The sequence below is a fragment of the Armigeres subalbatus genome, chromosome 1 (assembly GCF_024139115.2).
Source record: "Armigeres subalbatus isolate Guangzhou_Male chromosome 1, GZ_Asu_2, whole genome shotgun sequence".
NCBI lineage: Eukaryota > Metazoa > Arthropoda > Insecta > Diptera > Culicidae > Armigeres > Armigeres subalbatus.
In genome coordinates this window covers 97578528-98155243 of record NC_085139.1, presented here as the reverse complement: position 1 = coordinate 98155243, position 576716 = coordinate 97578528, and the positions used below count along the sequence as shown (strand labels likewise).

The window sequence follows — 576716 nt, the reverse complement described above, 5'->3', positions numbered from 1 at the left end:
AGAGCTTCGACAGCTATTGCGGCATCATCCAGGATGATGTCCAATAGCTCGGGGGTGCGCTCCAGTAGACGCAGGTTATTAGCTGGGGTTGCAGTATCTATCCTTAGATACGGCGGTCCAGCTTGGGCCTCGGCGCTTAGCGTCGAACGTAACCTGCAGAAGCTGGAGAGTGTACACAGGCTAGCGTGTCTCAGAGTGATAAGTGCCTACCGCACGGTATCACGGGATGCTGCTTGTGTGATTGCGTGTATGTTACCCATTGGGCTAGTCATATGGGAAGATGAGGAGAGTTTCGAAATGTGCGGAACCAGAGAAGCCCGTAAACAGATTGCCAGCATCTTGCAGCGCAACTGGCCAAAATTGAGTAAACTACTTCGAGTTTGCCATTACCTCCATGTTAAAAAAGTACCCAACGGAAAATTTATTTACCCAACTGGAGGTTTAATTTACTCAATTTTGAGTTCAGGCAATAAACTCAAAGTTGGCTTCCCGTACTGAACTGGCGTTGTTGAACTCTTTCGCTCTTTGGTTTTTGACAGCAAAAGAAAGATGAAAGAGTGAAAGAGATGAGGTGAAAGAGAAGAGCAAAAATAACTCACAAGTAAGTTAAAAAAAACTCAACGTTGGGTACGTGTTTTCCTTTCGTGTAGGGAAGAGGGAGGAAGTTCGTCTTGGTTAACGAGCTGCTAATCTAACAGATAGGAGAAAGCAACTGATAGAATTTCTTATTTGATGTAGGAAACGTTCATTTCCAATTCTAGCAGTTTCTACTAGAAAAGTCAAGTTGAAGGTATAGTATAGAAATGGAAACGATATGGAAGTTCATTTCCAGTTCTAGCGATTGCTAGAACATGAGAAATATAGAGAAAGATACAAAGTAGGAGAATGGAATGGGCCTGGGATTGAACCCACGACCTCCTGCGTATGAGGCAGAAGCAGTAGCCATATGACTACCAAGCCCGTTTTACGAAACTGGTAAATGACTTCAAAGTCAAAATGAAAGAAAATACTCGGAAGCTAGCAAGACGTTCTCGTCTAAACAATAAATGATTATTTGTATTATAGCATTCGACGCTGTAAAGTTTTTGGAAAACATCTGAATACAACAAACATTCACAACCCATCAATTAAAAATATACAAGTTAATTTATCGACAAATCATATGGTACCCCAATATTTCTTCAAAATGTTTTCTGTTCTAGAGATTACTTTGAATTTTGAGCCACCACTAGGCATTGAGAAAAAAGCACGTTCAGAAACCAATTTGTAGCCATAAAAAACCTCAAAAGCCACTAAGATTTTTTACCATTTTTTCTCCCATTCCAATCTTTTCCAGACTAAATGCCATGGAATCCTCCAGTCATGGTGGTGGAGGAGGCGTCGGTGCAATTGGGGGTCACAGTCAAACCCCTGCTCCGTGCTCTCTGACAATGGCTTCCTCGCCGTCTGTCGTCTCTCCCCTCGTATACAAAAGCCCGATGCGTCCAAAGGGCCACTATCGGTCTTCGTCCCTGGAAAACAACCCCTTCGCAACTGGAAGCGGCAAATCATCCCTCAGCTTAGTACAAACTAACTTTACCGGAACGCTCAAGTCTCGACGGGAGCAAAAGCGGATATCAGATTTCCTCAGCAAGCAGAGTCTTCAGAATGGTGGCAGTGGTGCCAGCACCAGTAACTTCGTGCTGAATGGATCCTGTAAGGAGCCGCAGTTGATGTCTTCCTCGGTCAACGAGAGCACTATCCGCAAGGCCCATTTCGAGAACATTAGAGAAATCTTCGAAAAGAATAATAGCAAAAATACGCATAATAGTCGGGTGTTGACTGGATCCGGTTCGGCTATGGCAAAAATCAACGGGTTAACAACATCAACACAGTCAATAATGTCTTCTTCTTCTTCTATGGGGCATGAAACACCGCTGGCTCACCAAAACGGGGTTGATCTTTCCGTAGAGGACAAGCCACCGAAGATCCAGTCCTGCAGTGGAATCCTTGGGAAGGTAAAACAATTCCATTCTAATCGAAAATGCAACCTTAACCTTATTATACTTTATTTTTAGGGAAAACAAGTGATCCGTCCAATCGCATTCAAACCAGTTCCTTATAAATGTAACACACCAAATTATACCAGCAGTGCTGCCGGTACAACTGGAGGCAGTATCGTTGGAAGCACACCCACATCCGGCGGACGTCTAACGGATCTGGGCGAACGATTCGGATCAACGCCATCCCTTGGAGCGCCTCTCAGCATCCAGTACAAGTTCGGCAGTACGACCGACCTGCACCATCACCATCAGCATTACAGTCACAGCGGGCACCATAGTCTGAGTCTCCATGGGTCCAGTGCGAGAGGAGGGATCAGCACCCCCAATGCCGTTGCCAGTGGCCCATCAAGCGGGACCTATTCGCAGCATTACGGCTCGCTGCAGAGGAAAAGTTCGGCGATACCGTTCAAGACCTACGATAGCTTGGAGTCGATCCTGAAGCTGCCGGACAGTATGATTGCATCTTACCCCAATCCCAGTACTAGGTACGGTTTTATATTGCTTCGTCTCTTTCTATTGATTCTTTTCTAATTCCAATAATTCGATTTCAGCCAATCAGCGAGCCTGTACGCACCGCACGATCTCCTGGACATGGCACCGTCCCCGTCGGATTCCGGCATCTCCGAACTGGAAGCGGCCCTGCGTGATCGCGACTCCGAACTGGCCTACCTACGGCAAACAATGGAGCACAATGAGCAAGTAATATTCAAAGTTCATCAGGTTGGTAATGCCTTATGAGCGGCTGGACTAATCTGTCAAATTTGCTTGGACGAAAACTATCCCCGAATGGGACAGAGCTTGGATAGTGATCTTGGTCCTGGGTCTATCGCTTTCCGTGGTTCGATTGTTTTGTGTGTGTGTGTTTATTTCGGCTTTCCTCAACGTTTCTGGTTCTCGACTGTCAGCCTCTCATTTCTCTTACCTATCCTATCTGAATCTATGTAAATTAATATTTGTTATCATCCCCTTAAAAAGCTGTACTACCCAACGAAATTTCGATCCGTTTTTACTTTCTCAGGATAAAGAGAAACACTGGGAGCAGGAGCTTAACCGGCTCAAGTCCATACACGAAAGTCGGCTCCGAGCTGGAGCACAGAAGGTTCACAAGCTGGAGCAGCTCTTGATGATGCAGACCTTCCAGCTGCGGCAGGACAAAAAGCGTCTTCAGGACGACATCAACCGTCTGCACACGGAGTTTGCTATGGCCAAGGAACAAGCGGAAAACCAAAAGACAGAAATTTGCCACCTGAAATTGGGGGAGAAGGATCTCAAGGAGCAGAACGCTGACCTGATGGACGAGATTCAAATGCTTCGCCGGGTGGTTAGCGACTTGAAGGAACGACTCGAAGAGAACGAATGGAGTCTGTGTCAGCGGAATGGCGAGGTCGCTTTGATGAAGTCGCAGTTGAAAGACTCTCAGGTAAACGTTAATATTATCATTATTTACTAAATGACGACCAAAATATGATCGAACGCTAAATATTCAATAAATTTTAGGCGGAAGTAACTACCAAGGATCAGGAGATTTTGCAGCTGCGGTCCGATATAAAGCTGCAAAACTACGATGACATTAGTTTGAAAAAATCAGAGGTAAAATCGTATGACTCAACTAACACTCAACTAACAATAGTGATTATTGCAACTAAAAAACACTAAATATTATAACGTTTTGCGAAATACAATTGTAAGCTATTTTACCATCAACACTAGGGATCCTACATTCAGAGATATGCGAAAGCGGCCATCTTGAGCCAATCGAGCATTGAGAACTGTCAAAATCTGTGCCAAATGGACATCGTTATTGTTGCAGATCGAAAGGTATTGCGATTTTGGTGAAATAGATTTTATGAAAAGTTTTATCGAATGAACAATTTGTTTTGCTTTCGTAAGTAAAAGTAATCTAGTTGATGCCTTATATCGTGTTCATTCGTATTGCTCTTTAATTTTAGCGAAAATGCACTGCTAGAGGATAGACAAAATAATCAAAAAGTGTCTTCGAATGTAAAGTCATGTGCAAGCCTAAACATTAGGGTGGCTCATAAAACACTTTTTCAAATTTTTTTATGGGCCGCCCTCTTATTCGGTTCTATTTGATGCCCTGATGCTCTGGACAAAATTTCAGCCAAATCGGTCAACGTTTGGGCGGTGCTAAACTCGTTGGAAGTTTCTATAGAAAAATGTATGCAGAAACATCCAAAAACAGTTATTTGCCGTTGGAAGGCACAATTTACGATCAAGAACCATGATACTCATTCAGTTCTTGTAGAATTAAATACAGAATGTTATGCTGAAAACCGCGAGAAGATTAGAGTTTATTACGCAAAGTTATTAGCATTTTACTGGAGTGTTGTAGGGGTGAATTTATTTCTTTTCAAAGGTAAAAGAAACGAAATTTGCTCAAACCCCACTTCAGAGAAATGATAATAACTTAGCCGGGCAAACTCTAATCTTCTCGCGGTTTTCAGCATAACATTCTGTATTTAATTCTACAAGATCTGAATGAGTACCATAGTTCTTCATCGTAAGTTGTGTAGTCCAGCTGCAATTTACTGTTTTTGGATGTTTCTGCATACATTTTACCATATAAACTTCCAACGAGTTTAGCACCGCCCAAACGTTGGCCGATTTGGCTAAAATTTTGTCCGGAACATCAGGGCATCAAATAGAATCGAATAAAAGGGCGGCCCATCAAAAAAATTGAAAAAAGTTTTTCGCATACTAATTTGAGCCACCCTACTAAACATTTTTCACTGCGGCAAGTGCTGGCAGCGTTTGTTTACGAAAGTCACAGCGTTGCTAAATCGTCTGGAAAAGTATTCGCACATCTCTTAATATAGGATCCCTAATCAACACTATACTCCACTTAAATCCTATCAAAAACAAAAACTATCCTACATAGATGTTCACAATGGAACGATGACGCAAAATGCTTATAATAAATTAGAGTACCAATCAAATCCTACCATGATTAAAATCGAATATTTACAGGGTTCTGCTCGAATTCTACCACGGTTCACCTCGAAATCTATCAGGATTCTGCTCGAATTCTATCAGGATTCTGCTCGAATCCTATAAGGATTCTGCTCGAATCTTATCAGGATTCTGCTCGAATCCTATCAGGATTCTGCTCGAATCCCATCAGGATTCTGCTCGAATCTTATCAGGATTCTGCTCGAATCTTATCAGGATTCTGCTTGAATCCCATCAGGATTCTGCTCGAATCTTATCAGGATTCTGCTCGAATTCTATGAGGATCCTGCTCGATTCCTGGCAGGGTTCTGCTCGAATCCTATAAGGATTCTGTTCGAATTCTATAAGGATTCTGCTCGAATCCTATAAGGATTCTGCTCAAATCCTATCAGGGCTCTGTCCGAATCCTATCAGGTTCTGCTCAAATCCTATCAGGATTCTGCTCGAATCCTATCAGGATTCTGCTCGAATCCTATCAGGATTCTGCTTGAGTATCGAATATGCATTAGTATTCTGCTCGAATCTTATCAGGATTCTACTCGAATCTAATCAGGATTCTACTTGAATCCCATCAGGATTCTGCTCGAATCTTATCAGGATTCTGCTCGAATTATATGAGGATCATGCTCGATTCCTGGCAGGGTTCTGCTCGAATCATATAAGGATTCTGTCCGAATCCTATCAGGATTCTGCTCAAATCCTATCAGGATTCTGCTCGAATCCTATCAGGGCTCTGTCCGAATCCTATCAGGTTCTGCTCGAATCCTATCAGGATTCTGCTCGAATCCTATAAGGATTCTGCTCGAATCCTATAAGGATTCTGCTCGAATCCTATAAGGATTCTGCTCGAATCCTATAAGGATTCTGCTCGAATCCTATAAGGATTCTGCTCGAATCCTATCAAAATTCTGCTCGAATCTTATCAGGATTCTGCTCGAATCTTATCAAAATTCTGCTTGAATCCCATCAGGATTCTGCTTGAATCTTATCAGGATTCTGCTTGAATCTTATCGAATTCTGCTTGAATCTTATCAGGATTCTGCTCGAATTCTATGAAGATCCTGCTCGATTCCTGGCAGGATTCTGCCCGAATCATACCAGGATTCTGCTCGAATCCTACCAGGATTCTGCTCGAATCCTGTCAGAATTCTGTTCAAATCGTATCAGGATTCTGTTCGAATCCTATCAGGATTCTGTTCGAATTCTATGAGGATCCTGCTCGATTCCTGACAGGGTTCTGCTCGAATCATATCAGGATTCTACCCGAATCCTACCAGCATTCTTCTCGAATCCTGTCATAAATCTGTTCAAATCCTATAAGGATTCGGTTCGAATCACATCAGGATGCTGTTCGAATCCTATCAGGATTCTGTTCGAATCCTATCAGGATTCTGTTCGAATCCTATCAGGATTCTGTTCGAATCCTATCAGGATTCTGTTCGAATCCTATCAGGATTCTGTTCGAATCCTATCAGGATTCTGTTCGAATCCTATCAGGATTCTGTTCGAATCCTATCAGGATTCTGTTCGAATCCTATCAGGATTCTGTTTGAATCCTACCAGGATTCTGTTTGAATCCTATCAGGATTCTGTTCGAATCCTATCAGGATTCTATTCGAATCCTATCAGGATTCTATTTGAATCCTATCAGGATTCTATTTGAATCCTATCAGGATTCTATTTGAATCCTATCAGGATTCTATTTGAATCCTATCAGGATTCTATTTGAATCCTATCAGGATTCTGTTGGAATCTCATCAGGATTCTGTTCGAATTCTATGAGGATCCTGCTCGATTCCTGGCAGGGTTCTGCTCGAATCATATCAGGATTCTGCTCGAATCCTATCAGGATTCTGCTCGAATCCTATCAGGATTCTGCTCGAATCCTATCAGGATTCTGCTCGAATCCTATCAGGATTCTGCTCGAATCCTATCAGGATTCTGCTCGAATCCTATCAGGATTCTGCTCGAATCCTATCAGGATTCTGTTGGAATCCTATTAGGATTCTGTTGGACACAAAGACAAAATTGGAAGACAAAATTTCTGAGAAATTCATGTGGGAACCATCAAAAAAGACTAAGACTTGCTTGAGTGAAACGAGTAGAATCCTTGCATGTACCTTCCAGAGCTTGAGTGAAACGAGTAGAATCCTAGCAGGATTCGAGTAGAATCCTTGCAGGATTCGAGTAGAATCCTTGCAGGATTCGAGTAGAATCCTTGCAGGATTCGAGTAGAATCCTTGCAGGATTCGAGTAGAATCCTTGCAGGATTCGAGTAGAATCCTTGCAGGATTCGAGTAGAATCCTTGCAGGATTCGAGTAGAATCCTTGCAGGATTCGAGCAGAATCCTTGCAGGATTCGTGCAGAATCCTTGCAGGATTCGTGCAGAATCCTTGCAGGATTCGTGCAGAATCCTTGCAGGATTCGTGCAGAATCCTTGCAGGATTCGTGCAGAATCCTTGCAGGATTCGTGCAGAATCCTTGCAGGATTCGTGCAGAATCCTTGCAGGATTCGGTAGAATCCCTGCAGGATTCGAGCAGAATCCTTACAGGATTCGAGTAGAATCCTTACAGAGTTCGAGCAGAATCCTTACAGGATGCGAGTAGAATCCTTACAGGATTCGAGCAGAATCCTTACAGGATTCGAGCAGAATCCTTACAGGATTCGAGCAGAATCCTTACAGGATTCGAGCAGAATCCTTACAGGATTCGAGCAGAATCCTTACAGGATTCGAGCAGAATCCTTACAGGATTCGAGCAGAATCCTTGCAGGATTCGAGCAGAATCCTTGTAGGATTCGAGCAGAATCCTTGCAGGATTCGAGCAGCAGAATCCTTGCAGGATTCGAGCAGCAGAATCCTTGCAGGATTCGAGCAGCAGAATCCTTGCAGGATTCGAGCAGCAGAATCCTTACAGGATTCGAGCAGAATCCTTACAGGATTCGAGCAGAACCTCACAGGATTCGAGCAGAGATCCTTACAGGATTCGAGTAGAATCCTTTACAGGATTCGAGCAGAACCTTTACAGGATTCGAGCAGAATCCTTACAGGATCTGGAGTAGAACCTTACAGGATTCGAGCAGAATCCTTACAGGATTCTGAGCAGAATCCTTACAGGATTCGAGTAGAACTCACAGGATTCGAGTAGAATCCTTACAGGATTCGAGCAGAATCCTTACAGGATCTCGAGTAGAATCCTTACAGGATTCGAGCAGAACTCACAGGATCTGAGCAGAATCCTTACAGGATTCGAGCAGAATCCTTACAGGATCTCGAGTAGAATCCTTACAGGATTCGAGCAGAACCTTACAGGATTCGAGCAGAACCTTACAGGATTCGAGCAGAACTCACAGGATTCGAGCAGAATCCTTACAGGATTCGAGTAGAACTCACAGGATTCGAGCAGAATCCTTACAGGATTCGAGCAGAATCCTTACAGGATTCGAGCAGAATCCTTACAGGATTCGAGCAGAATCCTTACAGGATTCGAGCAGAATCCTTACAGGATTCGAGCAGAATCCTTACAGGATTCGAGCAGAATCCTTACAGGATTCGAGCAGAACTCACAGGATTCGAGCAGAACTCACAGGATTCGAGCAGAATCCTTACAGGATTCGAGCAGAACCTTTACAGGATTCGAGCAGAACCTTACAGGATCTGAGCAGAATCCTTACAGGATTCGAGCAGAATCCTTACAGGATTCGAGTAGAATCCTTACAGGATCTGAGCAGAATCCTACAGGATTCGAGTAGAATCCTTACAGGATTCGAGCAGAACTCACAGGATCTGAGCAGAATCCTTACAGGATTCGAGCAGAATCCTTACAGGATTCGAGTAGAATCCTTACAGGATTCGAGCAGAACCTTTACAGGATTCGAGTAGAACTCTTACAGGATTCGAGTAGAATCCTTGCAGAATCCTTACAGGATTCGAGTAGAATCCTTACAGGATTCGGTGGATTCGAGTAGAATCCTTACAGGATTCGAGTAGAATCCTTTACAGGATTCGAGCAGAATCCTTACAGGATTCGAGCAGAACTCACAGGATTCGAGTAGAATCCTTACAGGATTCGAGTAGAATCCTTACAGGATTCGAGTAGAATCCTTACAGGATTCGAGTAGAATCCTTACAGGATTCGAGTAGAATCTTTACTGGATTCGAGTAGAATCCTTACAGGATTCGAGTAGAATCCTTACAGGATTCGAGTAGAATCCTTACAGGATTCGAGTAGAATCCTTACAGGATTCGAGTAGAATCCTTACAGGATTCGAGTAGAATCCTTACAGGATTCGAGTAGAATCCTTACAGGATTCGAGTAGAATCCTTACAGGATTCGAGTAGAATCCTTACAGGATTCGAGTAGAATCCTTACAGGATTCGAGTAGAATCCTTACAGGATTCGAGTAGAATCCTTACAGGATTCGAGTAGAATCCTTACAGGATTCGAGCAGTAAGTAAGGATTGAGAAGCACTTTGGAAGATTCGAGTAGAATCATCACGATCCGACCAGGATCCTGACAAGTTTCTAGTCGAACCAATATAGGATTGGATTAGAGCAGCATTCTGATAGGATTAGAAACAGGTTATGATAGAATCCTTGCAGGGTTCGATAAGATATTCAGTTCGATATAATCCTGTTTGATTCGGAGTAGAACCCTAATAGCATTCAGGCAGAATCCTTTTATTATACGATTAGAATCCTGATTGGTCTTGAGAGAACCATGATAGGCTTCGGACAGAATTTTTATAGGATTCAAGCAGAATCTTGATAGGATTCGAGCAGAACCCTTATAATTTTCTTACAGAATCCTAACATTATTCGAGTAGAATCTTGATAGTATTAAAGCAAATCCCTAGTAGAATTGTAGCAGAATTCTGTTATAGTATGATCAGAATCCTTGCAGGATTTCATCAAAGTCTTTGTAGATGAAAATAAAAGTTCCTAAAACATCTAGGCCCGCTCGCGAAAAGGAATGTCTATATAATTCACAGTCATTGATTCAAACCTCTAGCAACATCTTGCGTTAACTAAGAAGAAACTTATTTATTCATATGCTGGTCATTCCAGATAACAAAGGAACTAGATTTTGATCTAGAAATATCCCAACTAAACCGCATCATCATCTTCAAAGACCAAATCATCGTAGTGATGAACAATGAAATACAAAAGTTACGCAAGGAACTTTCTGACATTTCGATCATGCGAGGCTACGAAGGAGTGCCGCCTGGGCGCTATTCTCGCTACAAAAAGAAGCTGGAATACATGGCACAAAAATTTGAAGAATCTACCATTAAGAGCGATAGCAACAACAACAACTTCAAAGTTCCGGCCGAGCTCGCCCTAACAGCCGCGAAGCCCAGCGATCCCATTGGTTCGGGTCCTGCTAAGAAGTCTGACCTCACGAGCGGAGACATTATCCGAAACTACTTCAACAACAAGATGGAGCTCAACAAAAAGCTTTTCCTCAACACTCAAATCTGCAACTATTCAGATGAGGATAAATCCAGCATTATCGAAAACTACAACGCCAAACAGTTGCCGGACATTACGTTGGATTTGAGCAGCATTATCTCACCACCATCCAAACCTGCAGCCCTTGAACCGCCCAGAGCCTACAATCCGAGTTCATCCTCGCCGTCTTCAGATGACGACTACAAATCCATGACGCCGACCCGCGATCAAGAGGAGGACGAGGACGACGAGGTGGAGCTACGGGCGCTCACCGGAAAGGCGGACCCTGTGGCGCTGAAGGACGCCGCCCCGAACAGCTGTGATAAGAAGTCGACCAAGGACCTTCAAATAGCTCAACTGCGTAAGGAGCTGGACCACTGCAGGTCGGAGTTCGAACAGGAACGGCACAAGTGGGCCGACGAGAAGGAGAAAGTGCTGATCTATCAGCGCCAGCTGCAGCAGAACTATGTCGACATGTGCAAACAGACGGCTGTGCTGGAGGAAAAGCTGAAGGCGCTCGAGAAGCGCCAGTAAACGAATCTTGCCCCGAGACCCTACTTCGATAGGGGTCCTAATAGCTAATAGCTGTAAGGATACTTCAGATTTCAATCCCCAAGCTATTCGTATCCTGTATATTGTTTTACATTATATTGCAAAACTAGTTCACTTAAGAAAATCACCGACTGTAGAACCGTTAACGTCATCCAAACAGATTTCTACGCAGAATTCATTCCTCTCTCTAAATATTTAATAGTAGTTAAATTCGGAACGAAAATTCGTACTATTTGTATTTTAAAGTGTTATTAGAGTGAATCTAGGATGAATTTTTAGTTTGTGTCTACTCCTGCTATGTATGTTTATTAATAATATTTGTCACTAAACTGTTGAAAAGCTGAGTTTGTGTTTGATTTTGATCCGAAATTCCTTGTGTGAGTTCACTTACCTTATATGACGAACGTAGTAGACAATGATTTTATGACGTAGGATTACTGGAGGTGGTGTACTTGGTGATGGCTTTTGTTCCCTCTGTTCATGATGCTCATTGCCATCGAATCACATGCGCGCGCTGCAAAAATTGATTAGCAGGGATGGCATCAATTGGAAGATTTTTCTTGCTAATAACGCCATCCATGCGAATACATTTCTCCCTCCAACGCGCGATTCTGCTGCTGTGGCTTCGGCTTCGGTTGCATGTCACCGCCGGCTTCTAGTGCCAAGATGTTTCCACCTAGTAGTAGTAAAATTCTTCTTTATTTAAAACATTTTTTGTTCTACAATTAATTTTAACATGTACAGTGATCGGCCGGTTGGCCCTCCAACTTCAATTTCAATTATTGTTATTATTGTGATTATAATGTTTGACTTAATTTTTAAAATATAATGTATCATGACGGCCTTCAGGAGGCGCTAGTGTGTTTTTTTTTAATTTGATAACCTAACTACTATGTACACTAATATTTACAATAAAAATTTGATAACCTAGATTGGAACTAGCGCCCTAATTGGAGCCTGATCCGAATGCAAGCAACGGACCCTAAACTTTTCTTTACACTCACCAAAGCGTTCATGTAAGGTTTTTATTCCGGCCAGACGGTGGACCTCGGATGTTCTTGTCCTGGGAGGGGTGTTGAGGACCATCCTCAGGAATTTGTTTTGGACCCGTTGAAGTTTGAGGTGGTGGGTTTTAGCGCAGCTCTCCCAGACCGGCATGCCGTATTCGATCACAGGGAGGATGATTTGCTTGTAGACAGCAAGCTTATTTTTCAGGGACAATGACGACCGGCGGTTGATCAAAGGGTACAGTAGTTTCAACAAGACGTTACACTTTGTCACCGTTTTGTCAACCTGTTGCCTGAAAATAAGCTTGCTGTCGAGGGTCAAGCCAAGGTAGCCGGCCTCATTGGCCCATTCCACAGTCGTGCCATTGAGGATGATTTTACAGTCCCAGGCGGAACAAGTTTAGGGATTTGGAGTGGGGAAAATGATGACCTGGGTCTTCGCCGCGTTGATACAGATCTTCCAGCTGGTGAGGTACTCTGTCAGGGCATCCAGGCCTCGTTGGAGTTTTGCCACTAGCGCTCTGATCACTCTACCGTTGTAGACGATGGATGTGTCATCTGCGAACAGAGACAGAATGCCGCCTTCTGGAGGTTCTGGCATGTCGGAGGTGAACAGATTGAAAAGCAGGGGCCCGAGGATACTGCCCTGGGGAACGCCTGCGACGATGTTGTGCGCATTGGAACTCGCTCCGCTGATTGAGACCCGGAATGTCCTTGCCGACAGGTAATTGTTGATGATTTTCACCAGGTAGCTGGGAAGATTGTAGCGTTGTAGTTTGTACACCAGGCCATCATGCCATACATTGTCAAATGCCTTCTCGACATCGAGTAAGGCCATGGCGGATGTTTTCGAGACAAACTTGTTCCGTCTGAGGACGTTGGTAACTCGGGTCAGTTGGTGTACAGTTGACCGACCGCGTCGGAAACCAAACTGTTCCTCGAGCAAGATGTTGAGATTTTCGGCAGACTCAAGTAACCGATGATGAATAGCTTTTCGAATAGCTTGGATAACCCTGAGAGAAGGCTGATGGGTCGATAACTTTGGGGAGGAAGGATCCTTCCCAGGCTTCCGGATGGGGATGACTTTCGCTGACTTCCAGGACGATGGGAAGTAGCTAAGCCGGAGACACTGATTAAAGATCAGCGAGAGGTGCTCAAAGAACGGAGCACTCATGTGTTTGAGCTCGAGATTCAGGATGCTGTCGAAGCCTGGGGCCTTCATGTTCTTCGACGATTTGATATAGGCCGTCAATTCGTCAGCTGAGATCTCCAACTCCTCCGAGAAGTCGTTGGGAATCAAATGGATGTTGTTAGCATGCTCGTTGACGGCTGCTTCGTGTGGACTGACGATGTTCTGCCCAAGATTGTGTGAGCTGACGAAGTGACGACCTATTTCAGCGACCTTCTCTGCAGGAGTTATCAAGCGATCCTTAGAGCCATTATTGTCTAGTGGGATCAAAGGTGGAATGGGCCGAGGCTTGGATTTTAGTATTTTGGTCATTTTCCAGAACGGCTTAGCATAATCTGGGAGAGTGCGGATCTTATTCGAGAAGTCGTTATTTTTGAGGTCCACCATTCTGGCCTTGATAATTTTTGTGATTCGATTGCAGCGTGCCTTAAGCTCAGGCAGTCCAGTACGCTGAAACTGCCTGCGAGTGACATTCCGCAATCGAATCAAATCTTTGGTGAGTGTATCGATGTTTAAGGAGTTGCTTACCTGCCGAGCCGTCGGTACGTGTTGCTCTCGGGCCGCCGTGATCGCCTCCTCGATAGCGCATAGCTGGCGGTCGATACTTTCCGGCGTCTCCGGACGCACCTCGTAGTCGACGGTGTTATCGACGCACTGCTGGAAACGCTGCCAGTTCACTCGGTGGTAGTTCCGCCGTAACTGCTGGTGCCGATTGACCGAGGAGCCCAGTTCAGCCACCACCGGATCCGAACTGAGCTCCTGGTATACAACCGGCTGCGAGACGTGGTCACAGGCTTGATGTTTGGCATTCAAGTCGCCGGCAATGATATACTGGCCTTGCCTCCGCGTCAGCTTGACGATGTCCCTCCGAAGGGCAGCCGATGATCCATCGCCGGCTTTGGCTTGCGTTGGACAGTACGCCGCGATGAGCGCGATTGTGCCGACCGAAGTGGTGATTTCGACACCGATGGCCTCAATGACACTGAGCTGGAAACTTGGAAGCAGACGACAGTTGATGTTGTAGCGAAGAGCGATGGCCACACCACCTCCCCTGGTCGGCCGGTCGAGTCGCACGATGCGGAAGTCCGGGATGTTGATGTTCACCTCCGGTTTTAGGTGCGTTTCGGTGATGAACGCCACGTCTATTTCCTTCTCCTCAAGGAAATCCTTCAGCTCGATTGTTTTGCTCTTTAGCGAGCAAGCGTTCCAGTTGACCAGGCCCACCCTAGCAGCCATTTTCCATGATGAACATGCCAAGTGTGAAGACGTGGTCGAATCGGTTTTGCAGCGGAGCAGTCGAGTGGCGAGCTGCGCGCAGATCGGCATCAGTTGCTCCGGAGTGTACAGCGGGGCAGATTCTTCCGGTGGGACGGCTTCGTTCTCCGACTGCCGACGGAACCCAGGAGGAGGAAGCGGGGCCATTCGCTGGTGGATGGTGCCGACGATGCTGGAGCTTGGACCGATGCAGCTGCCGCTGCCAGTCGCTTGTGCGGCTGTAGCGGTGGGAGTATTGGAATCACACGACGGGGAGCCGGGATAGCTGGAAAGTTCACCTCGTTGATTACAGAAACACGGTTCTTCTTCGGAATGGTCCTGGTGGAAGCCTTCTTCCGGATTTCCAGGAACTCGGCTCGCTTTGGGCAGCCCTTTGTGGTGGCCCGATGTTTGTCGCCACAGTTGGCGCACTTGGGATCGGCCACCTCCATTTTGTCGCACTCGTCAGTCGGATGGGGTTCGCCACACTTGTTGCAGCGCGGCTTCATGCGGCAGTTCCTGGTGCCGTGCCCGAAATTGAAGCAGTTGGTGCATTGCGTGACATCGCGGTGCACTGGCCGATATCGCTCCCAGTCAACGACGGTGTAATTTATAACGCCAACCAGCTTCAGGTCCTTCCAGGTAGTGGAACCGTGCTCCAGATGGATCAGGTAAAGCTGGTCGCGATATTTCCTCGCCTTGTCGTGACGAGCGATCTTGTGGACTGGCTTCAGTCCGCAACTTTCAAGCTCTGCTTGGAGCTCTTCCTCCTTCATGTCGTGAAGTCCTCGCAGCAAGGCCTTGAGCGGCTTCGTGCCGGGGTGGTCATGAGTGTAGTACTCATACTTGTGGACCTCGAGGAACTCCACGACGGATTGATGATGGTCCCTGTTGGCCGGCATCACTTTCACGCCCTCGCTGCAGAGCCGAAAAGTACATTTCAGCCCCTTAGCGATCAGCTGGCGAATTTTTGGTCGTAAATCCGGCGGATCGCCCTTCACAAACACGGGCGGGCACTTCTCCTTCCGCTCCGGTTGCACCTGCGGCAGCTGCGATTGCTGCTTCTTCCTCTTTTTCGGCGGATTGCCGGCGTCATCAAGCGGCAACGGCGAGAACACGTTGCTCTGCAAAAGCTGCTTGGAGGGGTTACCCGCGCCTCCAAGAGCAGTGCGCTTAGGCACTTTTCCAGCGACCGAATCGGCCACCGAGTCTCCCATGACGGGTCCGGGAGAAAATAACGCCAACGCGACAAGCGAAAACGTAAACAGCGAAAGAACGAGAAAAAACACTTCGAAAAAATGCGCGAGCAAAAAACACGTCCGTACGTGTTGCTGTCTCGAACTGGAATGCGGCTGGATGACTGACTGGATGAGAGAGATGAGCTGAAGATGTTTCCACCGGGCCTCGGCTTCCCAATATCCGATTGCAATGGACACTGAGGCCCCACCCCCTCGGCGGCCGCTACCATTTGCATCGGCTCCATGACTCTGTCTTTCCTTTGTTCAATGTCAGTGCTTCCGTGCAAAGCCAGTGTCATAATATAAACGCATCATCATTTCACATCTGAATTATCTCAGTAACACCTCTATTTTCAAGTGGTTCAATTCTCACGAACCAACTAAACCAACATCTGGTTGCCATGCAATTTTAGTGACACTATTTTATAAAACAATGACACCATGCTGAGTGCATCGTCCGGCAAGTCGTTGCCAGCAAGAAGGTCAAATTACAGACCTCCTTGACGGCAACGTACCCTGCTGTGGGAACGCAACCCTTAACGCATACGTTGCATTTCATTATTTACAGTACAAGCATATATCAATCACCAATAGTCAATCGCAGTCCAGGCGTCTATCTCTTACTCTGTTTCCCCCTCTTCTATCTCTGTTATTTTCTGTAGACTTATGTAGACTTAATTTAGAATAAAACTTATTTGGAAATAAAGCGAAACATTCAAGATTCAACATTCAACAGTGAAGGTGTAAGGTTGTTCAGACTACTGATGACAACCCATCATACGGCGCAGTTACACCAGGGTCAAGGTATCTTCTTCAAAGTGCAAATCATAATCGCTCAGCTTCGGCAGCAGCGCATCGTACCGCGGCGGCCGTCGGTACCGAACATTGTTGATGACGGATAGTTTTGGGTGCAGTTTAACCATCACCGGATAGTGGATTTAATCGATGTTAGCGCCACGATGTGTCCTGATGTCGATAATATCGGAGGAGTGCCGTAAATTAATCAGAACCTAATCGATTTGTGTTTCCGTCTGCAATGGTGATCTCCAGGTGTACCGAAACGGAAGGCTGTGTTAGAAGTCAATTAGTTGTAGGCCGTTTTCGTTCGTCAGCCGGTGAGCGCTGAACATTCCAATAATCGGTCTAAACTCCTCCTCTTGGCCAACTTTAGCGTTCGAATCTCCTATGATGATTTTGGCGTTGTGGCTTGGGCAGCTGTCGTACTCACGTTCCAGCTGCGCGTAGAGTGCGTCCTTATCATCATCAGTCCTTCCGGAGTGTAGGCTATGGAAGTTATTTATGCTGAAGTTGAAGAACCGGCTTTTGATCTTCCACCTGCAAATTCTCTCATTGATCGGCCATCAACCGATCACGCGCCTTTGCATATCGTATGACAGCTGTTCCCAGCTCGTCTGTGGGAACGAAAGGGAGGCTGGATAGGCTACACGTTACGCTGGGGCGGAAACGAAACATGTGAACAAGCATTAAACTGGAATCCAGCTGGACATACAGCACCGATCCCGTCACTCTTTTTGCTAACATGCGTGTTCACTCTCAAAAAACTCACAGAAATATGAAACAAATTGTTTTGAGTCAAATAAAACACGGAACCATTTTTCTAATAACCGTTTATTACCGAGCCATCTTGACTCTCTCGTACTCTTCTAAAGACTGACGCTTTTTCTAGCGTCGCTTGAATTAAATTCGTTTGTTCTTGATTTTTGTTTGTTACATTATTTTTAAACATTTCAAGTGGTTGGCCACTTGACCCTTCATCTTTGATTCGGTTCAAGTTCAAAGAAAGAAGAAGTTCGTGTCCTGGGAGGCGTGTTCATGATCATCCTCAGGAACTTGTTTTGAACACGTTGGAGTTTCAGATGATGAGTTTTTGTGCAGCTCTTCCAGAACGACATGCCACAAGACGGTGACGAAGTTTAGCGTTTTGTCAAAACTACTGTACCCTTTGACAGTGGCGTCGCGTAACCTCACTTTTTACCTGTGCACTGACCCAAAAAGTGAAAATTTTGATATTTCGACGGCCCAAATGGAAAAGAAAATTATCAGAGTCGTTTATACTAATCAAAATCTAGTTATTCTAGTCATTTCCACACACCAACCCGGATAAAAATTTACAGTAACTTGTATGACATTCATTCATTTATTTAGTCTACATCTAAACAGATAACACTGAATCAACAATTTGACGCCACAATACACGGTTCGAGGCCGCATCTCCCCATTCTCGGATACGCCCCACGCTCGCCATGTCGTTTTGCACCTGGTCTGCCCATCTCGCTCGCTGCGCTCCACGTCGTCTCGTCCCTGCCGAATCGGAAGCGAACACCATCTTTGCAGGGTTGCTGTCCGGCATTTTTGCAACATGCCCTGCCCATCGTACCCTTCCGGCTTTAGCTACCTTCTGGATACTGGGTTCGCCGTAGAGTTGGGCGAGCTCATGGTTCATTCTTCGCCGCCACACACCGTCTTCTTGCACACCGCCAAAGATGGTCATAAGCACCCGTCTCTCGAATACTCCGAGTGCTTGCAAGTCCTCCTCGAGCATTGTCCATGTTTCATGTCCGTAGAGGACAACCGGTCTTATTAGCGTCTTGTACATGACACATTTGGTGCGGTGGCGAATCTTTTTTGACCGTACTTTCTTCTGGAGCCCGTAGTAGGCCCGACTTCCACAGATGATGCGCCTTCCTAATTCACGACTGACATTGTTATCAGCCGTTAGCAAGGATCCGAGGTAGACGAATTCCTCGGCCACCTCGAAGGTATCCCCGTCTATCGTAACACTGCTTCCCAGGCGGGCCCTGTCGCGCTCGGTTTCGCCCACAAGCACAGTACTTTGTCTTTGACGCATTCACCACCAGTCCAACTTTTGTTGCTTCACGTTTCAGGCGGGTGTACAGTTCTGCCACCTTTGCAAATGTTCGGCCGACAATGTCCATGTCATCCGCGAAACAAATATATTGACTCAGTGGCGTAGCCATAAAATTGGTCTGAGGGGGGTATTGTAAACATTTTTTTTTTTCGAAAAAAAAATTCTTCTAAAAATTTTGCCTCTGGGGGGAGGGGGTTTATGCCCAAAACCACCCCCGTGGCTACGCCACTGAATTTACTGGATCTGTTGAAAATCGTACCCCGGCTATTACACCCGGCTCTCCGCATGACACCTTCTAGCGCAATGTTGAACAACAGGCACGAAAGTCCATCACCTTGTCTTAGTCCCCGGCGCGATTCGAATGAACTGGAGTGTTCGCCCGAAATCTTCACACAGTTTTGCACACCATCCACCGTTGCTTTGATCAGTCTGGTAAGCTTCCCAGGGAAGCTATTCTCGTCCATAATTTTCCATAGCTCTACGCGGTCTATACTGTCGTATGCCGCCTTGAAATCAACGAACAGATGATGCGTTGCGACCTGGTATTCACGGCATTTTTGAAGGATTTGCCGTACAGTAAAGATCTGGTCCGTTGTCGAGCGGCCGTCAACGAAGCCGGCTTGATAACTTCCCACGAACTCATTCACTAATGGTGACAGGCGACGGAAGATGATCTGGGATGTCACTTTGTAGGCGGCATTAAGGATGGTGATCGCTCGAAAGTTCTCACACTCCAGCTTGTCGCCTTTCTTGTAGATGGGGCATATAATCCCTCCTTCCACTCCTCCGGTAGCTGTTCAGTTTCCCAGATTCTGACTATCAATTTGTGCAGGCAAGTGGCTAGCTTTTCCGGGCCCATCTTGATGAGCTCAGCTCCGATACCATCCTTACCAGCTGATTTATTAGTCTTTAGCTGTTGGATGGCATCCTTAACTTCCCTCAAGGTGGGGGCTGGTTGGCTTCCATCGTCCGCTGAACTGACGTAGTCATCTCCTCCGCTGCCTTGACTTTCACTGCCTGTACTCTCAGCGCCATTCATATGTTCCTCGTAGTGCTGCTTCCACCTTTCGATCACCACACGTTCGTCCGTCAAGATGCTCCCATCCTTATGCCGGCACATTTCGGCTCGCGGCACGAAGCCTTTGCGGGATGCGTTGAGCTTCTGATAGAACTTGCGGCACAGCTGTTCCATCTCCTCGCACTCCGCTTCTTCCAGGCGGCGTTTCTTCTCCTGAAAAAGGCGGGTCTGCTGTCTCCGCTTCCGTCTATAACGTTCCACGTTCTGCCGGGTACCTTGCTGCAGCACGACCGCCCGCACTGCGTCCTTCTCCTCCAGAATCTGTCTGTACTCTTCGTCGAACTAATCGTTCCGTCGACTTCGTCCCACATACCCGACGTTGTTCTCCCCTGCGTCGTTAATGGCTGCTTTAACTGTATTCCAACAGTCCTCGAGAGGGGCCCCATCGAGCTCACCCTCTTCCGGCAACGCTGCCTCGAGATGCTGCGCGTATGCAGTGGCGACATCAGGTTGCTTCCCACGCGCCTTTGCATATCGCCCATCACTATGAAAGCTGTTCCCAGCTCATGTGTGTTGCCGCAGCTCTGGTAGATGGTATGATTACCTCTAAACGTTCGCACCATTGATCCCTTCCAACAAACCTCCTGCAGCGCTACGATGCCGAATCCACGGTCCTTGAGCACATCGGCGAGTATGCGTGTGCTCCCGATGAAGTTGAGAGATTTGCAGTTCCACGAACCGAGTTTCCAATCGCTAGTCCCTTTTCGTCGCAGTTTTTTTTTTTGGCTGGCTTGCAGGGCCTGACACCAAACCCCCTAAATTTCCGGAGGACCATTCCTCCTTATTTCCGGTGGACCATGGTGCACAGTTTCATTTAGAGTCCCTCGCTGGCACTCGGACGATGATCAGCCGCCCCTAACGTGGAGAACAGACGCTATTGTGAGCCGATCCTGACATGGAGAACACACGCTCAATAAGATTTGCACCTCCGGAGAGGAGCAAACCCCCCCTTCCCTGTCAGCATACGACCATAGTTCCCACCGGGGTTGAGGCTAAGGACCGCGAGATGGGGTCTATTTTATTCCTTCAGGTACGCGAAGTACCAATGGTACACTTTACCCAGCATTTGCCGTGCCTGTTGTTAAGCCAAAAGCAGGTGTAAAAGTGGAAGAGATCAGAGCAGGCTTGCGAAAAAAAAAACGGATGCCAGATGTCTCAATGTGAAACGGGTTACAAGTGGTAAAGACGGTAAGGTAATGATTGCGCTGAATGATGAGAATAGTGTCAAAATTCTTAAAGAGAAGGTAGAAAAAAAATATGGGTGGTCTGTACGATGTGAATGTGCGAGAAAATCTGAAACCATCTATAAGAATAATCGGGATGAGTGATGAGTTGGATGAACAAGAGCTGAAAGAAACTTTAGTTGATCAAAACGAAGCATTTGGAAGCCTTAAACATTTCAAATTTTGCAAAATGTACTGTAATGCCAAATTTCAGTACAATAACGTGAGCGCAATAATTGAATTGGAAGCCGAAACGTTCGTCAAAGTAATGCAAGAAGAAAGGGTGAACTGCGGGTGGGATCGATGTCGAGTGATTGATGGATTGCAAGTGACTAGATGCTTCAAGTGCTGTGCATTTAACCACAAAAGTAAAGACTGTAAGGCAGAATCTCCCAAGTGCCCAATATGTAGTGAGAATCATGTAGTGCAAGAGTGCAAATCAACTAAAACGGAATGCGCAAACTGCTAGAAAATGAACGCTGAACGGAAACTGCGAATCGAAACAAATCATGCTGCATGGAGTGAAGTATGCCCGGTGTATCAGCGACAACTGGAGAAACGTAGGAGTTTCGTAGACTACTCAAAGTATAGCAACCAACGGATTCAGGACACCAGCTCAACCGACTGACTGGTCCAGGTAAAACTTTAAATAGTATATGTCCGCCCGAAGCAGACGAAGATACTGCACCCTCCTTCAATCGAGTGACCGCATTCCAGAATGATCCCGCAAACCTCGACGCAGTTCCTACTACAACTGATGCACCCCAACATCCCAGTACTATGCACTCTCACATCAATAACGCCAACGGGATTTTGAACATCTATTATCAGAAAGTTCGTGGACTTCGCACCAAAATGGACGACTTCTTTTTGGCGGCAAATGAAGGAGATTACGACGTCGTTGTGTTAACCGAAACTTGGCTCGACGACGCCATATACTCAGCACAGCTTTTTGGGTGCCACTACTTGGTGTTCAGAACTGATCGCAATCCTATGAATAGCCGTAAAACCCATGGTGGTGGTGTACTCATCGCAGTTTTGTCAAAATTCAATTGTGCTCGTGAATCTGCTGTCCTCAGTGACACTCTTGAACAGCTATGGGTTCGAGTCATTATGCCTGGATACATTATCAGCATTGGAGTTGTGTACTTGCCACCTGATCGTATGAGCAATCTTGATGATATTCAACGCCATCTAGAATCTATCGAAACAGTTACTTCTTCTCTTGGAGCTAACGACAAGGCCCTGCTGCTCGGTGACTACAATCAATCTGGGATTCGGTGGTTTTCGGCTGATAGTTCTTACCCGTCGGTCGATTTGGAACGTTCTCGCCTTTCTGGCGCCAGCTGCGCATTGTTGGACGGATTCAACTTTCATGGGCACAGATTAACTCTATCGTTAACTCAAATGGTCGAATACATGATCTCGTACTGGCAAACGATTCAGAGCTTCCGAATTGCGCACAACACCATGCTCTTGAACCGTTAATACCTGTTAATATCAACCATCCACCGCTTACATTGGAGTTATCGTATGTGCCCCCAATTACCTTTGAATTGGGACATGATTCGAGCAGTTATGACTTCCGAAAAGCAGATTATTCCGCGCTAAATGAACTGCTATTTGCAGTTGATTGGGGTTGCATGAACTCATTTAACAACGTCGACGATGCCGTGGATTTTTTTATCGATAGTATTGTTCGTGCATTTGCCATTCATGTTCCGATCGTAGGACCTGCACGAAAACCTGCATGGTCCAACCACAGATTACGAATACTGAAACGTCGTCGTTCCTCTGCAGTTCATAGATACTGCAATCATCGTTCCATATATGACAAGCAAAAGTTCAATAGTGCCAGTAGTGCGTACAGAAGCTATAATCAGTTTTTGTATTCCCGATTCATCAGCCGTACTCAACGAAATCTACGATTAAATCCCAAGCAATTATGGGCATTTGTGACGTCCAAACGGAACGAAGATGGTCTTCCTAGGTCAATGCAACTGAATGGTGTCCCTGCTGAGACTCCTGCGGACAAAGGCGAACTCTTTGCTACACAGTTCAAGACAACTTTTAACGATTTCATATATCCGCCCTATCATGCCATTGAGGCTACTCGTGACACCCCTCGTGATGTTTTGGACCTAGACATCTTTTCCATCAGTGTTGCAGATGTGTGCCGAACGATCCGGAAACTGAAATTTTCGTTCTGTGCTGGACCAGATGGGATACCCGCTGCTTTACTGCGCCGGTGTTCGAGTGCTTTTATTAAACCTTTAGCAAAAATTTTCAATCTCTCTCTTCGTACCAGAACGTTCCCCATGCGCTGGAAATCATCATTTCTTTTCCCAATTCATAAGAAAGGAAACAAATGCGATGTGAACAACTATCGTAGAATAACTACTCTCTCTGCTTGTTCGAAAGTTTTTGACATCATAGTAAACGACACGCTCTTCGCCTGCTGTAGGCAGTACATCTCTACGGATCAGAATGGATTTTTCCCAAAGAGATCGGTAGCGACCAAGTTGACTGAATTCACAACAACATGTATAGAGGCTCTTGACGCCGGGAGGCAAGTGTATGCAGTATATTTAAATCTCAAGGCTGCTTTCGACCGTGTTGATCATAGTATTCTACTCAGTAAACTGGCGAGGTTAGGCGTTTCCACTGCGTGCGTTGATTGGTTTCGATCATACCTGACAGTCGGATCATCTCTCTCGGATCCTTTCATCGCTCCATCTGGCGTACCACAAGGGAGCAATCTAGGGCCACTATTGTTTTCGATATTCGTCAACGATGTGACACTGGTGCTACCACCTGGAGTGAGGCTTTTGTATGCTGATGACGTCAAGATCTACATTGTTGTTAATTGTGATGACTGCATCCAGTTACAAATGCTTCTAACCCGTTTTGAGGAGTGGTGCGTGCGGAACTGCTTGTCACTCAGTATCCATGAATGTCAGCAGAAAACGAAATTCTATTATTTATAACTACATGCTGCCTGGGACAGTTCTTGAGCGAGTGCAGCGTATCATGGATTTAGGAGTTACACTTGACGACGCACTAACTTTTCGTTTCCATTACGATGAAGTGATTTCCAAGGCAAACCGACAACTTGGCTTTATGATGAAAATTGCCAATGGGTTTCGTGACCCCCATTGCCTACGCTCACTCTACTGTGCCCTTGTACGATCAACTCTGGAGTTTGCTTTCATTGTCTGGAGCCCTTATCAAAGGCAGCTAAATAAAATTTCCATTTAAAATTAGAAATTTTCCATAAACAATTAGGAAATTGCCAATAAAAAATCATGGTATGAATAATAAATAAATATAAAATTTCCACAAATAATGTAAAATTTCCATAAACAATCAAGAATTTTCCACAAAACAAAAATAAATAATCACTTTCAAAAGCAAACATTGCAATTATAAAAGAAGAATTTTTCATAAATAAATCAAAATGTTCCCCAAAAAAATTCCATGAATAAATCAATATTAGCAATAAACAATTACCAGATTTTCCACAAAATAAATAGGTTGTATCCATGAAAATATAAAATTTCCCACAAAACAATCAATAAAGAGCGATAAAAAAAAAAAGATAATTTCCATTAAAAATACAAGAAAGCAATAAAGCTGAGGAAATTTTACATGAACTTTAAACGCTTTTAAAGAAGGGGTCATCTATGGAAAAAAAAGCACAGTTTGATTGCTTTTTTATATATTTTTATGGAAATTTTCTTATTTTTTTATTGCTTTTTATTGATCATTTCGTGGACATTTTTTATTTTGTTATGGAAAAAATATATTTATTTTGTGGAAAATTTTGTTATTTTTTATTGCTAATATTGAATTATTTATAGAAATTTTGTATTTTTTTTTCGTGGAACATTTAATTTTTTTTATGGAAAATTCTTCTTTTATAATTGCAATTTTTGCTTTTAAAAGTGCTTATTTATTTTTGTTTTGTGGAAAATTTTTAGTTGTTTATGGAAATTTTGTTTTATTTGTGGAAATTTTATATTTATTTTTTGCTCATACCCTGATTTCTTTATTGGCAATTTTCTATTTTCTTATGGGAATTTTCTAATTGTTTAGGGGGAGTATTTATTTTAGTCCTTATCAAACCACCTGGATCTCAAGAATCGAATCTGTGCTGAAAAAAATCGTGCGCTTTGCTTTGCGCAATCTTCCTTGGCGTGATGGCCAACATTTTACTCCCTATGAAAACCGCTGCCGGCTGCTTGGGCTGGATACTTTGGATGTTCGACGCCGTGTGGCACAGGCCATATTCGTAGCGAAAATTCTCAATGGTGCTGTAGACTCTCCAACATTGCCAAACAAAATTATTTTTTAAGCTCCTACGCGCACACTAAGGAGGAGAGATTTGATTCAGCTCGGTGCTAGAAACAGTCGTTATGGTCAGCATGACCCAGTTCGTTATATGTCGTCCAATTTCAACGCAGTGTTCCATCTATTTGATTTCAACCTTTCGCCAGCTGCTCTACAACGACTTTTCGCAGCACACTTTCTAGGTACCAATTGACACATATACTGTAGATTGCTCTTTGTTTTTATTATATTGATGCATTTATTTTGTATTCTGATTGCTGTATTATTTGTATATTTTTATCCTTGTTTGTATAATAATTAGGTTTTCGGAACATTTTTACCCTTATAGTCATTGAGACATTAGATGTCAGATGACGATTATCATTAAATAAATAAATAAATAAATACCGATACGGGCGGCTGTGTTGGAAATAGGTGCTGCGAATGGTCATATTCCTGGAGGCGGCGAAATCAATTAGTCGTAGGCCGTTTTCGTTCGTCAGCCGGTGAGCGCTGAACGTCCCAATAGTCGATCTAAACTCCTCCTCTTGGCCAACCTGAGCGTTCAAATCTCCTATGATGATCTTGAGGTCGTGGCTTGGGCAGCTGTCGTACTCTCGTTCTAGCTGCGCGTAGAATGCGTCCTTATCACCATCTGTGCTTCCGGAGTGTGGGCTATGGACGTTGATTATGCTGAAGTTGAAGAAGCGGCCTTTGATCCTCAACCTACACATTCTTTCATTGATCGGCCACCACCACCCGATCACGCGCCATTGCATATCACCCATCACAATGAAAGCTATTCCCGGCTCGTGTGCGTTGCCGCAGCAACTTATATTTGAAAACGGAAGTGGCGCTGAGTAGGCCACCACACGTTACGCTGGGGCGGAAACGAAATATGTAAACAGGCATTGGACTGGAACCCAGCTGGACATTCATCAAAAATCCCGTCGCTATTTTTGCGAGCTCACTCCAGGGAAAAATCACAAAAATATTAAACAAATCAGATTTATTCTCGTTTCTGTTTCTCAAATAAATGAAAATATGAGCTATGAGAGAGAGGCCAGAAGCATTCATATATTATTTTTTTCCTACCATATCCCCGAGCCGGTGACAAGCGCGGTGTCATCATCATCAATAGACATAGACCGCTGTCATCATTGAAACGCAGTATGAAAAAAAATATAGCCTGGGACATCCTGGCTACGATCTGGCGATGGGCTAAACAATAGGATGTCAATAGCCTGCATATCCCTAAATATTCTAGTCCTAACGCGTTTTCGTATTCGATCACCAAATCCATGCCCCACTCGGGTGTAGTATTTCATGCCTAAACTGTTGCATACCAGTAGGCGCAACCCAAGCGTTTCTGTACAATATTGAATTGTTCCGCAAATGAAAGTAAAAGTTTTTCTCGCTTTGTTTTGATCCCGAATTCGCTTCCAAGTGCAATTGAATGATCTAGCAACAACAACGGTTGTTCTCTGCAAAGTCGCAAGACTAGTTTTCGGTTCAGACCGTTGTTGTTGCGATGACGATGGAATCAAGTTCATGGTCTCTTCAATGAATGCAGGTAAACTAGTAGCAAGTGAAACATGTGAAGACCCATATTTGCGGTGTGCATGCTAGGTAGGGTAGCTGTTAAGATTGCGATGATTTATGCGCAACTATATCAATATTACATAATAATGTAATACAATTTTATGTAGTTTTTACGATGGCAGCGCAAGCGGCAGATATTTCAAACAAAACGGTCAATGGAGATAAGAAAATTATGTAAAGCTTTTAGTGAAATGTTTGAATTATTCTGTTTAATTCCATTACTTTATTATACCTTTGACAGATACGTATTTCAACCTCAACAGTAAGGCAGTCTTCAGTGTCTCGTACCTACTTAACGGTGACAATCAAGCATCCGAAAGATATTCAATTTGGATGATGGTACTCGGATTCTGATGGCTGTTTTGCAAACGTGACGTTTAAATGGCCTTACTGTGTAGCTGTTATTATGTTTAGCTCTAGAGTAGAAGCACATTAGAAAATTACTTTCGACCATGACTTAAACGATCAATTTGAATTTGATTGATTGCGCGTTTCAAAACTAGAAGCCCTAGCGTCGTAATCATTCGAGTTTGGCATTTCACTCCAGGATCTAAAACTTAGTGTCGATGCCAAATGGCACCGTGAGATCATGGATTGGCTACGAAAATTCGGAATCTATGGAGAAGTTGTTAAAACTTGTGAAAAATAAAAGAGCAGATTTCTTGCCAACTGTGCAGAACATCTCTGTCCGCTGGTGTGGTGCAGAAACGGTTGGTCTACAAACGTCGAATAAAAGGCCATTTATACGGGAAACAGATTAGACCAGGAGCTGTTATGGAGATGAGGAGCGCAGGACGACTGGCACAGTGTTAGGAGGAGCGAGGAGATTAGTGAGGTGGAGTTTTGGAATATGCATCAGGCAGTGTGCGACAAGTCGCTGTAGAAGGGAGATGAGCAGGAAGCAGGTGTCAGTTAGACGTGATGATGACCAGACAAGACAACTTGGTTGGTATGGATTGCGGTCATACACTCTTTACCCAGGCTTTTGAATAGCTATCACTTTGACGATGTTGTTCTCTATGAAACAGTTTTACAGGTCGAGTTACCGTAACTTTTTGCGATGTCTGAGAAATTTTCAAAATTAAATTCGTATCATAATTAGCAAAATTATTAAATGAAAGAAGAGACATAGATAATCTAAGCATTAAGAATGGTCACATAAAACACCGGAATCAATGATTGATTCTCGATTCAGCGCAGCGGTTCAACTAGTGTGGTATCCTACATCGATCGATTGGAATATTCCTCACCCTCGTTGGTGGAAATGCGACCCCGCGATGTTGCGGGTCGTTTTCCAAATCGTTGTCATTGTAGTTTCTCGTGCTAGTTCATCGAAACGCTGCCAGTACTCAGTAACTAAGTTTTTTTTCCTCAAGAAGATTGTTGATCTTTTTCCAGCCTCAAATACTCTTCAAAAAGTTCAGACATGCCGGCTTTATACGAAGAGCTTTCAAGGGATCGAGTGGGATCTTTACAAGTGCCAAGCACGCTTCCTAACCAGTAATTATTCAAATTAATATTCTTTGTAGAACATCAACTTTATTGTGCTTTGCGCTCGCACTGGTAAATTCCAACCGTCAGAATAAATTTTGTGTAACACCACAATGCAATGCAAATAACGGCTGTCCATGACATATCACTGTATTTGAAATGTCGCGACAACGCGTAACTACAACCGTATTTTAATTGTGAGCCGCACGCATGCGCCTTTGAATTTCCAATTGATATAGGGAATATTCGTAAATGTTGGGAGAATGTTTCTCTCCGGTCCTGCTTGCAAATGACTTGCTCGTTGTTGATTAATCGAAACGAACGGCAGTAAAGCACAGCCGACAACACCACGCTCGCTCGCTCCGGAAGAAAGGGCTAAAATGTGGATCATCATCGCGCGGCTATGCAGCACCACGATTTTTACTTGTTTGTAATCAATGAACGGAGGGGAAATTATGTCTGTATTCGTCACCGATTCGAACCAACTCGCACATCGATGGTTAGAGGTGCAGAAAAGAAATCGCATCGCGGCTACCGGACCGCGGCATTAGCATCAGTGACTAGCAGAAGTTGATGTAAATAGTTCGATATCAGGTCCGACAGAAACGACGACGACGCAAGCGAGCGATAAAATTTCATTTTGAGTGACATAACTCCGCGGGGTAGAGCGCACAAACAAGCAACAGTAGGTGGGACGTACTTTCTTCGTTCGAAGCGACTTCCAATCAATCTAGCTGACCGACGACGACGACGGACTCGCTGAAGTCGGCTTTGGGTTGTGCTGTGCGCTAGTCATTATCTTCTTCGAGGGCTTCGTCATCAACGGCGGCGTCCACAAGGTAAGTGCTTTCATCGATATCAGCTTCACTTTCGACGACTAAATGCATCCGTTTCGCGCCGCGACGTCGAGGAAACCGCGATTGAGCAGCATATTTCTATTACATGGTTAGATTTCCTGTTGACAGTGTTTATCACCCTCTTTCACCCGGTTGGAAAATGACTAGATGGCAAGATTGGTAGTGGTTACTAGGGGTATGCGATATATCAAATGATGTCTTGGTATTGGCAATAGAAATTCAAAGTAATGTGAAAAATGAAGTGAAATACAGAGCGGTGAATTTTCAGAATAAATCTTTTAGATTTCCATACTATGAGTTATTTAAAAAGAATCATAAGTTATTAAAAAAGAATCTGCTGATGTTATTATTGTTGACAACTATCGCTTTTGGAACTCAGGAAGTTATTAACTCTGGAATTTAGGAATTTAGAAATTTAAGAATTGATGAATACAATATTTGAGAATTCAGGACACTGGGAAATTAGGACTTCAGGAATTTAGGAATTTCGGGGTTTCGAAATTTAGTACTTTATGAATTTGGGAAGTAAAAAATGTAATAATTTAGCAATTAGGAACTTCAGTAATATAATTCCAATTAAATTCTTAATCTAGAAATCATGAATTTATAATCTAATGGTTAAAGGTTTATGAATTCAAGCAATTAGGATTTAAGAAATTAAAGATTTTATGACTTAAGAACTTCTGGATTTTTGAAGATTCGGAATCTTGGAATAAAGGAATTTATAAATCGTGAAGTTTCGGAATTGTGGAATTCAAGAATTTACGGACCTAGGAATTTGGAAATTTAAAGATTTAGGAATTTTTGAATTTCGGACTTTAGGAATTAAGTACTTTTTAAAATCAGACATTAACAAATGTAGGAATTTAGAGCTTCGGAAATTTAAGAATTCAGAAGTTCGAAAATTTAGGACTTAAGGAATTGAAAAATCTAAAAATTTGTGCGATTTTAGGAATATTGAAAATTTTGAATTTATGAATTCATGGATCAAGCAATTAAGGAACATTGGAATTTAAGAATTCAGGCATTTTAGGAATTAAGGAATTTAAGGCCTTTCACGGTGTAATTCAGAATGGCTACCTTGCGGCTCACCAATAAATACACACTTACAATTAGCCACCACCCACTCTGATTAGCACCGAGCAATTCATTGTTGATAGAAAAACCATACCTCTTTTTACTACAAAAAGTATGAGAACTTAGTTTAAATTTCAATCTACACATTGATAAATTTTCGAGTCATATAACGCTCATTTGGTGCCGATTCTTCAACAACAAAACAAAGTGAAAATTTTTCGCATGCCAACGAAGTCGCCGGTTCCACGTCGTCGGAATCGTCGTATGCACGCAATCATCTATCGCAGCAGACAATGATGTCAACATAAACAAATAGCATAATGAATAAATAGTGCATAAATATCAACGTAAATCACATTTCGTTATATTTTATGCGATAGTCGAACCGTATTGTGTAATTCTAAGTTCAACTCTGGCTAAAATCTTTCGAATTCATGCAATGTTTACGGTAATCGTCTGTTAACAAAAAAGGTTTTTATGGCTGCGTGAATTGATCTGGCATAATAAAATCAAGTTAAGTAGGATTCCTCTCGGCTTTTGGTAGGCTCGTATGCGGACCGAACGTAATAGTAACACGTAGATTACAATCGATGGTCAGCAAGCGTATATCCACCACAAGTCCTTGCAAGGGCTTCAGCAAGCACAGCATTTCATGTGTACAAAACAATAAACTGACCAGAAATGCTACGCCAACGTAAAAAAGCTAACTGGGCCACGACAAACGACGAAAAAGGCTAGTCGTGTGAAACCCCCGATCTTCAAATTAGTTGGTCAGTGCTGTATTGCTCCAACAGCCAGCACCGCTGGTGGCTTTCTCTAGTAGTTCGCTGCAAACGATGTCTCCCATCTCACTGTAAATGCAAAACGCACCTCGTCATTACGCACACAACCAGAGCGAATTCGATTCACAGAACCGTTCGGCCGACTTCGAAACGGATGGCTCAAGAACGTCTATAAGAAGCGGACAAAGCCGAGGGTGACGATTTTCAGGATGTGGACTTTCTTGACGTACAACTTCGAATGCATCAACATCAGAACGGTCACAAACCCCAGGAACCTAAAAACGGTCCGCATTTTATCAACAGTCTAAGGGAAGATCCATAAAGTACGTCACGCATAAATTGGCGATTTTCAACCCCCCTCCCCCCTTCGTCACACTTTTTGTATTAAAACTCTAAAAATTTTGTATGAGTAGTCACGCTGCTCGGAATCCCCCTCCCCCCTAGGAGCGTGACGTACTTTGTGGATGGCCCCTAAGAATAATTTTTCAACGTCACGCTGATCTACTAACTCCGTCACCACACCGTAAACATCATCCTCGCTGGCAATTTCAACTACGCGGTCTTACAGAGGTGAGCCAGCGTAGGGCTCCAGACCAGAATTTAAAAAAAACACCTGCTGTGTGCGTGCGATTTGTCAAGCCCGAATGCTAGTTCGTCCCTTAAAATCGCTGTACAACAGCTGCAGCTACACGATGCGTGAGAAAGGCTGAAGATAACGTTGTTGAATTCCAAATTCTCAAGGATAGGTTGTAATCAGGAAATCATTTTTTCTTGGATGCTCACGCGAAACAAGCGACAAAAGAGAACCAACGACAAAGATTTGTTTTTGTAGGAGATAATAATGTCAAGGCAAGGCAGCGGAGGAGATGACTACGTCAGTTCAGCGGACGATGGAAGCCAACCAGCCCCCACCTTGAGGGAAGTTAAGGATGCCATCCAACAGCTGAAGACCAATAAAGCAGCTGGTAAGGATGGTATCGGAGCTGAGCTTATCAAGATGGGCCCGGAATAGCTGGCCACTTGCCTGCACAAACTGATAGTCAGAATCTGGGAAACTGAATAGCCACCGGAGGAGTGGAAGGAACGGGTTATATGCCCTATCTACAAGAAAAGCGACAAGCTAAAGTTTGAGAGCTTTCGAGCGATCACCATCCTTAATGCCTCCTACAAAGTGATATCCCAGATCATATTCCGCCGTCTGTCACCATTAATGAATGAGTTCGTGAGAAGTGATCAAGCTGGCTTCGTTGACGGCCGCTCGACAACGGACCAGATCTTAACTGTACGGCAAATCCTTCAAAAATGCTGTGAATACCAGGTCCCAACGCACCATCTGTTCGTTGATTTCAAGGCGGCATACGACAGTATAGACCGCGTAGAGTTATGGAAAATTATGGACGAGAACAGCTTCTCTGGGAAGCTTATCAGACTGACCAAAACAACGGAGGATGGTGTGCAAAATTGTGTGAAGATTTCGGGCGAACACTCCAGTTCGTTCGAATCGCGCCGGGGACTAAGACAAGGTGATAGACTTTCGTGCCTGTTGTTCAACATTGCACTAGAAGGTGTTATGCGGAGAGCCAGGTATAACAGCCGGGGACGATTTTCAACAGATCCAGTCAACTTATTTGTTTCGCGGATGACATGTACATTGTCGGCTGAACATTTGCAAAGGTAGCAGAACTGTACACCCGTCTGAAACGTGAAGCAACAAAAGTTGTACTGGTGGTGAATGCGTCAAAGACAAAGTACATGCTTGTGGGCGAAACCGAGCGCGACAGGGCCTGCCTGGGAAGCAGTGTTACGATAGACGGGGATACCTTCGAAGTGGTCGAGGAATTCGTCTATCTCGAATCCTTGCTAACGGCTGATAACAGTGTTAGTCGTGAAATACGAAGGCGCATCTGTGGAAGTCGGGCCTACTACGGGCTCCAGAAGAAACAGCGGTCAAAAAAGATTCGCCACCGCACCAAATGTGTCATGTACAAGACACTAATAAGACCGGTTGTCCTCTACGGACATGAAACATGGACAATGCTCGAGGAGGACTTCCCGAGCAGAAGCCATGAACCGAATAACAAAACATGATATGAATTTGATTGAAATAAGAGATAAAAGAACAGGCTACAATATCAAAAATTTTCACCGAAATATCATTTAAATATCAAGATATGCTATGGATAAGAACAAACCAATGTCACATGATATTGATCACTTCTTACAAATAGCATAACTTGATCTCCTTTTGATATTTTAGTGCAAAATATTGATATTGTTGTATGATCTTTTATCTCTTATATCAATCAAGTTCATATCTCATTTTGCTATCTAATCAACATTTGATATTATTTAGCTATTATCGTCTACCCGGGTTGCAAGCACTCGGAGTATTCGAGAGACGAGTGCTTAGGACCATCTTTGGCGGTGTGCAAGAAGACGGTGTGTGGCGGCGAAGAATGAACCACGAGCTCGCCCAACTCTACGGCGAACCCAGTATCCAGAAGGTAGCTAAAGCCGGAAGGGTACAATGGGCAGGACATGTTGCAAGAATGCTGGACAGCAACCCTGCAAAGATTGCTGGTGTTCGCTTCCGATCCGGCAGGTACGAGACGGCGTGGAGCGCAGCAAGCAAGATGGGCAGATCAGGTGCAAAACGAATTGGCGAGTGTGGGGCGTATTCGTGGGTGGAGAGATGCGGCCTTGAACCGTGTATTGTGGCGTCAAATTGTTGATTGAATCGATACAAATATCGGTGTTCTTATTAGATTTATGATTGAGAATCTAAATACACCCAGGTTTTTTTACACGGTTTGGTTTTAGTCGTTTAAGACCTTCAGCGCCAATGAAATTATGAGTTAACCCCACGAAAAAAATTCACAAAAAATCAAAGAAAATGCAGGTGGTATTTAAAAAGCTGTGAAAGTTCGGGTTAACCGGGAAATTAATGAATTCCAACTGTGTAAAAAAAACCTGGGTGTATATGTACAAGGCTAATAGCAGACCATGCTTATTTTAAAACCTCTTTGAAAAACTGTTAAACTCTACACCTTATCAATTGAACTGTTGAGTACTCAGATTCATCTTTTCAATAAAATTCTAATATTTTCATCTCAATCCTACATACTTTTACATACTTTTCCTGACAATTTAGACATCCGAAACTGCATAAACTTCGGATATTCCATCAAGAAAATTCGCTAATTTTTAAAGATTTTTATTACTTTCAGTTTGACTGACTTACCGGTTGGTTGCTCGAATTTTTATTATTGTCTTTACCAACGAAATTTTCAGCCCTTGACCGGCTCATCTCAAATTTCTTGTTTATGCTTTTTGAAATCTTAAACAATTTTTTTTACGTTTCAAAATAATTCTGGAGTTTCAGATTTATAAACTTTTTGAGCCTAATTATATCTATGTCGAAAAATTATTTTAATGAATTTCTATCATAAAAAAATTTAAACCCATATTAAACATTATTGCACATTATTCTGTATGACTTGCATCAAAGTTGTGTTGTTCACGACTGGAGCGGTAAATACAAAAATAAATATTGAAAAGAATGAAATAAAACAAACTTATCAGATTTCACCTAAGTCACAATTGTCATATTCTGTTCACAAATTACGTTACGCTTTTGGGGGAGGGGAGATATCCAACTCGCGTTATACTTTGTTACACTAAAAGGTAGGGGAGGGGTGGGTACTACCAAATGTTACGCATAACGCGAATAATAATTTATTAAAATGTTTTTTATCAGTGACTAGTCGACCCGGCAGACGTCGTCCTGTATAGTAGGCGAAAATGCGCGTTGTGAAATGTCCATACGTAAATTCCATACGAATCTTAATTTTAGTTTTTCACGGTTTACTCAACCTAACTCGTGATTTTTGCATAAGGATGTATCATATAAACCCGTCACAAACGATAACAAACATATCTGCTGAAGGAGTGGAGAAAATCCATCCAGTTGTTTTCGAGTTAAGCAAAAGATATTTTATATTATATCTTTTAGTTAAGCGAATACGATCACAGACCATTTCATTTTTATTATATAGAAGATAGATGAAGTAATTGCATTGAACATTTATATTTTTTTTGTATTGATTTTTTTTAGTCTGAAAGACAGCGAGTTTGGTTCGAAAAATTGTTACTTAATTTCGAGGCATTTTTGTCTCACGATGAATATTCACGATTTCTACACACTATACAACCTCGAGAACGAAGCTTTTATTGGTATTGTATTTCATGATTAGATCTCCAAGCTAAAGTTAATAGAGGCAAGGGAGTTTTCATTCTAAGCTATTGCATTTTAGCTCAACCACTTCAACCAGTTCAATTTAAAAGTTATATGTTTATCGTTATCGTATATAAGTCATTATCGAAATCAAGCACATAGCGGGATTGATATGCGTAAAAATACCAAGCGAATATTGTATTTTTGGACAGAACAATCCCACTAAACTATGTAAAATCGCAAATTCTATTTTCGTTTCTACTAGCTGCATTCTTTATATACTCGGGTTTTGATCATGTGCCGTCCTATAACAGTGTTCAAAAAATACCAAAAGCCCACATGCTCCATAGAAGGAAAAAAAACTGCCTTTAAAATTTTCACAGTTACGCGATATACGGGGGAGGGAGGGGTACCAAAAATGTTACTTTTTCTTACGAGGGGGAGGGAGGGGGTTAAAAACTAGGATTTTTGCGTTACGTAATTTGTGAACAAAAATAAGGCCCTAAGACAAACTATTCTATTTAATTCAATCCCTTTGTAAACTTTGATCAGTGTCTCATACTTGACTCGACTTGAAAGACTCAAGACATCATTATATACTTGTAATACTCGTATACTCGTATACTTGTAAAGATTGCAAAGTAATGGAACTAAATAATTCAGGCCAAGTGAAGACATTCCACTAAATAAGAACACAATTTTCTTTTCATCGGTTTTGTTGAATAATATTTTTGCAATTCATAATTTTTGTTTTTTTTTTTCAAATTGAAATTTTCGACCAAAAGATATTAGAGGGAGACATAATTTTTGAAAATTATTTGTATCGGCCTTATTAACTTCATATAAAAGTCAGTTTTTGTCACTGCAAATAAAATTAAAAGTCACTATTTGGTCACTATTTCTGCAACTTGCAATAGACTCCTATGACGTCCTCACGCCTATGGAGCGGACGTCCTAACGTCCCTAACCAGCTCACCTCGTTCTTTTTATCTCAGGGTCGCGTATGACCTGCTTAGGGGAAGCACGATACCAAACCGAAGCGGACAACCACAAAAGTAAACCAAATTCCATGCAGGGCTAGTACTTAAATAAATAAGATATACTGGTACACTGGATTTTGTTTTTACACGATTTACATTTTCTCAATTTTTCACTCATCCTAAATGTTTAACGTATATTAATTATCATGTGATTTTTCTTTGATTTATTCTGGATTTTTTGAAACATGTTGCGAAGAGTTTGGTGGCAAATTGAAGTCACACGATCAAAAATACGAGCGAAAAAAAATCGTGTAAAAACAAAATCCTGTGTACATTTTAAATCAATTTTATTTGTAATTTGATTTTCTTTTCTCTCATTGTTAGGTTAGTGTTTTGTTACTTATAACGTTGCGGCCGTTTGAGGAAGTGAGGGGAGGCATATCTTTGTAATTCGATCGGTGATCGCATGTGTGCGATACAGGCTTGTGTCGGGTCGGCGACGATTTGGTCCGGAAATATCAGACGATTGGGGGGGATAATTCTTGCTGCGTAGTCTTCGAAACTGGAATCGCTTACTTTCGGCCGCACAGGCTAGTGCCAGGCTCCTTTCCGTCTCGGCTCTGGTATTGCATACCTTTGCATTTTGGCCGATGAGATGGGCCACCGCTGGAAGGCAAGTCGATTTCTCCGGCGGTAGATCCCAGGGTCAAATCCAGCCCTTGACTGGGTCGATTCGTCCTTCGGCGTCGGGTGATACTCCTTGGGCTCTACCGTGCCACGAGGGGGCGTTTTCGGTGGAACTTCGTACGATGGATGACTTCCGGTATGATCCGGGTTGGCAAATCCGAACACGTGCCGACAAGCACTGGAGTGAAGGAGGAAGGTACCCGGGGAAGCAATGGCACATTCAGGGCTTCCCTTTTACTGAACCGACTTCGATGGGCTTCTCTAGCAGGAACCAACGCTTTGGGACGCCACAGGGAAAATATCGACGTTTTCTGGGCTCATCCACGGAAACAACTTCGGGTCCCTTCTACGTTGAGTGAGCGTCCTTTTGTCACAGCTAGAGCACGGTTCTACACTTGTTTTCCCGGAAACGACCGCTTATACCTTCGGTCCCTACGATTCCTGGTCCTACGACCTCTTTTCCGGATTCACCACCAGAGACACACGCTCCGTTTTTTCCCTTTTCCTTTTCGTGGAAATAACACGTCCGTTTGCTTTCGAGGTCTCCTTTCAACTCCTCGTCCAATCAGCCTTTTTTTCTCTCCTCTTTCTCCATTTTCCCCTCCAACCGGAATTCGTGATGACATCTCTTTATTCACCCGTCCAGGGGTGATTCGTTGAATGTAAATCGGTACACACTTAAGGTGGAATAATCGCTTAATGAGCTTGTTATTCCATCTTCGGGGTACTGCATGCATAGTCTCACAGTATATTTTCTAATTAGCATTCGGTTAGTACCGTACTGTGCAAAATATTATGAAAATTGATCACAATTGTTATCGTCGTTAACAAGCTGAAAGTCACTATTTGGACCGTTTTTTCACCAGTGTTTGTCACTAAAGTCACTATTTTGAGCGCATCGCTTCCAGCCCTGAGAAAGGATGAACACCTATTAAAGAAATGTGAAGAGAACTCTACGAAATCTCATAGGTGCAACGGTTGTTTGCAACTATATAAGTAACAGAAGGAATGGTTTTGGTGGAACAAGAAACACAGAAAGAACTAATGCATACAGAGTAGGAAAGGGACGAGCATGTGATCGAATCCACGAGCTCCTGCTTATAGGAAGAAACGATAGCCCCTAGACCACCAAGCTTGTCTCCGGTTTGGGCAACAATTCTTATGTTGAGAAATCGATGCACATTCTACCTAACAATTCTAAAAGTATTTATTAAAAACTTGAGCATTTCTTGCATACAGAATACTCACATAATTTGAGAAATTTTCTTCAATTTTCAAGATTTATATACTGCCGTTCTACGCATAATTGTCCTATGGCACCTTTGATGGAAAAATGCAAACTCGAATCAATTTGTTCCACTGAAAAAAACTAAGTTGTCTTTTGATGGTAATTGAGCCTGAAAAACATCTACAGATGTAGTGATCTATATTATGTTCTGAAAAAGTGTTGCCTACGTTCATTACATTTAGAAAAACTTTAGTAAAATTTTCAGATCTAATCGATTCTGAAATTAATGGGACGAATTTACTTGAGTTTTTTTTTCATCAAAGGTAACATGGGGCAGTTATGCGTAGAACAGCAGTGTAGCTTTTCGAAGATTATTAAGGCCATCCAAAAAGCATAACATACCTCTTGAAATTCTCAAGATTATCGAATATCTTTACAAGCTTTCAGCAGAAGTCACGGATCAAAGAAGTTTGTATAAATCAGCAAGGGTTTCAATCAACTATCGCTAACTAATAGGATTTTATATTAACTTTCAAAAATGGTTATGGGTCTGATGATTCAAAGCAAACTACCAAGAAATCGCATGATTGTCGAATAATCTTTTCGGGAGAAAATTATTAAGCTCTTTTAGTGGAATGTCTTCACATGTCACAAGAATACTATTACATTGAATTCCACCACGTTGTAGTCTTTACAGATACGTATTTCGACCTCAAATGTAGCCTGTAGCGGAGATTTAGGAGCTCAGAATCCTTTACAGATCAGATTTCAGGCGGAATTTGGGATTTTGGGATTTTGGAATTTGCTTCATTTATCATAACTTCTAAAAATGGTAAAACCTTTGGAAAGCCTCTGGAAAACTTTTAGACCAAGGATGCTTTCGAACATGTTTAGTAAACTGGGTTCGATCATTTAGTCATTTGTCAATAACACATTTCAAAAGCTCAAATGTGTTTTATGGTTGCAAACTGATTGTATAAAGGTTTTGCTACAACTTTTCCTAATAGTTCGTTGTTTGAATGCCATTTATACCGGAGTTGTAGCGTTAGTTGGAGTAACTTAGACTAAATTATTCAATTTTTGTTATCATTATAGAAGTTACTACGCTGTGGATTAAACTACGATTAAAATCGGCCGATCAGAGTTGTAGAAAAACCTTCACACTAGAGGTTCACCTTACAACATATTTTGAAATTTAGCCTTCGAAGTGAGATATTAACATACTACAAAATTTTCGAGCTCAAATTACTGAATGACCGAAAAGATCTCCGATCCCAGAAATCTCTGAGTTTATTGTTAAGACTCTGATGCTTTGAAAGCATCATTTACCAACATTCTATTTACCATAACTATGGATAGGACAATGCTTTGACTGTCCCACCCAGGAAAAATCGTGCGTTAGACATGTCCTACTTGTCCCAACCACTCTTGGCACCACTGTTCTTATGCATTGGAAATAGTTGAAAAAAATTGAGAACAACAGCAAAGATATATTATTCGTTCGACGCTACTTGCTACATAGATTTTAAGGGTCTCCAGTAGCCTTTTGAGCAAAAGCGTACCATTGTACTTGCTACACAAGTAGGGTATCTGTTCCATTATTAATAACATGCTCCCATATCAATAACATTCGTAAAACAGGCTATTTAGGCTCAATTTGTGTCGTGTTTTGTTGCTACCCAGTGTGCTGAAAAAAAAATTCACAAAACTGAGAAACAAAAGAATTTGCGCACCAATTATTTGTTTTCGAATGGTATTGATTTGGGTACGTGGTATGAATTCAAGGAGCAGTTCCCCTACCTACATACTCATGCAATGACGGACATATAAAAGCTTGCAATTAATAACTGAGGAAATGCTAATAGAAAACTAAATTGAAAACCAAGTTACAGTTGGAATGTAGGGCCATTGAAAAAAAAGAAAAAGAACATATAGATACTCGGAAGATACACTAAATTGGACGAGAATCAGCTCTACAAAAAATTATAGGAATAAATCATATCGCATACCTTTAATGTGACCTATTGTAACTTAACATTACACAGGGCAAAATAAAAAATATATTGTACACAGTTGCCCAATCATTTCTCCTTCAGCATTCACACCAATACAAGTTTTATTTTTCCAAAAGTAGGTAATACATATTTATCCAGCCGGGGGTTAGTCGCATCAGAGCGTTGCATTTTGGATGTGATTTTGTGTTTTTCTCAGCTGGCGGTCGGAGTTAATATCTTGTTGTCTTCGGTTTGCGTGCTTTTAGTCCGGTCCGGTTCGGTTACGAAATCACTCAAAAACCGCTTCCAAAAATCAACATTTTTTTTGGGCGAAAGTTTGGGCCCTGAGCAGCCGGTTTGAGCTGCAGCGAGAAAACCCCTTTTGCGATAATGTAGCTTTAGTTGTTGCGTAGTATTGGAAGAGAGCAGCTCGTGCCGCGTGAATCGTTTGCAAACTGCTCTATTTAGTAAAACGGTTGACGGGAGTGTTAGTGTCTGCTATCGGTGGCAACTGATAAGAATACCTTCACATTCTGACCGGGTGGATAACCGAATTATCCACACACAGGTCATACGGTGTCGTGCTGAACCGTTCGCGTGTGTTCCAGACGGGAAAGAAGGAAGCTCGAGCAGTCAGTGTGCATAATCGAAGCAATACGTGTGTGTCCCATTAGTCGGTGACGAGGAGACGGCCGGCGACGAAACGATCGATCAGCTCTCCTCCACGCAGGTCACTTCGTCATCGCACACGCTGCTGCGGCAAGTTGGGTGGAATAGGGACCGCACCTCGTGCTCAGTTAGTGTTCAATCACTTCTCGCTCTTATCGGGTCGCACAAAGGTACTTACTTACTACGCCTACTACGCGGGCCGGTATCTGCTCGGTACACGTACGTTAATCGGTTTGGTGGTTTTGTTTTCACCATTTCGTCAAGTCGGTCGGATATCGCGGTGGCGACTAGCGATGACGAAACTTTCGCGATAATCCCGTCTAGAAAAATTTCATAATTTACACCCCAGTGATCTACTTTGCAAAGCTAATTAAGCGCGTTTTGTTTGCTCCTCACTAATTTCATTTCACCGGGTGCAGGTGCGTTCCGGAGCGATTTCAATCGAGTCAAGATTCTGCCAACCAGGAGAAAAATGGTCAACGCGTACGACATATTCAGTGGAGTGTGCGTTTTCGTCGTGTCGGTGCAGTTGCTGCGGAAGGTGTTCCCATGGATTTACGAAAATTTGCTCGGACCGAAACTGTTCGGTTCCGGCGTGAAGCTGCGCGAGATGGGATCCTGGGCATGTAAGTATTGACCTATTGAATCGTTTCGACCGTTTGAGACTAACTCAAATTTGCAAGATGCAGTTTTAAATTTTGGATTGATTTAGGATAAATAGGTATGCACTGCGCGGCAAAATGATCTGTTGGTGATTTTAGCAGTGTGAGATAGTTCGTCGTAGCTCGAGTTTCAAATTATATGTGCTGTAGTAAAAACTTTGGAAAAACTGTCGGATCCCAAAAGGTCGTTTTGATACGAGGGTTTATATTACCCCAGTTTCTCATAGTATAAAGATGTAAACTGCCATGAATCGCATATGTGTCCCATTATTGCTGGGTTTCCTATTCATATGGGTCAAATATGGATTCACGGCAGTAAAGGAAACGATGATATTTTGCATATCTGAATATATTTCGGGCTTTCGGCTATATTTTGATTATTTTGTTCATTTTGTTGCATAAATATGGTTCGAAATGTGATTATGAAAGAGGCATGACCTAGACTTATGGGCACTATTTATTCATTATGTGTCTCCGAACAAAGGCGTAAGATTGTCAATCCTGAGATGGCGAGCTCGATTTTCGGTTCGGTCTATGATGTTTTCAGGTGGAAAGCATTCTCGACTCCCTGGGCATAGTGTATCCATTGTACTTACCACGCAAGATACATATTCATGCAATGGCGGGCAAAGAAACGCTTTCAATTAATAGCTGAGGAAATGCTGATAGAGTACAAGTTCCAGTTGAAATGTCGAGCCATAGAAGAAGAAGAAGTGTCTCCAATTGAACTAATCCTCAGAGCAATTTTAAGATAGCCTTCAAAATATTCTTCTACTGGAAATTCCACAAGATCTTTTTATATTTCCGTAACTTCCTTCAAGAATAGTTGTGTTACTAGATTCTTTTGAAAAGTTTGTCTTGGAATTTTGCGAGAATTTGTTTAATGAATAGTAGTAGTAAAATTCTTCTTTATTTTAAAACATTTTTTGTTCTACAATTATTTTTAACATGTACAGTGATCGGCCGGCTTGGCCCTCCAACTTCAAATTCAATTATTGTTATTATTATTATTATTTTTATTATAATTATTATTTTATTATTATTATTTTAACCTAATTTTTAAAATATGATGTATCATGACGGCCTTCAGGAGGCGCTAGTGTGTTTTTTAAAATTTAATAACCTAACTACTATGTACACTAATATTTACAATAAAAATTTGATAACCTAGATTGGAACTGGCGCCCTAAGCGCTTCTTGGTCCGAGTGCAAGCAACGGACCCTAAACTTTTCTTTACACTCACCAAAGCGTTCATGTGAGGTTTTTATTCCGGCCAGACGGTGGACCTCGGATGTTTTTGTCCTGGGAGGGGTGTTGAGGATCATCCTCAGGAATTTGTTTTGGACCCGTTGAAGTTTGAGGTGGTGGATTTTCGCGCAGCTCTCCCAGATCGGCGTGCCATATTCGATCACAGGGAGGATGATTTGCTTGTAGACAGCAAGCTTATTTTTCAGGGACAATGACGACCGGCGGTTGATCAAAGGGTACAGTAGTTTTAACAAGACGTTATACTTTGTCACCGTTTTGTCAACCTGTTGCCTGAAAATAAGCTTGCTGTCGAGGGTCAAGCCAAGGTAGTCGGCCTCATTGGCCCATTCCACAGTCGTGCCATTGAGGATGATTTTACAGTCCCCAGGCGGAACAAGTTTAGGGGATTTGGAGTGGGGGAAAATGATGACCTGGGTCTTCGCCGCGTTGATACAGATCTACCAGCTGGTGAGATACTCTGTCAGGGCATCCAGGCCTCGTTGGAGTTTTGCCACTAGCGCTCCGATCACTCTACCGTTGTAGACGATGGAGGTGTCATCTACGAACAGAAACAGAATGCCGCCTTCTGGAGGTTCTGGCATGTCGGAGGTGAACAGATTGAAAAGCAGGGGCCCGAGGATACTGCCCCGGGGGACGCCTGCGACGATGTTGTGCGCATTGGAACTCGCTCCGCTGATTGAGGCCCGGAATGTCCTTGCTGACAGGTAATTGTTGATGATTTTCACCAGGTAGCTGGGAAGATTGTAGCGTTGTAGTTTGTACACCAGGCCATCATGCCATACATTGTCAAATGCCTTCTCGACATCGAGTAAGGCCATGGCAAATGTTTTCGAGACAAACTTGTTCCGTCTGAGGACGTTGGTAACTCGGGTCAGTTGGTGTACAGTTGACCGACCGCGTCGGAAACCAAACTGTTCCTCGAGCAAGATGTTGAGATTTTCGGCAGACTCAAGTAACCGGTGATGAATAGCTTTTTCGAATAGCTTGGATAACCCTGAGAGAAGGCTGATGGGTCGATAACTTTTGGGGGAGGAAAGATCCTTTCCAGGCTTCCGGATGGGGATGACTTTAGCTGACTTCCAGGACGATGGGAAGTAGCTGAGCCGGAGACACTGATTAAAGATCAGCGAGAGGTGCTCAAAGAACGGAGCACTCATGTGTTTGAGCTCGAGATTCAGGATGCTGTCGAAGCCTGGGGCCTTCATGTTCTTCGACGATTTGATATAGGCCGTCAATTCGTCAGCTGAGATCTTCAACTCCTCCGAGAAGTCGTTGGGAATCAAATGGATGTTGTTAGCATGCTCGTTGACGGCTGCTTCGTGTGGACTGACGATGTTCTGCCCAAGATTGTGTGAGCTGACGAAGTGACGACCTATTTCAGCGACCTTCTCTGCAGGAGTTATCAAGCGATCCTTAGAGCCATTATTGTCTAGTGGGATCAAAGGTGGGATGGGCCGAGGCTTGGATTTTAGTATTTTGGTCATTTTCCAGAACGGCTTAGCATAATCTGGGAGAGTGCGGATCTTATTCGAGGAGTCGTTATTTTTGAGGTCCACCATTCTGGCATTGACAATTTTGGTGATTCGATTGCAGCGTGCCTTAAGCTCAGGCAGTCCAGTACGCTGAAACTGCCTGCGAGTGACATTCCGCAATCGAATCAAATCTTTGGTGAGTGTATAGATGTTTAAGGAGTTGCTTACCTGCCGAGCCGTCGGGACATGCTGCTCTCTGGCCACCGAGATTGCCTCTTCGATGGCGCATAGCTGGTGGTCGATACTTTCCGGCGTCTCCGGACGCACCTCGTAACCGACGGAGTTGTCGACGCACTGCTGGAACCGCTGCCAGTTCACTCGATGGTAGTTTCGCCGTAACTGCTGGTGCCGATTGACCGAGGAGCCCACTTCTGCCACCACTGGATAGTGATCCGAACTGAGCTCCTGGTGGACAACCGGCTGCGAGACATGACCATTCATGTTCGTGATGTATAGGTCGAGGGTTGCGTGGGTACCGGACCGACTCAGCCGAGTGGGGGAATCCGGGCTCAAGATCGTGTAGTGGCCTTCCTCCATGTCGTTGCTCCAGATGGTGCCGTTTCGATTGCCGCGGCTGTTGCCCCAGGCTTGATGTTTGGCATTCAAGTCACCGGCAATGATATACTGGTCTTGCCTCCGCGTAAGCTTGACGATGTACCTCCGAAGGGCAGCCGATGATCCATCGCCGGCTTTGGCTTGCGTTGGACAGTACGCCGCGATGAGCGCGATTGTGCCGACCGAAGTGGTGATTTCGACACCGATGGCCTCGATGACACTGAGATGGAAGCTTGGAAGCAGACGACAGTTGATGTTGTAGCGAAAAGCGATAGCCACACCGCCTCCCCTGGTCGGCCGGTCGAATCGCAAGATGCGGAAGTCCGGGATGTTCACCTCCGGTTTTAGGTGCGTTTCGTTGATGAACGCCACGTCTATTTCCTTCTCCTCAAGGAAATCCTTCAGCTCAATTATTTTGCTCTTGAGCGAGCAAGCGTTCCAGTTGACCAGGCCCACCCTAGCAGCCATTTTCAATGATGAACATGCCAAGAGTGAAGACCTGGTCGAAGCGGGTTTTGCAGCCGCGCAGCCGAGTGGCGAGCTGCGCGAAGATCGGCATCAGTTGCTCCGGAGTGTACAGCGGAACAGATTCTTCCGATGGGACGGCTTCGTTCTCCGACTGCCGATGGAACCCAGGAGGAGGGAGCGGGGGCCATTCGCTGGTGGATGGTGCCGACGATGTTGGAGTTTGGACCGATGCAGCTGCCGCTGCCAGTCGCTTGTGCGGCTGTAGCGGTGGAAGTATTGGAATCACACGTCGGGGAGCCGGGATGGCTGGAAAGTTCACCTCGTTGATTACAGGAACACGGTTCTTCTTCGGAATGGTCCTGGTGGAAGCCTTCTTCCGGATTTCCAGGACCTCGGCTCGCTTTGGGCAGCCCTTTGTGGTGGCCCGATATTTGTCGCCACAGTTAGCGCACTTGGGATCGGCCACCTCCATTTTGTCGCACTCATCAGTCAAATGGGGTTCGCCACACTTGTTGCAGCGCGGCTTAATGTGGCAGTTCCTGGTGCCGTGCTCGAAATTGAAGCAGTTGGTGCAATGCGTGACGTCGCGGTGCACTGGCCGATATCGCTCCCAGTCAACGATGGTGTAATTTATAACGCCGACCAGCTTAAGGTCCTTCCACGTGGTGGAGCCGTGCTCCAGGTGGACCAGCTAAAGCTGGTCGCGATATCTCCTCGTCTTGTCGTGAGGAGCGATCTTGTGCAGGGCCACCGGTTTTAATCCGTAATTTTCGAGCTCAACTTTTAACTCCTCTTCCTTCATGTCGTGGAGTCCTCGTAGCAAAGCCTTTAGCGGCTTCGTGCCGGGGTGGTCATGAGTGTAGTACTCATACTTGTGGACCTCGAGGAACTCCACGACGGATTGATGATGGTCGTTGTTTGCCGGCATTACTTTGCGCGGGCAAAAAACACGTCCGTACGTGCTGCTGTCTCGAACTGGAAAGCGATGTTGTTTTATGAATTCCTTTGCCTCTCATTAAGTAAGTGCTACAGCTACATCAACACTTCCTTCCTCTCCCAAGATACGGTGAAGATGGGCGTGGCTAGGAATATTAATTCTCATGCTTTTGTGATGTTTTGTCCTAGATTGAAATCAAGGATCACACCCACCTTGATTTCTAATATTTTTTTTGTCTTTATTAGCGAGACTTTCAGCCCTAGGCTGGCTCGTCTCGAACATTTCTAATAGTAATCTGAATGAAGATTTAAAAAGAAAAAACATGAGTATCGGTATCCAATCTACGAAGTACACCATAACTATGCTATGCTATCCTATATGCTATATGAAATTTCATCGCATTTTTTTTTTTCAAGAAATCTTCAAGGAACTCAAACCAGCAACGCGAATTTCTTCTGGAGTTTCTTCGACACCTTTTTAAAAAAAATCAGCGAGAGGTCCCGGCCCTGAAGGTGCACTGAAAAATCCACCAAAAATCCAATTTGTCCAAACATTCCTCCAGATTCCAATCAGTAATCCCTCCAAGAATTGCTACGGAAGCTCTCGCATGAACTTTATCAGATATAGGGGAAACTGGAGTAATATACACCCCCCGGGGCAAAACGACCCTTTGACGTTTTTAAGGACATTTTCGGCAATTTTTCTTTAGTATTTATAACAGCACATGTAGTTCGGATCTTGAACTACGATTCCAGCAGTAAACATTCTTGAAAATATGTCTGAAACACCGCCAAAAATGCCAAAAGGTCGTTTTGCCCCTGGGTTGCATCTTACCCCAGACACCCCTATCCACAAAATTTCTAAATTTTGGTGGAATTTCAAAAGTTATTTCCGGGAAAATTCCGGAAAAAATCTGGGGAATAACCAGATAAATTTTCCAAAGCATTCCTGTGAAAATCCTGCATGATTTTTTGAAGACATTTGTTGGTGTATTTTGGGGGAATACTTGAAAAACAGTTCTCGGAGTAATTTCTAAAATAATTTCCAAATAAACTTTTGAAAAAATTCCTGGATGAATTCTTAGAGAAGTACCTCCCAATGAAATTTCAAAATAGTTTTCCACAGGAGTTTCAAAAGGAATTCTAGAGAATTTCTTGAAAGGATTTCCTCACAAATTCCTGGAAGAATATTCAGAAATTGATGGACTTCCGGACGAATTCCTGGATATACTCAAAATTAATATAGTAATATCCCGAGGGCCGAGGGCTGCGAGGCGGCAATGTCCCAGTGGGGGATGTAATACCAATAAGAAGAAGAAGAATATCCCGATTTTATCACTCCCTTGGTGAATTTTGTGACAAAATGTGACAAATATGAAATGTGACAATATCGGAAGTTTGTTTATTTTCAATTTTTCATTTCATTTCACAAATATGAATCAGTTTATGCCTTGGAACTGTACCGGTACCGTAACTGTACGGGAATTTTCAAAATGTTTTTAGGTTTGTCAAATTAGGTTAAAAATCGGGTCGAAAACGTAATAAAATCTGGGTAGACTGAATCGGGAAGGACAATAACAAAATGTTTCTAAATTTCATTTTGTATAAATTTTGTCATATAACTTTCAAAGCAGGATCACGATTTCTCAGGTACTGCCTTCGCCTCACATTTTCAGATGAATCGGTAGCTGAAAATCGCCGGTTATAATAATGGAGTGGAATTTGATTACACATTTAGGAATTGCAATGCCTCTGGCTTCGACAATTAAATTTGTCAAAGTTACGAAAGCTTGGTCAATATCACTTTTGGTGTCCAGATGAATATCACTCGTTCTAAATGTTTAACGCATATAATGTTATGATGTGATTTTAGTTTTTTTTTTATTCAGGTTTTTTTGGAACATGTTGCAAAGATTTTGGTGGTAAATTGAAGTCGCACGATCAAAAATACGGGCGAAAAAAATCGTGTAAAAACAGAATCCTGTGTAATTGAGTGTCGAATTAGCCTTGCGAGCAAAGCCGTAGGATGATGATGATGATGGTCCCGCTACATACCCCTACAAAGGTTTGAGCTAGACGATTTATCTTTAAGATAATTAATTGATTGAGATAATAAACGGCGTTTTGGAAAACTTGGGACGTCCGTAAAATAGTCATTTTGGATAGTTCGTCCTCGAGTAGTGCATTTTTTCTATGCCATTTCTGACGATGATCTTAGTGTTAATTCACAGTTCTTACTCTTTTTTTCTTCCTAAGCAATGGAGGGGGAATCTGCTCAACAGACATCCTGGGTTGTCCAGGAAGTGCGGGGTTAGGGGGCCACCTCCAACAGCAAACGAGGGAGGCAAGACTGCATCCCCGACCCGCTAAACCGTTTCCATTGCCGCCAAGCCTATCGTCCCTTCGGTACAACCAGAAAGTAATGCTTCAAAGGGGGGCCAGTGCATAACGCACCCTCGAGGTTAGCTGCGTGTCCTTGCAGCATCGAACATCGTGAATCGCTTTTTTAGAAGAACACCATGGTATCGTGCCAGCGCATTGCCGGCTTTCCAGGTGGCCTTACCATACCCTATGTCCTCGGAAGGTGGGAAGGGTCGACTTCGCGCCTGCTTCCCTCTGCACGACTGGTATCAAGAATGATGATGCCGCGTGCACCCCAAATTGACCTCTCTGCGATAGGGCCTATTCGCCAGCACACAGAGGGACTTGCCGACGCGGTGCCTACGCCTGCCCCAGCCTTGACGAGGACCCCTTTCCATCCTCGGGCTCGGAACCCGCCCGGTTGACCGACGCCGCGAAAGCGACGATACCATGTTGTTCTTCACGCGGCCACTTGTTCGATAAAAGGATCGAGTTCGACCACAGGGCACCAGTATGACCCATGAAGCCGACTCCGAACCCTTGGACCACCTCTTATTTGCGCCTGAACTAGCCATTCCTCGAGTCTACGCGCCACCTTCTGTGTATCTCCGAGACGATTTGGACGATAGCCGATAAAACGGCGTTTCAGCCAACTTCATCTTTACACATCCTCCGGACTAGGTTGTCCGGGGTAGTGTCCAGACCACATGTGGCAAGCATGTGGTCACGCATTGTGCGAAAACGCGGGCACACGAACAACACGTGTTCCGCCGTTTCCTCTAAACCTGCGCACACCGGACACTCGGGCGAGGCCGAGTGTCCGAACCGGTGTAGGTACTGTCTGAAGCAACCATGGCCTGTAAGGACCTGGGTCAGGTGGAAAGTGATTTCCCCATGGCGCCTCTTGACCCACGTACCTATCTCCGGTATCAACCTATGTGTCCATCCACCCTTAGTGGAACTGTCCCACGCACGCTGCCATTTGACCATTGAGGCCAACCTGACAGTCCTACGGATGCCTCTCGTGCCGCGCATTTCGAAGCACTCTATGTCTTCACCGATAACGATGTTAATAGGCATCATACCGATGATGACGCAAAGTGCATCGTGCGACACGGTACGGTACGCGCTCGCAACTCTTAGGCACATGAGCCTATACGTACTTTCTAACTTCGTTCTGTAGCAGTTAGTACGCAGGGCCGTGCCCCAAGCTGCCCCCCCATACCTCAGTATGGACAGAGCAACGCTAGCCAGAAACATGCGCTTGCTGGCATAAACCGCAGAGCTATTGGACATCATCCTGGACAATGACACTTTAGCTGTGGAGGCACGCTAGCAGGCGTCATTGACGTGGCTACCAAAGGTGAGCTTATCGTCGATCATTACCCCCAAGCGTTTGATGGAGCGTTCAGAGGTGATCGTGCAGTTGCCTGCCCTTATCACCGCTTGTTGCTTCGACTTTTGGTTGTTAACAACAACCACCTCAGTCTTGTGGAGAACCAGTTCTAACTTCCTGGAACTCATCCACTCCTCCACAATTGCGATCAAGTGGGCTGCAGTCAACTCCACCTCTTCGATCGATTCGCCGTAGACCTCCAGCGTAATATCGTCAGCGAAGCCGACGATTACCACGCCCACCGGGAACTTCAACCTCAAGACACCGTAGTACATGACGTTCCATAACACCAGACCCCGTATGGAACCTTGCGGATCCCCTGAGGTTACGTATATCAGTACTCGATTCTGGAAGTAGCTTCCGAGAATCTTGTACAGGTACTCGGGAATTCCAAGACGCAGGAGCGCATCTGCAATAGCTGCCCAACTGGCACTATTGAAAGCATTCCTCACGTCGAGAGTCACTACTGCATAATAGCGAACTCCCCTCCTGTTACGCTGGATAGCTATCTCCACGGATTTGGTAACCGACAAGATAGCGTCTACGGTCGACTTACCCTTTCGGAAGCCAAACTGGTTACTCGATAGACCATCCGCACCCTCCGTGCGTATCAACAACCTGTTGAGGATGATCTTCTCGAGCACCTTCCCCGCCGTATCAAGCAGGCATATTGGTCCATATGCCGACGGATCCCCCGGTGGTTTTCCCGCCTTTGGTAATAGGACCAAGCTCTGCCTTTTCCATGCTTCAGGGAAGACTCCCTCGTCCAGGCATCTCTGCATGACAGATCTGAACATCTCGGAAGCCTCAGTAATGGCCGCTTTGATGGCCAGGTTCGGAATACCATCCGGTCCTGGCGCCTTACCTACACTAAGGGACTGTGCAATCCCCGCAAGTTCCGCCACAGTTACTCTTCCCTCGTCGGCCACCCTGGCCCCTGGCAGCTCCACAAAGGAAGGCCAGGGACTTGGATGATCCTCTCCAGCATCTCTGGAGACCGCTCTGTAGGAGCCATCGCCTAACGTGTCTTGGCCATTACGACCCTATAGGCGTCACCCCATGGATTCGCGTTGGCACTTTGACACAGGCCCTCGAAGCAGGCTTTTTTGCTTGATCTAATCTCAGTCAGAGCAGCTCTAGCAGCCACGAACGCCAACAACACGTTCAACACGCTCCTCTTCTGTGCGTGCTCGCTGCATCCGCCTCCTTGCCCGTATGCAGGCGCGGCGCAGGTTTACAATTGCTTGAGTCCACCAGTAAGCCGGTGGTCTCCCATTCCTAGGGTGGACTTTCCTAGGCATGGTGGCATCGCATGCACGCGAGAGTACTGTTACCAGCTGCTCGCCGTTCAGACCGAGAGTATTGTGCTCGCGGCGGAGCGCTTCCTTAAACACCTCGTCGTCGAAATATGATGTCTTCGACACACGAGGGCTAGGCCTCGCCCCTTGTTTCGTCCGCTGAATGCTGGTCGTATAGTCGACAAACAATCTAGCATTCGACCGAACTGCCGAACTGATCGACCATCGAGGAGGCGCATAGTAGCTGCAGAAGAAGACCTCGTTGATTTTGGCAATGACGAAGCCCTCGTGTGTCGAAGACACCATCTCTTGGACTGGGTATTTCCCCGTTGTCCATATCGCCGCCATTTGAGACCCATCGGTGACCCAATTACCGTTCCTGGCGGGTACCCGTTAAGGATCTGCTATGATGGCGATATCCGTCCCCCATTCAGGCGTCCGCTGCAGATAGCCGAACCAATGCTACCTGTGTTCCTGCCGGACCTTTCCGTAGCCGAACGGCTGCGGTGGACGCCTCCACTTCACACTGTAGCCGCAGTGCCGTGACGAGCTCTTCGACTTCGGTGATCTCGTCCAGGTCTTTAACCCTTAGATTCACCTCCGTAGTGAGTGCCCTCACCTTGACCGTCTCGCCTAGAACTTTCTCCGCCAACTTCTTGTAGGCGGCACCCTTTTGCGAGACGCCCCGCTTCAGCTCGAGGATCATCTCGCCCATCCGGGTACGTCTTATTCGACGTACATCGGCGCCGAGTTCACCGAGCTTGACGGTACTCCTCGCCCCTGGAGCGATTGGCGCCTACCCTAGACTTCTTGCTACCCTCATTCGGCCCTTGACGTCTTCGGTTTCCTCTTGTTCTTGACCAGGGTCCAGGAGGCGTCATCCCCCTCTATTTCACTGGTCTGGTGCGGCCTAAAACTTTCAGCCTGCCGTAACCCCTTACCACCGTCTTTCCTGAGTGGACGGACCTTTCCAGGTCCTTCCTCCCCCGGTTTTGGAGGTACCTGGTCGGGGTTCAGCTTCCCAGCTCCACTACCCTTGTTCGGGGTAATAACCCTCCGCCCTCTCCAGCTTGGCGTCCAGCATCGACTTTCGAAGTTTCTGCAAGCTCCTCTTGAGGTCCTTACTGATATTATGCTTCGATGGCGCAAAGTCGATGATGGCGTCCAGCTGTTCCGTCGCCACCTCGAGGGCCGAAAGCCCATCGCGTTTGCGGTTCATCGCCTCCACAAGCCATGGGCCGTCAATAACCCCTACCGGCGTTTTTTTAGCCGAGATGAAGGTTAAGTGACCCACGCTGGCGCTGCGCACTGAGCTGCCGACTATTGCCTCTGGCCTCCTAGGCGGAGACCTGAACAATCCACCTCTTGCTAAGGGGTTGTCGCCTACACTACTACCACTAATTGAAGAATTGACTTGGTTTTCCATTTTGGTCCCACGAGTTGCTCGAGAAAAAAGGTCCAAAGGGACAATTACTGTGGAGGGTGCCCAGGTACCCCACAGGCTCCGTTAAAGGCCTAGCTTATTATTTCACCCCCCCCTGGCCATGCATCCCCTCGGCACGGGTCGCTTGACGCCTTGGGATTAGGGGTTAGGAACGATGATCCCGGTCTAACTCGCAGTGGCCATGGGGAGGGGTCGTCAAGCCCTTGGACAAAGTCCCTGCTGCCCCCAAAATAGTCGTATGCTGACAGGGAAGGGGGGAGGTTTGCTCCTCTTCAGAGGTGCAAATCTTATTGAGCGTCTGTTCTCCATGTCAGGATCGGCTCACAACAGCGTCTGTTCTCCATGTTAGGGGCGGCTGATCATCGTCCGAGTGCCAGCGAGGGACTCTAAGTGAAACTGTGCACCATGATCCTCCGGAAATTTAGGGGGTTTGGTGTCAGGCCCTGCAAGCCCGCCAAAAAGAAATTCACGCAACGAACAATCAACAAGAGAGTACGGACTGGAACCATTGGCGAAGACCACTGCGACGAAAAGGGACTAGCGATTGGAAACTCGGTTCGTGGAACTGCAAATCTCTCAACTTCGTCGGGAGCACACGCATACTCGCCGATGTTCTCAAGGACCGTGGATTCGGCATCGTAGCGCTGCAGGAGGTTTGTTGGAAGGGATCAATGGTGCGAACGTTTAGAGGTAATCATACCATCTACCAGAGCTGCGGCAACACACACGAGCTGGGAACAGCTTTCATAGTGATGGGCGATATGCAAAGGCGCGTGATCGGTTGGTGGCCGATCAATTAAAGAATGTGCAGATTGAGGATCAAAGGCCGGTTCTTCAACTTCAGCATAACCAACGTCCATAGCCCACACTCCGGAAGCACTGATGATGATAAGGACGCATTCTACGCGCAGCTGGAACGTGAGTACGACAGCTGCCCAAGCCACGACGTCAAAATCATCATAGGAGATTTGAACGCTCAGGTTGGCCAAGAGGAGGAGTTTAGACCGACTATTGGAAAGTTCCGCGCTCACCGGCTGACGAACGAAAACGGCCTACGACTAATTGATTTCGCCGCCTCCAAAAATATGGCCATTCGCAGCACCTACTTCCAACACAGCCTTCCGTATCGGTACACCTGGATATCACCACTGCAGACAGAATCACAAATCGACCACGTTCTGATTGATGGACGGCACATCTCCGACATTATCGACGTCAGGGCATATCGTGGCGCTAACATCGACTCTGACCACTATCTGGTGATGGGTAAACTGCGCCCAAAATTATCCGTCATCAACAATGTTCGGTACCGACGACCGCCGCGGTATGACCTAGAGCGACTGAAGCAACCAGATGTCGCCACTGCATACGCGCAGCATCTCGAGGTAGCGTTGCCAGAAGAGGGTGAGCTCGATGGAGCCCCTCTTGAGGACTGCTGGAATACAGTTAAAGCAGCCATTAACGACGCAGCGGAGAACAACGTCGAGTATGTGGGACGAAGTCGACGGAACGATTGGTTCGACGAAGAGTGCAGACAGATTCTGGAAGAGAAGGACGCAGCGCGGGCGGTCGCGCTGCAGCAAGGTACCCGGCAGAACGTGGAACGTTATAGACGGAAGCGGAGACAGCAGACCCGCCTTTTTCAGGAGAAGAAACGCCGCCTGGAAGAAGCGGAGTGCGAGGAGATGGAACAGCTGTGCCGTTCTCAAGAAACACGCAAGTTCTACCAGAAGCTCAACGCATCCCGCAAAGGCTTCGTGCCGCGAGCCGAAATGTGCCGGGCTAAGGATGGGAGCATCTTGACGGACGAACGTGTGGTGATCGAAAGGTGGAAGCAGCACTACGAGGAACATTTGAATGGCGCTGAGAGTACAGGCAGTGAAAGTCAAGGCAGCGGAGGAGATGACTACGTCAGTTCAGCGGACGATGGAAGCCAACCAGACCCCACCTTGAGGGAAGTTAAGGATGCCATCCAACAGCTAAAGACCAATAAATCAGCCGGTAAGGATGGTATCGGAGCTGAGCTCATCAAGATGGGCCCGGAAAAGCTAGCCACTTGCCTGCACAAACTGATAGTCAGAATCTGGGAAACTGAACAGCTACCGGAGGAGTGGAAGGAAGGGGTTATATGCCCCATCTACAAGAAAGGCCACAAGCTGGAGTGTGAGAACTTTCGAGCGATCACCATCCTTAATGCCGCCTACAAAGTGATATCCCAGATCATCTTCCGTCGTCTGTCACCATTAGTGAATGAGTTCGTGGGAAGTTATCAAGCCGGCTTCGTTGACGGCCGCTCAACAACGGACCAGATCTTTACTGTATGGCAAATCCTTCAAAAATGCCGTGAATACCAGGTCCCAACGCATCATCTGTTCGTTGATTTCAAGGCGGCATACGACAGTATAGACCGCGTAGAGCTATGGAAAATTATGGACGAGAACAGCTTCCCTGGGAAGCTTACAAGACTGATCAAAGCAACGGTGGATGGTGTGCAAAACTGTGTGAAGATTTCGGGCGAACACTCCAGTTCGTTCGAATTTCGCCGGGACTAAGACAAGGTGATGCACTTTCGTGCCTGTTGTTCAACATTGCGCTAGAAGGTGTCATGCGGAGAGCCGGGTGTAACAGCCGGGGTACGATTTTCAACAGATCCAGTCAATTTATTTGTTTCGCGGATGACATGGACATTGTCGGCCGAACATTTGCAAAGGTGGCAGAACTGTACACCCGCCTGAAACGTGAAGCAACAAAAGTTGGACTGGTGGTGAATGCGTCAAAGACAAAGTACATGCTTGGGTTCGATGGGCAGGACATGTTGCAAGAATGCCGGACAGCAACCCTGCAAAGATGGTGTTCGCTTCCGATCCGGCAGGGACGAGACAACGTGGAGCGCAGCGAGCGAGATGGGCAGACCAGGTGCAAAACGACTTGGCGAGCGTGGGGCGTATTCGAGGATGGAGAGATGCGGCCTCGAACCGTATATTGTGGCGTCAAATTGTTGATTCAATGTTATCTATTCAGATGTAGACTAAATAAATGAATAAATGAACATATGTTTAGGTCTAGTTTTGTTACGAACATCTCAAACACGGTAAATATAAGGGATTATCCAGAAGGCGTTTTGCTAGGGGGGGGGGGTCTGGTTGGTCCCTAAGTCGTTTGAGAAAATTTGTTATTCAAGTGCTTTTTTCTAGAAATCGCAAAATAATGACTTCTACAACTTTTCACTAATCGTAGCCTGAACTCTATCAGCCATTCGTTGTATTAAGTAAGCTCATCATCGTGTGAGTTTTTCATTTCGCATTCGCGCATTTGGCATTCGTTTCGCCGTAATCTACTATCGACAATCAGTGCGATATAAATATGTTTCTTCATAACACGTGAACCTGCAGCTAGAATTAAAATTCCATGCGTGCTGCCCTGCATCATTTGAACTTCCTTGACAACGCAGTGCGAAACATTCGCACTAACGCGACACGACACGCAACGCTAAAATATGATCGTCGTTACCATAGCAACATGTAGTAAACGATGCGTTTCAAATTGCATTACATAAGCAAAATGTAACCCGTGATGCAACAATAAGTGAGCCAACACTCCTGTTGGAGGAATTGCAAATGTCAAGGCTAGGCTGATCCAACCATCGACGTCCAGTCTGACGACGGGAGATTCTCCGATGATCCCTTTGACCTCTATTGGCACAGATGAGTGATTATCGGCTATTAATACGCGGTACTAATGACGATCGCGCGCCATAACCGTAAATTACTTCGTGTTTAGCACTAAATATTTTCTTTTTTATTTGGTGTAATGATGTTTATTTTGCCGCTGGGGCTAACGAACGGAAAGTTTTGAGGCTTTTTCCAATATTGATTTTCCTTTGACAAGACTCGTAGAACTGCACACCCATTTATTACATGTGTGTTGTTCACTCTACGAAAGCAATATTAACCAGGAAAACCTGCCGCATCCAAGTTCCGACTAGAACCCGTTAATTAATCCGCAACCTTCGCCGAGAGCTTCCTCGCTGATCACCTGGCAAATTAATTACACCGTATGTCATAGTCTGGTTCATGTAGACTTGTTTTGATCGCAAAAGTTCGAATCTACTAGCAGGTAATATCTGTTGGTGACCAGCTAAGCTGTTGATTGTCAGGTGCAAAGTGCAAACCATAAAATGCATGGAGATAGTGTTTCTAACGTTCGGTTTTCTTCTCTCTTCTCTCCCTTAGTGGTCACCGGAGCAACGGATGGAATCGGCAAAGCCTACGCCAAAGCGGTAAGTGTGTTCAATCAATCGATCAAGCCAAGCCATACCTTAATACCGCAAAGTACGAACCACTGTATAATAAATCTCAAAAGCTACACGTTGATTAGTTTTGCATCGCGTAGCTTCCCGGCTCTTCAGCTTGAATGCATTTGCACTTTCCTTAGTCGTTAGAAAAGTATGTTTATTTCCTCTGTTTTTTATTCAGTACTTACTCTCGGATGGGGGTTGCTCATGTAGTCCCTCAGCCCTTTTTGAATATGTTTGCTGGGCGCTGATGATTGTGTTATTTGCGCACTGCACACAAGGCGTCTGATGTACCTACCCCCTTTATTGACTTTTTCACACTTAACGGTTGCATGGTAAAAATATGAGTACTTAAGCAATTTACATTTGCATGCAACTTGATCAGAAGGAGTCTAGTTCACATTGTTTGGATTGTGTGCGCTACGCCTAATGCACAGACTTGTCTGTTCCTAAATAATTAAGTCGTTCGTAAGACCCATATAACAATCTAAAACATATAAGATATACTGAATTCAGTTGAAATCGGAAAAAATACTAGTGCACTTTCTAAACTTCAAAAATGGCATATTTCAATATGGCATATTGCAAATTCTTCAGCATTTTTTTTCGAAAAATTCTGAAATATTTCTGAAAAGTCGTGCAGGATTTCCTTTACGATTTTTTTCAGATATTTTGCTATGAATTCCTCTGAAAGTTATCTCATGAATAACAAAGGATTTTATTTTCAGTATACATTTGCACAATTCTCATGAACGAAATTTGTTCACGAATATCTCTATGAATGGCTAGTATAATTAAAAAAAAAAATTAAAAATGCATCTAGTGAAATCCTTTGGAATACCGCGAAGATTATTCTAGAATTCTGTCGTAAACTCTTCCAGCAACACGACCCTGAAATCCTCCTTAAAATCCATTGCATTTTGTTCCTAGAATGTAAATTTATGAGAAAATTTCGTCGAGATTTCCTCTGGAATTATGACCAGATATTTCGTCAAGAATTTCTCCTAGAATACTGTCGGAAATTACACAAGTTCCTCCTGCAAATGGTTTGTTGGAATGGCTTTTGAATTTCGTCGAAAATATCTACTATAATTCGATAGGTCATTTCTCCAGGAACTCCGTTCGGAATTTTCTAACAGTTTCATCTCTTTTATGATGTCCTACAGGATTTCTCTTCTTGGATTTCCGAAAAAAAAATCATCGAAAATTAACAGAAATTTGAATTCCTCCTGACATTACGACAGGAATCACTTCTGAATGTCCAACTGAAATGCGGAATCCTGGATTTCCGAAAGGAATTCTTTCAAATATTCTAATAGTAAATAATCCTGGAAATGCGATTGGGAATCCTAAAGAAATTCTGACAAGAGTTTCTCCTGTAAATACGACAGGATTTCTCCTGCAGTTCCGAAAGGAGATCAATTTATTGTGAAAATTGTCGGAATCCCAACAGGAATTTCTGTCGGTTTTACAGAAGAAATTTCTAACGAACTCTTACAAAAGGAATTCTAGGAGAAACTCTTGTCGGAATTTCAGGATATTTTTTTGGACAAAATTTCAGTCGGTATTCTAGGATCCAGGAACGAAATAAGGACTATGATTGGAAATTCGGTAGCTGGAATGTCAGGATCCTAATTGAACTTGGAAGAGTGAACCTTCTGGCTCATGAACTGCATAAGGTTGGAGTGAACGTGGCTATTCAAGAAGTCCGATGGCCTAGATTCGGAGAACGTGAATTCCGAGCCGTGAACCCCACGTCCAACACTGCATTCAAATATAACATCTATAACAGCGGCGGCGGAAAGGTAGAGCATGGAGTTGGTTTCATAGTGCAGATGAAGCGAGTGATGCGGACGAATCTGTGTGTTGAGGATACGGGGCAAATTCTTCAATTACAGCCTAATCAACGTTTACGCACCAGAAAACGATAAATCCGACGACGTGAAGGACACGTTTTATAAATGTCTTGATAAAGCCTATGGAGAGTGCCCAAAGCATGACGTGAAAATTGTTATCGGAGACGCTAACGCTCAGGTCGGTAGAGAGGACTTTTTCCGTTCCGTAATTGGTAGGGAGAGCTTTCACTCCGCTAACAATGACAACGGCCTACGGCTAGTAATAGAACATCCGAAGGCACACCTGGAGACACCCAAATGGTGAAACTTGCAACCAGATAGACCATGTTCTGGTGGATGGGCGCCATTTCTCGTTGTCAGAAAAAATCGATCATGGTTGTCAACTGTATCGAACGAAAGATCACAGCGAACGATGCGTTATAATATCCAGCGATTGTCGACGGAAGGAGTATCGGCTGAGTACCGCCAGAATCTCGACGAACGGATAAGTGCAATCAACGTTAGCGACAACATAAACGATATATGGGAGTCGATCCATGGAGCGGTGAGCACAACAGCACGAGAAGTGGTAGGCACTGCACAGGACGGATTGGTTCGATGTGGGAGTGTTCAGTGATGGGAAATGACAGAAAAATGTTGCTATTAATAATTTTCTAATAACTTTTTCCAAAAGTCATTTACAGTTCGGATTTTTTGATTGACATGAAGTATTTAAAAGGTCCTAGAACTTTGTCGAACAGATCATTGTTCTAAATACAAAGTGTGAGTCATGAGAGCGAGATTTTAAAAATGTCACGGATTGTCATGACATTAATGTCATTTGGCACTAATTCGGCTCTCACGTCGCCAATATCATGTTTAGAGAAATTACCTAATAGAGAAAGTTTTCGGGTTCTTTGAGGGCTACATGTTTACATATTAAACATAATTTTAAATGACTTGTGAAAAAAGTTATTATTAAATTAGTCTCATCGAAATGCAGACATCGAAATGGCATTTCCCGTCACTGGGAGTGTCAGAGAGTGACAGGCGAGAAGATCGTTGCCAGAAGCCGGACGTTGGTGTTAGGTACCCGATCGAATAGAGATCGGTACGAGGAAGCAAGAGCAGCCGAAAAACAGGAATTTCTTCTGGGATTTCAACCAGAATTTCACCTGGATTCCTCCTGTAATACCGGAAGGACAAACTGCTGTGATTCCAACAAGAATCCCTTCTGGATTTCCATAAGCAAACTCTCCTGAAATTCCTACCGAATTTCCTCCAACAACTCCGACAGGAATTCTTCCTGGAATTTCTACTCGAATTTATCCTGAGCTTCCGACAGGAGTTTCTCCTAGTTTTCCTCCAAGACCTTTAACAGAAATTTCTTCTGGAATTCCGTCAGGAATTTCTCCTGGACATCCACCAGAAAATTCTACAGGACTTTCAACAATAAGTTCTCCTGAAATTCCGACAGGAATATCTCCTAGAATACGGGAAGGAATTCCTTTTGGAATCGCGACGATTCCTCTTGAAATTTCCAGCGGAGATTCCTTCCGGAATTTCTGGTGGAAATGCAGGGGAAAGTCCTGTCGGAAGTCCTCCCGGAGGAAGCCTTAAGTTCTTAGAAAAGACCGGTCTTAGCTCCTGACAAATATCCAGGAGGAACTCAAGTCCGAACTCCCGAAATAAAAAATACAGTCGAAATTCCAGGGTGAACTCCAGTCGGAATGGTGAGAGATATTTTAATTGAAACTCGAGCAGTAATCCTTGATGGAATGTCCGAAAGAATTCCTATCGAGATTCAGGGAACAGTTCCTGTTGGACATTCCGTAATAGTAGTAATGTATGTCACAAATTCCTGTCTAGGAGGAATTCCTGGAGGAATATTAGAAGGAATTAATATCGGGCATCAAGGATGAATTGCTACTGTCGGAATACTGTCGGAATTGTACTTGCTTTTTTCAGAATTGAAGAAGCAATTACTATCGTTATTCTAAGGAGAATTCCTATTTGAGCTCTTGGAGGAATTCCGAGAGAAAAAAGGAATTCTTATCGCAAATATGGAAGGAAGTCTTGTCGCAAATCCAGAAGAACTTCCTGTGGGACCTACAGGAGGAATTCCTCTCGGACATCCAGGAGGAATTCTGTCGCAATTTTAGGAGAATTTCCTGTCAGTACTCCAAGAAGAATTCCAGCACGAATTCACGTTGGAAGCACCTGAGAAATTCTTGTCGTAGATCGAGGAATTCCTTTTGAAACTTAGCCAAAAAATTCCTCCTATCGTTGTGGATGTGGAATTTGTTTTCGGGGGCACACCACTCGATACGGAAGCAACGTACAACTGTCTGGGGTGCACCTTTTTAAGTCAGTTTTTCTTACCCCTAAAATAAAGTGCTCTGAAAATAGAGACACCCTCCAGAACACATCAAAAGTCTCCAATGAATAGTTTCGCCGATAATACCAATGTCCCACTTTTTGAAAACCATCCCACTGTGGGCCGGTTTGGCCTATGCATTCAATAAGTCTTTTTTTTTTCAACTCGATCCATGGCTGCCCGTTGCGTCGAATTTTTGGATGTGTCCGTAGCGACGAATTTTTGGACGGCTTTTCATAAAAAAAGAACGTTAAATTACACTGACGATGTTTATATGGAGAGATATCATATAAAAACATTGGGTGTGCAATCAATTTTACTACAACTTAGAGGTCTCTTCTAGCAATATATAAATACACATTACAGAACATTTTCAAACTGTTTTTACCCATACCGATAAAAGAATGAAAAATACTTTTGGAATAATGTAAAAGAACCATGAAAAAATCGATTTTCTTTGATTTACTCAATAATTTTTTTCAATCTAAGGAGTGCACTCACTTTTGTAGTTGATCTATGGCCTAACCAGAAAAGTGTCACAAGAAGCCCTTATTTGGAAGAAATTTTCAAAAGAGTACCCTGAAGTTTATTTTTTCCCTTGAAGTTCGCAAGCGATTGCCGGAAATGTTGTTAAGGAAAGCCATATTATTCTGATAATTTCCCAAACAGGTTTCGCGAATTTTCCTAAATGATGGCCTTTTCGGAGAAGTTTCTGTGGGGTTTGAGTAAGGAGTCGTTCACCAATGATGTCACATGTTTAGGGGGGAGGGGTGTAAGATTTTGTGATAGCACATATACTAGGTATACAAAACAGCAGAGGGGAGGGTCTAGAAATCTCAAAAAGTAGTGGACGTCATATTTGAATCGCTCCTAAGTTAGCGTCAGCGTGTGATTACATATTAACACCTCAGTGTGTCAATCGGTCAGCAGCAAGCCTTGACTTGGCCTCTTTCGTCAGATTTCCGTGGCGTGCACATTAGACTGGCCCAGGAAACAAAAAGTTGTGTAATTCCACGGGGCACCCCCCAGGATTGTGTCTTTGGGTGAGAAAATCAATCTCTGAAAATTTCAGCTCAATCGCTTGTTGCATAAGCTGGCGCATTTGATTTGAAGTTTGTATGGGAATTTCAGCCAAAATGTATAGGAAAATACACCTCCGTCACTCATTCGATCTGGAAATTGGTTCTGATTGCTCGATTGACCTCAGAACTGCAAAAACGGCAGTTGGTATGCTACAGAACAATTTCACAGAACATTGTATGATGATTAAATGAACTTTTATATAGGTTTCGGCTGATGCAATTCGATCAAAAAATCCAAAAATACGCAAATCAGCTCCTAATAAATCAGCCGTAAACTATATAAAACTTCATTTAATCATCATGCAATGTTCTGTGAAATTGTTCTGTAGCATACCAACTGCCGTTTTTGCAGTTCTGAGGTCAATCGAGCAATCAGAACCAATTTCCAGATCGAATGAGTGACGGAGGTGTATTTTCCTATACATTTTGGCTGAAATTCCCATACAAACTTCAAATCAAATGCGCCAGCTTATGCAACAAGCGATTGTGCTGAAATTTTCAGAGATTGATTTTCTCTCCCAAAGACACAATCCTGGGGGGTGCCCCGTGGAATTCGACAACATTTTTTTCTCCCCATACTAATCTGGGCCAGTCTAGTGCACATGCACCCGTGGAGAGCTGCTGTCATCGCATTTCTCTCCGGCCATTTGAAGCCACACATTTTGGCGATCCTGTCAGGCTTTTTTTTGAATCCTGAAGCTGATTTCGAAAGGTGAGTTGAATTGAAGTGGGTAATGTGCCAATGTTTAAAAACATGTGTTGGTTAAACCATGGTTAAAAAAATCACAAGGCAAGGTGGTTTGTGTTGCCACAAAGCGTGTATGAAAGACCGCTGGGAAATGGATTGTGGTACAAAATCACAAAGCGTGAAAACCGCGGGAAAACAGATTGTGGTTTGCAAAATCACAAAGCGCGTCTGAAAGACTGCTGAAAAACGGATTATTGTTTAGAAAATCACAAAGCGCGTCTGGGAGACCGCTAGAAAATTAATTGTGGTTTGATAAATCACAAAGCGCGTCTGGAAGACCGCTGGAAAACGGATTGTGATTTGGAAAATCACATCTGGGAGACCGCTGGAAAATGGTTTGTGATTTGCAGAATCACAAAGCGTGAAGACCGCAGGAAAACGGATTGTTGTTTGCCAAATCACAAAGCGCGTCTGGAAGACCGCTGGAAAATGGTTTGCGATTTAGAAAATCATAAAGCTTGTCTGGAAGACCACTACAAATTTCCTGGGAGACTGCCGAGAAAAGGATTGACAATCTTGAAAATTCCAATTAATGTTGATTAAAAATAATTTAGTTCGAAATTTAAACGTTTGGCGGCTTTAGTGTACCAGTTAAACTAGTTTTAACGAATTTTGAGAGATATGGAGAACTATCGTATACTAAAAAGTCGTTGAGAAGGCAAAATATATTTTCTTGAAGTTTATTTTGGAATTCACTGACTTAGTAATCATAGCAGAATTACCAATTGGATCAGATATCCGAAATTCGCGAAGTTAAAAAATGTGGCCAGCAATCACAAAGCAATTAGTTTGTAGTTATTCCCAGAAAACAATTTTAGCTGAATAAGCTAGTTGTTTAGCTGAAGAAGACTATGTTGGTCATACAAGCGCTTGCACACACCTGTAATAGATAAATATCATTTTCTAGGCGATTGTTCAAAAGTTTAACATCGATATGTTGAAGGCCAGCTTGATGGTCTTACTTTACACGAGGTTGATAGTTGGATATAGGTATTTAGATTATTGCTGCAATCTATAATGTTGCTTGAGAGATCAATGTCATAAGACTAGGCAACAATTTAGTTTAAAATTTAAACGATACAATCTATTGACTTCCATATCGTTGTTCTGCGATTGAAAACCACGTGTTAATTCAAGTTTATTTTGGCAAGTTTATTTATAAAATGCAACATGTTCAATGTTCATCTTTGTCTCACGCGAATAACCTATAAAAAATATCATTGTGTCCTACGCTAGAGGATTTTTTTGTTTGCCTTTTTATGAGTGAAGAAGGGAAATGTGGAGTTTGAGTAAGCTACCGTCAACAGACATTAACACCTCAGTGTGTCAATCAGTCAGCAGCAAGCCATGACTTGGACTCTTCTCTTCAGATCTCCGTGGCGTGCACTTGCACCCATGGAGAGCTGCTGTCATCGCATTTTGCTCCGGCCATGTGGGGCTACACAGTTTCGGATCGTTTATTTATTTTTTGCTAGAATTTTAGACGAAATAGCAACAGAAATTTTGATATGAATATATTTTCACGAGAAGTACTGGAGTAATTTTTGAAAAAAAAAAACAAAAAAGGGAATACTGGAGGTATTCTCCAAAAAGTTCCTAGAGGAATTCTGAATTCGGAGAAAGAAAAAAAATCGCAATAGTATTTTCGGACGTCCTTCCTTAGACCATGTTGAAAGTGGCTGGATTCGATTTCCGGTCCGGTCTATTAAACTTTCAGGTTGGATTGTTTTACTTCCCTTTTTATCATAACACCAAACTCAACTATGTGTGTCAAAATTAAGCATCTTTTCCAATAACTGTGAAAGTACTGAATGAGCACTAAACTGCGTGGCGGCAATGTCTCATTGGGAAATATAATGTCAATATTGGATATTAAATCAAAAACTTGACCTCGAAAGTTTATTCAATCAACTCACAAAATATTTGCGCATAGAAACAAAATGTTGGTCATTTTTCAATAGAACTCAAAATAGTTTTGTAATTGTTGAATACATGTGAGTGATACAAAATAAATCCAGCCGTGACACACCACTTAACACTGAAATTTGAAACACTTCAATGTCTTGTTAGAAGTATTAGAATATCAAACACGATTTTCTGTTGGTTCTCAGAGTATATTGTTCATTAGTTTCCATCGTCATATTACATTAACAAGTTATTCTACATTATTGATATATAAACATAATTCATTATTCAACTAGTATATTCCAGTGACTCTGGCAACACTTCTACCAATTCTGGTTTGTTTTGATTACTCATAAACATTGGTAATTCAATCCAATATTGCTAGTGATGTTGCATGCAAGTCCAGGGTGGGGATAATATTCTGACGTTTATTTGACAAGACGTCATTCAGTCTGTTATCCAAATTGTTTGTTGTGATCGCATGTTCCGCGACGATCGCGATCACCTCGCGAAAAGTTTTTTAATTAATCCGCCGGTATTTTCGCGTATTTTAACACTTCCCGCAATTTGGATGTTGAGACGTCCCAATAATCTTCGATGTGCGTCTCTCAGGAGGCCCTTGGTGAATGCATCAGCCGGTTGATCCTCGGAACGGATGAATTTTAGTTGTAATCTTCCTTCCTTGATGTGATCCCGTATAAACATGTATTTGATGTCCAGATGTTTCATTCGTTGGTGTGATCGAGGTTCCTCCGCGATACTAATACATGGAACATTATCTTCCATAATAATGAATGGAATGCTACCCACATCCAATTCTTTGAGGAATTTCACAAGCCATATTCCTTCAGTTACAGCTGTGCAAAGTGCAATAAGTTCTGCTTCGGATGTTGACAAACTGACCGTTTGTTGTCGTTTCGTTGACCATGAAACTAAGCTTCCAAAAATTTCGAAAGCATATCCTGAAACCGATTTTCTATCATCAGGATCATTAGCGAAATCTGCATCCGCATATCCCTTGACAATGTGTGTGTAAGGTCTCTTCTCATATTTTATCATTGTATCCGTAGTCCCTTTCAGGTATCTAAGAATACGTTTCAAACCAACCCAATGAGCATCAGTCGCACAACTCTGATATTTACTTAGCGTATTGACTGCCGCGCTAATGTCAGGTCGAGACGTTAGTGTTAAATATTGCAAACACCCAAGCAGTTCCTTGTAGGGATGAGCAGTTTCTTGCTGATTTGTTTTAGACCATTTTACATTTGAATCGAGCGGTGTCCCCACAGGTTTACAATCAATCATACCGAAACGTTTCAAAATCTTCTCAACGTATCTTGATTGTGATATTTCTATCGTTTGGTTGTCAAAATCTCTTTTAATTTCCATTCCGAGAAAATATTTGACCTCATCAAGGTCCTTCATTTGGAATAGCCTTCCAAGTTCTTCTTTATCCAATCCAAATTTTCCTGATCATTGGATAATATCAGTATGTCATCCACATACAAAAGCAAAATAATTCCTTTTGCTTTGGATCTATATACACAACAATCACTTTTAAGGGAGAAAATCCCAATTCTTTGACTGCATCGTCAAACTTCTTATTCAATTTCTGCTTGCTTGTTTCAATCCATACAAGCTTTTATGCAAACGAACAGTCTTCGCTTTACCATTTTCGTCTGCTGGAAGTTTCATAAAAATATCTTCATCTAGATCACCGTACAAAATGCCGTTTTTACATCCATTTGGTGAACAAGCATTTTGTATTCATTTGCAAACCAATAATAATCGGACGCTGTCCATTTTGCTACTGGTGCAAATGTTTCACTGTAGTCAAACCCTGGGCGTTGTGAACATCCCTTTGCTACAAGTCTTGCTTTGTATCTCCCATCTTCTTTCCTTGTGAAGACCCATTTTGATTGTATTGGCTTGATGTTGTTTTTGTAGTTGACCACTTCCCATGTTTTATTATCGTCTAGTGATTTCATTTCATCGTCGATTGCCTCCGCCAGTGCTCCCAGTCTTCCAGTAGTTTTAATTCAGTGATTGATTGCGGAATGCAACCATCAATAACTGGCGCTATTTTGCAGAGAAATTATGAAACGTAGTCTGTTTTCTGTTTCTCGTGCTTCGACGTAATTCTAGCTGTTTCTCGGTGGGTTGTTCGTAATTATCTGACTCCGATGTATCATTTGCTTGTTCGTGATTATCGTTTTCGTCGATTTCTGATTCCGATTCTTCGAATATGCCATCATTTTCCACAGAAATCGTTTCTTCAGAATCTTCCCGATCCTCTAATGCAATTTCTTCTGGAATTTTGGTTTCCTCGTTGCCATATTTCTCATCGGTATTCTCTTCACAAATTTCTCTTGTAATTATTTGAGAGAAAACCAAATCATTTGAACCTGCAGACTCACCGATATATGGTGTTTTCGATTCATCAAATACTACATTCCTGGCAATTTCAATTTTCTTCAAAGCGCCATTCCATAGCCTATAGCCATTATTCGCGTAGCCCACGAATATCAATCTTTTAGATTGGGAATTTAATTTTGTTCTCTTTTCTTTTTGGAATGAGTTTGTATGCTGTACATCCAAAACTCTAAGATTTTTAAGTTTGGGAGTTTTCCAAACCATTTTCATATGGCGTCTTATTTTCTTGTAATGCTACCGTAGGGGACCTGTTTGTAAGGTATGTCGCTACATAAACAGCCTCGTCCTACATTTTCTTAGGAAACCCACTATCATGAAGCATTGCGCATTGAAACGCTCGCTTACTCCATTTTGCTGAGGAGTATACGGTACCGTATATATCATCTGAATTCCTTTACTTTTACAGTAATTCTGGAACTCTCTATTTTGATATTCCCCACCGTTATCTGTACGAAATTTAGACAGTTTCTGACCGAAATGTGCTGTACTAAATTCGTAATATTCCTTAAATTTTTCGAAGACTTCATTCTTTGATTTCAGAAGATAAACCACGGCGAAGTGCGTAAAGTCATCGATAAATGTTACCAAATAACGATAACCATCATGAGTTGCTACCTCCATAGATCCACAAACATCGGAATGAACTAGTTCCAATGGTCTAGTAGACCTTGGCAACTGCAAACTATTAAACTTGTTGCTAACTTGCTTCCCCGCAAGGCAACTTTCGCAAACATCTGGCAAACTGCCAACACTTTCTTCACCACAGTCGATACCTTCAACCATGCCATTTCTTACTAATTTCAGCATATTACTTTGCCTAAATGTCCCAATCGTTTATGCCATGTTTCGACATTTATCTGGTCCTTTCCTACTAATGCTGAGGTTACATTGCCCTCCAACTCCAATTGCAAATAATAAAGACCATTCTCCATTATCCCATGGGCGATAACCTCCCCACCATCATGGATTACGACATCCTCATACATAAAAGTAACTTTCTTTCCCATAGAATTCACCCTTCTAACTGAAAGGAGATTCACATCTAGCTCCGGAATAAAAAGCACATTATAGAATTCGAGTTTCTTTATTTTGTTTTCTCCGACAACACTGCTCACTCGTACCTTACCTCTCTTCGTACCCCGAAGAGTTGTTCCTGATTTAGCAGTTGCAATGACGACTGGCTTCTCCAATTCTTCCACATCTTCCAGCATTCGCTCGTCATTCACCATGTGGTCGCTGGCTCCTGAATCGACCACAAATCTCACTTTCCGTGATGTTTCACCGTTGCCGCTGGTTTGAGTCATCAGTGCATGATGGCGACTCGGGTTCTTTCCCTGCCATCGGGGATGTTGACATGCTTGTTGACCATTCCATTGTCCTTTCTTCTTCTTCAACGGGCATTTGTTTTTGTAATGGCCAGTTTCTCCACAGCCAAAGCAAACGTTCACGTGCTTTTGTTCGACTTCAGTGCGACGTCATCGAACCCTCTGATCCGCCTTCCACCCATTGTTTCACCATCGATCATTTCTGCATCCAAATACATGCGTTTTATCTCACCTAGCGGTTTACGACACAACTCATCGTTTGGTAGCACAGTCAATGCACCCTCCACATGCTTAAATCGGTTTGGCATCGCAATAATTAAAGCATGGATCTTCTCCGCTGGCGTTAGTCCAGTTCGCATTCTTTCCAGCTCTCGAATGATCAGATCGTATTCATCAAACAAACGCTGAAGGCTATCAAAACGTTTATGTTTGAGATTGAATAGACGATCTCGCATCGTGATCATTGCTCCAGTTCCAACTTTCTGGTATGTGCTGACCAACACATCCATCACTTGCTTCGCATAATCTAGGCCAATCAATTGATTTAAAACCTGATTATTCACCATCAGCACTATTTCGTCTAAAGCGTCCATATCTTCTTCCATCCGTTTCTTCATTTTTTCTTTCCTCGCTGCTTCTTCTTCGGGTTTCGCTCCCGGCACCGGGTGGGCATATTCTTCTTCCGCGGAGTCCTCAACAGCGTATGCACCAGACGCATCTTATTGAGATGGTGCTCAATCCGCCATTTCCAAGCAGGGAAACTCGCTTCGTTCCGTCGAATACACACGAACGGTCTCCACGATAGAGCGCCGCAACGGACGACGGCCCTCGCTCAAGAGGAATGCGTTCCGTCTTGTTGTTTACTACTGGTTGACCACCAGCTAGTTCCCCATCGGTAACCCCGAGGGCAATATCTTCCTTCTTACCAGGCATCTTCTTCAACTAATCGCTTTAGAATAACTTCACTTGACTCGACTTTCTACCAGTTAACCACTGGGCCCATAACCTATTAGAATATCAAACACGATTTTCTGTTGGTTCTCAGAGTATATTGTTCATTAGTTTCCATCGTCATATTACATTAACAAGTTATTCTACATTATTGATATATAAACATAATTCATTATTCAACTAGTATATTCCAGTGACTCTGGCAACACTTCTACCAATTCTGGTTTGTTTTGATTACTCATAAACATTTGTAATGCAATCCAATATTGCTAGTGATGTTGCATGCAAGTCCAGGGTGGGGATAATATTCTGACGTTTATTTGACAAGACGTCATTCAGTCTGTTATCCAAATTGTTTGTTGTGATCGCATGTTCCGCGACGATCGCGATCACCTCGCGAAAAGTTTTTAATTAATCCGCCGGTATTTTCGCGTATTTTAACAAGAAGCTCAAGAAATGTTGAACATCATGTTGCTCTCTGCTCAATTGCAACTTAAGAGATTGCAACTTGTAAAACTAGATTTTTCGTTAGATAAAAGTCATACTGGAAAAATCTGATTTTCGCACATCGTTGTTTAATATTCTTGATCTGGCATGTCACGAAAACATGTTCAATGTCGTAACTCCAATCTGCGCACTTGACTGTACAAGTATGCACCTTAACAAGTTTTGTCAATTTTATACATCATCTAATCAATTACTTGTTCCGCCTGTGACGCAAGACGGTTCACTCCAGGTACCCTAATGCCCTCCGTAGTTCTTGTCATTTTACAAATGCTTTCCTCCACTTATAAATGATTACCCAATGATCGGCAGCAATGGCTGCGGTTTGCTGTTTTTAGGTAATTTATTTGTATTCCATGCCCATTCGTTAGTGATTTGCATTTTGAAGCACTCCCTTCGTTCATACAGCGTTCAAACCTGACGTGACGGGAAGCTTTTGTCGCCGTCTTTACGCGTTCCTTGCCATAATTGAGGGTCGTCAATAGAGACTCAGTAAAAACGAGCAGTTAACAGCTACTTAACGATGCTGAGTGAAATGATTTGGAGTTTGAAGACCAATTGAGATTTAAAATCGCAATTTCATGGAAGACACTATATTCGCAAATTAAAAAAAAAACGTTATATTTAAATCCAGTCATAACAAACCATTAATAGACTTCAGTTATTTACGATTGAAGGGAGATCAAAATTATGTTATGCAATACGTTTACGAAATATTATACAAAGCGTTATTGGTATATCGGTGTATCGTTGTGATTTGCATTATATTACATGTTCATACGTACTCGATGTTATACGCTGTAAGAATAATATCAAGATTGTTGTCTAATTATAGGGTAAATCACTACTTGGGCCTAAGAACCCGATTCCCGGCTCACTGCACAGAAAACTAATGATTTATACTGTTTGGAAGCCGTAGGTTTATGATTGATAATTTTTAAAAAGTCTCCCATTTATTTTTCACAATACTCAATATTTTTCAATCACTTGTTTTACTCAACATTTGTTTCATTTGATTTCATTGCCCATCGCGAATGCGCGCACCTTTCTTTTCACTCAACTTATCAAATTTTGTAAGATCGATTTTTCCTATATTTTTGTTGTTTTTTTCCCAAATGTACTTCATTTTCAGCTCTGTTTTAATAATTCTACGATGTTTTCGAAGTTTCGTCTTCACAATTGCCGATGCAGAATTTTACATTTGAGCGAAGTTCCGGTGAGTTTGTGGGTTCATATCTTTTGGCACAAATTTAGCTTCGTTTGCTTGGTACAACTGCAATACGTTACGAGCATAGTTGCAAGACGCCAGATCAGGCCAACACAGTGTTGATACTTTGTTTTTTCTTATGAATGGCAAAAGATGCTTCTTGAGACACTATTCGGTGTAAATCGTACTGTTGAATGTTTCGGAAGTAATGAAGGGAGAGCTTACTTCACCACGTCCGCCAATCGCCTGACTTCTTAGCAAATTTTAATAATTTCTTTGTTCGTTCTTCTTCTTCTTCTCCTTCTTCTTCTCCTTCTTCTTTTCCCTCTTCTTCTTCTTCTTCTCCTTTTTCTTCCTCTTCTTATTCTTCTATGTACAGCCCTAAATTCCAACTGGAACTTGGCCTGCTTTTCAACTTAGTAGTCTATTAGCATTTCCTCAGTTATTAATTGAATTTTGTAATTCGAATTCAGATTAGTTTTAATTCAAGGGAATATAACTTTCAAATTATTATAATTTTTATTTTTACATTTGACAAAATAGTGTAATATCCATTAGCACAATGGACATGGATCTCCGTTACATTCATGGAACCATGTGGCGCACATAAGGCATTTACTCCATCCATGTCCTTGATTAGATTTAGAGAAACATTCACCACAAGCGTCGCATAGCGAATCATTGAGATTTTCCTTGTTTTCCTTTGACTTTGCTCGCTTTTTCTTTGGTACTTCTTTGGAGTTCTTCAAAGATCTTTTTTTCAATCGCTCAACCAGTTGAATATCCTGCCTTGCCTGCGACATCTTCAATGAATTTCGGTACGCGTCCGATGTCAGTTCTGCTGATTTTTGCTTTTTGACTAACTTTTTCCTTCCTGTGGGTGTTTTTTGAGTCTTGATCTTAGGCAATGGTAGAATCATTTTGGGTGTAATACCAAAACCCGCTGAAGTTAATTGCTTCTCAGCCGTTAAATTATTATCGTCGCAATCAACATGAATTGGCTGCTCTTCGAGTGTCGAATCCACTGCCTGGTTACTGTAGAGATGTTGTGATAATTTGGTCCAGAACGATTCATAATTTTCAGGCCGTCTATTTACGGATTCATCGAAGCCACGGAATCCTGTATCAGTAGTGTTATTGCTGGTACCGTCCAAGGAAGAGCGTGATACTGATTGGCAATTAGCAATTAGCCGCCGGCGAAAAACAGTCATCTCCAAAAACGAATTTGTTGAACGGAGATATTCCCGTTTAAATATACCCATTTGTTGCAATGGCAAACGATGCCGTTTCTTGGAAAGCAGTTCCCAGCAATGAGCTCACCTCGTTAATTGTAACAACTTTACCGGGGTTTGCTTTCAAATACCTTTCAATTGCCTTAGACAGATTGGTTTTTAGCGGTCCCATGAAGCTCACGTCGAGAGGTTGTAGTTTATGACTACAGTGTGGTGGTAGACTCAATACCGTTACATGATTATTCCTTGCTTTCTCAATAAATGCTAAATTTTTGGTGGGAGAAACATGGTCATCGAGAATCAGCAAGATAGGACGAACTGCTGTTGGCCCAGTGAAGTGTGAAAAGTGATCGAACCACTTGTTAAAATCCGGTACCGTCATCCATCCAGAACCGTTACAGCTAAATTTTATCATAGGCGGTAGGAAGTATCCCGTTGCTGACATACAGAAGCAAGCTGTCAAGAGCATTCCTCTTTCAGCCGATGTGATGCATCCAACTTGCCTTCTCTCTTTCAAAGCCAATATTTTAGAGTTTTGGTTTACACCTGCAATGAGATATATTTTTTTAAATTTATAAACAAAATTTAATCTCTAATTAATATCATCAATAACACTTACCGTTACCACCGAAGTTTCGTCCACGTTAAATATTTGACTCGGAGTAAACTTCTTACTAGCTAAAATGTCTTCCAGACCATCGAAATATTTGTAGACGGATGGTTGGTTAAATGCTTGTGCCCTTGCAGCTGAAGTCGCTTCTGGAGACCTAAGCGACAACTCCGGATGGCGCCGTCTAAATCCGTAGAGCCAATCAGTTCCAGCCAGCTGTGTTTCATTGTTGAATCGATGGCATATATTGTTGCGATCGGCCAACTGGTATGCCAGACTTCGTGCTTCCCATGGTGTCACACCATAGAAGCGTTTTTCCATATCCAAAATATGGGACACTAATTCCTGCTCTTGCCGTTCATTGAACACGGTTTTATATCGGCCCAGAGTCTGCTCATTCGCTTCTTGCTCCGTAAACTTCAAATATCCTCGCAATGTCTGCCGTGGAATTCCGTATTCCAGTGCAGCTTTGTTGACAGACGATCCATGTAGGTTAACTGCATCAATGGCAGCGATTAAGCTGGCCGTTGACCACTTTTTACGATCGGACACTCGTTTATAGACGCGAACCATGTTGCTTGAGCGGTACGTTTGTAAACAGAAAAACAGAAATGAAAATTTTTGACAGCTTCTTCAATGAACAAGTTGAGGTTATGTGCCTATCCATTTGTGGCGATTTCACCCCGACAACAAGTAACCAATCCACCCCACATTAAGAAGTTTAAGCTAGAATGAATAAATATATAAAATAGGTTGAAATTTGTTAACGACATGTAGGGTAACCAACTTGATTTGGACCCCTACACATTTTGGACCCTCCTGGCGTCATTTTTCTGATCTCTGAACTAAAAACAATGCCGCTGCTAATTCCCCCATTCACACTTAAAATTCTAAGTTTACCGACTACCGAGAATCCAACAGCCGAGATATTGGTAATAATTTCGACGAATGTCGGTAAAATTTTTACCGAGATTTCGGTAAACTTTACCGAGTGATTGGTAATCGTTACCGAGATCTCGGCAAAAAATCAACTTTGCCGAATTTCGGCAAAATATTGACGAAATTTCGGTAAAGAAATTACCGAATTTCAGAAAAAAATATTACCAAGATCTCGGCTGTTGGAATCTCGGTAAAAATTTTGCCGAGGTCTACAAAATAATTTAAGTGTGTTGGCTTCAGGAAATTAACATTTTTCAGCATCTATTTCACTGGTTTCCCGTGCGAAAAAGTGATATTTAGATGAAATTTCGAGGAAATTAGTTTGTTCAAGAAGGCGAGCGTTACAATGCGTTACGCTTAAAAGTATACATCACTGAAAATCTCATAACGTACACAATAAGTGTTTGTCAAAATTGTGAATTTAAAATGCAGGAATCTTCTCATTGATGCATGCCAATAGAAAGATAAGACTTGGTTTCGACTCAATTGACCACTCTAAATTAGAAATTTGACTTTGAAGAGATTAAATTGGGGGTGTCCAAAATGTGTACATTTGGGGGTCCAAAATATGTTGCACTGTCCAAAACGAAGAATATTTTCATTTTAGAAAATGGCAAATTTCACTGATTTATCAATAACTGAAGGTCATTTCGAATTCATATTTCATAAATAAGACTTTCATCTTTGAAATGATGTCATTTCCGCCCATATCGAATCTGTATTTCAATAGATATAAGCATATATTGGGATGCACTTCCTCTAGGGGTCTAAAATAGGACAGTTACCCTATCGGAAAACATGTATAATAAGTGTATTTAACAGAATTGCGAAGTGAATGATAGATATAATCGTGTATATGGTAAGAAAATCCTTATTTTCTGCACCCTGAATCTTATAAATTATTGATACCCGTTATGAACACTATCTTATATTTCATTATATAATAGTTTCTCGTACAAAATAACAGTTTTAACAATTAATTTATCAAATGCCATCATTTTCGAAGTGAATCTGGATTTGGTTGCGATAATATAAAGATTGCTCGTCTTGCCTCATATGGCGGTCTTGTCCCACTTTCCCCTATGTATCTTGTATGGCAAGTCCAATGGATACACTATGCCCAGGGAGTCAACACCCGAAAACATTCTTAACCGGACCGATAATCGAACTCGCCATCTCCAGATTGGCAATAATACGCCTTTGCTCGCATGGCTAACTAGATCTTTTTCTTATCTAAAGACATGTATTTTCCACACCACACTTTGCATAGCAACTTAATTATAATTAACTCATCTTTCATTTTTTTTCCTACACAGCTCGCCAAAAAGGGCCTCAATGTGGTGCTGGTCAGTCGAACCTTGTCCAAGCTTGAAGATGTTGCCAAGGAAATTGGTGAGCCAAAATACCTAACCCATGATCAACCCCGAATACTAATTCCGCCTTTATTTCAGAGTCGGAGTCCAAAGTCCAAACGAAAGTCATCACCGCAGATTTTACCGCCGGGCCGGAGATCTACGAATCGATCGCCAAGCAGACAAGCGGATTGGAAATCGGCGTCCTGGTGAACAACGTCGGCATGAGCTACTCCAATCCGGAACGATTCCTCGAGATACCCGACCAAGAAAAGGTGGTAGCCAACCTGGTAACGTGCAACATCTTTTCCGTAACGCGCATGTGCGGCCTCTACCTTCCGGGTATGGTCGAACGCCGGAAGGGCGTCGTCATCAACATCTCGTCCCTGTCGGCGGTCATCCCCACTCCGATGCTGACGATCTACGCCGCCTCCAAAGCGTTCGTTGATAAGTTCAGCGATGATCTCGGCACGGAGTACGCCAAACATGGCATCCTGGTTCAGTCGGTCCTGCCCGGTCCGGTTGCCACCAACATGTCCAAGATTCGACGGTCCACGTGGATGGCTTGTTCGCCGAAGACTTTCGTGTCCAATGCGCTGAACACGTTGGGCACTGCGTCCCATACAACCGGTTACTACCCGCACTCACTGCTGCAGCTCGGCATCGATATGTTGGGACTGATCTCGCCAACGGTTTCCCGCAAAATCACCCTGAAAACCATGGAGAACATTCGGGCTAGGGCAGTGAAGCGGGCAGCAAACAAGGGGGAGTCCAGCAAGTGATAGGTACATAAATTTAATTGGAACGTTATGATATTGCAATCATACAGGTTAAAGCGCGAAACGCTCTCGGATTTCCACGTAGGAATAAATGTTGTAGTTCAACTTATTCTAAAACCGTTGACAACTCGTAGCTTAATCCAATAATCCACACAGACTTCTGAGTGATAATGGTAGGTTATTTATGACTTTTAGCGCTTGTCGATTTCAGTTCAAACCAACAGAGTGTGTGGCATTTGTTATGGTACGTGTAGATCATATGTTGCATTAATTGCATTAATAAAATATGAATAAAATTAATTATTATAGATTAAAGGTTCAGTTACCTTGACAAATTTACATTTATAAGTGTTTTCGATCGTCTTGAATATTCCGAAATTCTCTTTAAGAAAAATAGTGGAGTATTTAAATTTTAGGCACAATGTTCGATGTGTTTTGACGTTTTGACCTAACTGACCAGCCCGTACTTCGAACAACTTTTTTAAGTGCCAGCCAGGCCACCACTACCTGAGCATGATCTGCCCTTCTTGGAATCCGACGTATGAATGCCGTAGCTCCGTCACTGGATGCTATGAAATTTTAAATGCGGAATGGGATCCTGAGCGGAATAAAAATAGCACCACCATGTTGTTTGTGAATATTTTCTGAAATTATGAACGGATGTCTGCAAGGATGTTATCGATCATTTAGTAATCTGCGTTCGATCACTTAGTAGTTTATTCATAACTCATTCCAGAGGCTATATTTCAAAATGTGTTGTATGATGGAGTTCTAGTGCGAAGGTTTATGTACAACTCTGCCCAACAGTTCATTGTGTGATTTTCACCAATAACGGAGCTATAGCTCCAGGTAATCATACCATCTACCAGAGCTGCGGCAACACACATGAGCTGGGAACAGCTTTCATAGTGATGGGCGATATGCAAAGGCGCGTGATCGGGTGGTGGCCGATCAACGAGAGAATGAGCAGGCCGGTTCTTCAACTTCAGCATAATCAACGTCCATAGCCCACACTCCGGAAGCACTGATGATGATAAGGAAGCATTCTACGCGCAGCTGGGACGTGAGTACGATAGCTGACCAAGCCACGACGTCAAAAACATCATAGGATATTTGAACGCTCAGGTTGGCCAAGAGGAGGAGTTTAGACCGACTATTGGAAAGTTCAGCGCTCACCGGCTGACGAACGAAAACGGCCTACGACTAATTGATTTCGCCGCCTCCAAGAATATGGCCATTCGCAGCACCTACTTCCAACACAGCCTTCCGTATCGGTACACCTGGGGATCACCCATGCAGACAGAATCACAAATCGACCACGTTCTGATTGATGTACGGCACTTCTCCGACATTATCGACGTCAGGACATATCGTGGCACTAACATCGACTCTGACCACTATCTGGTGATGGTTAAACTGCGCCCAAAACTATTCGTCATCAACAATGTTCGGTACCGACGACCGCTGCGGTACGACCTAGAGCGACTGAAGCAACCTGAGGTCGCTACTGCATACCGACAGCATCTCGAGGCAGCGTTGCTGGAAGAGGGTGAGTTCGATGGGCCCCTTTTGAAGACTGCTAGAGTACAGTCAAAGCAGCCATTAACGACGCAGCGGAGAACAACGTCGGGTATGTGAGACGAAGTCGACGGAATGATTGGTTCGACGAAGAGTGCAGACAGATTCTGGAGGAGAAGGACGCAGCGCGGGCGGTCGCGCTGCAGCAAGGTACCCGGCAGAACGTGGAACGTTATAGACGGAAGCGGAGGCAGCAGACCCGCCTTTTTCAGGAGAAGAAACGCCGCCTGGAAGAAGCAAAATGCGAGGAGGTAGAACAGCTGTGCCGTTCTCAAGAATCACGCAAGTTCTACCAGAAGCTCAACGCATCCCGCAAAGGCTTCGTGCCGCGAGCCGAAATGTGCCGGGATAAGGATGGGAGCATCTTGACGGACGAAAGTGTGGTGATCGAAAGGTGGAAGCAGCACTACGAGGAACATTTGAATGGCGCTGAGAGTACAGGCAGTGAAAGTCAAGACAGCGGAGGAGATGACTACGTCAGTTCAGCGGACGATGGAAGCCAACCAGCCCCAACCTTGAGGGAAGTTAAGGATGCCATCCAACAGCTAAAGACCAATGAAGCAGCTGGTAAGAATGGTATCTGAGCTGAGCTCATCAAGATGGGCCCGGAAAAGCTGGCCACTTGACTGCACAAACTGATAGTCAGAATCTGGGAAACTGAGCAGCTACCGGAGGAGTGGAAGGAAGGGGTTATATGCCCCATCTACAAGAAAGGCGACCAGCTGAAGTGTGAGAACTTTCAAGCGATCACCATCCTTTATACCGCCTACAAAGTGATATCCCAGATCATCTTCCGTCGTCTGTCACCATTAGTGAACGAGTTCGTGGGAAGTTATCAAGCCGGCTTCGTTGACGGCCGCTCGACAACGGACCAGATCTTTACTGTACGGCAAAACCTTCAAAAATGCAGTGAATACCAGGTCCCAACGCGTCATTTGCTCGTTGATTTCAAGGCGGCATACGACAGTATAGACCGCGTAGAGCTATGGAAAATTATGGACGAGAACAGCTTCCCTGGGAAGCTTACCAAACTGATCAAAGCAACGGTGGATGGTGCACAAAACTGTGTGAAGATTTCGGGCGAACACTCCAGTTCGTTCGAATCGCGCCGGGCACTAAGACAAGGTGATGGACTTTCGTGCCTGTTGTTCAACATTGCGCTAGAAGGCGTCATGCGAAGAGCCAGGTGTGACATCCGGGGTACGATTTTCAACAGATCCAGTCAATTTATTTGATTCGCGGATGACACGGACATTGTCGGCCGAACATTTGCAAAGGTGGCAGAACCGTACACCCGCCTGAAACGTGAAGCTACAAAAGTTGGACTGGTGGTGAATGTGTCAAAGACAAAGTACATGCTTGTGGGCGGAACCGAGCGCGACAAGGCTCGCCTGGGAAGCAGTGTTACGATAGACGGAGATACCTTCGAAGTGGTCGAGGAATTCGTCTACCTCAGATCCTTGCTAACGGCTGATAACAATGTCAGTCGTGAAATACGAAGGCGCATCATCGGGCCTACTACGGGCTCGATGGAAGGGTACGATGGGCATGTTGCAAGAATGCCGCACAGCAACCCTGCAAAGATAATGTTCGCTTCCGATCCGGCAGGTACGAGACGACGTGGAGCGCAGCGAGCGAGATGGGCAGACCAGAAGCAAAACGACTTGGCGAGCGTGGGGCGTATTCGAGGATGGAGAGACGCGGCCTCGAACCGTCTATGGTGGCGTCAAATTGTTGATTAAGAGTTAACTGTTTAGATGTAGACTAAATAAATGAATGAATGAGCTCCAGTAGCAGTAACTTTTACTAAATGATTGAAATTTTGTTATCATTTAGTATAAGTTACTGCTACTAGTGCTATATCTCCGTTATAAGTTAAATTCAAATATCGACCTGTTAGGCAGAGTTGTAGAAAAATCTTCGCACTAGAAGTCCACCATACAACACATTTTGAAATATAGCCTCTGGAATGAGTTATTGACAAACTACTAAGTGATCGAACGCAGATTACTAAATGATCGATAACATCCTTGGATGTCCATAAATTGAACTTTTTAAAAGTGTGTGATTCTATTTTGTCAACCCATGTATTTGATAAAAATGCATACTGGCGATAATTCATTAATATCACACATACTTATCATGAGTACAACCCCATTGCAAAAATCCATGTGGGTTGGCACATGAATTGAATGACCTTTTTTGTTTGAGTGTAATAAATTTTCATATGAATCGTCACGCTGCTCTGAACCCCACCCCTCCCCCTAGAGGCGTGACGTACTTTGTGCATAGCCTCGTAGAACAATTGCGACTAGAAGAAAAACAAGTTGGTCCATTGGGATATTGAATAGTATTATATCCCGCAGAACAATCTTCAAATAAAATTTTACCATTGGAATTGCTTTGAGCATTATTCCATGAACAGTGTTTGGCATTGAAGTCACCAAATATGAAAAATTTGGATTTGTTGCGAGTTAGAATTTGAAGATCAGCTCTCAACAGATTCCTTTGCTGCCCATTGCATTGAAAAGGCAAGTAGGCTGCAATGAGGGAAAATTGTCCAAAATTTGTTTCAACAGAAACTCAAAAGGTTTCAAAAACTTTGGTTTCGAACGAAGAAAATAATTTATGGCGACCCCACCACAGACGCTGTCAAGACGATCATTTCTGTAGATAAAATAATTTAGATCTCTTTTAATGGAGAGTCCTGGTTTTAAATACGTTTCAGTTATAATGGCAATGTGCACATTATGAACTGATAGGAGACCCTTTAGGGAGATTACCCTTTAGAGAGCGGGCATTCCAATTTAGAACTTTCAAACAATTATTTGGATCCATTAAAATGAACTCCAATAACATTTTTTTGAATAAATTTGATACCAACCAGCTTCAGTTTTGGTATTTGCTTTGAACATTGCATCAATCATGTGATGCAATTGTTCATTTAGAAAGTCGGAAGCAGACATGCTACCTGAGTCGTCAGAACGAACGTTATTTTCCGTTGAAGAATGGGTATGAAAATCATTCATCGTCGGTAAATTTTCGCAAATATAATTTTGCCTGCCTGCAGCAATGCTTGCATAGGTGGTATGTTTGAAACATTAGAATTCGACGAATTTCTCGTTACCCGGTGAGAGGTAGGAGCAAAATTTGTTCGTTGATGTGGTGGGTATGAATTTCTCGACCGTCAAATGACTGCGGATTTTGAGCGTTTGAAATATGTTTACCCGGCGAATCTGGGATCCTATTGGAATTTTCCGTCATCAATTTTGCACGGGAATTCAAAACTTTTTTGCGTGAAGGGCATTCTCAGAAATTGGATTTATGATTGCCCCCACAATTTGCGCACTTAAATTTATTGGAATCTTCTCTCACAGGACATGCGTCCTTGGCATGAGAGGTTCCACCACAAATCATGCATTTAGCATCCATGTGGCAATATTTAGTTCCGTGATCCCACTTTTGGCACTTACGGCACTGAGTTGGGTTTTGGAAACTTCCCCCAGGCCTGCGGAAATGGTCCCATGTAACACGGACATGGGACATAATACTGGCCTTTTCCAAACTTCTCATATTATTTAGTTCACTTTTGTTAATCATCACTGGGGAGACCTTTCAAGACGACTTTGAACAATCGCTCAGTTTTGTCATCGTATGTGAAGAATTTACGGCGCTTCTCAGTTAAATACTGAAGAAGACGTTTGCGATCGTCAAGGGATCCCGGCAAAACACGGCAGTCACCCTTCCTGGCAATATGAAATGAAACCTTGATCCCCTGAAGGTTTCTCAAAATCTCATTCCCAAAGCCAGAAAACTCGGCAGCAGATATCAGAACTGGCGGAATCCTTTGCTCTTTCGCATGGATCGAATCGCCTGGGCTAGAGGAAGATTCGATTTGCTTAGTTCGATAGGAGAAGAATTATTTCCGATATTAGAGTTAGAAGGAATATCCGAAGTCTCCAGCTTCCTTCTTTTTTTCCCGCGCTTTGGCAAGACGGTCTTGGCCCTTGTTTCTTAGAAGGAAGTGGAGAATTCAGAGACTCACCCTTTCTCTTGTTAATTAATACTCATTGCTGAGCGTGGAGACGTGACCTTCTAAGAGGTTTTTTCTTTTTTTTCCTCACGTGTTTACTTGTTGAGTCTAAACCAATAGAAAAAAAATCTTTCGAAGACAACCAGTTACGCTTATAGATGCAAAGACCTGCATTCCATGACGTTCTTGGGCGACTTAGAACAGTACATTATTTCCTAGTTTGAATACTATACGTATGATCCTGTACACATCAATAGACTGCGGGCTGCGAAATGGTGAGTTGACATCTGGGAAGGAGCGACCTACACAGCTCTGGTCCTTACAAGTTCCAATCTCACGCTTCCACGGGTCTTCCGATGACAATCGACCGCCAGCTAAGCGTTTTTTACTTAGCTGGTAGTGCAACCTGGGCATTGTTGTCCTTCTGACATCAGCTAGAGTGAGTGGGTGCGATCAAAGGGACCATCGTCCCTAACTCCTAATCCCAAGGCGTAAAACGAAGCATAATATCAGTAAGGACCTCAAGAGGAGCTTGCTGAAACTTCGAAAGTCGATGTTGGACGCCAAGCTGGAGAGGGCGGTCGAGACTTACTTACTTATGGATCCTGTACACCTCCGTTGGTGCAAAGGGCCGACTTGAAAGATCTCCATCCTGAGCGTTGCCCGGCTATCGCTTTAACCTGTTGCCAGGTTAGATTTCGGTCGACTTCTTTTATTTCTTTATTGAGGCTTCGCCGCCATGAGCCTCTGGGTCTGCCTCTGCTGCGATGTCCTGCTGGGTTCCAGTCTAATGCTTGTTTACAGATTTTGTTTCCGCCCCTACGTAGAGTGTGGCCGACCCAGCCCCACTTCCGACCCCGAATTTCTGTTGCTATCGGCCTCTGGTGACAACAACGATGAAACTCGTTGTTTGAGATCCAGTTGTGTGTTTTGGAAAATGACCACGATAAGCCACATGGGGGGAGGGGGGTGTTGCTCTCGAACCACGTGGTTTTTTTACACGAAAAACTTTTGGTGAATAACAATAGCAGTGTAAAAAATACAAATCATTAAAATTTCATGATTTAATCTCATGATAATAACTCAGCGTTGAAAAGACGCAGGTGTGCATCGAGAAAAACCGGTAACGCAGCGTCGGTCGTAACGCCGATGCATATCTGCGCTATTTGACCATCTTAGCCTTAGATCCTTTTTCCACAAAAAATAAACGAAAAAACAGGTTGCGATTCAGTCTCCATTTTCAAAACAACAATTTGGAAAGGAAAAATGGGAAAATATAAAAAAAATCCGCAGCGCCCCGCCACCGCCGCAGACACTTTTGCATCAGTGGACTGCAGCTACAAATTTGAAAAATATTCATGTTTTTACAATAATCCAAGAAAAAAACTTCAAAAGAATTTCTTGGGGATATTCAGGAAAAATCCAGTAAAGAAATTTCCTGTAAAAACTTTGACATTACTTCATATAATCCTGATGAAGTGCTGGCATTCAGAAGGATTTTTGAACAATTCTCTCTGAAAAATTTTGCTTGGAAATTTTGCTACAAATTGTTAATGAAAAAAAAACAAAACATCTCCAGTGTAAATTGCGAAAAAATTTCCTAAAAACTCCGAAAAAAATTCCATGTGAATTCTGTCTGAAAATTCAAAACAGTCCCGTGGGAAATACATATAATTTTCGGTGGAAAAAATATGTTCAAATTTTCATATATTTTTTACATTCCAATGAAATTTTCTACGACAAGTTCTTTCGAATCTTCGCCAGAAATTCTTATTTATTTCCAAAAGAAGTTTTTCGAACATTTTAGGGAGTGCACTTCAAAATGTCCAGTCTCCAGTTAGATTTGCGAGCAAAGGCGTAGGGTTGCCAACCCGGAGATGACGAGTTCGATTCTCGTTCCTGTTTAGGATGTGTTCGGGTGGGAAACATTCTCGACATCCTAGGTATAGTGTATCCAACGTACTAGCCACACAAGATATATAATCGTGCAATGGCTGGCATATAAAAGCTTTCAATTTATAACTAAGGAAATGCTAATAGAATATACTAAGTTGAAAAACAGACCAACTTTCAGTTGGAATATGGAGCCATAGAAGAAGAAGAAGACTTCTAAATTTTTCAATAAAAACTCTTCTGAATTTTCGAAAGATATTAAACCGTCAATGCCACATGAAACACTTTGATATTTCCGTTTATTTTTTTTTTTTTGGTTTTTTTTTCAAATTTGGAATTTTGAAATGAAAATTTTTCGGAATACTTTTTTACGCTCTTTGTGAATTCTATCACAGTTTTTGAAATTTTCGAAGTATTTTTTATTCGAGGCATTATTAAGAATTTCCACGGAAGAGTCTATGGATTATCTTTAAAAAATTCTTTGGATTTTCAAAAAATTAATCTTTATAATTCTCGAGATTCTTGTTTTTTTTTTTAATTTGTACCATAAATTCTTCCAAAATTTCATCGGGAATTCATTCTTCTTCGGGAAGTCATTTTGATTTCTTTGTAGGTTCAGCTAAACATTGCTTTAAATCTTTACCATGCAAAGATGCACAGGAAATGATTTAGAATTTTTTAAGGAATTCCTTCAAAAGTACATTTTTTTTCTCGTTATTTTCACTTGTAAAAACATCGGAATTTCCTCGGGAAATTCATTATTGGTGTTTCAGATTAACTTTTTTCGATTTTCTACTAGAAAATCTAAGGAATTTCCATCGGAAATGTTTTGGCATATTTCGAATAATTTGTTTTGGAAATTAAAAAACTGCTGAAATTGTTTAAGAATTTCTTTTGGAAAACGAAAAAAAAATCCATTGGAAATTTAGAAGAATTTCCTTTGAAGATTCATTGAAGTTGCCCAGGATTTTGAGAAAAAATCTTTAGAGATTCTGTAAAAAAAGTAAGCTGGATTTTTTTTTTCTAATTTATACTGAAACCTGTAAATACCTATTAATATTGGAATGTAAACAAATTTGATGATTCTGAAAGCAAAACTGGAATTTCTACAGGAATGCTACTCAAAAGAAACAACAATAGGAGGTTTTATTTGCATCTCTAAGATTACATATTAACTTTGTGATTCTCTGATAAACTTTTTGTTGTAAGAGTTCAGTTCAGATGCTTCGCTGAGGTTAATATATCTTAAGAATTTCCAGTACCTCCAGAGCTACGGAAGGTCCCAAATACTCTTAGGAATCTATAGGGATATTCAGTGATGAACTTTATAATTATTTAAAAAAAATCACTGAAAATAATAATATAGGGATATTTTGGAAAATTTCTAAACCATTACAGTTTTTTCTCGAAATTTTTATAACATATTCGCGAGTCCACATTTTTTTGTATCCTCCTGATGCATCAAAAGTGTATGAGTTCTAGATATCCTATTACCCGATACGCATTACAACATGATAACATAATCAAAATGTTCGAATTCATGAAAATTTATAATTTCCATGTCAGATTTAGTTTGATTTTGAATCAGTTGAAATTGTCCATCTTCAAAATTGATCGGTTTAACCAATTTTTTTAGTTACATAAGGTTTTTTTTATTTTTGTACTTGAGAAAAAACCACGTGGTCATAGGGGAGGGAGAAGGGGGGGGTCTACCAAATAAACACGATAAGCCACATGGGGGGAGGGGGGTTGAAAATTTTCAAACATATGACCACGTGGTTTCTGGATGGCCCCCTACGACCCGGATAGGGTCGGACAGGACCCCAGTGTGCAGCACTCTACACGAAAAGGCCTCGTACTGTGCTTCGATGAGGCCGATGATTTTCTCAGGAACCCCCTTGCGTCTCGGAATAAACAAGCAGAAGGGAGAAACGAAACTGTCTGTTCATTAAAATAAAATGCGCGTTGAAAATCTTTTTATCCGGGAATTTTGTGATATTTGTTATTATAGTTCTAAATGAAATTAATCCGGTACTGTTGTCTAGATTCAGCTTCAGCTCAGCTTAGCTTAGACTGACTGTACATATCAATGGTTGCTACTCCGTGATTGATCAGAACTGGTGCAAATAATCCGGTACTGTTGTCTAGATTCAGTTTAAAAAATAATTGTTAGGGAAGTTATGTATTCATAAGTTCATTCAGGTTTTCCTCACAGATGGTGTCCTAAATTAGGTCGGTGGATGGAATTATGTAGTTTGAGAATTCCCCTTGAAACCCGTTCACAAAATCCGCTGAGAATTGTCAGAAAAATATATTTGAGGAATACCGAATAGAATTATTTATTTTGCAGAATTTCTTTTGAAATTCTTCCAAAAACTCTTTCGAGCATTTCAGAATTTTCTTCGGGAATTCTGCCAGAAATTACTTCAGAAATTCTTTCAGTAATTATTTCTTGAATTTTTGGCGATATCTTTCAGGCATTCCTCCTTATTTTTTCCAAGGGATCCTTTAGAGATAAATTCCTTTGGAAATTCTTCTAGGAATATCTTTGAATACTGTTCCAGGATTTTCTCTGGAAGTTGCTACAGAAATTTATTTGGAAATTCCTACAATATAAGTGCTCTGGAATAAAGGAACTTACTCGAAGTTTCCTTCAGGAATTGCTCCGCGAGTTTCGTACACAAATTCCCCCGGAAGTACCTTCCTCCGGGAGATTCTTGAAAATTGAAAATGCACGGGGCCCAAAATCCGGCGGAAAATTTTCCCGAGGTGTGAGGCTCCCTTTATCAGGAGAGGTAGCGAGGAAAAAAATTAGCAAATCCTGTAGAATTTTACTACATGCTTCTGAGTGTTCTCCGAAAAAAAAAACTTTTTCAGAAATAGATGATTTTTTGTAGAATAAAAAATCTCTTTTACATGAATTCTATACCAGGGTGTCTACTCATCTGCAAAAACAAAATTCCCTGATTTTTCCAGGTTTTTTCCAGGTGTTTTACATTAATTTCCAGGTAAAAACAAACTTGCCATATATAGGGTAAGGGAGGTATTTTGGACCACTTTAGGAGATAGACGAACAATTTTTCGAATAAAAGTTAGATTTTGTAATAATCTTTGATCAATTTCCTACGCAACTAAAAAGTGGTGAATGCTAGGTAGAATTTGTAGGTAAAAATGTTTGTAAATCCCTCCGAAAGAACCAAAATATCATAAATTCTGAAAATATGTGAGATTTAATTTTGGACCACCTGTTTTTATTTTGGACCACCTATTTAACATATTTTGGACCACTCGAATAATTTTGAATTGCTTGCAAAGTTATGTTACTATTGGATTAAATTAGTGATCCCCAGCATTTTTGACGTTTCATCCTTAAAGTATTTGTTAAGCAATACATTTGTATCATCACTCAAAAGCTTAGAACAATACCAATAGCTAAGGGTATTGAAACCAGTGGTGCGAATTATCAATCTCAGTGACTGAAATTTGTTGAAATTGATACCATATCCTCTTCACACTCACTTCCTAAAAGTGAAAACTGAAAATGGTTAGCAGCAACAATCAAAGAAAGAGTAAACAAAAGACCTCTCTTCTCATTGCACACGCAGCCCGCAGTGACAGTCCATTCAGTTCACTCGCTGCTGCGTGAATGCGACGGCCCTATATAAATGCATGGATGAATACTATCACTTGAAAGACAGTGACAGGAAATTTGTGCCAATTGATCATCAGCTTCAGCCCGCTGTTGGCAAACCGAGTAAGCTAATCTACTCCTGCTTTGTCTTACTGACTGAAAGACACCGTCATAGGCGAAGAGGAGCAGAGAAAAATACAAAACAAAAGAATCACACTCAGCAGGCATTGTTGATAAATTGCACCACTGATTGAAACTAATCAATTTCAATGCCACACGGTACAGCATCATCAAAGCAATACAAACGTGCGGCCCATGGCCGTGATGTATGCACCTGGTCACTCCTACCATGTCATATTTTTTATATAGTTTTCCGATCTGTTCCATTTGCGTCCTTGATAGTAGTGGGTTGCTCGGTTCTTCCTTGCTCATTGCGCATTCTTTTTCCAAACTTTTTCCATTCTCTGTTTCATTGGCAAGCAGCACGGACGGAGAGTTCTAGCAAAGATTGGTTTTTGTCATGGAACTTTCTTAACTATTTTCGTATGGAAATAATGAAAACAGCTACATGTTAGTTTGATACACATTTTTCAAGGACTTACATCAATGAACGGTAATTTATAAATTTGGTATGAACGGTAATTTATAAATGGTTTTATACTAGATAAATAAATGGTTGGTAAAACAAAAGTTATTATTTTTATTGTTTTCATTTAAGAGACTTTCAGCTCTTTGTCGGCTCACCTCTGTCTGGTAGCAAAAAGGCAAAAGTTTAAGAGATCTAGAACTTAAAAAGAAGATATGTCGAAAATATGTTCTGTTCAATGAAAAATGAACCTATTTTGGACATGCCTCAGAATACTGTTTTTAAACATAATGTTTTGCTCCAGGTCTGAAACTGCTTCAATTAGGTTCTAATAGGTCAACCACATCATTCACATGCTTTAAATTTATGTACAAATAAACTTACAGCTTTTGAAAGTTGAACTCCATTTTACAATATCGTCTTGGTTTTAGTCTAATCTAGCCGGAATGGGTAAATACGTGAAAATATTCTTTATAGTGGCTTTATTTTATAAGAAACAAATGTAGGAGATACCTTATGGATAGTTTCTTTTTGCAATAAAATTTAAATGCTGCATGTTTTATTTAGTTTTGTTTGATATAAATGCAAAATTCAGCTAGGTGGTCCAAAATATGAGCCCGGTCCAAAATACAGCCGTTACCCTACAGGGGTTAGACAAAAAGGTTGAGATAGGCAAAATTTTGTCGAAGTTCAAATCAGCATAACTTTGCGTAGAAAAATCCGATTTCGATGAAATTGGGACCATCGGACGCGGAAACTCTTCTAGTATACTAGAACCATGCAAAACTTGAGATAGGTCCTTGGCCACCGGAGATGTTCCGGGTTTTCCGACGGTATGTTGAAAATGCATTTTTTCTTCTGCTTGTCATTTCATGTGACGTTTACTGACATCTTGTTTTATGCTTTCCCCAGAAACTAGAACTAATATGCTGACCAATGCTGGCTGCAGATCCAAAATCCATTAGTTATACGCAGAGATATGGCCATTTTTGTGAAAACGGCACGGGATTGGCAATACACCCTGAATATCACTTTTGCAAAACATCCGGAACCTGTTACAAATTGGCCAGAGAGTCTTACAGTCCTCAAAATATATATTTAATAAAGATTCTTTATTCATCGTCTTGACAAAACATGAATTTTGACACCTATATATGCACGGCAGATGGTGCTAAAACCGACACTTTCGGGAAGGCCCTTGGAACCTGCTATAAGAGTGGCAGTGGACACTATCATTATGGAAATGTTTCTGTAATCATCGTATCGCAAAGCCATGGAGTTAGATACTCATATTTGCATTATTCCGATCTGTTATCGTTTCATAATGTTCTCGGGACCGTTTTTACAGAAATGGCCATATCTCTGCGTAGTTTTGATGGATTCTCGATCTACAGCCACCATTGGTCGGCATATTAGTTCTGGTTTTTGGACAAAGCATAAAACATGGTGAAAGTAAACGTCATATAAAATGACAAACAGTGGAAAAAAATGCATCTTGAACGTACCCTCGGAAAACCCGCAACAATTCCGGTGGCTGAGGATCAATCTCAGGACCAATGCATGGGGATAGTATACTAGAAGAGTGTCCGCGTCCGATGGTCTCAATTTTATCAAAATCGCATCATTCTACGCAAAGTTATGCTGACTTGAACTTCGGCAAAATTTTGCCTATCTCAACCTTTTTGTCTAACCCCTGTAGATTTTAGCAGCAAAATAATCGATTCAAACAAGTAAATTGCAAAGAACAATTTCAAAAAAATTTGGTTGCCTCACAAGAACAATGTTGTAAATTACTTAAGAAATTCTTCCATGAATTCCTTCGCAAGTTCACCCAGAAATTACTTCAGCCATTCAATCAAAAATTACTTCAGGAATCACATATGAAATTCCTCCAGGATTCCTTTCAACATTTCTCCATAGATTTCATCGGAAAATCCTCCGGAAATGATTACAGAAATTCCTTCAAAAATGGAACTTTAAGAATTGCTTCAGAATTTCCCTTAGAACTTCCTCCAGGATTTCATTTGAAAATTTCTTCGCAAAAACTTTAGAAAACATCTCAAGGAATGGTTCCGGAAATTGCTTTAGAGATGCATTTGGCAATTCCCTTACGGTTTTTTAAATTCCTTCTTTGGAAATTTGGTCTTTCGAAAATTTCTTTGAATTTTATTTCAGCTATTTCTTTTTAAAAGAAACTTAAGAACTCCTCTTAAGGATTTGTTCCGGAAATATGTTTGGGAATTTCCTTAGGAATTCCTATAGAACTTCTTGCGAGAAATCCTTTAGGAAATGTGTTGATGCAAAAATATAAGATTGCTTGGTCCATGACGTTAGGCATAAGGACGTTAGGCGTAATACGACCTTTTTTATGTCGTGGGCTGTTTTTTGGGCATTTTATGCTTAACATCCTTTATGCCTAACGTCCTTATACCTGACACGGAGTATAATACCCGAGATTACTATTGTTGCTCTTGTTCGCGTGACCAACATCTAGTTTGTTCTAGTGTGTGACCAACATCTAGTTCGTTTAGACCTAGCAGCCAAGGTAAGTGTCAAAGCGGTCAATTTATAGCCTATTCAGATAACGCCTTTTTTTATCATAAATATTCTGATAAACAACAACCTGACGCCATCCCCATACATTCAATTCTCTTTCTTCACTTTAAAACTATATTTTTTTACGATAAATAATCTAATCGTAACCTGAGTAGGTTATTAAGCTTATTGAAGCATATTTTGGCAAAATAATTTAAATGGTTACAGCGCCACTAGCGTTCTATTATTGTACTTCCAGTTGAAAACCGAAGTGAGCTCTCGCGACAATCGAGTTTTCTCCCGTTTCCTTTTGTCGCAACTACGTCGCGACTAGTGCGCATCATGGCGCACGGCGGTGGCATAGATGTGCACTAGTCGCGATGCAGTTGCGACATCAGGAAATAAGGAAAAACTCAATCGTCGCGAGAGCTCACTTCGGTTTTCAACTGGAAGCACAATACTTATCGCTTTACTGTAACCTTCGGAAAATGCTTCGGGTATTATTTTGAAAGATTTTTTTTAGGAACTCATGCAGAAGTATCTTGAGGAAAACTTTAGAAAACACCTGGAGGAGTTTTTCCGGATATTTTGCTTTTAAGAATTCTTTGGAAACTCGTCGAAAATACCTTTGAAAAATCCTTCGGCTATTCTTTCAAGAATTCCTTTAGCAACCATTCTTCATAAATCACTTACACTTTTATTTTTCAAAAATCCCTTCAGGTGATTTCTTCGAAAAATCCTCCGGATATTCCTTGGAAATCTGATCTCGAAATTCCTTCGGAAGTTCCTCCAGAAATTGCTTTAAAAAATCCTAACTAATTCATTATTTTTTAATATATTCCTAAAGAATTTCCGAGTGAATACTCAAAAGAATTTACTAAGCCATCCCTAATTGATTTCCCGAATAAATTCCTAGATTTCACCAAGAATAGCTTTGGAAATTCTCAAGGAATTCTTTTGAAGATCATTCAATCATTCAATCAAGATCAAGATCATTGCGGAACAACGATCCATTAATGTTCACTATATTTTTAATAGATTTGATTGGTATAATTATTCAAATATTTGTAAGGATTTTTTTCATCTTCTGGGAGAATTTCACTCATGATCACAGGGTATTGAAATTTCCCTGATTATGTCAGGAATTCCCTGATAATTCCAGGTTTTTTCCAGGTGGGGAGAAATTCCCTGATAATTCCAGGTTTTCCAGGTTTTTCCAGGTAGTAGATACCCTGTATACCAAATTCTTGGTATAAAAATGTGCACGGGATTATTAAATATAATTAAATAGGAGAACTGTTCCGATCTCCATCTCTCTGAACATGTATTCATCTCATCGGGAAACAAAGGAATGCAGCACCAATTTCGTAGCCTCTTTTTGTCAACATGCGTGCTCACTGCTGAGAAAAATCACAAAAATAATAAACAATCCAATTTCCTTTCAATTGCTTTGTTTTTGATGGGATGAATATCAGCCATGAGATGATTTCCACGAGCAGTTTTCCTATTTATATCCACCCAAAAGTAAATTCCACTATCCGCAAAAATCAGTTCACGCACTTAAACATATTTATTTATCATGATCTGATTAGTCAAGGCCAACGCACTGCCAGTGCACTGGATGTCCTGGATCATATGTTTCGAATCAAAACAAACACGATGCTACGCACACCAACATATCCACTGACAGATGGAACTGAAAATGATTTTTTATTCAGGGTTCGGGTTGGCACTGACCCAGGTTTAAAAACGAATTCGACAATAGTCAACAGGATATGTCTTTGGTTGCCATATCAGTGCTAATGGCGTAAGCCCACCCTCGATATCGGTTATAGCAGCCGTTGGCAGCAAATCTGGTAGCAGTTCCCAGTCCTTCCACCTATTTCACGCGTTGATAACAAAAAAGTGCAGCGAACCAGCGAGCCATTGCAGCTTCAGCAGCGGCAGTTTCCGGTGCTACCCCGGTCGCTTACTTGAGTCATGGACGATTCGGTGTAATCGACAGGATCACACATCAACAAAATATTTCAAGAATTTTAGTTTTCAATCTTTGAATTTTTAAACATTTCAAGGTCTTGGCTCATAACGGAGCATATTCTTTGATTTGAAGCAGGAATATTATCCTGAACATGTTGAAGAAAGGATCTTGGCGATCCAGGACAAACTAACGGAAATGTGGTGATACAATATTATATAAACAATTTGTATCACAACTATATTGCCCATGATCGCATATTTGTAACATTTGCATTTTTTGCTATTTAGAGTTAGGCTCAAGAATTGTCTCCATCTAAGCTGGGGAAACCTGAAAGTTTGTTCTAAAAATCTCGAAAAAAAACTACCAAGTTGTTTTGTAACATCCAGCATAGTTACCGCATATCTTTTACACTGTACGAACTTTCTTCTGGAAGGAGATTCTATATGCACTCCGTGAATTTTGCATAAGTGTCTCTACTTATAGATCCACCCCAACCCATTTTTCATACAGTAATATAAACATGATGAAATCGTTTGGCAGATATGATCAGTGCTATAGGCAGGTGCCTATAAGTTATTGGCAAATAAGATAGGTCAAACCTGGTCAAACCGGTCAAACTTCGGATCAAACTAACTGAATAACCGACTACTTCCTTTCCGAGCAATTCATATTTTTTTACAGTTCGGCAAGGCCGTGATTTAATGTATTTAAAATTAGGTAACAAAACTGTATGCCTAAAAGTAGGCTACCGAGGGGTATTAATAGTTTCATTTTCTGAAAGGAACGCATAAATATGGTCTGCTTGGAACGTGCGAAGTATTCGCCGCAATGATAATTATATTTGCATCACTTCTTCTGCTACACATACATACACTTTTTCTAAGAAGTGTATGAGCACGTATGAGTTCTCTTTTACTTCAATAAAAGCATAAATTTGGCTACTTTGTCTTTACTCTGAGCTCGAATTTATTGTATGTAGAATCAAAACAATCGACATTTTTTCTTCCTCACACACTCTCATACAATTGTTACGTGGTATTAGTGGAAACTGTTGATCCTGAACCAGGGGACCAAACTGGGAACGAAACTCCAGTCAGCGAGACGGACAGACGCGGAGAAGATTTCTAGGAGAAAGTACATACATCGGATACCCATCGAGTCAATAATCACTATACATCGAGTTGCAGCTGAGGTAAGTTCAGTTTTCTTTGTGCTCCGCTAGTGTAAACCGGAATAATTTAATTAATGTGTGACTTTTTGTGAGAAGTGTTTTTTTTTGCCAGGAAATTGAGTGAAGAAAAAACACAAAGCAAAGAACCTTATCGAAAAACTGCGCAAAAAAGATTAGGTGATTCATTATAGAAGCAATGTTCATGTATTTCAAGTGTACTGATGCGAACACAATCACAGTTATGGCAGTCAAAACAAAAAAGAAAATACATGTCTCTCACCTATCATCTAAAAAAGAACAAAGACCAAAAACATGGAATCAATTCTATCAATGTTCGTCGTAACCCTCAATAAGACCGTGGAAACACCCTGATAAAAAATATAGATCTGATATTACTATTAAAGGCTAAAATATTACTATTTAATTATTACGGACTATTAAAAGCTCCCATCGTTTAACAACAATAAATGAAGGAATTAGAAGCAGAGGGGCGTAAGTGGCATTTTGGTCAAATTTGAGTTGATGATAACGAAGGATGCTTTGGATACATAGCTTTATCGCAAAATGTCGATATCGTTTGTGTGTTATTTATAATAAATGTAAAAATTTACAAAAATTTGGATTTTTTTTAAATTCCATTCAATTTGTATGAAACGAAGAAATATTGAAAAACTTTGATGTGTCTTACACTTCTTTGCGTTTGGCCTCCTCAAATGTAATCTACACTACTAGGCTTTTATCCGGCTTTAGAGAACGAGAATTTTCTTTATAATACTTTGAAATCGCGGTAAACAAAAACATTTAGAAACAGTTTTACAAACATACATAATACTACTTAATAGCATTTTGCACAGAAGATCCCAAAGTGTTGCGCCTGTGTCTACGCTATCATACTACTGGCATCAGACTTCAGCGCATTATTTATATTTATTCTCTAAAACAATGATTTTGTTCCAATATAATATGCTTACTCTCAAATTGCTATCTTGCATTCAGAAAAGTTGGAAATAAATTGATTCGACCGCAATAAATAGGAGATTGCCCTGATAGGAGAAGTTAACTTCGGTGGCAATTTATTTTGCAACCGCTTTACAAAGGGTTAACCTGCTGTGCTGTTGACGAGAGAGAGCTACTGGCTAATAAACACATTTCGAGCATTCAGCTAAATAAACAAGGGTACATGGGAAATAGCGCGCTCGTAGAATTCCGCAGCAATGAGTTGACCTTATTTACATTTGGACCGATGGCCTCTATTACTGCATTGGTTTGGCTGCCAGCTTATCACGTCTTGCAGTCATACAAATTAAATAAAACAAAATGACATAAATGTAAACAAAAGCGGCCTCATCCCAGCCAAATGCGATATAACCATAACTGACTCATCGAGAGATTATACACTGGCTATAAAAGAGTGATAAAGGGCATTTTTTTAATTACATACAGACCAGCTGACCCGATAACCGTTGTCCTGCATAGTAGACGAGAATGTGCGTTGTGCAAAAAATCTTTTTATGCTACGATTTGACAGGGTAAGTGAATTGAACAACTCAGTTGAATTAAGTTAAATTGAATTAAATTAGGGTGTTTACACGTTTAATTCGCATTTAATTCAAGCGACCTGCTCGCTTCACTTGCCATGACTAAACTAATACAATTAGGTTTTTCATGATTTTTGTAATTTTCTAAATTACACTCGTAACTTGAATGAGAAATGTCGAAAATTACAATGCATTGATGCAAGAAAATCCATCCATCAAATTATGCAGATACGAACACAAACCAATTCGTGTTCAATAACAAAAGAAAAAGATAGAAAGCGTTGACGGTATTGGCTTTTAGCAACTCTTGGCAAAAATTAGCAGCTGTACCAAAAAAAAACAACGTACCGGTAACTACAAGATATTCTTGAACAAAACAACAGTAACCACGCTGCATATAGGAGTGCGCAGTGCATAATCGTGGCCAAAAATATGTCAATTAATATTTTGTTAGTAACCCCGTTACAAATATTTAGTTAAAATTATGTCCTATACTGGTATCCGGGAGGGTATCTGGTAAGGGGGGGAGGTATATTGTTAAAAATATATTGAAATTACAAAAAATTTGAAAAAAAACTCCTCGGATTTGTTAAAGAATGTTTTGAAAACCCTTAAAATTATTCGATTTTTTTGTTGCCCCCTCAAAGTATTATTTTTGGCCAAAAAAATCCGAGAGTGGGGCATATTTTTTTATATCGGCCTGAATGCGTCCAATAATAAATACAAGTGTTTTCCTACAGTCACTCTCAAAATTGAGCGTACAACATGGCTTAGATGAATATACTCGAAAATTTCTAAAGGAAAATGATTGGTTGGCTGGGTTGTTTTTAATGCATTTCAATATTCATCTCTTTCTACAATGTATGCGTACATAAAAGGATAGAATTTTTTTCCCTAAAGTTTATTTATTCGAAAATAATTTCAAAATACGTCAAAATAATGTGACAAAATTGAGCGTACAGCGAATGTTTTTCTATCAAGTGATGCAATTTAATGTTGTTGTTTTTATGGTTATATTGTGCCTTGCAAGCAACAAAATGAAAACTTGCGTGATCATTTTCCAAGGCTCTCATAGATGTGAAAAATTTATCTGCAGTACAAATAGCACGTGCTATCAAAGCATTCATCGCCACAATCCACCACGTGTCGGCCGAATTTTCAAAAATATCAAAGTAGCTTTTTCGTGGCAGTATGTTTTTCTAGGTTTTTTTAGGCGACTACCGTGCAGGACCGAAATCCGTACAGCACCGTAATCCGTCTACCTCATGAGATATCAATAAATTAAAGGGGGTTAAAGGTAATTAATGTAGAAATAATTTATCTTATCCTGTTCAGATACTTGGCAGTAAGCCTTCAGGGCATAGAAATGGAAAGAAGGCTTTGAAATTAAAATAACAAAAATCAAAAACAAATCTCCACCCACCAAACGCGTAGTTTTTGCCGCCATTTTGTTTTCGATTAGAACATAATTGAACCAAAAGTAGCTGTGTTTCAATAGCTAATTGTGAGTCATTACATAAGATAAGCGAAATACAAATCGAAGGGATCGCTTCTCAAAGTGCGTATCGAACTATTTACAGTGGTAGTTTAGTCAATCAGACTGCTTCAATTTAAATATTTAGTTAAAAAATGGCTGTACGGATTTTGATTCTATGATTCGAAATCCGTCCACGGTGGACGGATTTCGAGTCAGGAAGTAGTTGATTTTATTCATTATTTTATCATGTTTTTCGTAGTTTTTAATGAGTAAATGTGAAACACTTCAAAAGTAGAAGGCTTCATGTTCATGTGTCAACGGCAAACGTTTTATTTATATTCGATTCCTATTTTCTAACGACTTCTTCATATACTAAGGTGCTTAAGTGTACGGTTTTCGATGCCCCACGGTATTTGGCGTTGCGATTAAACATTAGCGAAGGAATAGATTTTTTATGAGCGGTACTTATTTGTAGCAATAAATATCCGCTATTTGAACATTCAATGTTTTGAAAATTAAACCATGTAATAATTGAGTTTTGGTCAAAATGGCAAACAAGTGAAAGGTAAGAACAATTATGTTAAACAATTCAATGTTGTTGGGCAAAATAAATGTTTTAAGTTGTAGGTTTCACTGGCATTATATCTTATATTTATATGATAAATAATCAAAATCGAGCGAGACATGCGATAAAATTAAGAAAACACAGTCTAATAGATCTCTCTTCATCCAAATTAGTTTCCAACTAAGGGTCGAAAACATTCTCTTGATTGAGAATGTCTTCGAAGCTCCGTGTAACCTGATCCTCAATTGGACTAGTAAGACCTAGACTAAAATTATGGTCACTCTTGAACTGCTAAGCAAGTTTTTAAGCCTTTTCGCCATTTGTACAAATTTATTTCACTCTTTAAGCGCTGGAATTGGCTTTTGAGGATTTTTAAGAATTTTCGTTAATTTCCAAAAGGGTTTCGAACTGGGATCCAACTTCGAGACATTATTCTCAAAGTTGGTATTTCTCAGAATAGCGAAACGTTTTTTAATTTCATTTTGCAAATCTCGCCAAATAACTTTCAACGCGGGATCGCGAGTTCTTTGGTATTGCCTTCGCCTCACATTTTTAAGACGGATCAGTAGCTGAAGATCGTCGTCAATAATAATGGAGTTGAATTTAATTTCACATTTAGGAATTGCAATGCCTTTGGCTTCGACAATTAAATTTGTCAAAGATACGAGAGCATTATCAATATCACTTTTGGTATCGAGAGGAATATCAACATCAAAATTCCTATCGATATACGTTTTATATAAATCCCAATCAGCCCTATGATAATTGAAAGTAGAGCTGATTGGATTATAAATGGCTTCTTGTGAGATTTCAAATGTCACAGGAAGGTGATCAGAGTCAAAGTCAGCATGAGTTACCAATTGGCCACACAGCTGACTTGAATCCGTTAAAACCAAATCAATTGTCGAAGGATTTCGAGTGGATGAAAAACAAGTTGGGCCATTGGGATATTGAATAGTATAATATCCCGTAGAACAATCTTCAAATAAAATTTTGCCGTTGGAATTGCTTTGAGCATTATTCCATGAACGGTGTTTGGCATTGAAGTCACCAATTACGAAGAATTTTGATTTGTTGCGAGTCAGAATTTGAAGATCAGCCTTCAACAAATTCTTTTGCTGCCCATTGCATTGAAAAGGCAAATAGGCTGCAATTAGGCTTTCTGCGAGCGTGTACGCACACGCACATTTCACTCACACTTTTACTCAGTTTGTTTGCAACCACGAGCAGCTGTCACGGCAAAATCAAATGGGATTGTTTGCAACCACGAACCGTGCGTTCGTGTTGGTGAGAAATTTCGGCAAGACCCTAATGAAGGAAAATTGACCAAAATTTGTTTCAACAGAAACTCCCAAGGTTTCAAAAACTTTGGTTTCAAACGAAGAATATAATTTATGTTTGATACACGGAAGAAATAAACTACCCAATAGTGAGTTTAATTCACCCAACCTCGAACATCCGTACGGGAAGCCAAAATTGAGTAAGTAGGGTCGAAGTAGTTTGCCTTTACTCCCATGTAAAAAAAGTACCCAACGGAAAATTTATTGACCCAAATTTAAGTTTAATTCACTCAATTTCGACCTCAGGTAATAAAACTCAAAATTGGCTTCCCGTATTGAACTGGCGTCGTTGGATTGTTTGGCTCTTTTGTTTTTGACAACAAAAGAAAGAGTGGATGAAAGCGAAGAGAAAAAATAACTCAAAAGTAAGTTTAAAAGTACTCAATATTGGGTACTTTTTTTCTTCCGTGTACGTCTATTAATGACAATGGCGACCCCACCACAGGCGCTGTCAAGACGATCATTTCGGTAAATAAAATAATTTGGATCTCTTTTGATGAAAAGACCAGGTTTTTGAATATGTTTCAGTTATAATGGCAATGTGCACATTATGAAGTGATAGGAAGTTGAATAGTTCATCTTCCTTACCCTTTAGAGAGCGGGCATTCCAATTTAGAACTTTCACACAATTATTTAGATCCATTGAAACGGAGTCCAATAACAATTTTTTGTGTGTACTTTATACCAACCTGAACAGCTTCTGGTATGGTATTTGCTTTGAACATTGCATCAATCATGTGATGCAATTGTTCAGTTAAAAAATCAAAATCGGAAGCAGTCATGCTACCTGAATCGGCAACATGACCATTATTTTCCGTTGGGACATGGGTATAAACCTCATTTTGAGAAGAGAAATTTTGTCTACCAGCAGCGATGTTTGCATACGTAGGTACATTCGAAAAATTGGAATTTACTGAAGTGCTTGCTACCCGTTGACGGGCGGCAAAATTTGTTTGTGAATTGTGGTGGGTATGAATTGCTCGACCGGTAACTGGTTTCGAAATTTGAGCGTTTGAAAAATTTCTACCCGTCGAATCTGGGATCCGATTGGAATTTCCCGTCATCAATTTTGCACGGGAATTCAAAACTTTTTTGCATGAAGGGCATTCCCAGAAATTGGATTTATGATTGCCCCCACAATTTGCACATTTAAATTTATTGGAATCTTCTCTCACAGGACATGCGTCTTGTTCCACCACAAATCATGCATTTAGCATCCATGTGACAATGTTTGGTTCCATGACCCCACTTTTGGCACTTACGGCACTGGGTGGGGTTTTGGAAATTTCCCCCAGGCCTGCGGAAATGTTCCCATGTAACACGGACATGGGACATAATACAGGCCTTTTCCAAACTTTTCATATTATTTAGTTCACTTTTGTTAAAATGAACTAAATAAAATTCTTGAGAAATGCCCCTCTGGGAAGTACCAGGGTGGGATTTCTTTTTCATCTTAATTACTTGGACTGGTGAAAATCCAAATAATCGAGAAATTTCAATTTTAATCTCATCCAGTGATTTATCATCACTGGGAAGACCTTTCAAGACGACTTTGAACAATCGCTCAGTTTTGTCGTCGTATGTGAAGAATTTATGGCGCTTCTCAGTTAAATACTGAAGAAGACGTTTGCGATTGTCAAAGGATCCTGGCATAACGCGGCAGTCACCCTGCCTGGCAATCTGGAATGAAACCTTGATCCCCTGAAGGTAACTCAAAATCTAATTCCTAAAGCCAGAAAACTCGGCAACAGATACCACTATTGGCGGAATCCTTTGCTTTTTCGCATGGATCGAATCACCCGGGCTAGAGGTATATTCGATTTGCTCAATTTCGCCATGAATCAAATCGAACTGATTGCTCAGTTCGATAGGAGAAGAGTTATTTCCAATGTTAGAGTTAGAAGGAACATCTGAAGTCTCTAGCTTCTTTTTATTTTTTCCGCGCTTTGGCAGGACGGTCTTGAAACCTTGTTTCTTAGAAGGAAGTGGATAATTCAGAGACTCACCCTTCCTCTTGTTTTTATTAATGCTCATTGCTGAGCGTGGAGACGTGACCTTCTGAGAGGTTTTTTCAGAACGGTGTCCCTGCAAGATTACCACCTCTTGTCGGAATTTTACTTCCGCAAACGGGTCCAACGTAAAACGAAGGCACGGATCCTTGCAAAGATCGTAACTGGAAACTGAAATCGGTAAAAATATTAATTAATTTGATATGAGCTCAGCGAAGAAAACATTAATTTTACTGAGTACTTTTTACTCGGTACTTTTTTGACAATTACAAACGGAATTTCCAAACAGAGTAGCAGGGTTGTCTAACTTATCGATATCCTGCAAACAGTTTTATATTGCTGAAAGTATGTGTGTCTGTATGCATGTATGGGTGTGTGTACAACCATCTTAGACACTTTCTACTGGTATTCGGATGGTATTCCGAACCTGGCCATCAAAGCGGCCATTGCTGAGGCTCCCGAGATGATCAGATCTGTCATGCAAAGATGCCTGGACGATGGAGTCTTCCCTGAAGCATGGAAAAGGCAGAGCTTGGTCCTATTGCCAAAGGCGGGAAAACCACCGGTGGATCCGTCGGCATATAGGCCAATATGTCTGCTTGATACGGCGGGGAAGGTGCTCGAGAAGATCATCCTCAACAGGTTGTTGATACGCACGGATGGTCTATCGAGTAACCAGTTTGTCTTCCGAAAGGGTAAGTCGACCGTAGAGGAGTTCGGTCGTAGCAATCGTCCGGTTCGGTTGTGTTTTTGTGACGTCTTGATTTTCCTCTACCACCGGCTGTCAACGAATTTATAATTTAAAAAAATCGAAGAAATAGTTTAATTTATAAATGTTTATACAAAAATATATGCTTTCGTTAGTGTTAGTGATATACTCTCGGGTATACTGTTACATGTTTAAAAGGCTTGGAAGCTACATGTTTGAATATGTGAACATGTTAAAAGGTGATACATCTGCACTTTTGCAATATGTACAAGAAACATCTGTGCCAAATAATAGAAGAGCTTTCTGGACCTGGATCTGGATGGCAAGCTCGTCAGGGCTGATGAAGATTCTGAAGCTTCTTGAAAATCCTGGTGAGATCTACCCTTGTTGACTTTTATTTTTGCTGAACAACTCAATTGAAAAATGTTCCTAGAAATAATTAATTTGTTGATTGAAATTCATACCAAAAAGTTTCTATAAACGTAAATCATTATAATAAATCGTTATCGTTGTCGACGCCATTGGCGTAACTAACGAAAAATTCTAGGAGGGGCTAATTCTTGAGGGAGGTAATTCTGCATTTTCAAATTTGAGACCTTCACGAAAAGTACCGATTTTCGATATTTTGGTATCAATCGATCGACGGACTCTTTAAGATTTTCCCCAACTATTAAAAACAATGGATTAGAATGCACTTGCCGTCGCCGAAAGTAGCAGTTCTCAAGAGAAATATCCACGCAATGCTCAGATTATCGTTTCGCTTCTATCAGTGATTAGAAAAGCGTTTTGTGGAAAGAAAATCTGTTCTTCTAGGCGTCGATTTCGGTCTCGAGATATCAGTGGCGGTGCTGAACTTTTATTCTTAGCGTCTTAGTGGAAAATCATCTAGCGGCCGTCGGACAGCAGCAGCAGTGAATTTTTAACGCAAACTTCGGATTAACGTTTGATTGCTGTGGGTGATTCGAAAGACGCATTGTGGATTGAAAATGGACTCTTTTCAGGAACAGCATGTTATGAAAAGAAAGGGTTGATAGCAAACAATGGCGTCGGTTGCATTCCCGTGGTACTGAAGGAAGGAGAGCAACGATGCAGAAACGTTGGCGTTAGTAGCAGTCAAGTGATATTTTCATTCAAATTTCAGATTTTATTTCTGTTTGTAAATGGGTTTTTCTCAGATACACTAGAGGAGGTTGAGCCGAGACCAACATACTTTAAGTGCAAATCATAATCACTTGGCGACGCTGCAGAAGTTTTTTCTCTATGGATGGCAAATCATCTGACGTTGATGTAATAGTAAACAATAGAAATTTTCTTTCAAAATTCTGATTTTGCCTGTGATTGGAAAGGCGCATTGTCGAATCGTCTCCGAAACATCATTTGACAGGAGGTTGAGTGCGAGTGACGAATTTTCTGTCGTCAGATTCCAGAAAAACTTTATGCGATTAGAAAGACATATGAGCTTACCCAATAAGCATTGGATGCTGATAAAGAGCTTTTTTCGCCACAATTTGGCTTGTTCAGCTAAAAAACTAGCTTATTCAACTTAAATTGTTTGTTGCAAGTTCCCGGTAGCGCATAGAGCAATCTACCTTTAACGATTGAGGAATACTTAGGCAAACACAAATCAAAAGCACCCAGACACAAATCTTACATTTTACATACGTTTATTGTTCATCCGAACTTGGTTCTCTTCTTAGCTCTTGGCTAATAATCCTACGCTGTTTTCTAATGGCTATTTTTCATACTAAAACTAGTTTTACTCACGGACGGGCCCGTCTTACTGTATTAAGAATAGTTGCTTCGCGATCTATGCCGCCTCCGTACGCCACATTCTTCCTGCATGCTGGCTCTGAATCCGCTTCGCGCACACACACTACCACGCCAGCCTTGCCGGCTTCTAGTCTCCGAGCTTTGCCTCCGACTCCCGCGTCGATCGTACTGGCCACCTAGCAGACCACGCTTCACTCCCTCGCTGAGTTCGCAGGTATACTAAGCATCAATGCTTTCTACGCACACTGTCTTTCGGCGTCAACGGTCAACGCGAGCCCTGGCGTGACTTCCTGGCTTGAACCGCAATCCACCTTCGTCCTAATCCCCAACGAGCTGACGATCACCACCTGCCAAACAAAAGGACCAAATCTACGGAATAAGATCCGCCGAAAAGACCCTGTAAAATGGTCATAAGTATAACGTCGTCACGATAAATCTTCGGCAACTCACCCTGTGAAGGGGCCTTTTTTTTCGACGAAGAGATGGTTTCCTTTGTTGGCGTGTCAAAACAACAGAGGGGCTGAAAGTGACGTCACGATATTAATTTTCTTTACTGTCCCACTTCAGTTCGTCTCAACTCACCGTTTAGGAACCACTGGCACGTGCTCGAATGGTGCGATTGTTCCTTTCTTCTTCCTCGAGGCGTCGTGTCGTCGTGTGAACTCACTGGTCTTTTTTGTCGTCCCGGGCAACTAAATTGCTGCTGAAAACTTCCGCCTTGATCTCCGGCGCACGGAGTGGAAACGACAATCCTGACTTGGCGTTAAATACTCTCTAACGGCTTCTATTAGACCCAGTGCCGTGTTTAATCACCGCACAGCGGGTTTGGATGCGCTTAAACACCGGTTTTCAAACTGCGAACCGACTAAATGGATTCGCGACCGAGCTACTGCAAACCGCTCAAAGGTCAGTCGCTACCGCGTGTTTTAACTTTTGCCGTACTGATCACTACTTAAGCTCACGGAACGCGACGACGGTAGATCGCGCACGACTTGTTCCTCTGGAGAATGTGAACTATCTGACGATTCTCTATCTTTTACCCGACGCGCGTTGGTTGGAGATCAGTGCTGCGTTCAGAGCAGTCGAACAAACGAGAGAGTTGTGGCCATCCTTTTCTCCCGCGTGATTTTCTGACATTCAGCAGTGTCGTGTGTAGATTTTCTTCTGTTTTTTATTCATTCTCTCTCCTCTCGCAGTGGGTTGTGATTGTCGCCTACTGGATAGATGTGAGTGTTGTTTTTTCGTTGTGCGACGCGACGTTTATTTGGCTGCCCGGAGTCCTCTCCCGATGCGCCTTTGTGTGCGTGTGTCGGCTAACGGGCTTTAGCATGCCGTCCGATAACTGGTTTTCAACTGCATATGCTTGTATCGTTGCAGAGCGTTGCATTGGTAGAGTGAAGTGCAGGAGCAGGGGTGTTTCACTTGCGGCGTACGGAACAGGGCCTATTTTCCTACTAGTTTATAATTTACAGCGTTGTCAGTATAATTATTTGATCTAATCTAACAATTGTGTCTCAAACAAATTAAATCGTAACATGTTTACTGGTTAGTAAAATACGCCTGTGGAGTTTTATCCATCCGAAAGAATTCCAATTTCTTTCTCATTTAAATTTTGGTTACGTCTTCTTGAAAACTCAAGATTTTGCCTTTCTGGAATCTCCTAATTGATTTTCTGGAAATAGCAGAAAAATCCCCCAAATTACCATTCGAAGCTACAGAAAGAAATGCTTTCAAAATATTTGGATCGATACAGACATATGATACGTAGTATTTGGCTCTCACTTTGTTGGAAGGATTCTTTTGATAATTCTTTCAGAAAGGCCATGCATCTTTAAGGACTATGAACACGCTAGGTTTAATTAAATATACTCACAAAACTCTGTAAAAGCTTTAAAATATTTAAAGATTAAATACTTGCTGAGAAAACCAATTTTAAATCAGGATTTTTTTGAAATATTGAAATATGAAATAAGCTAAGAATCCTGTGTTTCTTAAACGATGTGTCCAACATTTTATGCTGTATCAATATTAAGACCAAGCAGACATGCCACTAGAACTTTATTCATCTAATCAAAATTTTAGAAATTGTATTTGTTTTCTTAGTCTGTTGCTTCTATTATTTCTTCAATCAGCATTGCTTCAGCATGGAATCACTATTCCTACTTCAGTTTCCTAAAGTAATGATATCTGGCGCTGTAGAATCAAGGAAGCGTACTATTTTTCGTGTTTAACATTCCTATCGTAAGATATAACAATTGTGCGAAGTTCGAAAATTTGTTAAAATAGATTCAATGTTTCGTAGAGAGAGATGTGAATGACGAGAACTTATTTTTGGCAGTTACGCCTATACATGATCAGATATACACCCAGGTTTTTTTTCGTTGAAAATAAATTAATTAGTGCGTGACCAAACGTGTTTTAAGAGAGCAGAACGACGTGGAATTATAGGAAAGTAAAAGTAAACTGTGCGTCTGATCGTGTTTTCTCTAGTTGCATCATCGAAATGTTTGGTTGTGCGTTGTGCGGTTGTCATGTGCGCGTCCCATCGTATTTCTTTTATCACGCATAACGATCGCGCGATCATTGTAAAATTCTGTTCTGCTTAGTGCGGTCGGTAAATCAATTAGTTAACGCACGTTCGTACGATTGTATTTTTGTTTAACCTTGATCAAATTACACGATACACTCGGCATACCGTTTACTAAAACGAACCCTGCTACATTCCCTCCCCACATATCCAAAATCCCAGTGATTTCTCGTGGAAGTGCAGATGACTCGTCGGCTTCCGTCAAAGCGAGTATCACGTCAACATTTTCCTTCCTAATCCCTAATTGACCTGCATTCGAACACGGCCGGCGCTGGTATTGCTTAATTTTGGGTCACCAATTCTTACACATTGAGGATGATGTTAGTCCCAAACACCATCTGTTGGTTCTCTGTGTAATTACAGCTGACCTGGCAATAACGGAGTAGTAACCGTGGGCGGTCAACCATGCTCATGCTAAGCATTATGCGATTTGCACGCAACAGGTTGCATTCGATGCGGAACGCGGCCTAGTTATTCGCTATTGTAAATTGGCCCGATCGCCCATTGAAAACCGGAGTCAATTGAAAAAAATATTGTTGGAAAAAATATCAACATTGGCTGCAAAGCATTCAATTGAACGGAGTAGATTGAATTGTAGAAACAAGTAAAATGTATCCTTCCAAAGTGTTATTTTGACCTCCAATTTTTTAATAATGTGTGAGAAAAGAACTTCCTCATTTCTTCATTTATATCCTTTTTCCTTCTTCTATCTTCTATCCTTTTTTCTTATTTCTACTTTCTTCCCTTTTCCTTGTCACTTTCTATCATCTTCTTCTTTCTACTTTCTTTCTCTTTTCTTACTTTTATTCTTCCTAAATTCTTCTTCTTTTCTCACTCTTCCTTCTTCTTTTTTCTTCTTCATTCTACTTTCTTCTTTCTTGTTTTTTTCTTTCTCACTTCTCACTACTCACAGTTTATTTATCATTTCTCGCTTCATACCTCTTAATTCTCATTACCCACTTTTCACTTCTCATTTCTCAATCACCTCCCACTTCTCACTATACATTTCTTATTTCTCACAACACATTTCTCACTCTCACTCTCACTTTCATCCTTTACTTCTCACTTCACGATCACACTTTTTACTGCTCACTTATCACTACTCACTACTCATTTCTTACTTCTCATTTCTCACTACTTACTTCTCATTTTTCACTTCTCCATTCTTATTTTTCACTTCTCACTCCTTCTCACCATTAATTTCATACTTTTCATTTTTCACTTCACATTTCAACATTTTTCCTTTGTTCAACTGCCAAAACCATCGAAAATATGTAAAATTACCCAAGTAACACCAAGCATTACAATATTGAACGTATATCAATCACAAAACAGGTATGCTAAATGCTAATTACATTAGATCAGTTTTAACCAAGTGAAGTTGCATTTATTCATCAATTGTCAGACAACGATACTCTTAATCAGACTGGAAGAGGCAAAAGCATGGCTCGCTGCTGCTGCTCGCCTATTGACACGCTGATGTGTGAATCTATTATAACACGCTGAAGGCATTTTACTCAAACCCCACATTTCCCTTCTACTCTCATTAAAAACGCAAAAACAATCTTCTAGCACAGGATGCAATGCTTGTTTTTCTCCTGGGTTATTTAAATGAGACGAATGTGAACATCGGTTGCAATTGAGCAACCGGTTAACTCCATTGAAAACTGCACACCAAAATAAACTTGACTCAACTTCATGGTTTTAATACCAGAACAATGATTCAGAGTGTGGGTTCCCAAATTGTGGGAAGCGAAAGATAAAACGTGATCCATACTTTCGTTGGATGATTAGAGAACAACAAATTTACGAAGCCTTCTTTTGTTTGTCAAATACAATGAGAATTTCTTCTAAAAAACATTCCATATCTTACCCAAATGCAATCCAAAACTAAGCGGTGTTGAACTTCATTACTAATAAGATTTAAGAACAACCTAATAAAGATAATAAAATTCATGCTTATCCAAATTCAATCCAAATCAAATCCAATGCTATTCCAATCCAAATCTAATTTGAATCCAAACTCTATCCAAATCCAATCCAAATCCAATCCAAATCCAATCCAAATCCAATCCAAATCCAATTCAAATCCAATCCAAATCCTATCCAAACCAATCCAAATCAAATTCAATGCTAATCCAATCCAAATCTAATTTAAATCCAAACCAATCCAAATTCAATCCAAATCAAATCCAATGCTAATTCAATTCAAATCTAATTTAAATCCAAATCCAATCTCAATCCAATCCAAATCCAATTAAAATCCAATCCATATCAAATTCAATGCTAATCCAATCCAAATCTAATTTAAATCCAAACCAATCCAAATTCAATCCAAATCAAATCCAATGCTAATTCAATTCAAATCTAATTTAAATCCAAATCCAATCTAAATCCAATCCAAATCCAATCCAAATCCAATTAAAATCCAATCCAAATCAAATTCAATGCTAATCCAATCCAAATCTAATTTGAATCCAAACTCTATCCAAATCCAATCCAAATTCAATCCAAATTCAATCCAAATCCAATCCAAATCCAATCCAAATCCAATCCAAATTCAATCCAAATCCAATCCAAATCCAATCCAAATCCAAATCCAATCCAAATCCAATCCAAATCCAATCCAAATCTAATCCAAATCCAATCCAATCCAAATCCAATCCAATCCAAATCCAATCCAAATCAAATTCAATGCTAATCCAATCCAAATCTAATTTAAATCCAAACCAATCCAAATTCAATCCAAATCAAATCCAATGCTAATTCAATTAAAATCTAATATAAATCCAAATCCAATCTAAATCCAATCCAAATCCAATTAAAATCCAATTAAAATCCAATCCAAATCCAATCCAAATCTAATCCAAATCAAATTCAATGCTAATCCAATCCAAATCTAATTTAAATCCAAACCAATCCAAATTCAATCCAAATCAAATCCAATGCTAATTCAATTCAAATCTAATTTAAATCCAAATCCAATCTAAATCCAATTCAAATCCGATCCAAATCGAATCCAAATCCAATTCAAATCCAATCCAAATCCAATCCAAATCCAATCCAACCAATCCAAATCTAATCCAAATCCAATCCAAATCCAATCGAAATCTGATCCAAATCCAATCCAAATCCAATTCCAATCCAAATCTAATTCAAATCCAATCCCAATCCAATCCAAACCAATTCAAATCCAATCAAAATCCAATCCAAATCCTATCCAATCCAATCCAAATCCAACCCAAATTCAATCCAAATCCAATCCAAATCCAATCCAAATCCAATCCAAATCCAATCCAAATCCGATCCAAACCAATCCAAATCTAATTTAAATCCAAACTCAATCCAAATCTAATCCAAATCCAATCCAAATCCAATCCAAATCCAATCCAACCAATCCAAATCTAATCCAAATCCAATCCAAATCCAATCGAAATCTGATCCAAATCCAATCCAAATCTAATTCAAATCCAATCCCAATCCAATCCAAACCAATTCAAATCCAATCAAAATCCAATCCAAATCCTATCCAATCCAATCCAAATCCAACCCAAATTCAATCCAAATCCAATCCAAATCCAATCCAAATCCAATCCAAATCCAATCCAAATCCAATCCAAATCCGATCCAAACCAATCCAAATCAAATCCAATCCAAATCTAATTTAAATCCAAACTCAATCCAAATCTAATCCAAATCCAATCCAAATCCAATCCAAATCCAATCCAAATCCAATCCAAATCCAATCCAAATCCAATCCAAATCCAATCCAAATTCAATCCAAATCCAATCCAAATCCAATCCAATCCAAATCCAATCCAAAACCAATCCAAATCCGTACTTTTAATCCAACTTTTAGTTTCGCGTACAGTACACCATCAACCATTTGCCATCAACTAGTATTGCTAGCCAATAACTCCAAACTAATCTTACGCATAATGAATTCGAACTTCCGAATAGCTTTGTAAAATCCGGCAACCTTATTAATTTTTTAAATTTCAAGATATCTGCTCCTACAGGTAATTCCGCTATGGCTACTAAGTCAGTACATTCCAAGATAAATTTCTAAATAATATATTTGGCTTTCCGAACAGTTTCGAACAGTACAGCATTGAATATTTCTCCATTTCTCTCAGATTTCGTTATATAATAGCTCGACTGGTAGTCTCATGTACGTTGCCAAGTGGCTTCATGTAATCCTAATTTGTTTTAATCAAAATCAATGCTCGCAGGACTTTGAAATTTTCTAGATCGTAAACCATTTTTCGTTGGTCTTCCATACTCACCTTGTAGTTTCACAAACTACAATACATTTTTTCGGCCACCTTTCAGACACGCCTTATAGTTTTCTAAACCACAAACCATTTCCACCGATCTTCCGGTACCGCATTGTAATTTTGCAAACCACAAACCAATTTCTTACCGTCTTCCAGGCGAGGCTTTAATATTCTTCAAACCACAAACCATTTTTCCAGCGGTCTTTCAGACGGGCCACAAAAATTTCCGACGACGTGTCTTGTGATTTAGCAAACCACAAACCATTTTCCGACGGTCTTCGAGACGCGTCTTGTGATTTAGCAAACCATAAACCATTTTCCGACTGTCTTCGAGACGCGTCTTAGCAAACCACAAACCATTTTCCGACGATTTTCGAGACGCGTCTTGTGATTTAGCAAACCACAAACCATTTTCCGACGGTCTTCGAGACGCATCTTGTGATTTAGAAAATCACAAAACATTTTCCGACGGTCTTCGAGACGCGTCTTGTGATTTAGCAAACCACAAACCATTTTCCGACGGTCTTCGAGACGCGTCTTGTGGTTTAGCAAACCACAAACCATTTTCCGACGGTCTTCGAGACGCGTCTTGTGGTTTAGCAAACCACAAACCATTTTCCGACGGTCTTCGAGACGCATCTTGTGATTTAGAAAACCATAATCCATTTTCCGACTGTCTTCGAGACGCGTCTTGTGATTTAGCAAACCACAAACCATTTTCCGACGGTCTTCGAGATGCGTCTTGTGATTTAGCAAACCACAAACCATTTTCCGACGGTCTTCGAGACGCGTCTTGTGATTTAGCAAACCACAAACCATTTTCCGACGGTCTTCGAGACGCGTCTTGTGATTTAGCAAACCACAAACCATTTTCCGACGGTCTTCGAGACGCGTCTTGTGATTTAGCAAACCACAAACCATTTTCCGACGGTCTTCGAGACGCGTCTTGTGATTTAGCAAACCACAAACCATTTTCCGACGGTCTTCGAGACGCGTCTTGTGATTTAGCAAACCACAAACCATTTTCCGACGGTCTTCGAGACGCGTCTTGTGATTTAGCAAACCACAAACCATTTTCCGACGGTCTTCGAGACGCATCTTGTGATTTAGAAAACCATAATCCATTTTCCGACTGTCTTCGAGACGCGTCTTGTGATTTAGCAAACCACAAACCATTTTCCGACGGTCTTCGAGACGCGCCTTGTGGTTTAGCAAACCACAAACCATTTTCCGACGGTCTTCGAGATGCATCTTGTGATTTAGAAAACCATAATCCATTTTCCGACTGTCTTCGAGACGCGTCTTGTGATTTAGCAAACCACAAACCATTTTCCGACGGTCTTCGAGACGCGTCTTGTGATTTAGCAAACCACAAACCATTTTCCGACGGTCTTCGAGACGCGTCTTGTGATTTAGCAAACCACAAACCATTTTCCGACGGTCTTCGAGACGCGTCTTGTGGTTTAGCAAACCACAAACCATTTTCCGATGGTCTTCGAGACGCGTCTTGTGATTTAGCAAACCACAAACCATTTTCCGACGGTCTTCGAAACGCGTCTTGTGATTTAGCAAACCAGAAACCATTTCCGACGGTCTTCGATACGCGTCTTGTGATTTAGCAAACCACAAATCATTTTCCGACGGTCTACGAGACGAGTCTTGTGGTTTAGTGAACCACAAACCGAGACGCGTCTTGTGATTTAGCAAACCACAAACCATTTTCCGACGGTCTTCGAGACGCGTCTTGTGATTTAGCAAACCACAAACCATTTTCCGACGGTCTTCGAGACGCGTCTTGTGATTTAGCAAACCACAAACCATTTCCGACGGTCTTCGAGACGCGTCTTGTGGTTTAGCAAACCACAAACCATTTTCCGATGGTCTTCGAGACGCGTCTTGTGATTTAGCAAACCACAAACCATTTTCCGACGGTCTTCGAAACGCGTCTTGTGATTTAGCAAACCAGAAACCATTTCCGACGGTCTTCGAGACGCGTCTTGTGATTTAGCAAACCACAAATCATTTTCCGACGGTCTACGAGACGAGTCTTGTGGTTTAGTGAACCACAAACCGAGACGCGTCTTGTGATTTAGCAAACCACAAACCATTTTCCGACGGTCTTCGAGACGCGTCTTGTGATTTAGCAAACCACAAATCATTTTCCGACGGTCTTCGAGACGCGTCTTGTGATTTAGCAAACCACAAACCATTTTTCGACGGTCTTTGAGACGCGTCTTGTGGTTTAGCAAACCACAAACCATTTTCCGATGGTCTTCGAGACGCGTCTTGTGATTTAGCAAACCACAAACCATTTTCCGACGGTCTTCGAGACGCGTCTTGTGATTTAGCAAACCACAAACCATTTTCCGACGGTCTTCGAGACGCGTCTTGTGATTTAGCAAACCACAAACCATTTTTCGACGGTCTTCGAGACGCGCCTTGTGATTTAGCAAACCACAAATCATTTTCCGACGGTCTACGAGACGCGTCTTGTGGTTTAGTGAACCACAAACCGAGACGCGTCTTGTGATTTAGCAAACCACAAACCATTTTCCGACGGTCTTCGAAACGCGTCTTGTGATTTAGCAAACCAGAAACCATTTCCGACGGTCTTCGAGACGCGTCTTGTGATTTAGCAAACCACAAATCATTTTCCGACGGTCTACGAGACGAGTCTTGTGGTTTAGTGAACCACAAACCGAGACGCGTCTTGTGATTTAGCAAACCACAAACCATTTTCCGACGGTCTTCGAGACGCGTCTTGTGGTTTAGCAAACCACAAACCATTTTCCGATGGTCTTCGAGACGCGTCTTGTGATTTAGCAAACCACAAACCATTTTCCGACGGTCTTCGAAACGCGTCTTGTGATTTAGCAAACCAGAAACCATTTCCGACGGTCTTCGAGACGCGTCTTGTGATTTAGCAAACCACAAATCATTTTCCGACGGTCTTCGAGACGCGTCTTGTGATTTAGCAAACCACAAATCATTTTCCGACGGTCTACGAGACGAGTCTTGTGGTTTAGTGAACCACAAACCCAGACGCGTCTTGTGATTTAGCAAACCAAAAACCATTTTCCGACGGTCTTCGAGACGCGTCTTGTGATTTAGCAAACCACAAATCATTTTCCGACGGTCTTCGAGACGCGTCTTGTGATTTAGCAAACCACAAACCATTTTTCGACGGTCTTTGAGACGCGTCTTGTGGTTTAGCAAACCACAAACCATTTTCCGATGGTCTTCGAGACGCGTCTTGTGATTTAGCAAACCACAAACCATTTTCCGACGGTCTTCGAGACGCGTCTTGTGATTTAGCAAACCACAAACCATTTTCCGACGGTCTTCGAGACGCGTCTTGTGATTTAGCAAACCACAAACCATTTTTCGACGGTCTTCGAGACGCGCCTTGTGATTTAGCAAACCACAAACCATTTCCGACGGTCTTCGAGACGCGTCTTGTGGTTTAGCAAACCACAAACCATTTTCCGATGGTCTTCGAGACGCGTCTTGTGATTTAGCAAACCACAAACCATTTTCCGACGGTCTTCGAAACGCGTCTTGTGATTTAGCAAACCACAAACCATTTTCCGACGGTCTTCGAGACGCGTCTTGTGATTCAGCAAACCACAAACCATTTTCCGACGGTCTTCGAGACGCGTCTTGTGATTTAGCAAACCACAAACCATTTTTCGACGGTCTTCGAGACGCGCCTTGTGATTTAGCAAACCACAAACCATTTTTCGACGGTCTTCGAGACGCGCCTTGTGATTTAGCAAACCACAAACCATTTTCCGACGGTCTTCAAGACGCGTCTTGTGGTTTAGCAAACCACAAACCATTTTCCGATGGTCTTCGAGACGCGTCTTGTGATTTAGCAAACCACAAACCATTTTCCGACGGTCTTCGAAACGCGTCTTGTGATTTAGCAAACCACAAACCATTTTCCGACGGTCTTCGAGACGCGTCTTGTGATTTAGCAAACCACAAACCATTTTCCGACGGTCTTCGAGACGCGTCTTGTGATTTAGCAAACCACAAATCATTTTCCGATGGTCTTCGAGACGCGTCTTGTGATTTAGCAAACCACAAACCATTTTTCGACGGTCTTTGAGACGCGTCTTGTGGTTTAGCAAACCACAAACCATTTTCCGATGGTCTTCGAGACGCGTCTTGTGATTTAGCAAACCACAAACCATTTTTCGACGGTCTTCGAGACGCGCCTTGTGATTTAGCAAACCACAAACCATTTCCGACGGTCTTCGAGACGCGTCTTGTGGTTTAGCAAACCACAAACCATTTTCCGATGGTCTTCGAGACGCGTCTTGTGATTTAGCAAACCACAAACCATTTTCCGACGGTCTTCGAAACGCGTCTTGTGATTTAGCAAACCAGAAACCATTTCCGACGGTCTTCGAGACGCGTCTTGTGATTTAGCAAACCACAAATCATTTTCCGACGGTCTTCGAGACGCGTCTTGTGATTTAGCAAACCACAAACCATTTTTCGATGGTCTTCGAGTCGCGCCTTGTGATTTTGCAAGCTGAAATATATCACTCGTCACAATTCAACCACTTGAATTCAACTCATCTCATGAAATCAAAGACAGGATCCAGAAAATAGACTGGCAGAATCGCCAAAATGTATGGCCCTAAATGGCCGGAACGAAGTTATGACGGCGACTCCCCGTGGATGCGTGTGCACGCCGCGGAGGTCTGACTGGAAGAGGCAAAATCATGGCTTGCTGCTGCTGCTCGCCGATTGACACGCTGATGTGTGAATCTATTATAACACGCTGAATGCATTTTACTCAAACCCCATAACGCCATCGACACAGAATAAGCACCTCGAGAGGTGTAAGCTTTGTGGCCTTCGTCAGAGCTTACTACGGTCAGGTTAAATAAAACTTGTGAAAAATATTTGCATGGTTATGACCGTAGCCGACGTGGCAGACCTAAAGTTGTTAGTACTTTTTCTTGATTGATGACTTGTGAGGGAAGTCAGATTTTTTTCTTTTTTGGAAAAGATGTTTAATTTTGATACACATAGTTAAGTTTGCCATCTTAGGGTGTTTTTAAGAGATATTGCGAAAAAAGATTCGGCTGCCGGTGGGACTTGAACCCACACTATTCCATTTAGTACACGGACGTATTACCAATTATACAACAGCTGCCCTTGCGAGAAGTTGTTCCATAACCAGCTAATAACGATGGGATATCAGTCAATTCCCCGTATCTATCGAATCTGCTTTGGCAACATTTCACACCCTGTTCTCTCTACCCAACTATGTGTATCAGAATTGAACAACAGTCGGTTGCGTTTAAATCACAAACATGTGCTTCTATGTCTATGTCTATGTCTTTTTTCGCAATATCTCTTAAAAACACCCTAAGATGGCAAACTTAACTATGTGTATCAAAATTAAACATCTTTTCCAAAAAAAGAAAAAAATCTGACTTCCCTCACAAGTCATCAATCAAGAAAAAGAGAAACGATGATACCCTGCAGTATCACACACCGCTGCTGGTCGGACGCTCGGTGGCAAGCGAGCCTCTATTGTCGTTGCAGAAGCAAACCCGCCTCAATACGACAAATAGAAGCACATGTTTGTGATTCAAACGCAACCGACTGTTGTTCAATTCTGATACACATAGTTGGGTAGAGAGAACAGGGTGTGAAATGTTGCCAAAGCAGATTCGATAGATACGGGGAATTGACTGATATCCCATCGTTATTAGCTGGTTATGGAACAACTTCTCGCAAGGGCAGCTGTTGTATAATTGGTAATACGTCCGTGTACTAAATGGAATAGTGTGGGTTCAAGTCCCACCGGCAGCCGAATCTTTTTTCGCAATATCTCTTAAAAACACCCTAAGATGGCAAACTTAACTATGTGTATCAAAATTAAACATCTTTTCCAAAAAAAGTTGTTAGTACTTACAAAACATAGCGACCATCCTAGGGTAAAATGCCCAATAGTGGACCCCCTAGTAGCGAAATGTTGCTCTTCCGGGCATAATGAGTGGAAATTTGCAAAATATTAACTTTGCGTGATATCTAATATCAAGCTCTGCATCTCCTCTTCACGATACATACATAGAACACTCAAATACTCGACGTTATTTTTCGAAATTTACATTTTAAAGTCGGACTGAATTTGCCCTATAGTAGACCCCCTGGGGGTCCATAATAGGAAATTGCTTCCCTATAGTCGACACTTCATTTGATTTTCATGTTTCGTTTCGGGACGTTCTTCTTCCCTATTATGGACCCCCCAAAATATTCCTATAATGGACACTCTCGTGTTTATTTTTTATAGAATTGTAAAAAATCATCTAATTTTACTTTCCATAGCATTTTCAATGAATGTAATCAAATCATAGGACTGTAAGGTAGGTTCTCCCGATGGAATTTCATACCAAAATGTTTCCATTGTGCTGTAGTAATGAAAAAATGGGTGGAGGGTCCACTATTGGTTGAGGGTCCACTATTGGGCACTTTACCCTACCTTCAACTTGTCTTTATCCAGGACCTTTTCGGCTTCCAGAGGTCCCAACATAGCATGCCATGGAGATTCTGTATAAATTCGAAACCATTAACCAGACATATCCATTACCGAAATAAAACTCCGGTTTTGCAAATGTCAATAAATTCCTCAGAAAATTCAGATTAAGTTGGAAAGCAAGTTCGAGTTGGAATGTTAAAACAAAGAAGAAAAAGAAGAAGGATTGATAGTTCGAAAAGTTGCCTAACGGATTCAGAATGCTTAATGTACAAGTACATGTTCAGTACAAAGACTGCAGGGTCACCATAAACATATTGGAGCATAACTTGCTCAAGACTCTTGCAGCCCTCAAAAGGTTTGGTGTGAGATGCTTTTATATGAAAAAAATCACAGAAACAAAGCTTTAAAAAAAATGAAAGCTTGACTCCTCTGGAATTTTACAGTGATTAAAATAACTCCCAGCGTCAAAGTACGCTAATGCGAGAATTCCTTTGACAGGGGTAGCTGACGTAGTAGCTTTCGTAAGTTCGGCGTTCATGTTGTCAGTATGAAGCAATATGTTTGTTTTTTGTCCTCAATCAACGGAAGTTTTGGTAGTATTCCGAGTGATTCATTAATCTCATAAAGCGCTTTATCAGCATTAAGTTATTTGACTTAAACAAAAATCCTAGATTAGGCTTCATTCACAGATTACATAAGGTTGTACAGGAGATAGGTCTGCTTAAGCGTAACAACCCATAAAAAATCTTGTCTCAAAGAGAGGAAATTCACTAAGACGGCACGATTACAATTGTTTATCGATCAAATTACGTCACAATCGCATTGCGGAGAAAAGTTAATCAGTTAATTCCGTTAATTCATAAATACCCCTGCATGCTTGTTTGTTTTCCAGTTTATTCCAAGCAAATTTGTGAACACAGATAAAATATGATATGCCATCGAATGCATTCCGATTATGTGGACATCGTTCCTTAGTTTATGAATAATGTCTTAGCAGACTACGGGAAATTCCTAAGCTATGTGTTGCACATTGATAAGCATTCATGAAAAAAACATTGAACTCGCGAAATAATTCTTGATAACCCCTTGAGTATCATTACCAAAATCTGACCGTTGCTCCTAAATATGTTTCGACCATAAATAACCTTACTCTGGACAACAGCAGAATACCAGTTCGGTTGAAAACCATTTTGACATTGCATTATCAACAGCCTCTGCATTTAATGATAGTCCTGCAATCTTGCGTCGGCATTGCGCAATACACTAAGAAGATTCTTAACAACGAAGCAGTGAACTTTACCTGACCCTCTTTTATTCCTTTTATACTCTTTCAGGAATCAAACAAAGAGCAATGAAGCAATATCTGCTCCTGGTAGCAGTCTTGGCACTGTGTGCCGTCGGACAAAGTCGGCGCGTCCATCCGCTGTCGCAGAAGTTCATCAACGAAATCAACAGCAAGGCAAAAACCTGGCGGGCGGGACCAAACTTCTCCCCGGAAACGTCGATGAGCTTCATCCGCGGCCTGATGGGGGTCCACAAGGATGCGGACAAGTTCAGACCACCGATGTTGCTGCATGAGATGGAAGACGACGATGACCTTCCGGAGAGTTTCGACTCGCGCGCACAGTGGCCCAACTGTCCGACCATTGGCGAGATCCGCGACCAAGGGTCGTGTGGATCGTGCTGGGCATTCGGAGCCGTCGAAGCCATGTCCGATCGTATATGCATCCACTCGGAGGGAAAGGTCCACTTCCGCGTTTCGGCTGAGGACCTGGTATCGTGCTGCCACACTTGCGGTTTCGGATGTAACGGTGGATTCCCGGGAGCTGCTTGGAGCTACTGGGTGCGCAAGGGCCTGGTCAGCGGTGGCCCCTTCGGATCCGATCAGGGTTGCCAACCATATGCCATTGCACCATGCGAACATCACGTGAATGGAACTCGTCCGTCATGCGAAGGTGAAGGCGGCAAGACGCCGAAATGTGTCAAGAAGTGTCAAACCAGCTACAATGTCCCGTATGCCAAGGACAAGCGGTACGGAAAATCCTCCTACTCCGTCGCAAATCACGAGAAGCAAATCCAGAAAGAAATCATGACAAACGGACCGGTTGAGGGGGCGTTCACTGTCTATGAAGATTTGCTGAACTACAAGAGTGGTGTCTATCAACATGTGCAGGGCAAGATGCTCGGAGGACATGCGATCCGTATTCTGGGCTGGGGAGTAGAAAACGAAACTAAGTACTGGTTGATTGCGAACTCGTGGAACAGCGACTGGGGAGATAACGGATTCTTCAAAATTCTACGCGGAGAGGATCATTTGGGCATTGAAAGCTCCATTGCAGCCGGTTTGCCAAAGATTTAAATCGAGAAAAATTTGTGTAGCACAGGTACATTGAAAAGACTTTATAGACTTTTTATCATTCCAGTAAGAGGGAAAGAAGTAAGATTGATAGTCGAAAGAAGCCGAGGGATGGAGGTTATCATAGTAAATATTATCAAGCATATTTTTAGCGGTGATAGTGCCGAGTTTCGCAGGATAATAAAGTTTTCCTTAGTTAGTAAACATTTTCCTGACCATAAAAACTTGTTTGAAGAAATCCTTTCCCAGCAAAAATTAGAGTGATTTGAAGTTATCTTCAACAATGCGTCGTTTTCCAACCTAATGTCCGTATGTTACATTATTTTATAATTCTTCTCATCTCATCCCACATCAGCTGTTCATGTATTTGTCGTTCTGTGGCCGACATTGTACCCGGGGTCCAGTGATGAAATTGCAATTTTGTCATAACTGCAAACTGAACATAGATCACATCTGAGAATTCAACGAAATGTTCCATTCGAATTATGTGAAACCTACCTCAATACTACAGTTTTTGGCGTTTCGTCCGTACGAAAAGCCATGAAAAACCTTCTCCAGATCTCCAGAAAAAAACATTGATCATTGTTCCGATTCCAAAAAACAGTAAAAATGGTCCAAATCGTTATGAATGTTTAAATTATGAATTTATGAATCCGGAGACGGGCCAGCCTAGGGCTGAAAGTCTTCTTAAAGATTTAAAAAAAAATGAATCATAGGCCATCTACGTTTTTAAGTCATGTTACTATTATCAATAGCGTAGCGCAGTAGTACAAAAGGAAGTAAGATCAAATAAATTCTTCCTAAATGGTTTAAATGACGTGGTCTGCTTCCACATAACGGAGTTGCCAATCGTCCGGAAAGATCCGACTTTGGCGGAAGGCGAGAGATTCCTAATCATGAAATACCTCAATTGAAAGCCTGAATGTTCTACATATTCTTTTTAAAGTTCAGCAGACGAATTGCCAAATTCAGCCAGCTGCCATTACATCAAGGAAGTGCACCAATAAAGGTACAACGATAGCTCATTCAAAAAGAGCTGAATTGATCCAATTAGGGGAAGAGGTGGTAAAATGAACACGTTAAGGACCTGAGTTGAATTCAATCATAAAATGAGATCAACTTGCTAGTTTAACCACTTAGACCAACAATTTAACTCATATTCTTATTGCACTGAACATTGTTTTCGCTAATATACATCGTTTTACATAGTTTTTCTTCGAAATAAAAAACATCGAAATTTCGTATGTACAAAAAAAGTGCGGGTAAAATGAACACTTCCTGGTGGTAAAATGACCATCGATTCTAAAACCCTTTTGTAACATTTAATTTTCATTTTTTCAACTCCAGCACCGTAAATATAACCAATTAAGATTACGAGAGGGATTTGAAATATCTGGTATATCTTTTTAAAAGCTCTTAATTATCAAAATAAAAAAAAGAAGAAAAAAAGTTTAGGAATATCAGTTATTTTGAAATAAAATTTAGATGTTCAAAGTTTTATCTTGATTATTTGATATGGTTTGTTTCTTGCACTTCCGCTTCACAATTGCACAACTTTTATCATAAATTTGTATAAGTTTGATACAAGTGTTCATTTTACCTGCATACATGCCATGTGATAAATAGCTCTTCCTATAACGATGCAAACCAAAATTTTTACTATTCACCCATGCAACATCTTTGTGAAGGTTGTCCTATTTGCCGCTGCAGTTTGAACCAATTTTATGATGAATTTATTAAGAATTAAAACTTACGGAAAAATGGTTGAAAATTACATCAGACCCAATTTTTACGGCTTCGTTTGATATTTTGGATAGTAATAGCTATTCGCTCGGTCTCAAAACCAAAATATTAGCTCAGGTACATTATTTTATTTAGAAGAAAACTTGTGCATGGTTAACACACGCCTAATTAGTGTTTTAATCTCAATATAGCCTACTGTTCATTTTACCACCCTTGTTCATTTTAGCAGCTTTTCCCCTTTCCTCAATTTCATCCAATAGAGTAATTTTGGGCGATAATTAAGCAGAAACTGAAGATGAAGGAAGCGGTTATTTATATGAAACTAGCTGTATGTACCCGGCCTTGCTCGGAGTTGCCAGTTTAATTCGCAGTTTTTTCACAATCGGAAAATGAGTAAACCAATTGGTCAAAAGGATAATTGTGTTTTCTTATTGATACTTCATCATTTGATTAAAAGAAGGCAGATTACATTTGAAAACATTGACTGATTTTGAAAAAGGGATCAAACCCAAAATCGCCTTATTTGGGCAAACGTTTATTTCTAAAGAAGGAAAAACATACACCGATGCCTTATTCCGGTAAAAACGTCTATTTTTAAAGAAATGATCACATTTACCATCCAGAAGGAAACACTTTAATCATTGCTTTTCACTGGACAAACCATGATTTCGATGAAGTGTTGAGTTGATCGATAACTAAACAATACAACTCCCCCACACCCTCCCCTTTTCCATCCTTAACCCACTATCGTCGTCTCCTTAATATGAAGAATGTGTGATCCAAATTTGACTGAAATCGGCTAAAGGGAGATCACAAGTTACACTGAGGTGATTGAGAGCTGAACAGTGCCAGTCCCTCCACAACCATCCCGTTTTCAAAATATCATCATATCGATCGTTAATCATTAATCATACACATAGTGTGTCAACATTTAATCACGATCGGTAATCGTTAATCATACTCCAACGGTTTTTTTTTCATTATTCATAATCGTTAATCATTGTCAAAAATGAATTTAATCGTTAATCATTATCAGTCATCATTGTCAAAAATTAATAAATCATTAATCATAATCTTTAGAGTTGAATGATTTATTCATTTATTCTAGTTGGAATTGGTCCTGGGGGTTGGGAGTTACACTGAATTGCTCGTTTTCTAAAGGCAACCCCTTCCCCTTTACCCTCCCTCTTTTCTCAACGACCATTTCACCCCCTTTGTTATCTTCTCCTTGGGATAGAGAATGTGTATACCAAATTTGATTGAAATCGGTACAGGGGTTCAGAAGTTACACTAAATTGCCCGTTTTCTGAACAATACCCCTCCCTCCAGACCCCTTTCCCCCTTGTCCAAATTACCCTCCCGTACGATCGGCTCCTCATAGTGAATATATGTACAAAATTTGATTGGAATCGGTCCTGGGGGTTGGGAGTTACACTGAGTTGCTCGTTTTCCAAAGACAACACCTCCCCCTATACCCTCCCCTTTTTCCCAATGACCATCCCACCACCTTTGTTATCTTTTCCTTATGATGTAGAATGTGTGTATCAAATTTGGTTGAAATCGGTACAGGGGTTTATAATTTACTTTGAATTTCCCGTTTTCTAAACTAAACCCCTCCCTCCAGACCCCTCCCCCTTTCACAAATTCCTCTCCATATGATTGCCTCCTCGTAGTAAATATGTGTACAACATTTGGTTGAAATCGGTCCTGGGAGTTGAAAGTTACACAGAATTGTTTGTTTTCTGAACAAAACCCCTCCCACCACCCCTCCCCCTTTTCTACATGACCATCCCACCCCTTTGCTAACTTCCCCTGAGGATAGAGAATGTCTGTATCAAATTTGGTTGAAATCGGGCAAGTGATTCAGAAGTAGTTAGCGAACATACATACATAGATTGGTTTTTATATATAAAACACAGTTCAACAAGATTTTGTCCCTAACACCAAATAATGTGTCCCTAGTAGATTTTGGCTCGCTGAATCCGAATCTGACTTCAGATTTGCTCTAACACGTCGAGATTTTGAGATATACCCCAGTAAATATCGTAAAATCAATGATTTTGAGCATTTTGGAACAGCCATCGTTAACCATATAGAAAGAATTACTAGTCAATCAAGGTCCAAAATGGATCACAAACATCTAATCTTCCGAAATGTCGTGCATTTTGAGCAAGTGAAACATAATAAGTGTGATTTATCTACAATTTTAGTAAGTGAAAGTTATTTAAAAATATGTTTTATGCAAGTCACCTTCGAAAAATTGTATACAAGCCTGGCTATTTTCTATGCACGGTTTTGAGAGGAAAGTAACAAGAATTCAATATAATAGTTTGTTCAAGCAAAAAAATAATATGTTTTCATTGAAGTAAGTTCTATTAAATGTAAATATGATATTGTATTTCCTCTGACGCGATAAATTTTCAATAATTGTTCAAGTGATATGGTGGTGTATTTACTGTCAATTGAAGCTCCTTTATAATGTTCATTCGAATAAAGCATAAATAAAGTACGAGAACTGTACGCAGTTCTATATATTTTGATTATTCCTGCTATTTATGACCATTCCAATATTCCTATGATAGAAATTTGGGCGGAAAACTATCAATTCGCAAAATCAATCAACGAATCGATAAGTTGCATTCGATCGTTCTTGTATATGATTGCATACAAGCTGAAGCGACGTTGACGGCTACGCAACAGAAACCGGAAAACGGTCAACAACCTACTCGTGCGTGGGGTACTTTTCATTTGATTTGCGTTGAAAATGCTGCGTGGATGTTGAAATAATCCCAATGCAATTTCTTTTATCTATGGCCAGCTTATAACAGTGATTCGGGAAAAAGGGCACTAGTTTTATCAAGCTTTGTTATGTGCTAAGACGCAAAGTTATGCGCCAGAAAAAAACTTGGGCTCCGCTCCACTTGTGTGCTGTTCAACATGTTACAGTTACCCGAGCATATGGTTGAATGATCCGCCAATTCTGCACTCTGATATTTCTCTAATTTATCAAAACAACGGCATGAATGAGAAAATTTACGATGAAGTTACAAAATGTTTAAGTATCAACTTATTTTCCTAGTGCTTGAATGTATTTTATTTGTCAATGTGGCTTGAATCCTCTGGTAGGGGATCTAGTAGAGGATTTGAATTTGTTGCACGCGCCACGCCGCCGAATTTCGTACTTCACGCTGATGATTGGCCAACACAAAAATCACAGTATGCTGTGCGTTTGCATCTGCCGAACCAAGGCAACCTATCAGGCATCAATTAAATAGCTATTATAGGGGGAATGACGACTTTGGCAGGTTTTGTTCTATTATTGGCAGGGGGTTTTTTATGTCTGACTATGCTCAAATTTGGCCTAAACATTCTTTCCATATCAAAGAACATTGTGGCCAAATTTCATAAAATTTGGTCGACCATACCCCCCTGCCAATAATAGAACAAAGCCGTCTTCCCCCTACCTTTAGCAGATTTGTTTGCTTTTATTTCTCTCACTTTTACCCGCATTGGCGTTTTAACTGTTAGATCATCCTAGATCTTCTTGGCTACATGATGTAATAATGGTAACTTGGCTTCTAAAGCTGAAGCACGAAGGAGGTACGTGACCTTGGTAGGTTTGAAGAAATCCTAGCGTGCAAATTTATGACGAATGTTCAGTATCGGATTTTTAAGAATTAAACGTTAAATCGCACATTGGAAATTATATTACTCAAATGTCCAGGGAAAAAAGAGGAATAATAATAAAATAAATTAGCAATGATTTGTCATAAATTAAAGAATTTTGTAGAACAACGACTTTTATGCGAAACATTGTTTTTATGCACCTAAAAGCCCGAAAATCACTTTTACATGGTCAAAACGTGAACAGAACGAATCGCAATGTTCACAAGACTTGTAGAGCACACCAAAAGCTTCTATATAGAGGTTGTTGCAATAGTTTTCGGCGTTTATATCTCTTGTTAGATTTTTTTCAAAATCGAAAATAGCCCAAAAACACTAAATTGACTTGAGCCACCTCGAAATTTTATCCGAATTAGCTGAAAATTTGACAGGAGGCTTATTTTAGCATAAGAATTGTGATTCTGAGTTGACTGGTTGAATTTCTGATACATTTTGAAAACATGAAGAGGTCTAGTATGTATGCGTGTATTTATCCTAGTATGTCTAGTATGTATGCGTGTATTTATTGAGTCTTGCTCTACATACGGCTCCATGCAATATTACAGTCGAATTTAATTACCAATCTGCTTTCAATGAACTGCTGTGTGAAGGGCAAAAAACGACACTTACGCGAAGCCCGCGGAATAGAGAGAATCTCCTTTCAACAATGTAATCCAACAGATCAATAAATAGATTCGCAACATTTTTTGAGCTTTTCAAGAGATGTTTTTTTTAGGAAGGGAGCGTCAAATCCATTACAACTGTGGGGAAGTGTACCCATCTACATGGGTATTCCAAAAAGAATTTCTGAAGGAATTCGTGATGAAATTGTCAGAATTAATAGTAGGAGAGTTTTTGTAGAATCTCCAGAAAAATTGGTTTCATTTGTGGAGGTTTTCTAAAGGAATTCCTGGAGAAATTCGATCGAGTTCCTGACGGAATGTTTGAAGGTATACTAGAATGAGTTTCTTGATGACTCACCGAATAAATTCCTGAATAGATTTCCTAAAGAATTATTTAAGGTATTTACAAAAAAAAATCTGTAGAAATTTTCAAAGGAACTCCTGCAGTAAGTTCCTAAGGAATTCTTGAGAATATTCGAATATCCGCAATCTCGATATTTTGGGAGTTTTTCTTGGCATATGTAGTTTTGCTTCTAGAGTCAAAACTGAATTTGTACAACTGTCCGGATTTTTTTAGAAAATTCCTGGAGAAAATAAAAATTTCTATGTAAATTCCAATAGCTGTTTGGAAAATCCATTTAAAATTGCTTCGAATATTCCTTCAAAAACTCTTTTAAAAATCCTGTTCGAAAATCTTTTTAGGTTCTTTTTTGGTTATTCCTTCATCAATTGAGTTGGCAATTCCTCCAGGAATATCTTCGAAAATCTCTTTAGAAAAGCCACCAGGAATTAATTTGGACATTCATTCAGGGATTTTTTCAGAAATTCCTCCGGAAAGGCATTTGTAATATTTTTAGAAATTCTTCTGGAACTTCCTCTAGGAAAATTTTGGAAAATTCCTTCAGTAAACCATACAAAATTACTGCACGAATAGTTCCGGAAAGAATTCGAATTTGAAGAAATTTCTAATGGAATTTTCGAAGAAATTTCTAAAGGTATTTGAGTTTTAAACTTATTTTCAATTAAAAAACCCAGATTAATCCACCTAGCGGTGAAAATGCCTTTCTCGTGCGGTATTTTGGGCATTACTTCTGAGTCCATCGTCAGAACCGGCCAATTTTCAATAGGAAATAATGCAGGCATTGCAAACCATCCCATCATTCGATCTTTTGAGCAAAGATACTGATGAAATAATGGGATATCGATCTTAGCTATCTATCCGCTCAGTAAACAAAGCGTCATGTTCGTCATGGAGAAACATTTTTTCACAGCTTTTGTTGTAGCAACACCTTCGCAACGCGAACAAACCCCGAGCCGCGCTGGCTATCCGGATCATCATCGAACGCTCAAATGATAATATCTTTCCAGAGTGCTCTTTGATTAGGGATAATATCTTTGCACAAGCAAAGATAATATCCGGTGCTCAGATGATATTGCAATGCCTGAAATAATGAGACGAGATTCTGCGTCGAATGCAACCTGTTGCGAGGAAATCGGTTTAGGGTAAGTGCATTAAACGTGAACTAGACTTTTTTACGCGCTTTTTTATGAGAAAAAGTATTTTGGCCATAACTACCAAGCCCATTGTCCGATCCGGTCAATTTTCAATAGGAAACACCAACGATCAGTCGAAGCGGAAAGTGGCGTTCTCCGGCTGAGCGGTCTTCTCGTAAATCTCGATGAAGTGCCAGGTGACGATAAGGCTTCACCGGCGGATTGGTAGTCGAAGAAGGTGGTGTAGCTGGGACCGGTTGAAGGAGTCAACGACGCTGGTCCTCTTTAGACGGCTTGGAAAATGGCGACGGGATTTCTTGCCGACTGAAGGCGATTGGACGACGCCGATGTCGAACCTTCTGGGACTCCAGTACCAGTTTTCTGGATCCCTGGCCTGGATGCACGCTCGTTCTCGACCACTTCCGGTTTCTTTGCCGTCCTGACCGTTGGCTCACTGGTGAACTGCCAAAAGAATAAAGAAAAAGGCCCGCTTTGTGGACCTGCCTCCTGAATTAGTCCCCTGTGACGTCATATATCGCTAATTTAAGCCTCACATAGCAACACTAGCATTAATTACCTTTTTCTTTTACACTCTTTTTTACGGTTTCACAGCTTTTGAGGTTCGGTTTTTTCTATAACCGTTTGGTGATTTAGCTATATTTGTATAAACTTTAGTTTGATTTTAGGTTGCATGATATTTTTAACAATAGGTTTAAGAACTAACACATGTTTATACTAACCAATTAGCACAAAACTAACGCTTAACACTGCTAGCTAATTTATTAACCCGTACTAACATTGGGTCTTTTGATCGCTTATAAAACAAAGAAACAATTACACTTATTATTTAGCACTTCCACTACAAAGACTTTACAATAACCTTCTACAATAACTCGAATTGAACGCGCACTACTATTCACTATGAATTTTCCAGGCAAAAAGAGGCTTGGTCCTATTAGGACCAGCCTTTTAAAGAATTTTCCCGATTTCCGACGGAGCCGAAGCATCAAAAATCGCTTATGAGTAAATCATAGCCGATTTTTGACAGCAATGCTCATGATATTGGTGCTTACCCCAATTTCGACTTGTGACTCCACCTATGAGTGAGTAACACCATCAAACTCCCGGCGAGTTATGTTACGCCTTAAGAGTGTCGTTTACAATGCTCAAAAATGATCTCCCAAGCTATGTGTATATAGTGAGTGGGGCAGAGCTCTCACACTCATCAAGCCACTGAGTGCCGACATTGTCCCATAGTCGTATTAGTGGGTGTGTATTTTTTTATAAAGGGCGTAGTGGTTAGTATTTGAGGGAAAAGAGATGTCGGACTTGTGGCAGGGCCAGCAAACAACTATTGGAACCAAGCAATGGTTACATCCTGTCCGACTCTGCCAGTGTCATTTCCGCACTCCAGAGCGACGAGCCTAAGCACCCCTGCATCCAAAGTATCTTGGCGACCATGCTCCCGAACACGACTCTCGCAGGGTGCCTGGAAACATCACGGCAGATCTCCTCGCCGGAGACGGATATCAGGGCCAGCGTTTTAGGTCATCCGTCCCGTTTGGTGACGTAAAAACCTGAATAAGGAAAGCTGTACGAGAAAACTGAGAAATTTCCTGATACCTTCGGAAAATGAAGGGGACCACATCGGCTATCCAACCTCAAAGAACAGCAAATCATCTCCCGGCTCCAAACCGGACACACACGGCTCTCGCATAACTTCAACGGGAGCCTTTTCCATACAACCTGCGACATCTGTGATGTTCGCAACACCGTGGAACATTATGTCTGTCGATGCCCCAAATATCAGGCTCTCAGGGATATCTGCTAGCATCGACCTCATCACTTTCTTAAAAGATGGGGACCTATACAAACTAATTGAACGGCTTCATTGGGACTCCGAGATCAATCTTGGGAGCAAATTCCCATAACTCGAGGCTTTCGGGTATTCCATGGTTAACCCAAGGCTATACTGCCGCTGACCGCAAGACGAGCACATCTGTATATGGGCCTCCAGTCCCCACCCACTGAATCCCTCGCAACATTAACCTCCGATTTCAACAAGGTCAGCTGGGGGGCATCGCACTCCCTCAATTCCATTACTGTCGCCTCACTCGCTTAGCCATTAATTCCCTGGTCTGTTTACTGCAGCCATGCAAGAGCGAATATGCAGATTTCAACAATTTCAGTGATCTAGAGCTGTTATCCAGCGTTCTGATATTGTTTACCTAATTCATTCTCCGGCATTCTGTATACTTGTTATTACGGAAATATTGGAACATTTTCGGAATTTCGCTTCCATTTCGAATTCGGATGGCCAGAGGGAATGAGAGGCTTGAACGCGACATTAGTGGCGAGTCTCCTGCTTCAAGCCATTTAAATTATTTCCGAAGAGCAACGTCACCTGGACCCTTTTTATTACTAAAAAAAGACTAGAAAACAGCCTCAAAGAGAGCCCCATTCTAACATAGCGAAATCAAACGCAGGTGGAACTCAAAAACGTTCAACTTTTGTGGTTTCACATCAGGATGAACAACCTCCGAGTGCTCCAATGTTCACACTTTCTGGCATCGTGGAGCTCATCCTCAACTTTTCGATGCTTCCGACCCCGTGAAGAACATGGTCAAAACTGTTCTTCCTATTCTGACTCCTCTCTTCTCTTGAAGCAGCTGGCTTCAAAAATGCCCCTCCTCGAGTCATTCGTATCCTTCGATGACTAATTTCGTCGATAAGGCTCATATGATTTCGATTCTACAGTGTAACTGTCGAAGTTCTTCTTCTTCTTGACATCCCCACACTGGGACAGAGCCGCCTCGCAGCTCAGTGTTCATTAAGCACTTCCACAGTTTTTAACTGCGAGGTTTCTTAGCCAGGTTACCATTTTTGCATTCGTATATCATGAGGCTAGCACGATGATACTTTTATGCCCAGGGAAGTCGAGACAATTTTCAAACCGAAAATTGCCTAGACCGGCACCGGGAATCGAACCCAGCCACCCTCAGCATGGTCTTGCTTTGTAGCCGCACGTCTTACCGCACGGCTAAGGAGGGCCCCACTGTCGAAGTATTCTTCCAAAATTAGATATTTTTAAATTTTTAGTTAACAAATTACAATGCGATGTTTTTGCTTTATGTGAAACATGGCTAACACCAGATGTAAACCTTCATATTCCCGATTCTAAACTCATTCGCCGCGATCGGGCAAATCCATATGGAGGGGTGCTTTTAGGGATAAAAAAACAACACTCCTTCTATAGGGTCGATTTTGCTCCGATGTCAGGCACCGAAGCTGTCGCATGTCAGGTGACTATTCGAGGAAAAGACCTCAGTATCGCCTCGACATATCTTCCTCCAAACACCGCGATATCTCGTAGAGATCTCTCGCACATCTGTTCGGTTATGCCCGAGCCACGGTTGTTCCTGGGAGATTTTACCTCCCACGGAACAGGCTGGGGGGAACTGTACGACGACAACCGTTCATCAATGATATACGACATCTGCGACGACTTTAATATGTCAATTCTGAATACAGGAGAAGTTACACGAGTGGCTCCTCCAGCAAGAGATAGCCGTCTAGATCTATCCATTTGTTCGAGCTCATTATCGTTGGACTGTACTTGGAAGGTGGTCCAAGATCCCCATTGTAGTGATCATTTGCCGATCGAAGTTTTAATTTCCAATGGATATAATCGTGTAATCCGCTTCTATCGACCTCTCATATGACCTCACAAAGCACACAAAGCCAGTTCAAGAAGCTGGTCAAAGTGAAGAAACGTGGATATTGTCGCACTTTTGTTGAAGGTTTATCGCGCGAGACCTCAATGAAAACTCTGTGGACCGCCGGGAGTAGAATGCGCAACGCGTCGTCCGTAAACGAAGATCGTGAAAGCTCGTCGCGGTGGATACTCGATTTTGCAAAGAAAGTTTTTCCGGATTCGGTGCCGGTGAAGCAAGTGTCACGTGATGCTTTTGCTGACAGGGATGATATAGATCGGCCCTCTTCGATGATTGAATTTTCGCTTGCTCTCCTTTCATGTAACAATTCTGCTCCAGGGATGGATAGAATCAGGTTCAATTTGCTCAAAAACCTCCCAGTTACTGGAGTGCAACATTGTTCCGGATGATTGGAGGCAAGTGAAGGTGATAGCCATCCAAAAGCCTGGAAAACCCGCGTCGGATTGTAATTCGTATCGCCCCATCGCGATGTTGTCCTGTCTTCGGAAGCTGTTGGAGAAGATGATTCTCTTCCGGCTAGACGAATGGATTGAATCGAATGGTTTGTTGTCAGATACACAATTTGGTTTTCGTAGGGGTAAGGGAACGAACGACTGTCTTGCGTTGCTTTCTTCAGAAATTCAGCTTACCTTCGCTAAAAAGAGCAAATGGGCTTAGTGTTTTTGGACATTAAGGGGGCTTTTGATTCAGTTTGCGTCGATGTCTTATGCGACAAACTCCACGAGTGTGAACTTTCACCAATTTTAAACACCTATTTGTACAATTTGTTGTCAGAGAAGCGTTTTACGTCAGAGACATTGATAAATGTCTCATGCCAAATTGCTCGTTGAGACAGCTTGCAGATGATTGTGTTGTATCCGTTTCGGGGCCAACAACAGTTGATCTGCAAGGACCATTGTAAGATACTTTGGACAATTTGTCTACTTGGGCCTTAAAGCTGGGTATCGAATTCTCTCCGGAGAAAACTGAGATGGTTGTCTTTTCAAAAAAACTTGAGCCGGCAAAGTTCCCGCTCCAAAAAAACTTGAGCCGGCAAAGTTCCCGCTCCAACTGTTGGGTAAGGCAATCACTCATAGCATGTCTTCTAAATACCTCGGGGTCTGGCTCGACTCGAAATGTACCTTTGGGAAGCACATCGTGTATCTGACACAAAAATGCCAGAAAAGAATCAACTTTATGCGAACGATAACGGGAACTTGGTGGGGAGCGCATCCCGAAGATCTCACGTTGTACCGAACAACCATTCTGTCCATTCTCGAATACGGTAGTTTCTGCGATTGTGATCTTAGTCTGCCTACCCCCTTGTCTGTCGTACCCCATATCGAATGTCTTCCTCTTGTTGTCCATTTCAATGTCTGTCGTTAACCCCCTTTGTATGTCTTCTTCTCATTGTTGTTTCCCAAAAAAAATGTTTGTTCCGTTACAGATGTGGTGTGGTAGGGAGGGATTGAATATAAATCCATGTAAAACTACTATTATACCATTCACCAGAAGGAAAAACATTCGATTAGGAAATATAAAAATGAAAGGAACACTTTTGAAACTTTCAAATACGGTTAAATATCTTGGAGTTACACTTGACAGGAAGCTCAACTGGATGGAATGCACATCTGGAGCAAGCAATTAACAAAGCGATAAATGCTCTTTGGATATGTAAACGAACGTTTGGTAAGCAATGGGGCCTGAAGCCGAAGATGATTCACTGGATTTACTCGGCAATTGTAAGACCCAGAATTACCTATGCTTCATTGGTATGGTGGCCAAAAACAAAGGAGAAAATTGCGCAAAAAAAGCTTAACAGAGTTCAACGATTAGCAACTATCTCAACAACTGGTGCAATGAGAAGTACACCATCCAAGGCGTTGGATTGCTTACTTTTTGTACTTCCTTTACATCAATTCATCCAATTAGAAGCCGAAAAGAGTGCTCTAAAGATTCGACGATCAATGAACCTCTTGGAAGGTGACCTTACAGGTCATCTGAGTATTCTAAATACGATTAAAATAAACCCACTAGTAATAAATAATGAAGACTGGATGGGTAAAAAATATAACTTTGAGCGTTTATTCCAGGTAATAAATCCTGGGCGTACTTCTTGGGAAAACGGCGGTCCAAATCTACGATCAGGATCAATAGTTTTCTACACAGATGGTTCGAGGCTGAATAACCAAGCAGGAGCCGGGGTGGCTGGCCCAGGGGCAGCAATCTCAATACCCATGGGTAAGTGGCCCACTGTGTTACAAGCTTTTTTGGAATGCTCTAATTTGTGTTTGCGACGCAAATACAGGCATTCAAATATCTGCATTATGTCGGACAGTCAAGCCGCTTTGAATGCCTTGAAGTCAGCGACATGTACTTCTAAACACGTCTGGGAATGTATAAATTCCCTTCAAAACTTGTCTTGTTGTAATCAAGTCACTTTATATTGGGTTCCTGGCCACTGTGGAATTGATGGGAACGAGAGAGCCGATAAATTGGCAAAACTCGGATCATCAAACAGTTTCTGTGGACCAGAACCTTTTTGTGCTTTATCGGCATGTGCTCTAAAAATGGAGCTGAAAATATGGATAACCTCAAAAGTAGAAACAAATTGGTAGTACACTCCAAATGCGAGGCAGTCCAAAAGGTTTATCATTCCAAATATTTCTGTAACCCGCAAAATCTTAGAACTTTCCAAAAAAGATCTTAGAACATATAACTGGTCATTGTCCGAGCCGTTATCACTTGAAGCAAATGAAAAAACTTCAAGATGATTCATGTCGATTCTGTGGCATGGATGAAGAAGACTCGGAACACATTTTATGCCATTGCCCGGCAATTGTCAACAAAAGAATAAAGTTCTTCAACAAAGGGCTATTAGAACCCTATGAAGTTTGGAGAACAACACCCAATCTGGTGATGCAGTTTATTAGAAATGTACTACCAGATTGGGAAAAGGCTACCAGTCACATATGACGGTCATTCTGAATAGTGGCTTGGCATCGTGATATAGCCATATTAAAAAGGGATCAATAGATCAAAAAACTGGTCGCATTGATAATGACACCCAACAAGGAAAAAAAAATACAGATGTAAAACATCGCCAAGAATGTCAACTATGTGAACATCACCAACCTAATTACTTAAGCACCCTAAATTGCTTTCCTTTCCTACTATATTATTGTATTCCCTAACCTCGACCAAACCGCGAGTCTTTTGTTTCCCCAAAACTAACATTATGTATAAGATTTAAAAAATAAATTGTTGAACTTGATTTCGGCTCCGTAACGTTTAGCCTCCAAAATAAACGAAAGATTAAAAAAAATGGTTTCTCCAACCGGATCGTTCAGCAGATCGAAGAAGTAGGCTTTCCGAGTCAACTTGAAAGACTCTGTTGAAAGCCACTCTGTAAAGAGATCCCAGTTGGTTTAACGAAGATTTCTAAAACGCAAGGTCGATACAGATTCGTCATCTGACACATGCCAATTCGTCAACTCGTTATTGATTCTGTGGGGCAGAGAATATTGTCTAATACTTTGCTCTATTAGATACCATAAAGGTTTGGCGATTGCCTATGTTAAATAACCCAAGTTCGGTACTACTTAAGTATTCCATCAAGCTTGAGCCTCTCAGATTGATATCCGGGCTACCCCAGATGATGTGAAGAACAAAGCATCACTACCGACAATTAGCGGAAGGTCTTTTGAAGTGCAATAAATGACAACTTGTTTGAAAGCATCCAGAGGGGTTGGTTTATCATGTGGTAAATAAATCGTTACCAGCTACATCAATTGTGACAGCACATACATCCCTGGTTGTTAGTTCAGAGACAAGTGTAGCAATGATAGCGTTGTTAACAAGAACACATGCACGCGGCATTGATCGAGAGTTTGCCATTTTATTACTGAAAGCAGCAAAAATCGTAGCTACCCTTGCGAAAATAGGGTTCCTGCACTTAAGTCACATGGGATTTGTCATTTTGCATTAGTCTACAAAGATCAAACGTTGCTGTTCTTTTATGCTGAAGATTGATTTGAGCTATCTTAACTATAGACATTGCGAATTTGGATAATACACTCCACAACTTCAACATTTATATGAAACCAAGTCGGTATCGTATTGAGAACGTCAAAGACGAAACACAGAGCACACTGTGAAAAACTCATAAAGCGAATCCATATAGGTGACAATTTGATGAAAAACTAAATAAAAACATACTCATAATACTTATTTATCCTCAAGTTAAGATTGTATAAAAGTAGCCGATTATCTCGGAGAAGCAAAAAGTCAGCTACGCCATAGCTCCGGTTAGCGCAGTTAGTGCGGTAAGATTCGCAGCTACAAGGCAAGACCATGCTGAAGGTGATAAAAATGGTAAATCGACTTCTTAGAAACCTCGCAGTTAATTAATAACTGGGGAAGAGCTTAATGAGGTCTCCAGTAGCCTTGGGGGCAAAGGCATAGGATTGCCAATCCGGAGATAACGAGTTCGAGTTTCGGTCCGGTCTAGGATCTTTTCGGGTGGAAAACATTCCGACTCCCTGGACATAGTGTATCCATTGTATTTGCCACACAAGATACATACTCATGCAATGGCGGGCATAGAAAAGCTTTCAATTAATAACTGTGAAAATGCTAATAGAATTCTAAGTTGAAAAGCCGGTCAAGTTCCAGTTGGAATGTAGAAAGCCATAGACGAAGTAGAAGAAGAAGAAGAAGAAGAAGGAAGAGCGTTATGAATACTAAGCTAAGGGCGGCAATGTCCCACTGGGGGATGTAACGCCAATGAAGAAGAGACATCATCAATAAACCTTTTCGAATATTTGCAAAATTTTAATTGCGTACTTCATACAATCGAAGAAAAAAATACTTACGATATGCACGGTCAAACATAGCGTCAACTTGTCTAACTTCCTGGGAGCGGACTGTATGTTTGTTAAACATGCCTGATCGTGTGTATGCGGGGTTACGCCTTTTCTTTCCTCACAGCCTGGCTGATGATGTCTACAAAAACAAAAATAAAATGTGAATGAGTATCCTCACCCGCTGTAGAAATCGGTACACACTTCAAGAGAAAGAAACTGCCAACCATCCATTTCGTCTTATCTCCACTGGCAGTGCATTGCACCATAATTTAGACTATAGTACCGCAGATATGCTGATCTTCGCAATTATGAACGCTAATCGCACCGCACACCATTCATGATCAATCCAAACGATCGATCATATGTGCACAAACAACCGTTTCAGTTTCGCTACGGATACGGACGGGCAATGATTAAACTTAGAACGCTCTTGATCGCTGCCGCGATAATCGGCAGCGCCATCGCCTCCAGGTTTCAACGCATGGGAGACGATCCCTTCAACGACGGTTTTCTGGCGCAAGTACAGCGACATGCCAAAACCTGGACCCCGGACTCAACCTTCCGCGATGGGATACGATACGAAAACTTTCAGAACATGAAGGGCATCTTCGAGAGTAAGATCGGCTTCCGGTTGCCAATGAAAAGACACGACACTGCCTACAGAATGGATATCCCGGATCATTTTGATGCGAGAGAGAAGTGGCCGTTCTGCACATCGATTTCCACTATCAAGAACCAGGGACTGTGCGGCGCATGTTGGGCTGTGGCGGCAGTTAGTGTGATGTCCGATCGGCTGTGTATCCACTCGGAGGGGAAGTACGATTTGGAACTGGCTGCAGAGGACCTGATGGGATGCTGTAAGGATTGCGGTAATGGATGCAACGGGGGCTTTTTGGACGGGACTTCGTTCCAGTACTGGGTGGATGTCGGACTGGTCAGCGGTGCGGCGTACAACAGCACGGATGGATGCAAACCGTATCCGTTCAAGCCATGCCTGTATCCATTCGAGGAATGTCAACCGGAGAAAACTCCCACGTGTTCGCATCGTTGCACTGAAGGGTATGACGGGTCGTACCGCAGGGACAAGTACTACGGATCGGCAGCGTACAAGCTCCCGAATGACGAACGCATGATTCAGCTGGAGATTATGACCAATGGACCGGTAGAGACCGGGTTCTCGGTGTATCAGGATTTGTATCTGTACAAAAGTGGGGTGTACCAGCACGTGGTTGGAAAGGAAGTGGGGAAGCATGCAGTGAGACTGATTGGATGGGGAAAGGAACGTGGTGTGCCATATTGGTTGATAGCCAACTCTTACGGAGAGGATTGGGGCGAAAAAGGTTACTTCAAGTTCCTTCGCGGGTCTGATCACCTGGGAATTGAGTCGGTAGTGATTGCCGGACTACCCAAGGTGTAAAGGACCAGATTTCGGCATCAAGTTGAATTGGTTTCCGTAGCAATTCGTAAAAAATCTAATATCGGCTTTGTTTTATTTTCATTTCTGTTTTTTTTTTAATTTTCTTTTTTTTTTGTATGGATTCCTGCTTTGTTTTCACTGAACGCGCAATTTAGCAACAGCAATTCCCTAAAAACTACGTTCTCCCAATTCGTCTTATTCGCTCACATTGTTTACTAGATTTGTATCTAACGCCCACACAAAAATCCATTCGGAAATACAAACACCTCTACAACATTATTGGTTCGTTTCACAAAATTGTTTCGCATTATACAGTTCTTCTTCAACTTCTCGACGGTTTGCGAACCTGACCTCAATTCAGCCAAATTGAATTACATGTCCTCTTCACAGCAGCGAATTTTACATTAAATCTGTTGTTGCTTTGTTTGCGTGTTACTTAAGATCTATTTTCACGGACTTTTTTTCAGTTTCTTCTACATTAAACTTCATTTGTATAAACTTTTCTCTTTATTTTTGTAACAACGATTCTCTCTTCAAAAGAAAAGAAATCCATAATGCTGACTCTTAAGCCTTATCTTAATTATCTACCATTAATTCTGCTTATTTCTCGCTCTATTAACACGACTCTCAAATGCGCGCTGTTTATTTGGATATAAATAGTAAAATTCCTGGAGCAAAACGCTCCATTGTCCACGGCAATCATTCCACATATCATCATTCCTCGGGTACAACAATTTCTCTTTTTCGTAATAATCTAATCGGGCTTTTTAATTGTTTAGGAAAAGAATTTACCTAGTAGCTAGAAACGAAAAAAAGAGAATAATGACACAATGTTTGCAACTTTAATTTAAATATTGAGTTGTGTCTTTTGGGAGGATTGTGGAAAGGGAATCAAGAAAACATAAATATTCTTAGTGGATCAACATAAAAAAACGTCAACAAGTACGAATGAATTGTGTGATAGAAGTAGTATTTTAGAGTAGTCGTAACCGTAACTGCTTTCGCCTCGAATAATGTTTTCTTTTTTTTAATTTAGTCAAGCTGTTGGGGAAGAAACAAGAAAAAGAAAATAAGGATAAAGAAGAGCTCGTTGCAAAAATGAGAATAGTTAGTTGAGGTGGTTAATGGTGGAATATGAGTAAACCGTCTGAATGAGAATAGAAAAACATAAAATATATCCTAGCTATGTTTCAACTTAAGCCATTCTGGAATATTTAGCACAAAAATCTATTATCTGATCACCAAGAAGGTGTGGCGCCTGGCCTGGCATTCAGTGGCGGAATGAAAAATGCAGAAGCTATACGTAAAATGGGAGCCTGTTCCCATTGGATAGGTATCTTTGGGCTGACAACCTACAATGCAAAAAATCCACGATTTTTTATTGAAAAAAAAACTATTAATTTAACTGATGATGTTACCGCTCTCCAGGTATATACCCAATCTAGTTGAATAAGCATATGCGCTCCATATAAACTTTATTTTTTTGAATACGAACTTTCTCAAGTTCCACCAAAGGTAACTGCCAGATCAAAGAGGACTTCTTGTGCTGCTGGGTTCCATCTATGGTGGGGTGCAGATGGCGGACGGTACGTGGAGGAGACGTAGGCTGGGCACGTGGCCAGAATGTCGGATAGTCCGACAGACACAAGAAGGCAAAGTGCGGAACGCGTAAGGTGGGTCAATCATTGGGTCGATCATCCTCGGTGGAGGATGACTTACGGACCCTCCGTAGACTGCGTGGTTGGCAACGTGTGGCCATTGAGCTGATTGGAGAAGACTTTTATGTAATGCACTGGCCACTCCGGCCTTAGTGTGACATAGGGAGGAGGGGGTTGAAAATAACCAATTTTTGTGTTACGTTATTAATGGATTATCCCAAATGGCCCTTTCTGATAAATGATAACTTCGGCCGAACGGTATTTTTGGACAAATGCAATTCGGCAAGATGACTTTTGGCTTAATTCGGACAAGTGGCATTCGAACAAATTGCTTTTCACCAAATGACTTTCGGTCAAACGACAGAAAGGGACGTTTGAACAAAAATCATTTGGCCGAAAACGACAAGGCCGAAAGCTATTTGGTCGAACAAACTATTAGGCCGAAATCTATTTAGCCGAAAATGTTATTTTGCAGAAAGGGCCATTTGACCAAAAATGTCCACTGGTTCGGTCAAACGGTCTTTTCTGGCCAATAACCATTTTGGCCAAATGATCTAATCGACCGTATGACCCGTTCGGCCAAATGGCCTTTTCTGCCAAACGATCATTTCAGCCAAACGGCATTTTCGGACACATGATCTATTGGGAAACGACCTGTTAGGGCAAACAACTTGTTTGGCAGAATTAACTATTAAACTCACGCATAATTTGAATCGCCGATATAATTTGAGAATTTGAGATTCTACCAACACTGGTGACATTAAAGGCTCCCCCAGACCTAAGCGATTTCATCGCCACGACGGCGACAACTAGTCTCAAATGGTATGAGTGTGTGTGAATGAGTACACTTAGTACAGCCTATCCCCCAGAAGTAATGCTGGAAAGCTGTCCCGGGTGGAAATTAGGGTTGGTGCTCAAGGAGGCATTCAGGGCTGCCCAACCTTTTTAAGCCCTCCAGCAAGTGGCCATTCAATTTTCAAAATGGCCACTTGCTGGGGGGCCGGAAAATATTCGGTACATATTTTTTATACATTTTCAAATTAACCAAAGGAAAATACTTTTTTTTTCAGAATGGCACTTAGTTTTACAGAATGACTTAAATTATTTTTAAGAAAAACTAAGCACGATTCAATTGCGTTCTTTTTTGTGTGTTTATTTTCTTTTTCTTTTTACGTAACAGGACATGGAATTGTTGGCTTCCTTCCAATACTCGACGCATATTGATTTCGCAATCGGTGATCGAATTTCGCAAGCAGATAATGAAGATCAACAATTACTTGTTTTGCTTTCATTATTGATGAGAGTTGTTCACACAGATATGTACTTCTGGGAAGAGAAAATATCTTACGAAAGATATGTCTTTCTGAAATTTCAATTTGAGCCCCCATTGGAGGTCAATTATCTCCATTTGAAACATTCTAAATATATTATTCACGATGTTGAGGAACTATGTTCTCAAAAATTAGCGAAAAGGGTTTAAACATTTTTAAGTTAAGTAAGTTTATTTGTTTTTGTTTGTAAATTTCTAAGCTTTCCGCTACGTCAAGTTTCCAAGGATTTTGTATTTGTCTGAGAAGTGATATGTTGTCTTTGGTTAATTGATGATCTTCGTTAAATATATGTTCGGCTACTTTAGATTTGAAATGATAATGTATACCTTTTTCAGTGTCTTTGTTTGCTTTAGTTACTTCTGCCAAATGTTCTTTGAACCTCGTGTCTAGTGTTCGTTTTGACTGTCCTATGTAGATTTTGTCACAGTGTGGGCATGATATTTTATAAACTCCAGATTTTCCTAATGCGTCAACGGGGTCTTTTGTGCTTCCAAATAGTGTCTTCAGTTGGTTGTTCCTGCTACTGAAAACTAATTCGATACCAATTTTTCTAACTTTAGAGCGTAATGGTCTGGTTATATTATGGTCAAAATTGATGTGGCTGCACTGTTCCCAAGTGTACCCGTAAAAGAAGCTATTGGTTACTTAGACAAAAATCAGACGCAACTTGGAAGACAAAAGTACGCACATATTTAAAATTAACAAGACTTTGCATAGAAGAGAACTATTTTACATTCAGAGGAGAATACTACAAGCAGACAAAAGGAACACCAATGGGTAATCCCCTGTCCCCTTTCTTATGTGAACTGTTCATGGCTAATCTTGAAAAGGATTTGAAGGAAAAAGGGGCCATTCCTGAGCGATGGTGGAGATATGTAGATGATATCTTCAGCATCATTAGGAAAGACGCACTTCCATCAATCCTAGAAGCCATTAACAGTGCACATAGGGATATCAAGTTCACTTGTGAACAAGAGAAAGACGGAAAATTGCCCTTTTTGGATGTTTTAATAGTTAGAGAATCAAACCAAATGAATTTTGAAATTTACAGAAAACCCACACACACACAAAGAGTTATACCCAACACTTCAAACCATTCACACCAACACAAAGCAGCCGCATTCCAACACATGATACATAGACTCGAGACTTTTCCACTTAGCGTCACAGGGAAACAGAAAGAATTAAATTACATTTTTGAAACAGCTAGACTAAACGGATACTCAACTAGAACTATTCAAGCTATTATAGACAAACATAGAAAAACCCAGTACAGAAAATCATTAACTATATTATCACCAATAACAAATGAATTGCGACGAGTATCCGTTAATTTTGACCATAATATAACCAGACCATTACGCTCTAAATTTAGAAAAATTGGTATCGAATTAGTTTTCAGTAACAGGAACAACCAACTGAAGACACTATTTGGAAGCACAAAAGACCCCGTTGACGCATTAGGAAAATCTGGAGTTTATAAAATATCATGCCCACACTGTGACAAAATCTACATAGGACAGACAAAACGAACACTAGACACGAGGTTCAAAGAACATTTGGCAGAAGTAACTAAAGCAAACAAAGACACTGAAAAAGGTATACATTATCATTTCAAATCTAAAGTAGCCGAACATATATTTAACGAAGATCATCAATTAACCAAAGACAACATATCACTTCTCAGACAAATACAAAATCCTTGGAAACTTGACGTAGCGGAAAGCTTAGAAATTTACAAACAAAAACAAATAAACTTATTTTTACCTACAGTTCTACCTACACACCATATTTAAAGTTAATGAGCAATGTTTTTCTTCAGTCGATAACAAACACTGAAGAAGTCTCCAAGTAGGAAACGAAATACGTATCTGCTTGTTGATACATAAAAAAGTTAATAGTGGAAGTAAACGGAAGAATAATAGTATTTTAACCTTTTAACCTTAGTGGGAAATTGTTTCAATTATGTCCAATAGTTTGCATGTGGATAACAAAAGTTCAACGTGATGATCCCTAATTTGCAGCTTCATGTCCAAGTCATTGAGATGTTTGGTGACATCTACTAAGCCAAGCCACTCAATCATTCAGGATCATGCAGCTTGCGCATTGGTATTCTGATTCCATTTTCGTCAACATTGTTTGGAGGATTTTTTTGGCTTTCTCAGTCTTATGTATTCAAAACGATGAGTTTTATTTTGCCCGACGTTTCGGCCTTTTATTTTGGCCTTTTCCAAGGCCGAAATGTCGTGCAAACTCATCGTGTTGAATACATAAGACTGAGGAAGCCAAAAAATCCAGAACGATCTCTCTTTTTAATTATTTGGAGGGTTGATTTTCATCGCTACATAACGAATATTGATAGTTTTTGCACACAGATCTTTTTTGTGATACAGATATGTTCCGTTTTTATCAACACGGTCCGTGAGTTTCAGTTGATAAAATCGGAACAGTGACAAAATCGGAATAATTTTCTTTGACGATTTTTTAGCTAAAATCTTAGTAAAATTGATATATTGCTGGGAAAATGTTGGATTATCAGGTTCTAACATTTTTAAATGCTAAGGGACTGTCCATGAACCACGTAAACATGCTAGTGGGAGGTAAGTGTTAGGGAAAAGAGACCAAAGTTATTATACATAAGAACTGTATATTGATCATCAATGGTGACTGTTTGAGGTTCCTCGCAAGTAAGGACTGCATCAAGGGAACGTCCATAAATTATGTCACTAAAAATTAACCATTTTCAACCCCTTCTCCCTCCATTGTCCCATTTTTTGTATTAAAAGCTCTCGCTCCCACTAAAAGCGTCACGTAATTTATGGACGTTCCCTAAGAAAAGATGATATCCGTTGATGACATAACAATAAATTTGAAAATACCCTTTCGTGACGGATGAGTCATATGTGCCCAGCGTTTTGATTGGCTGTGAAAAATCACAGGAGAGCTAGGTCCACAGTTTCTTCAGCAAAAATGTCCACCAGGATGTCAGCTACCCAGGAAGACCTTGCTTTTGACAGTATACAGATGAATTTGGAATATTTGGATCCTATACCACATTGTTTTATAAGTCTAAACACTCAATCAAGTTTAGTCATCTTTATCGTTGAGACAGTGATCAATTTTCTGGAATACGAGATGCTCAAGGTTCTCCAAAACGTTCTCGATTTAAGCCCATGGTCTCTACCATATCAACCAAGGCTTATGCAATGTCTTCATCATCGGCATATACCCAATCCAGTCCAATAGGCACATGCGCATCATGTAAATCAAATTTTCTCGAGTTCAAGGTACTCCAAAACATTCCCAAGTTCAACCCAAAGTATCTACCGGACAACCAAGGCTTTTTGCAATATCCTCAATATCGCTATATACCCAACCTGGTTCAATTATCATATGCGCACCATGCAAACCCAATTTTCAAGGTACTTCAAAATGTTCTAGAGTTCAGCTCAAGGTATCTACTATGTCAATCAAACAAGGTTTTTACTATTTTTCATCTTTGGCATATACTTAATATATCCAATAGAAATAATGTAAACCCAATTTTTTCGAGTTCAGTTCAAAGAATCTACTAGATCAATCATGACTTTTGCTTTTTTTGCTCACTCTCCTCATCGTCAGTATGTACCAAATCCAGTTCAAAAAGCATAGGATCCTTATTTCCATGAGCATAATCCAAGGAGTCTCCAGTTAGCTTTGCGAGCATAGGCGTAGGATTGCCGAACCGGTGATGGTGAGTTATATCTGGTCCGGTCTAGGATGTTTTCAGGTGGGAAACATTATAAATTCCCTGGGCATAGCGTTTCCTTTGTACTTGCCCCACAAAATACAAACTCATGCAATGGCGGGCATAGAAAAGCTTTTATTACATCTCACTAATAATCTGGCTAATAGAATACTAAGTTGGAAAGCAGGCCTAGTTCCAGTTGAAATGTAGAGCCATAGAAAAAGAAGAAGAAGAAGATGTCCAAGATCCTCCAAAATGATCTTGAGTTAAGATCAAGATATCTACTGGATGCACAATAATTAACAATAATTGGCTGCGGACTTTTTTGTTGAGGCGTATAAAGGACTTCGATGATTATTTCAAACAATACTTCCAAGATATTTTAGCCAACCGTAAAGGCCTACAATGGCTAGTACAAGTGATGATTGAAGTCGCATAAGCTAAATGGGCTCACTAGGATATCATATCTAACATCATTCATAAGTTGAATCATTAGATAGGTAATAGTCAATTTGAAAATTTGGTATTGAAATGATCTGAGATCCAGGACGTTTTGAAGAGACGATTCGATATCGAGTCTTAGAACATCAACTCATGGAGGGTCTACTGTAGCATGTAAAAAATTTAAGTGATATGAGTTAAATCCTGTTAGCCTAATAGACCAGCTAGGATGTTCAACGATGCACTGTCGTTTAAGATCTTCAGCGTCAATGAAGCAATGAGTTAACCCCACGAAAAAATTCACGAAAAAAATCAAAGAAAATTCAGGGGTATTTAAAAAACTGTGAAAGTTCAGGTTAACCGAGAAATTAATGAAATCCAACCGTATAAAAAAACCTGAGAGTACATTCGAGGACATGTACTCCATAACAGTTTGGACGGTCTAGAACATCCGATAAAGTATTTCAGCGACTTTCCATTTATATCAGCACGCCAGATAACAATGTAATCCTTCGCCCGCATCTTGTCACTTTTATTTCGATGAGGGGACGTCGGCGAAGAGAATCCTCTCTTGTTAGCTACGGCCTTATTACCGCTAGTGCTTGAAATATTATAAATACAACATTTGGCCAAAAAATAACCCAAGTTATTTTGTTTTAAAAGCTAAATCTCTAAAAAAAAGATTGATTTTTTTTGTTGATAAAAACGGAATAATTTTGTTGACGAAATCGGAGCGTGATAAAATCGGAGCGTGACAAAATCGGAACGTGATAAAATCGGAACATACCTGTAAATGCACTGCACAGAGAAATAACACAAATTAACTTTTGTGACTGATCAACAATCGATTAACAGATAAACAAAATTGCCTTGATTTTCTAGTGTCACGAGCTCTATCACTTGTTAGGCCCTAAGTTTTAAAAAAGAGTTCAAGCTCCTTCATATAGGTCTCAACAGCTTTCTTCAGGTCTATATCTGTGGTAGTCGTTTCCTTTATTGAGATCAAAGCTGCTAATTCCTCTGTAATTTGAAGACAGCTACCTGTGCCTTGTTTTGTGCGTTCAGTATTTTCATCGATTGTAAGCAGGCAGATTCAGAAGCAAGTGGCTTTTTCAATGTAGTTTTGAAGTCTTTTGTGAAAACTCTAATTTTTCGCCGTGCTTTACGACAAATTAATGGGCCTTTTCACGAGACGTTTTAAAACAGCTGATTTCATCGTCAATTGACAATTCTTCTATGAAAGTGACAGCTTCGGACTTGCAGGCCTGTTCAGCGGTTGTAAACAAGTGCAGTCTCGGCAGTGTCACATGAAAAGGCCTATACTACTGAAGGAGGCTTTTTTAAGAGCACACCATATCAACATATGCCGATATGCATTCCCTAACAAGTTCTCCGTCCTGGAAAGGTTTCATTCGTATTGCCAAAATCTCATAAACAGCAAAACTGGCCCGTGCTGCATCATTTGACTTTGTGCTTTCCCAGATTTTTTTTAAAATTAGTAACAACATTATTTTTAATAAAGTTGTAGGAAGGTTCTCCTGTGCCTGACAGAAAAGCTTTCGGGCCTGTTATGAAGTATTTTTTTCTTACATGCCGCGGGCCACAAAAAAATGGAGCCAAGGGCCGCATCCGGGCCGTACGTTGGGCAGCCCTGTTAATGGGTCAGTGTCCCACACTCCGGTATAGCGTGTGCTGGGAAAATTAATGCATTACTTCTTGTAAAAAAAATACACACGTTCACACGGACGGACAGACAATTTGTTGAGCTTTGTCGATTGATATACGAGCCTTCTATAAAAAGTTTGTTCTCGTAGGGAAATGATAGCCTTTCAGTGCAATTTTGTTGTACGAGAAAGGCAAAAAGTTGAATATTCAAAAATGGTTTTTTGCTAGTACGAATGAGCTAGCAAAGAAGTTGTTTGTCTTATTAAAATTTGATGTTTGTGTCAAATGAGAAGGATATGGGTGTGTGCCACCGCGCTACGCCGCTGCCGCTGACAGTTTTTGGTACAACGCTGCCGCTGACAGTTTTTGGCATGCCACCGCCGACGACATTTTTGCATCGGCGCGCCACCGTTTAAAATTTGTCACGCCGCTGATCTATAATTTTCCACGCCGATTCAAATTCGAAGAAGTCCGCAGAATTTTCTGTGGAAATTCCGAAGATTCGGGGGATTTTCTGTAGAATTTCCTGATGGATCCCTTCAATGTCACGTTGAAACTCCAGTGGATTTTTCGTGAAGATGCTTTTCTTTGCATTGTCCATAAGAAATTCTTTGGAAACTCGATTGGCCGAAGGCACCAGACGGCAGAACTTGTAATTTGGCTGAAAAAGCCGTTTGCCCTAACAAGTCATTTGGCTGAAAATGTTATTTGGCATACGGCCAAATGTCAATTACCTAATGGATAATATGGTCAAAAATGGCCATTCGTTTGGCCATTCCGCAATTTTTTTACTTATTAAGCCGATGAGCTTGAGCTTGATGACCGTACAATTCGTAGTTGCAACTCCGTGATTGATCAGAACAATCAAAATTGCACAGGGATTAGCATTCCAACCTTAATGTGCACAGATTGAGAATTCAAGACATAAAAGAATCAATAACGGTGCCGGCCACGTCCTTACGGTCATCTGGGAAAGGAAAGAATGTTGGGGTGACATCCGTTGCTATTAGAGGCCGAGATCACCTCTGCATCTCCACAGATGCCACAGAAAGGATTTTTGTATTTTGTATTTTTTTTTGGGACGGGGTAAATAGTTATATGGATCTGGATTCACCATGGTAAGTAATGCGATCCGTATAATCTTTATATAATAAAACAATTAATTACTTCATACTTCTCATAAGTACGCCGTCACTTTTCATGACGAACTGTTCTATGACACAAAAAAAAATAATGAAAATAAGTGAAGCATGATTTTATCACCGTGTCTTTGCCCAAAAAAGCTCATACCCAAAAAAATCAGCATCTCCGAAACACCCACCACACGATAGAACAGACTTTCCTCTTTCACGTAAGCGGAATTTTGAAATGTCCTATCGGCGATCATTTTTCCATACATTTTTGGTGGTTGTGAATTTGGTGGTAAATTAGATTTATATGGATTTTAAACAAAAAATCCCGAAAAAAAAAAAAATCAAGATCCCCTAATAGTACCGTCAACTGGGGGGAAGATGATCATTGAGGTGAAGATGATCATTTGATGTGTCAGTCAAAAGTGACAATTTTTTTATGAAACGGTAGTCAACAATATTCTCCGTTCAAGTAATGTTACCGCTAGGTAGAAATCCGAGTTTTTCGATTATAATCATGAAAATGTATTTTGTGGAAGAAAGAGAGAGATGGTCATAAATGACGCTATTTTCGTTTCAAATATTGACTTCGTAGACTTCTTTACGTAGTAAATTCAACATTCATACAAATAACCTAGTGTATTTTGACTACTAGGTCATAATGATTTTAGTAGAGCTGTCTTGATAAACTTCACCCCAAACCAGATTACTCAAAAAATGTGTGATAATTTAATTTATTTTAATAAATGCGAATGCATTTCAGAAAACTAAAGTTGTTGATTATTGCAACGTATAGCAGTACATGTTTTGAAAATATTTGTTTCGATTCAAAATGTAAACGCACATTGTTATTGCATGTTTTGTCTTAAAAATGATCATCTTCCCCCCAGTTGACGGTACATTTTAGTTTGCATACGTCATTAAAGAGGAAACCGTATTCCTCCGCGTGATGGATGTCTCAGAGACACTGATTTGTAAAAAAAATAAAGTATTTTAATCCTTTTAATCTTATCATCATTATGGTTTCCACTTGAGGTTTAAATGTGCATGTTATAAAAATCTTCTTCTTCTCTTGTATATAAAAATGAAATGGTCTGTGTTCGTATCCGCATAACTCGAAAACGGTTGGATGGATTTTCTTCATTTCTTCAGCAAATAAGTTCGTTATCGTTTCCGACGGGTTTATATGATATTCCCTCAAGCGAAAATTGAGAGAAAAGTTGAGTAAATCATAAAACCAAGATTCGTATGGCAATTTTGCATGGGCAGTTAAGAACGCGCATTTTCGCCTACTATGCAGGACAACGTCTGCCGGGTCGACTAGTACATATTAAAAATATGCGTCGACACTTGGTGTGACGAACCATCAAATTTTTGTTTCAAAACATTTAGTCGAAATCAGATTTTAGAAAGAAGAATCTTCGTACATTTGGTCTTATGACGTTTAGTCGGAAGTGGATTTTTGAAATATTAATCTTGGTACATTTAGTCTAATGACGTTCTGTCGAATGGATATTTGAAAGAAAAAAACTTAAGCAAAAAAAATGATTTATTGCGGTGTTCCTAAAAGTCATATAATTATTGTTCCAATATTGTTCAAAGAATGATGGGTTCATAAAAAGAATAAATAATATGAAAACGGTGAAGATTCCGAGGTTATTCCCGACTGGATATTGACTTCCACGAACCGCTCTAACCGACTACATTAAATCTATACCTCCTGGTCAAAAGAAATGTAGTCGAATGATGTTTCGCCATTAGACATGACGGTGAATAGACATTACTACCGTTACACGCATAACTGTCCCATGTACATCGGAAATTCCAGCAAACATGGGACGAATATGCGTATGATGGCAGATTAGGTCATATGATCATTTGGTCGAAATTAAATTTTCGGCCAATAACTAACGAATTATGGTTGAAAGACCATTTTATACTGAACTAATTATTGTATAAATATTGAGTGAAAGAAAGAGTATCAATGAAAAGAATAAGAAAACCATTTCCATTCAACCAAATGTCAATCAACGAAATGTTCTAAAGCCGACTGCGATGAAGTATTGGCAAAATAACATTGATATCATTGGTTATTGACCATGTGCCGAAAAATAGAATAGAGGGTATTTCACTATCAGTACCTAATATTTTGCTATTTCTGTAGGTTTTCAATTTTTCTATTATCCACCACGGTCTCCAGAAATTTCTGTTATCTCAGGTGAAAAATCCTCATTGGCTTCCGTATTCGTTTCTTCCGCTGCTGATTGAACTTCCTCATGTCCACTGAATTCCTCTAACCAGTTTATTCATGTATTTTGAGAATTATTTATTAAAATTTAACCAAAAATGTCTAAATGTCCAATCGACCAAATGTCCATTCGACTAAATGTCCATTTGACTAAATTTCCATTCGACTAAATGTCCATTCGACTAAATGTCCCTTCGACTAAATGTCCCTTCGACCAAATGTCCTTTCGACTAAATGTCATTCGACTAAACGTCATTCGACGAAATGTCATTCGACGAACTGTCCCAAAGCCGTCCCTGAGAACAGTAGCGGGAAAGTGACAACTCATATAAGTATATAAGTTTACCCAAATGACTTTATACCAGCGGAAACCCATTTAAAATCATCGCACAATAAAAGACTCACTTTAGTTCTAATCTAATCTAATCTCATACTTGCGTAGCCAATACTTGAAAGCATCCTGGAAAATGACGGTTTCTGAATTCCGTCATTTTTCTTTTCATATGGCCAGGCCAACTACGCAGTATGTACCGCAGAGATGACTCCTAGATATTGAGCGACTTCAGGAATAAGTCACTTAATAGCTTGGAATCGAGGGGAAAGGAAAAAAGCGTGGACCTCCCGTACCAAACGCTTCCAATAATATATGTACCTAATATATAATAAAAATCGTGTACGTGTTTATGTATGATGTATATCTGTATGTGTGTATATGAGTGTGTATGTGTGTTTATATGTTTACACTGATAGACAAAAGTATTCGTCATATTTTAATAGAGTTTACTATGAAAACATGTCGAATACTCATGTCCATCAGTGTATGTATGTATTTGTGTATATATGTGAATGTGTGTGTGTGTTTTTGTGCATGCGTGTTTAAATAAATTTACAGGTTTTCAAAACCTTACCTCTCCTCAATAATTCTGACGCTGAACATGTTTGAGCATTTACATAGGCTTGATCGCAATATAAGAAAGGGCATTGCCCTTGATAACAATCGATCAGCCTTAGCAAGCACGAACATGCCCCCGTCTTCAGGATCTGCAGCACTTTTTTATACACTACACATTTGTTTCGACCGTGGTCACTGCACCGGATCTATTGTTCTACTTTTAGGCGAATCTCCGCATAAAAGTAGAGCGCAAAAACCAACCGCATTGGAAGACGGTCGAAACGAGACCCTAAAAGACTCACTTTAGTTCCCAACAAAAAGTCGTTGAACAATGAGCGAACACTCGCGCACTTCACGAAGTTATTTATCTGGCGAAATCCTAAGTCATAATCGGGGGAAAATCCCGGGGCGTAGCACCAGCCAAACAAAGCTATCGGGAGCGAGAAAAACTGCTGTCAAAAAATAAACACAGCCGACCAGGCGCAAGGCTTACTTCGATCTTATTCATTTGCCACAACGGGGCTTGTTGTCGCAAAACTCGGCAGTGTGCTCCAACTGTTTGCAACTGGTACAATTGAACACCGTCGGCACAAAAAGATGCACCGGAAATAACATATTTTCAATATCTACATATTTTGGGAGAATCGGACCGGCGAACGTCACCCGAAGCGAATCTGACTTAGAATACACATTTTTACCATCTACCATGGCTGCTGAATGCAACTCCTTACAGTGCAACTCCTCCCACAAGTACATCCTTGCAAGTTAGGCTCGCTGCGTTGATCACACCTTCGATTTCGACCTCCCGCGAGGACATAAACCAAATATTCAACATTGTAGGCCTTGTCTTTAGCGATTTCGTTTGCATCCTTGTATGTAGGTGCGGTTATGCGTATAGTTTGCTCCGATTCACCTGATGGAAATCAGTTTTCGGAAAACAACGCGTCAAATCTCGTTTTATGCCGAGAAAATCTAGGCTTTTCTCTTTCTGCTAAAAGTAAACAACTCAAGGCCCAGGAGCAGATGCATGGTAGAGTCTTGTACGACCATCTTCTTTTGGAGGCACTGTCTCTGCCTCCATTATCACCTCGTTAAGTGTTGGAAGTATAGTTATTGCTAACTAAAAACTAATAACTATTAAGACGATCCCCACCAGTGCGTAAATAAAGCCAAAACAGCAACCTCTGTCATGACGCGAACTCGCACCGGCCGTTGGTAAACGGGTTTGGGAAATGTAAACGCAACCTTCGGTGAATAGCGAGTTGGCAAATTTGGCGACCCGCTCCAACCGTTGCCAAACCATCACACGGAAATATAAAGTAACCCATACATAAAAAATCTGCCGTCTGCTGAAAAATTGTTCGGGTACTCATCATCAAAACCATTGTGATGCAGGTCAGTTTAGTTTGGATTTCAACTGATTGGCGGCGCTAGTGCATATGAAATAACCTGATAGGTGAGATATCTCGAAATCTGGAATTTTTAGAATATTGGCGTCTTCTACAAAGTTGTTCGGGTGGTCAAAACCATCATGACGAAAACAAGTTTAATTTGAAATACAACCGCTTGGCGGTGCTAGTGAATTGGAAATAACCTGAAATGTCAGGTATCTCAAAATATGTAATTTTTAGAATATTGCCGCCTTCTACAAAGTTGTTCGGGTGGTCAAAACCATTATGATCAACGCATGTTTAGATTAAGATATAACCGCTTGGTGGCGCTAGTGTATAAGAAATAACCTGCTAGGTTAGATATTTCGAAAACTGAAATTTTTAGAATATTGCCGTATTCCAAAAAGTTGTTCGGGTGGTTAAAACCGTCATGATGCAAGCAAGTTTAGTTTTAAACACAATCGCTTAGCGGCGCTAGTGTATAAAAAATAAACTGATAGGTTAAATATCTCAAAATCTGGAATTTTCAGAATATTGCCGTATTCTACAAAGTAACTTGCCATAAGACGAGTTCGTAAAATTTCATTTAATTCCACCACTTGGTTGTACCTTTGACAGATACTACAGTAAGACCATCTTCAGTGTCTCGTACTTGACTCGATTCGACTCAACTCGAGCGCCAATGAGTATTGCGGTTTGAAACTAAACTTCTGGTTTTGACTACCCTTTTAAATCTTACATAATAACCAACCTAACAGATAATTCGGATAACTTTGTAGAAGATGGCCACTTTATAACTCTAACGGATTTAGAAATATTCAACCTAACAGGTTATTTCTCATACACTAGCGCCAATATGCGTATAAATTCCAAACTAAACTAGCCTCCATCATAAATGTTATGGCTACCGGAACAACTTTGTTGAAGACAAAATCTTTCTAAGTCTTATAGATCTCGAGATGTCCACCTCACTAAATTATTGCATATAAGCTAGCGCCATCTAGCAGATGTGTGTCTAGCTAATCTGATAATCCCAAAATGCATTACGCACATATTTATATTACAAAAGTTGGAGCGCGTTCTGAAAGATTTGAAAATAAATAATATTTTTTCCTGATTTTATTTATTTCCGTGTTTGCCTCAATAGCAACCGGATATTCACCACCGGTGCGAAGCATGATTGCACTTCAACAACCTTGATAGAAACAACCGGTGCGAGAACAAGTGCATAAATAAAATATGAACGCATTTCGTTCCTATACTAGACACTAGAAATACTACAATAAGAGATCGGCGAAGACGCCATCTTGTTTCCAATCGAACCGTCAAAAGCGGTTCCAATTCGACTTGTTTACTTTTTGCATCCATAAGAAGCAAGCAAAAAGTTCAAGTGATGCCGGTATTATTTTCACGATTTCATGCATTTTCATACGTTGCCATTTCGACAGTTTTTCACTCCGCCGGTCTCTGGTTATAGGGTGGCTACTAGACACTCATTTGGATTCACATCGGTGGGGATCGTCTAACTAATTGAAAACAACAACAATGCAACAATCTTTGCCACTTATCTGCGGCTGCTGCTGTAGGTACCATCGGTAACAATAGCCTGCTTTACTGGCGTCGCCAGAAGCAGCTTTTTCCCCTCGCCGACAGTGATCGCCTTCACACTTAAAAAAATTGACCGAACTCGGTTCAATTTTAACCGAGTTTTTATCTGCCGAACGCTCGGTTGTCTGTTCGGTTCAACAGTTAACAACCGAGCAGTCGTTACACTTTTCAGCAATCCCTTTCTGTCAAAACTACCGAAAAAACTCGGTTCATGAAACATATTCTGTAGGTAGGATACGCACCACACAATAGCACTCGCTCTACCGAACACAATCCGTGATGACACACAGCACACACGTCTGGCTCGTTCGAACTCTCGGCACGGAATCCTTTTCTACTTATTAAGCAGATACTGGCCTTTAAGGCAAAAGTCATGTAGCCAAATTCCATTTTGCCGAACCGAACTGAACGTTTATCTGAAACTGTTATCAGTTTGAAAATGGTTTAACCGAAAATGTAGTTTGGCTGAATAGTTCATTGGAAAGAAAATGCCGTTTGTTAGATATGGTCATTTAGCAGAAAGAGTAATTTGACCCGAAAATGTCCTGTCTGCAAAACAACCATTTCGGCCAAATGGCATTTTCTGCGAAAAGGGTCATTCGACTGAATTGATCATTTAGCTAAGAAGTCGTTTAGCCGAATACATCATTTGGCAGGAAATGCCGTTTGGTCAAAATGGTTGTTTCGCTATTTCTACCAAATAACCATTCCTACCAAACCAATTTCGGGCTGATGACCTATTCGGCCAAATGACTATTTCGGTCAAACGACCTGTTAGAGATAACGACTTTTTCGGCCAAACTACCAGCTCGTATTTTACCTTCAACCAATGGAATTTCCCAAGAATTTCTTATGGACAATACTCTAGTCGTTCACATAGAGAAACAGTTGTTTAAATTTACACGAAAGTAATGCACATAAAGGAAATGCCAAAAAGATTGTAAATTTCAAGCTCTATCTGGTAAAAGGGCGAATGTCGCAAGAGAGAATTCTCTTCGTCAACTTCCCCTCTTTTGAATAGAAGTGACAAGCAGAGGATTTCTTTGCAGTTTATCACCTCAGAATGCAAGTTCGCATCGTTTTCTGTCGTCCTGAGGTGATAAACCACAAAGAAATCCACTGCTTGTCACTTTTATTAAAAAGAGATAGAGCTTGATTTAAACTATATTATTCTCTGAATGTATGCAATTTCTATAGCATTATTTCACTATTTATACGATTTAGCACAGACAAACAGACATAACAGTTGTGAAATTTTCATCGTTCACTGATTTACTGGCCAATTTAAATATTCATTAATTGGCCAACCGATCACTCGTGGCTCGCGCATCGGATTTGCTCGAGTTTGACGTTTGCCCACTACCGCCATCTGGTTCGCGGTTTGCCGAACTTAGTGGAAACAACATTTTTAGGACAATGTTACCAACATTAGAGTTGGACATCAGACCAACCCGTGTTGCTAAAATGTGGCGTCTTTAAAACGCGAATTTAAATTTGTGAGAAATGTGCATAAGGGGTCTTCATTATGAAGCAGGGCTGGTAGCTCAATACTGCTCAAAATAGTGACTTTAGTGACCAACACTGGTGAAAAAAGGGACCAAATAGTGACTTTCATCTGCAGAAAAAGTGACCAAATAGTGACTTTTATTTTCATTTTCAGTGACAGAAATTGACTTTTATTTAAGGTTAATAAGGCTGAAACAAATAATTTTCAAAAATTATGTCTCCCTCTAATATCTTTTGGTCGAAAATTTCAATTTGAATGGGCAATAAATTAAAAAAAAAAAATTATTTGCCAAAACATTATTCAACAAATCCGATGAAAAGGAATTTGACAAATGAAATTTGATAAGTTTGTTTTATTTGATTATGTATTTTAAATATTTTTTTAAATTTTGCACCCCCTTCACCTCTGGAAAAGCACAACTTTGAGGCAAGACATGCAGAATAATGTGCAATAATGTTTATTATGGATTCGAACTTATTCGGAAAATTTTCGCTTGTGTTCAAAACTAGCACTTTTTTAGATATAAATCTAATCGACTCACATATATTATGAATCTGAAACCCAAGAATTATTTCAAAACCTAAAGAATTTTCTCAGGACTTTAAAAAGCCTAAACAAGAAGTTCGAACCAGCAACCAATAAATTACCGATTTTCCTTGATGGAATATCCAAAGTTTATGCAGTTTCAAATGTTTAAATCAGAATATATTTTGAAAAATTCTTCAATATTTATCTGAGCAGATGTCGAGAGACCATTCATTTTGCTCCTTACGGAAACATTAATCTTTATATGTGGATCCTTTACCCACTAAGTTTTTACTTCTGCACCTCGGCAAAAAATCCGCGCAGCCGTATATCGCAAAAAAAATATGTGATTTTCAGCAACTTTGACAGAAATCTCAGTAAGTATCAATCAATAAGAGTAGCAAAATTCTCCATTTTGGTTTCAAAATATATACACCCAGGTTTTTTTACGCGGTTGAAATTCATTAATTTCTCGGTTAACCTGAATTTTTACAGCTTTTCGAATACCGTGGAAGCACCATATTTGACGCAGGTCCAAACTTGGCGCACTCCCAAATCAAATGATGCAGAAAACCTATTTTCGCCAAAAATATATCAACGAATCAAGCTAGATGGCTTTATTTGCTCTTCTTCTTTGCATATATGGCATAAAAAGCATATTATTGATGAAGAATCAACGTACCCGAATAAAATATATGGAAGTCATACTCATAATGCGTCAATTTTTTTCTTTCTTAGCCACAATGCTAAGGATTGAATGATCATTTTTTCACGCAAAATAACTTTTGTGAGAATCTTTTACCCCTACCTACAAACAGCTGAGCATTATGAGTAAGCTTTACCTTTTACGTTGAACATTGCAACATTCGAACGCATTTTTCAACCCAAAATGTTCTGCGTCAAATTAGGCTCACAATGCATTGTGATGTTCCTAATTAATCTTATCATACGAATAGACAAGGCAGTGCTAATAAACCTCAATAATAGTATTAGGAAAAGCAATATGTATTCATTAAGTTTTAACTAACTCTCAACTACTTTAAATATTAGTCAACATTGGATCATGCCACTAAGTGTCCAGCCCATGATAGTATGCCTTAAGCTGCCTTCGATTTTGATGCGTTTATTTGACGCGTTTGTTACAGGTATTTGGTAATTATGCTGTTTTTATATGCTAGTGCTAGAATTCTTGCGAGAAAACAATATTTTAATATAAATTAGTATCATATAATTCAATTTACTTTCTTTGTACGAAATTCTAACAAACCAAAACAATGAACACATTTTCAATTTGTTACTCTGTCGCTTTCTTGTCGCTACTAGTCGTGTAACCCTGAATATGAAATCAAACAAAAATATGGCTGCCTTTCTCATATAAGCTTCAGTTTATGTTAATAGTTTATTGAAAAAATGTATATAGATTGGCAGCTCATATTTTTTTAGATATATCTGCCGGTCACGTAACACTTGCAGATTGGTAGCTTCAATGTGGTTCTAAAAGCGTTCATATACAAGTTGCGTTTTCTGTATCCTTCTCAGTTTAGACAGAAGCTATATGAACTTCTCAGTTTATAGATTCAAAATTGCAGATTACCAAAGAAAGTTATGTTTTTATTACAAATACAACAGACCATGGTAGGCTGGTTATGTAATGAAATGTAAAAGTTAATTTTCCCGTAAATATATATTTTAACATGATTCTAACACCTAAATAAGAAGCATTTTGAATGATGTGCAGGGTTCATGAAACTAACAAAACACTTACATGCCACAGAGCATATAACTTGCAGAACAACTGAACAACTGAAATGCCTCTTTGTATAATTAATTAACTTTTTATTTTATATCGTACCAAGTTCTATTACACTGTCTGTCACTGTCTTTATATAATAAAAAAATAAGGCATTTAATTGATTGAGTTTTAACATAGTTTTAAAGTGCGTCAAATAAGGAACATAGTAAAATTAGTGCGTCAAGTTGGGCACCTCAAGTACTACATAAAAACAGATTAAAAAACTAAGAAATAAACTTATATTTCGAAGTTTCATTATTTCTACACATTCTATAATAGTAGTAAGCTCGTTATGCAGAATATTAAGCGAATCCATATTGGAATTATTTTTTAAATAATGATTCTTTTTAAAATTTTCTTAACTGCGTCAAATATGGTGCCTCCACGGTACTCCCTAAATTTTCTTTGATTTTTTTTTTTGTGAATTTTTTCGTGGGGTGAACTTCATTGACACTGAAGGTCTTAAACGACCAAAACCAAACCGTGTAAAAAATCCTGGCTGTAAGTGTTTGTTATAAAAAAACTAAAAAGCTTGTTTGTTTTGAGTATGCACTAATAAGCATTAGAGCAAGCCTTCGCTCACTAATGATTTCCCCGAAACAACAGAAAATATGTATTTAAAATTAAAAAGATCAATCTGAATATTCAACAGTTTAAAATCTCTTTTAAAAACTGTTAAGCTCTAAACTTTATCAATTAATAAAGTGTAGAGTTTAACAGTTTTTGAAAGAGGTTTTTAGAACTCATCCGAGTCAGCTATTGGCTTTGTGAATATATTGAGATCCTCAATCCGCTGTGCCCATCCTGCCTTCATTACTATATACCCAATCATAAACTGTAACACAAAACCTCTTCAATTAATCGCTGTTGAAAATCTAATGACAACACCGAGATTCACAGCGAATCTGGAGTTACGAAGTTCCGAACAGCGTCAAAAAGTACTAAGTGGTCATTTTTTTTAATTTCAAGTCCGTCTTGAATAAAGCATCTTTCGACGGATAAAGTTTTAATTTTTTCAACATTTTTTCTCATTTCACGACGATGCTCACGGAACATAGCCAAAAGCTTCAAATAGTTAAAAATAGTGACTTTTTCCGAGAAAAAGTGACTTTACTGACTTAAGGTCGAAAAAAGAGACTTTTTAGTGACCGACCCGAAAAAAGTGACCAAGTCACAGTGACCCGCTACCAGACCTGTATGAAGGTCTCTTTTTTACCAGCGGGAGACAAAGCAGCCAAAAATAAAAATGATCTTAATAATCAAGAAGGATAAAAAAATATAGGTAAATAATATCATCAAAATGGATCATGCAGTTACGGAATGGCATCAATTATCGAATAGTTTTTAGCGTTAGATTTTTTGTGGATCTTGTGTACCTAATTAGGATGTGAAATAAAAACTTTTACCTTTTAAGTAAAATAAACTTTTACAAAATTACAAAAATAAATGAGAGAACATAATTCCTTACTAATTTGTTTTACGGTTGTGAAAACAAGCCATAATAGGAAATGATAAACTCGAAAATAGAGGAAACCTAACAACGGAAAATCTGCGTTACCTTCGATACGCTAGTTTAACAAAGTTATAAAGTTTCTAACTTCATATTCAGAATATAATTTCTCCTAATCTATCGCTCACATTCTCGCAAAAGTGCTACATACACGCGGACGCACATATCGACAGGACGACATATATTACAATAGTAAAGGACGAGAGTTAGCGCATTCATACCATCGCAAATATTACTAATTTAGAAGCTATGGGAGTGAGGGATGGGGTGTATCGAAGATAATTTCGCGTTAGTGGAGTCACGATGCTTAATCCGGAAATGGAACGAATGTTTTTTTTAAAATCAATTTTAAAGCGGATTGGATTCACGCCAATTATAGTAAAACAAAATCCCCTTACAACGTTTCAGAGGGTTACATCAATATGAATAGTTTAGGTACCTTTGCGAAGACGGAGGAACCGTAAATTAGACTCAAAAGGGAAACTAATCGGAATGGCACAGTATTCATAGGACGCTTGGAAATCCGTATTAGTCTGTCAATAAACAAATGATTTTTTGAACACCTAAAAGTAGCCAGAATAGAAAGGCTGATTACTGTCTGTTAAATTCTTACAGAACAACGCAGTTAATCAAGCTCATCGGTTTTTTAAGGAGAATCCCTACAAATTCCTAGCAATTATAAAGTAACGAATTTGATAAACATATTCTAACTCAATTGCTACCAAAATACATATCCAATAAAACGTGGTCAAAGAAATCATCAGAATTCAAAAGTAATCATCATGATCCCATCTATAGATGCTCAAATCAACCTCAAATATCTGTATACACAATCTTTACACGCAATCTCTGTTAAAGCTATTCTTTGATGTCGATGCGTATTTTGATTTACGCCAGCAAAATCAAATGGGGAAAAGATTTGTACGATCCGCATTCGTTCGAAAATTCGATTCGTCCGTAAACAATAATAGGGGTGATATACTCAAATCTGAACCAAATCCACACTCTATGCAAGAAAAGCATGCCTGGTAAAGGGCATAATTACATTTTATATTGGACTTTGACTACGTGCGTCTTTGATACGCCGAAAGCCTGTTACAAGCGATCTTTAGTTTCTCAAACGTCAGATTAAAAAAAAGTTCCCGAATATGTTCGTTGGCGTCAGTTGTCTTGTCGATTCATTAGAAAACGATAAGCTATTCTTGATTTTTGAGCAAAAATATTAGAATTTTGTTATTTTTCTACATTTTTTGAATAGGTGGTCTCATGATTACGCTATACAAGTTGATAAGATAGGTGCAAACAATTTAAAATAATACAAATAAACATGAATAACAATTCTATGTTGAAAAGTAGGCACTCATTTGACATCGAGAATTTTAAATCAAATGCATATCACATTTTTCCTGATTTTGATATAATTTTCTGATGATTGACATAAAAAATAATCATAAACATTTGTAATAAAAATGGACCAAATTCATTGAAAAGTATAGGGATCACGTTGACGACAATATATCACTTTGCGGGATAAACAATCAATCTGTTTCTAAAATGATTAAAATATAGAAAGGTTCTCATATCGCCCATTTCCAGATTAAGCACAATGATTTTCCAAACGTTGACTTCGATACCGCCTAATGTGTATGATACTGCCATGAACCTATCACGCTTTAGTATGAGTTTGTGTCATATCTTGATATAGGGACTGGGTGAACGAGTGGGTGAGTGGGTGGATGAGTCTTAAAATTACTAGGAAACTACCATTTCGTTTAGAGACGAGCTGTTCGCCAGGCTGTTGGCCGACTTGAGGGAATCGTTCAGGTCCCGACGGAACGCCGACAGGTTTTGCGTAAATCTGTTCAAATGAAAAAAAAGCAGTCGAAGTTAGTACGGTTTCGAAATAATTATTAGTAGGATTGCACTCACCGATCTCGATTCCGGACGTGTAAATTTCGCTCGATTCCGTCCATCAGAGTATCGAAGAGGCATGCCATCGATTGTTGCTTCTCGATATGTTGCGAATGGACGATGTTTTCTCGAAGTTGGCTGTGTGGGGGAAAAGAGAGTAATAGAGTGTCACCATTTCTAACAGTAACATAGTAATAAGCTGCCATTATATGACAGAATCACACTCACCGGAAGTACTCCTCGTACAGCAGTATTAGCACCAGCAATGGCCTCGACATGGACCATTGGTTCTTGCAGTCGTCATACATCACGATATTCAGCAGAGTGGATAACAGGTTCTGGAGGATTTCCGGGTGCAGTTCCATCACCTTGAGAAACACGTTATTCTCCGGCAGGACGCTCTGCCGTAGCTTCTTATTCGGGAATGTCGTTACCAGTAGCATGTGTTTTTCTGTAAGACATAAAAAGCCAAGCAACACGTGAATGATGTTTCTCTCAGTGTTCGAAATATTAATGGAAGAGGGGAAAAAGAGCAACGACAGAGTGAGTGCTATAAATAGAACCTACACCGCACTTACACCACCTCTCGCTTGTTCTGTTATAGATACCGTTAATCGAACGGACAAGTTGAAACGAAACAGAAAGTGTGATAAAGAGGAGAAAATCAACGGCGCATCGCTTCTGCGTCGATTCATGTTCAGTGTCGTTGCTTTTGGGTGTACTTGAACACTCGCCTCTCTAACGGGTTCCATGGTGTAATGGTTAGCACTTTGGACTCTGAATCCAACGATCCGAGTTCAAATCTCGGTGGAACCTAGCGGTACTTTTTTTTCCTCCTTAATTTCAGGATTGTATCGTCCCAACTTTTTATGGTGAATTCCTGATCAAGGAAGACTAAAGAAATATATACCGTTTTGACTCAAATCCCGAACATGACTCATATTCCGAACACTACATATGAGATATTTTTTGGCATATTTTCTTTAGAGGATGAACCCAAACTTATGACCAGAAATGTAGGTACTAAGGTTAAGCACCAATCAAAACTTACCTTTTAGCTGCAACTGTTTAAAAATGTACGTCACTATATAATCTAACGTCGAACAGCAACCGGAACCCACCAGAACATCTAAAAATGAATATAATAAACGATAATCGTCAACATCGATAATTTCCTGTTTTCAATATTCACCTAAAGCATTGAGACCCTTCGATATACTCTCCAAAATGTACAAAAACACTGGCGGTTCCAAAGTGGACAGGTATGTGATGTGATCTTGAGCTAAACACTCAATCAGTATGTAATATGCTTGCGATAGTTTTGGATAGATCTGCGGATGAACAATGAATATTTTTTCATACGGGGTTTTGTTTCATCTAACTCGTCAGTATCAATCCATACCAGTATGTCGTCGTGGGAGATGGACAGTATCAGCTTGGCGGTCATGTTCAGCACATTGTCCAGTGCATCGTCCCCATACAGTTTAAACACTCCAAAGTTGACGTAGTTTCCGCTGAGGATTGCCTTTAGCATTTGGAAGCACACGGCGTAGCCCTTCAGCTTCATCGGATAAATTTGTTCCTTCGGTACATCCAGTGACAGGATTCGTTCACCTAAAGAACAAACACAATTACTTTCGGAAGCTTATTGCGAAGCATCGTTGAAGCCACTTACCGTAGCAACAAATTAGTTTGGAAGTTTCCCTAAATAGCAAAATTCCATTTGGACTGGAAACGTCAAACTGCAACCGTTGCGACCGATTGTACACCAGCTCGGCAAACAGTTTCAACACTGGCGTCGTCACCGCCGGATCATGAGCCCACAGTTCTACTGCTCGGATCAGAATCGGCGAATAGTCCGGATATCTGTGAACAAAATTCGAAACTAATTACATCCCGGTACGAGGCACGCCTAAAACCCAGCGCACTCACATCCAATCAAACAGCATCATGTAAGGATTTTTGGAGTTAAACGCATGCATTAGACCGCGGAGATCGCGTGACAGCCCGATCAGCTCCTTCCGCGCTTCCTCGCTGGGAAAGCTCATCATGACCATGTTTTCGATCGTATTCGTCAGCGGCATCATGAACGTGTTGAACCGGTCGACGTCCTCCGAGAGGTCCACCATCAGCAACCGTCCGAGGCAGGTGTAGAACATGCTTCGACACCGTGACGCACTGACGGCGCCGGTCCCGAGGAAGGAAAAGTGCTCGCGCTGGGGATGAGAGTAGGACAAAGAAATGGTATTTATTAGTTTTAAAAGCGTGTATTGCTTATCGTGTATTGCAATTTGTTTAACTTAAATACCTTATTCGGTTTTTGAATAAGACCGAAACAAATACGAATTGCTTCTTTTGTCATGTAAGGTCTTTGGATAACGAAGGAAGTGTTAAATAAAAAATAAATGGAATAATTGATGAAATCGTAGAACTCACCAGTTTTCTTAAATAAATTTCTGAATTTTGAAAAATAACCTTTCGGTATTGGTCCTGACGGCAGCGCGAAAACAAAATGGGGGCTGGGTGATGCTTTTTTATTTCACCCGGCAAGGTATATAGAACGTTAATTTTAAAATGCTCATTGAAACGTTAAAACACATTTTAGCCGAACAAAGTTTAATTTTTCGAGTAAGAAATTTGATTTACATGCTTAATTCCATAGGGGCGTAACTGTATTGATCGATTTCATAAATATGTTTAATAATAAATTTTCAGCATCACCACTGGCGGCGCGGGATCGCAACAGTGCTTTTTTTGTAGTCAATCCTTTCTTCATATAAAATGCTGGTTCGTTGAGGTTGAATGATCTGCAGCAACACACCGAGGACCACCACCAATGCGATGGATTTTCATTGAAAATGTTACCAGCGCTTCCGTGATGCTGTGCCCGCTCTACTGCGTTCGCTTTGATGCGTCCGCTCTGCGTGAAATCTTGATCGAATGGTCAAAAAAAAAATGAAAATCCATCGAGAAACGGCTGAAAATTTTAAGTTTAAAGTCTATCATAGGGTAAAATGCCCAATAACGGACCCCCAACCAATAGTGGACCCTCCAGCCTTTTTGCATTATTACAGCACAATGTAAACATTTTGCTATGAAATTCCATCGGGAGAACCTACCTAACAGTCCTATGATTTGATTACATGCATTGGAAATGCTATGGAAAGTAAAACTAGATGATATTTTACAATTCTATAAAAATTAAACACCAGAGTGTCCATTATAGGAATATTTTGGGGGGTCCATAATAGGGTAGAAGAACGTACCGAAACGGGACATGAAAATCAAATGAAGTGTCGAGTATAGGGAAGCAATTTCCTATTCTAGACCCTCAGAGGGTCTATTATAGGATGAATTCAATCAGACTTTGAAATGTTAATTTCAACGAATATCGTTGTGTATTAAAGTGTTTTATGTATGTATCGTGAAGAGGAGATGCAGAACTTGTTATCAGATATCAAGCAGAATTATTATGTTGAAATTTTCTACTCCTTATGACCGCAAGAATAAAATTCCGCTACGGGGGTTCACTATTGGGCATTTTACCCTACTTTCGTGAAGGTCCCGGAGGGACGATTCAGTAAAAAGAAATGTGCTGTGGCAGATAATGTCCGAACATGGTTTTCTGGCGAAACTGATTAGACTGATACGTGCAACGTTGGATGGCTCGAAATCAAATATTTGGATTACAGACGCAGTGTCAACCTCGTTTGTGTCCTCAGATCTATTGAAGCTAGGTGATGCACTTTCGAATTTATTGTTCAACATTGCACTGGAAGGCGCTATAAGGAGATCTGGCGTACAGAGGAACGGGACTATCATCACACGGTCGCATATGCTCCTGGGCTTTGCGGACGACATGGAACTTATTGGAATCGATCGCAGAGCAGTAGTGGAGGCTTTTGCCTACTGAAAAGGCATACGGCGAGGATAGGCTTAACCATTAACTCTACCAAGACAAAGTACATGGAAGCAGGTAGAGATAGGGGAAGACCTAGTGATGTTGGTGCTTGATGTGGATGTGTTTGAAGTTGTTGAAGAATTTGTTTATCTTGGAACGCTTGTGACATGTGACAATGACGTTTCCCGTGAAGTGAAAAGACATATTGCTGCTGCGAATATGGCCTTTTACGGATTACGTAACCTTAGGTCCCGCAACCCGCAGACGGAAACGAAATTTGCTCTATACAAAACTCTGATCCTACCAGTGGCCTTTTATGGAAATGAAGGATGGACATTAAAAGAGGTGGACCGAAGAGCTTTCGGGGTTTTCGAGCGAAAAGTGCTGCGTACAATACTCGGAGGGAAACTAGAAAATGGTGTGTGACGCAGACGCATGAATCGTGATCTGTATCAAGTATACAAAGAAGAAAATATTGAATTGTATAAAATACGGCAGACTTCAGTGGGCTGGTCACTTGGTGCGAATGTCGGAAGAAAGAATAGCGAAAACAATATTCAACAGAGAACCAGATAGAGGCCGGCGGTTAAAAAAGCCAAAATTTGAATCACTCTAATGTGCACATTTAGCACAGGTGATGCATCACAATCGTGTAGGGTAAATAACTACTTGGGCCCTGAGAGAGAAGCCAGCTCACTGACAGATCGTTTATTTACTATGTCTTCTTCTTCTTTATTTGTGTTGAAACCGTGGAAACTCAACAAATCGAAGTAACATTTCATAACGTCGAAAGCAACATTTTTCACTCCAATAAAAACTTGTTCGAATTAGCTGATTTTAATGATTATGAACTTCCTAACGTGGAACAAAACCGATTTCTCATAATACGGGATCATTCACATGGATAATTACAGGTTCAATTCACGGTAGCAGATATAAGAAAAGTTGCGAAAATAAATTGCCAAATAAATAATTTTGGTTACGACCATTTGAAGTTGCAACGCAGTGTTTACTTTTTCGGTTCGCAGTGACTGGATCGCAGTGACATTAGGATGAACGTAAATAAAGCGAGCTGTCTTCTCTCTCTCAGCTTGGGCCTATGGACCCGATTCCCGGCTCACTGCACAGAAAACTAAGTATTTATACTTTTTGGAAGCCGTAGGTTTAAGATTGATAATTTTTAAAAAGTCTCCCATTTATTTCGCACAATACTCAATATTTTTCAACTATTTATTTCACTCCTAATTGGTCAGGATTCAGCCAAAACGCACCAAGCGCCAACGAAAAATCACCTATTTTTCTGCACAAACTTTCGTTTAGTAGATTTAATTGATCGTAAATCGTATCGGATATCCCTTAACCCCATAACTGAAGACATCCTTCTGCAAATGTACGTTTAAATCGATATGAACTATTTTCGTTGTCTTTCTACGAACAAAACATCACAAGTCAGTCGAAAAGCCGCTTGGTGCGGTTTGGCTGAACCCCGACCAATTGGTCCAATTATAGAAAATAAAAATGTAGATTCCGAACATTTGCCCTCGGTTGCTACACCACCGAGCCGGAGTGAATCTTTCCACTTTTACAAAACGGTATTTTCATATAAACACCTACCTGAAAATCGTCACAGTTTTCGATACAATATTATCGCTTGAAGCTGTTAATCACCACACAATAATTCTAAACTCACGCACTTTAATTTTTTCTATTTGTTCGTTTCACTAGAACTAATATAAACATATTAGAATACATTTAAAAATGTATCCTCAAACCGAACAAAAATTCACCTCGGCATAAGAACTTATAGCCGCACAGTGCTGCCAAAAAGCCAGGAGTCTTTTTTAGTATGAAAAAAATCCTTCATCGTTCATAGGAAAACTATCTAATATGTTGACGCTATCATGTTATTCATAATTTTCTCGATTTCAAAAAGTGAAAAAATATAGTTTTTAAGCGTTTGGATGAGTTAATATATCTTTTCAACCAATTTTTTATAAATAATATACCATCTGGCATCATGTCGGCGTTGAACGTGCATAATTTTGTTCACGTCGCATTGTCTACCGTCCCGAGAGAGAATGAGAGTAATGGGCCAAACACAATTGATACATTTGCGTGCGTTTTGACAGTTTTCCCATGGAAAAACTGTCAAAACGCACGCAAACGTATCCATTGTGTTTGACTCATAAGTTGTTGAGAGATTGAGCGAAATTTTGCTTAGGCCGGGAACTGGTTTGGAAGTGGGCCGGATATGCAATCGCTATGACTGAAATGAGTGCTGCACATCGTTAATTTAAATCAAATGAAAGCTTTTTCAAACGATGTTTACCAAGAAAAGCTATTTTTAAGCAGAAGTAAACCCCTTTGCAGTATTGCACGGCCCACGAAATTCAGAAAAAGTTGCTTCCTGCCATAAATATCAATTAAATAATGCAGTCGTATGCATGTTAGGCCGGGAATGGGGTAAGAAACCCTATATACAGATGCAATTGCTGAAAGATTAGATAAGGGGTCATTCAAATATGACGTCCACAGTTTGAGGGGGGAGGGGGTTAAGATTTTGTGACAGTGCATACACTTGGTATACAAAAAAGTGTGACAGAGGGGGGAGGGGGTGTTGAAAAATCCCAAAAATTGGTGGACGTCATATTTGAATCAACCCTAATTAAAATTAGATAATTTCTCACCAACATCATTGCGGCAGTAACAAGCCTGTGTTGATGTATAATAATAATAAATAAATAAACGTACTTTAAACGTAAAATTTTAGTTGATTTTGTAAATCGTTTGTCAATCCTCCCCACAAATTCAACCATTTCCAGCTTACCACAAATAATAAAGCATATTTGACTGTTGTGGGAATAGATGCATTAAATTGGGCTTTCTGAACGATTCACAAGCTTTTAACAAAACTAACAAAAATGCGAGTGTTACAAATATGCGATCATGAGCAGAATATATCCTGTTGATTTTGTGGTTCGTTTTTTATATATCTCATGAAATACGTTTATTTTCATTTACAACTAAAATAAAATAGGAGGTACCTCAATGAAAGCATAAGTTTGAAAGGGTACCTCTCAAAAAAAGGTTGAGAACCGCTGTTCCTAGCTTCTGAAGATATCTGCACAGAGAAACAGACGTGTCACTCAACACATGTTCCACCGTTTGCCTTTTCAACGGATGATTTAATTAATTGGCCACCGATGGTGCTTCCATCAATTTTGCTTATGTTTGACGTTTGCTCACTACCGCCATCTGGTTGCCGCTTGATCACACGTTGAGAAGTTAGCATTGGGCGATAATGTTTTCGTAACGATGATTTTAATGGCAAACAACCAAAAATTTTTAATCCAAAGTGATCGGCTAGAGTCTAGGTTGCAAGTTAGTGATACCGTTTTGGTGAACATAGGGTAGAGAATCATTTGGGCAGCACCCCCTATTCCCGTCAGCAACGTTCATTTCTCGAGCGCATTACAACCGAATTACTTGGTTTTTAGTACATGGCTAGTTTCTGTCGATATCTAGTGATGTACAAACAATCAAGCCATTTGGTTGGAACGCTGTCGAGTTATTAACATTGCGGACGGGAATAGGGGGTGCTGCCCAAATAGTCCCGCTCCCTATCACCCTAAAAGTCTAAATTCCATCTTCTTACTCGCGAAGACATTAAAAGTGGTTCTAGTGCTTTTAGTGGCCACTTTGTGGCGGCTGGTCCTCCTTATCGCCAACGTGAGGCCAGCAAGTGATGCGAGAGGTCGCCATCCAGCTCGAACATTATAATCGACACGTGGTTAGTTAGTGGGCTGGATAGGCAAGGTGTCAGAACCGCGAGTTTAAGAAAATCCCTCTCAAGTGCAAACCTAGTGCCGATTGAAGTGTTTCCTCTCCCATTTGGTCGTCCGTAACCATACGACCCAATAAAGCGTCGTTAGCCATACGACAACCCACCACGTTCCACGATCGGAACGGTCCCCGGCCCGAGAAGGGTGAAGCGCTCCAGTTATCCGGTTCAAGATCGCCGTCGGCACCCAGAAGACATCACCAGCAGATAGTCGAGCCGTGAGTGAATTCAGTAATTCTTTTAATAAATTGTGAAAATCTCAACAAAAATCAATTTTCTCAATATATATTTTTCTGATTGGGGGTCGTACACAAATTACGTAAGCACTTATGGGGTAGGGGGGGGTCGGCCATTTTCTTACGCTCCATATAAATAAAAAATGATTTGTATAGGATAAATCTTACATGGAGGGAGGGGGGTTGAAAAAACCCAGAAAAAATGCTTACGTAATTGATGTACGGTCCCTTGGGTGTTTAAGCTATAAATCAAGACAAAATTTTCAAAACGACTTATCTGCTTTTGTAAACAAATATTCAAACGACGATTTGACGAATCTGATAGCTCTCCCACGCAAACCAACACCATCAACAGGTAGCGGAGTTCTTCACCAGCCTATTGATGGTGTTGATTTGCGTGGGAGAGCTATCAGATTCGTCAAATAGTCGTTTGAATCATTGTTTATAAAAGCAGATAAGTCGTTTTGAAAATTTTGTCTTGAAATCTTGCTATCAGTTTCTAATTTGCGTGCACCGAAAGAAAATTTTTCAGGTTGTGAAAAGAAGGCAACAGGTGAGTTTTCCCCAGCACATTGTGTCGACCCTGAGTAATTGAAGAGGTGAGCTGGCTCGGGACGTTAAGACGTCCATGCCACAGACGCATGGGCGTCATTGGTAGTGAGAGTGGTTGGCTGCGTCAATTTGAAACCTAGCCTACTATAGTATTCCATATATGGAAACAATCTTTATCAGGCTATTATCCGGCCCACTGCAATCTTTCGTTTTTCGTGGCTTGAACGCTGGCTGTTTCCCCCAACAACTGATGCAATTCGTGGTTCATTCACCTGCTAGATTTCTTTTAAAAAAAGGAAAGACTGCATTTACGCACAACCCAACACAGGTGCTTAATAGTTGCCAGACTATTACACGAAAGAATACTGGAGTGTGGGACTCCCTGATTAAAAGGGGTGGTCATACCCACGTATCCGAGGATGGAGAGATGCGGCCTCGAACCGTGCATTGTGGCGTCAAATTGTTGATTCAGTGTTATCTGTTTAGATGTTAACTAAATAAATGAATGAATGAATACCCACTAAGCTACCTTGGGCTCCTCCCATCATTTCCCCTAGAAACTGCCTCCCAGCATTACTTCGGGGGATAGGCAGTACAGGGCCCTCCTTAGCCGTGCGATAAGACGGGCGGCTACAAAGCAAGACCATGCTGAGGGTGGCTGGGTTCGATTCCCGGTGCCGGTCCAGGCAATTTTCAGTATGGAAATTGTCTCGACTTCCCTGGGCATAAAAGTATCATCGTGTAAGCCTCATGATATACGAATGCAGAAATGGTAACTTGGCTTATAAACATCGCAGTATATAATTGTGGAAGTGCTTAATAAACACTAAGTGAGGCGGCTTTGTCCCAGTGCGGGATGTAATGCCAATAAGAAGAAGAAGAAGGCAGTACTTACTGTACTCGCTCATTCACGCTCACACAGGCGCACATCCCAGGTGCCTCGTGCTTTCGATATCTATAGGTGCCAACAGTTCTACGCTATGACCCACCTATCTCGGCATGATCAGTTCATACTCACACCTATGCGGTCTCTCTTCTGCCATGCCGCGCGATGACGACTTCTTGTCGACTGCTACTGGAGCTGTTGGACATCATCCTCGATAATTTCGCAACAGTAACTGAAGTTCTCTTGCATACATAGTCGACGTGGATAGCTTGTCGTCTGTCATGACCCCGAAGAGCTTCAGGCTCCGCTTTGACGTGATCGCAATTTCACCTACATGAATCACTGCATGTTGTGCCGACTTGCGGATGTTGACGATAACCACCTCCGTCTTATGTTGAGCGAGCTCCAGGCCTTTAGCGCTCATCCAACCGTGCTACTCGCGTGTGTTGCGGTCAGTTCTATCTCGGGAATTGACTCCCGGTAAACCTCCAGGGTTACATCAACGGCGAAGCTCTTGTTGCTCTTAATGCCCTTGTTAAGCTTGAATCACTTCACGGCGGTCCGCTCTTACTTCCTCAGTGCGGGCACGTTGCATCCTTTGTTTAGCCTTAAGGCAGGTTGATCGATGGGCTGCAATCTCGGCACTCCAACAATAAAGCGGGCGTCTGCCATAACCGACTTCTGACCCACTAGGTAGGACGATAAATTGGCAATCATCTGGTTGAATTGTTCTAATGGCCCCTTGGTGGGGCATAGCAGCTACAATAGAACACACCATTGATCTTGGTTATCGCGACACCCTCAGTAGAGGAATGTACCACCTCTTGGATCGGGTATCACCCAATTGCCGTACGGGCGTTGTACGGGTCGGACAGGAGGGCGACACGGGTCCTCGACTCCGAGACCGACTACCACAGCATGCGGCTGGGCAGATGCACAATAATGGTTAAGATTCAGCTGTGTTGCTTGCACGGCTTCTTCTTATTGGCCTCACAGTAAGGACACGAAGGTTCACCCATAACGTGGTTACGAGCTTGCTTCTAACTGGCACAGATGAAGAACTTTGGTGTCTTGTCGCATTCATGTGTCTTATGCCCTTCCTCACAACGACGCCACAGGTTGCTGCGGTCTGGGTCCTTACAATCGCGGGTCTTTTATTCGGACTATAAGCACCGATGATAGGACCCTGGCATCCACCACTGAAGTTGGCTGGAGTATGCTTATTAGGTATACTGACCAACCGATCTTCAACTTCTCTCGCATCCAGGACCTTTTTGGCCTCCGTTACCGGTAACCTGACGTAGACTAGCTGCGTGCCAAAGGGTTCGCTTCTTAGGCGTAAAGAGGTCTTCTCAACCTCCATACCGCACTGCTATTTGACAGCAGAGATGATGTAGTCTACATCTGTGACCGTGACTTCGTCCAGATTACACTGGAGGATCACTTTCGCACCCAACGACCTCACCTCGACGCCGTCACCCAGGGCACCCTGGACCCGCTTTTTGTAAGCCGTATCGCTTGCTTGCGCCTCACTATTCAATACCAAGATCAGTTCCTCACCCTTGGTGCGACTGACGCTTCGCATGTCCTCTCCCACTGGATTTAAGGACTTCGACATTTTTTGCCTTATCGTTTTTGACCGCCTACTTAATGTACAGTCTTTCATCTGTAGGTACACCACAATAGGTGGCCCAGCATGTTTTTTTACTGATTCAATCATTTTTTGCCTTTCTCGTACAACAAAGTTGTACCAGAAGGCTATAATTTCACTCCAGAAGCCAAATTTTGATAGAAGGCTCGGAGACCCATAGTGTTATATACCAATCGACTCAGCTCGAAAAACTGAGCACATGTCTGACTGTGTGTGTGTGTGTGTGTGTAGCCCCGGGAATTTTTTATTGTTAAACACGTTTCATATAGAAGGACTTGACCGATTCGAGTGCAACTAGTTTCATTCGACGGAGAAACTTTCCTAGTTGGACACTATTGTTTTTGTTTGCTAATAACTCATTCGATTCGAATAATATTTCTATTTTTCTTTTAACAAATACGCTGTTTACATGCACACTTTAAGTCATTAATCAATTTAGCCATGACGCAATCCATTACTCTCATAATAATTGCTTAAAAATTACTCAATTATTGAGTAATTTATAAGCAGCGTGATAGAGTTGCATCAAATATTTTAACCGCCAAGATGTAGGCAATTAGCACAGCATTTACAACATTAATTCGAATCCAACATATCGAATCGAGAAAGGCATAATCACCACTTGGGGATAAATTTGGGTTTTTTTTATTATCATTCAGCGGCGAACTCTTAAATCAGGGCTGCCCAACGTACGGCCCGCGGGCCGGATGCGGCCCTCGGCTCCATTTTTTGTGGCCCACGCGCCGTAGCAGAAAATACTTTATAACCGGCCCGCAAGTTTTTCGGCTCGGGAAGCTTCTTTTTATCATTCATTATTAAATACTGTAGGATATTACTGGTGCTAAAAAAATGAAGTCTTGCAATCGATACTTTTATTGTGTTCCAATAATTCCAATAATAAAATTAAAACAAAAAATAACGTTTTAGATATTTTGAAATGGCTGCAGTGGTTCACTAAGTGAAACGAAAGGTTGATGTGGAACATCACGTTTTCGTGTTGAACAAAGAAAGCTGGTTTGCTTAATTTGTTCGGAAAGTGTTGCTGTGTTGAAGGAATATGATCTGAAACGACATTACGAAACCAAGCATTTTACAAAATACGAAATTTAGACTAAATCAGAAAGAAAACGAATGTTAAAAGAGCTTCAAAAATAAGGCGCTTATTTAATTCAATTTCCATTTTTTTTTAACTAATTTTATTTGCTAATTATGTAATACATGCATTCATCTCTTAGACTAGGTGTTCCGTGTTTTCTTAACACTATCATCCTTATTTGCTATGTTATATTTTTAGCTATTATTAATATATTTCAATTGCCTCTGGCAGTTAGAATTTTTCCTCTGGTTGAATTGAACCATGTAGGAATTACAATGCTTTCAACTTAAACTAATCTTAACCTATTTTATACTAAGGGTACAAGGAGTTAATCGTTGCAATAGAAGATTGCAACGATTTTTGTCTAAAATTGGAAATTATTTTGTTGGACATTTGTTGCAATGTCTCAATATTAGAAATTCTATGAAGTTCATTGGTACTATACCACGGAGGCAACTTCAGAATCATTTTCAGAATTTTATTTTGAATCAAGTCCTAAATATTTAGCTTCGCTAGACCAATTAATTGGAACCCCATTCATAGTGACAATACAGCTAGAAGGTTTCAAATAAGAAGCTCTCGGCTTATGTGGGAAAATTATAAGCTGAGTTTTGGAAGCATTCGGGGAAATTTTCCATTTTTGCAAGTAAGTGGAAAAAATATCCAAACTTTTTTGCAATCTACTACGAATGACACGAAGGCTACGCCCTTTGGCTGAGAGACCTGTGTCATCTGCAAACAAAGATTTTTGACACCCTGGTGGTAAATCAGGTAAGTCAGAAGAAAAAATGTTATACAAAATGGGCCCCAGTATGCTGCCTTGGGGAACACTAGCTCTTACAGGTCATCTTTCAGATTACGAATTCTGATAGTTTACCTGCAGTGAGCGATCTGATAAATAATTTTGGATCAGTTTAATAATGTACAGAGGAAAATTAAAATTTATCAATTTTACAATCAAACCTTCAAACCTTCAAAACTGTCAAATGCTTTCTCTATATCAAGAAGAACAACAGTCGAATTTCAGATTTGTTAAGTTTAATTAAATTCGTATTACTTACCAACTGACGAGGGGTTGAATGCCTATGGCGAGAACCAAATTGTTCATCAGCAAAAATTGAATTGTCATTGATATGAACCATCATTCTACTTAAAGTAATCTTTTAAACAGCTTGCTTATTGAAGGAAGTAAACTGATTAAGGATAACTAGAAGCCTCAGCTGGATTTTTGTCCGGCTTCAAAATTGGAACAACTTTGGCGTTTTTCCATTTATCTGGGAAGTATGCCAATTGAAAACATTTGTTAAATAAATTAACCAAAAAGGATAAAGAGCTCTCAGGAAGTTTTTGATAAGTATGTAGAAAATACCATCATCACCTGGGCTTTCATATTTTTAAATTTTCTAGTAATAGATCTCACTTCATCCAAATTGGTTCCCAACGAAGGGTCAAAAACATTATCTTGGTTGAGAATGTCTTCGAAGCTTCGTGTAACCTGATCCTCAATTGGACTAGTGAGACCTAGACTAAAATTATGGGCACTCTCGAACTGCTGAGCAAGTTTTTGAGCCTTTTCGCCATTTGTTAATAAAATTTTATTTCCCTCTTTATGCGCTGGAATTGGCTTTTGAGGTTTTTTAAGAATTTTCGTTAATTTCCAAAAGGGTTTCGAACTGGGATCCACTTCAACAGATTATTCTAAAAGTTGGTATTTCTCAGAATAGCGAAACTTTTTTTAATTTCATTTTTCAAATCTCGCCAAATAACTTTTAATGCGGGATCGCGAGTTCTTTGGTATTGCCTTCGTCTCACATTTTTAAGACGGATCGGTAGCTGAAGATTGTCGTCAATAATAATGGAGTTGAATTTAATTTCACATTTCGGAATTGCAATGCCTCTGGCTTCGACAATTAAATTTGTCAAAGATACGAGAGCATTATCAATATCACTTTTGGTATCGAGAGGAATATCAACATCAAAATTCCTATCGATATACGTTTTATATAAATCCCAATCAGCTCTATGATAATTAAAAGTAGAGCTGATTGGATTATAAATGGCTTCTTGTGAGATTTCAAATGTCACAGGAAGGTGATCAGAGTCAAAGTCAGCATGAGTTACCAATTGGCCACACAGCTGACTTGAATCCGTTAAAACTAAATCAATTGTAGAAGGATTTCGACTGGAAGAAAAACAAGTTGGTCCATTGGGATATTGAATAGTATAATAGCCCGCAGAACAATCTTCAAATAAAATTTTACCATTGGAATTGCTTTGAGCATTATTCCATGAACGGTGTTTGGCATTGAAGTCACCAATTACGAAGAATTTTGATTTGTTGCGAGTCAGAATTTGAAGATCAGCTTTCAACAAATTCTTTTGCTGCCCATTGCATTGAAAAGGCAAATAGGAAGGAAAATTGACCAAAATTTGTATCAACAGAAACTCCCAAGGTTTCAAAAACTTTGGTTTCAAACGAAGAAAATAATTTATGTTTGATACGTCTATTAATGACAATGGCGACCCCACCACAGGCGCTGTCAAGACGATCATTTCTGTAGATAAAATAATTTGGATCTCTTTTAATGGAGAGTCCGGGCTTTAAATAAGTTTCTGCTATAATGGCAATATGCACATTATGAACTGTTAGGAAGTTGAATAATTCATCTTCCTTACCCTTTAGAGAGCGGGCATTCCAATTTTGAACTTTCACACAATTATTTAGATCCATTAAAACGGAGTCCGATAACAATTTTTTGTGTGTACTTTATACCAACCTGAACAGCTTCTGGTATGGTATTTGCTTTGAACATTGCATCAATCATGTGATGCAATTGTTCAGTTAAAAAATCAAAATCGGAAGCAGTCATGCTACCTGAATCGGCAACATGACCATTATTTTCGTTGGGACATGGGTATAAACCTCATTTTGAGAAGAGAAATTTTGTCTACCAGCAGCGATGTTTGCATACGTAGGTACATTCGAAAAATTGGAATTTACTGAAGTGCTTGCTACCCATTGACGAGCGGCAAAATTTGTTTGTGAATTGTGGTGGGTATGAATTGCTCGACCGGTAACTGGTTTCGAAATTTGAGCGTTTGAAAAATTTCTACCCGTCGAATCTGGGATCCGATTGGAATTTCCCGTCATCAATTTTGCACGGGAATTCAAAACTTTTTTGCGTGAAGGGCATTCCCAGAAATTGGATTTATGATTGCCCCCACAATTTGCACATTTAAATTTATTGGAATCATCTCTCACAGGACATGCGTCCTTGGCGTGAGAGGTTCCACCACAAATCATGCATTTAGCATCCATGTGACAATGTTTGGTTCCATGACCCCACTTTTGGCACTTACGGCACTGGGTGGGGTTTTGGAAATTTCCCCCAGGCCTGCGGAAATGTTCCCACGTAACACGGACATGGGACATAATACAGGCCTTTTCCAAACTTTTCATATTATTTAGTTCACTTTTGTTAAAATGAACTAAATAAAATTCTTGAGAAATGCCCCTCTGGGAAGTACCAGAGTGGGATTTCTTTTTCATCTTAATTACTTGGACTGGTGAAAATCCAAGTAATTGAGAAATTTCAATTTAATCTCATCCAGTGATTTGTCATCACTGGGGAGACCTTCAAGACGACTTTGAACAATCGCTCAGTTTTGTCGTCGTATGTGAAGAATTTATGGCGCTTCTCAGTTAAATACTGAAGAAGACGTTTGCGATCGTCAAAGGATCCCGGCAAAACGCGGCAGTCACCCTTCCTAGCAATCTGAAATGAAACCTTGATCCCCTGAAGGTTACTCAAGATTTCATTCCGAAAGCCAGAAAACTCGGCAACAGATACCACAATTGGCGGAATCCTTTGCTTTTTCGCATGAATCGAATCACCTGGGCTAGAGGTATATTCGATTTGCTCAATGTCATCATTAATCAAATCGAACTGATTGCTCAGTTCGATTGGAGAAGAATTATTTCCGATATTAGAGTTAGAAGGAATATCTGAATTCTCCAGCTTCCTTCCATTTTTTCCGCGCTTTGGCAGGACGGTCTTGAAACCTTGTTTCTTTGAAGGAAGTGGAGAATTCAGAGACTCCCCCTTCCTCTTGTTTTTATTAATGCTCATGGCTGAGCGTGGAGACGTGACCTAAGAGGTTTTTTCCCAGAACGGTGTCCCTGCAGGATTACCACCGCTTGTCGGAATTTTACTTCCGCAAACGGGTCCAACGTAAAACGAAGGCACGGGTCCTTGCAAAGATCGTAACGTGATCAGTGGGTACAAATAGCGCTAAGAAGCACCGTTGAAATTAAAATAGCTTCGGGTAGTATTAAAAGCTTCCTTCCGCAAAGAGAGAAAGAACCGCACAACACGAAAGCACGATGCGGTCCCAATTCAATTTCCATAATTAACTCAAATTATCGGTGGAACAGTCAGTGAATTATCGCAGCAACAAACTCTCTTCACTCTGACAAACACAAAGCCGGGAGTACGGGCCAGTTTTGTTGTTAGTGAGATTTTGGCCGAACAAATGAAACTATTCTAGGACGGAGGAGGAATGCATATCGGTTATTAACGGCATTATGTGCCCTAAGGAAAAAGTCTCCTTCAGTAGCACAAGCTTGCCTCGGCACACGGTGCAGAGTAAAAGTTCATGCAGAAGATTTGAAAACTACGTTACGTGAAAAAGCTGCCTGCTTCAAATTCTACTCTCTTGCAATCGATGATAATACTGATGTTAAAAACAGGTACAGGTAGTAGTCTTCATAAGAGAAGTTGATGATAATCACTGAGGAATTGGCAGCTTTGATCCCAATGAGTAGAATGACCGGAAAAAAACCTATATGGAGGAGCTTGTACACTCCTTTAAAAACTTAAGTAGCCTTATGTACAACTGATGGAGCCGGCATCGGCAATAAAGGGAAAGAACGCTGGCGTCGCTTCCAAAAAAGGAAAAACAATCACAAAGGCATGGTTATGACGGAAATGGAGGCAGAATACGGAGATTTGCTGTATTATTGCTTTTCGTTGACTAAGCCGTTGTACCAGGCTTAAAAGATGTTATTCTCTTCGAAACAAAATCGCACGATTTGAAAGAGAAAAACCAATGTCAAACTAAGAGATCCCGGATACTCGCCCAGGTTATTATTAAATGTAATTAAATACGACGACGAGCTTAAATCTAAATAGCTGAAAGAAAACAGCTCACAAAAGATATTCTCTCTTCGATCGGAAGCACTTAACAAAAACTTCAAATCCGGTTTGCGAATTTTGATCACTTGAACGAAAACAATATGAGTCGATTGGAAAGTAGGCAACAATTTCATGTTTCTCATTAAATATATAACCAAACGAGCTGATTTGTATGCAATACAACGGTGTTTAGTTTTTTTCTAAAGATTTTGTTGGCCATTCTGGAAAAATGAGAAAAACTTTGATTAATTATAAAAAAAAACAAAATCTATAAAAACATTCTGGCCCGCCAGCAGGTGTTAATTATGAAAATTGGCCCGTGGCTTGAAAAGGTTGGGCAGGCCTGTCTTAAATCCTTACATAAACAACTAATTACAGCGTGGAGATCTTTTCTTTATTTTCTTAAAGCATACATTTGGCATGAAAATTTTATGTTTCACCTCTAATAAAATAAGCTTTACTTTGCCATAGAAGATGATTTCTCAATTAGTAATAATCCCATAGTTCTGGTGCCCTAGAACCAACCTAGAACCAATGACAAAGCTTTGTTTTTGTCGAAGATAATAATGACAGTGAGCGATCAAACTTTGATCAGACAACACGCTTTTGTGCACTCGATAGCTTGTTTTCGGTTTTTCTACGATCAAAATGTCGGGTGGAGTCACGGTGAAAAATACGCTGGTCTTCGTATTCCCTGGAGATGCTGTTCAGCCAACAATAGCAGACATGGCTGGCTTCGTCAAATCTCGCTTAACTTTTCAAAAGGACCTAAGTAACTGTAGCATCCCTATCATCTCGATAGTACTAAATCAAATTATCTATATACTTACCAATACTTATCAATATGCTGTTCTGTATGATTGAAATATATCAAATCGAATAAACTGCTCATTCGAAGTTGAGCCGTGGATTGTGACGGAGACAACTTAGTGTTCAAAGTTATAAGAAAGAAATCTATTCAAATATCTACCAAGTTTAAGAACGTTTTAAGTGGCGACGAGGAAATCGTGAATCCGTGATTGATAATATAGAAGAAGATTGTCGCGAAGTGCGTGAATATATAGTAAAGAACGTCTCAAACGGAAGCGTCGTTTCCAGAGTGAGCATATTGTAAGTTTTATGCAGAGTTGGTTTGGATATTGGTCTTTTTGTTTCACCCTCTTCTGTGTCGGTAAAGCACGAGAGGAAGCTTTCCTCCGGTACTCTCATAGGATCAAGAGAGCCTACCAATCGGCGGAGTCCAGATCATCGTCGGCGTTTGTGCACCGTATACTCAATAGAGCGATTTGAGTAAGAGCATATCTGGCAAATTGAGTAGCGCGGACCATTTGGAAAAGGAACAGTCGAGAGGATCAATAGTGATTGTGAGTTAGGCAGGCTACCGGTACGGTGGAGGCTTCCGAAGCAAATCAAGGAGAGAGAGAGAGATAGTGCTAAAATTTACGAAGGAACAATTGCCCGGCGGCTGGCGGATTATAAAACTTTTTCAATTCAGTTGCCGTTGGAGAAATATCAGGCTGTGAGACGGAGTATTTAGTCAAGCAAAGGGACATCCTATAATACACGTTCAACGTACAACGACATCACCTGTGGTGTGGCTACCTAGCTCTGATTGGTGTGTGGCTATCATTTACAGCGAGTGTTTCCTCAGTTCAACTGGAGTAAGTCTACGTCATCTGGTCTTAGTAAACCGTGAGTAATCTTTTTCAATTGTTATAGTAGTGAGAGTTATTTACTAGCAACATGACTCAAACACCTGGGACGTCTACGCAAATGACGCAAGCTGCTCCAACTATGATTGGTTCAATCGATGTATATCACATAGGGAAGTCGTTCAGCAATTGGGTTGAGCGCTTCGAAATCTTATGTGCATTGCATAGTGTTACTGTTGATACGAAAAGGTCATGGTTCATTTCTTTGAGCGGAGAAGAAGTGTTTGACGAAATCAAACTTTTGTTTCCAAAAAAAGACGTTAACGAGTTGAGTTACGACGATATTATAAACTAAAGGCTCGTTTTGATAAAACGGAGCCGGCGTTAATGAATAGGTACAAGTTCTACAACCGTTCGCAAGGTCATTCAGAAAGTTCGGAGAATTTTGTTTTAGCCGTAAAGCTTCTTGCGGAGAACTGTAACTTTAGAGATTTTAAGGATGAAGCTGTAAGAGACAAGTTGATTCTCGGGTTACGTGATAAAATTTTACAACAAAAACTACTCATGGAAGATGATATAGCATTGGACGCGGTTGAGAAGACTATTATTAGTAGTGAATTGGCAGGTAAAAGAGCTAAGGAAATGAATGAACAAGGTGAAATAGAAGTGTTATCAATAAAACATCGGCTCGGCAGGAAGCGTGAAGAATTCCGTGGCAAACGTTACGAACATGGTGGAAGGTTTCGTTCACGTAGTATTAGTAGTGATCGTAACAATAGCAAAGAGAGAAATGCTTATCAATTGAAGCGTGATGCAAAACAGTGGGGTTCCCACAACAACGCGGTATGCAATTTATGTAAAAGACGCGGCCATATCAGGAAGAATTGTTGGTTTTTGAGCAAGAAGAACACTGTTAAATTCGTAGAACAGGAGAAGGAAGCTCAGCCTGTAGTAGTGGATAAATTTAACAGAATGAACTTGCAAGACTCGAGCGATGAATCGGATATCAATTGCATGAAAATTTCAGGACCAAATACAGATAGTGGAGCATGCCTAGTTGAAGTTCTGGTTAATAACAAGAAACTAACAATGGAAATAGACACAGGTTCCGCTGTGACAGTTATTAGCGAGTTTATCTACAAGAAATTATTCAATTCGATTCCGCTTACTAGTTGTCATAAAAAGCTCGTGGTAGTCAACGGTACTAAATTAGACGTAGTTGGGCAAATAGTAGCAGATATTTTACTAAATGAGCGAAAAATTACGGGCAAACTAATTGTGCTAAAAACACACAGTGAATTTAGGCCGCTGCTGGGAAGAGATTTGATGACAACATTTTACCCAAAATGGAAAAACGCGTTTATTGAACCGATTGATATTAAAAAAATGGATATTGACAAGAAGCATGACGAAGCAATAAGTATGATTAAAAACAAGTATGCGAGTGTTTTTCGTAATGATTTATCTAAAACTATTACAGGATTTGAAGCGGATTTGGTGTTCACTTCAGATCGGCCTATTTTTCGAAAACCTTATCAGGTACCTTATAAAATTAAAGAAAAATTTTTGAAACATTTGGATGATTTGGAGAAGCAAGATATAATTACACCGATCCAAGCGAGTGAGTGGGCGGCACCTGTAATAGCAATACTGAAAAGTACAACGAACTAAGAATGGTAATTGATTGTAAGGTCTCGCTCAACAAAGTACTCTTGCCTAACACTTATCCTCTTCCGCTTGCCCAGGATATTTTTGCTTCTTTAGCAGGTAGCAAAGTATTCTGCTGTTTAGATTTGACAGGAGCTTATACCCAGTTAAATCTGTCCAAACGTTCTAGAAAATACGTTGTTATTAATACGGAAAAGGGCTTGTACACATATAATCGTCTCCCACAAGGCGCATCTTCGAGCGCTGCTGTGTTCCAGCAGGTTATGGACCAAGTCCTCAAAGGACTAGACAATGTTAGCTGTTATTTAGACGACGTGCTAATCGCAGCACAATCCTTTAGTGAATGTTTAGACAAATTAGAACAAGTTCTTTCTAGGCTTGCCGCTGCAAACATTAGTGTAAATTTTAAGAAATGTAAATTTTTCGTTGACTCATTACAGTATCTTGGACATTTAATCTCTAGTGAAGGATTACTACCTGCTCCAGAAAAACTTTCAACAATCAGAGATGCTAAAGTACCACATAACGTAACAGAGCTTAAAGCGTATCTTGGTTTAGTAAATTATTACAATAAGTTTGTACCAAATTTGAGTTCTAAACTAAGTTGTTTGTATGCCTTGTTAAAGAAAAATGCACAGTTCAAATGGACTAATGATTGTGACAATGCGTTTAAAAAAAGTAAAGATAATTTACTACAAGCAAATTTATTAACATTCTATGACCCAAAAAAACCCCTGGTCGTAATAACTGACGCATCTTCCTATGGTCTGGGTGGTGTTCTGGCACAAATTGAAGGAAGTGAAGAGAAACCAGTATGCTTCACGTCTTTCTCACTTAATGACGCACAGAAACGATACCCGATTTTGCATCTAGAAGCATTGGCACTTGTCTGCGTTATTAAGAAATTCCATAAATTTTTATTTGGACAGAAATTCAAAGTATACACAGATCATAAACCTTTGATTGGTATATTTGGAAAAGAAGGGAAGCATTCAATATACGTCACAAGATTGCAACGCTATATAATGGAATTATCCATATATAGTTTTGAAATTGAATATCGTCCTGCAGCTAAAATGTGTAACGCAGATTTTTGCAGTCGTTTCCTTTAAACCAAAAGTGCCAAGCTATTTGGATCATAATGTTATTAATAGCATCAATTTTACTAATGATTTCCCGCTGGATTATGCATTGATTTCAAGGGAAACTAAATCGGATGCTTTTCTATCAAAATTGGTGGATTTTGTTACATTAGGGTGGCCCAACAATGTTCCTGGTATCTTCAAAAACTTCTACGCAAAAAAAGATTGTTTAGAAATTGTTGACGGAGTGCTAATTGTGGAAGAAAAGGTAATTATACCCGAAATATTAAAATCAAGCATTTTAAAGCTTTTACATGCCAATCACAGCGGCATCGTAAAAATGAAAAAATTGGCGAGACGTGTTGTGTACTGGCAGGGATTAAACATAGATATAGAAAAATATGTTAAACTATGTGACACTTGTGCAAAGATGGAAGTGGTACCTAAACCAAAAATATCAGGAGCTTGGTTACCGACTACGCGTCCATTCAGTCGTGTACACGCTGATTTTTTTTATTTTGAGGGTAAAACTTTCATTTTAATAGTAGATAGCCATTCTAAATGGTTGGAAGTCGAATGGATGCGTTATGGAACTACTGCAAAACTTGTTAATAAGAAGTTTGCATCGCTATTTGCAAGATTTGGACTTCCGGATATTGTGGTCACGGATGGAGGACCGCCGTTCAATTCCCAGGAATTTATGGACTTTCTTAGGCGCCAAGGAATCATTGTACTTAAAAGCCCTCCGTACAATCCGGCCAGCAATGGCCAAGCAGAAAGAATGGTACGGGTAGTTAAGAATGTGCTTAAAAAGTTTTTAATTGACGAAAAAACTAAATATTTAGACATTGAAGACAAATTGAACCTGTTCCTCATAAACTATAGAAACAGTTGTTTTGGCGAAGAAGGTATTTTTCCTTCCGAGAAAGTTCTTGGTTTTAAACCCAAAATGCTATTTGATTTATTAAATCCTAAACAAACATATAAACATTTTATTGATAAAACCTCCCATATAAACAATAATAAATCTAACCATGAATATAGTCCTCCAAACGAACTTGATAAGTTAAAAGCAGGGGATAAGCTGTTATATAAAAACTTTAACAAAAATGTAATACCTAAATGGTTAGATGCGAAGTTCGTTAAAGAGTTTCTATCAATGTTTTCCAGAATGCTTTAGGATCACATGTGCTAACGGCTCATAGACACCAGCTGAAGTGTTTGGAACAACCGAAACGAATAACAACACTGATGGCTATACCGTCGCAGCCAAGACGACGTGGTTCTGTGGATACTGAAGATGATTTCTTCGGATTTCCGGATGAAGGCAGTAACTGGACGATCGGTCCAAAAATAAAGGGCGTTGAGAGTGTTTCCGACTAGGGTGCCGGTCGATGAAAGTTTCGAACGTTCTGAATCTGTTCGCTGTTCTAGAAAAAGAAAAAAATATTAATGGGAGTCCGATAGTGACTCGGTCAAAGATGAGAAGATGTACTGAAGAATAAATTTATTTGCAATTCTGAGCATAGATAATGTTGACAAACGATTTTTTAACATTTAAGTGCTAAACTATAGGATTTAAGTGATCGATAAATAATGCCATAAGAATTTTAGAATAAAGCATTAATTCCTGTAAGAATTATCTTGATGGGGAAGAATTGTAGCATCCCTATCATCTCGATAGTACTAAATCAAATTATCTATATACTTACCAATACTTATCAATATGCTGTTCTGTATGATTGAAATATATCAAATCGAATAAACTGCTCATTCGAAGTTGAGCCGTGGATTGTGACGGAGACAACTTAGTGTTCAAAGTTATAAGAAAGAAATCTATTCAAATATCTACCAAGTTTAAGAACGTTTTAGTAACATTTTTTTCATCATTTAATTTGAGTACTGCAATCAAAAGCTTTCATGTTGTTCTGTTGATTGCGCTATTCAAATTAATTCATGAAATAAATGTTACTTAGGTCCTTTTGAAAAGTTAAGCGAGAAATCTATCAACGGCGACCTGTCGTCGATGGAAGCGGCGTATAAGCCATTTTATGAGACAGATTCGAACAGCTGATCGAAATTTTGAGTGGACGGCTCGGTCTTTGTTTTGGTAAATTTGCATGTAAACCATCATCATTTCGTCATCATCATCATCATTTCATTTCATTTTCGCAAATGTTCCTTGTAAAATGTAAATATTAGTATTTGGTCTCCTGTCATTTGAGCTTTCTATAAAATGGCTTATAAGATTTCTGATGCGAAGTCAATTTTCATACGCTTTAGGCTCTGTCTCATTTCCCGAATTAAATTTAATTTTACTTAAAACTGACAGTTCAAAAATTTTAAAATCACCCGGCCATAAGAATGGCTGCGTGCTACCCAGCAATTCCAATAAGACATCGATCGAGAATGATTCGATATCTGTCAAAAGTAATCCTGCTCATCCAGCAGGGTTATTCGATAATTATTGAACTGTCACTTTTAAGATTAATTTGAGTTTAATTATCCAATTGAGACAGACCCTTAGAAGTGAAGAGGCTATGAATTTCGGTATTGCCAACCACGAACAACTGCTTTCTTTCCAATACGTTAATTTGAAGAAAATGATGTTCCGTATGCCCGTGGCGGATAACACTCGATATGTGCGCATATTCGACCTTCCACCAGAAATAACGGACGCTGACCTGCGCTATCGAAATTTGGGAAGATAAAACGTACCGTACGGGAGCGATTTCCGCCAGAATCTCATCATCTCATGAATTTCAAAATTCATTTCATCATCAAATGCAAACCGGAGTACGCGGTATCTATATGGACATAGAAGAGGAAATTCCAGATATCCTATACATTCGAAATCGGAAAGGTAGGGTATTCTACGATGGAATCAAGCTAAAATGTTTCTCTTGCAAGTCGGACAAACATTTGAAAAGCTGTTGTCCCATTGCTCGGAAAAAACAAAACGAAACAAAAATGCAACAATCAACGATTGAACTCGAAATCGAAACACTTGATGAAGTGGCAGAGGAAGGCGCCGTTACTGTAACAGTGGACGTACCAGCTTTGGTAAGCAGTGGTGAAAATGAAAAAAATAGACAAAAAAAGAAGAAGGCGGATGCGAAACGACAACGGTCGCTTGATTCTGATCGGGATTCGGACGCTGTGATCAACAACGTACAAAAGAGACGGAACAATCAAAACGATCAAAACTCAGTTTCAAGCGAAAGTGACGGTAGCCTGATTACAGTACCAGAAAATTCTCCAGGGAAGAATAAATACAGAGTAGCAACTTATCACTGGCTCGATGATGAAGATGAACGGAAGGCACTGATTGAGGAAGACAAACACAGAATAGCAGCGGCAATCGGTAGGCCGATAGAACAATTGCAATTTTATCATGATTAGTTTCATATTACATTGTAATAAATTAGGTTATCAAATTTCATGTAATTTCAATATTGTTAACCAAACAATAATGCTTTTGGCTCCGCAAAGTGTTTCCTTGGTTGTATGTCAATGCCCAGAATACCAATCCCCAGAATCAGTTCCCCAGAATGGTATTTCCCAGAATTCCATTTCCCAGAACGACCAATTCTCCAGAATGATATTCCCCAGAATGCACCATTTCCCCGAAAAGAAATCCCCAGAGTGACCCATCCCCCAGAAAAAAAAACCCGAATGACCCATTCCCCAGAAACCAAAAACCCAGAAAGACCCGTTTCCCAGAAAAAGGTATCAGTCTAAGAAACTATGTTTTTCGCTGTCATTTCTATAAATTAAAAATACTAGATACTATATTTCTATGCAAAAATACTTATATTGAAGTACGCATTTGCCCGAAATAAGGCAAAACGACATATGCTGCCTTATTTTAAAGCACGCATTTGCCCGGAATGGAGCCCATTTGATATGTTTGTTAGGGCTCACATATAATACGAAGGCGCATATAATCCATTATACTCGTTGTTCATATTGGGGGAAGCCCATATGGTATAATGCCATTTGGCATAATGCCGTTTGGCATAAAGCCGTTTGACATAATGACCATTTGGCATAATCGTTGAAAAGAGTATGAAATGCAATGGGTCGTAAGAATATATGATTTTCATTTTTAGAAGTATGTATTTACCTGGAATAAGACAAAAGAGTAGATGACTCCTTCTTTAAAAGTATGCGTTTGCCCGGAAAAAGGCAAACGAGTAGATAACTACTTCTTCAAAAGTATGCATTTGCCCCGAAAAGGTAAAAGAGTAAATCACTCATTTTTTTTAAGTACGCATTTGCCCGGGATAATGCAAAAGAGTAGATGACTCATTCTTTAAAAGCACGCATTTGCCCGGGATAATGCAAAAGAGCAGATGACTTCTTCTTTAAAAGTATGCGTTTGCCCGGAAAAAGGCAAACGAGTAGATAACTACTTCTTCAAAAGTATGCATTTGCCCGGAAAAGGTAAAAGAGTAAATCACTCATTTTTTTTAAGTACGCATTTGCCCGGGATGAAGCAAAAGAGTAGATGACTCCTTCTTTAAAAGTATGCATTTGCCCGGAATAAGGCAAAAGAGTAGATGACTCCTTCTTTAAGGGTACGCATTTGCCCGGGATGAAGCAATTACGAAGTATTTCTAGACCAACATTTGAAAAGGGCGTAACAGCCAAAATTTATTCCTTCTGATTCTTCTTCCACATATATAGATATATATGTAGACGAAGAATAAGAAGAAATAAATTTTGGCTGTTACGCCCTTTTCAAATGTTGGTCTAGATTTAGTCTAAGCTACGAAATGGTGCATTCTGGGGTATGGTATTCTGGGGATTAGGACATTCTGGGGAATGTCTTTCGGGGGATGGAGGCATTCTGGGAAATGTCTTTCGGGGGATAGGGGCATTCTGGGGAATGTATTTCTGGGGATTATGGTATTCTGGGGAATGGTTTTCTGGGGAGTAGTGCATTCAGGGGAATTAATTTCTGGGGAATCACTTTCTGGGCAATGGGTTTCTGGGGTATGACATACAATCGTTTCCTTTACACGACTGAGCCTATCAAATAAACAAATTAAAAAAAAAAAAAAGAAAAAAAAACCAGATTAATCCACCTAGCGGTGATGGTGCCTTTTTCGTTTTTTTTTTCGAGTGAGTAATTTCTACGCACTTTTGGTATGAAAAAAAATATTTTGGGCATATCTACCGAGCCCATAGTCCGATCTGGCCAATTTTCAATAGGAAACAATGGGACAGGATTCTACGTCGAATGCAACTTGTTGCGAGCAATGGCTAAGGTTAAGGCTAAGTGCCTGAAAAGTGGGCTAGACTTTTTGCGCACATACACACACATACACACACACACACAGACATCACCTCGATTCGTCGAGCTGAGTCGATCGGTATATAACACTATGGGTCTCCGAGCCTCCTATAAAAAGTTTGTTTTTGGAGCGAACATATAGCCTTTACGTATACTTTGTATACGAGAAAGGCAAAAAGATAATGACAAAGATCCGGGGGGAAATGTCAGCAACTAAAAAGAAGACAATTTTGTTGCAAACTTCTCATTCCGTTATTTTGCTGCTTTTATGTCAATAGTCGAGAATCTAACTCTGATTATAAAAATAACATCGTATTCTCGGAAATATCAGAGCATGAAAGGTAAATGATTCTTTCCAAGCCTCTTGAAAGGATGCTTCCGAGCATCTTGAAAGGTGGCTTCCAAGCTTCTTAAGCTTCTTAAGAGAAGGCTTCTGAGCACCTTGAAATGACACTTTTGAAAAGAGGCTTGCGAGCTTCTTTAAAGGTTTCGATCAGGTAGGAAGATTCAGGGAAGATTACATTGAAGATTTTTAAAATTTGTTTATTCGATGTTTTTTCGTGTTTTGATCTTTTGTCCTATCAACCCTTCATACACTGTACTGCTTCAGGTAGACAGGATTCAAATGTTTTTGATTTACTGATCGCCATGCATGTTATGTACAATGTATTGTTTTGGAATAAGAAATTAAAAATTTTTATCTACAATTATTGGAATTGTTATTGTAATGCATTCGCCATTACGTATTTTTGTTCGAGGTACCTACCCCCCTTTTTTCAAGGTATTCCTGGGGCCAGCGAATGTACCCCAAGTTGAGAATGAAAAGTTCAACCAACCAATAATAAATAGTCGCAAAAGAACGATCTTTCCCTCTATAGCTAGTAGGCAACTTACCGTATGATTGTTTAGCATAAATTGAATCTCGTCCAGTTTAATCAACCGTCGAATTGAGCTGAATGTCAGCGTCAAATCGTTCAGCAGTGTTAAAGTTTTCCGAATAATTTGCTCCGAATGGCCAAAGTATTTCAAATTGGTAATTCTGTAAACGAAAGAAAATATCAATGCTTTTGAATTTACTCCCACCTACTTCATCGCACTTACATCTTCCTACTAATGACCGTCAGCAGTGTGGTTTCATCGTTCACGCCCAACACTTCGCTCAGCCGCTTGAACATTTTAAGCTTCTGCAGGTGCTCGTTGATGTACACCTTGCGAACCTGCTCCAGAAAGCACATGATGGCGAATTCCAGCTTCTCGCAGCCGCACTGTGGCAAACGCGAATCTGTGATCGTCATCAGCTGCAGTACCCGGATGATCATGTCACCATCCAACAGGTCGTGATCGTCGTGCGTGTAGGATATGCGGCCACTGATGGCGGCCCCGATGATGTACACCAGCCAAGTCAGTTGTCCCTCGCAAATTTGTACATCCAGGTGATTGGCGGTAGCTGGGGTGGAAAGGATCTCCTGATAGCGACCGGCCGTTTGGTCGAATAGTTGAATAAGGAGGGCGCAGGTCTTTTCGTACTCACACCGACCGATTGTGGAAAATTGTTCCAACTGTTGCTGAACCATGCCGGTGTCGTCCAGCGGATCTTCTAGGCCTTCGTGTAGGATCACCGGAATCGATTCCAGCTTCGAAGTGACATAGGCTTTGGTGACCTCCGGGGTGTAAGTGTCCAGGTAATGAGGTTCGGAAGATTTCACGTACGGTAAGGAAGCAATAAGACGCTGCCAAAGCGATAGAAGGTAGTGAATGCTGTTGGGTGCAAATTGCCACATTTGCAGTGACTGAACGGTGAACTTGGCAATAAGCTGGATTGCTTCCGCGTAGTTCTCGACAGTGACAAGCTCGCCAAGCTGAAAATTGGATTTCAAACGAGCCAACAATCGACAGAACTCGTGATAATTTTCCGGATCGCTGAGACCGTGCGAGCTCTTCAAAATGTCTGTGGCACCTTTGACCAGCTTGGCAAGGAATTTGATGCGTTCCATGTTGTTGAATATGGACCTTCGGATGGAGGTTATTTGAACCAGGCAGGAAAGAGCTAAGCAGGATAACCGAGCTGGGAGAACATGGTAAAGGTCGAAAAATAGTTTTACAGAATCGGACTCCAGAAAGGCCGGACGCCAATTGGTGGGGATGTGAACCGTGGACATGTCGTCGGCTGATTCGTCAGCAGAAGTTCCTACAAAATCGAAACTGAGGCAGTTTCTGGACAGACTGAGCAAATGCGTGAACAAGCCATGCTGTGCTTCGTCAAGATAATTGGGCTTCTGACAGCAATTATCCTTGGCTTGACTGAGCAATGTACAGGAAAGGATGAATATGTCGTACAGCTGGGAGTCCCTGTAGAGGCACGCAATCTTTCGATGTTTGCTGAAGGTGAGATTGCAAGCAGTCTCAGCCAACTGATTCATTTCCACCGTCAGCTGGGACAATATTTGCACTCCTATCATACAGTGCTCCACAGATCCCCCCAGGAATTCCTTCACATCTGGCACAATGTTCCTAAAAACGAATTCATTCTCATAGAGATCCACCCAGCACAGCTTCGTGATCTTCACCAGCAGCGCAATAAGAGCCTGGATAACAAACGACTGCAGATTTGGATGAGTAGCTAAATAATTCAAGATGTAGTTTCGTATGTCGACGCGTTGTTGCAGGCTTAGCGCTTGAATGTTCTTCGAAACCAACTTGGTCAGAGTGGTTGCAGCTAGCAGTTGCGAATAGGCAGAATTGCTTCGGTCCAACAACTGCTGACACTTCGGGAGTGCATCCGGATCTTCTTGAAACAGGTACAATGCCTTTTCGGCTTCAGCTCGCGCCTGTGCATCCTGTGATTCGTAGAATTGCTTGCAAAGCAACTCTAACTGTTGGACATCCTGTAAGTGAAACGCAATTACAGACGACTTCCAAGAACTTTATCAGAAAAAAACTCACCATCACTTCAATTGTTCGAAACACGAAACCCAATTCCCGGCCGAATCCTTCACCTCGGACACTATGCCCAATTACCGAACGTCGCACACACTAGAACCGGGCCGCCGGAAAACCTTCAATCTAACCGACCGCGCCGGTATTTCCCTCACAGCATAATACACAAAAACACGAATCGACACGGCGGATATCGTCTTCTTGGTTGCAGCCACCGAAGAAACGCGTCGTAAACGGAACCAGCGAAATTAACCCGTGACCAAACCGCAGATCTACGTAATTCAATGATGACCGGCAAAATACGCTACCGCTGTTCAGTTTAACACAATTTTCTTTAGTTTTTAGTGGCAAAATTGGAGATTTTTCTTGTTTTTAAACACAATCGCACATACCAAATTTCATTCTTCTTTTCTTCCCTTCAGATTTTGCTGCTGTTTTCACTCTCATCGCTGAGCAGCGGCGGCGCTGGAGGAACCTGTCAAATTTTGCTTGTTCATATTACGCCCCCCATTGCCGGTGCGTTCCCAGAACGGTGTAAATGGCGAACGTGTACGGTGTAATGGTGGGTGGAGATAATGGGTAAATTCCACATTGCGCTTTTTGCACCCAAAGTAGCAATTTGTGAGATGTTAGACAGTTGTTAGGGCAAGTTAGGGTATGTTAGGTAATGCTGTGGTTCAAAAACATAGCAGAAAAATATCTATAGATTATTAAATATGTTAAAACGGAGCTTTCAAAGTGTTTCAGAATGAAGGATCTGAATGAGGTAAATAATTTCCTCGGATTGGATATTCATTATGACGCAGATGCTGGAAAAATGACCCTATCTCAAAAGTCGTATACACTGTGAATCGACAATACAGTGAAAACAGACAATAGAGTGAAAAGGACTCATTATTCACAGATATATGGAACTGTCAAAATAATGGGTACTTTTATTTTTTTGATAATGGGTATTTTTCCTCCATTTCAAAGTTTAATGTTACTACCCATTAATGGGTGAAAATAAACTTGATCACATTGTTGACAGAACAAAACATAATGGCAGCGGAGAGAATTCCGAGAGATTTAATTGTGAGTATTATTTTCGTTTTAATTAAACTTTTATAATAAAATTAACTACAAACTGTCTGCTAACAGCTCATGGAAACATTGAAAAATTTTCCGCCACCGGAAAACAAAGACGGAGCAGATCGCCATTAATTCAGAATGCCGCCGTATAAGTGAGATCGACGCTTGAAACTACGCTGGCCGAGATTTTCCGGAAAGAATGGAACTCAGCATGTTCTCGAAGGAACCGGTCTGTTCGTGTGTATTCGTAGTTCCCCCAGAGCTCTGCAGAGTACAAACGGTGGAAAACGGTGGCGTATTTCGTTTATTTTTATAGCGTACATACCCTGGAATATATAATATATTATGTTTTCATTTGAATAAAAACTTTACGAATAACATGCTTACCGCTTAATTATTGAAATATGCATTTTATTATGTCAGCGAATGTTTTTTTTTTCTGAATAATAAAGAGTGATTTTTACACATTTTCCTGCAAGGCTTTTTGCAAATAATGCGTAAAAATTACTCGCTGGTTTGACGTATGAGTGGTTTACTCATTAATGAGTAAACGCTGTTTACTCTTTTAATGAGTTGAACTATTTAACTTCATAATGGGTACTATTTTACCCATTAAAGAGTACTTTGCTGGCACAGTGTATTGGTAAAGTGTTGCGAAGGTTTAGTATGTATGACTGTAAGTGCCCGAACACAATGTGAACGGCAATGCGGCAAAACGGTAACGGCAAATTTCCAACACATGGAACTATATGGTGCAGCTCACAATGACGGCGCTGCGGCAAAAGTGACATTGTACTAAATCTCAGAAAATTGGAAACTTGCGAAACAGCAAAGCGGTAAACGTCAAACGTCCAAATCAAGATCAACGAATGAAAATGCCTGAGGTACTTTTAGAGATAATTTGTAAACAAATATATTTTTGTAAAGAAATATGCTCATGAATGTATATATTTTCTGAGAAACAGCAAGTCATGATGCCCTTCGTTTATTATACTAATAAGAGTGAAAATAATGAAAATAATGTTACAAAAATAAACTGTTTGTGGCTATTTTGAACTGTCAGTATCGCCTTTCAACCGTTCACATTGTGGGTTGGTCTGCGGCAAAGCGGCAACGGCAGAACGGCAACGGCAGTTTTAGAACAATTCCGCTCTGCCGCAGTTCCGTTCTGCCGGATTGCCGTTCACATTGTGTTCGGGCACTAACCCTGTTGCCATTCCGATGGATCCAAATGTAAAGTGGAGAAAGGCATCTAATCTAACGAAAGCACCCTTTAAGGAATTGCTCAGATGTCTCCAATACCTGGCCTTAATTTCCAGGCCAGATATAACGATTTCAGTTGGTATTCTTAGTCAATTTCAGAGCGAACCTGGAGAAGAACATTGGGCGGGACTGAAACGAATTCTCCGATATACCTTAAAGGAACGAAGAAGATGCAGATCGTATACGAAAGGTCAATCGAATCAACGCCATTGATGGGGTACGCGGATGCGGATTTTGCTAACGATGAAGATGAACGGAAGTCAAATTCAGGATGCTTGTTCATGGTACATGGAAACGTTGTGTCCTGGAGCAGCAAACGTCAACAGATCGTGACTCTCTCATCGACAGAAGCGGAACTTGTTTCCCTTTGCAATGTGTCAAAAGAAGGGATATGCTTGTCTCATTTATTGAGTGAGATTGGACTTTCATCAACTCCATTCACTATATTTGAAGATATACTCCAGTTGAAAACCGAAATAGGGTGCTGAAAATTCAACTTCGCTATCCCCCAATTCCGTTTTTCAACTGGATTGAGAATAACATACCCTGCATCAAGCCGAAACATGGCAACGTAGCAAAATTGAGCTGAAGCCGAGTGCAAACAGGTGCAAACCAATGTATTATAAACAATCACTAATGTAAATAATAAATAACTTGTTCCACGATAGCTAATATGCAAATCATGACCAATAATTGTAACCTAATGTAGTACCGAATTCTGGTGAATAAATGTTCTAAGAATTCTTAAGTACGCGGGTCAGGGTGGAGCCGTCCATCTTCACTTCAACCGGTACCTCCTCAGACCCTCCAAGGTTTTCTCCATCGCCTTCCCCCGGCGATCTTTGGGGAGAACTCTCAAGGCCACTGCGTCTGGCGAAAGGATTCTCCTTACCGCCAGTCGCCACTCCTGCTTAGCTCGTTGTTTTAGTTTGTTTCGCTGATTTTATTACTATTGGGTCCCCCTTGCAGCTGCTGTCGAATCCTGCTGGGGTAGTCGCCTTCGCGATCCCATGGTTATCTATAAATACATACCTTGCGGCATGCAGGGAGGCCATGCGAGGGTTAACACTTTCGTGTTCAGAGCCAGATCAGCGCTATAGTCAGGAAAGAGCATCTAGCCCATTCGCCATTTCAGGTCGGTGCCACCCGGCCTTACTAAAAGAATAAAATAACCAGATTACCAGCCCTCGCTTTCACTATATTCCAATATCCAGAGACAAGGTCCAATAACAACCAGTATACCATAATCAGGATCTTACTGGGATCAACCCTGATGTGCCAATGGCACTCCCTGGGCTTGTGCTTTTGAAGCGGCACATAGTCGCTTTGATTGATTCTGGCCTTGATTTTTGGTATGATGATTGTGCTCTTAATTCAAATTATTTTGGTCAAATAATGCACCCAATAGAAAGAATAGATTGCAATCTATCTGGTAGTAACGTCAGTTGAACGAAATATGCAGAATAGAGCCAGTAAGAGTCGTTTCAAATTTCTAGGTCAAATACAGTTACGCCTATTTGAAAAAAGTTCCTAGATATAGTCTGCTTATGAACACTTCTAGATTGCTTTGAGGCTTTCTTTGTTCATGCTCTCTTTCGCTGATAGAAAGGCTACTAATTGATTTTTTGCTACTTTTTCACTTCAGCAGGCTAGTCAAAGCTATATCTTATTTGAATATCTACCAAGAAATCTAAAATTAACTTTAGTATAAGGTTGTAATAATCAAAAGAGAAAAGAGGCGAAGAGAGACTCTATTTTGCACATACGACCTATTTTCAAAGCACTCTACACTGAAAGAAACGGCATAGGGTAAAATGCCCAATAGTGGACCCCCTAGTAGCGAAATTTTGCTCTTCCTGGCATAGGGAGTGGAAATTTTCAAAATATTAATTTTGCGTGTTATCTAATATCAAGCTCTGCATCTCCTCTTCACGATACATACATAAAACACTCAAATACACGACGTTATTCATCGAAATTGTCTTTGTGAAGTCGGACTAAAAATGCCCTATAGTAGACCCCCTGGGGGTCCATAATAGGAAATTGCTTCCCTATAGCCGACACTTCATTTGATTTTCATGTTTCGTTTCGGGACGTTCTTCTTCCCTATTATGGACCCCCTAAAATATTCCTATAATGGACACTCTTTTGTTTAATTTTTATAGAATTGTAAATAATCAACTAATTTTACTTTCCATAGCATTTTCAATGCATGTAATCAAATCATAGGACTGTAAGGTAGGTTCTCCCGATGGAATTTCATAGCAAAATGTTTCCATTGTGCTGTAATAATGAAAAAATGTCTGGAGGGTCCACTATTGGTTGGGGGTCCACTATTGGGCACTTTACCCTAAAGGCTGCCTTACACCTCGGGAAAATTTTCCGCCGGAATTTGGTCCCCGTGTATTTTAAAGGGGGCCGGGATTTTGATTTTCCGTGCCCAAATCCCGAAAACATCGCATATGTAAAAATGCATGGGGAAAAAATCCGCGGATCAAATTCCCGAGGTGTGAGGCTACCTTAATCAGATCGATTTTGTTTTGTTTTGCAAATCTGATTAAATTGTTGAAAAATTAAATTCAATTAATTATCTTAAAGATAAATCGTCTTGCTCAAACCTTTGTACACTGAGATCAAATCGCCATTACATTTTATGTGCGGTTAACATATAGAAAAGGATCGACGGAATGCAATTCAATTCTATCCCAGCAAGGAAGGTTACTCTAACTTGAGCCTAATGTGCATCTATCCTGTTAGATAGTTACACTAACATTCTCACTAACAGTTAGGGTAAAGTGAGGCTAAAGTTACGCTAGAATGACACACTTTTGTTAGGTATGTTCATGTTTGGTGCATAATTTCATCTAACCTGTTATTCTCACGTTAGGGAAACGTTAGATATGTTTCGCTTTGGGCGGTTAGGTAGCGGTTAGGTTCGTTCCAAAAGGGATTTTCATGCTGGTTTATTTACATCCAGCTGTCATTCAAGGCAGAATTATGTAAAGTATATACATATTTACTAGCGAAAGTATATAATTACATAACTGCCTCAAATGACAGTTAGATGTAAATACTTTATTAATAAAGATAGATCGTAGGAAATTATTTATTGTACCAAATAAGTAATACGGAACGCCTGCATCTTTCGGAATTTTCGCCAGAACAGCCGTGCCGAAGCCAAGATCCGTTCCGGGTGCAGCTTGCGGGCAGTAAGCAGGCTCTCCACGGATTGCCGCTGGGAAGTAGTGAGCAGCACATCTTGGATCATCGGTTGCTGCGCTTAGCACATTTCAAACATGCTCCGTAGTCCACGACCGGCAAGCAGATGGATCCACAACATTCTGGACTTTTCGAATGCGTCAACAACTAAAGGAAAAAAAGCAAAACAAATGATTATTCCACAGTTTCTAATTTGTTAGCAAGTTCCGTCCCACCTGGCTTATCCAGCTTGTGCTTTGTATTCTCGGCCGGGTTAATGTCGATCTGACGATGGTTGTGGGGCAGTTCTGTGCTCGGTTTAGGTGCCAGGCTCTGATGGCCGATGAGGGCTGCCATTGCTGATCCTGGTACACCATCCGACCAGCTTGAGTCAGTTCCAACAGCTGTCGCATACGCTGGACACTTGATTAACGAATTGACGACGATATGTAGCGAGGACATAGACGTGCCGGCAGTGAAGACATGCGGCATCGGCATAATCTGGTCCAGTGAGCAACCGGCTGCTGTAGATTTCGGTTTTCTTCAGTACGTCATGAATATTATCGGCGGAACAAGAGAACCAATGGTCCGCTGTTGATTTGGGATGCCAAGATGCTCGCTTTTGTTCGTAGCAGAAATACTGGGTGCTCGTCGCAACCAAGCTCGATATTCATCCAAGGTAAAGATTAATGCACTGCCGATTAAACGATGGCGAAAATCCTGAGGATCCTTACTTGAGAGCTGAAAAGATTTCCGTCGTTTTCGTACTGCAGTCTGAACTAATCTAACACCGGAAGGGAGGGTTTTGAAGGGATCCAGTGGCGATGAACCGTACTTCGGACTGCATGATGGCGGTGGAGGTTCCTTATGTCCGCAACGGTCAAATGTGTCGCCGGCGATTGGAGCTGCTTGCATAAGGTCGGATGTTAGGCGTGTCTCCCGAGTGATTGGTAGCGTATCCGAGTAGAAACAGGTGTTGATCGAAACCGCTTCGTGAAAACCTTTGATAGGATTGCGACATGGTGACACCGGTTCCGGCTGACATGCGTCGGTTGGCGCTTGGGTAGAACGCACCTTTTCGGCAAGACTTTCTAGCGTGCCAGCTTTCTGATAGTACGAGTGCGAAGATTGGAAGCCCTGCGCTCTCCGGTTGTTCGGTGATGACTTACGGTGGTGGTGGAGGTTTATGGCTCCAGCTGGGGACCGCAATATAGATCCAGCTGTTTGCTCTGGGGACTGTAATTAGTGATGCCCAGTTTAATACGGGAGTGAGACTACGGTACATTTGCGGTGGCCCTGGTCTAAGATAAGGAAGGAGGAAGAACATCCTTCAGGAGTTCATTGGGAGATTCCTGCACTGCCGTGAATCGCATATTTGTCCGATATGAATAGGAAACCCAGCAAAGATGGGACAGATTCACGGCAGTGCAGGAGTTATTCGGAGAATCCTCTAAGAGTTCTCTCGGAGATTCCTACAGGACCTCCTTCGGAGATTTCTCTTGGATTTTTTTTTTGAGATTGCTCCTGGTATTCTTTTCAAAGATTTCTCCAGAAATAGTTTCGGAGATTCCTGGAACAGTTCTTTCAGAGATGCTTCCAAGAGTATCGGAGATTTTTCAGAAATTCCTTTGGAGTACCCATCTCAATACCTAAACCTACAAGAATTCGTTCAGAGATTGTTCCAGGAGTTCCAGAAATTCCTTCCGAGATTCCCACGCAAATCCCTACTTTGATTTCTTCAGAAGTTCCATGTGAGAGTCCTGCAGAAGTACCTTAGGAGATTTCTCCAGGAATTCTTAATTTTTCCAAGAAATCCTTCTGAGTTACATACAAGAAACCCTTCATGAGTTCCTCTGGAAGTTCCACCAGCAGTTCCTCTGGAAATTCCTCCAGCAGTTACGCTGTATCGCTGGAGTAATCCAACGTCAGACGGAAGCGCCTTTGGAGGGATTCAGTCGCACCCAATGGTGATGGACCGCGTGATGACGATGGAGATTCGTAACGTCCATAGCGGTCAAGTGTACCGCCGACGATTGGAATTGGTTGGACAAGGTCGGATTTGAGGCCAGACCGTAGTAGTGCGTGTCTCCCGTGTGATTGGTAGTCTGCGTAGTCTGCTGACATGCGTGCTAGCTTTCTGATAGTGCGAGTGTGAACTTTGGAAGTCCTGCGTTCCCTTCGGTTGTTCGGTAATGATTGACGGTCGTGGTGGAGGTTTATAGCTCCAGCTGAGTGTTTCCACTGACTGGCCCAGTCGGTAACCGTAGTACAGATCTAGCTGTTCGATCTGGGGACTGTAACTTCGATGCCATCCATACAGGGCATTTGGCGCATTAGAAAATTCCGGAAGTCTTTCAGAGTTGCATCCAGACATTATTTCGTAGGAATTCCTGAAAGATTTTTCCAGAAAACCTCCAGGAAGTCCTTCTGAGATACCTCCAAAAATTCATTCGAAGATGCATGCAGGAAATTCTTCGGAGATTACCATACGAATTCCTACTGAGATTCCCAAAGACATTTCTACTGAGACTCCTTCAGAAGTTCCTTGGGAGATTCTTCTAGGAGTTAAGCCCCCACGCAATGCAGCGGAACGGCGACGGAAACGGCAAGATTTGACAGTTTGGCTATATACTTTCTGTCAAATTTGCCGTTCCGCTAACATTGCGTTTGGGCCTTTACTTCGGAGATTCCTACAGGAGTTTCTTCGGAGATTCCTCCAGGAATTCCTTCGAAGATCCTTCCATACGTTCTTTGGAAGCTTCCTGAAGGAGTTCCTTCGAGATTCTTCAAGAAATTTCTTATGAGATCAAAGATTTCTCTATAAGTTCTTTCGGAGATTCCTGAAACAGTTCTTTCGGAGATACCTCCAAGAGTATCTTCGGAGTTTTTCCTGGAATTCCTTCGAAGTGCTTTGGAAATCCCTAGAAGAATTCGTTCCGAGATTCATTCACAAGCATTCATTCCTTCGAAGAAAGATTCCTCTGTAGATTTTTTCAGGAGTTCTTTCGGAGATTCCTCCAGAAGTTCAATCGGAGATCTCCTCAGGAGTTCCTTCGGAGATTCCTCTAGAAGTTTCTTCGAAGATTCCTCCAGGAATTCCTAGAAGATTTTTTCTAGGAAATTCTTCAGAGATACCTACAGGATTTTTTTTTGAGATTCCTCCAGAAAATTCGTCTTAGGAAGAAAATTCTTCCAAGAATGGAGAGATGGAGAGACCTTCCTCTAGTAGTTCCTTTGGAGATTCTTCCAGGAATTCCTCGAAATTAGGAAATCCTTCATGAGTTCCTTCGGAGATTCCTCTAGAAGTTTCTTCGGAGATTCCTCCAGGAATTCCTGGAAGATTTTTTCTAGGAAATTCTTCTGAGATACCTCCAGGAACTTTTTTTGAGATTCCTACAGAAAATTCGTCTTAGGAAGAAAATTCTTCCAAGAATGGAGAGATGGAGAGACCTTCCTCTAGGAGTTCCTCTGGAGATTCTTCCAGGAATTCCTCGAAATCAGGAAATCCTTCATGAGTTCCTTCGGAGATTCATCCAAAACTTCTTTCGGAGATGCGCCCAGGAATTCATTTGGAGATTCCTACTTGTAACAACTGATAAAAACGTTTGGCATTTCGGTGAGGAGTCATATTAAAACGTAGTGAACAGTTTGCTGTCTTAAACACTTCTGAACATCAGAACGTTTATTATTCTTTTAAAAACATGTATAAGCTATCGACATCACATACTGGTGTGAGAGTATGTTACTCACTAATATCTAGTTACAACAACTCCTCTTCCCTTAAGTTAGATCATATTATTCAGAAAGGTTTATTTTTAAACCCATGAGTATGAACCTATTAGGGATTTTAAAGCTCATCATAAATATTCGATTCGTTTATTTTTCATTCAACTTCTTATCTTATTATTATACATCTTATCTTTATACACGCAAATAATTTTTTTTAATGTAATAAAGTAAGCGATTTACATTTGTTCTTATATACACCAATGAAGGCAAATAAATCAAATAAAAAGCATACAATCTTTAAAAATAATTGGCAATAAAATATATAAAGTATGCTTAGAGGCAAATGATAGACACAACTACCCTCTGTGCAAAAGACAAAACATATCCAACACGACACACACTTTGCTGAACAAAAACAATAATAAACTTTGACGACATCTCACTATGACGCTTTCAATCGGCTATCCACACGGTGTTCTATCATAAAACAAGCAGCAACCACAGGAACTACATATAAATATTTTACGACATACGGACTGGCTAAATTTGTTCATTAGTCAACTGTTGTTTCACATGCACGCCTGCCGCTTCCAAAACAAAGGTCACTCTTGTAGATGCTGTGTAAACCTATACAATGCCGCGATCCTGATGTCGTAGCGATCACTCATTCTCTTACGATATATGGTTGTATATAACAGTCCTGTAGAAGAGAAATTGGGCTCCAAAAGATCCGCCGACGGAGGAAAAACAAAATGGTCAAAGATCACAAATTAAAAAAACTGTAGAACACAAAAAAATCCGTGCAAGCATAAAATGCAGGATAAAATGGCATCTCCTTACTACCTCTGTGTGCTTCACTAAACATAGTTCTACAAAAATATGGATAGCTTGAAAAAAAACATGGAACAAAAAATCTGTGGCGTGTACAAAAAAGTTGCTGCTAGAAATAGCTAACATAAACACTTCACCGGCAGATAACACGTTCCAATAAAACAAAAAATCCAAGCTATCACAAAAACTTCTCAGATGTATGCGAATGTGCAGAGGTCATTAAAAAAACTCCATGATGAATGACACAAATTAAAACATAAATTCTGTCGGATAAGATCGTTACTTGGTCAAACAATCCAAAAAAACACTGCACATAATATCCACTAAACACAAATCAGCCACGTTTCTTTTCCCGTTTTAGCCTCGTCGCCACTGTAACAACTGATAAAAACGTTTGGCATTTCGGTGAGGAGTCATATTAAAACGTAGTGAACAGTTTGCTGTCTTAAACACTTCTGAACATCAGAACGTTTATTATTCTTTTAAAAACATGTATAAGCTATCGACATCACATACTGGTGTGAGAGTATGTTACTCACTAATATCTAGTTACAACACTACTGAGATTCCTCCCGAAGTTCCTTCTGAGACAAATGCAGATTCTTCAAGGAGTTTCTTCTCCATCTGAGATTCCTCTTGGAATTCTATCTGAGATTGCTCCAAGAATTGTTACAAATAGATTTCTCCAGAAGTTCTATTGGAGATTCCTGAAACTGTTTTTTCGAAGATACCTCCAAGAGTATCTTCGGGGATTTTTCCAGGAATTCCTTTGGAGTGTTTTAGAGATCTCTACAGGAATTCGTTAAGATTGTTCCAGGAGTTCTTTCGGAGATTCCTCGATGATTTCTTTCGGAGACGCCTATAAGAGTTCCTTCGGAGATGCCTCCATAAGTTCTTTCGAACATTCCTGCAGAACTTGCTTCGGCGATCTCCTCAGGAGTTTCTTCGGAGATTCCTACATGAGTTCCTTCGGAGATTCCTCCAAAAAATCCATCAAAAATTTCTGCAGGAATTTCTTCGGAGATTTCTGTAGGAGTTCCTTTGGAGATTCCTGCAGGAGTCCCTTCGGAGATTCATCGAGGAAATCCTGGAAGATTTTTCTAGAAAATCCTTCTCAGATTCATCCTGGAAATCCTTCTGAAGAAAAAAATCCTTTAGGAATTCCTTCGAAGATTCCTCCGAGAATTGAGATTCTTCTAGGAACCCGGATAAAAATTTACAGTAACTTGTATGACATAACCCATTGAAATACAATAGATTGTGTGGCAAATATTACAAACTATTGTATGCTTATTGTAAAATGTTCACGGTTGTAAAAGATCTTTATTGTACGTACATTAAAATAACAATATATTTAAATGTTTCCGATATATTCTATTATATTTTTATTGTTCGCTTATGTTTAGTATTGCTCATCCAAAAACTAAACAAATTTTAAAAGTATTCGGTTTGGATGATCTGGAAATCCGTCTAATGTTATTGAATTAATATAATTGTGGAATATTTCATGGGTTTATTATATTGATGAAATAACAATTGAAAACAATAAAATTACAACCCGCATAGAAATAAATTGTAGACTGAATGGGTAAAATTATAAGTTTTCCATTCGGCATGTGATCATTATAAGCTGTACGATTCATGTACAATAATATCATTAATATTTTTATCGACCTAATCATATATAATTATTGACAGATCATACATGTGATAGTAATGATTACCAGAATGGGAAATGAAAAATAATCTGTGGGAAAAAAAATCATACATGATATAATTTCATTACCCGACTGCATATAATGAAGTTTTTCCGAGGTTTTTCCATTTTCAGTGTAATAATTTTTTGTGACATTTTTGCCAAAACAGTTTTTTTTCTCTCGATGCCGGTGAAGATTTTGCAGGGGAACCCAAAACTTAAACAGCCAATGCATGTAAGTAGTAGCTTCATTATGTCTATATAAAAAGGAAAGGGAATCTTTTATTATATTTCTCCCATTTATGTTTATTTCCAGAGTCATCGGGTTTCATCGAATACGCGGGAAGACTTAACGGTAATTTCACCGCCTCGTATGCCGGTAATACACCACTTCGAACAGTGCTTGTAAATCTTGGGAAGGTAAGAATCTGTAACAACCTTCGGTGTTCCGCGTGTAGAACTTCAAGACCCAGAAACGGCAAGCAGAACGGAAACGACTGCGTACGTTTTGACTGTTTTCGCATGGAAATACTTTCTAAACGTACGCAAACGTATCCATTTTACTTGGTTCTTATCGTCGATCTAAAGTATTGATTGAACAGTATGCTAACGATTGTGTCAGGATGCCGGATGGAGATATTAAAGATTTCCGCACGAAGGATACGGTTGCGTTGCGTTTGACAGAAATCCATCAAACGCATCCAAAACAATTGTATTGCGACATGACCTATCGCTTCCAATTATTGGACCGATGTCAGTTGGTAGTGATTGGTCCCTTAGATGTTATCCATACCTCCATTCTGCTGATAATCTTTGGTATATCTTAAATAACTTTTTACTAGGTATTTCACGTTAGAGCAAGAGTGGTGCTTATCTTGAAAAACAAAAGAATGTTAAGAATAGATATCCATCAGCTGCTCCCAAGGTGGCCCAAGACTGCGACTAAACAGACCAATTGAAATTTATGTACAGTATTATTTCGTCGGTGGTATTTTTTCATCTGCCACTAAATCAGTCGAATTTGTACTCCTACTATGGTAGAACAAGAAGAAAGCATTATCGCGAATAAATCATGATTTATGATTCCCATTATATTTCCACTAAATGGATTAATTCTTTAAATATAATTCACAGGTTTAGATGTTAACTAAATAAATGAAATGAAATGAATAATTCACAGGTAAAGTTGTTGAGTGTACATCCGTACACTAAAATGATCCTGAAAACGCATATCAAAGTATCCCGCCTTCCACCTTCGATAATGGAGGAGACCGTGACAAGATCATCCGTTCACTGTAGGTACTATTAGACGAATATTGTTCTTATTGACTGCTATTAATGAATTCCTCAATTATTTTGAAGGACGTAGAGAATCTATATAAGGCAATAAACGAAAATAAATGAAAAATAATAGAACATGTTTATAGTGTTGGCTTATTATTAACTTTTTAACTGAAAAAAGAACGCAAATGTAAAATGTACACCATAGAGAGTGGTTAAATAATATACATAGTATAATACAGTAATCGTATCATTAAATGATTATCGTACAGCGTTTGATTTGGATTAACAGTCGAATCGTCAAAAAATCGTACTATTGATCGTTTTTGTTGAATATTATCAAACACCGAATGATCGCATGAAACAAAATTGAAGATAAACTAATTATTCATGGTAAAATTGCTTTGCAAAAATACATGGAAAAGTTGATGTTTTTGAATGGTAACGATACTTAACAACCCATTCAATGTATCATCCAAAACCCAAATATTATAAGGGCTATCGTAAATATCATTCATACTATAATTAACGTACGGTTTTTCGTATGATTGCATAAAACATTCAACAATAATTTTGTATAATTTAAAAACGATAAGTTGAAAAATAGTTGTATAATTTCATTTTATTCGGGAATAGCTTTGTTTGTTAAATACATAAAAATTTTATACCGATTCTCAAGTATATATTTTCATTATGCAGGTCTTGTTGCAGGTCTAGAAATGTTATGCAATAAAAATTTCATTTCAAAAAAATGAAAGGGAACAAAAACTTTTGCTTATCGTTTTACTCGGAGAATGACTAGATTCATTTGAGCGTGTACAGTTTTGCTTATAATTAGTGAAGAGATGAAAATAATGAAACTGTATGGTGCAGAAAGTGTCTCTTTCATTACAGTTTCTTGTGCTGGGCAAGCGGTAGATCACTATGGCTTCTGTACCATGGTAAGTATCTAAAGTGTTAGACCGCGTTAGAGCATCATTACTGGGCGCGAGTATTTTGATCACCCTCACTGTACTGTCATTTTAGATTAGTCACTCTTTCTCGCATCGGTCACTATTTTCGGTATTTTCGGTTATCATTTTGGTGGCTGCATTCCGTATCGGTGACGTTCGACGTTTGATAGTTCATCAAAAAGTAGCGCTGTTCAAATTTGGTCACCTGTCAGCTGCGCTACTGTTTTGGCAGCGCGTTTAGTAGCGACCGGTAAAGTGTCAAGTAATGATACTGCGCTGACAAACGGTTTATACTCACCATCGGTAATCGTAATCTTATACAACAAAAGTTCAATGCTCATCCCGAACAAAAAATAAATGAAAATTTTATCATCATAATACCTGATGACATACCTGGTAACATGTATCCTTGTTCCTTTACAGAAATGAAGCTTATGATAAATAAAATACTGATGCTTGCTGGTCACTGATTCAAGATCGTTCAGTGACTACCATTGGTCAATCTCACCAACGGGATATAATAAGAACTGATGCAGGTATTTTTTTTCTTTTTTTCTAGACGTATTTTTTCTAATAAAACTGACATTATTTTATAATTTACATTTTTCACAGGTTTCTATCTATATTGCCTGATTTTCGCAAAATTGCACCCTTCATGATAGGTACCGCCGCGCTTTCTGCACCCCGTTTACTTGATTCTTATGAGTGAATAGCATTGCGGTGTATCGTTTGGTGCGTCCGTACCTTTCGACAGTCATTAGCCGCGTGAAGTTTTGTGCAAGTACCCATTTGGGAACATTACAAACGCCGCGCAGTGTATCATATCCAGAAAATCTGACAATATGTTGACAATATGTATTGTCAAAATTCCATTATATTCAATGGTAAAAATTATGTTTTAAATGGTGTTGTAACAATAAAATTAACGATATTTTAATGATATTTTTTATCCGGGAATTCCTTGGAGATTTCTCTAGGAGTTTCTTCGGAGATTCCTACAGGTGTTCTTTCGGAGATTCCTCCAAGAATTCCTTTAGAGATTCCTCTGGGAATTCCTTCGAAGATCCCTCCATAAGTTCTTTGGAAGCTTCCTGCAGGAGTTCCTTCGGAGATTTCTCCAGGAGTTCTTCCAGAGATTCTTACACGAGTATCTTCAGGAATTCCTTCGAAGATTCCTGCAGGAGTTCCTTCGGAGATTCTAGCAGGAGTTTTTCAGGAGATTCCTCCAGCAATTCCTGGAAAATTTTTCTAAGCAACCCTTATGAGATAACTCCAGGAAATCAATCCTTTAGGAATTCCTTCGGAGATTCCTCCAAGAATTGAGACAATTCGCTAGGAATTTCTTGAGAGATTCCTCTAGGAGTTCCTTCGGAGATTCTTCCAGGATATCCTTCTGAGAGGAGTTCCTTCGGAGATTCCTTCAAGGATTTTTCCGGAGCGGCATCCAGGAATTCCTTCGGAAATTGCCACAGAAATTCCTACAGGAGTTCTTTGGGAGTTTCCTCCAAGAGTTCCTTCGATGATTCCTCCAGGAATTACTTCGAAGGTTGCATCATCTGTTCCGTCTTAAGGGAGGAGATTCCTCCCGAAGTTCCTTCTGAGACAAAGGCAGATTCTTCAAGGAGTTTCTTCTTCTTCTGAGATTTCTCTTGGAATTCTTTCTAAGATTGCTCCAGGAATTGTTTTACAAAGATTTCTCCAGAAGTTCTATTGGAGATTCCTGAAACTGTTTTTTCGGAGATACCTCCAAGAGTATCTTCGGGGATTTTTCCAGGAATTCCTTTGCAGTGTTTTAGAGATCTCTACAGGAATTCGTTAAGATTGTTCCAGGAGTTCTTTCGGAGATTCCTCGGAGACGCCTATAAGAGTTCCTTCGGAGATGCCTCCATAAGATTTTCTTCTGGAGATTCTTCCATGAATTCCTGGAAGATATGTTAAGGAATCCTTTCGGAGATTCATCCATTTTTTTTTTCGGTGTAGCGTCCAGGAATTTATTCGGAGATTCCCAAAGGAATTCCAACTGAGATTCCTTCAGAAGTTCCTTGGAGAACAAATGCAGTACTTCCTTCTTCAAAGAATTCCTTCGCAGATTCTTCAAGGAATTCCTTCTGAGATTTCTCTTCGAATTCGTTCTGAGATTGCTCCAGGAGTTGTTTCAAAGAAAGAAGAAGTTCTATTGGAGATTCCTGGAACTGTTCTTTCGGAGATACCTGCAAGAGTATCTTCGGAGATTTTTCCAGGAATTCCTTTGGAGTGCTTTAGAGATCTCTACAGGAATTCGTTGAGAGATTGTTTCAGCAGTTCCTTCAGATATTCTTCGATGAGTTCTTTCGGAGACGCCTATAAGATGTCCTTCGGAGATGCCTCCATAAGTTCTTTCGAGCATTCCTGCAGAAGTTCCTTTGGAGATTCCTAAATGAGCTCCTTCAGAAATTCCTCCAGGAATTTCATCGAAGATTCCTGTAGAAGTTCCTTTGGAGATTCCTGCAGGAGTTCCTTTGGAAATTCCTCCATGAATTCCTGGAAGATTTTTCTAGGAAATCCTTATGGGATTCCTCCAGGAAATCCTTCTGAAGAAGAAAAGCCTTTAGGAATTCTTTAAGAGATTCCTCTAGGGATTCCCTACAGGGGTTCTTTCGGAGATTCCTCCGGGAATTATTTCGGAGATCCCTCCATAAGTTCTTTGGAAGCTTCCTGCAGGAGTTCCTTCGGAGATTTCTCTAGGAGTTCCTTCGGATATTTCAGTAGGAGTTTCTCAGGAGATTCCTCCAGAAATTCCTGGAATATTTTTCTAGGCAATGCTTTTGAGATAACTCCAGAAAATTAATCCTTAAGGAATTCCTTCGGAGATTCCTCCAAGAATTGAGAGACTTCGCTAGGAATTTCTTGAGAGATTCCTCTAGGAGTTCCTTTGGTGATTTTTACAGGATATCCTTTTGAGAAAGAAAAGACTTCAGGAGTTTCTTCGGAGATTCATTCAAGGATTCTTCCGGAACTGCATCCAGGAATTCATTCGGAGATTGCCACAGAAATTTCTACAGGAGTTCCTTAGGAGATTCCTCCACGAGTTCCTTCGATGATTCCTCCAGGAGTTACTTCGAAGTTTGCACCAGCTGTTTCTTCAGAGATTTCTGCAGGAGAACTCCTGGAAGATTTTTTCGAAAGAACTCCTTGAGGAATCTTCTAAGAAATTCTTGCAGAAATCTCCGAAGGAACTTCTGGTGAAGGCTCAGAAGGAACTCCTGGAAGAATCTCCTAAGCAACTCCTGGTAGAATCTCCTAATGAATTCTTGCAGGAAGTCCTGGAGGAATTTGCATATGAACTCCTGGATGAGTCTGCGGAAGAACTTCTGGATGAATCTCTGTAGAGATTCTCTGAAAGAATTCCTGGATGATTGCCTAGAGCAATCTCTGAAGGAATTCCTTGAAGAAGATATTCCGTGAGCAATCTCTCAAGGAGTTCCTGCAAGAATTTCCAAAAGAACTCGTGCATGAATATCCGAAGGAATTCCTTAAGGGATCTCTTCAAGAATCTCGATGGAATCTTCGAAGTAACTACTGGAGGAATCTCTTAAAGAATTTTCAAATAAATATCTTCCACATAATGTACATATTCACATATGAGTTTTCAGAACATTATAACTTATAAGCTTTTTTCTTCAAAAGAGACTTCTGGAGGAATCTTCGAGGAAACTTCAAGAGGGATCTCCGAAAGAACTGAAGAGATCTCCTAACGAACTCCTGCAGAAATCTCCAAAGGAAAAAAATCCTAAAAAATTTTTTTGTTAAATTTCAGATAACATCATGGATAAATGTTTAGAGCGATTTTCCGAAGTAATTCCTAGATGCATCTCTTAAAGAATTCCTGAAGGATTCTCTAAAGGAAGATTTGTAGACGAGCTAAAGGAATCTCCGAAGGAATTTCTGTAGAAAAGGAACTCATGGAGAAATCTCAGTAGTAATTCATTGTGGAATCTCCTATGTTATTCCTGGATGCATATTTGAAAGAACTGCTGGATTAATCTCCGGAGGAATTCCTGAAGGAATCTTCGAAGAAACTATTGGAGAAATTTCAGTAGGAATTGCTGGAGGAGTAGCCGAAGTAACTCCTAGGAATTACTTCTGAAGAAATTCCTGTGGGAATCTCCGGAGGAATCTTCGAAGTAACTAGTGGAGAAGTCTCTTAAAGATTTTTTGGAGGAATCACCGAAGGATCTCCTGGAGAAATTTCCGAAAGAACTGAAGAGATCTCCGAACGAACTTCTGGAGGAATCTCCGATACCATGCTCTGTTAAAAACTAGCCTTGCATTAGAGGTAAAATACCAAAAATTTATATACAAAATACTTTAGGCATAGCATAATAATTTGTGATGCGTTTGGTTTTGTAATAACAGAATATTGAGCATATTAATTTTTGGAATTATTTTTTGGTATTTCACCTCTTATGCAAGGCTAGTTCATAACAGAGTATGGTATCAATAATAGAATGAGGTATTATTGAGGTAATTTCTCCTGCTCGGGCTGGAGGAATCTCCGAAAGAACTGAAGAGATTTCCGAACGAATTCCTGCAGGAATCTCCAAAGGAACTTCTGGGGGAATCTCCGAAAAACTCCTGAAGTAATCTCAGTAAAAATACCTGCAGGAGTCTCCAAAGTAATTCCTGGATGCATCTCTGAGTGAATTTTTGGAAGATTCTCTGTAGGAGCTACTGGAGAAAAGGAGCTCATAGAGCAGTTCCTGGAGATATATCAGTAGGAATTCCTGGAGGAATCTCCGAAGAATTTTTTTTTGTTCGGGATGAACCACGGCGTCCATTTCATTGAACTTTTGTAGTGGTTATTCCTGTAGGAATCTCCGGAGAAATTCCTGGTAAGTAACTGCTGAAGAATCTCTGGGGGAGTCTCCGAAGAAACTCCTGCAGGAATCTTCGAAGGAACTCTAGGGGAAATCTCTGAAGGAACAGAATCTCCGAAAGATCAATCCCAGAAGGTTTCCTGTGGGTATTTATAGTTAAATCAATCAATAGATGGAATATACATACATACCACCTCAATCAACCACATAATGCTAATACTCTTCTTACATAGCACACCACACGACCTGTAGAAGGTTCTCCTCCTGGCAAAGATGTTTCTTCTCCTTATTGTATACGTGCTCTACTGCTCTGGGCCTCTCTTTACTTCCCGTGCCGGATACTGATTACTTTACGCAAAAGTTGCTTTGAGTAGCTGGTAGCTGACTTGCTTTTGTAGCTGATTTCCATTTCCTTCACACCCTAATAAACTTTTCGTTGAAAACCTACGAAGAATTGCTGCAAATAAAAAAAAAACATTACTTGTTTGTTTTTATTAAATAACTGTTTAAAAATACTCACGTTCAACTTTTCCACTGGTCTACCGAAATACTTCGTCACGTATGCCTTCAGGGCATCATTGTAGCACACCTTCGCATTCTTTCTCAGCTGTTCCAAAACACCAACCATCATCTGCGACAGAAACGTGTGCATTCTATGATAGCTTATATTTTGCACCTGGCGGGGTGTTTTGGTGTGATCCATTGCGTGCGCTGAGATATACGCTGGGTACTCGGAAATTTCTTTCACTAGTATTAGGTACCACTGGCCACAAAAGCTAACTCTTCAAAATTGTCCACATATTCCGCATTTTGAGTGCCTTGGTACTTTGGCTTCCTGGATGGATTCTAATTACAGTTTCATGAACTTGTCACAGTTTTGCCTCACGTGAATCAGTGCAGAGGCGAAAGTCATGCTCAGGAACGGCTTGGCATTTTGGCGAACATTACGTGTTGCGTCAAACGGACAAGCACATATAGTTAATACGTTAATAGCTGGAAAAATGAGTAGAGGTTTCCTATTACTAATCATTATCCATTATTTAAAAGTTAAATATTACATTTACAAGTTTCCGACTTTGAAAGTTCAGAATAACACTGCTCAATTCCAAGCTACTAAGCAGCTTTCCCATCATCCGATGCACACCTTCGTTGATTTGCCTGTCCAACAGCTTCTGAGGAATCACCATGCTGCAGAGCAACCGCCATGTCTACCGTAATTTGAGTATTTTTCTAATGGGGCTGATTATGTCCAACTGAGAAAAGGCTATGCAAAATTGGGGCGATTGAACGACATTTCGCGGTAAAACATTCCGCGGTTAACCATTTCGCGGTGTACCAGTTCGCGGTCTACCACTTCGCGTTCAGCATAATATCGCGGTTTATATTATTTGGCGGTATACCATTCCGCGGTGAAACTTTTCGCGGTCAATACCAATTTGCAGGTTTAATTTTACTAATGTTACAAGTAGTTCAACAATGTATTTTTTAGCTTTCTAAAGCCTGAAAATTAACAACTTTAATCCATAGAAATCTGTTGACTCCCAAAATTCCATACGGCTGACCGGCTGTTTGCTACTCTGTTGAACCAGGTTCAGTTTATTGCTCACCAAACTGCTGTTCAAGTCTTTTCTCGAACCGTATCTCCGCACCGAAATTGACTGCTTGGGTGCCTTGATGAACAATTTGATGTCTCGATCGTAGACCTTGCTTTGAACTGGTGTAAACTATTATCAACGCGTCATAACTCATGCAATCCATGGCCAGTACATCAAATACGCATACGCCGACAGCTCCGTCTGAAGATTTAGATCGCCGCGAATCTCCCAGATTAGCAAAATAAATGAAATTCAAACGCCGCATGGCAATCTGTAAAAACTGATTTTCACTTTTCGAACCATTACGCTGATGCTGGATATGGCCATGAGTCGGAGCAATACCGGATGAAAATCACTCGTCTAAGTACTCCCCGATGAATTACAAATTATAATTATTGTTACAATTTTCTTCTTTTTCCATCCATCCATTCCATGCAAATTTCAACTGTATCGTTGAATTCAGCGTCTTTCTCACCCCCGACCTGAACACTCATTGTGGCAGACTTTCCACCAATCGTTAAATACTTTTTCCAGCGAACATTCAGTCAATTAAGCTTTTGGAATATGTTTAAACACGGGACGTTCTTCCGATGGAAAATGTTCCTACAACTGTTTCCACAGCATAGCACCAACTCCTTCACTACTGCATCGTCCACATCCGTTTATTCTTTAAACACCAGTGCTGTTTCACCTGAAAGATCGAAACCACGATCTGGGGCTTAGTCACCGCTTAGTAGCCGAGATCACGCTCAGATATGAACTCTTTTTCAACTTCAGCAGCTTGCTTAAGCTGCTGTCTCCATCCATCGTCAGCTTAATTTTACTGTAATCCACAGCAACCATTATTATCCACTCTAGCGGACATCAACAGCTTGCGGACTGGCTGGTTAAAACCAGCGGACGTCTCATTAAAATGAATTGCCAGCAATAACATTCCCGCTCAGCTTTTTAACTAGGCGTATGTTTGCTTCCGCCGTCCGCAGGACTTTCCTCTTACCTAGAATCAAATACATAAAACAGAAGTTAGTTCCCTTTCTTCGACTATTCCAATCCAATTTTACCACTAAGTGATAATAGTTGCTGAGTAGAGCTTCATTCTTCCTCGTGAGGATGCTTTATTGGGGTGTTTTTTTAACTTTAATTATTTTATTCTGTGAAGCGCACGAAATCCGCGAGAAACTAACACTTTTTATTATACTTTGTTTTTCTTTGGTATCTGTGCACCGAAGCCGGCCAGCGAAGTGAAACGAAACAAGCTGTCAAAATTGAAAAAAAAATGGATTCAGCATAAAAGCATAAAATGGTTATGTTTTCGAACCGTAGCATAACTAACAGACCCTAACCAGTATCTAACTTCTCACAGATTGTTACTCTGGGATGTGCAGCATATGAACATATCTTGCCTACACTGAACCAATAAATATGATTAAATTTATATGAAAAATATAATACCCATCTCATGATATCTATTTAATCAATTCTATTTGAGTCCAATAACACCTATCAGATACTTGATTAAGAACTAAAAGGTAACATTATGAAAATGATTTGAATCTCTAATTGATGTTATCTGAAAAATCATATGCTTTGGTACATTTCATAATCAGATAAATTTTATATGATTGTCTAATGTGCAAATATTGTAGTGTACACAGAATCAAGATGGCAGCCAGTGCGCAAAACTTGCTAGCGGATTTAGGATTCCCTGTTCGCTCTAGCGAAAAATCCCATGACGTCATTCTATAGCGTCAATCATTCAGTCATCGCTCCTCGACGTGCAGTATTTACACGTTGCCATTTTTGGAGGTGCCGAGGCAACTGCGACTCCAATCAGCCCAACATGAATGCCGACGCCGTCATGCCTCGCAAGCCGTGATGAAAAGTACAGTCGACAGCATCATCCCATCGAAGAGCGACCGAGGAGCCAATCAGAAGCTCACTTACGACGACCAATCAAAATAAGCCATCAATCCCAAATGTACTTTTTTTTTGTATCCAAATTATTATAAAAGTAGATGTAAGAAACAGATTTTGTTCATTCGTAAATTGTACCTCAAAGTGTGCGGAATAAAAACCAGAAGTGAAAAGCCGGAGTTTTTTGTCATCAACCCGAGGAAGAACCCCTTCGCCAATCGGTCCAACAGTTCGGTCGGAACAGTTCCAGTGCCACGCCGAAGCCATTACTAGTTCCTTCGTTCAACCAGTGGATTAGCTCGCTCACTTAATGGAAGAGTTAATTAGTAGCTCTTTTCAGAGCTTATTTTAAGAGTTAATTAAAATAAGCGACGCTTTCCACTGGGCGAACAGAAGCCATTTTATCGTGCTGTGGACCATCGTTCGTGTGGTTTCGTCGACCATCTCAACAGCAGCGTCAGTAGCGTACCGGCTTGCATCGTCGTCATTCGTGCTTGTGTTGGCAGCAAGCCGACTGCTTCCAATCATCGTACGGTACGGAGGCCGACACGATCAGCATTGAGACGGCAGTACCTGCGGTGCGGTGCATTCGTGTGTTGGCAGTGAGCCAGCACAACCTCATCGTCTTCGTCGTCGCTTACCCAACATTGGCAGTGGACCAACCGTTGGGTTCAAGCAGTGGGTAGTGAGGTGACGTCATCGTGTTTGGTCGGCAGTGTGCCGGTCAATAGGTGCTGGCAGTGAGCCGGCATAGCTGCGTCGTCATCATTAGTAGTGTGCGTGTGCGGTAGTCGCCAGCGACCAGCAGTGGGCTGTGTTGTTAGTGACTGCCTCCAACCTGTATCGATCCCTTGTTGGCAATGAGCCAACATAATTTGGTCCATCGGAACCGGATTTGTAAGTGATACGGAACCGGATTTGTGAGTGAAAAGTGAATACAGTCCTGTGAAGAACTCAAGTGAACTAAAAGTGCTATAAGAAAGCGATTATCAGAACAGTGACTTGGAACAGTCGAACTTTACCAGCGAAAAAGTGTACAGTGAGACAGTCATACTGACCTACAAGAAACTAAAAGTGCCAAAGTGTATACCGCTCTACCCGTAGCGATAAAATCTCAATGCCAGTGGAACATTCGCCGTTCAAACCCAAGAAGCAACCAACCATGGAGGAAGCGAAGCAGGCCATCCATCAGCGCGGACAGGTAAAGGGTAAGGTCACCGCTATATCCAACGCACTGGAAAATGCGGAAGACGACCCTTCTCAGGTGAGTCTCCCTCTTTTGAAAGTTTTTTCCAAGAAGCTCGAAACGCATTATGCCGAATACACTACGCTGCACAAAGAAGTTTTGCGACTTGTTCCTCCAACAAAAGTTGACGAGCAAGATGAGAAATTAAATGAATTCGATAAGCTTCATACAGAAGCACTTGTACGCTTGGAGGGTTTGATGGAATCATTGCAAAAGGTTCCTCGCGTCTCTAATGTGCCATTGCAACAGACTGGCTCTTCCAGTATAATTGTTCAGCAAGTACCGCTGAGAGCTCCCATTCCCACATTCGATGGGAAATACGAAAATTGGCCTCGTTTCAAAGCGATGTTTGAGGACATCGTTGGGAAGGGTTCAGATTCCGACACAATCAAACTACATCACTTGGAAAAGTCTTTGATAGGTGCTGCTTCCGGAATTATTGATTCCAAAACATTGGCAGACAACAATTACCAACATGCTTGGAAAATTTTGACCGAGCGATACGAAAATCCTCGTATCATCGTTGATACGCATATCTCCGAACTTTTGGGAATGAAGAAAATGAATAGGGAATGCCACAAGGAATTGAGGGAATTGGTTGATACTTGTACCAGAAACATTGAGGATTAAAATTCATGAAGCAGCCGGTGGGTACAACTGCTGGTTTGATTATCAATAAAATATTGGTTTCTTGTCTTGACCCTTCTACGCGTAAACAGTGGGAACGCACTCTTAACCATGGCGACTTGCCCGATTTGGATAAAACGTTATTGTTTCTCAAAGATCAGTGCCGCGTTTTGGAGCGGTGTGAAGTAGACAATCCATCAATTTCCGCTAAACCACTACCTGGAAAATCTTCCCATGTTGGCATGAAACCTGCCAGTGTTAAGATCCATGCTGCTACTTCGGATGCTAATGAGTCTTGTCATTTTGTGGTAAATCTCACTTCAGTTACCAGTGTCCTGATTTTCGTAAACTATCAGTGAATGCGCGAATTGGTAAGGTCAAGGAATCTCGCTCATGTTTCAACTGCCTTCGTCGTGGTCATAATTCCATTGATTGTTCATCCAAAAACCGGTGCTCAAAATGTGGTAAGCGGCACCATTCTTTGCTGCACGATGATGGGAGGAAAACTGTTGAAAGCATAAACTCAACTACCGCTTCTGGTCAGAAGCCTAACGACGTTATTCAGAAACCTGTCACTGATGTTCCCCAGTCCTCATGTGGTGAACCTGCACAATCGACTACAGTATCCTCCTCGTGTGCACAAGGTGTTGCACTTCCTAATGTGTTGATGCTGACAGCTATGGTGAATCTGATTGACAGGTCAGGTCGTACAGTTCCGTGCAGGGCCTTTCTAGATTGCGGGGCTCAAACAAACTTGATTTCCACTTCAATGTTCAAGAAGCTAGGGTGCACGGGAACTCCAGTGAATGTTGACATTGTTGGTGTCAGTTCTGCACGCAGTAAGTCCAATTGTCTGGTTGATGTTGGTCTCCACTCGCTATGCAGTGATTATAAAACGACTCTCAAATGCTTAGTCACTGCAACAATTACTAGTCCGTTGCCGTGTAGATCAGTCAACATTTCTCACTGGAACATTCCTTCTAACATACGATTGGCGGATCCAAACTTCCATGTACCCGCGGCAGTAGATTTATTGATTGGAATGAGCCACTTCTTTGCATTGTTGAAGATTGGGCATATTATTCTTGCTGATGGCCTCCCAGAGCTGCGTGAAACTGAATTGGGATGGATAGTAGCCGGAGAGATCCGAGATGAGATGCCGGCTGTCGTGAATATCCAGCAAATAAATTGTGTTGCTGTTGAATCGCTTAACGAAACGATTAAACGTTTCTGGCAGATTGAAGAGGTTGATGAAATTCCTGTCCACACCGGAGAAGAGGATGAATGCGAGGAATTATTTCGGAACACGTATCGTCGCAACGAGGATGGCAGATATGTCGTGAAACTCCCAACACGTGAAAATGTTATTCAGCTTTCCGACAATCGTTCCTTGGCTCTACGACGTTTTTTCTTCTTAGAAAGGCGTTTGTTAAAGGATCCGGATCTTCATCAACAGTACTCTAATTTCATGGAAGAGTACATGTTACTGGGCCACTGCAGAGAAATTAGAGAAGCTAACGATCCTCCGGGATGTCTTACGTATTACATGCCACATCACGCCGTGTATCGTCCAACGAGCTCAAGCACTAAATTAAGGGTTGTGTTTGATGCGTCGGCGAAGCCGCCGAACGGTGTTTCTCTCAACGAGGTGTTGAAAGTGGGTCCGGTTGTCCAAAGTGATTTGATGTCGATTCTCTTGAGGTTTCGTATTCACCCGTTTGTGTTTACTGCTGATATACAGAAAATGTATCGGCAAATTCTGGTTCAACCCGAACAAACTCCTCTTCAGAGAATATTTTGGCGCTCTAAACCTACCGATCCGATCAAAGTTCTCGAGTTAATGACTGTCACATACGGGACATCCGCTGCTCCTTTTCTGGCTACTAGATCGTTAGTCCAGCTGAGCGTCGACGAAGGAGTCGATTTTCCTCTTGCAGCTCGTGTGATACAAGAAGACTGTTATGTAGATGACGTTCTGTCAGGTGCGAAAACTGTTCGAGAAGCGGTTGAATGTCGGAAGCAGCTAGAAAGATTGCTTGAAAAAGGAGGGTTTCCTGTGCATAAGTGGTGTGCCAACAATGAAGCGATTTTGGAAGACGTTCCTGAGGCTGAGCGTGAAACGTTAGTGCTTCTTGATGATATGTCGGCGAACGAAGTAATGAAGACACTCGGACTAACGTGGAATCCAAAGGGAGATGAGTTTCTGTTTTGCCAATCTTCTTCGTCGAATGACACAGCAGTGACTAAGCGTCAACTGTTCTCAGACGTCGCGAAAATGTTTGATCCGTTAGGTTACTTGCGCCCATTACAGTTATTGCTAAACGTTTGATGCAACAGACATGGGTCGCGAAGTTGGATTGGGATGAAGTCCTAGAAGAGGGCCTCTTAGCTGATTGGTTGCTCCTCCGAACATCTCTAGAACAAGTTAAAGATATCAGAATTCCTAGACCAGTTATTAGTGCGGATTTTGTGGCCTTGGAGTTACACGGTTTTGCAGACGCCTCTGGTATAGCGTATGGCGCCTGTCTTTACATACGTAGTATTTGTCCAGATGGTAGTTGCATAGTCAGGCTTTTGTGTAGCAAGTCCAAAATTGCTCCTCTGCAGGAACTTACTATTCCTCGTAAGGAACTTTGCGCAGCGGTATTGCTGTCTAAACTAGTGAAGAAAATCAGTTCCACATTAAAAATCCAATTTTCTTTCGTTTGTTTATGGTCGGACAGCCAAATTGTTCTTTCCTGGTTGCAAAAGGCACCAGCACGGCTACAGCCGTTTGTTCAGCATCGTGTCATGGAAATAACGAAGGATAGTGGTCACTATAAATGGTGTTACGTTCGGTCCAAGGATAATCCTGCGGCCGTGATTTGCCGTGGGCAACTGCCTGGTAGCCTAAAGGATAACTCGTTATGGTGGGAAGGTCCAATGTTCCTTCATTCAAAGGTTTACGAGTCCACCGTGCCAGATCCGATATCTGATGATTTGATGCCTGAAATGAAAGCTATATCTGTAACAATTATGCCGGTAATTAATAGTGACGATCTTCCTGTTTTCAAGAGATTTGAGTCGTTGCGCAAATTGCAACGCGTTCTAGCCTACGTACAACGATTTCTAAAAAATTGTCGAGTCAAGGATCCTGCACATCGAATTCTACACAGGTATCTTTCCATTTCCGAGCTACGGTCAGCACTTCATATGATAGTACGTGTGATTCAAAGTGAATCAATACCGGATGAAGTCCGTAGAGTGCAAACCGGCGAACCATCGAAATTGTTGAAAACTCTGGGACCGTTTATTCTTGACGGAGCACTGCGAGTAGGTGGTAGAATTCAGAAGTCTCAAATTCCGTTTGATGCAAAGCATCAATACATTTTGCCCAAACATCCGCTCACCGACATGATCATACGTGAATACCACTTAGAACATTTGCATATAGGCCCTTCCGGCTTATTGTCAGCCCTCCGGCAACGATTCTGGTTACTAGGTTCTCGTTCAGCTGTTAGAAAATCACTAGGAGATGTGTTGAGTGTTTTCGTGTGAAACCACGTAGCGTAACGCAGTATATGGGTAATTTACCACGGAGTCGTGTTACTCCTTCTGCCCCGTTTGAAGTAACAGGGGTCGATTATGCCGGACCATTTCAAATAAAGCAAAGTGGTCGAAAGTCAGTGACAGTGAAGGGTTACTTATGTGTGTTTGTATGTTTGGTCACTAAATCACTCCATTTGGAACTGGTCTCCGACATGACAACTGTTGCTTTCATCGCTGCATTGCAGCGATTTGTCAGTCGTAGGGGATTGATTCGCGAGCTCCACTCTGACAACGGTAGCAATTTTCGTGGTGCTAAGTCCGAGCTTAATGAGTTGTATCTTCTGTTTCGTCAGAATGCTGCCATAAATCAAATCGAATCGTTTTGCCAGACCAAAGAGATAAGTTGGCATTTTATACCACCCGATGCCCCTGAATTTGGCGGAATTTGGGAGGCTTCAGTCAAAAGTACAAAGTATCATCTGAAGCGAATTCTAAAGGGTAATTTGTTGACGTTCGAAGAAATGTACACTTTGTTAACTCAAGTTGAGGCTATACTCAATTCTCGACCGCTTTTTTCGCATTCCGATGATCCTGCTGAGAGCGAAGTTATTACTCCAGCACACTTCCTTATCGGTCGTCCAATGACCGCCGTTCCCGAGCCGTCGTATGATGGCCTCAACAAAAACCGTCTGTCAAGATGGCAGCACTTGCAGCAGATGAGGGAACACTTTTGGAAGTCTTGGGTACACGACTATCTCGTGAGTCTTCAGCCAAGAGGGAAAAACTTCGCCCGAAATCCAAACCTACGTATTGGTACTGTAGTTCTGCTGGAAGATAAAACACTTCCACCACAGCAATGGAAACTGGGTATAATCACTCATGTTTATCCCGGCGAGGATAATCTTGTAAGGGTTGTTGATGTTAAGGTGGGAAACGCAATATATAGACGATCAATAACCAAACTTTCTATTCTTCCGATAGAGGATAACCGTCCAAATGGGGGGTCTTTGGATGCCGGCGACGATCGCCCGGGGGAGGATGTTCGCTCTAGCGAAAAATCCCATGACGTCATTCTATAGCGTCAATCATTCAGTCATCGCTCCTCGACGTGCAGTATTTACACGTTGCCATTTTTGGAGGTGCCGAGGCAACTGCGACTCCAATCAGCCCAACATGAATGCCGACGCCGTCATGCCTCGCAAGCCGTGATGAAAAGTACAGTCGACCGCATCATCCCATCGAAGAGCGACCGAGGAGCCAATCAGAAGCTCGCTTACGACGACCAATCAAAATAAGCCATCAATCCCAAATGTACTTTTTTTTGTATCCAAATTATTATAAAAGTAGATGTAAGAAACAGATTTTGTTCATTCGTAAATTGTACCTCAAAGTGTGCGGAATAAAAACCAGAAGTGAAAAGCCGGAGTTTTTGGTCATCAACCCGAGGAAGAACCCCTTCGCCAATCGGTCCAACAGTTCGGTCGGAACAGTTCCAGTGCCACGCCGAAGCCATTACTAGTTCCTTCGTTCAACCAGTGGATTAGCTCGCTCACTTAATGGAAGAGTTAATTAGTAGCTCTTTTCAGAGCTTATTTTAAGAGTTAATTAAAATAAGCGACGCTTTCCACTGGGCGAACAGAAGCCATTTTATCGTGCTGTGGACCATCGTTCGTGTGGTTTTCGTCGACCATCTCAACAGCAGCGTCAGTAGCGTACCGGCTTGCATCGTCGTCATTCGTGCTTGTGTTGGCAGCAAGCCGACTGCTTCCAATCATCGTACGGTACGGAGGCCGACACGATCAGCATTGAGACGGCAGTACCTGCGGTGCGGTGCATTCGTGTGTTGGCAGTGAGCCAGCACAACCTCATCGTCTTCGTCGTCGCTTACCCAACATTGGCAGTGGACCAACCGTTGGGTTCAAGCAGTGGGTAGTGAGGTGACGTCATCGTGTTTGGTCGGCAGTGTGCCGGTCAATAGGTGCTGGCAGTGAGCCGGCATAGCTGCGTCGTCATCATTAGTATTGTGCGTGTGCGGTAGTCGCCAGCGACCAGCAGTGGGCTGTGTTGTTAGTGACTGCCTCCAACCTGTATCGATCCCTTGTTGGCAATGAGCCAACATTCCCCGACGATTTACTTCAGGTGTTCAGAGGTAATTCAAGTTTTATAATAATCCCAATTCATTACTTTAATGTTCGTTGTTTTAGAATGCGGGATCACTCTGTATGAGTTGGTATCCATATCGTTCGAAGATTTTAAAAACAAATTGGAATCAACATCAGTTCAATGGAAGTATGAAGTACTTTTTGATATTATTGACGGTTGGAGGAAGCGAAATGTAAAATATTTCCGAAAATATTTATATTCATATATATGATTAATTTGGTGTTATTTTTACAGAAATTGTATGTTGTGCAAACAGCTCCGAAACCGTTGACCGCTAGTGCATATTTAGCACCGCTACCTCGATCCATACCTGTCACCGGATCCATTGTGATAAACAACGAAACACCGGAGGAATTACAGGCCAAGGCGGAAGTTGTCGAAGTTGTTGATACATGTTCTCACTCAGCTCAATCTGCAGTTTGTCTCAGTTATGTGCCTCCAGTTGCGGCAAGCGACGAGTTCACAGTAGCTGGTGTCTCAGAAGAGCTTGCAGAATGTTCCAATTTCTCACCGGATTCTTGTTTGAAAGATAAACAGACGGCAGAAGCTCCCAAGCTAACATCTGCGGAAAACGGCGAATGTTTAGTGCAGGCTGGTGTTTCAGGATATCTCGATAAACATTCTCAATCCCTTCCGCAGGCTACAGTACCTGTCGCTCCTATTTCTTCGGTGACAGAATCTGGTACGGAAGACAAGCCGGTGGCAGAGCTAGAGGTAGCAACACAGAGCAGCATATTTTCAGCAAGCACTCTTCTTATGCTCTTGGAAGCTACCATAGAAGGAAAGGATATTATCGAGAAAGCGAAAATTGGTGAACTTTCAGAACCCAAACAGTTGCAATTATCAACAACTATCGCAAAGTTTCATCTACAGCATAAATCCAGACTCCGAACAGAAGATTTGGAGACATACGCCGAAGCTATCACAATTTTATTCAAGTTTGAGAGAAAGGTAAATTAAAACCATATTTTTCTACTATTGTTTTACATACTATGCATTTACAGGACAATTATTACATCAGCCGAGGCGGCGATCGTCGCAACCATGGTGGTAAAATAGCAAATAAAATTGCAAATCTGAAGCAGAAAAAACGTAAAACCGAAATTAAAGAGCACGAACACGCTAAAAGTTTGAAATTGTGTGCTGTTCATCAACCCAATGAAGAACCAGAAGCTCAAGATGCTGTCAACTGGTTAATTTTGAATCAGCACCCATGGGATTCTGTTTTGCACAAATGGCATCTGAGTTTTAATCACCGGAAACAATATTTAAAATCTGCTAGTCTCGTTGAACGGTTGCTCACTACATATTCGCATTATAAATCAGCGCACGGATATCAACTAGTAAGTTTAATGTTTACAAATGGTGAAATGCGATAAAAGCAATTAAAAATGCAATATTTCTTCTACAGATCGACATTGATTATCGTCTCCTAGAGGTTGGTGCAACGGATGGAATCGATAAACTGGATTCGATTACTCCAGCGATTGTAACGTACATTGCTCGAAAGGGAACCGATCCATCGGTTGTCAAACTTGTAAAACATCTAACGAATAGCAGCACCAACAAAGGTAAGCAAATCTGTTGAAGCTGTGCAATCCTTAGATAAAAAACTGTGAAACTTTATCAGTAAGGTGTATTTTGCAAGTTGTAACTAATTCTAAATTATTTTTTTTCAGACGTTAAACTATGCGCTCTTCTACTTGGCTTGAGCACGGTTTTGCCACCTCTTATAGTTGGACGACGGTTCAAACCAACTATTTATATGGCACAGCATGACACGATTCTCTTCGTCGAATCCATCGAAGAAATAACTGCGAAAGTTCAAGAGACGTATGCATCATATGCAGAAAGAAAAATAGCGGTTGTTCCAAAGCTGGTTGTACTCGGAACCGGAATAGATAATATCGAAGGACGTTTCTTCGTGTGTTTTTCGGACGTCTGTTACGAACTACCATCTATCGCTAGAGCCACGGACGTGCTGATAAAACTATCAGTTGTTTTTGGACTGCCGTACTCTAAAGTGTCAAAACTTATTTGGCACTTCATTGCCAACTCAGCATACGGCATAGAACGTCCTGAATCATATGTGACCATAATTCGCCTTAAAGCATACTTAGAAGCCACCAAGGAGCAACATTAAAGATGATGTTCCCTTGTATGATAAAAACCTGCAGTCATGCGTTCCTATCAGTAGATTTATACCTGGAACATATCAAAGAGTATCATCGTGTACCGGTGGACTACCGGTACGAATGTACTGGACCATCATGTAGACTAGTTTTTTCGAAATTTTACCCGTCTAAAAAGCATCTGATGTTACACTCTGTTCCATATCAAAAAGAGAAAAGCACCATCAGTGATATTCCTATCGACGAAGATAGAAATTATTACAACGCACATTGCAGCACCAGTCCAAAAAAACAGAAGTGTGGCGAAACGACGGAATACGCAGAAAACATTGAGATTACAGAGAAACGTGACGCGATAGACAAGGCAGCTTTAATGTTTACGGTTGGTTTACACAACAAAAATAACATCACTAGAAAAGATGTGTATGATATACAGCGGAAAGCAGGTCTAATATTTTCGGAGCTAGGTCGCCTCCTATCCGATTTGAATATGACGTCAGACAATATTGATGATGCATTTAATTTTAAGAATTACCTACAGAAAATGACAAATGTTTTCGGTTTCATTAGTTCGGATTTTAAGTTTTTAATTATTTGTATAAGACAGATAACCTGCGATTGCCAACAGTCATAACCGTAGAAAAAATAAGCTAAATAGAAATCCTATCAGTTTTAGTGAAGAATTAGATATAAGTCATGATCAAAGCTTATTAATATTGATGCCTTTAAAATTTCAAATAACTTCGTTCTTAGAGTCAAATGACGTACTCCAGAAGATTGTCACCAGAACGCTCGAGTTAGAAAAATCAGATCAAATACGAAACTACGTTAATGGAACAAAATGGAAAGAAATCAAAGAGAAATACGCAGACGAAATTGTTTTACCTATCTGGCTGTATACGGACGAATTTGAAGTAAATGATAGTCAAAGTTCGCATAATAATCGACACTCCGTATTTGGAATCTACTATAATTTTCCCACGGTCCCAGAAGAATTTCAAGCCAAGTTGAATAATATTTTTGTAGCTGGTATGTTGAGGAAAGTAGATGTAAAAGGCAGTGGAATCAACAGTTTGCTAGATGCATTAATTGCGGAGTTCACTAAACTAGAACAAGATCCAGTAGAGCTAAATATTAATCGCAAAGCGATAAATGTTAGATTCGCTCTATGTCTGTTGCAAGGCGACAACTTGGGAATACATACTACCTTGTGCATGTCCAGCAGTTTCAATGCTAGTTTCTACTGTCGTTTTTGTAGACGACCTAAAGAACTTTTGAAGAGCGATGTTAATGAGCATGCTGACTGTATGCGACGCAGGGCTGACTATGAAGAAGATATAGAAACTGATAGGCATAGCGAAACAGGTGTACAAGGGTACTCTGTGTTTAATAAACTGCCATCATTCCATGTAGTGGAGAATAAAAGTGTTGATCCAATGCATGACTTATTCAGCACCGGTATATGCAAATATGGTTTTACGGAAGTTTTAGATTACTGTATTTACCGTAAGAAATACTTTACAATAGATGATTTTAATACAATTCGTCGTAACATCGGTGAACTCAGCTTGGATAGCGAACTCAAACGGATGCCAAACATAACTGAAACGTATAACAGTAAGGAGAAACGTAAATCTGTATCCATTCGTCTAACATCAAATGAAATGCGCATATTCAGTCACTATTTTACTTTTATTGCTGGACGGTTTATCCCAAGAGAAGATGAAGTGTGGGTGTATTGCACTTCTTTAGTAAAATTAGTAGATATGTGTTTAAAACGCTCTTTACAAATGAAGAACTTGATATACTCAAAGATTTGATTTGTGAACACCATAGTTTGTATCTGGCGCTTTTAAAGAGATCTCAAACCGAAACACCATTTTTGGTCCATTACCCAAATATTATTCGTACATCTGGACCTGTAGAAAAAATGATGTGTTTTAGGAACGAAGCAAAACACAAAGGCTTCAAGCAATATTCGCACATAATGTCCTCTCGTAAAAACATCTGTTACACGTTGTGTGTAAAAGCTTCTTTGCAATTTGCCTATGAGCTTTTGAATGACAATTTCTTTAAAGTTTCCGTTGAAGCAAATTTTGATCTGTGTGACGTGCGTTCAAGATGTTATTATAAGATGCTCATTCAACCGATTGTCATTGATTCAGGGTTTGAAATATTATGCACAAATGAAATTGTGTTCAAAGGAACCAAATATAGAGCAGGATACTTTATTTCAATAGTCGACAAAATCAATACATTCTTATATCAAATACTAGATGTTGTAAAACACAGCGATATTTGTTACTTGGTTGTTCAAGCTTGGAGAACTGGGATGTTTGACAATCACTACTTGGCATATGAGGCAATTGAAAGTATTCGGAACGCTGAGCTCATTCCAATTGATTCTTTCAATGTTCCACCTGTTACGTTATACAATATTGATGGTCATTTTTACTTCCGTAATAAATCATGTTTTAATATAGATAACTAGGATAAGAGATAATTGTACCTACATAAGTAGAATAAATCATTAGATATAGCATAATAAATGGATAAGCGTATTTTTTAAACATGTTTTTAATTAGAAATTGATTTGCTTCTGTTATCACAATATATATCAAGTGGTCTAAATTCAGAATGTTGTTTTCGAAACAGCATAATGAATCTGGAACATTTGATATATATTGCGATAACTGGAGTAACAATTTTATTTTTCGCGCTTTTATTTGAATGCTATTTCAGATGTGCTTGAAAATCTTATAAATTTTATTGGAAATTTATATGGTTTTAAAAGTCAAATAAGATAAAATTTATTGGATTTGGTATATGATTGGAACAAACATTGCTCTCAATTTCTATATTTATTTTATATAAAAGTTATATGATTAATATAATAAACATAATCTATATGATTCTGATATAATAATCATATGAAAACCATTATGGAAAAAAGCTATATGTTTTTGCTAATGAATTGAACATGAATAATATTTTGAGTGTACAATGTAACTTAAATACGAAGCAAATACAAAGTAAAGTAAATTCATTTACAACTTATTCAGTCTGCCAATGAATTTTATGTGCGTGGACCAATAGTTGATAATTATTGGTAACCGCACATAAAATTCAAAGCGTACAATAATGAAGAGGAATTTCGAAACAACAACATGGCAGGACCTGCGCTGCTTTCCAGTTTATCATTCTTCAGACTGCTGCTGGTAGTGCAAGCAAATTATTATTTGGTGGCAAGATAATGTAAGTATAATTTTAACAACATCCGATAATGGTTCTTGAAACTTTTTCATTCATCTAATGTATAGCTTTGATCAAAATCCTGGTAAAAGAGTAGCAGCGGCAGCACAGCAGCAGCGCGGAAATGGGTTCAAAAAACGATGTCCATTACATTTTGGTGCGTATTCCCTGGCGTATTTTGGTGGTTCATATTTCGTAACCGAAACTTGGTGGACACTTTGACGATACGGTTTCTGGAAATACAATCGGGAATATCATCTACTTATTGCCAGCAATGAGGCATCGGGAAAATAGGGGGAAAAGTGTTCAACGACAACGGAGGCTGATGTTGACGAACTATTGCATGCACAATTCATCGGGAACTTTCCGGCATCTGAATCAATCCTTTTCGTTGGTGTTAAACATCGATGTCGTTTTTTTCTCTGATACATATAAATAAACGTACTTTAGTACTTGAAAATGAAACTCCGAAAAATATTTCATTCGTTTTGGATTGTGAAAAAAATTATCAAAATTAAAATCAATTGGTGAGCCTTGCAAATACTATCAACAGCCGCAAATAAAAGATATTAGCACGGTTTAATAAATTACATTTGATGTGCATTTATAATATATGTGCATTGCACATAAAATAAATGAACCGCAAAATTTCTCATTTTATGTGTAGAAACAATAAAAAATATTTGCAAAGCTTGATTGCAAAAATCTATGTGCGTTGCATATATAATTTAGATGCAATTCTAGCTCAGTGTAGGGGTATGTGGCGGGACCATCATCATCATCATCATCATAAAAATTTTGCAGTAAATTCAACAACGCAAACCTGTTTAAGGTAGCCTCACACCTCGGGAATTTGGTTCGCGGATTTTTCCCCATGTATTTTTGCATATGCGATGTTTTCGGGATTTGGGCACGGAAAATCAAAATCCCGGCCCCATTTAAAATGCACGGGGACCAAAATCCGGCGGAAAATTTTCCCGAGGTGTAAGGCAGCCTTTAAAGGTAGCCTCACACCTCGGGAATTTGGTCCGCGGATTTTTTCCCCATGCATTTTTGCATATGCGATGTTTTCGGAATTTGGGCACGGAAAATCAAAATCCCGGCCCCATTTAAAATGCACAGGGATCAAAATCCGGCGGAAAATTTTCCCGAGGTGTAAGGTAGCCTTAAGGTAGCCTCACACATCGGGAATTTGGTCCGCGGATTTTTTCCCCATGCATTTTTGCATATGCGATGTTTTCGGGATTTGGGCACGGAAAATTAAAATCCCGGCTCCATTTAAAATGCACGGGGACCAAAATCCGGCGGAAAATTTTCCCGAAGTGTAAGGTAGCCTTTAGCTTTACCATGCAATAACGCAGTAGAGATAATGTCAATATAATGTAAGGATGACCATGATTTAGTTGACAATACTATGAAATGGCATAGGACCGATTACCATGAGCCATGTAGTAATCACAACTATACATTTCGTGAATAGTACTCCGAATAAACCATTTTACTATGACCATTCATTGTTACATAAAATATTATATATAAACAATAAACCTCCCTTAAAAAACCCCCATATATTAGGCAACGAACAGCATAATCACACCATCTTGCGTCACAAAGGGTAACTAACGCCTGAAAACGATAGCCAAGGGGTGCCATAATTGCAAAAATTACACTTAATTTACAATGTTTAACTTTTTGAATTATTTTTTATTTTATTTTATTTTCAAACTATGGGGTCAAAGGATAATTTCTAGCATATTATTTCGACATGTTATACTGCATATTGCATACTACTTTTAAACACCCCTCGGAAGGTCTCTTTATTACATTGCTTGCCCTTTGTGACACCGCGTCGCTACTGTGTTGTCCGTTGGAATCAGCCAGAGTGAACTATATTGTTAATATAGTATATTTGGTTACATAGTAAAATTTCATCTGTGTTTATTTCATCCGTTCCAAAGTGAAATTGTTCATTTGCCATATTTTGCTGTGCGAGTAGTTCAATTCCGATTCCACTTTTTTCGGATATTTTATATAAATTGCAGTAAGTAGTTCAAACAAGTGAATTACAGTCAAATTTCACTCGTTGGGCTATCTTTAGATGGGCTACGTTTTAGTTGGGCGCCCGCTAGTTGGCCTGTAGCCCACTTAAAACAAAGGTGGACGTCAAATTATGACATCAACGGCAGTTTTTTTTTCTTTTTCGCAGTTGGCAGCTTTGAATTTCTATTGTATTAGCTGATTTGACAGCTGAAATCACAGCCCAACTAACGAAAGTCTTTCACTAGATGGGCTACGAGTTTAGCCCAACGAGCGAAAGTTGACTGTATATGTAAATCTAATCTCATATGTATTTTTGAGATACTTTCAGATTTTCAGTGCGGAAAGAAATACGGGACAAAAAACTTCTTTCCGGGAGCATATCTATCATCTTGCCGGTGTGTACATTATGCTGCTTCTGATGATGGCGCGTCAAGAATTTACTGAAAACGATTGCTATATTGCTTTGCCTGTCGTCTGGCGGTTGGAATCACTCCGTAGACCCGACGTACGCCCAAAAATGAATGCTCGGGAGCAGGAACCCTCGCGTATCTCATGATTGAACAATCCGGTTGAATATCATTTCTGCAGTTGGAAATTATGCTACGTTTTGACAGGGCAAGTGAGTTGAACAACTCAGTTGAAATCAATTGACTTGCCAAAAGTTGAACATGTTCAACTTTCTTTTCGTTCAAGTGAATTGAATTAAGGTGTTTACACGTTCAGTTCGCGTTCGATTCAAGCGACTTGCTCAATTCACTTGCCTTGTCTAAACGTAGCATTATGGACAGTTTCCACCGCTGGAATGACATTCAACCGGACTAGGCAATCACAACACAGGCGGAAGTCCTGCCTCCCGAGCATTTCACTTTGAGTCTATACGGCAAGATTGATTCTGATTGATTCCAACTATACCACACGATTAATTTGTATACCATCACAGATATAAATTTCTTAACTTTCCATTACTATCCAGCAAAAATATCAAATGTAAAAAAACTGTTTATTTCATCTACAGATTCTCATAAGTATCAGTAGTGATGCTTCGAGTGCATAAAAATGCAAAACTTGTGATACCTCTCGCACAGATTTCAAAAGTTCCACCAAGAATCGCGTTTCATGTTATTACAAGTAACGTTAGCCACTCGAAAGCATCAATAATAATCTAAAAAACTATGTCGTTGTCAACAAAATCAAAACTTGTGTTACCGCTCCGTCGATATCAAAAGTTTCGGTATCAACCGCGGAAACCAAACTCTACTAGATAGCCTATTACTAATCCGCAGAATCATTGAAACAGCTGAAAAAGCGCAAGTCTGTACATAAATTTAAAAATCATTCATATCTGCTTCACGCGCGCGAGACTCAAACTTTTGTAGACTACACAAGAAAAAGGTCAAATTACAATTACGTCAATAAATATAAAATCCATCATCATCATCGAGGCGAACAAAATAGTTTATTAGTGCCTCAATAATTGAAAAACACAATTGTCCAAACAAAATATCCGTAGGTCAAACTTCGTCAAGATACAATAATTAATGATTTTTGAAAAGTCAACTAAGTAGCTGCTTAAAATACAGCTTTTACGTGTGAAACACAAAGTCTCTTGAATTGTGATAATGTCGTTGCACGTTTGATATGTGTAGGCATCGAATTGAAATCATTGATACCTTTAAAAAACAAAGAATTTTGTGAAGCTCCATGCAAAAAGTTAGGTGTTCTTACATCTTCCGCGTTTCTAGTGTTATATCTATGAATGTCACTTCCTCTTTCAATTCGATCACACAAATATCGAGGCAGCAAACCATTTACTACTTTAAAAATGAACACTATTGTTAAATACACAATTCTTTGCTTCACCGAGAGCCACTGCAATGCATCCAACAAAAAAGTTGAGGAAGTGAATCTGTTACATCTTAAAATCAAACGCATAATCTTATTCTGCAAGCGCTGCAATCTCGATATTTGTGTTTGATTTGCTAAAAACAAAATGGAAGGGCAAAAGTCCAAGTGAGGAGAGATGATTGATTTGTACAACTGTATTTTACTAGCTGTATTTAATTCGTTTTTCAGTCGACATAGGATTCCATACTTCTTGGCTATTTTCTTGATGACATTGTCAATATGTTGGTCAAATTTCAATTTATCATCAATAATCACGCCAAGAAGAAGAATCACGCCAAGATATTTAATTTCCCGTACGCGATCAAGTGTCTCGTCATCAATTTTCACAGAGACATTATCAATTGAACGTTTTCGCGAAATTACCATATACTTTGTTTTACTAATATTCAATTTTAACTGTTTGTACTTCAACCATCTACTAAAAGAATGCAAATCTTCATTCAATCGCTTCCTCCAGATTTTGAGCTGCAATGAATATTACAGTATCATCAGCAAACAAATTGATATCACAATAACGTAAGACTCGTCGCATGTCATTAATGTACATAATGAACAAAAGGGGCCCTAATACACTTCCCTGTGGTACACCAAGGTCATTCTCCACGGGACATGACACATAATCATTGAAAGCAGTCCGTTGGGATCTATCAGACAAATAGCTTTCAAACCATTTGTATGCAGAACCCGAAATTCCAAAGCGCTTAACAGTTTTCAACAATAAGGGCCGAGAAATTGTCTCAAAAGCGCGTTTGAGATCCAAAAACACAGCTAGAATAGTATCTTTACGCTCCATATTTTCTTTCCATTTAGATAATACCAAGTTCAATGCAGTTTCACAGTTTATCAGTGTAGACTTGTGTTTTTTTGGGAGGGATTTAGCAGAGCCCACTTCTAAACCCCACCACGTCCTAGGCAGTTCTCCCTGACTCGCAGACAGCTGGGGTCGTCAAGCTCTTGGACATAGTCCCTGCTGCCCCCGGCGGGTTAGTGTATGTTATACGTATTGTACGTGGATTTCCCTATAGACCTGTGCAGGAGTTCATCAAATTCACTCACCCTATGGATTTTGACATTTGAGCGGGTCGTCCACTCGAACAAAAGTTCATTTTGCGTTCATTATGCGACCCGCTCAAACGTCATAATTTCTTGGGAGAGTTCATTTTGCGTTAGTCTATTGGACCCGACCGTTCGAAATAGTCGCTCCTTGAACGGTCGTTGAAATCGCCGTTTTCACCTTCACACCCGTTTTCATAGTAAAATTTGTCAAACTGACAAGTCTGTCACGTGCTTTTTGCTGTTTCCCTCAGACTTCTCTTTCTTTTTCCGATGTTTTGATCTGTTTTGATTGACAAGGAGCAAAAAACAAGGTAATCTATCAAACATTTATTGAGTTTGGCAAACCTTGCTGGAAAAGGGAACGTTTGAAATAGGCAAGTGAACCGACCTTCGAATCCATTGGTCAAGTAAATCCTAATATTGAAATACCGAAGCATGTTATCGCTTAAGTATTCTGCATATAAGTTTTTGGTTATCGTTATTTTTGGTTATTTCTGTTATCGAGGTCGTCGCTCCTGTTCGGGTCATCATAGCAGCCAAAATCCAAATCTAAGCACAAACCACCCAACATCCCAACATTAGCACAATCCTACGGAACACGACAACACCAGTGGCGAGATGGACCGTGAGCGATCTTAGCCATCACAAGGACAAAACAAAGAAAAAAACCAGATTAATCCACCTAGCGGTGATGGCGCCTTTCTCGCGTAAAAAGGTAATAAATTTAGCCTTTACGCTTACACCTCGATGATGTACAAGGCAAAACAGTTACACCGTCTAATGTTATGATGGAAAATTTACACTAGTAGACGACAGATGGCGCTGCCAAAAGTTTCTCGAATTTCCTATGATCGAATTTTGACTTTCGGACAATTTAGTACTATGTACATAGTACTATGAAACTGAACGAAGAGCATACTTACGCCTAAATGCGTGCAACAGGAGCATCTTTATAGTACGATGAAACTCTTAATGGGAAGCCACGGATAAAATATTCATAGATGCAAGGCATTTTTCATAACACATTATTGTTCTATGTGACTATGTCTCATCACTATTTTAATATTATCTATTTTTAGCAATTTGCAATTATTATGAAATTCAATAGTGATCAACAGCGTTTTAGTCTCTGTCGGATGCAACTTGTTGCAAGAAAATCGATTAAGAGTTTCTATGTGAAAATTTGGCTAATGTTTTTTATGGCATTTTGTGCACACACACACGCACACACATACACACACACACGCACACACGGACAGACAGACATTTGTTCAGCTCATCGAGCTTAGTCGAATGGTATATAACACTATGGGTCTCCGGGACTTCTATCAAAAGTTCGATTTCGGAGTGAAATGATAGCCTTTCGGTACAACTTAGTTGTACGAGAAAGGCAAAAAGTAAGGAATATGGTTTCACAGTGTGACGTCACACGTATGTAGCCACGGCTGCGTCCTGGTGAATTTCTTCCATATTTGACAGGTATCGGTGGTTTGTATATAAACAAAGGTTCATCCGCTTGCTGTGGAGATAGGATGAACCTCATGAACCTACCACTGATAAACGTCAAATTGAGTTCATTCGATTGAGTTTTTGAGGTTAAGTTTATTTGATGTAAAACCTTATTAAAGTGGAAAAAGCGTCAGACAGTACAGTGAATGATTGATTTTAATACACCCATAAGCCACAAACTGGATTGTACCAATCGTCCAAGTGCTTCTCAAATGGATTTTTCTTGCATGTAAAAATGTTTCGATACAACAAAGTTGAATTTAATGAGTGATAAAACAAATTTTCATCAAAGATATTACCGGACAAAAAAATGTAAGTAAGTTGAATATACTTTATTCTGCGGTGCGTTTATTATCCAATCAAAATGAACACATGTTAGTGTATATATTTTACAATCTTTTTGTTGTTAAATTCCGTCGAACCTTCCCAATCGAACTTATTTCCTTCCGTGTTTCCTACACCTCCAACAATCGTGCGCCCTCTTCCTTCTCCTCGGTCAGCGCTCTCGCATCATGCACATAAACCGGAACTTCCAACCCTTGCATCTTCGCAGCCCGCACAAATCCCTCGTTCGAAGTGACGGTAATCGCTTCGTGTCGTAATCCGAAGGCGAAAATTTGCAAACTCCGTGGCTTAATTTTTCCGCCCACTCGTATGCTCGCCATCTCGTCTGGAAGAGGCACATCCGGCATAATGGTCACCCTTCGAAACAATTCTTCTGCTCGTGCCTTTTCACTTGGGCCACCCAGGATCGAGAGAATTTCGTTGAATGAGGACACGGCCGTTTCGCAGCAGATCAGTTCCATCCCTTGGAACAGCTGATCCAAAACGGGTTTGATGGGCTTTTCTCGTTCCCAGCGGGCCTGTTCCGTCAGCAGAGGCTCGTTGTACTCCCAATTGGCAGATCCGTTAGTCATAGCGCTCACGTATGCTATCAGGGTAGTGATGTCTAGGTTCAGCTTCGTCACGGTAGCGATTTCCGTTCGAGGAACCGGTTGAGAGGTTTGCAGTACCAAAACCGTTACGCCAACTTGCTCCAATTCGAAAACCAGTTCGTCGTCAATTTTGCTAAGAAATCGAAATACAATGCGGGGGGCTTTAAACATATGGGGATAAGCTTCCGCTGCTTCCACGTACTCTTCCGCTTGTTCCAAGATACTTTTAGAACCGTAGCTGGTTCGGCCGTGAACGGCATCGCTTAACGATTTCGGATTGCGTGCGATGACCTTGATCCAAGTTGCTCCTCCATCGGCAACGATGTCCACCCGCAGCTTAGAGCCACGGTACTCCAGCGGGAGCGGATAGTCGACATGAGTCACATCCTGGCAGCTGAGCAAACATTGCACCAGGCAGGCAAAGTGCGTCAAGTTGCTGCACAGAATGTGATTGATGGAAACTGTTTTGGCGCTTTTTACCTGTTAGTTTGGGGAGATAAACGGGAAATATTGTTCAAGGTTGCTGAAAGGAAGTCATTCGGATTGATTACCTTGTTGAGAAACTTCAGCTCCTGGCTGATTTTCTTGGAAATTTTTCGCACTCCATCGATCGTGTCCCGTTTTGCAAGATCCTGCAGTAGTTTCCCTCCGAGGTCGATCTTTTCCTGTACCAGTGAAGTAAGTTCTTCCAGTGTATACTCATTTTCCATAATTTAAATGGGTCTGGAAGGAATATAAATCACTAGATGACGATAAGGAGCACCAGGTTGTTTATTTTGGCGCTTTGTGTTTTGACAGTTTTGTTTCGTTTCAGTTGAACGGGTGAGAAGAATGAAGTAGGAAGTAAACAAAACACGATGCAGTTCTCCCATCTCTAGATGTGAGAATGTGAATAAAAACAGAGAGAAAATCTATTTTTAGGGTTGTTTACAACCGAGGTTCACACTAATACACATAAAGCTTAAGTTTATTTTTGTTTTTCAGTGATGGACGCGAGGATGGACGATAATTATGGCTGTTAGAATCGTTGCTCAATGAAATAAGTATAATGAAGTTTGAGTGGTTATCCTAAAAATTACCTGATTCTAAAGTAAGAAAAAATGATAACAATCATATGCTTATTTAGGTAAACATCTGTAACTAACAATTTTATATAAAAAAAGAGGTCAAGGGCAAAAAGCATCCCGCCCCCGGGTGGGCTCGAACCACCAACCTTTCGGTTAACAGCCGAACGCGCTAGCCGATTGCGCCACGGAGGCACATGGTGCGATGGTTCGCTGATGCGCAACTGGCACCAAAACGAGTGTTAAACAGAAGATAAATATACACAAAAATGAGCGTTAATATTTTGAACCCATCTACACCGAACGAATAACTTCCACGGGATTAAGGAAAACAACAAACGATTGTTGACAAAAAAGTACATCAGAAGCAAAATCTCAAAGGTTGCTGTTCGTCGATTATTCCTCTCAACACAAAGCTTACCGGTTTATGGATTCAATCAACGACAAGTTTACCGTCAGCCGTGATAGCAGGTTCCTGTCATTGAACAAGGTTTCGACTGCCGAACCTCAACAGGAAAATATCTTTGAATATCATTTCAAACTCTTGGAGCAAAAAAAGCTGAAGTACCCGTTAGGCAAATGAGAACGTAAGTGAAGACACGGAACTGAGCGAAGATGACTCGCATGAATCCGATCTTTACCTACGAATCCAACACATGATACGACGATGCAAATGAAGAAACATTCATAGAAGAAGTGCAGGAAGAACTCAGCTCATCCGATAGCCAGGAGAAGCAGGATACCGCCAACAATGCTGATGTGTCTTTAGTTCGACGCTCAGAGCGTATCACAAAAGAAATTGCTCCAGAACGATACCGTGACACTGTACGGATAGCAACACACCATGAAAGCGAACCACGCACATTTGAAGAAGTTATGTGCTGCCTCGAACGAGAAAAGTGGAAGCAAGCTTGGAGGAAGAGATGCAGTTACTCCACGACAATGCCACATGGGATGTCATCCGTTTGCCGTCAAACAAAAAGCCGATGGATTACAAGTGGATTTTTAAGAAGATGGACCAGCATGGTAACGTCATCCACTATAAAGCTAGACTTGTGGTACAAGGATATAGCCAACGGTACGGTACCGATTACGACGAGGTGTTTGCGCCAGTTGCTAAGCAAACCACCTTTCGTATCTTACTGAGTGTCGCTGCCCGATGAGAAATGCAGGTGAAGCACGTCGACGTAATGACGGCGTACCTGTGCGGAAAGCTGGGGGAAACCATTTTCATGAAGCAGCCATTAGTATTCCACAGCGGGGTAAGGGACAATAAGGTCTATCTTCTACGAAAAAGCCTTTACGGTCTCAAGCAGGCTGGGAGGATGTGGAATCAAAAAGTCAACGAGGTCCTAAAGACGCTGGGTTACGTGCCATCTGATGCAGACCCCGGAAACGAGAAACGTGATGCAGACCCCGGAACAAAGAAAACGTTCATATTGCTGTATTTGAACGACATGTTGATTGTTACCAACACAGAAGCGGAGTACGAAAAAGTTCGGAAAAACCTTGAAGAAAACTTCACCATTACATGCCTTGGAAACATGAAACACTATTTGGGAATCCAAATAACACGATCCGGTGGAAAATTCTTTCTACATCATGGAGCATACAACGAGCAAGTTGTGAAACGGTTTTGGGCAAATGAATGCGAAACGTTCTCTGATATCTATGGATCCAGGATATTCGAATGCACAACAAAAGGAGGAGGAGTCCTTGTCTAGAAACGATGAGCTTCAGAGCCTGATGGGTACTCTACTGCACATTGCGGTAGATACCCGACTGGACATCGCCATTAGCAGCTCAATCCCAGGTCGCAAGGTTAGTAAGCTGACGAAAGCAGACTGGACAGAGGCAAAACAGACCCTATGTTACTTACCTGCAACATCAGATTTGAGCCTGGTTTTATGTAGAAAAAGCCGGCGATAAAGCAGACCGTAAATCAAACACCGGTTTCGTTTTCATTCTCGGAGGATCAGTCAGCTGGGCAGCTCGGAAGCAACCATGTGTCACCCTGTCTTCTACCGAGGTAGAATACGCAGCGCTTAGGAAACTAGTTCGTGGTCCGGTGATAATCAACGAAGATAGTGCGAGCTGCATAGCAATGCTGAAATCGTTCGGAGAAAGCAAAAGGACGAAACACATCGATACTCGCTACAACTATGTGAAGGAGTTGATGAACGACGGTGTGATGGACGTTCGCAACTGCCCCGATGAACGAATGATAGCTGATGGTCTGACGAAACCATTGGATTGGCACGTGTGAAGATGGTGATGATGCGTTTAGGGATTGGTCTCAAGCCCGCCGAGCTTGAGGAGGAATTATGGAGATCAAAGCAACTGACGCATATTTTATCGCCACGTGTTAGAGTCCAAAAGAAAGCATGCTGAGACCGTAGAACATCGTCTCGGTTCAGCTTGTGCAAAGATAGTAGTGACGACAAATGTTTACATTCAAACTGCATGTTTACATACGTGCTGAGCCTGACTTGTTTTTAGTATGCCGTGAGGTAATGATTAATCCATCTGTCCCCTGTGAGGTGTCTTTTGTAATCTAATTTGAGTCTTTTGACTTCCTCTTATGTATAATGGTGGTCCGAACAAGGTTCTATTTATTTCCAATAATCAGCATTTTCTATCAGTAAAACAGGCTAAACCAAAGTCAGAATGGTATCCGTCAGAGTGACGCCATCCATGCGAATACATTTTTGCCGCGTCTCCCGAGGCGTCTCCCTCCGACGAGCGCTTGTGATTCTGCTACCGATGGCAACTTTCTTTCGTTCAGTATCGCCAATGATGTTGCAGAACTGCAACCGACGTATTTTTTTGCAATCAAACCCTCCGTTTCATAAAATGCTGATGCTGAAACGAACTGATGTTGAAAGCCCGCCAGGGTAAACGCGACGTGTGATGCGATGCGATGCGACTCACGTAAAAGAATAACAATCATTATCAAAGCACTCAATCAAATTGCACTGTCACAGCGTCGCGTTTACTCTGGCTTCCGAACCTTGCGTAAAACTTACACTTGACTGCTGCTGCTGTCCAACGGTCACTCGATGACCTTTCGCTAAGACCCCAGAATTTAGAATAAATTGTCAGAACCGCAAGCGACACCATTTTTGCAGTTAACCCTTATTTCTCGATAAGTCAATAATAATCACTAACACCAACCAAACGATGGTCTGAACATGGGCGACGATCAATCGGCGTCATCTTGTGATAGCTGTTTGTGGATTATGATGTCTGTGCTGGCGACGCACGTACGGGATTGGTTGGTTTACCGATTTTTAACAGTGCTTGGCGAAATTCAAATTTTCAATATTTTAGCGCCTTTAATCCATAGTTTTTGTTTTTAAAGTTGGGTAAAATCTTTGAAAAATCGTTGATCGATTGATCCCAGAATCTCCAAAATCAGTTGGAAGACGGCTGAGTTATTAACCCATACTTCCTGGCCACTTTTCATGACGGTCTCGGAATAAGCTAAAATACAAGCAGATTGCCCTTATTATTTTATTTATTATTTTATTATTTATTCAGACTAAGGCCGAAGTGGCCTGTGCGGTATATAAGAGTCTTCTCCATTCGGCTCGGTCCATGGCTACACGTCGCCAGCCACGCAGTCTACGGAGGGTCCGCAAGTCATCTTCCACCTGATCGATCCACCTTGCCCGCTGCGCACCTCGCCTTCTTGTGCCCGTCGGATCGTTGTCGAGAACCATTTTCACCGGGTTATTGTTCGACATTCTGGCTACGTGCCCGGCCCATCGCAGTCATGCGATGGTTCTCCCAACAGCTGATGCAACTCGTGGTTCATTCGCCTCCTCCACGTACCGTCCGCCATCTGAACCCCACCATAGATGGTACGCAGCACTTTCCTTTCGAAAACTCCAAGTGCGCGTTGGTCCTCCACGAGCATCGTCCAGGTCTCGTGTCCTTACAGGACTACCGGTCTAATGAGCGTTTTGTAGATTGTCAGTTTGGTACGGCGGCGAACTCTATTCGATCGGAGCGTCTTGCGGAGTCCAAAATACGTACGATTTCCAGCCACTATGCGTCTCCGAATTTCTCTGCTGGTGTCATTTTCGGCAGTCATCAGTGAGCCCAAGCACACAAATTCTTCTATCACCTCGATTTCGTCACCACCGATGCAAACTCGCGGTGGGTGCTTCACATTGTCTTCTCTTGGACCTCTTCCTATCATGTACTTCGTCTTCGACGTGTTGATGACTAGTCCGATCCGCTTAGCTTCCCTCTTCAGTCTGATGTAGGCTTCCTCCATCTTCTCAAAGTTACGTGCCATAACATCTATGTCGTCGGCGAAGTCAAATAGCTGGACGGACTTATTGAAAATTGTACCACTCGTGTTAATCCCTGCTCTTCATATTACCCCTTCCAAAGTGATGTTGAATAGCAGACACGAAAGACCATCACCTTGCCGTAACCCTCTGCGGGTTTCGAAGGGACTCGAGAATGCCCCTGAAACTCGAACTACGCACATCACCCGATCCATCGTCGCTTTGATCAACCGTGTCAGTTTATCCGGAAATCCGTTTTCTTGCATTAGCTGCCAGAGCTGGTCCCGATCGATTGTATCATATGCGGCTTTGAAGTCGATGAATAGATGATGTGTGGGCACGTTGTATTCGCGGCGTTTCTGCAGTACTTAACGAAAGGCGAACACCTGGTCCGTGGCGGAGCGTTCGCCCATAAAACCCGCCTGGTACTGCCCTCGAACTCCCTTGCAGTTGGTGCTAGTCGACGGCATACAATTTAGGAGAGTACCTTGTAGGCGGCGTTCAGCAATGTGATTGCGCGGTAGTTGCTACAATCCAGCTTATCGCCCTTTTTGTAGATGGGACACACAACACCTTCCATCCACTCCTGCGGCAAAACTTCCTCCTCCCAAATCTTGGTAATGACCCATGGCTCTTCATAATATGGGCTGAAATTTTCATTACTCCGTGAAACTTTCCAATTCAAATTAAGTTTATACATCAAGCTTCTGAATATCTTGGAAATAGGCTTCCGAGCCTCTTGAACGGAAGTTTTTTTTTGAACATCTTGAAGGGAGGTTTCCGAGCCCCTTTAAAGGCGGCTTTTCAGCTACCTAAACGCAGGCTTCTGAATATCTTGAAAGGACGCCTCTGAGCTTCTTTAAAGTGGGATCTTGAAAGAATAATTCCGAGCCCTTTCAAGGGAGCTTTCCGAGCCTCTTGAAAGGGGGCTTCCGAACCTCTTGAAAATTGGCTTCCGCGCCTGTTGAATGAAGGCTTCCGAGCCATTAAGGCTTTTGAGCCACTTTAAAGGAAGCTTCTTAGAATGTTGACGCTTCTGAAACACTTGAAAGTACGCTTCCAAGTCTCTTGAGAGAAGAATTCCGAGCTTCTTGAAGGGAGTCTTCCAGCCTCTTGAAAGAAGGCTTCCGTGTCTCGTGAAAGGAGGCTCTTGAAAGGAGGCTTCCGAGCCCCTTAAAGGAGACTTCCAAGCCTCTTGAAAAGAGGCTTCCGGGCGTCTTAAAAGGAAGCTTTCGGGCCTCTTGAAAGGAGGCTTCCAGGTTTCTGGAAAAGAAGGCTTCCGGGCCTCTTAAAAGGAGGTTTCCAGGCCTCTTGAAAGGAGTCTTCCGGGCTTCTTGAAAGGAGGCTTCCGGGCCTCTTGAAAGGAGGCTTCCAGGCCTCTCGAAAGGAGTCTTCCGGGCCTCTTGAAAGGAGGCTTCCGGGCCTCTTGAAAGGAGGCTTCCGGGCCTCTTGAAAGGAGGCTTCCGGGCCTCTTGAAAGGAGGCTTCCGGGCCTCTTGAAAGGAGGCTTCCGGGCCTCTTGAAAGGAGGCTTCCCCGGCCTCTTGAAAGGAGGCTTCCGGGCCTCTTGAAAGGAGGCTTCCGGGCCTCTTGAAAGGAGGCTTCCGGGCCTCTTGAAAGGAGGCTTCCGGCCCTCTTGAAAGGAGGCTTCCGGCCCTCTTGAAAGGAGGCTTGGGCCTCTTGAGAGGAGACTTCCGGGGCTCTTGAAAGGAGGTTTCGGGCCTCTTGAAAGGAGGCTTCCGGGCCTCTTGAAAGGAGGCTTCCGGGCCTCTTAAAGGAGGCTTCCGGGCCTCTTGAAAAAAGGCTTCCGGGCTTCTTGAAAGGAGGCTTCCGGGCTTCTTGGAAGGAGGCTTCCGGGCCTCTTGAAAGGAGGCTTCCGAGCCTGCTGAAATGAGGCTTCCGGGCCTCTTGAAAGGAGGCTTCTGGGACTCTTGAAAGGAGTCTTCTGAGCCTCTTGAAAGGAGTCTTCTGAGCCTCTTGAATGGAGGGTTCCGGGCCCTTGAAAAGAGGCTTCCGGGCGTCTTAAAAGGAAGCTTTCGGGCCTCTTGAAAGAAGGCTTCCAGGTTTCTGGAAAAGAAGGCTTCCGGGCCTCTTGAAAGGAGAACGATGCTTCCAATCCTCTTGCAACGTGGCAACCGAGCTATTCGAAAAAAAAAGCTTTCATGCCTTTCAAACGGAGCCTTCCGAACCCAAACATTTAGACTCTAGATTTTAGTTCAGAAGCATATGCTTAACATATCGATTAACATTAACGATCAGGTAGATTGCATCCTGAGTAGCACACAAGTTTAAGACAAAGTTATGGTATATAAAAAATACACAAGTATCAAAACTTTATAAATGAGTTTTGATTGGAATTGTAATACGTCCGCCATTACGGATTTTTGTCCGAGGTACCCCCTGGGGCCAGCGAAGGTACCCACAGGGGTACATGTACCCCAGGTTGAGAACCGCTGCGGTAGAGTATCGACTGCAAAGTGCAAAGTTCGATCTGATGCCGTAGTTAGGATTTGTCTCGTTACACGTTGTACCATTATCAGCCAACGAACCAGGACTGCATTGAAGTTTTAAGGTACCTCAAATCAACTAAAGATTTTTGTCTCCATGTGGGATCCGGAAATGAAGAACTGGAAATGTTTCGTCGACGCTGATTGGGCTGGAGATGAAGGAGATCAAAAATCCAACTTCAATTCCTGATCAAGCTCGGTGGTTGACTGTTAAACTAGGACACTCATAAGCAGTCATGTGTGTGGCCCTCTTCATCAACAGAAGGAAAGTTCGTAGCCTTGGCTGAGGATTGCCAAGAGCTCGCGTGAATGCGGATACTCTTGACGGAACTCAATAAGAAACCATCAACTACGACCGTTGTGTTAGAGGACAATCAATGCTACACCAAGATGGTAGAACCCGCTAGCACAGAAGATCCAAGCATGTTGACACAAAACTGGCTTTCACCAGATGTACGTTCAATAACAAGGAATAATCAAACTTTACTATTTGCCAATCGACCGTATGGAAGCTTATCTGAGGGCTAAACCTTTGGGACGGGTAGGTCGTCATCGCCCTTCAATTGGTGTCCTTAGCCAGCAAGAAAAGAACACGAGTGTTAACCGTTGACTTTTTGAGTAGGGGTCTTGTGGGCAGATTCAAATCGCAACTAAGCAATCATAGAATTATTTAATGATATCTAAGCAATTATGTTTTATTTTCATTAAGAAGTTATTGTACCGCGCACAAAAAATCTACTCCTCCGCTTATTTTTAGTCGCAACGAAAAACAAGCGCCAGATAGTCGCTTAAGAAAAACATACCTGAAGTTAACAAGCCACTTTGATATTTTTAAAAATTTGGTCGCCATTTAGCGGATTGTGGCGATGAATGCTTTGATAGAATGTGCTTTTTCTACTGCAGAGAAATTTTTCACATCTATGAGAGCATTGGGAAATGATTACAAAAGTTGTTATTTTATTACAAGGCACAATATAAACTACAAAGAAAAAGTGTCGCTTTGATTCTATTTATTCTGCTATCCAAAACATGTTGGCTCAAAACTGTCAAACCGTATGGGATTTTACAATTGCTCCCAGCTCATCTTTCTATGTATGTTACAACCTCTTTTCTCTTTGTTCATTACTTTATCAAACATTTGAAGTAGCAATGTACCGAATTTCTACGTCCAACTCAACTCACTGCAGGAAAATAGAATGGACACTTCCAGTCGTTTGCTACACGTCGCATTCGTTTCCTTCATTGGACAGGAGTAGTTCGGATAACAAATCAAATACATCCAGGCCACATTGTCTGGCCGCAAATTTTCACTTTTTCAAACTGTTTTTGTATTTTTTGTCTCATTTCAGTTTAGTTTAAATTATTTTGTCACTATACCTTGTTGTTTTACACGATGTTGGATGTTGTCAGTTGTCACACATGTTCCGCCTTCGATTCGCTTACAATAAACGCGGTTGAATTTTTTGTGTTTGAGATTAACCATCCGCTATATTCTTCGTTCGTCGCGCATGTTCTTCATTTAAAATACATAATAGCTATATTATTATAGTTATTGAATACTCTCTTTTGCTAAATCTCCCCGCCCTCGACTGCGCGCATCCGTTTCATGGTGAACAATATTTCATATTTCCACGCAGCCTTCTGCTTCAACCTCTGTATTTTGTTTTCCAACCAACTGATTCGTTCTCTTGTTTTCCATCTTCATAAAACGACGTGCCCAACACGAGTATCGGAATCGAAGTTTGTAGGTTTATTGCATTGGTTATGAATCGGAATTCTTAAATTTTACGGCTTGACCAAACAGTTTCCTGGAGAAAAAAAAAGTTCATCATATCCGTCGTCCCTCCTGTACAAGAATATAGAACCTTTCGTTTTTTCCTTTCCGATAGTCACTAAAAACTAGGAAAATAAACACTGTCCAGAAGGAACCGAGGGAGATCCTCTACCATCAATGCACAGACAATTAGGTACAGATCGCCTTCGATCCTCTTCCATTCGTAAGCACCACATGTATTCTTTTATTACAATTATTTTAATAACTAATATTATATGTTTTCTATTTAGTTAGGTTCTTGACATAGTTCTCGCACTGGGGGAAAATTGCAGCGAATGCAATCGAATCCGACGATAGGATTGTAGATTTTGTTTTGCAAGTGTGAGTGTTGTGTGTGGCGTATATTTTACCAATTCTAGTTTAAGACTCCACTATCAATCGCGTTAATGTTTCGTTCTTCGACATGCTGCTGGTTTTATACACTTTGTAATGGTACTATTTAATGGTTAATAATTACAATATTTACACCGCTTTATACGCGTTCCTACCCTCTAAAACTGACGTCTACTGTCTGGTCTTCCACTCAATTTCTACTTCCTTTTTGCAATAAAAATACAAAAATATTTGCCTCTTTTTCATCGAACATGTTTATGGTTTTCGGCCTAATTCAACTACTAAGGGCTTCCCGTATAACTTTGTTTCGTTCAAATGCTGCTGCTGCTGCTGTCGGGTTCTCTAACTCGAAAAGAAATCCTTTATTTTGATTCTTGTCATTGCTTGCTCGCCTGCATATCTATGATTCGCTCTAGAATTATTCTGTTGTTTAAAAAGCGCAAACAATATATGAATACTTTCAGTCTGAGTCTAACTGCTACCGGCCTATTGCTCTTAACCATTGTAATTATGGTTGAAAATAACAATTCGAATCTGGTTATTAGTGCTTCTGTTTGTTCTGTTGACAGGATTTTGTTTTGGTTCGTTTAATGCTTTTAATTGTTTTTGAACGGACGTGAACAAGCTTGATCTAGATTTGACGGTATGAATAATTCGACATTGTTATTTCGGAGAGATCTTGAATTGGAAACTAAAACATCGACTTCACCTGCATTTTTTCCATAATCAGAACTACTTGATTTTCCACAAAACAACAACATCGAATTCGGCTTACTTTGATTTGCTTTCGCGAATGTGAATAGTGCTGTCCAATGAGCAGCTCGAAGTAGCTCGAAGTTGTTCCTGTCACGCTCATGCCCGTTTGTTTACAAAAAAGAACGAGCAGGACGGGAACAACTTCGAGCTACTTCGAGCTGCTCATTGGACAGCACTAATATGAACCGATACGACGGACCACCACGACACGACTGAGTTGAATGAAAGAAAAGAGAGGACTGCTGCCATCGCGATGACTGCCAGCTGAAAGCAAAATGAGAAATAAAACCAAGCAGCTCCCTCCCAAGCAGCTGAAGCGAATGCTTCTGAGCGGCTCACGCAAGCGTCGGTGGTGTAATGGTCAGCATAGTTGCCTTCCAAGCAGTTGATCCGGGTTCGATTCCCGGCCGACGCAGGATGTTTTTTTTTAGATTGAAGGTGCAGCATTTTGTCTTCGACACTGTAATAAATTTGTGTGCATTGTTGTCAACAGAAAAAAATCAGTAAATCAATATGGAACAAAAATTATTTGAAAGTAGAGTTGACGGTTTATTGATTGGAAAATTCTTGATAAACAATTAGTAATATAATTTTAATTCTTGCGTGTCGTTCTGGTGATTAAAACCGAAGTTCATTGTCTGATAACCGAAAGCAAGCGTGGAGAGCTTTATGTATGGCGATGTTGCGTGTGTATTGCGTGAATTTGTTTTGGACGTGTGGACGACGGCAATCTATGTACAATCTATATGATGACATCGATGAAAACCGAATGGATATGTTTGTGAATATAAACTGTTCAACCAACTTCGAGTAGAATCCTAATTAATGCCTCTATGTCTATGAATAGCTGTGTATCAACTTGATGTCAACATCGGTTTGGTGGAATATGGCTTTAAGGATAGGCTTAGACGTGGGTTGATGACAATCTACTGGAAACGAACTAAATCGAGTGATGTTGCGATTTTTCTCGTAAGTATTGTGGTATTTTTGGGTACGATAATGCATAGACTTGCTTGCCGAACTGTTAGTACAAGGAATAAAAGTACAAATATATAGAGCTCTCTGATTAGTCATAACAACAATATAGAATCAGTGACAACGTGAGACGTTGATTATGTGGAAAAGGAATGATGATTCGAATCTAGAGTTTTATGGCGCTTACTGCTGAGAAACGCCCAACAATTGCAACGAGTTTTACATGCTACACAATAATTGTGGGTTTCTCTGCAGAAAGCGAAACAAGCCTAACCATTGTCTGTGAATGAGTTTCGGTACGATACTGTTTCAGGTCTTCAAATAGTCTAAATTCGAGAAGTGGAGATGAGAATGGAGTGGATCAAGTGGGGGAAACAGTAACAATGCTTAAGAATCTGTACATTCTGGACAATCTGAGTTATGGAAGAAACGTCACTTCAAACTAAAGCTCATAATCGGATACAAATCTTAATATATTAAAATGAGTTTGCGTTTCCTTTGAGTCAATATAACTCTCAAACGGATGAACCGATTTGCAAGATTTTCTCACCAATCGATTCGTGTTGAGATCATATACAAAGAGTTTGCAAATTTGATGGGAAATGTTTCCAAGATGTTGGGTTTCCTTGACAGCAACTACGCTGTCTATATATAATTGTATCCCTAGGGTTTTGGTACTGTTTTGCATAGAAGGACAGCACCTACTTGTATTAATCAGTAGTTTACTATTCTAAATTGCATTGATTACCTCTTCATTTTTCAAAAACGGTAGAAAATGCAATGCAAAGGCGTTAAAATACTGTAAACGACTGATTTGTTTGAACCCACGCCTTATTACTGACACTCGGCCGAGGTTGAATGCTCATTTCTGTTCCTAATAAACTTTTTTCAATTAGCTTAGAGTGTGATGTTTAATGCTTTAAAGCTGGGAGAATTTTATCTCAAACTAGTAATTATCGAGATGTTATCGTAGTAAGATCAGATCCGCCAAAAAAAAATCGACTGAGTTCTTCATACGGATCAGGAAACATCTGGGAATTCACCATTTGGCGATATCCTGAGCTGCAAACTCATTCAAACTGCGGTTGACGGTTGATCCAATGACAGCCATTGAAAGTATGATCAAGCATCTGATCCTAAGAATCAAAAGAGTACAGTGATTGATGCAGACCTTTCTCATTTTACAGAACCCCATCATACTCTTTGTGAACGCCAACACCGATGCTCTATAGCAGCGGCTCTCAACCGGGGGTACCTCGACTCAAAATGCATAATGGCTGATGTATTACAATTCCAAAAAAAAACTAATTGATTTCGACTCTGATTTTTTTTGTTCGCTTTTTGGAATGGCTTCCAGTCGTGAAATTTTATTTCATCGCCGACGTTTCGCTCCGGGGATGGGAAGCCCTGAAGAGATCCCATCCCCGGATCGAAACGTCGGCGATGAAATAAAATTGCCAATGCTTGTTTTCCCAACTGAAAGCCATTCCTAAAAGGGAATTCTTTGCACCAGAAAAAAATGAGTGACTAGAATCTAGAATCTAGAATCTAAAGGTTTGGAAGCATTTTATAGGCTTGAGGGCTTTTTCGAAAAGCTCGATTGCTTCGCTGAAAAAAGGTTTGGAAGCCTCCTTCCAAAAACTCGTAAGCTTCTTTCCAAGAGACTCGGAAGCTTCCTTCCAAGACGCTAGGAAGCCTTATTTCAAGAGGCTAGCAAGCCTCATTTCAAGAACCTAGCAAGCCTCCTTTCAAGAGGCTTGGAAGCCTCATTTTAAGATGGTTGGAAGCCTCCTCAAAAGGCTTGGAAGCCTTCTTTCAAAATGCTCGGAAACTTCCTTTTAAGAGGCTTGGAAGCCTCCTTTCAAAAAGCTCGGAAGCCTCCTTTCAAGAGGCTTGGAAGCCTCCTTTCAAGAGGCTTGGAAGCCTCCTTTCAAGAGGCTTGGAAGCCTCCTTTCAAGAAGCTCGGAAGCCTCCTTTCAAGAGGCTCGGAAGCCTCCTTTCAAGAGGCTCGGAAGCCTCCTTTCAAGAGGCTCAGGCCTCCTTTCAAGAGGCTCAGAGCCTCCTTTCAAGAGGCTCAGGAAGCCTCCTTTCAAGAGGCTCAGGCCTCCTTTCAAGAGGCTCAGAAGCCTCCTTTCAAGAGGCTCAGAAGCCTCCTTTCAAGAGGCTCAGAAGCCTCCTTTCAAGAGGCTCAGAAGCCTCCTTTCAAGAGGCTCAGAGCCTCCTTTCAAGAGGCTCAGAAGCCTCCTTTCAAGAGGCTCAAGCCTCCTTTCAAGAGGCTCAGGAAGCCTCCTTTCAAGAGGCTCAGAGCCTCCTTTCAAGAGCTCAGAAGCCTCCTTTCAAGAGGCTCAGAGCCTCCTTTCAACAGGCTCAGAGCCTCCTTTCAAGAGGCTCAGAAGCCTCCTTTCAAGAGGCTCAGAAGCCTCCTTTCAAGAGGCTCAAGCCTCCTTTCAAGAGGCTCAGGAAGCCTCCTTTCAAGAGGCTCAGAAGCCTCCTTTCAAGAGGCTCAGGAAGCCTCCTTTCAAGAGCTCAGAAGCCTCCTTTCAAGAGGCTCAGAAGCCTCCTTTCAAGAGGCTCAGAAGCCTCCTTTCAAGAGGCTCAGGAAGCCTCCTTTCAAGAGGCTCAGAAGCCTCCTTTCAAGAGGCTCAGAGCCTCCTTTCAAGAGGCTCAGAAGCCTCCTTTCAAGAGGCTCAGAAGCCTCCTTTCAAGAGGCTCAGAGCCTCCTTTCAAGAGGCTCAGAAGCCTCCTTTCAAGAGGCTCAGAAGCCTCCTTTCAAGAGGCTCGGAAGCCTCCTTTCAAGAGGCTCAGAAGCCTCCTTTCAAGAGGCTCAGAAGCCTCCTTTCAAGAGGCCTGGAAGCCTCCTTTCAAGAGGCTCGAAGCCTCCTTTCAAGAGGCTCAGGAAGCCTCCTTTCAAGAGGCTCAGAAGCCTCCTTTCAAGAGGCTCAAGCCTCCTTTCAAGAGGCTCAGAAGCCTCCTTTCAAGAGGCTCAGAAGCCTCCTTTCAAGAGGCTCAGAAGCCTCCTTTCAAGAGGCTCAGAAGCCTCCTTTCAAGAGGCTCAGGAAGCCTCCTTTCAAGAGGCTCAGAAGCCTCCTTTCAAGAGGCTCAGGAAGCCTCCTTTCAAGAGGCTCAGAGCCTCCTTTCAAGAGGCTCGGAAGCCTCCTTTCAAGAGGCTCGGAAGCCTCCTTTCAAGAGGCTCAGAAGCCTCCTTTCAAGAGGCTCAAGCCTCCTTTCAAGAGGCTCAGAAGCCTCCTTTCAAGAGGCTCAGAGCCTCCTTTCAAGAGGCTCAAGCCTCCTTTCAAGAGGCTCAGAAGCCTCCTTTCAAGAGGCTCAGAGCCTCCTTTCAAGAGGCTCAGAAGCCTCCTTTCAAGAGGCTCAGAAGCCTCCTTTCAAGAGGCTCAGAGCCTCCTTTCAAGAGGCTCAGAAGCCTCCTTTCAAGAGGCTCGGAAGCCTCCTTTCAAGAGGCTCAGGCCTCCTTTCAAGAGGCTCAGAAGCCTCCTTTCAAGAGGCTCAGGAAGCCTCCTTTCAAGAGGCTCAGAGCCTCCTTTCAAGAGGCTCAGAGCCTCCTTCCAAGAGGCTCAGAAGCCTCCTTTCAAGAGGCTCAGAAGCCTCCTTTCAAGAGGCTCAGAAGCCTCCTTTCAAGAGGCTCGGAAGCCTCCTTTCAAGAGGCTCGGAAGACTCCTTTCAAGAGGCTCGGAAGCCTCCTTTCAAGAGGTCCGGAAGCTTCCTTTCAAGAGGCTCGGAACACTCCTTTCAAGAGGCTCGGAAGCCTCCTTTCAAGAGGTCCGGAAGCTTCCTTTCAAGAGGCTCGGAACACTCCTTTCAGGAGGCTCGAAAGCCTTCTTTCAAGAGGCTCAGAAGCCTTCTTTCAAGAGGCTCGGAAGCCTCCTTTCAAGAGGCTCGGAAGCCTCCTTTCAAGAGGCTCGGAAGCCTTCTTTGAAGAGGCTCGGAAGCCGCTTTTCAAGAGGCTCGGAAGCCTCCTTTCAAGAGGCTCGGAAGCTTCCTTTCGACAGGCTCGGTAGCCTCTCTTCGAGAGAATTGGAATTCTTCTTTAAAGAGGGTTTGAAGCTTCCTTACAAGAGACTGTGAAGCCTGACTTCAAGAGGCTTGAAAGGTTCCTTTCATGAAGCCTACTTTCAAGATGTTTGGAAGCCTCCAGAACTCATCAAGCTCTTATAGGTAGCTTGATGTATAAACTAAATTTAATTTGCATTTTGGAGAGTTTTGCGTTAGTTTGCCGTCCGTTTTCCATACATCGTATGAATTACGCTTATTTCCATTCCCAGCGAACAAATAAGGGGTACCTCAATAAATGTAAAAGTGCGGAAGAGCACCTCTCACGAAAAAGGTTGAGAACCGCTGCTCTATAGGAACAGATTTGACGCAAAAGGCGTAACCCTAGAAGAGCAACCTAGAGTTCCTGTTTTCCAAGTCCTGGTCCTGCAGTGGAGGTTTATGAAAGGGGCTTACTGGCACGATTGTTGAGCAGCTGTGAGTAAAAATTGCAGTCGAACCAGCGTGCAACTCCACTTGAACGCAGTCTCCGAAGTTACTCAAGATAGAGGTAAGGAGGACGCTGTTATCTTCCTTGGATGCTCCAATCGACTGAGCCTGGTTTGGACGGAAGCCAATAGCGAGTTTGCGAGTTCTCTGCTATTCTTTTTCCAACAATACTTTCAGGACCAGGAGTTGTAACAGCAGCTTTAGAAGAGGTAATCCGCATTGATCGCTATCATTCTGCTCTAGCTGGACAGACTACATCCCTTCTCTCTGAAGTCAGTCTCTCTCTGAAGTCAACCTTGAAATCGAACATCGATGCCACTCCATTGAAGGTCCGTTGTAAGCCACTCTTACAAGTCTTATACTAATGACACACTGGTGGTACAAGTACCATGGTACAAGAATCTTGAAATGAGTACGATACCAATTATTGTCTTTATTAAAGATAGTCTTGGAATAATTTTCTTGTTCTCTTGTACCATGGTACAAGTACCACAGGTGTGTCCTTAGTATTATGCAACGTACACACCAGTCAAGCAGTTTGACGAACATTGACTCCGCCCCCAAGAAAACGCTTCGGTTGCTGCTTTGTTTGAACCAGAGTCTATTATATATAGAGTTGCGCAAAGAGTGAAGCCAAATCTACCTATTGAACTGTCAAACCGTCTACCTATCGAGCAAAGTAAACAAATACTTGTTGGCAAGGCGGAAGTATTGTTATCGCCTAATGATTATTATGGCGAATTAAAACTCATGAATTGAAATGTATTAGATTTGTTCTAGAAACAGCTTCAAAAAAAATTCAATACACCCCCCAATAAAGTTGCTTCTTGTTGCTCATGTGTATGCACTCTGTAGGTAACTTTGGTTATCGAATTAAAAAGCTTTAGAAGTGATCACTTCCGTGAAGTCACTTGAAGGGTTGAACAAAAGTGAAAGTTGGAGACAGAATAACAAGAGCATCATTCAGAATAAAAGTAAGAAGATCCTCTTTGCGTAACTCTATATAATAGACTCTGGTTTGAACGTGTGTGAAGTTGTTCGAACAACCATTTGACAGTTGGCGGCTCGGTTGGAAAAAATTAAAACGGTTTGATTTTGGTTTGAGTTGTCGGGGGTGGAGTCAAGGTTCGCCGAACATGTTTGAGCATTTGTAGTGAAGTTGCTCAAACCCCCATATATATGTTGATGGTTGGTGCTCAAGTTGGCGCTTCTTTCGTTCGTGTGTGATATTGTTGGTCGAATAAATTGATTGTTCGTGCCGCTGTTGGTAATACTTGGTGGATGTTTGAATAAACGAGAGGTGGAGTCAATGTTGGTCAAACTGCTTGACCGTGTGTACGTTCTATTATGCAACGTACACACCAGTCAAGCAGTTTGGCGAACATTGACTCCGCCCCCAAGAAAACGCTTCGGTTGCTGGTTTGTTTGAACGTGTGTGAAGTTGTTCGAACAACAATTTGCCAGTTGGCGGCTCGGTTGGAAAAAATTGAAACGATTTGATTTTGGTTTGAGTTGTCGAGGGTGGAGTCAAGGCTCGCCGAACATGTTTGAGCATTTGTAGTGAAGTTGCACAAACCCCCATATATTGTTTGATGGTTGGTGCTCAAGATGGCGCTTCGGTCATTCGTGTGTGATATTGTTGGTCGAATAAATTGATTGTTTGAATAAACGAGAGGTGGAGTCAATGTTGGTCAAACTGCTTGACCGTGTGTACGTTCCATTAGTTAGTACGTCACAGAGGCAACGGAAGCATTGCGTTGTTCGTTGTTGAACGTTGATATTGATTCGCGCCAAGATAGCTTCACAATCGATTCGACCGTGAAGCGTACCAGCAATCGTCATTGCTCTTGAAGTATCTTATCTATTCTGGTGGCGGAGCAGCTCGAGATCTATTAAACTACATCTGTTCTCGTAGCTCGGCATCTGGAACGGATTTCTCCAGGTAGTCACTTACTGTTCCATTGGTAAATACGCTGGAGAATTTCTTGGCGAATAGACGACAGGTCTCTTGGGTGGAAAAGGCGTTTTCGACATTCAGCTGCAACGAAGACGGAAACCCAGACTTATTTTGTTTTTATTTGAGAGCTTTTCAGCCCTAGGCTGGCTCATATCAACTTGCACCCAATCATTTCGCTATTCATCAACGGCACTTCATCCCATAGCTCCTATTTCCATCTCATTAAAATCAAAGCAATGAAAAGGAATTTGGTTTGTTTCTTATTTTTGTAATTTTTTTTACCAGTGAGCACGCGTGTTAGCAAAAAGAAGCGACGAGATTGGTGCTGTATTTATTTGTTTTGTGATGAGATGAATATATGTTCAGTGAGATGAAAAATGGAACAGTTCCCCTATTTCCAAAAACGCTTTGGGTGCGAGCATAGCCTACGCTAAACATCTTGCATATTAGAAAAAACATCTTTGATAGACTCGCCAGTACTCGCGATTGAGTCTGACGTAATGATTTCTGAGCGCAGTTCGGCAGCTCGTTCAGATGATTTCAATAACGAAGTTGTTTACCAGGGACAGTTGGTTTTCCTATCTCTCATAGTCTTTGGAATTCCGATCAATGTTTCAAATGTTTGAAAATAACTCATCGATACTTCGATTATCATTATCGAATTGTATGAAGCTGATAAGCAATAGTTTTTATCAGAGGAGCCAAGAAGAAAACCACCACAGAATCCAATGCCCATATTCTTATTCTTCGTCGACGACGTTCAAAATTGTTGAAGCAATATTCTGCCTTGCAACAAAATGACAACTTTCTTGTAAAACAAATAAGCGCTGTTTGGTACCGTTCGGCCGAATGCCATTTGGCTGAAGGCCACTAGGCCGAAAAGACCATTAGGCCGAAAGTCATTTGGCCAAAAGGGTCATATTGTTGAACAGGTCTTTTGACGTCTCACATCTCTGTGAAAACTGAGAAATAACAAGTTAGAAATGATGAGTGAGAAGAGAGACGTCTCCCTTCTCATTTTGCTCTTCTCACTTTACGCAGTGAGAAGTGATAAAAGAGAAATGAGGGGTGAGAAGTGAGACGTCTCACTTTTCACTCCTCGTCTCATACTTCTCACTGAAAAAGGGAGAAGCAGGAAGTGAGTAGTGAGACGTCTCACTTTACACTCCTCATTTCTCACTTCTTACTGTTTTCGGCTAAATAACCAATTTGTCCCAATGGCCAATTCGGCCAATTGACCTATTCTGCCAAATGACCTGTTCGGCTGAATGTCTTATTCGGCCAAATGACCTATTTGACCGAATGATCTATTCGGCTGGATAAATGACCTTCGACCAGACGGGTTGTTCGGGCTAGTGGCATTCGGCCAAATGGCTTTCGGCCGAATGAGTTACCGTCAAAACGAGCATTCCCCGTGTAAACTTATCCGCAGTTCAAACTATGCTGGCACATTCAAATCAAAGCATTCACCGCAATTCAAGTGGCGGCCAAATTTTCAAAAAGATGATCTGCAGCGGAATCCGAAACGATTTTGGAACTATGTCAGCGCAAAACGCAATCAGAGTGATACACAACTTTTCTCTATGGCGTCTTTAACAGTCATGTTCGTTTAGCAGTAGAAACTGTACTTGCCGTTGAATCCAGTACCAAGGGATATTTTTGTCTTCAATGTGTTTAACCTTTCTTCGGAGTGCTCGAATATGCGGTTAAAAAACTTGAACTTTTGTACTCTCCTGGATCGAATAGCATCTCGTCGAGCGTGTTTAAGAGACGTGCAGAAATGCTGACTACTCCTTTCCAAGTGATTTTCAACAAATCTCTTCAGCTACAAGCTGTCAGCACACAAAAAGAAGACGTAAATGCAGCTATCGTGGAATAACGTCAGTAACAGTAAGTGTCTCGAAATTATCGTCAACAAAACATTATTCATCGTATGTAGAAACTACATCAGTCTGTGCCAACATGGTTTCTATCCAACACGATCGGTCAACATGAATCTTTGTGAGTTTACTTTTTCTTGAATCGCCGCAATGGACGAAGGAACGCAGGTTGATGTTGTTTCGAGGGGCATAAAAGCGGCTTTCGACACGGTAAAGCGTGATATTCTTCTGACAAAGCTGCAACATCTAGGTAACCCGGAAAGTATGAGCAACTGATTCAGGTATTACCCTGTCTTACCTATGCTTGAACTTGACGAACTTGAGAGTGGAAATAAGATGAATAAATTAAGTTGGTTCCATTCGCCTTCTGGTGTTCCCCACAAGGAAAAAAAACTGGGTTCATTAATGCTGTCCAATGAGCAGCTCAAAGTCCTTGCCTTGCCTTTTTTCAAATTAATAAACTCCGCATCGGAAAAGGATGGATCCATCAAAGTTATCTATTAAAAATGCACAATGAAACTACAAAAAAGAGCGCGAGTGCTGCTCGCAAAAGTGCTCAGTGCGTGTCCAAATCGCTAAAATATTTTGAGCGCGAATGGTGCTCAGCGCGTATCCAAATCGCTGAAACATTTTGAGCGCGAGAGGTACTCGCAAAAGTGCTCAGTGCGTGTGCAAATTCGCTAAAACAAATTTGAGCGCGAGTGGTGCTCGCAAAAGTGCTCAGTGCGTATCCAAATCGCTGAAACATTTTGAGCGCGAGTGGTACTCGCAAAAGTGCTCAGTGCGTGTGCAAATTCGCTAAAACAAATTTGAGCGCGAGTAGTGCTCACAAAAGTGCTCAGTGCGTATCCAAATCGCTAAAACATTTAAGTGCTGAGCTTCTTGAACAGAAAAAACACGGTAATAAAGTCTAAAAAAAATCGCTTAAAAATGAGCGCGAGTGGTGCTCGCAAAAGTGCTCAGCGCGTATCCAAATCGCTGAAACATTTTCAGCGCGAGTGGTGCTCGCATAAGTGCTCAGCGCATATGCAAATCGCTAAAACATTATGAGCGCAAGTGGTGCTCGCAAAAATGTTCAGTGCGTTCCAAATCGCTAAAAAAAATTGAGTGCGATTGGTTCTCGCAAAAGTGCTCAGTGCGTGTGCAAAATCGCTAAAATATTTTGAGCGCGTATCCAAATCGCTGAAACATTTTTAACGCGAGCGATACTCGCAAAAGTGCTCAGTGCGTGGGCAAAATCGCTAAAATATTTTGAGCGCGAGTGGTGCACGCATAAGTGCTCAGTGCGTTCCAAATCGATAAAAAAAATTGAGTGCGAGTGGTGCTCGCAAAAGTGCTCAGTGCGTATCCAAATTGCTAAAACATTTAAGTGCTGAGCTTCTTGAACAGAAAAAATCACGATAATAAAGTTTAAAAAAATTAAAAATCGCTTAAACATTTTCAGCGCAAAGTGCTCAGTGCGTGTGCAAAATCGCTAAAACATTTTGAGCGCGAGTGGTGCTCGCAAAAGTGCTCAGTGCGTGTGCAAATTCGCTAAAACAAATTTGAGCGCGAGTGGTGCTCACAAAAGTGCTCAATGAGTGTGCAAAATCGCGAGTGGTGCTTGCAAAACTGCTCAGTGCGTATACAAATCGCTAAAATATTTTGAGCACGATTAATGCTCGCAAAAGTGCTCAGTGCGTATCCAAATCGCAAAAACATTTTGAGCGCAAGTGGTGCTCGCAAAAGTGCTCAGTGCGCTAAAATATTTTGAGTGCGGTTGGTGCACGCATAAGTGCTCAGTGCGTTACAAATCGCAAAACAAAATAAGCGCGAGTGGTGCTCGCAAAAGTGCTCAGTGCGTATCCAAATCGCTAAAAAATTTAAGTGCTGAACTTCTTGAACAGAAAAAATCACGGTAATAAAGTTTGTTTTTTTAAGCCAAAACATTTTGAGCACGAGTAGTGCTCGCAAAAGTGCTCAGTGCGTGTGAAAAATCGCTAAAATATTTTGAGCGCGAGTGGTGTTCGCAAAACTGCTGAATGCGTATTCAATTTTGATGGCGAATGGTGCTAGCAAAAGTGCTCAGTTCGTAATGAAATCGCGAAACATTTTGAGCGCGAGTGGAGCTCGCAAAACTGCTCAGTCCGTATTCAAAATCGCTGAAATATTTTGAGCACGAGTGTTGCTTGCAAAAGTGCTCAGTGCGTGATGAAATCGCTAAAACAATTTGAGCACGTGCGGTTCGTAATAAAATCGCAAAACATTTTGAGCTCGAATGGAGCTCACAAAAGTGGTCAGAGCGTATTCAAAATTGCTAAAATATTTTGAGCACGGATGCTGCTCACAAAAGTGCTCAGTGAGAATTAAAATGCTGAAATATTTTGAGCACGAGAGGTGATCTGTACGTATTAGAATCGGTAAAAAAAAATATCAACTTAAACGAAATGCAAACCCCTGGAAAATATGTATGTGCTTCATTTGTACCAAGTTTCTGAGACTAGTGACGATGGATGCGAGCACAGTCAAACCGTTAGTATTAAGAATGCTATACTTTGGAGGTTCTGAACGGTAGATACTACCAACGAACCATTTGCGTTGTTTGGAATGTTCATAAGGTAAATGAGAATAACGGGCGACACTAATAGGCCGATCACTTCGTTAGAATGTCGGTAAACAACGCAGTAAAAATGGTTGTCAAGAACTATTCTGACGTTTTAAGCAAGAAGATGCGATCAACAGGGACCAACGAGTTAAAACAAACCGCATGGTGTGGGAGGGAATATCCAGGAGGATCTGCCACTCCACTGTTGTCACAGAAACGCTTTTCGTTCCCAAAAAAAACTGATTGCTTTCGATTTTAGGTAATGCCCTATCCTGATTAGTTTTTTATGCACGACATTTCTTCCACATCTCAGATTACAATCCTCATTTTAGGTGTGCAGCACAAGTAAGTGTTCTACTATCGACATTCGTGTGTAAAGGTGATTAGTTGGACAACGATGATACTCTTCGGGCGTGTGATCTGTGAGGGATACCGAAGCGGAGGGGGTTGCTAGTAGAGGTATCCTTAACAACGATACGCCAGTTCTGCATTGATTAGATTATTCACAACAAACCGGATAGTGTTTAGGATCGCTTTTTCGTTTTGTCCAATTGTGTGGGCTGAGTAGTTGGATCCGTCCTTACTTGCAGTACTTGAACACATCATAAACTTCGTTCGCGATTAGTCGATTCCGATTCTGCCTTCTTTTATTGTAAAAGATACCTATTTTCGTATAAAACTGTACATCTCTGCAGGTTCGCTAGTGCCCGGTCCCGGTTGCGTGTAGAAATTGCGTGAAATGTGGGCGTAACTAAGTCACACGAGAACGAATCATACCGGCTGATGCCGACTACGCGCGCACGCTATTGAGGAAGTCAGATTGCAAAAAAATCCGACCGTCGTTTACTTTGCTGTGTACTTTTTATTATTTGGGGCCAGTTCATTTGAGGAATTATTGTTCTCTCGACTCAAGAGTGTTTTGTTATTTTCTTCTGAAGTTTGGGTGAGTTTAGGTGGTGTTCGCTACCTCTCAGGTTTATCTGTTTTAAATTTTTATTATGATTCATCACTTTTTACAATTTCGTTATTAAACTAGAGTAACTGATTTTTCTTGTTTCTGATAACAATAGATTCTTTTTAGTTTGTGATTTTCTCCGTTTTGGTTTACATTAAATAATCTCTTTAAAACTCTTGCTTTCACTGTGGTTTGATTCCACAATTTTGTGTATCGTTATATAGGATTGCGCACTATAAGACAAAAAATCGTAAATTAGGGGCCAAAAACTGATGATAGCCTCCTATTCAATCTTATTTTTTTTTCTTGATCTTGTGTAAAAATACTTAATCTGAGAAAAATATATAGAACCTATACGATCAACGAATTGCCTATAGCTTAGTATTTTCCTTACTGATGTACCGTTTCTACTCAACAGCGGTCACGCATTTTATCATTCTTTTTAGCGATGCGCTCGCCCTATCTGTATATGTATAGAATTCCGCTAAAAATATGTACCGTTTCGTTTTTACAATCCGCTTTCTTCGACCCGTCGATTCTAAAGTTTCTGTACTTATAAAACTAATTAAACCGTAAATACATCCTGCTTTTGTTCTTGCTCAAACTTCTCCACTACGCGGCGCTCTGCTCTTGGAGAGGAGTTTCGACGCACCTACATATTCATATCAACACATTGCGCGGCGCAGCAGAGAAAACTCATTACTAACTAAAACAAAAAATCGGAACAAATTTCCACTAATATAAGTCGATGAACGTACTAAGGCGATAAACTATTTAACAAAAAAAAAAGAAAATGAAGGGAACAGGAAAACGCCCATCATACTGCACTGGGATCCGGTCCTCCAGAGGACATCGTAATTGCAGCAGTCCGGCGACGCACTATCTCCGTGATGTCTGTGTTAGTAAATATGCGTATGGGGGGTGCTTTGCTTGGGAGGGGGGTGAGCGATCTGTTTAGTTAGTGGTAGCGTTTCTTTATAGTACTCTTGATAAAAATTGGTTACAATATACAACAACTAGTAGAACAACATCTACTGGATCCACCTTTACTCTTTTGTCGCTGGTCTAAAATGGAACAAAAACAAATGGCAGTTAATCACTTCAATTTCGGCGAACGAAATTAGCTCAATTAAGTTGTTACCTTGCGAATTTGGCTCGGGCAGATTATCACGTGGGACCAGGTGCATCACGGTCGTTTTGCCTAATGGTAACCCTAGGGCGCCTAGCGTCACATTGCAGTGCAGGAATCTACCCTGGTAGATAAGTCTTAGGATCTCCGCCTTGGCCACCGCTTCCGATTCCCAGTCTGTAAGTGGAATAGTGAAAGAGAGGAGAAAGTCAATGAAAGATTCGTTCATCCATTTGTGGCTTCATGTTATGCTTTGCATCATTCGTTTTGCGTCGGACGACGCGCCCTCAACCGGTTCTATGGTGTAATGGTTAGCACTTTGGACTCTGAATCCAACGATCCGAGTTCAAATCTCGGTAGAACCTGAACTTACTTTTTTAAACTTTTGCCATTGATTATCCCGCATCCTGGTGAGAAACCTTCAAAACAACTGTCTAACAGCATCTCCAGAGTCATCATGCAAAAAGAAGTCTAACGGGCTATCGGACTCTGACATAAAGAGAAATTGCACCTCCCGGGTTATCTCTGCTCATTAAACAAAGATCAGAAAAGATAAAAAAATTCAGAGGAAAAATGCGTCTTGAAATAAAATTGTATTCTAACGCATATCACTTGTGTGATAATAAAGTGTAATAAATTACGGATAAATAAAGTGGACAGCTGCTTCATCATAGAGGAGTTAACGATCTTGGTGTAGGTCAGACAAGGTAAGTAGATCAAACATAAAAAAAATGCGATCTGGGTGATAAAGTGTTCAAATGGAACAGGCTCTCGCCAGTCGCAGTTCTGACGTATTGGTGTCAATTAAATACGATTCAGTTATTTTATCACAGGACAAATATTTTGCGTCCCAAACGAATTTTGAGAGGCATCTTCAACGAACAACGAAACAAGAAGACCAGGAAGGAACCTTTTGAGCTATACGTTTTCTGGTTGCAAAACCTATGCTATAGCTAATCGACGTGCTTTTGCTTTCGCCGACATGATAGTAGATTGCAAATCATATGATCTTAGGAAGTGATTATTATTGAGTGATCAGTCTCGACAAGATCCTTGATAAAGTACGCAAGAAGACCAGGAAATATGAGAGACATTTGCCAACTAAATAGCTTTTTGACGAACTGAGTTTTCATTTTATGTTTTCATTTCATCTTCATTGTTTTATTACAGATTTTGTCAAATTTCTAAGAATATTGAAAAATACGCCGCTTGAAACTCAATTTGCCCACTGTGGAACCAAGAAGCATTTTGAAATTAGCCGTCGATGAAGAAAGCTGAATCAGTTCGGGTGTTATAATGGACATTGGAATTGCTATAAAGCAATGTTTTGATGATGGTCAAAATCTTAACGATGTGCTTCGTATGGATATTGGAGAGGTTGTTGTGTCCTTGTTGATCGATTTATGTCTTTCCGCAAATAATATCAACTCTGAAACTTTTAAGCTTCTAAAAGAGAAACATGCATATCTTTTCAACGACAGGAGTCTAGAATTCTGATTATGATATTATCATGCTGAAATCGTGCACCTCCGACGAAATTATATTGTTTAACAACGATTTCGGCATTATCATTCCGGAAAATCCCAATGAAAGTCTCGCGGTATTCCTAAAAATCCCAACCGTCGCACTAAATATTGATCTGGAAAGGGGTCGTACACTTATGACGTAAGCACTTATGGGAGGAGTGGGGTCTATCATTAACTTAGGCTCCATATAAACAAACAATAATATGTATCAAAAAATCTTACATTCAAGAACTTCTTCAGAAGAAAATTATTGAACAAGCGGATATGCAAGCAGATTATTATAGATTTTTTTAAATATCGACGTAGCAATGGCTTACATTCGCTATAGGTATCGAAACGGGGTAAAACTATTTTGAACTAGACCGCAAAAGTCGAGACGTTCGGTATCAAATCAACACCCGAGCTATTCGAAAGGGAGTTGGAAAACCTTTTCATAGGTAAAAGGGCAGTTTGTGTACATGAACGACGTGCTGCCCCACAGGGAAACTGATGAGGACCATGATGAAACATTAAAAAAGTAGTTTTGAAACGTATATTACCTAAGCAGTAGAGCATAAGAATAAACGAGAAAAAAAAATCAAAATTTGACATTAGCGAAGTCATCTACTTTGGTCACCATATTGGTAAAGACGGGATGAAACCCACTGACGAGAAAATTGAGGTAATTTTTGATTTACAACCGACCACTCCAACAACATGATTAAGGTAACATGGCGGTAAATTTATTCTCAACCCAGCCATATTGACACGTCACATGCGACCCTTATTATTGAAACAGAGGGGCGAATAACCTTCGCCGGCATTGGGGGCGAAAAAATAGTCTAGGAAAAGTTGAATCCATAAGCTGCTTTGATCTGAAAAATGAGGCACAATTGAACACAGATTCTGGTCCGCATGAATTAGGGGCCATAGATATTGAAGGGACCATCGAGTTAGGGAGAGATCGAGGAATGGAAGGAAAATTGAAATGGGTACTAGATCCAAAAAAGCTCGTTGCTATGAAAAACGACAATAAAACAAATGTCATTTCCTGTTGTTGACATGTTTGTTATTGTCCAAAGATGGTATAGTAGCCTACAAATTTGAGCATATCGACATAAGGAGAGTGAATTCTGAACAAAATATGATCAGAACACATCGAGATAGAGAGATATCGAGATAGAGAGGTTATCGAGATGTAGAAAGTCCAAATGCATGTAGATTGAAGGGACTGAGGAAACCATCGACATCAGTGGCGTTGCGTAACCTCACTTTTCGTTACCTCACAGTTCAAAAACAGATTTGCGTATTTCTAAAAGCTTAGTATTATAAAAAGAAGTACTGTCATACAGAGAAAGAATGTTTGGCAATAACATGAGGTATGAAAAAACTATTCATAGCCGGAATCCACTTTACTCTTCGTTTTCAATAAATCCCAGTCAAAACCGTCAACACGAATCGAAAGCCGGATACTTAGATTCCTGAGATTCGATTTTACCGTACAATATGACAAGAAAAACGGACAAGATGATAGATTTGGTAACCAAAACTAAAAACCATACAAAAAGGCATTTGTTCCAGATAAACATAATCCCATGTCTCGAAGACTCCTTCTCCTTGGAGTCATGTCCTTACTGGGTTAGGGTTTATCAGATATTAGTGGCTGGTACCCGACTTAACAGAGAATGGTGCAGTATAGCAAAAGCAGAAGATAAACGAATCCACCGCAGAAAGAAAAGGCAGCGCGAAGATAGTCTGACAGCATGGAGGATCTTCTCTTACAAAACGAGACGAGAACGACGGACCGGATCGACGGAGTGTCGTTCGTGATGGAAGCGGTAGCTTGACAGGCTGGGTAAAGATCGCTGGTGAGGGTGGCGAAGGCAAGACTTGAACGACTGATATCATGGCGATGCCGACGGTAACTAGAGTCTAGCAGGATGGCTGTGCGACGCACTGGATCAGCGGTAATCGCGATGGCGGTGATAGCTTGGCAGGCTTGACGGCAGGACGGGAATGGCGATGGCGACGCACATAGGGGTATTTTCGCAATCTAGCCGGAATAAATTATTTTATCTCTCAAACTGCTATATTTCACCTTATTTTATGATACTGTGATGATAATTTGGCTGAAATATCAGTTTTCTTAATTTTCACTTTTTGACCCATGTGCTTTACCCTTTAAAACCTTGAAAAACAATGGTAATTTCATTTAATTCATTCTCATCAACGCTTTTACCGAAATCAGCTCAACTCTATGTGTTTGCAAGGGGAAACATAGAGCTAAAAGATGGTGTCATGGAAATTGCTCTATGACTCTTCCTCTTTTCATAGGGAGGTTGAATGTATGATATAGGCCATAAATGCCTTAAATACAGTACCAAACTAAAAACATCCGCTTTCAAAATGGCGCAAATTTGCGCAAGATTTTTCTTCGGGATCCTAAAATATAGACATAAATGCGTCCTCTCTATACTGAAATATTACCGAATATAATCGAATAAGTGTTTTATGCATATTGAAAATATGAGTAACATTATCTAGTTTCAGCTCGAAAATGGACTTCGAATTACTCTTTTGTATTTCTGTTCAGAACCATTCATTCTTGTCAAAAATATGTTTACATGATACTATTTTGTCTACTTTTTCATGGTATGTACTGATCTGTGGATTGCTGTGACAAATATTTGACCACAATAGAACATACCGAACGTAATCAAATTCAACAGAGAAAATCATTAATTTCCTCAACGAAAAACCTCTAACTTTCTAGAAGTGTAGTGGTAAAACTTTAAATCTAAATAGAAAACCTAGTACTAGGAGTCGCTCGTCTACTATTCAGAGAAGTTTGAGGCATATTTGAACTGCTCTAGGACAATTTTGAAAATTTAACTTTATTCCGGCTAGAATGGTGAAATACCCCTATGTGCGACGGTAACTGGGGCAGTAAGCTTGCTGAGCGATGGGTAGGATTAGCGGAAATCACGATGGCGATGATAGTTTGACAGGCGGATCGAACGACGAGTATAGCGCGGCTCGTTGGGCGACGCGCTGAATCGTCGACAATCGGGATTGTAGTTGGTAGCACATGTCCGCGTAATAGGGTTCTAAAACCATGCCACCGTTCCCATACACTATCCAAATGGCGAAAATCGCGTTATAACTTGTCTCCACTTTGTTAAGAAAATTATTTGGAGTTCTTATTTTCTCTACTGTTTTGGAGCTTGCAAGGTTACAACATCTAGGAGTACGTGAAGGGGAAGTAGGCACCCCCAGCATCAGAAAAGACCCGCCTTGGTTGGTGCGTTTACGGGAGCCACAAAAACGACGCAGTTCTAATGGTTAACTACCATGGAGATTTGATCAATTCGAACACCCTGACAATGGCCATCAAAAGGCTACAATGACTGCATCGGAGAATGGACAAAGATCCGGCTTCGAAAAGGAACATTAGCAATATACAGCAATTACAGGAATATTTGCAAAAAAGTAGGGGAAGATTCCCCAGTGCCGAACACATAAGCCAATTAACGAAAAGCCCTCCAATTATCCGGATTATGTTCACTTGTATACCATATTCACAAAATATGATCATTGATGATTCATAAAGACCATATTTGATCATTGTTTATCTCGCTGCATTTGATGACGAATACGACGTGCATGTGCTCACCGAGACCTGGCTTGACGAGAGGATTAATTCTGTTCAAATGTTTGGTAACTCCTTTAGTGTGAACAGAGTCGATCGAAACAGTTGCAACAGTAATCGCTCACGCGGCGGTGGTGTCCTGATAACTATTTCCAACGCGCTTGCTGTCGCTTGTCAAATTGCTATCGGTCAATTTACTTCAATTGAAGATGTCTGAGTAAAAGTGAGTCTCCCAACACGGAATGTATATTTCTCCGGAAAGAAGAAATGATAGTGCTATTATTGAACATTATCTTGATGCCACTGACTATGCAACTTCGTTGACTGACCTGGTGGATGCACCTCTTTTGCGTGGAGACTTCAATCAACCTGGGCTTTCTTGGCTGCCAACTGGCCGGGTCTGGGTCATTTGGCATAAAGTCATTTGGCATAACGCCATTTGGCATAAGGTCATTTGGCATAAAGGCCATTTGGCATAATGGTCATTTGGTATAACGGACATTTGGCATAATTTTGAACTGCAAGAAAAGAGTGGGTCATTTGGCATAACGGACATTTGGCATAATTTCGAACTGTGAAAGCGAAAGGGATATTTCATGTAATGTTTAGCGTAGATAAAGTAGGTCGAGGCTGTTTTCTGATAAATTTAGACTGATGGTAGACATTTTCGGGAGGAGCGAAATAACAAAACGGCAGAATTACTTCCGAGAGAGGGATCACATCCATCATTGACTTATTCCGGCCACATGCCTACTTTCAAAGTTGGGATTACATTCACCATTGCTTCAATCAGGGCATGCGCCTTAAGAACAAATCCTCCATTGCCTTAATCCGGGCAAACGCCTAACTTTAAAAATTCAAGCAACACACTTGTCGTAGACGAGTTACTAAAACCAATTAAGTCACATATAAGTTATTGTAACCAAATCAATCTGAACTGTGCTTTTCGGGGAAGAGATCACATCTACCATTGATTTATTCCCGACAAGAGCCTACTTATAAAGAAGGAGTCACATCTACCATTGCCATATTCCGGGCAGGGCATACTTTTAAAGAAGGGATCACATCCACCATTGCATTGCCACAATTCAGGCCACACACCTACTTTTAAAGAAGGGATTACATCCACCATTGCTTCAATCCGGACAGGCGCCTACTTTTAAAGAACAAATCAAATCCTCCATTGCCATAATCCGGACAAGCGCCTACTTTTAAAGAAGGGATCACACCCACCATTGCCTCAATCCGTGGAAGCGCCTTCTTTCAAAGAAGGAATCACATCCACCATTGTCATAATCCGGGCAAGCGCCTACTTTTAAAGAAGGGATCACATCCTCCATTGCCATAACCCATGCAAGCGCCTACTTTTAAAGAAGGGATCGCACCCACCATGGCTTAATCAGGGCATGCGCCTACTTTTAAAGAAGGGATCACTTCCACCGTTGCCTCAATCCGGGCAAGCGCTTGCTCTTAAAGAAGGAATCACATCCACCATTATAATAATCCGGACAAGCGCCTACTTTTAAAGAAGGAATCACATCATCCATTGCCATAATCCATGCAAGCGCCTACCTTTAAAGATGGGATCGCTTCCACAATGATTTTAATCCGGGAAAGCGCATACTTTAAAAGAAGAGATCATATCCTCCATTGCCATAATCCGGGCAAGCACCTACTTTTAAAGAAGGGATCACCACAGATAACAGATATTTAGGCTAAAACACATTTTATTGAAAATCATGTGTAAACTTTTGAATTGATAAACGTTGGCCATCTACTGCCACCTACTCAACTGATTACGGCAGTACATATGGACGCAGCTGAATAATAACCGTCGATTGCAGCCAATGCATTTGACAGCCGCCTTGGGGCTGCGTTTTCAATAACAATGATCCTTGCGCCATCTCCAATCAATTGCCAAACGCGGTTAAAATACATTTGAATTAACGGTTGCGGATGTTTACACACGTATCGGATGCCAGCCTCAATATCTGTTATCTGTGAGATCACATCCTTCATTGCCCTAATACGGCCACACGCCTACTTTTAAAGAGGGGATTACATCCACCACTGCTCTCATCCGGGCATGCGCCTACTTTTGCATTGCATTGCAAATGCATTCTTTCCACGAGATGTTAATGTCTTTTTAATATTGTTATCGACGGGTGTTATATTTACTATTCCGGGGTGTTTCCCGCACCACTTAGACACCATTTAGACACGCTAAGACAAATTATGCCAAATGTCCGTTATGCCAAAAGACCCTCACTTTTGACGTTGGTTACAATTATGCCAAATGTCCGTTATGCCAAATGACCGTTATGGCAAATGGCCTTTATGCCAAATGACCTTGTGCCAAATGGCGTTATGCCAAATGACTTTATGCCAAATGGCCCGCTCCCCATCTGGCCATAGATATGCTTTTCCTGATCCAGTCAACTCGACAACCAACCCTGTCAGCCGTCTGCTCATCGATAGAACTGCTTTCCAGATTAGTTTAGTTCAAATTTCCAATCTCGATGAGGCACCGGCTACCATCGTTTCTCTCGATAATTATCATCCTGCTTTGGCAATATCTATCACGAACAGTGATCATGTAAGATTTGATGATAGCTCGAATGCTGACTATTTGGATTTTCGTAAGACAGATTTCGAACTACTGCGACGCAAGTTATCCAGATTCGACAAAAACACTTTGAATGACTTGGACATTGACACAGCGGTTAGCCGTTTTAATTTTTTTTAACTGATTTTATTTGCTAATTATCTAATACAAGCATTCATCTCTTAGACTAGATGTTCCATGTTCTCTTAACACTATCATCATTATTTGCTATGTTAATGTTACATTTTAAGTTATTATTAATACATTTCAATTGCCTCTGGCAGTTTGGATTTTTCCTCTGGTTGAATTGAACCATGTAGGAATTACAATGTTTTCAACTAAAACTAAACTAAACCTAATTTAATAAATTAAATTTATACTAATCGCTAATCGTTACAATTAGGGTGGTCTAACCGGTAGTACAGAAACCGGTAATACCGGTATTACCGGCCAATTTTGGGTACCGAAAATACCGGTATTAGGAACGGAAAATACCGGTATTTTCGGTATTTAAAATTTTGCTGTCAATATAAAAAATCTCGAAAAATTGTCTCCTACATATATCAGCTCAACTATCTGTTATCGCATATCTGTCCCATATCTTTAAACAGGAAATCCAGCATATATGGAACAAAGACAATTAAATGCGCACATGAGTAACTTTGCCCTAGTAAGCATAATTAACGACGTTCAAGCTACAACAAAAATATATCAACCATTAATCATGCATGTTGCATCATTCTCTTTCTATTCTCCATCTGTCAAACTGCGAATGAACACTGTTGACATCGTCGAGAATTTTACCGCAATGTATGAAATTGTGAAAAAGGTACGAGTCGTAGTAGTTCTTTTCTGGAGATCACCTATGAAAAACGATTTTCTGCAAAAATATGTCCGTTCTGAATTCGGAAGAGAATTTGAATTAGTGGCTGATGTCAAGGCACGCTGGAATAACATGTTTTCTATAAAGAAAATTATTTTGAGTTTTTTAGTGGAATGTCTTCACTTGTCATAAGACGAGTTTGTACCATCCAATTTGATTCACCTTGACAGATACGTGTTTTAACCTCAACAGTAAGGTCGTCTTCAGTGTCTCGTACTTGACTCGACTCACGTATCTCTCAAGGTACCATCAAGTGGTGGAATTAAATGGGATGGTACAAACTCGTCTTATGGCAAGTGATGTTTTCTATGCTCAAACAGATCCATGAGTTGAAGCATTAATCCAAACTCAACTTCAGTGAATACTGTTTGGTGGTTGGTGAAATAATTCAAGCCCTCGAACCTGTTCAAGCTGCTGTTGAACTACTGCTCTGTGAGTTCTGCACTCTAAATTAATCCGACGTGGCGTTCCAATTTATGTTGGAACAATTATCAAATCAAGCCACGGAAATTTCCGCCATTCATTAGATGCTTTTAAGGAATGTATCCAAGAGAGAAGATCCAAGTACGCCGATATTTTTGATTTTTGAATAATTCTGCCGTGAAGCAATTAATCAGAAACGATTTTGGAATTTTCTTCGAGGCATCCAGAGCTACTTTGATTAAGCAAGCGTCTAATGATTCATGATGCGATTGTTTAAACTGAGACAACGACCATACCTGACAATCGGTACGAAGAAGAAGCCTCTTGGGTTAATTTTTCTAGTTCATCGGTTAAAGAACAACTTGTGAAGAAACTGTAGCAAACAAAACACTTGCGTTGCTGGTGGCAAATACTTTGACGCCAGGATCCTTGCATGCAATCCGTAAGGAATTCTCCTTCTATGAATCAGAAGGGATTAAAGGCAAGCATTTTACACTGATTTTTGACGGTCTTGGAACCATTCGTCCAACATTCACAGTAGTTGACAACATTGCCAATAAAATCCAATGCGGATTGGAAGATGAACCCATGTATCCCAAAATTAACTATTTTTTCATGCGATGTGAAAATGGGATTTCAGGGGAACAGTAAGATACTTCCAATACGAAACTGGGACCAATATGGGTGCTAGTATACGCAATTGAGACCCATGTGGGCGGAGGCAGTGCGAATCCGTACATGCGGGAGCGCAAAATGTTGGCTTTGGGGGGTTGATAGTAACCAACAGTACGCAATTGAGACCCATGAGGGCGGAGGCAGTGCGAATCCGTACATGCGGGAGCGCAAAATGTTGGCTTTGGGGAGTTGATAGTAACCAACAGTACGCAATTGAGACCCATGAGGGCGGAGGCAGTGCGAATCCGTACATGCGGGAGCGCAAAATGTTGGCTTTGGGGGGTTGATAGTAACCAACAGTACGCAATTGAGACCCATGAGGGCGGAGGCAGTGCGAATCCGTACATGCGGGAGCGCAAAATGTTGGCTTTGGGGAGTTGATAGTAACCAACAGTACGCAATTGAGACCCATGAGGGCGGAGGCAGTGCGAATCCGTACATGCGGGAGCGCAAAATGTTGGCTTTGGGGAGTTGATAGTAACCAACAGTACGCAATTGAGACCCATGTGGGCGGAGGCAGTGCGAATCCGTACATGCGGGAGCGCAAAATGTTGGCTGTATAACCCATGTATCCCAAAATTAACTATTTTTTCATGCGATGTGAAAATGGGATTTCAGGGGAACAGTAAGATACTTCCAATACGAAACTGGGACCAATATGGGTGCTAGTATACGCAATTGAGACCCATGTGGGCGGAGGCAGTGCGAATCCGTACATGCGGGAGCGCAAAATGTTGGCTTTGGGGGGTTGATAGTAACCAACAGTACGCAATTGAGACCCATGAGGGCGGAGGCAGTGCGAATCCGTACATGCGGGAGCGCAAAATGTTGGCTTTGGGGAGTTGATAGTAACCAACAGTACGCAATTGAGACCCATGAGGGCGGAGGCAGTGCGAATCCGTACCTGCAGGAGCATTTTAAGAGACTGTAAAGGTGATCGGCCGTACGGCACACTATTTTTTGTACACACATACACGCTCACATCCACACATATAGCCTAGACCGGCAAATAATTTTTTTTGGATTTGTGCAAAGCTTCTTAGTTGTCGACCAAGTGTGACTAAGTAGGACGGGAGGGCTGATAACCCAAGTATCCCAAAATTAACTATTTTTTCATGCGATGTGAAAATGGGATTTCAGGGGAACAGTAAGATACTTCCAATACGAAACTGGGACCAATATGGGTGCTAGTATACGCAATTGAGACCCATGTGGGCGGAGGCAGTGCGAATCCGTACATGCGGGAGCGCAAAATGTTGGCTTTGGGGGGTTGATAGTAACCAACAGTACGCAATTGAGACCCATGAGGGCGGAGGCAGTGCGAATCCGTACATGCGGGAGCGCAAAATGTTGGCTTTGGGGAGTTGATAGTAACCAACAGTACGCAATTGAGACCCATGAGGGCGGAGGCAGTGCGAATCCGTACATGCGGGAGCGCAAAATGTTGGCTTTGGGGGGTTGATAGTAACCAACAGTACGCAATTGAGACCCATGTGGGCGGAGGCAGTGCGAATCCGTACATGCGGGAGCGCAAAATGTTGGCTTTGGGGGGTTGATAGTAACCAACAGTACGCAATTGAGACCCATGTGGGCGGAGGCAGTGCGAATCCGTACATGCGGGAGCGCAAAATGTTGGCTGTATAACCCAAGTATCCCAAAATTAACTATTTTTTCATGCGATGTGAAAATGGGATTTCAGGGGAACAGTAAGATACTTTCAATACGAAACTGGGACCAATATGGGTGCTAGTATACGCAATTGAGACCCATGTGGGCGGAGGCAGTGCGAATCCGTACATGCGGGAGCGCAAAATGTTGGCTTTGGGGGGCTGATAGTAACCAACAGTACGCAATTGAGACCCATGAGGGCGGAGGCAGTGCGAATCCGTACATGCGGGAGCGCAAAATGTTGGCTTTGGGGAGTTGATAGTAACCAACAGTACGCAATTGAGACCCATGAGGGCGGAGGCAGTGCGAATCCGTACATGCGGGAGCGCAAAATGTTGGGTTTGGGGGGTGGATAGTAACCAACAGTACGCAATTGAGACCCATGTGGGCGGAGGCAGTGCGAATCCGTACATGCGGGAGCGCAAAATGTTGGCTTTGGGGAGTTGATAGTAACCAACAGTACGCAATTGAGACCCATGTGGGCGGAGGCAGTGCGAATCCGTACATGCGGGAGCGCAAAATGTTGGCTGTATAACCCATGTATCCCAAAATTAACTATTTTTTCATGCGATGTGAAAATGGGATTTCAGGGGAACAGTAAGATACTTCCAATACGAAACTGGGACCAATATGGGTGCTAGTATACGCAATTGAGACCCATGTGGGCGGAGGCAGTGCGAATCCGTACATGCGGGAGCGCAAAATGTTGGCTTTGGGGAGTTGATAGTAACCAACAGTACGCAATTGAGACCCATGAGGGCGGAGGCAGTGCGAATCCGTACATGCGGGAGCGCAAAATGTTGGCTTTGGGGAGTTGATAGTAACCAACAGTACGCAATTGAGTCCCATGAGGGCGGAGGCAGTGCGAATCCGTACCTGCAGGAGCATTTTAAGAGACTGTAAAGGTGATCGGCCGTACGGCACACTATTTTTTGTACACACATACACGCTCACATCCACACATATAGCCTAGACCGGCAAATATAAATTTTTGGATTTGTGCAAAGCTTCTTAGTTGACGACCAAGTGTGACTAAGTAGGACGGGAGGGCTGAAGATGAGTCGCTCAGTATGTAATGTCTACTTAAGTTTCGCTCTGCCCAGCTCAACAAGAAATGATTTTAACATTTGAAGTTTGTCAACAAATATTGTTTTTCATCCAAAATACTAAATAAAAAAAATTAAAACCTGAAATTTTCACAAAAACCGGTATTCTACCGGTATTACCGGTATTGACTCCACCAAATACCGAATACCGGTATTTGTCGAAAATGGTCAATACCGACCACCCTAGTTACAATAGAAGATTGTAACGATTTTTTGTCTAAAATTTGAAATTATTTGTTGGAAATTTGTTGCAAAAATTAATTAAAATTAGATTCAAAATTAGAAATTCTATGAAGTTCATTGGTACTATACCACGGAGGCAACTTCAGAATCATTTTCAAAATTTTATTTTGAATCCTCTGGAGTGCCTTCTTTCTGGTATTGCAGCAACTAGTCCATATTGGCACAGCATACAACATGGCAGGTCTAAAAATTTGTTTGTAAATCAAAAGTTTGTTCTTAAGACAAAGTTTTAATTTTCTGTTTATAACACTTAGTATATTTGTTACATTTGGCTTGAAGGCCTTCAATGTGATTTTTAAAAGTTAATTTGTGATCTAGCAGAAGTCCTAAATATTTAGCTTCGCTAGACCAATTAATTGGAACGCCATTCATAGTGACAATATGTCTGCTAGAAGGTTTCAAATAAGAAGCTCTCGTCTTATGTGGGAAAATTATAAGCTGAGTTTTGGAAGCATTCGGGGAAATTTTCCATTTTTGCAAGTAAGTGGAGAAAATATCCAAACTTTTTTGCAATCTAATACAAATGACACGAAGGCTTCACCCTTTGGCTGAGAGACACCTGTCATCTGCAAACAAAGATTTTCGACACCCTGGTGGTAAATCATGTAAGTCAGAAGTAAAAATGTTATACAATATGGGCTGCCTTGGGAAACACCAGCTCTTCTAGATTTTGAATTCTGATAGTGTTGTGAGCGATCTGATGAATAATTTTGGATCAGTTTAATAATGTACAAAGGAAAATTAAAATTCATCAATTTTACAATCAAACCTTCATGCCAAACACTGTCAAATGCTTTCTCTATATCAAGAAGAGCAACTCCAGTCGAATATCCTTCAGATTTGTTGAGCAAGGGGGTTCCGTAGCGTAGTTGGCTACACGTTCGCCTTACAAGCGAATGGTCATGGGTTCGATTCCCAGCCCCTCCACCAAACCCTCGTTAGTCGCCGGATCCGCAGCCCATACGGTGGCGTTTGGGGTACGCGCCTTACCGTCACGGCTGCCTGATGACGACTGACACTTTGACACTCTTCTCGGAGGCATTCCTCCAACGTTACCCGGATAAATGGCAACCGAACAATACAACGATCAATGGATACACGACATGGACAAACGGACACAATGGACTCACGACGAGATGGACTGGCACCGACAACAATAATGGTAATGGAAATCTAAAAATAGATGCTGTGTGGATTCTGTACAGCAGAATACCACAGTAGATCCTCGGCACAGTAGCGGTTAAATAACACAGAGTGCCTAACAAATAAATAAAGGAATAAAAAAAAAAATTGTTGAGCAGATTTGAATTCGTAACTCTTAATAACTGATGAGTGGTTGAATGTCCATGGCGAAAACCAAATTGCTCTTCAGCAAAAATAGAATTGTCATTAATATGAACCATCATTCTATTTAAAATAATCTTTTCAAACAGTTCGCCTTATTGAAGAAATCAAACTGGTTGAACGATAACTAGAAACTTCAGCTGGATTTTTGTCCGGCTTCAAAATTCGAACAACTTTGGCGTTTTTCCATTTATCTGGAAAGTATGCCAATTGAAAACATTTGTTAACTAAATTAACCAAAAAGGATAAAGAGCTCTCAGGAAGTTTTTTGATAAGTATGTAGAAAATACCATCATCACCCGGGGCTTTCATATTTTTAAATTTTCTAGTAATAGATCTCTCTTCATCCAAATTAGTTCCCAACTAAGGGTCAAAAACATTCTCTTGATTGAGAATGTCTTCGAAGCTCCGTGTAACCTTATCCACAATTGGACTAGTGAGACCTAGACTAAAATTATGGGCACTCTCGAACTGCTGAGCAAGTTTTTGAACCTTTTCGCCATTTGTTAATAAAATTTTATTTCCTTCTTTAAGCGCTGGAATTGGCTTTTGAGGTTTTTTAAGAATTTTCGGTAATTTCCAAAAGGGTTTCGAACTGGGATCCAATTTCGAGACATTATTCTCAAAGTTGGTATTTCTCAGAATAGCGAAACGTTTCTTAATTTCATTTTGCAAATCACGCCAAATAACTTTCAACACGGGATCGCGAGTTTTTTGGTATTGTCTTCGCCTCACATTTTTAAGACGGATCAGTAGCTGACGACGATCGTCAATAATAATGGAGTTGAATTTAATTTCACATTTAGGAATTGCAATGCCTCTGGCTTCGACAATTAAATTTGTCAAAGATACGAGAGCATTATCAATATCACTTTTGGTATCGAGAGGAATATCAACATCAAAATTCCTATCGATATACGTTTTATATAAATCCCAATCAGCTCTATGATAATTAAAAGTAGAGCTAATTGGATTGTTAATGGCTTCCTGTGAGATTTCAAACGTCACAGGAAGGTGATCAGAGTCAAAGTCAGCATGAGTTACCAATTGGCCACACAGCTGACTTGAATCCGTTAAAACTAAATCAATTGTAGAAGGATTTCGACTGGAAGAAAAACAAGTTGGTTCATTGGGATATTCAATAGTGTAATATCCTGCAGACAAAAAAAATTTAACATTGGAATAGCTTTGAGTATTATTCCATGAACGGTGTTTGGTATTGAAGTCACCAATTACGAAGAATTTTGATTGGTTGCGAGTCAGAATTTGAAGATCAGCTTTCAACAAATTCTTTTGCTGCCCATTGCATTGAAAAGGCAAGTAGGCTGCAATGAAGGAAAATTGTTCAAAATTTGTTTCAACAGAAACTTCCAAGGTTTCGAAAACTTTGGTTTCAAACGAAGAATATAATTTATGTTCGATACGTCTATTAATGACAAAGGCGACCCCACCACAGGCGCTGTCAAGACGATCATTTCGGTAAATAAAATAATTTGGATCTCTTTTGATGAAAAGACCAGGTTTTTGAATATGTTTCAGTTATAATGGCAATGTGCACATTATGAAGTGATAGGAAGTTGAATAATTCATCTTCCTTACCCTTTAAAGAGCGGGCATTCCAGTTTAAAATTTTCGAAGAAATAATTTGGATCCATTTAAACGAAGTCCAAAAACATTTTTTTGAGTAAATTTAATACCAACCTGAACAGCTGCAGTTTTGGTATTAGGACACCGTTGTCGTCGCCACCGAAGCCATCTATCTTCATTAGCACTCGGTTGATAAATTAAGAACAATAAATTTCATACGGCAGGAAATGTGGTTTCGTCCGTTGCTTTCTGACTGGTTTCATTTCCACTTTTTTTTCGCCATCACGCAGCATCGCATCGTCAGATCAAAACGGGTATAAATTTAGCGGAAAACATTTCGATGCCGGTTTGGTCCAGTCAACAATCGCGGCGACCATTGTCGGCAATCAGATTGCAAAGTGAATGATGGCTTCTGGCATTTGCATTACTTCTGGTGGAGCACTTCTTTCACGGCATGGAAGGATATCTGACAATGTGTCTCCGATTCGAAATTTTGTTCCCAATTATGCATTCAAATTATTAACATTTACACCAACACCCTCAAACACTGGGAAACTAAAATATTTACAAAATGATAATTCATCAACCTCATCGATCTCTGCCTCAAAGGTCTCCCATTATCTCATTGAATTTTACATAATTTATTAAATATTCAACCGTCTGGTCTTGATGGTTTGTTCGGTTGACGAGGTTACCAATGGCACCAACATGTCGGAGATCCTTACCGTCCCTTTCGCTTTCCTCTGTGAAGTTACCAAGTCAGCACAGTGAGGGACATTCACTTTCTCCTTCACCATAATCACCGTTTGGGACAAGAGCGAAACTTCATCATCATCGGTGGCGCGCGGTGGTGGTGTTTCGGCCATATGAAGAGTGAATGAACCAGACCAGACGTCGCCGTCCGTCGACGACGACGTCCTGCCTTCTGCTGATCATGATCTCATTGTGCCCTGCCAACGCCGAATAGAAAAGTAGACAATCAAGAGGAGACAATCGGTCTAGCGCGCGGTTAGTATATAGACATACTTATCGGGTCTCTCCATCGTGTCACCCAAACCCAAGCATGTCATGTTTCTATTTGGTAGATAATGAACATCGAAAACTCGATACTCTTCACGTGTGCCTAATGCATGTCACACTCGCACAGCATGAGGAGCTCTGCCGGGGGAATTCCCACGCAGAAAAAGATATTTATTTTCATCGTGTCTAAATGGGCTACCGTAGTTCCAATTAGGGATATGTTCCCATTTCGTTAATTGACAATGCATAACTTATTTTAGAATCAAACACTATTAAAATTTATCAAATTTATGTTATTAAAAAGGCAAACATGCAGACAATCTTTAGCACTTTTTTCATCAAAATCCGACCATTTCATTGATGTCAATTGATTAATAAACTCATAATATTGATTACGAAGGACCTTATGTCAATCGTGGCCTGGTAACCACAAAACGGCATTTTGGGAGGGTAGATGTTTCGAATCATTAGATGTAGTTATTTAAGCTCCCAAATTCAACTTAGCAAGAACTACGTTTGCCACTATCTAACTATAACTTGACCTCTATAAAAACGCTGCGGTAGGTGAGTTCATCTAAATATTTCTCTGATCCATGATAGTTCCAGCCATACTGGTGGTGGCGGTTTGTTAGTGCAGTGGGGGCGAATTTCACCCCAACACGTTAGTACCTATGCAGAGAATGGGGCTGAGCCACGAATGTAGTGAGGTTGAATAAATAATTAGATGGTTATCTATCTTCATTTTCCTTGACGTCCGTATGCATGTTCGGACCATCACGGGCACAAAACGACTAACAGCGACCCAATTTATGCTATCCCGCTTCTGCAGGATCTGCTATAGCGGCTAGGAAAAGTTAGGACCATGATAAAATGGCAAAATAATCCACCTAGTGGTGATGGTGTCTGTATCGCAGACTAGGATAGGTGGAATATAACAAAAGTTATACCGTTCGGATCAATAATAAGCGCATTGTCACTGATACCAGTTGATCTCAACTACCCTTTTAGCAGCCTAAATGACCGAGGATATAATTTGGTTTAAGAAATGTTGAATTGCTGACTCAACAGCCAATTCATTTCCAGCTTTGGAAGAATGGTAATATACTTTCAACTAAATTTAGTTAATCAATTTGCGTTCGGCATGTGATCACAAAATTCTTGATAGGAGGCCTCTTAAAATGAAGCTTCAGAGCCCCTTGAAAGGAGGCTTCCGAGTCTCTTGAAAGGAGGCTTCTGAGCCTCTTGAAAGGAGGCTTCCGAGCCTTTTGAAAGGAGGCTTCCGAGTCTCTTGAAAGGAGGCTTCTGAGCCTCTTGAAAGGAGGCTTCCGAGCCTCTTGAAAGGAGGCTTCCGAGCCTCTTGAAGGGAGGCTTCCGAGCCTCTTGAAGGGAGGCTTCTGAGCCTCTTGAAGGGAGGCTTTCGAGCCTCTTGAAAGGAGGCTTCTGAGCCTCTTGAACGGAGGCTGAGCCTCTTGAAAGGAGGCTTCCGAGCCTCTTGAAAGGAGGCTTCCGAGCCTCTTGAAAGGAGGCTTCCGATCCTCTTGAAAGGAGGCTCAAGAAAGCCGAGCCTCTTGAAAGGAGGCTTCCGAGCCTCTTGAAAGGAGGCTTCCGAGCCTGTTGAAAGGAGGCTCCCGAGCCTGTTGAAAGGAGGCTCCCGAGCCTGTTGAAAGGAGGCTCCCGAGCCTGTTGAAAGGAGGCTTCCGAGCCTGTTGAAAGGAGGCTTCCGAGCCTGTTGAAAGGAGGCTTGAGGCCTGTTGAAAGGAGGCCTGAGCCTCTTGAAAGGAGGCTTCGAGCCTCTTGAAAGGAGGCTTGAGGCCTCTTGAAGGAGGCCTGAGGCCTCTTGAAAGGAGGCTTCTGAGGCCTCTTGAAAGGAGGCCTGAGCCTCTTGAAAGGAGGCTTCTGAGGCCTCTTGAAAGGAGGCTTCTGAGCCTCTTGAAAGGAGGCTGAGCCTCTTGAAAGGAGGCTGAGCCTCTTGAAAGGAGGCTTCTGAGCCTCTTGAAAGGAGGCTTCTGAGCCTATTGAAAGGAGGCCTGAGCCTATTGAAAGGAGGTTTCCGAGCCTCTTGAAAAGAGGCTTCCGCGCCTCTTGAAAGGAGGCTTCCGCGCCTCTTGAAAGGAGGCTTCCGCGCCTCTTGAAAGGAGGCTTCCGCGCCTCTTGAAAGGAGGCTTCCGCGCCTCTTGAAAGGAGGCTTCCGCGCCTCTTGAAAGGACGCTTCCGCGCCTCTTGAAAGGAGGCTTCCGCGCCTCTTGAAAGGAGGCTTCCGCGCCTCTTGAAAGGAGGCTTCCGCGCCTCTTGAAAGGAGGCTTCCGCGCCTCTTGAAAGGAGGCTTCCGCGCCTCTTGAAAGGAGGCTTCCGCGCCTCTTGAAAGGAGGCTTCCGCGCCTCTTGAAAGGAGGCTTCCGCGCCTCTTGAAAGGAGGCTTCCGCGCCTCTTGAAAGGAGGCTTCCGCGCCTCTTGAAAGAAGGCTTCCGCGCCTCTTGAAAGGAGGCTTCCGCGCCTCTTGAAAGGAGGCTTCCGCGCCTCTTGAAAGGAGGCTTCCGCGCCTCTTGAAAGGAGGCTTCCGCGCCTCTTGAAAGAAGGCTTCCGCGCCTCTTGAAAGGAGGCTTCCGCGCCTCTTGAAAGGAGGCTTCCGCGCCTCTTGAAAGGAGGCTTCCGAGCCTCTTGAAAGGAGGCTTCCGAGCCTCTTGAAAGGAGGCCTCCGTGCCTCCTGGAAGGACGCCTGCGAGCCTCTTGAAAGGAGGCTTCCGAGCCTCTTGAAAGGAGGCCTGAGCCTCTTGAAAGGAGGCTCTGAGCCTCCTGAAACGAGGGTTTCGAGCCTCTTGAAAGAGGCCTGAGCCTCTTAAAAGAGGCTTCCGAGCCTGTTGAAAGGAGGCTCCCGAGCCTGTTGAAAGGAGGCTCCCGAGCCTGTTGAAAGGAGGCTCCCGAGCCTGTTGAAAGGAGGCTCCCGAGCCTGTTGAAAGGAGGCTCCCGAGCCTGTTGAAAGGAGGCTCCCGAGCCTGTTGAAAGGAGGCTCCCGAGCCTGTTGAAAGGAGGCTCCCGAGCCTGTTGAAAGGAGGCTCCCGAGCCTGTTGAAAGGAGGCTCCCGAGCCTGTTGAAAGGAGGCTCCCGAGCCTGTTGAAAGGAGGCTCCCGAGCCTGTTGAAAGGAGGCTCCCGAGCCTGTTGAAAGGAGGCTCCCGAGCCTGTTGAAAGGAGGCTCCCGAGCCTGTTGAAAGGAGGCTCCAGGCCTGTTGAAAGGAGGCTCCCAGGCCTGTTGAAAGGAGGCTCCTGAGCCTGTTGAAAGGAGGCTCCTGAGGCCTGTTGAAAGGAGGCTCTGAGCCTGTTGAAAGGAGGCTTCCAGGCCTCTTGAAAGGAGGCTTCCGAGCCTCTTGAAAGAAGGCTTCCGAGCCTCTTGAAGGAGGCTTCTGAGCCTATTGAAGAAGGCTTCCGCGCCTCTTGAAAGGAGGCTTCCGCGCCTCTTGAAAGGAGGCTTCCGCGCCTCTTGAAAGGAGGCTTCCGCGCCTCTTGAAAGGAGGCTGCCGCGCCGCCTGCAGGGAGGTTTCCGCGTCTCTTGAAAGGAGGCTTCCGAGCCTCTTGAAAGGAGGCTTCCGAGCCTCTTGAAAGGAGGCTTCCGAGCCTCTTGAAAGGAGGCTTCCGCGCCTCTTGAAAGGAGGCTTCCGCGCCTCTTGAAAGGAGGCTTCCGCGCCTCTTGAAAGGAGGCTTCTGCGCCTCTTGAAAGGAGGCTTCCGCGCCTCTTGAAAGGAGGCTTCCGCGCCTCTTGAAAGGAGGCTTCCGCGCCTCTTGAAAGGAGGCTTCCGCGCCTCTTGAAAGGAGGCTTCCGCGCCTCTTGAAAGGAGGCTTCCGAGCCTCTTGAAAGGAGGCTTCCGAGCCTCTTGAAAGGAGGCTTCCGAGCCTCTTGAAAGGAGGCTTCCGATCCTCTTGAGAGGAGGCTGAGCCTCTTGAAAGAGGCTCTGAGCCTCTTGAAAGGAGGCTTCTGAGCCTCTTGAAAGGAGGCTTCTGAGGCCTCTTGAAAGGAGGCTTCTGAGCCTCTTGAAAGGAGGCTTCTGAGCCTCTTGAAAGGAGGCTTCTGAGCCTCTTGAAAGGAGGCCTGAGCCTCTTGAAAGGAGGCTTCTGAGCCTCTTGAAAGGAGGCTTCTGAGGCCTCTTGAAAGGAGGCTTCTGAGGCCTCTTGAAAGGAGGCTTCTGAGCCTCTTGAAAGGAGGCTTCCTGAGCCTCTTGAAAGGAGGCTTGAGGCCTCTTGAAAGGAGGCCTGAGCCTCTTGAAAGGAGGCTTCTGAGCCTCTTGAAAGGAGGCTTCTGAGCCTCTTGAAAGGAGGCTCTGAGCCTCTTGAAAGGAGGCTTCTGAGCCTCTTGGAAAGTACGCTTCCGAGCGACTTGAAAGGTAGGCTTCTGAGCCTCTCTAAAGGAGGCTTCTGAGCCTCTTGAAAGGAGGCTTTCAGGGCCTCTTGAAAGGAGGCTCTGAGGCCTCTTGAAAGAGGCTTCCGAGCCTCTTGAAAGGAGGCTTCCGAGCCTCTTGAAAGGAGGCTTCCGAGCCTCTTGAAAGGAGGCTTCTGAGCCTCTTGAAAGGAGGCTTCCGAGCCTCTTGCAAGGAGGCTTCCGAGCCTCTTGCAAGGAGGCTTCCGAGCCTCTTGCAAGGAGGCTTCCGAGCCTCTTGCAAGGAGGCTTCCGAGCCTCTTGCAAGGAGGCTTCCGTGCCTCTTGAAAGTAGGCTTCCGTGCCTCTTGAAGAGAGGCTTCCGAGCATCTTGAAAGTAAGCTTCCGAGCCTCCTGGAAGGAGGCTTCCGCGTCTATTCACCCAGGAGGTGCGGCTCCAACAGCGTCTGTTTTGGTATTCAGCGGCTGAGTACGAAATGCTTTTCTTGGAAGCTATATCTAAGATGGACGTATGACGCTCGGAATCCTGGGACTGAGTGAAGTCCGTTGGCCCAACTTTGGAGAACACAAAATACCATTGGAGCTGGTATTGTTATATTCCGGTATTCGAAGGAAGAACGCTCCCCGACACCGAGGAGTTGGTTTCCTGCTTAGCGCCCATGCACAGGCGGCGCTCATCAAGTGGGAACCAATTAATGAGAGAATAATCATTGCTAGATTCAGAAATGGGTTAGAACCTCACGATAATCCGGGGCAAGCAAGCGTGGGTTGGACTTCCTGGCCGATGAATGGGAGAAAGCTGCAGCAACTGGCGATTTTCACCTTCTGTACGATATCTCACGACACCTGAGTGGAGCAAGGATGAATCCGAGGATGCCGGTTCGAGCACTTCGAACAACTTCTTCAAGTTTCGACGCCCGACCAACCATCAGCATCTCAGCATGAGCCGCCAAGGGTGCGTCGCGTCAACTCCGTAGCTTCATCATCGCAGGAATCAGCCATCCGAAGCATGAAATCCAACAAAATTGCCGGGGTCGATCGCATTTCAGCAGAGATGCTTAAAGCTGACCCATCGGCTGACCCCGTGCTATCTGTGCAAATGTTGCATCAACTATTCTGCAATATCTGGGAAACCGCAACTTTTCCGGTTGACTGGATGCAGGGTGTCTTAGTGAAGGTCCCAAAAAAGGGGGATCTGGCTGTGTGCGACAATTGGCGAGGCATCATGTTACTGTGCATTGTTCTCAAAGTTCTGTGCAAAGTTATCCTAAATCGGATACAGGAGAAAATAGATTCGACTCTCCGACGGCAGCAGGCAGGATTCCGCCCAGGAAGATCATGTGTGGACCATATTGTCACGCTCCGAATCATTCTGGAGCAAGTCAACGAATTCCAAGAGTCTTTCCAGCATTCATTGACTACGAAAAAGCATTCGATCGTCTGAACCACAAAAATCTGTGAGACGTACCCTTTGACTCAAGGGAGCTCCGGATAAAATCGTCGTCCTCATCGAAGCGCAGTACGAAGCTTTTACGTGCAGAATCCTGCATAACGGTGCTTTGTCTGACCCCATCCGGGTAATCGTTGTAGTGAGGCAATGATGTGTTCTAACTCCGCTACTGTTCCTCATCGTAATCAACGAGATCATGGTGAGTGCGGCTGCTCGTGTACCAAACCATGGGCTGGTCTGACAGCGGATTTCGCCAACAAGATCAAATCGTTGTAAACACAAACAACTTCTCCAACTTTACGGTAGCCGGGCAACTAACGGTGCCTTAACAACTATTTCAAATCCTCGACTTACTGTGGCTAATTATTATGGATTCTACACGCTGTGCAACGGCTTAAAACGAGATCTTTAAAAAAGTGCATCACGGAATCGAATAAATCGTTATGAGTGGCGTATTTACTCAAGTTACTCAACGTGTGATAGGAACTCTTTGAACCCCGAAGAACTTTCGAACTTTCCATTTTGAGACTGGAGTAATTTGTCGCCATGTAGCCACGTGGCTTGTCGGGACGTCTTGGTTAACTCACTGGCTGCCTGTGAAATAAGTTACTTTGTGGTTTTGAAAATTGATTTGAATTAGCCACACCAAACCAAAGTACTGAACGAAAATCATCAATCCGATGGTGGAAAGGATCATTAATGTGCGTTTATTTTTAAACTGGGCTTGGGTGTGTGTCTATTTCCACTATACGTAGTAGTGTGGATTGCGGCCAACTGAGTTGATCTCCCCGGAGAATGTCATTGAAGCCTTTGGAGCAGTTGTCTTTGATTCGGAGTAATTTCTACACTCCTGAAAGGGTTTGTATCGTTCAGACGGTCTGAGTGGTCTGGGTAGCCTTATTCTTGGTCAGATAGCCAGCTGCCGACAATACACGGCTATCTAGGGTAGAAAAGTTGACAATGGCTTCACGTCAACTATCAATGTGGCCGAACAACCGACATCTGGGGAATAAAACAGTGAAGCACTATCTCTACCAAAGTTCACGTATTTAAATAAAAATTTGAAAAATCTAAATTCCGTAATGAAACTTGTGGTTTTTTATAGAATTACGAAAATAATCTAAGTGATGTTTTTCTGGTAGTCCATGAAGAAGAAGAATTTATTATCAAAAGGGAACCGAGCGTCTGGGAGAAATCTTTGATTTTCATGAGATGATATCTTGTTCCAAATGAAAGTTCGGAATTTATTCTAAAATATATAATTGAGACTCATCATGATCTTGTCATATTAAAGTCTTGTATCTCTTATCAATCCTAAATAGTGCTATAATATTTGTGTATGACTTAGTTCAGGAGCAACATTTGAAGACATATCAATGATGAACTTGTAGTTTTTGAGGCATTTTACAACATTAATTAACACTGCGTTACACCAACATTAAGGTAACTATACAACAAAGCCACAAATCGGCCATCTTTAAAGCCACATGCTTTTTCATTTTTCAAGAACATGAGTTAAGAGAACCGCAACGCATGTAGAAGTGAAACAATAGATAGATCATTTTCTTACTTATACTGAACAATCGATCCAAGTTTCAGTACTGTATAAACATTTTTATGCCGGATTCGGGCTTTAGAAAATTGGTGTAGAAAAAAAATTGGGTGAATTTGAAATTCACCTTGGGATCACTTTAATATCTTAAACGTGGAAGTAAAAATTCACCATAAATCTTCTATATACATAAACAAGAATTTCTGTCTGTCTGACCCTTATAGACTCGGAAACTACTGGACCCATCGGCGTGGAAATTTGTATGCAGAGGTTTTTGGGGCCGGAGAAGGTTCTTAAGATGATTCGAGACCCCTTCTCTCTTTTGAAAGGAGGGCTTCCATACAAATGAACCAGAAATTTTTGCATAATTTGAAAACTAATCAGACAATAAATCAATTTTAGTCGAAACCAACTTCGTCGGGTCTGCTAGTACCATAAATAAATGTCTACTGATGTTCATTATTGAATATCGATTGATAATTATAATTATTACACTACTGTTCCTAAATTTGGAATCTCCAAACATACTCTTTCGTTCGACTCGAAGAGAAATCTTTGAACTACTAAATAGAATCAAAAGAATTGTTGCTATTCGGGGGAGTTGTAAGAAAACTCATTGTTCCTTGTTTTTTTTGAAAAACTTGAGATCTTAAATATTTTAAAAATCTTTTGATTTTAATAAAAATGTATCGAATTTTTAAGATAGTGATTGATTCTAGCAAATCTGGGATTTATTTGTTACTAGATTTATCATATTAAAAAAAAAATGGAATTCACTACAATAGGTAACAGACATCTGCAAGTAAAGTTGCTAACCATAACACCCCTGTAGTTGAACCATATTTAAAACTAATGTAGATCCTGGTACTTACCATCGGGCCAATTCTCGAATACTGTTAGTGCTATGTCGCCGGCCGAGTCGGATGGACTAAACAGGAACTCTTTCGTCTTGCCACTCACGAGTATCAGTCGCAGGTTTATCTGTTGTCGGCGATAGCATGAAATGAAAAGGTTAAAAAGAAAATAATAAAGAAACAATGAATAATCGGTATTAGTAAATATTTTCTATTGGGAAAAATGTAATTACTTTTGGATTCTTTGGTCTTATTGATAATAAATGTTATAATATAAAATGCGCAGTATGAAGGGCACTCAAGTCCCTGGAATCGTTGTTGTTTGTTATCGCGGAAAAGCCGGGGAAGAAGCTGACCTAATGTCGATATTTACCCTCCTGCTGTAACTAAGAGCGAATAAATGCTTAATGAATATTGGCATCGGCTCGAAACGGTGCGAGGTTGAAGGAAATTCATTGGCTCATAAATAAGTAAGGCACCGGAAAGATAAACAAAGGACGACGCCGAAAAAGTGAACAACAACCACGGAACGTGTAACGAGAGAGAGATGGTCCGCTGCGGTGTGCGGAAGTTGTGGTGTGGTTTGGTTGATCGAAAGTCACGTGCGCGGAGGTGTTTCGGCAGTAAATCAACTGCAATTGATTGTACGTGTATTACGGTCGGCGGCGGTCATAGAACACCATAGAAGGATCGGCGAAGACGGGTGGGGGCGGTGTAAACAAATTCTGATTGGGAAACCAGAATGGAGCCGACTGGAATATCAATGAGCGAGCGATAGAGGTGGGAATATTTGAGCAGTAATCCCTGTCAATGTTTTGGGTTTCTGAAAAGATTAATCTAAGATCGAACTGCGGACGATGAGAAGAATACATTGTTTTTGGAAGTTACGATATATGATGGTACAAATATAACAATTGGAACTTTTCGTATTCCCTCCCGCCTTTTTATAGTCACAATCACAATTTACGTATGAACTACGGATGTCATTATAAATTAATGTATAATAATAATAATTCTATTCTTGGTTTTCATATATTTTTTAACCTTCCTCGTTGAAATTGTAGCGTGCCAAAAGCATCCAGAATGTATATCTTTGTCCATATGCCCAACGTGGTCATCGAGGATTAGTAGAGCATTCCAGATTATATTAATCCCCACTTTTTCACTTATTTTGAAAGACATAGACAAAACATTTCTAATTTCGTTGAAGACAGTCCGGCTGCTTTCTATGTAATAAATGTAATAGAATGTTTCAAACTTTCACTTCAGAATAGATATATATTGCCGAACTATTTTGAAATGTTTTAAATGTCATTCCTATTAAAATCAGTAAAAAAAAGTTTCTATTTAAAATTGTAAATATGTTGAGAAGGTCAGTAGCTATCTTTTCTTTTCTTTTTCTATAGGGGAACCGTTCCGTTTTCCATCTCACTGAACATATATTCATCTCATCGCAAAACAAAGAAATAGTGCACCAATCTCATCGTCTGTGTTCGTATCCGCATAAATCGAAAACGACTGGATGGATTTTCTTTATTCCTTCGGCAAATATGTTCGTTATCGTTTTCGACGGGTTTATATGATATTTCCTCATGCAAAAATCACGAGTAAGGTTCAGTAAATCGTGAAAAACTAAAATTAAGAATCGTATGGAAACTTCGCATGGGCAGTTCAGAACGCGCATTCTCCCCTACTTACTATACAGGACAACGTCTACCAGGTCGACTAAGCGCAATAAGCAAACCCAAGCGCAATAGGCAAACATTTCGACATAAGAATAACAAAAGCCTTATGAACTTGTTATCTATCTATTATAATAAAAAGGAATTTGGGTATCCTTCCTGACGATTTAACTCACGAACGGGTTGACTGATTTGCAAGATTATCTCACTAATCTTGAGATCCGGAAGGTTTGTATATACAAAAAGTTGATGAATTTTACGAGGAAATGTAAAAAAAATCATTAGAATACAATTTTGGGTTGAGAAAGCTGTTGTGGAAAACAAAACAAACGCACGGAAATTGATCTAGAGTGCGGTGTTACAAATAGTTAGTTGTGACATTTGCAACACCCGGGCAAAGCTGGGTTTCTTTCGCTAGTAGGTACTTAATAAGAACTTAAACACTACCTCATTTGCCAAATTTAACTCAGATTCAACTTAATAGTGACCGTTCAATAATTTCTAAATAATCCTTGTTACTCATACAGTTATTTATATTTATTATGTTACACAGAAAAAGATTGCTTCCGACAGATATCAGATAATCAGATAATTGTTTTTGACAGATGTCTTATTGGTCTCATTGCTAGGAATAAAAGGGGTCTTCTGCTTAGCCAGCATTGTAAGGAAGAGCCTCTACGCAACTGCCAGCGAAAACGGGCCCAAGCCCAAGGCTGATTCATCTCAACTCCAGCCAAAGGAATAGATATCTGTAGCACCCAGTTCAAACGAAAGAATATCTGAAAAGGAGCTGGAGACTAACAAATTAATTTGAACATGTTCTCAGATCGATTATGGTTCAGTTGATGGTCAACTTTTCCAATACCAATACCAAAGGAATAATACCAAAAACTTATATGCACAATACTTAAGCCATAACATACTCAATTATTAAATTGAATTTTAATACCAAATGCATAACCAATTATTATTCGTTTGGTATTGAAATACCTAAGCATGTATTCTGCATATAAATTTTGGGTACTATTTTTGGTATTTTACCTCTTATGCAAGGCTAGTTCATACCGATTTCTGTTATCGAGGTCGTCGCTTCAGCTCGGGGATGGAAATTCGTAGATCTGAAGGCAAAAAATAGACCTAATTGAGTGGTCCTTAGCCCCCTGCCGAGCTGCTCCTATCCCTACCACCCTATGGGGCCCACCGGAATACGTGGTAACCAAGACTTGGTGGTTTGATGACAGTAAAGGGAGGGAGAGGGAACCTGGACAGTTTGTTTTCCCCGTTAGGCTTATTGGCCAACATATGATGCGTTGTTCCTCAGAGACGCGGAGGAAATTCGAAGCAATTTCCCGGGGAAATTCGAAAAAAAATCCCGCGGAAATTTGAAGGATTTTTCCGTAGAAGGAATTTCCCAAGGAGATTCGAAGGAATTTCCCGAGGAAATTCAAAGGAATTTCCAGAGGAAATTCGAATAAATATCCCGAGAAAATTCAAGAGAATTTAGCAGAAAATTCGAAGGGATTTCCCGAGGAAATTGAAAAGGATTTCCCGAGGAAATTCATATAAATATCCCGTGGAAATTCAAAGGAATTTCCCAAAGAAATTCGAACGAATTTCCCGAGAAAATTCGTAGAAATTTCTCGCAGAAATTCGAAGGAAACTCGAATAAATATCCCGAGGAAATTCAAAGGAATTTCCCGAAGAAATTCAAAGGAATTTCCCGAGGAAATTCGAAGGAAATTCTCAAGGAAAATTTAAGGAACTTCATGAGCAAATTCAAAGGAACTACCCGAGAAAAATCGGAGGAAATTTTAAGAAATTTCCCAAGGAAATTCGGAGGTTAATCGAAGGAATTTCCCGAGGAAATTCGTAGGAATTCCCCGAGAGAATTCGTAGGAACTTCCCGATGAAATACTAAAGAACTACCCGTGAAAATTCGAAGAAATTTTCCAAGGGAATTTGAAGGAATTTCCCGAGGAAGTTCGAAGTAATTTCCCGAGGACATTCAAGGAAATTTCCGAGGAAATTCGAATAAATTTTCCGAGGAAATTCGAAGGAATTTTCCAAAGATATTCAAAGGAATTTTTCAAGGAAATTCGAAAGAACTTCCTGAGGAAATTCGAATGAACTACCTGAGAAAAATCGGAGGAAATTCGAAGGAATTTCCCGAAGAAAAAATCCGAAGGAATTCCCCGTGGAAATATGAAGGAACTACCCGCGGAAATTCGAAGAAATTTCCCAAGGAAATTTGAAGGAGTTTCCCGAGAAAATTCGAAGAAATTTCTCGCAGAAATTCAAAGGAATTTTCCCAGGAAATTCGAATAAATTTCCCGTAGAAATTCAAAAGAAATTTCCCAAGAATATTCGAAGGAATTTCTCAAGGAAAATTTAAGGAACCCCATGAGCAAATCCGAAGGAACTACCCTAGAAAAATCGGAGGAAATTTTAAGGAATTTCCCAACAAAATTCGGAGGTTTATCGAAAGAAATTTCTAAGAAAAAAAATTCGAAGGAATTTCTCAACAAAATTTGAAGGAATTTCTCGAGGAAGTTCGAAGTAATTTTCCGAGGACATTCGAAGGAATTTTCCGAGGAAATTCGATTAAATTTTCCGAGGAAATTTAAATAAATTTTCCAAAGAAATTCGAAGCAATTTTTCAAGGAAATTCGAAGGAACTTCCTGAGGAAATTCGAATGAACTACCTGAGAAGAGTCGGAGGAAATTCGAAGGAATTTTCCGAGAAAATTCGGAGGTTAATCGAAAGAATTTCCCGAGGAAAAAATTCGAAGGAATATCCGGAGGAAATTGGAAGGAATTTCCCGATGAAATTTGAAGGAATTTCCCGAGGAAGTTCGAAGGAATTTTTCAATCAAATTCGAAGGAACTTTCTGAGGAAATTGGAATGAACTACCCGAGGAAAATCGGAGGATATTCTAAGGAATTTCCCGAGAAAAATTGGAGGTTAATCAAAGAAATTTCCCGAGGAAAAAATTCGAAGAAATTTCCCGAGGAAAAAATTCGAAGAAATTTCCCGAGGAAAAAATTCGAAGAAATTTCCCGAGGAAAAAATTCGAAGAAATTTCCCGAGGAAATTGGAAGGAATTCCCCTATGAAATTCGTAGGAATTTCCCGAAGAAGTTCAAAGGAATTTCCCGAGGAAATTCGAATGATTTCCCAAGGAAATTCGAATGATTTCCCGAGAAAATTCGGAAGAATTTTTCGAGCAATTTCGAAGGAATTTCCGAAGAGAATTCGGTGTAACTTGCCGAGGAAATTCGAAGGAATTTGCCGAGGAAATTCGAAGGAATTTGTCGAGGAACTAAAAAGGAAATTCGAAGGAATTTCCCGAGGAAATTCGAAGGAATTTCCCGAGGAAATTCGAAGGAAGTTCCCGAGGAAATTCGAAGGAATTTCCCGAGGAAATTCGAAGGAATTTCCCGAGGAAATTCGAAGGAATTTCCCGAGGAAATTCGAAGGAATTTCCCGAGGAAATTCGAAGGAATTTCCCGAGGAAATTCGAAGGAATTTCGAGGAAATTCGAAGGAATTTGAGGAAATTCGAAGGAATTTCCGAGGAAATTCGAAGGAATTTCCTGAGGAAATTCGAAGGAATTTCGAGGAAATTCGAAGGAATTTCGAGGAAATTCGAAGGAATTTTCGAGGAAATTCGAAGGAATTTCCTGAGGAAATTCGAAGGAATTTCGAGGAAATTCGAAGGAATTTCGAGGTAATTCGAAGGAATTTCGAGGAAATTCGAAGGAATTTCGAGGAAATTCAAAGGAATTTCCTGAGGAAATTCGAAGGAATTTTCGAGGAAATTCGAAGGAGTTTCCCGAAGAAATCCGAAAGAATTTCCCGAAGAAATTCGAAGGAATTTCGATGAAATTTCCTGAGGAAATTCGAATAAATATCTCGAGGAAATGCAAAGGAATCTTGCAAGAAAATTCAAGGGAATTTCCCGAGGAAATTCGAAGGAAGAGGCTCCAGAGAGGACAAATTAAGCCACCCACCACGAGTTGTTGGTGATGAAATCGAGGTGGTTGAAGAATTAGTGTACTTGGACTCACTGGTGACCTCCGATAACGATACCAGCAGAGAAATTCGGAGACGCATCGTACGTACTTTGGACTCCGCAAAACGCTCCGATCGAATAGAATTTATTTGCCACCGTACCAAACTGACTATAAATCTCAACGGACACGAGACCTGGACGATGCTCGTAGAGGAACAACCCGCACTGGAAGTCTTCGAAAGGAAAGTGCTGCGTACCAACTTTGGTGGGGTGCAGATGGCGGACGGTACGTGGAGGAGGCGAATGAACCACGAGTTGGGAGCGGTTGGGAGAACCATCCATCATTCATCAAGGAAATTCGAAAAAAAAATCCCGAGGAAATTTGAACAAAGCTCCTGAAGAAAATAAAAAACCCAGATTAATCCACCTAGCAGTGATGATGCCTTTCTCGTGCATTATAAAATATATTGAAAGAATCACATTAGAAAGGTCAAAAAAGCTCTTTAGGAGAATAGATCACATTTTTTCGATCATTTTGCATGTTTTTGCATTAGTTAAAATGTAGTGCCACCATTTTTGGAAAAACATTTTTTTTTCGGTTTTGAGTTGTCTTGCCAAGGGGCCCCTGGGGAAAAACAATGATTTTTCAATAATTCCGAAATGCAATGTCCGATCGAGCCAATTTTCAATAGCAAACAATGGGACCGCATTCCCCGTCGAATGCAACTTGTTGCGAGTAAATCGGATAATGCTAAGTTCCAAAAAGTGTGTCTACAAAATTTGTACACATACACACATACACACACACACACATACATACATACACACATACAGACATCACCTCAATTCGTCGAGCTGAGTCGATCGGTATATGAAAATCGGCCCTCCGGGCCTCCTATCAAAATTTTGTTTTTGAAGCAATATTATAGCCTTTACGTACACTTAGTGTACGAGAAAGGCAAAAACACGAGGAAATTCGAAGGAATTTCCCGAGAAGATTCGAAGGAATTTTCGGAAGAATTTGTCGAGAAAATTCGAAAGAAGTGCCCGAGGAAATTCGAAGGAATTTCCCGAAGATATTCGAAGTACTTTCCAGAGAAAATACGAAAGAATTTTTCGAAGAATTTCGAAAGAGGAAATTGGAAAAAATACAAGTGAAAATTTGAAAAAAAAATTCCCGAATAGATTCGAAGGAATTTCTCGAAAAGATTCAAAGAAATTTCCTGAGGGAATTTTAAAGAATTTCATGAGGAAATTCGATGGAATTTCCTGAGGGAATTTTAAAGAATTTCATGAGAAAATTCGATGGAATTTCCCGAGGAAATTTGAAGGAATTTCCTAAGAAAATTCGATGGAATTTCACAAGGAAATTTGAAAAAAAAAACCCAAGGAAAACAAATCGAATGATTATTTTGAAAAAAATCGGAAGGATTGCACAGAGAAATTTATAAAATTACTCCAGGATATGCGAAAGAATAATTTTTCAAGAATTTTCCAAGGACACTCAAAAAATATCCTAAGAAAATTGGAAATAATTCCCCAAGGAAATTCGAAAGGTATTTCCAAAGAATTTCAAAAGAATTTCCCAATGAAATTTGAAAAAAAAATCCCACGAAAATTTGGGATAATTCTCGAGGTAATATGAAACAATTTGGCAAGGAAATCCGAAAGATTTGTTCAAGAAAATTCGAAAGGATTTCCCAAGGAAAAAATCCCAAGAGAGATCGAAAGAATATTATAAAGAAAAAAAAAATTAGAGAAGAAATCATAGGGAAATTTTTTTTTTTCGATTCCCCACGATTTTTTTCCAATTTCCCACGAATCTTCTTTTGATTTCTAATGGGAATCTGTATTTAATTTTTTGAGAACATGTTCATGAATTTGTTCGCGCGATGTCGCCCATCTTCAGGGCAATGTCCGAGTGATTACTTTCTAGTTTTGTACGTCTTTCGTAGCTATGGAGATATATGCCTCGATGTGGTTGGGAGGAGCTCGATTCCTCTCTAGATATCGGAGCAAGTTTTGCACGGCTTCCGCTTCAGGAATACAAAAATAACGTAGAACACAATATATCGAACAAGTCAAGCGTGGCAGCAGTGAATCGGACGAATTCCAGGAAAATTCTCATAGGAATTATGTAGAATTCTGTAAGCTACATTGTTGTCATTGCCACAATTTGCCACACTAGATGCACACTCTACTCATGCAATGAAGGACAACGAAAAACTTCCAATTAATAACTGATGAAATGCTAATAGAAATCCACACAGCTAGAAATATTTTGAAAATTTACGTTAATGTTGATGCACATACTATTTGTACAGTTAAAATTTTTGAAAAATACACGCTATGGAAATTTTTGAACCTATAGTTTTGTGTTCAATAGCTTCTAATTTTACATCTAGCTTTGTCTTGTACGCAATGTTGTACAAAAGCACCATAGTAACGACGACCTGTAATTTTAAAAAGTGATGGAAAAATGAGTCGAATCAAACGGAGCCTTTTTGTTATATTTCCAGTAGCCTTGCGAGCAAAGGCGTAGGATTGCCAATCCGGATATGGCGAGTTCGATTCTCGGTCCGGTCTAGGATGTTTTCGGGTTGGAAACATTCTCGATACCCTGGGCATAGTGTATCCATTGTACTTGCTTTCAATAAATAACTGAGGAAATAGAATACTAAGTTGAAAAGCAGGCCAAGCTCCAGTTGGAATGCAGAGCCATTGAAGAAGAAGAAGAAGAAGAATACAAAAATATGCGTTCAAATATTTCCATAGCGTGTAATTTTCAAAACTTTTAACTGTGTTGTTACCTTCCTGTGCGCCTTATTTTGCTGGCAAATCCGTTCTTTCACCCATAGTAATCTTGAATGATCTTTCGGACAAATCACGCATCTGATCTCGTTAGCATTACGACAACAAAAATAGAGCTACTTGCCTATTTGTTATTCATTGAATAGTATGTTAAGATCCATTCGTTTCTGGTATGATCCAGAATGTGAGTACAAGGCTACATTATCCTACAAGCATTTTTCTATGATCTAGCTCTGCAAAATCAGGCGTCGCAACGCAAGCAAGGATTTAGAATTAAACCCAATTAAAAGTGCTCACACGCCAGGGAAGCACATCTCTGGAATATAGCGGGATGTAGCAATATGGAACAAACCCTGAACCCAAACTTGGTTCAAAACTGTAATTATAGTATAAACTGATGAAAGATCGCTTATACTATAATTTTATAAACCTCAGTTTTCCAAAAAAGGAGGTTAGTGGTAAAACAAGTTCTACTATCCATGATTGAAGTAACTCTGGCAAAATAAATCAATTTAGAAGTTTTATCTTGAATTGCAACAAAGGATTCACCATTTTTTTGTGCTTGTATCGTAAAGGTTGTTTCACAATTAGTTTGTTTTAATGATAAAAAAACCAAGGGGACCTCCTAGAATCATCTCCAAATTGGTTTCTAGTAACCAAGCTCATGACCCTGATTCGAATTTCTTTTCCAAACAACATCCATGCTCTGAGAGGCTGATGGCGCCTGGCAGTGACGAAGCATGAACAAAGCGGAAAATCGCTTGCGCAAAAAGAGTGAAACCATACGCGTACGCAAATACAGGCGTTCTGTGAGTTTTTTTTTCGTCTCAACAACTCGACTGGCGCTGTCTGGTCTCCGGCCGTTTGGGAGGTGACCACGCCAACAGCAACAACAACCAGCTGAATTGCGTTACCAACACCGACCGACGGACGACGTTGAGGGGGCAGGCAGAACAACAAAAGCGAACTTCAAGCCAATCTCGGGGCAGACCGCCAGCGGAGAAATCGCATTCATAAAACATGAAACCCGATTAGAATGAATGACGAAATCCACGACGACGACGACGAACGGTCTACGGTGACCTTGAAGGCCGTTTCAGGAATTTGAGAATCGTTCAATTGATGACGACATCATGTCGAGGGGGGTAGCAGACAGCAACGACGACGTGTGCGTCTGGTTTGGCGTGACTGATGCTTGATATGTGGTTGTGGTGGCTGCGGTTTTTGTTTGCTAATCGAATTATGAAACGCAACACAAATAAATACTAGTGTACCATATGAATGAGTAATGGATGTCTTTACATCAATCATCTGGGTTCTATGTTAGAAGACAAATGGAGTGAAATGGGATAAAAAAAATACGCGGAAAAGCAGAACTGGAACGGTGGAACATGGCGCTAGTCACACGCTGTCATCAACTCAGTGACTGAGTAAAATTGTATTGCTCTTTCTTTTTTTTTCGTATGGAAATTTTACTCAATTTCCCTCATAAGCGGACTACTCATAGTTTTGCGTAATATTTTCTTGCGAAAAAAACAGACCGGCAATACAATTTTACTCAGTCACTGAGATTTGATCTACATGGCAGTTTGGAGTGGCTTAGGATGATTTTTGTTATGCGAATGCGATAAGACTCCAGAAAACTTTTAGCACTGTGCCGTCGGTGCCGTCAGAGTTCCAAATTTTAAAACCTTGCTGGAATACGGGCGAAAACCGTAGTAGAAAGTACTCTTTGTCGACTTCCTCTTTTCTTCAATGAAACTGACAAGCAGTAGTAAATTGGTTGGCATTTCACTACTGAGCGATAGAAAGCAAAGACAACTTTTGTTTATGAGTAAGCTACAAAAAAATGAGACTTGGACCGACAGTCAGTTCAACGGATAACCCACAGCCTCAAATCAACATTTACTACGCAGCAAGGAAAATGCAGGAGATGGCGTTATGGAGGGAAAGCAGGCATTAGAGAAGAAGCATTTGGAGGAACAATCTATCCCATATTGTTACAACGATTTGCTATTTGAGACGAAGGTGCAGCAGGTTCAAGTGCAGGACTTTATTATCTCTACATACAGACAGGGTGACCATATTATTTTTTTCCAAAGGAGGACAATTCACCCGAATCATAGCGAGGACATTTGGTTGAAAAGGAAGACATAAAAAATATCGATCGATTTTAAAATTTTAATATGATTAAGAATATTATATTTGTTGGAATTTTGCACACTAAAGTTTTTTGGAAGAAGTGTTTGTAAATCGAGGCAAATATGACACTTTCTTCTACTTTATTACATCTCCAGATGGAACATTTCCGACTCTTTCGATAGTTTTTATTAAGCACTTAGTTATAAACCGTTTTTATAAAGGAAGATTTCGAATCAACAGTAAACAAATGTTGAAAATTCTTATTCTAGCCTTTTTAATGATATTCCACAGAATTACAAGAATTATCGCATTCAATTCTGAACATTTAACAATAGATAACTGACCGAACATTTGGTTCCATAAGGACCGATCACAAGCCCCACATCTTTTTCCTTACTGTATGAAAAGTCTTCAAAGTTCTCAACTGGAGATATTCAAAACTGTTAAGAATTAGACTGAAGAAACTCAAAACTATTCAAATTAGTTAAGATTTCTATTCCGTTTTAGATATAGCATGGCGGTTGCTCCTCGCCTCACATATCCAAGAAATGTACGTTGAGATACGTTCAAAAGGCAATTCGATGCAATACCATTTTTTTCCTAATCCATTTTTTACAATTCCGATTCTCATATCTTCGGCACCTATTACAGTAACTCACGCATTTAATTTTTGATATTTAAATACATTGATTTTATTCGTAAACTTTAATAAAAATATTTTATATTAGAAAGCGAAAAAACGCAATCGTGCGCTTTATTTGCGAAAGGATCTCTGTTGTTTGTAATACTGTTTATTAAACTAAATTATCTTCAGAAAAAATATTCATGCAACTGTGTAATCAAAATATCCAAAAGGAGGACATCTGATTTTTAATGAAAAAGGAGGACATGCCCTCTTTTCGGATACCATATGGTCATCCTACATACAAAAGTATACAGAAAGCCGAAGATGTTCAATGTTGTCTTGTTTGCCAAAACATATGCGTGTCCACGGTCTCTAGATATGGATATCGAATCATAAAAAGCAGGAGTTACATCCAACCAGCGGATGACAATTTTAATACAGTTCTGTATATAAACCTTGCAGAATCTGTGTATAATTTTGGAATATACAAATTCGGAACAGTTCGCTCTGGGACACGACTCAGAACAGTCGTATAACTGAGATCGAAGAAATTCACATTTGTGTGCAGTTTTTTTCCGCTTCGGTGAAGTTAAAGGGAGCGAACTAAACACAGTTTATCTTTATTTCAGGGGACAATAGTGTCGCACTATTGATCTGTGCGCGTGAGATCCACATTACTCTCTTCTCTTCCGAATCATCCCACTGGACATAAGCTACTGCTACCCGATATTGAGAGTCGGGTGAATAGAGATGGCCTCAGGGTCATCTCTGCTGGTTGAGGGGAACCCCTTTCCCCCTGACATCAATCGAAGAAAAGCATGGAACGATGGGAAGGAAACAACATCGGTAACTGTTGACGGAAGCTATGCTGGTCGAAGACAACCTGAATGGATGGATCCAATTAATGGAGAGTTATCGATACTCCTGATGAAACCAGCAAAAGAGAACGACGTGCTACCCGACAAACGTTTCATACGCAAATCTATCGAAGCTGCAGTAGGTACCATCGAAGACGCCCGACCAGAAGCTAGAGGAACGCGGTACGTGTTGAAAGTTCGACAAAAGCGGCAAATTGAAAAACTGCTCGCCTTAAAACAGCTTATTGATGGAACAGCGATCTGTATCGAGCTACACGGAACACTAAATATCAGGAAATGTATAGTATCGTGTCAATATGGATTGAACCTTCCCGACGACGAACTGACATCGCTTCTAGGAAGTCAACGTGTAATTGAGGTACGTCGCTTCACCAAACGAGATCCGAAGGATAAAAGAGGTTTATCCCAACTAATACTATGGTACTGACAATTCAAGGAACAACAATCCCTGATTTTCTTTATTTCGGATATGTAAGGGTCAGAACTCGACCCTATTATCCAGCACCTCTACAATGCACTAGGTGTCACAGATTTGGTCATTCCAAAAAGTTCTGTACGGAAAAGGAAATATGTGCGGATTGCTCTTCGGAGCATGCTGAATCTACACCTTGCGTAGCTGATCCCCTCTGCGTAAACTGTAGCGGGCCCCACAGCTCAAGATCAAGGGATTGTCCGGTTAAACTCGCCGAGGCTAAAATTGTTAAAATTAAAGTTGATCAAGATGTATCGTACGGCGAAGCTAGGAAAAGACACCAAGCGACAATGGAAAGTAATGACCAGGAGCCAGCAGCGAGCTCGAGTCCATCCATCAAGGATCTACTGAAAAAACTAGATGAGAAAGATCAAGAAAACGCCAAGTTAAGGATGCTTTTGCAGAATCTAATCAAAGAAGTTGCAGATCTAAAGAAAAATAATCATCCATCTGTATTAGCTACAACAGAAATACCAGAACAGCTTACAATGGACACATCAGAAGAGCAGAAAGTCTCCAAACGACAACGAAGCAAAGATATATCACCGACTGTCCTGCAAGGTAATGGAAGAAATTCACCCCCCTTAAAGAAGTCTTCCAGCGCAACATCCCAGGTAAATCCACAATCCGCTCCCAACAACGAAGAAGAAATCAAACACACGAAGAAAAACCAAAAGAAACATAGTCACAGCCACTCCAAATTTTGCATTTCTCCCGATCATCAAAACGGGTCCGATTGGTCAGATCCAAATATCTAACAAACTACTAGAATTCGGCCAATTTCCTACTTCTCCTACCATCATTCAATTCCAAAGATAACAACTCGATCACTGACGCTTTGGCCTCTACTCCTCTGAATAGTATTAACACGGGCCGACATCAATTTATCACTAATCCCACACAAAAACCAGTAAAAGCAACCGCAATGCAATGGAATTTACGCGGCTACCGCGCAAGACGATCAGAATTGCAAATCTTAGCCCAATCTCATCAACCCGATGTCATTTGTCTTCAAGAAACTCTCTATCAACCAAAATGTCCTACTTTCTCAAATAATTACGATTACTACTGTTTACACCCAACACAAATAACCGATTGGGGCGGAGTAGCAATTGCAGTGTCCAAAAGTATACCTCATTTAAGAATCCCCATAACTACAAGTCTCCAAGCAATTGCCGTAAGAGTGTCTTAGCCTTGCGAACGAACATACGTATCCCTGTATATTCCACCTTCTCACGATAACAACACATTAAAAGATGAACTTCGAGAACTTATTCCTCAGTTACCCAAACCTTTCGTCATAATGGGTGATTTAAACGCGCATTGTGAAATTTGGGGAGGACTTTCCACAGACTTGCGTGGGAAAACTCTAGTAAGTATCATAGGTGAATATGAATTGACAATTTGGAATGATGATTCCATGACATTTTTCTGTCCAGCCAACGGAAATCAATCAGCTGTGGATTTGACGCTGTCGTCTGATCCAATGAGCAATCTTAGCTGGCATGTGGATGATGATTTACATGGCAGTGATCATTTTCCCATTTTCTTGTCACTTCAAAAACTTAACTTCCTGTCATATTGCTACCCCTAAATGGATTTTTCGAAAAGCGGATTGGGTCGAATTTCAAAATAGAATAGAATTAATGATAGATCCAAATATAACTTATATAGATGCTCTAACAAATTTGATATCAGACATAGCCTTTTCCTGTATCCCGCGATCATCTGGACACACAGGTCACAAACGTGTCGCCTTGTGGAGAAATGAAGTATCATCAGCAATCAAAAATCGTCGCAAAGCTCTAAGATCTCTCCGCCGTTTGGAAAAATCTGACCCTCGGATTTAAGAATCCCTGCTGAATTTTCGGAGGCAACGCAGCAATGCTCGAAAAGTAATAAAAGATGCCAAAGAACAGAGTTGGAAGACATTTGTGGAGGGTGTTAACATACACTCCTCGTCTTCAGAATTATGGAAACGAGTAAATAGTTTACAAGGTAAAATTTCGAACACTAAAACCGTTATTAAAATTAATGGAAGTACTATGGACGAGCCTATTGCGGTATCAGAGGCTTTAGCCGACCATTACGCTAAGGTATCCAGCCTAGAATCAACTTTTAACGAAAACACAGTTGATACCCTGATTCAATCGGAGGAACAAACTATGAACATTAAATACAATCAAGACATTACTCTTAGGGAGTTAGACTGGGCATTACAAAAATGTACAAGCAAAAGCTCTGGGTCAGATGATATAGAGTATCCTCTGCTAAAGCATTGACCAGTATCAGGAAAATTAGCATTACTACGTTGCTACAATCAAGTTTAGAATACAGGTTTGATCCCAAGTAAGTGGAAGGAATCTATAATTATACCTATTCTCAAAAAGAATAGAAGAGAGGGGTCTCCAGAGGATTACCGCCCCATCTCGTTAATAAACTGTATAGCGAAAGTGATGGAAAGAATCATTAACAGAAGACTGATAAGCCATTTCGAAAATGAAAACCTTCTGGATCCCCGGCAATACGCTTTTAGAGCAGGACTCGGAACGGACGTATATTTCTCCGAATTAGAAGAATTTTTGGACAATCCAATAAAAGAAAATCAGCATTGCGAATTACTATCGATAGACATATCTAAAGCTTATGATACCGTTAATAGAGAAATTTTGCTCAATAATTTGACGAAGATGAATATTTCTGGTCGAATGTACGAGTATATCAAAAACTTCTTAAGCGACCGCACTTTCAAGGTACGTGTAGGATCCGTATTTTCAACTACTCGATCAACAGCTCGGGGTGTCCCTCAAGGGTCCACATTATCGGTTACATTATTTCTGTGTGCGATCAATCCACTTTTTAGTTCAATGCCTTCAAATGTTCAAATGTTAATTTACGCGGATGACATAATCATCGTAGCATATGGAAAACAAAGGAAACGTCTTAGAGCCAAAATACAACACGCTGCTGAAAAAGCCATTGAATGGCTTTCATCCACTGGTTTCAAAGTCGAAGTTCCCAAATGCCAACTGCTTCATACATGTTCAAATCGTCGCCATCGCGGACCAGTACCTAGTATCAAAATAGAAAACAACGTGATTCCATCTGTCAAACAATTAAAAATATTAGGATTGACTATTGATAGTAAATTCAATTTCATGAAGCACGCTGCAGAACGAAAAAGCTCTACTACAAAAGTATTAAGCATCATCCAAATTTTGGAGGGAAGAGTAAGAGCATCTCGTGACACTCTGATAAGAATTGTTAAAACTTTAGTAATACCTCGTTTATTCTATGCATTTTCCATTTCTAGTAGAAGAAAAGATACGGTACTACCAATCATCAAACCTATTTACAACAAGGCTATCCGCTTTGCTTCAGGAGCTTTTTACACCAGCCCTTTAGTAGCAATTTGCTGCGAATCAGGTAAACTCCCTTTTGAATACCTCGCCTTATCAATGGAATCACATACTGCCATAAGAATGATGGAAATGGGTCGTACAGACCAAGACCTAGTTTTGATACGAAGGGCGAAGACCTCGTATGAATCCAAAACTGGTCAAATTTTTCCAAAAAATATCGCACTGTTCCGCTGGGGTCAACAAAATTGGGGCTACGAATAACTAAAAACAGACTGGTCGATGGCCAACAAAATTAGGGCTGGAGCTAATCCCCTCAAAGCCCAATCATGTTTCAAAGAACTATTACAGAATAAATACCGATCATTCTGTAAAATATATACAGACGGATCAAAAAGTGAGCACAAAACTGCATATGGAATCTATTCAGCTGATCTTACAATAAAAGGAAGAATAAATGACCAGTGTTCGTTTTTTTCAGCTGAAGTAATGGCTATCAAGCAAGCTATATTGAATTCTCCAAACCAAACAAGAAGTGTGATTTTCACGGACAGTGCTAGTTGTATAAGAGCTTTGGAAAGTGGACATTCGAAACATCCATGGATTCAGGAGTGTGAAGAAGAAATCAAAACTAAAGACATTATCTTCGTTTGGGTGCCTGGACATGTTAGAATACACGGCAACGAAAATGCTGATAGATTGGCTAACGAGGGCAGATTATGCAATACGATATACGACGAAATTGCTGGTCCAGACGCAAAGAAATTTATCGAAAAATCTATTTGGAAAGCTTGGCAGCATGAATGGAATCTGCTAGTCCAGGCACACAATTAAATACTATAAAGGAAAAAGTTACCCAATGGACAGATCGGAGGGACCAGTATGAGCAAAAAGTTTTAACAAAGATCAGGATAGGCCACACACGAGTAACACACGATTACCTGTTGATTTCCTATTCCGACTTCCCTCTTTACACGACTTGTAATTGTAGACTAACTATAAAACACATTCTATTAGATTGTACGAAACACAACAAAATCAGGCAAACTATGGCTATAACTGGAACATTGAAACACATCTTACAGAATGACGAAAAAAGTGAGGATAGAGTAATACGTTTTGTTAAAGCAATAGATTTAACCAAATTATTGTAATATTTGTGTATAAAAAGTTCAATAAAAAATGACGCGAATGACCCATGTGGTTAAAACGTCTAAAATAAAAAAAAAATCCGGAAGATTTTATTTCAAGCAATGCATTGTATCGAAATCTTACAATGTTATATTATTGTAATACAGCTCACATTTCTTGTATTGGAACCATGCAGGAATGTGTGTGCCAATATGCTGTACAAAAATTGATAGATTTTTTTTGGGTGTAGGCAAGAAGTGGTTTCGCAGGCAATTCGGTGTCTGTTAGGAACATTTAGCCGAAAATGGTATTGTCGAAATCGACATACAACCGAACTGATCATTTGTCATAAAAGACCATTTGGCCGAACGGATCATACGACCGTAAATATCGAGGAAGAGTAATTTGGCCGAAACCCATTCGGCCAAAAGCCATTTGGCCGAAAGCCACTAGGCCGAACAAACCATTATGCCGAAAAGCATTTGGCCGAAAGTCATTTAGCCGGAAGGGTCATTCGGCCGAAAGGGTCTTTTGAACGAAAGGGTCATTTGGCCGAATAGGACATTTGGTCGATTAAGACAATTAGCCTATTAGGACTTCTTCTTCTTCTTCTTATTGGCATTACATCCCCACATTGGAACAGAGCCGCCTCACAGATTAGTGTTCATTAAGCACTTCCACAGTTATCAACTGCGAGGTTTCTAAGCCAGGTTACCATTTTTGCATTCGTATATCATGAGGCTAGCACGATGATACTTCTATGCCCAGGGAAGTCGAGACAATTTCCAATCCGAAAATTGCCTATACCGGCACCGGGAATCGAACCCAGCCACCCTCAGCATGGTCTTGCTTTGTGGTCGCGCGTCTTACCGCACGGCTAAGGACGGCCCGCTTCTCACTACTCACTTTTTATAGTGACCAGTGAGAAGTTAGTAGTGAGATGTCTCACTTCTCTCTCCTCATTTCTCACTTCTCACTGTAGAGGTGGGAAGCGCGAAGTGAGTAGTGAATCGTCTCACTATTCACTTCGCGCTTATCATTTTTCACAGTAAGAAGTGAGAAAAGAGTAGTGAGAAGTGAAACGTTTCACTTCTCACTCTCCATTTCACACTTCTCACTGCTAAAAGTGAGTATTACCAAGTGTGTAGTGAGACGTCTCATTACTAACTTCACGCTTCTCACTTCTTACAATGAGAAGTGAGAAATGAGGAGTGAGAATGGAGACGTCTCACTTTTCAAATGACCTATTCAGTCAAATGATCTATCGGCCAAATGACCCTTTCGGCCACATTAGTGAATTTGAAAAGTGTGGATCATTGACATTTAAGAAGAGAGAAATAAAAAATAAACCGTCTCACTTCTCACTGTGAAAAGTGAAAAATAAGCAGTGCGACTTCTTCTTCTTCATACTGGCATTGCATCCCCCACTGGGGCACTCTCAGCTAAGGAGGACCCCTGAGAAGTGCGACGCCTCACTTATTACTTCTCATACTTAACAACGCGGAATACTTATCACTTTTCACAGTGAGAAGTTAGATTTTTTTTGTTTTTTATTTAAGTGATTTTGACTATGATGGTGATATTTGAGGTTATGGCTTTCAGTCTTCTTATGCTCAAAAACGGGTTTTACGTTTTTATCCAACGTTTCGGTTACATATATTGTACCTTTATCAAGGAGTTAACTAAGTCCCGTTTTATTGTTACATTGTCTTAGCATAGAACGTTTTGTCACAACTTTATGTCCCGTTTTATTGTTACATTGTCTTAGCATAGAACGTTTTGTCACAACTTTATGTTAAATCGCCGATTTAACATAAAGTTGTGACAAAACGTTCTATGCTAAGACAATGTAACAATAAAACGGGACTTAGTTAACTCCTTGATAAAGGTACAATATATGTAACCGAAACGTCGGATAAAAACGTAAAACCCGTTTTTGAGCATAAGAAGACTGAAAGCCATAACCTCAAATATGTGATTTTTTAATTTCAAAATTAAGTTCATCACTAAGAGAAGTTGGTGGTGAAGTGGTGAGAAATGAGATAAGAAAAGTGAGTCATCTCACGTCTTATTTGGCACTTTATATGACATGAGACAAATTAAGTGAGAAGTGAGATGTATCACTTATAACTCAATATTCATTTCTCAATTTTCACAGTTTGAAGTTAAAAGTGCAAATTGAGAAGTGAGAAATGAGAATTGAAGCGTCTCGCTTCTCATATACCACTTCTCATTTTTCGCTTCTTACTGTGGAGAGTGCAAAGTGAGAAGTGATAAACGAGATCTGAGGAATGCTCATCATTTCTCTCTTCACACTTCGCACACTCCTCTTTTCTCACTTCGCACCTTTCAATTTTTACAATAAACAGCAATAAACCAAGCAGTACACTTGTCTTAAACGATTCCAGTCATAGTTGCTGCAACCAAATCGGCCTGAATAATAATTCTTTTTCTTATTTCTCACTTCACATCTCGCGACCATTTCGACTAAACGACCTATTCGTACAAACGACTTTTTCGGCCAAACGACCTGTGCCTTAGGACTATGTCTATTTCTGCCATGTGTGTTTTGGCCTCGTGGTTTGTTCGGCCGAATGGCATATTCGACCAAACAACTTTTGGCAAAATTGACCTTTCCCGAAGGAGAGAGAACAGTTTTCTGGTGGAATTCTATCTTGAAGAGTCACCTGATCCATTATGTCTCGATTGGACGGATGGTCAACAACGAGACGGGAGTGAGTCAGTTGAACTGAAAATTTTCGAAGTGAAGCAGCGAAGTGGACGAATTGCACTTCCACTTCGGAAGTAGTCGGTGTCAGTCTCGTAAATGATTGATGTAGGGGCTGACAAGGAAACTGCGAAATGTAAACGTGTGTCAAAAACCTTACAATCACTCACACCTGAAGAAACTTCATACTGCCCGCATTTCCTCAAATGGACGTTGAATGACAGACTAGGTTAGGTGAAGACTGTAATAAATTCCATCAACCATACGCGTACTTCAACCGAGGTAGTGTTCTTTTTTTTACTGTAAATTTTTATGGCTTATAAGTTCTTCACTAGGGGAAGTGTTCACGGCCGTCATATGTGAAGTAGAATCCATGATTAACTCTGGATCTTTACCGTATTTACCGTCGATTTGTTCAAACCAAGTGGTCTCCCATCTCGTCTTCATCTTACAATGCTCGAAAAGATTCGAAGCAACCTGTGAAGCTTTCGACAGATAAAGGATCTACAATAGGGTGCCAATAAAAATGACATTTTCGAATCTCAAAAAACTACATTGCTCACAAGTTTCATTACCCCAGAATATGACCCCATGCAAAATTTGAGCTCAATCGGACATGATTTAGGGGTGCCTAAAATTCATCAAAGTTTTGAAATTTTTACCCATGAAAATTCTCCCAAGGGAGGGCCAAAGGAAAAGTCGAAAATCGATTTTTTGTTTTTAATGCCAAATGACTTAAAAATGCATGGAACGTCGAGATCTGATGTAATAAATAAAAAATTGAAAAAAATCGGTTTTTCTCTTAGAACGTGAAATTTTTTTTAATCGAATTTCAACACTGGACGATACGCAAACGTTTTCGTAGCCAAAAATATCCCCTTATGTAAAATTTTTTCTCACATGGTGGATTTTTTTTGTTTTTATATGCCAAAGGACTCAAAATGCATGAAACTTTGAGAATTATTTTTTTGAAAAATTGGATCGATTGGAAAATCGATTGTTTTTGGAATTCGGAAAAAAATCTTATGGCGAAAACAATTTTACATCGAATTTAAAACCGGACGTTACGCAAACTAAATTCAAAATTTTGATAGCAAGATTTTGAGCACCTCTAAATCATGTCCGATGGAGCTCAAATTTTGCATAGGGGCATATTTTAGGGCTTAGGAAATGTTTGCGTAACGTCCGGTTTTTAAATTCGATGAAAAATTGTTTTCGCCATAAGAAATTTTTTCAAAGTCCCAAAACAGTCGATTTTTTTCAAAAAATTAATTCTCAAAGTTTCATGCATTTTGAGTCCTTTGGCATCAAAAAACAAAAAAAAAATTCCCCCTTGTGAGAAAAAAAAAGTTTTGATTAATTTTGAGCACCCCTAAATCATGTCCGATTTAGCTCAAATTTTGCCTAGGGGGACATTTTTGGCTACAAAAACGTTTGCGCATCGTTAGTTAGAATTCGATGATTCTTGTTTACCATCTGAAAAAAAATTTAAGTCCCAAAAATGTTCTAAGAGAAAAAATCGATTCCCCTCTTGGGAAAATTTTCATGGGTAAAAATTTCAAAACTTGATGAATTTTAGGCACCCCTTAATCATGTCCGATTGAGCTCAAATTTTGCATGGGGTCATATTTTGGGGTAATGAAACTTGTGAGCATTGTCGTTTTTTGAAATTCGATGACATTTTTTCCCATACATTCCATTGGCAGCCTAACCACAATAAGAAGTGACTGGAATCTCTGTCAACACATCTTGGATCAGTTTTTGTGGATTCAGAAGTACGTACCGATCATTACGTGGCGAACTAGCTGGTTTGCTGAGGGGGAAGGATTGTATGGCTGTAAGTCGTTTCGCCAAATTGAACCGAAGCAAATATTAGGCCGAAAATGTCATTTGGTCGAAAGGGACATATGGCCGAATGTATCGTTCGGTTGAACTAGTCATTTGGTCGAGAATTCCGTTTGGCCAAAATGGTTGTTGGGGCCATTGGACGGGACATGTCGATACAAGAGACATATAAACGGTTATTTGGCAGAAAGAGTCATTTGGCTGAAAATGATATTTAACCGAAAGGATCATATGGTCGAACAATATTGAATGTGAAAAGTGTAACGCGATGAATAGTAATTGAGAAGTGAGAAATCAAAAATGAGAAGCGCAGAGTGAAAAGTGAGAAATAAACAAAAAGAGGTGAGACCCCTCTTCTCACTCTGCATTTCGCACTTCTTACTGTGAAAAGTGAAAAGTGCGAAGGCAGTAGTGAGAAATGAGAAGTGAAAAGAGAGGAGTGAGAACTGAGACGTCGCATTTCTTACTTATGACTCCCTATTTATTGTTACCAATTTCTCATTGTGAAAAGTAAGAAGTGCGAAATGAGAATGAGAAGAGAAAAGTGAGAATAAGAACCTGAGAAATGAGATGTGGAAAGTGAGAAGTGAAACATTTCATTTCTCATTTTTTACTTCTTATGAGAAGTGAGAAATCAGAACTGAGATTGAGACGTTTTACTTCTTACTCCTCATTTCTCACTTCTTACTTTTCTAACTAAACCAGTCAAAGACTGGAACCCTCTATGATGAAGAATAATACAAAAATTTATATTGAGAACGTCAAGCATATTGCAGTAAGTATCCAACGGTTGACGAATTCAATCACAAATAGGGATAGATGATAGTTACAATGTTATTCGATCAGAAGCCGCAGGTAGTGAAGATAATATAGATATCCATAATCACACTCTGTTGAGAAATAATGATGTTGAATTGCATCATGCTTTAAAGCACAAAGAATCAAATAAAACCTAAAAGAATGCTAAAATAATCGTGATTTCGGTATGCAACAACAATATAAAACTAATAACCAAAATTTTATATATCCATTAACTGAAAGACGCAAAGACGCAATAATTATTTGGCTGTAATAAATTGTAATTCACTTTCCAAAATAAGTCATCGATTAATTAATCTTTCTGGGTGATTGTTTGGTCAATTAGTTATTTGTAATCTTTGGATGATAGAAATTATTTGCAGCCAAACATGTTACTATGTAATAGCAAACGCTTCTACACCCAGCTTGTTAGACGGACACGAAACTAAACTTTCAAATTCGAAATCAAGATCATCCGTCTGCTCATGGTCAAGAGTATGGGTAATTAACGATTGCGTTTGATTTTATAACTTTTTTTCTCATACAACACCCATGATTGCTTTTTAACTTGGCTTCAAGCTAAAATCTGCTAGGCACCAGCGAGGTGTGAAACATAAAGTGCAAGAAGAGGAGGAACAACATCAACATGTGAAGATATGAGTAGAATTGCGAAATATGTTGACGATGGTTGGCGAATAAGATATCAAACAGGTGCTAAAACACTAACAGTCTGACATTTTCATCAACCTTCCTTTCACTTTTTAAGTTCACTCAAAAACTAATGATGCATACAGAATAAAATAAAGGACTGCACTAAAAATGTCCGTTAGAAATTAAAAACAACAAATATTTCAAATCCTGCTGACACGATCAAAAATTCTCTTCTTTAAATTATGTTAATTATCTTATGGAACGCTCTATCTTCACTGTTCTATGAACATACTGTTCGGCAAAACACAATTGACGACAGCAGCAGAACAAAGCCTTAATTTTCTGGAACCAATCAGTAGTCAAGATCTTCCTCCTTACAGTGTTATCACCATCGCATACCAGACCAGACATATAAGAACGGAAACCGAACCATTTGCACGTATCGTTTATATCCGTAAATGGAGAACAATATTGTCACTGCGGTACGTGACGGCGTTGCGCTCTTATCGGAGCAAGGTATCGCAAATGTCTTCGGACAAGAAGTGCCACCTTGCGGTAACTGCCGGTGCTAGAAGCAGCACGGAATGCGGAATGCGTCTTGCAGCAACGTTCAATGTCAAAGCTGAGACAAACAATTCAGTCACTCCAGACCTTTATTGGACTATTCAAATTATCATTCTAATGTTCCACTTACCTTCGATTTTTGGAAATCAGTGACATCACCTGAGTGTTCCGCGCGGCTCGAATTATGGATCGCGTTGGTCCATGTGGGTGCCGTCTGCCCCCTAGCGCTCTGTCTCTGAAGGGCTGGAAGCTGCTTGCAACGATAATAAGCTAGGAAATGGCGTAATTGAAACCCGCGACGCGGCAGCCCCCTGCCGTGCGAAGCCCATTTAGATCCCCTTCATAAAATGCCGCATATAATAGTAAACAAAGAGCAGATAATCTGTTGTTATGTGAAGCACCATCAGCAGAGGCTAGAGGGCGACGAGACGACCGACGCTTTCGACCACACACTAAATGGCACCTTATTTGCCGGACAGATAGGTCCTACGTGTTATGGGCGGACAATTCGCTTCATTTTTATATGCGACGGCGACGACGACAACGACTATAATCCAGACCAAACAATGACGCGGTGCGTATGCGGTTTGCTTTTTGTTCGTTGGAAAAGTAAAAGAAGGATATTCGCAGATTGGGCGATTTTGGCGTTCATGATGTGGGGGAAAACACTTGTGTTATCGATTTTATGAATGTAAACATCGTTTTAGAAAATTAATAAGCGCACCTGATAGGAAAAGTTTATTCTTTCGAGTACTGACCGTGACGACAACTTTTTCAGAATGTTCTTGTTTTGATTGGGTTTTCATAGAGACAAGTACTGACGAAAAATAAAATGGTATCTTGTGTGAGTTAGAATAAGACAAAAGTGTTGCTGTTGGCTGCTTACAGTTGCATCTTGCAGTTATGTAGTAATTTTATCAAGGATTTTCTGGAATTCGTTCCAGAAGTCCCAATCAACGTAGTGTTGCGAGTATGCAATCACTGATAGTGAAAACCGTAAGTTACGGCCCGTAACTCTGGCTAAAAACCCTTACGAGATGTGGTATGAAGTAAGTAGACCCCCTACTGTGCTTTACCTCTTAGTGTCCTTTTTATACTTATGACCAGCATATGGAATAACTATAATTTGCTTTTAGATGACCCACCTATTCCTATTAAATGTCCTTGTAGATGGTATCTTTTGAGTAAATCATAAAAACGCAACACAATCAAACTTAGTTTCCAAGTTGATGACATGATATAACAAATTTACTATAACAAATTATATAACAAATTTTACTATTAATATATGAATAACAGAATTGCAAAATATATTTTTAGTTTGTTTGATATAGTTGCTAAAATAACAAAAAAATAACAGACAATGTTCGAGCAAATAGATAAAAATAAAATCAGTTATTATAATGTTATTATAAGAGCAAAACAATAGCAAAATATTTGCAGAAAAGGAAATATGTATCAAAAATAGTTATTATTGATGGGCCGTACACTTATTACGTAAGCAATTTTTCTAGGCTTTTCCGCCCTCCTCCCCCCATGTAAGATTTTTCCCATACAAATATCTTTTTATTTATATGGAGCGTCCCCCCATAAGTGCTTACGTAACCCGTGCAGAAGCCATGAACAGAATAACAAAACATGATATAGATTTGATTGATATAAGAGAAAAAAGAACAGGCAACAATAGCAAAAATTTGCACCGAAATATCATTTGAATATCAAGATATGCTATCGCTAAGAACAAACCAATGGCACATGATATTTATCACTTCTTACAAATAGCATAACTTGATCTCCTCATGATATTTTAGTGCAAAATTTTGATATTGTCGCCTGATCTTTTATCTCTTATATCAATTGGACATGACTTATTTTATAACGAAACATGATATGAACTTGTTTGGAATAAGAGTTAAAAGAACAGACGAAAAGAACAAAAAATTGCACTAAAATATCATAGAAACATCGTATTCCGGAGGAAATCCTGCTCGGATTCAGAAGAAAATCCTGCTCGGATTCTGGAGGGAATCCTACTCGGATTCCGGAAGGAATCCTGCTCGGATTCCGGAGGAAATCCTGCTCGGATTCCGGAGGAAATCCTGCTCGGATTCCGGAGGAAATCCTGCTCGGATTCCGGAGGAAATCCTGCTCGGATTCCGGAGGAAATCCTGCTCGGATTCCGGAGGGAATCCTGCTCGGATTCCGGAGGGAATCCTGCTCGGATTCCGGAGGGAATCCTGCTCGGATTCCGGAGGGAATCCTGCTCGTATTCCGGAGGGAATCCTGGTCGTATTCCGGAGGGATTCCTGCTCGGATTTCGCAGGGAATCCTGCTCGGATTTCGGAGGAAATCCTGCTCGGATTTCGGAGGAAATCCTGCTCGGATTTCGGAGGAAATCCTGCTCGGATTTCGCAGGGAATCCTGTCCGGATTCCGGAGGGAATCCTGTCCGGATTCCGGAGGGAATCCTGTCCGGATTCCGGAGGAATCCTGTCCGATTCCGGAGGAATCCTGTCCGGATTCCGGAGGAATCCTGTCCGATTCCGGAGGAATCCTGTCCGGATTCGAAGGAATCCTGTCCGGATTCCGAAGGAATCCTGTCCGGATTCCGGAGGGAATCCTGTCCGATTCCGGAGGAATCCTGTCCGGATTCCGGAGGAATCCTGTCCGGATTCCGGAGGGAATCCTGTCCGATTCGGAGGAATCCTGTCCGGATTCCGGAGGAATCCTGTCCGGATTCCGGAGGAATCCTGTCCGATTCCGGAGGAATCCTGTCCGGATTCCGGAGGAATCCTGTCCGATTCGGAGGAATCCTGTCCGGATTCCGGAGGAATCCTGTCCGGATTCCGGAGGAATCCTGTCCGGATTCGGAGGAATCCTGTCCGGATTCCGGAGGAATCCTGTCCGGATTCCGGAGGAATCCTGTCCGGATTCCGGAGGAATCCTGTCCGATTCCGGAGGAATCCTGTCCGATTCCGGAGGAATCCTGTCCAGATTCCGGAGGGAATCCTGTCCGGATTCCGGAGGAATCCTGTCCGGATTCGGAGGAATCCTGTCCGGATTCCGGAGGAATCCTGTCCGATTCCGGAGGAATCCTGTCCGATTCCGGAGGAATCCTGTCCGATTCCGGAGGAATCTGTCCGGATTCCGGAGGAATCCTGTCCGATTCCGGAGGAATCCTGTCCGGATTCCGGAGGAATCCTGTCCGATTCCGGAGGAATCCTGTCCGGATTCCGGAGGAATCCTGTCCGGATTCCGGAGGAATCCTGTCCGGATTCGGAGGAATCCTGTCCGGATTCCGGAGGAATCCTGTCCGGATTCCGGAGGAATCCTGTCCGGATTCGGAGGAATCCTGTCCGGATTCCGGAGGAATCCTGTCCGATTCCGGAGGAATCCTGTCCGATTCCGGAGGAATCCTGTCCGGATTCCGGAGGAATCCTGTCCGGATTCCGGAGGAATCCTGTCCGGATTCCGGAGGAATCCTGTCCGGATTCCGGAGGAATCCTGTCCGATTCCGGAGGGAATCCTGTCCGGATTCCGGAGGAATCCTGTCCGATTCCGGAGGAATCCTGTCCGATTCCGGAGGAATCCTGTCCGATTCCGGAGGAATCCTGTCCGGATTCCGGAGGAATCCTGTCCGATTCCGGAGGAATCCTGTCCGGATTCCGGAGGAATCCTGTCCGGATTCGGAGGGAATCCTGTCCGATTCCGGAGGAATCCTGTCCGGATTCCGGAGGAATCCTGTCCGATTCCGGAGGAATCCTGTCCGGATTCCGGAGGGAATCCTGTCCGATTCCGGAGGAATCCTGTCCGGATTCCGGAGGAATCCTGTCCGGATTCCGGAGGAATCCTGTCCGGATTCCGGAGGAATCCTGTCCGATTCCGGAGGGAATCCTGTCCGATTCCGGAGGAATCCTGTCCGGATTCCGGAGGAATCCTGTCCGGATTCCGGAGGAATCCTGTCCGGCGGAGGAATCCTGTCCGGATGCCGGAGGTACTCCTGTCCGGCTTCCGGAGGGAATCCTGTCCGGATTCCGGAGGAATCCTGTCCGGATTCCGGAGGAATCCTGTCCGATTCCGGAGGAATCCTGTCCGGATTCCGGAGGAATCCTGTCCGGATTCCGGAGGAATCCTGTCCGGATTCCGGAGGAATCCTGTCCGGATTCGGAGGAATCCTGTCCGGATTCGGAGGAATCCTGTCCGATTCCGGAGGAGTCCTGTCCGATTCCGAGGAATCCTGTCCGATTCCGAAGGGAATCCTGTCCGATTCCGGAGGAATCCTGTCCGGATTCCGGAGGGAATCCTGTCCGATTCCGGAGGAATCCTGTCCGGATTCCGGAGGAATCCTGTCCGGATTCCGGAGGAATCCTGTCCGGATTCCGGAGGAATCCTGTCCGGATTCCGGAGGAATCCTGTCCGGATTCCGGAGGAATCCTGTCCGGATTCGGAGGAATCCTGTCCGGATTCCGGAGGGAATCCTGTCCGGATTCCGGAGGAATCCTGTCCGATTCCGGAGGAATCCTGTCCGGATTCCGGAGGAATCCTGTCCGATTCCGGAGGAATCCTGTCCGATTCCGGAGGAATCCTGTCCGATTCCGGAGGGAATCCTGTCCGGATTCCGGAGGAATCCTGTCCGGATTCCGGAGGAATCCTGTCCGGATTCCGGAGGAATCCTGTCCGGATTCCGGAGGAATCCTGTCCGGATTCCGGAGGAATCCTGTCCGGATTCGGAGGAATCCTGTCCGGATTCCGGAGGAATCCTGTCCGATTCCGGAGGGAATCCTGTCCGGATTCCGGAGGAATCCTGTCCGATTCCGGAGGAATCCTGTCCGGATTCCGGAGGAATCCTGTCCGATTCCGGAGGAATCCTGTCCGATTCCGGAGGAATCCTGTCCGATTCCGGAGGAATCCTGCTCGATTCCGGAGGAATCCTGCTCGGATTCCGGAGGAATCCTGCTCGGATTCCGGAGGAATCCTGCTCGATTCCGGAGGAATCCTGCTCGATTCCGGAGGAATCCTGCTCGGATTCCGGAGGAATCCTGCTCGATTCCGGAGGAATCCTGCTCGGATTCCGGAGGAATCCTGTCCGGATTCGGAGGAATCCTGCTCCGATTCCGGAGGAATCCTGTCCGATTCCGGAGGAATCCTGTCCGGATTCCGGAGGAATCCTGTCCGGATTCCGGAGGAATCCTGTCCGGATTCCGGAGGAATCCTGTCCGATTCCGGAGGAATCCTGTCCGATTCCGGAGGAATCCTGTCCGGATTCCGGAGGAATCCTGTCCGGATTCCGGAGGAATCCTGTCCGGATTCCGGAGGAATCCTGTCCGGATTCCGGAGGAATCCTGTCCGATTCCGGAGGAATCCTGTCCGGATTCCGGAGGAATCCTGTCCGATTCCGGAGGGAATCCTGTCCGATTCCGGAGGAATCCTGTCCGGATTCCGGAGGAATCCTGTCCGATTCCGGAGGAATCCTGTCCGGATTCCGGAGGGAATCCTGTCCGGATTCCGGAGGAATCCTGTCCGGATTCCGGAGGGAATCCTGTCCGATTCCGGAGGAATCCTGTCCGGATTCCGGAGGAATCCTGTCCAGATTCCGGAGGAATCCTGTCCGGATTCCGGAGGAATCCTGTCCGATTCCGGAGGAATCCTGTCCGATTCCGGAGGAATCCTGTCCGATTCCGGAGGAATCCTGTCCGGATTCGGAGGAATCCTGTCCGATTCCGGAGAGAATCCTGTCCGGATTCCGGAGGGAATCCTGTCCGGATTCCGGAGGGAATCCTGTCCGGATTCCGGAGGGAATCCTGTCCGGATTCCGGAGGGAATCCTGCTCGGATTCCGGAGGGAATCCTGCTCGGATTCCGGAGGGAATCCTGCTCGGATTCCGGAGGGAATCCTGCTCGGATTCCGGAGGAATCCTGCTCGGATTCCGGAGGAATCCTGCTCGGATTCCGGAGGGAATCCTGCTCGGATTCCGGAGGGAATCCTACTCGGATTCCGGAGGGAATCCCAATCGGATTCCGGAGGGAATCCTACTCGGATTCCGGAGGGAATCCTACTCGGATTCCGGAGGGAATCCTACTCGGATTCCGGAGGGAATCCTGCTCGGATTCCGGAGGGAATCCTGTTCGGATTCCGGAGGGAATCCTGTTCGGATTCCGGAGGGATCCTGCTCGGATTCCGGGGGGAATCCTGCTCGATTCGGAGGAATCCTGCTCGGATTCCGGAGGAATCCTGCTCGATTCCGGAGGAATCCTGCTCGATTCCGGAGGAATCCTGCTCAGATTCCGGAGGAATCCTGCTCGATTCCGGAGGAATCCTGCTCGATTCCGGAGGAATCCTGCTCGATTCCGGAGGAATCCTGCTCGGATTCCGGAGGAATCCTGCTTGGATTCCGGAGGAATCCTGCTTGATTCCGGAGGAATCCTGCTTGATTCCGGAGGAATCCTGCTCAGATTCCGGAGGAATCCTGCTCGATTCCGGAGGAATCCTGCTCGGATTCCGGAGGGAATCCCGATCAGATTCCGGAGGGAGTCCCAATCGGATTCCGGAGGAATCCTGATCGATTCCGGAGGAATCCTGCTCGATTCCGGAGGAATCCTGCTCGGATTCCGGAGGAATCCTGCTCGATTCCGGAGGAATCCTGCTCGGATTCCGGAGGAATCCTGCTCGATTCCGAAGGAATCCTGCACGGATTCCGGAGGAATCCTGCACGGATTCCGGAGGAATCTTGCTCGGATTCCGGAGGAAATCCTGCTCGGATTCCGGAGGAATCCTGCTCGATTCCGGAGGAATCCTGCTCGATTCCGGAGGAATCCTGCTCGATTCCGGAGGGAATCCTGCTCGGATTCGGAGGAATCCTGCTCGATTCCGGAGGAATCCTGCTCGATTCCGGAGGAATCCTGCTCGGATTCCGGAGGAATCCTGCTCGATTCCGGAGGAATCCTGCTCAGATTCCGGAGGAATCCTGCTCCGGATTCCGGAGGAAATTCTGCTCGGATTCCGGAGGAATCCTGCTCCGATTCCGGAGGAATCCTGCTTGATTCCGGAGGAATCCTGCTCGGATTCCGGAGGAATCCTGCTCGATTCCGGAGGAATCCTGCTCGATTCCGGAGGAATCCTGCTCGATTCCGGAGGGAATCCTGCTCGGATTCCGGAGGGAATCCTGCTCGGATTCCGGAGGGAATCCTGCTCGGATTCCGGAGGGAATTCTGCTCGGATTCCGGAGGGAATTCTGCTCGGATTCCGGAGGGAATCCTGCTTGTGTTCCGGAGGACATCCAGCTCGGATTCCGGAAGAAAACCCTGCTGCGATTCCGGAGGGAATCCTGCTCGAATTCCGGAGGAAAACCTGCTCGAATTCCGGAGGAAATCCTTCTCGGATTTCGGAGGGAATCCTGCTCGGATTCCGGAGGGAATCCTGTCCGGATTCCGGAGGGAATCCTACTAGGATTTCGGAGGAAATTCTGCTGGGATACGCACTGAGCTCTTTTGCGAAACCACTGGCGCTCAAAATATTTTAGCGATTTTTAACACGCACTGAGCACTTTTGCGAGCACCACTCGCACTCACAATATTTAGCGATTTGAATACACTCTGAGCACTTTTGCGAGCACCACTCGCGCTCAAAATGTTTTTGCGATTTTTTTACACGCACTGAGCACTTTTGCGAGCAGCACACGCGCTTTTTCGTAGTTTCATTGGGCATTTTTATTTATTATCTTTGATTGGTCCATCCTTTTCCGATGCAGAGTTTATTAATTTGAAAAACAGTATAAATTATGCCCGGCAAGGATCGCCAGAAGTGTGGCCTCGCGCCATCGGAAAAGGACCAGCTGAATACGTTAGGTAATTGTCGGGGACAAAATAGTACTTACGTGTCGTCCGTAACTAATCAGGGGAAAAACTGGTTGCTTTGCAAACGTGTTGTAAGTCATGGCCTACTGACGCTCAATTCAAATTATCCCTCGTTCAAGCTGTTGTGTATGACGAGTCACGGTAAGATCGATAGAGAGGATATCGTCCTGGGGTAATGTTTGAATTTTCCAGATGGTGACAGATGTTCCAAACAAATGTAATTTCCGAAGTTTTTATCCGGAAGATTCAAGAATTTTACCCGAATAGTCCAACGAGTTTAAAAATGAATGAAACATCCGATGGTTGGGATGAGGTTTTCAGGACATTCGGATGTAGTTGCTTCAAGAACTTTTTGTCCAAGTTCTTGGGATCTCTCGGAGCTTCCTAGTGATCATAGCGAAACTATCAGGGAAAGCTCACATTACGCTTTTCATCTTAAGGAATGTGATTATATTCTCGATCTCGGTTTAAGGAATTATTTGGCGAATATCTTTGGTTTAAAAAGTAAGCATATAGGCTGTGTGTAATGTGTTGCAATGTTGCAAACTGCCGCTAAGATCTGCTGAAATTACAAAATGTTTTTTTTTATGTAAACTAAAAATATGACATGTGAAACTCATTTGTATCCAACTTCAAAAAGCAAACGCACATACTGAAATGAAAACCCTCATCCCCAGAGAGGTAGACCAAGTATGCGACTCCTTCCGGAAGCACTGCCCGGAGGAGCGTCGTAACGTTCGTGATTCTGCGTGTATGAAACGCTTCCACCCTACCATCGTACCTCTTCTTGACCTTTACCACAGGCTTAAACGCGGACATCGCTGCAGCGGAGATGCTCTTCGGGTTCGTGGGACGCAGCAGCGGTACCAAATATCCAGCTGCACTCGGTACCATTGCCGGGAAGTGACCAATTCCGTTGAAAGCGAACGGCTGCAGACAGGACAGTTTGAACCCGAAGCTGGCAGCAGCTGCCGCCGAATTGGCTGCCGCGACGGCAGCGGCTGCATTCGGCGAGGAGACCGGATTGGTTGAAGAGCTCGGGAGGGCTGCACTCGATTGCGACAGCAGGTGCGGGATGTGGGCAAAGGGACTGGTACTGCTGCTGCAACTGTCTCCGCTGTTCATGTGGGTGTCGGATGTGTCGGGAGCTTCCTGCTTGGTAACAACGGTGGCCGCCGAGGTCGATAGGTCACAAATGGTTGACGTGACCGGTTCCTTGCCTGGGTCCAGTAGGGCGGATGATGCTGCATCGGCGGCAGCTGTTGCAGCGCTGTACTTGCGGGCAGTCGAAAGGATGTAACGTTTGCGGGTGCCGCCGTTGAACATGGCCTTGACGTCTTCCCACGCGTAGGAGATCTTTTCCGGGGGTGAACCCTGGAGCTTTAGATGACGTCTCCATGAGTTGAAATTGGCTGCGTCCGGTTGGACGTATTTGTCGTGCGGAGTTAGCCGATGTGAATGGAAGATGAACTTATTGGGCGAGAAGAATAGATTGCAGTAGGTGCACTTGATGCACTTGGCTCGGGAACTGTTGTAACGTGCTGGGGAGAAGGCTCCAACGCAACCCCAGGCGCATTCATGAAAGACGTTGAAGACGAATCCCTCTGGTAGGGCCGGTTGACTGCACTCACCGAAGAACGATTTGCAGAGCCGCTCGGCTTCTCGTCGGGTGATCATGCCGCATCGCCGTGACGACGCCGGCATCGCTCCGGCTCGTCGCAGTATTTCAAGCTGTACGGGAGTACATTGGATGCAGGTGATGCCCAGAGCTACGCGACGGTTGTGAATCTCATTGTAGCTGAAATCTTTTAACAGCGTGCTGGAAATTTGGGCCAGACAGAGTCGTTCCTGACTCTCTACGAACAGCGAGATGATCGGTTGACCGTAAATGTACACGGTCCGGATCTGTTATGGGAACGGGACGGAATAAGAAATAGGTGAGCAATACTGCAATTGGTTTATCCGGTAATCACCCGTAAGCTTGAGTGTAAATCCATATTATCGCGTTAAGTACAGTTGGCTCCCATAAACAGTCTCCCCCTGAGGCTTAATTATTTGCGATGCAGTTCCTAAAGCATCGGTAACTGTCACTACCACCCCATGGGGGGCAATCAATGTGAGACGCCAAAGCAGTTAACCGGCTTTCTGGTTGGAAAACATTGCTTACGTGATATTTTGATTTTGTAATTCCACCATAACCACCATAGTCAGTCCATCAGTCAGTCAGTCAGTCATTCGGTCGTTTCGTCAGTTACTAAGCCACCGGCTGTTGTCACCACAACGACCACCTCCAACTGCACCTGTAGTAAAAGCGCAACATTTTAACACTTCTGTTCATTTGGTTTTTACGACTGTAACCTCGTGGGTGAGCTTCATTTCAGAATATGTTTTGGCTTGTGCTACCGCTTCCAGGCGTGGCATTACACATCGCTATGGTGCATTTTATTGGCTTCCCTCGCCTCGTGACTGAGGTACATATAATGGCGGTAAAAAAGAAATCAAATGTTTTTTTTTCCTATTTGCATGTTGTTGATGTTTGGAGTGTTGTTTAATCTATAGATCTTGGCACAAATGACGGTGTCTTAACGGCACGAAAGATAAAAGAACGAGAAGACAAAAGTTCAAAAGTCACAAAATGTCGAAATAGCATATTGTAGTTAAGGTAAATAACTGAAAGGACATAGATGAGAAGTTGAAAAAAATGGTTTGGGTAAAGTATTTAAATTGAACTTTATTCAGGGAAAATTAACTTTCAAAAATCGTTTCCCACATTTGAAAACATGCAACTTTGTAGGAAATTCAAAATGACTTACTGTCGAGTGCTCTAGGAATTGTTACAGCATGTGAATAATTTCTCATTCGTGTGGCATCAATCTACTGTCCACGGCTTCTCGTTCTCTACCAATCCCTTCCTGATGAAAACTTTTTCTCCCGAGCTTCGACCACAGCAATTGTGCGCCACTACTGTTTCCAACGATCCAGTAGTGTAATCTGCATCTGCAAGACTAACTTTGATGGCAGCCCCATTGGTAGCAAAATTATGGCCCTTCAGACTTTCGACCAACAGCGGCAAAAACCTTCATTTCTCAGATTTAGATTATTATGAATCTAGTTTTTGTGACTGATGTTTGGAAACCGACGACGACGACGACGGCACAACTTGATTTCCACTGCGGGAGTAAATTAGAAAATGGATTAAACACACTTGGCTGCGCTCAAGTGCGGCAATAAAACAAAAGCCGAGAAGAGAAAAAAAAAATCGTTGGTTTTTACTCCTCCCAGTAAGCGCATCCGATTGTGGCCGCAGCGTGTTCGGTGAGCAGTTCAAGTTAAAGAAAATCACAATTCACAAAAGACCCCGCCCTTCCACCGTTCCGGCAGCTCGATGGTCAGAGATCATAAGAAGCAATGCGTTATGCTCTGAATGTTTCTAAGCGGGTCAGCTATGGCCGCGATTTCTTTGAATTTCTAGTGGCGGCGCGCGATATGACTTTGTTTTAGCGTGAGAAAATTTCACGGAATTCCATTAGTCGTCACTTGAAGAACGAGCACGGCCGGATAATGCGATGGCATTTTCGGAGAAATTTCTAGCGAAAACTTTTCCACAGCATAATTAAGCACCAAGTCTCACCGGCAAATCCGTCATGCCAAAAACAAAAATCATCTTGATTGAAAAAGCTGTAAAAATCAGATGGATTTCCAATATCGGGAGAGTTCTGAAAGAGGTTTATAAAGCACCGAGGTAAACAACCTGATCCAAGTTCAGCTTGAGAATTTTTAAACTATTTGGCATGAAAGGAAATCTGCTTTTAAAATCTCTTGGCTATCGATCAAATTTAAATGAAAATTGAATGACCAAAAGAGAGCTTGCATCGCGTTATCAGTAATCGACACGAACACGATTTGACCTCACTGGTAAACCGAAGGAAATCTTCTGACCAAACGCTGCTTCATCAAATTCGCCCGATCCACGCACCATTAGCCTTAATCGTCATCGACTTCCTCTCGACCAGCAGCGCAGTAAAATACGTCCATTAGCAGTGAAAAAGGTCAGCCTTGGCAGACACTTTCCCCGGCGGCCAAAGCGGGCCCGGCTATCCGTCATCGCGTCGGTTTGGTCGGTGCAAACCATTTAATAATTACTATGCAGTCGATTAAACACACCAACAGTGGGGGTGCCTCTGAATCGGGGTCTTTACCAGTGTTTTAGCACTGAGTAATGGGTGAAAAAAAGTTAATAAAAAAATGTCTAAATACTCGCCGCTCAGGTCACAATCGGCAGTTCAAGGCCACATAAATTGATTGCTGACTGTTGTTTACTGGTTGATTTGAAAAACTTTGAAAATGTTTAGTCAAGAAAAATTCATTCGAGTTTCCACGAAAAATTCATTCGAATTTCATAGGAAATTCATCCAAGTGTCAACGGGAAATAAATTCGAGTTTCCATGTCAAATACATTCGAATTAACGTGGGAAATTTATTCAAATTAACGAGGGAAATTCATTCAAATTTTCATGGAAAATTTATTCGAATTTTCAAAGGAAATTCATTTTTTATCCATTCTAATTCCCATGGATTACCGTGGATTCCGTGTAAATTCGAATGAATTTTCCGTGAGAATTCGAATGAATTTCTCGTGGAAATTTAAATGAATTTCCCGTGGAATTTCGAATGAATTTCTCGTGGAAATTCGGATAAATTTCCCATGGAAATCCAAATGAATTTCCCGTGGAAATTGGAAAGAATTTTCAATGGAAATTCGGATAAATTTCCCGTGGAAATTCGAATGAATTTCCCGTGAAAATTTGAATGAATTTCCCGTGGAAATTCGAATGAATTTCCCGTGGAAATTCGAATGAATTTCCGTGGAAATTCGAATGAATTTCCGTGGAAATTCGAATGAATTTCCCGTGGAAATTCGAATGAAATTCATTCGAATTTCCACAGGAAATTCATCTGAATTTCCACAGGAAATTCATTCGAATTTCCACAGGAAATTCATTCGAATTTCCACAGGAAATTCATTCGAATTTCCACAGGAAATTCATTCGAATTTCCACAGGAAATTCATTCGAATTTCCACGGGAAATTCATTCGATTTTCCAAGGGAAATTCATTCGAATTTCCAAGGGAAATTCATTCGAATTTCCAAGGGAAATTCATTCGAATTTCCAAGGGAAATTCATTCGAATTTCCAAGGGAAATTCATTCGAATTTCCAAGGGAAATTCATTCGAATTTCCAAGGGAAATTCATTCGAATATCCACGGGAAATTCATTCGAATTTCCACGGGAAATTCATTCAAGTTTCCACGAAAAATTCATTTGAATTTCAACAGGAAGTTCATTCGAATTTTCACGGGAAATTCATTCAAATTTACACGGGAAATTCATTTGCATTTCCAGGGGGAATTCATTTGCATTTCCAGGGGGAATTCATTTGTATTTCCACGGCAAATTCTTTTGAATTTCCACGGGAAAATCATTCGAATTTCCACAGGAATTTCATTCGAATTTCCACAGGAATTTCATTCGAATTTCTACAGGAAATTCATTCGAATTTCCACAGGAAATTCATTCGAATTTCCACAGGAATTTCATTCGAATTTCCACAGGAATTTCATTCGAATTTCTACAGGAAATTCATTCGAATTTCCACGGGAAATTCATTCGAATTTCCACGGGAAATTCATTCGAATTTCCACGGGAAATTCATTCGAATTTCCACGGGAAATTCATTCGAATTTCCACGGGAAATTCATTCGAATTTCCACGGGAAATTCATCCGAATTTCCACGAGAAATTCATTCGAATTTCCACGGAAATTCATTCGAATTTCCACGGAAATTCATTCGAATTTCCACGGAAATTCATTCGAATTTCCACGGGAAATTCATTCGAATTTCCACGGAAATTCATTCGAATTTCAAAGGAAATTCATTCGAATTTCAAAGGAAATTCATTCGAATTTCCACGGAAATTCATCTGAATTTCCACGGGAAATTCATTCGAATTTCCACGGAAATTCATTCGAATTTCCACGGGAAATTCATTCGAATTTCCACGGAAATTCATTCGAACTTCCACGGAAATTCATTCGAATTTCCACGGGAAATTCATCCGAAATTCCAAGGAAAATTCATTCAAATTTTCACGGAAAATTCATTCGAATTTGCACGGGAAATTCATTCGAATTTGCACGGGAAATTCATTCGAATTTTCACGAGATTTTTTTTTCATTCATTCGAAATTCATTCATTCAGAAATTCATTCGAATTTCCACAAGAAATTCATTCGAATTTCCACAAGAAATTCATTCGATTTTCCACGGAAAATTCATTCGAATTTTCACGGGAAGTCCATTCGGATTTCTACGGGAAATTCATTCGAATTTCCACAGGAAATTCATTCGAATTTCCGCGGGAAATTCATTCGAATTTCCACGGGAAATTAATTCGAATTTCACGGGAAATTCATTCGAATTTCCACGGGAAATTCATTCGAATTTCCACGGGAAATTCATTCGAATTTCCACGGGAAATTCATTCGAATTTCCACGGCAAATTCATTCGAATTTCCACGGCAAATTCATTCGAATTTCCACGGGAAATTCATTCGAATTTCCACGGGAAATTCATTCGAATTTCCACGGGAAATTCATTCGAATTTCCACGGGAAATTCATTCGAATTTCCACGGGAAATTCATTCGAATTTCCACGGGAAATTCATTGAATTTCCACGGAAATTCATTCGAATTTCCACGGAAAATTCATTCGAATTTCCACGGGAAATTCATTCGAATTTCCACGGAAAATTCATTCGAATTTCCACGGGAAATTCATTCGAATTTCCGCGGGAAATTCATTCGAATTCCCACGGGAAATTCATTCGAATTTCCACGGAAAATTCATTCAAATTTCCGCAGGAAATTCATTCAAATTTCCGCAGGAAATTCATTCGAATTTCCAGGGGAAATTCATTCGAATTTCCAGGGGAAATTCATTCGAATTTCCAGGGGAAATTCATTCGAATTTCCACGGGAAATTTATTAGTAAATTCACTCAAATTTCCACGGGAGATTCATTAGAAAATTCATTCGAATTTCCAGGGGAAGTTCATTCCAATTTTCAGGGGAAATTAATTCGAATTTCCAGGGAAAATTAACTCGAATTTCCAAAGGAAATTCATTCGAATTTCCAGGGGAAATTCGTTCTAATTTCCAGGGGAAATTCATTCGAATTTCCACGGGAAATTCATTCAATTTCCAGGAAATTCATTCGAATTTCAGAGGAAATTCATTCGAATTTCCAGAGGAAATTCATTCGAATTTCAGGGAAATTCATTCGAATTTCCAGGAAATTCATTCGAATTTCCACGGAAATTCATTCGAATTTCTACGGAAATTCATTTGAATTTCCACGGGAAATTCATTCGAATTTCCACGGAAATTCATTCGAATTTCCACGGTAAATTCATTCGAATTTCCACGGAAATTCATTCGAATTTCCACGGAAATTCATTTGAATTTCCACGGAAATTCATTCGAATTTCCACGGAAAATACATTCGAATTTCCACGGAAATTCATTCGAATTTCCACGGAAATTCATTCGAATATCCACGGGAAATTCATTCGAATTCCACGGAAATTAATTCGAATTTCCACGGAAAATTTATTCGAATTTCCACGGAAATTTCATTTGAAATTCTACTGAAAATTAATTCGAATTTCCACAGGAAATTAATTCGAATTTCACGGAAATTCACTCGAATTAGAATTTCACGGAAATTCATTAGAATTTCCACGGAAATTCATTAGAATTTCCACGGAAATTCATTAGAATTTCCACGGAAATTCATTCAAATTTCATGGGAAATTCATTTGAATGTCCACGGGAATTCATTCGAATTTCCACGAGAAATTCACTCGAATTTCCAGGGGAAATTCATTCGAATTTCCACGGGAAATTCATTCGAAATTCCACGGGAAATTCATTCGAAACTCCACGGGAAATTTATTCGAAACTCCACGGGAAATTTATTCGAAACTCCACGAGAAATTTATTCGAAACTCCACGGGAAATTTATTCGAAACTCCACGGGAAATTTATTCGAAACTCCACGGGAAATTTATTCGAAACTCCACGGGAAATTTATTCGAAACTCCACCGGAAATTCATTCGAATTTCCACGGGAAATTCATTAGAATTTCCATGGGGAAATTCATTCGAGTTTCCGCGGGAAATTCATTCGAATTTCAACGGGAAATTAATTCGAATTTCGACGGGAGATTCATTCGAACTTCCACGGGAAATTAATTCGAATTTCCACGGGAAATTCATTCGAATTTCCACGGGAAATTCATTCGAATTTCCACGGGAAATTCATTCGAATTTCAACGGGAAATTCATTAGAATTTCCATGGGAAATACATTTGAATTTATACGGGAAATTCATTTGAATTTCCACGGGAAACTTATTCGAAACTCCACGGGAAATTCATTTGAATTTCCACGGGAAATGCATTCGAATTTCCAGGGGAAATTCATTCGAATTTCCAGGGTAAATTCATTCGAATTTCCAGGGGAAATTCATTCGAATATCCAGGAGAAAATTATTCGAATTCCACGGGAAATTCATTCGAATTTACACGGAAAATTCATTCGAATTTCCACGGAAAAATTTATTCGAAACTCCACGGGAAATTCATTAGAATTTCTACGGGAAATTTATTCTAATTTCCACGGGAAATTCATTCGAACCTTTAAGAGAAATTTATCCAAGCGTACACAGGGAGCTCATCCTAATTGCCACCGAGAATTTAGAATTCAGAAATAATTCATAATTCCTTCAACATGAATGTTTCTTTAATTATTTTTAATGTATCTTTTTCAACTGTCATTATCACTCTCGTTACTCAATACTCATTGCATATAAACTTGCTACAAATCATATATCCATGAAATCTGATTTTCTTTGTTGTCCTTGAGGTACGTAATATTGTTCTTTTGCTCGGTTGAAGGCATAGTATTTGCGCGCATATTTCGCAGATTTATTATTATGTGCTTGAAATGACAGATTTGGATAAGACCACGATAAACCAGATGTCACCATGTTTGATAAGTTGTTGTCTTTTGCATATTTTTTAGCGAAATGCAGACGAACAAGTTTGTGCCACTTGTAAAACGTTTCTCCGAATTGTTCGTCCACGAAGCTTATCAGATATTTGTATGGGGCTGAAAATAATGAATCATGAATACTTCTTACGCTTTTCATCCAGCTTATCTAATGTAATCATAAGCTTAGTGACACATTTAACCAACTGACTGCATTTGTGTAGAATGGGTGTCAGATCTTTTTCGAAATGAGTACAATTTTGCATCTATAAACATTGAAATATGTTACATAAATAATATAGTAAAAAAGAATGGAAAATCAACATGTAACCATTGTAAAAAAAATATCTTGATGTCCAAGTGAACATCGAATGAAATCTATCAAATTAAGGGTTGATTTTTACAAGCCAGCATACTTTCGCTACATTGGGAATTAATATCACAGCAAGCTCAATAGAATGTTACATTTTCCTCGTATACATTCATCAAATTGAAATTAAAAGAAAATAGTTTTTTTTTATCCAATAAATCACAAAATAGAACTGAGTGCGCGTTTGATCGTGTTCCATATTCATATTGGACGCAGAACGTAATGTTTGGTTCTTCTTTGTATCATGTCGGTAAGTCATTTAATTACTGCGCGTTCGATTGTCAGTGCGCAAGTGATCGTGATCATATCAAAAGATATTTTAGTTACAAGATAAAGATTGTCGCTTCGGTTCCCTTTATTCTGCTGTCCGAACATGTTGGGTACCGAACTATCTAATATTATATATTTTTTCTTCATTGACATTTAGCACTCTATTCTCGCCAGCAAAAGATGTTCCGGACAGCGACGACAGCGACAATCTTTATCTTGTAACTAAAATATCTTTTTCATATTACTCTGACCGTCACATCACTGATCAGTGCGAATCCAAACCCAACGATCTACCTATTAACAAATGTTGCTATTTTTTCCTAATTGACTTTTTCCTAATTTCCAATTTTCATCAACAAAATATGTAAAGTATGTATTCCATAGTTTGAAAAACATATTTAACGGAAGTGCCCACATCCATGAAACAACACTTACTGAGCTCATTGGAAAATTGATTTCTAAATAAGTCTTTGATCTTTTCTGTAACTAAATAAAGTTATAATTTGTTTCAACCTTTGAAATCGGTTTTCCCCAATGTTCTCATCCAACCCAAAATAATAACTGGACACAACATTTTGTGTTGTTTCAATTGAAATTCCGTGGATCGGTCTTGCAATTATTCCAAATGTTTACGGAACTCATCTCGCTTCATTGAATTACAACTCATTGCACCCACGACCATCTAAGAACTCCGAGCATCCAATTTGTGTTCCATATGATGTTCGATTCCATCACGGTGAAATTCTTCCCACTCTCTGAATGCGCAACATCGCATTCCCCGTTTCGCATTTCGCTCCGACGCGAGGTACCTTCTGCCAGACGGTTCTCCCCTGCTGGGGTCGGTGATTCCATGCGTAATGCATCATCAGACGGTAGCACAAATTGGCGGTTCGGATTGGGCTGTAATTATGCTCCAACAAGTGCGGGGGGAGCCAGCGCCGTACATATGTTGATAACTGTTCGTGAAATTGTAAGTGCGTCTGCATCTTATGTGCCGCCACTTCACTGTGGTAAAATCCCACATGAGCAGGTGACCAAAAATGGTGGAAGTATATTCGAACTTGTAGAACAGGTTCTACAAGCTGTCATGAAGGAAAGATCTGGGTCTTAACGCTTCAATAAATCGATTGAACCAGTTTACCTAAACAGAGTATTCCTCAAAGCAAGATTGCATCAAAATTGCATTTAAAAATAATTGAAATCTGATTCAGCTCAAAGTGTTGATTTTGGTCACCGGTGTTTCCAGAGTGCACTTATCACGTCATTTCGGATTCGTTTGTGGCTTTTTGGTCGAACCACAACAAACCGGGGGTACGATCCGGCGAAATCAGGCGGAACAAATGGATCCCGACGACGCCGATCGCAACTGACGACGGTCGGTCTTGTGAGCCAACTGCGGTTTGCGGTGGTTTTTTGAAGGTGGTCTACGTTGTAGTTCTCGGTCTTGTTCGTCAGTGGATTGCTTGGTTGGTGGTTCGAAGGTGGAATGCGGCCGAGTGACGGAGGTCATTAGCAGACATTGAAAGCTTTCATGTTTCGACGTAAGCTTCTTTTCGCGAAGCAAGACATTGAACCGGGTTTGCTGGTGCTGTTAAGCAATTAACTGATGTTTTTAAGAGTCATGATTCTGAGATGTTTTTAAAGGTAGAATAAAAAAGAGAAGATTGCTATTTTCTGATATGATTACTTCCACTGTTAGAATATAAAAACTAGATGGATAGTGCTCCATCTATGTACACGCATTTAAATAGTAAATATGAATCTAGAACATGTTGTATTTTTTAAATACCTTGAGTTGTTTGCTCATCTTTGATAGAAACTCACCTGAAATGGAAAGACAAGAATAAAATTAGAATAATGTTACAAGTTGCTCACTGTTTGGTGTGTAAAAACCTGAAAAGATTTCTTATTTGTGGAGAACTTTGAAAAACTCGATTTTTACATTATCACTTTTTCCAGAAGCTTTCCAAAAAATTCAAATGAAATCAATAAGTCAGTACGTATATAATACACCAAGGATCCTTGTTTCCACCAGATTCATTTCACAAATAGGATAGCAACTGCGAAAAAATGGATTTAATCCGTAAAGTAACCCAAATTGAGTACACACAAAATCTGATAATCCCTTCATATTATCCGTTTCCACAGGGATTGAAATGGTTTCCCCATTCGCAACGCCCCAACGCAGCCCATTCGATAATCCGTCATAAGTTTGCTGCTACCGAAGGTTCTATTTACTGCACTTTTAGGTCACAAACATATGTAGCCTTCTCCACAGAGTTCTGTTGTAGCACACAAAAATGAGTTCTTTTATTGCAAGTGGCAGGAAGTAGGAGTACGAGCCGGTGGGATAATTAAGCTTTCGTTGCATTTATGCAATTTACATTCATTTATGCATGTTTGGCGGTAAACCATAATATTTTGACTTTTCCGCCAACCACATACACGAATACATAGCACTTTTTTGTATTTCCAGTATTGCCGTTTTCCATATTTAAAGGAAAAATGTTTGAAAAAAAAAATACAAATTCTATGTTTGAGAGACTCCAGTTTAACGCCACAATAAAAATCAGCCAGAATGAGAGCAATACAAGTCAAGAAAGGTCTCCCCCCGTTGCTGGTAGAAGAATTAATATAATTAAATCGAAATTGTTTCATTACTGAAGCCGTCTGATGATTTTATTAGGCAGCGTCGCGTCGGTCGATTGCGTGCAAAACGCCAATTTGCGAGCCCTCTCGGGTGCTCTGGCATTAAAAAGTTGAAAGCTTTTAAAGAGTCGTCATAAAATGGGTTACTGGTTTCCAGTTTCAGCCGACCGAAAAGCAGCTGCCGATGGTTAACGAGAGAGGTCAGAGTTATATTTTCTAATATTAATTATTCGGCTTCAGGCGATAGCTAGGAGTACGAGTTATGGGACAAATTTTGTAAAACCAGAACAAAAACTTGAAACAAACTCTAATCAATTTGATGCTAATCGATACATTAATCCAATCTCCAAATCCAATCTGAATTCAACCCGAACATAAACCGAAATAAATCCATACTTAAATCATATTCCCATCCAATTTGATAATATGCAAATCCAAACCGGAAAAATGGCATTTAAATCCGATTTCAAAGCAAATTTAATCGGATTTCATTATTATGATTACTTTTATTTCAATTTTATTTTTAATATAAATCCAATTTATATCCAAATTCAATTCAAAAGCCTATCCTCATCCAATTAATATTAAATCTGAAATCAATTGAAACCAATCCAAAATCAAACCAATCCAAATCGAATCCAAATCTAATACACATGCAATCCAAATCCAACCCAAATCCAATCCAAATCCATCCAAATCCATCCAAATCCAAATCCAATCCAAATCCATATCCAATAGAAACCCAAATCCAATCCAAACCCAATTCAAATCCAATCCAAATCCAATCCAAATAAAATCCAAATCCATATCCAATCGAAAACCAAATCCAATCCAAAACCAATTCAAATCCAATCCAAATCCATTAAAAATACAGTCCAAATCCAATCCAAATCCAATCCACAACCAATCCAAATCCATATCCAATCGAAACCAACCAAACCAACCAAACCAACCAAACCAATCCAAACCAACCAAATCCAATCCAAATCCAATCCAAATCCATTCCAAATACAATCCAAATCAAATCCAAAACCAATCCAAATCAAATTCAAAACCAAATCTAATCATATTCCAATCCAAATCCAATCCAAATCCAATTCAAATCCAATCCAAATCCAATCCAAATCCAATCCAATCCAAACCCAATCCAAATCCATCCGAATCCAAATCCAATCCAAACCCAATTCAAATCCAATCCAAATCCATTCCAAATAAAATCCAAATCCATATCCAATCGAAAACCAAATCCAATCCAAAACCAATTCAAATCCAATCCAAATCCATTCCAAATAAAATCCAAATCCATATCCAATCGAAAACCAAATCCAATCCAAAACCAATTCAAAACCAATTCAAATCCAATCCAAATCCATTAAAAATACAATCCAAATCAAATCCAAATCAAATTCAAATCCAAATCTAATCCAATTTCAATCTAAATCCAATCCAAATCGAATCCAAATCCAATGCAAATCCAATCAAAATCCAATTCAAATCCAATCCAAATTCAATCCAAATCCAATCCAAATCAAATCCAAATCAAATCCAAAACCAATCCAAATCAAATTCAAATACAAATCTAATCCAATTCCAATCCAAATCCAATAAAAAAACCAATCCAAATCCAATCCAAATCCAATCCAAATCCATTACAAATCCAATCCAAATCCATTACAAATCCAATCAAAATAAAATCCAAATCCAATACAAATTCAATCCAAATCCAATCCGAATTCAATCCAAATCTAATCCAAACCAATCCAAACCAATCCAAACCAAACCAATCCAAACCAATCCAAACCAACCAAACCCAATCCAAACCAATCCAAACCAACCAAACCAATCCAAACCAAACCAATCCAAACCCAATCCAAACCAATCCAAACCAATCCAATCGAAACCAATCCAAACCAATCCAAACCACCAAAATCCAATCCAAACCTATCGAAACCAATCCAAACCAATCCAAATCCAATCCAAATCTAATCCAAACAAACCAATCCAAACCAATCCAAACCAATCCAAACCAACCAAACCAATCCAAACCAATCCAAATCGAACCAAACCAATCCAAACCAATCCAAACCAACCAAACCAATCCAAACCAATCCAAACCAATCCAAACCATTACAAACCAATCAAACCAATCCAAACCAATCCAAATCGAACCAAACCAATCCAAACCAACCAAACCAATCCAAATCGAATCCAAACCAATCCAAATCGAACCAAACCAATCCAAATCCAATCCAAATCGAACCAAACCAATCCAAATCGAACCAAACCAATCCAAACACAACCAAACCAATCCAACCAATCCAAACCAATCCAACCAATCCAAATCCAATCCAAGTCCAAACCAATCCAAATCCAATCCAAACCAATCCAAACCAACCAACCAATCCAAACCAATCCAAACCAATCCAAACCAATCCAAACCAATCCAAACCAATCCAAACCAACCAAACCAATCCAAACCAATCCAAACCAATCCAAACCAACCAATCCAAGTCCAAACCAACCAAACCAACCAAACCAATCCAAACCAACCAAACCAATCCAAACCAACCAAACCAACCAAACCAATCCAAACCAATCCAAACCAATCCAAACCAATCCAAACCAATCCAAACCAATCCAAACCAATCCAAACCAACCAAACCAATCCAAACCAACCAAACCAACCAAACCAAACCAAACCAACCAAACACAATCCAAACCTCATCCAACCAAATCAAACCAAACCAATCCAATCCAAATCCAATCCAAACCAATCCAAACCAACCCAAACCAATCCAAATCCCATCGAAACCAATCCAAACCAATCAAAATCGAATCCAAACCAATCCAAACCAATCCAAATCGAACCAAACCAATCCAAACCAATCCAAATTTAATCCAAACCAATCCAAATCGAATCCAAACCAATCCAAATTCAATTCAACCAATCCAAATCGAATCCAAACCAACCAAACCGAATCCAAACCAATCCAAATACAATCCAAACCCAAACAAAACCAATCCAAACCAAACCCACATCCAATCCAAACCAATCCAAACCCAAACCAAACCAATCCAAACCAACCAAATCTAATCCAAACCAACCAAACCAACCAAACCAATCCAATCCAAACCAATCCAATCCAAACCAATCCAAACCAATCCAAACCAATCCAAACCTATCGAAACCAACCGAACCAATCCAAACCAAGCCAAATCGAACCAAATACAACCAAACCAATCCAAATCGAACCAAACCAATCCAAACCAACCAAATCGAATCCAAACCAACCAAACCAATCCAATTCCAATCCAAATCGAATCCAAACCAACCAAACCGAATCCAACCAATCCAAACCAATCCAAACCAATCCAAACCAATCCAATCCAAACCAATCCAAACCAACCAAACCAACCAAACCAAACCAATCCAAACACAATCCAAACCCTATCCAATCCAAACCAAACCAAACCCAATCCAACCAAACCAATCCAAACCAATCCAAACCAACCCAAACCAATCCAAACCAATCCAAACCAATCCAAACCAATCCAAACCAATCCAAACCAATCCAAACCAACCAAACCAATCCAATCCAAACCAACCAAACCAATCCAAACCAATCCAAACCAATCCAAACCAACCAAACCAAACCAAACCAAACCAACCAAACACAACCAAATCCCATCCAACCAAACCAAATCCAAACCCAATCCAATCCAAACCAATCCAAACCAATCCAACCACCCAAACCAATCCAAACCCATCGAAACCAATCCAAACCAACCAAATCGAATCCAAACCAATCCAAACCAATCCAAATCGAATCCAAACCAATCCAAACCAACCAAACCAATCCAAACCAATCCAAATCGAACCAAACCAACCAAATCAACCAAACCAATCCAAATCGAACCAAACCAATCCAAACCGAACCAAACCAATCCAAACACAATCCAAACCCAAACAAAACCAACCAAATCCAACCCACATCCAATCCAAACCAATCCAAACCCAAACCAAACCAACCAAACCAATCCAAATCCAATCCAAACCAACCAAACCAATCCAAACCAATCCAATCCAAACCAATCCAATCCAAACCAATCCAAATCAACCCAAACCAACCAAACCCATCGAACCAACCGAACCAACCAAACCAATCCAAATCGAATCCAAACACAATCCAAACCGAATCCAAACCAACCAAACCAATCCAAACCAATCCAAACCAACCAAATCCAACCAAATCGAACCAAACCAACCAAATCGAACCAAACCAATCCAAACACAATCCAAACCAATCCAACCAATCCAAACCAATCCAAATCCAATCCAAGTCCAAACCAATCCAAACCAATCCAAATCCAATCCAAACCAACCAAACCAATCCAAACCAATCCAACCAATCCAAACCAACCAAACCAATCCAAACCAACCAAACCAAACCAATCCAAACCAATCCAAACCAACCAAACCAAACCAATCCAAACCAATCCAAACCTCATCCAATCCAAACCAATCCAAACCCAAAACCAAACGCAATCCAAAATGTAACCCACATCCAATCCAAACCAAACCAATCCAAACCAATCCAAACCAATCCAAACCAATCCAAATACAATCCAAACCCATCCAACCAAACCAAACCAAATCCCAAACCAATCCAAACCAACCAAACCCAAACAAAACCAACCAAACCAACCCACATCCAATCCAAACCAATCCAACCAATCCAAACCAACCAAACCAATCAAAACCAATCCAATCCAATCCAAATCCAATCCAAATCCAATCCAAATCCAATCCAAATCCAATCCAAATCCAATCCAAATCCAATCCAAATGCAATCCAAATCCAATCCAAATCCAATCCATATACAATCCAAATCCAATCCATATACAATCCAAATCCAATCGAATTCAAATCCAATCCAAATCCTAATCCAATTCAAATTCAATCCAAACCTAAAATAAATCCAATCCAAATCTAATTCAAATTCAATCCAAATGCAATCCAAACCCAAACCAAATCCAACCTACATCCAATCCAAACCCAAACCAAATCCAATCCAATTCCAAACCTACATCCAATCCAAATCCAATCCAAATCCAATCCAAATCCATTCCAAACCCAATCCAAATCTAATCAAAATCCAATCCAAATCCAAATTCAATTCAAATCCAATCCAAATCCTAATCCAATCCAAACCCAAACCAAATCCAATCCAATCCAACCTACATCCAATCCAAATCTAATCCAAATTCAATCCAAATCCAATCCAAATTCAATCCAAATCCAATCCAAATCCAATCCAAATTCAAACCAAACCCAATCCAAATCTAATCAAAATCCAATCCAAATTCAATACAAATCCTTATCCAATCCAAATCCAATCCAAATCCTAATCCAATTCAAATCCAATCCAAACCAAAACCTAATCCAATCCAAATCAAACCTACATCCAATTCAAATCCAATTCAAATCCAATCCAAATTCAATCCAAATCCAATCAAAATCCAATCTTAATCCAATCCAATTACAATTTAAATCCTTATCCAATTCAAATCTAATCCAAATCCTAATCCAATTCAAATCTAATCCAAACCCAAACCAAATCCAATTCAAATCCAACCCAAATTCAATCCAAACCCAATCCAAATCCAATCCAAATCCAATCGAAATCCAATCAAAATTCTATCCAAATCCAATCGAAATCCAATCAAAACCAATCCAAACCAGATTGATTGATTTGAACTGGATTTGACTGGACCCCAAACCAAACCAATCCAAATCTAATCCAAAATCAATCCAATTCCAATCCAAATCTTAACCGAATCCAATTAAAACCAGTCCAAACCAATCCAAATCTAATCCAAACCAAACCGAATCCAATCCAAATCCAACCAAAACCATTGCAAATCCAATCCAACCAATCCAAATCCAATCTAAACCAAACCGAATCTAATTCAAACCAAACCGAATCCAACTTAATCCAATCCAAATCCAATCCAAATAAAACCAAACCAATCCAAACCAACCAAACCAAACCAAACCAATCCAAATCTAATCCAAACCAATCCAAACGCAATCCAAACCAAAATGAAACCAAACCAATCCAAACCAACCAAACCAATCTAAACCAATCCCAATCCAACCAAACCAATCCAAACCAATCCAAACCAATCCAAACCAACCAAAACCAATCCAAACCAATCCAAACCAAACCAACCAAATCCAAACCAACCAAACCAACCAAACCAAACCAACCAAACCAATCCAAACCAAACCAACCAAATTCAATCCAAACCAATCCAAACCAACCAAACCAATCCAAACCAATCCAAGTCCAAACCAATCCAAACCAATCCAAACCAATCCAAACCAATCCAAACCAATCCAAACCAACCAAACCAATCCAAACCAATCCAAACCAATCCAAACCAATCCAAACCAACCAAACCAAACCAATCCAAACCAATCCAAACCAATCCAAATCGAATCCAAACCAATCCAAACCAACCAAATCGAACCAAACCAATCCAAACCAACCAAACCAATCCAAATCGAATCCAAACCAACCAAATCGAATCCAAACCAATCCAAACACAATCCAAACCAATCCAAACCAATCCAAACCAACCAACCAAACCAATCCAAACCAATCCAAGTCCAAACCAACCAAACCAACCAAACCAATCCAAACCAATCCAAACCAATCCAAACCAATCCAAACCAAAGCCAACCAAATCCAATCCAACCAACCAAATACAATCCAAATCCTTATCCAATTCAAATCAAATCCAAATCCTTAACCAATTCAAATCCAATCAAAACCCAAACAAAAGCCAATTCAAATCCAACTTACATCCAATCCAAATCCAATCCAAATCCAATCCAAATCCAATCCAAATCCAATCCAAATGCAATCCAAATCCAATCCAAATCCAATCCATATACAATCCAAATCCAATCGAATTCAAATCCAATCCAAATCCTAATCCAATTCAAATTCAATCCAAACCTAAAATAAATCCAATCCAAATCTAATTCAAATTCAATCCAAATGCAATCCAAACCCAAACCAAATCCAACCTACATCCAATCCAAACCCAAACCAAATCCAATCCAAATCCAACCTACATCCAATCCAAATCCAATCCAAATTCAATCCAAATCCAATCCAAATTCAATCCAAACCCAATCCAAATCTAATCAAAATCCAATCCGAATACAATCCAAATCCTTATCCAATTCAAATCCAATTCAAATCCAATCCAAATCCTAATCCGATTCAAATCCAATCCAAACCCAAACCAAATCCAATCCAAATCCAACCTACATCCAATCCAAATCCAATCCAAATCCAATCCAAATTCAATCCAAATCCAATCCAAATCCAATCCAAATCCAATCCAAATCCAATCCAAATCCAATCCAAATCCAATCCAAATTCAATCCAAACCCAATCCAAATCTAATCAAAATCCAATCCAAATACAATCCAAATCCTTATCCAATTCAAATCCAATCCAAATCCTAATCCAATTCAAATCCAATCCAAACCCAAACCAAATCCAACCTACATCCAATCCAAATCCAAATCCAATCAAAATCCAATCCAAATCCAATCTAAATCCAATCCAATTACAATCTAAATCCTTATCCAATTCAAATCTAATCCAAATCCTAATCCAATTCAAATCTAATCCAAACCCAAACCAAATCCAATTCAAATCCAACCCAAATTCAATCCAAACCCAATCCAAATCCAATCCAAATCCAATCGAAATCCAATCAAAATTCTATCCAAATCCAATCGAAATCCAATCAAAATCCAATCCAAATCCAGATTGGATTGGATTTGGACTGGATTTGGATTGGACTCCAAATCCAAATCCAATCCAAATCTAATCCAAAATCAATCCAATTCCAATTCAAATCTTAACTGAATCCAATTAAAATCCAGTTCAAATCCAATCCAAATCTAATTCAAATCCAAACCGAATCCAATCCAAATCCAATTCAAAACTATTGCAAATCCAATCCAAATTCAATCCAAATCCAATCTAAATCCAAACCGAATCTAATTCAAATCCAATCTTAATCCAATCCAAATCCAATCCAAATAAAATCCAAATCCAATCCAAATCCAATTCAAATCTAATCCAAATTCAATCCAAATCTAATCCAAATCCAATCCAAATCCAATCTAAATCTAATCCAAATTCGATTCAAATCCAATCAAAATCCAATCTAAATTGTATTCAAATCCAAATCCAATCCAAATCCATTCCAAATCCGATCCAAATCCATACCAAATCCAATCCAAATCCAATCTAAATTGAATTCAAATCCAAATCCAATCCAAATCCATTCCAAATCCATTAAAAATCCGATCCAAATCCATACCGAATCCAATCCAAATCCAATTCAATTCAAACTAAATCCATTATAGATCCAATCAAAATCCAATTCAAATCTTAATTCACATCAGCCCAATTTTCGGCAATTTATATATTTGTTTTTGTCTTCCATTTTTTCGATTAAATAGGATTTGGAATCCTATTTAATCGAAAAAATGGAAGACAAAAACAAATATATAAATTGCCAAAAATTGGGCTGATGTGCGGTCGTACAAATGACAATTTTGTTTTTATTTATAGAATCAAAGACCCAATAATAGAGACAATAAGCACTCACTATCATTATTCAATCGCTTACACCTGATCGATATTGAATTCAACTTACCTTAAGGATGTATCCAAAAGCTCATTAAAATTAACACTATTTTATGCGAAATGTCCCAATCGCTAGGAAATCTATCACTGTTCCCTAAAATAATTCCTCCAACTCTTGGTATTGGTACCTATAGTTACGAATCCCATTGTTCTTTTGACGGGAGTCGCAACTATAGGAACACTACCGCAACTAGCATTAATAGCACACCAAAGGACAAAAATAAATAAGATATTTGAGGATAATTTACCGATTTCGAAAATATTCCTAAGCTGTTTTCGCTTGTTTGGTATGATGAACTGTCAACCTAATTGATCAACAATTTGGGTTGCTACGTTTAATCTGTAGATTCTCTAAAAATTACACTACCGCAACTATAGGAACACCCACGACTATCGGAAGTTTTACCCTAGATGATTCAAATCCAATTCAAATTGTATCTAAGATCGATTTTCAAATATTATTCAATCCATATCTAATCAAAGTTTCATTCAAATCAAAGCTAATCTTAATCGTTTCCAAACGCATTCCGATATTATGATGAAAATAATTATTTTTGTATCTGGCGGATGTCTGACGACGACTGATACTGTTATCGGTGGTGATGGTGACAATGTGCCATACGGGGATGAAAAAAGGCCACTGTTTTAACAAAATAGAATGTCTGCAAAATGAAATTAATGTATCTATGGACAAGAAAACTAAAATATAGAATACCCTTATAAACGATTTAGTTTTCTGTTGACGGAGGTCCTTCGTAGTTTAGTAGGGAAAGCGTACTGTGGTCGTCAAACCCCACCGAAGGAAGTGGTTACCTCCATTACATTTTTCGAACTAAATCTTTCACGTACAGACATAGTAACTTTCATGTACAGACATAGTAACTTTTGCGACATAGTAACAACTCGAAAAATCACAAGAGCGATGGAATGAAGAACCCGCACAGAAATCCTATTTGACGACTGTCAGACAAATGATATCAATAGCTTGGTAAGAAATGAAAATGTAATTCATTCGAAATTAGTTGACTCGAAAATGCCAAGATATGTCATATCTCCGAGCCATTTCATCATAATTGAATTCCAGCGGAAATTAAAACTTCAATTTCGATGTTTGTCATCAAAGCATTCCCGCTACAGGTTTCACTTCTTCGAATCGAAATGGAAGGCACATCCGGATTCAGTCGGCATTATGTGGGTGATGTGGTGTGATAAAATCCCTCACTCGCAAATCCCTGCCACCTCACGAAACGAAGCCACAGTTCCAGTGTTATTTGTCACCGGCAGCTGTGCGCAGTAAATCAGACCATAGAAAATCCTAATTATCATTAATAATTCATGTTCTGGTGGGAACCCCTACAGGAGGGAAGAATGCGTCGTGCGTTGTTTTTTTGTTACACCCACCACCATCACCACATTGCCGCAGTCAGTGAGTCCTCCGAGTGACACGATGTCGCACAGTGGGCTGTCCTATGCACAAGAGTGACAAAATTGAAGGAAAAGCACTTGTTATGAAAAGAATCAGTTGTATTTGAATTTACTATTAGTTACAACAAATATATAAGGTTGGGACCATTGAAAACTTGTCAATTAATTTAATCGTCTTGTTTCATGGGCAGTAAATGTCCCGATTTTTTATTGTACGTGATGTATCACATCTTTGGACCTAAATTACTGTTCAATTACAATCTTCACACATCAAGGCTTATAATTTAGGAACATGATACAATTTTTGTATATTTCAAATTTGCGTGACATTAACAGCCACTGTGGCACGTGGTCCTACAATAAAGGAGCGAATAGCATGGCAAAAATACCAAAAACGAAAATGTCAGTCGGTAGTGCAACTGAGCTGGCTTTGTTCAAGTGGGTCTCCTGCTGCGACACAATAATATGTCGGAGAGCGATCCATATTGTATGATGAAACGGACTAACATTCAACTCTTGGATTTCCATTAAGGAAGGGCTATTTATGGTTGAGCAGAGTTCTCTGACCAATATTGGAAAAGTTATTGCACGAGGGCCTTAGTTAAAAATTCTTCGCAGTTTCAAGTATCAGTTGAAACATATAGCCATTGAAGAAGAAAAAGAACTAATAAAAAGGAACATAATTGTACCATTTTAATTATAAAATGAAAATGATAGGTTTTTACTTACAAACTTTCTTACAACGTTTTGTTTTTTCTGTCACTTATGTTTCATGTTTCTTACCTGGAAATGGAGAATATTAAAATATCATCATTAGAAATACTCGTATTAATTGAGTTAGTATTATTTACAACTTGAATATTAGTATTATTAAAATGTAACCCATTTACCTTACAAAAATGCATTGAAAAGAAGTATAAATGATGGTGATCCTTCAGCGCGCGTAAATAATCGTCAAAAATGTACATGGCAGACAAGTGTATTTGTTGGTAGTTATTCCGGAAGGCTTGAAACTTGAATCGGAAAAGCTCATTTTTTTAACAACTATACTTTAACCGTGAACGATGATCATTCCACCATCCTTACCTTCACTAGTTTCAGCGATTTCTTTTATTTTCTTCCATTTCAAGGTAAGATGAGACTTTCTCTCACGCAGTATCGTACAGAATACTAACAAAGAAGCAAAAATTATCCTAATTACATTACTCGTTCATTATGTAAATCGTATGGCTACTGGACTATACGAACGCTGAAGCAGCGGGATAGCGCGTAATGGGAAAGAAACAACAACAACCTCTGCTGGCTCGGGGAAAGGGTCTGCTGATGGTGTTAATCTTGCAATGTGCGAGACTTTTCTCAGCACCAGCCAAACAAAGGACCTCTAGCATTACCACCATCAGGATCTGGTTGGTTGGCTTGCTAAAAATATGCACAAATTTATTATCATTCCCACTGACTGCCGGTGGTGTGGCTTAGCTTGGCAGAAAAGCACAAATTTCCGCCCGCGCCGAGCAGCAAACCACCTACAAATTTCAATTTCCATCAGCTCGGAGAGCAACCAGAATGGGGCCATATAGCACCGACCGACGATTGCCATGAGGAACAAATGGAGAAAAATGGTCCATGGTTGGTTGTTGACTGTTAGCAAAGTAGAAGAGCGCACAATTTCCTGGAAAAACTTATCCCCTGTTCAAAGCAGGTAATAGAAATATACAAAGTAAGACCCAAGCTTCAAGCGATTTATCTGACATTTGAAACGCATTGAAGATTGAACTCAATGCAATATAACGCATTAAGTATCGGATGCCGACTTCTGCGACTTTTGTTATTCATTATACGTAAGCGTTGGTAAAATTTAAATTCAGTGTAAGGAATCTAAATCATTTAGTTAAATGGAATTTTTGACGAGACAAGCTTGCCATATAGATTCACAAACCAAAAAAAATCCCAAATTTCACGAAAAACAAATCCCAAACTATCCGAAGGAAGTTCCTTGCTTTTAACGAAAGATAAACCTCGAGTTTCCTGAAGTCAGCTCCTCGAATTTCCCGAAGTTAATTCCACGAATTTCCCGAAGGAAACTTCTCGAATTTCCCGAAGGAAATTCCTCGAATTTTCCAAAAGAAATTCTTTGAATTTCCCAAAGAAATTTTCTTGAATTACCCGAAAGGAATTCTTCGTTTGACTTGAACTTTCCGAAGGAAATTCCTCGATTTTTCCGAAGGAAATTCCTCGATTTTTCCGAAGAAAATTCCTCGATTTTTCCGTAGGAAATTTCTCGAATTTTCCGAAGGAAATTCCCCGAATCTCCATAAGGAAATTCCCCAAATTTCCCGAAGAAAATTCCCCGAATTTCACGAAGGAAATTCCTCGAAATTCCCGAAGGAAAATCCTCGAATTTCTCGAAGGAAAATCCTCGAATTTCCCGAAGGAAAACCCCCGAATTTTCCGAAGGAAATTCTCCTAATTTCCCGAATTTCCCGAAGGAAATTTCCCGAATTTTCCGAAAAAAATTCTTCGAATTTTAGTGAAGGAAATTCTCTGAATGTTAGCGAAGGAAATTCTGCAAATTTCCCGAAGAAATTTCCTCGAATTTCCCAAAGGAAAATCCTTAAATGTCCCGAACGAAATGCCTTAAATTTCCCGACGGAAATTTCTCGAATTCCCTGACGGAAATTTCTCGAATTTCCCGACGGAATTTTCTCAAATATCCCGAAGGAAATTCCTCGAATTTCCCGAAGGAAATTCCTCGAATTTCCCGAAGGAAATTCCTCGAATTTCCCGAAGGAAATTCCTCGAACTTCCCGAAGGAAATTCTTCGAACTTCCCGAAGGAAATTCCTCGAACTTCCCAAAGGAAGATCGTCGACTTTCCCGAAGGAAGTACCTCTAATATCCCGAAAGAAATTCCTCGAATTTCCCGAAGGAAATTCCTCGAATTTCCCGAAGGAAATTCCTCGAATTTCCCGAAGGAAATTCCTCGAATTTCCCGAAGGAAGTTCAGTACATTCGAGGAACTTTCTTCGGGAAATTTCAGGAATTTGCTTCAAATATTTTTGTATTTTTTCCTCGAATTTCCCGAAGGAAATTCCTCGAATTTCCCGAAGGAAATTCCTCGAATTTCCCGGAGGAAATTCCTCGAATTTCCCGGAGGAAATTCCTCGAATTTCCCGGAGGAAATTCCTCGAATTTCCCGGAGGAAATTCCTCGAATTTCCCGGAGGAAATTCCTCGAATTTCCCGGAGGAAATTCCTCGAATTTCCCGGAGGAAATTCCTCGAATTTCCCGGAGGAAATTCCTCGAATTTCCCGGAGGAAATTCCTCGAATTTCCCGGAGGAAATTCCTCAAAACGCCCGATGGAAGTTCCTCGAATTTCCCAAAGGAAATTCCTCGAATTGCCCGGAAGAAAATTCCTCGAATTTCCCAAAGGAAATTCATCGAAATTCCCGAAGGAAATTCATCGAAATTCCCGAAGGAAATTCCGCGAATTTATCGAAGGAAGTTACTCGAATTTCCCCAAGAAAATTCCTCGAATATCCCTAAGGAAACTTCCCGAATTTCCCGAAGCAAATTCTCCGAATTTCCCGAAGCAAATTCCCCGAATTTCCCGAAGGAAATTCCTGAATTTCAGAATGAAATTCTGAATATCCTGAAGGAAATTCCCGAATTTCCTGGAGGAAATTCTGAATTTCGGAGGAAATTCCCGAATTTCCTGAAGGAAATTTCGAATTTCCTGAATTTCGAAGGAAATTCCCGAATTTCGAAAGAAATTTCCCAAATTTCGAAGGAAATTTCGAATTTCCAGAAGGAAATTCCCAAATTTCGAAGGAAATTCCCGAATTTCGAAGGAAATTAAATTTCGAAGGAAATTCTGAATTTCGAAAGATATTCTGAATTTCCCGAAGGAAATTTCGAATTTCGAAGAAAATTTCGAATTTCCGAATTTCGAAGGAAATTCCGAATTTCGAAGGAAATTCCCGAATTTCGAAGGAAATTCCCGAATTTCGAAGGAAATTCCGAATTTCGAAGGAAATTCCCCGAATTTCGAAGGAAATTCCCGAATTTTGAAGGAAATTCCCGAATATCGAAGGAAATTCCCGAATTTCCCGAAGGAAATTCCCGAATTTCGAAGGAAATTCCTCGAATTTCTCGATCGAAAATCCTCGAATTTCTCCAAGGAAATTCCTAGAATTTATCAAAGAAAATTACTCGAATTTCCCGAAGAAAATTCCTCGAATTTCCCAAAGAAAATTCCTCGAATTTCCCGAAGAAAATTCCTCGAATTTCCCGAAAAAAATTCCTCGAATTTCCCGAAGAAAATTCCTCGAATTTCCCGAAGGAAATTCCTCGAATTTCCCGAAGGAAAATCCTCGAATTTCCCGAAGGAAATTCCTCGAATTTCTGAAGGAAATTCCTCGAATTTTCTGAAGGAACTTACTATAATTTCACGAAAAAATTACTCGAGTTTACTGAAGGAAATTCCTCGAATTTCCCGAAGGAAATCCCTCGAATTTCCCGAAGGCAATCCCTCGAGTTTCTCGAGAGAGATTCCTCAAATTTCTGGAAGGCAATTCCTCGAATTTCTGAAAGGAAATCCCTCGAATTTCGAAGGATATTCCGAATTTATCGAAGGAAATTACTCGAATTTTCACCAAGAAAATTCCTCGAATTACCGAAGGATATTCATCGAATTTCCCGAAGGAAATTCCTCGAATTTATCGAAGGAAACTACTCGAATTTCCCAAGAAAATTCTCGAATATCCTGAAGGAAATTCCCGAATTTCCCGAAGGAAATTCCCCGAATTTTTCGAAGGAAATTCCCCAAATTTCTCGAAGGAAATTCTAAATTTCGAAGGAAATTCCCGAATTTCGAAGGAAATTCCCGAATTTCCCGAAAGAAAATTCCCGAATTTCCCGAAGGAAATTTCGAATTTCGAAGGAAATTCCCGAATTTCCTTAAGGAAATTCCCAATTTCGAAGGAAATTCTGAATTTCGAAGGAAATTTCGAATTTCGAAGGAAATTTCCGAATTTCGAAGGAAATTCTGAATTTCGAAGGAAATTCCCGAATTTCGAAGGAAATTCCGAATTTCCCGAAGAAAATTCCCCGAATTTCCCGAAGGAAATTCCCCGAATTTCCCGAAGGAAATTCCCCGAATTTCTCGAAGGAAATTCCCCGAATTTCGAAGGAAATTCCTCGAATTTCGAAGGAAATTCTCGAATTTCGAAGGAAATTCTCAATTTCGAAGGAAATTCCTCGAATTTCGAAGGAAATTCCTCGAATTTCGAAGGAAATTCCTCGAATTTTGAAGGAAATTCTCGAATTTCGAAGGAAATTCCTCGAATTTCGAAGGAAATTCCTCGAATTTGAAGGAAATTCCTCGAATTTCGAAGGAAATTCCTCGAATTTCGAAGGAAATTCCTCAATTTCGAAGGAAATTCCTCGAATTTCGAAGGAAATTCCTCGAATTTTGAAGGAAATTCCTCGAATTTCGAAGGAAATTCCTTGAATTTCGAAGGAAATTCCTCGAATTTCCCGAAGGAAATTCCCCGAATTTCCCGAAGGAAATTCCCCGAATTTCCCGAAGGAAATTCCCCGAATTTCCCGAAGGAAATTCCCCGAATTTCCCGAAGGAAATTCCCCGAAGGAAATTCCCCGAATTTCCCGAAGGAAATTCCCCGAATTTCCCGAAGGAAATTCCCCGAATTTCCCGAAGGAAATTCCCCGAATTTCCCGAAGGAAATTCCCCGAATTTCCCGAAGGAAATTCCCCGAATTTCCCGAAGGAAATTCCCCGAATTTTCGAAAGAAGTTCCTCGAATTTACCGAAGGAAATTCCCCGAATTTCCCGAAGAAAATCTCCCGAATCAGGAAAAAAAATACAAAAATATTTGAAGCAAATTCCTGAAATTTCCCGAAGAAAATTCCCTGAATTTCCCGAAGAAAATTCCCCGAATTTCCCGAAGGAAATTCCCCGAATTCCCTAATTTCCCGAAGGAAATTCCCCGAATTTTCCGAAGGAGATTCCCCGAATTTCTTGAAGAAAATTCCCTGAATTTCCCGATGGAAATTCTCCGAATTTCCCGAAAAAATATTCCTCGAATTTCCCGAAGGAAATTCCTAAAATTTTCCGAAGGAAATTCCTCAAATTTATCGAAGGAAAATACTCGAATTTCCCCAAGAAAATTCCTCGAATTTCCCGAAGGAAATTCCCCGAAGGAAATTCCCCAAATATCCCGAAGGAAATTCCCCGAATTTCCCGAAGGAAATTCTGAATTTCGAAGGAAATTCTGAATTTCGAAGGAAATTCCCGAATTTCGAAGGAAATTCCGAATTTCGAAGGAAATTTGAATTTCGAAGGAAATTTCGAATTTCGAAGGAAATTCCCAATTTCCGAAGGAAATCGAATTTCGAAGGAAATTCCCGAATTTCGAAGGAAATTTGAACTTCGAAGGAAATTCTGAATTTCCTGAAGGAAATTCGAATTTCGAAGGAAATTCTCGAATTTCGAAGGAAATTCTCGAATTTCGAAGGAAATTCTCGAATTTCTGAAGGAAATTCCCAATTTCGAAGGAAATCCCGAATTTCCCGAAGGATATTCCCCGAATTTCCCGAAGGATATTCCCCGAATTTCCCGAAGGAAATTCCCTGAATTTCCCGAAGGAAATTTCCCGAATTTCCCGAAGGAAATTTCCCGAATTTTCCGAAGGAAATTCCACGAATTTCCCGAAGGAAATTCCCCGAATTTCCCGAAGAAAATTCCTCGAATTTCCCGAAGGAAATTCCCTGAATTTCGAAGGAAATTTCCCTGAATTTATTGAAGGAAATTTCGAATTTCGAAGGAAATTTCGAATTTCGAAGGAAATTTCGAATTTCCGAAGAAAATTTGAATTTCGAAGGAAATTCCCGAATTTCGAAGGAAATTCCCGAATTTCGAAGGAAATTCTGAATTTCGAAGGAAATTCTGAATTTCGAAGGAAATTCCACGAATTTCGAAGGAAATTCTGAATTTCGAAGGAAATTCTGAATTTCGAAGGAAATTCGAATTTCGAAGGAAATTCCGAATTTCGAAGGAAATTCCCGAATTTCGAAGGAAATTCCGAATTTCGAAGGAAATTTCGAATTTCGAAGGAAATTCTGAATTTCGAAGGAAATTTCGAATTTCGAAGGAAATTCCCGAATTTCGAAGGAAATTTCGAATTTAGAAGGAAATTCCCCGAATTTCCCGAAGGAAATTCCCCGAATTTCCCGTAGGAAATTCCCCGAATTTCCCGTAGGAAATTCCCCGAATTTCCCGTAGGAAATTCCCCGAATTTCCCGTAGGAAATTCCCCGAATTTCCCGTAGGAAATTCCCCGAATTTCCCGTAGGAAATTCCCCGAATTTCCCGAAGGAAATTTCCCAAATTTCAGAAAAAAAATTCCCAAATTTCCCGAAGGAAATTCCCCCAATTTTCCGAAGAAAATTCCTTGAATTTCCCGAAGGAAATTCTCCGAATTCCCTGAAGGAAACTCCTCGAATTTCCAGAAGGAAATTCCCCGAATTTCCCGAAGGAAATTCTGAATTTTGAAGGAAATTCCTCGAATTTCGAAGGAAATTCCTCGAATTTTCGAAGGAAATTCCTCGAATTTCCCGAAGGAAATTCCTCGAATTTCCCGAAGGAAATTCCTCGAATTTCCCGAAGGAAATTCCTCGAATTTCCCGAAGGAAATTCCTCGAATTTCCCGAAGGAAATTCCTCGAATTTCCCCCCAAGGAAATTCCTCGAATTTCCCCCCCAAGGAAATTCCTCGAATTTCCCCCCAAGGAAATTCCTCGAATTTCCCGAAGGAAATTCCCCGAATTTTCCGAAGAAAATCTCCCGAATCAGGAAAAAATACAAAAATATTTGAAGCAAATTCCTGAAATTTCCCGAAGAAAGTTCCTCGAATGTCCTGAAGGAAATTCCCCGAATTTCCCGAAGGAAATTCCCCGAATTTCCCGAAGGAAATTCCCCGAATTTCCCGAAGGAAATTCCCCGAATTTCCCGAAGGAAATTCCCCGAATTTCCCGAAGGAAATTCCCCGAATTTCCCGAAGGAAATTCCCCGAATTTCCCGAAGGAAATTCCTCGAATTTCCCGAAGGAAATTCCTCGAATTTCCCGAAGGAAATTCCTCGAATTTCCCGAAGGAAATTCCTCGAATTTCCCGAAGAAAATTCCTCGAATTTCCCGAAGGAAATTCCTCGAATTTCCCGAAGGAAATTCCTCGAATTTCCCGAAGAAAATTCCTCGAATTTCAAGAAGAAAATTTCTCGAATTTCCCGTAGAAAATTCCTCGAATTTCCCTAAGAAAATTCCCCGAATTTCCCTAAGAAAATTCCCCGAATTTCCCTAAGAAAATTCCCCGAATTTTCCGTAGGAAATTCCCCGAATTTCCCGTAGGAAATTCCTCGAATTTCGCGAAGGAAATTCCTCGAATTTCCCGAAGGAACTTACTATAATTTCCCGAAAAAAATTCCTCGAATTTCCAGAAGGAAATTCCTCGAATTTCCCGAAGGAAATCCCTCGAATTTCCCGAAGGCAATCCCTCGAGTTTCTCGAGAGAGATTCCTCAAATTTCTGGAAGGCAATTCCTCGAATTTCTGAAAGGAAAATCCCCGAATTTCCCAAAGGAAATTCCACGAATTTCGAAGGAATTCCCGAATTTCGAAGGAAATTCCCGAATATCGAAGGAAATCTCAGAATATCCCGAAGGAAATTCCCGAATTTCCCATAGGAAATTCCCGATTTTTCCGAAGGAAGTTCCTCGAATTCCTCGAAGGAAATTCCCGAATTTCCTGAAGGAAACTCCCGAATTTCCCGAAGGAAATTGAATTTCCGCAGGAAATTCCCGAATATCCTGAAGGAAATTCCCGAATTTCCCGAAGGAAATTCCCAATTTCCCTAGGAAATTTCGATTTTGCCGAAGGAAATTTCGAATTTCCTGAAGGAAATTCTGAATTTCGAAGGAAATTTCGAATTTCCCGAAGGAAATTCCCCGATTTCTCGAAGGAAATTTCGAATTTTCCAAAGGAAATTTCGATTTTTCGAAGGAAATTCGAATTTTCCGAAGGAAATTCTCCGAATTTCCTGAAGGAAATTCCCGAATTTCGAAGGAAATTCTGAATTTCCCATAGGAAATTCGATTTTCCCAAGGAAGTTCCCGAATTCCTCGAAGGAAATTCCCCTGAATTTTTCGAAGGAAACTCCCGAATTTTCCGAAGGAAACTCCCGAATTTCGAAGGAAATTCCCGAATTTGCCAATGGAAATTCCCCTGAATTTTCCGAAGCAAACCCTGAATTTCCCGAAGGAAATTCGAATTTCGAAGGAAATTTCGAATTTCGAAGGAAATTCCTCAATTTCGAAGGAAATTCCTCGAATTTCGAAGGAAATTCCTCGAATTTCCCGAAGGAAATTCCCAGAATTTCTCAAAGGAAATACCCAGAATTTACCGAAGGAAATTCCCCGAATTTCGAAGGAAATTTCCTGAAAATTGCCGAAGGAAATTCCCGAATATCCCGAAAGAAAATTTCCCGAATTTCCCGAAGGCAATTCCTCGAATTTCCCGAAGGAAATTCCTCAAATTTCAGAAGGAAATTCCTCGAATTTCCTGAAGGAAATTCCTCGAATTTGGAATGAAATTCCTCGAATTTCCTGAACGAAATTCCTCGAATTAATCGAAGAAAATTCCCCGAATTTCCCGAAAAAATCCCCGAATCAGGAAAAATACAAAAATATTTGAAGCAAATTCTGAAATTTCCCGAAGAAAGTTCCTCAAATGTCCCGTTTCTCGAAGGAAATTCCCCGTATTTCCCGAAGGAAATTCCACGAATTTCCCGAAGGAAATTCCCCAAATTTCATGAAGGAAATTCCACGATTTTCGCGAAGGAAATTCCACGAATTTCCCGAAAGATATTCCTCGAATTTTGCGAAGGAAATGCCTCGATTTTGCCGAAGGAAATTCCTTGAATTTCCTGAAGGAAATTCCTCGAATTTCCTGAAGGAAATCCCTCGAATTTCCTGAAGGAAATCCCTCGAATTTCCTGAAGGAAATTCCTCGAATTTCCTGAAGGAAATTCCTCGATTTTCCCGAAGGAAATTCCACGATCTTCCCGAAGGAAATTCCTCGAATTTGCTGAAGGAGTTTCCTCGAATTTCCCAAAGGTAATTCTACAAATTTCCCGAAAAAATACTCGAATTTCCCGAAGAAAAATCCTCGAATATCTCGAAGGAAATTATCCAAATTTTCCGGAGAAAACTACTTAAAATTTCGAAAGAAATCCTGAAGAAGTTTCCCTGAATTAACCAAAGCAAAATCTCCGAATAACCCAAAATCACCCGAAAGAACTTGCCTGAAAGATATTCTTCGAATTTCTGGATGAATATTCCTAGATTTTCACATAAAAAAATTTCAAAATTGTTTGAAGGAAATTCCAGAATATCCTAAAAAAATGTCCAGAAATTCCTCCAAATTTTCAATTGTGGTTGATGTCATTAATCAAGCTCAGGACTATATGCAGCCAAGTTAAAATGATAATTAATCTTCATTACCAAAGCGTAACAAATTCATTCTTTTACATTTCAGCTTTTGTAATGGGTTATCGGTAATTTAAACATTGATCAAAATGCCTTACTGCTTCATCGCAAATAACATCCGCTTCCGTACCGAAATTATATAATTTTTTGAAGTAAAAACCCCAGCTAACTGCAATGCTTTCAATGGAACTCATCTTCGCTTCGAGATGCACACGAAGAACCGTTCCATCGTATGGCAAACCAACTCATATTCCATCTCCCTACCACAGCAATTAGACTCAATTAGTCGAGTTTGTATAATCATTTGGGCGAATATCAGAGCACCTCGGCTGGAGGAATAAAGTTTATTTATCACGCCCGCCGCCTCCGACGATGACGACGACGACGTTGGGGTTGAAGATGATGAAGCGCATATAATACTAACGTCTCCCAGACATGCGCTTATCCGTAACGATGGTGACTCAATTAAAATCATGTATAGGAACGTAAGCAAATTTCTCAAGAAACAATATTCAAACAATTATAAATTCTAATAATTTGAACAGGTTGACAAATGAAACAGTTCAGAACAGTTCTGGCTCCAAAACTTATAAGTTGTTTTTGTTTTCACGTTGATGGCCCTTGAACAATCATACTTTAGTCCAGTCCATTTAGCTGCACCAATAAATCGAGTGAGGCTGCATTGAAAAATGGTTTTAATATCCCACCATTATATACCACAATGAACCAAACATCCGTCCAATTCTATTAAAAATCGTGGTCCACGCGGCTGTTTGCCATGGGTTGTGACCGATATATGCCACACCATACCACCATCGATTTGTGACTGCAAAAATCACGCACTGACTGCAGTAGAGCAGCAACAGCAGGAGGCCCATGCATTACTGCGTACTCTCTAGAACAACGTCGAGCTCGATGACGACAACAGTTGTTGTAGGTCAAATCTGGCCGGTAATTTATGTAGATATACGTCACTCACTGCTGGTGCTGCTTGTGTCAGTCGTATGGTAAAATTCCACAACAAACCTCAGAGCAACTCCACAACATAACATGGTGTGGTGTTTGGCGGTAAGTGCTGGTTTGTCGGCTGGTTAGTTATTTTACAATGATGGTTTGGGAAGTCACATTACAACATTTCTACTTGTAGGTATTCAGTTTGCGCATAGTGGTATGAAGCCGCATCCCGTCGAGCGATGGTTGTCCCTTTGTCGTACACATTACTGGGTGTTGTATGAGGACAATTTTGATTAGTATCATCGTTATCGTAAGTGAAACAGAGAAGTAATTAGTGAGAAGAAGGAAATCGTAGTCCTACGTCAAAGTGGTTCAAAATATACCAGTGGAGTTAAAAATCACACTGCTAATATCCCAACACAATAAATCACTTCCATGTTGTACTTCCATCGGTGCTGTTGCCATGAACTTTTACTGCAACTGCTGCTCCACTCGGTTGTGGTGATTGACAAACGAGGTAGACGACTCCCCGAATGATACGAATCATTTACCAGTTCGAGGTTCAGCACTCCCGCGGGCATCGTTGTTTTGCGAAGCGCCAAGCTACTGGTGGTTGGTGCAGGAGGAAAAAAAACTCGCTAATGGCGATAAGACGAATCCGTGTTGTTGTACGATTAGTAACACAGTTTCTTTTTATTGTTATTGTTGATGTTGTTGAAACCGGAAGATAACGCACGGAAAATAACTAGAACCGCAGTGAAATAATATCTAAACTAGAACTAGTTTTCCCGAATGAGAATTCAAATCGAAATACGATGGAAACACTTCAGTCGCTCCACGGCATGTTGAGTTAATTGCAGTCGATGATTAGGCTCAGTAGTGGTTGTAGATGTTGTTTCATCCCCGACATCGCTGGAGGATTCTGAGCATCAGCCAACAAGCTCGTTGCGACAGCCACCCAATTGGTCCAGGTACTTCACCGAAGTGATTTCCAATCCCTTTAGTATTCTGGGTTAGCACACAGAAACTCGCCGCGGTTGTAGAAACACGACACTTTTATTATCTAGTTGGCACGAAACATACATAAAACTAATATATTATTTCTAATTCAATAATTACAAATAGGTTTCACACTTCGACTAGTGGACCAGTCATCGTTTCACACTGCGGATCGTGGACCACTCTCCACTTCATCGGAGGCTGATTCTCGTTTTTGATCCTGCAGCGTTTTTTTGGGGTGAGCTGCTAGGCCTAAATCATTTGTTCGGAAGTGAACCCAATTCTGGCTCCGGAATGGATTGCAGGAGTGTGCCGATCAGAAAATGAGTGAGCGTCAGTGGTTCGAGGTCATTGTGGTCGTCAGAGAGAGGCGTAAGGGGGGCGAGAGTTGAGGCAAGCTTCGACCTGGGTAAGTAATGTGAAAAAATCCTCCGGAGACACGGGTAATTCTCCTATTAAACGCAGCAAATGGTGTTTGGCCGATCAAACGGCCTCCTAGTATAAGAAGTTGGTCCTTGGAAAGGGATGGGTTGAACCAGCGTAGTTGTGCCCTATTTGGAACTTTTTCCCTTCAATTCCTCGGCAAACTTCTGCACCAAACGAATCAACAAACCTTCTGCATCCCTTAATTCTGATGTGGTAGGAAATCCCACAACGTTCCGACTAGTTGTTGGTGTTCGGAGCAAATTCATCAGACGCAATCAGTATGCGGTGCGGCGTATGAGGTCCGAGCATGAAGAAAACTTGCCGATTGAGCTTCCGGAAACCTCAAGCAGTTTTTGCGATGATTGTCCGCCGTTTCTCGGACTCTTTCTCTCCGGCTGTTAGTGGTTCTAATCTTCTTGGCCATTAGTCCGAGATCACCTCCAACCAGGTGGGACCTCGCCACCAGAATTGGTTGTCAATAATGTCTTGTGGGGCGATCCCTCCGGAAATTAGGTCTGCTTGATTTTGAACTCCGGGAACGTGATACCACCGACAGCCTTCTGTGATAGATTGAATTTTCGCGGTACGATTAGCGAGAAACTAGGTCCACGTCGTTGGGGAAGCCTGCAACCTGCCTGCAAGAACGCACGTGGAATCCATTTGCAGATGTTTTGATAGACGCTCGGACCTTCTCATACAATAATTGTATTTATTGACGATAAAAGGATGCATGAAGAAAAAAAAGTCGATGGATGATATTTGAAAAATATTGCACGGGGAAGCAAACGGGAAGTTTTTTAAAACTCTTCTCAAAAATTCTAGGAGCAATTCAATTAAAAACGGTTAGCAGTACGGGGTTGGACTTTTCTTCTACTGCATAATAAACGCAATTTTTCGATTTCAAATTTAATTTTCTGATATCATACTTGATAAGTTGATTATGCAAGCTTCTGTTGGCAGGGTGGAGAATGGTTGACATTTAATTTTACCGTCATTCATCCTACCATGCAGCTAAAAAAACAGAACCACGGCAGCCGCAGCAGCAGCCACGACCAAGCAGACGACAGCACATACTTTTACTATTTTCTCCCTCCACAATCAATGTTTTCGTAGAATAATTTCTCATTGTATAAAATGAATCAAAACGATCGATAATGTTCAGTGTCCATTAAAATAAGGAAAATGGACACCATTCTACATAATACCCGGAAGGAACGTGGAGACCGTAGTTAGCTGCTACATAAAGCCTGGCTTGCAGGAACGTCATCACGTGCAGTGAACTGATACCAACAAGCGGAACAAGCAAGGTCAACATCCTTCACTCGGAGACGACTACGAGACGATTTCAATGACCAATTGTCTGAGGCGGATTTGAATGGATTGTGAACATCAAAATCACAAATAAAATCGGTGAGCACGTTCCAGCACTTACTTTTATACATATTGAATCATATTATTGGAACTAAATACGTACAGGGCATCGTTTGCTGCTATTGCCGCGGATATTGTGGGAGTCCCAGGTATCCGGTTCAAGCTTTAGTTGGCAACGGTGGCTCTTCTCGACCTTCTATTCCCTGAGTAGTCAATACGAATAAGGGCGTCCATGTGAAGTTTTGCTGCACCTGTTGTGGATAGCTAGTACATCCCCATACCCCATGAATCCTTTTTTTATAGTACTAGTATTCATAACAAAAAGGGCACCATTACGGAGCATGAGATCTGATCAAATTATTCGTAGTGCTACTTGTTCACCGCCCCCGGTTGGGTGAGGGATAGAGGATGACATACACATACACACAATAATTTCTCATTGTATAATCGGTTTTGGGCCCTCACTAGCCGTGCGGTAAGACGCGCGGCTACAAAGCAAGACCATGCTGAGGGTGGCTGGGTTCGATTCCCGGTGCCGGTCTAGGCAATTTTCGGATTGAAATTGTCTCGACTTCCCTGGGCATAAAAGTATCATCGTGCTAGCCTCATGATATACGAATGCAAAAATGGTAACCTGGCTTAGAAACCTCGCAGTTAATAACTGTGGAAGTGCTTAATGAACACACTGCTTTCCGTTTTTAATTAAATCGCTTCTAGAATTTTTGAGTAGAGTTTTAAAAAAAAATCCGTATGCTTCCACGTGCAATATTTTTTCTAATATCATCCTTCGACTTCTTCTTCTTCATACAACCTTTAATCGCCAATTGTACAGCCAAAACCGCTTCGCAAAGTTCCAGCCTAGGGATTGTCTGGCATTTTAACGGAGCCACCGTCGATATGGAAGAAAGTAGTCGAACTTTGACTCTCCTATCTGCATCAGTGCTCCTGAAGTCGAAGAAACAATGGAGTTCAACATCAGCCGCTTCCGGAATGATTACGCATCTTTCGATTTGTGCTTAGAATGTCCGAAGATGGAATCCAAGTCAGCCCTAAGGTTTTTACTGCTGGATCGAGCTTCAAGTTAATACCATTCGAAGTGGAATCGCAAAATTTTCCTCGGGAATGCCTGCTAGGGCTGCTGCACACTGGTTCAGAAGCCCCCAAAACGTGCGTTTTTAGATTTTCAACCTGAAAACTACATTTTAGAGTCATGAAGTCTAGAGAAGAGTTTAAGGATATTTCTTAGGCTTTCTTTTGATAAGAAATAATCTTTGATCTATCCACCTTGAAGGGCGGTATGGAATAAAAAATTTACGCAGAGGTACAAAAGCAGTGGTTGTTCTCTGCAATGTTATAAATAATGTGAATTGGAACATCTTTTCTGAAGACACAATATTGGACAAACGGTTTTGTAAGGAATTAGAGCACGTTTTGTATGAATGACCCCCAAATCATATTTTGAGCATAACTTTTTTGGAAATGATTTTAGCACTATGGTTTATTCTAGAAAGTTGTGCATAATGACAAAAAACATGTTTGTCTAGAAGACTACTTTGATCTATCTTGAAACCTGTCAAAGTTATTAAGGAATCTTTAGAAAAAATAGTCAATTTTCACATCAAAACACCATGAAAAGCGGCAAGAAGCGGCAAGCCAAACAGCCACCATCTGAAAGATTCGGTTTTAAGCTACCGAATGCACAATGTTTTGTTTTGTTCCATCGTGTTCCACTATTGTTTTGAATCAAATTAAAATAGTCCTTAATGTACGTTTTTCAGTACAACTGTTATGTAAACAATTAAAAAGTGGCTAACATGATTGGTTATTTATTGCATAGTAACAATCTCCATCAAGAGACTGTCATTTGTGGCTGTCATTTGTCGAGATTGTAACCATGCAAAAAATAACTAATCATGTTAGCCACTTTTAATGAATCGCCTGCTTTGAGCGTGCTTACAGCGGCACACTAAGAGTTAATTTTCCGAAATCAATATGGCGAAAGGTTGAAAGTTGAAAACCTCCTCTTGACAGCATCGCAAATGACGTCATCCGTGTAGGTGTCGTCCATGGTTGTCGTACTTTACCGTATTCAGCTCATACATACGGACACTTTGCGATGGCGAATTTCACCAAAGAATGCACTGTAGAAGGTGGTCTTAGGGACGAACGATGACTTGGCGGAGCATTTCCTCCACATCTTGTAACGCTCCATTCGGTTTCTTTAAGCAGGCGACTTAAGCGCCACCTTATGTTTCCGAAGGACCGCTAGCTCGTTTAATTTAGCCCGGATGAGACTGCCTTTTCAGGGCAGGTATTACTTCAACCAGAACCGAAGTTCACACTCCGACACACAAAATAGTTCGTAGGCAATTATCCAAGTTCAAATGCTTCGACTTCAATGTCGGACTTAATCTAAGAAAAATATATACAACCCTCGATATTCTACCAATCAGGGAAAAGCTTAGCTTAGAGTAAGAATAAACCAGTCAGTAAATAGTTCAATTCATTACGTGACGTTTGATTATGCAGTGTAATTCTAAATTGGAAGTAATTAAATCAATTTACAATTCCATGATCGCGAATTTTAATCGATCGATCGGTTTATTTTTGTCAAAAAATCATATTTTGAGGGGGCAAAAAAAAATTCGGATGATTTTGAGGATTTTCAAAACATTCTTTAACAAATCCAAGGAGTTTTTTGTTTTTTTTTTTCATTTTAATATTTATGTTTTATTACAACCCCTCCCCCCCCCCCTTGGCCTTTCGAAGAACAGTAGGACAAAAAGGTTATTCAATATTTGTAACGGCCTTATTTAATTCAAGAACACCTAAGCTAACCCTGTGACGTCACGCAATCTCTAAATGTATCCCTTATTTGATAGATCGTGAGCTACTTGGACAGTTCTGACCTGATCGGTGGGGCTTTCGACGGATTCCCGCTGCGGACGTCCCACGAGGTTGAAAAAACAGGAGTTCGGCTCGTTTCTCGTGGCAAAATTGGCCCAACGGTACACCTGGTCGTCACCAGAGTTCGTTGCGGGTTACTTCCAAGTAACCAGTCGGAACAACCCACGTGACTCGCGCGCATGTTCAAATCTCGGGGTATAGATGCCCCCCAGCGAAGTGGAGTGCCGCCAGTCGTAATAATTCGGCGATTCCCCGCGGCTGATTGGCTAGCGAGATCACGGTCGTACTCTACAATGGGTGTTACTCGACCTTCAAACAACTTTGGCCAAGTTTCGCTTGAGCTCCGGACGGATCCTTGATCCCAGACTAACCGCCCACGTTGTTTGGGCTTCACTGTCCTATACAACGCAGATAATCTTATTCATCTTTACTCACAATGGTGGATTATTTGGGCTTACCTGAATTACAAATTATTTAATGTTCAATTATTCGAACTCGTATCTCAAAACTTTGAGTTTTCGACAAATTCAACCGCTAATAAGAATAAGATAATAGTAGTTAGACATTTTAATCATAATTGATATTTAAGCGACCGAAACTTACTTCAGATTTAGAATAATTTAATTTAGATATAAAACTTTTGAAATTTCACAAATAATCAACTATTTGATTCAAAGCACTCCACAATTGTGAATAGTGACGCGATCCCGATTGGTTTTTACCTAATCTCTGTTGCGCAATTTCTACCCATTGGTTGAATAAAGAGAGATATTCTCTAAATCGTCAAACTGAAAAAAGAAGTCCTTGGAAAATTCTCTACGACGCAATTTAATATTTAATACGCAATAGATTCAAATTTTGAAATCTTGCTAGGTGATGTGCTACTACACAACTAGGTGGCGTACCTTCGGTTCTTGTATCGGAATAAAATAAACTTAAAGTTAAGGTGATAATACAATAAAGCCAGAAATCGGCCATTTTGTAAACCACGTGCTTTTCCAATATTTTTTTCATGAGCACGAGATGAAAGAACCATAACGCGTATGAGGCTGAAATAATGGTAGATCGTTTGCTTAGTTATGCTGAGCAATCATAATTTGAGTCTCGGCACTGTACACGGAAGAAATAAACTACCTAATAGTGAGTTTAATTCACCCAACCTCGAACATCCGTACGGGAAGCCAAAATTGAGTAAGTAGGGTCGAAGTAGTTTGCCTTTACTCCCATGTTAAAAAGTACCCTACCAAAATTTATTTACCCAAATGTAAGTTTAATTCACTCAATTTCGACCTCAGGTAATAAAACTCAAAATTGGCTTCCCGTATTGAACTGGCGTCGTTGGATTGTTTGGCTCTTTTGTTTTTGACAACAAAAGAAAGAGTGAATGAAAGAGAAGAGAAAAAATAACTCAAAAGTAAGTTTAAAAATACTCAATTTTGGGTACTTTTTTTCTTCCGTGTACGAAAACTATTACGCCAGATTTGGGCTTTTGGAAATGTATGCCAATAAACGTGTGGTGAATTTGAAATTCACCACGGGCTTCATTCTATGATCACCTTAAATTTACAGCATGGCAGAAAAGTATGATACCGACGGCTTCATGCCGTGCGGGACCGAAATCCGTACAGCACCGAAATCCGTCCACCTCATGAGATATCGATAAATTAAAGGGGGTTAAAGGTAACTAATGTAGAAATAATTTATCATGTCCTGTTCAGATACTTGGCAGTAAGATAGTAGGGCATAGAAATGGAAAGAAGGCTTTGAAATTAAAACAACAAAAATCAATAACAAATCGCCACCCACCAAAAGCGGAGTTTTTGCGCATGAATACAGACGCATAAAACTGGGTTCACACCAGGTATGTTTCATCATTTTTATCATTTTTATCGATTGAGTTGTTACAATCTGACACCAGCATGACCTGTTTGGTCCGACATCGAAGAATTACGAACCGAAGATAATCCTGTAATTCAAGCTCTATCTGTAAAAAGGGCGAATGACGCAAGAGATAATTCTCTTCGTCGACTTCCCTTCTTTTAAATAAAAGTGACAAGCAGAGGATTTCTTTGTTGTTTATGACCTCAGCACGATAGAAAACAATGCAAACTTGCATTCTGAGGTAATAAACTGCAAAGAAATCCTCTGCTTATCACTTTTACTTAAAAGAGGAGAAATCGACGAAGAGAATTCTCTCTTGCGACATTCGCCCTTTTACCAGATAGAGCTTGAATTAAGCGAAGCTCCAGAAAACGTTTTATAGGACGTATTGGAAACAACGCGAACCTTGGTTGAGGTGTAAGCTTCTTTCACTACAGGGTGATGCGATAAATAGCACCTTCGAATCGAACCTTGGGAATCTTCATCCAGCATCTTCATATGTCCGAGATTGAGGTATGCCAACCTTCTCTCGATTCCTTGCAGACGACGAAATGCTATGTCTTTCGATTCACCCAACAAATATTGACTGTGCACTTCGTAGTTGCTAGTCTTGATTGGTCGAGAAACAACAAATATGCATTCATTTTCATTTATTTAGTTTACATCTTAACAGATAACACTGAATCAACAATTTGACGCCACAATACACGGTTCGAGGCCGCATCTCTCCATCCTCGGATACGCCCCACGCTCGCCAAGTCGTTTTGCACCTGGTCTGCCCATCTCGCTCGCTGCGCTCCACGCCGTCTCGTACCTGCCGGATCGGAAGCGAACACCATCTTTGCAAAGTTTCTGTCCGGCATTCTTGCAACATGCCCTGTCCGTCGTACCCTTCCAGATTTAGCTAGCTTCTGGATACTGCGTTCGTCGTAGAGTTGGGGGACCTCCTGGTTTATCCTTTGCCGCCACACACCGTCCTCTTGCACACTGCCAAAAATGGTCATAAGCACCTGTCTCTCAAATACTCCGAGTGCTTGCAAGTCCTCCTCGAGCATGGTCCATGTTTCATGTCCGTAGAGGACAACCGGTCTTATAAGCGTCTTGTACATGACACATTTGGTGCGGAGGCGAATCTTTTCAACCGCAGTTTCTTCTGGAGCCCGTAGTAGGCCCGACCTCCACAGATAATGCGCCTTCGTATTTCACGACTAACGTTGTTGTCAGCCGTTAGCAAGGATCCGAGGTAGACGAATTCCTCGACCACCTCGAAGGTATCCCCGTCTATCGTAACACTGCTTCCCAGGCGGGCCCTGTCGCGCTCGGTTCCACCCACAAGCATGTACTTTGTCTTTGACGCATTCACCACCAGTCCAACTTTTGTTGCTTACGTTTCAGGCGGGTGTACAGTTCTGCCACTTTTGCAAATGTTCGGCCGACAATGTTTATGCCATCCGCGAAGCAAATAAATTGACTGGATCTGTTGAAAAACGTACCCCGGCTGTTACACCCGGCTCTCCGCATGACACCTTCTAGCGCAATGTTGAACAACAGGCACGAAAGTCCATCACATTGTCTTAGTCCCCGGCGCGATGCGAACGAACTGTAGTGTTCGCCCGAAATCTTCACACAGTTTTGCACACCATCCACCGTTGCTTTGATCAGTCTGGTAAGCTTCCCAGCTGTTCTCGACCATAATTTTCCATAGCTCTACGTGGTATATACTGTCGTATGCCGCCTCGAAATCAATGAACAGATGGAGCGTTGGGACCTGGTATTCACGACATTTGTTGAAGGATTTACCGTACAGTAAAGATCTGGTCCGTTGTCGAGCGGCCGTCAACGAAGCCGGCTTGATAACTTTCCACGAACTCATTAAATAATGGTGACAGATGTCGGAAGATGATCTGGGATATCACTTTGTAGGCGGCATTAAGGATGGCTCGAAAGTTCTCACACTCCAGTTTGTCGCCTTTCTTGTAGATGGGGCATATAACCCCTTCCTTCCACTCCTCCGGTAGCTGTTCGGTTTCCCAGATTCTGACTATCAGTTTGTGCAGGCAAGTGTCCAGCTTTTCCGGGCCCATCTTAATGAGCTCAGCTCCGATACCACCCTTACCAGCAGCTTTATTGGCCTTTAGCTGTTGGATGGCATCCTTAAATTCCCTTAAGAGAGGGGCTGGTTGGCTTCCATCGTCCGCTGAACTGACGTAGTCATCTCCTCCGCTGCCTTGATTTTCACTGCCTGTACTCTCAGCGCCATTCAGATGTTCCTCGTAGTGCTGCTTCCACCTTTCGATCACCACACGTTCGTCCGTCAAGATGCTCCCATCCTTATCCCTGCACATTTCGGCTCGCGGCACGAAGCCTTTGCGGGATGCGTTGAGCTTCTGATAAAACTCGCGTGTTTCTTGAGAGCAGCATAGCTCTTCCATCTCCTCGCACTCTGCTTCTTCCAAACGGCGTTTCTTCCCCTGAAAAAGGCAGGTCTGTTGTCTCCGCTTCCGTCTATAGCGTTCCACGTTCTGCCGGGTCCCTTGTTGCAGCACAACCGCCCGCGCTGCGTACTTTCCCTCCATAATCTGTCTGCACACTTCGTCCAACCAATCGTTCCGTCGACTTCGACCCATATACCCGACGTTGTTCTCCGCTGCGTCGTTAATGGAGTTAACAACAAATATGCACAGCTCACCAATTGAATTGTCTTCTTAGGACTATAAGGCCCGATGCCCACATAGCGTCTTTTCAACGCTGCGGCAAAAAGCGGTAACGCAGCGTCGCCGCACCGATGCATATCTGCCTTCTTTCAACGCCAGTTGCACGCAGCGTTAAAGAAACGCTACGTGGGCATCGGCCCTAAAGCAATTCTCACTGTCTGTACATGCTTCGGAGTTTTTTTAAGACCAATAACGATGCCGGCCCCGTCATCACAGTAAATTAGGATAAGGGAAGGAAGATCAGTTCGACACTCATTGTTACAAGAGACCGACCGCATTGCGTAGGTAAGAGCACGCAACTTAGGTTCAGTTCAATCAAAGTTAATTGCCTTCGAGTCCCATCGAAGGAAAAGTGGTTACCTCCAATACATTTTTCAAATCAACTTCTTCCACATAATGTACATATTCACATCTGAGTTTTCAGAACATTGTAAAAATAATAATAAGTTAGTTGAGAAGGAAATCTCTTGGAAATGGCCTTGGTAAGGGACTATTTTTTTGTTTTGATCGTTCCCACATTCATGATGACCCAATGACGAAAACGCAATGTGTGTCTAACGTATTTCACCGAAGACTGATTCGGTATCTTAACCATTTCGCGACGACTAAAACACGCACAGTATAGACGTGCTCGATGGCTACTCCAAACTATGGATAATCGCGCTTGTCTCGACAAAGGCATGAGCCATTGAACACCAAATAGATATTTGTTCATATTCGCGACGACTGAAATACGTAGTCTTCAAAGTCTCTGTATAAACTTAATTTGAATTGAAAACTTTCACGAAATGACGAAATAACGATTATTTTCGCGGAATACGCTTATTTTCATTAAGGGCGATAAAATAGGGGGTACCTAAATGAATACAAAAGTACGAAGGGGTACCCACAAGGGGTGGGACAATGTTCCAAGCACACTTTTTTGCCATGCGTTGGAACACTGTTCATCAACAAGGAACAATACATTCACAAATTGTGGCACAGGACATTGACATTGGCAGAATGTCAGCAATCTGCAAATCCAAACATGTAAAGTAAAAAAAAATCTTATTGTATAAATAATCTTGTTTCTTTAAACCAGTGCTGCAAAGTGTCACCGTACAAGTCACGCAAAGCGTGACAATAACAAAATCCAGGTCATGTGTCAAGCACTCCATTGTGATGTTCAATGTGGATCTCACATGCTTGGTGTAACGATCACCATGAAAGTGACATTTTAGCAACTAGCGCTTGGTCACTCACCATGTCTTCACTTCTTCTGCCTGTGATCACCAGCATGAATGATAGGAAAACTTTCCTGATGTTGTGGTTGTCATATCCATGTCATCTTGACTATCGTGATGATCACTTGACCTATGCGGTATTTGGTTCGAAATCAACGCTCGTCAGCAATGGAATAATCCACTTAGCGGAATTAATGGATTTTTGCTGTGATAAAAATGCATGAAGCCAAAATAGAATTTTTGGGAACATTTAAGTGTTCTTATTGTTTATATTGACTTTTTGTGCAATATTTTAAGAGGTGCTATTAAAAGAAAAGTACATACATAGTTTTTCCAAATTTGATCCAGACTATCTTTTGAAAAAGGCCAAATTTTTTTTATTGATTTTTTCAAATGGATACAATTAAAAAACGACGCATCCTACAAAAAATGTTGTATGGGTGACTATCGCAAAATCAGTCAAAGTTTCTAATAAAGATATCGGAAACAATTCAAATTGAGCCATACACTGAAAAAAATCAGTTTCAACAGTTTCAAAAATTAAAACTCGATTTGCGAAAAACGCTTTTTTATTTGTATGAAATTGTGTCTCAAGATACATAGGTGATTATGTTCCCTACCAACCGTCCATACATCGCAAGCTTGACACTTTTAAGGGAAAAAAGTTTTTCTAACAAAAAATTTTTCTTGTCGGAATTGGTTTTTTTTCTCAGTGTCAAGGAGTGCCATTGGATTTAACATATACATACATATATTTAAATATTCCTGTACAGTCAAGCAGAGTACAATATTTAGGTCGTAACTAATCGCAACGGATAAAAATACACTGAAAATAATTTCGACAAGGTTTTGTTAAAAAAACTTTTTTTCCCTCAAAGTGCCCAGCCTTGCGATGTATGGACGGTTGGTAGGGAACAAAATTACCTATCTTGAGACACAATTTCATACAAATCAAAAAAGCGTTTTTTCGCAAATCGAGTTTTAATTTTGAAACTGTTGAAACTGATTTTTTTCAGTGTAGGGCTAATTTGAATTGTTTCCGATATCTTTATTAGAAACTGACTGATAGTCACCCATATAACATTTTTTTGTAGGATGCGTCGTTTTTTGATTGTATCCATTTGAAAAAATCAATTAAAAAAATTTGGCCTTTTTCAAAAGATAATCTGGATCAAATTGGTAAAAACTTAGTTAGAGCCATTCACAAATACGGCCCATACGAATTTCAGAACCCTCCCATACAAAATACGTTACGAGAGGGTGGGTGTGGGCTTTCAGCCCCCAGGTCCATTTTAGCGTTATGTAATTTGTTAATGAACCCTTAATTTAACTATTGATTTATCCAATTTATCAATTAAAAACGACGTCAGTCCAATCAAACGACAACAAAATCAATCAATAACGGTGCTCACCTGCACTTTTGACAGCTGAGCTTGTGGTTGTCAATCTGGGTGTCACGCTTACCGAAGGTACTCACGTGTCAGCTTCTACATGTCACGATGCGCTTGCAGTGATTGTCAGTAAAGAACATCGTTTAAAAGCGTGGTGGTTTTTGTTTTCATATCTGATCATCTGGTGATGGTCACGACATTTTGCAAGACTGCTTTAAACATGAACAGCTTAGTTTTCCAGAGACAATCGTTTGTTTTTAAGCGAACTGGAACGCAAGCGTCAATTTATTGAGACTGATGGCACACTCAGGTAAATTAGAACATGATATCAAAGCGATCGAAACTATATCATCTCGACAATGTACATATGTGTTAGTGGTGTGAGTTTGGGTGGGCGGAAGGATTCAACTGGATAGCGAGAGGATCTTTTATTATAGAAAAGGAAGGATCGTTCTAGGGATTTGTGTTCTTCAAGTGCTTGAAAACAACTCATCTTGATAATACGGTGGAAAGCTATATTGCATATTCATCTTCTCTTTTCTTTGTAATCTCATCCGTCATATTTTACATATATGTACCTGTTTCTAAAGTAGGTTTTGTACGGAAAGCAATTTGAAAATGAACGAACATGAAGTTCCCTAGCTCAATCACTTGCAACATTACAGTTCATGATGAATTTATTTCCGCTGATTCCCAAAAGACATTGATATCAAACATTTACCTCTTCTAATCCGGTTAATCGGTGAAAATTAGAATTTCCTCTATTGCGAGAAAAGAGAAAAATTCTAATTTTGCGGAGCAAAGAAGAAGAAGCAGACTGAGTGTCGGAAACTTCAAAATGGCATGCACTGTACGAAAAGTGTTGATATTTCATGATATCAAGAATATTAGAGAAATCTAAAATGTTTCAAAATCACATAAATATATGACAAAATGCCTTCAAAGTATCATAAAACTTGTTTAAAAAATATAGCGGCATGTAACACTCGTTAAAAGTTGCATATTCCCGTTGATTTTAATAATCAACATTCACACCGAAAAAATAAACCAAAAATTTTTACCGTGCAACAAGTGATTTGACGTTTGCGGAACAGCTTTTCGACAGTCGACCGTCGGACCCCGGTTCGAATTTTTCAATCTTCTCGCAATATTTCGTTACATTAACAGAAGTCTAATGTGTGTTTGAACAGTGCTGCCAAACTTTGTCGTTTTATCAGTAGTTTCGTCCATCACAAAATGTGGCAATGGGCACACCGTGGCACAAAAAAAAAGGACACAATTTGAATTGTGCTCAGCGACTCACTCACTTGGGTACCCACCATGAAAAAGGTTGAGAGCCACTGATCTACACTGTTTGAAATTGATCGATTACTTTTGAAAATATGTATTTTTGAGGGTAGGCCAAAACAGGCACTAAAGTGGCCAAAACCGGTAAACTTACCCTACCTAAGATTTCTGGATTATCGACGAATTTCCTTCGAAATTATACATGAAATTGTCTTCAATATGTCTATTCATAACATTTTTTTAATATTCATAAAACATCCTACAACTCGTCTGAAAAATTTGCTTCAAATTGATATGGGAAATAACTTCAGATTGGTATTCAGAAAAAGTTTTCCTATGGAAGTTCGGATGAATTCCCTGCATTCACAGATGAATCTTTCCTATGGTTATCCAGGTGCATTTCTTGTAGAAAATAATATAAAATCTTCAGAAAAAATTACTGTGTTAATAAATTTCTTCTGAGAATTCGGATAAATGTCCATTTGAATGAATTTTGTGTGATCATTCGAATGTATTTCTTGCGGAAATTAAGATTAATTATTGCTAAAAATTCAAATAATTTCTCTGTGCAAATTTGAAAGAAATGGAATTTCGAAAGAATTTCCCTTGAGAAATCGGGTGACTTGAATTTTCGGTTGAACTTTTTGTGGTAATTTGATTGAAATTCCGAAAGAGAATCTGAATAAATATTCGGTGGAAAGTTGGATGAATTTTCTATGGAAATTCTTATGATTATTTTTCTGTGCAAAATCGGATGAATTTCCTATGGAAAGCTAAATGAATTCCCGTGCAAAATCGGATGAATTTCTAGTGGAAATTCAGTAAAATTTTCGATGGATTAATTTCCCCTGGGAAACCGGATGAATTTACCGTGGAAAGCCGGGTGAACTTTCCTTAGAAATTCAGATTAATTTCCTGTGAATATTCGAATGAATTTCCCAGGCAAATTCATATGAATTAAACTCGGATGAAATTTTCGTGCAAATTCAAATGAATTTCCCGTGAAAATTCACATAAACTTTCTGTCGAAATTCGGATGAATTTCCCGTGGAAATCCAGATGAATTTCCCGTGAAAACTCAGATGGATTTCCTGTGAAAGTTCGTACTGACATCTTGTGGAAAGTCGAGTGAATATCAGGTGGAATTTCGAATCAATTTCTTGTGCAATTTTGAACATTTTTCCTGTAAAATTTTGAAAGAGTTCTATGTGGAAAATACGATAAACTTCTTGAGGAGTTCCGGATTAATTTCTTGGAAAATTTTGGATAAATTTACTTTGAATATTTGAATAAATTTCTTCAGGAAATTCGGATGAATTACTGGTGGAAGTTCAAATTATTTTCCTGTGTAAATTTGAAAGAAGTGGAATTTCGAATGAATTTCCTATGAGAATTTGAGTAAATCCAGGGTTCTTATATCAGGGTTTACTCACTACGACAGTAGATGGGAAAGATCAGCGCGCGTGCGAAAACTTCATTTTCAGTGCAAAACGAACACAAACTCGGTGGCTGTCCCTTCTAAAAATCCAAGATTGGTGAATCATGAAATTGACATACTGCAGCACCTGTATGTATTCATCTTGAATGAATCTTCTGTGGAAATTCGGTTGAAAATTTGGATAAATTTACATACAAATTCGGACTTCCTGTGGAAATTTGATTGAATTATCAGCAGAGATTTGGAATGAATTTCCGGTAGAAATTCGGATGAATTCCTTCTGGAAAGTTCAATGAGTTTCCTGTGGGAAATCAATTATTTTATTTGAGGAAATTCGGAGTAATTTCCTGTAATTATCTGGATGAAACTACTGTGAAAATTTGGATGAATATCCCTTGTAATTTCGGATTAATTTTCCGTGAAAGTTCGGATGGGTTTCCTGAGAAAAATTGCATGAATTTTCTATGAAGTTCTTTTTGTGTAAATTCGAGTGAATTTCCAGTGCAGACTTGAATGAATTTCCTGTGGAAATTCGAATACATTTCCTGAGGATTTTCGAATGATATTCCAAAATAAATCCGAGTAAATTTCTTGCGGAATTTTGAATGATTTTTTTTTTTGTTTCCAAATTTTAATGAATTTCCTGTCAAAACTCGATTGAACTTCTAGTAATAATTCGAATGAATTGCTGGTAAAAATTCGGATTAATTTCCTATAGAAACTCGGATTAATCTATTGGTGGAAATGCGAATGAACTTGATGATGGAAATGTTGTGTAAATTTTCTTCGGAGATTAAAATGCATTTACTTCTGGAATTTGGATGAATTTCCTCGAAAAATAAGGGTAAAGTTTCTGTAGAACTTTTGATGAATTCCCAATGGAAATTCAAACGACCTTCTTGTGAAAATTTGGAGGAAATTCCTGTGGACATTTAGATAAACTTCTTGTGGAAATTCTAATGAATTTCCGTAAGAGATTCGAATGAATTTCAGGTAGACAGTCAAATGAATGTCCGATGTTCCGATGAATTTTCAGTGAGTTGACAATTTAGATAAATTTTCTATGATTATTTTTATGAATTCCTTGTGGAAATTTGTATGAATTACATGTGGAAATTTAAATGTTTATATGTACTTATAAATTTAAATAAATTCACTAATTTAAAAATTCACTAAGAAAACTCATTTTTTTTTGCAAAAATTAGGATAAGCTTTCTGTGAAAATGTTGACATTTTTTTTTTGAAATTTTAATTAATGTCCTGTACATCTGCATTTCAAGTAGCTTTTTGTTTTTTTACGAAAGTATAGGGTAAATCACTACTTGGGCCTATGGACCCGGTTCCCGGCTCACTGCACAGAAAACTAATGATTTATACTGTTTGAAAGCCGTAGGTTCATGATTGATAATTTTTAAAAAGTCTCTCATTTATTTTTCACAATACTCAATATTTTTCAACCACTTGTTTTACTCCTAATTGATCCAATTGTAGAAAACAAAAATGTATATTTCAAAATTTCGCTCTCCGATGCCACACCACTGAGCCGGAGTGATTCTTTCCACTTTTACAAAACGGTATCATCAAATAAACACCTACCTGAAAATTGTCACAGTGATCGATACAACCGTTGCTTGAAGCTGTTAATCACCACACCATAATTCTAAACACACGCGCTACAATTTTTCCTAATTTTTTGTTTCACTAGAACTTATTTAAACACATTAGAATACATTTTAAAATGTATCCTCGAACCGAACAAAAAATCACCTCGGCCCAAGAACTTCTTGCCGCACCGTGCTGCCAAAACGCCAGGAGTATGAAAATGATCCTTCATTGTTAATAGGAAAACTGTCTAATACGTTGACGCTATCATGTTATTTATAATTCTCTCGATTTCAAAAGGTGAAAAAAATATTGTTTTTAAGTATTTGAAAGAAATTTGATTATGAATAATACCATCTGGCATCTTGTTGTCGCGGAACGTGCATATTTTTGTTTACGTCGCATTTTCTACCGTCCCGAGAGAGAAAGAGAGTAAAATGTTGAGAGATTGAGCGAAATTTTGCTTAGGCCGGGAACTGGTTTGGAAGTGGGCCGGAAATTAAATCGCTATGACTGAAATGAGTGCTGCACCTCGTTAATTAAAATCAAATAAATGCTTTTTTGAACGATATTTAGCACGGATAGCTATTTTTTAATCAGAAGTGAACCTCAATGCAGTATTATACAGCCCACAAAATTCAGGAAAAGTTGCTTCCTGTCATAAATATCAATTAAATAATGCAGCCGTATGCAAGTTAGGCCGGGAATGGGGTAAGAAACCCTACCTAAATTCCTTTTAATTTCCATTTTCTTACTGCCCAAAATCCACGGGAATCGCCTTTAATTTTCCAATAGAAATGCCTCAAATTTTTAAAGAAAAATAGTTTGCAGTGCATAATTTTGTTAAGAGTCCTTTAATCTTTTGCTGAATTTTAGTACAAATTTTCAATTGAAATTATTCTTTATTTGCATGTGACATTTATTCTTCTTCTTCTGAGGATCCACGGTCAATTTAATTCAGTTTCCTCGAAATATTATACATGTTTTCCTTTGGATTTTAATAATTTTGTAGAAAAAGATTTAAATTGACAATTCTCGCTTAACTTTTCAAAAGGACCTAAGTAACATTTTTTTCATGAATTAATTTGAATAGCGCAATCAACAGAACAACATGAAAGCTATTGATTGCAGTATTCAAATTAATTCATGAAAAAAAATGTTACTTAGGTCCTTTTGAAAAGTTAAGCGAGAATTCTTCTGGCAATTCACAGAAAATTCGTCTGAACTCAATTTATGATCTATTGCTTGCATTATTTGGAAAACCGAAAGCCGTTTCAATAACAAAGGAACTTCGTCACAAGATTCGGATAGAAAACGGACCTTCACTTGCCTTGCCTGTCAACATCAGTTGAGGAGCCCATGGAGCAGCGCATTCCGCTTTAATGGCTCAAAAGCTACCGACTATGACGAGCAATCAGCACTAATCGTTCGTCACACATTATCATCAATCTACGGTTTACAGTTGCAAAATGCACTTTGCCGATGCTCTGCTGACAATATCATTTGCGTGTTTTTTATTGCTGTTTGTTCTGTTTTGTGGGAGTTGCAGCAATAATAGACTCCATTGCATGCCGATTCCCCCGCGCTATTAGGAGGAGTGACAAACCCAGCGAACAAACAAACATTACTGCGCTGCAATCACAGCAGGGGAAAGACCCTCTTCAAAAGGTAAATAACCTCACTAATCCAACGGAATGCGGTTACGCGCTACTGAGTACTCTTTGCGTACTCGTCAGTTATGATGCAATAAACGTCAGTCGATTAGCTTTTGTTGTCAACCGAACCGTTCGCAGTTGTTGCTGCCGGTCCGGTCGGTCGACGGCAATTTGTAAAGTGACACATATGAGTGTGGCGGTATTGAAGCAGAACCCAACCCCCGCCCGCCGGACGAATGATGATGATGATAATCTTCGATGCACTTCTCCACCTACACCGCAGTGTAGTTGTCAGTGTTGCGAATACTAATTAAGAGACAAAGTGACAAGGGAATTATCGTTTTGCCCGTTGACGTCCGGGAGTCTAGTTGCGAAAGTGACAAATGAGTCCACGTTGTTGAATGAAAAGGGTTCAGCTGACAAGTGCAACTGGTTGAGCGATTGCGGTACGATTTAGAACGATCGAAATGTACACCCACTTTAGGAATTAAAAAAACTCTCAAATGTAATTTTCATAAAGAAGATAAAAAAATATTTGTTTTGCTCGTTAAAGGTCAATTTTGTTCTTGTTCTCGTACCAATGGTAATTTTATTCAAGTTTGCTTACTTAATCGCTAGTATTACACAAAAGACAAATGCGCGATAATAAGCGAGCGATTTTTTTTCAGATTACCTAGATATTCATTATTCAAAAATTACCACATTAGTGGAAAAACTTACTAGCCAGCTAACTAGCTTTCAATAACAGCTAGAACAAGTTTTACTTAAAAAGCTGTGTAAATCAAGAACGTTGAATGATAACTGTGCTAGAGTAGTTAAATGTCCCTCACTTGTACAATTTTTGAGGACTTTTTCCACAAGCTAGATTTTAGTTCATGAGTCAACGAACTTGTTGTATTGTTAAAAAGTGAATACAGTGACAATAACTTTAATTTAAGGTACACCGGGGCAAGTTGAAATGCGGGGTAAGTTGAAACGGAAGCTGTAATTTAGATGGGAAATGACTGAGTGCTCTGATTATTTTTTTCAACAAACTACTCCCCTAGACGCATCTTCTGACTGCCATGCCCGGAAGATTGCAGCTTTCAAAACCAATTCCTGCTATTGTTTATTTTTCGTCATTTGCAAAATCCAAACCAAATATTTGACGTGTCAATAAAACAGGTCTCAAACGATGTTTGGAAGAGTTTTTTCATAAAATTTTCACGGTAGATAATCATTCAATGTTGAATAAGCATAATGAATATGAAAAATCGATGAAAGACCTCTTTTAATTTTTGTATTTTGGTTGTTTGATATTGCTCCGCATGTTTAACTCATCGGGGCAAATAGAAATGCGTGGTGCGGGGCAAGTTGAAACAACGATTCAAAACGTCACCCTCGCAATTAAAAGTATTTTTTTTTCCAGATGAAGGACCATGATGAAGGTCTGTAAATACATACATTCGGAAAACATAAATTTATAAATACATGCAAACTTCTGGAAATAACTGTAATAAATTTCTGCTCATTTCGTCATGAATGCAACCCTCCTACAATCTCCACTAGAATAAAAGGGATCATGTTTAAAATACATTTTTGGGATTCCTTATCTACTGAGCACTGGTTCTCAGAAAAATAAAACATAGAGTATGTAAACATTTCGTTAACTCCACCTTTCGCTTTCCCAGCTGCCTATTTCTCCAATCGAAGAGCTTATGAGAGATCTGTTGGCTGATTAATTAATGTGCATTTATGAAGAAGTCACAACCGAATGATTCAAGTGCACAAAATTCAAGTGAACCAAATAATGAACCATCCTGAATAGTAATCCGAGTGGTCACCAGTAGTAGAAAATCAATTTGATAAATTTTCAGCAAAGTGCGTTCTCCAGAATTTGGTCTCTGAAAATTCTTGTGACTTTGTTGTGCACTGCCCTTATTCGCATATGAGTCCCATGTCATTTTCTCCGCCTTGAGTAATTTGTCGTTGAATTTTTCAAACTTGTTTTATATGTAGAAATACAAAAAACTAATAAATTTAAAAAAATGCTATCTTTCCAAAAATTTTACATAATGTTCTTTATTTGTATATATTGCTGTGGACAATTAAATGGACCATCTGGAATGCGGACCAATCTGGAATGCGATTTTTATGCGAGTAAATATCAAGATGAGGCAGTGGGATTTGTTTTCAAAATTTCTAGAACAAAGCCTACTATTTTATCAGTTTTTCTTAAACAGGAGACAATCTTAAGCTAATTTCTGAAAGAAAATCAAAATCGTCGAAAACTTACATGGGACCCTTATGTGAATCCTGGCAGTATTATAGTCACCTTTACAACCTTGTGCTTCTTGAGTTTCACTGAGTACATACATTTTGTTATTAATACGGCAAAATTAGCTTATCTATATATATAAAACTCAATGTTTGTATGTTTGTATGTATGTTCCAGCATAACTTCTGAACCCATTGACCGATTTCAACCAAATTTGTAACACTCATTCTTTATCTTAAGGAGACGACGATAGGGGGTTTAGAGATGCTCTTTGGAAAAGGGGGAGGGTGTGGGGGGAGGGGTATTGCTTAGTTATTGATCAACTCAGTGTACCTTTTGAACCCCTTGATCGATTTCAACCAAATTTGGAACACACATTCTTTGTCTTAAAGAGGGGGCGATAGGGGTGTAGATCATGCTCCTTGGAAAAGGGGGAGGGTGTGGGGGGAGGAGTACTGCTTAGTTATCGATCAACTCAGTGTAAATTCTGAACCCCTTGGCCGATTTCAACTAATTTTTGAACACAAATTCTTTATTCTACAGAGGGGACGATAGGGGGGTTAATCATGCTCTTTGAAAAAAGGGGAGGGTGTGCGGGGTGGGGTATAGCTTAGTTATCGATCAACTCAGTGTAACTTCTGAACCCCTAGGCCGATTTCAACCAAATTTGGAACACAAATTCTTTATCTTAAGGAGGGGACGATATGGGGTTAAGCATGCTCTTTGGAAAAGGGGGAGGGTGTGGGGGGAGGTGTATTGCTTAGTTATCGATCAACTCAGTGTAAATTCTGATCCCCTTGGCCGATTTCAACCGAATTTGGAACACAAATTCTTTATTTTTAGGAGACGACGATAGGAGGTTAGGGATGCTCTTTACAAAAGAGGGAGGGTATGAGGGGAGGGGTATTGTTTAGCAATCGATCAACTCAATGTAAATCTTGAGCCTCATGACCGATTTGAACCAAATTTGTATCAAATATTGTCTGTCCTAAGGAAGCGATTGTAGTTGATATGAGTAAGTCATTTTAAAAAGGGGAGGGTGTGGGAGAGGAGTATTGTTTAGTTATCGATGAATTCAGCATGACTTCTGAACCCATTTATCGATGTCCTCTTAATTTGGAACTCATATTATCTGTCTAAAGAAGACTATATCAGACTGGGTAGAAGTGTCATAGCTGAATGAGAGGGATTGTATATTTATTGAACGAACAGTTTAGCATACCTTTTTATCGCATGGGTCAATTCAAACCAAACACGTAAACACGTAATCTCTACCCAAAAGAAATTATTATATAGAGACTGGAAGGAACTTTTGGAATGGGAGGGGGGGATTATTGGGGTTGGGTATTGTTTTGAAAACGACTTAATGTAAAATCCCTCTTATTTAGTACATCCAAGGTTCTTTGACATTGTACAATGCTCCGAAAACAAATTGCCCGAATTCCTTAAAAATAGCAAATCCTCGACAATAACATTTTCCCGGTAATAACATTTCCCCAAAAATGACTCTAACGAAAATTATATTTCCCAAAAATGATACTTCCCGATACACGTATCCCAGAATATGACATTTCCCTGAAAATGACATATCTCTGAATGTAGCAGGCCATTAACATAACACTATTTGGCCTAAGGTCATTCGACATGAAGGACATATGGGATAATTAAGAACAGCATCAGAAAAATCTTGCATAAGAAGCAAGCATTTGCTGGGTATAAAGCAATCATAATTGTTACCCTTCGTCGGAATAATGGTATGCCCAGTGAAAGGCAATGATTAATGTGTTTCCTTCTGAATGGTGGATGTGTTGATTCTTTAAAAGTAGGCATTTGCCCGGAATAAGGCAATGGTGGGTGTGATCCCTTTTTTAAAAATATGCGTTTGCCCGGAATATGGCATCGATGGATGTTTTTCCTTCTTTAGAAAAAGACGTTTGCCTGGAATAAGGCTTTTCAAACCCACGATCCCTTCTTCAAAATCAGTCAGTGTTTCCAAAAGCCTTCTTTTAATCAAATGATAAAATATGAATAAGTAAACACAATTACCCTGTTGACCAATTGGTTTATCATTTTCCGATTTTAAAAGAAAACTGCAAACCAAATTGGCAATTCCGAGCAAGGCCGGGTACATAAAGCTAGTGTCTGTATATAATGCAGTGTTTCAACTTGCCCCGATACGCGGGGCAAGTTGAAACGATGCATATAAAAAAATAATTCAAATATACAAAATATTTAGAAAAGGTTAGTTAAGGTTGCTTATTTTTTATGCATAATCTTTGGCCTGAGCTAGCAAACACCGCAAACGGAATCAAAAAATATCAAAGGGTGATTTTTTTGCAGCACTTAGAATTTCAACTTTGAAAAAACCGTTTCAACTTGCCCCGGTGTACCTTACACGACATTGCTGCAAATCTGTAATAATAGGCGTAAGAGTCAAAATGTCTACTGATGAACTAAATCTAATGAAAAGAAAAAAACATTAACATTAACTCAACTAACAACCAACAATGTTCGTTAGCTTTGCTTATGCCCCCACATTTCGCCGATTATCGACACAAATTCAATCCATCGACGGAGGAAATGATTAATGAATTCATGATAGCATGCTAAACCGAAAGCGACAACAGCACTCGCTGCCTTCTACAATATAGACTCTTTGTTGCCAACGAGACTCGACTCGACACAACAACTTTGTGTCGCCAGTTTTCTGGTTTCTGCAGCAGGCAAGTTCCAAACAAACCAACCCAGACTGAGCTGTACGTAAGTTACATACGCGGCACGCACGCGGTGTGGTGCACTGCTAAAAACAAGTCGGGTACTTCGTCGCGTTTTCTTTTTAGAGAGGTGAAATGTGGAGCACTAGGCCTAGTTGGGGAACCCCGACTAGACAGTAGAAACATTATGACAACAACATCGAGATGACGATGGCGAATTGGCGAATATGATGGAAATATTTCTTCCCGAATCATTCAAAGGTTTTTTTTCTTCGCAAAATTAGAAATGGACATTAAATTATTCATACATTACAACAAATTTTAGTAAAATTTTAGTAATAACTCACTCGTAAGATTATCGATAAATGCAATACGTTTTCATCGTTTGATTTTTTTTCTTTGAACTAGGTCAAATTTGAAATGCTTTAGATATTTCTGATATTTGGAATGATAAAAATGACTAATGGTAAATTGAATATTATTTAGATTTCAGAAAATTTTCACATGTTTGTAAAAAAACATCCCCGTCGAGTCTAATTAATTCAAATTTTCAGATCGGGAGACTCCTTTTCGAGCAAAGACAACGAAGTGAAAGCGAAAGCAATTTCATTCCACTTCACGTGAGTGGAAGTCGATGAGCTACCGCAGTCAACTACGTAGCGAAAGGGACAACCATATTCGAACCGTTTCCAGGGGAAAAGAATCCATTCGAGTGATTTCAATCGATGTTTCCGTAATTCGGTATTAGTCGGTTTAAAGTCGATTTTTTCAAATTCGCAATTCGCACGAATTCGCAAAGGAGTTCTTTTACATCGTCAGAGTAAGTTCTTTCGATGTTCAAGTGAAAATTCTCTCGCGTTTCCAGGAGTAATTCTGTCGATTTTTCAAAACAAATTCTAGAGGAAATTCTTTAAAATTTGCAGAACAAATTTTTCCTTTTTTCCGGATTTTTTTTTAATTTCCAGGGCAAGGTAACTTTCAAGGGAAAATGCTTCGAATTTACGAAGAAATCCATCTTCGCTGCGGGTGAAAAATAAAAGCCAATTTGGTTAGACAGGACACACAGTGAGCATAAGCACAATTTAGCACCTTTAGAGTACATTTTTACCTGATGGTATTGCTTCTATTTTTTACAACCGCGCACTTGATTTGCCTGCAGCAACTAAAGAACGAACAAATAATTTATTAACTAACTATGTTTAACGCCACTTTAAATTATCCTACTTGTAACACACGAAACACTAACAACAAACGCGTACTTCCAACTGCTTGGAGAATCACGGACGAAATTTGTAGCAGGCACGGAGCGATCCGTCTTCAAAAGCATGTGGCTTAAGCGCCACTCCACAAGGGAGACCACGGCTCAATTTAATTTGCCCGGATGAGACTCTCTCAAGGCGAGTCCATAAAATTTTCTCTACTTGGTCTATCTCGTGCATTTCTGAACACTGGGTCGTTAGCGTCAATCCTGTAGCCATAATACTCCAACTGTCGAAGGCTTTGGACCGTCTTACATGCTTAATAAGAAATGCTGATACGGGCGCATATTGTCCCAAGTTTGTGGAGTACTCAGCAACTTGTTCAGTCGTTCAATTTCCATTTTGAAATTCAGGAATGTTTCGTTTCGAGTCTGCTTCCTTTCATTTTTTTGACGGTTTCCCTGGTTCTTGTTAGAGTTGCCGTACATGTAACGTATTTTTTCTTCAAACTGTGCCCAGTCCTGGACCTCATCTGCATAGCATAAGTACCAGTACCAGTCGTAATATACCGACCACCTCAGGGATGGGGGATCTCGGGGTCGTATGGAACTGACTTGTCTCTCAAATCTCCAGCTGAGGACAAACCTATTGTGCAGGATCTTTTTTTGGTACACTTACCCATTGGTGTTTCGCTAATAGATCGGCTGCTTAGTACGCATAATTATAGTTTTACGTTGGGGGAGAATACTAGGAAGGCGAGGCCAGATAGCTCCGTTTGAGCTCGACAAAGCGGAATAACAACAAAAGTGGTGGAAATACTTTAACCAAGGGCCATGCTATTCAAATAAGCTACCACTGTGGAACTTTTTACAAACTGAGGCCTATTTATTGACTACGTCACTTTTGGGCTTTTAGTACTTGCGGTTTTCTGGTTTGTGGTTGGTAGAGGTGTGGTAGGGAACCTCTGGTTCCGAATGCTGGAGGTACGATTTGACAACGAATGCCGAACTACGATGGTTTGGTGATCGGCGCCAGGCTCAACGGCGGATTACCGCAGTCGGCGATAACAGACGCGAACAGGCGAGATTTTGCGGATTCCAACGGCGAACCTGCAGCTTTCCTCGTAATTCTTAACTAAATGGATCCGTACGTCCATCTTCCTTCTTGTCTTTTTCAAATTAACTCACTTCCGCGCGGATATCGCTCAGCAGCTCTTTACGCATACGCTCTGATTCTGGCTCTGCCGTCATAATTGAAATGATCGAGTCTGTAAATCCTCAGATTAAGGAAGGTGGTTAAGAAGGTGGTTAAGCTTACTTTTCACTCTCCAGTTCTCACTTCTCACTGTGAAAAGTGAGAAGTGCGAAGTGAGACGTCTCATTTCTCAATTCACACTACTCACTTTTCACAGTGAGGAGTGAGAAGTGAGACGTCTCATTTCTCAATTCACACTACTCACTTTTCACAGTGAGGGGTGAGAAGTGAGACGTCTCACTTCGCACTTCTCACTTTTCACAGTGAGAAGTGAGAACTGGAGAGGGATTACTCACTACTCACTATGAAAAGTGAGAGGTCTCACACTCGCTTCTCATTTATTGTTTCTTACTTTTTCAAGTGGTCCTTTTTGCCAAACGACTATTAATGCCAAATGGCGTTTTCGGCCAAATGACCTATGCGACCAAACGAAGTTTTCGTTCAAATAGCCCTTTCAGCTAAATGACCTTTTCGGCCAAATGGCGTGTTAGGCCAAATGATTTATTCGACTGAACGACGTTTTCGACCAAATGACCAATTCGGTCAAATGAAAATTTCGGCCAAATAGCCCTTTCTGCTAAATTACCTTTTTGGAACATATGACCTTTTCGACCAAACGACTTTTTCGGCCAAACGACATTTTCGACCAAATGGAGAAAGTGAAAGTTTGTTTCTTGTCCGGTCGTGTTTCTCCAGTAAGCGGATCGGCCGGTCGTCGAAGTTTAGTTTTGCTTTGTGCGGAAGGCAAAACGATCGGCCGGTCGCCGTGGTTTTGTCCTGCTTTGCGCGGGTGAGTGAATAAATCAGAAAGTGGAAATTTCAGACAGCGAGAGTGTTATCTCCCATCCCATAGATCGCATCACTTACCGAAGTAAATCCAAATAAATTATCCTTTGTAACTAAAACGATATCCTATCCCAAGACAATCGTGGAGATGCAGAGGTATACTCGGTCTCAAGTAGCAACGAGTATGTATAAATTAAAGATATATCTTTTCAACCAAATGAAGATTTCTTGCGTCATGACTAATAAACTTCGGTGGAAATTTGAAGAATATAACTTAACTATGTTACAGGACCATCTTATGATTAAATCCCGGAACGGTTATTCCGGAAACAGGTTTTCCCAGCTAACAAAGGTTCCTGTCGGCCTAAAGTGGCCACAAACTCATTCTGATGAAACCCTGGCAATGTGGGTATCAAAATTCATGAAATTGCTTCGGAAGCATGATCTGATTAGTAATTGGACCATAGGATGGTTTGACAACGAACCGGTCATCCTGGAACAGGTTCCCGTGGGACCGAAAGTGGCCACAAACTCATTTTGAAGAAACCCTGGCAATATGGGTATCAAAATTCATGAAATTGTCTCGGAAGCATGATCTTTTGGGTTATTAGACCATAAGATGGTTTGACAATGGACCGGTCATTCTCAAACAGGTTTCCGTGGGGCCCCTCATTTAGAAGAAACTCTTGCTATCTTCTTTTCCGTTATTTCTTACCAAAAAGACTTGAAAATTCTTGACAGGTACTCAGAAATGATTTATAATGAACCACAGGCGCTGTAAGTATCATTGGTGTTTACTGAATAATTTACAAAAATAAAAAGAAAGATTAAAATTTTCAAATTTTTTTATGGTGACTAAATGGGTCAAAACGTGACAAAAGCGGGACGTGATAAAATCGGGTCGAAAATGTGATAAAGTCGGAGGAATATAAAATCGGGTCAACACTGTGTAACTTTTCACTTCTCTCTTCTTTCATTTCACTTTTCACTTCTCTCTTTCCACTTTTTACTTTCCACTTCTCATTGCTCACTTCTCACTATTCACTCCTCACTTGTCATTCGACCCAATAACCATTCGGCCTAACGGCCATTCAGCCTGATGACCCAACATCAGTCTAATCCTCTTGGAAAAACATGTTTTCGAAAATATGCCAAGAATTTTGATTCCAGGGGGTCTTCTAAATGAGTTTGTGGACACTAAAGGCCTTTCGGAAACTTGTTCTAGGATGATGGTTCCGGTTGATATCCAAATCCATCCTATGGTTTCAACTTTATTGATAACATACTTCCGAAACAATTCTAAGAGTTTTGATACCCATATTGCCAGGATTTATTCCAAATGAGTTTTTGGCCCCTACGAGCCCTCCGGGAACCTGTTTCAGAATGACCGTTCCGGTTCATATTCATCCTATGGTCTCAACTACATGAATAACATGTTTCAGGAACAATTCCAAGAATTTTGATTCTCATGTTGCCTGGGTTTATTCTAAACGAATTTTTGGCCACTACGGGCCCTCCGAGAAACTGTTCAAGAATGACCGGTTGATATCCAGCATATGGTCTCAGCCACATGGAAAACATGTTTCCGGAACAATTCCAAGAATGTTGATACCCATATTGCTAGGGTTTATTCTGAATGAGTGTTTGGCCCCTACGGACCCTCCGGGATCCTATTCCAGGATGACCGTTCCGGTTCATGGTCTCAACTACATGGAAAATATGTTTCCGGAACAATTTCAAGAATTTTGATACCCATATTGCTAGGGTTTATTCTAAATGAGTTTTTGGCCACTACGGGCCCTCCGGGAACCTGTTCCAGGATGACCGTTCCGGTTCAAATCCATCCTATGGTCTCAACTACATGGAAAACATGTTTCAGGAACAATTCCAAGAATTTTGATACCCATATTGCCAGGGTTTATTCTAAATGAGTGTTTGGCCCCTACGGACCCTCCGGGAACCTATTCCAGGATGACCGTTCCGGTTGATATCCATCCTATGGTCTCAACTACATGGAAAATATGTTTCCGGAACAATTCCAAGAATTTTGATACCCATATTGCTAGGGTTTATTCTAAATGAGTTTTTGGCCACTACAGGCCCTACGGGAACCTGTTCCATATTGCCAGGGTTCCTTCAGAATGAATTTACGGCCACTATAGGGCCCACGGGCACCTATTTCGGGATGTCCGTTCCGAGTCCATGTGATCACATGGTCCTAATACGTTGGGAAGTCATAATCCTCGAGTTTTCTGCGAAACTGGTAACTCAGGATACAAGAAATCATCATTTGGATTCTATAAGATCAACTTCTCCATTTTTGAGACATGGTGTAGCAAATCCGGAACTCCGGTAACCAGGTAATCCGGATCGGTCCTACATGACATGGTTCAGATAGAGGATGAATTTCTTAATCCAAAGCAAACGGGATCGTCGAAATCGGTTGAAAACTAACGAAGTTATGGTCATACCAAAACGTGGGTACCTGGGTACCCTGTCGGTACGTTACGGGGTAAAAATATTCAGAAGCCGGTCCCTAAGCCCCTCCTTTTTTTCCAAGTTCGTTTATTTGGTAGGCTCAGGCGTGTATAACACTTTACGGAGCCATGTTTCTTTGTGATATATACCATCAAGGTCATTTTTTTCAGTTAGTAAGAGAGGGACCTAAGCCCCCCCTCACTGAATTTTCATTTTCATACCACCTAAACCTTAATTTTGCCGAGTTTGAAGATGTCACAGAGTTTCAATTTCTTGCGATGTTTAGAACCCTAAAACAATTTCACTTGAAAACGAAAAAGGTACCCGGGTACCCTGTCGGTAACAAAAGGGTTAAGGAGACTTTCAAGCCTAGGCTGGCTCGTCTCTTGAAAGACATTCATTTAAATACTTTTTCGACGTAAGATTTAATTTGGCTCATGAAGTTTATAAATCTTAAACCCAAGAACCATTTTGAAACCTAAAAAAATTGGTTAGTATTTCAAAAATCCTAAACATGAAATTCGAGATACGAGATGAGCCGGCCAAGAACCGAAAGTCTCGTTTATACAGATAATAATATAAGTTCGAGCTCCCAACCAGTGAGTCAAACTCAAAATAATAAACAAATTTAAAAATGAACGATATTTCTTGATATAATATCCAAAATTTATGCAGTTTCAGATGTCTAAACTGTCAGGAAATGTATCTAAAGTTGTGTAGAACTGAGATGATAATTTTGGTTCAATCAAAGTTAATTGCCTATTTCCGGAGATTAAACCACCCGACTTGTACATTAATTTACAATTTTGTGAAAACTCATATGTGAATATGTACGTTATGTGGACGATATTGATTTGAAAAATGTATTGGAGGTAACCACTTTCCCTTCGATGGGACTCGAACCCATGACCCTACAGTACGCTAGACTGGTGCTTTAACCAACTAAGCTACGAAGGACCTCCGTCGACCTTCGCAACCTAGCGGCTACTGAACGAGCTCAAGATTCCCATATTGGACGATAGTCAAATCATTCACAATCCATTTCTCAAGCCAACACTTCCACATGTGTAAAGTACACTTTCACATTAGAGGAGCGTGAGTATCAGAATTTTATTGAAAAGATGAATCTGAGTACTCAACAAACACATAACAAATAAGCAGAGTCTGCTATTAGCCTTGTGAATATATTTAGATTTTCAATCATAAACTGTGACACAAAACCCCTTCAATTATTCGCTGTTGTAATTTGGAGTCACTAAGAAGTTGCGAACAGCTTTTAGGCCAAAAAGTGGTATTTTTTTTCTAAATCCGTCATTTCAAGCTCTATCTGGAATAAGGGCGAATGTCGCAAGAGAGGATTCTCTTCGTCGACTTTCCCTCTTTTAAATAAAAGTGACAAGCAGCAGATTTCTTTGTGGTTTATTACCTCAGAACGATAGAAAACAATGCAAACTTGCATTCCGAGGTGATAAACTGCAAAGAAATCTTCTTCTTGTCACTTTTATTCAAAAGAGGGGAATTCGACCAAAATGAATATTTCTCTCTTGTGACATTCGCCCTTTTACCTGATAGAGCTTGTTTCACGAATAAAGCATCTTTCGACGCATAAAACATATTTTTTTTTAACTTTTTTTTATTTCTCGAAGATGCTCTTAACGAAACCTATTCAATAGTTTCAAAATAGTTGAAAATAGTGACTTTTTCCGAGAAAAAGTGACTTGAGGTCGAAAATCCCTGATTAATCCACCTAGCGGTGTTGGTGCCTTTCTCGTGCAAAAAAACAATACAAAAAACATGAGTGAGTGCTTTTTAGCGTGTTTTGCGCATAGAAAATAGTATTTTGGCCATAACTTCTGATCCCATAGTCCAATCTGACCAATTTTCAATAGCAAACAATGGGATAGGATTCTCAGTCGAATGGAACTTGTTGCGAGTAATTCGGCCAATGCTAAGTTCCAAAAAGTGTGTCTACAAAATTTTGTACACATACACACATACACACACACACATACATACACACAAACAGACATCACCTCAATTCGTCGAGCTGAGTCGATTGGTATATAACACTATGGGTCTCCGAGCCTTCTATCAAAAGTTTGGTTTTGGAGTGATCATATAGCCTTTACGTATACTTAGTATACGAGAAAGGCAAAAAGATACTTTTTAGTGACTGACTCGAAAAAAGTGACCAAGTCACTAAAAAGTGGCCCGCTACCAGGCCTGAAATCACAATCCAAAAGACTTCAGCCCGGACTGCATGTAATTAAGCAGAAATTGGTAAATATTTCAATGATAATTACTCTAACTGAATTCTCGGAATGTCTTTCTGAAATCCGCGGAATGTCTATCGGAAAAAAGGTGCATTCCGCGAAATGTGTTTCAGAGAGTTGATACATTCCGCGGAATGTCGTACCGCGAAAAAAAAATCCGCGAAATATTTCTCGGCAAAATAGTATACAACTGCAAAAATGAATTCAACCAAATGGTTTTCGGTGATATGTTATACAATCTAGCCATCAACCGTCAACAAAAACAAAATTGTTGGTTGTGAACACTGCAACCGCTACCAGCTTTATAGTAGACAGGCAATGAGAGGAGAATGTTGAAAGTTTCCAATATCTTGGTAGCCAAATGGCATCAAACGGCGGTACCAAGATCGGCGCACGTCAAGAAGTCAAGGGCCGACTTTTCGAGTATAAGAAATATCTACAGGAACAGGCAGCTATAAGTCAATGCACAAAAATATGAATTTTTATTTCTATTTAACGCAAAATCTGCGCTGCTATACGCTAGTGAAACATGCTGTGTATCAGTGGAGAACACTAAACGGCCGCAGCCTGCAGGTGTTCATCGATAGATGCCTGTACATAAATCACGCCTTACATAAAAGGCCTCACAATTGGATCTCAAACATTGAGCTCCATTGTCGTTGTAATCAGTGGCCGATAGCAACTGGAATTCGGGAACGGAAGTGGGGATGGACGAAATCTTTAAGCTTACATTAGACTGGAATAGGGTTTGCAGAAATCGTTCTCAATAGATAACGAACAAGGATAAAATAGAGGCAAAAACTGTTCCGAATCATAACAAGCCATGATAATAAATGTATCAAACTTGTATTATACAAGTGTGAAAAAACAGAATCGGATAGGCAGCCCCCACAGAAAAATGGTGATTCTCGCTTTGTTTTTGCTCCTTTCGCGTTGATTAGTGCACAGCTGTATAGAACAAGTTGAAATTCATCATCAGAGCCAGTGCTCCCCGCATTTGGAGCTTTCTAAAAGAAAATTATCATGGGGTATAGCCTCCCGAATCAGTTCTCTACCATGACAGCTTGCGAAAAAAAAGTCTCTCGCGGTATGCCACATATCGTATATGTATACAGAGATGATAAGTGAGAGCTTGTTCTTTCTCTTTAGGATTCAATCCCTGGACTGGAACCTAGTTGTACATCGCAACAGAGGCAGACCCACAGGCTTATGACGGACTCCACAAGTGAAGTAAGTTGATTGATATAGGGTGGGTGTACCAATTGTCGCCATACATAAGAACAACTGTTTTTTTTAAATAAGTAGAGGGCATGCGGGTCGACTTTATATATCAAGCGAAAGGTTTTACTCAGTGCTGCAAAGTGTCACCGTACAAGTCACGCAAAGCGTGACAATAACAAAATCCAGGTCATGTGTCAAGCACTCAATTGTGATGCTCAATGTGGATCTCACATGCTTGGTGTAACGATCACCATGAAAGTGACATTTTAGCAACTAGCGCTTGGTCACTCACCATGTCTTCACTTCTTCTGCCTGTGATCACCAGCATGAATGATAGGAAAACTTTCCTGATGTTGTGGTTGTCATATCCATGTCATCTTGACTATCGTGATGATCACTTGACCTATGCGGTGTTTGGTTCCGAAATCAACGCTCGACAGCAATGGAATAATCCATTAGCGGAATTAATGGATTTTTGCTGTGATAAAAATGCATGAAGCCAAAATAGAATTTTTGGGAACATTTAAGTGTTCTTATTGTTTATATTGACTTTTGTGCAATATTTTAAGAGGTGCTATTAAAAGAAAAGTACATACATAGTTTTTCCAAATTTGATCCAGACTATCTTTTGAAAAAAGGCCAAATTTTTTTATTGATTTTTTCAAATAGATACAATTAAAAACGACGCATCCTACAAAAAATGTTGTATGGGTGACTATCGCAAAATCAGTCAAAGTTTCTAATAAAGATATCGGAAACAATTCAAATTGGGCCCTACACTGAAAAAAATCAGTTTCAACAGTTTCAAAAATTAAAACTCGATTTGCGAAAAAACGCTTTTTTGATTTGTATGAAATTGTGTCTCAAGATAGGTGATTATGTTCCCTACCAACCGTCCATTCATCGCAAGCTTGACACTTTTAAGGGAAAAAAGTTTTCTAACAAATTTTTTTTTTGTCGGTATTGGTTTTTTTTCTCAGTGTCAAGGAGTGCCATTGGATTTAACATATACATACATATATTTAAATATTCCTGTACAGTCAAGCAGAGTACAATATTTAGGTCGTAACTAATCGCAACGGATAAAAATACACTGAAAATAATTTCGACAAGAAAAGTTTTTGTTAGAAAAACTTTTTCCTTCAAAGTGCCCAGCTTGTGATGTATGGACGGTTGGTAGGGAACAAAATCACCTATCTTGAGACACAATTTCATACAAATCAAAAAGCGTTTTTTCGCAAATCGAGTTTTAATTTTGAAACTGTTGAAACTGATTTTTTTCAGTGTAGGGCTCAATTTGAATTGTTTCCGATATCTTTATTAGAAACTTTGACTGATTTTGCGATAGTCACCCATATAACATTTTTGTAGGATGCGTCGTTTTTGATTGTATCCATTTGAAAAATCAATAAAAAAATTTGGCCTTTTTCAAAAGATAGTCTGGATCAAATTGGTAAAAACTTTGTTAGAGCCATTCACAAATACGGCCCATACAAATTTCAGAACCCTCCCATACAAAATACGTTACGAGAGGGTGGGTGGGGGCTTTCAGCCCCCAGGTCCATTTTAGCGTTATGTAATTTGTGAATGAACCCTTAATTTAACTATTGATTTATCCAATTTATCAATTAAAAACGACGTCAGTCCAATCAAACGACAACAAAATCAATCAATAACGGTGCTCACCTGCACTTTTGACAGCTGACCGACCTGATGCTCTTTATGGCTCTCAGCTTGTGGTTGTCAATCTGGGTGTCACGCTTACCGAAGGTACTCACGTGTCAGCTTCTACATGTCACGATGCGCTTGCAGTGATTGTCAGTAAAGAACATCGTTTAAAAGCGTGGTGGTTTTTGTTTTCATATCTGATCATCTGGTGATGGTCACGACATTTTGCAAGACTGTTTACTTCCTGCTCCTTAGAACAGCTGTGAAAACTACATTAAAATTTGTTATAATCCTCAAAATTGATTAATCCATAATAGGAAGGCATGCACCAGTTGTGGCACTATTCTTAATTTTGGTTCCTTATTTGGCAAATCCTAATGTTTTCTTATGGGATTGGCCAAATAAGGACCACTAGTGGGAAAACTGGTGCAAAGGACGTCAAAAATTAAGCAAAATCAATTTTTACAATTATGCTTTGCTTGTTTTGGAGGAGATCAAAGGTGTTATCGTATCAAATTAATATGCTTTATCGATCTGAACTTGTTTTGTGGTGATTTGATTGGCCATTTCGCATATAAAGCACTAGTGCGACAACTGGTGCTATAGGCACAACTGGTACATCTAGCCTAATTGGAGTATGATAAATTGTTTTGACATTTCATCCTAACAAAAAAAAGGAGAAAAAGGCATCTACTCCTTTTCCTCATACTAAGTGAACGCATTAAGTGAAGTGCATTCTTCTTCTTCTTCTTATTGGCATTACATCTCCACAATGGGACAGAGCCGCCTCGCAGCTTAGTGTTCATTAAGCACTTCCACAGTTATTAACTGCGAGGTTTCTAAGCCAGGTTACCATTTTTGCATTCGTAAATCATGAGGCTAACACGATGATACTTTTATGCCCAGGGAAGTCGAGACCATTTCCAATCCGAAAATTGCCTAGACCTCCGGGAATCGAACCCAGCCACCCTCAGCATGGTCTTGCTTTGTAGCCGCGCGTCTTACCGCACGGCTAAGGAGGGCCCCCGCACGGCTAAGGAGTGTATTAGTCCAATTAGATTTGTGATCAAATGCGTATACGGAGAAGACGAATTCGATTCTCGGTTCGATCTAGGATGTGTTCGGGTGGGACATACAAAATCATCATCAGTTCCAGTGGTTCAGTCCGTTCAAAGCATTTCAGTCTAGGTGCTTCAATTGGTTTAAAGTGAGTGAACTAAAGGGAAAGATGAACTTCACGACAATTTTCGATTTTTCCAATCTCTGTTTCCCAGCTTTGTCCATTGTCTCGTAGCCGTTCATCGTTTCACAACACCCTTTGTGGCACGACCGCAGCACAGTGATTCCGCTTGAAAACTTGTTGATGTAAAAGCAAAACTGTTATTGATTATGCATATTCGTCTATTTGACACATATTCAACATGTTGACTATTCGACCAGATTAAAATTTTGACTATAGTTCGATACATTTTTGTTCTCCAAACGACACATTCGATCAGTTTACATATTCGACAAAAAATCTATGCCTTATTGTTTTATGGTTTCCTTCCACTGTGCACCACTGATCTACACCAAGACGGGTAAAGATTGAAATTCAATTAGAAAGTAATCTCGACGCGATTTTGTCTTGAGCAGCGACACATGACGGCGGCGAAGACGACGACGACGACGACGACGGTGATGAATACCGCTGGTGGTTGAGCGCCGGTGTCGAAATCCGTAACGAAGCACACAAAAGCCGGAGAAGCAATTGATGGAGGATTTGCTTGAGCTGAGCCTGGGTTTTCTTCGATTATGGTTCGACTTTTTTTTTCTTTATTCAATTGTCGTCACCCGGATCTCGGCGTGCCGAGAAGAATTTAATCTCGCAGATAGGATAGTGTAGTTTTCTGAAGACGACTGATGGAAATTAGTTTCGATGGTGGTGTTATCTGCACTTTGGAGCGAAGTTTGCGATTGGGATTTAATTTGATTGGCGATTTCTTGGTGGAGTTTTATCATCGTATATCGGTGTTTTTCATCCTATGTATTGAACAAATAATAATGCTAGTTCAAATAATAATAACCAAGTGAGTACAAGCACTCATAAGGATCATCGGAATTATATAACAGTTTTTATCACCAAGAGCTCTTATAAGTATGTAAAGCAATTGCTCTTATAAAACAAGATATTGAAAAACATCGTCGAAGGTTTTTTAAATATTTTATTCTGAATGCATTCATTTTTACATTGGGTCTATCATCTTAAGCATTACCGAAGACACCAAAACTACCTGAAGAACCAATTTTTGTGTATTTTTTTTTTTGAAAATTTCCAACCCATTGTTTGCTTACGCCTTTTTTTAAAGTTAGACTAGAGTTAAAATGGCAAATCAATAATGCGAATTGCAATTTTTTAGTCATGACGAATCCATATGCGAAATATCAGACAAATAAAAAATACACAATTCAAATGAAAATCGTGATTTCCGGGCCAAAATACTATTTTTATAATGCAACTTGTATATGACATGCACAATTTTTGTATACGATTTTTGCTTATATACCATCCACAAAGACAAGAAGCAAATTACATCCGATTCTTTAAATACTGTATGGCACTTAAACACCCCTTTTCTCATTTAACAAGTAAAAGGTATCAAAGAAGGTGAATTTATGAATCTGTATAAACTTTGATAAAAAAGTGTGGTTTCGTGTTAGTTAAATCTATTAAAAAGAATTAAAGTAAAACTGCAAATGTAGATGTAGACGTAGATAACGTTTTACCAATTGATCGTAATTGTCTTACGAAAACTTAATCGTAATCCAACGTTCCATCTGCAGCATTCCAGCCAACGTTTACGTACCTGCAATTGAGAAGAAAATATAAATGAAATCATTAGTATTAATGTCACTTCCCAGAACGCAGATAAAAACTGAGCATTAACCTGACAATCGACCCATCCGCCCAACTCCCACACACACACAGCAGCTCAGCAATTTGAGGGCGTTCGGTTAACGAACGCGGAATCAACCGACGGACGCCTTTCTCAGGTCATTCTCGTAGTGTAGCATAGTAGCAGGGGGACCATTAGCGTCAGCAACAGCAGCAGCGCAGTGTTTGCCGCTTCCTTATGCGAAGGTGATTGCCTGATAGTATCGATTATAGCAGAAATGAACCCAATTTGTGCAGTGCCACCACTGACTGGAGGCGAGTCTTAGGCCAAGACCACCAACATGAGCGCGCATTCACAGAACGCAAGTGGCCCTTTGGCAATAGAACCGAATTGATTAAACTTGAAGGATGTAATTCCATCTCGATTGCTTGGAGGATCCGACCTACTTATAACAATAAAATGCCAATGTGAACGTTGCCTTCCTACCATACTTGCGCGGCGGCTCTTTTCGGTTCGGTTGGCATTAGATGTATCAGAGTTAGTGGTTCACATAACTGCATAAATTAGCATAACTGCATTGCATAACCGAGGGTAAAAAAGCGGGCAGCTTACTTGCCGGGCGGCATCGTAAACCATGTCGTTGTTGTTGTGTTCCACCTCCGCGCGCGATTTGACGCGGTATGGTGTGTAAGACTAAACGGTCCTACTGTTTAACGAGTCGTAGGCGTAGTAGCTCTCGTTGATGCTTTCTTCGATGCCAAAAGTTGCAGATTTGCGACCCCGGCGGTGGGTCGAAGCGCCAGCTTTGCAATTGAAAATTCTAATCAGTATGGTATTAAGGCGGTACATTTTTCTTTATTTATGACGTTTGATCCATGTTAGTACTACAAGAGCTGTCACGGGCATCAGCATTCTTCTCCATAAATAGAAGTCCAATGATTATAAATTGTCTTGAAAAGCAACTAGTCACTCAAAAAGAAGATAAAAATTTAGTATTCCCGGGGTAACTTCCGGAGGAAAGGATCTTCCCAAAGAGTTCCCGAAGAAATTTTTCGAGGAGTTCCCGAAGGAAATTCTGGAAGAGTGCCCGAAGGAACTTTCGCAGGAGTTCCCCAAGGAACTTCCGTAGGAGTTCCCGAAGGAACTTCCGCAGGAGTTCCCGAAGGAACTTCCGTAGGAGTTCCCGAAGGAACTTCCGTAGGAGTTCCCGAAGGAACTTCCGTAGGAGTTCCCGAAGGAACTTCCGAAGGAGTTCCCGAAGGAACTTCCGCAGGAGTTCTTGAAGGAACTTCCGCAGTAGTTCCCGAAGGAGCTTTTACAGGAGTTCCCGAAGAAACTTCCGCAAGAGTTCCCGAAGAAACTTCCGCAGGAGTTGCCGAAGAAACTTCAGCAGGAGCTCCCAAAGAAACTTCCGCAGCATTTCCCGAAGGATCTTCCGCAGGAGTTCTCGAAGGAATTTCCGCAGGAGTTCCCGAAGGAACTTCCGCAGGAGTTCCCGAAAGAACTTCCGCAGGAGTTCCCGAAGGAACTTCCGCAGGAGTTCCCAAAGGAACTTTCACAGGAGTTCCCGAGGGAATTTCCAAAGGAGATTTCGGAAAATATTTCGGAGGAACTTCCGCAGAAGTTCCCGGAGGAGCTTTAAGAAGAGTTCCTTGTGGAACTCTGGAGGAGTTTCAGGAGGAACTTCTTGAGAACCCAACAGACATTGAAATCTGATTTAGCGCTTATTCAACAGAAAATAGTCTACTAAAGCTAAGAAAAAACTAACTAGTTCAGCTTAAATTGTTTGTTGGAGTGTTCCGGAGGAGTTCCCGGAGAAACTTTCGGAGGAGTTCCCAGAGTAATTTTCAAATGAGTTCCTGAAGAAACTTCACGTAGAAATTTCTTTTAAAAAAACTCGAACGTACAGCAGAACTTCTTTGGATACTTCAAAAAATAATTCCGTGAAAACTCTGAGGAATTCTCACAAAAATTCAGAGCAGATTCTATTTTTTTCCGGAAAATTCTGAAGTAGTTCCTTTGGAAATTTCAAGAATTTTACCTAAGAACAGCGGTTCTCAACCTGGAGTACATGTACTCCTGAGGGCATCTTCACCGACCCCAAAGGGTACCTTGGATAAGAAAGCGTAATGGTGGATGCATAACAATTTGAATAAAAACTTGTTCGAAACTATTTTGATAATTATATATTTTTTTATTCTAAAACTTTGTATTGTACATAATATGCATGGCGATCAGTAAATCAAAGACGTTTGAATCCTGACCACCCCAATCAGCACAGTGTAGGAAAAGCTGTAGGACAAAAGATCAAAAGGACAAAACTTCGAAAAATTTTTTTTTAAAAATCGTCAAAGCAGTCTATCTGATCGAGACAAAATGTTGAAAAAGATGTTAAAAATATGATTCTGAACAAAGTTTCAGAAGCCTCAATTTACGATACATGAATAGGCTTTTTCCGGAAAGCACAGTAACTTAATTTCAAAAGGCCCGGAAACCTCCTTTCAAGAGACCCAAAAACCCCCTTTCAAAAGTCTCGAAAGATTCTTTTGAAGAGGTTTGGAAACCTCCTTTCAAGAGACTCGGAAGCATCTTTTCATGAGGCTCGGAAGCTTTCATTCAACAGGTTCGAAAGCCTCCTTTCAAGAGACTCGGAAGCATCCTTTCAAGAGGCTTGGAAGCCTCCTTTCAAAAGGCTTGGAAGCCTCCTTTCAAGAGGCTTGGAACCCTCCTTCCAAGAGGCTTGAAACCCTCCTTCCAAGAGGCTTTGAAGCCTTTTTCCAAGAGGATTGGAAGCCTCCTTCCAAGAGGCTTGGGAGCCTCTTCCAAGAGGCTTGGGAGCCTCCTTCCAAGAGGCTTGGGAGCCTCCTTCCAAGAGGCTTGGGAGCCTCCTTCCAAGAGGCTTGGGAGCCTCCTTCCAAGAGGCTTGGGAGCCTTCTTCCAAGAGGCTTGGGAGCCTCCTTCCAAGATGCTTGGAAGCCTTTTTCCAAGAGGCTTGGGGCCTCCTTCCAAGAGGCTTGGCAGCCTTCTTCCAAGAGGCTTGGGAGCCTTCTTCCAAGAGGCTTGGAAGCTTTCTTCCAAGAGGCTTGGAAGCCTTCTTCCAAGAGGCTTGGAAGCCTCTTTCTAAGATGCTTGGAAGCCTCCTTCTAAGAGGCTGGAAAGCCTCCTTCCAAAATGCACGGAAGCCTTCTTTCAAGAGGCTCGGAAGCCTTCTTCAAAGAGGCTTAGAAGCCACCTTTCAAGAGAATAGGAAGCCTCCCTCCAAGAGGCTCAGAAGCTTCCACTCAAATGGCTCGGAAGCCTCCTTCCAAGAGGCTAGGATTCTTCTTTCAAGAAGATTGGGAGCCTCCTTTCAAAACACTCGGAAGCTTTTTTCAAGAGGCTCGGAAACCTGTTTTCAAGAGGCTCGGAAGCCTGCTTTCAATAGGCTCGAAAGCCTCCTTTAAAGTGGCTCGCTTGCTTCCTTTCAAGAGGCTCGGAAGCCTCCTTCCAAGAGACTCGGAAAGACTCCTTTCAATAGGCTCAGCAGACTCGGAAGCATCCTTTCAAAAGACTAGAAAGCCTACTTTCAAGAGATTCAGAAGCATCCTTTCAAGAGGCTAGGAAGCCTCCTTTCACGAGGCACAAAAGCATCCTTTCATTGAGACTCGGAAGCTTCCATTCAAGAGGCTCGGAAGCATCCTTTCAAAAGGCTCGGAAGCCTCCTGTCAAGAGGCTCGGAAGCCTCCTTTCAAGAGGCTCGGAAGCCTCCTTTCAAGAGGCTCGGAAACCTCCTTTCAAGAGGCTCGGAAACCTCCTTTCAAGAGGCTCCAGAAGCCTCCTTTCAAGAGCTCAGAAGCCTCCTTTCAAGAGCTCAGAAGCCTCCTTTCCAAGAGGCTCAGAGCCTCCTTTCAAGAGCTCAGAAGCCTCCTTTCAAGAGGCTCAGAGCCTCCTTTCAAGAGGCTCAGAAGCCTCCTTTCAAGAGGCTCAGTAGCCTCCTTTCAAGAGCTCAGAAGCCTCCTTTCAAGAGGCTCAGAAGCCTCCTTTCAAAGAGGCTCAGAGCCTCCTTTCAAGAGGCTCAGGCCTCCTTTCAAGAGGCTCAGAAGCCTCCTTTCAAGAGGCTCAGAAGCCTCCTTTCAAGAGAGCTCCTTTCAAGAGTCTCAGAGTCTCCTTTCAAGAGGCTCAGAGCCTCCTTTCAAGAGGCTCAGGCCTCCTTTCAAGGCTCAGAAGCCTCCTTTCAAGAGGCTCAGAAGCCTCCTTTCAAGAGGCTCGGAAGCCTCCTTTCAAGAGGCTCAGAAGCCTCCTTTCAAGAGGCTCAGGAAGCCTCCTTTCAAGAGAGCTCAGAAGCCTCCTTTCAAGAGGCTCAGAAGCCTCCTTTCAAGAGCTCAAAGCCTCCTTTCAAGAGGCCAGAAGCCTCCTTTCAAGAGGCTCAGAAGCCTCCTTTCAAGAGAGCTCAGAAGCCTACTTTCAAGAGGCTCCAAGCCTCCTTTCAAGAGGCTCAAGCCTCCTTTCAAGAGGCTCAGAAGCCTCCTTTCAAGAGGCTCAGAGACTCCTTTCCAGAGGCTCAGAAGCCTCCTTTCAAGAGGCTCAGAGCCTACTTTCAAGAGGCTCAGAAGCCTCCTTTCAAGAGGCTCGAAGCCTCCTTTCAAGAGGCTCGGAAGCCTCCTTTCAAGCAGCTCAGAAGCCTCCTTTCAAGAGGCTTAGAAGCCTCCTTTAAAAGGCTCAGAAGCATCCTTTCAAGAGGCTCAGAAGCATTTTTAAGAGGCTCAGAAGCATCCTTTCAAGACACTCGGAAGCCTCTTGCAAGAGGCTCGGAAGCCTCCTTTCAAGAGACTCGGAAGCCTCCTTTCAAGAGGCTCGGAAGTATCTACGAGAAGTTTAACGAAATTTCCCTGTGAAAAACTTCACCAAAAATATATTAAATGTCTGCGGGTAATACTTCTGAATGTCCGCAGAAAATGCTTTGGAGTGAATTTCGAAATGCTCACTGTCTTGGAAAAATATTGTGTCGAAATTATTAAATTTAAAGGGTCTATTGATTATTGCGGCCAATTTGCATTATTATTTCAACTCTTCATGAAAAACTTCTGAAATATGATTAGAGTATGAGATTCATATTTAACACTCCCGATAATATTTCATAAATTTATTATGCAGAATTTGCGCAAGTTTGTCTGTCAATTTAGGTTTACCATTTTGGATTGTACTGCATGCAAGCATGTCAAACGTGTCATGCAATTCCATGAGATAAACCCGTCATCGAATTTTCTGCGACCGTACATTACGGAAACAAGCTTATCATGCGTCTATTCAACCTTGGCAATGTCAATAGGACATCGTCAACAATGAACACATTAGTGCTCTTGTCATAAAAGGACGAAAGTGCTTGTCGGCGGGGCTTTGACCGCTCATAGGTGTTTCATACTACAAATTTTGCTATTAGCGGAGAATGGCATCAAGGACAGATGGCACCTGAGCTTTTAGTTCAATCTTTGTATTAACGTCAGATACCAATCTTATCATGCAAGATGTCTGACTATTTATGACAAAACTTGTCGTTCAGACAAAGGGCCTATTATGAACTGCAGTCTTCCAATACTGAGTCTGGTAATAGCTATTTGGTGAAGACTATCCAAAGTCTAGAAATGAGCCAGCCAAGGGCTGCAAATCTTTTTAGTAAGGACAATGACAATAATAACTATCCAAAGTGAATTTAAACCATTATTCAAAAGACTTGATTTTGTGTAACACAGTGTTTGCTCTTTTATCATAAACTGTTGATTACACGAGTTAACACACCCAGCGCTTTACGTGATTCGGGCCAATTATTGCAATGCAGAAGGTGATGAACTCGGGCAACGCAACCTTGATGGGGCTGTTCGCCTAATCGATCTTGTATTTGCCTGCCTTGGTGTCGCTATTTAACACAAAGATAACCTTCAACTCCCATCATCAATTATCGGCCCTATGCTGGCGGGGTGGTGGCGTTGCTGCTGTGGTATTGCCAAGTTATCGGTTGACCTTTCGGTTTTCCAGTTGCCATAACGGTTCTCTTAGCCCTCTGTTCCCCGCGTGTCGGTCGCCCTTCAATCGAACGCCTAACCCAGGTACTGAATACGGACGAACTCGAGGTTCGAGTTTCACATTTGTTGGCTCTCCCTTCTTGATTCGGCAGAACATCCCCTCGGTTAGCAGCAGCAGCAACAACAACCACAGTACAAACGGTTCATGAATAAAACCATCATTGAGCGAACAAACGACGGATATGATTCGATAACCAAACGTGTACCAACAGAACATGTAGCAACAACAGCACGCCACATAGCGATGTATATGCGGCGGCAACCAGCGAGCACTTCAGGGGAAGGCATTTGCTCGTCGCATCGTCTTCGTCTCGTAACCGACCAACCTAGAGACCGACTTCATTGTGTATGTAGTATGATGGGGCCATTGTTATTGTTATACCACCATATGTTACACTTGGATGGAAATCGTTCCTCGGCCGGTGGGGCACACAGTGCTTCGATTCGTCCCCCTGCCTGTCCACCAGGCAGTGTCCCGCCCCACGTGAGCGCGCGTGTCGTGCCACTCGGTTGGTTACTTAGTCTCAGGAGCGGGAGGAAGCCTAGTAACACGGTTCTTACGGCTGGTTAGTTCGCTCCTTGGCCTGGTCACGTTTCGGTTTTTGTTTTGTTTGTTTTTATTAGCGGGAATAGATGCGGCACCTTAGTTTTAAGCTGGACTTTAAGCTGATTTAAAAAAAAATCTGTGTGAAAGTCTTTTAATAAATAAAATTGCCGTACGGAGAGATTTACGAGTTCGTTGTTTTGAGTTCATTCGAAATTAATCCGCAACAAGAAAATTTTCGGAATTTTCAAGGGAAATTCTTTAGGACTTCCACGGGAAATTCATTGTAATTTCTCATTATTTTTTCGGCAAACTCGTTGAAATTGCATTTTGAACCTTCAAACTCAATTATAATTATAGTATAATATCTAAGACTGTTACAAACGTGTGATAATCTTGTTTTGCGTTATATAGCATTCGAATAAATCTCCGAAGTACTGCTAATTTTAGTCACAAAACTTTTCCTATCTATTACCTGAATCTAATCAGCATCTCATGACAGGTTGCTCACCAACGCGAATTATTGCCCACTAGCCCAGCAAATAATTCGCGGAAGGACTCGTGACATGACACCTTGCCGCTAACAAACAGGCATAACATTCTGAGATTTTATAACATTTATTTATTTGACGATGAATTCAAATATTTTGGTGTTCGAGTTTTATGTTCGCATACTATTGCCGCTAAGTCAAGCAATTTGCTGACGATCATTTGAATGCAAAACGTTCTAACTGTAACATCTGCTTATCTCTGAGCTAACAATCAACCGACAATAGTTCGTTATCAGCCGTGCGCGGAACCGTCAACCATATTCATATTTTACAGCGCAATCATAACACGAAAAAATAAAAAACAAAGAGTCATTTTTGGCGGGTGAGATTTGCTCGCTTCTTACGCAAATATAATACGCGACACGCGGCGAAGACGGGCGGTGTTGTGTGCGATGATGTTGTAGGCCCCCGTTCATCCTGTGCCCATCAGCTAAAGCACACAGCACTAACGAAATTGTTTGTTTACGTTTATGAGCTTGCTCGCACATGCAACGCGATTGCTAAATATTCATACCCGTATGAATAGATTATTGCCGTTGATGCACGATTGGAATATGTTGCGCTAAATGTGGTCAAATTTGTTTGCGTGATGCTGTTTTCAACTTAGATATTTAATAGGAAAGTGCACCTTAAAATTATCTCATTTTCAGTGAATTCTGAATCAATGAAAGTAATTTCAGCAGTTCTGACCACTTGAAATAAATAGCTGACCCATTGTGCGCCGTCCAGGAACCAGGCCGCACTTGGCAATGAAAGTAAAACCAAGACATTGGGTAATTTCGGCACGGTCCGGTTGCTTGAATAACAATCATAACTAAATCACACCTAGTCCAGACTCGGAGGAGTTTCCAAATATAAATAGGTACTTGAAATGGCAATCGGACAGACTCCATCCTGGCTCGCAACCCGCGGAACGGAACTCATCCGAGAGCACTTATAAATTTCATTAAATATTCATTCCAATTTGGTGGAACATCACTGGGGCGAAGTGACGGGATTAAGAAAGTCAGTTTAAATTTTATGTCTATCTGACCTGGTTTCCGTTAATGACGTGCCACCCTGTTTTTCTTTGTTCGTGATCCATTCGATGTTGGTAAGGAGGAAAGCTACCGAGACAGTGTTACCGAGTTCAATATTCTTGCAAAATGGAATATGTTTTATGAATTGTCCCAGAATTTGGCATCTTACACAGTTCGATTAGAAAATTGTGTTGTCTAAGTCGAAGGAAGCACTTTTTTGAGTCTGATTATTCGCAAAAAACATTTGTTGTTTTGGCAAACCTTTTCCTAGGAATTGCTTCCAGTAAAGTGGTAAATAATGTATCAAATTATACCACATAACATTTATCTTCATATAATTATGTTGCCTCAATGTTAGAAAGCTTTGTGCTCAGCGGCATTTTCATAAACATGCAAACGAACTGACGCTGCTTTTCAAAGCAACATTTCGTCAGTCTCTACCAAGCGATAAAATTCAAACCATGTTTGTTTTTTTTTTTGCAAAATGGTGGGTTGACATCAAGGAAGGAGCGCCCAACAAAGATCTGGTCCCCACAAGTTCCTATCTAACGCTTCCACGGGTCGTCCGATGACAAAAGACCGCCAGCTAAGGGTTGTGTACTTAGATGGTTGTTAGTGCAGCCTGGGCACTGTTGTCCTTCTGACATCAGCTAGAGTGAGAAGGTACGCCTCGAGCATCTGTTCACCAGGAGGTGCGGCTCAAACAGCGTCTGCCTGGTACCCAGCGGCTGAGGCATAGAGGTGACCTAGGATGAGTTGGTTGGATGTGGAGTGTTAGACCCGGGCAGAAGCCATGAACAGAATAACAAAACATAATATGGATTTGATTGATATAAGAGATAAAAGAACAGGCAAGAATATCGAAAATTTGCCCTGAAATTTCATTTAAATATCAATATATGATATGGATAAGAACAAACTAATGGCACATGATATTGATCACTTATTACAAATAGCATAACTTGATCTTCCCATGATATTTTAGTGCAACATTTTGATATTATCGTCTGATATTTTATCTCTTATATCAATCATGTCCATATCTCATTTTGCTATCTTATCAACATTTGATATTATTGAGCTATTTTCGCCTACTCGGGGAGTGACAGACGAGAAGAACGTTGGCAGAAGCTGGATACTGGAGTCAGGTACCCGATCGAATAGAGATCGGCAAGAGCAACCGAAAAACGAACCCACCGCAGGAAGAAAAAAGAGCACGAAGAACAAGGAATTAGTGAGGAGCAGAATGATACGCGGAGGTTTTATGAGAATGTCAATGGCGTGCGAAGAAAGACAGCGCCATCTCAAGTGACGGTGCATCGGTGAACAGAATAAATCTCGCTTAACTTTTTAAAAGAAAAGCTTTTAAAAAGTTATTAAAGTGGCTGCGGGAAAGGACCAGCTCCCGGCTGAACTTCTCAAACATGACAGATGGTTGGACGGCCTCATTTGCCCTCTCTTTAAGGTCTGAGAGGAAGGGTTTTCCGTTAAAATAGCACGTGGTAGCACTCTCTGAGAGAGAAAATTGCCCAATTCAGCCCGCCAAAATGACACTGTCAGTGTCGCCAAAATTATTTCAGCATTATGCAGTTTACAATTGCTCTAGAACTTGCCGTAAACGGAGAACAAAAGAAGTTGGCTACAATGGGGAAGAAATTTATCACTCATGCAGTGGTTCGGCGAGAGAATAGCAGCAGCGCCGACCAATCACGCAATGAGGAAATCAAAATAAACAAACTCCAGCTGGTTTTGGAAAATGAAAACATGAACCGTTTCTAGAACAACATTTGAAAATATCGTGATAGAATTTCTGTACAAGGTTTCCACACAAGCTTTGAAAAGGGTAATAACAGTGGTGCTGGTGTAAATAAGACAAATAAGACAAATAAGACTAATAAGATAGATAGGACAAAGAAGACAAATAAAGTAAGCTCCTCCAGGAATTCTATCGGAAGTTCCTCCAGGAGTTCCTTCAGGAGCTCCTCCAGTAATTCCTTCGGAAGTTCCTCCAGGAATTTCTTCGAAAGTTCCTCCATGAATTCCTTCGGAAGTTCCTCCAGGTATTCCTCCGGAAGTTTCTCCGGAAGTTCCTCCAGGAATTCCTTCGAAAGATCCTCCGGGAATTCCTTCGGAAGTTCCTTCGGGAATTCCTTCGGAAGTTTCTCCAGGAATTCCTTCGGAAGTTCCTCCAGGAATTTTCTTCAAGAATTTCTCCGGAAGTTCCTTCAGGAATTTCTCCGGAAGTTCCTCCAGGAATTCTTCTGGTAGTTCCTTCAGGAATTTCTCCGGAAGTTCATTCAGGAACTCCCGGAGGAACTTCCGGAGGAACTTCCGGATGAATTCGGAGGAACTTCGGAGGAATTCCGGAGGAACTTCAGAGGAATTTCGGTGAAATTCCTGGAGGAACTTCCGGAGGAATTCCGGAGGAACTTCAAAGGAATTCCTGGAGGAACTTCCAAAAGAAATCCTGGATGAAATTCCAAAGTTCCTCCGGAATTCCTCCGGAAGTTCCTCCAGGAATTCCTCCGGAAGTTCCTCAGGAAGTCCTCGGAAGTTCCTCCGGGAATTCCTCCGGAAGTTCCTCGGAAGTTCCTCGGAAGTTCCTCCAGGAATTCCTCCGGAAGTTCCTCCGGAATTCCTCGGAAGTTCCTCCGGGAATTCCTCCGGAAGTTCCTCCAGGAATTCCTCCGGAAGTTCCTCAGGAATTCCTCCGGAAGTTCCTCCGGGAATTCCTCCGGAAGTTCCTCCGGGAATTCCTCGGATGTTCCTCCGGGAATTCCTCCGGAAGTTCCTCCGGAATTCCTCCGGAAGTTCCTCCGGGAATTCCTCCGGAAGTTCCTCCGAATTCCTCCGGAAGTTCCTCCGGGAATTCCTCCGGAAGTTCCTCCGGGAATTCCTCCGGAAGTTCCTCCGGGAATTCCTCCGGAAGTTCCTCCGGGAATTCCTCCGGAAGTTCCTCCGGGAATTCCTCCGGAAGTTCCTCCGGGAATGCCCCCGGAGGTCCCCCCGGCATTACCACCGGAAGTTCCTCCGGGAATTCCTCCGGAAGTTCCTCCGGGAATTCCTCCGGAAGTTCCTCCGGGAATTCCTCCGGAAGTTCCTCCGGGAATTCCTCCGGAAGTTCCTCCGGGAATTCCTCCGGAAGTTCCTCCGGGAATTCCTCCGGAAGTTCCTCCGGGAATTCCTCCGGAAGTTCCTCCGGAAGTTCCTCCGGAAGTTCCTCCGGGAATTCCTCCGGAAGTTCCTCCGGGAATTCCTCCGGAAGTTCCTCCGGGAATTCCTCCGGAAGTTCCTCCGGGAATTCCTCCGGAAGTTCCTCCGGAAGTTCCTCCGGAAGTTCCTTCGGGAATTCCTCCGGAAGTTCCTCCGGGAATTCCTCCGGAAGTTCCTCCGGGAATTCCTCCGGAAGTTCCTCCGGGAATTCCTCCGGAAGTTCCTCCGGGAATTCCTCCGGAAGTTCCTCCGGCAGTTCCTCCGGGAATTCCTCCGGAAGTTCCTCCGGGAATTCCTCCGGAAGTTCCTCCGGAATTTCCTCCGGGAATTCCTCCGGAAGTTCCTCCGGGAATTCCTCCGGAAGTTCCTCCGGGAATTCCTCCGGAAGTTCCTCCGGGAATTCCTCCGGAAGTTCCTCCGGGAATTCCTCCGGAAGTTCCTCCGGGAATTTCTCCGGAAGTTCCTCCGGGAATTTCTCCGGAAGTTCCTCCGGGAATTTCTCCGGAAGTTCCTCCGGGAATTTCTCCGGAAGTTCCTCCGGGAATTTCTCCGGAAGTTCCTCCGGGAATTTCTCCGGAAGTTCCTCCGGGAATTTCTCCGGAAGTTCCTCCAAAATTTCCTCCGGAAGTTCCTCCGGAAGTTCCTCCGGAAGTTCCTCCGGGAATTCCTCCGGAAGTTCCTCCGGGAATTCCTCCGGAAGTTCCTCCGGGAATTCCTCCGGAAGTTCCTACGGAAGTTCCTCCGGGAATTCCTTCGAAAGTTCCTCCGGAAGTTCTTCCGGGTATTCTTCCGGCAGTTCCTCCGCAAGTTCCTCCGGAAGTTCCTTCGGAAATTCCTCCAGGAATTCCTCCGGAAGTTCCTCCAGGAATTCCTCCGGAAGTTCCTCCGTGAAGTCCTCCGGAAGTTCCTCCTGAAGTTCCTTCGGAAGTTCCTTCGGAATTTCATTCGGAAGTTCCTCCGAAAGTTCCTCCGAAAGTTCCTCCGGGAATTCCCCCGGAAGTTCCTCCGGGAATTCCTCCGGAAGTTCCTCCGAATTCCTCCGGAAGTTCCTCCGGAATTCCTCCGGAAGTTCCTCGGAAGTTCCTCCGGAAGTTCCTCCGGAAGTTCCTCCGGGAATTCCTCCGGAAGTTCCTCCGGGAATTCCTCGGAAGTTCCTCAGGAATTCCTCCGGAAGTTCCTCCGGGAATTCCTTCGGGGATTCCTCTGGAAGTTCCTCCGGGAACTCCTCTGGAAGTTCCTCCGGGAATTACTCTGGAAGTTCTTCCGGTAATTCCTCTGGAAGTTCCTCCGATAATTTCTCCGGAAGTTCCTCCGGGAATTTCCCCGGAAGTTCTTCCGGGAATTTCTCCGGAAGTTCCTCCGGGAATTTCTCCAGAAGTTCCCCCGAGAATTCCTCCGGAATTTTCTCCGGGTATTTTTCGGAAGTTCCTCCAGGAATTACTCCGGAAGTTCTTCCGGGAATTCCTCCGGAAGTACTTCCGGAATTCCTCGGAAGTTCCTCCGGAATTCCTCCGGAGGTTTCTCCGAGAATTTCTCCGGAAGTTCCTCGGAAGTTCCTCGGAAGTTCCTCCGGAAGTTCCTCCGGAATTCCTCGGAAGTTCCTCCCGAAGTTGCTCCGGAAGTTCCTCCGGGAATTCTTCCGGCAGTTCCCCCGGGAATTCCCCCGGAAGTTCTTCCGGAAGTTCCTCCGGAAGTTCTTCGGAAGTTCCTCAGGAATTCCTCCGGAAGTTCCTCCGGAAGTTCCTTCGGAAGTTCCTTCGGAAGTTCCTTCGGAAGTTCCTTCGAAGGTTCCTTCGGAAGTTCGGAAGTTCCCCCGGGAAGTCCTCCGGAAGTTCCCCGGAAGTTCCTCCGGGAATTCCTCCGGAAGTTCCTCCGGGAATTCCTCCGGAAGTTCCTCCGGAAGTTCCTCCGGAAGTTCCTCCGGGAATTCCTCCGGAAGTTCCCCCGGGAATTCCTCCGGAAGTTCCTCCGGGAATTCCTCCGGAAGTTCCTCCGGGAATTCCTCCGGAAGTTCCTCCGGGAATTCCTCCGGAAGTTCCTCCGGGAATTCCTCCGGAAGTTCCTCCGGCAGTGGTCACGTTGTTCGTATGCCGGAAGAACGTCAAGCGAAGATAATATTTAGTAGAGAACCCGGAAGAGGCCGCAGGCTTCGTGGAAGGCCGCGTACATGTTGGTTGTTGCCGTTGAAGAGGACCTGAGGGCGCTCAATGTTCAGGGAGACTGGAAGCGATTGGCCCAGGATCGAGTCCAGTGAAGTAGGATACCCCATTCAACGTTGGTTCATCGAAGAGCTGTAGCCCATCAAGTAAGTAAGTAGAAACATCATTGTATTGAAGACACACAAACCATAATTAGAAAAAATATATCCATTACATATACCTACGTAGTTCAACGTCCCCGATTGGGCTGCACCTTTGATTTTTCACTAAAAAACTTAAAAAGGTTTCTCTACGCCAGGAAGAATAATGAGCGATGATAGAGCATTGATAACGCATGATAGAGCATCGATAACGATGATAGAGCATCGATAAAGAATGTTAAATCGGTCCTGCGATCGTTCCGGAACGAGTCTCATCATATGACCATCTCCATCCCAAAAAACCTATTGAGTAATTCTAACGTGCATGCTAGAAAGTGTTTCAACCGCAATAATGTGCTGCGGACCAGGTGCAAGAGGTCGTAGGAAATAACGTCGCTTGATTACTACTTTTTTACAAAATAAAACCCGAAAAGTGCGCCGCAGTCATTTTTCAAAGGGGGTGTTCACCTAGTTTATTGTTACTGTACTTATACAACAAATGAATCATTTGTTTAGGAAACTGTATACCTATATCCATTTTACACAATTCCGAGAAAACAACAAAAAAAACCTGTTTTTGAACAAATTGGCTTTTGATTTCTTTGATCAGATCAAAACTCAGCATTTTGGGGCACTACAAGCAGTACCTCATAATTGCTCATAGTGCGTAAGCCACTCTGCATACTTAGTTCTTCAAAAATTGTCAAGAGTAAACATTTCTAAAAGGACAAGACTTACAAAAAAGTGTTGTATGGCGGACTGTCGTGAAATTCCCAGAAGTTTTTTGGAAAAATATTCAAAAAATGAAAAACAGATTTCCACACGTAAATAAATTTTCGAACATTTTTTTTTGTTTTTTATGGCCAGAATACAGATTATCGGACCAAGATTCAGAATATATCAAAATCTCATCTTGGCCTAAAATGTCACATACGCAGTTTCTCACACAAACGGTACAAATTTATAAAAGATTGAAGAAAAACTAAAGTTTGGAAGTCACTTTTTAGTCACTATTTGCTCACAATTTTTATTATTTTATTTGCTAACATCACTATTATTTATCCCTAAATCCGCTACCAGCCCTTCAAGTGGTTGACAAGATCATTGATTGAATAATAATTGTGTCTTCATCGATGTGGCTGTCGTCTGTGTGAAGTGAAATTTTCTCGCAAGATTCTGACTTCGGTTTTGTTGCTATTTTGTAGGGATTGGTAGTGCTTATTATTGAAAATAAATTGGATCTTTTCAAAAACACAATTTTCTACAGGAAAAAGTTGATTCAATTTTTTTTTAAGTATAAAAGATAATCGCTAAGCGACGGTAGAAAATTAAATAACTACAGTAGTGGAATCGTGCGTTGGAAGGGGACACACCAATAAATGTGTTCGCATGGATGGTATCTGGAGCATTTAACAACCTAATATTGACATGACGCTACAATCACCTTTGCACCAAAAGATTTTAAGTAGTTTACGTAGAGCGGTCGTGTCTTGTACACAACTCTTCTGATTTTTTGGATCTTGATTGCTGTAAATCTTTTGAAATAACTACAGCTTTGAAATTCGTTTCTCTCTAAATCATTCGATGCAACTATACCGACATGGATAGGTCTTTTTTAATCAAAATGTAAAATACTATGTGGGTGTATCCAATTCAGGTCACGCTTTGATTCGTAGCGCACGGCTCATTAAAGTTCAGGGGTCATTCATCCTCATGTAAATCCATCTCTGCTGACGGCCCAGATTTCCCTTTCATATGCTGTCATCGACAGATACGTGCTACCCGAGCCGAAACATGTGCATTCACTCGTCATCAGTTTATATTATAAAAAGGAGGCCCATTGAAAGATATCAATAATTAAAGAAGTGGCAGTTTCACTCTTCGGAAACCAGTTCGAAACCCCTTTCCACGTGAGCTCCGTCCGTACGGATGTCAGTAGCACGTTTTTTCAACGCTTTTCTCTCAGAGGATACGAGGGGGCAGTCAGCAGAGCCTAAAGCAGTACTCAGTCAGCCATGATAAAAGCAGATCAGCATCCTTCTGCACTGTAGCGCTACTGAAAGCAACTTTTATTTTATATTGATGGTTGTTAGTTCATATTGCTTGCTACCCGTGTAGACCCAAAGACGCGCGAAACTGACGTTCACTGGCGCCGTCGCCGGTCGTCGGTAGGCACAGCACCTCCACTCTGTCCTGATGACATCCATAGCAATTGGCTCACCCACTGTCATGCGAAAGTACCCCATCGGCGCGCGGTGCAAACCAGTACCAGTTTGTTATGCGGTGCGGGCTGCATGAACCGAGGCACAACACGCGAAAAACTAGGTCAACATGAAGTAATGCTCTCCGGCCGAGTGTGTTTGTGCACTGCACAGCCTCTTGTTTCTTTCTTGAGCTTCCTTTCCGCTACTCTGTCGTACGGCGGTTTTTATTGGCTTCGTAACCACAAAGCCTATTCTGGCAGTGTGGAAAGATTGACATCTACCCGGCACGAAAGAATCGTGTATTTGTATTTTATTAGAAGGGTTTTTTTTCTAGAATTTTTATATTACTGCATACTTTGCATAAGTATGACCTTCGCTTATGTGTTTTCGGGATTTTCAGAGTAACTCTACACCTTTTTTTAATATCTTGTAAAAATATGTACTAAAACTTACAGTTGCAATTTACCTTCTTTAATACTCGAAATCTTGCACCACTGGAGCACCATATAACCCGATCGTATCACATTCTTTGGTTTCCATGCTGCAGTAAATCCCTTTCGTAACTCCACCCTACAGCCTTTAAATCCCAACTACAAAGCACCAGAAAGAAGAACTGCTGAGTGGCCATCGCTAAAGGAAGCTGTCTATTACTATAACCAACCGTCAGGAGATCCCGCACCGGTTCACGCATCACTGCGCACACGGCCGTAGTCATCGTTTAGTGTGCAAGCCTTGGGAATGAACCGTAATTTATTGCCTTTAAACGGAGCGACACGGAATTGCCAGCCCCAGCCAGCAGCAGCGGGCACTTATACGTTACGTGTCCATGCTGGCCCCAGCCAGCCGAGAGGGCCTCAAGCTGAGAAAAGTGATTCATTGCGCGCTAGTTTAGATTTGCCTCCTCCTGCGGTGGTTAATTGTATCGGAGATAGGGAAGGGAGGTTTCTCGAGATGTGAACGGCGAACACTTCCGTTCCTCTCCGACCGCCTGGCCGTCGTTGACGACGACGACGTTCCTCGCCCTCACGTCAACTCGATCAGAATGTGTTATTTCTCCACCACATGAGATAATTGCCATCGTCGTCGTTGGCCGGTCGTACCAATATAACTTGTAGACGGCTGACTGGCTGGGAAGGGAACTTCAATTGCTGTGAACGCAACTTAGCTATCGTAGGTACTGACTTTCCCAGCATGGGAAAACGATTTTAAACTGGTTGCAATCGGAGAATTATTGCAATCGCACTTTGCCGGGTAGTGATTACCGTTAAAGCTAGTTAATTTATTGGATTTAGTTCGGCCGACTTCTGAGGGAAATGGACCTGCTAGGGAAGGATACCTTTCGAAATTGGTAGAAGAATCATTTGTGAATCTAATCTCGAAGTTCTAGCAGTTCTAGAGTTCGTTTGTAGAGTTCTCGACATATTTTTCAGTATTTGTCCAAATAATCACCCTTCTCATATTCCATCATCCGCAAGGACGTATCCAAGACAGATGTTGGCTGTTTACGAATGCCTTGCTCTCGTCCGGAAGGCATTGATTGCTGGCAAATCGTTATTTGTGGGTGACGGACAAAAGTAATGCTTGTGATAATTGTTCAGATCACACAAGAGCTCAGAACTCCGAGTGCAAGCACAAATCTATAGACAACTTGTGATACTTTTTTTAGACAATATTTTAAACCCAACAAATCGTGTGACCTTCCAAAATTCAGATTTGCGTCCCTTGTCGAGCTTGTTCTAGCTACAAAGCTGAAAACGACATCCAGCGAATCAAAGTCGATTACAGTTGCACTTACTCGGAGGCCAGAAGAATCCTACAATATGTGAAAAGTCCCCGCAAGACCACCGACTCAGTTGCCACTGCAAACAAAGTTCCTGCTTTGCTAAAAGAGATGAGAGCTATGTGCTCGAAGCTGGAATCCCTCTGACTCGAAGTCCAAGTTGTACAAGTTGTACAAGTTCCTCCCATAGCCACGATTCGCCAAAAAACGATAATTTTGCCTCTGCAGTTCAATCATCTAAGTCGCTGTCTAAAGTTTCTCCATCTGTCGCTACCACCAGCGACGAATCTCCCACCGTCCGCCCCGCTCCACAGATCTAACAAAATTAGAACGCTAACACCTCACCTCGACAAGTTTTGGGAAATTTCTCGGAAAAATGTTTCAAAAAGGGTCGTTTGGCTGAAAATCATTTGATGGAAAGCCAGTTAGCCGAATGTCACTTGGCCGAATAACACGTTAATTCGAAAATCATTTAGACGAATTGAACGTCCGGTCGAAACGGTTATTAGGTCGAAAACGATTTGGCTGAAAATGTCATTTGGTCGAAATACGGTCGAACTGATACTTTGTTCGAAAAAGCAGTTTGCCCTAACAGATGGTTTTGCCGAATAGGTCATGTGGCCGAAATAGTCGTTTGGCAGAAAGGGTCGTTTGACCAAAAATGTCACTTAACCGAACAGGTCGACATTTTTGGACCAGTTTGGTCGAGCGTGCAGTGTGCATTTCGGCCAAATTACATTTTCAGTCAAATGGCCATTTTTGTTTCACGACCATTTGGCTTTGGTTTGGTATTGGATCTATCAACGAAAACTTCCGAAAAACGGCCTTTCCCGTTGTTTGGCTGAAAGTGTCATTTGACTGAAAGCGACATACGACCGAGAAAGACAAACGGTCAAACTGGTAGCCAACTGGCCAAAAAAGTCGTTTGGAATATGAGATCATTTGACCAAACGGGTCATACGACCGAAAGTGTCTTCTTCTTCTTCTTCTTCTTATTGGCATTACATTCCCCACTTGAACACTGACGCCTCTCAACTTAGTGTTTTGCATTCGTATATCATGAGGCTAACACGATGATACTTTCATGCCCAGGGAAGTTGAGAAAATTTCCAACACAAAAATTTCCTGGACCAGACCGGGAATCGGTCTTCTTCTTCTTCTTCTTCATTGGCATTACATCCCCCACTGGGACATTGCCGCCTCGCAGCTTAGTGTTCACTAAGCACTTCCACAGTTATTAACTGCGATTAACTAACTATCATGAGGCTACGATGATACTTTTATGCCCAGGGTAGTCGAGACAATTTCCAATCCGAAAATTACCTAGACCGGCACCGGGAATCGAACCCAGCCACCCTCAGCATGGTCTTGCTTTGTAGCCGCGCGTCTTACCGCACGGCTAAGGAGGGCCCCTTGGGAATCGGTCATATGGTCATATGATCAAAAAAGTCGACCTGATCGACCAAATGGCCCTTTTTTCGAAACGGCCATGTTGACCAAACGACATTTTCGCCAAAGATGAGGTTTTCATGTACCATTGCAAAGCTTAAAACCTCAGCTTTTAGATAATTTAGTCTGTTTTGCACGTTTAGATTAATATAAAATAATAGAAGAAAAACTAGCATTATATTAACACTTCACTATAAAATGCCGTAAGCCTAATGTCCCCAACTTTCCACTCAGCTGTATATGGGGCAATAAAGTATAGCCCTAGTATCACCTTCATTTTCATTTATTTAGTATACATCTAAACAGATAAACACTGAATCAACATTTGACGCCACAATACACGGTTCGAGGCCGCATCTCTCCATCCTCGAATGCCCTTACGCTCGCCATTTCGTTTTGCACCTGGTCTGCCCACCTCGCTCGCTACGCTCCACGCCTTATCGTACCTGCCGGATCGGAAGCGAACACCAGCACCAGCTTTGCAGGATTGCTGTCCGGCATTCTTGCAACATGCCCTGCCCATCGTACCCTTCCGGCTTTAGCTTCCTTCTGGATACTGGGTTCGCCGTAGGGCTGGACGATATAAAATTATTTTTTTTCTACCAGCATGGCTGCTACTACACTGCGGGCAATTTTCACGGCCAATGATGATTCTTCATGATAAATCTATATTCAACTGGAACTTGGCTTGCTTTTCAACTTTGTAGTCAATTAGCATTTCCACACTTACGCAAATTTCATATTATTGAAAACTTTTCTATATCGAATCGTAGGCATTGCACCATTCGGTGTATATTCGCATTTATACCATTTTAATTTACCGGAAGTAAAAGGATATAGTTTGCTTGATTTTTATTATCTGTTTCCTTTTCAGAAACGGAATTTGACCAATAAACAACAAAATCTTAAATATGCGAATGTCCAGTTGGGAAAATTTATGTGTTTATTGTTTTCTTTGTTTAAAATATTTGGGGAACATGGAACAGAAACATCTGTTTTTAGCCATTCGATTGACCATAGTTCACGAAGTTCAACATAAACATTGTGTTCTTGTACAATACCATTATAAACCTAATTAAAACTACTAAGTTTTATTTAGGTTATGCGTAAGACAAGTCTTAGACCAATATATTTGGCTTTATGACAGTTTTCAAAATTGGTTTTATTAGAGTCCTCAAGATAATCATTAGGCCCCTAATAAGCTCATAAAGCATTTGACTGTGGTTTTATTGAACATTTTATTACGATTTTGAAGATAGTTACAAGTCTTCCAATAAGGCTAATCTCGCGGCATTGAGCACAGCAGCGATAAAGCCGTTAAAAAACTTAAATAAATCTATGAAGTCATGAAATTGTTACTTGGGTAGTGTCCAATCTACGAATTACATCGTAACAATGGTAATGCTGATGCTAATGCTAGAAGGGCCGTTTGGCCGAATGACATTTGGCCGAAACCCTAGCAGCACACATGTTCCACATAGCCTACTGCAACTCAAATATGACCAGATTTAGTTACAATGAAGTTACTGCAACCATTTATGTCCAACTTGTGTTGCTCGGGAAGTTGTTTGGCCGAATATACAGTTTAGCCGAACAGACCATTAGGCCGAATAGAACATTTGGCTGAATATGTCATTTGGCCGAATAGGACATTTGGCCGAATAGTATATTGAGCCGAAAAGGACGCTGTGCACCTCGCCTTCTTGTTCCCGTCGGATCGTTGTCGAGAACCATTTTCACCGGATTACTGTCCGACATTCTGGCTACGTGTCCGGCCCACCGCAGTCTTCCGATTTTCACGGTGTGAACGATGGATGGTTCTCCCAACAGCTCATGCAACTCGTGGTTCATTCGCCTCCTCCACGTACCGTCCGCCATCTGCACCCCACCATAGATGGTACGCAACACTTTCCTTTCGAAAACTACCAGTGCGCGTTGGTCCTCCACGAGCATCGTCCAGGTCTCGTGTCCGTAGAGAACTACCGGTCTTATAAGCGTTTTGTAGATACAGGTAATCTTCGATATAACGTACCCCCGATATAACGTACACTCGATATAACGTCACTCGATATAGCGTACATTTTTCCCCGTTATAACGTACACTTTGAAAAATAATTTTAATTTTGGTAGTTACTGCAAAATAATTTACTTAATCGTTATGATCATTCATGTAGGGATGGCATTATTGTATGGAGTCTAATTTTATCAGCTAGAGGCATTAATTACTGTTTTCCCCACTTTGCACTATCCTCAGAATATTCTCCCGAGGTATTGGATGATATTGAGTTAATGAGGTTTTAGGCATGTCTAGTTGATATTAGTCGAAGTTGTTGTTGTTTGTTGTTGTTGTTTTCAGGTCTAAGTCAGCTAATGTCGAGTGAAGTAATGGTATTGTAGATCCAAGCTTGAAATGTGTACCAGATTATTTTAAAATTAATCCTAGAAAAAATTCCAGGAGAAGCTCCTAAAATATTTTTTGGTGAATTTTGTAGAGAACTCCTGTAGAAAATTCTAAAATAGTTTCAAAAAGAATCTCCGAATTAATTCTTTAAAAAACTGAATAAATTTACGAAACGAATTCGTAAAGTAATTTCTGGAAGAATATTTTAAGGAATGTACAATGGTATTTTTGAAGGAATTCTTAAAAGAATCTCCGAAGGAGTTTCCTGAATATATTTTCAAGCAATTCCTAAAGGAATTTTGGAGGGAGCTCAAAATAGAATTTGCGAAGAAATTCCTAGATTTCTACAGGAATTCCTTGGGAAATTCCTGCAGGAACTCCGGCAATTCCCGGAGGGATTTCTTCAAAACATCATCTCGAAATGAATCCAGTAATTCCTTCAAAAATTCTTTCAGGAATTCTTTCGGTATTTCCCTTAGACATTAGGTCAATACTTTCACATCGTATTCTTTCTTTAATTTCTTTCAAGAAAATCCTAAGACCTCCGGACCCCCTTCGGAAACTCCTTGAGCAACACTTTTAGAAATCATCTCAGGAATTTCTCAAAAAATTCTAGAATAAAAGTGATGAGTGTTTCCGAAAAATTCTTGAAAATGTAGTCTAATGCATTAATTGTTTGAGAATGGCAGGTAAGACTCGTCTCGTAGGTTTTCCCAGTACTTTAGCAACTGCAGTAGAGCAGGGCATGATTAGACTCCACCGCCCTATAAGACCGCATCCAACCACTCACAATAGTCCTCCAACCCAACACCAGAAGGCCAGAAGTATCTTCGTTAATTCTCCTAAAATCATGCGGTCACTATTCCAAAGTATTTTAAAACGTACGGATGTTACAAAGTTACCAAAGTTGGAAGTTGAAGAGTAGAGAGAAAGTACTTGGGACAAGAGAAGGCGTTGAGGACAACCCCATGGTCTTTACGTTGAAAACCCCAGCAAGAACCACCGTAATTCCCTGGTTCCGTATTCGGCCCAATCCGGCATTGTTTCCGCTGATAGTCGATCGCCCTTCTTATTGGTCGAGTTGTAACGAAGCAAGAAGCGAGGAAGATCTCCAAGCCACCCAGCGATACCACCAGTAAGCTCCTCCTCCTCCTCCTTTAAACTCCTCCTCAATGTTTCTTCGAAAAGAATGAATTTTAAGAATTACTTCAGAATCTACCGAATGAGTTCCTTTGGAATTCAAAACTTCTTCCTGGAATTCTTTAGGAAATTCTTCGAATCATTCATTTAGAAATATATTCAAGATTTCCTTTTAAACATTATCCGGAAAAACCTTCCGAAACTCCTTTTGAAAGATCTACGGAAAATATTTTGGTAATTCTTTCGGATATTCCTTCAAAAATTCCTTTGGAGATTCGTTCTGGAATTCCTTTACAAATTCCTTCGGAAAGTTATTAAGGTTTTGAAAATACGCTTAAGAATTTCTTCGGAAGTTGCTTTAGATTTTTTTAGGAATTCATTTAAGAGTTCCTTCAGGAATTCCACCGGAAATCCCTATGGAAATACCTTAGGAAATTTCTTCAGAAATTCATGTTACCGTCGAACTTAATTTCTAAACTAAAAAAAAAGACGTTAATTTTTTTTTTAAATCGGGATTTCCTAAAAAGTCCTCCAGAAATTCGTTTAGAACTTTCTCCAGCATATATTTCAGATCCTTCTGCAGGAAATTACTTTGCATATTCCTTAGTTTTATTCAGCAACTCTTTTAGAAATTTCTTCGGAAATTCCTCTGGAATTTTCTTCAGAGTTTCCAGAATTTCTTTAAACATTTCTCAGGAAATTCCTTTAGATTGTTTTTCGGTAATACTAGCGGAAAATGCTTCGGAGAATTCTTTTGATTTTTTAGGCATTCCTTTGAGAAATAGTTTGGAAATGCCGTTTGGAATTTCTTGGCATATCCTTTAAAATTCCATCAAAAATTCCTTCAAACATTTCGTTGAAAATTCCTTCAAGGAAGTATTAAAATTTCTGGAAGAATACATCCAACAAAATATCGGATAGAATTCATGTATTTTGTATGATTTAGTTGAAGAAAAGAATTCCTAAAGGAATCTCTGAAAAAAAATATCAAAGGAATTTCCGATTAAAAAATCATACATAAAATTACGCAGACTTTTATTCAGGAACTTCTCTAGAAAATCCATCGGAAATTTTGAATAAAATTGATAAAAATTACCGTGACATCAGCTTTTTTTCAGAATGTCGTTGGCGTATATAATTAAATATTTATGAAAATATTCAATTTAGCGAGTCACGTGCCCCATCGTGTCCTAGTTTAAATCCACTAAAGATCGCGGATACTCAATATATAAAACAAACGGTGCAACGAAAAACAAGCAAGCCCTTTCCAGTGCCTCTTAGCCTATTTCCTGTACTTGATATAGAAATCAAATGACGAATACAATTCTTCGGGTCATTTTTCTTAGCAACGAACAAGTTTGTAGGAATTGTTGACAAGAAAAGCTGTTTCACACTGCTAGCTGCGCATTATATAAAAAAATAAAATTCGCCCATAAAGTACATGATAGTACAAAATTTATGTAGTGTAAAATAAGGATGATTACTCATGCTTCGATATAACGTACAATTCGATATAACGTACAAACTTGAAATCGAAATGTACGTTATATCGAAGTTTACCTGTAGTCAGTTTGGTACGGCGGCGAGCTCTATTCGATCGGAGTGTCTTGCGGAGTCCAAAGTACGTACGATTTCCAGCCACTATGCATCTCCGAATTCCTCTGCTGATATCGTTATCGGCGGTCACCAGTGAGCCCAAATATAGAAACTCGTGGTGGGTGGCTTACATCGGCCTCTCTTGAGCCTCTTCCTATCATGTACTTCGTCTTCAACGTGATAATGACTAGTCCAATCCGTTTAGCTTCGCTTTTCAGTCTGATGTACACCCAAGAAACAAACCTGACAATTATTGTATAAAATCTGGGCATATACAATTCTGTAAGCTTTTTATACAAATATTGTAATAAAATAATACAAATCTGTATTATTTTAATACAATATTTGTATAAAAAGCTTACAGAATTGTATATGCCCAATTATTATACAGTTTCTGTAAGGTTCTTATGCAGAACTGTATTAAAATCTGCCATCCCCTGGTTGGGTGTAGGCTTCCTCCATCCTCTCAAAGTTACGTGCCATGATATCAATGTCGTCGGCGAAACCAAATAACTGGACGGACTTCGTGAAAATCGTACCACTCGTGTCAATCCCTGCCCTTCGTATTACTCCCTCCAAAACGATGTTGAATAGCAGACATGAAAGACCATCACTTTGCCGTAACCCTCTACGCGTTTCGAAGGGACTCGAGAATGCCCCTGAAACTCGAACTACGCACATCACTCGATCCATCGTCGCCTTGATCAACCGTATCAGTTTATCTGGAAATCCGTTTTCGTGCATTAGATGCCATATCTGGTCCCGATCGATTGTATCATATGCGGCTTTGAAGTCGATAAATAGATGATGTGAGGGCACGTTGTATTCGCGTATGGCGAACACCTGGTCTGTGGTAGAGCGTTCACCCATAATTCCCGCCTGGTTCTGCCCCACGAATTTTCTTGCAATTGGTGTTAGTCGGCGGCATAAAATTTGGGAGAGTACCTTGTAGGCGCCGTTCAGCAATGTGATTGCGCGGTAGTTGCTACAATCCAGCTTATTGCCCTTTTTGTAGATGGGATACACGACACCTTCCATCCACTCCTGCCGCAGAACCTCATCCTCCCAAACCTTGGTAATCACCCAATGCAGCGCTCTAGCCAGTGCCTCACCACCGTGTTTAAATAGCTCTCCTGGTAGTTGGTCAACTCCAGGGTCTTTGTTGTTTTCCAGCCGGCCGATCTTCTCCTGGATTTCCTGGAGATTCGGAGCCGGAAGTCGCATGTCCTGCGCGCGTACTTCTAGGTTCATTACCATGCCGCCACCGTTGTCTACCATATCGCCATTCAGGTGCTCTTCGTAGTGCTGCCGCCACCTTTGGATCACCTTACGCTCGTTCGTAAGAAGGTTCCCGTTTATGTCCTTACACATATCGGGCTGTGGCACGTGACCCTTACGTGAACGATTCAACTTCTCATAGAACTTTCGTGCGTTATTAGCGCGGTACAGTTCCTCCGTCTCTTCACGGTCTCGATCTTCCTGCTGGCGCTTTTTCCTCCGGAAAATCGAGTTTTGTCTGTTCCGCGCCCGTTTGTATCGTGCCTCGTTCGCCCTCGTGCGGTGTTGCAGCAATCTCGCCCATGCTGCATTCTTCTCCTCAACTAACTGCTCACATTCGCCGTCATACCAGTCGTTTCTCTGATCCGGAGGCACCGTGCCTAGTGCAGCGGTTGCGGTGCTACCAATGGCGGATCGAATATCTCTCCAGCCATCTTCAAGAGATGCTGCGCCTAGCTGCTCTTCCGTTGGGAGTGCCACTTCCAGCTGCTGCGCGTAGTCTTGGGCTAGTCTACCGTCTTGTAATCGCCCAATGTTTAACCGCGGCGGACGACTCCGACGCGTGTTGTACACCGTCGAGAGTTTTGAGCGCAGGCATACTGCAACGAGGTAGTGGTCAGATTCAATATTCGCACTGCGGTAAGTGCGTACGCTCGTGATGTCGGAGAAGAATTTATTGTTAGAACGTGGTCGATTTGGTTTTCCGTTTCTTGGTTAGGTGAACTCCATTTGGCCTTGTGGATATTTTTGCGGGGAAGAAGGTGCTTCGGATTACCACTCCGCGGTAGGCTACGAAGTTTATGCATCGTTGGCCGTTGTCATTCGATACGGTGTGCAGACTATCCGGTCCGATTACCGGTCTATACATTTCCTCCCTTCTTACCTGTACGTTCATGTCACCGATGACGATTTTGACGTGCCGCAGTGGGCATCCATCGTATGTCTGCTCCAGATGTGCGTAGAACGCTTCTTTCTCGTCGTCGGGTCTCCCTTCTTGTGGGCAGTGCACGTTGATGATGCTATAGTTGAAGAAACGGCCTTTAATCCTCAGCTTGCACATCCTTGCGTTGATTGGCTGCCACCCAATCACGCGTTGGCGCATCTTACCCAGCACTATGAAGCCGGTTCCCAGCTCGTTGGTGGTGCCACAGCTTTGGTAGAAGGTAGCCGCTCGATGCCCGCTTTTCCACACTTTCTGTTCTGTCCAGCAAATCTCCTGCAGCGCCACGACGTCGAAGTTGCTGCCCCAATGACACAAAACAAACGCAAACACCACCATGGCCACGAACGTTCGAACCAGCAGTTAATCGTGTCGTTATCGAGTGCAATTTCTGTTGCCAGAGATGAAACTTACAACTGTGTTGGTGCGAATGCTCCGATAAAGTATAATGGCAATAAACATCATCAAGTCGGCTCTAAACTTAAAAGCGCGTACTTTGTTCGTCGATTAGTTTTCGTGTTCAACACGTTCCACTTTGCAAGCTTTGAAAAGCTTTGCTCGTTGCGTTAGCGTTATCGATATTGCCGTAGCGAGGATTCTAACCCATCGAGCGAACGTAATTTATATTATAGCATGGTAGCTGCTCAATGCTCGTAGTCCCGATTATATGGGAAAAAATGGAAAACTGCCTAAACCATTTTCCTTGTCAGCTGCGAACGCATTAATCAATCTTGATGAAATTAAATAGCATGTAATTAGAAGAGTGGCTCTGCGGAATGCAACTTGTTGCGATAAAATCAGTTAAGTCTAAGTACATGAAAATCGTGTGAGTTTTTGAGGTTGAAAAAGTGACCATACAGACACACAAACATACACACACACATACATACACACACAGACATCACCTCGATTCATCAAACTGAGTCGAATGGTATAAGAAACTTTACTATCAGATGTTCCTGTAAAAAGTTCGTTTTCAGAGTGAAATGATAGCCTTTCGGTACAACTTTGTTGTACGAGAAAGGCAAAAAAGAATTTTGAAATTTTATTTTAATCTACTCTAAGACATGCATTAAGGATTTTATTATTGACCATTATAAAAAAAAATCCCAATTCTGAACAACTGAATATAACAAACAATAGTCAAAGTACTCTGCCTAAAGCTGGTTTTGGGAATTAGAAGGCTAAAAAAATAGTTTTAGGAAAAATGTTAAAAGACAAATGTGAAAAGAGCAATAGGGTGGGATTATTGATTTCCCGTGCCAAATCCCTTTTTCATGAATTTAAGTGGGAAAAATGTGCGGATAAGAATAACAAGAATATCAACAAGGAAAGAACATTAATAAAATGTAATTTTAATTTGGCGCATGAGTATTCTAATGTAGTATGTCAAATCTAATCAATTCACAGTCCCTTTTGATCGAAATTGATTTATATGACACTAAAAGTAGCATCACACCTCGGGAATCTTGTCCATTGGTTTTGTTCCCATGTGCTCACAAAAAAGCGGGACTCATGCAATTTCGTCGCGAAAAGTAAAAAAAAATCATGGTCGATTTTCAGTCTGGTTTGTAAACCTGTAGTAAAGCTGTAGCTCGGATTCTCGTAGAACTCCGCCGGAATGTATTTTAAATCGGGACGAATTACTAATTTTTCATAACGGAATCCCATAAATCTAGTCCCCACACACATGATAGTGAAATTTGCAGACAAGCTCCTGATTTATAAACTTGCCTAAAAGTTCCTTTCCCTCGGTTTGAAACTGCTTTAAACTCGATTGATCGATAAATGGACAACGGCATAGATAGTATTCTTTTAAAAGCAACACTAATAACATTAATATCCAAGAGCGTAGCCAAGGGGGCTGCACCCCGCCCCCCCCCCTTTCCCTAAATTGTGGAAAAATTGAACGGGTACTGAAATGAATTCCTCAAACATGTGCACTTTACGATCCAATCATATACAGAATAGGTGGTTGAAATTCAAAAGATTCCCAAAATCTATTAGGACATCCAGGATCCATAATATATGAAAGTTCAAAACAACTCCAAACATTTTGTTAAGAAAATTATTTTGAGCTTTTTAGTGGAATGTCTTCACTTGTCATAAGACGAGTTCGTACAATCCCATTGAATTCCACCACTCAATTGTATCTTGACAGATACGTATTTCGACCTCAACAGTAAGGCCGTCTTCAGTGTCAGTAAGGCCGTCTTGACTCGACGAGTCGAGTCAAGTACGCGACACTGAAGACGGCATTACTGTTGAGTTAGAAATACGTATCTGTCAAGATACAATTAAGTGGTGGAATTCAATGGGATTGTACAAACTAGTCTTATGACAAGTGAACTCGAAACATTTCGAGCTCAAAATTCTCCTTGAAATCCTTCTAGAAGCTCCCTTGGGAACTTCTGAATTCCTCCGGAAAGTTATCCACAAATTCCTCTGAAAATCGTTCGAAAATCCTTCTCATGTAATTGTAATTCCTCCTTATCTAGAAACCCCCCACTATTTTTATAGGAAATTCACGAGGAAATTCATTGAAGATTTCTTTTCTTCTCTCCAAGATTTACTTCTAGATATTTCTTCGGCTATTCTCTCTTCAGGAAGAATCCGGCATTTCCTTCAGGCATGCATTCGAGAGTTCCGTCAAGAATACATACGGAATTTCTTCCCAAAATTCTACCAGAAGTTTCTTCAAACATTTTCGACGGAAATCCTCCGATTTAGCACCATAATTTCACTTGTAAATCTATAAGGGGTTACTTCCTGGAAATTTTCCGGGAATACCTCCAAACATTCAATAGCGAAATCATCTAGCATTCCAATCTGGAATTATTTTCGCAATTACTTCAGAATATCCTTCAAGAAATCCTCTAGAAATATCTTCATGAATTTCTCCTGGAATTCGTCCAAGTATTTCCCCAGAAATTCTTACATATATTTTCTCAGGAGTTTCTTCAGGTACTTCTCCAGGAATTCCTTCAGGAATTTCTCCGGGAGATTTTCCGCGGAAGTGTACTAGAATTCCTTCCGGACTTCACTTGGAATTTAGAGGAATTTAGAAATTTCTTCGGAACAATCCGCAGGGATTTTCTTCAGCAATTCATCTGGGAATACTTTCAGGATTTCATCTGGGAATTTCTGCATTAATTCCTCGGTATTTTACTGGGAATTCCTTCAGATACTTTTTCGGAAATTCCTTTAGGAACTTCTCTAAGAATTATTTCAGGACTTCCATGTAGGAATTCCTCCGGAAGTGCTTGTGGCAGTTCCTTCGGGAGTTCTTCCAGGAGTTTTTCCAAGAAATTCTCCGGTAATACCTCCAGGAACTTTACTGGGAATTCCTGGACGATATTTGGCAGGAATTTCCAGAAGTTCCTCGGAGAATTTCTCTGGGAGTTCTCACGGGAATTCCTCCAGGAGGTTCTTTTAAGAATTCTTCCAGGAGTTCCTCCTGGAGTTCTGACAGAAGTTCTTTTGGGAGTTCATCCAGGAGTTCTTACGAAGTTTCTCAAAAATTTCCTCCGGAAATTCTTCCTATAGTTCTTCAAGAAATTCCTCCAGAAGATCCACCGGAGTTCCTCCGAGAATTCCTTTGATAATTTCTCCGGAAATTCCTATAGAAAATCCCCAGGAGTTCCTCCGGAAATTACTCTGGGAGTTCCTTTTCAGAAAAACACCCGGAGAAACTGCCGGAGTAACTTCTGGAGAGATTCTTGTAGAAACTGCTGGTGGATCTCCTGGAGGAATTCTGAAGGAACTTCCGGATGAGCTCCCGTAAGAACTCCCGGAGGAATTTCTCGAGGAACTCCTAGAAGAATTCTTAGAGGACCTCCTGAATGAGCTCCCAGAGAAACTATCGGAAGAACTTCGGGAGGAATTTCCAGCTTAATTTCTGAAGAAAGCCTAAATGATTTCCTTAAAAAGCCTGAATAATTTCCTGGAATAGCTTCTGGTGGAACTCCCGGAGGAATTCTCGGAGAATCTCCCGGCTGAATTGCTGATGGAATTCCCGGAGGAACTCTCGAAGGAATTTTCTGGAAGAATTTCTGAAGAAACTCCCTGGAGAATTTTCAAAGGAACCCTACCAGAAGCATTCTCGGAAACAAGAGAATTCATCTTATAGACAAATCTCGTCTAGCTGAAACCTTTGTTGGGGTTTGTAGCTGGACCATCATCATCATCAGAGGACCTCCCGGAGAATTCCCTGAGGAGCTCGCAGAGAAATTCTCGGAGGAGCTTCTGGTGTAAAATCTATATAAATTCCTGAAGAAGCCTAAATAAATTCCAATTCTGCCGAAATTCCCGGAAGAATTTTCAGAGGAACTGCCGATAGAACTACCGGAATAATTCTCGAAGGAAATCCTAGAGAAATTCTTGGTGGAAATGCCGGTGGAACTCCTGGAAGAATTCCAGGAGGAATTTTCGGAGAAACTCCTGGAGGATCTTGAAGTTTCCACCGGAATTCTTTTAGGATTTCATTGCGAATTAATCTAGGAATTCCTCCGAAAATTCCGTTGTTGATTTCATTTTCGGTATAATTTCTGTATAAATTTCCGGTGGAATTCCTGGAGAAATTCTTTGAAATTTTCACAAGAAATTATTCGAAACAATTCACGGAAAATTTTATGGAATTTACACAAGAAATTCAAAGATTTTTCGTGAAATTCTCAGGAATGTTTACTGGCAATTCTGCGGAATTTTCGGAATATTCTTATTCTTAAAAATTATGGGAAGCAGCACGAAACTATTTGAATTATTGCAGGAATTCTGCTGAGCTTATAAAGAAGTTCGTGAAGATTTTCTTGGAGTAAATAATGGTGGAATTTTCGAAGCGATTCCCGGCAAAATTTATGGTGGAATTCCCGAAGACACTGCCGAAGAAGTTGCTGGAGGCATTCCTAAAGAATCCCTGATGGAATTTCGGATAGAATGCCAGGAGCAATTGTCGAAGGAATTCCTGGTGAAAGCTTGCATATTGATGTTTGTGCCTATTTTATAATAAATATTATTTCAGAGAGGATTTGTTTAGAAATTCAGATGTATGGTTCTAGTTTTCTTAAACTTATGAAAGAATGCAGAATTTTAAAATAATTGTTATAGCCGATTTTATATTCTTTCTGAATACTAAGTTCGTTAATATTTTTCTCACTTTATTTAAAAATATCTGAAGAGCAATAAATCACACATTTTTAAATCCATTATTGTTTCAATCATTATTGTTTCGATTTGGTTTGGATTTGGTTTCATGTGTTAATATTCTTGTGTTTTTATAAAACTACTATAAAACTACGATTGAGAAGACCAAAAAAGTTGCCCCCCATCTCGAAATCCTGGCTGCGCCCATGATAATATCTCACACTTTTTTATGGGTTTCGTCCACTTTCTTTTGAAAGATGACAAATTGAGATTTTTTTTGGTTACGACGGGACAGTACAATAAGGTCTAAAAACGTTAAATATGGTACGTATGGTCAGCCTAATGTATTCTGTAAATTTTCCAGAGAAATCGTGCAGGTATTTCTTAGAGAATTATTTAAGACAGTGGCGCCGGGAGTGGGTGGGACAGGTAGGACATGTCCTACGCATGAATTTTCCTGGGTGGGACAGTCAAAGCATTGTCCTACCCATGATTGTGGTAAGAACATATGAAGTCATTGGATGGCAAGAATTTGTGTGTTAGCAGAAGTTTGCTTTGGATCGCTAAATCCTGGAGGTAATATGAAATCCTAGCAGTTAGAAATAATTGATTGAAATCATTGATTTTTTTACATTTCTGTGGCCGGTGACTTCTTCTAGAAGCTTGTAAATATATTCGATAATCGATAATGGAAAAGCAATTTTTTTCCTAAAAATTGAGGAAATTTTATCAAATTATATAAATATTCAGGCCGCAAGAACTTTTCAAGTTCTGATTATTTTTAGAATTGATTATATTGCAAGCATAACTTTTCCATTTTGAAATGGATTTCATATCAACATGGTACAGTTATGCTTTCAGCGGCAGTATAGGTAAAATTTGCATCAATTTCTCAATACCAGAACTGTTGCCCAAATCGGAGACATAGCCATGGTCTAGCGGCTATAGTTTCTGTCTATGTCAGGAGATCATGAGTTCGATCACTCACAGACTCGCCCTTTCCTATTCTGTATGCCTTAGTTCTTTCTGTGTTTCACGTTCTACCAAAACGATTTTTTCCGTTACAGCTTTCACACTAACAGTTCCAAAACCTCCCGTGGCACCGATGGGAGGACGTTCTCTGCTCCTTTATTAAGTATAGGTGTCCCAACTAACAATTCTTTTCCCTCTACCGTTCACAAGAACGGGGTCAAGACAGTTCTCGACTGCTGAAGAATGCCTTGCTTCCAGTGATCAGTTCAAAATTATCATTTGTGTTAACGGATGTAAGTGACACAATAGTCTTTTTAACGCCTGTGAAGCGCTAAATGCTACTGTTATCGGAATTTCCAATTTGTCCTACCCACGACGAGGAACGTGGATGCGCTTCTGATTTAAGATATTTAAAAAATGTCAGAAGTTTATTCCCAAGGAATTTTTGTGAACATCCGAAGAATTCTGAACAGTAGTACAACCCAGTTTTAAATCTGGAATTGCTTGCTAGAAAAACCCACACAATGTCGCAATTGCAGTCTATCCATTTTCATTGCATCCGGAATTGAAAGCTTCTGGAAAATTATTCCAAGGAATTCCTTAAGACCTTTCCAACAAATTGCTAAACAAATTAAAGACGATAAAATGTAATAAAAATTTCATAATATTTTAAACTGCCTGACATTATTTTAAAATTGATTTATCGCTTGGCTGATTAACCCCTCCCCTAGTGACCCACCGTTTCCAGAAGTCTGGCGCCGCCAGTGGTCTACACTAAAATCTATTACAAAAAGCTATAAGAAGTCAACTGGAAGCTTTGACCATTTCTAAATGTTTCACAAACATAGCGCAAGATTGCAAAAAATACATGTTTTACAAATAAGTCCATGGCCAGAACAGCAATCCGTCGCAGAATGCAGCTCTAATAAAAACATCTTCACAGTGAGAAATCGTTCTCTAGGTCATCTTTGTTGTTGATTCTCTTGTAAACGGTCGATGGCGTAAACAACTTTGCTGTTCTGTGCGTTTGGTACCTACAACAGAGTGTTTCTCCAAATTTCATTCGGAATCTTCGCTCCGGAGTCGCCTGCCCGGAGGCAAAAAGTCGAAAACAGACCCGATAAAACAACACAAACCTCATTTATCGCCTTCTCAGAGCTGTTCGAGCTCACTTGACCGCGCTGCTTATTGCCACTAGCAAGAGCACGGTACGTTTATTTATTCTACTCGGCTGGGTTCACGATAACCGTGCTGGTGTGATTCGTGGACATATCTAAATCCTAATCTATCAAATCACTGGAAATATAAATAATTTCATTTTAAAAAAATACAATTTCACGAATTGTGAATATTGATTTAAAATATTTATAAATTTCAATAAATATATTTATCAGAAGTTTAGTCAAGATCTTCGTCTTAATGAGCATTTAATCTAAATCATCGGAAATAGACAATCGTCCGCTGCCCGAACCGCGCACGGTTCTCCTTCGACGTAAGGCGATATTTCATTTACGGCTTTTTAGGTCTATCAAGGTTGAGAGTTCCGTTGCCTTTTCACGTTTATTTAGCGCTGCTGCTGGCTCCAAACACTTGGAGCGCGAGTTTCTCCTCCACCGCACCAGGGTCAGGGTGGCAAAAAAACGTGAAAATCAATAAGGAGGCTACCACGTGTGAAACCCACACTGCACTGGTTGGTGTTGAGCCGACGGCACTAGCAGATTCGTTTCTGTTATTGGCAAAGGTCTTCTGAAATTTCTTGTGCTCCAATTTGACATGAGCATTCCTCGTATATCGAAGCTTGTGTAGTGGCTGAATTCCGGAGCCCAGAACGTTTGATCGACAAAAGTCTCCGACCAATAATAGACACAAACCAGACGAAGCTGCATGTCACCCTACCAGGTGCTACCAGTGTACAAATCAATGCAGCTTGCACACTGGTGGAGCTTTCACGATGACAATGAAAATAGAATTCATTTCGAAGCACACGGACACGCGAATCTGACCTTCCGTAAATGCGGCACGTGAAGAATAATGATTGCGGGTCACAACACAACAACAACACTTGACTAGAGAAAATTGGATACGAGCTGTCGTACACTGGTCGACCTAGATATCATAAGTCAGGTGTACGTTTTCCTGCACCTGGATGGCAGGGATCCCATCAATTTACCTTTATGGCAGCAATCCGGTTGAACCGATGTGTGTACGTACGTGCGTTACTGACCTAGTGAATGAAGTCGGAGAACCGGTTCGACCTCGATCACAATCGCGGATTACTACACGTGAAACAACCAGCAATAAATAACATGGGGGGAGTGTTGCAACGAGTTTACACGATTTGGACCGTAAAGAACGACGACCAGTTTATTCAAAGAAGTATAGTAGATCGAGAGCGTAATCAGAATGGAGGGCAATGATCTAGCGCTCATTCATGCGTGACGATATTGCTTGATTGCCGAGCAGGTATAGGTCAGTGACGTCAAATACAGAATAGGTAGATCATTTTTTTTGGGAATCTCGGGCTCATTCAGTAGCCGCTAAATTGCGAAGACGGAAGAAGGTCCTTTGTAGTTTAGCTGGTTAAAAGCACCAGTATAGCGTACTAAGGGTTCGAGTCCCATCGAAGGAAAGTGGTTACCCCCAATACATTTTTCATATCAAAATCTTCCACATAATGTACATTCTCATATCGCAGTTTTTCAGAATATTCATGAGATTGGAGCCGGGAATAATATTCTGCCGAAATCTGAGAGAAATACCTACCGAATTCTGAGAGAGATTCATGCCAAAGTTCGATAAAATGTTCATGTCGGAGACTGGAAAGATTCATTCCGCAATTGAAGAAGAATTCTTGCTGGAATCCTAATTAAAAGGATTTCAGACCTAATTTCAAAGAATATTCCTACAGGGACCCCTAACGAACTTTCAGCCCAAATTCAGAAGGGATTTGAGCTTAATCCGAAAAGAGTTTCCGCCTTGTTCCGAGGGGTTTCTGCAACATTCAAAAGGATTTTTGTCGCAATCCGAGACAGATTCAGTGATTTGTAACTTTATCCGGAGACCGGGTGAAATTTCGGTCGGAATCCGAAAGGAATTTCTGTGATAGTCCGAACGGAATTGCTGAAGGGATGCTAGAAGTTTTCGTGTACCAAGAAGAACTCCTTCCAGAAAATTCGTCTTTCGAGAGTGGTAAGAGCAATTCCAATTCTCCAGAACCCGTGAGAAAATGTGGCAGGCTTAGAGCTCTCAGCCGCACTAGACCAGGGAAATAGAGGGGGATGACGCCTCCTGGACCCTGGTCAAGAACAAGAGGAAACCGAAGACGTCAAGGGCCGAAAAGAAGGCCCAGGCGAATGAGGGCAGCAAGCAGTCTAGGGTAGGCCCCAATCGCTTCAGGGGCGATGCCCTAGTCATCAAAACGGACGATGCTAGGTACTCGGACGTCTTGAAGGCAATGAGGAGTGACGTCAAGCTCGGTGAACTCGGCGCCGACGTACGTCGAATAAGACGTACACGGATGGGCGAGAAGATCCTCGAGCTGAAGCGGGGCGTCTCGCAACAGGGTGCCGCCTACAAGAAGTTGGCGGAGGAAGTCCTAGGCGAGACGGTCAAGGTGAGGGCACTCACTATGGAGGTGAATCTAAGGGTTAAAGACCTGGACGAGATCACCGAAGTCGAAGAGCTCGTCACGGCACTGCGGCGACAGTGTGAAGTGGAGACGCCCACCGCAGCCGTTCGGCTACGGAAAGGTCCGGCATGGACGCAGGTAGCATTGGTTCGGCTATCAGCGAACGCCTCCAAGGTAGTCAAGTTAGGGAGCGTCAAGGAGGGATGTCTCGGAGCTACACAGAAGGTGGCGCGTGGACTCAAGGATGGCTAGTTCAGGCGCATATAAGAGGTGGTACAAGAGTTCGGAGTCGGCTTCATGGGTCATACCGGTGGCCATGCTCTGTGGTCGAACTCGATCCTTTTATCGAACAAGTGGCCGCGCGAAGAACAACATGGTATCGTCGCTTTCGCGGCGTCGGTCAACCAGGCGGGTTCCGAGCCCGAGGACGGAGAGGGGTCCTCGGCAAGGCTGGGGCAGGCGTAGGCACCGCGTCGGCAAGTCCCTCTGTATGCTAGCGAATAGGCCCTATCGCAGAAAGGTCAATTTGGGGTGCACGTGGTATCATCATTCTTGATACCAGTCGTGCAGAGGGAAGCAGGCGCGAAGTCGACCCTTCCCTCCTTCCGAGGACATAGGGCGTGGTAAGGCCACCTGGAAAACCGGCAACGCGCTGGCACGATACCATGGTGTTGTGCACTGGCCCCTTTGAAGCATTACTTTCTGGTTGTACCGAAGGGACTATGGGCAGCGGCAATGGAAACGGTTTAGCGGGTCCAGTATGTAGTCCTGCCACCCTCGTTTGCTTTTGGAGGTGATCCCTAACCCCGCACTTCCTGGACAACCCAGGATGTCTGTTGAGCAGATTCCCCCTCCATTGCTTAGGAAAAAAAAAGACATTTGTTCAGCTCATCGAGCTGAGTCGAATGGTATATAACACTATGGGTCTCCGGGACGTCTATCAAAAGTTCGATATTGGAGTGAAATGATAGCCTTTCGGTACAACTTAGTTGTACGAAAAAGGCAAAAAGGTATACAAAACAGAATAATCCACCTGGCGGCGATGGTGCCTTTCTCGTGTATTATAAAACAAGAAAACACATAAAAGAGGTCAAAATTGCACTTTAGAGAGATAGATTCAGCTATTTCCATAAATTCACATTTATTTGTGTTCATTGAGTGCATTGCAACAATTTATAACAGTTTAAAAAAAATCGATTTTGAATTTTTTTTCCAGGGACCCTTGGGAAAAATAGAGAAAAAATCAATGTTTTTTAATAACTCCAGAACTCAATGGCTGATTGGGCCAATTTTCAATAGCGAAAAATAGGCAAGATTCTGCACCGAATGAAACCAAGCAAATTGGATAAGGCTAAGTACAAAAAAGCGAGTCTCACATTTTTTTTGTACACATACACACATACATACAGACATACACACACACATACTGACATCACCTCAATTCGTCGAGCTGAGTCGATTGGTATATAACATTATGGGTCTCCGAGCCTTCTATCAAAAGTTCTGTTTTGAAGTGATTCTATAGCCTTTACGTATACTTTGTATACGAGAAAGGCAAAACATTCAATCCAACAGGTCGTTTGACAGAATAGGCCATTTCAAATTAAACCGAATAGGGTTGATTGGTTGACAAAATCATTAAGGCGATAAGGTTCATACCAGATAGAACCAAATACATTACAAAACCGATACATATCTGAGTTCAAAATGTTATTTATTAATTACTTTAAAAGGTGCTAATTATACAAATTTTTCAACAATTTATTTTTGGCATTATTACACCTTATTTCTCCTATTTCAATTTTCCTTATTTCTAAATTCTTACCTCTCACTCTTATTTCTCATTTCGCAATTCTAACTTCTCACTAACCACTTCTCCCTTCTAATTTCTTATTTTTCACTTCTCACAATACGAAGTGAGAAATTTGAAGTTCAAAGTGAATCGTGAAAGTGAATCGTATTTCTTCTTACTTCTCCCACCCTTTATTTCTCGTTAACCACCATACAGCCAAATAGTTCAATAAGTTCTTACTGACAAACAAACATTTTGGTCAAACGACCTGTTTAGATAAATGACCAGTACGACCGGAAGACATTTTCGGCTTTTTCGATCGTATATCCCTTTCAGCGAATCACATTTTATTTCCAAATGGCTATTGGTCAGATGAGTCTAATCTAAGTCCTTTGTGTTTAAGTGTATTAATTATTTAAAAAATAATAAATCCATCAATGGGTTTCCTCCTACTTCGGCTTCTTCGGCTAAATTACATATTCTGGCAAACAACTTTCGGCCTAGTGGCTTCCGGCTAAACGAGTTTCGCGTAAATGGCCCTTTCCCATAATTCTGCCGGAGTCCGAGGAATTTCTGTCAGAATCCAAAAGGAAGTCTTCACGGACTCCGAAAATAATTTCTCCTGGAATCTGAACAGAATTTCTTGACAAAAGAGAAATTCTTGATAAAATCTGAGGAAAATTCTTGCCGGACTCTGGAAGAAACTCCTTCCAGTATCCGAGAGGAAATTACTGCCGCAATTCTGGAAAGATTATGGTTGCATTTCGAAAGGAATCCCCAAATTGCTGCCAGAATATGAGGATAATAATCCGATAGGAGTTAGCATTTCGAATGAAACTCCTATCAGTATTTGAGAAATATTTCTGCTGCAATCCTACAGTTTGCCGGTCTCCGAGAGAAACTCCTGTCAGTATCCGAGAAGTAATTCCTGCCGCTATTCCGGAGGGATTATGACCGCAATGCGAAAGAAATTCTTGCCAAAATTCGAAAATAATAACTTTCGAAATCCAGGATGATTTCCTGTATGAATTAAAGTGAAATTGCTGTCTATATATGATGGATTCCTGTTGGATTCCGAGTGGACATCATCCGATAGGAGTTAGGGTTTCGAGTGAAACTCCTATTGTTACTCGAGAAATATTTCTGCCACAATCTGACAGAAATGTAGGCAACCAGAATCTAAAAATAGTATGTTCCAAGATCGATAAATTCTGCTTGAATCCATGTGGAATGTAAAGAAATCTTTCCAGAATCCTAAAGTAATTTCTGTCGAACTCCGAGTGGATATCCGATCTCTGCCGTAAATTCCCACCGAGCTCCGAGAAAAACTTTTGTTAGAATCCGAGAAGAATTTCTGCAGCATGCCACAATTCGGAAGATATTATGGTCACAATTCGAGAAGATTTTCTTTCGGAATCCAAAAGTAGATACCAACATAATCAGAGAAGGATTTCTGCCATGATCCAGTGGCGTCGCGTAACCTCACTTTTTACCTGTGCACTGACCCAAAAAGTGAACATTTTGACAGCCCAAATGGAAAAGAAAATTATCAGAGTCGTTTATACTAATCAAAATCTAATTATTCCAGGCATTTCCGCACACCAATTTCTTAAATTTAAACTCAGTGCACAGGTAGATTGAGATTAGGGAAACGCCACTGCCAAGATTTTGCTGCCAGAATTCGAAGAGAAGCTCCAGCCGGAGTCCGAGAGAAATTCTAATCCGAACCTTAAAAATAGAATCTACAAGGAATTACTGAAGGAATCTGAAAATTATGTCTGTCAGAACCAGTGATTTATGCCAGAATCCGAAAACAATTACGGCCTAAATTTGAAAAAAAAAATGCCGGAATCCGAGAAGAATTCACACCAAGAAAAAATCGGCGGGTTCCAAGAGAAATGTCTATCGTACATAATTAGGAAAGAAGCTCGGCCACAATCAAAAAGAGATTCCATTCAGATTCTGAGAGAAATTACTGTCGGAATCAGAGAGGGATTTCTGCTAGGATATAAAAGAAATTCTTGAAGGACTCCGAAACTTATAAATCCTACCAGAATCCAATAGGAACCTCATACGGAATACGAGAGAAATTTCTACCAGAATCTGAGAACCATTCCTGCGTAATCTGCTAGGAATTTCTGTCGTAAACTGTCATCTCCTGCCAGAATTAGGAATGAATTCCTACATCAATCTAAGAACAACTCCCATCGAAATCCGTATGAGATTACTGATTGGAATCCAAAAGTAATTTATGTCAGAGTCCAAGAGGAATTGCCGGTGTCCGAGTGGAGTTCCAGATGGAATCTCTGCATGAAGCCCAAAGAAACTTTTGTCGGAATTCAATAGCAATTCATGCTAGAATCCGAGAGCTTTAAACCGGTGGAATTCTTGTCGGAATCTGTGTGAAATTTTTACTTGAATCCGAAAAGTATTACTGCCGGAATTGGAGAAGGTTTCCTGCCTGACTCCGAAAAGGATTCGTGCCTATCGCTATTTTAGAGTGATTTCTGGCGAAACACTAGATGAATTCTTACCGGAATCCGAGCAAAAATTTCGCCAGAATCAAAGCGGAACCGGATTCTACCAGAATCAACCGAGATCCGAGAGGGAATCCTGCCGGAAAGGATTTCAGCGGAAATCCGAAAGGGATTGGTGCCGGATCCTGAGAGGTATTCGAGCTGGAAATCGAGGGAGAGTTATGCCTGATTGAGAGAGGAATTTCAGTCGGAGCCTGAAAAATAATCTTGCTGAAATCTTGGAGGAATTCCTACCGGAATATGAAAGGAATTTCAGCTGGAATCTATAAAAGGGATTTCTTTCAGGATTCTTAGAAGAATTACTGCTTTCCTGCCATCGGCTTTTTCGAACCCCAAGAAAGATTTCTACCGTACAACTATTTTCCGCGGCTTATAAGGAATATTCACGTTCACCGTACATCATATAAATATATTCGATCTGCATTGTCAGCAACTAACTAAAGAGGCTTTTTCTCACTCTAAAATCGAACTTTTGGTGGAAGGCCAATCAATCGACTAAGCTCGACGAACTGAGGTGATGTCGGTGTGGCGGCTTTTTCCTCCCTAAGAATCTTCTTAATTTAGTCGTGTTTCGATTTTGAAGCCTATTTTGTATACCAAAAGTTCAAACAAGAAGTGCTCTGATAACAACACTGACGCGTGGATTGTAGGTACTGAAAATTTGGAAAATTCTCGCTTAACTTTTCAAAAGGTCCTAAGTAACATTTTTTTCATGATTTAATTTGAGTATTGCAACCAACAGATTAACATGAAATACGTTGATTGCATTATTCAGATTAAATCATGAAAAAAATGTTACTTAGGACCTTTTGAAAAGTTAAGCGAGAATTCATTTTCTCGTTTCATTTTTCAACCCTCTGCACTTGGAGAGGTATCTATCAACCATCATTTATCGGTTACTTATTCAAAAGGACGTATGTGATTTTGTAAATAAAGATTTAAACGTCGATTTATCCAATGTGATAGCACTCCCACGCAAACCAACACCACCAAGAGGTAGCCGAAGGCTTCCCCTACCTTTCTGTGGTGATGGTTTGCGTGCTATAAGATCGGACAAATCGACGTTTAAATCTCTGTTTACAAAATCACATACGTCCTTTTGAATAAGTACCCGAGATTTGGCTGTCACTCAAACGCACCCGCACCGCCCTTCGGCTCATCGGTCTCTCTGTTAGGGGAGAACGGTCCAAAATTAACCCCTGGGGCAAAATGGCCTCACTCATAAAATCACTCATATAATCTGTTGTAGTACATTTATGAACGAGTATTACCATTACAATTCATAATTAGTTATCCATCATTGAGCTCCATTGGAAAAATTTAGCAAAATCCCTTCGTATTCACTCAAATTTAACGATTTGCTATTCTTCCACCACATCCGTAAGATTGTAGTTCAATCCATAAAAAAAAACAACCATGCGTTCACCATCATTTTGCATGCAATTGAGTCATTTTAGACCACCATTCGGGCGTTTTGCCCCAGGCCTTTTTTTAAAACATGTTTTAGATGCATTAGAAAGTCAAAAAAACCTATTTGTTTTGAATATGAGATCATTGTGGAATGTAGCTGGGTTTGTAAATTTTGTACCTATATATACGTTGAAATGGTTGGGTATTTTTGTTTATATGGGCGAAAACATCGAAAAGCTTAAGGGGTGCATTTTGGACCGTTCTCCCCTATATCCAAACCTCTTCCTTCGATGAAATTCGCATGCATACCAGGAAAGAAAAGCCCCAGCAACAGAAGGCTTGGCCTACTTTTCTTTCAATTTAGCAGACCCGTTTGCTTCCAACAACCCTCTCACAGCCACAAGCAGTGAAACTCTTTTCATTCTACCGAGACTCCGCAAGCCGACCCTTTTATTTATTTACCTCCACCACCTTGACAGGTTGATTCGCATCGTTTTTTCGGTACACTGACGTGCGCTCAACGCTGGTCTTTTCCTAGACTTCCTAGAGGGAAGAGAGACGTTTGGCTTGCTTCACAATATGTGAAAAGTGTAGGTACGGCACTTTTAGCTACGTCTGGATTTCGGAAGTCAAGTCCCCCAAGGTGGAAAGGGCGAAGAATGTTTGCTTTTCATTTTCAGCGGATCCTCCCTGCAATGTTCTAGTATCTAGTCTGTCGGTTCGGCTACCATTGTATGAGTGCGTGCGCGTGTGTGTGCGGTTCTGTGTACTAATCTACGCGTGGACAAACAAAAGTGTTAGGAACAGCGCCGAACAAAGACTCACTTTCACGTTGTGCTAATTTATTTATTCAACTCATCCTTTGTTACGGCCTGCTTGGTTTTGGTACGGCTTGCATGGTCGTAAAGATCACAAGTTAGTTCTGTGTTAACAGTGATTGAAAAGTTGGACAACTAATCAAAAGAAAATTAGTATACCATCCTAAAATAATTTAGTTTCTTTTTTCCATAACAAATTAAGTACCAAGTTATTGCGGTTTTCAAAACAACCTTCCCTTTCAAACTGTTCTGTATGAAATACGCCATATTTGATACAGTTATAACACTATCTCTGAAAATTCTCTAAAAACTGCTTCAAACTTGAAAGGCTTTAAAAATTCTATTCGCATGGTTATTCTAAGTGTTTTATAAGTGTTAGTTGATCATTAGGCATAAATTGTTGCATCAATTTTTAAACCTTCAAAAAGGGGAACTGTTCCGTTTTCCATCTTACTGAACATATATTCATCTCATCGCGAAACAAAAAAAAACGACATCAATTTCGTCACTTCTTTTTGCTAACATGCGTGCTCACTCCTGTAAAAAATCACAAAAAAAGAAGCTAATCAAATACCTTTTCATTGCATTGCTTTTCAAGGGATGAATATCGGAGCTATGAGATGAAGTCCAGGAGCAGTAACCTTATATTGATTAGATTTGCAAACTGAGCTGATTTAACGGTATCAGCAATTTGATGAATTCTGATGTTTGATTTGAATTAGTTCAACTGAAACTGAATTTCCAAGATTACCATGGTCCTGTCCTAATTGCAGATGCAGACTCGTGCACGATGGTTCACAAAAATCAGATAAAGAAAAAGATAACGTCAAAAGGGTTGGGAATCGGCGTTGCAGTGCTTTAGCTGTTATGAATCAAGCAAAATGAGACGACTCGACTCCTACGTAGAGGCCACCTTGTAGCAGAAAATGTGCTTCAATCTCCCATTTTCCACGAAGATGAAACACACGGATGATGCTGACACCGAAAACTACTAGCCAGTTACAATTTACAAAACCATTCAAGCATCTATTCCATTCTTCTCATCTGGAAGACCAACTTTACCTGAGCCTTTTTGATTCGAAGGTAGAAGCGCGGTTCCACATGCAAATTTGCTTCCCGGTAAAAGTTTAATTTTCACGCCTTCGTGGGCCCACAGCAGGACCGATTACGCGTCCTTTTCAGGGTGCAGAGTATAGTAAGTAATGAAGCAGTTTGATAATCCAGACATTAAATAGGGTTTGGGCCGAGAAATAAATAGATGCGAAACACTAATTGCGGTCTTGGATGATGATTGATGATGGTACATCGTTTGCAAAGTTTTGCAATATTGGATTTTGTGCTTCACAGATAGACGTATCGTATAAATTATTTATATAGACAGCTACGTCTACGTGATTTTCGTTTCCTTATTAGTCAACTTCTGCAGGTTGGTTGACGATGTTGAAAACGAAATATATACGCAGGACTTCCAAGGAAAATTAATGTGATTTCCTATAAGGAAGCATATTGACTTTCTAACTTCCGCAAAATTCGAAATTTTTTCATCCGATTGAATTTCTACGTGAAATTCGTCTTAAATGCCACGAAAATTCGAATAAAATCCCACAGAAGTTCGCCCTCATTTTCACCTTTCATGAGAAATCCGTTTGATTTTCTGCTTGAAACTCTTAACTGGAAATCAAAAAAATCAAAGGATTCTAAGCAGCAGTGCACTGATGATAAAATGTGAAAATGTGACTATTTATGTTAGATTGCAAAGGTGATCAATCATTATATCATTTTGATTGGTGCATTTAAAACGTGTCAAAGAAAAATTAATTCTTCGCCAAAGTATATTAAATGTTTCGTACTTTACCACCCTTTCTTAATGCTGATTTTGAAACAAAAGTTCGGTGATGATTGATGGACAAACCTGAAAATAGATAAAGAAATGTGATATATTAGTGTCAAATGTAGAGCATTTTATTATTTAGTAATCATTGCACAAATTATTATCTTCCAAATGCAAATGGTTTAGTATCAATTCTCAAAAAGCATGTTACGAAATGAAACTAACTACCGGAAAATCGTACACCTAGGTTTCACCTACGCATTTCATTTCTGCGTGAATTTTAGAATTAATTAAATTAGAGCAGAACAGTGCAAAACGCACCTATGGGCCAAAAGGCCCAACACATAAAATTATTCATTCTCGAGATGTAACGCAAAGATTGTGAAAAATCCTTTGTTATGTTAGATTTTTCTAACTCTCCTGTAGGATTTCCGTTCAATCAAATAAATTTTACAAACAACCATGCGTTTACCTTCATTTCTCATGCAAGTGTGCTATTTTGTACCTCCTCAGTGCAAAAACAAATTTTAAGCGTTTTAAAACGTAACAAACCCAAATTTGAGCTCAATCGTGAAGGGTATGACCAAAGCGGCCAAAGTTTGTTTTTTTTTAAACACGAAAATTTCCTAAAGGGTATTCGAAATCGATGTTTTTGTATGCCAAATGTCTTAGAAGTGCATGAAACGTCGAGATCTAGTGCTATCTCGAATCATTTTTTTCAAATGACTTTTTGGGATTAGACATTTCTTTTCGATATCGATTTTCTTAATGCCGAATGTCTTAGAACTACATAACAACTACATATAACGTGGAGATCTGGTGTTACCGCGAAAAAAAAATCAACAATTTTTTAGTCATTTTTTTCTGACATAACATCAGATCTTGACGTTTCATGTATTTCTAAGACATTTGGCATTAAAAAAATGATTTCGAAAAATTTTCAAAGTCCAGTTGTTGGCTTGACAAAATGGATTGCGAGCGATTTCAGTAGCCGCTAGGTTGCGAAGGCCGACGGAGGTCCTTCGTAGCTTAGTTGGTTAAAGCATCAGTCTAGCGTACTGTAGGGTCGTGGGTTCGAGTCCCACCGAAGGGAAAGTGGTTACCGCCAATACATTTTTCTTTTTTTTTGTGGTGATTACAATGGCAGCTGTCCCTTACTATTAATCTACACTGTACCCCGCCCATATTGGCTTCTATGAGCCTCCCGGTTTTCATCACCACACAGACGTTCCTAAGCGATGTTGCTCATGTGCAGAAAATGGATTTGTTTAACAGCCCAACCCCATCATTATAAGCACTTAGTATTCTTGAAGCAGATCCAAATATTTGAAAACACAATTAATTAATGATAACTAGCTTGATGAGCGTATTAAACATTCAGTTCTTCATAGTGTGATTCACAGATTAAACACACTCTTCAGATGATGATATATACACACACTCACAAAAACATACATACATTCTCTCACACATTTTGATGCGGTTAAAGAAGTAGTTTGGAGAATTGTGCCTATCTTTATGTCTTCTACCAATTGCAGTGATGTCTGGTATTACAAGTTTTAATAGTCAAACAGTAAGTTTACTTCTAATTTTGTCAAGTATTTCGTAAGATGTCATTTGTTATATCGTTTAAATCACCTATCACATTGTCATTCTTAGATTTTTTTTTTGTTTTCTACGTAATTTAGTTTAAGTCTATTTATACTCATTGTAGATTATGTTGCGTCGTTCCTTCATTTTTTTGTCTAATACTAATCTCCCAGGGTCGTTTCTGCATGGATGGAAAATAGATTGAAAGTTGGTGTCGCCAATATGGCCTTTCGGTCAATCCGAATAAAACATCTATTGTTCTTTTCACGGAAAAACTTAACCGTAATGGTATTCGTCCATTACATCTTTTTGGTTCTGAAATCAATGTAACTAATCAATGACTCCTAACATTGAGTTCAGAATCAAAAAGGCGTGTATGGATTTCGGCCAATGCCGACGAACCTTTGGTAAAACTTGGGGTCTTAAACCCAAATATATCAAATGGATTTACATAATAGTTGTACGACCAATTTTGGCTTATGGATGTCTTGCGTGGTGGCAAAAGGGGAAAGTGAGGACAATTCAGTCTAAATTAGGTCATCTTCAAAGGATGTGCCTAATGGCAATAACTGGTGCGTTCTCTACAACTCCCACGGCTGCTCTCGAAGTTCTCTTCGACGTGGCCCCACTACACATACATCTCAAACAAGAAGCATTTTCTTGTACTTACCGACTATGGGTACTCGGTTTTATGGAAGAGAATCCCGCAGTTCTACACAAACTTCGTTGTTACCGCTTATGGTTAATTGGGACAACATTTTCCTTGCTCCAAGTGATCTCACTCACAATAGTAGTTTTCCTTATAGGACATTTTCAACACAATTCCCCTCGCGGGATGAGTGGACATCTGGCTAGAAGTATGTCGGACAGCATTGTTTGTTACACTGACGGCTACCTCCACGAAGGTAGAGCATGTACAGACGTCTATTCGCGTGAGCTGAGATTGGAACAGTCACACTCACTGGGTACACACTGAACTGTCTTTCAAGCGGAAATATTTGTCATCATGTGTGGAGTGCAATCTGTACTGCAGCAACGCATAATGGGCAAAGTAATATACTGCTGTTCAGATATCCAAGCAGTTATTTAAGCTCTTTCCTCGGCAAACTCTAGGTAGAAGTTAGTAATCGCATGTCGACCTCAAAATGAGGAACTGAATTCAGTTAATACTTTACACCTTATATGGGTACCTGGCCATTCTTCCATAGCTGGAAACGAATTGGCTGATGAGTTAGCTCGTAATGGAGCATCACATGACTTTATTGGTCCTGAGCCAGCTATTCCAATATCCAAGTGTTGGGTGAAGTTTTGATTAACTCTTGGGCTGTCACTCAGCACAAATTACATTGGAGTAGTCTGGATTCATGTCATCAAACAAAATTGTACATCCGGGAGCCATCTCCGGTAGTAGCAAGCTATTTAGCTAATCTGTCTAAACAGAATTGCAGTGTCTTAGTCAAGGCCTTGACAGGTCACTGCCGACTGAACTATCACATGGCAAATATTCAACGCGTTGAATCATCTGTTTGTGATAGTTGTGAATCCGATTATGGAACTTCTTATCATCTAATATGTAACTGCCCAGTCTATGCACAATTGCGCTTCCAAATATTTGGTAAACACTTACTTAGTGAAATTGACTTCAGAAACCTGAACCTTCAGAGTATTTTGTTGTTCATAACCCGTTGTGGTAAGGAGCTATAAGCTCTTGTACGCTAATGCGTTGTATGCCCTCTTCAAGGGCCCTTTTCCAAACATTCCCTTTGTTCTCCCATCCACATTCCTTTCCTTTTGTTCACTTCCTTTTCCGTCAGGTGTGTGATGAAAAAGGCTGTGAAGGCGATGGCACAAATCTCCCAAATTGAGGTGAACGTGCCCCTGGAGCCGACGTTCTGATACCTGATACCTGGTATTACAAGTTTTAATAGTCAAACAGTAAGTTTACTTCTAATTTTGTCAAATATTTCGTAAGATGTTATTTGTTTAATCTTGTTTAATTCACCTATCACATTGTCTTTCTTAGTTTTTTTTTGTTTTGTACGTAATTTAGTTTAAGTCTATACGCATTGTAGATTATGTTGCGTCGTTCCTTCAATTTAATTGTCTAATACCAATCTCCCAGGGTCGTTTCTGCATAGATGGAAATTTGCCCTACCGTATCTAATCGTCTTAAATCCTTACAAGTAAAATAACTATCATTATCTAAGTTGTGGTCAGCTATAGGATTCACTTTTCGGTGGCAAAATAAAGCTTCATCACGCCTATTCCCTATCTGTTAATAAAATTTATCGAGAATGAAGCCATTATTAGATTGTTTGTATACCATAGTTGTCAAGTGTGGTATTTTTTATTATGACTCTTCAATTTGGACATAACAAAATAAAAGAAGCGCCATGCTCGTAATGTCGATAAAGTTGATTACAATGTCTCTATATATACCTATCTAGCTAGATTTAAGCGTAGCTACGACTCATCATCTTCAGGGAACACATCAGAAAAGTATTGCAAAAAAGGAGATCTCACTTCATTATTACTGAGGAAAGAAGCCCACCTCACTGCATTACTATTCCAGGCTCCAAGACACGATGATGTCCGTTGGATCACATGCACATCCGTAAAATCAGTGCGTCAATGCCAAATTGTGACGCGGCATTGAACAAAAATAGTCAACATGTGATACCACCACGACAGGATATGTCTTTGGTTGCCATATCAGTGCTAATGGCGTAAGCCCACCCATCGCGGCAAGATCACATATCCGAGGGGAGGGATTACCTCCAATACATTTTTCAAATCATTATCTTCCACATAATGTACATATTCATATATGAGTTTGAAACGTTAGTGTTGTGCATACAACGTACAGCAGCTTAAGCGCCACTCTCGGGCTAGAGAGACTGCTGACGCTTTCTACAGGTCCGGCTATAAGACTCTGTTCTAGGGCGAGTTTACTAAGTGGCTCAAACACTCGATTGTCTCTGATCAACCCAAACGGAAGCGAACCAAGTCACAAACCGGGAAAAAGATATTCGAATAAAATTTAAAAAAAGTAAAAGGATAGAATATCAATTTCAAAAAGGCAGCATGCTTATAATTTCCTACATATGTTTTACAAATTTCTTGGTTTGGGGGAGTTCCTACTTTGAGCTCAAAGGAATCTAACTAACTTACTTGCAAGTATCATTTTCCTACTACGTACGATGGGCGCCGTTCGATGTTGCTGCATCTGCCGAAACGACGACGAGTTGTGCGACGTAGTCGAGTATATAGGGGGTGACAACCAACACCGACGATTCGTGGAATGTGTTGCGAGGCAACTCGGAGAAGACGGCGTCCAACCTCGCTTGTCGATAATCGAGAACGACGGAGACCCGTCTCAGTCCAACTCAACGACGAGTGTCGCGAAGGGTCCACACGATGATCACTCACGGAGAGAATCAGTAATTGGTATCGTCGGTCCGACTAACCATCACCAATATTCGTCACTCACTACAGAGGAGAGCTGGAGAACACGATGCTTTCTTGGCACAGACGATACGGTGAACTTCGACGCCTCCACGTCGAGGATTCGGAGAGGGCGAGATAGTGCGATGAGCGGTATAGGAACTGAGCAGACAGCTTAGTGCTTTGAGTTCTATACTTGGACGACCAAACGTCCTGACTGCGACCGTCGGAGCGGGAGTCTGAGGGTGTCGTGAGATGCGAATAACTCGGATGCTCCTGGTGGGTTGCTTGCATAGGACTGTCGATTCGAGAGCTTGAGTCAGTCGTGAGATGATCTTAGGCCGTAGGAAAGCTGGTGAGTCCTGATGAGTCTCAAGGGCCTTCTCACGCCTTCACCGGATGCTGGAGACCACCTTGACGAAGACTACAGATCCGTCACCGCAAAACTTCCGTGGCACTTGGGGCTTTCAAAACCCTAAAGAAAAACCCTTCGTTGAAGGGAAAGCTTATGCTTTTTTGTCAACTTTGACGATTTTTGTTCAATCCGGTTGATATTAAGAACGTTCTTTTCTTCTCGGTCACGGATCTAATCTGGTATTCAGTTATTTAATAACTTTCAATAACTACTACGTTTTCCTCAACACTTCCAAACTGGCTTGCCTTCACAAAAGTGATTGTTCGAGCCTTGTAGTTTGCCTCATCTCAGGCCCGAAAACGAATGGAGAATCTACAATGCAGGAATATCTGCTTTGCAGATCCGAAACGGCAACTCATCATATGCCAGTTACAACCCAATCCGAAGATCTTATTCTCGCATTTCAGCTCACTGTATGGACCGCAATCATAAGTGCGAACCATATCGCTGAGGAGTGAGCCATCTCACTTTGCGGGACCCATTTTTTCCCTGTTGGGTATTTTAATCACTGCGACCATTTGTTAGATCTATTGTGATATATGCCCCATTTCATATAGCTTTGTCAAGTTGACGCATCATTGCTATGTAGAGCAATTGCATCACCTTGACTACCAGCGTCTTCCCAATACGGTATTATGGTTCTGATGAATCGCACTACCAAATTGGGACTTGTTCTCCAAACTTCAGAGGGTTCTATCAGCCCCCTGTTGAAGAACTGTAATCTTTTTCTAAAAATTGCCGGACAATGGCATTACAGATGTTCCGAGTCTTCCACATGTATACCGCAGAAGCGACATACATCATCTTGAAATTTTCCTAGCAGCTTCGGGCAATGGCCTGTTACAAGATCTGTATATGTGTTAAGATCTTTTTTTGAAAGATCTAAAATTTTGCGAGTGATAAATACGTTTGGTGTGACGAAACGTTTAGACTGCCTCGCAATCAAGGTGTTCTTCCAAATGTCCTCTATTTTTGAGTGTTCCCAAGATTTGAGTTCCATTCTAAGAGCACACGCAGATACACCACAAAAACGTTCTGGACCTATAAATTGTCGAGATGAACCAAGTCTTGCCAGCATATCAGCTTGTTCATTGCCTTCAATGCCACAATGACCAGGAACCCAATATAGGTTCACTTTGTTACGACTACCCAAGGTTTGGAGTGACTGAACACATTCCCAAACGAGTTTAGATGTGCATCTTGCTGATTTCAGAGCATTCAATGCTGCTTGACTATCAGACATTATGCAAATATTTGAATGCCTGTAATTTCGACGTATGCATAAATTAGAGCATTCAAGAATAGCCTGAACTTCAGCTTGGAAAACAGATGGCCACTTTCCCATGGGAATCGAAATATTCGTCCCTGGGCCAGTCACGCCTGCTCCAACTTGATTGTTCAGTTTTGAACCATCGGTGTAAAACACAATCGATCCTGAACGAAGATTTGGTCCACCATTTGTCCATGTGCTTCGCTCAAGATTAATTACATCAAAACATCGATAAAAGTTGTATCTTCTTCTCATCCAATCATCGTTGTTTGTGATCAGTGAGTTGATACTTATTTTGTTTAGAATACTAAGATGTCCTGTTAGGTCACCTTCGAAGAGGTTTGAATCTCTTTTGATCTTCAAAGCACTCTTCTCTGCTTCTAATTGAATAAATTGATCCAATGGTAGCACGTGGAGCAAAGCGTCTAGTGCTGTGTTCGGCGATGCTTCTTATCGCACCAGTTATTGAAAGAGTAGCTAATCTTTGAAGTTTTCCCAACTTCTGCTGTCCCACCCTTTCTTTTGTTTTTGGCCACCCTACTAATGCGGCATATGATATTCTGGCTTTTACAATCCTCGTATAACTCCCTTGAATCATTTTTGGCTTGAGCCCCGCTGTTTACCGAACGTCGCCTTACTTATCCATAAAGCATTTGTAGCTTTGCTTAATGCTTCTTCAAGATGTAAGTTCCAATTCAGCTTACTGTCAAGTCGAACGCCAAGATGCTTGACTGAGTTTGAAAGTTTCAAATCTGCTCCTTTCAGTTTTAATGTAGGTAAAGAATAATTTCTTCTCCTTGTAAACGCCACTAATTAGTGTGGCCTTTGAAGGGTTTATGTTTAATCCTTCGTTTTCACACCATAATGTGATGAAATTTAGGGCAATTTGCATTCTATTAGAAATAACACAGTCATATTTTCCTCTCACCAATATAACTATATCATCTGCGAAGCCAATTATCTCGAAGCCTCGAGCCTCCAGTTGTTTGAGAAGATCGTCAACGATTAAAGACCACAATAGAGGTGATAGTACGCCTCCTTGAGGGCACCCTTTTACTGCTCTCACACTAATTGATGAGCTTCCAAGGTTTGCCGATATTTCTCGTTTTGATAACATCTCGCCAATCCAGTCAACAATGCATACATCGAAACCTCGTTTCAACATAGCATTCTTCATTGAACTGTGAGATGTGTTATCGAATGCTCCTTCAATGTCGAGGAACGCTGCAAGTGAAATTTCTTTTGCTGCAAAAGATCTTTCCAACTTTGTAACTAACTTGTGAAGCGCTGTTACTGAAGATTTACCCTCCTGATATGCAAACTGATTTTTGCTCAGAGGAGTATTCGTTAAATAAGATGATTTTATGTGCTCATCTATTAGTTTTTCCATTATTTTTAGTATAATGGACGATAAGCTAATTGGTCTGAAGGATTTTGGGGATGATTTATCCTTCTTATTAGCTTTTGGGATAAATGTGATACGCACTTCCCGCCATATATGAATATAGCCTAATATTAAGCTCGATTGGAACATCTTAGTCAGAACGGGTGTTAAGATTGCTTTTCCCTTCTGTAGTAGTACAGGAAAAATTCCATCCCTACCTGTAGATTTGAAGGGTTCAAGTGAATCAATCGCCCATTCAACTTTCTGTTCAATGAATATTTCATTGGCCAGACCCATTGCGGGACCCATACTGCTCATACTCCGTTCACTACTGTTTGGAAGGCTAGAGATAATATTTTAGTGGTGCCTAAATTTAAAACCCGAGCGTAGAAATCTCCCTTTTTCTTGAGAAGAGGTACTGCGGCAAACTGATTGTTGTATGCTAGAACTGGGATTCCTAGGAAAGCCCATGTCGGTCAACACTTTATCGTTACAAGTTTTCATAACATTGTAAATTAATGTCCAAGTCGGGTGGAATAAATTATTTAGGATAGGATAGGATTAAATCCTCGGAATATAGGCAATTAACTTTGATTGAACTTAGGAGTTGAAATTTTGCATAGAGACTTTTTTCGAGGAGATGAAACTTTTGAGCACTACCCGTTTTTGAAATTTGAAGAGTCGATTTCAGGGTTTGCAGAAATCGCTCTCAATAGATAACGAACAACGATAAAAGAGAGGCAAAAACTGTTCCGAATCATAACAAGCCATGATAACAAATTTATCAAACCTGTATACAAGTGCGAAAAACAGAATCGGATAGGCAGCCCCCACAGAAAAATGGTGATTCTCGCTTTGTTTTTGCTCCTTTCGTGTTGGTTACTGCACAGCTGTGTAGAACAAGTTGAAATGCATCATCAGAGCCAGTGCTCCCCACATTTGGAGCTTTCTAAAAGAAATTTATCATGGGGTATAGCCTCCCGAATCAGTTCTCTATCATGCCAGCTTGCGAAAATGTCTCTCGCGGTATGCTACATATCGTAGGGGAACTGCTCCGATCTCCATCTCACTGTACATATATCCATCTCATCGCAAAACAAAGCTAAAACGCGTGCTCCCTGATGAAAAAAATCACAAAATAAGAAACAAACCAAATTAATTTTCATTGCTTTGTTTTTGATGGGATGGAAATAGGAGCTGTGGGATGAAGTGCCGAACCGCTCCCCTATATGTATACAGAGATGATAAGTGAGAGACTTGTTCTTTCTCTTTAGGATTCAATCCCTGGTCGATTTTCATTTGCACCCTGGCTGACCATTTCTTTGTATATGTTTGCATTCCATGTAGTTCTTGTTGTTGTCATGGGCCCTAAGTAGTCTACGAATTCCATAATGTCAAGGTCTGGGGAGCAACCTCCGTGCAGGATTAAGTTAGTAAGCATGAGCATAAGCATTATGATCGCACAATTCGTAGTTGCTACTCCGTGATTGACTGAACTTGTACAGAGAACACAATGAATAGGGCTTGGGATTAGCTACCCATTCTCAATGTACACGTTTCGGGAGCTCAAATATTTAAAGTCAATAACGGTGCCGGCCACGTCCTTACGGTCTTATAGGAATGGAAGGATTTTTAGTCCGATTCTCGTTGCTACTAGAGACCAAGTATACCTCTGTACCTCCACAATTGTCTTGGGATAGGATATCTCTGCACTCACTTGCTCGATAGCTACAGCAAACTTTTGAGCGCTTTTTTCGACCGCGCATGAGCCACCGAACACATGATAGATATTTTATTCCTTTTCCGACGACTAAAACATGCACTGCACTTACTTGTTCGATGGCTACTTTTAGTATCGGCCGCGCAATGCAGAACACAATATTTCGGCAGATCGCGCGATCGTTCTGCTGTCTGAAACAAGAGCTCCTCCGTGCTGGATTCAGTTAGTGAAGAAAAAACAAGTTGTGTGACTCCTTTTTGGTATATGTTTGCAAGGACATGTATCAAATTTAAAACAGGCCGATAAATCTCTGATTACGCATGTAGACCCTCATGCCTTACTCCAGATTTGTTTTGTTATGATGACAATGAACATTTGCAAAGCTCTTGTTATTCTATGCGTTGCGTTGCGTTGCGTTGCGTTGTAACGGAGTATTTCGTAGATTGCATACTGATAGCTGTCATGTATATTCTTTATCTTTCTTACCCCAACTGCTTATGGATTACTATTTGGGAATTAATAGCAACCCAATTGGAGGTCCAAAATGATAAAGCATGAAAGCTACCATTGCTGGCCACGCCCATCTTCTCCGTTACTAGGGAGGGAAGGAAATGATGATATGACATCTACTTAAAGAGAGGCCAGCGACTCACCGACGCCCTCATAGATGTCAAGGAGTTGGATGGTTGGAAGGGAATATAGTTTAGGAGTATCATCATAAGCAAATGATATGATAAGATTGAATACACGTTGGGAATGACCATGCTAAGAAATTTATGTCACTCCATTGATGATTTTGCTGGGATGGGGCGAAGCTATTAAACTTGCCCTGGCTAATAAGCCTAGGTTTAAGCGCCATTGATCGCTCTCTGAAACGAGAAAGAAAGTTAAATATTTAAATCCCTTTGTTTCTAATTGAAATTGTTAGAGAAATATTGATATCTGTATATGTTTTTGTAATGAGCGAGATTCAAACATGTAACTAGACACGTAGTGCATCATGAACGTCACATCACCGCGAACATGCGTACTAATGTACAAACTGAGTGAAAGAAAGTAATATTCAAGGCTGACATTTACCGGGTTGAGCGCATAATAGATTGGGCTTAGCGAGATAATTGTACAACTTTATTTTAAACAACATGTAAAGACTACAACTTTCTGAAAACAAAACATAAAACAAACCATAATACTGCCCAAAATTATAAAAGAACGAACTCTAACGAATACTAGAAAAAGTAGTAAAATCTACAGAACGATTATCAAACAGCACCACTGTAGAATACCATGTAATATTCACTAAATTTTCAAAGCGGCTTAGTTTGTATAATATAATATCAGCAACGTAATGCTTGCGTAAGAACTCTGGATAAGCTTCACATGGATTCAATAATTGATAATTGACGAGAGTTAATTGAAAATTAAAAAAAAAAAAAAAAAAAAAAAAAAAAAAAAAAAAAAAAAAAAATGTTTTCGAACATATTTTATCAAAAAGAATTTGTTATATTACATCAAAATGCGCCTATAATAATACTCAGTAAGTTAAGTGCTAAGCTTACGTTGAAATATTATTAGAAGTCTTAGTAATATATTGACTAAACAGTACTATTGGAATGAGGAATATTAAATGAGGAGGGTTGTACTCACCTTGATGTTTGTTAAAAAATTACATTCAAGCTGTTTCTACCTACCATGATAAACATTTTTTTGTTCAATTACCTAATTTGTTATGAACTTAGCGACTGACATGGGTTTTGTTACAGACTTGTGTGAGAGCTTCTTGAAACTATCCATTACACCCACGTTATGGTAAGTGGAAATCGGCGAGAACTTCCGTGTCAGCAAAAAGAGTGGATTTATTGCCAGCTCCGCTTCCTTCCGTAATTAATGCAAAGCTCTTGTTATTCTATGTACCATGAAGGGGATGTTCCACTTTTGAAACAGATCTCTGGCTACGCTTGAAGACCTTAGAGCTTTTTTCTCTGGGATTTCTTGGGTGAACATGAACAGATGCAAATGCCGCATTGTACAACAAAGAACGTTTTCAGTCAAATCTTCGTGAGTCGACTAAAGGAAATATCGAAAACGGGAATAGCACATTCTTGGAAGCTGTTTTTTTTTGTAAAATTTTATTCTATTGTCAAGTTAGTGATTTACATAGAGGTAAAATATAAAATTTTCTAACCCTAAGTCTTCTGGATGTGTTTCTGTTACATAGCAAAAGTATTTCCCTAGTGCTTCAATTATAAATTTTTGAGAAGTGCGCCTAAAAGTTCGAAGATTAGGATACACAAAATCTTCTGGTTCAAGTCTTTGTAATGTAGCTTCTTGTTCTGTAATTCGACTTCGTTGATATCTCCAGATATTCCGGACACGTTCGCAGCGGAAAAGTTTGTGCACCACGGTTTCTGGTTCTCCTGGACAGACCTCGCAGAATAGATCATCTACGACGCCTCGTTGAAACAGTAGCTCTCTATGTTTGATTTTCTTATGCATTATCATATACCACGATGATCGTTGAGAAGACGTTAAATATTTGCTGTGGAGATGTTTAAATGCATATTTCCATTCACGATGCTCTGCTGATACAAATCCTGGGTCCGGCTTGAGGGTTAAAAAGTGCTGATAGATTCCAGCAGATGATGGAGCGTTCTTTATTTGATCCGGAAGATTACGAATTTCTGACTTCAGTAGGATTATGTGGCTGAATATAGCTGGTATGGGATAGACCTGTGCGCCGCCGCGCCACGCCGCCGCCGCCGACGCTTATTGACGTACGCCGACGCCGGTCAAGGTGTCGGCGGCGCGCCATACGCCGATTGGCTCCACGCCGCCGAATTTCTTATTTCACGCCGATGATTGGCCAACACAAAAATCACAGTATGTAGTGCGTTTGCATCTACCGGACGAAGGCAACCTATCAGGCATTGATTGAATCGCTGTTATACCTTTAGCAGATTTGTTATTATCTCTGTCATTTACCGGCATTGGCGTGTTAAATGCTATAGGTCATCCAAGAACCACTTTTCAACAGACCTACAAATCAACGAGCGTAGCGATGAACTTCTAATCTCATATGTAACTTCATGTGGAATAACCTCATTCTGGTCGCATTGGGTGGTTCATTATCTTTTTAAAGATTTGAATGTTACATATCTTAATTGGTCTAGTGCTTATATTTGCAGCTACAAGTCATAGTGTTTAAAGTTGAATTTGGATTCCCAGTCTGGTAGGATTTTTTTTAAATTCCCTGATCATGGAGTATCATTGTGATAGCTTCGTGATATGCGAATGCAAAAATGGTAACTTGTATTCTGGAGCACGATGGGACACGTGACCCATCAAATTGAACATTTCCTTCGCTCCTCCTTGTACTTAAATTGCCAGAATTGCACAAAAAACGGGTTGAATTTATTTTTATGAAAAAAAATCCCAAATAAATTTCTTGGTTTTCCTGAAATAATGTCCGAATGACATCCTGGAGGAAGTTCTGAAGGAATAATTGAAGAAAATTTTGATAATTTTGAGGAATTTTTTTTTTGATGACCGTGCATTTCGTAGTTGCTACTCCGTGATCGACCAGAACAATCGCAATTGCACAGGGAACCAATGGATGGAAGCATGGGATTTGCTCTCCAACCTTAATGTGCACAGTCCGAGAGCTCTAGTATTTTGGATGGTCGATAACGGCGCTGGCCGCGTCCTCACGGTAATTGGGGATGGGAAGGAATTGATGATGCAGTCACTCGCCCACTGCAAGCCGAGAACACCTCTGCACTCGCCACGAGTTCCTGCGGAATTGTATTGGAATCTAGGGTTAGGTTTTATGGCAGAGGTTCGTCTTGGTTAACGGGTTGCCAATGTGATAGTAATGAAAGGGTGGTGTATATTCTAATTGGATGCCGAAACGAGCTTTTTGGCTCATTTCGAATTCTAACAGTTACCTTTTACAACTAATCAAGTCGTATGTATAGAGATAGAAGATGGAAACGGTATGAAAACCCATTTCCAGATCTAGCGATTGCTAGAACATGAGAAATATATGAAAAGATGCAAAGTAGAAGGAATGGAACGGGCCTGGGATTGAACCCACGAGCTCATGCGTATGAGGCAGAAGCGGTAGCCATATGACCACCAAGCCCGTTAATTTTGAGAATTTTGAAGAATTTTTGGATTTATCCCCGTGGATGATTGTCTGGGGAAAATTCTGAAGGAATTCTTGGAGGAATGGCCAACAAAATTCTCAAATAAATTTAGGAATGTCGGCAAATTCTTTAGGAGTTCTCTTGGAATTCGCACGGAGATATCCGAAATTTCGTCCTAGAATTTTGGAAGCAAATGGCGGAGAAAATTCCGAAAATACTAGATGAATATCCGAGGCAGAGTAGAGACACTTACGCGAAGATAGAGAGAATCTCCTTTCAACAGTGTAATCCTACAGTCTAATAAATAAATACGCAATACTTTATTTGATAAACAATACCCAAATTAATTTCTGGGTTTTCTTGAAATATTTTCCGAAGGAAGTCCTGGAGAAAGTTATGAAGGAATGAACCTGAAGAAATTGCTTAGAGTCTTGAGGAATTTATGTATCTATCTTCGTAGTACTTTTTGAAGGATTTTCTGAAGGAATCCCTGGGGAAATTTCAGAAGGAATTCTTGGAGGAATGTAAAAAAAATATCTTGAAGGAATTTAAGAATGTCGGAAATTCCTTTGGAAATAATATCTGATATCTAAAAATTCGTCCTAGAATTTTGAAAGGAAATGGCGGGGAAATTCCGAAAGAACTACTAGATGAATTTCCGGGGGAATGGAATGTCTTATGGAATGCCTGGAAAAGTTTCAGAGGAATTGTTAAAATAATTTAAAATTTTCAAAAGTACAGTAGACGTTCGATAACTGCAAGTCATTTAACTGCAATGCTTTTTAACTGCAATTCGATAGTTGCAATAGTTTTGCAGTTATCGGACCGCTAAACTTCAAACTGATGTCAGACTCAATGACAGCTGCATTGCACTGCACATTTAGATGCTCTTTTATTGCATCTGACATCGATTGACAACCGTTTGACGTCTAGAATGCGTTGCAGTTATCGAACGGCTACTGTATGTGTGTGTGTTTTTTTTTAACTTTATTAACAAAAAGTATGTGTGTATGTACAGTTATCCATCATTCTGGCTTGAGTCTTGCTCTACATACGGCTCCACCCAATATTACAGTCGAATTTAAAGACCATTCTGCTTTCAATGCACTGCTGTATGAAGGAAAAAAACGGAGGCAGCAAACCCATAAGCAGAGACACTTACGCGAAGCCCGCGGGATCTCCTTTCAACAGTGTAATTCAACATAAATTCACAATCCTTTTTGAGCTTTTCGAGGGGTAGCTCTTTGAGGAAGGGCACGTCAAATCCATTACAACTGTGGGGAGTGTACCCATCTACAAGGGTAGAAATTTTTATTTCCAATTCCAAAAAGAATTTTTGAAGGAATTCCTGATGGAATTGTCAAAATCAATCTTAGAAGAATTTTTAAAAGAATTTTTAAAAGAATTTCCAGAAGAATTCCTTAAGATATTTCTTAAGGTCCTAAGAAGTTCCGAAGCAATTCCTAAGGGAAATTTCAAAGAGAAAGCTGGTTTCATTTGTGGACGTTTTTGAAGGAATTCCTGAAGAAATTCCCGATGGAATTCCTGGGAGAATTTTTGAAGGTATATAAGAATGAGTTTCTTGATGTCTTACCGAAATAATTCCTGAATATATTTTCTAGGGAATTATTTAAGGTATTATGAGAAAATCTGTAGAAATTTTCGATGGAACTCCTGCAGTAAATTCCCAAGAAATTCTTGAGCATATCTGAATATCCACAATCTCGATATTTTGGGTGTTTTTCTTGGCATGTAGTTTTCATTATAGAGTCAAAACTGAGTTCGTTTCACTACTGTCCAGATTTTTGAAGAAATTCTTGGAGAAATAAAGGAATTTCTATTTAAATTTCAATAGCAATTTGTTTGAAACATCCACTAAAAAATCCTTCATTTCAAATTCTGTTCGAAAATCTCTCCAGGTTATTTTTTAGTTATTCCTTCAAGAATTGAGTCGGAAGTTCCACCATGTATTTATTCGAAAATCTCTTTAGAAAAACCACAGGAATTTATGAACATTCATCCAGGGATTCCGTCAGAAAACCTTCTAGAAAGGCAATTTATTTATTTTTCAGAAACTCCTTTGGAACATCCTCCAGGAAGTCCTTTGAAATTTCCTTCAGTAAAGTATACAAAATTTCTGCAGGAATATCTCCGGAACGAATCATAATATGGAGGATTTTTTAAAGGAATTTTCGAAGAAACTCCTGAGGGAATTTGAGTGTTAAACTTATTTTCAATTTAAAAAAAAACACGTAAAAAAAGAGTTAAAAAATAAATGAATTTACAAACAAAATTTCCGAAGATTTTCCAAAAGAATTTCAGAAGAGATTCCCGAAAGAATTCTTAAAGGAATTTTGAAAGAAATTTTCGGAGATCTACTAATTTCAAGTTGCTAAAGGAATTTCAGGAGGAATGTCCGAAGGACTACCTAAAGGAAATTTGGAAAAAATCCTAGAGAAAGTTCTAAATAAATTCCAGAGGAAAATTTCGAGAGCATACCAAAAATATCTCCTAGAGTTTCAAAGGAAATTGTTAAGGAATTACTGGAAGAATTTTTATAAGAAATTAAAAACAAATTCCTGAAGGAATTTCTAAGACAAAAAATCATAAGTCTGATTTCAAAGGTTATTTTTTCCAAAAGGATTTCCGGTTGTATTCCTAAATCAGTGTCCGTAGGTATTCCTATAGAAGTTCTTGAAAGATTTGCCATGGGAATTTTCTGAGGAATTCTCAAAGGAATTTTTAAAGGAACTATTGAAAAAATTCCAATGAATTTCTAAAGAAATTCCTAAACGACTCCGTAAAGGAATTTCCGAAGCAATCCCTAAAGTAATTTCCAAGGACATTCCTGAAGGAACTTTTAAAGAAATTTCGGAACGAATTTACGAAGAAATACCCAAATAAAAATAAATTCTTAGAAGAAGTTCTGAAGGAATTCATTAGAGAACATCTTAATTAATGCTTAGAATTCCCTTTTTCGAATATTCTGAGGAATATCTTGAGGAATTTCCAAACGAATTTCTAGATTTGTATCCAAATTACTTTCCAATGAACTTATGTGCTGTGATGCGGCAATGTCCTGGTGGAGAATGTGTTATAAACTTTTGCTGTGGACATACAAGCTACACCTATTAGGATGTTCACCCCATCAATCTGACTGTAGCTAGTAATTGTACAAAAAAAATAATGGAAAGCATCATATGGATTGCTGCGTGAAACTTTTTTTCTCAGTTCAAACTTCTTCACGCCGATTCACGCCGCCGCCGCCGCCGCCGAACATTGCTTATGGCGTGACGCCGTCGACGCCGCCGCCGCCGGTGTAAAAATGGCCTTACGCCGCCGCCGTTCACAAATACTTCGGCGCACAGGTCTAGTATGGGAGTATTGGGGTTCTCCATGATGCTGCTTTGAAATGGAAGTTGCTGATTCAGACTCATTAATCGGTTAAGCAAAAGAGCCTTCGATTTTGTTTCTGGGCAATGTAGGTTTAAACCAAGGCAAGGTTAAATTGGAAAAAGCTACTCGTTGAAGGCTTTGACCATGCCAAGCAAATTTCCCTATCTCAGCCCTAATTTTAGTCGCGAATCCTTTGGTAAGTGGTATGTTTGATGCCATGTACCAAAGTTTTGAATTTACATAGTTGTTGACATAGTTGTTGAGAAGAATAGATTTTTGAATTAAATTTAGTTTCCTCGGATGATGAAACCACAATCGCGTTCGCAGTCCGTTCAAAACAGCTTGCCAGTTTTGCTTGTGTGCTTGCTTAATGTTGTCTCCATAGCGAACTCCAAGAATGTTCACTATATTCTCGATGTGCAGCCATTCCGTCTCTGCTGTTAAGTTGACGTCGCCTATCATCACAACAACTGTTTTCTGTTTATTCAATATTGCACCAGAACTTGATCCAAAGTCATTGAAGATGGCTACTACTTGCGTAACGACGCTTTCATTGTCAAAAAACATAGAGATGTCGTCAGCATATGCATTAAAAACAATGCGTGGGAAAAGCCTTTCAAAGGTGTCTAGCAGTGGTTGAAGATATATTACGAATAAGTGCATAGACAGTGGGTCACCCTGTCTAACAGACCGATCTATTTTGATTTCAGGGGTTAAGTGTCCATTCACTAGTATCTTTGAGAATGACTGGTTCCAAATCGTGTCGAGAAGGTTTACAAACTGAGGATTGAAGTTCATTCGTAGCATTGTTTGCTTCAGAAATCGATAGTCCACTCTATCGAATGCGTGGTCAAGATCGAATGATACTAGGAGGGAGCTCCGCCGACGATATTTCAGTTGTGCAATTTTGTCAGAAATGCGACAAGTAGCTTCGAAAATATTCCTTTTTCCATTGGAACACTTTTGGTGTTCCGAGAGTACCAATGGGAGTAAGCTCTGCATTCTCTGTTTAAGGACTCTTGCTAGAACTTTATAATCGTAGTTCAATAGCGATATTGGGCGATATCCTTTAGCGCTTTTGTCATTTCCTTTTTTCTTGACAAGAACTATGATTCCATCAAAAAATTGCTTCATTGCGTTTCCATGAAGAGCATCATTGATCACGTTTGTGAATTCAAAGCGAATGATCCCCCACGTTTTCAGAAAGAACTCTTTTGGTAAACCATCCATACCGGGAGACTTTCTTGAGGAACTTCCTTTGATTGCAGCGAGAGCTTCGTCTTGTGTCACCGCTTGCATTAGATTTTCATTTGCGAGAGTGTTTTCGGCAATAACCCTGGCTGGCATGAAATTCAGAGAGTCGCTGGTCTCGGCCGATGTGTACAACGTTTCAAAGTATGATTTGATATGGTTTTTTATTTGATTTTGATCATCGATTTCACTGCCATCTTCAATCTGGAGCGATTTGATTGTAGTTTTAGATCTCTTCCCATGGATTTGAGCAACATGGAAAAGAGTAGTGGATTCCCCGGCCAGAAATGTTTCGTTAATTCTACGGAAGCTGGTTGAAAACTTTCGTTGATGTCGAAGCATTTGTGCTTTGATGCGATTGATTGTAGCAAGTTGTTCAGGATTATCAAGATAGTTGTCATATGCTCTTTTCAGTAACCCACGATATAATTCCATTGTGTCCCTGAAGTCACGATGTGTGATTGATGATTTCCATTTCAAAAAAGAAATCAGTTTTGGCTTACAGTAAAGTACCCACCACTCTATCCAAGAGCGGTAATTTCTTTTCGCACGTATCCAGTATGTCCACTTCCTAGTTAGTTCAGCCATCACCTCCTGCTCGTCAAGTATGTGTGGTTGAAGACGCCAAATGCCACGCCCTGCTGGAGTGCCCAGGTTGGGAAGAGAGATTCTCACTATGTAGGCTTTATGATCCGAAAATGCGGTAACAGAAAAATGTGCAGTATGAAGTTGGTGTCTCATCGCATTCGAAACCAGTATGCGATCAAGGCGTGATGCAGTATTGGGTCTAATATAAGAAAATTCTACCCTGTTTCCATTAAGAACTTCCCATGAATCGATTAGCTGTGCAGCACTCACAAGACGTTTACACATCGGGCTAATATTCCCACTTCCTGTTGCATCTTTTGGCTTGATTATTGCATTGAAATCACCGCCCAACACTACATGCTGCGTAGAATGCTGAAGATAGTGCGCAACAGATGAATTGAAAAAATCTTCCCTAGCGCTCCGCATGGCAGTACCTGACGGGGCATAAATGTTAATGAACGTAACTGGTCCTATTCTTAATGATATTATGCGATTGTCTAAGCTCCTTTCTATGTTCTGTATATTATATCGATCTCTAACTACCACAGCTGTACCTCGTTGCTGACCAGCAACGTTGAAAATTATTTCAAATCCTGGAATTACCAACTTGTCATTTTGCACTTCTTGTAGAAATATTACATCCAATTCAGCGCATCGAATGAAGGATATCAGCGCATCAATTTTTGTTTGATTAGAGATATTGCAAATATTGATCGTTGCAATGTTATAGCTTAATAAATCCATCACCTTAATAAGAGCAGAGACTTATCTTGTAGCGTTCCCGGTCACTGGCGTCAGAACGAATGGAAAACGGAATAGATGTCAAAACGTCGGTTGGTCTCTTGATGTCATTCCCGTCGTACTTCTGTTGTTGTTTTAATCGTAAAGTACGTTTCGGTTCCGCAGATGTCCGGGGAAAAAGATACGACGTAGTGTAGTTCCATTCAGTGTAGTGTTTAGTGAATGAAGAAAGCCTCACTGATGCCGCATACATTGTACACGGAGGCGGTTGAAATAACAGGGGCAGTGCAGCCGGCGGAATCCACGGAACATTTAGTGCGTGACTCTCTCTTAGTGCTGAAAGTGGTGTATACTCACAGAAGGAAAAGCCCGCGATGATAGTGGTGAGTTTTGTAGTGCCGCAGAATGATGTTTTCATCGCTAGGATATATATTTCGTTGAATGGTATTACTAGATGAACATTGTCCCGTGCGTACGAACGTTGTTTTATGAAGAGAGATACAAATTGCTTCAGAATGGTGGTAGTATTAACTTCGGCAGGACATATACTGGGGCTTACCTGACAGAAGGTGAAGCCTTTGCTGGTGTTTGAAGTGGGTTTACTGTATGATGATTTTCGTGCTATTTTGCTGTTGCTTTCCAGGTGAGATTGTTTTGAATTCAACCAGGGGTGTGTAGAAATTGATAATGAAAAGAAGCGGGTGGATATTGCTTGAGACGAGTGGTAGTATCGGGATTTGCTTCGGCGAGACATATACCCATAGAAAAGCTTACCGAGAAGTGTTGTTTGATCTGCTTCGGCTCTTGCGTTTCACTTCTAGAAAGGGTGCTTCGGTGGGAGTTGAAGATTTCGGTGATCTGTGTCTTTTTGGGGGGGGGGGGGATGCTTTTTGTTACATCTTCGGCATCATCCGAAATATTAAAATCGGAATTACTGCGTTGAGATGCGATGTCATCTGTGGAACTAGTTCTGCTTGGGCCAGCGACTTGAGATGTTCCCAGTGGAGTGCGAGTTAAAGATGTAAGTCTTATTAGATTCGTACCAGTGTCCATGATACGATCTGTAATCACGGTAGCCAAGTTTTAAGTGAGCTAGGATTTTCGCTTTCGGTTGTTTCAATTTCATCCATTGTGGAGATCGAATTTGGTTGATTGTTCCTCGATATCGGGGCAGTAGGTAACATTCCCTGTACAACCTGTGCTGCAGTTAAACGACTATTGATGTCTAGACTCACCTCTCTGCGTGCTTCAGTGCAGGAACGGCCGATATGCAATGGCCGCACACAGTACCGGCAAGTGCGAATCTGGTTCCGATATGCGATAAAGGCAGTGTGTGTTCCCAGTGAAATATACGATGGAATCGCTTTTTGCAGTCTCATTCGCACTATTCTTACTCCTGTCGGCAGGCCAGGCCAAAAGTCCTTCCACACTTCATCTTGTGTGGAGAGAACTTCACCATAGGGCGCTAGGTGTTTAGTGATGCTCTCGGTCGTGATGTATGATGGGAGATCGGCTACCTTAACCTCAATGGCATTGTCATACGGTACCAGCGGAATGGCGTACTGTTTATTGTTGAGCTCGACCGTATGCTTTAGGCTGTGCTCGGCTACCAGCTCTTCCACATATTGTTGTGATTTGAGCTCGATAATGACTCGCGACTTGGACATGCTTGGCTGGATGCAGTTTACCTTTGACATATCTAGGTTGATTTTTTGGCTGATGAGCTCAAAAACTTTCTCTAGTTTGGGGCGGGCTGGCATGGTGCTGAAATCTAGATAGAGGGAATCCTTACGATGATCGTTCATCTTGAGGATGTATTGGCCAGCGACCACGGGGACGTGGTTTGCGGCAGCACGTTGTTATCCGATGGAAAAATGTAATGGCGATTGTTTTCACTCAGCAGTAATCTCAATAACGTCTGTACACTATGAAAGCTAAATGTCAACTCGAAGCTGTTTGAAAGGGCCATCAAAGTCCAGATATATTTTTAACATAGCATAATTTGCTTCCTTGAGTCGATCTTCTTCTTCTTCTTATTGGCATTATATCCCCACACTGGGACAGAGAGCCACCTCGCAGCTTAGTGTTCATTAAGCACTTCCACAGTTAGTAACTGCGAGGTTTCTACGCCAAGTTACCATTATTGCATTCGTATATCATGAGGCTAACACGATGGCACTTTTATGCCCAGGGAAGTCGAGACAATTTCCAATCCGAAAATTGCCTAGACCGGCACCGGGAATCGAACCCAGCCACCCTCAGCATGGTCTTGCTTTGTAGCCGTGCGTCTAAGGAGGGCCCCCTTGTGTCGATATCGAGTCATAAAACATTCACTCATGGAGGTAGGAAAGCGATATTTCGAAACAGGCTGAATGATCACTGGTTATGCGTGTAATTTAGACCTTAGACCTGAAAACTAACGGGATATATGGTTTTCATTATTTTCATTATTTCGTGAAAAATTCCAAATCAAAGTAAATTTATAAATCAAGCTTCCTACAGGATTTTTTTTACTATTGGAGGTTTCCCAGTCTCTTGAAGGGAGGCTTCCAAGCCTCTTATAGGGAAGTAGATAGGTAGGTAGGCGTCTAAGCCTATTAAAAACAGGCTTCCGAGCAAATTGAAGGGATGCTTTAGAACATCTTGAAAGGCGGCTTTTGAGCCACTTAAAATGAGGCTACTAAGCTAAACTATGCTTCCAAGCCACTTGAAAGAAGAATCCCGAGTCTCTTCAAAAGAAGCCTTCGAGCCTCTTGAAAGGAGGCTTCCAAGCCAAGTGATGTGAGGTTTCCGGCCATCTTGAAAGGAGGCTCCGGAGCCTTTCCCACTCAAAAGGAGGCTTCTGAGCCTCTTGAAAGTACGTTGGAAGAAGAATTTCGTGTCTCTTGAAGGAAAGCTTCCGGGCCTTTTGAAAGGAGACTTACAAGCATCTTGAAAGGAAGCTCACGAGCCTCTTGAAATGAGGTTTTCGTGCCTCTTAGAAGGATTGTTTCATGGCTCTTGAAGGGAGGCTTCCTGGTCACTTGAAAGGCGGCTTTTCAGCCCTTGAAAGGGGGCTACCGAGCCTCTTGAAGGGAGGTTTCATAGTCTCTTGAGCCACTTAAAAGGGGGTTTCTTATCACCTTAAAAGTACGCTTTGAAAAAAGAATTTCGAGCCTTTTGAAGGGAAGCTTCCGAGTCTCCTTAAAGGAGCCTTCTGAGCATCTTGAAAGGAGTCTTCCGAGCCTCTAAAAAGTAGGCCACCCCGCCTTTTGAAAAGAGGCTTCCATGTAACTTGAAAGGAGACTTCAAAGTTTCTTAAAGGGAGGTTTCCGAGCCTTCTGAAAGGCGGCTTTTGAGCCACTTAAAAAAAGGCTTCCAAGCATCTTGAGAAAAAGAATTCCGAGCCTCTTGAAGGGAGACTTCCGAGCCTCTTGATAGGAGGCTTTTGGACCTCTTGAAAGGAGACTTCCGCGCCTCTTGAAAAGAGGCTTCCGAACTACGCGAAGGAAAGCTTCCGAGCCTCTTGAAAGGTGGATTTCGAGTCACTTTAAATGAGGCTTTTGAACTTCTTAAAGGAGACTTCCGAACCTTTTGAAAGGAGGCTTTAAGCTGCTTGGATGAAGGCTTCCGAGAAGCGTAGAAGGACGCTTTCAATCCATTTGCAACGAAGTAACTAAGGATTCCGTACCTTCAGACTCTATGTTTCAGTTCAGAAGCATGTTGTTAAAATATCATCCAATTTTTTGTTCCAAACAAGTAGATTGCATTAAAGATTTTTAAAATTTGTTCATTTAACGTTTTGTCCTTTTGTTCTTTTATCGCACAGCCCTCGCCATGCATATTATGTACAAGACAAAATAAAAACCCTAATTAATCCACCTAGCGTTGGTGATGCCTTTCTCGCGTATTATAAAAATGAGAAAAACATATAAGAGAGGTCAAATTTGCACTTTAGGGGGATAAATTTCACTTTTCCTTCAGTTTGTGTCTATTTGCGGTCATTTGAGGGCATTGCAGCGATTTCTGTAGAATTTTTTTTTTCGATTTTGAATTTTTTTTCCAAGCCAATAACTTTAGAACGCAATGAATGGCCGATCGAACCAATTTTCAATAGGAAACAACTAGACAGCAATCCGCGTCGGTTGTAAATTGTTGCGAACAAATCGGAAAATGCTAAGTACCAAAAGTGTGTCTTTTGTACACACACATACAGACATCACCTCAATTCGTCGAGCTGAGTCGATTCGTATATAACACTTGGGTCTCCAGACCTTCTAACAAAAGTTCGGTTTTTGATTGATCCTATAGCCTTTACGTATACTTTGTATACGAGAAGAGCATAAATACACAATTATCAAAATTTTATCAATAAGTTTTGATTGGAATTTTAATATATCCGCCATTACGCATTCTTGCCTGAGGTACCCCCTGGGGCCAGCGAAGGTACCTCTAGGAGTACATGTACCCCAGGTGGAGAACCGCTGACCTATGCCATGGACCCATTCTATTCTATGCAGCACAAAGGGCATGTACCACTTTTGAAACAGGCCGATAGATCTTTGGACAGGTTCAAGATCCAGGAGGTTGTTGGAGCACATTAAATATGTACATGAAAATGTTGAAAAACGGCGAATCATGCGTTAATATATCAATATGGATCTGCAGCACTTACGAATGTGCCGGAAATGCCTTCAGTTGAGCTCTGAGGTTCATACTCTACGGAATACTTGAAAATAAGAAAGATCTGGTTATTATGTACTCATATACCAACATAGACATATAGCTTTTGTTAATTCACCTAAAATACCTGTTGCTAGACCTTTAATACTATTTCAGACTTTCTTGGCGTACCAAGAACATCTTAAGACCTCAACACTCAAACAATTGGACGACCCTGATACCGAAAAGAATTCGGACGAGCCTAATACCGAAATTGGTAAAAAAAATACATCTTTACACTAAAAGCAAGTTGAATATCAACTTGTGTTTACCTAAATGCTCCAAACTCGAAATAGTGGCTTTTACCTTCCTTTTACGATTAAAATTCCAAATAACGGTCCCTATTTTAAGGCACCAAATTCGGCGTAACGCTCCCTCATTTTACGCTCTGATTAATTTTACGCTCCTCTCTGTTTTGGACGCAAAAGGAGGCTTTCCAGTAGTTTCAAAACAAAAATACTTGGACGATTTTTGATTTTTTGGATTTCTCGTATAACAAATACAGGGGTTAGATGAAAAGGTTGAGATATGCAAAAAAAAATGTCGAAGTTCAAATCAGCATAACTTTGTGTAGAATGATCCAATTTTGATGAAATTGATGTCCTCATGCAAAACCTCTGATTGGGCCTTGGCCACTGGAGATGTTTCGGGTTTTCTGAGGGTATGTTTAAAATCCATTTTTTCTTCTGCTTGTCATTTTATATGAAGTTTACTGCCATCATGTTTTATGCATTCCCCAGAAACTAGAATTACTATGCTGATCAATGCTGTCTGCAGATCGAAAATTCGTTAGATATACGCAGATATATGGCCATTTTCGTGAAAACGGTACGGGATCCACCCAGAACAAATGTGACTTTCGCAGAACAGCCGGAACCTGTTACAAATTGGCCAGAGAGTCTTACAGTCCTCAAAATGTATCTTGAATAAAGATCCAACATTCATCGTCTTGGAAAAACATGACTTTTGACACCAATATATGCATGGTTCCAGATGGTACCAAAACCGGCCCCTCCTGGTATACTTAGTATACGAGAAAGGCAAAAAGTAAAAGTCGGAAGACGGTTTTTAACACTATTGAAATTGAAAATGGTCGACTTCCAGTTTGTAAAAACTATCGAAATCGATGTTTGACGTCAAAAGAATTCGTCATTAAAGGTAGGTAGGTAAAGGTAAAGGTAGGTCAATAAAGTATTCAAGGTAAAAATGGACAAACATCCATTTCATCGTGGATGCAGTTTACTTGCAATAATGAAAAATACATAGGGTCAATAGATCAAATTTTATTTTACTTTCCAGTTGCTTATTCGACTGTTCTTTAGGAAATTGCCTTCCTGTAATGCTGGGTAGATACATTAAGAGTCATAGTAAGAAGCAATTTCTTTCAAATGACCCACCACCTACTCCACTTTGTAGATGGAGTCAATGGATACAATTATAAAAATGCAACTCAATTAACCATAAGCTGGTTTCAAAGCTGATGACTTGATTCGCCAGGCTTCAGACCGCTAATAAATTACGAATGCAGGGATTACGAATTTGGTGGATCTGCTAAATTTTCTGACTGATTTGAGCTCTGTGTAAAGGCGAGATTCTAAAATGCCAAACGTCGTGATATCAGATATTTGTACAAAAACGAATTCGAACCTCATAACGGAAAGCAAAAATATGTTTGAACTTCAATACCAATTGGTTAAAATTGGTATAATCTCACCATTTTGTTAAAGTCAATCCTGTTTACAAGACGCTTCTTTGAGAGTTCTTTGAGAGTCGTTATACGCGTTATTTTAATCTTAAATGGCTTCCCGTAAATTTGAGAAATATCTGAACACAAAATTTGTCCTCAATTGCAATGGAGTAGGAAGACATGCACTAGACAAAGGACACTGGTATGCTACGTAGGTTCAATGAAGTGCACGCAGTGGTTCCTCCCGAAAAAGAAAGATATGCTATTTTTCGAATTATCGCATTGATGTGCGATGATTTGAGATTTATTAATCGGTCTCTCCATATGAAAAAAGGATTCACAAAATTGAATAATTTTAATAGTGTTACAATAACAGTTACAGGAATAAAATCAATTTCTATGATATCATAATATGTACTCCAAAACCCGATTGATCCACTCTCGTCAATAGTAAGTCGCAATTATAAATCGCCATCACCCACTGAAAGACAAATACTTCAGCGCTGTATGCATCGAATACGAAACAAATCGTGACTCATACCATACCGGCATTAATTTCACATCGCTCCGATCCACATACCAAAGCAGCACGGACTACGGAGGAACAACGTATGTAGGCTCGTACGTGCTCTGGGTGTAGATTTCTGTGTGTCTATTGCTGGGGTGCATCACACTCGAAATAAGTTCCGGGGCACTACTGACTGACTGTGAAGAGATACACCCCACCGACCGGTGTGGATGACATAACCGAAATCGAATCTCCTGCAACTATAACTGGTATGGTGCGGAGATCCGAGTCCGATCCACATCCGCATCGACTGTCTGTGTTCAGGTTCATACAGTGCCAGGCAGTGCGTTTCATTCGGATGCAGTCAGTTGGCGAAGGTATCAATGAAATTGATGGATTTTCGATGATCGATGACAGACAATGTAGGCAGAAGAGATTTGATAGTTGCTGTACGAATAATTGAATGCATTTAGATATTTGCACGCACATTGGCTTTAATGACGAACTAACACATTGGGAACAAACAAGTGTCGGAATTTGAAACCCTATCGTACGTTATGGAATTATTTCAATTGAAATTTGAAATTCAAACGTTCTGATTGAAGTTTTCTACATTTGGCGCGTAACTACTGTGAGTGATTGTTCAATATATATTTTTTGTGTTTTTCAATAAATTGAAAATCAATTGCTCACACAGCCGAACAGATGAACCCAAAGCTAATGAAAATAATCCGCCCACTGCAGTTACACCCCTATGATACTCGGAACGAGATTTGTTTGTGTTTCGATAAACATCGTGTGCTTGAATTACGTTTACTAATAGCAATTGATATTGCTTTCGACGGAAATGGATATGACATAAATATGACCTGAAGGTAATATATTGAATTTTGACGAAACAATACTAGCTGCAATGAAAAGACACAAATAGCACAGATTCACAAGAAGTCCAAAATCATCGAATAAGGCAGAAAACTTTTGGAAAAACTTCTATCGCTTTATGATATTTCTAGACCAACATTTGAAAAGGGCGTAGCAGTCAAAATTTATTCCTTCTGGTTCTTTGTCTACATATATCAATAGCTATATATGTAGACGAGAAATCAGTTTAAGAATTAGGGATAACCTATTTGCCGATCAAGATATTGTTCTGCAAACACACACCACTATACGAAACCTTATCGAATTATTTCCCCCATAGCTAATCGGTAAGCAAACAACTTTATGGTGTGTCATCTGTTGCCCCTTTTTTGGCTATTTCAGTTTAAATTCATACTCATTCATTAGCACGCCCATTTGGTGCTAATGTCATCCGCACCTTATAATTGCCGTCATGGCGTTAAAAAAAAACTGTGTCACTATATCAGCTATGCCGCATGATAAGGAAGCAATTCCGATTCACGGAATATTAAGAAACGCCCTTCCAGTCTGTTCTGTTATGTTAATTGGATATTTTGATGATCAGATTTTTAAGCAGTCAGTGGCTGGTGCCATCTTCAAGGAACTTCCGGGAGTACGGTGTAGATGAATGAAACTAAAACAATTTGGTTTGGAAAATTATTCTGTTATTCTTTTCAAATCGATTGAAATCAACTTCACTAGGTTACTTTTGATGTATCGGATTTTTCAGAAAGGTTCCTGATACGGTGACCTGATTTCAATAATTTTGAACCATTGGTTGAGCTTTCGATGACAATTACCGGCTAACTACCTTCAGATCCTATAGAATTTGTAGGGTGTGGATTCCAGACAGCTTGGGGCCGTACACATATTACGTATGCACTTATGGGGAAGGGGGCGAGGTTTGTATCGTTTTCTTACGCACCATATAAATAGCCCAGTGCTGAGACTTGATCCCCTTTTGATGATATAAATTCGAAATAAAACCAGCCCTTCATGATTTGCAAGCACTCGGAGTATTCGAGAGACGGGAGCTTAGAACCATCTTTGGCGGTGTGCAAGAAGACGGTCTGTGGCGGCGAAGAATGAACCACGAGCTCGCCCAGCTCTACGGCGAACCCAGTATCCAGAAGGTAGCTAAAGCCGGAAGGGTACGATGAGCAGGGCATGTTGCAAGAAATAAAACCAGCCCTTCATGATTTGTTTTGCCGAATGTGTGTATGGGTGTCCAATTGTCCCGTGAAGTTCCCCCAGGAATTCCTTCGGAAGTTCCTCCAGGAATTCCTTCGGAAGTTCCTCCAGGAATTCCTTCGGAAGTTCCTCCAGGAATTCCTTCGGAAGTTCCTCCAGGAATTCCTTCGGAAGATCCTCCAGGAATTCCTTCGGAAGTTTCTCCAGGAAATCCTTCGGAAGTTTTTCCAGGAATTCCTTCGGAAGTTTCTCCAGTAATTCCTTCGGAAGATCCTCCAGGAGTTCCTTCAGAAGTTCCTCCAGGAGTTCCTTCGGGAATTCCTCCGGAAGTTCTTTCGGGAATTCCTCCGGAAGTTCTTTCGGGAATTCCTCCGGAAAATTCTTCGGAAATTCCTTCGAAAGTTCCTTCGGGAATGCCTCCGGAAGTTCCTTCGGGAATGCCTCCAGAAGTTCCTTCGGGAATTCCTCCGGAAGTTCCTTCGGGAATTCCTCCGAAGTTCCTTCTGGAATTCCTCCGGAAGTTCCTTCGAATTCCTCCGGAAGTTCCTCCGGAATTCCTCCGAAGTTCCTTCTGGAATTCCTCCGAAGTTCCTTCGAATTCCTCCGGAAGTTCCTTCGGAATTCCTCCGGAAGTTCCTTCGAATTCCTCCGGAAGTTCCTTCGGAAATTCCTCCGGAAGTTCCTTCGAAATTCCTCCGGAAGTTCCTTCGAAATTCCTCCGGAAGTTCCTTCGAAATTCCTCCGAAGTGCCTTCGGAAATTCCTCCAGAAGTTCCTTCGAATTCCTCCGGAAGTTCCATCGGAATTTCCTCCGGAAGTTCCATCGGAATTTCCTCCAGAAGTTCCTTCGCGAATTCCTCCGGAAGTTCCTTCACGAATTCTTCCAGAAATTCCACCGGGAATTCTTCCGGAAGTTCCACCGGGAATTCTTCCGGAAGCTCCACCGGGAATTCTTCCGGAAGTTCACCCGGAAATTCCTCCGGGGGAATTCCTGGAGGAACTTCCGAAGAAACTTCCGGAGGAGCTTCCGAAGGAACTTCCGGAGGAGCTTCCGAAGGAACTTCCGGAGGAATTCCCGAAAGAACTTCCGGAGGAACTTCCAGAGGAATTCCCGGAGGAATTCGGAGGACCTTCCGGAGGAATTCGGAGGAACTTCCGGAGGAATTTCGAGGAACTTCCGAAGGAATTCGGAGGAACTTCCGGAGGAATTCGGAGGAACTTTCGGAGGAATTCCCGGAGTAACTTCCGGAGGAATTCCCGGAGGAACTTCTGGAAGAATTTCCGGAAGAACTTCCGGAGGAATTTTCGGAGGAACTTCCGGAGTTATTTCCGGGGGAAGTTCCCAAGGAATTGTGTGGAGTTCCTTCGGAAGTTCCTCCAGAAATTCCTTCGGAAGTTCCTCCAGGAATTCCTTCGGAAGTTCCTCCAGGAATTCCTTCGGAAGTTTCTCCAGGAATTCCTTCGGAAGTTCCTCCAGGAAATCCTTCGGAAGTTTCTCCAGGAATTCCTTCGGAAGTTTCTCCAGGAATTCTTGTGGCTTCGTGGCCGTGCGGTTAGCGACGTCAATCGTCTAGACGCATGTGCTAGGGAGTGTGGGTTTGATTCTTGCCCCAGTAATAAGGAAACTTTTCGTGATCGAAAAATTCTCCACTGGTCCACTGGGTGTTAAGTGTCCTGTCCGTTGTCTCATGCTAGATTTTAAGTGTTCAGTCTGTACGACCTCTGGTCGAAGACGGTGTTCCTGTTTCTGTGGAAGTTTCTCCAGGAATTCCTTCGGAAGTTCCTCCAGAAGTTCCTCCAGAAGTTCCTTCGGGAATTCCTTAGGAAGTTCCTTCTGGAGTTCCTCCGGCAGTTCCTTCGGGAATTTTTCCGGAAGTTCCTTCGGGAATTCCTCCGGAAGTTCCTTCGGGAATTCCTCCGGAAGTTCTTTCGGAAATTCCTCCGGAAGTTCCTTCGGGAATTCTCATGGAAGTTCCTTCGGGAATTCCTCCGGAAGTTCCTTCGGGAATTCCTCCGGAAGTTCCTTCGGGAATTCCTCCGGAAGTTCCTTCGGGAATTCCTCCGGAAGTTCCTTCGGGAATTCCTCCGGAAGTTCCTTCGGGAATTCCTCCGGAAGTTCCTTCGGGAATTCCTCCGGAAGTTCCACCGGGAATTCTTCCGGGGGAATTCCTGGAGCAACTTCCGAAGGAACTTCCGGAGGAGCTTCGAAGGAACTTCCGGAGGAGGCGCTGCTGCTGTTCTCTCGTCGAACCACTGCATGAGTGATAAATTTCTTTTTCTAATCACCTTAATGCCGCCTACAAACTGATATCCCAGATCATCTTCCGCCGTCTGAAACCATTAGTAAATAAGTTCGTTCGAAGTTATCAAGCCGGCTTCGTTGACGGCCGCAGGGGCCGTTCAGGGGCAGCATGGACTATGTCCAAGGGCTTGACGATCCATCCCCAGGCCATCTGCGAGTTGTGAGACTTGCCTAGGAGGTGGTGGGGTTTGACAGTGGGCCCTGTAGTGGGCGCTGCATGTATTCGCAAGTAGGCCCCACCAAAGCGACCGTGTGCCGCTCAATGCGTGCAAGCCCAAGTCCTGGTGTCAGGTGGAACACAAAACAGACCTGACACGACGGCCCTCCGACGAGACAGGAGGTTTGCGCAGGCCCAATAAGCCGTCTAGAAAACCAATCATTACGAACAATATAAGAGATAATGCGACTCGATACAATCGGCAAAGACCTAGGCGACGAATACAGGATCACGATTGGAAGCTTGGAACATGGAATTGCAAGTCTATCCTAAAGAATTTACCCTGAAAAATCTCGGTTCCGGTCCGATCTAGGAAATTTTCTCGACTTTTCTGGAAATAAAAGTATCATCGTTTCGTGATAGCCTTCTTCTTCTTCTTATTGGCATTACATCCCCAGATAGAGTCGCCTCGCAGCTTAGTGTTCATTAAGCGCTTCCACAGTTATTAACTGCGAGGTTTCTAAGCCAGCCGTGATAGCCTTATGACAAACAAATGTAAACATTGTAATTTGGCTCAGAAACCTCGCAGTTAATAACTGTGCTTAATAAGCACTAAGCTGCGAGGCAGCAATTTCCCAGTAGGACATGTAATGCCATTGAAGAAGAGAAGAAGAAGAAGTACTTGGAACTTGGCTGATTTTTGTTATTTCGGGCAAGAACTAGATAAAACTTTTGTAAAACGTACGAAAAACTACAGCTTCAATGGTGATAAATTTTCACACGGCGGCAAACCCATTCATTTTTGACGGCAAGGAATTCGTCAGCGGCGGTGGACTGGCGCCGAAAATCGAGCCCAGCTACTTTCAGTATGAAAGCTTTGAAGCCACGCATCTCACCCCACGGCTAAGGAAGGACACATGCCAACCACAAATTAATCCGAACAAAAAATTATTAAGGCAGTAATTTGATTTTGTTTTGCTATTAGTTAAAGAAAATCTTAGACATAAGAAACAAACCCTTTTTTTATTCATTTAATTATGATTGAATGAATATAGAAGGTAACTTTTTGCTCTACAATCCATTATTTCAGTAATTCAATATTTTATATATTCGAAGCTGGATTTTTTCTTATTATTGGCATTACATCCTTTACTGAGACATTGCCGCCTTGCAGATTAGTGTTCATATAGGATGGCATACCTATCATTGACGGACTTGAACTATTTATCTTCCTACATAATTAAATGTGTTCCAAGTTCCTATTTTTAATGATCTGTTCTGTATACTTTCAACTAATGCAATTTCGATTACTATTAAAACGTGGTAAGATTTTACGACTCAAAATACACGCCAATAAGATAATCCCAATGATACATGTTTTGTAGAAGCATTGGATTTCGTAGAAGTGGTTAAGACGAAATAGCACATAAACATAATTAATCACAACTTAAACTGACAACCTTTCGCATCTGCACCGACTCGTACCCATCCAATCAGTTCGAATCATGCTAATTGACTTTCACTTCGTACCACGTCCCTTATCTTGCGCCACCGCGCGCGTATAGCGTAGCAAATCGGTTCCCGTACGGCGACAACTGCAGCCAAGCGTATCGAGGAATGACTCCGTTGGCGACAGCAGCAGTTCAACAGTGCCGCTGCCGCTACCAATTGACCTGTCATACGGAGTTTATAGAAATCGAGTCCGCCTCGATTTGGGATCGAGTTGTCAGCCGAGAACGGCTTTCTCACAGCACAAAGCACCAGCCCGGGAGGTTGCATATGCAGTGGCGGCAGTCGCAGCCGCCGCCAGCAGCAGCATCGACAGTTCGTTGCACTCCCCTTGTTGCGATCGGGCAAGCGAAAGCCGCCAATACTGTTGGAAGCTGTGCGCAGCTTAGCCGGAGCCGGACCTATCCCAACTTGGATTGGATTAAACGGGCGCGTTTGTGGATGGCGGCTGAGGGAAGTTCACAAATATTTTCCGATGCTTATCGGCAAACAGGCATTGATTTATGAGAGTTCATTGAGTTTGGTTAAATTTATTCATACGAAACGCTACAGAGATTGAAGCGTTCCGAATGTGATGATAAATCGATCAATTTAGATGAAAGATTAGGGCGTTTGTATGTTCAGATAGGAGCTGATGCTTGTTCCAACGATGTTGCAGAAGGTCAGTTGAAATTTAACTATAGATTGATTCATTGTTTCAATTACTTCTATACTCTTGTAGAAAATTCTAAGCTTTAATATGAAATATTTTGAATGAATTGTGAACGAATATTCATACATATTTGTATAACACCAAAACAATTATTTAAATCATCCTCGTTGGATGATAAACTGAACGTTCATCAACGTTTATAAACATAAATATGTGATTCCTTAGAAAATCATTCATTCATTGGTATATCGAGAAGCACTCACATTTCTAACGCAACTGTTTTATAAATTGTACTCCAAACATTCAAACTAAGTTGTTTGTGTAACCTATTTCAGATTGCCGCATTCAAACATTCTCTCTAAATGTGGCACACTGGAGCTAATGTTTCCTACATAATCCAATCTAATCAATAATGGATGACATCATTAAAAGGCACATTATCGTACGCTCATCACAAACTACGTCAATGCAAATGTGTCAACGCAAGCATGATACCACACACTGTCGATGATGATGATGGCGGCTCCAGTAACATACTGACCCAAAGTTCGAGATAGACAGCATGCAGCATCGCAATACCCCCGAAGCAAACGATAAATGGACGGACAATTGCTCCGTATGCCACATCGAGTTTATGCCACAGAGTCGACCAGAACGTCGTGTCACAGCCACCAGCCAAATATAGTTCGATGGAGGGGCCATAATGATTGGATCATCATCAGCGGTGTTCGCCGATTTGAAAATTGTCGGCGGCATCGTTTGTCACAATTTTGCTAGGTAGCAGCGGCAGGGCGATGTGAATTAGATTTTTCTGAAATCTCCATATTTTTAAGTTTCCGACAATTTTTTCCAATTTCCACTAGTTTTCATGAAAATGTTTTCTGAATGTCCAAGCAAAATTCTTTTGAATTGAAATAACTTTGCCAGTAATAGAACAAAGCCTGCCAAAATGACTAATTCCCATACATTTAGCAATCAAATTCAATAAAATCTAGGAGAACATCTTCCACTAAGTCAGCTCTCAATATAATTATCGTAAATTATTGCATTCGACCGCCTCACATCCCATTATTTACAGCTATTTCGCCTTCTCGTGAACATATTTCAACTTCCAATAACCCTTCACCGAAAAGGCTAACCTAATAATGGCCTCCAACCCTCCGACTCGCAACCATTTGAGAGCCCTTCTGATTTTTTTCGCCGCACGGAATCCCAAAACAGAAGAAAATATATATGCTAATCCGAACAATTATTTAGCGATTAGATATTTTCTCAAATCAGAGTCGCGGTACCCCAAAAAGCATCTGATGCTGCTGCTGCTGCTGATGCGAGAAGGTTGCGACCACACCTTGCCAGCTTGAAGGTGAATAAAGGAAGAGGGAGGTTTTCAAGCCAAAACAGCGAAGGCATTAAGACGCATAAACATAATTTATGATACAACAACATACCTGAGCCGGGGCCGCGCCCTTTTCTTCGCTATATCTTTGTTAGTTGGAAGCAGGAGGTGGCAGCAAAGGTAGACTGGTTTAAAATATTGAAATACATATTTTTTAAAGAGCGAGTGTCGATGGAGATATATGATTTCCACACTCAAATTAAGCATTGCTTGTAATAGCTGCAAGGGTATATATAATACCGTCTCTGCATAATAACTATACAAGAAATGTTATTTTTGCACCACCAGTCCACTGTATGAGACCGTTACATTTGTGTCAAGCAATTAATAAAAACGATTTCTAATTCATGAGCATCCGGTTAGACAACATGTAAAACATACACATGAGTTCAACGGTTACTATTTCAAGACTGTTGGAATCTCATCTGTGTCTCACTTTTACTTTCAACCATCACTCTTATAATCAATAGACCCGGCCGTTAGCACAAGGGTTCATGGTGCGAGGCTTGAGATAAGTCTAGGTTTGAATCCAAATCCAGACTTTATAAAAAAAAATATAGTGAAACAGGACTGCATTCAAGTCTTATACAATTTTTGTATACGGCAAGTTCTTATACAGAATCGTATGTGGATAATGCATAAATGCATTATAATATGCTATCCTATGGTTAAGTGCATGATGAAGCAATTTCATTATTTAGTGTTTTCACAGACTTATACGTCATCATAATTGTTGGTTGTTGTGCAGAGTTCTCACTTGGCACTAGTGGACACTCGCGTACCGACTTCGGAAGCTGAAAATTATCGCGGAACACAGCGGACATTCACGGACAGAATGGACGATTTATTGAACTAACATAGCTGAACGTATTTACACATAATGTTGATGGTCAAGTAAATAAAAACAAAGTACATGAAATAAACATAAACATCAACCGTGTTGCCAGAAGGGCCAAATTACATTTAGGGGTAGGAATCCATATTGTAAAACTAGCGGAACTTATAGTGAGGGTCAAACATTGTAATTTCCATCACTCCTCCTCAATGGTTAGTCACCTCACCTTGCTATGGTCGCTTACCGACCAACCCCAACTGTTCAGCAAATTGCCGATGCTTAACGAATCCCAACGGCTTCGTCAGTACATCAGCTGGCATCTGATCCGTTGGACAGTACTGCAGCACCAGCTCACCGTTGTCGCAAAGATCTCGAACAAAATGGTGCTTGGTTTCGATATGCTTTGAGCGCTTGCTGGACCTCTCGGAACGGGCGAAGCTCAGGCATCCCTGATTATCTTCGTTTACCACTGTTGCTTCCACTTGTTCTTCACCAAAGTCTTTTAAAAGTCGCCTAAGCCACACTACTTCCTGGCACGCTTCGGCCAGGGCGACGTACTCCGCTTCCATCGTCGAAAGGGTCACACAACTTTGCCGACGACTGACCCAGCAAACTGCTCCTCCTGCGTAGAACACCACGTAACCGGTTGTCGACTTCCGTGTGCTCGCATCTCCTGCCCAATCAGAATCCGAAAATGCCACCAACTCTTCTGTACCACACGCTTTGCAGCTGTCCAGTCCGCTTCCATGGGGGCACTAAACTTCCGGCCAAGGATTCCCACACTGGTAGCTATATCCGGCCGCGCACACACCGCTACATAGAGAAGAGCACCAACCACGCTTCGATACTTCGTACCATCTTCGAACGGTTTGCTCTCAACCTCGTTCCTCAGATAGCCCTGATCCATGGGCGTTTTTGCCTCCTTCGCTTCGCTTAGGCCTACTCGTGCAACCAGCTTATCGATGTAGTTGGCCAGACTGACACAGAACGTGTCATCCTCCTTCTGTACTTCCAGACCTAGGAAGTGCTTCACATCGCCAAGATCGACAATCTCGAAATGCCGACTCAGCTGCTTCTGAACGCGGATAATCTCCGCCTCGCTCTCTGATCCGATGAGGAAATCATCGACATAAACGATCAGGTATACTCTGAGGCCATCCCTGGTTGCCACGAATAAGCACGTATCCGCCGAACTTGCTTGGAATCCCATTTCCGTCAGAACACCGGTTAGCTTCCGGTTCCAGCATCGAGCGGACTGTTTCAGTCCGTAAATACTTCTACGAAGCCGACAAACGATCTCTTCCTTGCCGCCAACTTCGTAGCCGGGTGGTTGACGCATATAGAGCTCTTCCTCTATGTCTCCGTAGAGATACGCGGTGCGCACATCTAAATGCTTCAGCACCATCCTCTTCTTCGCCGCCATAGACAGCAGTACCCGTAGTGTGGCATGCTTGGTCACAGGGGCAAACACTTCGTCGTAATCGACTCCGTAGCATTGCGTGAACCCCTGGGCAACGATCCGCGCCTTGTAACGGACCACTTCGTTGGATTCGTTCCTTTTGATTTTATACACCCAACGGCCACCTACCTCCTATCTATCTTCGATCTACAGCGAAGCGTCGCATACTACCTGATATTCCAACACTCCTCCTTAGTGTGCACGCGTCGTTACTGTCCTGGCTCCTCCTAACACCGGCAGAAGTATCAGTCAGTATCCTGCCGTGGTGTGGAGAGGGAACTCTAGTATTTATTGTTCTTCGTGAGGGGGTTCCTTGCTCTTCGGCCAACAGGTTATGGGCCCAGGAACGATTCCCGTTCTCCATCTTAGTGGGATGATATGACCGTCGACGTTATAGCAGTGGGATCATGGATCGGCCGCATAAGTCGCGTGGCGCAGTGGGATCATGGATCAGCCACGTAAGTCTTGGGTAGCGCCGGACGGAATTCATCAGGAGGTTGGAACGTTCGGTAGGATGCTGGTTGGTCAGCAGCAGTCCAAGAGGAGCGTCGGAACATTCAGGAGATGGTCAACAGGGTGCTGTGCAAACGTCGGATAGAGGCCATTTGTACGGGCAACGGATTGGACCAGGAGGAATTGTTCGGCGAGGAGGAGCTCTGGACTAAAGGCTCGGTGTTAGGAGGAGCCAGGACAGTAGCGACGCGTGCACACTAAGGAGGAGTGTTGGAATATCAGGTAGTGTGCGACGCTTCGCTGTAGATCGAAGATAGATAGGAGGTAGGCGCCAGTTGGTTGTAGTTGCTCTTGGGTAGATTAAGTAATATTGTTATGAATGTATTGTAGATACCTATTGTTGAATAAAGAGAACTGCAGCTACCGGCAGAAGTATCAGTCAGTATCCTGCCGTGGTGTAGAGGGAACTCAAGTATTTGTTGTTCTTCGTGAGGGGGTTCCTTGCTCTTCGGCCAACAATAATCACCCCTACCTGCGTCGGGTACGGATCTAGGCAATACTCCCGCCTTTTTTCAACCCCTACGCTTCCATGGGAGGTCAGGCTTCAGTGGAATATCGACGGCTTCTGGAACTGTTGGCAAACGATAGTTCGTACTGGATTGTAGCCCTCGAGGGAGATTGGACGCCGTACTCGAGCCCCAACGATGGTTGAAGTTGAACAGCCCTTTATGTATAATGGCCGGTCGACCACCGCCATTGACGTAACTTGTATCAACCGGCCCATCCTCCACATGCTAAAGTGGGAGGTTGCTTCCGAAAACTATGGAAGCAACCATTCCCCAATTAAGGTCAGTCGTTTGACGGAAAGAGTCATTTGGCCAAATGGGTCATACGGTTGAAAGCATCATTTGACCGAACTGGTTTTTTGGTCCAAACAGTCGCATTGCCGAATAGGTCATTTGGCCGAAAATGCCGTTTGGCCACATAGGTCATTTGGCAGAAAGGACTATTTGGCAGAAAAGGTCATTTGGTCGAACAGCTCATACAACAGAAAATGTCCGAATAAAAGTGAATATAAAAAGCGTGAAAAGATTAATGATAATTGAGAAGCAAGAAGTATCACGCAGAAAAAACTACGTTAAAAACAAACATATTCTAGGTAAATCCAAACATAAATTCAGTTTGTTCTGGCATCAAAAATAAATCTGTTTGGAACAAATATATAGTTGCATTTGAAGCGAACAAAAACTTTTTATTGAATCAAATGTGCGTTTCAAGTTGTTTTAACCAGCTAAATGTTTGAAGCAAACATGGATATTATTGTTTTGGTTGACCCCTCATATCAATTTTCATATTCTGGTAGCATTTGACTACCAGATTTCACAATTCCAAACGTTCATATTTCATTTACTTACCTTTCTGTACCTGAAAAACATCCCTATCCTCAATTTGGAAGCAAGAAAACATATGCTTCTACTTTTGCTCCTGCTCCTCTGCTGACTTCCGATCGGATCCGATCCGAACTCGAGTTTTTGTTTACTTTTGCTAGAGCAAGCGAGGGGCTGTCCACTAGTGTATGTATAAAACAAACAGGAATTCAATTTGGTTTTAAAAATAAATATCTTTGATTCAAACATATTACCATTTTGGAAATAAACATGTATATTTTTGAAGCAAATGGATGAAATTTGTATCCGTAATAAAAATAAGAGGTAAAATAAAATAAAAAAAGAACTATGAAATGAAAAGTTGAAAATGGCAAATGAAAAGTAAGAAGTGGAGAGAAGTGAGACATCCCACTTCGCATTTCTCATTTCTTACTATGAAAACAAAAAAGTGGAAAAGTGAGAAGTATGAAGTGAAAAATGAGAAATGAAGAGTGAGTTTCACTTCTCACCTCTCATTCATTTTACACTTCTCAATATGTAGAGTGAGAAAAGCGAAGTGAGAAGTTCGATATAAGGAGTGAGAAGTAAGATGTATCACTTCTCATTACTCACTCCTCATCCTTCACTTATCTTCTCGCACTTCTCACTTCTTACTTTGCACAGTTATAAATGACAAAATACAGGACACAGTGAGAAATGATACGTCTCATTTCTCACTTCTCAGTGAGAAAAGTGAGGAATGCCAAGTGCACAGAAAGAAGTGTCAAATTAGAAGTGCAAAGTAGAGATTGGGAAATGAGGAATGACGTCTTAGTTCTCATTGCTCACTCCTCATATCTCATTTCGCACTTCACACTTTATACAGTGAAAAATGAGTAATTTGAGGTGAGACGACGCACTTCTTACTCCTCATTTCTCACACATTATCTCTCACTTCACACTCTTCCGTGAAAAAAGAAATGTGAACTAAGAAGTCAGAAATGAGATGCGTTCCAATTTCGCCACTTATTTCTCACTACTTATTTTTGCTGACCCTGTCAAACTCTACTCTTATGTTAAAAAAGTGGCGTATGTTCTATTTACTCAACTGGAGTTCCATTTACTATTTACTTGATGGATTGTTTTGCTCCTTTGTTTTTAACAACAGAAAAAAGAGTGGATGAAAGAGAAGAAAAAAAATAACTCAAAAGTAAGTTTAAAAATACTCAACGCTGGGTACTTTTTTTTCTTCCGTGTAGGGTACAGGATACAGATTTACGCAGAATGATGCATTTTACGTCAAAACATTTTTTTAGAAGAAAATGTTGTTCAACAAAGTTAATCGGAATAGTAAGGTCATCATCATGGTGCTATCAAAGAATATGATGGTCATATAAAAAATAAAAATGATTTTTTTTTATTTTGCGAAATACTGGCATGAAATGTTTTTAAAAGTTATAGCGCAGCTCATTTCATTATTTTTTTTGTCTAAAAAAAACTTTTTCTGTAGCTCTTAAGTTAGTTAGAGCAATCTTAGAGCAATTTTATCTACTTGAATTAGAGTGTCCCTAAAAAAAGTATGTTTGGGTGATATTTAGAGCTCAACAAAATGCAACTTTTGATATGTAAATATGTCTAATATCATTTGCCGATCAAGAGTTTTTATTGTTGTTCTGTCAAAGTGACGTTTTTTTTCTAAAGCTGGTATCTCCGATTAGGGCAAACTAAAAAAAATATGTTTACACGGCATTTGAAAGAGAAACTCATATATTTTTTTATGTTAAAAAATTGGAGTTATGTTTTTTTTTATCTCGAATTTTACTAATTTAGTTTACTAATTTTACTTATTTAATTTACTAATTGTACTTATTGCAAGATTTACTCGTGCGTTTGTTTTCTGTGCTTTATTTTGTACCAACAGTCAAAGTGTGCAGTGAATTGACGGTAAAAACTACTTTGGCATTTCTTTTTCCGGAAAATGCTGCGCAACCATCACTGGCGAATATGTGAAAGCGATTAGAGGAGATCGTTCTGAGATGGAGTAAGCGTATAAAATTTCTGACGAGAAGTTAGTATTCATACGCTTTAAGTCCGAAGCCGCTATATCGTTTTCATTAGAGAACAATGAAGAAGTGCATCCATTCTTGTATGCCAACGGTAAACAAGTGATGGGAAAATTTTCTCGTTATGTGAGAGTCTTCGATTTTCCGCCGGAGATTTCAGATTCCGAGCTATCATCGGTACTGTCTAAGTTTTGTAAGGTCAAACGAACCGTTCGTGAACGGTTCCTAGCTGAATTCCAGCTGGACATGTTTACATGGAGTCCGAGGGATCTACATGGATATCGAGGAGGACAATCTGTAAATACTTATAATATATAATATATTATATATATATATCCATTACGAGGGAATAAAGGCAAAATGTTTTGCGTGAAAGTTGGCCACTCACATGAAAAAATCTTGTCCGATGGAAAAACGAACAGTGGGTAATGTCTGTGACATAACCGCTAAGTGGACGTAGGACTTGACTTGACCATGCCTTTAAGATACATAATATGTCCAAATTTCTCACATCAACTATTTTGGATAAATAATCGGCGTTGCATACCATTCCTTGACAAAATCTTCTCATCAAACCGAAACAGAAATCAAATCTACCTCGAACAAAAATCATCAAAAAAAAATCAGGAAGTATCTGTCCGGTCACGAAATATTAGCCTCGACAGTGGCAACCTTCCCACTGAAGGACTGCCTGAAATAAACCACAAGTTGGCTCAGCAGGGGATGTACACACTTACCTCATTTCACCGTATTCGGTAAATTTTACCGAAATCTCAACAGCAGAACAGTTCGGTAATTTATTTTACAGATTTTTCGTAAATTTTTCCATTGCTCAACTGTCAAAATCACCGAAAATCAGTTAAATTATTTACCAAACAGTTCTGCTGTTGAGATTTCGGTAAAATTTTACCGAATTCGGCGATTTATTTTAAGTGTGTAGACTGTATCTCAGCCCTTCCACTGAAGGGCCTTCTAATCCGTGCGATAGCGACTGAAGGAGAACATTATTTTTAACTCTTAGAGCCTTGAAAAAGGCTGTTTGCTTCGGCTAAGTGCAAAAAGTAAGAAAACGATCTTTTCAAATAACCGCGAATTTCTAGTGATGGTATAAAAAAGACTGAATGCTCTGCGAGCGAATGCACTTTTCTTTTATACTACTTAATTTTGAACCTTCTCTGCTTCCCAATTGGTGGGCCAATCAGCTAGTGTCTTGTATCCCGCTTCTTTGTCAGCCAAAGCGTCATCATCATCAATTCAACGCGTTCGAGAAGGGCTTCTTCTTTTTTACGCTTGTTGCTCGCTGCTGGCGTCTATTTCCTAACGGGACTTTTCGCTAGATACAGGCCAATAAGCCGGGCAGGCGAGCTTAGAATTACAGTTCAGGTGGGAAGTACGTGTTCTTTTCTGAGACAACATTGTTAGTAGGTAGTAGAAGGAAGGAAACACCCGGACATGGGATTTTGGGTGATAAGATTTAGAATTCATAACATGGGACGATCATTCAGTCACGTTCACTTTGTGTGCGGTCAGTATCAAACAATGTTTTTCTACATATTTTTTTATCAATGCCAATATTGCATTGATCAATGCATTGATATTTAACGTGTATTTGCTTAGAATTTAGTTTTAAGTCGCGCGGATTTGGCGCAGAATGGATTTTCATGTCGCGCGGAAATGGCGTGGATTTGATTTTAGTCGGCGCGGATTTGGCGCGGAAAATATTTCAGGATCTCCGTAACAACCCTGCAATTTCTATCCCGAAGGGAATTGAAAGCTTTGATATTGATCTCTATCATTGGCTCTCTGAAGAACCGTTTGTTTTTTTGGACATACATGCTGCATCATGCACGCCCGTTGAATGTTACTCAATTTATGTTTAACTTTCACTCATTTTCGGAAAAGTATGCAATACGTCAAAAAATGACTAAAACATTTTTATCAAATTGAGCAAAATGTAATCATATATCTATTGAAATGACTTCATTAGATTTTGAGTGAAAATTGCCGACGCCATTAAGACGTGAAATTGAATTATTTCCGAACTTAAACCTCGATTTAGTATAAATTTTAGTGAACTAAGTGCGTAATTTCTTCAAAAATGGATCGCTTGTCGAAAACGGTGGACACGAAGGTTATGAAACTCCATAGAGGTAAGCTTTTTACTAAATATACCTAAAATTATATTCAAATAATTAAGTAATGTTTTAAATAAGGATTCCGCTGTCATTTACCGGAATGTGGTCAATTAGTTGACGGATACATTTCGGAACTGAAGAACCATTATCGCCTCGTCCATAATATAAATACGAGTAGTAAATTGGAGCTACGACGGCAGAAAATCGCGGAGGTGGAGCATGCAGTTCAGGCTATGGAATATGAATCAAGAAACAATAATATAATCTCAAGTTTGATCGTTTTTTCAACAAGCTTCACTTTGTTTTATTGAAAATTTGAAACAAATCGAATATTTGCAGGTTCATTAGAGAAAAGAAGACCGTCTAATTGTTGAGGTACACTAGGGAGAAGTGAACATGCTGGTAAATGTGGTTTACTACTGAGAAATTGAACAAAATTTCTAAAATACCTAGTAAAGGGTTTTGACAATGTTCATTCTAGTTATTGCCTGACAGGTTTTTAAGATAAAAAAAAAACACCAACATAGAACGAATCTTTATATATATATATTTATTTTTGAACAATTAGTCGTATAAAACTCCCTCTGCCAATAATAAAACAAAACACAGACAAAGCCGCCTTTCCCCTGTTTTATCACAGATTTCATTGATGCCATTCCAAACCAGAAAGTTTGCAATATTGAGTAAAATGTAATCATTTGCATTTCATTATTCATTAGTAAAATTGAGTAGATTTGAATCATTTTCTGACAGGAGGAAGTGTTTACTCAAAATTGAGTAAAGTCCAGTTTAATCATTTTTTGAGTTGTTCCACTTTTTCTGAAAATGAGTGGTTTTTCACTCAATTTTGAGTGGTTTGTTACGGGCGTGTGTGGCTTTTCGTCAGCCTGTCTCGGCTCATCACCGATGCCGGCCGGTCTCGGCTCGACTCTGCTGCTGCTGCCGGTATCTGCTCAGCATTGCTGCTTTGTCGGGTCTGTAGGGTGGATTGCTGCTGTACTGGCTAGGTTTCGGCTGATGATGGTGGCTTCGATGACTTCATTTCCTGCTAAAAGGTGTGAGTGCTGTTCAATCGATGATGCGGTTGCTTCGCTTGTCCCGGTCAGAATGAAAGGAAAAAATCGCGTTGCGCTATTTTATGGCTTCTCGGCAGACCCAGCGGCTGCTCATTCGCTGGTGTCTGCACCAATCAGAACGTGGTAATGGAATGATGCAAGAATTATGCGGTACCCATATTTATAGGTTCCCGTGATCTCAATGTTTTTCATTGAAAACAGTTTCATGCCTATTGAAACAAGTTTTTCGGGTCTCATCAAGCATGGACATGAAAGGCATACTTGGAATCTGTCGATTGAGGGGCTTACCGCAGAAATTCGTCCACTGAGACGAACGCTATTAACGTTTAAAATCTTTCAACACAGCGTAACGCGGTCGATTTGAATATTTTGAAATGACACCCGGTATAGAAAAGAGAGACGTAAGTCCTACGTCAAAACAACGAAAAAATTCATCATGCAAAAAGAAGACCACAGTGAATCAAGCAATAGCACTGCCCGGGGGAGCAAAGAAGGCACAACAGCACCCTGTGCGGATCAATCTCGTGTCGATACAAAAGAACGAAAAGTGGAAAAAATTAAAGCAACGGCATCCATCCGATGTTGTTACAATGCAGAGCGTAGCTATTCCTTCTCGCTTAACTTTTCAAAAGGACCTAAGTTAAGAAACATTTTTTCATGAATTAATTAGAGTACTGCAATCAAATGAATTTATATTGGGCTGTTGATTGCAATATTCAAATTAATTCACGAAAAAAATGGATTATTTTTTGTAACTAAGCACAAACATTTGCTGATGGCTCTGCAAAGTGTTACACACGTCTGAGACTAGGAAATAAAGGAAATGAAAAAAAAACACAGATTTACGAGAATGCATTTTTTGTCAAAACTATACTTAAAAAAAAGAAAAAGAAAAAAATATTGTTTTTCAAAGTTGTTCTGGATACTTGGGCACTTGTATCAATAAAACAATAAAGTTTAAAATAGGGGGCCCATTTTATAAAAAATGTAAAAAAATATATTGTGCGAATAGATGAGCTCGCTGGTCTAGTGGCTACCGCTTCTGCCTTATAAGCAAGAGGTCGTGGGTTCAATTCCAAGCTCGTTCTTTTCCTACTTTGTATTTCTATCTTAGTTCTTTCTGTTACGTTCTACCAAAACGATTCCTACTGTTATAACCTTCCACACAATTCCAAAAACTCTTGTGGCACCTATAAGAGGTCGTACAGTTCTCTGCATCGTTCTTAAGTAGGTGTCCAACAAATCATCCTTCCCCTTCTTCAGCATTCGCAAGGACGTGGCCAGGACAGATCTCGACTACTATTGGAAAGTGCAATGCTTCCTTCTAAGAGATAGTGATTAGTCCCAAATCAATATCTGAGGTAACGGATGAAAGTAGTGCTACTCTCATACAATAGTCTTGGCTTGTACCAACTACGAATTTGTGCGCAGCTCATTCCAAACAACTTTGCTATATAAACTTGTTCTGAAGCTGTTGAAGTTATTGATTCTACTTATTAGCAAAGGGAGTCCCTCAAAAACAATATTTTTGATCTGCTCATCTGCCGGTGGAAAGAGAGGTCAGCATGCTTTCTAAACTTTCGGATCCGCAATCCTGAGATTGTACCGCTCGTGAAATTGAACTTCGTCCTATTTCGCAAACCCAGATTTTATTTTCCCAAACTGGCGGTTTTTCTGAGGACAATTCCTAGTCTCGTCCACTTCGAATCGTATTGTGGAAGAGGCAAGAGTGGTTGGAAACTTGTCTCGTGTCGTGTTGTGTTCTAATAAGCACTAGTACATGAAGATTCTTAATAAGTAGATATAACTAATCAAAGTATCCTTCCTTTTAGTGCTTATCGCGTTTCCCGTGGGGAAATACCATCAAAACCAATCGCATTGGAGTTCCATCGGTTCTGGATCGAAGCAACACCATAACCAACCGGCGGTTGTTAGATTTTCTAACAATTCTGTATCAGAATCTACCAAAACCTGTATAAGAACTGGGCACATGCGAAATTGTTAGATTTTTATACAAAAAAAATGTAAGAAAAGCTTACAACATTGTTAGATTCTTATACAATATTTGTATAAGAATCTAGCAATTTCGCATATGCCCAGTTCTTATGCAGGTTTTGGTACATTCATGTACAGAATTGTTGGATGATCTAACATCCTCCGGTTGGGTGCACCGTTTTGATACCACCGCCGGTACACCCACACTCGTCGAATCACCCGTAAAACTATGGTAGGAGCGCGTAAGTACTAGGAGAACATGCATGTATTTCTGTAAGTGTTGTGCATGCGCATGTGACCTGAATGGCATAATAGAAACCCGTCTCAAACGTCATTAATGAGACCGTCCTAATTACGACACGAACCCATACACCCACTCATCAATGAACTGACACCGCAAGAGATAAAACTGATACATCGCCGTAGAAGAGATCCGGGTATCCGGAGAACATAAAGGTAGGAAGGTTACGAAATTGTACACAAGATGCAAATAAAGTTACACGCCTTGAGCGTCAATGAAATAGGGAAGAGAGTAGGGCCGATGACTTACTCACGCGTGTGCGTGCGCGAACGCGTCCAAGACAAAAGATTTCTCGCTTAACTTTTCAAAAGGACCTAAGTAACATTTTTTTCATGAATTAATTTGAATAGCGCTTTCATGTTGTTATGTTGATTGCGCTATTCAAATTAATTCAAGAAAAAAAGTTACTTAGGTCCTTTTGAAAAGTTAAGCGAGATTTTATCTTGCTAATACGAGTGCTTGGACGCGCTCCGCATCGCTCTACGCGTCAGTATGTCATCGCCCTAGGCCTAGGAAAGCATGCGAAGAAGGAGATAATCGTCGAATAAAGGAAACTTTGTATGTCGAGCTAGAAGAGCTTTTACTTTGTAGTGCCTAAGGGTAGACTACCGGTATTATGGCGAATAAATAAGCGGAACATCGGTTCTCAAGCGAATAACCAATGCGACGATGATTGTTATTAATTCTTGTGAGGAATTCTTCATGTAGCTCGCGTGCGTATGTTAATTTTTGTACTGGGCCATTGGACCCGATATCAATTTCCAACCATTCTCTAATTTTGGTAACAAGGGATTTAGGTGGATGAGCAACTGGGACCGATGATGATGAATTCCCCTCACGATCTAGGTTCTAACGTTTCCTGGGATTAGTTTCCGAAGTTTAGATGGTAAAGACGGTATCTGACCCCAAGCCACATTGTTGGTTAGCTTCCCTCCTGAGTTCAGGAAACTCAACCCCTCCTTCTGAAGGGTCTCAGGCCAGGCAAACCAGAAAACTGTTGGGTGGTCTTCTGAAAGAAGTGGCGCTTAAACTACCCATTTTAAAACGGGAATCCTGACTAGGCTAGCGGGTTATTCCCGAAGGCGACTTTTCCAAAAAATCTAAAACAAAAAAGTAGATCAGAAAATACTGTTTATTGAGGAACACACTTCGAGTAGGTAAAGTTGCTCTAAATTAGCAAACTTAAAAGCTGCGCTACAACTTTGTAGCACATTGCATGTCAGTATCACGCAAAATAAAAAAAATTAAAAAAAATATATAATGGGCCACCGTATTCTAAGTAGAACAAGTTTTTGTTTTCTAAAAAATATAGTTTTGGGCTTAAATGCATCTTTTCCGCGTAAAACTGTATCCTGGACCATAGTGAGCTGATTACCGACCTATCTCGTTGACCTCCTGTGTATCAAAGGTCGTCAAGAGATTGATCAACCATGGGCTGCATGAAAAGCTTAAGGTTCAAATTACAGTCATCCAGTCATTGACGAGAAAGACAGCCACGTGCTAGTACCACCCCCCAGTAAGAAAACCACCCACCGAGGAGAAAAAGCAGTCTCCAGCTGGATGGGGGAAGTATTTTTGTTTCAAAATTACATCATCCAATAACAAGAACATAATTATATCCGGTGGATGCTTCATTTGGTTGTATTTCTCTTTAATTTTCGAAAAAACTGCCTTTTGCAACATTTTTTTCCCAAGAGGGGAAATCGACGACTTACTCTCACGCTCTCTCATATATACGAGAGCGTGAGAGTATATCGTCAATTTCCCCTCTTGGGAAAAAAAATGTTGCGAAAGGCAGTTTTTTTTTAAACTAAAGCGAAATACAACCAAATAAAGCATCCACCGGATATAATTATGTCTTCGCTATTGGATGATGTAGTTTTGAAACAAAAATACTTCCCCCATCCAGCTGGAGACTGCTTTTTCTCCTCGGTGGGTGGTTTTATTACTGGGGGTGGTACGAGCACGTGGCTGTCTTTCTCGTCAATGACTGCATGACGGTAATTTGAGCCTTAAGGCTGACAGAAGATTTGAACTCCGTCCGGGGTAAGAAACGCTGGATTATGAGACGTTTCCCAGAGCATTCAACCAAGGAAAACTCGTCGATCTAATTTTTTTTGTACATTTCGAAGGCGTTTAACCGCACTTGGACCCTACTAGTGCTCAAGCAGCTTTTGGACTGGGGTTTCACTGGTAATATCTTAGTTTTGCTCACAACTTCCTTTCTGCCAGTCCATTCGGGTATTTATCGACAACCCCGCCCCCCGATATCTATCACGAGGAGAATGGAATCCCAGGAACTGGTCTTCTTCTTCTTCAATGGAACTTGGCCTGCTTTTCAACTTAGTATTCTATTAGCATTTCCTCAGTTATTAAATGAAAGCTTTTCTATGCCCGCTATTGCATGAGTATGTATCTTGTGTGGCAAATACAATAGACACACACTATGTCCAGGGTGTCGAGATTGTTTTCAGCCCGAAAACATCCTAGACCGGACAGAGAATCAAACTCGCCATCTTCGGATTGGCAATCCTACGCCTTTGCTCGCAAGGCTACTGGAGACCCCGATTCCAGGGACTAGTATCAACCCGGTTTCTCGTTGCCATGGACGGGGTTTTCAATGCCCTCCCCAAAACCATCTACATCTTCGTCTACGCGGATGACATCCTGCTTGTGGTCGTCAGAGACACTCCGATGGGAGCGCGTATTTGAACCCAAGCAGGTTAGTGTAGTCGATCAGTGGGTCTCGGCGGTCGGCTTCACCATGTCCACCAGAAAAAATGTCGGCGGGCTGGTTCGCTCTACGTAGATCGGTCGCCGAGTTGCTAAACACTGAATTTGGGAATCATAAACAGTTCTACTCTGATGGTTCCGTTTCGAGACAAGGGGTCGGCTTTGGCGTTATAGGGAATCATCTAGCGGTGTCGAACAGCCTTTTCGAACAATACAGCGTATTTTCGGCGGAAGCAGCGATATCATGACAATTGAAGAAACGGAAATATTTCAAAATTCACGGAAATAATCAAATTTAAAAAAAAATGGTTAAGGAATACTTGCAAATTTCCAATGAAAATTTCTATTTCTGCCATGAATGTGTTCGAAACGAGCAGCACTGAGGGCCGATGTGACGGAACGACAACACAAAAGCTCCTGTTGTCTTATCTCCGCTAGAACAGGAAAGTATCAGCACAGCTCCGTTATAAATACTCCAAGAAGCAGAGGAAAGATGTGCAGGGGTGGACAGTTAACCAGTCTTTATGTCGATAAGAAAATTATTTTGAGCTCTTAGTGGATTGTCTTCACTTGTCATAAGACGAGTTTGTGCTATCCCATTTAATTCCACCACTTTATTGTACCTTTGGCAGTATCTGTCTCCATGACTCCCAAACAGGCAAGAACCTTGCCGAGAGACGGAAAACCAGACGGGCTCAAGGTCAAGAGGCAGACGCTTGAGGATGCTGTCTCCGTCGAAGGAACAGACGACACTCCACAGGGAAAAGGCACAGTGGTAGATTGGAAAGAGAAAAGACGCTCTACCCGACGGTTTCGCAATACGCTCCTTTTTCGAATAATCGAGCCATCAATCGCAGGGACTAGAAAAGCATGGGGGCAGCAGGGACTATGTCCAAGGGCTTGACGATCCCTCCCCAGACCATCTGCGAGTTGTGGCGCCTGCCTAGGATGTGGTGGGGTTTGACAGTGGGCCCTGTTAAACCTCTATAAAAAGCTGCATGTATCCGCAAGTAGGCTCCGCCAAAGCGACCGTGTGCCGCTCAAAGCGCACAAGCCCAAGTCCTGGTGTTAGGTGGGACGCTAAACAGCCCTGACACGACGGCCCTCCGACGAGACAGGAGGTTTGCGCAGGCCCAATAAGCCGCCTTTAAAAACAACTATTACGAACGACATAGAAGATAATACGACTCGATACAATCGGCAACGACCTAGGCGACGAATAAAGGATCACGATTGGAAGCTTGGAACATGGAACTGCAAGTCGCTAGGCTTCGCAGGTTGCGATAGGATAATCTACGATGAATTACATCCCCGCAACTTCGATGTCGTAGCGCTGCAGGAAATCTGCTAGACAGGAGAGAAAGTGTGGAAAAGCGGGCATCGAGCGGCTACCTTCTACCAAAGCTGTGGCACCACCAACGAGCTGGGAACCGGCTTCATAGTGCTGGGAAAGATGCGCCAACGCGTGATTGGGTGGCAGCCAATCAACGCAAGGATGTGCAAGCTGAGGATAAAAGGCCGTTTCTTCAACTATAGCATCATCAACGTGCACTGCCCACACGAAGGGAGATCCGACGACGAGAAAGAAGCGTTCTATGCACAGCTGGAGCAGACATACGATGGATGCCCACTGCGGGACGTCAAAATCGTCATCGGTGACATGAACGCTCAGGTAGGAAGGGAGGAAATGTATAGACCGGTCATCGGACCGGATAGTCTGCATACCGTATCGAACGACAACGGCCAACGATGCATAAACTTTGCAGCCTCCCGCGGAATGGTAGTCCGAAGCACTTTCTTCCCCGCAAGAATATCCACAAGGCCACATGGAAATCACCTAATCAAGTAACGGAAAACCAAATCGACCACGTTCTAATCGACGGTAAATTCTTCTCCGACATCACGAACGTACGCACTTACCGCAGTGCGAATATTGAATCCGACCACTACCTCGTCGCAGTATGTCTGCGCTCAAAACTCTCGACGGTGATCAACACGCGTCGGAGTCGTCCGCCGCGGCTTAACATTGGGCGGCTACAAGACGGTAGACTAGCCCAAGACTACGCGCAGCAGCTGGAAGTGGCACTCCCAACGGAAGAGCAGCTAGGCGCAGCATCTCTTGAAGATGGCTGGAGAGATATTCGCTGCACTAGGCACGGTGGCTCCGGATCAGAGAAACGACTGGTATGACGGCGAATGTGAGCAGTTAGTTGAGGAGAAGAATGCAGCATGGGCGAGATTGCTGCAACACCGCACGAAGGCGAACAAGGCACGATACAAACGGGCGCGGAACAGACAAAACTCGATTTTCCGGAGGAAAAAGCGTCAGCAGGAAGATCGAGACCGTGAAGAGACGGAGGAACTGTACCGCGCTAATAACGCACGAAAGTTCTATGAGAAGTTAAACCGTTCACGTAAGGGCCACATGCCACAGCCCGATATGTGTAAGGACATAAACGGGAACCTTCTTACGAACGAGCGTGAGGTGATCCAAAGGTGGCGGCAGCACTACGAAGAGCACCTGAATGGCGATATGGCAGACAACGGTGGCGGTATGGTAATGAACCTAGGAGCACGCGCGCAGGACATGCGACTTCCGGCTCCGAATCTCCAGGAAATCCAGGAGGAGATCGGCCGGCTGAAAAACAACAAAGCCCCTGGAGTTGACCAACTACCAGGAGAGCTGTTTAAACACGGTGGTGAAGCACTGGCTAGAGCGCTGCACTGGGTGATTACCAAGGTTTGGGAGGATGAGGTTCTGCCGCAGGAGTGGATGGAAGGTGTCGTGTGTCCCATCTACAAAAAGGGCGATAAGCTGGATTGTAGCAACTACCGCGCAATCACATTGCTGAACGCCGCCTACAAGGTACTCTCCCAAATTTTATGCCGTCGACTAACACCAATTGCAAGAGAGTTCGTGGGGCAGTACCAAGCGGGATTTATGGGTGAACGCTCTACCACAGACCAGGTGTTCGCCATACGCCATTCGTCAGGTATTGCAGAAATGCCGCGAATACAACGTGCCCACACATCATCTATTTATCGACTTCAAAGCCGCATATGATACAATCGATCGGGACCAGCTATGGCAGCTAATGCACGAAAACGGATTTCCGGATAAACTGATACGGTTGATCAAGGCGACGATGGATCGGGTGATGTGCGTAGTTCGAGTTTCAGGGGCATTCTCGAGTCCCTTCGAAACCCGTAAAGGGTTACGGCAAGGTGATGGTCTTTCGTGTCTGCTATTCAACATCGCTTTGGAGAGAGTAATACGAAGGGCAGGGATTGACACGAGTGGTACGATTTTCACGAAGTCCGTCCAGTTATTTGGTTTCGCCGACGACATTGATATCATGGCACGTAACTTTGAGAGGATGGAGGAAGCCTACATCAGACTGAAAAGCGAAGCTAAACGGATTGGACTAGTCATCAACACGTCGAAGACGAAGTACATGATAGGAAGAGGCTCAAGAGAGGTCAATGTGAGCCACCCACCACGAGTTTCTATCGGTGGTGACGAAATCGAGGTGGTTGAAGAATTCGTGTACTTGGGCTCACTGGTGACCGCCGATAACGATACCAGCAGAGAAATTCGGAGACGCATAGTGGCTGGAAATCGTACGTACTTTGGACTCCGCAAGACGCTTCGATCGAATAGAGTTCGCCGCCGTACCAAACTGACTATCTACAAAACGCTTATAAGACCGGTAGTTCTCTACGGACACGAGACCTGTACGATGCTCGTGGAGGACCAACGCGCACTGGGAGTTTTCGAAAGGAAAGTGTTGCGTACCATCTATGGTGGGGTGCAGATGGCGGACGGTACGTGGAGGAGGCGAATGAACCACGAGTTGCATCAGCTGTTGGGAGAACCATCCATCGTTCACACCGCGAAAATCGGAAGACTTCGGTGGGCCGGGCACGTAGCTAGAATGTCGGACAGTAATCCGGTGAAAATGGTTCTCGACAACGATCCGACGGGAACAAGAAGGCGAGGTGCACAGCGGGCAAGGTGGATCGATCAGGTGGAGGACGACTTGCGGACCCTCCGCAGACTGCGTGGTTGGCGAAGTGCAGCCATGGACCGAGCTGAATGGAGAAGTCTTTTATGTGCAGCACAGGCCACTCCGGCCTTAGTCTGATGATAAATAAATAAATAAATAAATAAGAAAAGCATCTCCCGGGTTTGTGTACGCTTGGTCTTTACCAAGATTTTTTTATGTACAGGTTATCCGACTTCGTCAGTAGATGGGAATAACCAGCGCGGGGGGGAAACATACATTTTCAGTGCAAAACGTAAACAAACGAGCATACATTCCATACAAAAATCCAAGATGGCTGAGTTGGGGATATTGACAAGTCGGATAACCTGTACATAAAAAAATCTTGGTAAAGACCAAGCGTACACAAACCCGGGAGATGCTTTTCTAGTCCCTGCGATTGATGGCTCGATTATTCCAAAAGGAGCGTATTGCGAAACCGTCGGGTAGAGCGGCTGAAAGGGTTGTAGAAGAGATCACGATCAAGGATGAGAGATCAAGACCAGGGATGTAGTAGAGATCACGTCAGCAGAGGAGCTTAGCTGCTCACTAAAGGCTCAGTGTAACCTGGGCGAAGTGCAAATGAGGACTCAAATAAAGCGTATGGAGGTACACAGACAGCGATTATTTTTCTGTCAGAAACCGTTGCTTACAAGGCACTGGAGGTAGGCAAATTGACGGTTGGATGGTTGAAATGCCCAACAAGTGGAGAGACGCTTCAAGTGTTTGAGCTTTTAACGCAGGGGCCTATAAAGCTCCTCACAGATTCAACATGTGCAGTAAAATTTGAGGAGACAGGTCATCTTCAGGCGAAATTAAACATCGCAATAATTACAAAGTTGTATCAAGGGTTGTTGACGGGAAAGTCGTTCAAATTTCCACGGTGCTGATGACACTTTAACATATACAACTCGATTGTTCAATGGTTCTACCGCGATTTGAGCTCGGTTTCACAAACCAGTCTAACCTTCGCGACCCGCAAATCAGCTCCACAAGAAACACCGATAATACTCGAGAAAATATCAAAATTTATGCTTCACACAGTTCTTTTCATTCTCCTCGGAGGCGATTTTATTCACGAACAACGCACCGGCCATAAACATGAGTAACATATTTGTCTGCATGTATGTTTGTGTGTGTCCCCGGCAGTAAGTAGGAAATCGACCATAATCTCCTAATGGATTACGATCCACCACCGACCGTCATCGTTGTCGTCATTGACTTCTTTTTTTCGGCAATGCTCTCGAAGCTGGGTACGTATATACCTTCTTCAACCTTTCGCATTATCGTTTCCAGCCATTAGCGTGCTCCATCCGTGATACGCAGGTTATGAAGCGGCATACAAAGTTTTCAGACGAGCCAGATGTTATGATACGCTTGGAAGCGAACAGAGGAGGGAGGAGGGATCATAATCCTTTTAGCATAGCCATCAGCGAATCGCATATGAGGAAATCGCAACAATAGCAACGGGATCGACGCACGGTGGGTGGGGGCGGCGGCGAGGGGGTTCCTCCTATCATCGAATTTCATCTTCTGATAGATATTGATGGTAGCGAAAAATCGAATAACAAGGAGCAACCCAATTTGGGGGAATTTGTTTGCGCTCCCATTGTCCACTCCACCTTCGAGCGGTCCAAGAGTTTCGGCGGGATGTGAAGCATCGAACGATCGTTGGTATCGTAGACAACGAAACGGAATCGGAAGATAGGGCAGCTCATATTTGCCAGTGGCCTTCCATCCAACCCGGTTCGATGCAGAATCCGATATGAAACAAGTTGCAACTTGTTTGCACAAGGATTTAATTTTTTGCTTCGGAGCTATTCACTCGGCCCGGCTTACTGCCAATATGCTGAATTGTGCTCATGATAGCTGTTTGCATGTATTAGCAAACATTTTTATTTTGAGTCGAATGTGCCAGATTGAAAATTCCAAGGATTCATCTTAGATATGAACTGACATTCTCAGCTTATGATCTGAAAAAAACTAGGGCACTCTATTGCAGTGGAATTTGTAATACTTGAAAGCAAAATCAAGCCGGCACCATTGTAGGAAATTCTAAACGATTTGTGTTGACATATTCCATAAAAAGCACTGCTTCTCATACTGTTAGCATTTATTGGAATAACACGTATTTTTATCTCAATATATAAGAATTTAAAAAAAAAAACAGTGAAGCCCAATTGCAATTCGACACGAATTGCCCTACAGATCATCCGTCGCATTTACCAGAAACCGAATTACACATGTAGGTATCCAGTCAGAATACAATACCATCACATATATGTACATACCTACTTGGCATTGAATTTGTGTTTCTCCTTCTTTCTTCTAAGTAAGGAAAACGAAAGCTGCCCAAGAATATCAAATTCAAATATTTGCAACGACAAGGATACAGCGAAAAGCCATCAACTCTAAATCCTGGAATTTGATACCGTGTGCTTACTTGCCGCCGCGTTTCGTGCAAAAGGGATCACCAGCTTTGCATTGGTATTGAATCTTCTTACCTAGAATTAGATGGAGAGAAGAAGAGAAAAAAAATGGGGTAAGTGTCAGATTACAAAGTTGCATAATATTTTGTGTCATAAACATCGATTGGTTCCCGAATGACGGGGGTGGTGGGATAGTGAGTTGTAGCATTTAGGAGTTTTGAAAATGTTATCGTCATTTTTATCCCATTGTTAAATAATTTTGGATCAGTTCCATTATTATAATTTTATATTTGAAGATTTTATAAGTATGGAAAACAAAATTATTACAAATTATGACTGTGTCGCATCCCCACTCTTAAACGATGACATTTTTCATTCAATTTTTTTTAATGTTGAGTTAGTCAAGTTGAAACTTTATTTGAAGTTTTTACTGGGAAAAAGCTTTAAAGTGAATTACGACAGAGTCCAAAAATGGCTGCCACAATGGCTTCGCTAGCCCACACCTCGCGTTTTTGCCATTGCATGAGTATGTATCTTGTGTGGCAAGTACAATGGATGCACTATGCCCAGGGAGTTGAGAATGTTTCGAAAAAATCCTAGACCGGACCGAGAATCGGACTCGCCGTGTCCGGGTTGGCAATCCTACGCCTTTGCTCGCAAGGCTAACTGTAGACTCGCATATCCATAAAGTACGTTACGCAAAAAAATATCATTTTCAACCTACCTTCTTCACACTTTTTGTATTAAACCTCTAGACTTTTTGTATTAATCGTCACGCTACTCAAATTTTACGAAAATAGGTAAATTATTTCTTCTGTTACATATAAATGTTAGTCGCAGTAACAAACACTTTCGTGCAATACAGAAACCAAATTTATAGTCGATTGAATGTGTGACAAGCTTGATTTGGTTCTAAGTACGGAATCTTCAATGTTTCTCAACCGGCGGTCCGCAACCCCCGGGGGCCGCTGGTTAAGAAACACTGGAACTAAAAGAGGCCGTGAAACCTTTGCAAAAATATCACCTTTTGGTGGGTTAACTGGGTTAGGGACAAAAGTCGAAAGACGAAAGGTCGAAAGACAAAAGGTCGAAAGGACAAAAGGTCGAAAGATAAAACATCGGAAGACAAAAGGTCGAAAAGGGCAAATGGTCGAAAAGGACAAAAGGCCGAAAGGGACAAAAGGCCGAAAGGGACAAAACGTCTAATGGGACAAAAGGTTGAAAGGGACAAAACGTCGAATGGGACAAAAGGCCGAAAAAAATAAAAGATCAATAAGATCAAAAGGTCAAAAGTCTCAAAAGGTCGAAATGGACAAGAAACTGATACGGAGAGAATCAATCCCGCACCAGAGTTGCCTTATACAATTGGCAAAACTCTGCTTTTTTAGTTTTCACAATTTTTAACAATGATTCTTATTATGCATTTCAACTTATTCTACACAGTTGTGCGGTCTTCAACACAAAATGAACAAGAACAAAGCGAGAATCATCACTTCTCTGTGGGGGCTGCTATAGGTCATTGCGCGCGGCAAACCTAACCTCACTATTTTGACAGGTACTGGTCCTGTTGTTTACGTTTCGGACTTAGAATTTTGTTTTATCCAAATTAAATCTGCATATTGCACGATGTTGAAGACATTCTGTACATTCCGCATTCAAATATTGGTAATTATCGATAAGTTTATGTAATTATCGATCAGAAAATCCAAAGATTGATAGAAGTATCTCAAAATTAAAATAAAGTCGTATGTAAACAACAGGACCAGTACCTGTCAAAAGTCGTGCGTGACGTCACTGTGCAATGGAGTATTCCGAATCTGTATTTTCGCACTTGTACACAAGTTTGATAAATTTGTTACCATGGCTTGTTATGATTCGGTTTTTGCCTTTTTTAATCGTTATCCGTTATCTATTGAGAGCGTTTTCTGCAAACCCTGCTCACTCCTCATTTTCAAATTCAACATTTTCGGCTAAACACTTTTTACGATCTTTTAAAAGGCGTTACAGGGTGCCTGCTCATCTCTAAAACAAAATTCCCTTATTTTTCCAGCAGCTTTACATAAATTCCCAGGAGAAAACAGACATGCCATATACAGATTTTTGTAGCAAGATAATCGCAAATTACTTAAGAAATTCTTTACGAAATACCTCCAGGATTTCCTTAGCAAGTACATCTAGAAATTGTTTCAGCCATTTAATCAAAAAACTCTTCAGTAATTTCATCGGAAGATCCACCAGGTATTCCTTAAACAATGGCTTCAGGGATTCCTTCGAGAAATCCTCTAGAAATGAATTTAGAAGTTATTTAAATGAGTAATCCTAAGAATTGCTTCGAAATTTCCATCAGAAATGTATTCTATTGAAATGTCTTTCAGAATTCCTTTAGGAATTTCTTTTCATTTGAAAATTCAATTCTTTTGGAAATTTCTTTGGATTGTATTTCAGTAATTTCGTTAAAGAAGCTTTCCATAAACTGATTTGGAAATTTCTTCGGGTATTCCTTTACGAGTTCCTCCTGAAATTCTTTTAAAAAAATTCCTCGGAAATGTTTTAAGGTCTGAGGGAAGCTCTCTCGCGGAAGAGCGCTATTTTCGAACTAAAATGTCTATAACTCGTATTTGGAAAAAAAAAAAAGTTTACTTATCCCAGCTGACAATCTCTTTGAAAATTATGAAGGAATATGAAAAAATAGCGCGAAGTTCCCAAGTATATAAATTTAATTCAAGTACAGCGATGGTCGTTTAAGACCTTCAGCGTTAATAAAATAATGAGTTAACCCCACGAAAAAATTCTCAAAAAATCAAAGAAAATTCAGGTGGTATTTAAAAAGCTGTGAAAGTTCGGGTTAACCGGAAAATTAATGAATTCCAACCGTGTAAAAAAAAAACTGGGTGTAGTTATTTCCTGATGGGTCTGGGTCATTTGGCATAAGGTCATTTGGCATAAATGCCATTTGGCATAATGGTCATTTGGCATAACGGACATTTGGCATAATTTTGAACTGTAAGAAAAGAGTGGGACATTTGGCATATCGGACATTTGGCATAATTTCGAGCTGAGAAAGCGAAAGAGATATTTCATGTAATGTTTAGCGTAGATAAAGTAGGTCGAGGCTGTTTTCTGATAAATTTAGATTGATGGTAGACATTTCCGGGAGAACGAAATAACAAAACGGCAGAATTACTTCCGAGAGAGGGATCACATCCATCAATGACTTATTCCGGCCACATGCCTACTTTTAAAGTAGGGATTACACCCACCATTGCTTCAATCCGAGCATGTGCCGTAAGACCGGTTCAAATCCACTATTGCTTTAATGCGGATAAGCGCCTAACTTTAAAACCTCAAGCAACACACTTGTCGTAGACGAGATACTAACATCAATCAAGTCACATATGAGTTATTGCAACCAAATCAATCTAAATTGAGCTTTTCGGGGAAGAGATCACATCTGCCATTGATTTATTCCCGACAAGCGCCTACTTATAAAGAAGGAGTCACATCTACTATTGCCATAATCCGGGCAGGGCCTACTTTTAAAGAAGGGATCACATCCACCATTGCATTGCCACAATTCAGGCCACACACCTACTTTTAAAGAAGGGATAACATCCTCCATTGCTTCAATCCGGACAAGCGCCTATTTTTGAAGAACAAATCAAATCCTCCATTACCATAATCCGGGCAAGCACCTTCTTTTAAAGAAGGAATCACATCAACCATTGTCATAATCCGGACAAGTGCCTACTTTTAAAGAAGGGATCACATCCTCCATTGCCATAGTCCATGCAACAGCCTACTTTTAAAGAAGGGATTGCATCCACCATGGCCTTAATCCTGGCATGCGCCTACTTTTAAAGAAGGGATCACTTCCACCATTGCCTCAATCCGGGCAAACGCCTTTTTTTTTTAAGAAGGAATCACATCCAACATTGTCATAATCCGGGCAAGCGCATACTTTAAAAAAAGGGATCACATCCTCCATTGCCATAATCCATGCAAGCGCCTACTTTTAAAGAAGGGATCGCATCCACCATGGCCTTAGTCCGGGCATGCGCCTACTTTTAAAGAAGGAATCACTTCCACCATTGCCTTAATCCGGGCAAACGTCTTCTTTTAAAGAAGGCATCACATCCACCATTGTCATAATCCGGACAATCGCCTACTTTTAAAGAAGGGATCACATCATCCATTGCCATAATCTATGCAAGCGCCTACCTTTAAAGAAGGGATCGCATCCACCATGATCTTAATCCGAGCAAGCGCTTACTTTTAAAGAAGAGATCATATCCTCCATTGCCATGATCCGGTCAAGCACCTACTTTAAAGAAGGAATCATATCCACCATTATAATAATCCGGCCAAGCGCCTAATTTTAAAGAAGGGATCACTTCATCCATTGCCATAATCCATGCAAGCGCATACCTTTGAAGAAGGGATCGGATCCACCATGACCTTAATCCGGGCAAGCGCCTAGTTTTAAAGAAGAGATCATATCCTCCATTGCCATAATCCGGGCAAGCACCTACTTTTAAAGAAGGGATCACATCCTTCATTGCCATAATCCGTCAACACGCCTTCTTTTAAAGAGGGGATTATATCTACCACTGCTCTAATCCGGGCATGCGCCTACTTTTGCATTGCATTGCAAATGCATTCTTTCCACGAGAGGACAATGTCTTTTTAATATTGTTATCGACGGGTGTTATATTTACTATTCCGGGGTGTTTCCCGCACCACTTAGTCACCATTTAGCGAACGCAAAGAAAAATTATGCCAAATGTCCGTTATGCCAAAAGACCCTCACTTTTGACGATGGTTACAATTATGCCAAATGTCCGTTATGCCAAATGACCGTTATGCCAAATGGCCTTTATGCCAAATGACCTTATGCCAAATGGCGTTATGCCAAATGACTTTATGCCAAATGGCCCGCTCCCTTTCCTGATATTTCTCCAACTATAGGTCCAAGTATACTTTCGGATATTCATGCAGTAATTCCTCTGCATATCGCTCCATGCACTCCTCCAGGCTATTCCTCCAGGAAGTCCACTGAATGTTCCTCCAAGAGTGGCCCCGGATATTCCTCCAGGAGTTCCTTCGAATCTTCGTCCAAGAACTCCTTCGGATATTTCTCCAGAAGTTCCTCCGGAGATTTCTCCAGGAATTCTTCTGGATGTTTCTCCAGATTTTTTTCCGGCTATTCCTCCAGTAATTCCTTCGAATATTCCTCCAGATATTCATTCAGAAACTCCTCCGATTATTTGTCCGGGAATTCCTCCAGGAAGTCCACTGGATGTTCCTCCAGGAGTGCCTCCAAATATTCCTTAGGAAATGCTTTCAGGAACTCTTTCGAATATTCCTTCGGATATTCCTCCAGGAATTCGTCAGGATATTCGTCCAAGAATTCCTTCGGATATTCTTAGAGATATTCCTCCGGACATTCTTTCAGAAACTCATGTTTATTTATTGTATTTGAAACATGTTTGTTGTTGAATATATGACAATAGAGCTAACGAAGGCAGGATACATAAGTGGAGCAAATGAAATAACTGCTCACACTGAGAGTTACCAAAAGTTTTCACAAATTTCTATGTTGCCAATTGCACAGGATCCGTGCGCCTGGTGCGTCACTATATAATCGTCACTGATTTTCATATTACTAAATCAGCTGGAGTTTGTTTATTAGGATATAGGATCTGCTCAATTTGTGATTGGTCGATGCTGCTGTTTTTCTCTCGCCAATCTGCTGCACGAATGATAAATTTCTTCCCCATTGTTGGCAGTGTGGAGTTTGAGTAAAATGCCTTCAGCGTGTTAATAGAATCACACATCAGCGTGTAATCGGCGAGCAGCAAGCCATGACTTTGTGTCTTCTAGTCAGACCTCCGCGGCGTTCACATGCATCCACGGAGAGTCGCTGTCATAACTGCATTCCGGACATTTAGGGCCACACAGCCAGTCCCTTTTGTTCTCGGGCTACTGCAAGTTCCCTAGCAACTGAAAATGATGAAATAATGTTGGCAACACTGACTGCTTCATTCTGGCGGGCTGAATCCTTCGATTTTTTTTCTCTCAAAGAGAGCTACAAGCACATTAACGGAAAACCCTTTCCACAGACCTTAATGAATTCCTTTGAAAACTCCTTTAGAAGATCATTTGAAAATCTCTTTAGAATCTCGTTCGGAAATAAAGTTGATGCAAAAGTCTAATAGTAATATATTCCTAATGTTGCTCCCATTCGCGTAATCAACATCTAATTAGCAACCAAAGTACCGATGCTATAAATGTCAAACCGATGTTGGATATAAAACCAAACTTACACGTAGTACTACATGATGGACAACAAGCGGAAAAGTAAGGCCAGGCAAAATCATTTTAATTGCGCCTCTAGCGTTGTATTACTTTTGCTTCTATTCAAAATACCTTCGGAAAATGCTTCAGAATTCCTTGAGATTTTTTTAGGAATTCATTCGGAAATTTCTTTACGAAAACTTTAGAAAACACATTAAGGAATGCTTGCGGATATTCCTACAAAAATTCCTGTAGAGATTCCTTTGGAAATTCCTTTACGAATTTCTTGGGAAATTTTAATAAATTTCTTCAGGAATTTCTTCGAAAATTATTTCTGGAATTCCTGAAGGAGATTGTTCTCTATGTTATCTGGATTAAACATTTGTGAAGAACAAGCAATTATTTGTACTTATTTCCCAAACTGTTAGCGTAAAGCAAAACATAGTCATCGAAGTAGAGACCGAACTGGAGAACACCGTATGGAGGAAAAAAATACATCGGACAGAGTTCTGAAACAAGCAACACTGGGACTACTGATGGGCAAATATCGAAAATACACCAAAATCTACACCGACGCCTCCAAGGCGGAAGATAGGTGTGGAATAGGCATTTTCGACGAAACCAACAACTATCGACTGAATTTGAAACTACAAAACACAGTATGCAGTATGTCGGCAGAGCTGGAGGCCATATACGTGAAAAAAGAGAAATCTATAATGCAGTCATATTGACGGATTCAAAATCAGGATGTGAACTGATAAAAAATCAAATGGACAACAACGAGCAGGATGAAATTATCCATGCGATAATAAGTAAGGCTGCGAGGATGAAGTCAAAGATCCAGTGGATACCCGGACACGTCAATGTGCAAGGAAATGCGGCAGCAGATGCGTTAGCAAAATTAGGACTGCATCAAACTAACGAAGCATCCAACAAGATATTCCCACACGACGCGATAAACAAGTGCAAGGAAATTGTAACAGAAGAAGCTCAAGAGTGGTACGTGAACTACACCCAAGAGGAAGGCAAAGGACGGAAGTTTTTCCAATACCAGACTGGAATCAATCCTAAATCATGGTATCAAAACCTGCCCCTAACCAACTCCGAAGTTAGAACACTAAACAGATTAATTTCGGGTCATGATTACTCACCATACTGGCTAAGTATCATGCGCATCAAAGATGAGATGTACTGCGAGCTGTGCGTAACTCCAAGCACCTCAGAGCACATTATCCTTAATTGTATCAAACACTTGCATCTCCGAGACAAACACAAACTAGATCCATTCTTTAAAATACAAGATGTATTTGAGACCAAAGATGTTACAAATCTAAAAAGGCTAATTAATTTTCTTAAAGATATCAAACTCCAAGTATAAAGACCTTAAACCTAAATCATAGACAACAACCGTTCCATAATGTGACATAAAAACTGACTGGCGTTATAGCTACCTAGCAGTGCCATAAACAGTGACAGCTGTCACATCGAACAAGAAAGAAGAAGAAGATTGTTCTAGCGATTTCTTTAAAAATTCCTTCGGCCATTCCTAGAGAATTTAAACAACCCTATTCAGAAATTTATTTTGAAATTTATTTTGGAATCTCTTTGAAAAATCGTTTAAAAATTCTTCTAGGAATTCTTTCTAGAATTTCTTGAAAAATTCCTTCGATAATTCCTCTTGGAAAAACCATTCGGAATTCCTTCAGGAATTCTTTGGAAAATCCTTCAGTCCAGCACACATAACCATTCTCCACGCGAACTACTAATATAATATATATCCAAATAAACTTTATGTGTGGTCTCGAATTAGCAATTATTTAATTTATGTGTGGTTCTATATCGATTATATTAGGGTGGAGCTATTGCAAAAATTTATAACGGCGACACATATATCTTATATAGATATTTTTGGCAGTGTAGGGTCTTCAGAGCATGGCGCCAGCGACTGCGAATTCAATATTTGTGTCAACGTGGCGTTACATTTTTTGGCACGATAGCTTCTGACCACCAACTATTCGGGTGATGTTGGACCTGTTTTGTACCGTCCTTCCATCAAAATGGGGGCTTCTCGCCAGAAAAAAAAATCAGTCAATCAGTTTTCGTTGCAGACACTCGTAATCTTCTTGTTGTCAAGCTGGTTCCAAAACGCTCGTGAAGTTCTGATTCGACACCAACAAAGTTTGTCATATTTATCGAAATTCGTCGTTCTAGGATACCCGCGTCGGTTCATAAAGCGTCTCAGCGCTGCTAGAAACTCATCTGTCAGTAAGACTACTCTGCCTGTCAAAGACTATTAATTTATTATTGATTCAGTCTAAGGCAGGCAGCCTGGTCCATGGTTGTACGGTGCCAACCACGCAGTCTGCGGAGGGTCCGCAAATCGTCCTTCAAAATCATTTCATCAATGCAACGGGGTAGCGTTTAATCAAAATACATATTATGGAGAAAAATGCTTTTTGATATTAAAAACGGTTATGATGCTCGTGATTTAACCAAGAAAACAGGATGTTGCTTCTACTTCACACGCTTATAAGTCACTCTCTAATATTTATTTAATTACATAAATATGAAATTCAAAATACAATTTGGTCATCCCACGAAAAACCTCATTATTAGTGGGCAGGAAAAAGTACCGTAGAGGAAGAATTATCGTGATTTTAAACACATCTTAGCGAAATCTATGTCATACAACGAATAACTTTTAAGTAACCAGAACAATAAAACTCGTATGGTTATACATCATTTTACTTCATACATCATTTAATCCATCGTTATTATTCCAGTCAGCGTGAATAAAATTAATTACAAAGTTATGAAACCGAAAGGTCAACGAAGAAAAAAAAATACTTGATTGAGTGTTTCTTTGCGAAGAAACAAAATTCCATCCCACCGAGCGAAAGGTTTCATAACGACATCTTCAAATCCCCCGAATGACGTCAAACTGTATCGTATACACAACCGGGACTGTTACTATAACCGAGCCAAACTCCAGCGTCAGCATATCCCTTCCACTTCTTTCGGTACTTTCATCGCAAGACTACTGGCTTCGAGTAAAGTCAAGGCCTTGGAGCCCCAACAACTTTACTATTAATCACACAGCCCCATAGTCGCGGCGAAAGAAACGAACAAAAGCTCACCGGCGAGGCGAGGCGACGATGGCGACATTGCTTCATACTGATCGCTTTATCCCGATAGCAGTGTCCTGTGAAAGCTAAGTAGATTAGCAAGAGCGGCGGTATCCACGAAAGTGAAAAATGTGTTTTTTTCTTCAACGTGTCCACTTACTGTTTCCACTTATTGTTTGGTGCTGACTAAGTTGAAAGCGGTCAGACACTTTGTACAAACTCGCGATACGGAGAGCCTGGCAGAATGAAGGAATATGACAATGGAAAGGACCTTGAGAAGTGTTTCCATCGCTGCAGCCGCCGCCGTCGCCACCGCCAAGGATCGGAGCTGACTGACGCCTTTAATTGTCCTGCCATAATCTCGTTTGCTGGCTGGCCATGATGGAAGGGTTAAGTCTGTTGTCCTTGAAAATGAACCGGATTGGGGGGATGTGCAAGAACAAGGACAGATAAATAGAAATGATAATTATGAGATTGTAGCCATGTATATCAAGCCCTTGATAGAAGTACTTATCATGCGCTTGATAAACATAAGCATGGGAATGAAGCATATTAATATAAAAATAATTTCACCATCTCGGTGGTACAACCACACCCACTCATAATGTGATAAGTAGTGGTTGCTGTAAAATTGAATTATATACACTAAGGTTTTTTTTTACGTCGCTCCATGTACCGCGTAAAAAAAAACCGCGTTATTTCAAAAAAACGACGTAAAAAAAAACCGCGCTATTTTAAAAAAACGACGTGAAAAAAAACCTATTGGGGGACTTAGAAAATTTTATATGTTGGTGCCTACTGGGGACTCAGAACATTTTTTTTATGCCGGTGCCTACTAAGGACTTAGAAAATTTTAAATTGGGACTTATAATGGACGGGGCTTTTTCCTATTTGTTTGCTAGGTGTTGTTTGTAGGTCATAGTACGCTAGTATGGATCGTGTTATGGTACATGGTTTTTGTGATATGAAACCAAGAATGTGTTCCGATATATATCCGAATAAGGCCTTGAGATCTATAAAGATCTGTCCTCTTGTTTCAAATATGGTACATGCTCTATGTGACTCATAGAATAGATTGTGTTCAAAGCCTAAGTTAATGCATTCAAAAAAATCCCGAAGTAAGACCTTTAGATCAACACGCGTAACCAAAGAACTGTCCGCCTGTTTCAAATATGGTACATGCTCTGTGTGACTCATAGAAAAGATTGTGTTCAAAGGCTAAGTTCTTGGTCATCCAAAAAAAATCCGAAACAAGGCCTTTAGATCTACACGCGTAACCAAAGATCTGTCCGCCTATTTCAAATATGGTGCATGCTCTACGTGACTTATAGAATAGATTGTGTTCAAAGCATAAGTTATTGGTCATCCAAAAAAAAATCCGAAGTAAGGCCTTTAGATCTATACGCGTAACCAAAGATCCGTCCGCCGATTGCAAATATGGTACATGCTCTGTGTGGCTCATAGAACAGATTGTGTTCAAAGCCTAAGTTCTTGGTCATCCAAAAAAAAATCCGTAGTAAGGCCTTTGGATCTATACGCGTAACCAAAGATCCGTCCGCCGGTTGCAAATATGGTACATGCTCTGTGTGGCTCATAGAACAGATTGTGTTCAAAGCCTAAGTTACTGGTCATCCAAAAAAAAATCCCGAAGCAAGGCCTTTAGATCTACACGCGTAACCAAAGATCTGTCCGCCTGTTTCAAATATGGTACATGCTCTGAGTGACTCATAGAAAAGATTGTGTTCAAAGCCTAAGTTCTTGGTCATCCAAAAAAATTCCGAAACAAGGCTTTTAGATCTATACGCGTAACCAAAGATCTGTCCGCCTGTTTCAAATATGGTGTAGCTCTGTGTGACTCATAGAATAGATTGTGTTCAGAGCATAAGTTCTGGGCCATCAAAAAAAATTCCGAAGTAAGGCCTTTAAATCTATACGCGGAACCAAAGATCTATCAACCTGTTTCAAATATGGTGCATGCTCTACGTGACTAATAGAATAGATTGTATTCAAAGCATATATTCTTGGTCATCAAAAAAAAATCCGTGGTAAGGCCTTTGGATCTATACGCGTAACCAAAGATCCGTCCGCCGGTTGCAAATATGGTACATGCTCTGTGTGGCTCATAGAACAGCTTGTGTTCAAAGCCTAAGTTATTGGTCATCCAAAAAAATCCCGAAGCAAGGCCTTTAGATCTACACGCGTAACCAAAGATCTGTCCGCCTGTTTCGAATACATGTTTCGGTACATGCTCTGTGTGACTCATAGAATAGATTGTGTTCAAAGCCTAAGTTCTTGGTCATCCAACAAAATTCCGAAGTAAGGCCTTTGGGTCTATACGCGTAACCAAAGATCTATCCGCCTGTTTCAAATATGGTACATACTCTACGTGACTCATAGAATAGATTGAGTTCAAAACATAAGTTCTTGGTCATCCAAAAAAAATCCGAAATATGGCCTTTGGATCTACACGTGTAACCAAAGATATATCAGCCTGTTTCAAATATAGTGCATGCTCTACGTGGCTCATAGAATAGATTGTGTTCAAAACATAAGTTCTTGGTCATCCAAAAAGTTTCCGAAGTAAGACCTTTAGATCTACATGCGTAACCATAGATCTATCCGCTTGTTTCAAACATGGTACATGCTCTCCGTGACTCATAGAATAGATTGTGTTCAAAGCATAAGTTCTTGGTAGATGTAGCTTGTAGATGTAAAGGCCTTGCTTCGGTACTTTTTTGGGATGACCAAGAACTTAGGCTTTGAACACAATCTATTCTATGAGTCACACAGAGCATGTACCATATTTGAAACAGGCTGATAGATCTTTGGTTACGCGTATAGATCCAAAGGCCTTACTTCGGAATTTTTCTGGATGACCAATAACTTAGGCTTTGAACACAATCTATTTTATGAGTTACACAGAGCATGTACAATATTTTAAACAGGCGGACGGATCTTTGGTTACGCGTGTGATCTAAAGGCCTTGCGTCGGGATTTTTTTGGATGATCAATAACTTATGGTTTGAATACAATCTATTCTATGAGTCACGCAGAGCATGTACCATATTTGACACAGGCTGATAGATTTTTGGTTAAGCGTATAGCTCCAAAGGCCTTACTTCGGAATTTTTTTGGATGACCAAGAACTTAGGCTTTGAACACAATCTATTCTATGAGTTACACAGAGCATGTACCATATTTGAAACAGGCTCATGGATCTTTGGTTACGCGTATAGATCCAAAGGCCTTACTTCGGAATTTTTTTGGATGACCAATAACTTGGGCTTTGAACACAATCTATTCAATAAGTCACGCAGAGCATGTACCATATTTGAAACAGGCGGACAGATCTTTGGTTACGCGTATAGATTTAAAGGCCTTGCTTCGGGTTTTCTTTGGATGACCAATAATTTAGGCTTTGCACACAATCTGTTCTATGAGTTACACAGAGCACGCACCATATTTGAAACAGGCGGATAGATCTTTGATTACGCGTGTGGATCTCAAGGCCTTACTTCGGAAGTTTTCTGGATGACCTAAAACTTATGCTTTGAACACAATCTTTTCTATGAGTCACACAGAGCATGTACCATATTTGAAACAGGCGGACGGATCTTTGGTTACGCGTGTAGATCTAAAGGCCTTGCTTAGAGATTTTTTTGGATGATCAATAACTTAGGCTTTGAACACAATCTTTTCTATGAGTCACTCGGAGCATGTAGATGGGAGCCTCACAAACTACTGCAACTTATAAATCAGAAGTTTTCTTCTACAGTTCACTATAATTTTAAAGGTTATAAAAAAAATTGAGAATGAAAGATTCAATAGTTACCATTGAATTATTAGAAGAAAGAACCATTCTGCCTAGCGTGCATTATAAAATATATCAAGGGTACATTAAGTGGATAGTTCCCATCATCTCCATCAATATACATTTGTTTACATCCAGGAATGTTGTGGACATTATTTAAGGTATCCTTACAAGGAATTTACAGATGCTAGTCATTTCTCAACGGAGCTCCCCAAAAGCTCAGATACGAATCCCAATGATGATAGCAAAATTGAAATAATATATGATAGACATCACAAACAATATAACATATGAAAAGTCTTCCGTATAAATCACGGTTTCCATGATGGCCCCAGCTACGGTATCTTTCAGCAATTCTCAAACGAATCCTTATTCCCAAAGAAATCCGTTTTAGAGGACCCCAACAGTAATCCTCTAGCAGGGATTCTGGAAATCAGAATTCTTTAGTTATCGTACAGCGATTTCAGCAGGAATGAATCTACTTACAAGGATCCTAAACAGAAAAATTTCTTCCAGTAGTTCCGGAATAAATCGTCTTTTAAGAAAACTGTAAAGAAATCTCTTTTAGAATGATTTTCCAAGAATTTTGCCAGCAATCATTTCTCCGACTAGATATTCTGTATCTCCGTGGGATCTCCTAAAAGAAAATTTTAGATTTGAGAGACGACCCAATCGGAATCTCTGAAACTGAGACAATTTGTTCGAAATGTCAAAAATCCTTTCGGATCTCTCCCGGATTCCAGATAGAATGCTTCCCGGATTCTAGATACAAACCTTTCCAAATTTCAGACGGATTCAAAAACTATCCAGGTGGATTCAAAATGAATCATTGATTACATGCTCAAAGTTGGGAAACACCCTTTAGTTTCGAGTTTAGGCGTCGTTATAAATTCCTAAAAAAATACCTTCGAGGTTTTCGAGACGAATCCGTCCATAACTCCAACAGGAATCTGAATTGAATTAATCGTCCTTTCATTCCAGTAGAATTTGTTAATGATTGCAAAGGGAATCCATCGAGGCTTCTAGAGGCTATCGGTAAAGCATTTCGCAGGGAATTTAGTAAGAAGTCTAGACGGATTTCCTCCTTGAATTCCATATAAGAATCGTCGAGGATGTCAGAAGGATTCAACAAAAAAAACCGGAGGGAATCCTGTCCGGATTCCGGAGGGAATCCTGTCCGGATTCCGGAGGGAATCCTGTCCGGATTCCGGAGGGAATCCTGTCCGGATTCCGGGGGGAATCCTGTCCGGATTCCGGGGGGAATCCTGTCCGGATTCCGGAGGAATCCTGTCCGGATTCGGAGGGAATCCTGTCCGGATTCGGAGGGAATCCTGTCCGGATTCCGGAGGAATCCTGTCCGGATTCCGGAGGAATCCTGTCCGGATTCCGGAGGAATCCTGTCCGGATTCCGGAGGAATCCTGTCCGGATTCCGGAGGAATCCTGTCCGGATTCAGGAGGAATCCTGTCCGGATTCCGGAGGAATCCTGTCCGGATTCCGGAGGAATCCTGTCCGGATTCCGGAGGAATCCTGTCCGGATACCGGAGGAATCCTGTCCGGATTCCGGAGGGAATCCTGTCCGGATTCCGGAGGAATCCTGTCCGGATTCGGAGGAATCCTGTCCGGATTCCGGAGGAATCCTGTCCGGATTCCGGAGGAATCCTGTCCGGATTCGGAGGAATCCTGTCCGGATTCCGGAGGAATCCTGTCCGGATTCCGGAGGAATCCTGTCCGGATTCCGGAGGAATCCTGTCCGATTCCGGAGGAATCCTGTCCGGATTCCGGAGGGAATCCTGTCCGGATTCCGGAAGGAATCCTGTCCGGATTCTGGAGGGAATCTTGTCCGGATTCCGGAGGGAATCCTGTCCGGATTCCGGAGGGAATCTTGTCCGGATTCCGGAGGGAATCCTGTCCGGATTCCGGATGGAATCCTGTCCGGATTCCGGAGGGAATCCTGTCCGGATTCCGGAGGAATCCTATCCGATTCCGGAGGAATCCTATCCGGATTCCGGAGGAATCCTATCCGGATTCCGGAGGAATCCTGTCCGGATTCCGGAGGGAATCCTGTCCGGATTCCGGAGGAATCCTGTCCGGATTCGGAGGAATCCTGTCCGGATTCCGGAGGAATCCTGTCCGGATTCCGGAGGAATCCTGCCCGGATTCCGGAGGGACTCCTGTCCGGATTCCGGCGGGACTCCTGTCCGGATTCCGGTAGGCAATCCTTCTCCAGATTCCGGTAGGCAATCCTTCTCGGATTCCGGTAGGCAATCCTTCTCGGATTCTGGTAGGGAATCCTGCTCGGATTTTGGAGAAAGTCCTGCTCGGATTCCGGAAGAAGTCTTGCTCGGATTCCGGAGGGAATCTCGCTCGGATTCCGTAGCGAATCCTCTGCGGATTCCGGAAGCGATATGGCTCGAATTCCGAAAAAAAATCTTTTCGGATTCCAAAGGGAATCCAGCCCGGATTCCGGAGCCATTCCTACACGGATTCCGAAGTGAATTCTTCCTGGATTTCGGATGGAATCTTGCCCATGTTGCGGAGGGAATCCTGTTTGGATTCTAGAGGGCTTCTTGCCCGGATTCCGCAGATAAATCCGAAGAAGTATCCTGCCCTGCTTCCGAAGGGATTCCTGCTCGGATTCCGGAGAGAATCATGCCCAGATTCCGGAGGAAAACCTGCCTGAATTCCGGAGAGAATCCTGCCCGGATTCTGTAGAGAATATTGCTCGAATTCCGGAGGGAATCTTGTTTGGATTTCACAGCGAATCCTGCTCGAATTCCGGAGGGAATCCTGCTCGGATTTCGCAACGAATCCTGCTCGGATTCCGGAGGAAGTCCTGCACGGATTCCGAACGAAATCTCTCCCCGGATTCCGTAGTGAATCCAACTCGGACTCCGGATTGAATACTTCCTGTATTTTGGAGGGAATCCTACCCATGTTTCGTAGGAAATCCTGATCGGATTCCGGAGGGAATCCTGTTTGGATTCTGGAGGAAATTATGCCCGGATTCCGAAGAAAAATTCGAAGAAGAATCTTGCCCGTATTCCGGGAGGAATCCTGTTCAGATTCCGAAAGGAATCTTGCCCGTATTTCGAAAGGAATCCTGCCCGGGTTCTGGAGCGAATCCTGCTCGGAATCCTGCTTGAATGCTGGAGAGAATCCTTCTTAGAATCCGGAGCGAATTCTGGAGGGATACTGCCCGAATTCCGAAAAAAATTGCACGGTTTTTGGATGAAATCTCTGCCCGTATTCCAGAGCGACTCCAACCCGGATTCCGGATTCAATTCTTCCTGGACATCGAAAGGAATCCTGCCCATGTTTCGGAGGTAATTCTGCCCGGATTCCGGAGGAAATCCCGCTCGCAACCCGGAGCGAATCCTGCTCGGATTTCTGGGGGAATGCTGCTCAGATTTCGGAGCGAGTCTTGCTTGGATATTGAACTGATTCGATTACCCCAAGATAATTTCTTTTTAAAAAGAGTCCAATTACGAAGGGCACCGGTACTGATGCTGCATTTTTACTTGTTGTACTTGTCTGTGCGAGAAAAAACATGGTCCCCAATAGAGAATGAGCGAGAACGAAGCGTTTTAACATCACTTCACGGAGGATGCAGCATACCCGATTCTTTTTTTTGCACTTGTAGGTATGTTCATGGCTTGTGATGATTCAAAGAGGTTTTTGCCTTTCTTTACTCGTTATCTATTGAGAGTGATTTCTGCCAACCCTAGTTTTGCCATAGAAGTTTAAACCAAGTGAAAATAGTAGCAAATCACCCTGTTAAGAAATTTAATGCATTTCAAATGAAACTCTGTTGCGTCACATTCGCGCCCAACAAGCACACCACTCCATCTGTGCAGCAGCAGCAGACTGCAATCAAATAGTAATCTTTTCCCCATATTCGCTTCCTATTAACTCCAATTACTGGTGGCAATCCCGAAAAAGCAATTACCACCACCACTCGGTCAGTTTTGAACCGAGTCGATGGAGTATAGGAACGTATGTTCAGCTCAGACTGCATGCATCCCCGAGAAGCATTGATTGAGTCATATTTAATCGAAGCACGACCCATCACCATTCACCATCATCAACGCAACGCTGTCGTCGTCGTCGTCACCGTTCTGGAGCTCGACGACGATGGTCGTCGTCGTAGTCGTCAGGAATGGGTGATGGTGAAAGGAAAGCACCATCATCAGGGAGTTACATAGTGCGCATGCACTCAAACGCGTAGTTGTCATCAACCTTTCAGTTTGGCTTTTTTCCGGACACCAATGGATAGCGAAAGGCTATATTATCGTTCTAATATCACGTAGAATACTAAACGAATTGTAAATTGTAACAACAACTGGTTTGAATGATATTTTGAATGATTTATTTCATTATTGTTCGACTGCTGATAATTTTCAAACGTTCCATTTGTCCACATCTTCACTGTCAGGTGGATTACTCTTTTCTGCTTCTGAAATAATCATTTTACAATTCCACAAGTTTTATTTCTTCATCGGTTGATCACGTGCGTGTGTGTGTCGTCTACAGAATAACATAAAAAATGCAACAATAAACCACTTAGGCAATTTTAGAAACAGCCAACAGGTGAGCCTAACGATGTGCGAGGGGTGGAACAGTAAATGGATAGAGCTGGAGAAGCAGTGAAACCATTTCCGAAAAGGTCATCGCGCTGAACGGTTATTTTTTAAATCTCTGTTTCGATCGTTGTCTATTATTGGTCGGCCTTGTGGCAAGAGACGTTTCCTTTGTTTGAATGGATATTTAACGCCCCATCTGAGTGAGGTCGTTTCAACAATTTTGTAGAGTTTTTATCAGGCAGCATGTACGCATCATCATTTTTAAATCATCTGTCATATTTAATCATTATGTTACTCATCAAATTCTACCATAATGGCCTTTCATTTAAAAACTAATTAAGATATTCTAAATCAAATTGATAAAAGAAACATTAGGATGAAAAGCAGTAATCACAAAATACCATTCGGCCAATCTCCTCCTTACGGGTCTATGCCAATTTACTGCTAGAAAACCCAACAGTAAGTGGTTCAAACTTCTAAGTATCCATTCCGCCTATCTGTAAGCCATCTCTAAATGGTGCCATTTTCATTTAAATGATAAATCTTTGGCCGCAGTCCCAAAAACTATTTTGCAATTTCCCTCCATCTTTGCTGCGACCGCACCATATACCTGCAGAAGTATAGGTCCTTCGCCCAGCATCGCGCACGGGAACCAAGTCACAAGCACGCCTCTCCTGGGATGCAGCACAAATTGCACCCAAAAGCAAAAGGAAAACCAATTGCACTTCGCTGCACAAGTTTATGATTTATCTTCCAAAAAACCCTGTGCTCTGGAAAAAAAATCGATGAAGTGGGGGCAATAGTGAAGAAAAAAGTTGCCATGAGGTCAGCCTTTTTTCCATGTGCCCCAACGGAACCCTTTCACCCATGGACCATCCGGACGCGGAGATGACTGCGAACAGGACGACCAGCAAAACTATGACAACTGCGACAACCCAACTAACTAACTAACTGGTCCGTGCGAGAGTCGTTGCGAGACAAAATCCGATTTGTTATTATATTTTATGAACTGTCGTCTTTCCATTGCCCGTAATGCTGCAACTGCATCTGTCGTTTCCGGATCGCATTTCTTTCGCTTTCGCTTGGAAACTTAATGGAACCGTAAAGAATGCCGGAAGAATGGGATCGAGATGGCATCCGAGTGCTTCGGTTGGTGGGTACTTTGCTCCGATGCACAACACCATGACGATGGCGTTTGGGATGGAATTGGTTACGAGGAATTGAGTTACCATTGCTGCTGGTTAGTTGCTACCCGTGTCGTGGACCGTTTCGATGCGGTTTCGAAAGTTTGCTGGAATTGAACTGCAAATTACGCTACTTCGCACTGTGAGTAGTGGTGTCAATTAGTTTTGATAAAACAAAAAAGGAATTGTACCAACGGTTTCGTCTGAAATCCTCCTAGGACTCCGTCTGGAATTCTCCAAGGATTCTGTCTGGAATCCTCCAAGGATTCCGTCTGGAATCCTCCAAGGATTCCGTCTGGAATCCTCCAAGGATTCCGTCTGGAATCCTCCCCGGATTCCGTCAGGAATCTTCCCCGGATTTCGTTTGGAATCCTCTCCTGATTCCGTCTAGAATCCTCCCAGGATTCCGTGTAGAATCCTCCCAGGATTCCGTCAGGAATCCTCCCAGGATTCCGTCTGGAATCCTCCCAGGATTCCGTGTAGAATCCTCCCAGGATTCCGTCAGGAATCCTCCCAGGATTCCGTGTAGAATCCTCCCAGGATTCCGTCAGGAATCCTCCCAGGATTCCGTCTGGAATCCTCCCAGGATTCCGTCAGGAATCCTCCCAGGATTCCGTCTGGAATCCTCCCAGGATTCCGTCTGGAATCCTCCCAGGATTCCGTCTGGAATCCTCCCAGGATTCCGTCTGGAATCCTCCCAGGATTCCGTCTGGAATCCTCCCAGGATTCCGTCTGGAATCCTCCCAGGATTCCGTCTGGAATCCTCCCAGGATTCCGTCTGGAATCCTCCCAGGATTCCGTCTGGAATCCTCCCAGGATTCCGTCTGGAATCCTCCCAGGATTCCGTCTGGAATCCTCCCAGGATTCCGTCTGGAATCCTCCCAGGATTCCGTCTGGAATCCTCCCAGGATTCCGTCTGGAATCCTCCCAGGATTCCGTCTGGAATCCTCCCAGGATTCCGTCTGGAATCCTCCTCGGATTCCGTCTGCAATCCTCCCCGGTTTCCGTCTGGAATCCTCCCCGGATTCCGTCTGCAATCCTCCCCGGATTCCGTCTGGAATCCTCCCCGGATTCCGTCTGGAATCCTCCCAGGATTCCGTCTGGAATCCTCCCAGGATTCCGTCTGGAATCCTCCCAGGATTCCGTCTGGAATCCTCCCAGGATTCCGTCTGGAATCCTCCCAGGATTCCGTCTGGAATCCTCCCAGGATTCCGTCTGGAATCCTCCCAGGATTCCGTCTGGAATCCTCCCAGGATTCCGTCTGGAATCCTCCCAGGATTCCGTCTGGAATCCTCCCAGGATTCCGTCTGGAATCCTCCCAGGATTCCGTCTGGAATCCTCCCAGGATTCCGTCTGGAATCCTCCCAGGATTCCGTCTGGAATCCTCCCAGGATTCCGTCTGGAATCCTCCCAGGATTCCGTCTGGAATCCTCCCAGGATTCCGTCTGGAATCCTCCCAGGATTCCGTCTGGAATCCTCCCAGGATTCCGTCTGGAATCCTCCCAGGATTCCGTCTGGAATCCTCCCAGGATTCCGTCTGGAATCCTCCCAGGATTCCGTCTGGAATCCTCCCAGGATTCCGTCTGGAATCCTCCCAGGATTCCGTCTGGAATCCTCCCAGGATTTCGTCTGGAATCCTCCCAGGATTTCGTCTGGAATCCTCCAAGGATTCCGTCTGGAATCCTCCAAGGATTCCGTCTGGAATCCTCCAAGGATTCCGTCTGGAATCCTCCAAGGATTCCGTCTGGAATCCTCCAAGGATTCCGTCTGGAATCCTCCAAGGATTCCGTCTGGAATCCTTCCGAGGATTCCGTCTGGAATCCTTCCGAGGATTCCGTCTGGAATCCTTCCGAGGATTCCGTCTGGAATCCTCCCAGGATTCCGTCTGGAATCCTCCCAGGATTCCGTCTGGAATCCTCCCAGGATTCCGTCTGGAATCCTCCCAGGATTCCGTCTGGAATCCTCCCAGGATTCCGTCTGGAATCCTCCCAGGATTCCGTCTGGAATCCTCCCAGGATTCCGTCTGGAATCCTCCCAGGATTCCGTCTGGAATCCTCCCAGGATTCCGTCTGGAATCCTCCCCGGATTCCGTCTGGAATCCTCCCAGGATTCCGTCTGGAATCCTCCCAGGATTCCGTCTGGAATCCTCCCAGGATTCCGTCTGGAATCCTCCCAGGATTCCGTCTGGAATCCTCCCAGGATTCCGTCTGGAATCCTCCCAGGATTCCGTCTGGAATCCTCCCAGGATTCCATCTGGAATCCTCCAAGGATTCCGTCTGGAATCCTCCAAGGATTCCGTCTGGAATCCTCCCAGGATTCCCTCTGGAATCCTCCCAGGATTCCCTCTGGAATCCTCCCAGGATTCCGTCTAGAATCCTCCCAGGATTCCTTTTGGAATCCTCCCAGGATTCTGTCTGGAATCCTCCCAGGATTCCTTTTGGAATCCTCCCAGGATTCCTTTTGGAATCCTCCCAGGATTCCGATTTCTCCCAGGATTCCGTCTGGAATCCTCCTAGGATTCCGTCTGTAATTCTCCCAGGATTCCGTCTGAAATCCTCTCAGGATTCCGTCTGAAATCCTCTCAGGATTCCGTCTGAAATCCTCTCAGGATTCCATTCCATCTGAAATCCTCCCAGGATTTCGACTGGGATCCTCCCAGGATTCCGACTGAGATCCTCCCAGGATTCCGACTGGAATCCTCCCAGGATTCCGACAGGAATCCTTCCAGGATTCCGACTGGAATCCTCCCAGGATTCCATCTGGAATTCTCCCAGGATTCCATCTGGAATCCTCCTAGGATTCCGACTGAAATCCTCCCAGGATTCCGACTGGAATCCTCCCAGGATTCCGACTGGAATCCTCCCAGGATTCCGTCTGGAATCCTCCCAGGATTCCGTCTGGAATCCTCCCAGGATTCCGTCTGGAATCCTCCCAGGATTCCGTCTGGAATCCTCCCAGGATTCCGTCTGGAATCCTCCCAGGATTCCGTCTGGAATCCTCCCAGGATTCCGTCTGGAATCCTCCCAGGATTCCGTCTGGAATCCTCCCAGGATTCCGTCTGGAATCCTCCCAGGATTCCGTCTGGAATCCTCCTAGGATTCCGTCTGGAATCCTCCTAGGATTCCGTCTGGAATCCTTTTAGGATTCCGTCTGGAATCCTCCTAGAATTCCGTCTGGAATCCTCCCAGGATTCTGTCTGGAATCCTCCCAGGATTCTGTCTGGAATCCTCCCAGGATTCTGTCTGGAATCCTTCCAGGATTCCGTCTGAAATCCTTCCAGGATTCCGTCTGGAATCCTCCCAGGATTCCGTCTGAATCCTCCCAGGATTCCGTCTGGAATCCTCCCAGGATTCCGTCTGGAATCCTCCCAGGATTCCGTCTGGAATCCTCCCAGGATTCCTCTGGAATCCTCCCAGGATTCCCTCTGGAATCCTCCCAGGATTCCTCTGGAATCCTCCCAGGATTCCCTCTGGAATCCTCCCAGGATTCCGTCTAGAATCCTCCCAGGATTCCTTTTGGAATCCTCCCAGGATTCTGTCTGGAATCCTCCCAGGATTCCTTTTGGAATCCTCCCAGGATTCCTTTTGGACTCCTCCCAGGATTCCTTTTGGAATCCTCCCAGGATTCTGTCTGGAATCCTCCCAGGATTCTGTCTGGAATCCTCCCAGGATTCCGTCTGGAATCCTCCCAGGATTCCGTCTGGAATCCTCTCAGGATTCCGTCTGGAATCCTCCCAGGATTCCGTCTGGAATCCTCCCAGGATTCCGCCAGGAATCCTCCAAGGATTCCGACTGGAATCCTCCAAGGATTCCGACTGGAATCCTCCCAGGATTCCGACTGGAATCCTCCCAGGATTCCGACTGGAATCCTCCCAGGATTCCGACTGGAATCCTCCCAGGATTCCGACTGGAATCCTCCCAGGATTCCGACTGGAATCCTCCCAGGATTCCGACTGGAATCCTCCCAGGATTCCGACTGGAATCCTCCCAGGATTCCGTCTGGGATCCTCCCAGGATTCCGTCTGGAATCCTCCCAGGATTCCGTCTGGAATCCTCCCAGGATTCCGTCTGGAATCCTCCCAGGATTCCGTCTGGAATCCTCCCAGGATTCCGTCTGGAATCCTCCCAGGATTCCGTCTGGAATCCTCCCAGGATTCCGTCTGGAATCCTCCAAGGATTCCGTCTGGAATCCTCCAAGGATTCCGTCTGGAATCGTCCAAGGATTCCGTCTGGAATCGTCCAAGGATTCCGTCTGGAATCGTCCAAGGATTTCGTCTGGAATCCTCCAAGGATTTCGTCTGGAATCCTCCAAGGATTCCGTCTGGAAAAGGATTCCCGTCTGGAATCCTCCAAGGATGGGACTTATCCACAATCCAACTGAAGCGGTTGGCTTATACTTAGCGGACATACCGACCAACCCACTTTCAGTTTAGCCCTATCCATTACCTTTTTGGCCTCAGCCCTAGGTACTCGGAAGGCACCTAGGTACTCGGAGGCAACCTGCATTCCCGCGTAGCTTTTGCGTAACCGAACCGCAGATTCCTGGATCTCGACATTGCACTGATCTCTCAGTGCGTCGACCAGGTCTCTGGCCTCGGTTACTTCATCCAGGCCCTTGCACTGGATGTTCGAGACTGGGCATAAGGCTCTTACTTGAACCCCATCACCCAGGACCTCCTCCGTCAACTTTTTGTACTCAGAACTCTTCTGAGCAGCATCCCGCTTCAAGACGAGAATCATCTCGCCTTTCCGCGTCCTTCGGATGCAGTTGACATCCCCTCCTAGGCCAGAGAGTTTATCGTTAACTCTCATGGCCTTCAAGACTTCAGCGTAGCTTTTATCATCAGTACTGACGATACTCGCCTCGCCTCTGTCTTTATGCTTACCACTGTTATTGGAAGGCGCACCCGTCTTCTCCTGGGCTCTACCCTTCACACTCCGCACTCTTGCTGGCCTCTAGTAGGAACCTCCACTCCGATTTGGCCTCCACTACTAGGGCACAGAGCGCCTGCATAGCAAGTTTCAGTTCCTTGCTGTAATTAACGCGGTTGTCCAAGAACGACATAATCACGTCTGATACATCCGTGATTACCTCCATCGTCTGGCCACCACGTTCTTCGTGGTTCGCCATCGCAGATTTGATGACGCGGGTCAGGGTGGGGCCGTCCATCTTTGCTTCAAACGATTTGACGATTTTAGAAGTAATTCTTGGAAGATTCTGGACGAAATCCTTTAGAATTCCAGACGGAATCCATTCCAAATGGACAACATAAATGGAATCCTGCAAGCATTCCATATGAAACTTTCAAGGATTCCATACAAAATCATTAATGGATTCTATATGGATCCTGAGATTCCTGACAGAACTCTTCAAGGATTGCAGACGCAATTCTCCAAGGATTTCAGATAGAATCCCCCACGGATTTGTTGGATTCTACTTGGCTAAGATTGAAAGAAATTGGTCTAGGCTTTCGATAGTATTTTTCCGATCATTTCTGGTGAAGTCCTTTATTGTAGATACTAGGTGGACTTTAAGGATTCTAATTGTATTTTTTCCTACGATTTAAAAAAATAACCGAGGGTTATGAAAAAAAATACATTTAGGATTCCGGAGGAAATTCGCAGAGTTTCTCAAGGAACCGATTCAGAATTTCAGAGCAACGAAGGATTCCGATGATGTTTTCAAAACAATTCCGTAGAGGATTTCAAAGGTCATCCGTCTATGATTCTAGAAAGAATTCCTAGCGGATTCCATGAACAACTTTTCAGTGTTTGCATAGGGAGTTCATCATTAATTCCAGTGATTCATTTAGTATTCCAGAAGAAAACCGTTTCCAGTTATGTGTACCGAATGGTAATATATTGATTATGGTAGCCTTCAAAGTTGGATTCGGGTATTTAAAGCATAGATCTCGCCCTACTTTCCGAGTACATCCAATTGTTTTCTTTGTACGTGAGGTTAGGACATATGTTTTCTAATTGAATTTCGAATCCAATTGTCGTCCCCAATATGTCGTGACAAACGTTAACGTCACTCCCTCCGTCGCTGTTGTTTGCACACGATGCTGCAATAAATAACTTCTGTTAATTCCACTGACCCACGCACGTACGTAAATGGAGAAGTATCCATTAGAGTGAACAGATAGCGTGTTTCACGGGAATTTAGTAACAGGTAAGACACGTGTGCTCATGTACGCTTAGAAGTAAGTGATTTTCTGGCTTTTTGCGTGGGAAAGCGTGACGTGGTGTGACAAATCAACTGACAAAACTGACTTTATGTAGCGGAACCGTATTTTAACTGTAACTGTTTGTTTCCTGAAGTGTTCAGTTATATTAAAACTGATTAGACTTGTTTTTGAATATTCTTCTGTTCAACGGTTCGAGTACTTCGGTCGGAAACAATATTGCGCTTTATTCTCAACAATGATGCAAACAAAATAATGCTTTATCGTAAGCTGAAGTGTTTTCAATTGGAAGAAGCCTGTCTTTCACCGGTGCTGAAAGCAGGCGGTAAATGGCGTGACAAGTGTTTGATAACGTTATACGGCATTCGCAGAGCTACGATGTTGTGGCTGTGTCGATTTTGACGGAAGACAATGCGCGATTCATCAAAAGAATTTCACAGGAACAACTCTTTTCGGTTCGATTGCAAAGTGAAAGCAGCAACGCTGAAAAAAATTGCTACGAATCAATATTCACGGCAGTTCATTAGATACAATTAGATAACTCTTAAAAAACATTGTTTTGTAAGTACCAGACCAGTGTATGTCAGATTATCTAACAATTCTGTATTTTACAAGCTTATTTTACAAAAGCTGTTTAACATACTTTTTTTTGTTCAAGAATATAACAATTTCACATAAGTCTGTTCTTATACAGAATTGTCAAAAAAAATAACATCCACTAGTTGGGTGTAAATAATGAAACTCCTGTGCGAGCGTGTGGACTGAAACCAAGCCTTCATACGGTAAACTCCAGCTTTCAAGTGGATTTTATGAGCTCACAAGGTGCCCTGAAATTGCATCCTTTCTTACAAATTGGACGTGAATTTCTGGCACTTGGGTGCGAAAATCATATTACCGGGTACATAAAAGCCATCATTTGGAGTGGAACTCTACGGAGCACTTGCATGAAGAGTGAGGATGAGCTTCCATCGCAATTGAAGTACAAAATCATTCCACTTACCCTCCCAACAGGGTGGCCGTTAGAAGATGACGACGTCATACCCACCGTTGTCAGCGAATGCGAAGATAATCATCACCAATGATATCCGTTCCATTGACAGAAAATATGCGATCCTGTATGGAAAATGACTGGTACGACTCTTGAGGGTATGACAAACCTCACTAATGGGGGTAAACTTAATTCTAAATCAGTGCATATGTCAAAGATCAAAATGAAAATATATTAACCGTGTCCTACTAAACAACTAGGACGCGAGTACAATTTTATGAACTGCCATAAAAAAGCTTTTGAGATTATGAATGGTTGGTTAGGCACTCTTAGAAACACCATCAATTAGATCTACCAAAGGTGGATTTGTGCACTGATGTGCATAGATAAACAACGACACATGGCTTCTGCGGGTGAGAGGAGTGTGTACCCACCACCGCACCAGGTTTACACTGTTTGCGAAGATTTCCTATCGAGTTACAGCTGCAGTTTCGCAGACAAGTGCTTGTCAAACAAGTTTCCATTCGAGTGTGCTCTTTGCGGTGAGTGCTGTGACGGTATTCCATTGTAGACGTAATCCTTTGGATCGAATAATCAAGATTCACAACAAATCGCAAATGGTTGAAGGTTTCTGATTCGCGCTTTATGTGTTTGAAAACCGATGAAAGTAGCTGCATATTCGTCATGGAGTTCTGAAGTCAATACTCTCTCGCGGATTTGGGATCTTTCATTCAGAAATCCGAGGGCTCCGGCCATTTTTTTTCAAAAATTCTGAAAGTAATTCTATTTCAGGGATTCTTACATGGATGTCAGAAGAAATTTAATTTGAGGCTCGATGCCTATGTCGTATTTTTTCAATTTAAGTGTATACCAGCCAAATTTTAGTTTCCTGATGCACACGTGCTAATGGCATTGGGCCTGGATGGAACTCACTGTAACAGGAATGTACAGGAAAAAGTAAAGAGATCCTTTAGCAGCGATTCTGAAATTCATAATTATTTATAAGGCATTCTGTTTTAAAGATTCTGAAATAAATTATCGTACAGTGAATTCGAAATAAATTCTTTTTAAGTGATTCCGAAAAAAATCATCCTTCAGCGGTTTTATAAACAAACCTTTCTGGACACATCACAAACGAAATATTCTTCTAAATATTTCTAAAATAATCTTCTTCAAATGAATCCACTTTTAAGGGGTCCTAAACAGAACAATCCTTAGGGATTCAAAATAAATTCTCTCTCAGTTGTGCCATAATGTATCATCTTTCAAGATTCCTGAAATAAATCTCAAACAAAATTCTATTTTTATGAATTCTGCATGCAATCACACGCAAGGTTTTTAAAAGGAAGGATCTTTTGAAGAAAATCCTTCGCGGACCATTTTTGTCTGGCTTGTCTTGCTCGCGAATCTTTTCGGAATGTCTGAGACAATCCCTTCAAGAATTTAAGACAGAGAATTCTTGCCTCATTCTGGAGTGAATCCTAGCCGGCGGCCGGATTACGGCGGGTATGGTTGCCGAGAACCAGGAAGGATTGTTTCAAAAATTCTGAAAGGATTGTCTCTGAAATTCAAAAAGCATGGTTTACGAAATTCCATTCCGGACTCCGGGATATCGGATTCCAGGGGAACTTCTGAGACAATCCGAGAATGGACGATTCTGAGAATAGTTTCGGAATTTCTGGGACGATCTATCTCGGATTCCGAAAAATGTCTAACTGGATTTCTTTCTGAATTTCGGAAAAATCCTTTCGGAATTTCTGAGACAATCCTTTCGGAAACTCAGAGATAATCCTTTCGCAATTTCCGGCACAATCTTTTCGGGATTTCTGTGACAATCTTTTTTGAAATTCAGAGACAATCCTTTCGGAATTTCTGATACAATCCATCGGAAAATTCTGAGACAATCCTTTCGGAAACACAGAGACAATCCTTTCGCAATTTCTGATACAATCATTTCGAGATATCTAAAATAATCATTTGAAAAATTCTAAGAAAATCCTTTTGGAATTTCGGAGACAATACATTCAGATTTTCTGGAATTACGGAATAAATGGAGATTCGGAACTCCTGGAACAATTCCTTCCAGAGGAAATCATTGCTGGATTCCGGACGCAATCTATACCAGATTCAGGAGAAAAACCTACCCGGATTCCGGAGTAAATCCACGCTTGGTTCCGGAAGAATTCCAAGCCAGAATCTGAGGGGAATCTTTTCCGGATTCCGAAGGGAGCCCACGCTCCGGAGGGAATTCATGCCGAATTTTAAAGGGAATGCCGAAGGGAATCCAAACCAGTTTCTGGAGGAAATACAAGTAGGATTACGGAAAGAATCTATGTCGGATTACATACCGGTTCCATACATACCGGAAATCCATACCGGTTTTTGAAAGGAAATCACACCCGGATTCCGGAGGGAATCCTTCCCGGATTCCGGAGGGAATCCTTCCCGGATTCCGGAGGGAATCCTTCCCGGATTCCGGAGGGAATCCTTCCCGGATTCCGGAGGGAATCCTTCCCGGATTCCGGAGGGAATCCTTCCCGGATTCCGGAGGGAATCATTCCAGATTCCGGAGGAATCCTTCCCGGATTCCGGAGGAATCCTTCCCGGATTCCGGAGGAATCCTTCCCGGATTCCGGAGGAATCCTTCCCGGATTCGGAGGAATCCTGTCGGATTCCGGAAGGGAATCCTGTCCGGATTCCGGAAGGGAATCCTGTCCGGATTCCGGAAGGGAATCCTGTCCGGATTCCGGAAGGGAATCCTGTCCGGATTCCGGAAGGGAATCCTGTCCGGATTCCGGAAGGGAATCCTGTCCGGATTCCGGAAGGGAATCCTGTCCGGATTCCGGAAGGGAATCCTGTCCGGATTCCGGAAGGGAATCCTGTCCGGATTCCGGAAGGTAATCCTGTCCGGATTCCGGAAGGTAATCCTGTCCGGATTCCGGAAGGTAATCCTGTCCGGATTCCGGAAGGTAATCCTGTCCGGATTCCGGAAGGTAATCCTGTCCGGATTCCGGAAGGTAATCCTGTCCGGATTCCGGAAGGAATCCTGTCCGGATTCCGGAAGGAATCCTGTCCGGATTCCGGAAGGAATCCTGTCCGGATTCCGGAAGGAATCCTGTCCGGATTCCGGAAGGAATCCTGTCCGGATTCCGGAAGGAATCCTGTCCGGATTCCGGAAGGAATCCTGTCCGGATTCCGATAGGCAATCCTGTCCGGATTCCGATAGGCAATCCTGTCCGGATTCCGATAGGCAATCCTGTCCGGATTCCGGAAGGAATCCTACTCGGATTCCGGAAGGAATCCTACTCGGATTCCGGCAGAGATCTTACTCGGATTCCGGATGGAATCCTACTCGGATTCCGGATGGAATCCTACCCGGATTCCGGAGGGAATCCTATCCAGGATTCGGAAGAGAATCCTTCCAGGATTCGGAATAGAATCGTTCCAGGATTCGGAAGAGAATCGTTCCAGGATTCGGAAGAGAATCCTTCCAGGATTCGGAAGAGAATCCTTCCAGGATTCGGAAGAGAATCCTTCCAGGATTCGGAAGAGAATCCTTCCAGGATTCGGAAGAGAATCCTTCCAGGATTCGGAAGAGAATCCTTCCAGGATTCGGAAGAGAATCCTTCCAGGATTCGGAAGAGAATCCTTCCAGGATTCAGAAGAGAATCCTTCCAGGATTCGGAAGAATCCTTCCAGGATTCGGAAGAGAATCCTTCCAGGATTCGGAAGAGAATCCTTCCAGGATTCGCAAAAGAATCCTTCCAGGATTCGTAAAAGAATCCTTCCAGGATTCGGAACAGAATCCTTCCAGGATTCGGAACAGAATCCTTCCAGGATTCGGAACAGAATCCTTCCAGGATTCGGAACAGAATCCTTCCAGGATTCGGAACAGAATCCTTCCAGGATTCGGAACAGAATCCTTCTAGGATTCGGAACAGAATCCTTCTAGGATTCGGAAGAATCCTTCCAGGATTCGGAAGAGAATCCTTCCAGGATTCGGAAGAGAATCCTTCCAGGATTCGGAAGAGAATCCTTCCAGGATTCGGAAGAGAATTCTTCCAGGATTCGGAAGAGAATCCTTCCAGGATTCGGAAGAGAATCCTTCCAGGATTCGGAAGAGAATCCTTCCAGGATTCGGAAGAGAATCCTTCCAGGATTCGGAAGAGAATCCTTCCAGGATTTGGATGAGAATCCTTCCAGGATTTGGATGAAAATCCTTCCAGGATTCGGAAGAATCCTTCCAGGATTCATAAGAGAATCCTTCCAGGATTCATAAGAGAATCCTTCCAGGATTCGGAAGAGAATCCTTCCAGGATTCGGAAGAAAATTTCTTCCAGGATTCGGAAGAGAATCCTTCCAGGATTTCGAAGAGAATCCTCCCAGGATTCGGAAGAGAATCCTCCCAGGATTCGGAAGAGAATCCTTCCAGGATTCGGAAGAGAATCCTTCCAAGATTTGGAAGAGAATTCTTTCAGGATTTTGTAGAGATTTCCTTCCAGAGCATCTTTTGAGTATTTGAAAGACACTTTATTTATTTCGTTTAAAAGCGTCAATTATGTCAAAAAAATCAGAAATTTTAAATTCCTGCATGAGGTTCTATGATCCTTTCTTGCATCTAGTTAAGGCACCATCCTTTTTGGTTCAACACATTATTTTCTTCATAGCTTTAGAACGCATTGACCGATCGTGTTCAAATTCAACAATCATCTATCATGCTTAACTTTATGTCAATTGCAAGAATGTTACGAGAAATCTGATTATTGTATATTGATACTATATAAACAGTTGCATAATGATGTTATTATTTTTTTGTGACTGCTAACACATGGGTGATAATGCGACTCGATATAATCGGCAAAGACCTAGGCGACGAATACAGGATCACGATTGGAAGCTTGGAACATGGAATTGCAAGTCGCTAGGTTTCGCAGGTTGCGACAGGATGATCTACGATGAATTACATCCCCGCAACTTCGACGTCGTGGCGCTGCAGGAGATTTGCTGGACAGGACAGAAAGTGTGGAAAAGCGGGCATCGAGCGGCTACCTTCTACCAAAGCTGTGGCACCACCAACGAGCTGGGAACCGGCTTCATAGTGCTGGGTAAGATGCGCCAACGCGTGATTGAGTGGCAGCCAATCAACGCAAGGATGTGCAAGCTGATGATTAAAGGCCGTTTCTTCAACTATAGCATCATCAACGTGCACTGCCCACACGAAGGGAGACCCGACGACGAGAAAGAAGCGTTCTACGCACAGCTGGAGCAGACATACGATGGATGCCCACTGCGGGACGTCAAAATCGTCATCGGCGACATGAACGCACAGGTAGGAAGGGAAGAAATGTATAGACCGGTCATCGGACCGGATAGTCTGCACACCGTATCGAATGACAACGGCCAACGATGCATAAACTTCGCAGCCTCCCGCGGAATGGTAGTCCGAAGCACCTTCTTTCCCCGCAAAAATATCCACAAGGCCACATGGAGATCACCTAACCAAGAAACGGAAAACCAAATCGACCACGTTCTAATCGACGGTAAATTCTTCTCCGACATCACGAACGTCCGCACTTACCGCAGTGCGAATATTGAATCCGACCACTACCTCGTTGCAGTATGCCTGCGCTCAAAACTCTCGACGGTGTACAACATGCGTCGAAGTCGGACGCCGCGGCTTAACATTGGGCGGCTACAAGACGGTAGACTAGCCCAAGAATACGCGCAGCAGCTGGAAGTGGCACTTCCAACGGAAGAGCAGCTAGGCGCAGCATCTCTTGAAGATGGCTGGAGAGATATTCGATCCGCCATTGGTAGCACCGCAACCGCTGCACTTGGCACGGTGCCCCCGGATCAGAGAAACGACTGGTATGACGGCGAATGTGAGCAGTTAGTGGAAGAGAAGAATGCAGCATGGGCGAGATTGCTGCAACACCGCACGAGGGCGAACGAGGCACGATATAAACAGGCGCGGAACAGACAAAACTCGATTTTCCGGAGGAAAAAGCGCCAGCAGGAAGATCGAGACCGTGAAGAAACGGAGCAACTGTACCGCGCTAATAACACACGAAAGTTCTATGAGAAGTTAAACCGTTCTCGTACGGGCCCCGTGCCCCAGCCCGATATGTGTACGGACATAAACGGCACCCTTCTTACGAACGAGCGTGAGGTGATCCAAAGGTGGCGGCAGCACTACGAAGAACACCTGAATGGCGATGTGGCAGACGAAGATGGCGGTATGGTGATGGACCTGGGAGAACGCGCGCAGGACATAATTCTACCGGCTCCGGATCTCCAGGAAATCCTGGAGGATATTGGCCGGCTAAAAACAACAAAAACCCTGGGGTCGACCAACTACCTGGAGAACTATTTAAACACAGTGGCGAGGCACTGGCTAGAGCGTTGCACTGGATAATTACCAAGATTTGGGAGGCGGAAGTTTCGCCGCAGGAGTGGATGCACGGTGTCGTGTCCCATCTACAAATGGGCGATAAGCTGGATTGTAGCAACTACCGCGCAATCACATTGCTGAACGCCGCCTACAAGGTACTCTCCCAAATTTTAAGCCGTCGACTAGCACCAACTGCAAGGGAGTTCGTGGGGCAGTACCAGGCGGGTTTTATGGGCGAACGCTCCACCACGGACCAGGTGTTTGCCATTCGCCAAGTACTGCAGAAATGCCGCGAATACAACGTGCCCACACATCATCTATTCATCGACTTCAAAGCCGCATATGATACAATCGATCAGGACCAGCTATGGCAGCTAATGCACGAACACGGTTTTCCGGATAAACTGACACGGTTGATCAAAGCGACGATGGATCGGGTGATGTGCGTAGTTCGAGTTTCAGGGGCATTCTCGAGTCCCTTCGAAACCCGCAGAGGGTTACGGCAAGGTGATGGTCTTTCGTGTTTGCTATTCAACATCGCTTTGGAAGGTGTAATACGAAGAGCAGGGATTAACACGAGTGGTACAATTTTCAATAAGTCCGTCCAGCTATTTGGTTTCGCCGACGACATAGATATTATGGCACGTAACTTTGAGAAGATGGAGGAAGCCTACATCAGACTGAAAAGGGAAGCTAAGCGGATCGGACTAGTCATCAACACGTCGAAGACGAAGTACATGATAGGAAGAGGTTCAAGAGAAGACAATGTGAGCCACCCACCGCGAGTTTGCATCGGTGGTGACGAAATCGAGGTGGTAGAAGAATTTGTGTACTTGGGCTCACTGGTGACTGCCGAAAATGACACCAGCAGAGAAATTCGGAGACGCATCATGACAGGAAATCGTACGTACTTCGGACTCCGCAAAACGTTCCGATCGAATAGAGTTCGTCGCCGTACCAAACCGACTATCTACAAAACGCTGATTAAACCGGTATTCCTCTACGGGCACGAGACCTGGACGATGCTCGTGGAGGACCAACGCGCACTTGGAGTTTTTGAAAGGAAAGTGCTGCGTACCATCTATGGTGGGGTGCAGATGGCGGACGGTACGTGGAGGAGGCGAATGAACCACGAATTGCATCAGCTGTTGGGAGAACCATCCATCGTTCACACCGCGAAAATCGGACGACTGCGATGGGCCGGGCACGTAGCCAGAATGTCGGACAGTAACCCGGTGAAAATGGTTCTCGACAACGATCCGACGGGCACAAGAAGGCGAGGTGCGCAGCGGGCAAGGTGGATCGATCAGGTGGAAGATGACTTGCGGACCCTCCGTAGACTGCGTGGTTGGCGACGTGTAGCCATGGACCGAGCCGAATGGAGAAGACTCTTATATACCGCACAGGCCACTTCGGCCTTAGTCTGAATAAATAATAATAACACATGGGTGAACAGACATTCAAAGAGTTCGTCGTGTTTAGTTGGTTGGTACATAACATCAGAGCTCTAATAGCCTTCTAAAAAAATGTCTTTTGGAGAAAAATGTTCGCCTTTCGGTACAACAACAGCAAAAACTCGTTCGGTAATGTCATTGCTCTTTATTGTTTTTGATTTATGAACCTCATCCCCACCGATTTCTTGCTCCTTCGATCCGAGCTGCACCGCCTACCGCACCATAACAATTCGATACAGACAAATAGGTAAAAGACAATCTCTGGAACAAAAAAAAAACTAATAAGATCCGACGAACAAAACAAAAACGAAGAATTAAGAACCGGGACCAGAATAGCAATTGGACTGTATCGGCCGTGTACGTTGTTGGGAAGAATCATGTCGAGAATATGTGGCAGAGGAAGACACAACGATAGCTCATGGAGAAACTAAAGGCGAAAGAACCTACAAATTTTTACGACCCGAACCAAAGCCCATCATTATCGTTCTCTAGCGCTATATGCTGCTGGCTGATGCTACTATACTGCTGCTATATACACAATTATTCCGAACACGACCTGAACCTGGGACCGTTGCGTTGTTCCGAAGGGGAAAGAGGCTAATGCTATTAGATGGGTTGCTTCCAAGAAGCAAAAAACAAACATGCAATCCCAGAGGAAATAGGCAAATAACTTGAATCTACGGGAGGTTCGATTGTTCGTTCTCTCGAATTGTCTTTTTTTTCTTTGCTTTTTGTTTTATATGGGAAGTGTGGTATTGGAAACAGTATTATATGGGCAATATCCGGATGTTTACCTTCTTTGGTTGACAGCGTCAGCGATATCAGGAGTTGTTGAGGCGATTAACGATTAATTTAGCCCAAATTTTGATCGACGTTTAAATAATTCCTAAAAATGAGCAATCGAGTGAGTTGGCATAATAATAGAAGACTCAAAAGTATGAGTTCTTTGGCTATGAATCGATGAAGACAATAAAAAAGTCACGAGACAGATCAATTAATTAAAGTCAACTGTCATAACTGTAATTCACACTTTTAAAGGTGAATAAATTGTAGAAAATTTCAACACAAAATAATTAAAATCAATTTCTCATGACGTTCATTGCAATCGTTATTATCATCATGATCGGTACCACGGACAGTTCCGAAGCCTTTTTAATGACGTCGAGCAAACCCTTTCCTCATTTTGCGTTCCTAGAATCTGTTGCGAGAGCTGTTTTTACTCCATGGGGATTCTTCAAAAGCTATTAACGGGGTTATGATGACGCAGTGCCCGAAGCTGATACCTACGTAGATCTACTCCGCACTGCTGGTGATGATGTATGATGGTCAGAAAAGGGGATGAAAGTGTAGAAATAATTTGTTGAAAATTAATAACTGCCATTGGCAAGGTTGGGCTGGGTAAGGGTTGTGACGGTGATAATGATGATGGAGTTGTTCTTGACGGGCCAATATTTGTAAGGTTGAAAACCGATTAAAGCCGCTTTTAGTGCGAATCGAATAGTCGCACAAGCTATACGTCACGAAATTTATTGATACCTATTTCATATCCTGATAATCAAAGCTGGTTTAAAGTTATTTTTAAAAAAATGTAATGAATATTTACGCACGTCTATAAAAAGGAATCTGTCTCTTGAAAATTTACATTTTTTCCCCTTCTCATGGCATTTTTTATTCATTTATTCTTTTCCCCAAAATCACTTCTGGACATTCATATTTCAAATTCGTCCATGAAAACCTTTAGTGCAATTCAAACCCCAATTTGGATAATCCCAAAGTGAAAAAAATACACACCGGGAGATGCATTAATCCCTCCGAATCCCACCAGAACAAAGCCAACGCAATGCCACCCATCGATATCGATGTATTCTCCTCGTTCTCCCTGAAAAAAAAGCTTCCCGCGTTCATTTTCAAGCATTCCGCAGTCACCGACAAAATCCATTCGTTGCTACTGCAATGTTTGCTTTAATAAAGAAGAATCCACCTAGCGGTGATGTGATGCCTTGCTGTACGTGGCTGGTTTCGATTCACAACCCGGTTTATGAATCTCTTTAAATTACTGAATCTCTTGATGTTTGCAACTCAACCCTTCTATCATCCCATCAAATTTTTATTTGTAAAAGTTCGTTTATCCTTTCGATACCTCTCTTTATACCAGGAAGGCACAGCGAGGATAAATATTGACAACAATAAAGTATAATCAGTGTCCGCGTCACGCGGAGGTATCTCATCCTTCCTCCACAGGGAAGGGTCGGATGGGTGGTCCCGTCGGAACAGTAGGTACAGGAAAAATAATCGACATTGACCGGCACTGCACTGCACTGCACAAGTGAAGGAGAAAACAAAAATGGTGCAAACATGAAAACCGGATAGGTCAGGCACGATTCTGTCGGACACATGATTTCGGAGAAGGCTTCCAGTAATGGTTGACAGGTAGACCGATAACCGAGAAAGATTGGTCTCATACGGGTGGGTTGGTTTTTCCTCAGGAAGTGACTTTCGGTCCATTAAAAAAGGTGTAAGCTTGTTTGAAGGGTTGATGTCGTGTGAAAAGGGAGGCATTTCAACGAAGATTAGTGACGGTCTTATGCAATTTTTGGCAAAATTCATTGCGGATTAACTTTAAAATCCTTCTAATCTGGTTCGAACATCACAAAGTTATGAAATTTAACAAAAATTTGCTAATCGAATGTAATGTTAATAATGAAGAGGCAATTTAGAAGAAGAAGGGTCGTTTGACCGGAAGTTATTCAGTCGAAAAGGATTTGGCTTTAAGTTGTTTGGCCAAATATTTTAATTGGTCAAACAAAGCATAAGGCTGAAACCCATCTGGCCAAAAGTCATTTGATCGAATTTGACGCACGGCCGAAAAAGTGAATTGGCCGAACAGGTCATTTGGTCAAAAATACCGAATGGCCAAAATACTACTCGAATACTTCTGCTCAAATCCTCTCAGGATTCTGCTCGAATCATCTCAGGATTCTACTCGAAACCTATCAGAATTCTGCTCGAATCCTCTCAGGATTCTGCTTGAATCCTCTCAGAATTCTGCTCGAATCTTTTCAGAATTCTGCTCGAATCCTCTTAGGGTTCTGCTTGAATTCTATCAGTATTATGCTCAATTCTTCTAAGGATTCTGCTCGAATCCTCTCAGGATTCTTCTCGAAACCTATCAGAATTCTGCTCGAATCCTCTCAGGATTCTTCTCGAAACCTATCAGAATTCTGCTCGAATTCTCTCAGGATTCTGCTCGAATCCACTCAGGATTCTGCACGAATCCTCTCAGGATTCTACTCGAATCCTCTCAGGATTCTACTCAAATCCTCTCAGAATTTAACACGAATCCTCTCAGGATTCTACTCGAATCCTCTCAGGATTCTACTCGAATCCTCTCAGGATTCTGCTCGAATTCTATCAGGATTCTGCTCGAATCCTCTCAGGATTCTGCTCGAATCCTCTCAGGATTCTACTCGAATCCTTTCAGGATTCTACTCATATCCTCTCAGAATTCAACTTGAATCCTCTCAGGATTCTACTCAAATCCTCTCAGGATTCTACTCGAATCCTCTCAGGATTCTACTCGAATTCTCTCAGAATTCTACTCGAATTCTCTCAGAATTCTACTCGAATCCTCTCAGAATTCTACTCGAATCCTCTCAGGATTCTACTCGAATCCTCTCAGGATTCTACTCGAATCCTCTCAGGATTCTACTCGAATCCTCTCAGGATTCTTCTCGAATCCTATCAGAATTCTGCTCGAATCCTCTCAGGATTCTGCTCGAATCCTCTCAGGATTTTGCTCCAATCCTCTCAAGATTCTGCTCGAATCCATTAGGATTCTACTCAAATCCTCTCAGAATTCAACTCGAATCCTTTCAGAATTCTGCTCGAATCCTCTCAGGATTCTGCTCGAATCCTCTCAGGATTCTGCTCGAATCCTCTCAGGATTCTGCTCGAATCCTCTCAGGATTCTGCTCGAATCCTCTCAGGATTCTGCTCGAATCCTCTCAGGATTCTGCTCGAATCCTCTCAGGATTCTACTCAAATCCTCTCAGAATTCAACTCGAATCCTCTCAGGATTCTTCTCGAAACCTATCAGAATTCTGCTCGAATCCTCTCAGAATTCTGCTCGAATTCTCTCAGGATTCTGCTCGAATTCTCTCAGGATTCTGCTCGAATCCTCTCAGAATTCTGCTCGAATCCTCTCAGAATTCTGCTCGAATCCATTAGGATTCTACTCAAATCCTCTCAGAATTTAACTCGAATCCTCTCAGGATTCTTCTCGAATCCTATCAGAATTCTGCTCGAATCCTCTCAGGATTCTGCTCGAATTCTCTCAGGATTCTGCTCGAATCCTCTCAGGATTCTACTCGAATCCTCTCAGGATTCTACTCGAATCCTCTCAGGATTCTACTCGAATCCTCTCAGGATTCTACTCGAATCCTCTCAGGATTCTTCTCGAATCCTATCAGAATTCTGCTCGAATCCTCTCAGTATTCTGCTCGAATCCTCTCAGGATTCTGCTCGAATTCTCTCAGGATTCTGCTCGAATCCTCTCAGGATTCTGCTCGAATCCTCTCAGGATTCTACTCAAATCCTCTCAGAATTCTTCTCGAAACCTATCAGAATTCTGCTCGAATCCTCTCAGGATTCTGCTCGAATTCTCTCAGGATTCTGCTCGAATCCTCTCAGAATTCAACTTGAATCATCTCAGGATTCTGCTCAAATTCTCTCAGGATTCTGCTCGAATCCTCTCAGGATTCTGCTCGAATCCTCTCAGGATTCTGCTCGAATCCTCTCAGGATTCTACTCAAATCCTCTCAGAATTCAACTTGAATCATCTCAGGATTCTACTCAAATCCTCTCAAGATTCTACTCGAATCCTCTCAGGATTCTACTCGAATCCTCTCAGGATTCTACTCGAATCCTTTCAGGATTCTACTCGAATCCTCTCAGGATTCTACTCGAATGCTCTCAGGTTCTACTCAGATCCTCTCAGGATTCTACTCAGATCCTCTCAGGATTCTACTCAGATCCTCTCAGGATTCTACTCAGATCCTCTCAGAATTCTACTCGAATCCTCTCAGGATTCTAATCAAGTCCTCTCAGGATTCTACTCGAATCCTCTCAGGATTCTACTCGAATCCTCTCAGGATTCTACTCGAATCCTCTCAGGATTCTACTCGAATCCTCTCAGGATTCTACTCGAATCCTCTCAGGATTCTACTCGAATCCTCTCAGGATTCTACTCGAATCCTCTCAGGATCTACTCAGATCCTCTCAGGATTCTGCTCAGATCCTCTCAGGATTCTACTCGAATCCTCTCAGGTTCTGCTCAGATCCTCTCAGGATTCTGCTCAGATCCTCTCAGGATTCTACTCGATCCTCTCAGGATTCTGCTCAGATCCTCTCAGGATTCTACTCAGATCCTCTCAGGATTCTGCTCAGATCCTCTCAGGTTCTGCTCAGATCCTCTCAGGATTCTGCTCGAATCCTCTCAGGATTCTGCTCAGATCCTCTCAGGATTCTACTCAGATCCTCTCAGGTTCTGCTCGAATCCTCTCCAGGATTCTGCTCGAATCCTCTCAGGTTCTGCTCAGATCCTCTCAGGATTCTACTCGAATCCTCTCAGGATTCTCACTCGAATCCTCTCAGGATTCTGCTCTGATCCTCTCAGGATTCTGCTCAGATCCTCTCAGGATTCTACTCGAATCCTCTCAGGATTCTGCTCAGATCCTCTCAGGTTCTACTCGAATCCTCTCAGGTTCTACTCGAATCCTCTCAGTATTCTGCTCGAAACCTTTCAGGTTTCTGTTCGAATCCTCTCAGGATTCTACTAGAATCCTGTCAGGATTCTGCTCGAATCGTCTCAGGATTTAACTCGATACTTCTCAGGACTCTGCTCGAATCCTCTCAGGATTCTACTAGAATCCTCTCAGGATTCTGCACGAATCCTCTCAGGATTCTACTCGAATCCTCTCAGAATATTATTTGATTTCTATCAGGATTCTATTGGAGTCCAATCAGAATTCTTTTCGAATCAAATCAGGGTTCTATTCGAATCCAATAAGGATGCTACTCGAATCCTATCAGGCTTCTAATCGAATCCTCTCAGGCTTCTAATCGAATCCTATCAGGCTTCTAATCGAATCCTCTCAGGATTCTACTCAAATCCTATCAAGATTCTTCTCGAATCCCATCAGAATTCTACTTCAATCCTATCAAGATTCTTCTCAAATCCTATCAGGATTCTTCTCGAATCCTATCAGGATTCTATTCAAATCCTATCAGGATTCTACTTGAATCCTATCAGGATTCTACTTGAATCTTATCAGGATTCTACTCGAATCCTTTCAGAGTTCTGCTCCAATCCTTTCAGGATTCTGTTCGAATCTTCACAGAATTCTGCTCGAATCTCTCCTCTCAAGATTCTGCTTGAATCCTCTCAGGATTTTACTCGAATCCTAAAATAATTTAATTCGAATCCTTAAAGAATTTAACTCGAATCCTCTCAGGATTCAACTCGAATCCTTTAAGGATTCTACTTGATACCTCTCATGATTCCACTGAAATCCTCTCAAGATTCTGCTAGAATCCTCTCAGGATTCTGCTCGAATCCTCTCAGGATTCTGCTAGAATCCTCTCAGGATTCTGCTCGAATCCTTTCAGGATTCTGCTCGAATCTTCTCAGAATTCTACTCGAATCCTCTCAGTATTTTACTTGAAATCTCTCAGGATTCTACTCGAATCCTCTTAGGATTTTATTAAAATCCTCCCTCCCTCTCTTAGGATTTTGCTTGAATTCTCTCAGGATTCTGCTCGACTTCTCCCAATCCTTTCAGGGTTCTGCTCGAATCCTCTTAGAAATCTGCCCGAACCCTCTCATGATTCTTCTCGAATCCTCTTAGGAATCTCGCTCGAATACTCTCAGGATTCTACTAGAATCTTCCCAGCGTTCTACTCGAGTGCTCTCAGGGTGCTATTCTATCAGGATTCTACACGAATTCTATCAGGATTCTACTCGAATCCTATCAATATTTTATTCGAATCCTTTCAGGATTCTATTCGAATCCTATCAGGATTCTATTCGAATCCTATCAGGATTCTATTCGAATCCTATCAGGATTTTATTTGAATATCAAACGTCATTGTGTTCATTCGTTGCACGTCCTCATAATGCACCAACCTTTTATGGGCTGAAAAATCCTCGATCACCAGGGCTGACATTAGGAAAATTTGCCGAGCATAAAGGCCATTTCACTCGTGACTTTTTGGCTTTTGACTTAAATAGGAGATTGTGCACAATTATTGTTGTTTTTGACTACTTGGCGTTAAAACCAAAAGTGAGCAAGCCGTCTGTTGGTAGCATAATTTTGGTTAGAGCTTCAATATATCAATCCAGATATCTGCGGTTTGTACAATCTGTCGAGTCCCACGAAATGTTGTTGTGCTTCTTTTGCGTCCTTTGTAGAATGTAATCACCTGAAAATTGTGTAATTAGTTTGTTCGAAAAACATATTCAAGAGCTTTTCCAACCACGGAATACATAAAGCAGAATTGTGAAAAATATAGCATGATAAGAAATTTGTATCTAAAACGATTTGTGACTAAATAATCGATTCTAATCATTCCATACCCTCACACAACAGAGCAAAAACCGACTCACCTTATCAGCAGGTATATTTTTGGACGACATCTTTCGCCAGTCTTCCGCTACGGCCAGTACGGTCCGGAGCTCCCTCTCGCTGATCTGCCCTTTTCCTGCTGTTACTCCGCCTTCGATGTATTGGTGGGCAGCACCCCGAAGAATGTGCGCTGGTCTTAGTGCAGCAGAATCCTACTTGGGAGCTTGCAGAGAAATTTCGATGCAAATTGCAGCACCACGGTTATCGCGAATCTGCTACCCAGCAACCAACAACAACGACCTGGCACTGACTGGTTGGTCGGTATCGATTGATGTGTGTAATCCCTTCTCGCACTTGGTCGGCTCAATGCACGCTCGCTTACTTCCCGTTTGAACCCCTCATGCGAAACAAGGCTTAGCACTCTTCATCGCGCTAGCTCTAGAAAAAAAAATAGCTAAAGCACCAACTGTCGGATGCACCAAACGGCGCACAACAAAACACCACCAATCTCCGCAGATCCTATATCGAAACTGGGACGCACTATCTTCTCGCACCGTTTTACGGTCGGCCACTTCCGCGGATGACTGTCAGCTGTCAACCTGCTGACACGCTGCAAACACGGCCCCGACGCTAGAGGTAAGCTGCCATAACAAAACAATTTTACACCGTCACTCGCACTGTGATATCGGTTTTGTACCGAAAATCGATTTGTTTTGCTTTCCCAGCGACAGCCAGTCTGGCCGACCGAACCCGAGGAAAATTCTCCACCAACTGAACTGCACAACCACAGCGGCAAGCCAGGGACCGACCGACCGACCGACGGATCAGATCAGTCACAGATTTACACGACGTCGGATGGAAACAATGTGCACGCACACACTCACAGGCGCCTGACGCACGGGATAATGCACCACAAACGAGATGGTCTCACACAATCCAGAGGCAACCGACCGACCGTCCGTCTTCCCTTCAACTGGGACTTCCGGGTTGCCAACACACAACGCGAGGGTTTTTCCTTTTCACTGTTCGGGAAAGTCAGAAAATTTTCATTGGAGTCGTGATGGAAATCACCTGTAATGGAAAAATAGGAAAGGGACTATTTAGATTTCAAGAATCGAGTAAGGAAAATGAAGCAATGCGAATGATTGTTACTGTTATTAGACGTATTAACTCAATGCTAGTAAACAAGATATTTCTAATCTAGAACAGAAAAAGGGCATATAGTCGAAGCGACTGGGTCTCTAGCGGAGATTTTCGTTTACCCATTAATGGGTACTTTCATGTGCAGTCCTTCCTATCTGTACACCCAAAAACAAGTCTTACAATTATTGTATAAAATCTGGGCATATACAATTCTGTAAGCTTTTTAAACAAATATTGTATTAAAATAATACAAATCTATATTATTTTTATACAATATTTGTATTAAAAGCTTACAGAATTGTATATGCCCAATTATTATACAGTTTCTGTAAGGTTCTTATGCAGAACTGTATTAAAATCTGCCATCCCCTGGTTGGGTGAGAAAAATTTACCCTGAAACATCCTGGCTACGATTTTGCTATGGGCTAAGCTATAGCAAATCAGTAGGCTGAAGCAAAGGCGTACGATTGCCAATCCGGAGATGGCGAGTTCGATTCTCGGTCAGGTCTAGGATGTTTTCAAACTGGAAACTTTCTCGACACCCTGGACATAGTGTCTCCATTGTGTTTGCCACACAAGATACATACACACTCGTGAGTATTTCATCGGCCTTACCCTCTGTTCTTCGGAAAGGGGATCGTACTGCGCTTCTATGAGGCCGATGATTTTCTCAGAAACACCCTTGCGTCTCAGGGCGCCCCACATATTCTTGTGATGGAGACGGTCGAAAGCTTTTTCGTAGTCAATGAATACCAAGTAAAGGGACTCTTGGAATTCGTTGACCTGCTCCAGAATGATGCGGAGCGTGACAATATGGTCCACACTGGATCTTCCGGCACGGAATCCACATTGCGTACGGCGATTCTTAACGGCCTCCAGTGCATCTAGCCCGAGCATATGGCCATACCGATGACTCTCAATCACTGTTTGGTGGTCGGGATTGGCATTATCAGCGAGAGGCTTTCCGTGTTTTCCAAAGTCTGTCAACGGAATGTTCCGTGCTATCAACAGAAATCGCTGCCATTTATAATTCGCTGCGACAATGTGGCCATCAGACAAGCCGATCCTGGCAATCTAGGTGAAAGTCTTCACAACATTCACGCCCTGGCAAGAGTTGAACTTCTGGCAGAGCGGCTTAACAATACAGCCATTTTTACGGATCTTGATATATGATATATAATAAAGTTCGTAGTGCAGCGTGCTGTTAGTATATATGTACCTTTCGTTTTTCCCTGACGATTTTTTGAGGTTGGCGAAGGGATATTTCGTCATCTTAACTACTGCCACAGATCGAGCGACAGCACCGCGAGTTAGAAGAGCTGCAGCGGCTGACACGGATGGCCGAAGAATCCGAATGCAACGAAGAGTTTGAAGAACAAGAAAAGTTAGAAGCCGGGTACATCGACAAGGTTCATGGCTGGATGAACTCATTTAATCCAGTCGAGCCGCGACACGCAAAGACCGCCTCAGTGCGCAATATGAGCGACCGTTCATCGAACATGTCACATGCAGTGAATGGATTCAGGAGACGCCAATCGCAACCAGTGAACTCTATTATGATAGTTGGACCCTCGAAACTACAGATCGCTTCCCGTCAGGTGTTCCCAAAGAATCTTCCCACGTTCGCATGGTCATCCACAAGATTGGCCAATGTTTATCAGTGCCTACGAACAAGCCAATTTATCTTGTGGGCTTACTAACGCAGAGAACCTCGTAAGACTTCAGCAAGCATTGGAAGGAAAGGCTATGGAATTCGTTCGGAATTTAATGCTTCTGCCCGCGTACCACTGATCATCGATAGACTACGACGTCGCTTCGGAAATCCGGAGATTCTTTCGACGATTATGACTCAGAGAATTCAAAGGCTGGATGAACCTGACTCAGATAACTTAGAATACCTTAAGATAACCTTAATTGACTTTGGAAATGCAATAGAGGGATACACACAGCATCTCGAAACATCTAAACTGCATGATCACCTAAAGAATCCAATACTCATGCAAAGTTTAGTACAAAATCTGCCGCCATGTTACGCCATGCAATGGGTAGACTTTATGCGGGGTTCACGAGTGGTCGATTTGAAAGTATCGGGAAGTTTATGGAGGACCTGGTAGATAAGGCTTTAGAAGTATCGTTTGAGAAAATGGAAGTGGTTTCGATTAGGAAGCTTGATAAACCGAAAGTCAAAGAACTATCGAGTGGAAGACGATAGTGAAATATGTGAAGGTGCATCAGATAGAAGATTCAACGAGATACAGAGAGCACCCACACGGATCTCTTCAAGTAAAGACACTCTTTGCTCGATCTGCGAGAAACCGGGACATTTTGGACGAGATTGTCGGGAATTTCGAAAGTCTTCAACGTAGATGGATGATGGTGAGACATATGAATTTATATGCACTTTGCATTTATACCCATGGAAAAAAGCCGTGTAGATCGAAAAACCGTTGCGAGATTGAGGGATGCAAGAGATTCCATCATTCGTTGCTGCATCCGCCGGTTAATACAGAAGTTAACAATGTGGAATCGCGATGCAACAGTCATTGTTCGGCGAATCAATCCGTATCACTCCGAATTCTTCCCATTACTTCATCCGGTAAAGATAAAAGTGTTGATGTCCTTGCGCTGGTAGATGAAGGATCGTCTACAACACTTATCGACAGTGAGATAGCAGAACTTCTTCAGCTGAATGGTCCGCGACAACCATTTGAAATGCGATGGACGAATAGAATTAGCAGAACGGAAACCCACTCTAAAAGTGTCGAAGTGAGGATTACGGGAAGAGATAACACGAGTTTTGATTTGTGCGTGGCCCAGCCCAGAAATTGGACGTTAATCAACTCGCCGAAGATTTCCAACATCTCAGTGGCATCGGAATCCTTAGCTACGACATCAGTACTCACAAACTTTTGATAGGAATAGACAATATGCATCTCATCGCTCCACTGCCATCCCAAGTTGGAAAAATGGGATCTTGGACGGCATACGGGTCGCGACCGAACATAGTTGCAAACATCCATTTTCTTGGACATCACCGATGTATATGTGAAGAATGCAGCAAGGTAGACCAAGAGTTGAATCAGATCTGAGGGAAAATTACCAACTTGAAGAAGTAGCAGTGTCCCCGATTCGCCTCGAATCAACAGAAGACCGTGTGGCAAGAAAGATCTTGGAGAGCACGGTCAACGCATCGGGAATCGTTTCGAGATTGTCCTTTTGTGGAAGGACGGTGCACCCAAATTCCCGGAAAGTTACTCGATGGCTTACAAACGGTTGAAGAATCTTGAAGTTCGACTAAACAGAAATACGGGTATGCGAGAGATTCTACAGAATTATTATTATTATTATTTAATCAGACTAAGGCCGAAGTGGCCTGTGCGGTATATAAAAGTCTTCTCCATTCGGCTCGGTCCATGGCTACACGTCGCCAACCACGCAGTCTACGGAGGGTCCGCAAGTCATCTTCCACCTGATCGATCCACCTTGCCCGCTGCGCACCTCGCCTTCTTGTGCCCGTCGGATCGTTGTCGAGAACCATTTTCACCGGGTTACTGTCCGACATTCTGGCTACGTGCCCGGCCCATCGCAGTCGTCCGATTTTCGCGGTGTGAACGATGGATGGTTCTCCCAACAGCTCATGCAACTCGTGGTTCATTCGCCTCCTCCACGTACCGTCCGCCATCTGCACCCCACCATAGATGGTACGCAGCACGCAGTACGAGGACTACCGGTCTAATTAGCGTTTTGTAGATTGTCAGTTTTGTACGGCTGCGAACTCTATTCGATCGGAGCGTCTTGCGGAACGGTTTCCAGCCACTATGCGTCTCCGAATTTCTCTGCTGGTGTCATTTTCGGCAGTCACCAGTGAGCCCAAGTACACAAATTCTTCTACCACCTCGATTTCGTCACCACCGATGCAAACTCGCGGTGGGTGGCTCACATTGTCTTCTCTTGAACCTCTTCCTATCATGTACTTCGTCTTCGACGTGTTGATGACTAGTCCGATCCGCTTAGCTTCCCTCTTCAGTCTGATGTACGCTTCCTCCATCTTCTCAAAGTTACGTGCCATAATATCTATGTCGTCGGCGAAACCAAATAGCTGGACGGACTTATTGAAAATTGTACCACTCGTGTTGTAATCCCTGCTCTTCGTATTACCCCTTCCAAAGCGATGTTGAATAGCAGACACGAAAGACCATCACCTTGCCGTAACCCTCTGCGGGTTTCGAAGAGACTCGAGAATGCCCCTGAAACTCGAACTACGCACATCACCCGATCCATCGTCGCTTTGATCAACCGTGTCAGTTTATCCGGAAAACCGTGTTCGTGCATTAGCTGCCATAGCTGGTCCCGATCGATTGTATCATATGCGGCTTTGAAGTCGATGAATAGATGATGTGTGGGCACGTTGAATTCGCGGCATTTCTGCAGTACTTGGCGAATGGCGAACACCTGGTCCGTGGTGGAGCGTTCGCCCATAAAACCCGCCTGGTACTGCCCCACGAACTCCCTTGCAGTTGGTGCTAGTCGACGGCATAAAATTTGGGAGAGTACCTTGTAGGCGGCGTTCAGCAATGTGATTGCGCGGTGGTTGCTACAATCCAGCTTATCGCCCTTTTTGTAGATGGGACACACGACACCTTCCATCCACTCCTGCGGCAAAACTTCCTCCTCCCAAATCTTGGTAATGACCCAGTGCAGCGCTCTAGCCAGTGCCTCACCACCGTGTTTAAAAAGTTCTCCTGGTAGTTGGTCAACCCCAGGGGCTTTGTTGTTCTTCAGCCGGCCAATCTCCTCCTGGATTTCCTGGAAATCCGGAGCCGGTAGAATTATGTCCTGCGCGCGTTCTCCCAGGTCCATCACCATACCGCCATCTTCGTCTGCCGCATCGCCATTCAGGTGTTCTTCGTAGTGCTGCCGCCACCTTTGGATCACCTCACGCTCGTTCGTAAGAAGGTTCCCGTTTATGTCCTAACACATATCAGGCTGTGGCACGTGACCCTTACATGAACGGTTCAATTTCTAATTATTATTTGCGCGGCACAGTTGCTCCGTCTCTTCACGGTCTCGCTCTTCTTGCTGGCGTTTTTTCTCCGGAAAATAGAGTTTTGTCTGTTCCGCGCCCGTTTATATCGTGCCTCGTTCGCCATTATGCGGTGTTGCAGCAATCTCACCCATGCTGCATTCTTATCTTCCACTAACTGCTCACATTCGCCGTCATACCAGTCGTTTCTGTTATCCGGGGGCACCATGCCTAGTACAGCGGCTGCGGCGTTTTCCAATGGCGGATAGAATATCTCTCCAGCCATCTTCAAGAGACGCTGCGCCTAGCTGCTCTTCCGTTGGAAGTGCCACTTCCAGCTGCTGCGCGTATTCTTGGGCTAGTCTACCGTCTTGCAGCCGCCCAATGTTAAGCCGCGGCGTCCGACTTCGACGCGTGTTGTACACCGTCGAGAGTTTTGAGCGCAGGCATACTGCAACGAGGTAGTGGTCGGATTCAATATTCGCACTGCGGTAAGTGCGGACGTTCGTGATGTCGGAGAAGAATTTACCGTCGATTAGAACGTGGTCGATTTGGTTTTCCGTTTCTTGGTAAGGTGATCTCCATGTGGCCTTGTGGATATTTTTGCGGGGAAAGAAGGTGCTTCGGACTACCATTCCGCGGGAGGCTGCGAAGTTTATGCATCGTTGGCCGTTGTCATTCGATACGGTGTGCAGACTATCAGACTATCTATATTCTACAGAAACAGATTGATGATTATATATCAAAGGGTTATGCTCACAAAATCACTCAACACGAGCTTATGCATACACCGGCGGAGAAGTGTTGGTATCTGCCCTTGAACTATGTTGTCAACCCAAAAAAGCCTGATAAAGTAAGAATGGTATGGGATGCCGCGGCAAGAACCAACGGTGTCTCATCCAACGATAGTTTACTGAAGGGACCTAATTTAGTTGCATCGTTATCTGGAGTGATGATCAACGGTTTCCGAGAGCGGAAGGTGGCATTCGGAGGAGATATCCGGGAGATGTTTCACCAGATCCAGGTTAGGCTAGATGACCAACAGGCCCAGCGTTTCCTATTCCGATCGGATTCGAGTAGTGAATCAACCATCTACGTGATGGATGTAGTTATTTTCGGGGCTACCTGTTCTCCTCGTCTGGCACAGTTCATAAAAAACCTGAAAGCCAGGGAACATATTCAGGCATATCCAGCAGCAGCAGATGCCATAATAAGGAAGCATTATGTAGATGACTACTTCGATAGTACATATACTGAAGACGAAGCGATAGTACGAGCAAAAACCGTAAGGAAGATACATGGAGAAGCCGGCTTTGAAATAAGAAACTCGGCGCTGGTACTAGAAGAGCTCGGTGAGGCGGAATCGAGGAAGGCTAAATCTCTTGATACGAATGATCGCGATTCAGAAAAAGTTCTCGGAGTAATATGGAGACCGGATATCGACTCGTTCGTGTTTTCTACCGAGGTCAGGGAAGACTTACGCCCATACATTGAAGAAGGAGCTTGGCCAACACAACGGATCGCACTACGCTGTATAATGAGCATGCTCGACCCAAAGCAGTTTCTGGCACCACTACTAATTCGTGGGGCTGCGAAATGGTGAGTTGACATCCGGGAAGGGGCGCCTAACATAGCTCTGGTCCTCACAAGTTCCAATACTCACGCTTCCACGGGTCTTCCGATGACAATTGACCACCAGCTAAGGGTTGCGTACTTAGCTGGTAGTGCAGCCTGGGCACTGTTGTCCTTCTGACATCAGCTAGAATGAGAGGGTGCGTACTATGGGGTCTGCCTAGGATGTGGTGGGGTTCGACAGTGGGCTCTGTTGAACTTCTATAAAAAGCTGCATGTGTCCCCAAGCAGGCCCTATCAAAGCGACCGTGTGCCGCTCAAAGCGCACTAGCCTAGTCCTGGTGTTGGGTGGGACTTTAAACAAATTTGACCCGACTGATCGAGCGTCTGTCCACCAAGGAGGTGCGGCTCCAACAGCGTCTGTTCTGGCATCCAGCGGCTGAGTATGAAATGCTATTCCCCGGAAGCTATACCTAAGATGGCAGCCCCATCCCGGTGGATAGGGAACCTTGGGCCAACAACCTACTGTTCCCGAAACATCAATTTGTTCGAGAATCCGATAATGAAAGAATACGGACTGATTTTACGGCGACGACTCTTAGCGCGAAACAACGGACACGAATAGGAACATGGAACGTTTTAACCCTAGCCCAGCAGGGTAAATTGGCACAACTTGCCAATGAGGCACGCCGCATGAAGCTTGAGATCCTGGGAATGAGTGAAGTCCGTTGGCCAAACTTTGGAGAACACAGAACGCCGTCGGGACAAGTTCTGCTATACTCTGGTTTACGAGGTGAACACGCTCCCCGGCAACGCGGAGTTGGCATCCTACTAAGCGCTCAGGCACACTCTGCGCTTATGAAGTGGGAACCTATAAGTGAAAGGATAATCGTTGCCAGATTTAGAACACGGGTCCGAAACCTTACTATAATCCAATGTTATGCGCCAACCGATGCTGCCGATCTGCAAGACAAAGAGAACTTCTACAGTCAACTCAATGCTGTCGTAGATAGAATTCCGAAGGGTGATATCAAGAAGATCTGTTTGGGCGACTTCAATGCGAAGATCGGATCCGACAACTCGAACCATGAGCGCATTATGGGACGCCATGGTCTCGGAGAAATGAGCGAAAACGGAGAGCTGTTCGCAGAATTTTGTGGTAATAACGACATGGTGATCATCGTTTTTCCCTCATCGACCGGTTCACAAGGTCACGTGGGTCTCCCGTGACGGCTTTACAGAAAATCAAATCGACCACATCTGCATCAGCCGAAAATGGAAACGGAGCCTTCATGATGTACGGAATAAACGTAGTGCCGATATCGCGTCTGATCATCACCTCCTCATCGGCGAAATACGCCTGCGCATAGCCCGGATTCGTCGGCAGGAGGAAAAAAGTGGACGACGATTCAACACACGCCGACTGGAAGATGCCACGGTGAAACGGTCCTTCGTTGAAGAACTGGAGACGCGTGCTGCAGATATTCCGGAAGGTGGCAGCGTGGAAGACCAATGGACCGCCATCAAGAATGCCTTCATCGCCACCAGCGAGAACAATCTGGGCGAACTACGCACCCAGAGAAAACAATGGATCACCGATGAGACCTGGAGGAAGATAGAGGAGCGAAGAGAAGCCAAAGCCGCGATAGAGCGATCAAAAACCAGAGGAGCCAAAGTTCTAGCCCGCCAACGATACGCGGCTCTTGAGAAGGAAGTAAAACGCTCATGTCGACGGGACAAGCGAGCGTGGGCAAACTCTCTGGCCGACGAAGGAGAGAGAGCCGCCGCAACCGGGGACATTCGCCTCCTCTACGATATCTCACGACGCTTAAGCGGGGCGAAGATGAATGCAACGATGCCTGTGAAAGACGCGAATGATCAGTTATTGACCGACCCAACTGACCAGCTGAAACGCTGGATCGAGCACTTCGAACAACTTTTTCAAGTGCCAGCCAGGCCATCACCACCTCGGCATGATCTGCCTAGGATCCGACGTATAACACGCGTCAATACCGAAGCTCCATCACTGCTAGAGATTCAAACAGCCATCCAAAGCATGAAATCGAATAAAGCCCCAGTGGTCGACCGCATATCAGCCGAGATGCTCAAAGCTGACCCCATGACATACGCTCAACTACTGCATCGTTTATTTCGTAATATCTGGGACACCACAACTTTCCCGGTCGACTGGATGCAAGGTATCTTAGTGAAGGTGCCCAAAAAGGGTGACATGACTGTATGCGATAACTGGCGAGGCATTATGTTGCTGTGTACTGTTCTCAAAGTTCTGTGCAAAATTATCCTAGCCCGGATTCAGGAGAAGATCGATGCGACTCTCCGGCGGCAGCAAGCCGGATTCCGTGCCGGAAGATCCTGTGTGGACCATATTGTCACGCTCCGCATCATTCTGGAGCAGGTCAATGAATTCCAAGAGTCCCTTTACTTGGTATTCATTGACTACGAAAAAGCTTTCGACCGTCTCAATCACGAGAATATGTGGGGCGCCCTGAGACGCAAGGGAGTTCCTGAGAAAATCATCGGCCTCATCGAAGCACAGTACGAGGCCTTTTCGTGTAGAGTGCTGCACATTGGGGTCCTGTCCGACCCTATCCGGGTCGTAGCTGGTGTGAGGCAAGGATGTATCCTATCACCGTTACCGTTCCTCATCGTAATCGAGATTCTGGTAGGTGCGATTGACCGTGAACCAAACCGTGGGCTGTTATGGCAGCCTATAACCATGGAGCATCTAAATGACTTCGAATTGGCTGATGACGTTGCACTCCTCGCGCAACGGCGCTCTGATATGCAGAGTAAGCTCAACGACCTTGCCGAGCGCTCCTCTTCGGCAGGTTTAGTCATCAACGTCAACAAAACCAAATCGTTGGATGTAAACATGGCGACTCCTTCCAGTTTCACAGTAGCCGGGCAACCAGTGGAGAATGTTGAAAGCCTCCAATATCTTGGTAGCCAAATGGCGTCAGACGGCGGTACCAAGATCGACATAGGCGCACGGATCAAGAAAGCAAGGGCTGCCTTTACGAGTTTAAGGAATATCTGGAAAAACAGGCAGATAAGTGAACGCACCAAAATACGAATTTTCAACTCTAACGTGAAATCTGTGCTGTTATATGCTAGCGAAACATGGTGTGTATCAGTGGAGAACACTCAACGGCTGCAGGTGTTCATTAACAGATGCCTGCGGTATATAATTCGGGCCTGGTGGCCTCACAACTGGATCTCAAACAATGAGCTCCATCGTCGTTGTCACCAGAGGCCGATAGCAACAGAAATTCGGGATCGGAAGTGGGGCTGGGTCGGCCACACTCTGCGTAGGGGCGGAAACGAAATCTGTAAACAAGCATTAGACTGGAACCCAGCGGGACATCGCAGCAGAGGCAGACCCAGAGGCTCATGGCGGCGAAGCCTCAATAAAGAAATAAAAGAAGTCGACCGAAATCTAACCTGGCAACAGGTTAAAGCGATAGCCGGGCAACGCTCAGGATGGAGATCTTTCAAGTCGGCCCTTTGCACCACCGGAGGTGTACAGGATCCGTAAGTAAGTAAAAAAGAAATGTCGATCCCACTAAACACGGAAACAAAACGTCAACGCAGTTTTGATTTCATATTTTGACGTTTAGCTCCTTTTTAAATGGGCTTTGCCCCAATTGGCGAACCCCCAACTTAAGAAAACCCAATGAGCAAACGTTAAACAAACGAAGCTTTGATTTGGCTAAAATGTAAGATTTTCTTTTAAAACGCCAAAAACAGGGGTGACATTGCGCATCTCGAATCGAATCACTCGATTCGTACGTTTTTGCATTCGTTTCGAAAAAAATGCGGCATTATGTATTTCGTTCGACTTCATTCAGTTGCAGTACAAGATTTCGAATGGTGCTGTACTAGCTCAATCGAGTATGTTCTGTCAAACGAAATATAAACAGAGAGAATAAGAGATAGCTGTCTCCGTGTTTATTATGCCGCCCGCTGGAGAGACAGCCTTCAGCGCATTGCGAATGTGAGTAAACAAAGAGAATATGAGTAATTTCATCTGCGTGAAGCATGTTGCCTGTTGGAAAGGCATCCTTCAGGGCATGAATTGGCAGTTAATTTATAAACAAGCAAATCGTGCTCAATGACTATAAAATCTATAGAGTAGAGTGGGGCAAGAGTACGCACTTAGTTTTCAATCCATCATGTGGCCCTTATGAAGCAAGCTTCTGCATATCAAATCAGTGTCGATGATTCATATACTCTTCCTTTATGTTACCCAGTGGAAAAAATATTGAAATTATTGAGATTCGTTTTAGTAGAACCCTTATTGCAAGACAAGTGAAAAACGCACTCTTACCCCACCGGTGGGGTAAAAGTGCGCATCGGGTGGGGTAAGAGTACGCATTTATCCAATCATGTGCTTTAAGTATATGTTAACACAAATAAGAGTTAATAATATTTAATTGATGTTTAATGAGCATATATTAGGGAATGTTTAAAGATTACGTAACTCTTAAAGGAGGAGGGGGTCCTTAAAATGTGTACTTTCATACGAAAAACCATTGTTTATTGCGCATAAGACCCAAAATTTTATTCCCACCTTTGGGTTTCCGCGCCGAGCACTCAGCGCCAGACTCGGCGACAAGGAGATAGTGGTCAAGTTGGTACTCCTGATTTTTTGACTGATGTCGATTGGTTGTGTGAGTGCCCCGGTGTCAAAAAATAGAGCTTTTAGCTGAAAATTTAGTTGTCAAATGCACATTTTGACAGAAATATAGATGTATAAGTGAATAAAATGTGCGAATGCTCTATCGCGGAAGCAGTCGCTGAAGACAAGTGTCAATGGTTTCAGTGTCGAAAAGAAAAGTTTCAATGCAAAAAGCAATATTATATATACAAAAAACTACAGAGGTAAAAATATATATCAGGTTTCGCATGACACATACAAAGGCATTTTCCTTAAATAAAGTCCACCAATCACGTAACGTAAAATTTGGCTATTTCATCCCCCCCCCCCCCCCCCCCTCTCTTACACTATTTGTATGAATCCTCTAAAAATTATATGGATCGTCACACATCTCGTAACCCCTCCCAGCTAAACGTTGCGTAATTTATGAATGTTTCTTTTGATTAAATGAAATTACCATTTAGATGAAATTGTGTTTTCGTACTATGTTTAGTTGTACAACAAGTCCTAATACAATTTCATTATTTCGCTTCAGTGCTTTGTTCGCTAAGTCCTTTCTAACATCAAATTACTTCAACTTATCCTAAAAACTTGTGATAATTTCAAATTCTGTCCCTTTTTTCTTAGTTGTGGATCTTTACGCTTTGGAAGAAGTCTTATTTCGGCCGGAAATACGGGTTTGACATCATAACTTGAAGATTCATATGCGTACTTTTGCCCCACCGGTTCCTGCGTACTTTTACCCCACAGTCCCAAAAATTATTCAAGTAATGGTTTTGACTTCTTGAAAAACCAACCGGATTGGTGTTCTGTAGCATAAAGTACTCTATACAATAGGTTATCGAAATGGTATAATGTTCACCTGATTGAACGTATATATGGTAATGAAATACTAGTTGCGGAAATCCAATTATTTTTAGCAAAATTACCAAAAAGTTATCTAACTCCATATCTCCCTTGTTGTTTATTCAAATCGTTTACAATTACACATGATAAAAGTTGGCCAGAATACCTGTCAAACTGATGCAGTGCTGCTAGTTTATCTTTTTTTATTACTTCAAAAAAATCGAAAACGTACTCTTACCCCACGCGCACTCTTGCCCCACTCTACTCTACTACTTCTTAACAACGAAACCAACGATATCAACTGCATTTGATTCAGATCCATATAATATATGAGTGTCGAAGTTATTTTTCACTAGTCAACAATCTAAAAACAGGTAAACTGGCTCAATCGAAAATGTTGTTCGAATATGTCCCACTTGCCCCATGTATGTTAAAACTCAAGGGCAAGTGAAAATTGCAGATTTTGGTTTTAATCAAAACTTTTAAATCGTTTTCGATGTCACACAATTATTTAATTGCTCAAAGTATTCGCTTTCCACATCAATGATTAATTTAGAAACGACTATTTAGTTGGAAATCCATTGAATGAAAATAAAAGTAATAGCTTTTGCCGGTAGTTTAAAGTCATGATTAAACAATACCATTAGTATGGTGCCGCAAGTGGTTTTGATTCCGAATATTTTTGTGTCAGGCGAATTCGTTGATCTTTCTTGAACATTGATACCATTAAACACGTTCACCGATTAATCGGCAGCCATAGTACCCACTTACCCCGTATTTTCACTTGCCCCGGGGTACCTTAAATAAATAAAATCAGATGGCTTCTTCTGACTTACAATTAAACTGCGAAGTTTTCGCGGGCAAACTTTTTCGTCGCCTTTTTGCTGCAGTTTCAAGAACAATGAACAACTTTGAAATACGCCTCTGTTAGCAACATAGTTGCTTACTGATGAAAAGACAACCATTCAGGTCAAGAGAACAATTGGGAATGAGTTTATTTTTTCGTTATTAGTTTAAACAATCTAGTTGCTCTCAATAAAGTAGTTGTTAGCGATGGACCTATGCTTAGCAACTGGTTAGCGAGTTACTATGATTCCATCACTCCTCCTCATCGCTTACAAGTCGAATTCCAATTTTTGTACGTAATGTTTCTAATCTAACTCTATTCAATGGCTTCGTGAGTATGTCCGCTAGCATTGTTTCTGTTGGACAGTAACTTACTTCTATTTCATTGCGTTCAGCTAGATCCTTGATAAAATGGAATTTTGTGTCTATGTGCTTCGTTAACATTTTTATATTCTCTCGGTTAACATTTTTATACAGCTTTGATTATCCTCGTAGATTCGTATAGGAAACTTCACGATTTCACCGAAATCCTTCAATAACTTCTGGATCCACTTCAATTCTTGACAACATTCAGCGAGTGAGATGTATTCAGCCTCAGTGGATGACAAAGCTACGCATGTTTGTTTTCTTGCACACCATGAAACGATTCCATTGCCATATAAGATGAGAAAACCTGAATTTGATTTTCGGTCTTTAACGTTACCTGCCCAATCAGCATCAGCATAAGCTTCCAAAGATTTGAATTCGTTTCCAAGTTGTAATTGATAACAGCAAGTATTCTTCAGGTATCTCAAAACTCGTTTAGCTTCGATCCAGTCAGCAGCACTGGGTTGACTAACATTTCTTCCAAGGATTGACGCACTGATTGCAATGTCGGGTCTAGTGTTTACGGCTAGATACAGCAAACCACCAACGAGGCTTTGGAATTGATCCTTATTTGGTAGCCTCTCTGACTCCTCCTTTTGTTGTATATATCCGGGGTCCATTGGTATTTTTGATTCTTTTGCATCTGCTAAACCAAATGTGCTCACTAACTTCTCTATATAGCTTTTCTGGCACAAACAGTATCCATGTACAGTCTGCGATATTCGAATACCCAAGAAGTGCTTTGCATCTCCAAGTTCCGTCAGTTGAAATTCTGCTCCTAATTTCCGAATGACATCATGATAAACTTCATCGCCCGTTGTTACCAGCAGCATGTCGTCTACATAAACAAGGAGATACACCAATTGATTCTTCTGTCTTCGTACATATAGACAAGGATCTGACACAGCTTGCTTGAAACCATAATTCAGAAGTACTTCATTAAGCTTTTGATTCCACATTCTTGCAGACTGCTTCAAACCATACAAACTTTTTCTGAGTCGGCATACTTGACCATCTTTTCCGTGAAATCCTGGTGGTAACTTCATAAAAATCTCATCTTTGAGTTCTCCATTGAGGTAGGCAGTTTTCACGTCAATATGCCGAACTTTCATTTTTTTTTTGGCGGCAATTGTCAACAGCATTCGAAACGTTGCTTGCTTTGCTACAGGCGCGAAAACTTCGTCATAACCCAGTCCATAAAGTTGTGTGAAGCCGTGTGCAACCAGTCGCGCTTTATATCTTATGATATTTCCAAACTCATCTTCTTTCTTCTTATAAATCCAACGTGATCCAATTGCTTTCTTCCCTGGAGGCAAGGTTGTTAATTCCCAAACACTATTTTGCTCCAGTGACTTGAGTTCGTCTTGCATTGCAGCCATCCAGAACATCTTCTCTGAACAACCAATAGCTTCACAGTACGATCGCGGCTCACTGAACAAGTGATGAACCATTCTTCCATCCGCATCATAGCGTTTCGGCAAGACACCTTTGGTAGAACGAGTCGATCCTCTTGGTACTTCTGAGAAATGCTCCTCATGTACATCAACCATCTCCTCCTGGGTCTCACTTCCCTCTTCTATTAATTCGTCATGCTGATCACTGGCATCTTCACGCTACTATCGTTGAATTCATTTGACAAACGTTCATCTTTTTCTACTGTAGGTGATAGCAGAAGCGCTACAATATCATTTGCCTGGATTTCTTTAGCTGGGTACTCTCCCATGGCTGGTCTCGAAGGCAAAAATTTCGCATCTCTGCTGAATACAATTTTGTTCGTTGTTGTATCGATGAAACGCCAAGCCTTATGTTGATGTGAATATCCAACAAAAATCATCTTGATAGATTTGGGTTCCAGTTTTCTTCGTTTCGGTTGCGGTATAAAAACGTATGCTCTAAATCTGGTTTGGCATCATACCAAACTTCATATGATGTCTTCTCCACAGACCTCGTAGGTAGTATGTTCTGTAGGTAGTTGGCAGTATTTATAGCTTCACCCCAATATTTATAATGCAATCCACTATCCAAAATCATACAACGGGTCATTTCCACCAGAGACCGATTTTTCCTCTCAGCAACACAATTTTGTTGTGTCGTATAGGCCACAGTGAACTGCCGCAGTATCCTTTCGCTACGGAGGAACTGCCAAACTGAGTTTTCATCTGCTGCACGAAATCCTTCAATGCTTCAAACGTTTCTGACTTCTCACGTAGAAGGTACACGGTTGAATAGCGACTGCAGTCATCGATGAACGTGAGGAAATATCGACGTCCACCTGGAGTTACCGTATTCATTGATCCGCATAGATCACTATGAATCAAATCCAAAATTGTTTTAGAACGTCTTCTTGAAACTTTCGGAAACGATAAACGGGAAATTTGGCTTGCAGACAGGTTTCGCATTCCATCTTCAGACCACAATCTTTAATACCAACACTATTTGCTAATATACGACGCTTCAATTCTTGAATAGCATGAATGTCTCTGTGTCCTAACTTCCGATGCCACTCAAGGATGCAGTTTTCAGTACACATTATTCTATTACAGTTCTCGCTCTTTCCACTAAACATAGATGGTACAGTCCGTTTCTTCGAGATGCAACAGCTGCAATACGTCGTCCGCCCATTATTGTACAGCCATTCTCGTCAAATGTTATCGCAGCACCTTTTTGGACCAAACAGCCAACGGATATCAAGTTCATGTCAAGATCTGGAACAAACAGCACGTCGCTCAGAATGATTTCTTTTTCCTCGGCGTTGCTTCCATAACAGTTGATCTTGCATTTTCCTACACCTTTTACTAGGGCTTTCTTGCCATCGGCTACCGTCACAAAGCGTGGTGTGTCATCTTTTGCTTCTTCCAGAGTAACGAAATACTTTTTATTGGTACACATGTGCGAACTAGCTCCTGAGTCCACAATCCAGTTAATCGCAGCAGTTTCTTTAACGGTGAATGCAAATGTCTCTTCTTCGGACTTCACAGTTCTTGCTTTAGGTTGTTGCCTCATCTTTCTTTCAGCTTCATTGGAACGATTCAGTTTCTGATTCCTATCACTTCTGTCTTGTTCCTTTAGCCAAATCTTGCAGTTCCTTTTAATGTGTCCTACTTTCTGACAATAATGACATACGACGCCCTTTGTTTTCCCGTCTGCTTTCAGTACCGTGGATTCAGTGGATATAAATTCGATCCGCTTTTGAACCTCGTTGAGAATTTTGGCTTTGACAAGTTCTAATGTAAGTTCATCTTCTGAACGATTTTTCAGGGTGGTTGTAAGGGCATCAAAAGAACTTGGTAGACTTCTGAAGACCAGAACCACTTGTAAATCTTCATCCAGTTTCGTACCAGCATTCGAAAGTTTTTCAAATAACTCTTCAAATTTCACCAAATGCTCTTCAATGTCATCGCTTTCATGATATTTCAAATCACAAATTCGTTTTAGAAGATGCACTTTTGAAGTTAACGATTTCTTTTCGTGCTGCTTCTTGAGATTATCCCACACGGCTTTGGCAGTTGTAGTATTCCGTATGTGACCATGTTGGTTCCGACTAAGTAGTAACCCAATCGTCGCACGAGCTTTTTGATCGCCGTCATCCCAAGCGGCAACATCCGCCAAATTCGACCGATCAGCAGCCAACGCAGGCTTTACACCAGGAACAACATACTTCCATAAGCCTTCCCGGACAAGTAGAAATTCTACTTCCAGTTTCCAAGTGTCATAATTTCCATTGGATAGCTTGACAATACCCGTTCTCTCCATCTTTTCTATCTATTGAAAACGCAGGCCCATAACCTGTTGGACGTATCTTACTGATGAAAAGACAACCATTCAGGTCAAGAGAACAATTGGGAATGAGTTTATTTTTTCGTTATTAGTTTAAACAATCTAGTTGCTATCAATAAAGTAGTTGTTAGCGATGTTAGCGATGTTATTTTGCGTTTATACGTTAAACATCACGATGGGAACAGCTTATTGTTGCGTTTGCTGGCCTGTCTGCAATTGCTTCGTTCCATATGCACACTATTACCGTATTAAAACTGGCATATTTCCTCACAGGTGCGAACGTTTTAATAAATGCCAAAACACTTTTCTGAAACACGATAGTTTTGAAATCATCTAGACGAGGCAGCTGGATTCCTGCAAAAAAAAATGTCAGTGAAAATGGAATCATACCTTCTGTTAATCAACAGAAAGCATTTTTTCATCCGGTTCGACTTTTCCAAATTCCACATGATACGCAAATGTCTGCAGTACGCTTGTGGTCTTTATATCTATCATAGAGTTTCCTTGGCTTGCATCTCCATTCTCGTGTCCCAGGAGTTCTTGGTGCAGGTCAGCCGTCTCGTACGCTTCACATTGTTCATGTCCAAGTTTAACAAATTATTTATAATACGAGTTTGTGATTTAGTAAAAATCATGAGAAAATGTTTTTATGCTGGACGACATGTAGAAGTTCAGTGACAAACTTCATAATATGAATGGGTTTAAACAGAAGGTTGAGATAAAAATCATGCCAGTCCAGTCTGAGTATAGACCCATTCAAGAAAAATATGAAGGATCAAAACCACAAATGTCAGACAATTCAGTAAAACTATGTTTATAAATTTTCCAAATAAGCAACCTTCATTATCTGGCACCACTGTGTTCACCTTTGTTTTTCCCGATTAAACTCAATCATATTTTTTCCTTGTCCATTGAACAACTCACAAATCGTCCACTTTACACCCAGAAAACTCTTCTCAATTTTCCACTGCACCCATCTGATGGGAGAATTATGTAAACACACGCACACCAAGTCATCAAACTGGATTCAGATGTCGGCCCCCGAATCGGACCAGCAGCTTCCATCGCACACTGTAAATATTTTGCTCCTGCAGCGTTCACACCCACAGCCAAACCCAGCACTGAACGAGAACGAGAATGCGACTTCCTTTCTTCACACGAGAGAAAACCTGTTTAGCGTAAACGCATTCTTGTTGTCGACCTGCCCCCGTTCCTGCTTGGCAGCACTGTTTTGTGTTTTTGTGGGCGCCACCTTCTCCGTCTTCTTCACTCTCCCGAACTTTACGAGATGTTTTCCCCAACTCCCTCAAAATAATCTTCTAAATAAACATTCCCTTTGATTTGTTAGTAAATTAACGATAGAAAAACTCTTAATATAGAAATTACTTTGCTTCTGGATCTCACTTTGCATATGCAGTGATGCAAAATGCCACTGGTGGTGATGGTTGTGTTGTGCAGCAACTTTCTCCTGGTCCTGCTAGACGACTTTTCGTGTGTCTCGTTCACCGTTTCATTTCTCTCTTTTTCTCACTTGCACAACTTCCTTCTTTTTCGGGGGTATAAAACACTTTTGTTCAACGTGAGGAGCAGAAAAATCGAATATTGACCACTACTATAACTGGAGGCACCGTCGGACACTAAACCCAAATGACTCGGTTCTTATATCTCCACCGTAAACTAACTGGTGAAATAGAAACGAAACGCTCAAGGCCCCATTCATTCGAATCAAACGAAGACGACGACAACCGATGCGAGAGCAAGATGGATTCCTCAGAAACTCGGGAGGCCAACTTGTCACCAGACCATCGCGGGGCGAGACACTCTTTGTGTGCACTTTGTGATCGGAATGAAAACCGTCCACCAATACTCTATTTCGGTACCAGTTGATCAATATTTGACCTTTTCCGACTAATGGCGAATTCAAAAACAGAAACAAGTCATTTCGACGGATTTTCACTGCGGCAGCTCACAGCACTCGCGCGATGAAAAATATCAATTTTTCCACAATATTTGACAATGTGTGCGCACGAACACCACTTGCACGGGAAACCGCTCTTTCGAAAGAGGAGGAACACTTCTCTCGGCACCAGAGCAAACACACTGCAAACGTTGAATCGGCTGGCTAAAAATGACCACCTCCAAGCAGTAGACAGATCGCTTCTCGTCGGCGGCTCAGCACCTACTGTCGACGCTTTGAATAAGCTGAACGAAACACGAATGCAAACCCTGCTGCTGACTGCTGAGCAGAGCGCACTTGGACTACAGACTGTGGAGCGCTAAAAAGTTGTATACGAAGTGAAAGTTTCTCCAGTGAAACGCACACATCGAACGTTTGAAGAGCTTTTCTGCTCACATGCTCACTTGAACTCGAAAGATCTTTGCGTCTCTTTGCACATGCTACACTGATAAAAATTTACACGTTCGATTCATGTTTTTCGGAATGTAGATTTTTTCAATTAACCTACACCAGCAGCCGAATTCCGGTCAAAAAATCTCTTGTAAGAAAAGAGATTCTCGAAGAGATTTTCAAAATTTTCTTATTTTGGAATTCCGACGAAAGTGTGGAAGAAATTTTTTGACAGATGAAAAAGAAAACGAGAATTTGAATTTCTTCTAACTTTTGGTTGGAGAAATTCGATAAGAGATTTTTCTGGGATTAAATTTGAGGGTATAATTGAGTCTTCAATCACATAATGTGTGTAAAATAATGTGAAAAATGTTCTCAGTTCCCTGGGTATGCATCCTTCTTCTTCTTCTTATTGGCATTATAATGGCGCGTACACTACTAAAATCCACACATATTTATTGGCAAAAATCCATAGATTTAACTTATGATGTATATCAGCGCACACATAACCATTCTCCACGCGAACTACTTATAAAATATATATCCAAATAAACTTTATGTGTGGTCTCGAATTAGCAATTATTTATTTTATGTGTGGTTCTATATCGATTATATTAGAGCTATTGCAAAATTCTATAACATCGACACATATATTTTTTAAAGATATTGTTAGCAGTGTATGTTCTGATTTTGCACGTGAAGGTTTTTGTGCGTATAAGCTTAAAAGAACATACAGCGGAAATGGAGCAGCTACGAAATTGTTTGGATAGCGAAAGTTATCAGCGACTCGTTGGTAAGTATATTTTTCATACCAGTTTTGAAGAAATCGTATCGAATTTCCATTATTCAGGCATTAAGTGCCGCCTTCCTGGCTGCCAAATGTTTGTCGTTGGTGACGAACAAGTTTATTAAAAACATTTGAAATCGAATCACGATGTTCGCTGCAGCAAACGGAACAACATACCGCTTGCTTGTGCGGATTGCCAGGTCGTATTTCGATTTTATAAGCATTTTCGAAAACATATATTTGATGTTCACCAAGAGCCAAGATTGATGAATGAGGTTACGTCAGAAGGACTCTCTGTTACGGATTCATCCCACCGTCAATCTAGTCCAGTCCAGTTTGACTTCGCTCCGGATTCAGATGGTTCAGAGAACGTGGTCGAAGATATTACCAACCCCATGTATTACTGCGATGCAGTAGATCTAACAACGTTGAGAAATGAAGCAGTTGAGTTTGCCACCAAATTGCGCTGCGACGTTAGCTTACCGGAAAGTAAACTGAAGGATATGATGACTGCAACTATGATTTGTCTACACCTGAGTAGTAATTTAAGGTAACCACACCATTATGAACATTATAGTAAACTAAATACTCACTTGTTCTCTTTTTTGTAGATAACAAAGTAACTGATGGATCTCTACTGATGTTTGACGACGCAGATCTTGTCGAAATCGGAATCACAGCCAAAGGTCCACGGAAGATGATACTTGCCTCAATCGAAAAGATACGCACCATACTTGTGATTCGCAGCTTGCTTCAATGGAAATCGAAAAAACTCCTGAAGAGGTATAACGCATGTTCATCATGTTCTTTTCAACTTCTTCTGAACTGCTTTTGATATTATTTTCTTCAGCTGCTAAGAGATGTTCTAATTCAAGACCCGAAATTTCGTTGCTTTGTTTACGACGAACTGGATTGCAACAAAATTTGCGTTTGATGGTCCGGATTTTATGTCAACGGTTTGAGAAAATAATTTACGACAAAAAAAGGGTATAAAATAAAGCATAAAATCAAGAGAAACATAGCAAAAGATCCGAGTAACATTTTCTGATTAATTTCAGATGTCCATCTTCGAATGAGCAGTGGATATTGGCCAAACAGATTATCAGAGCATTTCCGCAACTAGCAAACACACGGACTATAGCGAGAATGCTCCAAATGAGGTAAATTGATGACACAGAAACAAAAATAAAACACTCGAAAATATGCTTCGAAGGATAATATATAATATTTTTTTCTCGGCTGGATTTTTTCATACACTATCCTCACAGAGAAACAGACGTCTCACTTAGAACAAAATGCAATCAAAATCATCGTCACGGATACATTTTCATTTATTGTGTATCCGGAATAAATTTATACCGATTTTAATACCGAAGTTGGATTTTTCTCCAGATACAGGCAACTTTCCCAACTTCGGAAGTAGTGCGCTGGATTCGCCTAAAGATGCGCTAAACAACGCATCAACTAGTTTGACAAATAAAACTTCGGAAGAAAGTTCGGTTCGGAAGTCCCGACTTCCGAATTCTAACTTGGTGCTACGCCGACAATATTTAGTTAACATCTAAACGGATAACACTGAATCAACAATTTGACGCCACAATGCACGGTTCGAGGCCGCATCTCTCCATCCTCGGATACGCCCCACTCTCGCCAAGTCGTTCTGCACCTGGTCTGCCCATCTCGCTCGCTGCGCTCCACGCCGTCTCGTACCTGCCAGATCGGAAGCGAACACCATCTTTGCAGGGTTGCTGTCCGGCATTCTTGCAACATGTCCTGCCCATCGTACCCTTCCGGATTTAGTCACGGATACATTGCCGCCCAATACTAAAATCACTGTGTGTGGCCAAGCGGCAACCATATGGCGGTAGTGCGCAAACGTCAAACACAAGCAAAATCGATGGGAGCGCCATCGGTGGCCACCTACAAAACCCAGATTAATCCACCTACAGTGAGATTTTGACCCTTCCTTAAGCCCCAAACGCAATACAACGGAACGGCGACGGAAACGGCAAATTTGACAGAAAATATATGGACTAACTGTCAAATTTTCCGTTTCCGGCGCTGTTCCGTTGTATTGCGTTTCACTGCTAAAAATACCTATATATACTATATGTGTCGCGATTATAAATTTTTGCAATAGCACCACCCTAATATAATCGATATGGATCCACACATAAATCAAATTATTGCTTATTCGTGACCACACATAAAGTTTATTTCTAAATATATTTTATTAGTGGTTTGCGTGAAGAATGGTTATGTGTGCGCTTATATACATCATAACTTAAATCTATGGATTTTTGCCAATAAAAATGTGTGGATTTTTGGTAGTGTTGGGGCTTTAGTTATAAGGATTTTTTTCCAGACTCCAGTATGTGATTTACCGTGATTTACCGTGAAACTGACAAAATAATTGCCTACCCAAAGGCGGATGTCATGGGTTGAATGACAACTTAACGAATGATAACGTACTGTGCTTCATGCTGCCTATCTATAAGGCGCTCGGCGGATTGAATAACTATTGTGACATGGTTAGTCACTATCGTAACGGTGGTTTAATATATTGTACTCGTAATTTCCAGAGACCTCGATATTAATTAATCCAGAACTAACTAAATCAGTCATTGATCTGAGCGAAACTCAATAGCGTTCAATAATAACATATATTTCGCCTTATGGATGCCTAATTTGGTAAAACTAAACTTGTTCAATACCTTAAAAATGAGCGAGATTTTTATGGAAGTTAATTTCAGAATTTGCACACATACGCATACATACATGCATACAAGTGATCTATTAGTGTATCAAAACATGCTCACATTTGCTATCTAGCTTCCACTGAAGAAATTTTTGAAATCCCTTTCAATTTTTACGTTTTTTGCTTTTCTGATAAGATTTTCTTGTACATGCTTCTATATGTTCCTAAATTAAAATCATTTCAATCAAAGGTAATTGCCTATTTCCGGGGATTAAACCACCCGGCTTGGACGTTAATTTACAATGTTATGAAAACTCATATGTGAATATGTACGTTATGTGGAAGATATTGATTTGGAAAATGTATTGGAGGTAACCACTTTCCCTTCGATGGGACTCGAACCCATGACCCTACAGTACGCTAGACTGGTGCTTTAACCAACTAAGCTACGAAGGACCTCCGTCGGCCTTCGCAACCTAGCGGCTACTGAACGAGTTCGAGATTCCCAAATTGGACGCATAGTCAAATCACTCGCAATCCATTTCTAAAGCCAATACTTCCACATGTGTATTGTACACGTCCACATTAGAGGAGCGTGAGTATTTAGAATGTCTGGCGGCTATACACATTCTTCATTACCTTTGATTGAACTGAACTTGAGTTGCGTGCTCTTGCCTACGCAATGCGGTCGGGTCTGAGCTTGACGACCGACTGGCAAATAGCTTACACAACCTCACTTGATCAGTACCGTTGCTGATGTATACTACTCTGTCTAACATCGTCAACCGGAACGAACATACCGGAATCTACACAACGTGTAAAGTGATAGCGAGCTTCTTCCTCGAGCAGAATACTCATCACTTCCTACAGCATTCCAATATCGCGAGTTTCGAAACACTTGCAATTCATCGAGAAGAGATCCGAGGTCCTCCACTGGATCCAAACTAAAGATAGTAGATATTCCACTATCTATATAATCCAAACGGGCTTTATGTTCCTCCTAGTTTTTTGTGCTTCTTTCCTTATGCTCGCTTCCGAATGCGTTCCTTGGAAGCCTCGATCTCCGACCGGAACTGCTTTTTGTATTCGGTTTGAGATAGTTGGATGCTCTGGAAGAAAGATTCGACTCAGGCGCGAGGGCCGACATCAAGCTGCAAAAAGAAATATCATTTCTGCATTTCATTCCCAGACGAATTCACCAAATTTCAACTCACCTTTTTGGCAATGGCCCAGACTGTGTTTGACCTGCATTTCCATCAGATCACCAAATCGACTATAGTTGGCCATATCCTGACAAGCTTATGATTGTCGCGCAAAAACACTCTAGAACAGGCTCTAGAATCATCATAATTCCTATAGATATTATATAATATATATTTTTAGTTAGAGAACATGAAACAAATCAATAATATAAACTTACCGATCAACGGATTTCTAATTAGCTTTTCTTTTTTCCACAACCACTGTCACAAGCAGTAAACTAACTTGCTTAGAGCAAGATTACCGGTGGTGAGTTTAAGCCGTTTGGCAGCGCAGTATCATTACTTGACACTTTACCGGTCGCTACTAAACGCGCTGCTATAACAGTAGCGCGACTGACAGGTGACCAAATTTGGTAGCGCGATAAGAGCGCTGCTATTTGATGAACTGTCAACTGTCACCGGTACGGAATACAGCAACCAAATTGAGAGCCGAAAATAGTGACCGCGATACGGAAACGAATGACGAAACTAAAAAGATATTTTAGTTACTAGATAAAGATTGTCGCTACTGTTCCCTTTGTTCTGCTGTCCGAAACATGTGTGGTACATACAGTCAACTTTCGCTCGTTGGGCTAAACTCGTAGCCCATCTAGTGAAAGACTTTCGTTAGTTGGGCTGAGATTTCATCTGTCAAATCAGCGAATACAATAGAAATTCAGAGCTGCCAACTGCGAAAAAGAAAAAAAACTGCCGTTGATGTCATAATTTGACGTCCACCTTCGTTTTAAGTGGGCTACAGCCCAACTAACGGGCGCCCAACTAAATCGTAGCCCATCTAAAGATAGCCCAACGAGTGAAATTTGACTGTACCTGTCAAATCGTATGGATTTTCCTTCTTTGTCATTTAGCTCCCCTATCCTCGCCAGCAAAAGATGTTCCGGACAGCGACGACAGCGACAATCTTTATCTAGTAACTAAAATATCTTTTCGAAACTATAATGAAAGCGCTGCGCGGGTGATAAAAATGCTCGCGACCGATAATGATGCTCTTAATTGGGTTGTTCAGGGGTATGTTTTTACATTTTCTGAATCTGCATAAAAAACTGAGCCTAACCTTAATTTTTCAGAATTTTTGGAGCCCCGGAACTATTTTTAATTTGAATTTTAAATTTGTATGGGACTAAAATTTGTTCTTGTGCTGCATGGGCCAAATGTCATTCTATGAATGTTAGTGTTATTCTATCGATTGAAATGGCTTATTGTTTGCTGCACAAAAATGTAAATAAAAGGTTTACAAACAAAATAAAAATATGTTGGAGATCAGGAAAGCATGCTCTTTATGTTAAACTATCCAGCTTTCCACACGGTAATGGCGGCTTGTCGGTGTGTAAAAATCAATCGGTCACTGTACGTTTTGACACTAGCTGGAGGAAAACTCACCGGCGAAAAGGCCTTTTTTCCCTTCCCCTCATCCAGGAACGCCAGTGAGCTTTCCTCCAGCTAGTGTCAAAAAGTACAGTGACCGATTGATTTTTACACACCGACAAGCCGCCATTACCGAGCGTGGAAAGCTGGATAAAAATAAACCTCATATTTTTCTTTGCTAAACAACCCAATTGGTTATGAAATTTTCTTTTCTTTAAAATACTACTTTTCACTCATTTTTAATTCCTTTTACATACTCTAAAAGGAGTGAAAAATACTCTCCACCAATGATTTGAAAGTACGCATTTTTTGACGTATTGGCCATATTCTCAAATAAGACTAAAAAGTACTCCAAAAATAAGTATTCCAATATTACCGTGTATAACATTTTTTACCCGGAAGGTACACTCAGAAATAAATTTATACTAAATAGCTTAAAAGTCATTCTAAATGGCTATTCACCTGGTTGACCCCGAGCTCGTATTCGGCCCATCAATACCAGCATAGTATAACTTCAAGAAAATCGTTCTATAGTATAAATGGACTTTATTATTGATTAGTTTATTTAACTTTTCATTATGGTTTCTAGGTTATGTTGGTTTGTTTTTATTAAATTTCTCAGTTTTATTTTCCTTTAATAAAAATATAAAATCATAACATAAGTATAATCATTATGCATTACTTTTTATTAAACACCAGAAATTAAATCATTGGGTTAAAACGGTTTATCCATGCAGATCGAGAAAAACTGAAACATGGCATGCGATTTGGTGCCACCATAAGTCGCAACGAAGGTGTTGAACTCGGTGTTGAATTCGATTAGGACATGAGCCTAAATATACATTTCTGCCTTCCGTCTTTTTCCGGGGCAGTCATGATCGTTGGTGCTTGCAATGTTCCGCTGGTTATAACTTGGGGACTTTTCCTGGGGGTACGGAGCTTGGGCCGAATTTAACTTGAAGTGAATTTATGCGTCTCGTCTTGAACCGGTGCAACTCTGTCTCCCATAAGTTAGGGTGCCCGCTCGGGTGCTTGGTTTTCAATTTGAATCCGATGAGGCAATTTTTCGAACAGATGATCTGCTGGGAATACTGAGGGTATCCGTTCCCATCTTCTTGCTTCGACGTTAGATATCGATATCGGGTGGCCAACTTACATGCTTCAGCACGATATTCCGGAGCATGCCACGTGTCATCGATTGCGTCAATTTGATCCGCGCATAGATGGATGGAGTCTTCATTCTGAATTTGTAAAAAGAATAAATATTTGAAATTAATAACCTCTTGTTTTGCAATTATTTCTACAGATACTTACGCTTTTATTGATGTGGTTTTTATTTCATTTAGTGATTTGGGCGTTGGTTTGGGACTGCTTGAAAATTAATTTAAAATCTGAAAATCACTGTGACTTGACTGGAATAACCGGAATAACGAAGACAATGAAAAAAAAGTTAACTTTTTCCAAAGACAGTATGCAAACCAAAATATTTCCGCATTATTCCGGTTTAGTATAAACCGTAATGTTGCATAGTATACTTTTTATACTGTGTAAAGTATAAAATTAAAAAATGACCTAAAAGATTAGTTTTTAACCCTACACGGTTTTATTTTATTTCTGAGTGTTTGCTATAAATTTTTATTTCAGTGTTTATTGTTCGAACTAAAAGAAGCGGACTTAAAGACAGTCCCCGCTTTGAGTTCGAAGCAAATGTCATGTCTAGCGAAATTAGAATCAAAACAAAATACCGCAAACAACGAACGAAATTATTTTGGTATTTTTTAAGGTAAATATTGCGCTTTTGGATATTTTTATATTAAATATGCTGTATTTATTATTTTTATGGTGTTTTTAAAAGATTCTTCGTAAGATGCACGCTTCATTATGGGCGCAGACTACTTGAACAGTACTCAGAACCTGGTCCACCCGGACTGGGAGGTGGTCGACCCGACGCCCAACATTCACGTTCTGTTTCCCATCTTCGATCGGAAGTTCTTTCAAGGTAAGCTGTTGTGCGTAGAGCTCGAGTGGAGCAAAAGGATGTACAGCTGTGCGGGAATTTGCTACCAGAGGAGCAACCGGTTAGGACGGAGCTGCATCATTCGGTTGAGTGAACCGTTGTTGAAATTGCGCCCAAGAAAAGACCTTGTGGAAACGCTGCTCCACGAGATGATTCATGCTTACTGCTTTGTGCTGGGAATTCGCGAGGGCAACGGAGGGCATGGGCCGAATTTCAAGAAGATTATGCACGGAATTAATCGAATTGCGGGGACAAATATAACGGTATGTATAGTAATAATCTTTCAAAACATTAATTTGGCAATGCGAATAAATAATAATTATTTATTAATTATTATTTATATTATTTTATTATTATTATTATTTTTTTTATTTAATTATTAATAATTACAGATAAGACAGTTTAACTTGATTTTCTTTTGTTGCAGGTGTATCACACATTCCACGACGAAGTCAATCTGTATAAGACGCACTGGTGGAAGTGTAATGGACCATGCCAAAATCGAGCCCCCTTTTTCGGAACTGTTAAGCGAACGGCCAATCGGAAACCAGGCCCTTCCGACTTCTGGTTTGCAGAGCATCAGCTTACATGTGGAGGCCAGTTTCTGAAAGTCAAGGAACCCGAACCTAAACGGAAGAAAGCCAATAAAGAAAATGAGCCGCGAGCGATTAGTCAAGACACGTACACGGGCAAAAAACCTTCGAAAAGCCCGACGAAAGCATCACAAGGCAACAAAATTCAAAATTATTTCGTTAATGGTGGAGGAAATAAATCGAATCCTCAGAATGGCGCTAAAAAGCCATACACGGGAACAGTCTCAAATGTAGGAGGTAGAACGGTAGTCATCCGTAAGCCACCTTCTACTAATACCAAGAATCCATCATTAGAGCCTGTAGAGGCTCAGGTCCCAATGAAAAAACCTAGCCCGGTTGTACCACCCGGTAGTAATCTGAAGAATGTCAAGCAGTTCAAAGATTTCAACGGAAATGGATCACCCACTCCAGTGAAGAAATATTCTCCGCCTCTATTCGCTGGAGGCGGTCAAACATTGGGGGGACCACCAAGTGGACCCAGTAGAGCTGGACAACCAGGAAGCAGTCGGAATAGCCGCTTGTTGGATCAGTTTCCACCGCAAGAAAAGAAACCCAAAATTACTCCAGTGCCTGAACCAGCCATGGTAGATCTTTCTGATGACGCCGATGATTACATCTTTGAGGAGATCGACTTAGAGCGGATCAAAAAGGAACGCCAAGATTCCATAAAAAAAGAAATCATGGAATCGTTTGCGGACGATGATATGGAGGAAATTGTTCTCATCGATGACGAATACGATGACGATGCGGTCGATTTGGGTAGCTTGGAAGATTCCCTTACCGATACATCGGTCATTGACGAGCTTTTCAGTGACCATGATGCTCTCATCGAGGAGTTCAATTCAAATAATTCAGCAAGTAAACATACCAGCGAAGAAAATGAAATTGTATCATGTCCAATGTGTCTGAAAAAGATCAAACGATCGGAAGTATCCACCCATCTGGAACGATGCTACTCGATCATACTCGGTGAAGAAGATGTTCAGGAAATCAAGCAAAAGCCGCCGTTTGATCCCAATCAACCGTCCACGTCGACGGCCGGCTTGAACAAGCCAAAGCCGGTGGACAAAAAGAAGACTTCTGATTCTGCAACTGCATCCAGTAAACCAGAAATTGACCGGGAAGAGAACCGAAAATTGCTTCTCGAGTGCGGTTACAGCGAGGACGACATTGCCACGGCACTGGCTACAATAGAGCAGGAGGATGATGGCGGCGCGGTGACAGCGAGAGTGAGTGATTCCGATGATTCAGTTCGCATGTTGGAGGATGGAAACGAGATTGATTTGACTGCCGTTGGGGAGGAATGCGAGTGTCCGGTGTGTGGAAGGAAAGTTCAGTTTGAGCGGATTAACCAACATTTGGATGGCTGTTTGGGATAATGAAGGTTTGCTGTAGCGTTAGTTGGTTTATGTTTGTCTTTTTGATTAACTTTTATTCGTCATACGACTATAAATTAATGTTATTTCTATATAATATAAATGCAATTGTTTAATTGAAATAGTTGTGAAAAAATTTGAGGATGACCGAGTATGTTTGGTAACTGGCCAAAATGGCCATAGATAGATATCGAAACACGTTTGTCTTGATTTAATTATTTTCTGGAATGTTTGATTTAAGATGATTCATCACTAGGGGTATGCGGTCAAAACTCAAATGGGTCGGCTTCGGAGTAAAATGTTAACCACGATGGGAAAATAACCATCGAAATGTCAAATTTTAACTAAATTTTTTTTGTCGTTATTAGGGAGACTTTCAGCCCGAGGTTGGCTCGTCTCCGGATATGAACATTTTTTTAACTAAAAGTTATACAAATCGGTGGAATGGTTCACAGACTCGGTGTGCAAGTTTCAGTGACTCAAATGTACAAATCTTCTATATATAAAAATGAAATGGTCTGTGTTCGTATCCGCATAACTCGAAAACGGCTGGATGGATTTTTTTCATTTCTACAGCAGAAACATCCGTTACAGTTTCCGACGGGTTTATATGATATTTCCTCATGCAAAAATCACGAGAAGGTTGAGCAAATCGTGAAAAACTAAAATTGTGATTCCTATGCGATCTTTGCATGGGCAATTCGGAACGCACATTTTCGCCTACTATGCAAGACAACGTCTGCCGGGTCGACTATCTATATAATAAAATGAAATGGTCTGTGTTCGTATCCGCATAAATCGAAAACGGTTCGATAGATTTTCTTCATTTCTTCAGCAGGTATGCTGGTTATCGTTTCCGACGGGTTTATATGATTTTTCCTCATGCGAAAATCACGAATAAGGTCGAGTAAATTATGAATTACGAAAACAAAGATTCGTATGGGAATTTCGCAAGGGCAGTTTACAACGCGCATTTTCGCCTACTATGCAGGACAACGTCTGCCGGGTCGACTAGTGTATAATAACGGTGCCGGCCACGTTGTTATAGTCAGTTAAGCAGAGGGAAGGAATATTAGTAGGTGGTTTTTGCGATTTGAAGACCATGTTCACCTCTGCGTCTCCACAAAACCACAGGAAGGATTATCAGTCCGTCGGTATGTATCGTTGGATCTGGATTCACTCTGATAATCGATACGACCGTGCCATTCTTTTTTACACAATGCTTTTAATCAACCATGCCTCGAACGTATAAAGCAGAACAAATTAACTACCTGCACACCGAGCAGAAACACGATGAACGCATATCATGAGCATGATGACCGTGCATTTCGTAGTTGCTATTCCGTGATCGACCAGAACAATCGCAATTGCACAGGGAACCAATGGATGGCAGCATGGGATTTGCTCTCTAACCTCAATATGCACAGTCCGAGAGCTCTAGTATTTTGGATTGTCGATAACGGCGCTGGCCACGTCCTCACTGTTGTGTTTCGGGATCAGCCGAAATAGTGAAAAACGTGGTTTTACCAATTACGGAATAACTAATTTTATTGCGTCTTCACTAGACCACGGCTAAATGCAAAAGAGATCGAGTTAGGCTCGGGCAACTCGCAGGTTGCTAAGATTGAAAATTACGTTGCTATGGTAACCAATTTAAAGTTTAAATTTAGCATGGTGTGCTACGATCACACCTAACATCTCCCCCCTTTAGTTCAAATAGTACGGCTCGAATCTTGCTAGTAGCCGCACTGTTCGTTTTGGTTTGTTGTTGACAGTTGGTTCTAGTATTGGCTCTTCTTCAAAATCGGACTCAGAGAAGTATTCCGATTCACCAGAATCTTTTTCGGATGCAGTAGGTACCACGGGACTCTCTGGAGCAGGAACTAGATCGTGAACCGGAGTAGGACTGGGTAACCCGAACTCGTCCACGAAGATGGAAAGCGGTGTAGAATCCTTTCGGACTGAATCAGCCGCGCGTTTCTTCAATTGGTTCGCGTGTGAGCGGATCAACCGTTGGCTGTCCACCAGGAAAACATTGACCTTCCCGATGCGTTCGATTACGGTGGCTGATTCCCATTGCCAGGTATTGGCTTGGTGTACTTGTGCATAGACAGAGTCACCGGGTTGGAATATCTTCGCAATGGCACCATGCTTCTCATTAAACGATTCATGTTGTCTTCTAGATTTTCTTGTCAATGGACTACGGCAGCCAGACTGTGGGAGCAGGAGTGACGAAACTGTTCGTATACGCCTTCCGAACATTACTTCTGCTAGTGATTTTCCGTCGAGGTCGCTGTTCGGAGTTGTACGATAGACTTGCATAAACGTTCGCAATGCATCGTCTAGTGATTCTCCCCCCGAACGCATTTTTCGAAGGCTCCTCTTTAGCGTATCAACGAAACGTTCAGCCAATCCGTTGGATTGCGGATGATGCGGCGCTGTCCGAAGATGTTGTATACCTAGATTTTGACAGAAAGTCCGGAAATCATGCCCTGCGAACTGAGGATCGTTGACCAAAACGATGGTTTACGATATACCAAATTTAGCGAACGATTCGAAGAGGAGTCGCGTAGTGGTGCTTGCTGTTGTCGTTCTGGTTGCGAAAACTTCCGGCCACGTGGAAAACTGACAAAAAATGAAGAACAGCTTCAATATATTCTCAAAGTTGTTCAGCAGCATAGGCAAAATTTTCCAGGTTGCACTCGCTCTGTTATAAAGGAAGGCCTAGCAGTTGAAATAAATAATTAATATCCAGTTTTCCGCGAGCGGTAATGGCCGCCAGCTTGCCTGCGGGTCAGTCTCTGATTTGACGTTTCTGGAGGTCAACTGCACCCACCGCTCCGAGCATTTTGACCAATGTTGCATATAAGAAGGTGCTGATTCGGTGAATTCAAGCCTTCTTATATACCACATTGATCAAAATGCTCGAATGGTGGGTGCAGTTGACCTCCAGAAACGTCAAATCAGAGACTAACCCGCAGGCAAGCTGGCGGCCATTACCGCTCGCGGAAAACTGGATAGGTATAAGTGTTGTTTATTGATAACTTTGTAGTTTTATACAGTTAATAAATTATGCTATAAACATTAAACCAGTTGTTTGAAAAATATATAACTTATATAATATCCCAGGTCTCTCTGTCTTTCTGTCCTTCTGTCCCTCTGTCTGTAACGATTATATCATATCGTTCTAAAATTGATGCAACGGGCATCACGATGTCCGAAAACAACTCGTTACAAATATTTCATGAATTTTGTCTCCCCTTAAAAACTTCAGCTCGTTTGCTTCAGTGGTAAGTCACCCCTCCCTCTCTAGCTACACTACTGTACAGAGTACGGAAAGTATTTACCAATCGGATAAAAATTCGCGAGATTGCGTGATAATCATGCATTTAATTTCGCACGGCACCGAATACGCCTGCATCGCCGCCGCAATGGACGGTGGTACGTTGCTCTCATTTTAAACACCCTGGGGACACGCTCGACACCCTCGACTTTGGATGCTTATAACTTGGCCAATTTCAAAGGGATTTACATCCGGTCTTCACCAGTCGCTTCCTTATATAAAAAGGTTCTACATTTTGTCCTCAACAGGAATCCGTTGACTACAGCGCCACTTAGAAGCAAAAACTGAAACGGTCGCGTTTCCCCATACATTTGGATCACTTTTCCCATACAAACTTGGAGCCATTTGCGCACGCCAACCACTGGACCGAATGAGCTGAAATTTTCAGGGGAGCTTCTGGGACCCCCAAACTGTCATTTAAGGGTGCAAGGTTTGAAATTCAGGATTTCATGCATTTTGGGCCAGTCTACTAGGCAGGCACCATAACATAATTTTATATATACGTGCAAGAGCACTTGAATCGTCCGTTTAGATTATTTTCCGTGTAGCGGAGGTAAGCGAGGTATTGTCTAAACCTGTATTGGTATTTCGGTACTGGAAATTCTGTCAGTCGGTCCCGGTACTCCCGGTATATAAACCCCACTCGATGTGTTTCATGAAAAGTAATGAAAATAACTAAAATTATTGCAAATTATGTTATTGAAAAGAACAAAGTTTTCACTGGTTGTATTACAATATTATTGTTATTTGGTCAGACCGCATCGTGCTTTCGTGCTGTGCGGTTCTTTCTCTCTTTGCGGAAGGAAGTTTTTAATACTACCCGAAGCTATTTTAATTTCAACGGTGCTTCTTAGCGCTATTTGTATCCACTGATCCCGTTACGATCTTTGCAAGGACCCGTGCCTTCGTTTTACGTTGGACCCGTTGCGGAAGTAAAATTCCGACAAGCGGTGGTAATCCTGTAGGGACACCGTTCTGGAAAAAAAAACTCTTAGAAGGTCACGTCTTCACGCTCAGCAATGAGTATTAACAAAAACAAGAGGAAGGGAGAATTCTCCACTTCCTTCTAAGAAACAAGATTTCAAGACCATCCTGCCCAAGCGCGGAAAAATTGAAGGAAGCTGGAGACTTCAAATATTCCTTCTACTCTAATGTTGACATCTCTTCTCCTATCGAACTGAGGAATCAGTTCGATTTGATTAATGACGAATTTGAGAAAATCGAATCTACCTCTAGCCCAGGTGATTCGATTCATGCGAAGAAACAACGGATTCCGCCAATTGTGGTATCTATTGCCGAGTTTTCTGGCTTTCGGAATGAAATCTTGAGTAACCTTCAGGGGATCAAGGTTTCATTTCGGATTGCTAGGAAGGGTGACTGCCGCGTTTTGCCGGGATCCTTTGACGATCGCAAACGTCTTCTTCACTATTTAACTGAGAAGCGCCATAAATTCTTCACATACGACGACAAAACTGAGCGATTGTTCAAAGTCGTCTTGAAAGGTCTCCCCAGTGACGATAAATCACTGGATGAGATTAAAATTGAAATTTCTCAATTACTTGGATTTCCACCAGTTCAAGTATTTTTTTTTTTTTTGTATCTTTATTAAGGAGACTTTCAGCCCGAGGCTGGCTCGTCTCCGCGTCCAAGTAATTAAGATGAAAAAGAAATCCCACTCTGGTACTTCCCAAAGGGGCATTTCTCAAGAATTTTATTTAGTTCATTTTAACAAAAGTGAACTAAATAATATGAAAAGTTTGGAAAAGGCCTGTATTATGTCCCATGTCCGTGTTACATGGGAACATTTCCGCAGGCCTGGGGGAAATTTCCAAAACCCCACTCAGTGCCGTAAGTGCCAAAAGTGGGGTCACGGAACCAAACATTGTCACATGGATGCTAAATGCATGATTTGTGGTGGAACCTCTCACGCCAAGGACGCATGTCCTGTGAGAGAAGATTCCAATAAATTTAAATGTGCAAATTGTGGGGGTAATCATAAATCTAATTTCTGGGAATGTCCTTCACGCAAAAAAGTTTTGAATTCCCGTGAAAAATTGATGACGGGAAATTCCAATCGGATCCCAGATTCGACGGGTAGAAATTTTTCAAACGCTCAAATTTCGAAACCAATTACCGGTCGAGCAATTCATACCCACCACAATTCACAAACAAATTTTGCCGCTCGTCAACGGGTAGCAAGCACTTCAGTAAATTCCAATTTTTCGAATGTACCTACGTATGCAAACATCGCTGCTGGTAGACAAAATTTCTCTTCTCAAAATGAGGTTTATACCCATGCCCCAACGGAAAATAACGGTCAAGTTGCTGATTCAGGTAGCACGACCGCTTCCGATTTTGCTTTTTTCACTGAACAATTGCATCACATGATTGATGCAATGTTCAAAGCAAATACCATTCCTGAAGCTGTTCAGGTTGGTATAAAGTACACACAAAAAATTGTTATCGGACTCCGTTTCAATGGATCCAAATAATTGTGTGAAAGTTCTAAATTGGAATGCCCGCTCTCTAAAGGGTAAGGAAGATGAATTATTCAACTTCCTAACAGTTCATAATGTGCATATTGCCATTATAACAGAAACTTATTTAAAACCAGGACTCTCCATTAAAAGAGATCCAAATTATTTTATCTACAGAAATGATCGTCTTGACAGCGCCTGTGGTGGGGTCGCCATCGTCATTAATAGACGTATCAAACATAAATTATTTTCTTCGTTCGAAACCAAAGTTTTTGAAACCTTGGGAGTTTCTTTTGAATCAAATTTTAGACAATTTTCCTTCATTGCAGCCTACTTGCCTTTTTCAATACAATGGGCAGCTAAAAAATTTGTTGAAAGCTGATCTTCAAATTCTGACTCGCAACAAATCAAAATTCTTCGTGATTGGTGACTTCAATGCCAAACACCGTTCATGGAATAATTCTCAAAGCAATTCCAACGGCAAAATTTTATTTGAAGATTGTTCTGCGGGATATTATACTATTCAATATCCCAATGGCCCTACTTGTTTTCTTCCAGTCGAAATCCTTCTACAATTGATTTAGTTTTAACGGATTCAAGTCAGCTGTGTGGCCAATTGGTAACTCATGCTGACTTTGACTCTGATCACCTGCCTGTGACATTTGAAATCTCACAAGAAGCCATTTATAATCCAATCAGCTCTACTTTAATTATCATAGAGCTGATTGGGATTTATATAAAACATATATCGATAGGAATTTTGATGTTAATATTCCTTTGGATACCAAAAGTGATATTGACAATGCGCTCGTATCTTTGACAAATTTAATTGTCGAAGCCAGAGGCATTGCAATTCCTAAATGTGAAATTAAATTCAACTCCATTATTATTGACGACGATCTTCAGCTACTGATCCGTCTTAAAAATGTGAGGCGAAGGCAATACCAAAGAACTCGCGATCCCGCTTTGAAAGTTATTTGGCGAGATTTGTAAAATGAAATTAAAAAAACGTTTCGCTATTCTGAGAAATACCAACTTTGAGAATAATGTCTCGAAGTTGGATCCCAGTTCGAAACCTTTTTGAAAATTAACAAAATTCTTTTGTTTTTTCCCCTGTTGGGTATTTTAATCACTGCGACCATTTTTCAAAAATTCTTAAAAACCTCAAAAGCCAATTCCAGCGCTTAAAGAGGGAAATAAAATTTTATTAACAAATGGCGAGAAGGCTCAAAAACTTGCTCAGCAGTTCGAGAGTGCCCATAATTTTAGTCTAGGTCTTACTAGTCCAATTGAGGATCAGGTTACACGGAGCTTCGAAGACATTCTCAATCAAGAGAATGTTTTTGACCCTTCGTTGGGAACTAATTTGGATGAAGTGAGATCTATTACTAGAAAATTTAAAAATATGAAAGCCCCGGGTGATGATGGTATTTTCTACATACTTATCAAAAAACTTCCTGAGAGCTCTTTATCCTTTTTGGTTAATTTATTTAACAAATGTTTTCAATTGGCATACTTCCCCGATAAATGGAAAAACGCCAAAGTTGTTCCAATTTTGAAACAGGACAAAATCCAGCCGAGGCTTCTAGTTATCGCCCAATCAGTTTGCTTTCTTCAATAAGCAAACTGTTTGAAAAGATTATTTTAAATATAATGATGGTTCATATTAATGACAATTCTATTTTTGCTGATGAGCAATTTGGTTTTCGCCATGGGCATTCAACCACTCATCAGTTATTAAGAGTTACGAACTTAATTCGGCTCAACAAATCTGAAGGATATTCGACCGGTGTTGCTCTTCTTGATAAAGAGAAAGCATTTGACAGTGTTTGGCATGAAGGTTTGATTGTAAAATTGATGAATTTTTAATTTTCCTCTGTACATTATTAAACTGATCCAAAATTATTTATCAGATCGCTCACTGCAGGTAAACTATCAGAATTCTAAATCTGATAGATTACCTGTTAGAGCTGGTGTTCCCCAAGGCAGCATACTGGGGCCCATATTGTATAACATTTTTACTTCTGACTTACCTGATTTACCACCAGGGTGTCAAAAATCTTTGTTTGCAGATGACACAGGCCTCTCAGCCAAAGGGCGGAGCCTTCGTGTCATTTGTAGTAGATTGCAAAAAAGTTTGGATATTTTCTCCGCTTACTTGCGAAAATGGAAAATTTCCCCGAATGCTTCAAAAACTCAGCTTATAATTTTCCCACATAAGCCGAGAGCTTCTTATTTGAAACCTTCTAGCAGACATATTGTCACTATGAATGGGGTTCCAATTAATTGGTCTAGCGAAGCCAAATATTTAGGACTTCTGCTAGATCAAAAATTAACTTTTAAAAATCACATTGAAGGCCTTCAAGCCAAATGTAACAAATATATTAAGTGTCTATATCCACTTATAAACAGAAAATTAAAACTTTGTCTTAAGAACAAACTTTTGATTTACAAACAAATTTTTAGACCAGCCATGTTGTATGCTGTGCCAATATGGACTAGTTGCTGCAATACCAGAAAGAAGGCACTTCAGAGGATTCAAAATAAAATTTTGAAAATAATTCTGAAGTTGCCTCCGTGGTATAGTACCAATGAGCTTCATAGCATTTCTAATATTATGTAGGTGCGGAGCCGATTATGATGACATCGATCACGTAGTTTGGTCCTGCTCGGAAAATGACGCCTCCAGAGAGCAATTATTGGATACCCTTGTGGCCTGAGGTAAACAACCCTTCAGGGAAGTTCGCGGTGTTTTGGGAGATCGTGATGTTGTCTATATGCAGGCCATTTATAGTTTTCTTTGTGCTTCTGACATAAAAATCTAACATTTTGTTTTTTTCTTTCTTTAAAGTTTTTTTTGTTCTGTCTCTGCCTTTTTGTTCCATAGAGCTCCATAGCTCTTGCCATCCGGAAGATGCTCCCAGTCGAACCATTCCTCGAGCACGACGACACGCCACATCGTCACTGACGCCAAATGCCCGGATGAGAAGCTGAAATTTCCTGATCCCAAATCCTAAGCCCCGTCCATCCTTAAACATTGTAAACTAACCTCGAGTCACCACGAGTACGCTGGCTTCTACCCCTCTTACTAACCGTATAATAAAATGATATTGATTGTATATATCACAAAGAACAATGGCTCCGTAAAGTGTTATACACGCCTGAGCCTACCCAAAAAAAGAAATTGGAAAAAAATTTCTAATATTGAGACATTGCAACAAATGTCCAACAAAATAATTTCAATTTTAGACAAAAATCGTTGCAATCTTCTATTGCAACGATTAGCTCCTTGTACTCTTAGTATAAATTAGGTTAAGTTTAGTTTAAGTAGAAAACATTGTAATTCCTACATGGTTCAATTCAACCAGAGGAAATATCTTAACTGCCAGAGGCAATTGAAATGTATTAAAAACTAAAAGCGTCACATAGCAAATAAGGATGATAGTGTTAAGAAAACACGGAACACCTAGTCTAAGAGATGAATGCATGTATTAGATAATTAGCAAATAAAAAAAAAAAAGTTATTTGGTTGTATTACAAGTATTGCACAATTCATAATGATTATATTCATTGTTTTAAGATCATGTTATGACTATCATGGATTTTTTTTGCTCCATTCGGGACAGATAGTTTGTAACAAAACTATTGTAGATATTGTTACAGTCGTCTCTCCCTCGATATCGAGATAAGATAGAGATCGAGGAATGAAAGAAAAATTGAAAGGGGTACGAAAAAAGCTCGTTGCTATGAAAAACGACAACAAATCAAATGTTATTAAATAAATTCTGAACAAAATATGACCAGAACACATCGAGATAGATGGATTTCGAGATCGCAAGCTTATCTAGATAAAGAAAGCAAATATGTATGTAGATCGATGGGACCGAGTAAACCATCGACATATGGAGAGATATCGCGATATCGAGATATAGAACATCGAGATGTGGAGAGTCGACTCTATTTGTAACACATATTGACATAATTGTGATATAATTTTATTTTGACTATAGTTATAACTGGTCGGGTACAGTCGCCCCGTTTTCGATGTGTTTCTTATTCATTTCTTCATATACAAAAAAATAGGCTATTCTAGGTACCGTCATCGGGGGCGAAGATGATCACTTTTAAGACAAAACAAGCAATAACAATGTGTGTTTACATTTTAAATCTAAACAAATATTTTCAAAACATGTACTGCTGTATGTTGCAATAATCAACATATTTAGTTTCCATTTATTGAAATAAATTAAATTATCACATTTTTTTTTGGGTAATCTGGTTTGGGGTGAAGTTGATCAAGACAACTCTACTAAAATCATTATGACCCTGCCGTCAAAATAACTAGATGGAATTTATGTTATGTTGCTTTTACCACGTAAAGAAGTCTACGAAGCCAATATTTGAAACAAAAATAGCGTAATTTATGACTATATCTCGCTTTCTTCCACGAACTACACTTTCATGATTATGATCGTAAAACTCGGATTTTCTACCTAGCAGTAACATTACTTGTACAGATAATATGATTGACCTACTAGACCACCGTTTCATAAAAACATTAGGCACTTTTGATTATATCATCTTCTCCCCCATATGACGGTAGCATTTTTGTTCGACCCCACACTATCTGAGTTTTCTTCCCAGGTGTCTGGCTGCAAGTTTCCGTTTCCCCTGGTTGGAAAAAAGTTCTTTGGGTCCCAATCCAATGTGAGACTGAGTGCAAAGGCAGGGCTTTTAGTATAATGGAGACGCATGGTCTATTGGTCATGCATCAAGTGCTCTTGCAAATAAAATTGTTTAACTTTATCGCAACTTGTGCGACACCATCCGTTAAGTCGAGGAGAATGAATTAAAGGAAAGAAAGACTTCGTTGATTTTACAATTCTTCCTTTTTTCATTCGCATGCGAGCTACAGTGAAATCTTCCTTACTCGACATTCAGGGACTAATGAGTATTAAGGGAGAAATCGTGTTGCGCCGGGTAAAACCTTCGAAATTAGTAATTGTAATTGTGATTTATTTGTATACGATACCCTGTAGGTTACATTTGTATTCTTTAGTCAATTAGTTAATCAGAGTAGCTTGAAATTTATACCAAACTGAGGAACATCAATTAGGGGAGAGTTCATTGTACATCCTTTAGTCATACAAATGTAAACCACGAAACAACAACAACTGATAACAGGGCGCTCTACAGTTTACCATGCAGAAACGTTTTTGTTTAACTTGATGTTGGAAGAAAACCCAAAAGAGCGACTAACAAGGAATGAGAGACTTTGAATTCCAATATAAAAAACGATATCGACTTCGGCGTCCCGTGAACAATTTCTCGTTATTCGCTGCCCAGTGATGATCCTAGAAGGACGTGTTTCCCCCGACTGTTAAATTCGTTCAACCTTCTTCATCGTCTGCCTCCGAGCAATGGAGAACATCGCAAAATTATGACATAATTCTGTGCATGGGTATGTGGAAAAACCTCCGCGAAGATTATTACAAGCGAAGAAAAAACCAGTGTCCATGGTCGGTACTTAAGGGAAGAAAAAAAACCTAAAACTGAATGAAAAGTAGGTATTTTTATCGCGTTTATTCAACGGATTAGGAACGACGATGAGAACGAATGCAAGTCGTGTGTTTACTTTGAAAAGATATTAAGTGGGATCCAGTGCCAAGGAAGGAACGACCATAAAGCGAGGCTTATTAACCGTCGAGCGCTCAAGTGCGCTGTTAAGTTCAACGCCATAACGATAAAAGAGCGCTTGCCGTAGACTGTGAAGTGCGGACTTGATTTATCAGCGATTGTGCGAGCGACGAAAGGTTAACACGAGCTTTCCGTTTTAAACCCATCAAATGTGTAGTTTCTTTTCATACGGTGGTTTATGGTGTGTAGGAGAGGCGGAGTTGGTGGGTGCGCCGGCGAAATTCGGAAGTGTGTAGTGTGTAGTAAATCGAGTCTCTTTTCTCTCTCTCGCATGGATCCGCAAAATGAGAAAATACTTTTCATCCTAAAAAAGCACCTCTTGTACATATATCTTGCTTGCCAAACGAGCACCGTCAAGGGAAAAGAGCTTTCGGGAGAGCGGAAATGAAATTCACCACGGGTTCGCTCTCGTTCTCAGTAGGCGCGCTGCAAAGCTGCGAACGGCGGCGGGTGGTTTGACAGTTGCGTATCGCATACCACCCCCTGCTGCTGTGGGAGCAGCTGCAGCAGCCATCTTGGATTTTCGCAGTTTGCTTGCGTCGCGGGGAAAACTGCGAGAGAGTTGAAACTTTAGCTGGCCCTTGTGAGTGTGCGACATTTGTTCCATATCAACCCACAAACACCCGGGACGTAGAATGATTTTCGAAAACATTTATGTAGATATAATATTTACGTTAATACATTTCAATCATAGGCTCCGTGGAAAATTAATCCAATGCCTTAATGGCAGATTTTCTCACTGCCACTACAATCAGTATGATGTTGACTTTTATTCATAAAAGCAGTTAGAAATAAACTTTTAGGAATTTCCATGATAATAGGCATAAAAAGCGAATTTCGTAAACAATGCGATTAAATTGAGTGACTGCCATTGGACTTGATCTCAAAGCTTCTATTTTCATCTCATCGAATTAATGAAAAATAATTTGATTTATTAATTATTTTTGTGTTTTTTTTTCAGCAGTGAGCATGTATGAGCATGCAAAGAAGCGTCGAGGTTGATGTTGTTTTACTGATATTCATGATGACTAGATCAGTAGGGTGAACCAAACTTATATGAAAAAAATCAAAATCATTCTTTTCGAGTCGTATACCCAAATACTCCCTGAAAATAAAGTTTTTTGTTATCAGAAGCTACTATAAAAAATTCTGGCAGATACGTCAAGCCTAAGTGGGTGTGGGACAAAATCACTTGCAGTTTTCGGGAGCCTCGTCATGTCACTTAAGAGCGAAATTAATTGACTACAGCGCCACATAGAGGTAAAAGAATGGAAACTATGCATTTTCCCATATATTTAGTCAATTTTTTCCATATAAAATTCATGCTTGTTAAGCACCCACTTAAACTGGACGGATCTGGCTGATTTTTTAAATAGTAGCTTTTGGCTTCGTTTTCAGGGGTTAAACTCCCGTGAATCGCATATCTGTCCCATCTTTGCTGGGCTTCCTATTCATATGGGACAAATATGCGATTCACGGCCAGGGTGCGAATTCTCAATCTCAGTGACTGAAATTTGTTGGATATTGATACCATTCCCTCTTCACACTCACTTCCTAGCAGTGAAAACTGAAAATGGTTAGCAGCAACAATCAAAGATAAAGTAAACAAAAGACCTCACTTCTCATTGCACACGCAGCCCGCACTGACAGTCTATTCAGTTCACTCGCTGCTGTGTGAATGCGACGGCCCTATATAAATGCATGGGTGAATACTATCACTTGAAAGACAATGACAGGAAATTTGTGCCGAATGATCATCAGCTTCAGCCCGCTGTTGACAAACCGAGTTTGCTAAGCTACTCCTGCTTTGTCGTTCTGACTGAAAGGCACCGTCATAGGCAAAGAGGAGCAGAGAAAAATACAAACCAAAAGAATCACACTCAACAGGCATTGTTGATAAATTGCACCACTGTTCACGGCAGTAAACGTCTTGAAAAAAACGGTTTTGATTTTTTTCATGTAAGTGTAGTCCACCTTAATGATCAGTGAGATGGAAGTAAGAACATTTACCCTAAATGTCGAGTCAATCAAATGAATCAACAAAAAACCCTGATCGACCTAGCGGTGTTTTCTCGTGCATGTTATATATGTATAAAAAATTGAGTAAGCATTTTTTAGCGTGTTGGATCCGTATTTTGGCCATGAAAATCATATTTTGGTCATAACTGTTGATCCCATAGTTTGATCTGGCCTATTTTCAATAGGAAACAATGACAAACGATTTCCCGTCGAATGCCACTTGTAAGTGAATCGGTCCAATATAAGTTCCTAAAGCATGAGTGAGTTTTATTCTGCCCACATACATACACACAGACAGATTTTCGTGGTTTAGACAATCGAAAGGTTTTTCGTGGCAATGAATGTCTAATATAAAGATTTTTGGAGAGATCTCCACTCAACGCATAGCAATAACGGTGCGCCAATCCCAACAAACAATTTAAGCTGAATAAACTAGTTTCATAGCTGAAGAAGGCTATTTTTGGTCATATAAGCGTTTACTTCATCTTCAATGTTTGTTGGGATAGCTTAAGCTTCGAAATTTCGTTTTTGTTGCTAAGCAGGAACAGGTTGTGGCAAAGCGGAGAAGAGCACACAGAGTGCTTCCATCTCCTTCCATAGTACCACAATCATGGCACATGAGGCGTTAGATATTCCACTCAGCGACAGAGCGACAGAAAAGAGGACAGACAAGCGAGCCAGGGACTCGCCCGGTATTAAGCGCCATCCACAGAACACAAAAAGGCGTCGGGAGAGCGCAAACCAGGAGAGCGGGCCCACGAAACCTGCAAGCAAGGAATAACGGCGTAAGAAGGAAGCAAAGGCGAAACAAGCCATTCGGCCACCGGAGGAGGGAAGCCAACCCGACCAAGAAAACCAGCGGTCGGACGGTTCCTGGCAAACGGTAGCCAGGAAATCGAAGAAGAAAGCGGCAAACACGCGCCCGGCGAGAGCCAGGGAGAAGGGTGAAGCACTGCTTATTAAAACAGAGAAAGAGCGCTACGCCGATGTGCTCAAGAACTGGTGGACCTCGGTAAAGAGGTTCGCAGCATAAGGAGGACGAGAGCGGGCGAGATGATCCTTGTCTTAAGGAAGGGCTCACAGGCGAGCGGTACCTCATATGGAGCACTAGCCCAGGAGGTCCTAGGCGAGAGTGTAGAAGTGAGGGCTCTACATGACGAAGTGACCCTCCAATGTAAGCAGCTGGATGAGGTCACGACATCGGAGGAGATCGCCTCGGCCATCAAGGACCAAGGTGGAGTGGTGGTGGCAAAGGCGTCCATCCGCCTGCGAAGAGGACCGCAAGGGACGCAGATTGCCACGGTGAGGTTACCGGCCACCGACGCCAACAAGGTGATCAAAGTTGGTAAGCTGAAAGTTGGCTGGTCAGTATGTCCAGTCAGCCTCTATCAACCACCGGTTGTCGAAAGGCGCTTCCCCTGTCTCGAAGTGGGACACAAGTCGTGGGCTTGCAAAGGGCCGGATAGGAGTAACCTATGTAGGCGGTGTGGCGAAGATGGCCATAAAGCGCACACGTGCGATAAAGCACCATCGTGTATGCTATGTGCGAGCAGGAAGCAGGAACACAACCACGCCATGGGTGGACCTGCGTACCCGTTGAGTGGTTATACGAGGAAGCCGTGCAAGTAACGCAGCTTAACCTCAACTATTGTGCGTTGCTGTGGCAGTCGGTAGCAGAAGCGAGCACGGATATAGCTAGAAGATACCCGATCTAGGAGGTGCTGAACAGTTATAGCGAAAATAAATGGAGTGTACTACTGCAGCTGCTATGCCTCGCCAATATGACCAATAGAACTATTCACCCAGATGGTCGATCGGCTGACATCAGACCTAGAGGGTTGCAAGCCGGTAGTCATTGGAGGAGACTTCAGGGCGATAGAGTGGGAAACTCGCTGTACTAATCGGAGAGGGCAAACGCTGCTAGAAGCTTTAGCCAAGCTGGATGTCGTGCTGTGCAACGAAGGCTCAAGAAGTACCTTCCAGCGAAACGGAGTGGAATCGATAATAGACGTAACATTCTGCAGTCCAAGTTTAGTCGGTGATTTGCAGTGGAGGGTCGACGACGGTTACACCCACAGTGACCATTTGGCTATCCGGTACAGGATAAGCAGCGAGGCAAGGAGAGAAAGCCGGGGAGCTACTCCTACAACCCGGGCGTGGAAGGTCGCCCACTTCGACGGTGGTACCTTCAGAGAGGCTATGGGTCTGGAAGAAAACACGGAAAGTTTGAGCGGCGACGAACTGGTTGCGGTCTTGTCTCGAGCGTGTGACGCGACTATGCCGAGGAAGGCACGACCACGGAACTGCAGGCCTCAGGTATACTGGTGGAGCGATCAAATTGCAGCCCTTCGAGCAACCTGCCTCAGGGCTAGAAGAAGACTACAAAGGTCACGCTCGGCGGAAGTGAGGGAAGAACGCATCGAGATTTTCAAAGCGGCGAGGCTGGCCCTAAACAAGGCCATCAAAGAGAGCAAGAAAGACATAGTTCCTCCCGTGCGTTGTCCAACGAGGCTGAAGACGATCATCGGCGTACTTTTCCCGCACCACGGTTTAACTCATTGGCCCCCAACAGCGAGAATAGGCGCAGATGCCGAAGGTGACGGTGGAGGAGCTAATGACGATGGCAAAGTTTCTCGACCCGAGTAAAGTACCTGCAGTTCGGGCGGGATCCCGAACATAGCGTTAAAGGCAGCCATAATGATCAATCCGGACATGTTCAGATCAGCCATGCAGAGGTGCCTGGACGAGCGGACATTCCCGGATATATGGAAGAGACAGCGTTTGATTATGTTACCGAAACTGGGCAAGCCACCATGAGACCCCTCAGCATACAGACCAATCTGTCCTATAGACACGGTAGGGAAGCTACTGGAGAAGTTGATCCAAAACAGGCTGTCGCCGTACGTGGAGGAGGCGGGAGGATTATCGAGCGAGCAATTCGGCTTTCGGAGAGGACGGTCTACTCTGGGTGCCATCGAATCGGTGGTTGACACTGCAGAGGTCGCCATCGAATGCAAGCGACGCGGTATACGTTACTGTCCAGTAATAACACTGGATTGAGATCGCGAACTCGTTGCTTCGACTGAGAGTACCGGTAGGGCTGTACAAGATTCTGGGAAGCTACTTCCAGAATCGAGTATTGATCTACGAAACAGACGAGGGCTTGGTTAGCGCCCCCATCACGGCAGGCGTCCCGCAGGGATTAAGTTAGGGTCCATTACTATGATGTACGATGGCGTGCTGAGGTTGAAGCTTCCGCCAGGAGTCCAGTTAGTGGGATTCACCGATGACGTTAACATGACCGTGTACGGAGAGTCCATCGAGGAGGTCGAATTGACTGCAACCTATTTGAGGAATGGTTGCCCAGTAAGAAGCTACAGTTGGCGCATCATAAAATGGTGATGATAGTCGTCAACAACCGGAAATCGGCGCAGGAGGCGACAATTAGAGACCATTATAGAAAGGCTGCGACATCACCTCCTAGAGATCTCTGAAACAGTATTGGAATTTCTCATTTTCAATTAGAGATGTCACACGATGTTTACATATCTGCTCCTTTCAATATCTATAGAAAAGCGAAGGATGAATGGCATGCTACAAAAATCTCAAAAAAATATTTGTTCCGTGAAAGGGCATGAAAGTGTGCAATATCTGCTTTACTTTTGTGTTTATTACCACTTTCAACTTGGTGAATTAAAGAGTTATGATTATTTATCGACTAGTCACTATTCTTCGCAAGTATCTATTAAAATAACTTAGAAATTTAATTTTTTAAATAAAGTACAACACCCTTTCATGACTGTCTTTCATGCGAAATTGATCAAAGAACCCACTTTCATTTGGTCGCCTGATATAGAAAAAGGCGTTTTTCTCTCTGTCTTATGACGATCACGACCTTTTCCAGTACTGCTCTGAAACAACGGTGGGTGATATTCGACCATAAGTTAAGCTTCAAAATTCATGTCGACTACGTCTGCAAGCGAGCAGTGAAGGCGATAGCGGCACTATCGAGGATGATGGCGAACGACTCTAGGGTGTGCTCCAGCAAGCGCAGGCTCCTAGCAAGCGTGGCGGTTTCAATACTGCGATACGGAGCTTCAGTCTTGGTGTCGGCGTTGAGTGCACACTGCAACGTACGAAAGCTGGAGAGTACACATAGGCTAATTCGCCTGAGAATCATCAGCGCATATCGCACCGTATCTCGCGAGGCGCGACGATGAGGAGGAAGACGAGGAGTGCTACGCCCTCAGGGGCACCGGTAATGCTCGCAGGAATATCAAAGCAGCAACGGTAGCAAAATGGCAGAGGGAGTGGGACAACTCGGCTAAGGGAAGGTGGACCCATCGCCTAGTCCCAAGTGTGTCTGCGTGGATTAGCAGACCTCATGGAGAGCTAAACTTGATCTTTATTCAACGACCACGTTTGTACCTGTCGGTAGATTTCCAAGCTCTCAGCAACATCAAGTTTCCACGGAGAAGAGACATTTCTTAAAATTTTAATGATTGATGTCGTAATTGAATGATTTTCCTGATATACAAGTTCAGCTACCTTATAAGGTAGCTTATAAGGTCTATAGACCTAAACTCATAATTTAACCCCTTATCAGTTTCCCTCTTATCCTTACTTACTTCTGTAATATGTTCTTTGAACCTTACATCTAACGATCTTTTTGTTTGACCTACATATACTTTATCACACTGTGAACAATTAATTTGATAAACCCCCGCCTTATTTAACATTTCTACTCTATCCTTTGTGGAACCCAACAATGTCTTCAGTTGATCACTTCTGCTGGAGAATACTAAATCGATGCCGAATTTCCTTAGTCGGGTGGGTGATTTGTTGATCATAGGGGACTGTTACCCTCTTCAACGGTTCATTGATCGGTGTCAGTGCTGTCAGTTCGTTTCTTCGTAGGTTCCTCTGCCTCTTGTTGATGATTGCTTGTATTGTTCTCTCCTTTTTTTCTTGAGCAAAGGTAAA

The 576716-nt window shown here is 41.4% G+C and overlaps 13 protein-coding genes, 3 long non-coding RNA genes, 4 other non-coding genes and 1 pseudogene across 25 annotated transcripts in view; 12 read left to right on the top strand and 9 right to left on the bottom strand.

Annotated features, from left to right (window-relative positions):
* The window catches only part of LOC134203508 (leucine zipper putative tumor suppressor 2 homolog), a 286600-nt gene extending 275247 nt beyond the window's left edge, over positions 1 to 11353 (top strand). For 2 of the 3 annotated variants that reach the window (XM_062678376.1, XM_062678370.1), the window contains exons 5-10: positions 1337 to 1997; positions 2058 to 2527; positions 2594 to 2762; positions 3061 to 3462; positions 3540 to 3632; positions 10081 to 11353. In XM_062678376.1, coding sequence (XP_062534360.1) covers positions 1347 to 1997; positions 2058 to 2527; positions 2594 to 2762; positions 3061 to 3462; positions 3540 to 3632; positions 10081 to 10998 — 2703 coding nt within the window. In that variant the 5' untranslated portion in view covers positions 1337 to 1346 and the 3' untranslated portion in view covers positions 10999 to 11353. The remainder of the gene's footprint in view (positions 1 to 1336; positions 1998 to 2057; positions 2528 to 2593; positions 2763 to 3060; positions 3463 to 3539; positions 3633 to 10080) is intronic. The other variant, XM_062678382.1, reaches the window with a different exon arrangement.
* Positions 11354 to 28809: 17456 nt separating this feature from the next.
* On the top strand, positions 28810 to 76659 carry LOC134203488 (very-long-chain 3-oxoacyl-CoA reductase). 2 transcript variants are annotated; one of them, XM_062678359.1, is made up of 5 exons: positions 28810 to 29156; positions 41245 to 41451; positions 56980 to 57026; positions 75506 to 75581; positions 75641 to 76659. In XM_062678359.1, exons 2-5 carry the CDS (start codon positions 41298 to 41300, stop codon positions 76321 to 76323), a joined length of 960 nt encoding a protein of 319 aa, XP_062534343.1. In that variant the 5' UTR covers positions 28810 to 29156; positions 41245 to 41297; the 3' UTR covers positions 76324 to 76659. The 2 variants fall into 2 exon arrangements, with proteins under 2 accessions (XP_062534343.1, XP_062534347.1); XM_062678363.1 differs by lacking the exon at positions 28810 to 29156 and adding an exon at positions 40341 to 40995.
* Positions 76660 to 93591: 16932 nt separating this feature from the next.
* Positions 93592 to 119059, top strand: LOC134203479 (cathepsin B-like). Its single transcript, XM_062678353.1, has 2 exons — positions 93592 to 93746; positions 117834 to 119059. Exon 2 carries the CDS (start codon positions 117851 to 117853, stop codon positions 118856 to 118858), a length of 1008 nt encoding a protein of 335 aa, XP_062534337.1. The 5' UTR covers positions 93592 to 93746; positions 117834 to 117850; the 3' UTR covers positions 118859 to 119059.
* Positions 103011 to 104656, bottom strand: LOC134226911 (uncharacterized). The gene is made up of 3 exons (XR_009983582.1): positions 103716 to 104656; positions 103584 to 103653; positions 103011 to 103530 (listed from the first exon to the last, which is right to left on the bottom strand). It is a non-coding gene; the product is annotated as an uncharacterized LOC134226911 (long non-coding RNA).
* A 15994-nt stretch (positions 119060 to 135053) lies between the features above and the next one.
* Positions 135054 to 190171, bottom strand: LOC134203446 (exportin-7). 3 transcript variants are annotated; one of them, XM_062678333.1, is made up of 12 exons: positions 189712 to 190171; positions 187870 to 189653; positions 187663 to 187807; positions 161642 to 161925; positions 161385 to 161575; positions 161112 to 161323; positions 160902 to 161040; positions 160761 to 160838; positions 159938 to 160160; positions 159728 to 159847; positions 159563 to 159656; positions 135054 to 135095 (listed from the first exon to the last, which is right to left on the bottom strand). In XM_062678333.1, exons 1-12 carry the CDS (start codon positions 189712 to 189714, stop codon positions 135075 to 135077), a joined length of 3294 nt encoding a protein of 1097 aa, XP_062534317.1. In that variant the 5' UTR covers positions 189715 to 190171; the 3' UTR covers positions 135054 to 135074. The 3 variants fall into 3 exon arrangements, with proteins under 3 accessions (XP_062534317.1, XP_062534322.1, XP_062534310.1); XM_062678338.1 differs by lacking the exon at positions 135054 to 135095 and adding an exon at positions 136417 to 137414 and having other exon boundaries at positions 189712 to 190170; XM_062678326.1 differs by lacking the exon at positions 135054 to 135095 and adding an exon at positions 136417 to 137172 and having other exon boundaries at positions 189712 to 190170.
* LOC134203467 (cathepsin B-like) lies at positions 135279 to 136392 on the top strand. The gene has a single exon (XM_062678344.1). It carries the CDS (start codon positions 135294 to 135296, stop codon positions 136371 to 136373), a length of 1080 nt encoding a protein of 359 aa, XP_062534328.1. The 5' UTR covers positions 135279 to 135293; the 3' UTR covers positions 136374 to 136392.
* Trnaq-cug (transfer RNA glutamine (anticodon CUG)) lies at positions 160454 to 160525 on the top strand. Its single transcript has one exon. It is a non-coding gene; the product is annotated as a tRNA-Gln (tRNA).
* Positions 179107 to 182852, top strand: LOC134218172 (uncharacterized). Its single transcript, XM_062697071.1, has 4 exons — positions 179107 to 180139; positions 180200 to 180340; positions 180616 to 180680; positions 182640 to 182852. The coding sequence occupies exons 1-4, from the start codon at positions 179107 to 179109 to the stop codon at positions 182850 to 182852; spliced, it is 1452 nt and encodes a 483-aa protein (XP_062553055.1).
* Positions 190172 to 201663: 11492 nt separating the features above from the next.
* LOC134226874 (uncharacterized) lies at positions 201664 to 202872 on the top strand. Its single transcript, XR_009983574.1, has 3 exons — positions 201664 to 201728; positions 201810 to 201913; positions 202674 to 202872. It is a non-coding gene; the product is annotated as an uncharacterized LOC134226874 (long non-coding RNA).
* A 5924-nt stretch (positions 202873 to 208796) lies between these two features.
* LOC134206368 (exocyst complex component 1-like) lies at positions 208797 to 210341 on the bottom strand (annotated as a pseudogene).
* Positions 210342 to 220888: 10547 nt separating this feature from the next.
* LOC134226806 (uncharacterized) lies at positions 220889 to 221934 on the top strand. The gene is made up of 3 exons (XM_062707846.1): positions 220889 to 220999; positions 221068 to 221227; positions 221336 to 221934. The coding sequence occupies exon 3, from the start codon at positions 221422 to 221424 to the stop codon at positions 221797 to 221799; it is 378 nt and encodes a 125-aa protein (XP_062563830.1). The 5' UTR covers positions 220889 to 220999; positions 221068 to 221227; positions 221336 to 221421; the 3' UTR covers positions 221800 to 221934.
* Positions 221935 to 231867: 9933 nt separating this feature from the next.
* Positions 231868 to 233308, bottom strand: LOC134203437 (UPF0415 protein C7orf25 homolog). Its single transcript, XM_062678315.1, has 2 exons — positions 233037 to 233308; positions 231868 to 232965 (listed from the first exon to the last, which is right to left on the bottom strand). The coding sequence occupies exons 1-2, from the start codon at positions 233193 to 233195 to the stop codon at positions 232006 to 232008; spliced, it is 1119 nt and encodes a 372-aa protein (XP_062534299.1). The 5' UTR covers positions 233196 to 233308; the 3' UTR covers positions 231868 to 232005.
* A 362-nt stretch (positions 233309 to 233670) lies between these two features.
* Trnan-guu (transfer RNA asparagine (anticodon GUU)) lies at positions 233671 to 233744 on the bottom strand. Its single transcript has one exon. It is a non-coding gene; the product is annotated as a tRNA-Asn (tRNA).
* A 9874-nt stretch (positions 233745 to 243618) lies between these two features.
* On the top strand, positions 243619 to 243690 carry Trnag-ucc (transfer RNA glycine (anticodon UCC)). The gene has a single exon. It is a non-coding gene; the product is annotated as a tRNA-Gly (tRNA).
* Positions 243691 to 256138: 12448 nt separating this feature from the next.
* On the bottom strand, positions 256139 to 547954 carry LOC134203426 (ubiquitin-like protein 3). Its single transcript, XM_062678308.1, has 6 exons — positions 547652 to 547954; positions 547139 to 547433; positions 527543 to 528572; positions 282200 to 282308; positions 257265 to 257429; positions 256139 to 257188 (listed from the first exon to the last, which is right to left on the bottom strand). Exons 3-6 carry the CDS (start codon positions 527570 to 527572, stop codon positions 257124 to 257126), a joined length of 369 nt encoding a protein of 122 aa, XP_062534292.1. The 5' UTR covers positions 527573 to 528572; positions 547139 to 547433; positions 547652 to 547954; the 3' UTR covers positions 256139 to 257123.
* Positions 257546 to 257617, top strand: Trnaq-cug (transfer RNA glutamine (anticodon CUG)). The gene has a single exon. It is a non-coding gene; the product is annotated as a tRNA-Gln (tRNA).
* On the bottom strand, positions 314325 to 405047 carry LOC134218161 (SKI family transcriptional corepressor 2). The gene is given in 3 exon segments (XM_062697059.1): positions 314325 to 315677; positions 325275 to 325309; positions 404993 to 405047. Coding segments are annotated over 3 exon segments (1443 nt in total).
* A 4397-nt stretch (positions 547955 to 552351) lies between the features above and the next one.
* LOC134226757 (uncharacterized) lies at positions 552352 to 553232 on the bottom strand. Its single transcript, XR_009983556.1, has 3 exons — positions 553005 to 553232; positions 552799 to 552937; positions 552352 to 552693 (listed from the first exon to the last, which is right to left on the bottom strand). It is a non-coding gene; the product is annotated as an uncharacterized LOC134226757 (long non-coding RNA).
* Positions 553233 to 555907: 2675 nt separating this feature from the next.
* On the top strand, positions 555908 to 558335 carry LOC134226676 (DNA-dependent metalloprotease SPRTN-like). The gene is made up of 3 exons (XM_062707648.1): positions 555908 to 555994; positions 556067 to 556491; positions 556656 to 558335. Exons 2-3 carry the CDS (start codon positions 556093 to 556095, stop codon positions 558198 to 558200), a joined length of 1944 nt encoding a protein of 647 aa, XP_062563632.1. The 5' UTR covers positions 555908 to 555994; positions 556067 to 556092; the 3' UTR covers positions 558201 to 558335.
* Positions 558336 to 559904: 1569 nt separating this feature from the next.
* LOC134206367 (uncharacterized protein K02A2.6-like) lies at positions 559905 to 560564 on the bottom strand. The gene has a single exon (XM_062682066.1). The coding sequence runs from the start codon at positions 560562 to 560564 to the stop codon at positions 559905 to 559907; it is 660 nt and encodes a 219-aa protein (XP_062538050.1).
* Positions 560565 to 572786: 12222 nt separating this feature from the next.
* On the top strand, positions 572787 to 573362 carry LOC134206365 (uncharacterized). Its single transcript, XM_062682065.1, has one exon. It carries the CDS (start codon positions 572787 to 572789, stop codon positions 573360 to 573362), a length of 576 nt encoding a protein of 191 aa, XP_062538049.1.
* The last annotated feature ends 3354 nt before the right edge of the window (positions 573363 to 576716 follow it).

Coding starts and splice junctions, on each gene's coding strand:
- LOC134203437 (XM_062678315.1), bottom strand. CDS start 233,195: ATGGAAAATGAGTATACACTGGAAGAACTTACTTCACTGGTACAGGAA. Junction 232,966..233,036: donor AGCTGAAGTTTCTCAACAAG/GTAATCAATCCG, acceptor CCAAACTAACAG/GTAAAAAGCGCCAAAACAGT.
- LOC134218172 (XM_062697071.1), top strand. CDS start 179,107: ATGAATAGGTACAAGTTCTACAACCGTTCGCAAGGTCATTCAGAAAGT. Junction 180,140..180,199: donor GAAGCATGACGAAGCAATAA/GTATGATTAAAA, acceptor AAACTATTACAG/GATTTGAAGCGGATTTGGTG. Junction 180,341..180,615: donor AATTACACCGATCCAAGCGA/GTGAGTGGGCGG, acceptor GTCTCCCACAAG/GCGCATCTTCGAGCGCTGCT.
- LOC134226806 (XM_062707846.1), top strand. CDS start 221,422: ATGGCACAGCATGACACGATTCTCTTCGTCGAATCCATCGAAGAAATA.
- LOC134203446 (XM_062678326.1), bottom strand. Junction 160,161..160,760: donor TAAACAGTTGCAGCTAAAAG/GTAAGTTTTGAT, acceptor TATGTCTTACAG/AAAAACACATGCTACTGGTA. Junction 159,657..159,727: donor CACGTCCGGAATCGAGATCG/GTGAGTGCAATC, acceptor TCATTTGAACAG/ATTTACGCAAAACCTGTCGG.
- LOC134226676 (XM_062707648.1), top strand. CDS start 556,093: ATGGGCGCAGACTACTTGAACAGTACTCAGAACCTGGTCCACCCGGAC. Junction 556,492..556,655: donor TTGCGGGGACAAATATAACG/GTATGTATAGTA, acceptor CTTTTGTTGCAG/GTGTATCACACATTCCACGA.
- LOC134203479 (XM_062678353.1), top strand. CDS start 117,851: ATGAAGCAATATCTGCTCCTGGTAGCAGTCTTGGCACTGTGTGCCGTC.
- LOC134206365 (XM_062682065.1), top strand. CDS start 572,787: ATGATCCTTGTCTTAAGGAAGGGCTCACAGGCGAGCGGTACCTCATAT.
- LOC134203426 (XM_062678308.1), bottom strand. CDS start 527,572: ATGTCGTCCAAAAATATACCTGCTGATAAG. Junction 282,309..527,542: donor AAAATATACCTGCTGATAAG/GTGAGTCGGTTT, acceptor CGCCGACAACAG/ATAAACCTGCGACTGATACT. Junction 257,430..282,199: donor ATTCGAGAATTGGCCCGATG/GTAAGTACCAGG, acceptor TTCCACTTACAG/ACTGGGAATCGGAAGCGGTG.
- LOC134206367 (XM_062682066.1), bottom strand. CDS start 560,564: ATGCGTTCGGGGGGAGAATCACTAGACGATGCATTGCGAACGTTTATG.
- LOC134203467 (XM_062678344.1), top strand. CDS start 135,294: ATGATCAATCCAAACGATCGATCATATGTGCACAAACAACCGTTTCAG.
- LOC134203488 (XM_062678359.1), top strand. CDS start 41,298: ATGGTCAACGCGTACGACATATTCAGTGGAGTGTGCGTTTTCGTCGTG. Junction 57,027..75,505: donor GCAAAGCCTACGCCAAAGCG/GTAAGTGTGTTC, acceptor TTTCCTACACAG/CTCGCCAAAAAGGGCCTCAA. Junction 75,582..75,640: donor AGATGTTGCCAAGGAAATTG/GTGAGCCAAAAT, acceptor CCTTTATTTCAG/AGTCGGAGTCCAAAGTCCAA.